Source organism: Mytilus galloprovincialis, chromosome 10 (assembly GCF_965363235.1).
Source record: "Mytilus galloprovincialis chromosome 10, xbMytGall1.hap1.1, whole genome shotgun sequence".
Lineage (NCBI taxonomy): Eukaryota > Metazoa > Mollusca > Bivalvia > Mytilida > Mytilidae > Mytilus > Mytilus galloprovincialis.
The window spans coordinates 84,722,374-85,299,089 of record NC_134847.1 but is presented as its reverse complement, the minus strand read 5'-3'; the positions used below and the strand labels follow the sequence as shown (position 1 = coordinate 85,299,089).

At 32.3% G+C, this 576,716-nt stretch overlaps 18 protein-coding genes and 5 long non-coding RNA genes across 42 annotated transcripts; 17 read left to right on the top strand and 6 right to left on the bottom strand.

Moving 5' to 3' along the window:
- Positions 1 to 502: 502 nt before the first annotated feature.
- Positions 503 to 4,810, top strand: LOC143049601 (uncharacterized). Its single transcript, XM_076223202.1, has 4 exons — positions 503 to 674; positions 953 to 2,629; positions 3,300 to 3,587; positions 4,103 to 4,810. Exons 2-4 carry the CDS (start codon positions 986 to 988, stop codon positions 4,808 to 4,810), a joined length of 2,640 nt encoding a protein of 879 aa, XP_076079317.1. The 5' UTR covers positions 503 to 674; positions 953 to 985.
- A 12,740-nt stretch (positions 4,811 to 17,550) lies between these two features.
- Positions 17,551 to 21,290, top strand: LOC143048671 (uncharacterized). The gene has a single exon (XM_076222478.1). It carries the CDS (start codon positions 17,855 to 17,857, stop codon positions 21,179 to 21,181), a length of 3,327 nt encoding a protein of 1,108 aa, XP_076078593.1. The 5' UTR covers positions 17,551 to 17,854; the 3' UTR covers positions 21,182 to 21,290.
- A 3,031-nt stretch (positions 21,291 to 24,321) lies between these two features.
- LOC143049412 (uncharacterized) lies at positions 24,322 to 27,812 on the top strand. Its single transcript, XR_012970225.1, has 3 exons — positions 24,322 to 24,375; positions 25,082 to 25,117; positions 26,757 to 27,812. It is a non-coding gene; the product is annotated as an uncharacterized LOC143049412 (long non-coding RNA).
- Positions 27,813 to 31,011: 3,199 nt separating this feature from the next.
- On the top strand, positions 31,012 to 40,207 carry LOC143048670 (uncharacterized). Its single transcript, XM_076222477.1, has 8 exons — positions 31,012 to 31,110; positions 31,282 to 31,317; positions 31,821 to 31,897; positions 32,480 to 32,551; positions 37,407 to 37,503; positions 38,484 to 38,581; positions 39,485 to 39,550; positions 40,065 to 40,207. Exons 1-8 carry the CDS (start codon positions 31,089 to 31,091, stop codon positions 40,191 to 40,193), a joined length of 597 nt encoding a protein of 198 aa, XP_076078592.1. The 5' UTR covers positions 31,012 to 31,088; the 3' UTR covers positions 40,194 to 40,207.
- A 4,843-nt stretch (positions 40,208 to 45,050) lies between these two features.
- On the top strand, positions 45,051 to 57,076 carry LOC143048669 (uncharacterized). Its single transcript, XM_076222475.1, has 11 exons — positions 45,051 to 45,153; positions 46,023 to 46,058; positions 46,932 to 47,008; positions 47,761 to 47,832; positions 48,959 to 49,046; positions 49,587 to 49,681; positions 51,032 to 51,100; positions 51,414 to 51,630; positions 52,019 to 52,267; positions 54,294 to 54,413; positions 55,778 to 57,076. The coding sequence occupies exons 1-11, from the start codon at positions 45,135 to 45,137 to the stop codon at positions 57,010 to 57,012; spliced, it is 2,277 nt and encodes a 758-aa protein (XP_076078590.1). The 5' UTR covers positions 45,051 to 45,134; the 3' UTR covers positions 57,013 to 57,076.
- Positions 57,077 to 63,136: 6,060 nt separating this feature from the next.
- On the top strand, positions 63,137 to 69,066 carry LOC143049411 (uncharacterized). Its single transcript, XR_012970224.1, has 3 exons — positions 63,137 to 63,268; positions 66,284 to 66,526; positions 68,949 to 69,066. It is a non-coding gene; the product is annotated as an uncharacterized LOC143049411 (long non-coding RNA).
- Positions 69,067 to 92,428: 23,362 nt separating this feature from the next.
- LOC143048668 (acetyl-CoA carboxylase-like) lies at positions 92,429 to 174,062 on the bottom strand. 9 transcript variants are annotated; one of them, XM_076222465.1, is made up of 55 exons: positions 173,944 to 174,062; positions 160,672 to 160,860; positions 156,413 to 156,542; positions 152,630 to 152,768; positions 152,004 to 152,195; positions 150,723 to 150,821; positions 148,043 to 148,254; positions 147,282 to 147,491; positions 146,860 to 147,033; positions 146,376 to 146,537; positions 145,860 to 146,023; positions 145,069 to 145,323; positions 144,620 to 144,701; positions 144,104 to 144,174; positions 140,276 to 140,416; positions 138,541 to 138,669; positions 135,268 to 135,574; positions 134,620 to 134,739; positions 134,199 to 134,299; positions 133,119 to 133,207; positions 132,704 to 132,828; positions 132,207 to 132,320; positions 131,221 to 131,334; positions 127,567 to 127,656; positions 125,231 to 125,349; positions 124,451 to 124,495; positions 121,974 to 121,994; positions 119,485 to 119,634; positions 119,079 to 119,196; positions 115,445 to 115,558; positions 114,923 to 114,979; positions 114,479 to 114,520; positions 113,712 to 113,849; positions 112,817 to 112,894; positions 112,381 to 112,470; positions 111,985 to 112,056; positions 107,731 to 107,822; positions 107,258 to 107,369; positions 106,948 to 107,103; positions 106,242 to 106,388; positions 105,532 to 105,663; positions 105,069 to 105,206; positions 102,198 to 102,318; positions 101,356 to 101,453; positions 99,983 to 100,093; positions 99,400 to 99,543; positions 98,897 to 99,020; positions 98,421 to 98,517; positions 97,523 to 97,619; positions 97,073 to 97,208; positions 96,445 to 96,622; positions 95,536 to 95,803; positions 94,990 to 95,160; positions 94,144 to 94,274; positions 92,429 to 93,762 (listed from the first exon to the last, which is right to left on the bottom strand). In XM_076222465.1, exons 2-55 carry the CDS (start codon positions 160,848 to 160,850, stop codon positions 93,648 to 93,650), a joined length of 7,011 nt encoding a protein of 2,336 aa, XP_076078580.1. In that variant the 5' UTR covers positions 160,851 to 160,860; positions 173,944 to 174,062; the 3' UTR covers positions 92,429 to 93,647. The 9 variants fall into 9 exon arrangements, with proteins under 9 accessions (XP_076078580.1, XP_076078582.1, XP_076078583.1 ...); XM_076222467.1 differs by lacking the exon at positions 121,974 to 121,994; XM_076222468.1 differs by lacking the exon at positions 124,451 to 124,495.
- Positions 174,063 to 174,755: 693 nt separating this feature from the next.
- Positions 174,756 to 180,867, top strand: LOC143048667 (uncharacterized). Of its 4 annotated transcripts, none has more exons than XR_012969910.1 (4): positions 174,827 to 175,115; positions 178,099 to 178,139; positions 178,740 to 178,847; positions 179,346 to 180,867. It is a non-coding gene; the product is annotated as an uncharacterized LOC143048667 (long non-coding RNA). The 4 variants fall into 4 exon arrangements; XR_012969909.1 differs by having other exon boundaries at positions 174,834 to 174,939; XR_012969912.1 differs by lacking the exons at positions 174,827 to 175,115; positions 178,099 to 178,139 and adding an exon at positions 174,756 to 174,775.
- A 14,185-nt stretch (positions 180,868 to 195,052) lies between these two features.
- Positions 195,053 to 216,000, top strand: LOC143048665 (uncharacterized). 2 transcript variants are annotated; one of them, XM_076222463.1, is made up of 6 exons: positions 195,053 to 195,721; positions 198,346 to 198,546; positions 206,887 to 206,930; positions 208,052 to 208,787; positions 209,207 to 209,311; positions 211,351 to 216,000. In XM_076222463.1, exons 1-6 carry the CDS (start codon positions 195,389 to 195,391, stop codon positions 211,441 to 211,443), a joined length of 1,512 nt encoding a protein of 503 aa, XP_076078578.1. In that variant the 5' UTR covers positions 195,053 to 195,388; the 3' UTR covers positions 211,444 to 216,000. The 2 variants fall into 2 exon arrangements, with proteins under 2 accessions (XP_076078578.1, XP_076078579.1); XM_076222464.1 differs by having other exon boundaries at positions 195,059 to 195,709.
- Positions 216,001 to 218,731: 2,731 nt separating this feature from the next.
- Positions 218,732 to 238,126, bottom strand: LOC143048664 (A-kinase-interacting protein 1-like). 2 transcript variants are annotated; one of them, XM_076222462.1, is made up of 5 exons: positions 238,041 to 238,126; positions 228,530 to 228,664; positions 221,764 to 221,844; positions 219,991 to 220,092; positions 218,732 to 219,348 (listed from the first exon to the last, which is right to left on the bottom strand). In XM_076222462.1, the coding sequence occupies exons 1-5, from the start codon at positions 238,050 to 238,052 to the stop codon at positions 219,205 to 219,207; spliced, it is 474 nt and encodes a 157-aa protein (XP_076078577.1). In that variant the 5' UTR covers positions 238,053 to 238,126; the 3' UTR covers positions 218,732 to 219,204. The 2 variants fall into 2 exon arrangements, with proteins under 2 accessions (XP_076078577.1, XP_076078576.1); XM_076222461.1 differs by having other exon boundaries at positions 237,937 to 238,074.
- A 5,122-nt stretch (positions 238,127 to 243,248) lies between these two features.
- Positions 243,249 to 248,580, top strand: LOC143048663 (uncharacterized). The gene is made up of 2 exons (XM_076222460.1): positions 243,249 to 243,858; positions 245,724 to 248,580. Exons 1-2 carry the CDS (start codon positions 243,307 to 243,309, stop codon positions 248,535 to 248,537), a joined length of 3,366 nt encoding a protein of 1,121 aa, XP_076078575.1. The 5' UTR covers positions 243,249 to 243,306; the 3' UTR covers positions 248,538 to 248,580.
- A 4,164-nt stretch (positions 248,581 to 252,744) lies between these two features.
- On the top strand, positions 252,745 to 274,650 carry LOC143048662 (uncharacterized). 3 transcript variants are annotated; one of them, XM_076222457.1, is made up of 5 exons: positions 252,745 to 252,878; positions 264,553 to 264,648; positions 266,456 to 266,590; positions 269,989 to 270,054; positions 272,093 to 274,650. In XM_076222457.1, the coding sequence occupies exons 1-5, from the start codon at positions 252,851 to 252,853 to the stop codon at positions 272,275 to 272,277; spliced, it is 510 nt and encodes a 169-aa protein (XP_076078572.1). In that variant the 5' UTR covers positions 252,745 to 252,850; the 3' UTR covers positions 272,278 to 274,650. The 3 variants fall into 3 exon arrangements, with proteins under 3 accessions (XP_076078572.1, XP_076078573.1, XP_076078571.1); XM_076222458.1 differs by lacking the exon at positions 252,745 to 252,878 and adding an exon at positions 259,130 to 259,402; XM_076222456.1 differs by lacking the exon at positions 252,745 to 252,878 and adding an exon at positions 262,810 to 262,932.
- An 11,144-nt stretch (positions 274,651 to 285,794) lies between these two features.
- LOC143048658 (uncharacterized) lies at positions 285,795 to 374,219 on the top strand. Of its 4 annotated transcripts, XM_076222449.1 has the most exons (47): positions 331,613 to 331,692; positions 332,209 to 332,366; positions 333,855 to 333,963; positions 334,219 to 334,389; positions 335,816 to 335,986; positions 337,092 to 337,262; positions 337,919 to 338,026; positions 338,330 to 338,443; positions 342,320 to 342,433; positions 343,568 to 343,681; positions 344,131 to 344,244; positions 344,477 to 344,590; positions 345,998 to 346,111; positions 346,544 to 346,657; positions 347,088 to 347,201; positions 347,437 to 347,550; positions 354,277 to 354,390; positions 354,827 to 354,940; positions 355,369 to 355,482; positions 355,717 to 355,830; positions 356,216 to 356,329; positions 356,764 to 356,877; positions 357,307 to 357,420; positions 357,656 to 357,769; positions 358,141 to 358,254; positions 358,692 to 358,805; positions 359,235 to 359,348; positions 359,584 to 359,697; positions 360,083 to 360,196; positions 360,631 to 360,744; positions 361,179 to 361,292; positions 361,689 to 361,802; positions 362,414 to 362,527; positions 362,949 to 363,062; positions 363,961 to 364,074; positions 364,792 to 364,905; positions 365,082 to 365,195; positions 365,676 to 365,849; positions 367,483 to 367,503; positions 368,262 to 368,468; positions 369,030 to 369,206; positions 369,585 to 369,752; positions 370,204 to 370,431; positions 370,957 to 371,070; positions 372,417 to 372,590; positions 373,118 to 373,309; positions 373,561 to 374,219. In XM_076222449.1, exons 1-47 carry the CDS (start codon positions 331,635 to 331,637, stop codon positions 373,653 to 373,655), a joined length of 5,916 nt encoding a protein of 1,971 aa, XP_076078564.1. In that variant the 5' UTR covers positions 331,613 to 331,634; the 3' UTR covers positions 373,656 to 374,219. The 4 variants fall into 4 exon arrangements, with proteins under 4 accessions (XP_076078568.1, XP_076078567.1, XP_076078564.1 ...); XM_076222450.1 differs by lacking the exons at positions 342,320 to 342,433; positions 343,568 to 343,681; positions 344,131 to 344,244; ... (3 more) ...; positions 347,088 to 347,201; positions 347,437 to 347,550; XM_076222452.1 differs by lacking the exons at positions 331,613 to 331,692; positions 332,209 to 332,366; positions 333,855 to 333,963; ... (11 more) ...; positions 347,088 to 347,201; positions 347,437 to 347,550 and adding exons at positions 318,141 to 318,249; positions 319,162 to 319,341; positions 319,719 to 319,895; ... (2 more) ...; positions 323,780 to 323,887; positions 327,166 to 327,279.
- LOC143048808 (uncharacterized) lies at positions 299,627 to 300,672 on the top strand. The gene has a single exon (XM_076222676.1). The coding sequence runs from the start codon at positions 299,656 to 299,658 to the stop codon at positions 300,670 to 300,672; it is 1,017 nt and encodes a 338-aa protein (XP_076078791.1). The 5' UTR covers positions 299,627 to 299,655.
- Positions 347,716 to 352,145, top strand: LOC143048807 (uncharacterized). The gene is made up of 10 exons (XM_076222675.1): positions 347,716 to 347,761; positions 347,986 to 348,099; positions 348,536 to 348,649; positions 349,079 to 349,192; positions 349,428 to 349,541; positions 349,978 to 350,091; positions 350,528 to 350,641; positions 350,877 to 350,990; positions 351,427 to 351,540; positions 351,977 to 352,145. The coding sequence occupies exons 1-10, from the start codon at positions 347,716 to 347,718 to the stop codon at positions 352,138 to 352,140; spliced, it is 1,122 nt and encodes a 373-aa protein (XP_076078790.1). The 3' UTR covers positions 352,141 to 352,145.
- A 1,112-nt stretch (positions 374,220 to 375,331) lies between the features above and the next one.
- On the bottom strand, positions 375,332 to 398,249 carry LOC143049600 (uncharacterized). The gene is made up of 21 exons (XM_076223201.1): positions 398,123 to 398,249; positions 396,525 to 396,646; positions 395,963 to 396,148; positions 394,132 to 394,317; positions 390,378 to 390,575; positions 389,292 to 389,492; positions 388,528 to 388,709; positions 387,785 to 388,064; positions 387,346 to 387,507; positions 386,314 to 386,409; positions 384,396 to 384,566; positions 383,612 to 383,842; positions 383,153 to 383,323; positions 380,647 to 380,856; positions 379,577 to 379,846; positions 378,485 to 378,667; positions 377,758 to 377,913; positions 377,152 to 377,175; positions 376,753 to 376,840; positions 376,165 to 376,238; positions 375,332 to 375,480 (listed from the first exon to the last, which is right to left on the bottom strand). Exons 1-21 carry the CDS (start codon positions 398,188 to 398,190, stop codon positions 375,449 to 375,451), a joined length of 3,291 nt encoding a protein of 1,096 aa, XP_076079316.1. The 5' UTR covers positions 398,191 to 398,249; the 3' UTR covers positions 375,332 to 375,448.
- A 17,593-nt stretch (positions 398,250 to 415,842) lies between these two features.
- On the bottom strand, positions 415,843 to 419,063 carry LOC143048660 (sushi repeat-containing protein SRPX-like). Its single transcript, XM_076222455.1, has 6 exons — positions 418,720 to 419,063; positions 418,194 to 418,370; positions 417,707 to 417,820; positions 416,980 to 417,225; positions 416,520 to 416,717; positions 415,843 to 416,149 (listed from the first exon to the last, which is right to left on the bottom strand). The coding sequence occupies exons 1-6, from the start codon at positions 418,895 to 418,897 to the stop codon at positions 415,965 to 415,967; spliced, it is 1,098 nt and encodes a 365-aa protein (XP_076078570.1). The 5' UTR covers positions 418,898 to 419,063; the 3' UTR covers positions 415,843 to 415,964.
- A 2,161-nt stretch (positions 419,064 to 421,224) lies between these two features.
- On the top strand, positions 421,225 to 422,810 carry LOC143048661 (uncharacterized). The gene is made up of 3 exons (XR_012969908.1): positions 421,225 to 421,392; positions 421,750 to 421,920; positions 422,703 to 422,810. It is a non-coding gene; the product is annotated as an uncharacterized LOC143048661 (long non-coding RNA).
- A 1,897-nt stretch (positions 422,811 to 424,707) lies between these two features.
- On the top strand, positions 424,708 to 441,681 carry LOC143049599 (uncharacterized). Its single transcript, XM_076223200.1, has 22 exons — positions 424,708 to 424,771; positions 425,368 to 425,547; positions 425,851 to 426,036; positions 426,684 to 426,935; positions 427,555 to 427,761; positions 428,479 to 428,685; positions 429,794 to 430,273; positions 430,669 to 430,830; positions 431,566 to 431,727; positions 432,842 to 433,031; positions 433,404 to 433,576; positions 434,083 to 434,253; positions 434,863 to 435,093; positions 435,674 to 435,844; positions 436,102 to 436,287; positions 436,814 to 436,975; positions 438,054 to 438,167; positions 438,553 to 438,738; positions 439,420 to 439,578; positions 440,202 to 440,237; positions 440,533 to 440,638; positions 441,430 to 441,681. Exons 1-22 carry the CDS (start codon positions 424,708 to 424,710, stop codon positions 441,539 to 441,541), a joined length of 3,897 nt encoding a protein of 1,298 aa, XP_076079315.1. The 3' UTR covers positions 441,542 to 441,681.
- Positions 441,682 to 443,400: 1,719 nt separating this feature from the next.
- Positions 443,401 to 480,828, bottom strand: LOC143048659 (protein O-mannosyl-transferase TMTC1-like). Its single transcript, XM_076222454.1, has 18 exons — positions 480,462 to 480,828; positions 476,990 to 477,167; positions 473,435 to 473,508; positions 471,470 to 471,643; positions 470,494 to 470,566; positions 469,640 to 469,743; positions 453,729 to 453,918; positions 452,774 to 452,907; positions 450,334 to 450,498; positions 449,491 to 449,604; positions 448,825 to 448,968; positions 448,184 to 448,395; positions 447,455 to 447,590; positions 447,054 to 447,198; positions 446,382 to 446,519; positions 445,934 to 446,062; positions 444,449 to 444,526; positions 443,401 to 443,779 (listed from the first exon to the last, which is right to left on the bottom strand). Exons 1-18 carry the CDS (start codon positions 480,752 to 480,754, stop codon positions 443,657 to 443,659), a joined length of 2,604 nt encoding a protein of 867 aa, XP_076078569.1. The 5' UTR covers positions 480,755 to 480,828; the 3' UTR covers positions 443,401 to 443,656.
- A 19,480-nt stretch (positions 480,829 to 500,308) lies between these two features.
- LOC143048657 (calcineurin subunit B-like) lies at positions 500,309 to 515,384 on the bottom strand. Of its 2 annotated transcripts, none has more exons than XM_076222447.1 (5): positions 515,337 to 515,384; positions 504,777 to 504,837; positions 502,837 to 503,079; positions 501,543 to 501,727; positions 500,309 to 500,630 (listed from the first exon to the last, which is right to left on the bottom strand). In XM_076222447.1, the coding sequence occupies exons 1-5, from the start codon at positions 515,367 to 515,369 to the stop codon at positions 500,577 to 500,579; spliced, it is 576 nt and encodes a 191-aa protein (XP_076078562.1). In that variant the 5' UTR covers positions 515,370 to 515,384; the 3' UTR covers positions 500,309 to 500,576. The 2 variants fall into 2 exon arrangements, with proteins under 2 accessions (XP_076078562.1, XP_076078563.1); XM_076222448.1 differs by lacking the exon at positions 515,337 to 515,384 and adding an exon at positions 507,370 to 507,447.
- Positions 515,385 to 536,543: 21,159 nt separating this feature from the next.
- On the top strand, positions 536,544 to 545,168 carry LOC143048655 (2'-5'-oligoadenylate synthase 1A-like). Its single transcript, XM_076222446.1, has 7 exons — positions 536,544 to 536,594; positions 539,476 to 539,546; positions 539,972 to 540,163; positions 542,151 to 542,415; positions 543,342 to 543,511; positions 544,041 to 544,219; positions 544,752 to 545,168. The coding sequence occupies exons 1-7, from the start codon at positions 536,588 to 536,590 to the stop codon at positions 544,912 to 544,914; spliced, it is 1,047 nt and encodes a 348-aa protein (XP_076078561.1). The 5' UTR covers positions 536,544 to 536,587; the 3' UTR covers positions 544,915 to 545,168.
- Positions 545,169 to 556,266: 11,098 nt separating this feature from the next.
- Positions 556,267 to 561,418, top strand: LOC143049410 (uncharacterized). The gene is made up of 3 exons (XR_012970223.1): positions 556,267 to 556,594; positions 558,284 to 558,548; positions 561,053 to 561,418. It is a non-coding gene; the product is annotated as an uncharacterized LOC143049410 (long non-coding RNA).
- The last annotated feature ends 15,298 nt before the right edge of the window (positions 561,419 to 576,716 follow it).

The following is a 576,716-nucleotide window of genomic DNA, read 5'->3' as shown; positions in this document are numbered from 1 at the left end:
GACTCTTGTAACTGTTATAATTTTATCATAATTATGCAATAATTGTTATGTTTTCTGGTAGTAAGGAATTCTACTACTATATCATTTTTGTCATGTGTACACTGTGATTTAGGCATATTTTTTGTTGTATTGGCAGGAAACTAGCTAAAAATGTGTATGTACAATGTTATATTACTTACATGTTTGTAATTTGAATGTTTGAAAATAAAACTTTTTTTTTTTTTTTAGGAAGTGTAAAAGTTAATGGTTCATGATGCCGAGAAAAAAAACCAAGGGGTACAGATACAAAAAGCAACAGAACAAAATAATAAAGCACAATGCTAGGTAAATAATATCTTTTTTTACTCATGTTGTTCAATGGGCATATCCCAAACAGTTTTAATAGATGGAAACATGAGATCAAAACTTAGGAAAACAATTATCTCACATTTTTCTGATTATTTTTGAATTCAGTAAAAATTATTAACTTTCATGAATTTTTTTGAATTATACATTTTAGATCACCCAGCACTAAGTCTAAGGTACCAGACCATAGTCATTCTGATGTTCAGTCAACTCAGGTACCAGACCATAGTCATTCTGATGCTCAGTCAACTCAGGTACCAGACCATAGTCATTCTGATGCTCAGTCATGCACTTTAGGAATATCAGAGGACCAAAATTCTAAAACGGAGGTACACAAACAAGTTAATTCTGTTTCTATACAAGGAATTACATGACAGAAATGCATTTTCTTCATCATTTAATTCCTATTAATAAATGTGCATGTTCTTTGTGAAAAATAGAAAAAAATAGTTGAAAAAAACTTTTCATTTTTAGTGTTATTTCGTTCAATACTTTACAATCCATTTGTTCACTACTTAACAATCTATTGGATTTAGTACACCATTGAGTATAATGTCCACCAAAATGAATGTAAACTTCTCTCTCATGAGGATTTTGTTATTTACAGATAAGCTCAGTGGATAATAATTGCAAGAGGAAAATGACAGAGAAATCTAACTGTGATGATAGAGAAGTGAAAAAAATCAAATCCCAGGAATTTTCAACAGAAAATACCATCAAAGATTTACCAAACCCAACATGCACAGTAGCTGCTACTAATACTACATCAAATCAGAGGAACTTCACTTCAAATGAGCAACAACAAAACTTATATTCAAACTTGAGAAAAGAAATTCAACATCAGATTAGTCTGACACAGAAGAAAAAGAGACAGTCAAATGTGAAAAAAACAATGAATCTCAAATTATCTAGCATTAGTGATAATAGAATGAAAAATAGAATTGCAATAGCAAGGTGGAGATCAAAAAGAAATACTAATCAAATTTCTTCTGACAGAGAAAGAAACAAAATGCTGCAGTTTAAGCTTAGAGAACAAAAGACACCAGAACAAAGGAAAATGGGAACAGAAGCAGATACCTTTTCAAAACAAAACAGGCGATCAAAACGGACAGAATTTCAAGTGAAGGCAGACAAAGTAGCTAACACTAAAATACAACAGGAAATCAGGTCTAAACGATCACCAGATAAAAGAAAAGCTGCAACATCATCAGATACCTTTTCAAAACAAAACAAGCGATCAAAACGAGCAGAAGACCAAGTTGTAGCTGATCAATTAACTGATAAACTTTCAAAACAAAACAGGCGATCAAAACGAGCAGAAGACCAAGTTGTAGCTGATCAATTAACTGATAAACTTTCAAAACAAAACAAGCGATCAAAACGAGCAGAAGACCAAGTTTTAGCTGATAGAATACATGACAAAACAAGGAAAACCAAGAAAAGACAACAACACCATCATGTCTTTTCCAATATTTTAAAAGAGTTCCAGAAAGCTATTCAAGAAGGACCTACATACACATGTACTTGTTGCCACAGACTCCTGTATAGACAATCCATTCAACGTGTGATATCTGGTAATTACACCAAGTGCACAAAGGAAATATTACTTCAGTGTTTGACAGGTGAGGACATGATCTGTAAGACATGTCATCGGGCTTTACTACAAGGAAACATTCCAGCCATGGCATCATGTAACAAACTTCAAGTTAGACCTATTCCTTCAGAATTAGAATGTCTCTCAGAGCTGGAAGCTAGATTAATAGCAAAACGAATACCGTTTATGAAACTAATGAATTTACCAAGTGGAAAGCAGAAGGCAGTTGTTGGATCAGTTGTCAATGTACCTGTTGATATTGTTCAAACATGTGCTTCATTGCCAAGGTCATCAACATCAGACATGGGGTTCATTCCATTGAAGTTAAAGAGAAAGATACAATACACTGGACATGTGCAGTATCAAATGATCAGACCATCTGCAGTAGAGAAAGGACTTTGCTACCTTCAACAAAACCACAAGTTGTATAGAGACATTGATATGAATGTTTTATGGCAACAAGAATTTGAAAATGACAATGAGCAATTATGGCAAGCATTAACTGTAGCAGAACACAATACACAAGAAACAGTAGAGAATCTTGAAACTGAATCAGATCATGAATCTACTAAAGATAATGAACAACCCACCACTTATATTACCACAGATAAAGGACAACATGCCAGTCAGGCCATTCTTGAAGATGAACAACAACCAACTGAAATTCTTCAAGATCATGACAACAACAAGGTTAGTAATCATCTTATTGAAAAAGAAAAGATATGGAGAATTTCCTAAGGAAACAGACAAACGTCCACTTACATCCACAAAATCAAGATAGTCCAACAAATTAATTCTAAATTAAAAAATGTCTGTTTGAATATAAAATCTCACCTGGCAGCTAGTGGGAAATCACATTTCTACACACAAAAAGTAACATTTTTCAAACTTTAAAACTTTAAAACGTGTTGCAGTGTTTGATTTTGGTTCTCTAACAAGTAAAACCTTTATTTCAAGGTGTCTTTGTTTCTTATAGCATGTCATTATAAGTACTATATGTATGACGTCATCAGTGATTGAGGGCATAGTCATTCTTTTGTGCAAATTTTGATCACATGACAAGGGATTTCAACCATTCAGTATCTAAGAACAATCAAAATCATGTGAATGATCAAAAAGTTCTCAAACAGAGCATATGCCTTTAGCTTATTCAGCTGCAATGTTTAGTATTTGTATAATGCAATAAACTAGGTAGGATGATTTTGGGTTAAAAAAAAACTTCAATTTCAATTTTTTATTAACCAAATGTTTTATAAAGTCTTAAAATATATGATTGGGCAATGATAAGTATATTTATGCAATTTATATTAACTGTTCTGCTTTAAAAAAGTATCAAAATATAACAAAATATATCTTACAGATACAAAATACTACTACTAGAGATGTTTTACTGCAGACAAGTCCAGCTATAAATGATGATGATGAACAACAGCCATCAACATCATCTTCTGATTACACCACCACTGCAGACAATGATACAGATGAATTAGATGAGGAAAGTAATGAAAATCAGTTAAGAGGACTGATGTATGACTCATGCTTACAACCTGAGAACATTGCTGCTTCAGCTTCTGGTAACACAATCTTCAGTATTGCACCATGTGAAGGCAGACTACCAACCCAGATTCTACAAGATGAAGACAATGAGGTATGTAATAATAATAATATTTACATGGAAGTAATTTTCATTTCAGAATAACTTATTTCTTTGGATTTTTGCAAGAAAAGAATAAGACATAACTGATATTAAAACATGTTTTTTTTAGGGTCATTTACATTTAATGTTTGCCCATTATTTCTGGGGGTTTTGAAATTTTCATAGTGTTTAGGTAGTGTGAAATAAATCAAATATAGAAATTCTGCATAAATAACAAACATGTATATTTTTAATTGCAAAAAGAAACGATATGGAGAATGTTTCAAGGAGACTGCAAAATTTCCACCACTGAATGGAAAAATTAAAAAGCTACAGGTCTACCTAAGGCAGGCTTTCAACAAAGGAGAAAAATCCTTCCCTATAAGAAACATTTTAAAACACCAATTTTACATATAGAATAAGTTATGAAATTACACAATTATTAGAATCTATATTTGAATCATGTGTCTGTTTATTACCCATATTAAAAATTTTGCATCTACAGTACTACAACTCTTATATTACAGGTGCTGACATTCCCACATTTATTCCCAACTGGAGAATTTGGTTTTGATGTAAAGAGGGACACTAAACTCACTCTCAGGAAATATTTCATAGCTAGATTGTGCAACAAGGACAATAGATTTGCCACAAACATTGAGTACCTTTTTTATGCTCAGTTTCTAACAGACTTCAAACAAGTATCCGATAGCATTAACATTGCACTTAGAAAGGCAACAAGTCAAACGTCCACTTCTATAACTGCTGGTCAACTGAAGGATGATGAGTACCGAAAGCAGCTAATTCAGGCAGACAAAGGCTACCAATTCCTACAAACTGTGCGTGGTTCTCCAGCCTACTGTAAAAAAATCCTATATGACTTGCTGGGGATGATTAAGCAGCTAGGACCATTCACATGGTTCCTGACATTATCAGCAGCAGATCTGCGCTGGCCTGAAACTATCTCTATCATAGCTGATCAGTTCAACGTTAAATTAGAAAAAGAAGATGTTGAGAACATGAGTTGGGATGAGCGATGTTCATGGATTAGGAAGAACCCAATTACAGCTGCACGTCAGTTTGACTACCGAGTGCAGCAATTCATCAGACTGGTAATCAAAGGTGGAGTGCTTGGGAACATCTCTGACTACTACTACAGAGTGGAGTTCCAACAGAGGGGCTCCCCTCACATTCATATCACTACTGGACGAAATAACAACTGTCCATACCAGTAACAGTCGTTCTAAGACTGTAATTGTTTGTTAAAGTTGTAACAGTTGTAAAATTTTACTGTTTCAGTTATTTTGTGACTGTCCCAACTTTTAAAGTGTTTGTCTCCAACATAAATCTACTGCAACAACGCTAGAAATAGCTGGCACAAACATTAAAGGACTGCTACAACTAATTTCAAGTTGTAACAGTAGGTTTACAACTGTCCCAACTCGAAAAACGTTGTAACAGTCATAAATAAACTGTTCAAACGCCGAAAATGTTGTCACAGTTAAAATACGACTATTGCAACCTTTTGAAAGTTGTTACAGTTATTTAATAACTGCCCCAACACGCAAAACGTTGAAACAATCGTAAATAAACTGTTTAAACGTCCAAAAGGTTGTTACAGTTAAAATATGATTGCTACAACCATTAATTTATAAGTGTCGCAACTTTTAAATATTGTTAGTCGTTTGATAGACTTAAAAGTCACGGATACCAAATTTCTATCCGACAGTCCGGGATAGGTTAAATTGTTTTAAATACAATCACATCGTATGCAATTTTTTAAAAAGGTTGTTATAAAAAAAAAAGACAACTGCAACACCCATTTAATGCATTAGTATAAATAGAAACTGATTGAAAAACAGAAAACATATTGAAATATCTGCCGCTGGACATTTTGGTATTCCCCGCTTATCTTGTAAATGTTGTAAATTAATAACTTAATTGACACTCCCTTGTCTCGCATCTCTTCGAAAAAAAATCAATTTTACATGGGACTGGTTTATGCGCATTTAATGCTTAAACACATATAGTTACATGCACCTGTCAGATAAATTGAACAAGGTGTCTCAATTTATTTGAAAAAAAAATGTATCTTTAACTATAACATAAGACACTTTTCGAAATTATCATAATGACAACGTTTTAATTTTTATAACCTAGTTGTGAAATCATTCATGCATGCAAGGTTTTACCTCCAATACCCGTAGATTTACAAATCACATTACTTCATAACTTCATATTAACGGTCAATATACTATAAACCCAGCGGGAATATACACACTTGTCAAACTCATCCCCATAGAAAACTGCCGAGGGCTTAGTTCATACGACATGGACACTTTTAGAATTAATTTGTTTGTTTTTAAGCTCTTGTGACTATTTGAAAATTATAAAAGTTACTGTATTCGGTTCTAATCATTTTGATTTATAAATAAAAAAAAATTCAAGTTATGCTGAACTTTCAACGCATCTTTTACATGTAGCTATGGAAAACACTAAAATGTTCGTTAATGTCTTGTATCTAAATTCAATTTATATTATTTTTCCGTTTTTTTTTAATAGTCTAGTCAGATTTACTCAACTTTGTACTGTTATTGTATCGAGTGGTGTCTTATTTGAGGTTCAAATGTCTTAATTAATAGCTCTCAACATGAACGCAAAAATATTAACCATCGAGTTTATATTTCGCCGGGTTTTTCAACCTGTTTATCACATATATAAACCTACATGTACAAGTGAGGTTAATGTACCATGCATGTGCACAGACATGACAGAGATATATTTTTTTTCTGAGACAAGTTCGTGGAATGGACGATGAATAAATTAAATGACAGGGAATTACGTCACCGTAATAACTATAATTTTACATTGTAGTGATACAAATCAGTATATAATCTGGTTTGTTGTTATATAAAATTGAGAATGGAAATGGGGAATGTGTCAAAGAGACAACAACCCGCCCAAATAAAAAACAACAGCAGAGGGTCACCAACAGGTGTTCAATGTAGCGAGAAATTCCCGCACCCGGAGGCGTCCTTCAGCTGGCCCCTAAACAAATATATACTAGTCCAGTGATAATGAACGCCATACTAATTTCCTAATTGTACACAAGAAACTAAAATTAAAATAATACAAGACTAACAAAGGCCAGAGGCTCCTGACTTGGGACAGGCGCAAAAATGCGGCGGGGTTAAACATGTTTGTGAGATCTCAACCCTCCCCATATACCTCTAACCAATGTAGTAAAGTACATATTTGTATATTTGTTTATACAGTTACATGCATGTATACATGTATATGATTTTCATCCATGTGAATACATCATTCTACATTGTTCTATATATATATATATATATATATCATGTTTATATTGATATATTCTGCTATCATACTATTCTAATATAAATGAAGGACTGCTGGACAAACGCCTCTAAAATTTCGTGAAGGTAGAGAATCCTTAAATGGATAAGGATGGTATGCAGGGTTGTCAAAAGAAATTCTAGTATAAGTGCAATGCAAGTGCATGGTCGACACTCTTCTGTAATAACTGATTTTTCTAATAGATTGGATTCGAGTAGGCATTCATAAAATCCTACAAAGCATTCTTGAGATATTCTTCTGCATGTGTTAACATATTTTAACACTGATCTATTAAATATTGATTAAATTATGTTGGTAGTCATATACATTTGTAAATGTATGGTATTTTGGTTCCATAATTTTTTTGGATACACTGTATCATGTGTATATCAGTTTTTTTTAATATTTTTTCTTTTATGCTAGAATTGTACGTGAAGGTTGCACCACCATGACACAGGTTTATTTTTCAATGTATGTATTGTGTTTTGTTGCTTGCTGTTAATCATTGTATCATGATTATATAAATCAAACTGTCATCACTGTACCCATACAGAAAAAATGATCACTAGGCCAACTGCATTGCTCAACTGGCCGCCAGTTGAGCTAACAGTTGAGGGCCAGTTGAGGGCTAGCTGGCCATCAGTTGAGCAAATGGTTGAGGGCCAGTTGAGGACTAGCTGGATTTTTGCCATGCAAATTAGGTAGCCCTCAACTATCAATGCTCAACTTTATGCAAATTAGTTGAGCAACGTTGAGAAAATATCATAGTTGAGGGCTAGGTGTCAAACAGTTGAGCAAATAGAGTTGAGGGCTACCTGGCCAACAGTTGAGCACCAGGTCATTAAAAGTTGAGGGCTAGGTGGCCAATAGATGAGGGTCAGGTCATTAAAAGTTGAGGGCTAGGTGGCCAATAGATGAGGGCCAGGTCATTAAAAGTTGAGGGCTAGGTCTTAAAAAGTTGAGCATTATGTGGTAATTGAAAACTGATGACTACACATCGTAGAAAAAATTAAATTGTGTATTTTTATAGCCAAAATACTGCTGAAAGATCTTAACTCACAACATACTACATGAATGCTTTATCCTTGCTTTTAAGAAGTTATCTAGCAAATAAGAAGAGATCTCTAGTTTTATAAATACCAAATTCATTATATTAGAATATTCTTATTTTATTAGTAATACTTTCTAAAACAAATTGTCTTAATAATAAAATAAACATGTCTCCTGTCTTACACATTTTGACAACATATAAATTAATCATGTTAATGCATAAATATATTGTCTCATTTTTTTCTTCACTCTTTAAAGTTTATAAAGAAAACACTTCAAATATCACTATTTTGAACTAAAAGAGCATAATTATACACTTATTCAAAATGGTGGAAATCAAATCTAATCCAATGTACTTACCAAAAGATGTTTCCAGAAATATGTGTTAAACACCAATCTTCCAAAATCCAAGAGTCATGTCATCAGAAGAATACACTGTACTTTTCAATGTCAATACAGTTATTTGTAACTTTTTTAATCTACATTCATTGTAAAATTCATATTTTATTCATGATAGCTAGAAGACATCTTTACTTGCCATGTGCATGCTCAAACCCAGTTCAAATTTTAAATGTTTGAGGTTCTTTTGGGTATTGTGACAGTGTGATCACTTTGAGATTTGCCCCTAATAATAACTGTTAATTACCTAAATCTTGAATATTTGATATATCTTATGATAAAAGAAATACTGTTTGTTTTTTATCTTTATGTCAAAGATTTAGTTAAGTTAAAATACAGAAAAATGTATAAAATTGAAAACATGTGCTTCCCTTAATTTTGCCTCAAACTTTGTGTACATTTATAATAATACTTCCGGTCCATTTGCACTAAAGACAGATAAAACAGATGGCACATAACATTTATATCACTAGGTCATATTTCTAATTGCTCAACTTTTGCTCAACTATTAAAAAAAATCAAAGTCTGAATGCTCAACTTTTCCTCAACTACAAAAATTTCAAAGTCTGAAAGCTCAACTTTTGCTCAACTATATGAAAATCAAAGATCAATTGCTCAACTTTTCCTCAACTTATTGGCCAGCTTCAGTTGAGGGCCAGTTGAGCGACATCTATCCAACATACAGTGCTTGGCCAGGTTTGAGTTGAGCTAAGATGCTCAACACCTAGCCCTCAACTATTTTGCTTAAAACAGCTAGCCCTCAACTGTCCGCCACATGGCCATCAACTGGCCCTCAACTTTTTTTTCTGTAGGAGTAGGGCTTCTTGTCTGATCTTTTTTTTTTACATTGACAGTGTTGCGTGCAAGGCTGAACCCTTTACATGTATATTGGGTGCTCATTATGAAGTATTAGTTTTGGTCATTGTTGAAGGGTGTGGAGTAACCTATTATATAGCTTACAAGCACATCACTTGGTCTACATGGTCTATGGTTGATGGTTGTCTCATGGAAATTCATACCACATCTCCTTATTCAAATTAATGAAAACCATGAAAATGTGGTCATTGTTAAATAAAACCAGCCAATCAAACATGTACACCTAACATTCATGTCATATGCAAAACAAATAGTTATCCTATACATGTACAATGTAGCTTATCGCATCTGAGAAACATTTAAAAATAGACAAAACCACAAAAACTCAACATTGTCCAATGAACCCATGACATTTAGCTCAATGTCTGATAAACCCTACCAGTCAGACATACATGACATATACTCAATGGTTCCATTCTGTCTATACATGTACATTAAATATACATGAAGTTGATCTACTGGAGTACTGTATTAAGGCCAAAATAATTTTATTGCATGTTTCTGGTTTTCCCGACCATACCTCCGTTTCTAGCCCACCCTAAACAATGTATTCATCATTTGATGTCTTTCCACATCAGATAACTTGTGTGAATGATAATTACAAATTACAAATAACACTCATCAGTAAAACATATCAGAAACCAATCTTTGAAACGACTAAGACTGCAGTGTATTAGCTGTCAAATATGGGAAATGTTATCACAGTACATCATGTACATGTACATTAACAGAAAAAAGTATAGAAATTTAAAAACAAATTTTTTTAATCATGTTAATAGAACAAAATGTTTTTCCTATCTACCCTTCTTAATTTTTTGGAGAGTGAAATAGGAGACACAATTATTTATTTTGGCCTAAACTCACTGAAATTAACCTTAATCACCTATCCATTTATCCATGAAATGAAGTCAAGGTCAGGTCAGCTCAACCTGATAGACAAGTATACCTTGCAAGAATTTAGATACTCATATTTCTCATATGAATTGTTTTACATTGCCATTAATAATATGTTAGAAACTGTAAGCTTTGTAATATTTGTACTGTTTGTTCTTTATGAGGGCCTCAAGGTACAAATGCAGATTAGCGAAAGCTAATTGCGTCACCCTCTTTAAATAAAGTCATAACTTACTATTTTACATATAGCCAACTAGCCTATGCAGTATGGGCTTTGCTCATTGTTGAAGGCTGTACAGTGACCTACATGTATAGTTGTTAATTTCTGTGTCATTTTGGTCTCTTGTGGAGAGTTGTCTCATCATGCTCATTGACAATCATACCAGTGTAACCACATCTTCTTTTTTTATATCATATACATGTACAAATGTATACAAAAAATGTATCCAATTACAAAATGTACTCGTATAAGAGAGCATCTCACTGTTAGAAAAACAGTATTTTTTACATGCAGTCACTAAACCATGAAAATGAGGTCAGGTGCAATGGACATATAATGACAGACTGAAACTTCATATCATATTAGCTATCTGAATACAAAAAATTGATAAGAAGAAAAGAAGCATCCAGCTCTTTCAGCTTTTAAAATGTAAAGCTTTATAAAAAAAAGTTTACCTCATCAGCCCAAGATTGCAATACCTATGTCCTGCATACATGTACGAGCAACTTTAAATGACTTTTGTGGAAGGTAAGACAATAAATGTAGAATGATACTTTGAAGTACATGTATTGTTTAATGTTTTTGACTAGTATAAAATGGCAGTTTCAGAATGAACATTAATTTAGATGATTATATTAATATACTGTATGTACATTCAGACTCTTATATAAGTACAGCAAGCAGTCATTTGACATCAACCAACGTACATGCAAGGGCTGTAAAGGCAGTCAAGGTCATTAAAAACTTCCGTCATAATGACACTTACCAATAGTGACCCACCACGACAGACCCTCATGGGTAATCAAGGTTGTTTAAGTTAACACCCCCTGGGGGTACATATAGCCAACAATAGGAATGCAAGTATTAACTTCAGATGTGATGTACATGTACTATAAATTTCACACAAATCAGATATTCTCTCAATTTCCAAATTTATATAAATTTATTATCCAAGGTACATGTATTCATGAATTCAGATATGATGCACTATTGATATTCACTTAAACTATGATTTTTTTTATTAATCCAATTTGCTATTCTTGAACAACTATCCAAGGTATTTCATAGAATTCAAATATGATGCACTATGATATTAATATTCCCAGAAAACTTTGAATTCTCTTTAATTCCAAATTATTATTTCAATTTCAAATGAATTAATTATCAAAGGTATTCACTGTCATCAAGTAATGTAGTCTTTTTTTTTCAAATTGTAAGTTTGCTATTTGTACAATGCACAATGTTCTTCTTGTCCAATTTGTTATGAAATCCCATCAACATCATGGCATATTGCTGTAAGCCCTATTTGTTATTTCCAAAAACACCAAAGTCAGTAACACCAAATTATGAATTAATCCACTGTTTCACAATTTACAGGTATGCGAGATACTTAGTGTCACCTATACATGCTATATGTATTTCCTTTTTATGCTAGCTTCATAATCTGGCTGGGAATCATGCTCAAACCAATGAGAATTCTACAAACAAAAAAACATAAATTAAGAATAAAGTATTGAAACTTATCTAATATTGTATAATTATCATGCTTATAATTACTTAATACTTCTTTAAATTTATACATGTTATATAGAAGATATATTCATGTATAAATACTAGTAATCATAATTTCTTGGCAACAAAGTTCTATGATGTACACAAATGAATTTATGAGACTTATACAATTGAATTTATATGTATGAGAAGAAGAATAAAAGTTACCCTTTTTTTGGGGTTCTATTTCAAAAAAATATGTTCTCTCTTTCTACATTAATGTTTTCTTAAGTGTGTACTTCATTGAAGGGTTACTGTCTAATTGAGGCTAGCACTATACAAGATTGTTTTGATCAATTATTTAAAGCCAGACAAAGTTATTTCTCTCTAAAGCATAACAGGTGATTTCTTTGGATCATTTTAAAAGGAAATAAATACTACAAAGATGACCAAAAAAATGCATTGTTGAATGCCATTTTGTGTCATGAATGACTACACCTTTTTTTTTAAGTAAATCATGAAATGTAGAATCTTTGTTCAAAGGTAAAACCCTTTCTTTAATTTAAACAGTTTAGCAACCTAAAAAAAAGCTAGTATTTCCTCCTTATTATTAGTAGTAATTAGATGAGTTTAATTTGACATCTTAAATATTACCCGGTATACTTTTTACTTATTACAGCTTGTATTATATAATGCTTTCAAAATTGTTGTTTATTTAACCAGACAACACATTTTGTTTATTTTATATTAGTTATTTACCCATATTTATGTTGATAAATCAATACTTGGCTGCATGACTTAGACATGTTAGATAAACTTTTAATTTAATATCCAAAATAAAAGATTATATATCCTAATGTTTCATATTTTTCATAATTTTAAATAACTTTCAATTATAAATTTATCCACAATTTGAAAAGGACATTTTAAATTTATTAATATCATTATAAAATCATCTTCAATACCCATGACATTTTAATTTTCATCCCTCTCAACATGCTCAAGGCAATAAACTCATGAAACTGTTGTGTCTTAATCTGTTTATTACATATAACATGTATATAAGAAGTCCTGATAATTAACTTTTCAGTGTTAACATCCTGATTATTACCTTTTCTAATATCACATTTACATGGTCATGAACTCAGGTTCAGTAAATATATTTTTAAAATTATTTATTTTGAAGTTGAATTATTCATGTAAAACATGTTTAGTATCTTTTAAACCAAATTGATCTGAGCATGGAAGTAATATTTAAATATTACTTCCATGATCTGAGACATACCATGTAGTTAATCAAGTTGTATTTTTGTAATACAAATTTAAAATATCTATAAAATTCATAAAATGCTTAAGTATAGGCCATGTTTACATAATATAATATGCTTGCCTTACAGATAGATGTTTTGTATCACTCCCTACATACTGAATGCATATAAAAATAAATTTTAATAAAATATTTTAATAATTTGGAAAAGGCAAAATACATGTATCTGAAATCAAATGTGGATAAGCATCATGAGCATGATGAAAGGCGATGTGGAATATATATCAATGATACAGCAACCAAACAATGAAGTAGTCAAAGCACAATTTAACACATGTAGAAAATATGACTGTTGAATGGAAAGTCCTTAAATAGCGGAATTAATCAAGACACTTGAAACATGTTTAAAATGAGATGATGGGTATATATGCAAAAGAGACCAAAACAAGTTAAAAGGCATAATTGAATTTTGACTAACTATGCTAACCGGGCAAATATATAAAAAGTTAAACTGACACGAGTTCACATGAAAATAAATAGTTACATTGATTTGATTAATAGTTCTTGATTGATAATATAAGACATGCTTTAGAATTGTAACATATATCCATGTTTTGTTATTCTTGACTTAGAAATTATTTTAAATATATACTCAAACATGCTCGTTTCACAGTTTACACATAAGTATTTGCTTTGTCATAATATTCAACTTGAATTTTCTCAATTTAAAAAAAATCCAGTAAGAAATATTTCAAGCAAATTTAGGATGAGTCATGCAGTTTTCAATACATTAACATACAAGTCAGAACAGGAGCCTGTAATTCAGTGGTTGTCGTTTGTTTATGTGTTACATATTTGTTTTTCGTTCATTTTTTTTATATATAAATAAGGCCGTTAGTTTTCTCTTGAATTGATTTACATTATCGGGGCTTTTTATAGCTGACTATGCGGTATGGACTTTGCTCATTGTTGAAGGCCGTACGGTGACCTGTAGTTGTTAATGTCTGTGTCATTTTGGTCTCTTGTGGACAGTTGTCTCATTGGCAATCATACCACATCTTTTTTATATACAATATAAATATAGGTTTTGTAGTAGACCATCCCACAAAAACAAACCATTGTGAATGCCCCACATCATCATGTAGGGTGTAACAAAGTAAATAGATGAACACGGGTGGATCCAGCCATTTAAAAAAAGAGGGGGCTATATCGTGTTTCTATCCCGTACGGGATTGGAGAAAAATGCCGATTTTCAACATATGTAAAACTGCTATCATTTATTATATGAATAAAGGAAAGATTTTATTTTATATATTCCTCAAAAAATATCGTTAGATGTGTATTATTCTGATCCTCATTCTCTCCCGTAATATACGAATAATTCAATAAAAAAGTGTCTTATAATATTGAATACGGGATAGAATGAGGATCAGTATATATACGGCGATTTCAATAAAAAAAATGTCTTATAATATTGAATACGGGATAGAATGAGGATCAGTATATATACGGCGATTTCAATAAAAAAGTGTCTTTTAATATTGAATACGGGATAGAATGAGGATCAGTATATATACGGCGATTTCAATAAAAAAAGTGTCTTTTAATATTGAATACGGGATAGAATGAGGATCAGTATATATACGGTGATTTCAAGAAAATAGTGTCTTTTAATATTGAATACGGGATAGAATGGGTATCAGTATATATACCGCGATTTCAATAAAAAAAAAAGTGTCATTTAATATTGAATACGGGATAGAATGAGGATCAGTATATATACGGCGATTTCAATAAAAAAAAGTGTCTTTTAATATTGAATACGGGATAGAATGAGGATCAGTATATATACGGCGATTTCAATAAAAAAAAAAGTGTCTTATAATATTCAATACGGGATAGAATGAGGATCAGTATATATATGGCGATTTCAATAAAAAAAAAAGTGTCTTATAATATTCAATACGGGATAGAATGAGGATCAGTATATATACGGCGATTTCAATAAAAAAAAGTGTCTTATTATATTGAATACGGGATAGAATGAGGATCAGTATATATACGGCGATTTCAATAAAAAAAAAAAGTGTCTTTTAATATTGAATACAAGATAAAAAAGAATAATTAATGAATGTAAATAAAAGTTGATGAAAGGGTTTTCTTTGGGGAGATCTTATAAAAAAAGGGGTAAAGATATTTTTGGGGGAAGAAAAATATTTAAAAATCAACTTGTTTTACCAAATGCGGGATAGTTTAAACTATCCCGTAATTTACCAAATGCGTTTAAATATTACCTATATTGATATCGTTTATTCCGTTAAATATGCAGGTAAGTGTAAATTTTGCGTTTGTTGTTAAGGCAATAGAATAAAGGTAATCACAGGTACATATGTTGTTAGTAAGAAGTAAATACAGTAAGTGTAGTTTTGGTCTATAAAGATATGTACATATATATACTGATTCTCATTCTATCCCGTATAATGCATACAAAAGCAATCAACATATTATAATCTATGTATCGGTTTATTTCGTAATTAAGTTTATCTATAATACTCTTAATTACGGAATAAACGATATGTATTATTTATTTTTTGTCTTTTGTAGATATATGAGTGATCCTCATTCTATCCCGTATTATGCATACAAATTAATTAGTATTGCACAATCTACATATTGGTTTATTTCGTAATAAAAGTTAGTACTATTATGACGAAATAAACGATACAATTGATTTGAACTTAAACAGTAAATAATGAAATTTATTTCGTTATATAATGTAAGAAATACAGGTAAATATGTGCAGTGCAATCTTTCCTTTATTCATAATCTCACGCTACACGATATACAACATACAATATATATGCCATTTCATTCTTTCCCGTAAATGGAAATGACGGGAAAGAATAAGGATATAGCCAAAGAGGGTCCCAACCCAGGATAAAGGGGAGTTCTAACTAAACTAACTAACTAAATGTACCCTTTCAAATGCAATTGATCTTCTAAAAAGGGGGGAGGGGGGTTACAATCCCGGGAACAATTTTTACAAGCCCAAATTCTTTAATACTTTGCCTTGGAACATTCTACTATATATATATGGAAGAGTGAGGTGATATAGAACGTCGATTCATACCTGGTGCATACCTGAAGCATGAGGGTAGGCACGAAATGTGCACATTTTCCCTTCAAAATCGTGGATCCATGATTATTCTGATAGACATGCTTTAAAATATTGTTCATTTCTACTCACCGATTGAAATTTCCAGCTCATGCATCCGTTATATTGTATGTAGTTTCCCTCTACCATGCATGTCTACGATTTTTCGTAAACCTAGTTTGCAGACCCGCTATTTCTGCCGACAAGGGTACAATAACGTCAAATCGTTTACGGGTGAAGAATATGATTTCCGTTTTTAATAAAACTTGACAGATTTGATTTATTATTGTCGGGTAATATCCCTAATGGATAGTAATTAAAATTAATCAGCTTTATTATTCTGTATAATATATGTAACCTAGTCATATTCTTTTAAATTTACTTCAAGTACACCGACGTCTACATGATAATTTATAAAAGCAATTTGAAATATAAATTTCAATGAATTCATAGTCTTCACAATTAAGACAATTAAAGCAATCTTCTGCAATAATATTTTAAACTCTATTTTTAAACGAAGGCTTTTGGTATCAAACAAATTATAAAAGACTCTTGAATAGACTGAATAAAAAATAGAGATGGACAAAAAACAACAACAGAATTATGGGTCATTTTACAACTGTATCATCAATACGTGACACTTAAATAAAATACATTTATCCTGTATCAAACTTTGAGAAGGTGCACGTGAGACGTACGTGTACACATTGTTTTAACATTCGCAACCGTCACACTAAAATATTTGTATTAAACATTTACCGACTGTAACAACCCATGAAATGTTTGTTTTAAACATTTTACGACTGTGGCAATCTTTTAAAAGTTGTAATAAACATTTAATGACTGTAAACACTTTTAAAAAGTTGTAACAAACATTTTACGACTGTTACAACTCTAAAAACATTGTAACAAACATTTTTTGACTGCTTCAACGTCTGAAAAGTTGACACAAACAAATTTCAACTGTCACAACTATAAAAAGGTTGGGACAAACATTATAGAACTGCCACAACTTTTAGAAAGACTGTTATGAATAGTATTTGGCTGTGACAACGCCGTAAACCACTGCAACAGTCCTAAAATGACTGTTGATAGCATTTAATGTTTTTCACAACCCATAAAAGTGTTGGGACAGACATAATTTAACTGTAACAACGAAATAAGGTTGATTTGACAGTCTTCTTCAGTCTTCCACAGACTAAAATAGTCGTACAATGACTGTTACTGGTATGGACAGTTGTTTTTTCGTCCAGTAGTGTATGGTGCTGTGGTCATCAGATGCTCCAGACTTTGAATCAGCAAATGAACAGGTCATTGCTGATTTTGTTGACTCGTACATCTCATGTAATCTGCCAGAGGAAGAAGATGATGAAGAGTTGTATTCCTTGGTCAATAGCCTCCAGAGACATGTCCATTCACACACATGTCGTAAAACAGGGAAGAAATGTCGCTTTGGATACCCCAGACCTCCATCTGATAGAACTGTCATTTGTAGAGTGAACAAAAAAGGTGAAAAAAGAGACACTAGCAAACCCAAGGAATTACTACATGCTGTGTTTAATACCATCATGGATCAAGATGTGGCTGATCTTACGTTGAAAGAAGTGTTGGCATTAGCCAATATTCCATATGATGACTACATATATGCTCTACAACATTTCAAGTCGACAAATGGAGTGGTCCATAAGAGAGAACCAAAGGATGTGTACATCAATAATTACAACCCAAATATCCTCAGAGCTTGGCAAGCTAACATTGACCTGCAGTACGTCTGTGATCCTTATGCTTGTGTGATGTACATCGCATCATACATCACAAAGTCAGAACACGAGTTGGGAGAACTCTTGACTACAGCATCCAAACAGGCAGCTGATATGGGCCTTCGCTCACAACTCAACAAGGTTGGCAGTAAGTTTCTTAGTTCTCGAGAAGTGTCTGCACAAGAAGCAGCATACCGTATTTTGTCACTGCCGCTGAAGAAGTCAACAAGACAAGTACTATATGTCCCAACAGAGCTGCCAGAAGAACGGGTCCGAATGCTAAAGCCAATGAATATTCTACAACTTCTTGATGATGAAGATGAGGATATCTACATGGAAGGTATGGTAGATAGATATCCATACAGACCAAAAGAATTGGAAAATGTCTGCCTGGCAGATTTCATTTCGTCAAATAGGCTACATTACAAAAAGCCTAAAGGAACTGTAGATTCTGATGATGTTGATGTTCTTGGCAATGATGACCAACCCACAACTGTTCTTAAGTTACAAGACAATAAGGGATACATCTCCAAGCGAGTGACAAATGCTGTGATAAGAACACATCGTTATTCAGAGGAACATCAGCCTGAAAAGTACTATCATTCCCAGTTAATGTTGTATGTTCCCTACAGGAAAGAGAAACAACTTATTGACGATGATGGCTCTTTCTACACCATGTTCAACAAGGAAAAAAAAGTGATATTCAGCAACAAAATTAGATTTGAGAAACATGCAGAAATTGTTGAAATGGCATATGAACAGCTTGAAGAAAATGGTCCACCTGAGGATGCATGGGCTCAAATAGCTGGAGAAAATGAACACCAGAGACATGAACAACTAGCAGAAGGATCCGCCGAAGCTGAGGAGTATGCAATATCTGACCCAGCTAACCACCCTGAACCTAAACACTACGAGTCCTTCAAATCACAAGTTCCTTTAACTTCAGAGCGACAGCAGTCAACGATGCCAGACACAGAGTACCTACCATTAATAAGATCTCTCAATGAGGAACAACGGTTGATCTTCAGTAGAGTCTATGATTGGTGTTTCCAGAAGTTGACATGTGTATCAACAGGAGAAGAACCAGAGCAGATATTGACATTCATCACAGGTGGGGCTGGATCAGGTAAAAGCCACTTAATTAAAGCACTGTACCAAATGATCACCAAAATGTTGAGGTCACAAGTGGAGAACCCAGAAGAAATAGTATGTCTCTTGACAGCACCGACTGGCACTGCCGCAAGGAACATCCATGGGCAGACTGTTCACTCAGCCTTCAATATCATGCCAGGATTAGACTCATGTTCCCACAAGACTCTATCATCATTGAGAGTGAAGTTCTCCAACTTGAAATGCATCATCATCGATGAAATATCAATGTTAGGGAGTGAAGGCCTTGTGACTGTACATAACCGCTTAACAGAAATTATAGGAAAGCCAAAGTCAGACAGTCTTTTTGGTGGTGTATTAGTTATTGTGCTTGGGGACCTTTATCAACTGCCACCTGTTGGTCAAAGACAAGTATTTGCATTGCCAAATAGCCCTAAGATGCGATTGTATGGATCTTTATGGCAACGTTTCCATATAACAATGCTTTCAAAAATCATGCGACAGAAAAATGACATAGAATTTGCTAACCTTTTAAATCGCATCAGAATTAAAAGGCACACCAAAGATGACATTGAAGTCCTTAAGACTAGACAGGTTACAACAGATGACTCACAGTATCCTACAGATTCTCTCCATGTTTTCACAACTAACAGTAAAGTGGACCAACACAATGAAAAGCATCTTGCCTCTACTGGTCACCCTGTGTACACCATTGAAGCTCAGGACATGGATGTAGAACAACATACGGGCCAGTTTAAAGTTCAGATGCCAGAAAATCCAAATCGCACTGGAGGTTTGCGTCAGACTATTCAGTTATCTCTTGATGCCCGTGTGATGATAACCAAGAACATTGATACTGCGGATGGTTTGGTGAATGGTGCTCAAGGCACTATTGTTGGTTTCTATCCCCCACCTCCAGACAATGCATCAAACTACATACCAGTGTTTGTGTTAGTTGAGATGGACGATTCAACTGTTGGTTCCAATGCCAGGGCAACCTTTAAGAGAGTAGTTCCTCCACGTTCCAAAGCTGTACCTATACATAAGGAAGAAGTACGAGTTTCTGTTGGACGATACAAAGTTGCTCAAGTTTCTCGTCGACAATTTCCACTTACTCTGTCGTGGGCATGTACCATTCACAAGGTACAGGGTCAAACACTAGATAAGATTGTGATATCATGTGAAGGTCGTTACCAACCTGGTCAATTTTATGTGGCTGTCAGTAGAGTTACCAAGCTTTCAGGATTGTTCTTCCTCAAATTTGATGAAAACTGTATTTCATGTAACAATGATGTGACAAAAGAAATACAAAGAATGATTTCGGAGCAACCTTTGGATCTCCTACCATTATGGACTCCAGATCATTCCATGGTCACAATTGCTCATTTGAACATCAATTCCTTGGTTGCTCACATCAAAGATTTGAAGGCGGATTTCATTCTGTGTACATCTGATATCATATGTATAACTGAAACGTGGCTTTCCTCTAGACACTCTGATTCCTCTTTAAAGATGAATTCATTCAACATTCTAAGAGTTGACAGAGAATCATGTTACAACAGTGATCAGATAGACAGCAGTAAACTTCCTTATGGAGGTGTTTGTTCTTACACTTCAATTCAATGGTCATTACAGCCTTTACATGATCAAAACAAAGGACTTGAATATGAACTTTTCAAGGCAGAAAGGGATTCACTGTCAGTTCTGGTACTTCATGTGTATAGACCTCCATGGATTGCTCTTAAAGTGTTCACCAGAAACCTACTACAAGTTATTGACAACATGGATAGGCTTCCTACTGTGATTGTAGGTGACTTTAATATCAATGTTTTGAAGGAATCAAATAACTTATTAATAAAAGCATTGGCTACAAAAGATTTCTGTCAAGTTGTGCATTCACCTACTCATATTTCTGGTTCCTGTATTGACCATATGTATGTACTAAAAGACAAAGTATATGATGCTAGAGTAATCCCTGTTCCATATTCCCAACATGCTGCCATTCAAATTAGGATAAATATGTGAAGGTAAGCATTTGATTGTGTTCATTTTACTTGCGAAGTGAGATTTTGTTTCTCCAGTGACAATATGAAGACGTGGTGTATGTGAGCGTGCTCACAAAGGTTCTTTAATTTCAAATCCTTAAAACTGGAATATAAACAGATGTTTTGTTTTATTTCTTCAAATATTTCAAACAATTTGACATTATTCCATGCTTCAACTATTATTTTTTGAAGAAAAGGACGCTGGTAACAAATTTAATTTGCTCATTTTAAAAAGATGACAATTATATAACTTTACATGGTCATGGTGAAAGAAAACTTGTAAGATTTCTGCAGGTTTTTTTTTTGCTGAATAGCAATTTGGTAACTGAGTGCAATTTTGGTACTGTGATGTTATATACATGTAACCATAAGTGTGTATTGCTAAATAGGTTGAAATGTGAACCTGAGTGACAGTTATATAGTGATAAAGTACTTGGTAGAGTGAAAATGTTTTGATCAGGTTTAAACTGATGCATAAAATATATACAAGGGACTACTGCAGCTTGAATTTTAAAGGATGTAGCCCACATTCTTCAAAGTAACATGCCATGTATATACCTACATGTATCAAAGTCATGGTATTCTCATGGGTTATCATAATCTTCCCATAAAATATAATTTTGGACAATATGGGAGCATCAATGTATACAGTACTAAATGTACTACTCAGACTCAAGTCTCCTTTTATGATTAACCTTAGAGAGAGAGAAAACAAAACAGTTTCCTTCTCCTGGGACTTATAAGGTAGATATCTCATGTGTAACATAATCAATAAAAAGATGTGTTGAGAGTTTGCCAAAGGAAGTACAGAATTAAAAGATTGTGAATTATTTGAATATTTGTTTTTGTTTTAAATTTTTGTTATTAAAGTTGTGATTTAGTCTGTGGGCTACCATAGGCGGATGGGGGGGGGTCTTTTTCGTGGGAAAAATTTTGTTGATTATATAGTGAATCACTGAAGCATGACTGGAGCGCCCCGTCAGCGTGCCCCCCTTATGAAAAGTTCTTGATTCGCCAATGGCTACATGAATAACCGTGATCACATTCAACAGTATAACCAACGTCATTATCACTGTTCCTTGATGTGTGGAATTATGTGGCAGATGAACATAAGTAGTCCTGCATGGTCAATCAGTGCACCGGAGTTTACCCCGCATGGTCATTATAAAAAAAAAATCCGAAATGTATTGCTTGCAGAGTTTTTTCTGTGTTCCCATGGCTGGACGGAACGTTTACGCTAAATATGTTATCGTTAATTATGATTTTGTGACTTTTAAATGAAGTACCTGTGATTATTCAAGTAATTTGTTTTGACCTCACTGATATTGGAAAGTTGTAGCAGACGAAACATGGCGTCAGATGTTGTTGTCCTAACTTCGGTAATTTCCGTGGTACAATACAATTTAAATAAACTTCACAAGTTAACAAATTTCTAAATTCTTTTTTTCTGTAAAACAAATAAAAATTCATGTCGTATTTCATATTGAAATTATTCCTATCTGTCCCGTTTTTTCAAGTTCGCGTTGAAACGTTAAATTGGGCCGCCATTAAAAAAATAATCGTACGAGATTTAACGAGAGTGACGAAACTTTTCAGATGGGTCGTGTAGAGAGAGTTATCGTTCTTTATTCCAAAACGATGCTTCTACCGTAAGTGCCAGCTAAAGCTGGCATATTAGCGGGTTTGTCTTCTTACATGAGCAACAAACCAGGTTCCAGGCTATGGTGTGGATCTGTTTAACCTTCCAGGGGCTCATGATATCACCCCCAGTTTTCAGTGAGGTTCGCGTTGCTGTTGTACCCCTATTTGTAACAGTTGTTATCCATTCGTTTAATGTGTTGAGCTTTTGATTTTGCCGTTTGATAAGGGACCGTTTTCGATTTTTTTCGAAGCTCGATACTTCTGTGATTTTACTTTTCGATAGCTTCTACCCTCTTTGTGAATTTAAACAGTGGTGATACAAATCTAGAAGTTAATGTCTCCAAACTACCAAAAAAATATTTATTCAACATTAAAAAAATAAATGTACCACCCAGTTTAGACATTTAAGATACACCCATTCAAAACATCTGAAAATGAAATTTTTGGAAAATTAGTGTTAAAATATATTTAAAATTGAGAATGGAAATGGGGAATGTGTCAAAGAGACAACAACCCGACCAACTAAAAAACAACAGCAGAGGGTCACCAACAGGTCTTCAATGTAGCTAGAAATTCCCGCGCCCGGAGGCGTCCTTCAGCTGGCCCCTAAACAAATATATACTAGTCCAGTGATAATGAACGCTAACTTGCTTGGTTTAATCAACAGGAAATTCAGAAAATATTGATCAGACTAGTATACAAACAGATTTGTCGTTTACCAATCATTTAGAGAGTGAAATAGAGTTCCTATCTAATTTCACGGACTTCTTGGCGTTTTAAAGTTCAAATTGAATATGCACATTTTTAAATGGGCCGAAAGCAGAATTATCGGACAAACAGCAAACTACACAAAAACATTGGACATTTTTTTTAATGACATCAAGAAAATATTAAAGATACAATAATGCCACTATATCATTTCATAATAAAAAGGAACAGTGTTATACCAAATATATGATTCCTGTCAACAGGATTTGTGTAAAAGCAATGTTCTTCAAAATCAAAAGTAAATGTCCCCTAAATCAAAATTAGAGTTATTAAAATATATCTTTTAAAAAAAATAACTCTCGCAAGAAGCTTCATAGTTAAATACAAAGAAGATTAAAGACATTGGCATGTATCTCAAGCAGACAACACCTATATTTTAGATCGTATTTTATACTGATAATAGGATAGTTCTGTTAGAAGATTACCCTAATAGATTAAGGCCGGTTAAGATAAATTCATTTAATTTTGGTTTCGATCTTTTACTTTAACTTGAACGATTGTCTCATTTCAAAACTAGTTTGGGTTTTGTTTTGTTTTCTTTCTTTCTTCATTTTTGGTTCATAAAACCTATTTTTATTCAAGATGATATTCACTGTAAAGATCTTCAAGGTGTTTATATGACATATACTTATTATCATATCTATTCTATATGAATTGATGAACTTTACACACATATATACGAATTGTTGATAAGAATAGTTTAAGTTTGTCACACAAATATTGAATGTCCTTAGCCATTGTTGAAAATGATGTTTGTTTTACACTGTAAGTAATCTTTTAAAAATGAAAATAAGAAGTAGGCGGTTAATGCTTTACCATGGTTAAATTTAAGTTGTAAAAGGGATTTCAGATGACTTATTGATAAGTATCCCTATCCTAATCAAGTTGAAGAATATAGTTCCATCATAATTATTAAAAAACGGTAAAATCAATGAATTCATTTATTCGAAGGTCAATTGGGTAGGAAGAATTAACAGATTGTTTTTATAAATCACTTGGTGTACAACAAAACATTCATCACCCGAACTTTTGTTAAAAATTCAAATGCACTTATGTCAGTATTTGCATAGTTTTAACATCTCTTATATTGACGTAACACAAAAATCAGCCGTTTAAAAATTTACAATTTATCAATATATATAATAAACCAATTATATATAAATGTTGTTTTTATTACTTGAATAGTGCTAAACAAAATTAATAAAGATTAAGATTGATTTAGTATTATTGTTATCATGTGTGTACAGTGAACTCTGTAAAAGCACTATTCGAATTCCTCTACAGAATCTCTATAAAGACTACAGGCATATAGACACCCTTTTATGATTGTATGTTATTTTGGTATTTGTTTTTTCTGATCCTTGTTAATTTTCTGTATCCATTTGTGTGTCAGATGTGTAAAACTACACTCTTTCTTCAAAATGTTTTATATTGTATGTTGAGTGATTATGATATGCATTCTTTATTGCAGTGCTTTGTTTCGTATGTTATGTTGATACAGTCCATGGTGAGTTGCTTTATTCTGACAAAAACTGTTGTGCTGTGCATCGGCTGTCGCTATCATCTTGAAACAGCCAATCTTCCCGTGTAGTTGTTTTATGAACAAAATTGATTTTATATATGTTTTTCGTCTTTATTATAGAACATTCATTCAACTAAACATAAACATCTGATACGAACAACCGTTTCTACGACACATGTTTCTATACTGGCCTTTATGATTAGAATTTGATGAATAAAACTACCGAAAGTAGCGAAAGCAAAACCTCAAACGACTGAAAATAGAATGTCTTAATTAAATGACCCACGCAGAATCATCTCCAACTACGCTAAGTTGAACCATTTGGTATGTTGTTATCTAACAGGCATACGTAAAGGTCTGTGAATACATCATTACACGCACATTATCTAACATTTTAAAATATTTCCTCCATGTATATATATTTTTTTTTTGGTGATATTGTCGAACAATTACATCAATGATTTTTAACGGTTTTTTTGCACGAAATAGTTAACAAAATGTTGGTATTTATCCACTAAAGCTGTATGTTGAAGTTGGGGATATGTTGGTGATTCATGTACTTATATCGTACAAACCTAATCAAAACATTAAAAACTAGTTTCATATGTTAGCATTTCCTATCATGATTTTCTTGATAGAGGGTTGCTGCTCACAAGGCAGCTATTAAACAAAGAATTTCCTCTCATGATTTTCTTGGTAGAGGATTGCTGCTCAAAAGGAAGCTATTAAACCAAGAGTTCCAAATGGTGAAGTTGAAATCATCCCTTCGTAAATTTTACGGACGCCATCACGAGTTGGTTGACCGTTATGGAATAACCGTTTCACAAATGATATCGGATATGTTCCTTACGTCGTAACTGCAATCCCCTTCCCTTTCATGAATGTAACCTACCGAATTAGAATATTTACCGGATTTGATATCACATAAGCAACACGACGGGTGCCACATGTGGAGCAGGATTTGCTAACCCTTCCGGAGCACCTGAGATCACCCCTAGTTTTCGGGTGGGGTTCGTGTTGTTTATTCTTAAGTTTTCTATATTGTGTCGTGTGTGCTGTTGTTTGTTTGTCTTTTCATTTTTAGCCATGGCGTTTTCAGTTTGTTTTAGATTTACGAGTTTGACTGTCCCTTTGGTATCTTTCGTCCCTCTTTTAGCAGTTATATTGTTTTTCCTTGACATCTACAGATGACTCAATTGGTTTACATACTTCCAATTTTTGTCCCATGCGAGCTGGCTAAAATAATTGATTTTAGAATTTAATGATATGCTGTAGGGCTTTGCATAATTTGTATAACTTAACGAAGGAAATAAAGAAAAGGGACTCATATATGACTTAGAAGCATGGTTTTATTCACTAGTATTTTCATTTAAGTTTCAGTTTTCTTTAATAAGTGTATAAACATTTATACATGTATGTTGACTATTTAAATCTAAGTATTCAATAAAGTCACGTTTTGTATTGTATGTTTTGTTTCGAAGCAATATTCAAACTGTAATATTATTCTGTCTTAATGATAGCAATTTGAATAGCACGTTGTATACAATATGAATTTTGGAATTCAACTGTCTTTAGTTAAAGTCATTACATTAGCATGTTTTGTGACTGCTTGTATATATTTCAGATAGACGTGTGTATGATAACCCAGCACCATGGTTGGACTTTTATTTAGGATTTTTAGACAACAACGGTCCAAATGGTTATGTCCAATTAAATATAGTCGCAAACGATTCCGGATCGTGTATCATAAATATTCCATTCTTCAATATCAACGAAACAATAGCTATTAATGGCAGTAGTAAAAATATTTACAATATCAGCAAAAATATTGAAATGAATATCACTGGAATAGAAATGAAAGGTGTCAAAGTTAGCTGTGATATCGATGTGTCAATATATACAATGAATTACTACATGGCATATTCTGAAGGGTACCTGGCGATACCATACAAGAGTTTAGGACGAAGATACATCGCAGCCACGTATAGTAATATTAACTTCACAATAATAATGCTTAATAACGTCAGTGTTGGGGTGGTATGTACAGAAAACAACACCACAGTAACGTTGTTTCTGAAAATTAAAAATGGTGTACTGTATTTTGGTGGACATGCATATCAATCGAATGATTCTCTAACTGTCAATCTTAACGCCTATGAAGCATTTTATTTTTCAAATACACATGATCTCAGTGGTACAATTATTACATCAACCGAACCAGTTGCGGTCGTTTCTGGAGGCGATATCAGCATAAACAGATCTTCCCAATATACAGACTACACTACGGAAATGATTCTCCCTAGTGAACAGCTTGGGAAAGACTTTGTTGTACCATTGTTATACGATTCTTTTTGTCTTTACAGAGTACTAGCCGATGACGACGCAACTGTTACCATTCAAAACTCAACAAGTAGAAGTACTAAAACGCTTGTGAAAGGGGAGTTTCTGGAAATTTCAAACTTAACTACATCAACTGTTGAATCTTCTACAGGAGTTCTTGTACAGTTATATTGTGCCAAACTTTACAGCACGTGTAATTATGCCATGACTACAGTCCCAAGTATTGAACATTTTAAAACTAGTTATCAATTTACCGTAGTTTCGAACTATCCACTTGACAGGTTTCCGCCAGATAACTTTTTTATCACAATTATAATCACAGCAGACGACAAACATGATCTGATTTCACTACAAACCATTAAAGTCTGAAATGGCCTATATCTGTACTCGACTGTACTGATATTTACTCGACCAGTCTGAATTGGTCTGACTTTTACTTGACATTACTCGACCCCAGTCTGAACCATACTTGACTGTACTGAATCGTACTTGACCCTTATCTTTGCCGTTAAAAATAGTCTGAACTATTACTCGACCAGTCTGAAACAGTCTTAACCCATTCTTGACATGTACTCGACCTATTTTCCCAGTCTAAACCATACTTAACCAAAGGTCTGAACAATACTCGACCAGTCTGAACCATACTAGACCAAAAACCCTCTACTTTTTTAACTGTTTAAATAAATTTCTTTTTAACTGACATATATATAACAGCCAACAAAATTTATAAAAGATTTTAACCTTATAAAAGAAATATATCTCTGATTATATTTAGGATAAAAAAAAATATATTATATATAATTTATATCAAAAAGGGATAAAATTAAATAAATGAATAAAATTATTTTTCTGATTAGTGGTGAAATATAAAGTATAACCTCTGCTTGGGGCTAACTCATAAAAAAGATCACACCTGGTCAGAGGTATTAAATTCTGAATAACATTGATTCAAAATTGCAACATCCTGTTTAAATTAAATAACAAGGCCTTTCGAATATACAAGCATGTTCTAGATAAGTAATACACGAATTTAAGAAAATCGGGCTTCCTTTTTACCTGTAAAACACACATGTACTGAGTTAATTAGAACATATTAAAGTGCTTTATGTATGCCATGTTAATTTGACAAAAAAATACTTAATTTAATTTTTTTTTTACTGTTACTTTGGAATACATTTCCTTTTTTTAAAAGGTTATCAAGGATTTGTATAGTAAATACAAATCCTTGGCTTAAGTTTATGGTGAAAATAGTCCAATTACCATAAAATACTTCCGAAATATTCATAAAATTTGAATAATATTGAAAATATTAGTCACAATTTATTTTTTTAGATTATTTACCAGCTTGTTTTATTTATATTTTAAAAGTTGATATATATTATTATGTAAGTGTTGATTAATATTGAGTTGAAGTTATATTATGATTGATTATTGTCAAATTTTAATTTCAATACTGTATTGAATACATTTTTAATTTCAAGTTGTTGTTTAAATTTTATTTTTATTAAACAAATTCCTTAATTGATAAAATTCAGTTAATAGATACAAAGAATAGGTCTAGTTTGGTTAAGACTTGGTCGAGTATGGTTCAGACTAGGTCGAGTACGGTTCAGACTAGGTCGAGTACAGTTCAGACTCGTATAAAACGGTTAAGTACTGGTCAAGTACACATTCAGACTGTTAAGTATAGTTCAGACTACAGTCGAGTATTATCAAGTAAATCTCAGACTAATTCAGACTGGTCGAGTAAAAATCAGTACAGTCGAGTACAGATATAGGCCATTTCAGACTTTTAATGGTTTGTAGTGTTTTAGACGGGGTAAAAGGAATTATGTTTAATGAAAAATCAACTATTAAACTGGCTGGAAAAAAATACTCTATCCTTTCTCATGAATTAGATGTTGGAATTCATGAAATGCATCATGCCGATAGCGTTCCATTCGGACTTATCGTGTATGGACGAAATCCATTAGATGGATATGCTTACCCTGCAGGACTTAAACTGAATCCACAATAAAAGTCGTGGGATTTTGTCTGATGCTTGGTCCGTTTCTGTGTTTGTTACATTGTAGTGTTGTGTCGTTGTGTCGTTGTTCTCCTCTTATGTTTGGTGCGTTTCCCTCAGTTTTAGTTTGTTACCCCGATTTTGTTTTTTTTTGTCCATGGATTTATGAGTTTGAACAGCGGTATACTACTGTTGCCTTTATTGGACAGGAAGTTTTCAGTATTGACAAAAAGTTTAATTATCCCCATCACAATTATTCTTTGACTCGTAAGGTAAACTTGAGAAGCCTCACTCACCTTATATTAACAAAATAAAAATATTTGCTTTCCATGTTTTTTTTTCTTTATTGGGTAATGTATGTCGTTGTGGTGTCAAAATGATCAGACTTGTTATAATTCAAACGGAATGCGACGACTGAATACGTATAACTATCCAGGCATTACCCATCATAATAAAGTAACACCTAGCAGTATATGTACAACACAGTAAACCGTCACAATCCTGTTCATCTTTTCATCGATTGTGACATCAACTGTAGATTTTGACATATTTTGCATGAACGCCTGTCGATTGTTGTCTACTAGATTTCTTTTGTTGTTACGGTGCTGTATCATTGATATAAATCCCATATCTACTTGTATTCATGATAAATGACGTGGAGACACTTTGTATTGGTTGAGTTTAAAATTGCCATATGGCTAATGACTTTGCATGACTTAATAACAATACAAAGCTACGTCCCATATATGTCTATTTACCGGATTTGTAATCACATAAGCAACACGACGGGTGCCACATGTGGAGCAGGATCTGCTTACCCTTCCGGAGCACCTGAGATCACTCCTAGTTTTTGGTGGGGTTCGTGTTGTTTATTCTTTAGTTTTCTATGTTGTGTCATGTTTACTGTTGTTTTTCTGTTTGTCTTTTTCATTTTTAACCATGGCGTTGTCAGTTTGTTTTAGATTTATGAGTTTGACTTTCCCTTTGGTATCTTTCTTCCCTCTTTTATATAGCTTAGCAATAATGACGCAAGCCATAGAGTAAAGACTAAGTTGTATATGAAAATTCGTTGCTTTTTTATTTTGTTATCGGTTTTAATTGATGAACGTCAATATATCATACATACTATTTTTCAATGACGTCATATAACGGAAATTAAAATATCATGTATATATTTACAGTGGAAAATAAAGTGCAATATCTAATCACAAATTTTTATTTATTTTTATCGATTTTATTAAATAAATCTAAGATTGATGAAATAGATATTTCTCAAATTCAGATTGCGTATATAAAGTATAAATGCATTGGGAAGTTTATTAAGTCCTACCAGTGATAATAATTATTAGTCAAGCATAAAGTCTGCACTCATGCCACATCTTTTTATTTTCTATAAACTTATTACTTTGTGATTTATAAAAACAATTAATCTGTATAACAAAATATGATTTATTTACAAAGTAAAAATATGATATAACTGCGTTTATTTACTACGCAAAAACTTGTGGTGACCCAAAGGAAACATGGGAAGGTCAGACACAATCTATTCTTGAACATAATCAGACTAAACATTAACATTAGAAATACCTGCATGTCAATCAAGAACAGCCAATGATGTTATTACTAACTGCATGTAAGTTATAGTAATATTTTTTTACCAAATTCAAATACATGTGAATTTTAAATGAGCTACTAATGTTGGTTTGAGCCGATAGGTGTATGAGACAATTTTTAAGATTATCTTTGATTATGGCAGATACTTTTGGTAAATGCATTGATAGTTTTTGGGTTGTTTTTTTTTTAGATCTACTTTTAGTGATGCAAGTCAAAACAATTTTAGGTAAATCACATGTACATTTTTTTGTAAGACTCGTATGATTAAACGATACATTGACTACATCATGTGGTCTAATTTTTATCAACATATATTATTGTAGATTAATTATGACCTTTTCTAAAGTGGCTAAAATCATTGGAATTTCTAACGTAATTTCAGTTTTTTTCATAAATATTTGATTCAGAACAGTAAATGAACAAATTATATCGATTTGATTACATTGTTCATTATTTTACGCATGTATTTATAAGTTAGTGAATATACTAGTACCTATCTGGATTGAACTTTTAACAAGGAAATGTCGTTTGTGAATTCGTGACAATAGTTATAGTAATGTTAAACTTTCATAGTACACAGGTACTGTACAATGGTTTTGTTTAAAATCAGATTTTGATTAAAATTCGATTTTTGTAGGTTGATGTAAAAGCCTTTTCATGATATCTTGGTCGTAAAAAACTTTAGGAATACTTAAACTTTATAAATTTATTACAGTTTAATTTTTATAGGGTTGACATGTTTTGCATGTAGTGGACTTCATGATCCGTGGTATTGTGATAAAGTTGAACAGTGTTCGGAGGGACAGGTTAGAAAGATATTTTTGATGAAGTAGAATATATCATAGTTCTGATTTAGAATATTTATTATAAGCTAAAACTTTAGCTAACTTATGTTAGAGCAAATGGACATATTGGTCGATCTCGGTGTGTCCAACGTTTTTCTAAACTAACGCTTCAGGTAAAAACAAATCTAGAAAGGAAAAGCTATCGAACATTGCTTGTTCAAAAAACGCGGAAATCATAATGTGATCCTAGATACATGTAGTTATCAAAAGATTATAATTTAATACGCAAGACGCTCGTTTCTTCTACATAAAACTCATGAGTGACGTTAACATCAAAATAGTTATTAAGCCAAAGACATGTGTTGAAGGCTGTTCCTTGACCCATAATGGTTTACTTTTATAAATTTTTACTTTGATTAGGAGTTGTCTCATTGGTTCTCATACCACATCTTCTTATATCAAAGTACAAAGTTGAAGAGCATTTAGTATCGATAAATGATCCTAGAAAAATATTTTATAAGTATGGCCACTTGGTTCGAGTATACAAATGAAACTTCGCACTCTATTGCCAAAAAAATATGTTTTAGTTCTATTTTTTTCTAGACGTGTGGTATGACAAAGTTTTTGACCAAGTCGGGAGAATCTAACTTCTATCTTGGATGTGTTAACAGCACGGTTAGCATTAATAAATTTATGAAATTAAAACAAAATACAGATAAGTTAGAAATAGCGATAACAATATCTTTACATCACGACTACGCAAAAAGATAAAAATAAGTTAACAGGAAAACCAAACAGACTAACATCAAGACCGTTTACTCTGCAACGACAACTGACAATACACGGTACAGACTGACTTATTACATGTATATACATTATAGGAGATGAGTGAAAAGTACCCTCAAATTTGTTTATAGTACTATCTAATTATAAATATCATTTATCTATATGGAAATAAAACAAGTGTTTGGTCATTGAACCGAAAAACCCAGTACCTAATATATTTCAACAAAAGATTGAGACACTGAATGATAAACGCAGCTGCCACGATATTTTCAGTATTTTCTGCTGTACTGGTGACATTCGCTGTATTACTTCAATTAAAATACATTTAGAACTTTTATCAACAAGATCAAGAGAGTAAACAAATGTGTAAAGCATATATTGTCTAACATTGAGTTTGGCCACTCACATTTATTTCAAAGGTAGGCAAATATGCTGCCGATCTTTCCTTCTTTTGGGGTATACGAATTCACATAGTTTTTCGTATTATGCGTTTGGTAAGGGACATCGTTACATCCGAACCTTCCTCCAGATGTTCCAATGGAATAAATGAAAACAACACGTTATTGAGTTCGTGCATCCGAAGAGCTTTTATAGACTTAACCTTCATCAGGAACGCTTAAAGCTCAAAACGTTAAGCTTTTAGAAAGGTTTGTTGTAAATCATTTCAGTACCGAATTTATAAATGTGGGAACGAGCTCCCTAATTACAGTATGAAAATCAATAGAATAAAAAAAGTATTTAGGAATGACTATAATATTTTTTCTGTCTGACGAAATAACATAAAAAATGTGGTGCACACTGAATAATTATGTTATTTCGAATAGACTGATAAAATATTACAGTTATTTCTTATCATTTAATTCTAAAGTTCATCTAAAAAGGGTGTAAATCATGAAAAAACGTTGATGACCTCATGATCACATGACAAAATTGTATCTATGATACGATAATCAAAACGACGTCAGCCAATCAGAAGACGCGTTACATCCAAAATAAAATTATATATATAAAGCAAATTTACAGATCTAACATTGTTGGGTTGATGTTTAGACGAGTTATATATATATATAAAGTGCATAGAAAATCAAACTAACGATGTGAGAGTAGATTTGATTCGTAACTTCCTCCCCGGCGCCGGGGCTGGAACCTGTATATATATATATATATATATATATATATATATATCAGAATCTGTTATTTTTTTTTCATTTAATTAGTATATATAGATCCCCTGGCCACACTAAGGCAGATCTCAATCGACTGACCATTACTACCACAACTCTGCTTGGTCTAGGGAGGATAGACTTACTCCGGAAAGATTTTGGATAAGAAAATTAACAACTTTGGCACCAAATGGGATAAATGAAAAGATGTAGTTCGACACCATGCAGTGCTTCACATCTGGGTTATATTACTTATTATTACAGTCTCCGTTTCTATTTCTTTACCTTACTCATCTCTAAAATAAATCTGTTGAATATAACAATTTAAATTGCTTAATTTTTTTAGGGATGTATAAGTACCAAGCCACGTCCAACTATTTTACTTTAGTCAAAATTTGTTATTATATTTTAACGGCCGTTTGTTTTAAACATCGCAGACTCTAATGTAACTACACAACAGTTGTCAAATCTGAAATATTTAGAAATTTAGACCGTTCAGTGCTGTTCATTTGGAATTCTTATTGACGCAATCTTTCTTGTAACATCATAATATCGACACCGTTAAAGCTTTAAAATTGTGCTAGTTCACATCGCACATTATTATTTTTATTTAAAGCATATATTTGAACTCTCTGATGTTATTAGTCATATAACCTATGTCATATTCAACAAATTTTTAGAATGGTGCAAGCGTCTTAACTGATGTTCGGTTTGCCTTTTTTATTGTATAAATTTCAAGATTTAGTAAAAGTTTAATCTAAGAAGACTTAAAGATGATTCATTTACCAATCAGAATCTGCAGTTCCTTTTTATATCATTAGTGTTGTTATGTACACTTTTTAGGCGTTTATATATATATATATATATATATATATATATATATATATATATATATATATATATATATATATATAAGTACGTCTGAGTCAGTGACAACCCTACAACAGATGTATCCATCGGATCGCCATCAATGATGGTGATACATGGCTGTGTACATAATGTATATACAACTCGTCTAAACATCAACCCAACAATGTTAGATCTGTAAATTTGCTTTCGCAAATTTTTGGTTCTTCTCTCGCCGGGATTCGAACCCATGCTACTGTGATATCGTGACACCAAATCGCCTGTACTGCAGCCGTCCCGCTAGACCACACGACCACCTGGGCTCTCAATAAAGAGCTTTCGCTGGCCGTGTGTTACCTTTCCACGTCAGTTTTAATCTAGCGGCGTACTGCAGTACATGATATATAAGGCATGAAGATGTTATTGTTACAGATCAGCTAAATTATCTATAGTAAAGGATCCTATAAATTAATGTAAGATACAGTCACAGAAAATAATTATATTTATAAGTACGTCTGAGTCAGTGACAACCCTACAACAGATGTATCCATCGGATCGCCATCAATGATGGTGATACATGGCTGTGTACATAATGTATATACAACTCGTCTAAACATCAACCCAACAATGTTAGATCTGTAAATTTGCTTTCGCAAATTTTTGGTTCTTCCCTCGCCGGGATTCGAACCCATGCTACTGTGATATCGTGACACCAAATCGCCTGCACTGCAGCCGTCCCGCTAGACCACACGACCACCTGGGCTCTCAATAAAAAGCTTTCGCTGGCCGTGTGTTACCTTTCCACGTCAGTTTTAATCTAGCGGCGTACTGCAGTACATGATATATATATATATATATATATATATATATATATATATATATATATATATATATATATATATATATATATATATATATATATTCATTAAATAAAATAATAAAATAAGTAAAAAGTTAACAGTTCCATTCTATCGATTTCATCCTTCCATTGGGACTCTTCAGGATAACTGATGTAGTGTCGCTATAGGCGACGTCGTTAAGGAGGTTTATGACGTTCCGTCATTGTTCGTTATTAAAAGTTCTCTGGATTTAATTTTGATCGGAACGTTGTTATGAAATAACGTTCCATCTCTTTTCTATATGCTTCATCCCGTCTACATTGAAAAATAGGCATTATTTGAAAATGCTTTTTACCACAAATGTCAAGATGGGCACTAATTGGCGAATTTCTGTATTGTGGGTGTTTTATTTGTTCTTTGTGAACTCGCACCCGTTCACAGAGGCTATTCCCGGTCTGTCCAATATAATTTTCGTGACAACCAGGACATGTGACGCAGTAAATAAGGTTTGTTGTCTTACAAGTCGTATTGGCGTTCACATGAAATTTTTTGCCGTCTTTAAATGATTTCATTTTACCCGTTTCTAAATATTTCGTATCTTGGCCACAAACACCGCATCTTGAATCTCCGCAAGACTTTATTTCAAAGTCATTAACCTTCGGTTCGGTTAGCGACACTACATCAGTTATCCTGAAGAGTCCCAATGGATGAAATCGATAGAATGGAACTGTTAACTTTTTACTTATTTTATTATTTTATTTAATGAATATATATATCTGCACATGTGAAAATTATTTTTTACGCCTATATATATATATATATATATATATATATATATATATATATATAAGAAAATTATTAAAAGATAATAACGGTTTCAATGCATCACTTTTTTACTAGTATTTTCACTGCTTCCGCAGATCTTCAGGTAATGTGACTTGTATATAAATAAAACAATTGATTGTTATATATTTATATATATATATATATATAGCAAAAGTAAATAAACACGGTGTACAGAATGTATATAATAATATTTTTAAATTTGCAAACTACATTTCACATCAAATAATAACAGTTCGTTAAAATATTGTCACTAGCGCTTTCATGCCTTCTGGCAATCTTCAGGCGACGTTTTAACAATGTCCTTGACGACACTGCCGTTGGTAACGTTTATTACGTTACAATAACGATAAGGGGAGATAAATCAAACGTGTTTAAGTAGATCCGTTTAATTTTGGCTGAAAGTCCTTTATAAAGTGTGCTTCCTTTGCCAGTCTTTTATATTTGTTCGATTCGTTCATTTTATAGAACGGATATACGGTAAATTTTCCACTACTGCACGTGCAGTAGTGGAAAATTTACCGTATATCCGTTCTATAAAATGAACGAATCGAACAAATATAAAAGACTGGCAAAGGAAGCACACTTTATAAAGGACTTTCAGCCAAAATTAAACGGATCTACTTAAACACGTTTGATTTATCTCCCCTTATCGTTATTGTAACGTAATAAACGTTACCAACGGCAGTGTCGTCAAGGACATTGTTAAAACGTCGCCTGAAGATTGCCAGAAGGCATGAAAGCGCTAGTGACAATATTTTAACGAACTGTTATTATTTGATGTGAAATGTAGTTTGCAAATTTAAAAATATTATTATATATATATATATATATATACTAATTAAATGAAAAAAAATAACAGATTCTGAAGTATATATACTAATTAAATGAACAAAAATAACAGATTCTGAAGTTAAAATATGCTGAATTCAAAAACAAAATTGTTCGGAACTCGTCCCCTTTTACAGGTAACATCTTCCTCATACTATTTTAAAAGCTAATACAATTTGCGATAAGTAATTGACACGAAGGTAAACATTTTTTTCTATTTAGGATTGTCAAAGCAGACAACGCAGATCTGATATCCACTCGTATTGTCATAGCTGTTGTACTACAGATGTCTGCAATAAAAATGGATGTGGCCATAATGGTATGTACAGCAAATGAGTATATCAATTAGAAATGTTTAAATTGTCTTTTTTTCTTGCGTCACGGTTGATTTTTTTTCAAACAAATCCTTAGTGTAACTATTCTTTACTTTGTCTTTCGTCTCATATTATAGGTAAATTTGGGTCATTGTATGCATTGTAAATCTTAGTTTAAGGACAGTCTTTTTTAATTGTCATAGTGTGTTAAGTGAAATGGTTATATAATTTACTTGTCTTGACCTAACAATAGTAATATCGGTAAAATGTGATAATATTCCTAGTATAATATTAATTAAACGTTTTATACTGTTGGAGCATCAAACGAAATGTTCGGTTTATAGTCATAAGATAGGATGGGAAATAAATGAAATTTGAAAACATCATATGTATATATAGACGTGCTTGAGTACGTATTGAGCTAAAAGGGACATACACAGAATAGCATTATCCACTTTTATCTACTGTGCATGAGAGAGGGTGAACCTAAGATTCTTTATGATGTTTAGACAGATATGTAATTAATCATATCGGCGCTTCCTGTCGATGTTTTGACTACTGTACTGTGTCGACAAGAAATATCAACGATATAGTCATAATTATAAATCAACTGTTTACAAAACTTTAAAACTTTCAAAAAACAAAAGGATTTTCTGACCAATAAATAGATCTCATTAGCTGTATTACCAAATTATAATCCTTGTACCTTTGATAACTATAGCCATATTAATGCTTAAAATAAATATTGCACAGCGCAAAACATCGACAGTTAATGTATTTTAGACTCCTCGTTTGGGACAAGCACATGTTAAATTTATATTTAAGATTTACTAATTTTTCATACCCATGAAAGCGCTGTTATAGTCATGTACGAATTATAATCACCTGTGATTGTTCATACTTTTGTAGAACTTCATCTATGCTTCTTTGGATCGTCATTCTGTAAACGCTTATTAAATGTTAGAATGTTAATTGTAACGTTTAGGGATACCAATAAATCAAGTTGGTCCAATATGCTACCAGTGTACAGCTATACCAAACCATACAGATTGTAAAACGGTGACATTGTGTCGGGCGAATGAGGTAATGATTTAACACAGGTTTTATTGATGGGCAAGCAAGTATTCTCAAGAGATTCAGTTGTAAAAAGTTAAATAATTGAGGCAGATATTTATCATATCTAGCTTAAATATTTCATGACATGGGCTTATACATATCTAAAATAAAAATTGTTATCAACATTTATCTTAAAAAAACACGAAAGAGACAAAACAATGTCAATTACACTTATATATTAAAGTGAGCACACAAAAGAAAATATGCGTCGCTTCCTTCTAGACAGTTTCTGACAATACACGTTATGATTCCCAAAACAATAGATAAAACATTTTCATTCAATTGAATCCGTCGTATTTTGCGTAGTTAGTTGGCAACATTCATGATTTCGTCGACAATTTTGGAACTAAGCAGGTTTGTATATAAGTTGTTGTCTTATGCAGTTGTGTGTTATACGAAAACAGACAGTTATAAATGTTAAGAAAAAGAAGCATACTTTTAAAGTTAATTGTATCTGAAAGTCTAATAATGCAGACAGGTGTGATGTACAGCGATACTATACTATCTTATATAATGCGAACATTTTTGTGTCTAGACTGCTGTACGTATGACAAAAGTAAAATCACAAAAATACTGAACTCCGAGGAAAATTCAAAACAGAAAGTCCCGAATCAAATGGCAAAATCAAATGCCCAAACACATTAATGAATGGATAAAAAATGTTATATTCCTGACTTAGTACAGGCATTTTCTTATGTAGAAAATAGTGGATTGAACCTGGTTTTATAGATCTCTTACTTGTATGACAGTCGCATCAAATTCCATTATATTGTCAACGATGCGTGAACAGGCAATCTTTCCACATCTTCTTTTTTATACTGTACGATGATACAAAATTTTCATTAAAATCATAACATGCTTGTTTTATAGATTTGCTTTATTTATTCGTTTGGTGGATATATAAAGGTGTACATGAGTGGCTGTAGAACACGACTTGTAAGTTATGTTTGAGTGTATGTCAAACTTATAATTCTGTAATTATGTATGTATGTTACTTCATTTTAGAAAAATTGTGATCTTGAATTGTAAAACAATTAAGACATGTAATTTTACAAATATAATATTTGCAGTTCCAAAAAGCTAAGGTTCTTTTGATTTACATATGATATCGTTTGATACCATTTTCTTTAATATAGTGCTGTATTAAAGCCAAACAAATCACACTGAAATTAATTAACATATTAACCAAACACCTTCAATTAAAAGAGAGATATAACAACCAACTATGTTTCAATTACCACAAAATGCATTCACGAAAATATATGTAAAGAGTTAAAGACAAAAATACTGGCAGCCGAGGAAAATTCAAAACGGAAAGTCCCTAATCAAATGGCAAAATCAAAAGCTGAAACACGTCAAACGAATGAATAACAACTGTCATATTCCTGACTTAGTACAGGCATTTTCTGATGTAGAAAATGGTAGATTTGTATCAATTATTATGTTTCAGTCTTGTCAAAAGAACAGCGGATTCAACAACATAATTGGGAGAAGTCGTAAGGATACACGAAGAGAGCAAGGATGTAACCAATGCTGTGATAACAACCTGTGCAATTCGAATTGTACAGATAACAAATAAACAATCTTCCGGCTTTTGTTTTGCTTATTTTAAATTGTTTACTTTAATTGTGTGAGTGTTGGTTTGTTTTGTTTTTTGGAAGTTAAGGGAAAAAGGGGGGGGGGTTCTCGTTTTTTTTCAGCGATAGATGGAGTAGCTACATTGCATTTACATCATATTGTTTGTAACATAAAATGTTCGAAACGTAATGTAGCTGAAGCTAAAGGAGTAGGTCCGGTAAGGGCCGATTTTGGCCTCAAATTTCAGGTTCATCTAACGAAAGTTTTTGGACATTTTTTAACCACTTAAGTGTCTATTTCAATTGATTCGATGAGTTAACGTGAAAGATTTTAATTAATTTAGTCATTAAAAAAGCTCTGAATCAAGCTTAAATATAAAAAATCTATCAAATATGCCATAAATCGTCACTTTTCAGATGGTTTTTGTCAAAAATGAAAGTGGCCGCATCCGTGTTCATTCTCAACCTTTATATATGTTTTGTATTATCATCAAATACAACTTACATTTCGATATGATGAATGAACACGAATGCGGCCACTTTCATTTTAGACGGAAACCGTCTAAAAATTAACCAAATGCTAAAAGTTTGAAGATTTCAGTAATTTAGCATGACTTAATGATGCTGGAATGCGATATCTGTCCATTGTACTGTAAAAAACAGCTCATATTTATGTAGCAGAAGCATTTTACTTTCCAAAATATAGCTTAAAGATTACATTTTCACAATTTTCTAAAACTGCTATATTTTGGGGCCAAAAAGGGGTCTTACTGAACCTACTCCTTTCTGTAAACATATGATAAATCTTCCAAAAATAAAATACGATTTAAAAACTCTTTCACCAATGAATTTTCATTATTACAATTTTACTAGCAATAACGACTTCTTTTCCGATAATAAATATTAAAACCTTTTTGTTGTTGAAAATTTTTGGTGATTTCAAGGTAGATTACTAAGACGTTTGTTGTACCCAAATTTTTGACATGTTTACCTATTATGTCTGCTTATTTTGTTCACATATTGTTATCAATATAATGGAATTTTATGCGACTGTCAGAATTGTAGCTAGCTATAAAACCCAGTTTTAATTCACCATTTTTTACATTAGGAAATTCATATACCGATTCAAGAATATGACAGTTATTTTTGTCTTTATGACTTTTTGTGTTCAGATACAAATGACGTGACATTGTACTTATACATCCCGCCATTGTGTTATTTTTCTATGATAGGTTTTGTGTTCTTGTCTTTTATTTTACTAATGAGTTTTGTGTGTCCCTATGGTGTTTCTATGCTCTGTTTTAGAAGAAATTCACAATAAACATATAGACAAATGGCAAGAAGAACAAGGTAAACTTTTTAATTAAATTCTGCAGAGGATATGCCTAAAAGAACAATAGACTGTATTATGTTAATACTTTAAACGAGAAATTATTTTATATCTACCTGTGTGACGTTTATATGCTGATCAACTGGTGTACGTCAAACGCGTGATAAGAGCTACATCATGTTAATGTTTACATAACCATGTGCCTGTCAGGGTAAGGATTCGATCACAGTGCTTAATTTCGTATAATAAAAAAAGCAATGAATGAGATTGTTAAATTTGATATACGCCTTTTTGTGCTTCCTTGCTAAACATTGGTTCGTTATAATGATTAAGGTAGATGATTGGTATACCGCCATCTTGGATTCTACATTAACAGTACAAAATCGGTCTAGTTATTTGCCTTCAAATTTGGAGACACATTTGCAATTATATATCAATGGCGGGATGTATAAGTACAATAAATTCCATTATATTGAGTTTGACTGTCCCTTTGGTATCTTTCGTTCCTCTTTTATTGGTTAGACCATTTATTTATGTTAAGAAAACTTGGTGATTTATTGTATTATACAAAATATTTAAACAAATATCACATTCCATTTAAGGAAAAATAATTCTTTTAGTGACACCATTTTTCCTTTTTATTTTCTCAAAACATTTTATAAAACCTATCTTCTCAAATTTATTTCAATATTCTATCTTATACATTTCTTTTCATGCATACAAATAAACTCATCATAGATACCAGGACTAAATTTGGTATATACGCCAGACGCGCGTTTCGTCTACAAAAGACTCGTCAATGACGCTCGAATTCAAAAACGTTAAAAAGGCCAAATTAAGTACGAAGTTGAAGAGCATTAAGGACCAAAATTCCTGAAAGTTTTGCCAAATCAAGCTAAAGTAATATATGTCTAAGGTAGAAAAGCATTAGTATTTCAAAAATTCTAAATTTTGTAAACAGTTAATTTATAAATATAACCATATCAATGATAATTTATGTCAGCACAAAAAGTGCTGACTACTGGGCTGGTGATACTCTCGGGGAAATAAATCTCCACCAGCAGTGGCATCGACCTAGTGGTTGTAAATAAACTCATAATAAATACCAGGACTAAATTTGGTATATACGCCAGACGCGCGTTTCGTCTATAAAAGACTCATCAATGACGCTCGAATCCAAAACAGTTAAAAAGGCCAAATTAAGTACGAAGTTGAAGAGCATTGAGGAACAAACTCCTTAAAGTTTTGCCAAATCAAGCTAAAGTAATCTATGCCTGAGGTAGAAAAGCCTTAGTATTTCAAAAATTCTAAATTTTGTAAACAGTTAATTTATAAATATAATCATATCAATGATAATTCATGTCAGTACAAAAAGTGCTGACTACTGGGCTGGTGATACCCTCGGGGAAATAAATCTCCACCAGCAGTTGCATCGACCCAGTGGTTGTAAATAAACTCATCATAGATACCAGGACTAAATTTGGTATTTACGCCAGACGCGCGTTTCGTCTACAAAAGACTCATCAATGACGCTCGAATCCGAAAAAGTTAAATAGGCCAAATAAAGTACGAAGTTGAAGAGCATGGGGGACCAAAATTCCTAACAGTTTTGCCAAATCAAGCAAAAGTAATATATGCCTGAGGTAGAAAAGCCTTAGTATTTCAAAAATTCTAAATTTTGTAAACAGTTAATTTATAAATATAACCATATCAATGATAATTCATGTCAGCACAACAAGTGCTGACTACTGGGCTGGTGATACTCTCGGGGAAATAAATTTCCACCATCAGTGGCATCGACCCAGTGGTTGTAAATGTGTTACTTCATGAACACTATAACCTTTTGTTTTATGTTTTTTTATTTACCTATTATGTATGATTGTTCTGTTTACGCGTCGGTGTCATTTTAATGTAATTTGATGCAACTGTCATACAGGTTAGAGGTTTAGCTAGCTATAAATCCAGGTTCATTCCTCACTTTCGTACATGAGAAAATGCCGCCTTTACGAAGTCCGAAATATGACATTTTTCTTACATATGCTTTGTCTATATGAATTTTTGTGCATCTTTGTTGTATATTGTTTGTTTTGATAGCGTTTAAGTTTATTACACAATGTTGTATGCTGTAGGCTTTTTTTTTACTTTTTACATTTTAACCTGTTATGTATGTTTGTTTTGTTTACACATCGTTGTCAATCTTATGGAATTTGATGCAACTCTCATACAAGTGAGAAGCTTGGTAAGAAATCAAACCAGGTTTAAATCCACAATTTTCTACATAAGAAAATGTATTGTCCAAGTCAGGAATATCAAAGTGTTTAAGCTTTTGATTATACCATTTGAATACCTTTCCTTTTTGAATATTCTTCGGAGTTCATTATTTTGTGATTTTACTCTTTTTCCATTCGTTTGATGTATTGGATCTTTCGATTTTAACAATGGACTGGACTTTTTGTTTTGAATTTTCACTGGAGTTTGGTTGTTTGTTATGTTATTTTTTAGTCTATATGCTTTAACAAATAAGATATTACACAATGAATACATTCAGTGAAGCAGGCACTGATTACCCTACCGGAGCAGCCGAGTTCTCGTGTGTCTGGGTCAAGTATTGTAATTTCATTATCTTTAATCTTCAAAGTTTTAATTGACAATATTTTTATCTCCTTTTTCTTTTTACAATTGTGTCAATTTAGGACATAACTTCAAGAATCATTTAATGAAAAAAAAATTAACATGCTTTTGAAAAATATAAGCGTAATAAGCATAATACTTACATATGGAAGTAGCTCTTCAAATGGTATAAAATAGGTTAGAGTCTCTGATTGACATCAAAGAAGGACGAAAGATACCAGAGAGACAGTCAAACTCATTAAGGTGATTACTTATAAAAATGATGACTTATCATGTGCGAAAACTCTTTGCAGCCAAATCATTTAACAAATGTTTAATACGTAGACATTCTAGATCTGCTCTCGTTGCAAAAAGCTTTACAGAACTTGTATAAACCAATGTGTGCAAAGTCTAAATCCAAAATAAACCACACAATATGATTCAAAACTAAATGTACGCTTTAATCGTTCTTTCCTTCTTTGCCTTCAAATAATGGTCTTTATATTATGTGTCTAACAGGCGTGGTTGATAGGTCGTATTATTCTGCTTTTATGACAAGGAAATTCAGGTTACTAAGTATATCATTACTAAAACAATTTACTGACTGTATGTAAGTAATTTCTAAAATTAAAAAAACAATAACTGTAAAGTTTAGAGCAAGACAACTTTATTAATTAGTATAGCGCCTCAGATGAACGCTGGTATATATAGAGTCAGGAATTCAATAGATAATGTAGCATTGATTTCAAGTTCTGTGTGACAGATCAATTGCAAGTGCAAATAAATATTTTCAATTACAAACGATATATTTACTAATATTAACTTCAGTACTACTTTAACTATTGCATTGTTATGTGACTTATCTACTATTTGAATAACTGTGTATAGTGCTGTGTACATTGTTTCGTAAATTTATAGAAGTGACACAAATTTCATAGGTTTAATTCAAGATAGATAAAGAAAAATACGATAATAAATACTTCTATTAAAATCTCTTAGTGGAATGATATCAATACAGTTATGTAAGTTGACTTTATTTTCCTTTAACTGTCGTTTCTGAAATTAAATGAAAATCATAGCCTATGATAGAATCGAATATTACAGGAAATGAAAAAATATTGTTCCAAATGCAAGAAAAGTCAAATATCGAATGTTTGTAGGACTAATTAAGAGAGATAAATATAAACAAACAAAGAAAAATTAGAATTGCAAGCAATAATATATCATTAACCAAAAACTTCCAATGGTCTTTAAACTCACTAGATCATTGTGATATTGAGCGGTACATTTAATATTTCTTGCGGACTTCAACTTATTCCTCAGACGTACCGCTTTAAGGGTAGATAGTATAAGAAGGAGATCATAACTTCTGTGGATTTTGTAACGTTAAGTTATCATTGTCTTCATCTTCAGGAATTCAACAGATGCTTAACAAAGACAAATGATCGATTTAATGAGCAATATGCATAACATGACAAACAATTTAGTTCACAATATACCGAAGGTACATAGATATCATACCGGAATTATGATCAGCATTTTGTTAGAGTAGTCAGTGTATTGAATAATCAGACTAAAAAAAGAATTAAAAATCAATGATATAGATTCAAACATTGGATTCTGTTCAACAGAAATGCAAAACAATGGTATATTCAAAACGGGAAGTCCCTAATCAAATGACAAAATCAAAAGCTTTAAAACTATTTGTGATGTTGGTTATACTTGACCAAAATATGCATCAAATTACTTTGTTATAGCGTGTGCACCTTACATTATTGTAGTAAAAAAATCACTATATACCACAAATAAATGTCTATGAATACAAAAATATCTTTCATTGCTGGATAGCGCATTTGTTTTTAAATGTAATCTTTACTTCTTTTTTTTGTAGTGTGTTTTTTAACAATTTATTTTAAAGGAATAGTTGGTACGTAAAATTAAGATGAAATTCAAAGTTGTATTTCTTTCCGTTGGGCTTCGTTTATAGATACAGGAAGATGTGGTGTGAGTGCCAATGAGACAACTCTCCATCGAAATAACAATATATAAACGTGAACCATTATAGGTCGTCAATGTACGGCCCTTCAACACGGAGCAATAAGCTATTAAGGGTTCCAAAAATACTAGTGTGAGATTACATAAACAAACGACAACTACTGTGCATCAGATTCCTAACTTAGTCTGTATTGAATTATAAGCCTATTACCTTTGATAACTAATTTATTACTTAAGGATGTACTTAGGTGAGGTTAGGTAAAAATTAAGAAATTAAGAAATTAAAAATTGATACTATAAGCTGGTAGAGCATCAATTAAGGATAAAGATAAGCTAAAAATATTGATAGGTCATGGACCTCTTTTTCGAGATATTTGAGATTTAAAATATGGCGGGAAAAGGCTGACTCGGACTTTTACCTTATATTTGCATTGGTATTATTCGGGTCTTAAAACAAAAGAAAGAAAATCAAGAATCTTCTAAAATTTTGGTAAATGACCTTTCATGAGCTATCAAATCTTAAACGAAAAAATAAATGGGTGTTATGTGGCAAAATATTTAACATTGTATGGTATGGAAAAACACCAATGAGTCCGAACATTTGACACAAATTCCAAAACCTCACCTAAGTACATCCTTAAAGGTATTCATATATATGTATTGCTATTTCCAAAAAAGTTAATCTCTGCTTATCATGTTTATTAATAGTTGTTTCCTTTTTCTGAAATTGACTAATTCTATGTTACAATGATTAAAAACTTACATATCAAATATCATTAATCAAATAAATACCTTTCACTTGCAGGTTTAACATGTTTCAGTTGTAACGATATTACACATCCGAGATTTTGTGACTATGTAGAGACCTGTGAAGATGGGGAGGTAAAATATGTCTCCCATAAAAGAGGACGAAAGATACCACAGGGACAGTCAAACCCATAAATCGAAAATAAACTGTCAACACTATGACTATATACGAAAAAGACAAACAGACAACAATAGTACACAACATAGAAAACTAAAGACTAAGCAACACGAACCCCACTAATAACTGGGGTGATATCATGTGCTCCGGTAGGGTACGCAATTCCTGCTCCACATATGGGACCCGTCTTGTTGCTCTTGTTATTACAAACTCGGTAAATAGTCTAATTCCGAAGGCCACATTCGTGAAAAGGTAAGGTGGTTGTTAAAGCTTAAGATTAGAATAATTGCATCTGCTAGTCTACCGTGTACTTATTTCCAATGCGATTAATTTGTCTTATTAAACAATTATCTCTTTTATTTATAAAGCCTGTTTTCTGCTCAAATTATTGTTAAAATTTTTATATTGCCAAGTAAACGACAGTCTTTTTTGTATCGCTTTGCTAACAGAAACGAAAAAGAAGTTTACACACTGTCTATTTAAATAGTACAAACATTGGGTTTCCAATTTAATATGAATGTCTTCAATCTATCAATGTATGATATTACCAAATGGCCAAGTGTTTCTGATATTGAATTTGTATAACAAATAGAACGTACATCTTTAAAGGAAAACTTTAGTTAAGCTATTTTACAGTGTTAAAAAATAGATGAGACCTTTTCCTTAAGTAGTAATATTGTGTTTTAATGCAATAGCATATTTTCTTTAGTATTGTAGCGTAACAAAGTACTTGAAAACACCAGGCGTGGTCACTTACAATCTTGGTTGCGCTTCTAATACAGTAAGCATTTTTAATAGTTAAGTTTTTTGGATTTTGTAGAGTTAGTCTTAAATATATGAGCAGGCAAATATCATTGACAGGTTCATTAGATCAACCATTGAAGATAATGCTGGTCAATTAGGTTATTCATAGCGCAAGTGATATAAGTATATCTATATTGTGTATTTGCAAGTGCAGTCTAAATCTTCCAAGGAGTTTTCAATATTATACTTGAAGTCAAGAATTTCATATATTGATAATTTGATAATTTGTCAAAGGCTGTATTATATATTGTATTAATGTCCTTTGCTTTTGTGAGTCTTTGTTTACTGCTTGGTTTTGATTGTTATTTTCATATAGATCATCTTACTTTGGCGTTCGTTCATCTTCAGTATACTTGACAAAGTTTTTATCTCTTACTGTTTAAGTTGTGCTTGACATATAGTTATAGTTTTCATTTCCATGTTTCTTAACTGTTTAAAGATTGTTAGCTAATTATATCTTATGTCTTTTTTTATATTTCCATATTTCACTATATCAGAAAAAAACATTTAGTTATTAAGTACTAGTCATATGTAAATTCTTTAGAGAAAAGCGCATATATACAAATTTATGAAGCCTCAGGATTTAGCCGTCCAAAATTTATGAACTGCACTGAAAGGATAAATAGTTGCTGCTGAACTAGAGTTACTTGTTCTCGACAAGTAAAATATAATTATAATTTGTTTATACTAATAAATATAATGTGATCCCGAGTTGGTGATCCGCCGCTGCAGATTTTTACGTAACTGTTAATCAGTACTGAGAGTTGTATTTGTACAAACGTTTAAAGAGATGAATTCAATTGCGAATTAATAGCTCCCTTGTCAGCTCCGACCCTTAATTATGGGATAGAAAAAGAACTTCTTCGAATTCATAAAATATATCAATTGAGGTGTTACTAAAATGTTTGTACATAAAACGGAAGGCTCACAATTGGAATATTAAAAGTATACACCCAACAAATGTCCTGTAAACATTTGAAGAGCATTGTAAGAACACTTTTAAACCTCGACAGGTCACTTACCTTACTAGACTATATTACTTGACAAATATTCATTTTAGAGAAACTGTGTTCTTCTATTCTTCATGTTATTTTCGTCAACAGACTTGTACAAAAAGATCATTGGGACATGAGGAGTGCCATACATGTTGCTCAGTCAATGTATGTAATGATGCTGGTTGTGGAGAACCAGGCAAGTAGAATAAATAAACATATGATAACGTATTATGTTCGCACGAAACCTGTTCCTGGAATTTTATCTATCGGATGCGTCCGAGACCCAAATATTAAAAAGATTACGTTCAAATACATAAATCGTTATCTTAATTTGTGAGTGTCAATAGCAATTGCACTTTCAAAAGAAAACAGCCAAAAACCTCAAGATTCAGAGAAACCTGAAAGAGTTGCAACTAGTTTAATACCCTATTCAGAATTTGTACAAGTCGTTCGAAAAAGGAAAAGTTTAAGTTGAATGCATTTTAAAGGACGGCCTGGTTTTATATCAATTTTCCTTTGAGCAAGTTCAACTTTTAAATCATATATGACTGTCGTGATGTTTCGTAGACACGAGAGATTTAACTTTTATGATCTCACTTTTGAAAAATTTAAAACTGAATTTACGATTCTACAATTCACAATCATAAAAAGTGTAGACCACGAATTGAATGAAACAAAACTGAAAATACGCTGCCTTAATTAGCTGATTTTTCACCATTATTGTATACATATTTAGGAATTACGCGCAACAGTGGCCCTATATGTTATAAGTGTTCAGGATTTTCCAGTATGACTGAGTGTAAAACAATTACCACGTGTCCATTAAATGAGGTAATATATACATATGCACTGTTTGGGAGATATCCGTTTGCGCCAAAAATGCGTACTTTTGCGCAACAACTTTTTTTCTCAAATGCTACGTTTGCGCCACATGTTTTAAAATTAGATGGTTTCATTTGCGCCAAAAATAAAACATACGATTGCGCCAGTTAAAAGAAAATTACTTCCTTACTCCTTTATTCGGACTTGGAACCGGCAGTGTAACACGACACATGTTTCCTTTTCTGAAACATATGTTTTTATTACTGCTGCTGCATGGGTACTTCCCAATATAATGTATGTAGTAGCTTTTAACTTCTTTTTATTGTCCAAAAACGCAAACATTGAAGGATGAAATCCATAAAATAGTTAATAATAGTTCTTAATAATAATAAAGCCCATACGCATGGTGGGAACAAAGCTCTGTGTCATCAACATTTGTGGCTAAAACATAAAGAGCAAAAACTTCTATTTTCTATATTGGCATATCTTTGTTAAGCAAAGCAATAAGTTTTATTTTTGTCTAATGCTGCTTAAGTCATTTAATTCTCTTCAGAAACTCGTCTTTATGGTGAAATATCTTCTAACATGTGATACCTTTTGGGGCAAAAATAAGAATACATATATAATAATTATTAATATTTATGATAGATATATGTACAGGTAAATTGGCGCAAATGAGTTCCGAATATTGGCGCAATTGATACATTTTGAAAATAAAATTTGGCGCAAATGATATCCCTGAAAAACAGTAATGGGCGCAAAAGGACTGCTGCCCACTGTTTGTTAGTTATTTATCAATAAAATAAACCAAATAAAGGTTATCTACAATCTGTCAAACAAACACGAACTTGTAAAGATACAAAACTTAAAACGTACTTTAAACTATCAACAGACGAATACGAAACTGCACAGGGAAAATGTTGACCAATTTCAGCGTTTATCATTTTGATTAGCTTCATAGCAAAGGTGTAGTTTTTTTAATTTCTAAATGCAATGTATTATAACTTATTCCTCTTATAGATTGTACCTGATCGAGCTGAATGGGAAAACACTTGACAAACCCAATGCAAAAGATCAGTAACTCAACAACGTTTCTTTATCAAAGAGTCACAATGGAAGTCTTCAACACAAAAATGGTCACACTTCACTTCAAGTTCAACACTGCCAAAAGATAATTCTTCGGATATGGCCTAAAAGAGCATTCTATATTTTTATAAAAATGTATAATACGTTGACTGTTTAAAATCATAGTTATCTTTCTTTTAACTTATTTTGTAAAACTTTGTTTTGCTTCTATCCATTTTATCTTTTTACATAATGTTGATTTTCCTTTTTTGTAGTTTACAATTTATATTTTAGCTTTGTATCATTGAATCTAATGACAGGAATGGTGAAATATATTTCAATAGTGGATGTCAGACAAAATATGTAAGTTATGGGGAACAATTTACTTAATATTAAATATACTTACGTTGAACCATTGTTTATCAGGAACGAATATATAGTTCAATAGCTAATTACATAAAGTAAATCTCTAATCATCGTTATAATGGCTTGGACAGCTTTAGTGTGCTAATAACATGCATGTTTTAAAACATGCATGTTTTAAAACATGCATGTTTTAATCATCAGGTAAAGATTAAGAATGCAAAGAATTGCATTTGCCAAAAACATCGAATTTTTTCTAATTGCCACTTTTCTATCAAATGTATGTTTACTTTAATTAACTTATAAATATTAGGCCTGTGACATGGTAGCAGGAACGGGTAACATTTTTGGGAAACGAGAGATAAACGGCTTAAGACCAGGCTACGGTAAAAGATGTTGTGCCGGAGATTTATGTAATACAGAATTTAGTATAGATTTGAAGACAACATCATCAGTCACGACAACAAAGACGACAACATCAGTCACAACTAAAAAGACATCCATAGAAGTCACAACACCAGAGACAACAGGTATTATGTATTTCGGGGTGGTGAATATCATGCTAACTTCATTGCCAGAAACCATAGGAGACACTAATCTAAAAGACATCTAATGATATTGGAACAATATAATGTATTTAAAGTTTTATTTGTAATTCTACTTTAAAAAGAGACGAAGACATCAAGAGAACAAGGGAACAATCATTAACGTGTAATTGACGGGACACAAAGTAAGCACATTGATATTGTTTCATGTTATTCAGATTTTTTTCATGTTTAGTTTTATGCATCAATTTAGTAAATTTTTCAAAACAAGCAGCTAACTTTATATTTTGTGCACTAAACTAGTTTTAGATAAAGAAGGAACATGAAACATATGTATTATATGAATGCCAATTTTATTTGTATATTTCTTTAGTCAAACGTCTCAATTGTGAGGATCATTCAACCTGTGGTTACCTGGTGAGTAAGCTTGGTGTTTGTGATGACCAGCATGGTATCGATATTTGTCCTGTATCCTGCGGAAGATGTATCCCCACGACGACAATGACGTCACAGTGTACAGATACATCCACTGAATGTGATTATCTAAACAGGACATTCAGCATTTGCCAGGATCCAGATACAGTGAAAAATTCCGGTTGTAAAAAGACATGTGATTACTGTGGTGAGTTAAAAATGAACAATCAGATTATTGTCGATGTAAAAACAATAATCTGATAGCGCGGGAATGTTAGCCTTATTCTCATGAAAAAAACAATAATCAGCTAGCTTGGGAAAAAGAGCAATATTCCTGAAACGCACTTTCCGCTATAACAATAATGCCTAACCACTTGATAATTGAAAGCTTGGTGACTATACTGTACACATCTATAGTAAAGTACTTCAAAGAAAGGAACAGTTTAGTCTGCCTATTATCTTGACTCATATCTATAAATTGACAATGATGGTCGGTCGGGAACTTTACATTACGACAAAAAGAAAATCACTATTTCCTATTGCAAACTTTCAATTATATGAAGCAACAAACCAGTAGTGCCTGCAGATGGAATATATATATTGTCAAATTATAACAACATTCAAAAGCCTTAGTTTTCTAATATAATTTCCTTATGAAGGGTACTCCTTACAAAGAAGCTATATATAAACCAATGGTTTGCAGTGATAGAGTTGTATATATCCCTTTGAATGTAATCATACGATTGCCATTACAATTTTACCGTTAAGAAATGTCTGCATTACAGGTGACAATGTCCTAATTGTCGGAGCAGTATCGTCTTTAACTCGATTGTGACTACATAAAGTGAAAGTTACCGACGAATTTAATGTTTAAACTTGCCATAAACAACACGGCGGAGGTCACATGTGGGGCAGGATCTGATTACCCTTGGAAATGGTATCACCTTCGGTTTTTTGGTTGGGTTCGTGTTGCTGTAACTTGGCATTGCACAAGGTCATGTTTTTCTCTTGCTGTTTATGACGTCTTTACACTAAATCCATTGGATGTTGGATGTGTACGGATTGATAGTTTAGTCTTAGTTGCACGATTTTTTTATTAGTTGTTAGTGGCTTTGAACTAGCTGTCAGATAACTGAGAGTACTCTCAGATCTAATCATTGTGTCTTTTGGTGTCGGAATGTATAAGTACCGGGCCACATCCACTTGTATTTTTGTCCATTTGATGAGTGAAGCCTTTTTCAACTGATTTTTATAGTTCGTTCTTATGTTGTACTGTTATACCACTGTCCCAGGTTAGGGGGGATCCCGCTAACATGTTTAACCCCGCCACATTATTTATGTATGTGCCTGTCCCAAGTCAGTAATTCAGTGGTTGTCGTTTGTTTATGTGTTACATATTTGTTTTTCGTTCATTTGTTTACATAAATAAGGCCGTTAGTTTTCTCGTTTGAATTGTTTTACATTATCTTATCGGGGCCTTTTATAGCTGACTATGCACTATGGGCTTTGCTCATTGTTGAAGGCCGTACGGTGACCTATAGTTGTTAATGTGTGTGTCATTTTGGTCTTTTGTGGATAGTTGTCTCATTGGCAATCATACCACATCTTCTTTTTTATATAAAGGCTGCTTTTTTCACGAAAGACTATATCTGCATCTGTAATAGCTACCCATAGACCTTATCTTTGTTTTTGAAAACTCCTGTCATAGACGTCTAGTGACTTTATCTTTGTAGACCGTTGTAAGGGATAATTGTAAACGGGACCGCTGTACAGATATCTGATGACTTTTTCTATGATCTGTAGATCACTACATAAGTGTGGAGATTTATTTTGTTCTCTAAACCGGTGTATAGATAACTGAGGACTTTATCGTAGTTCTGTACATCACTGTAAAAGATGTATGAAACTGTTACTGTATATTGTTTAAGACCTTATAATATTTCCGACGTGTATGTTTGACCTATGAGATTGAATGTCACTCTTATTTCTTTTTAAGGAATGTATCTCCCTCATGCAAAGCTCTGATTCCTTTCACGGATTTGGCTACACTTTTTGGACCTTTTGGATTATAGCTCTTCATCTTTGATATAAGCTTTGGATTTCAAATATTTTGGCCACGAGCATCACTGAAGAGACATGTATTGTCGAAATGCGCATCTGGTGCAGGAAAATTGGTACCGTTAATGTTGTTATATCTTTTGCTGCTCTTCTTAAGACTTATCTATATTTTTCAGACCTTTGTGATACAAAGAACCCCTGTAATAATAATGGTGTATGTATAAAAGACGGTGATTGGTTCAAATGTAAATGTTTGTATAGTTATTACGGAAGTTACTGTGAACAGCAGAATTCAGGTATGATTTAGATTTTTTATCATTTACTCTAATCTTTCAAAGAATTTTAGATTTGAAAATTGACATTAACGTCGTTGGTGTCAAAGTAGTAGTTAAAGATAAAATTTCAAATGACAATGAAATAAATGATGAATAATAAAAATTGTGGTATACAACTCATAAACCTGTAGAAAAAATTGAAATGATATTTTGCCATCATAGGAAAATGCAAACATCAAATACTGTTGGACATGCAATACCAAACCACGTAAATTGACAGAATCTCACCAATTTAACGTTAAATTCTTTTTCTTGAAATATCTCTAAAAAATATAGCTGTAACTATAAACAATCATGATTAGATTGTAAACAGCATTAGTCAACACGTATTTTATCGAGATATAGTTTTTGAAATGATCCGGCTGACTTCGAGATAACGAGAGTCGACTGTATATCAATATCAAAACTTAAAGGGAAATTCCGCGATTTTTTACTTATCATCTAATTATGTTCATCTTAACATAAAAAACACATTTGCAAAGTTTTAAATTTATATTCCTTCTAATAACGGAGAAAATCAAGTATTTGTAACTTTTTTGGTTGAATTCTCGAGTGGGTCGTGACGTATTAGCCCGATTTATTGAATTCTGGGAAAAAATAAAATCTGTTTAACTCTTATAGCTTATCGACAATATACCTAATTAAAAGCGCACAGCTGACGAATGGTCGAAGTTATGAACCACAATATAAGAATGAACGAAAATGAATATGCATATACCGTTTTGTATTGATTGAATTAAACTCCTATAAAATTATCTCTAGTAAATGTTTTTGAATAAATTTAATTAATTATTGTTGAGATTTTTTTCATAAAATATTTATTGAACATTTTTACTGATATTGAACTGAAAATATTTCAGTTCTATTTACCGTTATTGTTTTGATAATCATTTCATGAATAAACGTTTAACTTTACCATGTCTATAAAAAAAAAACGTTTTACGTATAACAGTTTAATAAATAAAAGGGTAACCTTAGAAAGGACATGGATTGTAAAGTCTTGCATTCAGTTAGTCAACTGTTGCAACATAGGTATCAGGAAATATTACTGATATCTACACTATATAGGTTTTACAGTCATTTGGACGAATACATTACAATAATTTGAATTTATTAGAGCACTTGACCTTATGTAACAGTTGAAATGCAATTACAGGGCGTTTGTCGTATGTTGAGTTGTTAAAATTCAGACGTAAACAAAAATGATCAGTACATTTACAATAACACAAATACATATATCAATGGAAGCAGTGGCATTTGTTATTTTTTGTTTGTAAATCTTTATAGAAGAGAAAATATTTGAATTAATCTTCTTTACATTATAGATTCATATGGAACAATATTTCACCTGGCTTTTCTGGCGAGCTTTCATACTCCTCCTGCATATGTGCAGCTGTATATCATTACTAATCAAAATGGAACATGCATGATACGTATTCCGTACCTATATATAAACACATCAGTGCCTGTAACATTCGACAGTATAAGTGAATATCGCATAAACAGCAGCATTCTTATGACGACTCAGGGAATACAACATAAAGCCATACTTGTTAGTTGTGACGTTCCAGTATCAATATACGGAATGAATTATGCAAATGTAGTCACAGAGGGCTATCTTGGTATTCCCCAGAATGGACTTGGCAGCAAATATATAGTGTCATCTTTCTCTCACGATATGTCCGAGTTTGGAATTATTGCTCCTAGTAATGATACTGTTATTTCGATTAACTTAAGATTGAAGTCTGGTGACTTAAAGTATAATGGACACACATACCGTCCAGGTAATTTATTAAATATAACAATGTTCAAAGATGAAACATTTTATTTATCATCCACCAATGATCTGAGTGGTACAATAATTTCATCAACCAAACCTGTTGCTGTTGTGTCCGGAGTTAAATTAAGTTTCATGAACGACGAATACTCAAACCATATGACAGAAATGATTTTGCCCCACAAACATCTTGGCAGAAATTTTATAGTTCCTGTGTTGTATAATTCGCAATGCAAATATAGAATATTCGCGGACAGTCCCTCCAGTATAACGATCCAGCAGGGTAATAACACTAAATCTGATATCAAGCATCTAACAGTAGGGCAGTATCTGGAGGTTACTAATTACAAACCAACAACCATCAGATCATCCACTGGTATCCTTGTTCAACTATACTGTGACTCAAATGGTCTATCCTACGACTCTGTGATGGTAACTCTGCCTGCCGTACAGCATTTTAAAGCAGAATACCAGTTCGTAGTCGTTTCCGACTTTCCACCAGGTTACCAACCAAATAATTATTACATGACAGTTATCATACCAACACATGCTGTCGTCGGACTTAAATATGACGGATATTTGTTGGTGTCTTTCATACAAAAGTCATCCATTGTTATGTCAGGACAAACATATAGCATTTTGATTAAGGAGATATCGAGGAGTGGTTTACACACACTCACACAAGTGAATAACGTAACATTCGGATTAATTATAAATGGAAAGACAACACACCAGGGCTATGCGTACCCAGCAGGTTTCCAGTTTAATAATGGTGCTCCATAGTATCAAGTCATAACGTTTTTGTTGACCAGTCAGTGCTGAACTATTATTAAATCTCGTTTTTAAATACTTCCTCACTAACGAATTTGAACTGTTTGCGGTATAACGACATCTTTACATCCTTCAAATCCATGATTAGCATGTCGGAAAAGAACAGAAAAGAATGTAAATATTTAAATATGAAAAAAAAACTCTTTCAAAAGCAGGTTCAAGTTGTCTAGATGCTGCTGGTAATTAGCTTCTTGTACGGCAGTGATAGCTATTCAAATCCCCCTTAAAAAACTGCAAAATATACACAATATTTTTAATACTAAATTATCGTGACAGTTTAAACAAAAAGCGGGAAATTTCAAGCGGACATTTTCAAGTCGAAATAAACTGACACGTTTGACTCTGATCTACAAAGACACCACATTCAGATTTCTTTGGCTTATTATGTTTGGCATATCACAAAACGTATCATCTAGAATACCTTTACTGCCATTTTCTGAAAACAGATATTTGCACAAAAAAAATGTATTCACAAAAGAATGTTGTGATGCATTGTAAGAATCTATATCTCAATGACGACCCATTCTTTCGTCCCTTGCTATCTGGTTAAATGTAAATTGTACCATCAATGTCATTGTCAGAATTTGAAACACTGCGTCTTACAGAATTCTGCCCACCTGACAATATATCTAGCATCCTGAGAAATATTTTGCACACCTTATATATGTTCAAACATATGTATTCGTTATCATAACAAATATATCATCATACAAAAATACACCATAATAATAGGTTCGAAAACAAGTTGTACATATTTTAAATTGATCCGATATCACAATTGCTTTCCAAACCAAAAATAAAAGAACAACATTTTGTAAACATTATGTCAGCACCAAAGTTCTGACTACCGAGTTAAAACCCCATTTTGAACTAACAACCATCCAGCAGTGGTATCGACCCAATGATAGTATAAACATAATGTGATACAGGCATTACCTTTGAAACGGGACGAAGTCCGTATGAATTATTTGTTTTAATTCAAACATATTTTAAATTCAAAATCTGTTAAAAAAAACCACGAAAATATCGTAACGTTTCTGATTTTGGACCTGTTGTTAGGGATTTTAGTTGTGACGTTATTTAAGTTATGACTTCATTTTCAATGTAAACAATGAAACGCTATCATCAGGTAACTTTTTTTCATATCAAAGAATTATGAAAAATTAAATTGTTATTCTGCTCCTTCCTATATTTTGACTATACTGATAAGTCTCAAGACAAACGAGACTGGAAGAAAGATTTTTTTTTAAGAACACGTGGTAGCCAACAATTTCAGTCCAGCAGTAAGGACTACTGTACTGATGATAACCTCGGGGACCAGCATTTTCAAGGCATACGAAACAAGGTTTTTTTAGCAGCTGTGTGAATAAAATATATATAGCACAATAAGAGCAAGACCTTCAATATTGAATACATTTCTACCATTTAATTCAAGTATAGTTTCACAGAATAGTTTTGTTCTGCTTACAAGTAACATGTAAAACCAATGGTTCGAAATGATAAAATGTTACAGACGCCATCATCAATAATGTTTACACTGATGAAATATTTTTGACATAGATAACCATTTATCGTGATCACAATTCTGATTTTTTCAGACCGAAAAATGGCTTCTCAAGTCAGGAATATGACAGCTGTTTTCCGTTCGTTCCGTTGGGAAATATAGTCTAAGTTGGGCTTTTTTTGTCTGGTTTTGTGGACTTCCCCCTTTTATGAAAGTACCTTGGATTTCGGCATTTTTGTTTATGTTTTTTAATCAACCTATATTATTGTATAAACATTTATGATATCAAACAAGCATACTAGAGTTAACGCGCAATATGTGAAAATGTTAACAAAGTCATATTACTCTAGATTGAAAGAAGCAAATATCAAGAAAATAGAAAGGGAGCTTACCTTGATCAAATCTTAACCCTTGATAAATTTTCACGCAAACATACCACAGTATATTTCGCAATATATTAAAACATATGCAATTGTCCATGAATTAAGTCCAATAACTATGGGATGATAAAATTAAAAATCGCCAAAATCAAAAGCTTCAGGTAGATTTCCTCTGTCAAATTCTTATATATTTTATTATTAGAATTTCGTAAGAATATATATTTATATTATCATACGAAGTGCTGATAATTTAGGGAGACTGGAGAGACGGCTAGACTATGGTTTATTATTAAAAAAATATCTCGGCTAAGAAGGTTGTTTAAACATTATATTGGCTGGATGCAAACGGTGATCATAGCGGTCTACAAAATAAATATCACGTTTATTACAGGAAAACTTGGTTCAAAAATGATGTGTAGCAGTAAATTTACAAGAAAAATTGAAGGCACGAAAACTCAGGGATACAAATAGTACTATATTCTTCACTGTTGTTTTTTTTTCTGACAGATTTGACTTATAAAATCCAATGGACGACTGCTTAGCTTAAACCTTTCTTTTTTCCAGTATTAATTGTTATAATGCAGTTGTTACGTCATTGCGATGTGACTTATCTTTGTTCTCTTTCAACTTATCTTTATAGTGCAGTTTACATGATTGTGTCATTGCTGGGAGTACCTTGTTTAAAAAATTTATTTCTCAATTATTATCATGTAGAGAGATTACAAATATGTTTAGTTCACATGTGCTTCTTTTGAAATCTTGAGAAGGATGATATCCCTCAAACTAAAGTTTACTTTACTTGCACTTAACTAACGTTCTTAAAAAATATAAAAAAACGTTTGTAACAAAACAAAATTAATATCGCAAGCTAATAGGACAGATAAAGAATCAGACAACTGTAGTATACTTGTGTTCAAAAGTCACCAATTGATTAAGAGAGCACAAGTCCGGGTTAAAAACTAAAACCGAGGGAAGCACATCAACTATAAAAGGAAAACTAAGGAACAACAAGAACACTGTAGTGCAACAAAACCAAATGCAATATACATAGAAACGAACTATTTGATAACAACTGCCATATTCCTGACTTCATTTTTTGTACATAAATAAGGCCGTTAGTTTTCTCGTTTGAATTGTTTTACATTGTCATTTTGGGGCTTTTTATAGCTGACTATGCGGTATGGGCTTTGCTCATTATTGAAGGCCGTACGGTGACATATAGTTGTTACTTTCTGTGTCGTTTTGGACTATTGTGGAGAGTTGTCTCATTGGTATTCATACCACATCTTCATTTTTTTATATTTGTACAGAACGTAATCAAACACAAAACAATACAAGACGTAAAACAGCTAATAATTACAAACAGCATACACCCTAAAAACGTCCATTTACATACATGCTGGAGTGTATCAGTTTATCAGTGGATATCAAGTCAATTTGACATTCACGGTTAAAGACGATCTACCCACTTACGAATTATCAAATATCCCCTTGCTCCACATTGTTTTAAAGACATTCAAATCAAATTCAAATTCGATTTAAATCAAATTACCAAATGAAGTTGGGTTTTGCTCATTGTTGAAGCTCGTACGTGGACCAATAATTTCTAACATCTAAGTCATTTGACCTCTGGTGTATAGTTGGTAATCATACCACACCTGCTTATTCTTATATCAGTTAAATGATATAATTGGTACATTTGACAATATTGGAATTCAGTACAGGCAAAAACAAATATGTACAAATACAGTATGTGTACCTTTATTAGTTACAATTAGCTTTTTTGTAGTTTGTTTTGTCACAGTGGCAGTTTATTTGAAAGGAGTCGCAGGTACGTTTGAATGTAAATGACGAGAACGCATGTTAAACTAATGAATTAAATACTTAGTTCAATTTCATTTTAGGGCTATAAGCTAAGAAATAAACAAAAAATTATAAAAGTGGAATATTTAAAGATTATAACATGCCCTTTTCCATTCTAAATAGCGTCTGGTCTAAAATACGCATAAATTATTGATGAATTATAACAAGTTTATGCATTGTCAACTTGTCTTTTTGGCTCTCATTAATTTGTTTAATTTTTTAGTATGTTAGATAAGAAATGTGAGAATTCAATTAATGATTTTCGTAAAATGGACGGCCAATTGCCCTTTAAATGACTGCAGTATTATCTTATAGTTTGTGATGATCTAATTCAAATGAAATCAAATCCCTCTATTTCTATTCTCAATTCTAAATACATGTAATGTTTATCCAATTCAAATTTCTTCTTATATAGTGTCGCAGTGATACATTGTTTAAGAACTTGATAATCATAGACAAACACACTGATTTGTATTACTTGCAGGTTTAACATGCTTCAGTTGTGAAGGTATTACACATCCGAGATTTTGTGATTATGTAGAAGCCTGTGGTGATGGAGAGTTAAATTATGTACACCCCAACGGACAAATAAAAGACACTTGAATTTCTTGTGAAACACTAATTACAAATCAATAAAATTAAGAATGAAAATGGGGAATGTGTCAAAACGACAACAACCCGACCATAGAACAGACAACAGCAGAGGTCACCAATAGGTCTTCAATGCGGCAAGAAACTCCCGCACACGGAGGCGACCTTCAGCCGGCTCTAAACAAATATCTATAATAGTACAGTGATAATGGACGCCATACTAAACTCCGAATTATACACAAGAAACTAAAATTGAAAATCATAAAAGACTAACAACGGACAGGCGCAAAAATGCGGCGAGGTTAAATATGTTTTTTTAGATCTCAACCCTCCCCCTATACCTCTAGCCAATGTAGAAAAGTAAACGCATAACAATACGCACTGTAAAAAATTCAGTTCAAGAGAAGTCCGAGTCCGATGTCAGAAGAGGTAACAAAAGAAAATAAACAAAATGACATTAATACATAAATAACAACAGACTACTAGCAGTTACTGATATGCCAACTCCAGACCTCAATTAAACTGATTGAAAGATTATGTCTTTATCATATGAATATCAGGCACAATCCCTCCCGTTAGGGGTTTAGTATGATACCATCATAAAATATAAATGAGAAGAACATAACCAGTGTCATGCCAACAACTGGTTTTTAAATAAATGTGTTTAATTCCGATGCAAAGACCCTATTGGGGAATCAATATTAAAGCCAAAATATGCAATCTTTAATGATCTGACAACAATATCGTAACTATATCCTTTCATTTTAAGTCTGTGTACAGGTTTTGTTAGCTTTCGAGGTGAATACTGACATTTTTGTGCTTTGTAAAGAATATTACCATAAAAGATTGGATGTGAAATACCTGAACGTATAAGAGGTCTGCATGTTGACGTTTATTTACGAAGGATGTCCTTGTACCGATGATAAAATTTAGTAAATGTTTTGACTAGTTTGTGATATCGAAAACCCTGGTGTAATAATTTTTCAGTAATACATAAACTCTGTTTTTCTTTTAGAAAAAAAAATAATTGTTTAACTGACGTGGTTGAATTAAATTAAATAGCAATTCTCATTGATTAACTTATCATTAAAACATTCAATTCATATGGTGTCTGTTTATATACTCTAACAATTTAGTTACATTTTTTTATTTCAGTATTGTAGCTTTATCAAATACTCGAAGACATCGGGTGGGATCATCTACAATCTATGATGTGATTCTAATACTGTGAGCTTCAATTTATCTTTGAAATGTAAATTAATTGTTGGTTGAAATATTTTTTTTTAATTCATTCTATCATCATTATTTTCCATATTAACATTAACGTAAGGCAAAACAAAAACGTACCGTACAAAAAGCCGATGATATAACAATGAACAGTTGATAACATTAGTTCTTATAGAAAATGTTTTGTTGTTCTCGCCAAGTTTATTTCCAGAGAAAAATATCGTTGGTGATGCTCATAAACATGAGATGGATGGCGGGATTCCTGAAGATGACCGCGGTAGTAAGTTGTTTTAACAGTTAACCTAGTCAAGGTGGCTTAATCATTTCTTTCGTAAACACTTTCACTTTGCATTTAGATGGAATGTTGCTACATAAAAGTTCAAGGTATTCAATGGAAATTATTATAGGAGTACGCTCAGCAAAACTGTGATGATACTCCGCATTTGGAAGATGTTTGATAAAGTAAAAACAAAAAGTAAACATACATAGGCAGATAAATAACATTTGCTGTCATATTAAAGAACTGTAATTTATATTATTTTTGGTAAACAGACATGTACGAAGAAGAGATCTTTGGAACATGAAGAATGTCATAAATGTTGTACGCATAATGTATGTAATGATGCTGGTTGTGGGGAACAAGGTTTGTAATCTGAAATATTAATGTAACTATGATTTCGCACAAAATCATAATAAGAATCAAAATCGATTGTATCTGAAAAGAACAGCTGAACATGTCTAGGTTTGACGAAACCTGATAAATATACACCCGTTGTTATCAGATACAGTTTATTGGTATAGTAAAATGTTACAAAACAATAACAGACAATACACGAATTTAGTCAAAATAATGTATGTAGTCATGACAATCTGATTTATACCTGATTGTCCTGACAACAAGATTCTCTGTTATGTTTTCTATAAATCAAGGGTTTATATACAGAAATCGAAAAATGTTTGTGATTAACGAGTTTATTGCATACATTTTGATGTTCAATTCCCCTGTTTGAATGCTAGATTGTAAAATTTAATAATAAAAAAAAATTAATACGTCTGACAAGTGTTTCGACAGTTTTAGAAGTAATTAGTGGCCCTAGAATCAAAACATTAGGAGCTTAAATCAATATTCTAGATAAGGAGCATCGAAAACAATAATGTTCAACAAGTCAGGTATAAAATCTTGCCTAGGCCGACAATGCGTAGGAAATAAATCATTAGTGTTTCGAATAACATGAACAATAAAAGGTTTATGAACCGTCGTTTAATAAAACTATAAGACATTCAAAATAAGCTAACATGAAAGTATGTGGAAAATTCAAAATGTCAATTGAATTTTTTTTTAAATCGTCTCAAAAAATGCATGAAATATTTGACACTGAAACAAACAAACACCAATCAGTCAAATATAAACAAACGTTTTCTCTGCTTCATATTTTTCAATTCACTGTTTTAAATCTAGATGTTCTAAAAAGTCATTGTAAATGTTATTCTATTTATAGAACAATTTGTCCTTCTGTCGTTTTGACAACATAATAATAAATTTACTACTAGTAAATAGTTATCAAAAGTACCAGAATTATAATTTAGTATTCCAGACGCGCGTTTCGTCTACACAAGACTCATCAGTGACGCTCAGTAACTTAATACAGTGAGGACATACTTAACTTAGTTTCACTAAAAGGACATATCATATGACATACAAACCTTCCAATCTGTTTTTTGCAAAATGAATTAATTCTCGAATCATTAGTTATCATGGTTATTTTATTTCCGAGATGTTGTGTTTTTGTCCTCTTTTTTTTATTGCATCTCAATGATATCTTTATTCTGCAAATTGCCTAAAACAAATTTCCGTCATTTTACATAATAACTAGGTAATTTTAGTCATTTTGTATAATGCCTGTCAAGGTTAGACATTTTGTAAACTGCCTGAAAATTCAGTCATTTTACAAAATGCCTAAATTTAGAAAATGCCTGTAACATATATATATATATAATCGATAGCTTCTTTACCGCTGTATTGGTACTGTTGGAATTTAACGTGGTTTATGATATTGTCCTCACCTTGTTGTGGGGTGTCATCTTGACCTTAGTGAAATAAATATTTCTTACTTTGTTGTCGAACGTCGCATTAACCATAATGTATGATATCTTCCTGACTTTGTTTGACGATAGTTACAAACATTTCAGTATATCGTCCACTATTTTTTGCAGTTTCTTAATTAAGCAATTATTTGATGGTTAGTCTGGATCTTTTCCATGCTGACATGTACCGTTTGGCCGTTCACAAAAATTACACCCCAAAAACTATTATACATGTAATTTATTACTTATAATTTGTCGTTTTAAATGCTATTATAGTCATCCGCTTTTTGCCCTGCAAACACATTATGAAAAAACACAAATGAACAGAATAATGTAAACAACTAACAAAAATAACCGTTTTGTAATCAGATAATTCGGATTTTGTTCAGCATTTTTTCAATCCTCGGAAGTTTGGGTCTGAATAAAAATCAAGAACAAAAATTTTGAAAGACAGTTTATGTCATGCATTTTCCTTAGAAATTGAAAGAAAACCTAAAAAAATATAAGATATTTAAATCAGAAAGATTCTTTTTTAAAGTGCATTCGGAAAAGAAAGAAAAATACGTTACCGGGACTAGTTATCGTTACAAAACAAAACCAAAAGAAAACGTTCAGTAGACATTTCCTTATTAAAGTAAGATTAACTAAGTTATATCTCCTTAAATGGCTGAGTTTTTAAAAAAATCAACAAATACATGAAAAAGACTGCTCTATGGTCGGGTTGTTGTCTCTTTGATACATTCCCCATTTCCATTCTCAAGTTTATGATGTTCGATATTTGTAAATTAAGGCAACAGTCTTCACTTTTAGATATATTGAAGTTCCTGTCATTCAATAAACACATCTCCATGAGTGCGTACATCTCATATATCCTATAGGTTTTTATGTTAAACATTTTACAGAAAGTAGAAGCTCTGTTATCTTGCTATCTTCCTTGATATTGAAAAAGACTGGCGATTTGTTATTTGAATCTATGACAAACGAACGTTCAAGTAATGAACTTCCCATTTTTGAGAAGTTACAAACCATCTGATCAATTGTACGGTGTTTACATTTCCTAGTTTATACGCTATGCTCGTGCATGTGCATACTTTTCGATTGTTATTAACAAGGGTGTGCTCCATAATTAAAAACCGAGTTATGAGAAAGAATATCTGAAATCGATACAACATAAATTTTACGCTCATCAACACGAATCGGATAACTAATATGGTGTGTTGGTGTCTCAACTCCTCGCGGTTGTCGATTGTGTCCTATTTACGTTTATGAATTGGTGTGAATTCACTTATGCGAGGCGATGATTAATGTATTGACAGAAGTGCTTACCCTGTCGACGCACTATTCTCCTTTTGGACTTCATGCAAACTAATGTCACCTACATTTACCGGTGTTACTCTCTAGTCTAAATTCGGATATCTCATAGAGGATCTAAACCTATTGTCCAAGATGGATGATGAAATTCGATTTACCTTTAGTCAATCTATTTACTTTTAAATGCAAAAGTAATAAGAGGGTGTTTATATACAGATATATATTGAAAGTATATTTACCGTATATGCATGTGTATTTATAGTGGCAATAACTAAATGCGAAGATCATTCGAACTGTGGCTATCTGGTGAGTAAACTTGGTGATGATCAGCATGATATAGATATTTGTCCTGTATCCTGCGGAAGATGTATCCCCACGACGACAATCACATCACAATGTACATATACATCTTATGATTGTGATTACTTAAACAGAACATTCAGCATTTGCCAGGATTCTGATGCAGTGAAAATTGCTGGTTGCAAGAAGACATGCGATTTCTGTGGTTAGTTTGAAATACTTAATTACAATGCAAATGCAAATTGGTATCAATGTATTGTTTAGGTTGGGTTTGTGGATTCTTTTTATCTTTACATGACAATAACATTGAGAATGAAAATGGGGAATGTGTTAATATTGAGCAGTTCCAGCAGATAATTCATTCAACAATATTGTCTTCTCGTGTAAAAACTATTATTTGCAATGTTTCACAAAAGAGCTTTGAATAAAAAGCACAACTGGTTATCATAAATGGTCTATAACATCATTTAACAAAGGATGAAATTTACAAACTCAGTCACAAATCTGTCCTAGTTTCTTTTGGTATTTACATCGAAGAAAACGAAGACAATCTACTGTCATTATACTGGATACCAAATAAACTCATCATAGAAACCAGGATTCGAATTTTGTATTTACGCCAGACGCGTGTTTCGTCTACACAAGACTGACTAGTGACGCTCGAATCAAAAATAAATTAAAAGCTCGAATAAAGAAATATATATTCATGTAGCTGGATCATTAATAGGTACGACTAAATATGTTTCTAAAGAACTGACTTCTATTCTTTCTACAGTAAAAGATAGCCTTCAAAAATATTGTGATGAACTATTTTCAACCAGTAGGACGATCCGATGTAGATTCTAAAAGATTCTAACGATCTACTGGTTGTAAATTCTTAAATCACAATCTCCTCAATTTTGCAACAGCATTAAGACCTTTGATATTATTACTCTTTTCGCTACTCTTTAGATTACTATACCCCATGCTCAATCGAAAAATCAACTTCACCATCTCATTAAACAGAGCTTGTTTTTTTATATAAAAAATGAGAATCATATTAAAATAAGAAGATTTTTTTTTGTTATAATCATTCGTATTTTGTGAAGAAATACACTGGCTCTATCAGAAAATACACTGAAGATGATACTATCGGAATGCTAGACTTTTCAATAGACAATATTTTTTTTTAGTTTGGAGGATTGATATTTTAACAGACAGTCAGTATTCCTATGGGTACTAATTGTCACCCCTTCTGGTCGATTTTGTTTTGTACTCGTATGAAGCAGAATTCATTCAGAACTTTCTTTAAGACAAAACGAAAGAGATTGGTTTTTTTAATTGTACATACAGTTATATTTATTTAATGATGTACTGTCACTAACTAACGCATATTTAAGTCAAACTTGCATCTCCTAAATCCAAGTGATCTTGAAATTAAAGATACTACTGATACTAGAAAGACTACTTCATGACCTATAGTTGTTAATGTCTGTGACATTTTGGTCTCTTGTGGACAGTTGTCTCATAGGCATCTTCTTTTTTATATTCATACCTTGATCTGTTTCTCAATATTGACAAAGATGGACGACTTCATACTAAAATTTATAACAGTATGATTTCAACTTCCAAATGTACTCCTTACGAAAAAAACTGCTCTTACAGAGTTATCAGGTTGAACGTTTAAAAATGACACTCCGTATATCATCACGAATTGGTTGATCTATACGTTTTATCTGTGTCTAAACTGACTAGCGACACGACCACGTCTTAGATTGTGGTTTAACATCTGTGTCGTCGTTCTGATTAGTACCGACCGTGACCTATTCCTAAATATGATAATTGTGTCGAGTGTGAATTTTCATTGCTATACGACGTTTATCGTCCAATATTCATGTATTTAGTTATGTTTCTTTAGTGAGTTGGATTTAATGTTATTTCTCATCGTTTGTGGTTTGAATTCTGTATTTTCGGTACATTTCACATATGTCTTGTTTGTCAGTATAGTCGAGTTAATTTTCATATTCCATTAAAATGTTCTATTATAATTTTTTTTAGATATTTCTATGTTTTTACTGTATTCATGTCATGTAGTGTTGTCATTTAAGCAACATTTGTTAGCATTGCCATATGAGCGGGAGGTTAGGCTAGCCATAAAATCATGTACAACCCAACTTTTTTTTCTTACAATGCCCTGTACCAGGTCAGTTGTTATCCGTTACTATTTTTGTTGGCGACTCATTTTTTGATTTTATTTTGCACTTCAGTGTTTCTGTTGTTCCGTTGTTTTCCTCTTATAATTGATGTGTATCCTTCGATTTGTAAACCAGATTGTTTCTATCAATTGATTTATGTGACAGAACAGCGCAGTATACAACTATTGCCTTTATCGTATTTATTAAGATGTTTCCCATTAGAAGGCTAAAACACCTTTATCGTTTATTTACATTGATCGATCTGAGTTTAGTATGTTTAAATCCACAATGTTTATGTAAAGTAAAATATATTCACTGTATTCATTCTCGATCCTACTAATTGAAAAAGATTGTAGATAATTTCAATAACTGTAGATTACTTAAGAATCTTTAAAACTAGGGCTGTCACATTGCTATTTTCTTTCAAACTCAATCAATCTTGTTCTATTTCAGATTTTTGCATTCAAAAAAATCCCTGTAGAAATAATGGCAAATGTCAGGTCAATTCCGAATGATTCACATGTAAATGTTTGTTCGGATACTCTAGACCATTATGTGAAAATAAACAGACGGGTAAAATTGTAATATATATTTTTTGAAAGTTATATATATATATATCTCATTTTACATGTCACCATCTTTGTTGTTGCTGATATATTGCAGTCGTCTACTAGTACATATACTGAATATGTATTGTACAAACTGGGAACAAAATATAAAGAAACAAAGAAACTACACGGTATAGAAAAAAACTAGACAAAAAGTCATACAAGTCTACAAACCATAGAAACCTAAAGCTTCAACAAATCGAGAGCACACACACACACACACACAAAAGAAAAAATAACAGAGGTGAATGCATGTGCTTCAATTTAAGACCAAGATAAAACGATTCTAATATAAGGTAAAACGATATAAGGTTTGAGACAACTCTCCATCAAAGTTACAATTTGTAAAAGTAAACCATTATAGGTCAAAGTAAGATCTTCAACACGGCGCCTTGGCTCAAACCGAACAGCAAGTTATAAAGGGCCCCAAAAAATGAATAGCGAAAAACAATTCAAACGGGAAAACTAACGGTCTAATCTATATAAACATTTATGAACCACATCAACAAACGACAACCACTGAACATCAGGTTCCTGGCCTAGGACAGGTGCAAGCAAATGCAGTGGGTTTAAAAGTTTTAATATGTACCAACCTTCACCCTCAACTGGAACAATAGTGTAACATAACAACATAGAAAGACACACTATAAAATATAAATTGAATTGGCTTAACTCAATCAAAAGATGTATTAAAACAAACAAGTGAATATATACTGAACAAACACATTTGATCTATGACACAATATAAATACTAAATCAATAATATAAGGGGTGAGATAATAAACAATTTTAGAAAGTCAACCATATCTTTGAACAAAATACCGCCATGTACATGATATATGATATAACGATGTAAACCTTAAACAAAGTACCCCCAAATAAAACAATTTGCATAGGTAAATGAAATTTTGTAGAGTAATGGAGAGAATTGTTGTTCATAGAACGAGTGCAGGATTGAAAAATTAAAGTCATGCCAAATAACTGATATTTACAAAAAAGCATTACAAATTGTATCAACAGGTCAAATTAACACGAAATTACGATTTTAGAGTACTTGCAGTTGCTGAAAGCTAGTTAAAAGCCAAAATCAATTTTGAAAAAAAAATCATGCATCAGAGACTAAAATCAACTAAAACACATCCCTGGAATTTAGTATTTTAACGTCATGGACAGTCAAAGAAGACATGGCTTGCGCTATGCCAAAAACAGAGTATCGACAGAAAGTAGGATAGTTAGGGGTTACGTTCTATATAAAAAAATAAAAATAAACGGGTTATCCCATGAAGATTTGGTGAAATCAAAGAGAAATACGAAGTCAACGAAATAAGGAAAATGAACGATGTAAACAAAGTCAACAAAATAAACAAAGTCATTAAAGTGAAAAAAGTCAATGAAGCGAACATAGTCAATGAGCACCTCTGTAGGCCAACGGCCCGTTATGTTTTGGTCAATGTATGAACAGTACTGATACACCGTACAAAATGCATCTTATATTCTGATATAATATAAACATTGTCCTAAAAACTACTCTAATGAATATATGGTTATAAGTAAATAAGATTATTTTTCAAGCAGTGACAACAATTTATAACTAAAATAGAAGCTTTTTATGTCCCTCTCTGGAACGCGGTGTAAATTTAAGTTTTACTTAAGGACTTATTCAACCAATATACGTATGTATAGATAGTTGATTCAGCTTAAATACTTCAATTACTCATTTATTATAACATTTCTATCATAAATGAGTGAAAAACCCAAAATGTTTATTTATCGGCCTAAAAGTTGAAATTTGAGGAAATGAGAGCTTTAAAGGGACCAAACGAGACCTTATAAGGAACACAAAGAGGTCTATAAGTGGTATTTCTCACCCTAAGGTCATCTTTTGTATCATAATCAACTATTTTCAGGTAGATAAGATAGATATTTGATCATTTATTGGTCCACACTATATTCTATCATGATGAGGCGTGGTCTGGATTTTTCAAAGAAATTTTACTAGAATCGCTGTAGATCTAACATTATACTAGATTTTTCTCAAACTATTGAACTGAATATGACAAAACTTGACAGGAATGCTTGAAATAACTAGTTTTTCAAAGGAAAAAGACACATTCAGTTTATTCAACAACAAAAAACTTTAGGTGTAATACCATGCACCAAATAGTACGTCACATCCGGTTGCATACGAAAATAGGTCGATAAAAATATTCCCTTGAATTTGACAGTTGTAGGTAATTAATCCTACATTTCAGTGCAGTAAAACATTTCTGTTTCATAAACATATATCTTTTTTTTTTAATTGAGGTTTCTAATGAATATTATGGAAACTTAAGGTTACATGGTTACTTAAGCTTTTACAAATGTTAAAACCAGGGGAAAAGTTGATTGGTTAACTTCCGGTGATGGTTATTTTCTTATATACAATGGAATGTTGTGTGAAATATTTTATATATTACTGAACAGGATATAACTTGACTCATGCCAAGTATTTCTTTATTTGAAACAAAGATAAATTCTGCACAATTTTTTTTTACGTGCAAATTTAACAAAGACTTATAGGGAAATCAATGGTGGTATTACACATATAAGAGGTGGCGTCGCCTTTCTGGTATCAAAATAGCTTCAGCCTTTAGTTGAAGAACTAGACATTCCGAGCAATATAATATTGGGGATCGAAATCTATATTCCAGATACTTGAAACATTTCAACTCATCCATATCTGTTTGTCTTTCAACAGTTACATAAAAGTTACGAACAATGCTCGAAAGAAGTGGAAACTCTGAAAGATGTCTAAAACATCTATTAAACCATGGGAACTGTTGTCCTTATGAGAGAATTCAATTGTAAAATTTAAGGTTCGAGATACACGTTTGATTACGATAAACGAAGTGACAGTTTTCACTCATGTATGCAGGAAAGTAATCTGCGTTCAATAATCTAGAACCTAATGGTAATCGATCACCTTGTACATTGTATTTATCAGGCATATCAAGGGTGACCAAATTCCACGATTGATCATATAATTGTTAACATTGAAAAATGTTCTACCATCCAAGTCCATGGTGAACATATGTTTAACATTTCAGTCTAAAAGTCCATTAGAATTTCGTTTGCCCTGTCGGACAATACAAAGTCTGTATCTAAGGATGACGATCTTACTGATCAGAGGCGTATATCATGGACTAAAGCCGTACAGAATGGTGATCAAGCCGATTATTCCTTTGCAATTTCACAATTTTTATTTGATATCAAGACACCAACTGCTACTCCGGAATATATTGAAAATACTACTGCGAAGTAGTAAATGCTGAGAGCAGATATCGAGACTCTTCCCGGTAAAAAATATGTAAAACATTCAAAACCGTATTTGACAAAAAGTGTGAAGGAATATAATACAATTGTGAGATTAAATGTTCGGACATGGATTGAGAATGGCGCATTGCACGACAAATATAACATTGATTATAAAATCGGTTAAGGTTTTCGAAGACCAGAAATAACATGTTAAATGCTATATAGTGGAGTGACCAAGCCAACAATTTTTCAACTTTAATGGACCACCATACCTGCAGGCCAAATTATGACTTTTTGTAGGGAGAAATGTTTATTCTTTAATTTTTGCCTGGTCGTAGAATTGAAATATGGTGCAATTTTTTTTTGAAATAAGGTCAAAGATTAGTGATTGCAATTTCACAATTTTTATTTGATATCAAGACACCAACTGCTACTCCGGAATATATTGAAAATACTACAGCGAAATAGTAAATGCTGAGAGCAGATATCGAGACTCTTCCCGGTAAAAAGTATGTAAAACATTCAAAACCGTATTTGACAAAAAGTGTGAAGGAATATAATACAATTGTGAGATTAAATGTTCGGACATGGATTGAGGATGGCGCATTGCACGACAAATATAACATTGATTATAAAATCGGTTAAGGTTTTCGAAGACCAGAAATAACATGTTAAATTCCAAACTAAAAGACAAATTGAAAGAGTTGGTATTACTTTGCTACATAAAAAAGAATGGCCAACGCAGATACAAGTATCTTGTCTTAGGGAGGGATAAATCATACTTTGTAAAGAATCACTCTGATTCAAACAAAAAATTCTCTGAAACCGATATTATCAAGATGCTTGATTTCTTGATTGACAACATATTTGTAACGTTCGGAGGACGTGTTTTTCAACAGACTGTCGGCATCCCAATGGGAACAAACTGTGCCCCTCTACTTGCCGACTTGTTTCTTTATTATTATGAGGCTGACTTCATGCAGGAACTTCTTAGGAAGAAAGATAAGAAGTTAGCAATATCCTTTAACTATACTTTCCGCTATATAGATGATGTTCTTTCACTAAACAATTCAAAATTTGGTGACTATGTGGAACGCATCTATCCCATCGAATTGGAGATAAAGGATACTACAGATACAGTTAAGTCGGCTTCATATCTTGACTTACATCTAGAAATTGACAATGACGGTCGGTTGAAAACAAAACTTTACGACAAAAGAGATGATTTCAGCTTTCCAATTGTGAACTTTCCATTTCTAAGTAGCAACATTCCAGCAGCACCTGCATACGGGGTATATATCTCCCAATTGATACGATATTCCCGTGCTTGCATTTCCTATCATGATTTTCTTGATAGAGGGTTACTGCTCACAAGAAAGCTATTACACCAAGAGTTCCAAATGGTGAAGTTGAAATCATCCCTTCGTAAATTTTACGGACGCCATCACGAGTTGGTTGACCGTTATGGAATAACTGTTTCACAAATGATATCGGATATGTTCCTTACGTCGTAACTACAATCCCCTTTCCTTTCATGAATGTGACCTACCGAATTAGACTATTTACCGGATTTGTAATCACATAAGCAACACGACGGCTGCCACATGTGGAGCAGGATCTACTTACCCTTCCGGAGCACCTGAGATCACCCCTAGTTTTTGGTGGGGTTCGTGTTGTTTATTCTTTAGTTTTCTATGTTGTGTCATGTGTACTATTGTTTTTCTGTTTGTCTTTTTCATTTTTAGCCATGGCGTTGTCAGTTTGTTTTAGATTTATGAGTTTGATTTGGTATCTTTCGTCCCTCTTTTAAATGCTATATAGTGGAGTAACCAAGCCAACAATTTTTCAATTTTAATGGACCACCATACCAGCAGGCCAAATTTTGACTTTTTGTAGGGAGAAATGTTTATTCTTTAATTTTTGCCTGGTCGTAGAATTGAAATATGGTGCAATTTTTTTTTTTAATAAGGTCAAAGATTAGTGATTGAGTTTTTCAATATTGCCATTTTTTAGTTATAAAATGTCTTCAAATAATATCTGAATTGTTACTAAACAAGAAATTTATAATGAAATAAACTGTGACACTTCATTTGCAACTTAATTTGAAAATAATGAAACCACCAAATACACATTTTAAAGGGAATTCAGACGAGCAATAATAAGAAAATAGAAGATGGAACAACTTACTCTCAATTCACTTTTTTTTTACATCGCATGTATTTCTAAAGATATATTTCTGAATTTTACGGTTTTTTAAAAAAAGAATCGAAGTCAATTTGGTGTTTGCTTTGATGTATATTTATTGCCAGTCACAAATATTTCACAAGGCAATTAAATCAAATGAGGTTAATGATAGACTTAAGTTTCAGCGTGTTTTCTAGAAGAAGTAAGAAGAAAATCCTAAACATTCATTGAGGCTTTCATTTCTGTAGAAATATTTATCATTGACTAAGAATGATCGGCAACGTTAAATGGATCGGTCATATGTTAATGCATATACCCAATCAAATCAGACACATTCTTCTTGTCTCGTGTCATTGCCGTTGGCTTGTTTTCTTCGTGTTTAATTTTTGCATCTGTGGCTAATCCCGATTTTGATCTCATTTCAGAACTAAAATGGGCAAGGATGTGTCGTGTAAGCATCCATCGAAGTAAAGCGGGTGTTTTCCTTGTCAGTCCTATGATGCCTCTACAACCTTTGGAATCTTTAATAATAGTTTTCTCTGTAGCCATATCTCTCCAGAAACTATTTAAGGCTCCATATTTATGTCTGATTGAAAACTCACCTGACATAAAGACAAATTTTACCGTTTCAGACAGATTCAACATATCCAATATGTAGGCTGGTGTCCACCTAGCATAGTTCGTCCGATTGGTAATGAAAAAGCATCGCAACATTGCAGCTACCATTTGCAAATGTAAAAGCCACAACTCATTCCATTCAGCCCTAATGTTCTGTAACAATATCTCAACTGCACTAAGAAACATATCCCAACATGCGAAGGTTGGTGATAGTTTACAAGAGTGTATTCTGAATTCTTCAAACAATGGCAACATATGTTCTTTAAAATTAGAAAAAAAAATGTTCAATACCTTCAGTGTTTTTGGGTGTTTCAGCAAATGAACGTCAAATAACGTCTTCCATCCATTTGTTTCAATATTCATTAAACGATGTTCGTCTTTACACCACTTGAAGAATACTTCAAATTAAAAAAAGAGCCATGAGAGCCTCATATACCAAAGTTAATCCATGAACTCGTCTGGCAAAAACCATTTTACAATTGGGCAACAGCATACAATTAATTGTCAAATGTTTGCACAGCATATTATTGACCAGTACGTTTTCACATATCTAAATATTGTTTCATAGTTGTAAATACTATTACCATGTAGCTAGGCTTTGTATCTATAACCGGAGCATAGGCTACAGACGAAATTTCAGATTGAGCCTTTTGTAAGAACCGGTCCAAAATGGAACAATTTGTTCAGTGCTTTCTGCAGAAAAAGGAATCGAATCTAAGTTTTGTATCGGAAGAAGTGACAGAAATACCAAAGACAGGACATATATATTTCAGTTTTCCATGAAACAAGACACAATTTTCCCATCAGAATAACGAGGAGGTTCATGCCGTTGACTTGTGGAAACGTAAACATGCCATAAGATTGGTACTCGAATCATTCAAATCAAAGATCTTTCTAGTCCCTGTTTAACCTTCATGGAACTTATGTGGGCGTTTGATGATTCGTTTTGATACTGAAATACAACTCTAGCCGTGGAGTGAAATGTATTTTACCATCGATTGTCTCAGCATTTAAGTCAATATTTTTTGCTCCCTCTTGTATAATACGACCACCTTTTCTAAATACAGCACTACCATAAGGTACATAGGACATGTCTTGGATTCTGTCTATATCCCAATTTGCTAAACTAGTCCGATATCTACGTACTTCAGAATAGGATGCACAAAAACCATGAGATTTTAGATTTTCAATAAAAATTTAAGAGCCAACCTCATGGTGTAATTGTAATGCCAAAGTAAGATGAAATGGCGTTAACAGGTTTATTTTTAAAGCAAGAATGCATTCTGTTATTGCCAGGACTTTTCGCAGTTTGTCGACAAGAAGTTTAGAAACATTATACAATTATTACTACAATCTGTCAATGAGCATCAGAATAACGAGGAGGTCCATATCATAATAATTGAGCTATATACAAAGTTAAAAATCCTCTTTAAAGTTAATTTATAAGAAATACTGACTTGGAATGGCTCCGAAAGTTTACAATAGGAAGTTTAAAACATTTTAATTCGGAAAATCATGAAAATATCAATGTAATCTAAATTTACAAATGTCGTAACCACTTCGTTAAAATAATACAGAGTGTGCTTTCGTTAAACTGAGTGAAAATAGACAAAATTCATTTTTTGAAGGAATTCTAGTTTTACATTATGAATAAACAACGAATCTCTGTATTAAATTCAAAATCATATATCAAAAAACAAAAAACAAAAGTAACAAAAATCAATTTTTTTTCCATGTTGAAATTTGAAAAAATAATTCAAATGTCTTTTTTCTTTCAATTTTATAAAAAAAAAACTGCACCGCAGAAAATGTCTACGACCGGACAAAAAAGTTAGCTCAAGGTATTGCCTTTGCAAAGAAATCGTTTTTAGCCTGCAGGTATACCGGTCCATTAAAGTCGTAAAATAAGCACCTTTTTCTTGATCTGTCACTCCACTAATATAGACTTTATTTCAGCTAATCTAATGATAAATGGTTGTATATACATTAACATTCGTATTACGTATCCCTTGTTTTACGTGGGTTTTTCTCATTATTTAATGTTCATCTACTTTTAGACTTGATTGCAAATCACGATTTATTTTAATGTTGTATTAATTTTGTTTTTACAGACTCAACTGGTAAAGAGTTTTACTTGATATTTCTTGACAACTACACTCACGAAAATCAAGCTGTACGACTGTATATGTTTTCACAGCAAACTGGAATATGTAACATTTATATTCCTTATCTTCCCACAAATAAGACAGTTGCTGTGTCTAATAGAAGCACAAGTTATTACGTAATTAGCCAAACTTTTCTAATGCAAAATTCAGTGTACATATAAAATGTAATGTAGATATAAGTTTATTTGGAAGAAATTATGCCAGCCGAAATTCAGACGGATATGTAGCAGTACCATTTAATCGTATGGGTAAACGATACGTTATTCCAACATTCAAAGTGCAGCATGGGCATGGGCCAGCTCGTGTTGGGATTGTCGCACCATTAGACAATACGGTTATAACAATATTATTGAAAACAGCAGGTGGATCAGTAAATTATGGAGGAAATACTTACTCTTCTGGTGGATCTTTTTCTGTCACATTATTACAGTATCAAACATTTTACATTTCAAATATCCATGATATCAGTGGAACGATTATATCATCTTCCAATCCAGTAGCGGTAGTTTCCGGACTTCGGATGAGTGTCATGAACGGGGAATGCTGTAACCACATGACAGAAATGATTTTACCTGCCAGACAATTTGGGAAGGATTTTATTGTTCCAGTACTTTATAATTCCCAATGCAATGTCAGAATGTTATCTGATAGGTCGTCTGAAATATCAATAAACGGATCAAAAATGCAAAACAAAACACTTCAAGCAGCAGAGTTTCTTGAGTTGACAAATTATGTCACAACAACAATTAATTCAAACCATGGCATTCTCGTACAGATTTATTGTCATACAGTTTCGCAGACAAGTGCTTATGATTCTATAATGGTTACACTTCCAAGCATTCAACATTACAAATCAGAATATCAGTTCGTCGTGGTCTCTGACTTCCCTAATAATCAACTACCTAACCATTTTTATATAACTATAATGATACCGATTAGATGGTAAATCTAAAATACAGTATATTTATACATCTAATTACATTTCGATGCTAGCTAAATCATATCTCGTTCTGATTCATGAAATTCAAACAGGAAGGCATACAATTGAGCAGATAGACGACGTTCCCTTTGGACTTATTGTAAACAGGAAAACACCACTTGAAGTATTATGGATATCCTTCAGGTTTTAGACTTAATCCATAAATTATAGAAACATTAAAAAGAACTTCAACAATGGATTCAGATGTGTTCTCAAAAGCATATAATATAGTTTTGTTTAAGAAATCTAAAATAAATAAAATACATGTTTTATTAATTTTTAGTCCACGCTTCACTTTAATCAATACAATAGATACCCATTTTATCTTGGAAGAAAAGCGAAATATAACAAAGAGATATTCAAACTCATAAAACGGCTCGAAAACGGACTGACACTGCCATAGAAAAGGATTAAAAAGTAATTCTGGTCATTTTCTTTTTTCGACAGGGACTTCATGTGGTACGAGTGCCAACGAGACAACTGTCCATCTAAGTCACAATTTGTAACAGCAAAACCATTAAAGGTCAATGTATGGTTTTCAACACAAAGCCTTGGTCCACACCGAACAGTAAGCTTTAAAGGGTCCCACAAAAGACTAGTGTAAAACAATTCAAACGGGTAAACCAACGGTCTAATCTATATAAAACACGAGAAACGAGAAACACTTATGAACCACATCAACAAACAACAACTACTGAACATCGGTTTCCTGACTTGGTATAGGTTTAAACAAATGCAGTGGATTTAAACCGGTACCAACCTTCATCCTTACCAAAAACAATAGTTTATCATCACAACAACGAAAGACTCACTTTAAAAAAAAGTCACAGAAATACTGAACTCCGAGGAAAATTCAAACGAAAAGTCCATAATCAAATGGCAAATTCAAAAGTTCAAACAAATCAAACGAATGGATAACAACTGTCATATTCCTGACTTGGTACAGCCATTTTCTTATGTAGAAAATGATGTATTGAACATGGTTTTATAAAGAGCTAGACCTTTCAAAAATAGCAATTGAAATGGCTTAAATCAATCAAAAGACATAAACACCAGTGAACATACACTGAACGAATAAATGTGATCTATGACACGATGTAAATATAAAATCAATAAAATAAGGAGTGAATAATTAATAGGAATAGTAGTATACAGCTGTGAAATGTTAAATAATTACAGAAAGTAAACCATAACATTGAACAATTTATAGTCATACTTAACACTTATCACAGCTGGTATATATATTAAAAAATAGAGAAACGTTGAAACACAAACAAACATTACAATTGTAAAACAGTTCAAATCAACAAGTATCATTTGAGAGTACCCGCAGTTAATGAAAAGCTACGTAAAAGCTCGGGTTACAAACTAAAACTGAGAGAACCCATCAAATATAAGAGGAAAACAACGACACAACACAAACACTAAAATGCAACACACACAGCAACGAACTACAATGCTCTTCAACTTTGTACTTGTTTGGCTTTAGAACTATTTTGATCTCAGCGTCACTGGGGACGAGTCTTATGTAGACGAAACGCGCGTCTGGCGTATTAAATTAAACTCCTGGTATCTCTGATAATTATATAATATAACAATGGCCATTTTCATGGCTTGATACAGGACATTTTTAAGAAAATTGGTGGGTTGAATCTGGTTTTGTGGCCAGCCAAGCCTATCGCTTTTATGGCAATGTTAAATATAACATTGAAATGACAACATTACATAACTACAATACAAATAAATGGGAGAACATACAAGACAGAAAAACACACAAATAAACTTTACAATAGAACATAACGACAAGCTTATAGTTATCAAAAATATCAGGCTTATAATGTAATACACTAGACGCGTGTGTCGTCTTGATAAGACTCATCAGTGACGCTCAGGTCAAAATAGCAAAGAAAGCCAAACAAAGATGAAATCATTGATCACTAAAAATTTTAACAAAATGTAGTGCCAAATACGGCTATGGTTATCTGACTGGGATAAAAAAAATCCTTAATATTTAGAGTAATTCATACTTTTGCAACCGTTAATTTATAAAAATGACTATATAATAGATATACATGTTAACACCAAAATGTTGACTATCTACCGACTATCTACCGAATAAATACGTAAAACAACCTAAATAAGCACATAAAAACAGCACAGCCGAACAACGTATATATATTAGCCAGAGAGATCGACGAACAAAAGTAACGTCTAAAAATTTTAACGTCATGAACAGTCAAAGAAGACATGACTTGTGCCATGCCAATAATAAAAGTATCGGCAGGCTGAAGGATAGTCAGGTGTTAACCTTTTTATAGAAAATATGAACGTAGATGTGTATTTATACATCCGCTTGAAAAAAATGCAAATAAAGTAAAATGTATATAAGCAACAAGTCTATGTCCAGCCTTACATAAGTGTCCTTTCCATCAAATATGTGTTCTATTTTAAATGATTGCATCATAGACAGCTAAAAACCTTTGTTCCTTCTTTTCTCAAATCTATACTTTTCTAAAATGATCTATAGAAGGACGTCAGAATTATCGAAACGTCATCTTGGGAGAATTTATTTTGTCAACTTTTATAATCGATCACGTAATCATATGTAGCGGAATTGGATTATACAAATTAATTGTTTTGATAAAATTGCCTGTAAAAATAACTTTTGCCGGTTTTTCGTATATAATTTAAATTTTATAGTTCGTGTTAACATAAGAGGGAGAGACGTTGTCACTTACCATCTAGTTTAACTTTGTCTTACATATTTTTGGGTGTAAATTGTGTTTTTAAGTAGATAGTTCCGATATTTCATTTTGGAAATCTTCAAATGTTATTATGTCATCCATTTTGGCACTGATTCCGAATGATGTCTGATACCGCGATTTTCATTGGCTAATTTTGGGTTAAGGAAAATAAATTTGAATAATTAATTTGATTGGTCAACAGTGGTATAAAAGCGGCCGTTTCGAAGTTAAGTTTGTCTACCGACCGTGCAAGGGCGGTATAGCCAGTCAAGGTCGTTAAAAACTTCCATTTGTTGTAAGTTTGTCTCTTGGCCAGTGACTTGAGTAAGGTCTACTTCTCTCTCCTCTCTCTATATATATAGCCGAGATTTTGTCAGTGACTAAAAGTTTGATTAAATATTGTTCCCCTTCTAAGTAGACTGGTTAAGTTTAAAATAAAAATGTAGAATTTTATTTGGTAGAGCTTTTCAATTGTTCACCGCAGTGTGTTCTTCTGATTCTAGATTTATTTAGTAATTTTGCGATGTTAATTTATAAATAGATCAGCCATATTCATCCACGTGTCGTGGTGCACTTGACTTTACGTAGAAAGGGTGTTCGATATTTCAACACTGATATTTAGATAGCTACACTTCTTTATAAATTCAATTTAAAGAAAAAAATAAGTTTATTTTTGCATAGTTTGTTGTTTGGTGCTCTATTTTCAGGGCCGTAACTACCTATGAGGCAGGGGAGGCAACTGCCTCCCCTGAATTTTCTACACCAATTTTTTTTTTAAGTAATAAAATGAAATATTGACAATATGTACACGAAGAACTTGAATTTGTATTATAAACAATACAAGTTTACAGTTTTAACAGTGTTATCTTGATCCGTGATATACTAGTATGTCATTTTCCGGATTTTTGATCGATAGATAGTGAAACGTTTCAGTATTTTTTTTTCTTGTGGCCGTCCGTCTGTAATTCAGTATTTGTACGAGAACACATATGAAACTTTGCTTTCGACAATTTTGAATAAAACTTAACTGTTCACATTTATTTAGGGGCTCAATTAAGCAGAGGAAGTTCCCTTTGTATTATGAATCTTTTATGATATCAGAAATTCGTTACCGACTGAATCGGTTGTTGGATCATTTATTTTAACGTCTCCAGATCGTACGAGAACATTGTGGTTAATGCCTTAGTAGTTAAACACTCCCATTCGTTGTAGCAGTGACTTTCTAAACTAAGTATATACTAGCATAGATTGAAGTCCCTGGATGTAGTTATATACATGTCTGTTCAGCTGTCAACAATATTGAAATTCAAGGTCCTCGATAAAAAAAAATCTTGCGTTCTATGATCTTGCTTTATATATTTTTTTAACTTACCAGTTTGATTTCTAACTAAAATATCTTTAAATACAGATACTAATTGTTTGCATAAAAATTGATTCCAGGATCCAGCAATAATGATGTTTCTTAAAGTAAGGAAATCGAAGGAAAACGGGTCATTTTTTGCCACTGATTCAATTGAGAAAAAAATCCGTGGTCACAATGTATTTAATGTTAATAATTATAGGTCCAAGTACGGCCTTCAAGATGGAGCCTTGGCTCACCCCGAACAACACTCTCAGCAATCTCAGCTTGTCTTTGCATAAAATTTGCTTCCAAGTTCAAACAATCCTTAAAGTAAGGAAATCAAAGGAAAAAGGGTGATTTTTAGGCATTTTACTGAGAGAGAAAAAATTGGCGGGGGGCTGCGCCCCAAACCCCCTCTCAAGGGAGGCCTCAGTCGGCGGCCCCAAACCCCTGCCTCCCCTGAATTAGAACCCTAGTTACGGCCCTGATTTTTGTTGTAAACAAAGTACCGATTTATTGAAGTTAAATTGAAGAAAACTGTTTATAGTTTTCTTTGCCTTTTTGATATACTTATATTGATTTTGGATCTTGTTTACACTTGTTAATTGTTACATGTTGATTTATGTTATTTCTATATAAAGTATCTGAACTTAATAAATCTTGAGTCTTCTCTACCAAAACACAATCTCCCAGAGGAACGAACGAGAAACCTGAATTGCTAACTCAGAAGTTTGTGGTATATATTTGCCATTGAGACCAATGTTAAAGGCATCCGTCGTTAACCGTATTTTGGGTTATAAATGGAATAAATTACATTTACACTGGTTTAAGGTCAAAAGTTGTTGGTGTTGGATTTGTTGGCGATTCCAGGTTCACATAAGGTAGCAATAAACAGTTAGGAAAAAATACTAAAATTTGCCCTTATGAATTTTACCATCCTCTTTTCATTGCTTTCTTGCAATATCAAGCTTACTGTTTGTGTCATATATGGGCATATGTATGTAATCAGAATCTTCCATAGATTTTATATCCAGTAAATAAAATGGTAAAATATAATTTCTTTTTGGTGTATCCATGGCAACAATCTGCATTTATTTGTTATAAAATATTGCAAAAAGGGGGGGGGAAAGATGTCACATGTTTCCCCAAAATTTGGCTAAAAGTAGAATTTCAATCGCTTGAAGTAATACCTTTTCTGAAACTGTGTACATATATCATTCAGCAAATCCAATGAAAATCATATGTCTTTCATCTCATTTTTTTGTAAAATTGCGTCAAAAACTTCGCGTAGAAAAATAGTGTTTGTAAACAGTACATTAATTTCTGGACCGATGCCCGGTCTAGCTATGAAAATACGGATTGTCATACAGAAAACAGCCCATAAAACATGTAAAAAATAATCTTGATGAACTTATAAACCATCTTTGAAGGCTAAATTAGCACTCATCTGTCTAAAAATGAATTTTATTACACAATAACTTTCCTATTTTAAAAATCCACAGGGGCCAAAATGCGAAACTAAACTCCTAACTGTGTATTGCTACCTAAGTACTCACGAGGGAACGGTGACGCATAGACACCCGACCCTCCTGTTACACATAATTTACATTGTCGGTTAATATAATAATAAGATGTGGTATGATTGCCAGAACCAAATGACGTAGAATTCAACATCTACATCTATAGGTCATCGTATAGCCTGCAATAATGAGGCCCCTCATGGGGGGGTCCTAGTAATCACATAATCACCATTTTTTTGCCAATATAATCACATAATCATTAAATATTTGCTTATCTTTAGTAATCAAATAATCATAAACTAAAAATACAGTCCTAGGTAATCAAATAATCATGAAATATTTGGCTTAATAATCAAATAATCATTAAAAAAACGGCCAAGTAATCACATAATCAAAAACCCCATGAGGGCCCTCAATAATGGGCTAATTCCATACTGTATAGTAAGATATTAAAGGCCCGATATGAAATATGTAAAACAATTCAAACGAGAAAACTAACAGTCTGGTTAATGTAAAGGCACTGGCTACGGTTACATGGAAATGTAACAATAATAAAAATATTATTGTTACATTGAAGACTAAATGCCGGAATGCATGGTTGGGTAAGGACCTGTTTAATTACGAATGTAACAATAATTATTGAGGCTACGGTTACATTGCGTTATTGTTACATGAAAAAAAGCAATGTACGATGGGACTAGTAATATGCACTAAATAAAAAAAGTTGAGGACATTTATTACATTCATTTATAACATACAATTTATTTACTGTAATTTTTTATTTACAATGACAATTTCTACATATCCAGTAAGTTGTTTTTAAAGTCCGACACATTTTTGATGAACGAAATTACGTCCTCCACGGATACGTGTACATACAGAATTTCTTAGTATTTTAGTTACAGTTAGCAAACTTTGCTTTTTATTATCAATTTGTGTCAAGTTATAAAGCTGTATGAAATGTATACATCTTGATATTGTTTCAGTTTCGTTTAAAATGCATCCCAAGTTTTATTTTTTTCAACATAAACAAAATTGGTCCAAAGTATAATGACAGTAATAAGAGTAGGACTGGTGTGCCGTTAAATACTTAAAAAAAAGTGAAACCATTGAACTATATTTTTCGCCTTTGACAGTCACACTCCTAATCTTGAGTAGTATCTTTAAGAACATCAAAACCATTAATACGTAGTAAAACTATTCAAGTTGTACACCATTTGTTGAATAATAATATTTTATTATTTATCAGTATTAAGTTACAAGTATTGTTTATTACATATGAAAGAATGAAGCAATACAACTATAGAAGATTTAAGTTTAATAAATCTAGCGTACATTGCTGTTTTTCATGTAATAATAACGTAATGTAACCGTAGCCTCAGTAATTATTGTTACATTTGTAATTAATCGGTTCCTCACCCTACTTTGCATTCCGGCAATTAGTCTCCAATGTAACAATAATATTTTTATTATTGTTACATTTCCATGTAACCGTAGCCAGTGCCCTAAAAATATTGGAAGGTTCGCAACTGGGAAGCTAAAATCATCTCTTTCGTCGAAAAGTTTTGTTTTCATTGTCAATTTATAAATGTTAGTCAAGATAGGAAGCAAATTTGACTGTACCCGTTGTATCCTTTGTATTTCAAGTTTGGAGAGATCGATTAACAAATTAACAAGAAAGTACGATTTGAGAGTACTCGTCATGGACAGTCAAAGGAAAAATGACATGTGCAATGGTCTTTTCTTTCCTCTTAAGTATGAAGTAGCAGTATACCATTTACCATGTTTACGCAACACATTATTTATTGCATATAATGCAAGGTGACAATGAATGGTAACTTACGATAGTAAACTGGTCCTAGATCAGTGTTGACGGTGAATTATAACTGACGGTAGTAAACTGGTCCTAAATTAGTGTTGACAGTGAATTGTAACTGACGATAGTGCCTAATGTAAAAGCCAATAAACAAAAACTTATAAGATATACCTCAACAATAAAAACGACAACTGAATTACAGGCTCCTGACTCGTGGTTCAGTATGTCTATCTAGTGGTGCCAAACCCACCCCCTAATCAGGGACAGTTGGTGTAACACTGCAAAATAACCTTTACTGTTCAGTCCATTTTGATACTCACCTTTTTGCGTGGCTCGATACTTATACATCCCGCTATTGTTTCATTGTGCTATGGTCATTTTTGTATTATTGTCTTTTATTTTTGCTTAATTATTATGTTCTTTGTCTATAAAGGCAGAAGTATACCGGTGTTCAAAAGTCGTAAATCGATGAGAGAAAAAAATCTGCCGGAAACACATTACCTTTAAGAGGAAAACAAAAGAACAAAGGGAACACCAAAGTGCAACAAAATCAAACGCCAACATATATAGAAACGAACTATTTGATAACGACTGACATATTCCTGTATTGGTACAGGACATTTTAAGACTAGAGGCTCTAAAGAGCCTGTGTCGCTCACCTTGGTCTATGTGAATATTAAACAATGGACACAGATGGATTCATAACAAAATTGTGTTTTGGTGATGGTGATGTGTTTGTAGATCTTACTTTACTAAACATTCTTGCTGCTTACAATTATCTCTATCTATAACAGTACTTTCTGTGGAAAATAATATTGAAAATCTTCAAATTTTAAGAAAATTGTTAAAAATTGACTATGAAGTGCAATAACTCCTTAGGGGTCAATTGACTATTTTGGTCATACTGACTTATTTTTAGTTCTTACTTTGCTGTACATTATTGCTGTTTACAGTTTATCTCTATCTATAATAATATTCAAGATAATAACCAAAAACAGCAAAATTTCCTTAAAATTACCATTTCAGGGGCAGCAACCCAACAACGGAATGTCCGATTCATCTGAAAATTTCAGGGCAGATAGATCTTGACCTGATGAAATATTTTACTCACGTCAGATTTGCTCTAAATGCTTTGGTTTTTGAGTTATAAGCCAAAAACTGCATTTTACCCCTATGTTCTATTTTTAGCCATGGCGGCCATCTTGGTTGGTTGGCCGGGTCACCGGACACATTTTTTAAACTAAATAAACCAATGATGATTATGGCCAAGTTTGGTTAAATTTGGCCCAGTAGTTTCAGAGAAGAAGATTTTTCTAAAAGATTACTAAGATTTACGAAAAATGGTTAAAAATTGACTATAAAGGGCAGGTCATGTTGACTAATTTGTGGATCTTACTTTGCTGAACATTATTGCTGTTTACAGTTTATCTCTATCTATAATAATATTCAAGATAATAACCAAAAACAGCAAAATTTCCTTAAAATTACCATTTCAGGGGCAGCAACCCAACAACGGAATGTCCGATTCATCTGAAAATTTCAGGGCAGATAGATCTTGACCTGATGAAATATTTTACTCACGTCAGATTTGCTCTAAATGCCTCGGTTTTTGAGTTATAAGCCAAAAACTGCATTTTACCCCTATGTTCTATTTTTAGCCATGGCGGCCATCTTGGTTGGTTGGCCGGGTCACCGGACACATTTTTTAAACTAGATACCCCAAAGATGATTATGGCCAAGTTTGGATTAATTTGGCCCAGTAGTTTCAGAGGAGAAGATTTTTGTAAAGGATTACTAAGATTTATGAAAAATGGTTAAAATTAACTATAAAGGGCAATAACTCCTAAACTTATTTGTAAATTTTACTTTGCTGAACATTCTTGCTGTTTACAGTTTATCTCTATCTATAATAATATTCAAGATAATAACTGAAAACAGCAGAATTTCCTTAAAATTACCAATTCAGGGGCAGCAACCCAACAACAGGTTGTCCGATTCATCTGAAAATTTCAGGGCAGATAGATCTTGACCTTATAAACAATTTTACCCCATGTCAGATTTGCTCTAAATGCTTTGGTTTTTGAGTTATATTAAAGCCAAAAACTGCATTTTACCCCTATGTTCTATTTTTAGCCATGGCGGCCATCTTGGTTGGTTGGCCAGGTCACCGGACACATTTTTTAAACTAGATACCCCAATGATGATTGTGGCCAAGTTTGGTTTAATTTGGCCCAGTGGTTTCAGAGGAGAAGATTTTTGTAAAAGTTAACGACGCAGGACCACGACGGACGCAAAGTGATGGGAAAAGCTCACTTGGCCCTGTGGGCCAGGTGAGCTAAAAATGGATAAATCAAAGCACCAAAGGCGCTGTAGGCAGTTAAGTAAAAAAAAAGCAAAGGATAACTTGGCAGAAGTTTATATAATAAGACAAATATTGTTGCTTCAATTTGTTTTTTAAAGATTCTTTAAAAAGAACAAACATTAAACAATCATATATTGTACATTTATGTTCATTTATGAATTAATCATTGAGGCAAATAATTCATATTTTGTCAAAATTTTTAAAAGCAACACATATATCAAGTATATTTGTTTCATGGTCATGAGTCTGCAGTGGTACAAGTTTGCAATGATTGCAGTTCGTTAACGTTAGTATTGGTTGACTGTTAGAAGTTCAAATTGACTTTAGTACGAGCTTGTAAAAGTATGAATAGACTTGCTTCCCTGGAAAGAAATCTGAGTTTGTGTTCAACAGTACACTAAGTTATCAAACAGGAGTGGGTAGGGTGACCCTAAGGACTCTCCCTATATTTCATTTAATTTGTTATAGAGTCCCATACATGAGTATATATGGTTAAGGGGTGAGGATCTCGAATTTTTCCAAGTTCTCAAACAGGAGGGTGTACAGTGACCATAGGGACCCCCTTATAATTTATTTGATTTGTAATATTATCCCATACATAAATATATATGGTTTAAGATTGTGGATTTCGACCATTATAAATTCTCAAACAGGAAGGGGTAGAGTGGCCCCACGAACTCCATCTATATTTCATATGATTTGTTATATTGTCCCATACATGAATATATATGGTTTAGGGGTGGGGATCTTGACCGTTACCAAGTTCTCAAACAGGAGGGGTGGGGTGACCCCCAGGGAACCCCTATATTTCATTTGAATAAGTTATATTGTCCCATACATGAATAAATATGGTTTAGGGTTGAGGATCTCGAATGTTTCCGAGTTCTCAAACAGGAGGATGAACAGTGACCCTAGGAACCCGACATTATTCCTTTGATTTGTAATATTGTCTCATACAAGAATATATATGGTTTAAGATTGGTGATCTCAACTGTTTCCAAATTCTCTAACCGGAAGGGGGAGAGTGGCCCCACGAACTCCACCAATATTTCATATGATTTGTTATATTGTCCCATACATAAATATATATGGTTTAGGGGTGGGGATCTCGACCGTTTCCAAGTTCTCAAATAGGAGGGGTGGGGTGATCCCCAGGGACTCCCTCTACATATTTCATTTGATTTGTTATATTGTCCCATACATAAATATATATGGTTTAGGGGTGGGTATCTCGACCGTTTCCAAGTTCTCAAATAGGAGGGTTGTGGTGATCCCCAGGGACTCCCTCTACATATTTCATTTGATTTGTTATTATTGTCCACTACATGAAGATATATGGTTTAGGGATAGGGATCTCGACCGTTACCAAGTTATCAAACAGGAGGGATGGGGTGATCCCCAGGGACTCCCCCTATATTTCATTTGATTAATTATATGTTGTCCCATACATGAATAAATATGGTTTAGGGGTGGGGATCTCGACTGTTTCCAAGTTCTAAAACATGAGGGGGTGGGGTGACCCTGGGGACTTCCCCTATATTTCATTTGATTATTTATTTAGTCTCATACATGAATCTATATGGTCGAGGGGTGGGAATCTCATCCGTTTCAAAGTTATCAAACAGGAGGAGGTAGAGTGGCCCAATGGACTCCACCTATATATAATAAGATTTGCTTACATTCAGGTATCATATATATAGTTGCACTATTTGTGCCTGTCCCAAGTCAGGAGCCTGTAATTCAGTGGTTGTCGTATGTTTATGTGTTACATATTTGTTTCATAGTTAATTTTTTTATATAAATAAGGCTATTAGTTTTCTCATTTGAATTGTTTCACATTGTCTTATCGGGGCCTTTTATAGCTGACTATGTGGTAATGGTATGGGCTTTGCTCATTGTTGAAGGCAGTACGATGACCTATAGTTGTTAATGTCTGTGTCATTTTGGTCTGTTGTGGACAGTTGTCTCATTGGCAATCATACCACATCTTTTTTTTTTATATAAGAAACTTCCAGCTATTTTAACTGACCCATTAAAATTGAGAAGAAATAAAACAAGTGAAACTGCGAGCTACTGCTCACTGATGATACCCCCGACGCAAGTGGATAATATTAATAGTGTAAAAATATGCAAGTGTTCGGTAAACAGGAAGTTGTCGAGTGATGAATCTGAAAACGCATCACACGGTATAGCTGACTTATAAAAATCCTGAAACCAAATTTCAGAAATCCTTGTATTGTAGTTCCTGAGAAAAATGTGACGAAAATTTTTAACTTGGTTATCATGTGTAAAATCATACAAGTGTTCGGTAAACAGGAAGTAGTCGAGTGATGAATCTGAAAACGCATCACACGGTATAGCTGACTTATATAAATCCTGAAACCAAATTTCAGAAATCCTTGTATTGTAGTTCCTGAGAAAAATGTGACGAAAATTTTCAACTTGGCTATCATGTGTAAAATCAGACAAGTGTTCGGTAAACAGGAAGTTGTCGAGTGATGAATCTGAAAACGCATCACACGGTATAGCTGACTTATATAAATCCTGAAACCAAATTTCAGAAATCCTTGTATTGTAGTTCCTGAGAAAAATGTGACGAAAATTTTCAACTTGGCTATCATGTGTAAAATCAGACAAGTGTTCGGTAAACAGGAAGTTGTCAAGTGATGAATCTGAAAACGCATCACACGGTGTGGCTGACATATATAAATGTTGATACCAAATTACAGAAAGGGTGGATGTGTAGTTCCTGAGAAAAATGTGACGAAAGTTTCATGGGACGGACTGACTGACTGACGGACGGACGGACGGACTGATGGACGGACGGACTGACAGACAGAGGTAAAACAGTATACCCCCCCTTTTTTAAAGCGGGGGTATAAAAAATACCCCTTGAAATTGCAGTAATATGTTTAACTTTAAAAGCATCTAACATGCATTACCAACATTTATCAACGATAAAGAAAATTTATACTGTTACCAGGAACATATATATTGTTAGATAAACTGTTCCCAGCTGTCACATTGTATTGGATTTTGACATTAAAATTTGTGTACAAAATGTTTTCTGCTTTTTCTTTCTTTTACATATATCTTTTGGTTTTCAATTCTAGTGTTTATATTTATTTAACATGCATAGATGTATTTTGTCACCTGTCTGGATTTTTTTTTAAATGATAGCCAAACCCGGGATTACCATTATCCGCTTCCGGAATCGGATCCGATATTGTAATTGTCTTCCCCGGCAGCCATTTTATTTTCAATGTTGTTTTTGACAGATGGAGTGAGATACGATTTTACTCGGATTTACACATTATTTGTCGGCGATTTTCTGTATAAATCTAGCGGTTGAACAAATTGAACATCGCTGTCATGGATAGTTATGATGAAAATAAGTTTGAGATCGTTTATTCTATTATTAGAAAACTTTGGTAAAAATGTTTGGAAAGTTATTTTTTTATTTTCTTTCAAGGTCCGTCGGGCATGTCGGGCGTAGCTAGTAACCAAGTAGAAAGTCCGACTGAAAAAATGGAAGGTCGCAGACCTCGGACCACCGCTAATTTGAACCCCTGCGTCCAAATTGAAAAGATACGAAATTTCGTATTCTAATTCAAAATTGCCGCCAACAGCGTGATCAGTCGAACTTATTTTAATAGACTACTGACGTAGTTGACTACGTATTGATGACAAACAATATTCCTACGACTTTTGCAATTTGGGAAATCTAAACTACTTGTCTTTAGAGATTTTCGGCGATTAAATATTTCATACATTTGTTCTTTGACATCTTAGCCAAAAGTTCAGGGGATAATAAAATACATAAGGATTCCTAATAGGCTCTACTTCCTATGTGCAACTTCAAAACTTTTGGGAAAATCGACGATCATTTAAGGTTTTTTTGGTCATATTTTTTGTAATCCAGAATGAAAAGTATGAAAAAAATGTCCAATAAGTTATAAATAACATAATATCAAGCTAGATAATAACAATGGCACGTATTTCAGCATTTATTGGGTAGCACACAAATCCAGGGTGCTCGCATAAGGCAGCTTAACTGCCTAAAAATTAGTTATCACCTATGTCTACTTCTCAAAACAGTCATATTTAGGAAAAGGAAAATATACATTGTCCAAATTTTGATTTTAACACATAAGTAGGAGGCTGTTCAAAAGTTATATTTTATTATCTAAATTCCATTTAATGATTTTGCATACTTGCTGTTGTTCAAAATTGATTAATAATAGCAACATTTGACAATGCATAGTGTAATAGAGTGTCAAAACTATAAGTGTGACAAAATATAAGATATTCCAATGAAATTTTATTGTTTCATTTCCATAGATACAAAAGATCTTATTAAATGGAGATTGGTGTGAAAGAGACAGTCACTTTAAACAGTAATATAACTATAACATGTTTTGAATAATATAAATAATAATTAGCTGCTTCCTATAAATCAACAACAATAGAGATAAATACTGGTTTATAAATAATAAAGAAGACATGAATAGAAATATAGATTTATAAAACATGTAAATATTGATGACATTATCTGAATGATAAACTTAGTACTAAATATTTATTACGTGAAAAGATAAACAGAGACAATTCTAATAACAATAAGAAAACAAAAGATCAAAAAAGAGCAGAAATCATACAAATGTCATAATATCTGATAAACTGTCATATATTACAACATACCTAAATATAAACTTGGTGACACAAGTGTGTCTTTCTGCATTAAATACATGCGTCTACTTTGACTTTGGTAAGAGATTGATGTTAATAGAATTAAATGCACACACAAATAACTTCATATCTTACTTAACTGTGTACTACCACTGACTTAGATATTTCTCATTTGTAATATTTTATCTAGATTTATTTAAGGATCATAATTCTTAAAGGAGATGGTTGGTTAATAATAAAATAGCCATCCAAAGATTCAAAGAAGCTTCTTGTTTCCTATACAATAAAATTTAATTTTATTCAAAACAAAAGTAGCAGTCCTGAAAATCAACACAAAAACAAAAATTTAAACATAATTAGTTTAGTACAAAAAACAATAACAAAATGTATAAATATAAAAAGTATTCATTGGTCATGGTGGCTTTTAACACAATAATGATACAAAATATAATTTAAGATTACAAAGGAGGTATGATGACAAAGTTATTTACAATGTTCCTATTTATAAAGTGTTACTGAAAGTGATTGAAAATTATTTTTCTGAATCTAAATGCCCATATTTAACACATTGCATGCTTTATACTGTAATACAAATAGCTGATCTGTACAACCTTATTTGATAGCACTGTTAGTTATAAACAGCATTATAGCACTGTAAGATTCAATGTAAAATGCATCAACTGATTAAATAATTTATCACAGACAAGCAGTATCACTGATACAACACAGCTTACTGCTAAGAATGTTCAAGTACTGGCAAATTATTTAATTCTTTTTCATAATCAATAAATATAAATCATCGAATTAAGTATCTAAGTTTTTTGTCCCTGGTCAAGAGTCCATGCTGGCTAGAATTCTGGACACCTCTGTACGTTGGCTTGCTGTCATGTGTTGAGTTATATGTACAATTGAATCCATGGCAACCTCTGGATAATCTTGTAACAAACTGTAATAATCAGAGTAAGATATTCAATTAAATATGTGGTTATAAATTTAGTTTTCAAGTAAACAAAGGTTTCTATATATGTTAAGTTATAAGAAGTAATGGTGTAATTTGGTTACTTGTGTCCTTGTATTGCTGTCTCATTTAGGTATACATCAACATGTCCCTTTATCTTCATAAATAGAATTGTTGTATCTCCTTTACTCTAAAAATATCATTTACTCAAGACACATTCCACAAATTCTACTTAAAGCTTCATTTACATTAAAAAGATTATATTGGAAATATCATACCCAATTGAAATTTCTGTCTGTTAAAAAGTTACCATCTAACTTCTAGTACATAATACATATACATTTTTATGTTTTCTTTTATCTTACTGACCTTCTAACTTTTTGTAACACGTGTTCTCTATTTAAACATCTGATGTTGTCATCTATTGAATTGTCAGCTCCATCTTTCTTTTGTTCTAGTAACCATTCTACAGCAGCTTTGTCGTCCTCCCATTTATAAGCCTAATTCAAAATTATTTTATTGAGTAAATTAATTCTTCAAACATAAACATGACATTTGTGTATACATACATCGTTTTTAGAAATCTTAATAGAAATATGGTTTGCTAAGACCATGAAAGTATATCCCTTTCCTGTCTCCTGCAAAATAATAAGTTTGATGGTCTGAAAGTTTTAAAATTTATTTTAACTTCATCTATTTTTTTCTTATTGACAGTCAAAACTAAAACATAATGTCAATCAGGAGGCAAGAAATAGATATATATATTCATCAATCGTAACGTAAGTGGAAAAAAATATTTAGATATAAAATTATGCACTACTTGGTTTATATTACCTTTCCTTTGTTTATTAATAACATTCAGTTAAATAGACCTTATTTCTATTTATTCTAATCAGGATAAGTTCTGAATTATACAACTCTATAATGGTGTCATTAACCAGTGGAAGTTAAATTGAGTCCCTTTTTTAACTATGTATTGTGCATAAAGCATTTCATAGAGGCATGCTTCAAGCTTCATAAACACTTCAAACAAAGCATTCTTATGACTATAATTTGTCTTCAAAAAACTGGTTCATCAACTTTCAAAATTTTTCAAATATTTGCTTTCTGAACATGTTTTTGTCTAAAAATAAGTAAATTGAAACAGAAAAGTGTTCAATATTATATTTTTATAGCTGTTTTGTTTTATGATGCGACAAACAATGATAAACCTACATTTACAGCTCCTTGATCCTCCACAAACCACCGGCCAATCATAGACTTTAATTGTCCTTCACTCTGACTGTCTGTGATCTGTCGAATTCTATTCTTAACTTCATTCTCTAGTAATCTTCGTCTAACATGCCAGTAGAAAAACTCTCTACTTCTCTGCCATTCTAAAACATCCTATAAATACAAGTGAGCATATAAAGAGTTAGTGCTTAGTGTAATATATTTAAGTTAGGTATACTACCCTTCTTTAAGAGTAGACTAGTTTGACATATAACTAATCCATCTGTCTGTAGGACTAGACTTCTCCAAAAGGAGGGAATTATACCGGACATAATAATTAGCAAGCAAGGGAATGAAAGATATAACCTTTACCTACACACTCAATGTGTTTTGCTGTAAACATATTTTATTCGTTAGATATAAGGTTTAAACAACAACAAAAAAGTTCAGGAATTTCAGCATTACTACTATATTCAAGGGATAAGGGTAAAACATATGGCCCTAACAATTTCCTTGCAGGGACATATCAATAGAAATCATTTTACGTACACTAATAACTCCCTTCTCATCCATACGACCAGGTGTGTCATGGAGGTCAGCAAACAATACTGCCACCTGGTGGTACATAGGTAATAATAAATCCTTTCTCTTTTTCATCTGATCTTCCAAAGTTTTTATTTCTTCCTCTGATAATTCCGGACTGTTTAAGTTCTCTACAATTTTCCTCGTTACAGAATCTATACGTTTCATTGTTGTCAGTAAATCTTTCTCTCGGAATTTAATTTCAACAGTGCCTTCTGGTTCAAGAACACCACCCCTACAAATATATAATCAAACAATAAAATTGTGAATGGAAATCAGCAATGTGTCAAAGAGACAATAACCCCACCAAAACGCAGATAACAAGTATTAAATTTTATCAATTCTTAAAATAGAAATTTTTACATTTTATCTTACTGCCTTATATTTTCAAGATGATGGATAGAACCTAGTGCTTAAAAATGTTTCCGTTTAATTCTATTTTATGTTACCTGTAATATATTTTCCGCAAATATGACATTCATGTGACGTCCTCATTATGTCAGCTCAGATGTTTTGAGTAGAAATTCATTTGACAGCTAATTATCAAACGTTATAATATGTTTAAGATGCAATTATTTACCTTATCAGATATTTATTATACATGCTTTTTGTACAGAGCTGTTGATTTGTCCAGATCTACTACAACCAACAATTAGATACATACCTTGACAATTGATCAGCAAATATTTCCATGTGGGTAGGATTGATTGATGGATCTACTACAACCCTAGCTCCTCCCCTTTATTTGCAATTGACAATTAGATACATACCTTGACAATTGATCAGCAAACATTTCCATGTGGGCAGGATTGATTGATGGATCTACTACAACCCTAGCTCCTCCCCTTTATTTGCAATTGACAATCAGATACATACCTTGACAATTGATCAGCAAACATTTCCATGTGGGTAGGATTGATTGATGAATCTACTACAACCCAAGCTCCGCCCCTCAACTCTCCATTTGGTGGAATATAAATCATGATTGGCTGTTTGTATTCTACTAAAGCATCAACAATATAGGATCCAAACTTTAACACTTGGTCATACATGTCTAAAATGGAAATAATTGAATTAACATTTAAATGGACATTTTATATGTTGTTGACATACTTCTAAATAAAATAATTTGTTTTCTGTCTGTTAATCTACAGATTATACTATAATTTAATTCTGAAAACCTACTCTCTAAGCAATGGGTCTATCTCACAACCAGTGAGTTTTACTCTTTTATGTGGCATACATCAAAATACAATTTTATTGAGTTAAATGGACACAAATATGGAATAAATCATGTATAACCTCCATATACCTCAATCATTTAGACTAATTACTTTTAGGAAAGACAATGAAAGGAATAAAACATACATTTAAATGCATGTTTACTCATTCAAACCAAGGATATTCTAATTCATTACACCATTGACATGTAAAGGTATGCATTACTCCTATTGTGCTTGAAAGCCCCATGGAGATTTAGAAAGTTGGCAGATATGGATATTACCTTTCATTCCTCCAGAAAATCCTCTCCAGTTAGCAAAGATCATTAATGGTAATTCCTCTCTGTTAAAATCTTTAAGTGCCTGAGCTGTTTTATAGGCTGAGTCTGGGAACCATACCTGTCCAGCTTGCTGTAAAATCTATAATCACAAAAACAGTGTTTAAAACTTCAATTACAGGATCTTCATAATGTGAAATGGATGATAAATCAGAAAATAAAAAAAAAAAAAAAAAAAAAAAATATTCTGCCTTGAAACAGCAAAATAAGCAATAAACGAGATGAAGAGAACTCATTAATTCATATTTAATAAATGAAACTAAATAATTTGACTATCATAAACTTAATATCTATCATAGGTTGCACTTTGTAAATAAAGCTTTTCTCAAAACACGCCTCTTTTGGGGAGATCTTGAATATTCATAGAAAATTAATTTTGTTTACATGATATGTTACCTTGAGTTCTGAATCTAAATTTGCAGGATCTGCAGGTGTAGAAGTTTCTACAGTTCTGGTTTCTACGGCAACAACTCCCATAGGTATACCTCCTAACCTGAAAATAAAAATATTTTAATCAATGTATAATGAGTGGATTTTTTTCTTGTACTGAATAATTTTCCTCCTTTTGTTTGCTTTTTGGAATAAGCCTGATGCAAGATTATAATTAATTTGCTGAGTCTGGTATGTCTATTACTGATGAGTCTTATGTAGACGAAACGCGCGTCTGGCGTATAAAATTATAATCCTGGTACTTTTGATAACTATTTACACCACTGGGTCGATGCTTCTGCTGGTGGACGTTTCGTCCCCGAGGGTATCACCAGCCCAGTAGTCAGCACTTCGGTGTTGACATGAATATCAATTATATGGTCATTTTTATAAATTTTCTGTTTACAAAACTTTGAATTTTTCGAAAAACTAAGGAATTTCTTACCCCAGGAGTAGAGTACCTTAGCCTTATTTGGCACAACTTTTAGGAATTTTGGATCCTCAATGCTCTTCAACTTTGTATTTATTTGACTTTTTAACTATTTTGATCTGAGCGTCATTGATGAGTCTTATGTAGACGAAACGCGCGTCTGGCGTATAAAATTATAATCCTGGTACTTTTGATAACTATTTACAGAAAAATAGACAATAAATACAATATGCAGATGACTAAATATCCAGTTGTATGTGATGAATTTGGTTCCCTGACAATAAATCCACAGTAAACATGCTATTATTTGATCACAATTTATCATAAATGTTAAATTAGTGGTTGGTAAGTTATATCTACAGCAAATGTATCCTATGATGGTTGTTCCTGTCTACATTGATTCATATCGTTTATGTACTGTCATATGGATCATACCTTGCCCTGCCAACAACAACGGTTTGTGCCCATCCAGCCATTATCTCACTGAACGATCCTTGGTCAAAGAAACCAGACTGCCAAACGGTCTTTCTATCTACAATGCATAACAATTGAAAAACATTACTCATGATTTCATCAACATAAACAGTCATGTAAACGGAATACAAACTAAAGTGATATCTCTGCTTCCATCTGAAAGCATAAACCACCTTACTTTGAAAGTCCGTAAGAGCTTAGAAACAGCAGAATCACAAAGGGAAACAACAATCATAATGAGAATGTGTACCAAGTTTCAATTTGATGTGACTACAAATTAATGGTAAACTTTCTTGACCACTTTAACCTGATACAGAAAGAATGAAAGGATTTTGAACAGATTTAAAGACCAGGAAACACATTGCTTGACAAAGTGAGCCCCTACTTACATCATCCTAGAGTTACACAATGGAATGGTACAATCTATTTATACATACCAGGATGAGGCCTTCCAGCTAACATCCACCTAGGATCATAGGGTGTCTTTGTAGGTACATACTCTATATTCCTATCTACAGGGTCATGTGATAAACTCATTAATGGTAAAGGACTGCCATGTTTCTGTAAACAGAACAATGTATTAGCATATTATGTCAGGATACTTGCTAGAAAATAGTTTTAACAATTTGTTAAACTTTTAGTTAAAATGTAATTTAAATAAACTGAAATAGGACTTGACCAAAGCTAGCTCCACTATAAATCTATCATTTTCTCTAATCATTATTTTTATAGAAAAAAAATTGATATAAGTAATACAAACTTTTTATAGCTAATAAACACCCCTACACTTATAAGTACTTATCAATATTCAGGAGTATGGTGAGCAAAACAATAAAAATTAAACAACCGTTGTTCACTTTTATATCATTTGGTCTATTGGCAATCATATCTTCTTATTTTTATACATTGTTAAGTCATACAATTAGCTTAGTTATATTACCTCTGGCATGTAAGATAAGTACTGTAATATTTTGACAACTCCATCAAAGTCATTAGCTACCACGTCATGTGACACTCCATTATTATACATGATCTGTACGCCACCTAGTTGGTTATTACTAGTGTATACTTCTTTACCAAGAACCTGTTAAAACATATCAAATTCAAAAGTTACCATTTCAAGAGACATAGGCCTTGCCAGAAAAATTAAATCATCAATTGATACTGTAAGAGCTTAAAAAACAATACAGTTATCTCCTAAATCTAGGTTTTATCAGATTTTTTCTATCTGACCTATGTACACTGGTTTATATATTTTCTGCAGACTGTAAGGCTGGCTCAGGGTTGAAGATTTAATCTGTACACAATTATCATCACTGTCACAACAATAGCAAATGAAAAGTGTATGTCAAAGGTATGTAATACAGCCCATGTTTAAATCTAATCATGGATATACATATGTAATATTTACTGTTAAAATAAGCCTGAGAACTCTTAACAGCTAATGCCAATGGCAACTCTTTTATTGTGTTGTTTAGATGCTGTTTCAATAATGTTTATCGAACAACTGATAAATATCTTACCTTATTGAGGGCACTAGCACCAGTCAGGATAATGTTAGAATTTTCTACTTGGATTGTTCTCTGCCCTAGCCTCACTAAATATGCACCAATACCAATAGCTCTACATGTCACCTATAAATATACCCATACATTTAAACAAAGAATAGGTTAAAGCAGTCAAAATATATAGATGTATTACTACTGATTATAGGTAACTTTTCAAAATAGTTCATTGTACATCATGAGAAATCAATATATATATTTAATATAAATAATGAATAATATAACTCCATACAGGTCTTTCAGCCAAAAATCTATATATGTTAACGAATCATACATTTTATAATTGAATAATACATTAAATAATCAAGGAGCTGAATAGCTCTGAGGGGAAAGACGGCCCTTGTTAAACTACAAAATGCATCATTTTTAATTTAATAATTTTTTTACCATTACAATGATTATGTTGGTACACAAATTTAGTTCAAATGGAAGACTCCTAATCATATACTTTATGTCACATTTTAAGTGTTCAGATACATAAAAATTTATTTTAGTGGATAATTAGTCATCAATTGAGGTGCTCCTGAATTGGAGGAAGATTCACGATACAGAATTTTACAGAAAAAAATCATTTCTCTCCCCAATCTCTTGTATCCTCATGGACTTTGTTTACTTTGAAAGCTCTTGACCTACTAATTAAAGTATTAAATGTTGATGTTTGAATCATCTACAGCAAACAAAATTATGTTTAAATTTAACAAATACCAATTTTTAATTAGTGCACGATCTCTGAGAATGATTTAAATAACCAGTGAAGGATATCCTTGCTTCTGCGTAGTGTGGCATTCCAATAATGATGTCACTATAATATAATGTAGGTTGTATATCCATATCTCGTAATACTTATTTTTCTGGATTGTAAAAGAAACGTAAATAGTGTAAAGGAGAGCTCAAGATACAATAATTTCACGAGAAACAGAAGGGAAATGAGAAAAAAAAGTGTTTAAAGTCAATCTATTCATTTGTGTCTCTCCTTCTCATCAATCTCAGTAAAATTTGTTGGTGGGTTTTCCACACTATAAAATCAAAATGAATGATGTGAGGGGATGTCACTCTGGTCAACCACATAGGGGATTGATGGCTTGAAGCCGTCTTTCCCCCCCCCCCCCCCCCAAAAAAAATATTTGAAAGCTGTGCATAAACGTAACCAAGCTCATACAAACTTTATCTTTAATTAAACTGAAGAATATTAAGTACAAGGCAGGAGTACTATGCTCTTTTCACCAGAAATCATTTCCAAATTTGGAAACAAGTGTGATTTATAATTCTAAAACAATATAGACAACTATGTCAAAATAAGAATAGCCTTTCTCTTATATCAATGATCTTACCAGATTTATGGTAACAATTTCATCATAAGCTTTAGACGTCTCTCCAGCTATCGTACCAGAACCTTTTAAATTCTCTACACCAAGTCCATCATCTCTTCCTGTTCAACATCAATGATAAACTCTTTACTTCTAGGTTATATATTCTAGGAATGCTATCAAGTTACATCCCTTTCGTAAATTTTACGGACACCATCACGAGTTAGTTGACCGTTATGGAATAACCGTTTCACAAATGATATCGGATATGTTCCTTATGTCGTAACTACAATCCCCTTCCCTTTCATGAATGTGACCTACCAAATTAGACTATTTACCAGATTTGTTATCACATAAGCAACACAACGGGTGCCACATGTGGAGCAGGATCTGCTTACCCTCCCGGAGCACCTGAGATCACCCCTAGTTTTTTGGTGGGGTTCATGTTGTTTATTCTTTAGTTTTTTTAGTTGTGTCGTGTGTGCTGTTGTTTGTTTGTCTTTTTCATTTTTAGCCATGGTGTTGTCAGTTTGTTTTAGATTTATGAGTTTGACTGTCCCTTTGGTATCTTTTGTCCCTCTTTTACATGTAACAGTTATTTAATACATTAGCAAATTGTTCAATAAATGACAAACTAGTGAAACCCATAAAACAAAACAAATCCAGTGAGATTGTCATAATAATTTAAGAGTTCCAGACAAAGATATCTTTCTTTTACATCATAAGTGCCTACTAAGACTATTTATAACCACTACAAAAGTGTCAAAGAAATTATAATCAAATAATATATTGAATAAGTTTAATGTATATGAATTACGAAAAAAACATCTTCAGGTTCAGGGCAATAATTATGTGTACTAACTTACCTATAATATCTGTAATTTTGTATCTAGATTCTCCTCCATCTTGTATTAATTCAGCTCTGACAGAGTTCATAGCACTCACTTTCTTAAAATCTTCTGGACTTAAGTACAAATATTTGAAACCCTGCAAAAAATAATGCTCTACTATATAATGAGTTAGAAGTCAAAATTAGACAGAAATATATGCACATAAATTTGTAAATTAGTGTTCCAGTTGAATATTACTACCAATTGAATGTGTCTGTATTAGACTAGTTTAGTATTATTTATTTCCATGCACCTATTTCTATGCAAGGTTTAAGAGATTTTTGACAATGACAGTCTTGGATATGAAAACAAGAGTGCACATGCTGAAATGTCTCGCCTTCTTTACTATCATGTTGATAGTTATAAATATAAAGCTTTATTACAACTGTCACACAAGAGTGCACACGCTGAAATGTCTCGCCTTCTATACTAATCATTGATATTATGTTGATAGTTCTAAGTATATAGCTAAGCTTTATTACAACTGTCACATAAACTTAACATTAACCAAGATAACTTAACAAAGACCAATGAACCTTGAAAATGAGGTCAAGGTCAGATGAACCATGCCAGGCAGACATGAACAGCTAACAATGCATCTATACAACATATATAGTTGACCCATTACTTATAGTTTAAGAAAAATAGACCAAAACACAAAAACTTAACACTGTGCAATGAACCGTGAAAATGAGGTCAAGGTCAAATAAAACCTGCGCAACTGACATAAAGATCATAAAATATTTCCATACACTAAATATAGTTGACCTATAGCATATAGTATTAGATAAAAAGACCAAAACTCAAAAACTTAACTTTGACCACTGAACCATGAAAATGAGATCAAGGTCACATGACATCTGCCCGCTAGACATGTACACCTTACAATCATTCCATACAACAAATATAGTAGACCTATTGCATAAAGTATGAGAAAAACAGACCAAAATACAAAAACTTAACTATAACCACTGAACCATGAAAATGAGGTCAAGGTCAGATGACACCTGCCAGTTAGACATGTACACCTTACAGTCCTTCCATACACCAAATATACTAGACCTATTGCTTATAGTATCTGAGATATGGACTTGACCACCAAAACTTAACCTTGTTCACTGATCCATGAAATGAGGTCGAGGTCAAGTGAAAACTGTCTGACGGGCATGAGGACCTTGCAAGGTACGCACATACTAAATATAGTTATCCTATTACTTACAGTAAGAAAGAATTTAACATTACAAAAAATCTGAACTTTTTTTTCAAGTGGTCACTGAACCATGAAAATGAGGTCAAGGACAATGGACATGTGACTGACGGAATTTTCGTAACATGAGGCATCTATATACAATATATGAAGCATCCATGTCTTCCATCTTCTAAAATATATAGCTTTTAAGAAGTGAGCTAACACCGCCGCCATAGCCGCCATAGCCGCCGCCGGATCACTATCCCTATGTCGAGCTTTCTGCAACAAAAGTTGCAGGCTCGACAAAAACTTAACACTGAGCAATGAACCATGAAAAAGAGGTCAAGATCAAATAAAACTTGCTGGACTGACATATAGATCATAAAATATTTCCATACACCAAATATAGTTGACCTACGGCATATAGTATTATATAAAAAGACCAAAACTCAAAAACATAACTTTGACCACTGAACCATGAAAATGAGGTCAAAGCCAGAAGACATCTGCCCACTAGACATATACACCTTACAATCATTCCTTACAACAAATATAGTAGACCTATTGCATGAAGTATTAGAAAAACAGACCAAAACACAAAAACTTAACTATAACCACTGAACCATGAAAATGAGGTCATGGTCAGATGACACCTGCCAGTTGGACATGTACACCTAACAGTCTTTCCATACACCGAATATACTATACCTATTGCTAATAGTATCTGAGATATGGACTTGACCACCAAAACTTAACCTTGTTCACTGATCCATGAAATGGGGTCGAGGTCAAGTGAAAACTGTCTGACTGGCATGAGGACCTTGCAAGGTATGCACATACCAAATATAGTTATCCTCTTACTTATAATAAGAGAGAATTAAACATTACAAAAAATCTGAACTTTTTTTTCAAGTGGTCACTGAACCATGAAAATGAGGTCAAGGAAATTGAACATGTGACTGACGGAAACTTTGTAACATGAGGCATCTATATACAAAGTATGACGCATCCAGGTCTTCCACCTTCTAAAATATTTAGCTTTTAAGAAGGTAGCTAACGCTGCCGCCCACGGAACACTATCCCTACATCAAGCTTTCTGAAAAGTTGCAGACTCGACAAAAAATGATATAGGTAAACTCATCATAGATACCAGGACTAAATTTAATATATACGCCAGACGCGCGTTTCGTCTACAAAAGACTCAGCAGTGACGATGTTCCAAAAAAGTTAAAAAGGCCAAATAAAGTACGAAGTTGAAGAGCATTGAGGACCAAAATTCCTAAAAGTTTTGCCAAATACGGCTAAGGTAATCTATGCCTGAGGTAGAAAAGCCTTAGTATTTCAAAAAATTCAATATTTCAATACCTCCTGTGATGGATATTTCTTTCTTTAAAATTATATTTCTAAAGTTTTATGGTACATGAAACATGATACATACAATATACTTTATTTTATTTATACATTATTCCATTAATAAAGCAAAAAAGACAAATGCTTAAATATTTATTTGCACTTCCTTATTAATGAAGGCATGAATTACAAAGGCCGTTTTTAAATCAAATTTTGACCTCCTTCTCCACATGTGCTGACCTATCAGGAAGAATATCATATTTCAAGGTCATTTAAAAGATGTGTAATCTTTGGATGACCTGACGTACCTTATCTGGGTCAGTGTTATCCTCCCATGCTACTTTAAATAAATGTTTAACCTCCTCTGCCAGACCTATCCTGGCTCCACTGTTAGCCGATATATAAATCCTGGGATACCCATGTCTTCTTGAATGCTCAGATGCTCTCTGTAAAACAAAAAGAACTATTCATAGACAACTTTCAAAATCAGGTTAGTTGAAGAATAGTATTTTTTTCAGCAACAAGTGGCTTTTTTTAGAACAAATGTTTAAATGTGTCTTGTTTCCATTACATTTTACTAATTTCATGCATTACAATACAAATGGTATAACATTGACAGTGGAATGGGATTACCACAAAGACAAGCTTCATTCAAAATCTGTTTTTCTTTTAGCCTGATGCTACTATATAGTAAAACAAGATTGAAACAAACTTGCAAAAAAATGAATCCAATGCTATCATTTATTGAATCAAGGAAGAAACATAATTTACCTTAAACAATACATCTTCTTGAGGTCCAAAAGATCCAATCTTATATGTGATATCATTACAAATAACAATAATCGTTCTACCATTGGGATATAATGGGGTCTTCAATGTTAACTGCCAGGCTACCATACCAACCTGTAACAAAGTTACAAAAAAATATCATTTATTGAGATTTCAATTTTAAGATTCTTTTGGGGGGTTCTTGCTTTATTCAACTTTATCAAAATCCTAAAAGAAATCAAACTGTTAGTTGTATGTAAATCTGTGAACCACTATATACATTTGAACTGAAGGTCAATAAATATTTATATTTGTACAGCCTTCTTTTTATAGAAATATAAAATGTTGCTCAAGATGACCTCGTTTTAATCGGAGAAAGACAGACTATAAGATGTATCCAAAGTTATTTAATATTTTTTAAATCCTTTGAAAACATGATCTTTCATGTAAGTTTTTGAGTTTATAAAAACAATCAGTACAGAATGACAGTTCTACTTGTTTTTAAACTCATATTGGTTTTCAAAAATATTGCGCATGTCTTAATTCTAAATTTAAAAAAAAGGTTTTAAAAGAAAGTTGAACATATTCTATGGAAAAGCTTATAGACAAATTTTCATTTATCTGATAGCAATTAACTTGTTTATGGGTCACTCATGTTTCTTATCAATTTGTGTACTAGTAATAAGGAAATAATCCTCTGGTATCTCACTTACCTCATTTTGACCTGGTAGCCTGTTTTGCATCAGTAGATTGCCTCTGTTATCTAGCACCAGTTCTGTACAGGAGTAAGGATCTTCTGGTATATCACTCTCCTTTAACTTATGTAGAACGATATATTCTTTCCACTGCTTCAGTAATGCCTGTTAAGAGAGTAGATTATTGTAAATGATAGAACTCTTTACTCAGTTAAGTGCTGAGAGAACATTTCTAAAAGTAAAGCAGAAATATTTATTGAGAATTCAAACTAATAGATAAACAAAGGATATGGGATATCCATCCTCAATACAAAATATGTATATGCACAACAAATTTCTTAATGATAAAGGGTTATTGCATGAATATTGGGGAATATTGTCCCGAGTAGAATTTTATATTGCACGAGCTTGCGAGTGCAATATATGTTCTACGAGGGACAATATTCCCCAATATTCATGCAATAACCCTTTTATTGTATAGTAATATGATATTTAAAAGTAAAATTGGTTTAAACTAAGTTTTTGTCGTTGATGACGTCATAAATTTTGATGATTTATTGCACTAGTGCAATATTAGAATTTATTGCACGCTAACTTTTGGTTACTTTCAGCGGGAAATATTATATTGCTATACAATAATAGGTTTTATCCATTAAAATGTTTGTCTTAAACATCCACTGGTTATTTTGAAATCAATATGAGAAAGTAAATGAATGATTCTTGCCTGTTTGAACATTTCTGGGAAATCATATACATATGTGGTCCCTGACTGCTGGGCCTGAAATCTCTTTAGTTGTAAATGGTCCTTTGTAACATATGGTGCACTGACTAACAGCCCATGTAGTGGGCCCTGCTTAGTCCCGTAGGCCTTGAACATAATCTGTAAACATAGAAGTAATATATACTTTATTTAACTATTTTATCCTTAAAAAAAGAAATCATTAATGTGTAAACTCATTTTGTCCATTTGAAAAGATAAGTTGTAACAAAATAAACTGATTTCTATGACTTGACTGATAATAGCTGGTACCTACCTGACCTGTCCTAGAATCTGTTTCTTCTCTGTATAGACTGATGTCTAAGTAGTATCCACTTTCATTTGTAAGGAACAATCTGATTGGTAGTCTAGGTGCTCCAGGTGAAAGTCTATAACAAATGTAACAGTACTGTATGTTCTCTTAGAGGTAACTTCATCAACATGATCATTATATTCTTGCTATGAAAGCTTGAAACACTTAATTTTAATAATGTGAAAACAGAATGATTTAACATAGAGTTTATATTGGTTAAATAACAGATAATTGACTGTTTGAACATCTTTCTTGTTTATTCTTGAAGCCAATACTTTATTTCATAAGATACCTAATTATATATTTAAGTTTTGTGTGATACAATACCTGATATCAAATGTATGGTAACTGTAATATTAAGTCAATAAGATACCATTTTAACTTTAATATAATAAGTTACTTGATGGTTACTTTAAGTTCAAAGTTAAACAGTATACCTGATGACAAATTTAAGTTCAGCATGTAAAACTCTCATCTTCCACAGCCTGGTACCATACCTCATTACCATACTTCTTACTGTCTCCTCTAACTGTGAAGGAGAAATAAATCATATATCATAAAGTCAGATCTATGTTGACATGTTTTTTTTTCAGTAGTATTATTTATCTTGTTTTATTCATTTTTTTAAGGCTATTATCAAACTCCTTAATGAGTTAACCAAATAACAAGCCACTCGTGGGCAAATAAAAACATCATTTCAAATCCCCCTTTAATTTTCCAAGTCTATAGGCATCTTTTTTAAAGTACTAGTGTCTTTGAATCAAAGCCCTGTAAGCACTGTAGGCAGTTAACCAAAAACCAAGGCAAACATAATTATGAAAACTGGCAATGTTGCTTCAATTTTTTTTTAAAGATTTAAAAGAACAAACATTCATATATAATTGTACATTTATGTTCATTCCATGAATTAATCATTAAGGCAAATAATTCATATTTTATCAAGGTTTTCAAAAGCAACGTATATATCAAGTATATTTGTTTTCGTGGTAATGAGTCTTGAGTCAGCAGTGGTACAAATTCAAAATGATTGCAGTTCTTCAAGTTGATCGTAATTGTTCGTATTAGTTGACTGTTAGTAGTTCAAGTTGACTTTAGTACGAGCTTGTAAAAGTATGAATGGACTTGCTTCCCTGGAAAGAAAACTGAGTTTGTGTTCTACAGTACAAAAGTTATGAGACACAAATCAGACAAATGTTTACTACTACAGGGATCAATGGTCAGGTCTGACTGACCTGTCCATAGTAAATGAAAATGACTCCCACCTTCACCCCAAGTCCATGATGTCTAAGTTTGGAATAAAATGACAGGTGTTAGGTCTAGCAAAGTGATATGCATATGTGACGCCTGTGAAATTGACCTTGTATGTCATTCAATCTTTTTGAAATGACAAACAGGAATGAATATGGTTTAAGAGTTGGTATCTCAATCTTTTACAAGTTCTCAAAACACACACAAGAGGGTGTGGGGTGACCCTAGGGACTACCCCTATTTTTCATTTGATTTTTTATATCGTCCCATACATGAATATATATGGTTTAGGGGTGGGGATCTCGACCTTTATCAAGTTTTCAAACAGGAGGGGATTGGGGACCCAAGTGACTTCCCCTATATTTCATTTGATTTGTTATATTGTCCAATACATGAATATATATGGTTGAGGGGTGGGGATCTCATCTGTTTCCAAGTTATCAAACAGGATTGGGTAGGGTGACCCTTAGGACTCATTCTATATTTCATTTGATTAGTTCTTTTGTCCCATACATGAAAATATATGGTTTAATTTAAAGGTGGGGATCTCATCTCAAACAACAGAAAAGGGTGGGGTGACCGCAGGGACTCCCCCTATAACTTATTTGATTTGTTATTTAGTCCCATACATGAGTATATATGGTTAAGTGCAGTGACCCTAGGGACTCCCCCTACAATTCATTTGTTTTGTTATATTGTCCAATACATGAATATATATGGTTTATGGGTGGGGATCTCAAAGAGTTTTCAAATTCTCAAACAGGAAGGGGTAGAGTGGCCCCACGAACTCCACCTATATTTCATATAATTTGTTATATTGTCCCATACATAAATATATATGGTTTAGGGGTGGAGATCTTGACTGTTTCCATGTTCTCAAACAGGAGAGGTGGGATGACCCACAGGGACTCCCCCTATATTTCATTTGATTTATTATATTGTCCCATACATGAATATGTATGGTTTAAGGATGGGGATCTCAACTGTTTCAAAGTTCCCAAACAGGAGGGGTGGGGTGACCCCAGGGACTCCCACTGTATTTCATTTGATTGGTTATATTGTGCCATACATGAATAAATATGGTTGAGGGGTGGGGATCTCGACTGTTTCCAAGTTCTGAAGCAGGAGGTGGTGGGTGACCCTAGAGACTTCACCTATATTTCATTTGATTAGTTATATAGTCCCATACATGAATGTATATGGTTGAAAGGTGGGGATCTCATCCGTTTCAAAGTTATCAAACAAAAGGGGGTAGAGTGTCCCAAAGGACTCAACATACATATCATCTGATTTGCTTACATTCAGGTATCATATAATCTAGTTGCATTATATGTGTAACATAAGAAACTTCCAGCTATTTTAACTGACCCATCAAAATAAAAATACCCATTGAAATTGCAGTAATATGTTTACACTTTAAAAGCATCTAACTTGCTTAACCAACATTTATTTCTGATAAAGAAAATTTATACTGTCACCAGGATCATATATATTGTTAGATATACTGTTTCCAGCTGTCACAAAGACTCACATTGTATTGGATTTTGACATTAAAATTTGTCAAAAAATAATTTTGAGTTTCAGTCAGGGGTCGAATTTAAGCTTTTTTGTGTACAAGCCAGCCGGACCAGTGGACTGAAAACTCTACTGGTCCGGCTCCAAATCGACTGGTCCTGCAAAAATGACATTAATTTGACCAACACTAATATAAATGACAGATGTTTAATTTTATTTTGATGCTTTTGTTTACATAAGTTAGACAGTAACAAAGGAATTTCCACATTTTGTATTGTTGTGAAGGACGCTCACCCGAGATATTAATTAACTTGATCAATTGCAATACCCCCCAGTACCGTGTAATTGATTTCACAGGTAAATTGTTTTGTAAACAAACGGAGATTGCGATGCAATCAGTGATTTTTATCGACAAATTTCTACTGGTCCGCCGGACCACCTGCTGACAAAATCTACTGGTCCGACGCAAATTTTACTAGTCCCAGACTACCGGACTAGCGCTAATTTCGACCCCTGGTTTCAGTACAAAATATTTTCTGTTTTTTTCATTCTTTTACATATATCTTTTGGTTTTCAATTCTAGTATTTATATTTATTTACCATGCAAAGATGTATTTTGTCATCTGTCTGATTTTTTTTAAAAATTGATTGCCAAAACCCGGAATTACCCATATCCGCTTCCGGAATCTGATCAGATATTGTAATTTTCTTCTCATGTCAGCCATTTTGTTTTCAATGTTGTTGTTGTCAGATACGATTTTACTCGAATTTACACATCATTTGTCGAAGATTTTCTGTATAAAGCTAGCGGTTGAACAAAATGAACATCGCTGTCATGAATAATAATGCTAAAAACAAGTTTTGAGATCGTTTATTAGGAGACTTTGGTAAAAAGGTTTGCAAAGTTATTTTTTTATTTCCTCTCAAGTCAGGATTGTCGAGCGTAGCTAGTAACCAAGAAACGAAAGTCTGACTGCAAAAGTGGAAGGTCACAGACCTAGGACAACCGCTAATTTGAACCCCTGCCTCAAAATTGAAAAGATACAAAAATTTCGTCTTATAATTTAAAATTGCCGCCATCAGCATGAACAGTGGAACTTATTTTAAGACTTCTGATGTAGTAGACTACGTATTGACGACAAACAATATTCCTACGACTTTTGCCATTTGGGAAATCTAAACTACTTGTCTTAAGAGATTTTCGGTGATTAAACATTTCATACATTTGTTCTTTGACAGCTTAGCCAAAATCTCAGGGGATAATAAACTACATAAAAATTCCTCATGTGCCCTACTTCCTATGTGCAACTTCAAAACTTTTGGATAATTCGACAATCATTTAAGGTTTTTCTTGTCAAATTTTTTGTAATCAAGAATTAAAAGTATGAAAAAACTGTCCAATTAGTTATAAATAACTTAACATACAGCTAGATAATAACAATGGCACATATTTCAGCATTTATTGGGTAGAACACAAATCTAGGGTGCTCCCATAAGGCAGCTTAACTGCCTAAAAATGAAGCAATATTTCTAAATTCTGAAACTTCAACACAAACAATATTCTTCTTGATGATGTAAAACATGTAAAACAAGCAAAAAGCTTTTTTTTTCCTGAAGAGTCATATTAAATAAACTCATCATAGATACCAGGATTGAAATTTTATATTTACGCCAGACACAAGTTTCGTTTACAAAAGACTCATCAGTGACACTCGAATAAAAAAATATTTAAAAGGCAAAAAAAAATATGAAGTTGAAGAGCATTGAGGACCAAACATAAATTATCAATCTTCTTTTATTTATTGTTCTAAGTCAAAATATGTGATTTAAGCAAAACATTCTGACATCCAATGGGTTCTCTCCACTTGATTCACAGTGGTATCTAATGACTTCTTATTCCTATCAAAGATATATCTAGACAATATTACCTTTCCTGGCTCTGTAAGTGTCAATGTTGGAGCAAAGTTCAAAAACACATGATTACAATCTGTCTTCCTTGACTGAAAAAAAAAAAATTATTTGATGTCAACGGCTAGACAATTTTATATGTACACTTTATTTTTGTGAAAAAACTGTAAAAAATCCCCAAAACTAATAAAATATGTTACTATATAACAAAAGTTTAAAAAGAATGATTTTCTAACCTACTGGGTTCCAAATAATTTGCCAACCATCCAATTTTGATGTCTACAAAATTTTGAATTCACTAAATATCAACTTATGACAGCCTCCCAGTTTGAAACAGTTTAAGGTTTACAATAAAACTTATGCAAATACAGTATTTTTAATTAAACTACAAAGACATATTTGGGATCTATACTCACAGCAGGATGAGAGAATGCCACTTCCAGTGAATCCATGGCCTCTAACAAAGTTCTCTCAGCTTCATTCTGTAAAAACTCAAAGGAAGCTTCCTGTAATATTATATGATTATCATTAGTTACATTTGTCAAAAACAGGAATATGTGTACATTAGTCACCATGTCATCCCCATACTATCACAATTCCATGGTCAGAGAACTCCACAATCTGGTTCAAAGTCCTAAATAAGCATATATTTTTAGAAAGTTAACTTAATAATGAACAAAAGTATTTTTGTGCAAATTGATGTGACAACTTAAACCAAAATTGTGAGCTACCATGGGAAGAAAAGATGCACATGCTGGTTAATATGATGGCCCTACCTACCATAGGCAGGCATACAAAAATGCATTTTTTTATGACAATAAAATATAAAATTAATTTCAGGAAAGAAATTACCTTAGTAACAAGATCAGAATGACGTATAATAGCTCTAACAAAAAATCTGTAGTCTGTGACCTCCTGACCTTTGGCAACCTAAAAAGATTTGGAAATGTGTATTGTACAAGTTAAACAATAATTCATCTGAAATTAAAAACCCAACAAATATCAATAGAATATTTAATATCCATATTTTTTCCGACTGTGTTCAGATACATTTTCTCTATACTGAAAAATACACATTACTTTTTCCTATATTACTGTTCTATCATTTATATGACTTTTCACTACTAAACTAGTATAATAATCGAAACACGGTTTTATGACCTTTTGTTCTAATTCTACATAGGCTTGATAAACAGAGTGTGGGTCTTTTTTTCTCAGATTATATTCCTTTTTTGAAATACGACCCTTATGTTTATTTTTAACGTTGCTCTATTTTTTGGGCAATTATCATGAAACAAGAAAGATTTACACTATCTCAAAGATTATTTTGTCAGTTCACCAGTTAAGATACTAAATGTTGCAAACAAATTTTCTAAAATGCACTGTAGAAAAATTATTCAACAACTGCACATGCTAAAATACAACAATATTCCACTCGCTCAATAGTTAAGATTAAATTAAATCCTTGGCAATGCTAATTTTCTTTTTAAAGTGAAAATCCAACATGAATTTTACAAAAATATTGTATATTTCAAGATGCAGTGGTCTAAAATTTACAAATATAATAATAATCTCTATACATTAAACCTAGTTCTAGCTACTTCCTCAACGTAAAGACAAACATCACTTGTCATATATCACTCATCATACTTTAAAGGTATGAAAGTTAATAAAAGTAACCTGATTTTTGTCAAAATAAGACAGCTTCTTTTATGTCTTTATAAAAGTCAACCTTCAAATACCATACCTTAGCTTTACCAAGATATAAATGCATCTTGTGATTTGAAACAGGAATAGCCTCTAAATCAAAGTTTCTCATTCTGTTAATCTCTAACTGAAAAGCTAAAGCTGGTTCTAAGTGACGGTAAATTGAGTCTTCTGAGAACTGAAATAAACAAGAATGTGTCCATAGTACACAGATGCCCCACTCGCACTACCATTTTGAATGTTCAGTGGACCGTGAAATTGGGGTCAATACTTTAATTGGGCATTAAAATTAGAAAGATCATATCATGGGAAACATGTGTACTAAGTTTCAAGTTGATTGGACTTCAACTTCATCAAAAACTACCTTGACCAAAAACTTTAACCTGAAGCGGGATGAACGGACGCACGGACGAACGAACAAACGAACGGAGGCACAGACCAGAAAACATAATGTCCCTCTACTATCGTAGATCGGGCATAAAAATATATATAATGAATTACTCTTAAATTCAAATCTTTTGCTGTAAGTCAAGCACATTTGCTTAACATGATTTATCAGTAAGAAATGTGAACTAAAACTTGAAGTAAAATAATGAACACAATGCTTTAAAAATGGCTTAAATAGTTTATAAAACTTATTTCTGAATCAATTGTAAATTAAATTTTTACTAGTTTTCAGGGAACCATGAATATCTTAAACAGAGGCTTGCAACAATTCGTAATGTTCAAATATTCACCTCTAAAAGATAATACAAATACCTATGAAGTTAACATGACATAAAATTTCTGAAGCATTCGTATACTTACATTGAATTTGGCTCTATATGTGAAATATTTTGGAAATTTTTTCTGAAAGTAAAAAAATTTGAAAAATCTCCAAATAATATATTATACAAGAAGTTACAACATAATCCTTTAAAAAAGAAATCGTTTATTGTTTTTTCTTTTTCTTTATTCTGTTGTACTTATGTGATTACAAAAAGTTGTTAAAATATCATGCATAGTGTACCCTAAGCATTTACATTCCTAATGAACATAAAGCACATGAAATGGCAACTAAGAATTACTAACACAGAACAACTCAATACATATAATACCTAGCTCTTTCACAAATTATGATGATTTAGTTTATAAACGGAAAGATAAGATGAATAAAACATGTCATGTTCAAGGGTTAAAAAAAATTTGAGTGCAAACCCACCCATCCTACTTGTGCCAATGCAGTATAACAAAATGTGATATTTCCTTTACCTTAGATGCTATAAAGAATGTAATTCTTCTAATGCCTCTCTCATTCATCATTTCTCTCTGAAAATACAAAAATATATTCCAAAATATTCATATTATTTTAAAATATCTACACCAATAGCATAACTAAATCTACTAAAAGGTTTGTTGATATTAACATTCATAGATATAAGAACATGTGGTATGAGTGCCAATGTGACAACTCTCCATCCAAGTCACAATTTGTAAAAGTAAACAATTATAGGTCAAAGAATGGTCTTCAAGACAGATCCATATATTTGTTTGAATCTATTTTGTGATGGACACATTAACCCTTCTTAGGAATTGGTATGTCAACTTCTAGTAATACCCTGTGCTCTACATTTTTATGCCTTACTTTGTTATTAGTGAATTTCAGTTCACCACAACAGGTATTTGCCTTATAATTTATAACAGTTATCATTTACAAAAATTACATCTTAATATAATATTTTTCCAAAAAATGTGAAATTTGCCATAAAATATCCAATCTGTGATTGATATTACCTTTGATTTACAGAAGTTCTCAAACATGGTAGACAGAACATTATCTTCATACACCTCTGATGATCTGATAGCCACATTTATGATATGTATGGGTTCATCCACATCTGACAGACTCTGTAAATATGTAAAATATAACATTGTCTTATATTTATTACACATTGTATTTCATGAGCAGTGTTATACAATAAATTAATATTAACCATACATTGCCCGACTATAAAATGTATTTGTATTTGACTTAAAACAAGGTACAAATGTGAGTCTAACTGATTATTTCTTTCCTGTTTCATGTTAATAACAAACCAAAGTGATACCAACAGCATGATTTTTAATACATTAAAACTGAAATGCTAAAAAAATTTGTGATGAAAATCTAGAATTTTGACATGAAGTGAAAGAAGTGAAAATTCTGTGAAAATGTTTTCACATGTATGATGAATGTCATTAGCACTGGGGTAAAGCTGATGACCGTAACTGCATTCACGGTCATCCCAAGATGTCGGATGAAAAATTAGGTCAGTTTCTGTATTGTCTGTTAAAGTGTTTCTATATCATTTTCTTTACAAATCATACATTGAAACGATGTAAATTTATAAAAGAATCACTCGGAAATCACTAATTACTTCCGAGAAATGTGCATGAAACGGGAAATTCGATTTGAAAAAATCGCCAAGATGACCGTAAATCACAATCGAGATGACCGTAACAGAATCAGAGATTCATAACAAGGCTGACCGTAACTGCTTTTAAGATGACCGTAATTTGTAAATGATGACCGTAACTTTTAAAGGATGACCCTCAATTCTAAGAAATATCCGTATTTATATAACTATCTTTTTATATCAAATGATTAATCGTGTTGGTATACACATATTAATATGAGAGTTTTATCCTATCTAAGGTAGAAGAAAATAAGACGTGCTTCAAATGCAAAGATTACCATATGTATCTTTTTTACAGTAGAGGGTTTGATTTTTAAAATGAATTTTACAAAAGACATGCAAATGAACAGGAAGGGAAAAAATGCTACAAAAGCGCGATAAAATGACACCTTACAAGCATAATGAAAAAAATGCGGTGCACAGCCTTCAACTGCTCGACAAAAGATTTTTTGTTTGTTTCTGGGATTCCTTTAAAAGACATATAATAAATACACATTTTTAAAAATGCCAAAAATTTGCATGTACACCCATTGATATTATATCGTCTTTCATTTTGTCATGCAAATAAAATAACAAACATTTTGAAAATATCATTCGAATAAACTAGTGAAGGTGAGCTCCAGCAAAGTAGATCCTTAAAATAGTATTGTACGAAAAGCGAATCACAAGGCGGAACGTTGTCAATTTGTATATGTACAGAAATGTTATTCATACAGTCAGGATTCTACTTCTTCAAAATTATCTCCCCATTACGCCAGTTCATGCTCACAATCGTAGAAATGGAAGCCATTGTAGGGATGACGCTCTGCCAATTTTGCTCTTGAAAACTGATAAATTTATCCACATAGCACCATTACGATCGATCGTTATATGTCAGTTATATTTTAAAAGACAAATGTATCTACTAGCTAATGAGCATTAGTTAATGATCTTGTCTGCATTGATTCAACTTAAAAATATTGTCTGTTCGGATGTCAGATGGAATTTTTGAAAATTCTTAAGCATTTAAACAAATTCTAATTAAATATTTCGTGGAAGGGCAGACTAAACATTTTCAGTAGTTGAAGATTATAAACCCTAGTTATCACACACAAGAAAATCATATTTTTTCGAAGATATCCATTTTCATCAGCCAAATTAAAAGACTGTCGTCAAGTACTTTTAGAAAAAATAGCTATTCGAACACACCTACTCTGTTTTTGTGATTCTTTAGATAGGTATCTCACTTGACCCATATATTTCATCTTTTCGTGCTGTCATTTTTTTACGTTGTAAAGTCAACCTGTAGCTTTGATATATAATAATGATAGAATCTGAAGCGAGATGCTATATAAAATACTCTTGCTTTGTACGTTTTAAAGACAAAATATACACCCCAAACATTGCCTAACATAAAAAGGTGCACTCGATTTTTCTCGTTTCGATACAATCGTTACCTGTTTTGGGGAATTTTTTCTTGATTCACATAATGGAAGGACAGACACGAAAATTTCTGAACTAAAAGATTGATATGTTCTCCGTCCGTGATAAAAAAAATCGGAGGTTATGCATTTTCTACATCCAACTTATAGATACTATATATAAAAAAGAAGATGTGGTATTATTGCCAATGAGACAACTATCCAGAAAAGACCAAAATGACACAAACATTAACAACTATAGGTAACCGTAAGGCCTTCAACAATGAGCAAAGCCCATACTGCATAGTCAGCTATAAAAGGCCCCGATAAGAACCATGTCGTCGACTTGATATCTTATTGTTTTGCATTACTATGTAATAGATACATTGAAAACTTATGCAAATGGTGTTTTTAAAATAAGAAAATTGTCGTTTTATTTTTTTCTATTAACTTTTTAAAATTTTGTTACTATATCAAACATTACAGTTAACATTTATCGCTTTCTCGATAAACACAGAGCTTCGATTCTCTTGTTCTATTTTTTCAAAAGTGTTTCCGCCTGCATATATCAAGACAAATTAAGATTTTAATCTGCTTCCTCTGGAACCATACACATGGGCTCGATTACCAAATATTCGTATGTATTATTAATGTTTTTAATGCTCCATTTATTGGCATTATGTTTTTCTGGTCTGTGCGTACGTTCGTCCGTTCGTCCTTTTTGTTTGTCCGTTTGTCCAGCTTCAAGTTAAATAAAATTGAAACTTAGTACACATTTTCCCCTATGGTATGATCTTTTTAATTCTAATGCCAAATTACAGTTTTATCCCATTTTCATAGTCCACTAAACATAGAAAATGATAGTGTAGATGAGGCATCCGTGTACTAGGGACACATTCATGTTTCTTCAAATTTTCGTCGTATCGCTGTCAATTTGTGTTAAAATTTTAACGTCGATATCAATAAATATTTCATTGTTTACGAGAAAAATGCAATTTACGGTCATCCTTTGCAAGTTACGGTCATCTTTTTACCAATCACGGTCATCCTTGTTTTATGTTACGGTCATCTTGAAAATATTTTGATTATGATTTACGGTCATCTTAACGATTTTTTCAAATCGAATTTCCCGTTTCATGCACATTTCTCGGAAGTAATTAGTGATTTTCGAGTGATTCTTTTATAAATTTACATCGCTTCAATGTATGATTTGTAAAGAAAATGATATAGAAACACTTTAACAGACAATACAGAAACTGACCTAATTTTTCATCCGACATCTTGGGATGACCGTGAATGCAGTTACGGTCATCAGCTTTACCCCAGTGATTAGGCCTAAACACTTTATACAAAAACATAGTGTTCACTTTACAAACAAGGCTTATAAGTTCAATTATTGTAGATCAAAAATGTGTATACAGTAAATACAATAATTATCATCTCATTAAACACATTATTAGATACAATTATAAATATAGACCAACATCAGCAATAATTGGATTAAAACAAGATAACATAAAAGAGAAGTATTTCATTGAGAAAAAATTTCTCATATCACTGGAGACTACCTACATGTATTGAAATTGTATCTTCTCCTTTTGTTGGAGGAGATCCTATATCTGTGAACAAGTTAGGACTGTCTGACGGGCTACCATCCATGGAAAATCTCTCCATGATCTTGTCAAATTTACTGGAAAAAAAGTTTAAGATTCATTAAAATATCATTCATGTTTTTTTAATAAGTTATACATTAAGGAATTATTGAATTTTAGCCATATTTGCATAGTTTTTCAAACAAATCAGTGCACAATGATAATCGTATGAAATATCTATAGAAAATAATTTCCTGCCAAACTGTCAATGGATTATATCTCAATATAGGCACATGGACCCTTCATTTTTTTCACCTTTTTTAGTTCCTTTATATATTGTTGGCATGAAATAATGGAATAACGGTTGATGAAACAAGCCATCATACTTATCAAAAGCCTCTAGAGAGTTAAATGATGCCATGATTCCTGTCCTCTGACATACTGGTGTATCATGTAACTGGTCAATGTGGGCGGCTGTAGGGTCATCCTTTATCTCAGTCATCTTATCTGAACTATCAAACCTCATCACCATCATCCTGAAACATTACAACACTAACAATGACAAAGAATTCTACATCTTTTCTTGATTAAAGTAATTAATAAGGATAAAATATAACATCAATAAAATCCAGAAGAAATTCTTATGTCAATATTGTCAACATTTTCGGTAAAAGAAACATTCAAATACAAACAAGGAATTATTTGAAACTGGAATAATTTAGAATTCTGAAAAATGAATAAGAAATGTATATGAAAACTTACCCAATTTAACAGGTTAGTGGTGCATGCATGGTAAATGTTTTATTTACTTTAACTGATATTTTAGTATGAACTCAGAAACACCTCTAAGCCATGAACACATGTCTAACCCTATCTAGTTTGGAAAGTTTTCACCAAATATTTATAAAATTTTTCTGAATATCAAAATATCTCCAGATTCAAATAATTCCTTGTTAACATAAAGATCACTAATTGCTTGATATAAATTTTTTCAATCAAAAATATAGACAGTTCATCGGTAACGAAAAAAGCAGTAGAAGGAAGGGATGGTAAATTCTTTTTATTTTGTTATAATTAAAATAAGCCAACCCTTTTTTGCATTTAAAAAAGGTCTTTAGCAAAGCAAAGATTGGCACTCTTTAAAAATGACCAAGTATGGTCCAAAATGCACCTTTTTTATATTATAAAGGACAATTTTAGGCCAATTCTATTATTCCTCATTGCAGGTAAAACTTCTTACTTAAACCATCACAAGATAAGAAAGAAAACCTAGCTAAACCTGAGCTTACACTTTGATGAGCAACTTAATACAAATATATTACATTCTTTAAAATGCTTTCCTATAATCATGATAATGTCTTTAATTCAGTAGAATGTTTAAATTATCCAAATTAAAAATTAAGGAACAGTTTCATAATACTACATAAATGCTTAAAGGACATAATGTATAAGGACATCATTTGTAAATATAGCTCAACAGGTCATTAAAGATTGCATATTTTGGCGTTATTATTGATTCACTTATAGGGTCTTTGCATCAGAACTAAACACATTTATTTAAAAATCAGTTGTTGGCATGACACGGGTTATATTCTTCTAATATATGGTATGATGGTATGATACTAAACCCCTAACGGGAAGGATTGTGCCTGATATTCATATGATGAAGACATAATCTTTCAATCAGTTTAATCGAAGTCTGGAGCTGGCATGTGACTTAACTGCTAGTAGTCTGTTGTTATTTATGTATTATTGTCATTTTGTTTATTTTCTTTGGTTACATCTTCTGACATCAGAACAGGATTTCTCTTGAACTGAATTTTAATGTGCCTATTGTTATGCGTTTACTTTTCTCCATTGGCTAGAGGTATAGGGGGAGGGTTGAGATCTCATAAACATGTTTAACCCTGTCGCATTTTTGCACCTGTCCCAAGTCAGGAGCCTCTGGCCTTTGATAGTCTTGTATTATTTTTAATTTTAGTTTCTTGTGTACAATTTGGAGTTTAATATGGCATTCATTATCACTGAACTAGTACATATATTTGTTTAGAGGCCAGTTGAAGGACGCCTCTGGGTGCAGGAATTTCTCGCTACATTGAAGACCTGTTGGTGACCTTCTGCTGTTGTCTGTTCCATGCATGGTCAGGTTGTTGTCTCTTTGACACATTCCCCATTTCCATTCTCAATTTTATTAAAAACTTCATGGTGTACACAAAAAAAGACCATTTAAATCTGTGTATTGGTAACTTATGTAAACTTCCATAAGTACATACTCTCTCCTCTAAACAATGTTCGCTCGTGTTTTTGCAATAAGTCAACACCTTCAGTATATCCTTAATGTATTACTATACAACTTACAGTCCATCTTATAAGTTTTAACATAATATAACAATTAAGCAGGGGAAAATAATGAAAAGAAGTTGTTAATATTAAGAGGAAGTTTATTTTTCACAATTAAGTAAAACATGTAAAGTGATTCCAATCACCAACAAAATACTAAAAGAATAGTGTTAGTTTAAATGCATGTTTCAAGAAAAGAATGAATAGCAGACTATTTCTCTCAGTCCTGCCTATGTATAATTTATGATATTTATAAAATGATCAGAACAAGTTACTTATTTTTTCTTTTGACATATGAAATATATAAGATTTCTACATAAGATATACCAGAAACTATAAGTTGGTGTTAAAGATGCTAATCTCAAAATCACTCATATAAAAAAGCTAATAAGAATCAATCTTCTAGATAACAGCTGCAAATAATTAGCTGATGCAGATAATGAACTGTTGATATTCATCTCAATAACAGCAACAAACAACTTAGCAGTGCATATGAGAATAAAGTGTTGATATTCCTCCACAATGTTCTCCTTACCTTGATAATGCAGCCATATCTCTATTAAAAGTAGCATGCCATTAAAATATATACCAATAAGATTTACTTAAAATATTTATGTATATATGGTTACCATCAAAACATCAACTTTGGTTACACTTATAAAATAAGGAGATGTGGTAAGATTGCAATGGGAGAGCTATCCAACGACATGAACTTTTCAAAGAGATTGATTTGGTACTTCTTTATGATTAATTGAGTACCAACTATCTTACATTTCCAACCTGTAAACTTCCTGTACAGATACACATTGTAATATCAATATTTACTAATAAATATCAGTAACTTTTCTTACAGAATTTTTACATACAATTCTGTTGTCTAGCATTTTAAAACTAGTTAACTGGTGGCGAAATCTCATCTTCACATCTGATAGAATTTCTTTCATTGTGAGATATAAATAAATACAAATACTCAGATATACAAAATGTCTGTGCTTAAATGTGACATATGTTCTTCCAACTTTTATTATTAGTTTTACTATAACAGCAATACATATCACACAGATTAAAAAGCTGAACATTCTTAACTAAATTAATGAGTTAACTGAGCATGCAAATAAACAACAGAACATCCACTGTATAAATACAAGGAGTTTCCAAACTAATGAGTAGTCTGTATACTGATAGCCACATCATGCAGGTTACTGTATTACATGCATAGGTCAAATGAGTGATCATGATAACATTATAGACAGACTGTAGATGGCAAGAAATGGCTCTATATCATTACTCTGGTAATCATTATAGACAGACTAGCACACAACGTCAAGATGGACTGGCTGTATATTTAATCAAATTTCATAAAAGACAGACAGAAGATTACAAGGTCATGATCAACTTTCTTTTACTAGATTATTTGTTTTCAATTGTCAAGCTACACAGCTATGATAGACTGGTCGTACATCAGGCCATTACCAACTGCCAGGGTGCAACTTAAAACTATTTCAATAAGTTGGTTGTATGTAACCTCCCACGATAGATTGACTGACAATAAGACAGGCATTAAAGACTGATAGTAGATCTGACTGTTATGGTACACTTTCTCTATATTCCATTGACTGTAGATTTGACAGTCACACTTCACTGATTATAAAGAATCAAATTCATAAATGGAAATCAAGAAAAATACAATTTTGTTAAAATTCTATAGTAGAAATTTTTATATGACATTTTTTTCTATTTTTGTTTTGATTTCTTTTTATAGACTGAAAATATATTTCAGAATTGTTGTACCTGGAACTGATCATCAACTAAATAGTTTTCCTTAGAAGTGCCCTCTTTACAATCATGACATTCTTTTCTTTTTTATAAAGAACACGCCCAATACATGCTGAACACATGTGCCCAAAAGTTTAAATTAAAGGTAAGATAAATATGGATTCAAACGAGGTAGAAATTATTGACTTCAAAGTCAAACAATGTCAGCGATGTTTTTAAGCTTATAATGAGGATATATTGTAAATTGACTGATAGCAAAACAGTCTTTCAATTCTCCCCTTTTTTAAATGTTTGAAACAAAACAAATGGTATTTTGATTGTTTGGTGTAAATCATAGCTGATGCCCCTATCAAGAACTTTTTAATTCAAATGTTGTTTTGAGATGCCATATGATTTGAGCTTAATTTTATTTTACTGAAAGTCATTATTTGTTTCATTTTTTTCTAAATCAGGAATCAAATTGAAATTGATGAAATTAGTTTAGCAATTAACAAAGCAATATAGGATCTACTCATGCAAGACCATTTTCCTTTCAGCTAACAAATAACTAAATATCATGTATATATGCCATTAATGTAAGCTTTATACAGTATTTATAACTTTAAAGACAATATTATGGACCATGTGGACTACAATATACCACTTTACAATACTTGTATATATCCAAGACATATCTTATTTCTGCTTTAAGATAAGCATTGTATGTATTATATTCTTATCAGAAAGTTCCCTAGTTCTTATTTACTTTCAAATTACAGTTTTCTAGTTCCTATTTACTTTCAAATTACAGTTTTCTAGTAAGTTCCTATTTACTTTCAAATTACAGTTTTCTAGTTCCTATTTACTTTCAAATTACAGTTTTCTAGTTCCTATTTACTTTCAAATTACAGTTCCCTAGTTTCTATTTACTTTTCAAACTATCCCTTCTGTCCCACCTTTTTCAACAGTTCAGGATATAAATTAAAACTACAAAGGAAAATAATTACTGTAGTTAATACAGATTCTTTCTAATAAAAGTATCAAACTGGACTTGGTTTGAATCAAAATCCCAAATAAATATGAGGTAACAGAATAATGTTTGTTGAAAAACAAGAAATGCAAAGTTCTTAAAACAAGATTGATCAGATTGAGAACAAACCAAGTGGAATGTTGCTTCAAAGAAATAATAAACATATAAAGCAGCCATGCTAAGGAAAAGTGTTTTGCCTGAACAAACCCTGACAGAGAAGTACAAACCTAGCTGGTGGATAAAAAAATCCCTCAAATAAGCAACTGTCATGTCTGAAATAGTTTAGTAAAGTTAGTTGGAGACATTTTAATGCAACATGCTGTATCTCCATATAAAAAATCTTGTAGATATTGCACTTGTTTCTAATCAGCCATATAATTTGTATAAAAAGACAGATTTTTTGGGGAATTTGAAAGCACCTAAATAAAAAGCAAGTGAAAAAAGTTCTTGTACATATCAGCTACAGTAGACAAATATATATTGTGAATTAACTTCCTGTTTATAGAATAGCTAAAAGGGCATTATAGAAATAACAAGTTTCTTCTGAGCATTAGTATAAAATGTGCATACTGATAAGATTATATAAAATTAAAAAAAAAAACATCTTTGAACTTCAGTTTGCTGGATTTAAAATAAATTCAGCTGTATTTTCAGCAATTTCCTTCTAAAGATAAAACTTGCATCATATTTTGTTTGGACAATAATGTTGTTGGAGTTTTGTATAATTATAAAGAACTTAATATAAATTGTAGAATAAGTAACAAAAAATATCAAAACTAGTTTGTCTGATTTGTTCTTTCAATTCACGTGTCTCAAAATATAAATTTTACTAAACAGAGAAATGAGCTTGGAGAGATGAAACAGTAAATATTGATGAATATCACAATAATAGAAAGTGTGAGCAGTGTACAAACTGAAGTTCTAAAACATTATGTAAATATTTAAAATTGACTATGCTCAAACAAATGGGTGCAATGTGCCAGTACCACTACTTCAGAACTACTAACCTGTTAGGATGAGATCGGGGAAGTAAGAACTTAAACTCCACTATACATAAATCTTCATCTATTTCACAATGCTGTACACAATTCACATCATAGGCTATGTAAGCTCTTCTTATATATACCTAAAATATACACATCACATCATAAGGAATGTAAGCTCTTCTTCTATATACCTAAAATATACATGTCTCATTATAAGGAATGCAAGCTCTTCTTATATATACCTAAAATATACATGTCACATTATAAGGAATGCAAGCTCTTCATATATATACCTAAAATATACATGTCACATTATAAGGAATGTAAGCTCTTCTTATATACACATAATCTATACACATCACACCATAAGGAATGTACATAAATCTAACATATACCGATGTCACACCATTCATATAATCTTATAAACACCTAAAACATACACCTCACATCATAAGGAGTGTAAGCTCTTCTTATATACACCTAAAATATACACATGTCACATCAAAACCATTGTATACCAATTTAAAATATATGTCTGTCACATCCTAGACAATTTATAACAAGAGTGCACACGCTGAAATGTCTCGCCTTCTATACTAATCATTGATATTATGTTGATAGTCCTAAGTATAAAGCTAAGGTTTATTACAACTGTCACATAAACTTAACATTAACCAAGATAACTAAAAAAGACCAATGAACCTTGAAAATGAGGTCAAGGTCAGATGAACCATGCCAGGCAGACATGTACAGCTAACAATGCTTCTATACAACATATATAGTTGACCCATTACTTATAGTTTAAGAAAAATAGACCAAAACCCAAAAACTTAACACTGTGCAATGAACCGTGAAAATGAGGTCACGGTCAAATAAAACCCGCGCGACTGACATAAAGATCATAAAATATTTCCATACACCAAATATAGTTGACCTATGGCATATAGTATTAGATAAAAAGACCAAAACTCAAAAACTTAACTTTGACCACTGAACCATGAAAATGAGGTCAAGGTCACATGACATCTGCCTGCTAGACATGTACACCTTACAATCATTCCATACAACAAATATAGTAGACCTATTGCATAAAGTATGAGAAAAACAGACCAAAACACAAAAATTTAACTATAACTACTGAACCATGAAAATGAGGTCAAGGTCAGATGACACCTGCCAGTTGGACATGTACACCTTACAGTCCTTCCATACACCGAATATACTAGCCCTATTGCTTATAGTATCTGAGATATGGACTTGACCACCAAAACTTAACCTTGTTCACTGATCCATGAAATGAGGTCGAGGTCAAGTGAAAACTGTCTGACAGACATGAGGACCTTGCAAGGTACGCACATATCAAATATAGTTATCCTATTACTTATAATAAGAGAGAATTCAACATTACAAAAAATTTGAATTTTTTTTTTCAAGTGGTCACTGAACCATGAAAATGAGGTCAAGGACATTGGACATGTAACTGACGGAAACTTCGTAACATGAAGCATCTATATACAAAGTATGAAGCATCCAGGTCTTCCACCTTCTAAAATATAAAGCTTTTAAGAAGTGAGTTAACACCGCCGCCGCCGCCGGATCACTATCCCTATGTCGAGCTTTCTGCAACAAAAGTTGCAGGCTCGACAAAAACCTAAAACATATGGAACATTGTAATACTCTGGGTTTTATTAAACTACTCTAGTTTAAAAGTTTGTATTCAGGCAGAATTATGTGACTACTTCAAATGTAACTTTATAAACAAATTACACAACCCCCCCCCCCCCATATGAAGAGTTCAAGAATCATAAACAGAAGATAGTTGAAAACAAGATTTTCTGTGCATTTGCATTGATTTTAGACAAATTAACTAGAAGTCCTACAAAGATGCATATTCCTTACCTCCTGTTAAATATTCACTTAAAGACTTTGTTATGATGGTAAAGGGAGTATATGATTCATACATTTATAGAGTCAATTCATACTTAGCTGGGGAATATGAGGACAGGTTCATGTATGTACAATTTATCTATTTGATCAGCTTCTCAATTTTGTACTACAGTTATATATATGTTTACCCTTATATCAAACTGATCTTACTTTATTGAACAAGTTTTTTAATTATTTTGATCAGAAAATCCTGAATATCCATGTAAGCTTTGATTTTTTTCACTACTGGATATTGGACAACCTACTTTTCTGAATGTTTTTTTCTGGTACTGGTTAGTTTTACCTTATATTTTGATTATATATACTGTAATGTTTGTCTATATTATCAATGAGGAATGACTGAAGCATGAAGCAACACTGTAAGCCCTACCCAGCAGTAAAATTATTTCCATTGTCTACTTTTTACTTACTTCTAAAGCTGCCATTCTGACAAGGGAGTTAGAATGCCAGAAAAAATCCTGTAGAACATCATAGATTGCAGTCTCAGCATAAATTATTTTCTGAAATAAAAACACTGCATAAAATTTTTTATATCATTCACTTATCTCTCGTTGTATCACCATGTATAAGACCTAAATATCAGATCAGCTGAAACATTACAGTATTCCTTTCATTTTGTGTCGTAAAAATACACATAAATATCATCATGGTGGTAATTTTTATAATATAAATATTATAAACATTATAAAACTTAAACTTGTATCATTTTTAAACAAGTTGTTGAACAAAAGAACTTTTAGAGAGCTAGCTTATGTTATCCACATATTAAAGCCCTTTTCCATTATTACAGATTCTATGGTTTCACATCTTCAATCCAAAAATGACTCTAAAATTGTCTTAAACCTGGATATATATCCTTCCTAAATTCTTTGTCTAAGTTTTACTTAAGGCAATTCTATTTATAAATGGGTTATGACTATTTTAGTACAGTAGCCTGAATAATTATAGGGAATAATCAAGTATTACATATATGGCAGGTAAAATAAAAGGTTCCTTCGATCCAATACATTTATTTCTGTAATAGCCCCTAATAATAAAAAAAACTATGCTTTTAAAAAAATTAAAAAAAATAAAAATATAACAAATAATGAAAACACAACTTTATTTAAAGATAAAAAAAATTCTGTAAGAACAAATCAAATATACAGTAAAACTCAATCACATTTTATTTTTAAAAAAATATTCTTATGATAAATTATAGAATCCTAGCTTAGAATTGAAACTGTTGTCATTGTTTTATTAACAAATGATAGATATACAAGATTAGAGCAGCTTACCATATAAACTTGAACATTTTAATAGTTTACTCATAATTTGAACTGTGTACTATGTATTTGATATAAAAGGAGAAAATAGCAGGCAGAAAAAAAACATTCTGATAATTTTGTTTTACTGTATATATAAAAAGTGAACAAATTAACTGATTACATCATATATGTCATTGTTTTGCTGTAGATTCATGAACTGAAAGTGAAAATAAGAAGTAGAGTAACATCTGTAATAGAAACTTATAGTAAGTATAATGTAGAAGTAGAGTCACATCTGTAATAGAAACTTATAGTAAGTATAATGTAGAAGTATAGTAACATCTGTAATAGAAACTTATAGTAAGTATAATGTAGAAGTAGAGTCACATCTGTAATAGAAACTTATAGTAAGTATAATGTAGAAGTATAGTCACATCTGTAATAGAAACTTATAGTAAGTATAATGTAGAAGTATAGTAACATCTGTAATAGAAACTTATAGTAAGTATAATGTAGAAGTAGAGTCACATCTGTAATAGAAACTTATAGTAAGTATAATGTAGAAGTATAGTCACATCTGTAATAGAAACTTATAGTAAGTATAATGTAGAAGTATAGTAACATCTGTAATAGAAACTTATAGTAAGTATAATGTAGAAGTATAGTAACATCTGTAATAGAAACTTATAGTAAGTATAATGTAGAAGTATAGTAACATCTGTAATAGAAACTTATAGTAAGTATAATGTAGAAGTAGAGTCACATCTGTAATAGAAACTTATAGTAAGTATAATGTAGAAGTAGAGTCACATCTGTAATAGAAACTTATAGTAAGTATAATGTAGAAGTAGAGTCACATCTGCAATAGAAACTTATAGTAAGTATAATGTAGAAGTAGAGTAACATCTGTAATAGAAACTTATAGTAAGTATAATGTAGAAGTAGAGTAACATCTGTAATAGAAACTTATAGTAAGTATAATGTAGAAGTAGAGTAACATCTGTAATAGAAACTTATAGTAAGTATAATGTAGAAGTATAGTAACATCTGCAATAGAAACTTATAGTAAGTATAATGTAGAAAAATAGTAACATCTGTAATAGAAACCTATAGTAAGTATAATGTAGAAGTATAGTAACATCTGTAATAGAAACTTATAGTAAGTATAATGTAGAAGTAGAGTAACATCTGCAATAGAAACTTATAGTAAGTATAATGTAGAAGTATAGTAACATCTGTAATAGAAACTTATAGTAAGTATAATGTAGAAGTATAGTAACATCTGTAATAGAAACTTATAGTAAGTATAATGTAGAAGTATAGTAACATCTGTAATAGAAACTTATAGTAAGTATAATGTAGAAGTAGAGTCACGTCTGTAATAGAAACTTATAGTAAGTATAATGTAGAAGTATAGTAACATCTGTAATAGAAACTTATAGTAAGTATAATGTAGAAGTATAGTAACATCTGTAATAGAAACTTATAGTTAGTATAATGTAGAAGTATAGTAACATCTGTAATAGAAACTTATAGTAAGTATAATGTAGAAGTAGAGTCACATCTGTAATAGAAACTTATAGTAAGTATAATGTAGAAGTAGAGTCACATCTGTAATAGAAACTTATAGTAAGTATAATGTAGAAGTAGAGTAACATCTGCAATAGAAACTTATAGTAAGTATAATGTAGAAGTAGAGTAACATCTGTAATAGAAACTTATAGTAAGTATAATGTAGAAGTAGAGTAACATCTGTAATAGAAACTTATAGTAAGTATAATGTAGAAGTAGAGTAACATCTGTAATAGAAACTTATAGTAAGTATAATGTAGAAGTAGAGTCACATCTGTAATAGAAACTTATAGTAAGTATAATGTAGAAGTAGAGTCACATCTGTAATAGAAACTTATAGTAAGTATAATGTAGAAGTAGAGTCACATCTGTAATAGAAACTTATAGTAAGTATGTAGAGTAACATCTGTAATAGAAACTTATAGTAAGTATAATGTAGAAGTAGAGTAACATCTGTAATAGAAACTTATAGTAAGTATAATGTAGAAGTATAGTAACATCTGTAATAGAAACTTATAGTAAGTATAATGTAGAAGTAGAGTAACATCTGTAATAGAAACTTATAGTAAGTATAATGTAGAAGTAGAGTAACATCTGTAATAGAAACCTATAGTAAGTATAATGTAGAAGTAGAGTCACATCTGTAATAGAAACCTATAGTAAGTATAATGTAGAAGTAGAGTCACATCTGTAATAGAAACCTATAGTAAGTATAATGTAGAAGTAGAGTCACATCTGTAATAGAAACCTATAGTAAGTATAATGTAGAAGTAGAGTAACATCTGTAATAGAAACTTATAGTAAGTATAATGTAGAAGTAGAGTAACATCTGTAATAGAAACCTATAGTAAGTATAATGTAGAAGTAGAGTCACATCTGTAATAGAAACTTATAGTAAGTATAATGTACTAACTACAAATGTATATGGTTATATTTCTAAGTTGTCATCTAATTGATTTATGTTGACTTTACATTTATATTTAATATATACATTTAAACAGTATTCACAGCAAATTTCTGTTTTAATTTTTTTACAATGGAGACTTAAAAGCTATTGGAAAATAAATCTAATTTTGAGAAATATGATTCTTTAAAGGATTAATTTCAACTCTTTTCCACACCTTTCAAAATCAACATTATTTGTATGCAAATACCTACTTGCTACCTTTTCAACAGAACCAGTCTACTACAGTCAACCTAAATTACAGAAATCTTTATATTTGAATGTAATTTATAACAGTTTACCTGTAAGTTATCAGGATTGTATTCTGGCCCATACATGTCTATAGCAGACAAGAAAATAGATTCCATTTGGTTGTGTCTAAGTTCATAAGGTGGAAGATGTGCTGCTATCAGAACCTATAAAATACAATATATCTATATGTAGATTTCATCAATTGCAGAATTAGGGGGGCCCTCCTGCCACCTTTTGTGGGAAAAATTGTTTGATTATTTAGGGAATCACTGAAGCATGACTGGAGAGGGCTACCTCTTGTGGTAGTCATTGGGCTCTGCCTTATGACAATTCTGGATCCACCACTGGATTGTTTCTCAGTTCAAGTTCATAAGGGAAGAAGTACTGCTATTTATAACTATAAAATACAGACCTTCAGGGCTTCTTTTTTTTTAAACCAGAAGAAACTATTTTTTTCAACATTTAGTCTCATAAATATTTGGGGTTCACTAAACAACTATCTGTTTTTTTGGCAGAAATAGGGTATAAATTATCAAAATATGAAGTTTGTTTAACAACACAAAAACATGTGACCCATTGTCTAGCTGGCATATACAAATTCTATTAAGTTACCAAGAGTAGTTTTAACAGTAACAAAATAACCACACAACAAAACAGGGTTCCTTTTCATTTAACTGTTAACTGCAATAGACTTTCTACATGAATAAGCATAAACTTTTGATATGCATACATACATTTGGAAAGAAGACATTTGTTCCACTAAAAAGAAAGCTGTAATTTTGTAGGTACCAATTTTTCCATGAATTTAGGGAAAATTGTAACTTAGTGAATATTTGTTTTGTTGTATTGCCAATCTGCATACAAGCCTACAGAAATTTGAACTTTGTAGTGTGTAAAATGCATCTGATGACTTTCATTTTCTTCAAAAAGCTATTAGCATAACAAAAACATTTAACTATTGAATATCTACCTCACAACTATCACCTATTGTATCTGTAAAAGTATTTCACAGACAACAAATCTAAACTACATATACCTGTCTGGCTCTCAGTGCTACACTACTATTATCTTGTCTGTTAAGGGTGGTCAGTTCTGTCAAGATGGAAGCCAAGTCATCGGTCAAGCCTGGTTCTTTGCCAAATAAATGTTCCTAAAAATCAAATTTAAATAATGTTAAAATTCTTCATAGGCATCCAAATACATGTTAAAAGCATGGTTTTTAAAACTCGTGTAGTTATGCGTTAACGAATAGTTTGTCTTTAAAATACTTGAAATAACAACATATTAATCAAGCTGTCCTTTCTTTGAGATAACTTTGCATATCATACTACTCACTGAAGATGGAAAATTATTGCAAGAAACTATCGGTGCATGTGCAAAATCAACAACATCATAAGCAAATTAGTAAGGAGGTTTCTCAGCCACAACTCATCTTTAGGCTCTTGCCCCTCAATGTGAATATAGCTTAGAAACACCCTTTATTTTTTTAAAAAATACCACTATTTATCTGTAATCCATAAAGTGTTGACTTACAATCAATAAGATAATGAGTTTATTTTTAGGTTTGACAGCCAGGTGAGATATAATACTAGCAGCTACGGCAGACATGTCATCAGTTTTCTTCTCCATCAACTTAGTGATACATTTATCATAATGACCTACAAATATAAAATCATGTTTTATAATAATTATTTTAGTCTAGAATTGCATGGAATAACCTGTCTAATAGAAATTTAAGTAACAACGATTTGAAATGTTCTATAAAGGACAGGTGGGATCAAAAAATACTCCCACCAAATTTTGAACAAGTCATTCTGAAAATAGCTAGCAAATGGATGATTTTTTGAAAGAGCAGATTTCCCCATCTCTTGTCCCTTGCTCATTTCTTCTTTAAGGTAATTTCCATTTATACATTTGTTATTTATACATTATAAATGTCAATACAAACCTTGTTGGAACTGTTGTTCTACTCTCAGATACTGTTTCAGTAAATCCTGAACCACTGTCTTCATGTGTCCACGGATACCATTTCTGTACCTGTAATTTTTAGAATGAACTTATAAGAAATCAATATCAATATCAAGAAATGATAGGTTGTGCCATCTTTGCGAATCAAGAGAAGTAGGTGATGAATATCATTATGTTATGTCATGTAATGCTCTAAATCAAGAAAGAAAGAGGTTGTTACCATACTATTGTACTCTTTGTCCAAATATTTATAAATATCAACAATTGATGAGCTCTAATAATTATATTGTTCTTGAAAAACTTTGTAGATTTATAAAAATTATAAATGTGAGGGTCACTCCTCCTGGTTAGTTTGTAATCTAATGTTTATGTTTGTATTGTTCACATGTGCTTCAATATTTAATGTAATTGTTTATATATTCTCTGTAACTATGTAATTTGTATATTCTCTGTAACTATGTAATTTGTAGTTTATGAGAAATAAAATTCATTCATAAGTTATCCTCGAACAGTTTTTCAGAAAAATTATGTCATTATGACAGCCATGTGAAACTGTGTAGACAAATGCTCACATCAAGTTTGTACCGATACATTTTGTTAAATGACCTCATTTACACAATATGATAGCACATGGTTGTGCTTCTAATAAAGGAGGAAGAGACATACATACAAGCTGAAACTACATGTGACATATACTATTGGTATTGGAATTGACCTGGAACTAATTATAGGTTTTATTTTATTAAGTGGAAACAAAAGATCCTTAAATGGAGTATATTTAAATCAACACCATTGTCCTATATTAGTTATTTATAAAGAAGTATTATTTAATTTGTTGTTTTAACATAATGCATACTAACAAATTGGACATCATTTTTTTTACTAGTATAGATTTCTGCTTACCTGACTAGGTTAATTCAAGTTAAATAGATTTCTTTCAACTTTTCTCTCAATAATTAATCATGATCAATCTATAAAGGACTATGTTTATTCATTCCATATACAATATTTTTTCGACCCAATGTAGAAGCCAGTGATCCAATGACTTATTAATAATTACCTTTGTACTAGCTGTACAATGCCCTGGGTTGTCATGAAGAAGTTTTCTCTTTCTGTTTTCTTTGTAAGTGTAGCAGCATGGCCATCAATCACAGTAGCTATCTATGAAACAGTAAAAAAACAAAAGATTGAAATATTGACTGAAGCAGGAAAATCATAACACATGCTAATTTTTGTTGTTTATAGGTGCTAGGGCCATCTTAAACTTGCAGTCAGGGGAGGTTTTTTTTGCTCTGTGTTGATGCCCTTATTGTGATTTTGAGATGAAGATTGAGAGTTCCTTTGCTTTTTGTGGGTTTTTTTGTGCATGATCTGATTTTGTGTCAAGGATAGATACCTTATATTCTTTCTTCTCAATATTATACTATTGACTATATAGGTAACTTATTAAAAACTGATGAAACAGAACATATAATTAATACCTGTTGACTTGGGAATTGATTTAGTACGGATGTAATATTACTGGCATATGTCTGGAGTAACTTCTTTATTGATCTCTCTACATGTGTTGGTACTCGTCCGGAGATAATTGAAATCAATTCCTGTAGAGTACAAAATCATATAAGCAAATTTCAAATATATTGTTTTTGTCTACAAATCACTTTAATTATCATAGCATTAACATATGATTGGTATTGGGGCTATCAAAATAAGTTTAAAAGATATAAGAACTTCTAATGATCATATCTTTTTCAATATTTTAAAATTTTGTATGAGCAGTCAAAGTTACAAATGTTTACAGAGGTTTAGCTAGCTTTAAATTCAGGTTTACCCCAATATTATCTTCAGAAAAAGTCTGTACCCTGTCAGGAATATGACTATTGATTTCCAATTTTATGTTGGTTGATAGCATTTGATTTTGTAAGTTTTTATGGACTTTCCATTTTTTAATTAACGTTGGAGTCAAGTATTTTTGGTTATACTTTTTTTCATTTGTTGTCACTAAAATGTTTTAATTTTTAACATAACTGTATCTAAACTACATGAAACAAAATATAAACATCTGCATTTCAACTAACTGCAACAAAGGATCCTCTTGTTATTTTCTTTAAATTTAGAATTACAAGTACCTGCATTTCAAGTAATGGCAATGAAGGATCTCTCAGACATTTCATTAAAGTTTCTACTGATTTCTTCACCCTGGTACTAAAGAAAGGCTCTGGCAGTACATATCCGGCTAATAAGTTTTCTAACTCTGTTCTAGTTCTCTGGAACACTTGATGCATCCTTTCTCCATGGTTCAGTGGGTTTTGTAATGTAGGTAATGACCCCATGAACAGTTCAGCCTGTTGTACACGACTAGGATCATCCAAGTCTAACCTTGCTACATAACTACCAGTATCTAGTACAGCTCCTGGTCGCTTGACAAAGTGGACACTGTAAAGGCCAAGTTATTATAAAAGTAATGTAAGTATTTAAATTAACCCCTATTTTTTGTCCAATAACAAATAATCATTCTTCACAAATTTAATTCCTAAAAGAGAATGTCAAAATAAACAAGAATGTGTCCACAGTACACGGATACCTCACTCACAGTATCATTTTCTATGTTCAGTGGACCGTGCAATTGGGGTAAAAACTCTAATTTGGCATTAGAATCAATCTGCACCAAAAACTTTTTCAACTACTAGTCCGAAGACCATTATTCTGACATTTTTCTTATTGGACCAAACAAAGTTTTGCAAAAACTTACTAGTCCGAACCAAATTTGACTAGTCTGGGGCATCGGACTAGTGGCTAACCGTGCAGACTGTAGAATTAGAAAGATCATATCATAGGGAACATGTGTACTGAGTTTCAACTTGATTGGACTTCAACTTCATCAAAAACTACCTCGACCAAAAACTTTAACCTGAAACGGGACAAATGGACGGTACAACGGACGGACGAACGGACGAACAGACCAGAAAACATAATGCCATTCTACTATCATAGGTGGGGCATAAAAATGCTAACTGTGGTCTGCCTATAAATCTGTAGGAAAGGCAGGCACAAGAAGATAACATATTTCATAATAATATTACTGGCAAAAGCCTGTGGTATGAAGCTTACTACAATGTAAATATACATTCCTTTAAGAATAAGATGCATGTCTGGTCTCAAATCAACTCCCTTGTTTTCAATCTGATGTCATTATATTTTCTGTTGGATGTCTGAATATAATCATTAAATAACAAGAGTACACACGCTGAAATGTCTCGCCTTCTATACTAATCATTGATATTATGTTGATAGTCCTAAGTATAAAGCTAAGCTTTGTTACAACTGTCACATAAAATTAACATTAACCAAGATAACTAAACAAAGACCAATGAACCTTGAAAATGAGGTCAAGGTCAGATGAATCATGCAAGGCAGACATGTACAGCTAACAATGCTTCTATACAACATATATAGTTGACCCATTACTTATAGTTTAAAAAAAATAGACCAAAACACAAAAACTTAACACTGTGCAATGAACCGTGAAAATGAGGTCACGGTCAAATGAAACCTGCGCGACTGACATAAAGATCATAAAATATTTCCATACACCAAATATAGTTGACCTATGGCATATAGTATTAGATAAAAAGACCAAAACTCAAAACTTAGCTTTGACCACTGAACCATGAAAATGAGGTCAAGGTCACATGACATCTGCCCGCTAGACATGTTCACCTTACAATCATTCCATACAACAAATATAGTAGACCTATTGCATATAGTATGAGAAAAAACAGACCAAAACACAAAAATTTAACTATAACCACTGAAAATGAGGTCAAGGTCAGATGACACCTGCCAGTTGGACATGTACACCTTACAGTCCTTCCATACACCGAATATACTAGCCCTATTGCTTATAGTATCTGAGATATGGACTTGACCACCAAAACTTAACCTTGTTCACTGATCCATGAAATGAGGTCGAGGTCGAGTGAAAACTGTCTGACAGACATGAGAACCTTTCAAGGTACGCACATATCAAATATAGTTATCCTATTACTTATAATAAGAGAGAACTCAACATTACAAAAAATTTGAACTTTTTTTTCAAGTGGTCACTGAACCATGAAATGTCAAGGACATTGAACATGTGACTGACGGAAACTTTGTAACATGAAGCATCTATATACAAAGTATGAAGCATCCAGGTCTTCCATCTTCTAAAATATAAAGCTTTTAAGAAGTGAGGTAACGCCGCCGCTGTAGCCACCGCCGCCGGATCACTATCCCTATGTTGAGCTTTCTGCAACAAAAGTTGCAGGCTCGACAAAAATCATATTTACATGATTTTTGTTTCTATTCTTAGAAAACCTAATTCACATTAAAATATACTGTGTAATCTAAGATAAATACATCAGTCTAAATTATTTTATATATGTGGTTTAAGGATGTACTTAGGTGATCTAAGGTAAAATTAAATAAATTAAAATTCAAAATGATACTTTAAGCTTGAAGAGTACTAGTTAAAGATCAAAATAAGCTTTAAATATTGATAGGTCATGAAGCTTTTTTTCAAGATATTTGATTTATAAACAAGAATGTGTCCAAAGTACACGGATGCCCCACTCCCACTATCATTTTCCATGTTCAATGGACCGTGAAATTGGATAAAAAATATAATTAGGCATTAAAATTAGAAAGATAATATCATAGGGAACATTTGTACTAAGTTTCAAGTTGATTGGACTTCAACTTCATCAAAAACTACCTTGACCAAAAACTTTAACCTGAAACATGCACTTTCATTTTCTATGTTCAGTGGACCGTGAAATTGGGGTCAAAAGTTTAATTTGGCTTTAAAATTAGAAAGATCATATCATAAGGAACATGTGTACTAAGTTTCAAGTTGATTGGACTTCAACTTCATCAAAAACTACCTTGACCAAAAACTTTAACCTGAAACATGCACTTTCATTTTCTATGTTCAGTGGACCGTGAAATTGGGGTCAAAAGTTTAATTTGGCTTTAAAATTAGAAAGATCATATCATAAGGAACATGTGTACTAAGTTTCAAGTTGATTGGACTTCAACTTCATCAAAAACTACCTTGACCAAAAACTTTAACCTGAAGCGGGACAGACGGACGAACGAACAGACGAACGAACGAACGAACGAACAGACGGACGGACGAACGAACGAACGGACGCACAGACCAGAAAACATAATGCCCCTCTACTATCGTAGGTGGGGCATAAAAAGGGTGGGAAAAGGCTGACTTTAACCTAATATTTGCATTGGTATTATTTGAGTCTTCCTTGCACAAATAATCATTGTTGTCCATTTGATAAAAATCACAATAATGAATACATGAACAAGCTTCTGAATTGACAGTATATGTTATGGACTATACTTACCAGCCATTTTCTGACACCCGTAATTCCATGACCATCTTCATCACCTCGATCTCAGCATAGGTTGCACCAGCAAAAACATGTCCACCATCATCTACGGTATAATTCAGTAACTTTCCTGCTGAGGGGGACCTGTACAAAAAGACATGTACACCTTACAATCAAAATTGTGTACAAGTTAAAAAAAAAACAATGTTCCAAAGTCTCCTTTCACATGGTTTAGTTAATGTACGCATAATATGAGTAAAATCTACTTCATTGATGCAGGAACAAGCAGTTTTTTCTGTTTCAAAGTTAAAAACTCAAATGATTTGTGTTGGTTAAACATCCTCATATTGTACTCAGTGGCAGATCCAGAACTTTTCCTAAGGAGGGAAAGGGGGGCTCCAGTCATGCTTCAGTGATCCCCGATATAATCAACCAAATTTTTCCCACAAAAGGGGGGTCCCCTTGAATCTGCCTTTGGTAATTTGTAATATACAAGTGGTATGTTTGACAAATTTTCACAAGATACTATATGACAGACTTAGAACTTAGCAACTATAGGTCAATGCACTGCCTTCAATAATGAGCAAAACCTATACCACATAGAAAGCTTTAAATGACCCTTCATTGCATGACAGCACTTGAAAGGAATTTTTACATATTTACAAATTTCTTCCAATTCTTTAATATGTATCATATATATATATTCTTTATGTAAGTGCTCCAAATAAGAATTCACAGATCGGGTTTTTACCCACCATTTTTTACGTAATAGAGTGAAATAGTTTTTTCAATTGCATTATTAATTCCAATTTACCTCTCAAGCAAATATCAAATTGTTTTTTTCAACAACAAAATACTGAATTTAGGCATGTTATATCAAACTGAGATGTTCATCCATCTTAACTATGTTTCTTTCATTGTATGTGGGATAGCTGTTTTCTTTGGTTTATACACTGACAAGCTATTGTACTTTTAATTTGTGCCACGGTCTGGTTTCAGCTGTTCTGCCAGTTTTCTATTTTCTCACAACTGGTGTCACTAATGGGACAATAACTAATTACATAAAGAACTCATGGTTTTGACATATGATTGGGTTTTCCTTTGAATGCATTGGGTTTTTGGACACTGCAATGGCCAATTGCATTGGGTTTTAAATTATTTATATTGCATTATCACGCAAATACGCAGCTTATCTGGAGCAGTCTGGTTACCAATAGTTACCTGAGAACTGTTGGATCATTTTCTTTATGTAGAACACATGTTCTGTTACAATAGTTACCTGAGAACTGTTGGATCATTTTCTTTATGTAGAACACATGTTCTGTTACCAATAGTTACCTGAGAACTGTTGGATCATTTTCTTTATGTAGAACACATGTTCTGTTACAATAGTTACCTGAGAACTGTTGGATCATTTTCTTTATGTAGAACACATGTTCTGTTACCAATAGTTACCTGAGAACTGTTGGATCATTTTCTTTATGTAGAACACATGTTCTGTTACCAATAGTTACCTGAGAACTGTTGGATCATTTTCTTTATGTAGAACACATGTTCTGTTACCAATAGTTACCTGAGAACTGTTGGATCATTTTCTTTATGTAGAACACATGTTCTGTTACCAATAGTTACCTGAGAACTGTTGGATCATTTTCTTTATGTAGAACACATGTTCTGTTACCAATAGTTACCTGAGAACTGTTGGATCATTTTCTTTATGTAGAACACATGTTCTGTTACCAATAGTTACCTGAGAACTGTTGGATCATTTTCTTTATGTAGAACACATGTTCTGTTACCAATAGTTATCCTGTAACTATCCACCTCCTCCTTCATATAAGTGGTGTGACTCGATCCATCAAATGATATCAACAACCCTCCATCACTCAGTCTGTAAAATATTCAAAAGATGGTCAAGCTTATCATGAATCGATCAATTTCAAATTAAATTGTCAGCATGGAAGTGTCAACTTATTTGATAATTCTAATTCTGTATATTTGTATTGTTTATGAACTGTATGGTAAATCTGTCCGACATGAGGTTTGAAGTATGAATTAGGCTGAAATTATCAACCGAACTTGAATGGGTTAACACATTTTACTGAATATGGTAGTTTCTGTGAAGAACTGTTTAAAACATTATTGATTATTTTTAAAAAAAAAGTATGGTTATTTAAAATCAAAATTTTTCAGGCAACTTGCATGTTGAACTATCAAGAAATAGAAGTTCTCTCCTAATAAAAGTTCCAAGTGGAATAAATATTCTGTATTATTGTACAGCAATATAATATTTCCCACAGAACGTAACCAAAAGTTAGCTTGCAATAAATTATAATATTGCACTAGTGCAATAAATCTTCAAAATTCATGACGTCATCAATGTTTAAATCTTAGTTTAAACCAATTTTTACTTTCAAATATTATATTGCTATACAATAAAAGGGTTATTGCATGAATATTGGGGAATATTGTCCCTCGTAGAACATATATTGCACTCGCAAGCTCATGCAATATAAACTCTACTAGGGACAATATTCCCCAATATTCATGCAATAACCCTATAATATTATTTCATTGGAACAAATATAACAGCATTTGTTCTTAACAGAATATTTTGACAGTGTTGATAACAAAGTTTCCAGGGGAACTTATGTTAGGTAAACTTTGACAGAACTCTGTGTCAGATTGTTATTATCATACCTGTGAGCTTCAATATCAATAAATGATTGACAGAACTCTGTGTCAGATTGTTATTATCATACCTGTGAGCTTCAATATCAATAAATGGGTTCATTCTGGCTATTCCTACATTTTGAATTTTATAGGTAAAATTGTATAATTTCATGTAGGAGTTGCCAGAATTTTTGTGTAAACAATGGGATTATGTAGGATTATGTTGTAACAACACTAAACTAATGAGATCTAATGAATCAAGGTAAATCCAGGTAATTCTTGTAGAAAATAAAGAAAAAGAATAATTTATTTAAAATTTCTTTTATTTCATTTTATAAATTTAATAGCACAGTTTATGTAAATAATATTCAAAAGCACAGAATATGAATTTATAGCTATAATGGCATGCACAAGTAATTGCAATTATTATCAATAATATTTACAAGTAAATAATATCATTTGAAATATCAATGTTAAATAAATCATTCTTTAAATCAAAGCACTAAATTTGAGTTACACTTAACAAAGCACCAAAAGTATACTAAAGTGACATTATTCATAGCACTCACATAGTAATACATTGAACATGATTGAACATATAAGAGAATACAAAGTCTTAATCAATGTGCAGGAGATAAGAAGCAGCATCTCCGTACTCTACTGGAGTAAGTTCATCATTCTGTAACCTTACTTTCAAGGTTTGGAGGCTGTCGTCTATTTCCCTATACTTCCTCTTTCTTGGGATACGTTTCCCGCCAGCTCTGTACTGAATCAATGTGAGAGCGTGGAAGGCTTCTTCTTGTCTCAACAAACTAATCATACTAAAGATGTTAGGGTGAGCTGCCTTAACTAACTTTTTGAGCTTACTATGCCAACCTTCTAAATGGTTTGTTGTTCTAGGACCTTCTGTTGCATAGTGATTCCACAGACTTTGGTTGTTCTCTACCCAGTAGCTTGTTACATAGTCAGTAAAGTTAAGTGTTGGTGTGGTAGTATCTGAATCATCGATGTCTTCAAGTGCATTAAACCAAACATCTTCAATAGTATTGGGTGGTAAAAGTGGCAGTACTGCAGCTCTACGAACAAGTTGGTGAATGTCGCCCTTTTCGTTGTATTCTGTTTGCAGACCATGCTTCTGTGCATTTCTCCAGATACACTGAGTGTAGTGGAAAAAGCACCCTTTGATGTTGATATCTGGAAAGACTGAAGTTGCTGCATTTCTGATGGCTATTTCATAGTCGAGGAACATCTTGGCTGGTTGAAGTAGGATGTTGAAGTTGCTACATATATCTTTTAAAATAGTAAGTAGCCTTGTGTACATTTGCTGATCTTTACCGGGTAGGAAGCAGTAAACCAGCGGAAACATAGTACCATCAACTTTGGCATGGAATGTGTACAGCTGGTAGAAGAGTGTTGGACACACATAGAATGTTCCATCACAGTAGATGGTGTCTGCTGCTGCTAGATGATATAGGTTCTCTTGGGTACTGAATACAAGCATTCGCCCATTGGTGTTATCATCTGCCAGTAGGAAGGGTTGGCCAGTGGTAGTTTGAGCCCATTCACCATCTACTGTGATATCTTCTACTGTTGTTGGTAGTGCTGGTATTAGCTTGTGTCTCTCGTTGTAAAGCTGGTCTTTGCATGAGTAGAAGGTTGGTATGTGTTCTACTAGTTGGTGTGTGTCATCATTCCATTCCCGGTCTCGTAGTTTTACCAATTCTTCTTCATAAATAGTTGGTATTGCAGTGAGTTCATCTTTACAACGAGCTTTCATACGTTGTAATATATCGTCTACTCTGAGTTGCATTCTGTCTGAGGGATGGTTGTGAATAGCATCCACTTTGGTTGGTATGTTGTTGTGTGTGTTGACAGTAGCTGGGCAGTTACGGGTAGAGCATTTCCAATAACATCTGTCTCCACGTCTTGACTTTATCTGGAACTTGTAGTTATTGTGTACCAAGTTCTGGTTGCCTAATCTATTTGTTGTAAACTTGATATCTAACTGGGCATTAGCCATGATGAACTGAGAATGATCATTTCAGGAAAAATCTGGCTACTTATAGTAATGCTTAATTGTTTGGTAGAGCTTGTGATGTTCAGTTAAGACATTGAGCACAAGTTAATAGTGTTCAAAGCTAATCAAAGCTAATCAAAGCTTATCAAAGTCATTTGGCTTTGCTTAATCTATTATGCCAATTTATACACTTATCTATGATAATTAAGTACTTTTGATATTATATTCATTTTTAAAAATCATAATTTGTTAAAATAATGAAATTGATAAATTCTTTGAGGCTGAAGTTGAAAGTGTGGGTAATAATTAATTTTCTTTTTCAATACTTTTTTAAATACTTTCCAGACTTTTAAATGCTTTTACTACTTTTTCATTTTATTTTTCCAATGCTTTTACTTGCTTTTCTTTCAATAAGTTTTATTTTTTAGAAATTCTATGGTATTTTAATAATTATATGCATGTTTTCAAACAAAAAAGTCTATTTCTTTACATATAAACAATCATTTTTCATTTTTTCAAACAAAAAAGTCTATTTCTTTACATATAAATATAAATTTTTATTTAATTTCCACAGGTAAATTTACCTTGACCAAATTAGACACTAATGACTAAAACAACATATTTTGCAATAACAACATGTATTGTTCTTCCACTAATCCCCCATGTAGGAATAGCCAGAATAGTAAAATACAAAATGTAGGAATAGCCAGAAGACACCCAATAAATGATTGACAGAACTCTGTGTCAGATTGTTATTATCATACCTGTGAGCTTCAATATCAATAAATGATTGACAGAACTCTGTGTCAGATTGTTATTATCATACCTGTGAGCTTCAATATCAATAAATGATTGACAGAACTCTGTGTCAGATTGTTATTATCATACCTGTGAGCTTCAATATCAATAAATGATTGATTCATACTGATGAAATAAGTACTAACTCCTGTTTTCACAACCTGAAAAATAATACACAAGGTCAACTTTCCCATCCTCTAACCAAAATTTAAAGATTGATAAGCAAATCTTATCAATTTGAAATTGTTCTATAGTATCAAAACTTTCTGTTATTTTGAACGTAATTCGACTATTTGATAATATTAATCATACTGTGGATTCATTACTAATGGTTGGATACTAATTTTCATGGTTTTCATAGATACAAGGGAACCACAAATTCAAATATTTTGAAACGAAATACACTTTTCTGTAGGCTGTGTATGCAGAGATTGGCAAAGCCACGAAATCTAATACCCACGATCGAACCGTACATTCTGCTCAGTATTATAATTACATAATCAATTCAAATTATTGGATTGGTCTACCTCACAAATTCTAATAAGGCATAATTGGTAGATTAACTATATAGATAAATATTTGCTGTCCCACAACTAATTACCATACCTGTGAACGATATTTGACAAAGTCATAGTTAAACTCTACATCCACCTTGTTGTTCAGGGAATGAGTTGGTAGGATCTGTCCTCTGTAATGGACAATAATCATCTTATACAGGATTTAAAAAATTCTGTCAGCAAAATGGCTCATTGTTATTTTTCATTAATTTTTTTCCTCTTTAACAATTTAACTACAATTTCCATTATTTTATTCAATTTGATTCAAAATACTGGAATAACACTCAAACTAAATAAAACATTAAACAAACAAATTTAGAATAAAATTGCACTTGTATTTCTCTACAATCTTTATGTTTACTATAATTTAATAACATCTTATTTTAATTTTCACATTAGAATCATCTTTCCTTTTTACATTTTAAGTCCTATCAACCTTTATATTAAAAAAAAATAATTTAAAGACAAAATGTAAAATACTATAAAAAGTGCACTAACTTTTCTAGAGAAGCCTGGAAGTTCTGGAAGCTAGTAGTTATGGTTTGATCTCCTATATGTAATGCCCCACAGATGACCCCTAACATGGTAGGTGGTTTCTCGGCCTGGACTTTCTCAGAGATCAGTTTGTCTAACCAGGCTGTAGATATTCTGTTGTTCTGATATTCCTCAGTCTCTAAAAGTTTGATCAGATATTCAACTGTTGTCCTGAAATCACCTCTAATGGACAGTTCCTTCAATGCTACAACCAAGTTTCTGAAAGATAGAAAATAGTTTTCCTAAATAGTAGATGCAAATGAATATCATGTGTGTCTGGTCCTGTGCAAGCTCTGGAAAATTATGTCCTGTGGTTCAGGAACAGCTATGGATGCAAAAATAGGACAGTATGGTTAATAAATGACAGTAAAAAAAGACAAATTAAGGAATAGACTCCCCTCCCCATCACTACATAGTAACCACACCAGAAAGCAAGGCAAATAACGACAAAATATATAGCTTTTCCTGTATTCATTGCAACAATTAACTAAGGCCAAGAGCAAAAAACACATTCCTAAAAGAGTTTACACTGTGCAAATTCTAGAATGTTATGCTTTATATGAAAAAATCAGATTACCATTCTTATATCACTTATTCTAGTTCCAGGGAAAAGAAAAATTACAAGCAACCTTCTTATCCTTTAGAAAAACAAACTTTTCAAGTTAAAAGTTCTACAGTAGCTTCAATGGCAAAATATCCCCTGGGTAACAGAAGCCTTTGTCTCACTTACTGGTCTCCCCCTACTCATTACTCACTCTCTAGCGTCGTGTCTGTCCTCTCCCCAAGAGAAACAATGTCCAAACTGTGAGTCAGCAAACTCATGGAGCCCTCCTGATGCTACAACACTGAAGTACCCCCAGACATTCTTGCTGCTTCTAAAATTCAGTTCTTGCACAGTTCCAGAGCTTGGTTTAAATCCCTGAAATAAAATAAAGGTATATTTAAAATGACAAATTACATTTCACTTGATCCATGTGACTTAAAACTTGCTAAACATTCCAGCCAATAGACCTTATTGGATTTTTGAGTTTGCAACATTTGAACATGAGATATTGAGATTTTGACCTTTTGAAATAAAAACAAATTGGAATGTGTCAATGGGACACATGATGCTCCTGTTTGCATATAACGTGAGAAAGGTAATTAACTCCAGATGAAAGGAAAGACTTAAATAAATTCTAAAATATCCTATAATAATTTCCTTAGTATGTGGGTATAATCATACTTATTTTGATATTTTAAATAAAGCCAATTGTCCTAATTTTGCATACCTCATCTGGATTTTCACTGGTTATCCTGGCTGCTATCACATGACCTCTGGGGCTTGGTTTATAGCTAGGTTGTTCAAAACTTATTATAGTAGGTTCCCAGGGATCCAAGCCATACAAACTTCTGATGTCTTTCAATCTGTATAGTGGTAGACCCATAGCAATCTGTAAAAATATAGGCATTCAATGTTTACAACTATAAACAACAATTTAACTTTTCTGAGGTTGACATCTGCCATGCACTATGCAGGGACATTCTATCTGATGCCTGGACTTAGCAGCAAGGAGTTGGATATCAATCATCATTTCTAAGCAGCAATATTTTTATCTGAAGACTTATTTACCTGTAATTAAACAGCAGGGAGGTTGATATCTGCCACCATTACTATACAGGGACATTCTATCTGAAGCCTGGACTTAGCAGCAAGGAGTTTGATATCAATCATCATTTCTATGCAGCAATATTTTTATCTGAAGACTTATTTACCTGTAATTGAGCAGCAGGGAGGTTGATATCTGCCACCATTTCTGTACATGGATGTTCCACCTGTAATCTTGGATTCAATTCCAGGAAATGGAAAGTGTCATCTTCTGAGTTGTAGAGATATTCTACTGTCCCAGCACTGACATAACCAACCATCTTAGCTAAAGTGACAGCAGCCTGAAATATAAATAAAACATATCATATTTCTACATGTTTAGCTTGGAACTACATCTTTAATAGATACTGAAAAAAAAGGAAACATAAGTGGAATATACACAATGATCCTACCGTGCGAGGGTTATATAGCCAGTCAATGTTGTTAAAATCTTCCATCATCAATATGCACATACTTTCTGCAGGTTCAGCTAGGAAATTTCCATTGTTTTGATTTTTAAAATCTAAATCTTATATTTTTTAATTTATACCTTTTCCATCATTTCAAACACATCAGGACTAGCAATAGCTGTTGGTGCCTCTTCTATAATCTTCTGATGTCTTCTCTGTATAGAACAATCACGACCAAACAGGGATACAGCATTCCCATAATTATCTGCTAAAATCTGTACTTCTAAATGTCTGGCTGATAATGCCATCTTCATGATAAAGATTGGTGAACCTGGAATTTCTGTTTGTACCTGAAATAAGAGAACAAATCTGCTATTGTAAGGTAAAACTTTTGTGTGAGATCACATTTAAATATTGGACATAATAGGTTTTTTTTGGTATTTATGTGGTAAATTGCTTTCTCACTGAAGTATACCACATCTCTATTTTTAATCCTTTATTGATTGAGGTCACAGAAGCTGATAACCATGTAGCACAGCAATTAAATATACTTCATTTTTAGTCTTCATGATAGATCAAATGGCTTTATATCACGCATATGGTTTAACAATTAAAAAATCTGTTTCTTTCCTAGTTTCATGATGTTTCTAATCGGAATATTCACACTTTCAAATATTCATCTGAATTTACTTGAGTGTAAATATACCTATAGTTTATAACATAACTAACCTGTCTAAACAAGTTATGGAAATCTACTTCACTCTCAGCCTTCCTTATACCCTTCCCTCTGATGCTTTGATCATAACTAACCTGTCTAAACAAATTATGGAAATCTACTTCACTCTCAGCCTTCCTTATACCCTTCCCTCCTCCTCCCTCAGAGGCTTTGATCATAACTCACCTGTCTAAACAAATTATGGAAATCTACTTCACTCTCAGCCTTCCTTATACCCTTCCCTCCTCCTCCCTCAGAGGCTTTGATCATAACAGGGAATCCAATCTTCTTAGCAGCCTTTAATCCTTCATCACCATCTTTTACACAAGCTTTCTTAAAGACATCATTAGGCACTGTTACACGGTGACCTTTCTTCTCATCCCATTCTACTGTCAGACCTAAAACATACAGTAAATCATCTGATGATTGATTGTAGTGTGTCTTCATCATCAAGTAACAAATATTTAAAATTGAGAAGGAAATGGGGAATGTGTCAAAGAGACAACAACCCGACCATACAACAGACAACAGCAGAAGGTCACCATTAGGTCTTCAATGCAGTGATAAACTCCCGCACCTGGAGGCGTCCTTCAGCTGGCCCCTAAACAAATATATATACTCGTTCAGTGATAGTAAACGCCATACTAAATTCCAAATTGTACACAAGAAACTAAAATTAAAAATAATACAAGACTAACAAAGGCCAGAGACTCCTGACTTGGGACAGGTGCAAAAATGAGACAGGGTTAAACATGAGATCTCAACCCTCCCCCTTTATAACCTCTAGCCAATGTAGAAAAGTAAACACATAACAATACGCACATTAAAATTCAGTTCAAGAGAAGTGCCAGTCTGATACATTCAGGATGATTTAAATGATAAATCATCTACTGTAAATTCACAAATTATTGGGTGCATTTATTACTGCAATTTTGTCATTTTAGACTTAAATGCGATTTTAATTTTTACAATTTAGAAGAAAAATCCTTTTTAATTTTATGTAAAATATTTCAAAATGCGAGTTTAAATTATTGTGTTTACAACTTTGTCACATTTTTCGCAATAAATGCTGAGAAACTGGGAGAAGTGGCTTCTTAGAGATATCACTCCTATGGCCATTGAGGCGTTTGTGGAAAGGCTGCTTTGACTCACCAACATATTGGAGGCCACAAACCGAACATTCTAGTATGTAAATAACATTCATACTTTTGCAGGTAACATTGCAAAATATCTTATAGTTGTTTTCGGTTGCCTTACTGTGAAATGTTGATGAATGCTGCATCTGTAGGCAGCATTTGCAGCGTTTTTCTTCACACGAACGACATTCTCCAGAAGTACTTCTATTATCAGACACTTCAGCCCGCACCAGCAGGTTCCGCAGACTACTAGGTTGCCTAAAAACTATCATTGGAGGCTCGGGAAAAATCTTGGATAGTTTGGAATTCTTTTCAACTGATTTCCAATGCTCACGAATGACACCAAAGCTGTTTTTGAGAGATGGGTGGTAAGTAAGAACACATGGAGTCTTTTTATTTTTCTTTTTAACTTTGTATTCCAATAGTTCACTCCTCGGAATTGACTCCGCTTTCTGAAAGAGGCTGAACGACAACTACTGTATATACAAACCTGAACCACTCCATGGTAGTGTAGGTACATTAGCTGTCTGGGCCACTATTGTATATACAAACCTGAACCACTCCATGGTAGTGTTTGTACATTAGCTGTCTGGGCCACTATTGTATATACAAACCTGAACCACTCCATGGTAGTGTAGGTACATTAGCTGTCTGGGCCACTATTGTATATACAAACCTGAACCACTCCATGGTAATGTAGGTACATTGGCTGTCTGGGCCACTATTGTATATACAAACCTGAACCACTCCATGGTAATGTAGGTACATTGGCTGTCTGGGCCACTATTGTATATACAAACCTGAACCACTCCAGGGTAGTGCAGGTACATTAGCTGCCTGGGCCACTATTGTATATACAAACCTGAACCACTCCATGGTAATGTAGGTACATTGGCTGTCTGGGCCACTATTGTATATACAAACCTGAACCACTCCAGGGTAGTGCAGGTACATTAGCTGTCTGGGCCACTATTGTATATACAAACCTGAACCACTCCATGGTAATGTAGGTACATTGGCTGTCTGGGCCACTATTGTATATACAAACCTGAACCACTCCATGGTAATGTAGGTACATTGGCTGTCTGGGCCACTATTGTATATACAAACCTGAACCACTCCAGGGTAGTGCAGGTACATTAGCTGCCTGGGCCACTATTGTATATACAAACCTGAACCACTCCATGGTAATGTAGGTACATTGGCTGTCTGGGCCACTATTGTATATACAAACCTGAACCACTCCAGGGTAGTGCAGGTACATTAGCTGTCTGGGCCACTATTGTATATACAAACCTGAACCACTCCATGGTAATGTAGGTACATTGGCTGTCTGAGCCACTATTGTATATACAAACCTGAACCACTCCAGGGTAGTGCAGGTACATTAGCTGCCTGGGCCACTATTGTATATACAAACCTGAACCACTCCATGGTAGTGTAGGTACATTAGCTGTCTGGGTCACTATTGTATATACAAACCTGAACCACTCCATGGTAGTTTAGGTACATTGGCTGTCTGGGACACTAGTGTATATACAAACCTGAACCACTCCATGGTAGTGTAGGTACATTGGTTGTCTGGGCCACTATTGTATATACAAACCTGAACCACTCCATGGTAGTGTAGGTACATTGGCTGTCTGAGCCACTATTGTATATACAAACCTGAACCACTCCATGGTAGTGTAGGTACATTAGCTGTCTGAGCCACTATTGTATATACAAACCTGAACCACTCCATGGTAGTGTAGGTACATTGGCTGTCTGGGCCACTATTGATGAAGCTATCTTATCTCCTAATGCCCACATGGCATACTCTGGTGGTCCTGTATAGTAAATAAAGCAGTATCAGTATACAGTTATACATTTTATTTTTTTTATATCTCTCCAAGTTTAATTTAGTTTTCCAGATTCATGTCTAAGGAATAGCCTTCAGTAACAGTTAAGCATGATTATCTAAAAGGCTGAAAACTTCAAATATTTCACTTGTTTGATTTGTCAGTGTCACACACTAAAATTAAACCTAGAATTCATTGAAATTCTTTAATTTCTAACAACATCATATATTGTTCTAAAGGATATCCTTATACTCCGTCAGAAAAAGTTGGCCTTAGATAAATTCTGCTCTTTTACTAGGTTATTTTTGGATATATAGCTCTTCTCTTGTTTTTGGTTTTTTTAAATCCATGGCTTTCAAATATTTGGCTTTGAATATTCCTGATGAAGATAAATCTAGAAATGTGCTTCAGATAAATGAAATTTATGAAATGTGCCATTTTCATTCTTTAAATATTCCAACCCAAATCAACCAGTAATTCATTTGGCAACAGAGTAGTATAGGTACATATGTAAGTTAAAAATCAGCAGATAACTTAACTGTCAATTCATAATTAAGGTGCAAATTAACTAGTTTTTACATTATTCTGTAAAACCTAAAAATATCAAGGCAGGTACCCTCATTATTCTTTTTTTTTCCTGAAAGGTGTTGAAAATCTCATCCTCAAATAATATAAATAACTGTTGGTAAGCTTATGTCTTATTCCGGTAAGAATGATTTTCTCCTTTGAACTTTAACTTTCACCTTTAAATTTGAATGCTTGAGCATTTAATTAAAAGAATATTGTATGAAATTTAATAAATTTTCTTTTCCTACAAATGTAGCTTAACAGAAAACTTTAACTAATTGTGGGGTTAAAAGAAATACGTTATTTCATATTAGTTCATGGTTTTCTTATTTCTGACTGATTTTTATCAGGACATTTAAACTTGTGGTTCAAATAGGTTTTCTTATATCAATGAAATTCATTAAAAATACTTCAACATTTTAAGCCATAATTACAAATGATATATGAAATTTATTTAATGATCTATTTTAACTGAACATTAATGCATTTCAGTGACACTTTATGATACATATATAAACGCTGATCTTTGAATTATTTATTAACATGCTAGGTGTATAACCACAAAGTTCAATTCCTTGTGAGATATTGTTTAACTATAATTACCAATAAATATAATATTGTTTTTATGTAGAAGTTCTGGTAGTTTTGGATTCTCTGATGAATGTCCCCATCCTGCCCATACAGCCTGTACTTGTGTTCGTTTAGCAATGTCCAGAATCAGGTCCACATTAGCATAGTTATTATTATTAGATCCTCCTGGAACCTGTGCATACTGGTCGGCCATCCTAATATATTCTGGAAAACAAGAAATAAAAACTTTGATCTTGTGTCAAATTTTGAAACTATGGAGTTATAACTGATCTTGACACCAAATTTCAGGAAGCTGTGATTTTAATTCTGGAGAAAAACAAGATAAAAATTTCAAACATAGAAATTATGTGTAAGAATATATAAGTATTCAGTAAACAGGAAGTTATTTGAGTTGTGAATGTGGAAATGCTTCATAGGATAAAGCATACTCACATAAAACTTGTTTCAAATTAATGGACCCACTTATTCATAAATGGATGCTACAAAATTTCATAAAAAACAAATAGAAACATGAACTGTCAGACTGACAGGGGATAACCAGTTTATCCCCTTTGGAGGGGTATTATTATGCAGTATATCATATCAAGTTTCAAGGGTAGAGCTGAAAATCACTGATGTTAATCACACTAAACATTTACCAGCATTTGCTTTTAAATCTTCTGGTGTAACCATGACAACAAATCTGACAGCCTTCTCATTACGGAACATTTCATACGACCATCTTCTGATTGACCTCATACATTTTACTGCAGCTATACCATTGTTGGCTATCAATACCTATACAAATAACATGTTTTAATACATTTAATCAAAGCCTTAAAGGCTGTAAAAGCAATTGCTGCCATGTTAATGTTTGGGGACTTTTATTTTTCATCCACATATATACAAGAATTAAACCTGACATGAGTGTTGTCTAGTTAAAAGTAAGAAGGTTTTAACTTTATATAAATAAAAGACTTTAGCAGAAAGTCATTTTTAATATATTTTATATTTCACAAGGAGACAACACGTTTACCAGACTAAAGTTGGGGTCAAATATACATGTGCTGAAACATATAACTCAAAAAGAAATCATCATGGATTATCCCCTGGTAGTGTTTGTAACTTCCTTGGCAATAATTTCCTTTATTGATTTAATTTTAACAATTTTCATTATTAATTTATATTTCACCATTAACACAAATGATTAAGTTAAAACATTTCAACTTTCCAGACGCAAATGTTAAAAAACGGGAAAGAAATAAAATATCTTACAAGACATAAACATGTAAAGAATAAATGTATATTTCAGCTTAATAAAAATATTTTCATAATGTTACTTTGTCATCATTTTTAAAACTAAGTTCCAAACATTATTGCTCAGTTGATATGTGTCCTTCTGATGCGGTACGAGCACATGCACTTGTTTCTATCCATAGGAAGGTCGATTATCCATATAAATAGTTTTATATGGATAGTCGACCTTCCTATGGATAGAAACAAGTGCATGTGGGTACGAGATAACTACAATTCTCATGCAATCCCGAAAAAGGGGGTCATCACAGACAAACATGACATTAAATCGTTATCACTGAACTAGTATATATATTGTATAGGGGCCAGCTGAAGGACGCCTCCGGGTGCGGGAATTTTTCGCTGCATTGAAGACCTGTTGGTGACCTTAATTCTGCTGTTGTATGTTTTTCTATGGTCGGGTTGTTGTCTCTTTGACAAATTCCCCATTTCCATTCTCAATTTTATTATACGAACAAGAACAAACAGCTCTACGTTGCTTTGATATTTATCAATTTTCAGGAAACATTGCGAAACATGATCTTCAATATTTCGAAAACATGTGAAATAAAATTGCTAACACGGTGGACCGTCGAGTGTCAACAAACGTAGTAGACTTGTTCACTGAAAAGACGAGGATAATGGTTTCATCTGACATTTGTTATGCAAACCCAGTTTTGATCATGATATTTAAAAAGACGTACTTTTTTTCAATCTATGTATTAATAAACTAGAAAATTCCAAATTGTAAATATCTCTTCATCTGGACCGACTTGGCATCTAATACGTTTGGACGGGTCCATTTCATTAGTAAGGTGATCGATAAATATTACGGAGTTTTGACAGAAAAGGAAAACGAACTTATTGTTATGTGTTTTCAACAAGGGTTTCGTTCCGCTAAATTTTTTGCGCAAATAAAGTTTGTCTATTTTTAGATTACAGGTAATAATTTGACACTACGCATTAACCTGTGTAGTGATTTTGATTTTACGATAAATGTATGAATGAACGATAATTTTATGAATGAACAAGAGCACCTGACCTCTTAAAGAAACACAAATTAAACATAAACAAGAGGCTGTCACAACGACAGCAAACCGGATTTATTAACATTTATTTGTGTCCTGGCAATATCACAAGAACCATTACTGATGAATGGTGAAAGTGAAAATCGTCAATATCAAATTTGACCTCCATTTTGTCATCAGTATCAACATATTAAAATTTGAAAAGCTTAGATTGAATGGTTCATGAGTAAATGCAACAACGTAAATGGAAACACCATTTTACGATCTTTCAAGAACCATAACTCCTGAACGGTAAAAGTCAAAATCGTCATTATTATACTTGACCTCTATTTTGTCATCAGTAACAACATATTAAAATTTCAAAAGCTTTGGTTGAATGGTTCATGAGAAAATGCACAGACACGACGGGAAACACCATTTTTCAATCTTTCAAGAACCATAACTCCTGAACGGTAAAAGTCAAAATCGTCATTATTGAACTTGACCTCCATTTTGTCATCAGTAATAGCATATTAAAATTTCGGAAGCTTTGGTAGAACAGTTCATGCATAAATGCACGGACACGACTGGAAACTCCATTTTTCAATCTTTCAAGAACCATAACTCCTGAACAGTAAAAGTCAAATTCGTCATTATTGAACTTGACCTCCATTCTGTCATTAGTAACAACATATTAAAATTTGGGAAGCTTTGGTAGAACAGTTCATGCGTAAATGCACGGACAACTCCATTTTTCAATCTTTCAAGAACCATAACTCATGAACGGTAAAAGTCAAAATCGCCATTATTGAACTTGACCTTCGTATAGTTGTCAGTAATAACATATTAAAATTTTTAAAGCTTTGGTTGAACGGTTCATGAGTTAATGCACGGACAACATTTGATTGCCGCCCGCCCGCCCGCCCGCCCGACCGCCCGCCCGCCCGCCCGCCGTACATCCCCAAATCAATAACCGACATTTTTGTCACAAAAATCCGGTTAAAAACCGTATTTATTAGGAGATAATTCAGTTAAATTTTCAATACTAAATCAACAACTGAAATGAATCCATATTTTGTTGAAACATTGTACGAACGGCGGAAAACGGAATCGCATTTATAAAAATGTACTTTTTTTTCACTCGGACTTCTATGTTATTTGATAGTCAAACGGTTGACCCTTTAAATACAAAAATACATCTACAAGAACATATTCTGAAACTTCTTAAATCCACTAACTTTTTTTTAAAGTTTCAAGCTATGTATTGCATTAGAAAACATACATAGGTGTTAAAGAATGACTGACCAGGAGCCTGTTTAACAAAATACTATGGCTTGATCTGGGCGAAGTCTCTGATCTGGGTCACAAAGATGGCCATATGCGACGGCATAAAAGCAATTGCTTTAAAAACTAAAAGGCATTGTTTCATGTTAAATAATAGACTACTAAATCAAGCGTACAGTCAATATGTTTCAAAAAAGTATCTTCTTTACAGCCAACATATTTCTTACAAGGCACAATTAACATTTTATAAAACCTTCAAGCTTTTTGTCTTGCTCAATTTAATTCCCTTTTTGTGTTATTTATATCTGTGCTATATTTAGAAAATTTCACCTGAATATATTTTGCTCAAAGATAGCATTCTACATGATGATTTACATTGAACTAAAATTACAATGTAATTGTAATATTACAGTGTAAATGTAGTATTACAGTGTAATTGTAGTATTACAGTGTAATTGTAATATTACAGTGTAATTGTAGTTTTACAGTGTACCTGTAGTATTGATGGCCTTTTGCTGTGTTCTGCTATTTAGTTGGGTTGTTGTCTCTTTGACACATTGGCCATTTCCATTCTAAATAGTATCTTTGATATAAGTTTGATAAAAATCTGGCTAGCATTGTCATGATTGTTCATTTGAGAGAACTTATAATGCATTTTCCATATATTTCAAAGAGTCACCACTGATTTTCTAATTTGTCTGCTACATTGTGGATATAAACCTTTAATGCAAATTTGATCTGGTATGAAGTGTACTTGATAGAGAGCTTTACAAGACATGACAGACAGATGCACTATTCATATCATAACATCCTACCAATTCATAGACAAATTCATATGATGTTGCTATGACAACTCACCTTATTTATAACATGATTTCCTCCAAATCTCTTGACAAATTCCTCTGGTGTTGCTACTACACAATCTTTAGGTGACAGACTCAACTTCTTCCCTTTGGTGTCTAGGCTGGTAGCTCCTGACATTGAGTGCCTGTTTATAAATTGAATTTATTCATAAAAATTTGTACAATATTACAATGAATATTCCATTGACATCAGGTGTATTACTATCAAAGGAAAATAATTAATACCATCACAAATTATTATGTGACTAAAATGAAACAAATGTAAAACTAGTCACTGGTCATTCAACAATGGTTCAAAACTCACATGATTTAAGATCCATTTTTACAAATTAATTCTAAAAATTACATTTATTCCTGAATCTGTTGCTAAAATAATTCCAGGCATTCACTACTATATGTTTCTATTTATATTTATACATTTGCAGCAAATTAAAATACAATTTACACCAGACATAAGTGTTAAAATTTTACTTCATGTAAATCCAAAATAATCCATTAAGGGCACCTTGTGAAAAGAATTCTTACAAAAGGGTTAGATGCATGTATTCTGGATAATGTAACATACAATTTACGGTGGGATTTTTTTTATATATTTTTTTTTGAGTTACTATTTCAGATTTGCTGCTTTTTACTGACTAGCCATATGCAGAAATAAAATGCAAAATGTGATACCAGCTACTCAATTAAAGTTCATCACCACAACACATACAAAATCACTGTCAAACAAAAACCTGTAAATAAATAAACAAAAACAATGTCAAAACCAACAAGCAAAGTGCAAAGTATTTAAACTAATTAAGCCAAAGAGGAAATAACAATACTTATCTGACATGAACATTCCCCTTGTGAATTATATTTATTAGGTCTTTCCACCTTTCCGTGGAAAGACCTATTGGATTTCTTCTGATTATTATTATTATTATTATTTTTTTTATTCTTCCGCCTAATTCTTTTCTTGCGTAGTATTGATGTTTCAAAAGATGTCGCTTAGATATTTGGAATATGATATCGTAAAGCGTATGCACTTTTAAAAATGACCACTGCGTAACCAAATACTTTACGTTGTAAGAGTTATCTCCCCAAACACTGTTTTTCTTGTGGCCACTACTCCTTCGCAACCATAAAAGATTACGACAAATTTATTTTACCAAATTGCTTGTTACATCCTCAGGATGTTCTGTTTTATTTTGACCGAAGCCGTATAGAGACTCCATATGAGAGTTAGTTCCCCTTTTGTATTTGAAATTTTGAAATGTATTTTAAACTGGAAAACCATAAGTGATAGAGACCTAGGGTCTTTTGTTTTGAGATCATTGGTCCAAAAAAATGAAAATTAGGTAAAGGTCAAAGGTCAAGGTCATATTCTAAATTTTGATTTTGGCCTATTTTCACTAATTTTCATTAACCTTATAAGATACCGACAAATTATTTTTACTAAATTGTTAGTTGCGACATGTCGTAACTTATATATTTTGGTTAAAAGGGTGTGTAGACATAAAATGGGAGTTTTTGCCCCTCCTATATTAAGAATTAAACGTAAAGTGATATAACTCATTAACTATACATATTACAGACCTAGGGTCTTTTTATTTGGGGTCCCTGGTTTATGACCTTGAAATATAGGTCAAGGTCATCAGTAAATTTGACGTTCTAGATTTTGACCTTTGCCCAAAATTCATATTTATACATCATTAAGCCATAGGAACTGACATTTTCAACTGAATTTTAATATTTTCATATCAAAATAGATCCTTATTGGTGGAAAGACCTTCAATTGTTCTCTGAACAATTGGTTTTTAATTGTTATTGTATTTTATTCCGTTTCAGTTCTCAAACACATTATCATAATGTTAAAGATAGAAAATAGTTCATTAAATCATTGAGGCTTGTTCATGTCAGCAACGTTAGCAAATATTAAAAGAAAGATAACTTTCATGCAAGTTTTATATCAACAAAGCTTTATATTGATGAAGGTTTTCTACACAAATACTGCAAAAACTCTCTACTTCGATTGACTGTACAAATGTGACTATTAACATGTACCTTCGTGCCTTTGAAGATGTATGCAATTCTAGTTATATTTGTAATATAGTATCTTTAACTTAAGCAAGTTATGAAATTAACTAGTTAGGAATATATATTTGTGTTTATCTGTTAAAAGCTATTATAATAATAAATTATTTTAAATACAATGTATCACAATTTTAACCAAAATTATAAAGTTTTGCTTTATAATCATGTATACATGGTATAGGTTTAACAAAACAAATTTGCTTCTTGAAGATCCTTTAACCTGTTTTTTTTCATTAAAGTAAACACAATGTGAAGTAGGAATCAGATAAACAAGATATAACTTTGAGTTCTGAATGGTAAAATGCATCATACAGTATAAAATACAAACATGAAGCTAGAAACTAAATTTTGGGAAGTCGTGATTTATAGTTCCACCAAAAATTAAGACAGACATTTCATGAGACAGGTATACAGGGTTCAAACAGAAAACCCCCTCCATTGGAGCAGAGTTTAAATGCTAATTAAACTTGCATTTCAATAAATTGTCATGGATGATAAAGAAGTATTATTCAGAGTATGTTTATACTTTTTATCGTGCTCAGAACTTGAACTTAAAATCAACTTTACAAATAATTATTGATTTAATAAAGTCAAGGCTTGTTTATTTTATTTACCTTTAGTATTTTCCTTCCTGTTAAAACACTGATAATGAATATAAACATTATAGTGGCTATCAAGATGCAACAAGCAAGATAGGTCTTGATATATATCTATTTAATTATTATCTACAAGCATATCATAGCAAAATGATAAAACTCACTGCTTGTTCATGTAGATCCTAAAATGAATTATAATTCACAAAGTGTATCAAGATCTTACTTTTGATCCAGGAATAATAAGAACTTTAATGTGTTAGGATTAACAAGAATGTGTCCAAAGTACACGAATGCCCCACCCGCACTATCATTTTTCATGTTCAATGGACCGTGAAGTTGGATAAAAAATATAATTAGGCATTAAAATTAGAAAGATAATATCAATAAGAACATGTATACTAAGTTTCAAGTTGATTGGACTTCAACTTCATCAAAAACTACCTTGACCAAAAACTTTAACCTGAAGCGGGACAGACGGACAGACGGACAGACGAACCAACAGACGGACGCACAGACCAGAAAACATAATGCCCCTCTACTATCGTAGGTGGGGCATAAAAATCAAAAGAACATTATCAAGTATTAAAAACAACAACAAAAACATAATCCCCTTAACCAATTTTTGGCTCTCAGTAATATAGTTAAAAATGTCCAAAACGTAAATCTTAAATTGTTTATTTAAAAACATTAAGCAATCATCAATCAATCTCAAGTTGACTTGCAGTTAATTTAGTTCTTATCAATGCATTGTGGGAAATATGTAATTTTCGTTTACAATTGGAATTAAATTAATTGTCAAAATTCTATTATGGCATCAAAATATATATTAACCCAAGTAAGTATAAATCATAAGAATGACAATATAGGTGTATCCAACTGTGTAAAAAGTAAAATCTCAAAAATACTGAACTTGAATAAAAATTAAAAAAGGCCCTAATGGCAAAATCAAAAGCTCATACATATCAAACACAGACACATGATTGACAAATAATAGTAAATTCTAAATACTTAAGCCATTCAGTTAATAATAATAAGAGGGATAAGAAAGATAAAGTTCAATCTATGGTGACTGTAACTTGCATCATTTTTCAAAAGTATATGCTTCATCTAACCATTAATTTAAAGTATTTTATAATAGTATGAATCCAGATTGAATAGAGCATGTCAAATAAGTTAAGATTTAATAGGCATTATTTTAAAAGAATTTATATAATAAAAAAGATTACTGTTAAGAAGCACTTCTATCCATTACTTGTCAATTATTCAATACTTCATGTATACATTTCTTTTACTTCTGAACAATAGGAAAAGTGTAAGACTCTCTATTTAACATAAATTAATCTCTAACATTTATAGGACATTTTTTGAAGTTTGTTTACAAAACCATTCATCAATAATTTATTGCAAAACCATCAAACATCCCAATTAAAACAATGCAACAGGAAAAAAAAATTTGATGACTTGCAATATGCTTTCAGAGAAATCGGTTTGTGAGTTTCTCTTGGTGGACATGCTGTACATCAGACGGGGCTGAAACAACTGTCGCTTTGGAGACAGACAATGATCACTCAGACTTGAGCCATACTTTAATCTGGCTGGTGACTGCTGACGATTGTCTCGTGCCAATGGGGAGTTGATTGGAGTCTTCTCTTCATCACCGTCTAGCCGACTTTCTGACTGCTTGATTTCCATCCTTTCAGACTCAGATTTATCCTCATCATCGCCAACCTCAAACTTCACTTTGTTCTTTTCACTGTTGGCCATACTGCCCAATCTGTGAAAATAAATAAAAATAATATGACAATTGTTAAAAATGAAACATTTTTTTTTAACTAAAAAACTCCTTTCAAAAGTAACATTTTTAACTAAAAAACTCCTTTCAAAAGTTTTAAGATCCTGAAATTTTAAAGAAAAGAAATGAAAATTGATGGATATAAAAGTCAAACAAAGTCAAAGAAATAACAGTTCAACTCCCAAGAGACATACCGGTACCCATAACAGCTTTATCTTAACACACTTCCTTGAATAATCTCAAACATTCAATAGTAAATAATGTATATCTCAAACTAGGACAAATCAAATGTATATATAAATATAATTTATTGTTCACACCTTTAAACATTTCTTTGACAATACCAAAGAAAACAAAACAAAAGGTAACCTTCATTTATCAAAAATTATTTGAACTTGAAGACTCCTTTTTCCAAAAAAAAAATATTGTACAATGGTTATTGAAATATTGTGGTTAAAAAAAATGAATTAAAAGTTAAGAATACATTGATTTAATAATATATATTTGAACATGAACTCTTCAGCAACATTTAGTTCATCCGGTATACTCTTACAATTTACAGATTTTAAAGTTTTGCATTATTGTGAATAGATTAAGTTTATAATTGAGATTTTCAAGATAGGATGTGGAAGTGAAGAAGTCAATCTGACCGATGGTTCAGACAGGAAATAAACCTCAAGTCTATTGCTCTTTTACTTGTCCCTAAACACAGTTACACTATGTATTTTCTATATATAGAAGATACTTTCATCATTTAAAAAGTCCGGTCATTAGAACTTTTAAATTTGTAAAGGAATTCTATTTACTCATATCAGTATAGACTTCTGTCTGAGCAATCTTACATCATTGTTTAACTAGAACTTTAGTATGAGTTAATTTTTGGCAAAGTTTGATAAATATCATATAAAAATAAGATATTATACCTTTTCTGAAATTTCCTTCAATCAACAAAAACAAGTTTTTGAGATGAAAAAACTAATAGGCTTTGATCATGTACAGCTGGTCAATGAAGGATAGATATGTGTACATGTTGTTGATAATAATGTTAATATTGACCTTCTAAATCATACAAAGTCCATTTACCACACATGTATAAATGTAAATCACAAAAAAGTACATACATGTATATATCACATGTATATCAATTCATAGATATTACACTTTTAAATCAATTAACAGTACTAAGATACATGTCATATATCTATATCATGTATATGTTTATATCTATATGTATATATCATATTTTATCTTTTTAAATCAAACAACACTACTTATACATCTATATATGTATTTATCATACTTTAAAAACCCTTTTAACATGTTTAAAAAGCAAACCTCATCCAATACTTAAATAATTATAAACAGGATAAATATTACCTTTTTTTAAAATCCCCCTACCAAACAGTAGGAATATCACATACTTATAAACATGATAAATATTGATTTTTCAGTTGCAAATACCATGAAATAAAGTCCAATTTAGTATCGAATACTTACAAATTTACCCTTCCAAATTCACAACAGTCCATATGACACAAACTGATACTTATATAAGTCCCCATGCATTCTAAATATATAACTAGTTTATGTTTGCTTATGTAAAAAGGTAAATAGTAATAACTGTCAGTCTGAAGGATTTATGCCTTTATAATGTCTTTGGTAAAAAGTATATATTACAGAATGGGATAACTACTAAGATGTATAGTATGCATACTAAATGTGTACTATAAACATGATTATTATAAAATTAACAGAAAAGAAATAAGAAATGACAAAATTGTTGTTAGTGTTTAAACGCTGCATTTCATCGAAGAATAAAAAATAATTACATCGAAATTCTGTCTATCTATCCCTATTTTGAAGCGATGATGGGCACAAACACTTATATTTGAATAATAATCGATAGGAATTGTATTGATGGTCATTGCAGTTGTGTACATTTTCTGTCCATCAGGATGATATTAGATTTCAAGATAATAACCACAAATTCATTAAAACCTTCATAAAATTCTTCCATAGATACAGAGATTGTACAGGTATAAAAAAAGAAGATGTGGTATGATTGCCAATGAGACAACTCTCCACACGAGACCAAATGACATAGAAATTAACAACTATAGGGCAGCGTACAGCCTTCAACATGTTCAACAATGAGCAAAACCAATACTGCATAGTCAGCTATATAAGGCCCTGAAATGACAATGTAAAACATATTCAATCGAGAAAACTAACAGAATTAGTCTAGAAATGTCATTTCATTCACCTTTTTCGACAGAACAGTATCGTTTCAAACCCACCCACACTTTACTGTAGAGGAAAGTCATAGGCGGAACCAGGGGGCCCTGGGGGCCCGGGCCCCCCCCTTTTCGTGGGAAAAATTTGGTTGATTATATAGGGAATCACTGAAGCATGACTGGAGTGGGCCCCCCCTTAGGTCAGTCACCGGGTCCCCCCTTATGAAAAGTTCTGGATCCGCCACTGAAAGTACATAGGTTTTGCAGTAATACATACAAAATGTATATGTATATGATCTGTATTACTGTCAAGATTTTGTTCTCTAACTTACAGAATTCTTTTCTATTGTAGATTGTGTTTATATGTGGTCAAAGACAGTGAATTGGACATTTGTGTTTTATTGTATGCTTTTCATGCCATTGGGCCCAGCTGTTAACCAATAAAGGTTTTGAGTGGTTTTTTTATAAATTATTGATGTTTGTTTGAAGTATTGAATAAGAACACAATACAGGAAAGCATCCATCATTTCAAAGATGTTTTTTTCTTTTCTGGAACAATTCACAATAAAGTAGATTGCTGATGTTTGCTCAGAAAAATATAAGAGATTGGCCATGAAGTGAATGATACATGTGATACATCTGTCGCTTTGTCAAAGAATAAAGTCAAGATCCATAACTCATATCAGGTATTTATCAAATAAAATTTCATGAAAACTTCTCATGAAAACTGCTCATACATTGTAGCACTTTCTGAATCACTCACCTTTTATTTTTTGCTTAAATCTTTCATCAATGATTATTTTTGCTTTTCAATATATATTTTATAGGTGGCTTAAAAATGCCATTTAAATGTTCTTTGAATCTGTCATATTTTCTTCAAAAGAAAAAAATCATTTAACCCCTATGTTCCATTTTATCAATAATGGCTATGTTTCTTGAAGTACAAGAAAAACAAAGTACAGAACTAAATGATACTAGATACTCTGAAACTCATTCTGCCAAAGTTTGGTTGAAATTGATTCAGCAGTTTCAAAGAGAAGATTTTTCAAAGTAAGCAAACTAGATGAACAAATTATAAAGAATTGTCTTTAAAAGGATAATAACACCATAAGCCAAAATCTACATTTCACCCCTATGTTCTATTTTTAGCCATGGCAGCCATCTTGGTTGGTTGACGCATTTTTTAAACTAGATACCCTAATAATAATTGTGGCTAAGTTTGGTTAAGTTTGGCCCAGTAGTTTCAGTAGTAAAAGATTACAAAAATTTACGAAAAATTGGTCAAAATTGACTATAAAGGGCAATAACTCCTTAAGGGGTCATCTGACCATTTTAGTCATATTAACTTATTTGTAGATCTTACTTTGCTGAACATTATTGCTGATTACATTTAATCTCTTTCTATAATAATATTCAAGATAATAACCAAAATCTGCAAAATTTCCTTCAAATCAATTATTTCAGGGCAGCAACCCAACAACCCGTTGTCCGATTCATTTGAAAGTTTCAGGGCAGATAGATTTTCACTTGATGAACAATTTTACTCCATTTCAGATTTGCTCTAAATGCTTTGGTTTCAGAGATATAAGCCAAAATCTACATTTCACCCCTATGTTCTATTTTTAGCCATGGCAGCCATCTTGGTTGGTTGGCCGGATCACGCCACACAATTTTTAAACTAGATACCCCAAAGATGATTGTGGACAAGTTTGGATTAATTTGGCCCAGTAGTTTCAGAGGAGAAGATTTTTGTAATAGATCACTAAGATTTACAAACTAAAGGCTCTAAAGAGCCTGTATCGCTCACCTTGGTCTATGTGAATATTAAAGGAAGCAGATGGATTCATGACAAAATTATGTTTTGGTGATGGTGATGTGTTTGTACATCTTACTTTACTGAACATTCTTGCTGCTTAAAATTATCTCTATCTATAATGAACTTGGCTCATTAGTTTCAGTGGAAAATGTTAGTAAAAATTTACAAATTTTATGAAAATTGTTAAAAATTGACTATAAAGAACAATAACTCCTAAGGGGGTCAATTGACCATTTCGGTCATGTTGACTTACATTTGTATTTGTAAATCTTACTTTGCTGAACATTATTGTTGTTTACAGTTTATCTCTATCAATAATAATATTCAAGATAATGACCAAAAACAGCAAAATTTCCTTAAAACTAACAATTCAGGGTCAGCAACCCAACAACGGGTTGTCCGATTCATCTAAAAATTTCAGAGCAGATAAATGTTGACCTGATAAACAATTTTACCCCATGTCAGATTTGATCTAAATGCTTTGGGTTTTGAGTTATAAGCCAAAAACTGCATTTTACCCCATGTTCTATTTTTAGCCATGGCGGCCATCTTGGTTGGATGGCCGGGTCACCGGACACATTTTTCAAACTACTAACCCAAAAGATGATTGTGGCCAAGTAGTTTCAGAGGAGAAGATTTTTGTAAAAGATTACTAAGATTTACGAAAAATGGTTAAAAATTGACTATAAAGGGCAATAACTCCTAAAGGGGTCAACTGACCATTTCAGTCATGTTGACTTATTTGTAAATCTTACTTTGCTGAACATTATTGCTGTTTATAGTTTATCTCTATCTATAATAATATTCAAGATAATAACCAAAAAGAGCAAAATTTCCTTAAAATTACTAATTCAGGGGCAGTAACCCAACAACGGGTTATCTGAAAATTTCAGGGCATATAGATCTTGAACTGATAAACAATTTTACCCCCGTGTCAGATTTGCTCTAAATGCTTTGGGTTTTGAGTTATAAGCCAAAAACTGCATTTTACCCCTATGTTCTATTTTTAGCCATGGTGGCCATCTTGGATGGTTTGCCGGGTCACCGGACACATTTTTTTAACTAGATACCCCAATGATGATTGTGGCCAAGTTTGGTTTAATTTGGCCCAGTAGTTTCAAAGGAGAAGATTTTTGTAAAAGTTAACGACGACAGACGACGACGGACGACGGACGACGCCGGACGCCAAGTGATGAGACAAGCTCACTTTAGGCCAAGTGAGCTAAAAATGGTTAAAAATTGACTATAAAGGACAATAACTCCTAAAGGGGTCAACTGACCATTTCGGTCACGTTGACTTATTTGTAAATCTTACTTTGCTGAACATTATTGCTGTTTACAGTTTATCTCTATCTATAATAATATTCAAGATAATAACCAAAAACAGTAAAATTTCCTTAAAATTACCATTTTAGGGGCAGCAACCCAACAACGGGTTGTCCGATTCATCTGAAAATTTCATGGCAGATAGATCTTGACCTGATAAACAATTTTACCCTGTCAGATTTGCTCTAAATGCTTTGGTTTTTGAGTTATAAGCCAAAAACTGCATATTACCCCCTATGTTCTATTTTTAGCCATGGTGGCCATCTTGGTTGGTTGGCCGGGTCACCGGACACATTTTTAAAACTAGATATCCCAATGATGATTGTGGCCAAGTTTGGTTTAATTTGGCCCAGTAGTTTCAGAGGAGAAGATTTTTGTAAAAGTTAACGACGACGGACGCCGCCGGACGCAAAGTGATGAGAAAAGGTCACTTGGCCCTTTGGGCCAGGTGAGCTAAAAACATATGCATTATTTTTTTTAATTTGAGGTTTCTTATGACTTTAAATTTTTTTACGATTTTGAGAAAAATCCTGTTTAACTCGTAAAATATTTCAAATTGCCAGTTCAAATTATTGTGTTTACAACCCTGTCGCATTTTTCGCAATAATAAAATCCTCGCAATAATTTCTGAATTTACAGTACTCTAAAGTGTAATGGTCAGGTTAACCTGCAATGGTCTACCTTAAACATGATAAAGGACGATGGTGTCTCACACTAAAGTGCGATGGATGTTTGTTTGAGAAAGTATCCTACAGTCAGTGTGATGGACCAATAAGGTAAGGTTGAAGGGCCTGAAACATTAAAAAGTCATTTTGCAAAAGCAAGTATGCTAAGGTATAACAAACATGTATGTGATAGACTTTATAATTTACTTGTTGGCTTAAGTGATTGTGTCTAAATTTAGAATAAAGTAATGATTGCTAAAAAGATAATTTAGGTGTCACAAAATGCTATATTTTTTTTAAATGATTTTTTAACAATTCAGTCATATTAAATTATTTGGATAACTGGTGTAGATTGCCGCCACTCAGTCTATCACAAATGTGAACACCTCCCCTTTCATTAGTCATTGTAAATTACAAATACAAAGCTTGTTCATTGTCTGAATAAGTAACATTTATTTATATAAGCTTTAATTTAAATGCAAAAGAAAGGCAATGTTCGCCAAGCTTTTCTTTTCAAGATTGTAGCAAGTATACACATATATATTAAATTTTCCTACAAACTATTAATTCCTACAAACTATTAATAAATGTTTCAGCAGTCATTTATAATATACGCTTGAAAACATGAAAACATGCTAAAAGTATTACAGAAACTTAACTTTTTTAAAAAAAAGATCAATGATGTCAAGGTCAGACAGACATGTACTCCTTACAATTTTTTATACAGTAAAAACAGTTGACCTATATATATATATATATATATATATATATAAAGGTAAAAGCACGGTAACGTGTAGATTCTACTCATTTGTTAAAGCCGGAAAGGAAAATATGCGTCAACATTCATGCATTTGTGCATGAAACATACACAGTAACTTCTACTAATTGATTAAAAACATTCAAGTTGTCACTAAAGATAGTCGTAAGTTTATAGAATGTAAAGACTTGTTGCACAATAAACACTGTTATAAAGTTCACCTCACTTTATTACCGTCTGTTACAGACTCAGTAATTATAATTGACAAATCAGCAACTCTCACATGTCTGCACGTTCCTAAACAAACATAATTAAATTGATTAATTGAAGTTCTTATACACATGTTGTCATTCTGTAGTCTGACCATCAAAGGATGTACTTGTTAATAAATTAGTTATAGAAACTGGATTTTATTATTACATAGCAAATATATTACACATTTTGGCGACGAGGAAAAAACTGAATATTAAAATAAATGTGAATTTCTACAAGTGACAATGTCGACTTACGGGAAATTAGACTCTTTTGATAAATCGGAAGATTGGACACAATATGTAGAACGTATGGAACATTTATTATTTTAATGCTAATGAGATAGACGAAGAAGACCAGAAAAGGGATATTTTCTTAAGTGTATGTGGGAAGATTACCTACAAATTAATAAGGGATTTATTAGCACCAGCCAAACCAGGAACGAAATCACTGGCCGATTTAACAAAACTAGTGAAAGATCACCGAGATCCAGTACCATCAGAAATCATTCAGAGATTTAAATTTAACAGTAGAACAAGACACAGCGATGAGTCAGTGAGGACATTTCTTGCAGCACTAAGAAGTCTGACAGAACACTGTAATTATGGTGACACATTAAATGCGATGTTACGTGACAGGTTAGTCGTCAGGATAAAGAGTGACCGCATACAGAGGAGGCTGTTAGCAGAGCCGAATTTAACATTTGAAAAGGCATTGGAAATTGCTACCGCTATGGAGACTGCAGAGAAGAATGCACAGGACATCCAAGCGAGAGGGACAAATGCGACATTTCAAAAACAAATCAACAAAGTTTCAAAATCATATACTAGTACAAGAAATAACTCTGGAAATTCGAAACAAGGAGATTGTTACCGTTGTGGAGGAAATCACTTAGCCGCTGAATGCAGGTTTAAGGATGCAAAATGCCACAGTTGTAAAAAGAAAGAACATGTCGCAAAGAAATGCCGTAACAAATCTGTCAATGGGAATTTAAGTGAAAATCACAGAGAGTTTAAATCGTTTTACACCACGTGTTCATTTCATGGAGCAGGATGAAAGTAGTGAAAGTGAAAATGAAGTTTACTCAGTTTTTCATTATGGAAATAAATCTAATGAAGCATATAAAGTGCAATTCAATCTGAATGAATGTGAAATAGCCATGGAAATTGATACAGGAGCGTCAGTTTCTATCATGAGCGAGGATATTTACAAGGAAACCAAGTCAAAAATTCAGAATCGAACCGACAAGTGCTAAACTCCGAACATACATGGGAGAGCAGATTCCTGTAATAGGACGTGCAATCGTCAATGTCAACTACAAGAAGGAAAGCGCAAAATTACCATTACTGATAGTGAAGTGTAAAGGTCCGAATTTACTTGGCCGAGACTGGTTGAACAAACTCCAACTGGATTGGAAGGATATTTTCTCCGTCGTTGGAAGTGATAATCAATCGAGTGATTTGAATGTGATCTTGGAAGCAAATAAGGAGGTTTTCAAAGATGAACTTGGAACTGTAAAAGGCATGAAATACAAAATTTATGTTGATGAGAGTGCCGTACCGAAATATTTCAAGGCTCGCCCTTTGCCCTATGCGCTGAAGGATAAAGTGGAGATGGAACTTGAACGTCTTGAGAAGGAGGGTCAGATTCAGCAAGTGGAATTTTCCGACTGGGCCACTCCGATAGTACCTGTAGTTAAGGAGAACAGATCTATTAGAATTTGTGGTGACTACAAGGTAACCGTTAATGCCGTTTCAAAGTTGGATAATTATCCGATTCCTAAAACAGAGGATTTATACGCAACGCTTGGAGGAGGACAAGAATATACAAAATTGGATTTGAGTACATGATATACTGATAACGGGTAAAACAAGGGAGGAACATCTAAATACTCTTTCTGAAGTTTTGTCTAGGTTTAAGAGAATCGGAATTCGGTTAAAGAAACAGAAGTGTGTGTTCATGGCCGAAGAAGTTGTTTATTTGGGATTTAAAATAAACAAACACGGAATCTATCCAGTGGAGAATAAAGTTGAGGCGATCGATAAAGCACCAAGTCAGACAAACGTGACAGAACTGAAAGCTTATCTTGGAATGCTGAACTACATGTATTACAATAGATTCTTAGCGAATTTATCTCACTTGTTAAAGCCGCTACATGTACTTCTACAGAAAGACACAAAATGGAGTTGGGAAAAAGAACAGGAAAAAGCGTTCATAGAGTCAAAACAGCTGTTGAAATCTGCATCAGTACTTGTACATTTCGATCCGAAAAAGAAATTAATCTTAGCATGTGATGCATCTCCGTATGGATTAGGCGCTGTACTTTCGCATAAAATGGACGACGGCAGTGACAAACCAATAGCTTATACATCTCGAACACTTACATCAGCAGAGAAGAATTATTCCGTTCTTGAGAAGGAGAGTCTGGCCATAATATTTGGTATCAAGAAATTTCATCAATATTTGTATGGACACCCCGTTACAATCATAACCGATCACAAGCCGCTCATAGGTTTATTTCAGGAAGATAAACCTATACCTACAATGGCCGCATCTCGAATTCAAAGGTGGGCACTGACGTTAGCTGCATATGAGCAGAGATGCAACTAATCGTCGGACCCGTCGGACCTAAGGGGCAGAATTTATGCAGGTCCGGCAAAACTCGTAGCTGTGCAGGACCTGATGGCCGGCAATATTTAAGTCCGCTTGGGTTCCGCCAAAACTGAAATCCCCGTCGGCCCCGGCAGAGTATTTTGTTTATAAAATTGCGATCATCTTTAATAAAAGTAAATGTCCTGTTCCCCCGCATTTTCTAACTCTGGGAACCAGTATTTCCGCCCAGTAATAGTCTTTCGTACCTTGTCCATCTCGCCCCGAACAATTCTCCGTATTTCCGTCATGTTTTTTGTTTTAGAAATTCGCTCTCTAGGAAGGAGGTCTATTAAGCATAGTTGATAAGTTCAGGAAATATGTCAAAATTAACGTTTGTTCAATAGCATAATTTCATTTGATTTTTGAGTGAAAATATGGGTCTGGCAGAAATTTGATGGGTCTGGCAAAACTTGGTACCCTGTAGGCCCCATTGTCTGACAGGAAAAAAAACTGTTTGCATCTCTGTATGAGTACACGATTGTATACAAAGAAGGGAGTTTGAATGGTAATGGGGATGGACTAAGTAGACTTCCGCTGAAAACAAACATTGAAAAGACACCAACGCCAGGTGATACTATATTATTAATGGAACATTTAGCCACTACACCAGTTGATGCTAAACAAATTCAAAAGTGGACACGCAAGGACACAATACTGTCTATGGTGCTTAGATACATTTTGAATGGATGGCCGTCAAAATGTCCCAGTGAAGACATAAGACTGTATTATAGTAGAAAAAATGAACTGTGTAGTCAGGACGGATGCATATTGTGGGGAGGAAGAGTAATTATACCACAACCAGGACGTGAAACCATGTTAAATGAATTACACCAAGAACATCCAGGGATTACTAGAATGAAAAGTCTAGCAAGAAGCTATATATGGTGGCCGGGAATGGACAATGACTTGGAATTAACAGTTGTTAATTGTTACAGTTGTCAGGAAAACCGCAAGTTACCAGCAGAAGCGCCATTACATCCGTGGGAATATCCGAGCCATCCGTGGTCAAGAATACACATAGACTTTGCAGGACCATTCATGAACAAATCATTACTAATTATGGTTGATGTGTATTCAAAATGGATAGACATACACGTCATGAATTCTACAACATCCGAAGCTACGATTGCAAAACTTCAACAAACGTTTGCAACACATGGATTATGTGATCTCATTATTAGTGATAATCATGATAATGGAGCCGCAATTACTAGTAAGGAATTCGCTGATTATGTGAAATCAAATGGAATTGAACATTGCTCTTCCGCGCCGTGGCATCCAGCTAGTAATGGTTGTGCTGAACGAGCAGTTCAGAGTTTCAAAGAAGGTATGAAGAAAATCGAAGAAGGAAAAGTTAAACCGTTTTCTTTTCAACTTAAGTACCATATCACACCACAAACAACGACAGGATTGGCACCATCAGAATTGCTAATGAAAATGAAACTCAAGTCACGTCTAGATTTAGTTTTTCCAAATATCGAGAAACGAGTTCAGGAGAGACAACAAAAACAAAAACATTATCACAATAAGAAATCTGTGAACAGACAAATTAATGTAGGACAGGGAGTATTTGCACGAAATTTCGCAATTGGTTCAAAGATTAAATGGATCCCAGGAGAAGTTATAAAACAATCAGGAACACTTTCATTTCATATTAAATTGCAAAATAGACGTGTCATTCGGAGACATATTGACCACATCAGAGTACGAAACTTCGATTGCACAAACAACGAAAATGAAGAAAAATGTGACAATGACAGTGATTTGTTTGAGCCAGAATTAACTATACCGATAAGTACTCCTGAAACCGAACAACCGCAAATCGAGAAACCGTCAACTATAACTGAATAAACGCTATCCGAAGAGAATTAGACAAGAACCGTTGCATTTAAAGGATTTTGTGTTGAAATAAATGGTTGATTTATAAAGAAGCATAATAATCCTCACAACCGTTTGAAGTGCATTAAGTACTTTGCAGTGCATGTGTGTACATATCAATTAGTGCAAGAAATAACAACAAGACCAGTGTGAACATTTTTATTTTTATTTTCATAGTAGGACTTTATAGTTTCAGTGCAGACAAACTTTAACGAATTAATCTTTGTGATCTGACATTTTTATTTGTTTTCAAACTGATATGGACTTATCAATCAGTAGCCATGAAAAGACATTAATTTTCTGTAATTGAGTTAATTTGCTTTTAATGTGTTTTTATCTAAGGCCGGAAAAGAGTTATAAAGTTCACCTCACTTTATCACCGTCTGTTACAGTAATTATAATTGACAGATGGCAACTCTCACATGTCTGCACGTTCTTAAATAAACATAATTAAATAGATCAATTGAAGTTCTTATACACATGTTGTCATTCTGTAGTCTGACCATCAAACGATGTACTTGTTAATAAATTAGTTATAGAAACTGGATATTACAAACACGTGGCAATTGTTTACAAACACTTTCTATATTTACACGTGATCATGTTATAGGCGCTTTTTGATTGGATGCAGCGAGTTTCGACTGCAACCAATAAAAATCCTTACTTTGTGTCTCCGAAATTTCATCTCAATCCGCCAAGGGTGAAGAGAAAGGGAGTAAATGGTAACCCTTGGCTAGCTAAGATGCAATAAACCATGAAAATGAAGTCAATGTCAGATGAAACCTGCCAGACTGACATGTACATGACCTATAGCTACTGCTTATAGAATTGAGAAACATATTAAATAGTAGCTTTTGGATAATAATACAGCATACATGTAGTTGTCATTCTTCTATCTAAAATGGCAAATGGTTTAAAGTTCTTTCTATTAATTTTCACAAGGATTAAGGCATGTCAGGTAAATTGAGTCAGACACCAGTCACTTATTCCTATCAGAAAATTACTCAAATGATTGTTTCTCATTTTAGATGATAGTTCTCCATTTGGAAGGTTGTACCAACCCTGCCAAAGGGTCCACATGAACAGGTTGAGAACAACCTCCCAAATGAGGGACTGTCCCTGAGACAAGGGGTCATTATACTGTGTTGTAAAAGAGAAAAACTTTTAGAATTTTTAACTTAAAAAGGGGGAAAATTCATTATATTTGGAACAACTTTTCTAAAAGAGGGTTCTTATTTCTAATAATAAAGAAGATAAAATTCTTGGACATGTTTTGACCATAATAAAATTATATGTTTATCGATTGAAATGTACCCCTCATGAAAGGGATAGTCATTACTTTGAGGGATTATCCCTCATCTTAGGGGTTGTTCCCAACCTGATGAACCTTAACAACAGAGTTACGCCAAGATATATAAAAGTAGGAAGACATGCATGTCAACATTTTTGTCAAAAGGGACCCATAATGTCTTATCGTTTACCTACCAATATGAGCTGTTCGTGTCGTGTGAATGGTGGCTATTCTAAAGGAAATTATGTTTTCCAATAAAGTTTCATTGCATCGGCTGATCGGTGGCGTGAGTAGTTATTTTCGGATCTCTTCCAGAATTCAAAGTAAAGTCAAGAGAATTCCAAAAGAGAAAATCTGCTAAATTAAGCTTGTCTCTTCCGTATGCAGTCCCGTTTTGTCAACCGATAATGATAATGCATTTTTGAAAAATCAACCAAAGACTCTCTATTCACTTGTAATGTTCAAACTGCAGTCTTTTGATATGATGTAAATGGAATATTTGTCAGTTTACAAAGAAAAGTGACTTGTATAAACTGGAAAATTCAGTGTGAATTGCAAAAAAAAACACACACTTTGATTCTTTTGATAGTAAGATTATTTTTTTTTCAATCCAAGGAATATAAATAGTATTTTTTTTTTCGTAAGATGTATCTATTCTAAACAGTCAGAATGCGACTTCGGTAACTGATTAAAAAGGGTTTATTTCGACCTCACCCCTCCCCCCTCCCCCCGAGATTTCGACAATTACTATCGTTGAATAAAAGTTCTTCTGAAACCACACATATCGGACTTCCGAAATACCTTTAATAAGTAGAAGCTTATTACTGGTGTTTCCATTAGATTTTAATAGTACTAGTGTTGCATATATCAGTGATAAACATCATATTCCATATACCAAATTTTTACAAAGTAAATCTTGTCGAGGTCTCGAAAGGATGATATGATTTCCCGAGTAATAATATATATATCAAAACGTGATGAAAACCACTATAAGCACCACCGTTTGATTGGATTATCATTTTTCTGGTAACCTGTCTTATGGTTGAGACAAGGTCTCAGTCATTTTTTTTTCGATTTATTTCTAGCTTTTTCTTTGTTATGGATCGAAAACTCGTAGTTATATCTGCGCATGGTCAATTAAATCAAAACATCCGGTTTGTTCAGCCCACATTGAGCTCCACATTTTATAGGCATGTTTGGTTGTCTAATTAACTGTTTAGGTTCAAATAATTATTACAAAGGCCCTGACGGGATATCTTGTCCAATTTAAAAGTCTACCGGAATGTTTTTTCATTGAAAATGTTGTTTAATTTAAAGCACCACCTAAAATGAACTAAGCACCAGAGGAGGAAGCTTCTGTCTTAAGGTCTTACATCCAGGGTTTGGGTCCAAACTTTGTGAAGCTTGTAAATTACAGACACCTCTGGTCCAATCTTTAAGTCATGGGGGAACATTTCACAACAGGAGATAGCTACCTTCCCGCTGGTCCAACAGACAAGTATATGGGTGTATAACACTCTTCGTGAGTCCTAGTCCTCTTGGGTCCAATTTACAAGTCCATGTGGTCCTCTTTAAGGGTATTTTTAAATAAAGAAAAATATAAGCACCACCGAAAAAAAAACTTAGCACCACAGGAGGTAGCTTCCCTCCAATTGGTCCAACTAACATGTATAGGGGTCTAAAGCACTCTATTGGGGTCTAAGATGGTTTGTTAAGCTCATTAGTCCACAGGCACATATGGTCCAATCTACACAAGTCCTGGGGTCTTTTGGTGTATATATCATTTAAGAAAATATAAGCACCACAGAAAAAAAACTTAGCACCACGGGAGGTAGCTTCCCTCCAATTGGTCCAACTGATGTGTATTGGGGTCTAAAGCAATCTATTGGGGTCTATCATGGTTTGTTATGCTCATTAGTCCACAGGCACATATGGTCAAATCTACACAAGTCCTGGGGTCTTTTGGTGTATATATCATTTAAGAAAAATATAAGCACCACCAAAAAGAGACTTAGCACCACTGGAGTTAGCTTCCCTTTATGCTCATTAGTCCACAGGCACATATGGTCAAATCTACACAAGTCCTGGGGTCTTTTGGTGTATATATCATTTAAGAAAAATATAAGCACCACAGTAAAAAAACTTAGCACCATGGGAGGAAGCTTCCCTCCAATTGGTCCATCTAATGTGTATAGGGGTCTAAAGCACTCTATTGGGGTCTATTAAGATGGTTTGTTAAGTTCATTAGTCCACAGGCACATATGGTCCAATCTACACAAGTCCTGGGGTCTTTTGGTGTATATATTATTTTAAAAAAAATATAAGCACCACCGAAAAATTGACTTAGCACCACGGGAGGTGGTTTCCCACCCATTGGTCCAACAAACAGGTAAAAGGATCTATAATGCTCTTTGGTGTTCTAAGTTGATTTGTAAGGCTCATTAGTCCAAAAGCAGCTGTGGTCCAATATGCATTAGTCCAGGGTTTCAGGATATATTTCACTAAAGAAAAATATAAGCACCACCAAAAAGAGACTTAGCACCACAGGAGTTAGATTCCCTTCATTTTGGTCCAACAGATGGGTATAGGGGTCTTAATACTCTTTGGGGTTCTAAGTTGGTTTTTAAGGCTCATTGGTCCACAGGCAACTTTGATCCACTCTACAAGTCAAGGGGTCTATTACATATTATTTTATTTGATGAAAATATAAGCACCACCAAAAACAAATTTTGCAACTTGGGAGGTAGCTTTCCTTCCAATGGTCAAAAGGATTGGAAGTGGGTCTAAAATAGTCTATGGAGTTTTTATTTGATTTGTAAGGCCTGTTGGTCAAAAAGCAACTGTGGTCCAATCTACACTAGTCCAGGGTTCTCAGGGCATATTTCACTAAAGAAAAATATAAGCACCACCAAAAAGAGACTTAGCACCACAGGAGTTAGCTTCCCTCAATTTGGTCCAACAGATGGATATAGGGGTCTAAATACTCTTAGGGGTATTTAGTTGGTTTTTAAGGCTCATTGGTCCACAGGCAACTTTGATCCACTCTACAAGTCAAGGGGTCTATTACATATTATTTTATTTGATGAAAATATAAGCACCACCAAAAACAAATTTTGCAACTTGGGAGGTAGCTTTCCTTCCAATGGTCAAAAGGATTGGAAGTGGGTCTAAAATAGTCTATGGAGTTCTTATTTGATTTGTAAGGCCTGTTGGTCTAAAAGCAACTGTGGTCCAATTTATATTAGTCTAGGGGTCTTTGGGTATATTTTACTGAAGAAAAATATAAGCACCACCAAAAAAAAATGTAGCACCACAGGAGGTTACTTCCCTCAATTAGGTCTAACAGATGGGTATAGGGGTCTAAATACTCTTAGGAGTACTAACTTGGTTTGTAAGGCTCATTGGTCAACAGGCAACTGTGGTCTAATCTTTAAGTTAAGGGTTCTCATAGGGTATATTTCATAAAAGAAAAATATAAGCACCAAGAAGAACAAACTAAGAACCATGGGAGGTAGCTTTCCTCTCGTTGGCCCAACAAACAGATTTAGGGGTCTAACACATTCTTTGGGTCTAAGATGCTTTGAAAAGCTCATGTGGTTCAATCTTCTAGTCCAGAGGCCTGTTGTAGTATATTTCAGAGGTATAGGGGGAGTGTTGAGATCTCACAAACATGTTTAACCCCGCCGCATTTTTGCGCCTGTCCCAAGTCAGGAGCCTCTGGCCTTTGTTAGTCTTGTATTATTTTAATTTTAGTTTCTTGTGTACAATTTGGAAATTAGTATGGCGTTCATTATCACTGGACTAGTATATATTTGTTTAGGGGCCAGCTGAAGGACACCTCCGGGTGCGGGAATTTCTCGCTACATTGAAGACCTGTTGGTGACCCTCTGCTGTTGTTTTTTATTTGGTCGGGTTGTTGTCTCTTTGACACATTCCCCATTTCCATTCTCAATTTTATTCAATATTTCATTTAAGAAATATAAGCACCATCAGGCACGAGCTAAGCACCATGGAGGTAGCTTTCCTCTCAGTGGTCCATCAGATAGGTTAAGGGGTCTAACCCACTCTTTTGGGTCTAAGATGATTTAAAAAGCACATGTGGGGCAATCTTCTAGTCCAGGAGTCTGTTGTGGTATATTTCATTAAAGAAATATAAGCACCACCAAAAATGAACTTAGCACCACAGATGATTGCTTCCACCCCCTTGATCCAATAAACAGGTATAGGGATGTAAAAAACACTTTGAGAGGTCTATGTTGATTTATATGGCCCACTGTCTGTGTCCAATCTACAAGTCCAGGAGTTTTATGATATATTTCATTGAAGAAAAACTTGATTTTGTTTTACAGGGCCATTTGGTCTACATGTATGCACAAAATGTTACTGACAGGTCTGTATCCTTAAAGCTGTGTAAATGCAAACAAATTTTGTGAGGAGATTTTAAAGCCAGAAAAATTGTATTTCTTATGATAATTCTCCATTGCTCTTCCTGTCTTCAAGGCAAAAGCCTATAAATGAGCAATTGAAATAGTATGAAATAAGCACCTTAATACATGAAGTAACTTTGTAAAAAAGAAGAAAAAAACAAATATGATACTGTAAATTCAGAAATTATTGCGTGCATTTATTATTGCGATTTTGTCATTTTTCACTTGAATGCGATTTTAATTTTTATGATTTTGAGAGAAGTCATGTTTAATTCAGTTAACATATTACAAAATGCGAGTTTTAATTATTGCGTTTACAACTCAGTCGCATTATTCGCAATAATAAAAACCTCGCAATAGTTTCTGAATTTACAGTATTCAGCAATGATAACAGGCTGCTGACTTAGAACAGTCACATATAGAAAAAACATAAATAACATGACATGTTCATTATGGTGTGATATTTAAAATCACTATGCTAAATTATTGATTCTTAATTGTACATCATTTTTATGAAATTGTGTGTCTAACTATATATCTAAATCTTGTTTTTCATTCTGCAGATTTTCCAAATTGACGTCAAAAGTGTTCAGATATCAGATGTACTACAGCTAAAGAATGAAATTAATTGTGGTCATTTCACAGCTTTTGCTTACAGTCAGCTTTTTATGGTAGGATAATATGCACGTCTTAAGTATTATTAGTGTATACAAATGTAAAATAAATCAATGTATACACACCTTTTATCAATTAATAATTTGTTCATTCATTTTCCCATATTTTGATAAATTACATTGCACATAATTTAAATAAATTATCACATAATTTAAATAAATTATCACATAATTTAAATAAATTATCACATATTAAAGTAAACAATAAGTATAACCAATTGGACAAATATAAGTTTCAAGTAGACAATTATTCTATAATATTACAAAAAGGGCGGATGACCTGTAGTTGTTAATTTCTGTATCATTTGGTCTCTTGTAAAAAGTTGTCTCATAGGCAAATACATTTACAATCTGTTAGGGAGCTGATTTTACTGATTCAGACAATTTATTTTATTCTATCTTGATTGATTATGTATCACTAAACATTTGTCACAAGCAAACATGTATTTGAATTTCAAGTTATTATTTTAAAAAATTGAGGCTTTATTATTTCAGTGAATTAAAGAATGAAGAGAAATCAACTTATTTATACCCAAGCTGACCAACTGTCAAGAAAAAGAAGACAAGGCAACTCCATCTGAAGGAAATTAAAAGAAAAGATTTTATCATTACAACAATAGATGTGAAAATGTTATTTTTTCAATTTAAAACATACATAAAAAAAAATACACTTAAAAAAATACTGTTCAAGATTGTTTCTTAAAATATCAGTCTCACCTTTTTGATATACTTGAAGATGTATTGTAAAAGTAAATTTGTTAGATTAAAGTTTTTCAAGGCTTGAATTATCTCCCCTTATTAATCTTCAAAAAACTTAATGCAAGACTATTTATTTTCCAACTCCTAGAATTCTAAATGTTTAAAGTTGAAAACACGTGTCAAAATTGTTTCTTCTTTGTTTACGGTTTTATGATTGGAGTTCAACCTTTAATCTCAAGACCAAAATAAAGGAAATCTACTGTGCACAAAAGTCTTCCTCTTTTTTTTATGAATTTTAAAGATAATTTTTGAAGACGGACAATTTAACACTGTATTAGAGAAATTTAGTTTGCAGAAATTCAAGATACATTTTGTAAAACCAAACAATATGACTTTTTTACTTAAATGAGTTCTTATTTCAAAATCAAATGACTAAGGGAGATAACTCTACTTCTAAATTATTTATCTGAAATAGTAAATTAAAGTGGCTCATTTAAGTATTATCACTGATTGATAGATTTGTCCCTTAATAGAGATTTATGTTCCTAACAATTGATGCTAACTTATATTTGCTGATGCAAATTAACCCCTAATCAATTTAGATTATTACTTTTAAATTAAATATATGTTGTTTTCAGGAGTTGTGTCCCTTTAATATTTTTTTATTTATCAGAATATGTTTGGTATATTTGTAATCAAGGCGGTATTTTATGCTGATTACAGTATCTTTATTTATATTCAAGGTTGTCAAACAATCCTGTAGTTGTAGTATTTTTGAATTTAGAGATGATCTGTATAAATATGTATTAAAATTAATTGTTTCTTTTGCACGCCCCCTCAATTACATAGTAATGGCTTATTTTTTTATACCAACCTTTATGGTGAAAGTATTCAGAATTTGATGAATTCTGAAATTCTGCATTTTAGATCTGTGGTAATAAATAAGTTAGTTGAATTTGAAACATCATTTAAGTTGACATGTTACATTTTCAAACATTTACAAATGAACACACATTTTTATTTTATTTGAAAAGATAATAAATTGAAAAACTTATTACATTTTAAATTAATGTATCTCCTACCTACTGATACTTCTAAGAATTCTGTTTGCAAATAAAAGTGTTCATAGGTATTAAATTTATAGAAAGTCAAACTGGGGTTGATGTGCATAATTTATGTTTAATTTGAAATTGTAACAAATTATAAACTTTTATTTGATTGTACATTGTGCTGAATGTTGATTGAAGTTCATCTGTATAGATGAAACTTATGTTTTGAATATTCATTGATTAATAAACTTAATAAGAGTATAATGCAATACCTGTCTTTGTATTTTTTATGAATCAATTCAGAGCTACCACAATTTATATCACAAACAAAACATTTGTCTTTTTTTTTTAAGTTTCTCCATGTCCATTAAATGATTAAACCTGTTAAACTAAGCATGAACATTTTCTTGATTACTGAATGATCAAATCAATAGAATATAAATCATATGTCCCAGAATGCAAGAAATAGGGATGCTGGTCTCAACTTTTTTCATTTCAGAAGGTAGAAGAGTTTGATAAATTATATTTAGATGTCTGGCTTGTGTCTGGTGTCATTGATCTCAGTGTTTTTATCCCCTGATTTTGTCAGTTATCATGAGTAAAAGGACAATTATATTTGGTATTAAGTCTGCACAAGAGGTATACATTTCTGTAAGAAGGAGTTCATCTTCTTTTTAATTATTGATTAGTAAGATACTATAGTAATTATGTGTTGAGTATGAAATGATGATAAGATCTACTAGTATGTGTCGGTTTGGCAGGACTCATCTGACTTTTATTTGAATTTTATGATTTCAAACATAAACATTACTTTTACTGTTCTTGTCGATGTATGTTCGTTTATAGCATTTTATGCAAGCAGTGGCATTATCTGTGTCCTATGGACACATTCCCATTTTTTTTTTTTACATTGTAGCTATTATCTTGAAAACTATATTAGATAGATAGAAACTTTAATTGATAAAAATGTTCAACAATGCAACATCTACAATTAAGACAAAATGGAAGAAATCAACCAAAGACTCCTTGTTGGAGTAATTGCCCTTAAATGACAATTTTTAACTTCTTTCTTGTTTGTATATATGTTTGCCTTCAAATGATAAGAATTGTAATAAATAGAAAATTAAAATCTGAATGGTTTACTTTTATAAACTGTTACTTGGATGGAGAGTTATCTCATTGGCACTCATACCACATCTTCCTTTATCTAAGATCTACTAACAAATCAAATTTTGAGTACATAGTTAGTCGACTGTCGCCCTTTTAAGGAGTGCTTGTCTTTAAATGAGGATTTTTTTACCCTCATTTGTGTCATGAGCAAAACAGAAGAAGATAAAAAAGAAACTAAACACACTAAATGATAATCAATGAAGATTAACAAAACAGAGGTATTTAAATGAGAATTTTATTCCCATTTATAATATTTAAGAGTGTACTTTGTTGAATAAGAACACAGGACAATGTGAGCGACACAAGCTCTTTAGAGCCTCCAGTTCTGTAACATTTGTGTAAGTGTTCCGTCCAGCTTTGTTTCATTAACGTAGTTGTAAATATCTTGTGGGAAGGAATTCATCATTCTTTCTTAATAAATCCCTGATTTTAACATAAAGGTCACAGAAATTGACATCATTAGAATGATAAATTGAAAAAATACTTTTTAAGTTTGAGGACTATGTTTTTCAACAGACAATTAACATTCTTTTAAAAGCGTCTTTTAGTCCATCGTTTCTTCGTTGAAATAAGACCTTCATAATATTGGAGCTTCTCAAGAAGATATCTTAAAAGCTAGACTAATCCTTGCACTTCCCCTTTCCAAATGGAAAGGATGTTCTATTTAATAATTACGTTTGGTGACAATGTTGATACCAGTCATCCCTTCCGATCTTGAAATAAAGGATACCATCAGTACAGCCAAGTCTACATATTGACTTTCATCTAGCAATAACCAATTCGGGTGGTTTTGCACTAAACATAAAGACAAAGAAAATGATTTCAGCTTTCCTATCTTGAACTTTCCATTTCTATGTAATAACGTCTTAGCAGGACCATCAAACGGACTTGTTCTAGTTGATACGATATTTCATAGTTTGCATACACTAACATGATTACTTTGCAAGAGGCTGTTGCTTACAGGGAATATTTGGAATCAGAGATCAGATATTTCAATTGGTAAATTTAAAGTTAGCCCTTAAAAAAGGTTTACGGAAGCTGATATGATTTGGGTGACCGTTTTAGAATATCTGTGTGACAGATGACCACGGGTATATTCCAAATTGTCAAAGCCATATTCCTTTTCTCTTTTCCTTGACTGAAAATTCGACTTATCACCAGATTTGTAATCGCCTTGAGCTTCACGATGGATACCTCTAGTGGACCAAGATATGATTACCGTTCAAGAGCTACTGATATAACCACAGGTATTTGGTGGGTCTTTCGTTGCTATAAGACATATGTTTCTATGTGGTGTTTTGTATTTAGTATTTCTCAATAGGTAGTCTTCTAATTATATTCGTTGGATGCCAAACTTTTTCCCGTTTTCAAAGGATGAATGGTATGTTTCGCAACTAACATTAAGATGAACTATGTATTTATTTTTATTTTTTAAGATTCAGTAACTCTAACCTGCATGGCATTTTGTTCATTGACTTGGACAAATTCTTCTTCAAAATTAACAAAGGTTTCTTAAAACGCATTTGGTATTTACTGCTAAAAGGGCTTTTGATTTTTGCGTCTAAATAAAGTGTAGAGATCAATATCTTAGTTCAAACCTTAATGGAATTTCATAAAACATTTGCAAAAAGCTTTCAATTTCAAGACATATAAGGGAGTAATAAACTCTAAATCTGAGCGCCATAGATGGAAATTCCAACATTGAAGATATTAAAACTAGCGATATAAAAATCAAGTGATGCTGGTACAGACGAGATAAATGAGAAAAAAATCTATGACTGAAAATGTATAGTTTAGCGCTGTAATCATAAAGTTATGCGCTGTAGATATAAAGATCAACACACGGGATTTAACTTATATAGCGCTTAATATGTCAAGTCCAGCGACAGAAGCTACATCTTCAGATCTTCCACGCTAGACCTTGTATTTTTTGCGGTAGACTTGGCATATTCGGCTTTAATTCTGGATTTTGTGTCTCCAGATCCAGAACTTGTCATGAGAAGGGGGCGCTGACTGATTAAAGGGAGGCCCCAGTCATGCTTCAGTGACCCCTATATAATCAACCAAATTTTTCACACGAAAGCCCCCCCCCCTCCAAGCCCCCTGGATCCGCCTATGATACCATTCACATAGCATTTGAGCCTAATGCTAAGGACACCGGTGGTTTGTCTCTGACAAAGCGAACAAAAAGTAAAGTTCTTGTATATAATGTCTTGCGAATTCAGCACTGTAGATGTGAATATTAGCGACAGAATAAAAAAAAAGGCAAAAGAGCAGATATTAAGTTAATATAAAAGGAAAATATGTCTTGCATTGGATATCCAATCACTGTCAGATGTTATGTATTTCTTTGTATCATTAGGTTTTATTTTTTATATCGCAAGCCCAAAGACAGTACTTCTTCAAAAGACAAGTTTGCAGTTGCATTGCAAGATTTAGATGAATTTGGCTAATCGTTTATCTTAATTCCTTCTGGTTTTGCTTAACATCCGAATTGATACATGACTATAGGTAAAGATGTAAGACTTCAAATTTTTAGCGCACAACTTTACATCTCAGTCATCTTAAGACTTCACATATATTGCGCTAGACATTGCGACTACAGGACCTTACACATCCAGTAAAGGATTTATGCAGTGGGACCAGCGCCAATCAGACTACAGCTATCTATATATAATTTTCACGGAGTTATGTCAGCCTCATACTAATGTTGAGTTATGATAAAGCAATAGAGAAGTAAAATTGAACGATGCAGATCTATACTCTACTAATTATGTATTTAAGTAATCAGGGTTAGGGTTAGGGTTACATGTCATAACCCTAACCCTAACCCTAACCCTAACCCTAACCCTAAGCCTAACCCTAACCCTAACCCTAACCCTAACTCTTACCCTAACCCTAACCCTAACCCTTATTATAACCCTAACCCTAACCCTTACTATAACCCTAACCCTAACCCTAACCCTAACCCTAACCCTAACCCTAACCCTAACCCTAACCCTAACCCTAACCCTAACCCTAACCCTAACCCTAACCCTATTCCCTAATCCTAACCCTAACCCTAACCCTGATCCTAACCCATGGCCAACACCCAGTGCAAGAATTTCTCATTAGCACACAGAGTTTACAGTTCAACACTGCATTTTGTATTTTAGCGCTGGTAGTGAGAAAACATGCATTGCAAAACACTTTCAGCGCTAATCCATGCATTTTTAGCATCAGACTTGAAATCTTGAATCTTAACTCTTGAAGTCTTTAATATACAGGGTTACTTCAATTTCTGTGCGAGTAACACTTATATATAGTGTGCAATACTTGTGTGAATATATCGTATTAGATAATACTCCGATGAATTGAAATAGACTGGACCTTGCTTATTAGACATAATGAATGATAGTTCAGCCCCTGGTGCCAAATACAAAAAAAAATAATTTGTGATGATTGCCAATTAGACCACCATCAAAAAGAGACCAAACGACACAGAAATTAATAGCTATAGGTCCCCATACGACTTTTAACAATGAGCAATGTCCATAGGACTGGACATTGTAGACCAGACCACTAAGTCTGATGGACCAATAGACCATAAAAACCACATTAGAAACCTCAGTAATTTAGACCCTGTATATTGCCTTTTGGACCTAATGGATGATCGCTACAGCCATTGATGCTTAGTTCATTTGTTGTGGTGCTAATATATATGCACCATTTAAGAATTTGACATCTTGGTCTAGTACACCAAAACCACTAAGTTTGATGGTCTAATAGGCCATAGAAGCCAGATATGACTTCACCAGATTGATTAAGACCATACACCTAGTTTTTAGACATTAAGGAGCTTAGCTGCTGTCCACGGTGCTAATTTATTTTTGGTGGTACTTATAAATATTTTAGACAGGTAGACATCTTGAACTTGTAGACGATTTTAGCAAGTCTGGTGGACCTATATGGTTTGTTTATCAGATTAGTCCCAAACTGATCGCTTAAGACCATTGACATTGAGGCGTAGACCTATTGGATGCTAGCTCCTAACCATGGTGCTTATTTCCTTTTGGTGGTGCTTATAAATAGATGAAATGGGTGGATTTCTTTAACTTGTAGACTATTCTAGAAAAGCTGGTGGACCCTGCTTGAGTGCTTTAGACCCTGGGCCTATTATCTTATATCAATTAAAGGATAACTTCTTCCTGTGGTGCTAAATTCGTTTTTGGTGGTGCTTTTCTCTTCTTCAATGAAATATACCATAAAAGTCCCAATGGACTTATAGATTGAACCCCATGTGCATATGGACCAAGGGGCCTTACAAACCAAGTTAGACCCCCAAAGAGTATTTTAAAACCTTTTATCTGTTTGTTGGACCAATGGGAGGGAAGCTACCCCCGTGGTGCTTAGTCCATTTTCGGTGGTGCTTATATTTTTCTTTATTGAAATATACCCAAAAAGACCCCATGGACATGAAGAGTGGACCCCAGGTGCATGTGGACCAATGAGCCTTACAAACCAAGTTATACCCCATAAGAATATTTAAGACCTTTTTATCCGTTTGTTGGACCAATGGGAGGCCATCCACCTCCCGTGGTGCTTAGTTCGTTTTTGATGGTGCTTATATCTGTATTTTATGTAATATCCTAAAGCACCATAATGAGTTGGAAGTTGAACCACAAGTGTATGTGGACTAATGAGCCATACAAACAAACTTGGACTCACAAAGAGTTTTATAAACCCATATACTAGTCTATTGGACAAATAGGAGGGAAGCCACCTCCTGTGGTGCTTAGTCCATTTTCGGTGGTGCTTATATTTTTCTTTATAAATGAAATATACCCTTAATGATCCCATGGACATGTAGAGTGGACCCAAGTAGCATGTGGACCAATGAGACTTACAAACCAAGTTAGACCCCATAAGAGTATTTTAGAACCTTTTACTCGTTTATTGGACCAATGTGGTGTTTAGTCCGTTTTCGCTGGTGCTTATATTTTCTTTAATGAAATATACCCTAAAATATCCCATGGATTTATAGATTGAACCCCAGGTGCATATGGACCAATGAGCCTTACAAACCAAGTTAAACCCCCAAAGAGCATTATAAATCCTTTTACCCGTTTGTTGGACCAATGGGTGGTAAACCACCTCCCGTGGTGCTAAGTCCATTTTCTGTGGTGCTTATATTTTTCTTAAATGATATATACACCAAAAGACCCCAGGACTTGTGTAGATTGGACCATATGTGCCTGTAGACTAATGAGCTTAACAAACCATCGTAGACCCCAATAGAGTGCTTAAGACCCCTATACACGTCAGTTGAACCAATTGGAGGGAAGCTACCTCCCGTGGTGCTAAGTTTTTTTTTCTGTGGTGCTTATATTTTTCTTAAATGATATATACACCAACAGACCCCAGGACTCGTGTAGATTGGACCATATGTGCCTGTAGACTAACGAGCTTAACAAACTATCTTTGACCCCAACAGAGTGCTTTAGACCCCTATTCATGTCAGTTGGACCAATTGGAGGGAAGCTACCTCCCGTGGTGCTAAGTTTTTTTTCTGTGGTGCTTATATTTTTCTTAAATGATATATACACCAACAGACCCCAGGACTTGTGTAGATTGGACCATATGTGCCTGTAGACTAATGAGCTTAACCAACCATCGTAGACCCCAATAGAGTGCTTAAGACCCCTATACACGTCAGTTGAACCAATTGGAGGGAAGCTACCTCCCGTGGTGCTAAGTTTTTTTTCTGTGGTGCTTATATTTTTCTTAAATGATATATACACCAACAGACCCCAGGACTTGTGTAGATTGGACCATATGTGCCTGTAGACTAATGAGCTTAACCAACCATCGTAGACCCCAATAGAGTGCTTAAGACCCCTATACACGTCAGTTGAACCAATTGGAGGGAAGCTACCTCCCGTGGTGCTAAGTTTTTTTTTCTGTGGTGCTTATATTTTTCTTAAATGATATATACACCAACAGACCCCAGGACTTGTGTAGATTGGACCATATGTGCCTGTAGACTAACGAGCTTAACAAACTATCTTTGACCCCAACAGAGTGCTTTAGACCCCTATTCATGTCAGTTGGACCAATTGGAGGGAAGCTACCTCCCGTGGTGCTAAGTTTTTGTTCTGTGGTGCTTATATTTTTCTTAAATGATATATACACCAACAGACCCCAGGACTTGTGTAGATTGGACCATATGTGCCTGTGGACTAATGAGCTTAACCAACCATCTTAGATCCCAATAGAGTGCTTTAGACCCATAAACACGTCAGTTGGACCAATTGGAGGGAAGCTACCTCCCGTGGTGCTAAGTTTTTGTTCTGTGGTGCTTATATTTTTCTTAAATGATATTATATACACCAAAAGACTCCAGGACTTGTGTAGATTGGATCATATGTGCCTGTAGACTAATGAGCTTAACAAACCATCTTAGACCCCAATAGAGTGCTTTAGACCCCTATTCATGTCAGTTGGACCAATTGGAGGGAAGCTACCTCCCGTGGTGCTAAGTTTTTGTTCTGTGGTGCTTATATTTTTCTTAAATGATATATACACCAACAGACCCCAGGACTTGTGTAGATTGGACCATATGTGCCTGTGGACTAATGAGCTTAACCAACCATCTTAGATCCCAATAGAGTGCTTTAGACCCATAAACACGTCAGTTGGACCAATTGGAGGGAAGCTACCTCCCGTGGTGCTAAGTTTTTGTTCTGTGGTGCTTATATTTTTCTTAAATGATATTATATACACCAAAAGACTCCAGGACTTGTGTAGATTGGATCATATGTGCCTGTAGACTAATGAGCTTAACAAACCATCTTAGACCCCAATAGAGTGCTTTAGACCCCTATTCATGTCAGTTGGACCAATTGGAGGGAAGCTACCTCCCGTGGTGCTAAGTTTTTGTTCTGTGGTGCTTATATTTTTCTTAAATGATATATACACCAACAGACCCCAGGACTTGTGTAGATTGGACCATATGTGCCTGTGGACTAATGAGCTTAACCAACCATCTTAGATCCCAATAGAGTGCTTTAGACCCATAAACACGTCAGTTGGACCAATTGGAGGGAAGCTACATCCCGTGGTGCTAAGTTTTTGTTCTGTGGTGCTTATATTTTTCTTAAATGATATTATATACACCAAAAGACTCCAGGACTTGTGTAGATTGGATCATATGTGCCTGTAGACTAATGAGCTTAACAAACCATCTTAGACCCCAATAGAGTGCTTTAGACCCCTATTCATGTCAGTTGGACCAATTGGAGGGAAGCTACCTCCCGTGGTGCTAAGTTTTTGTTCTGTGGTGCTTATATTTTTCTTAAATGATATATACACCAACAGACCCCAGGACTTGTGTAGATTGGACCATATGTGCCTGTGGACTAATGAGCTTAACCAACCATCTTAGATCCCAATAGAGTGCTTTAGACCCATAAACACGTCAGTTGGACCAATTGGAGGGAAGCTACCTCCCGTGGTGCTAAGTTTTTTTTTCTGTGGTGCTTATATTTTTCTTAAACGATATATACACCAAAAGACCCCAGGACTTGTGTAGATTGTACCATATGTGCCTGTAGACTAATGAGCTTAATAAACTATCTTAGACCCCAATAGAGTGCTTTAGACCCCTATTCAAGTCAGTTGGACCAATTGGAGGGAAGCTACCTCCCGTGGTGCTAAGTTTTTGTTCTGTGGTGCTTATATTTTTCTTTAATGATATATACACCAACAGACCCCAGGACTTGTGTAGATTTGACCATATTATGTGCCTGTGGACTAATGAGCATAACAAATCATCTTAGACCTAGACCCCAATAGAGTGCTTTAGACCTCTATACACGTCGGTTGGACCAATGGCAGGGAAGCTACCTCCCGTGGTGCTAAGTTTTTTTTTCGGAGGTGCTTATATTTTTATTAAATGATATATACACCAAAAGACCCCAGGACTTGTGTAGATTGGACCATATGTGCCTGTGGACTTATGAGATTAACAAACCATCTTAGACCCTAATAGAGTGCTTTAGACCCCTATACACGTCAGTTGGACCTATTGGAGGGAAGTTACCGTCCGTGGTGCTTAGTTATTTTTCGGTGGTGCTTATATTTTTCTTTAATCAAATATACCATAAAGGACCCCATGGACTTGTAGATTGGAACCAAGGTGCACGTGGACCAATGAGCCCTACAAACCAACTAGGACTCACAAAGAGTGTTATACACCCATATACTTGTCTGTTGGACCAATGGGAGGGAAGCTATCTCCCGTGGTGCTAAGTCTGTTTTCGGTGGTGCTTATATTTTTCTTTAATGAAATATACCCTAAAAGACCCCATAGACTTATAGATTGAACCGCAGGTGCATATGGACCAATGGGCCTTACAAACCAAGTTAGACCCCAAAGAGTATTTTAGACTCGTTTACCCGTCTGTTGGACCATGGGGAGGGAAATAACGCCCCGTAGTGTTCATTTTATTTTTTGGTGGTGCTTAATTACTGCAAGGATTTGCACAGTTAGACTATACAAATCCTTGATTAATGTATTCCATATTAAAAAAAAAATCGATTTAAATTATTTTTATTTTAACTTTTCATTTAATGATTATTTGATGTATCTTAATATCTACGTATACATTAGATAACTCATAGTTGCCCAAATGTATTTATTTTACTGATAAAGTCCGTGGTGCTTATTGTGGTTCTTCGTGGTAGAATCGGGGGATATTCTAACTCGATTTCCCGAACTCTACACCTTCCAACAAACAATTTAAGAAATCGAGCACACCGAATAGTTGCCAATTAGTTTTTTTTTATAATTTTTTAAGGCCCGTTTACGTATTATGGTATACCGTTGTCCGTCCGTCGTTCGTCCGTCGTCATTATGACGGACATTAAATCAAAAACGCTTTAACCAATTTTCTACATTTGAAAATGCCTGTACCTAGTCAGGAATATGACAGTTGTTGTCCATTCATTGTATGTGTTTTATCCTTTGATTTTGCCATGTGATTAGGGACATTCCGATTGAATTTTCCTCGGAGTTCAGTATTTTTGTGATTTTACTTTTTGCAAAATTGAATTGTTATAACGTGGGCTCCCTTTCGTTTTCATGTTTATAAATTTTAGATTTTCCGTTTCCGAATTATAATGTTTAACTCATTAAAAAAGGGGGATTTTCAAGTTTTCGGACAAGATCTGAAAAATGCTTTCACCATTTGCAAAAAACTTTGCATGGTCAGTTGTTTATATCTTTTGACATGAGCTCCCTTTCGATTTTTATTAATATTAGATTTTACCGTTTCCGATTTATGGGGTTTAAACTTTTATTCATTTAAAAAAGTTGATTTTCAAGTTTTCGGACAATAACTCAAAAGAGCAGAAAACAGCCGAAAGCCACCACCAATGGGTCTTCAATACAGCGAGACAACCCCTCACACAGAAGCGTGCTTAAGCTGACTCCTAAACAAAAATATTTACTTTTATGAATTGTTATTTGAATGGAAAGTTGTCCCATTGGCACTCACACCACATCTGCCTCAAGTATATAGTTCATTGACAATGGACGTATACGCGTCATACTAAACTCCGAAATATACATATAAAAAAAAAAACAACCTGAAATTAAAAATCATACAAGAATAACAAAGGCACAGGCTCCAGACTTTGGACAGGCATATGCGACGGGGTTTATAAACATTTTTATTTTATTTATCCCAACCCTCCCCTATACATCTAGCCAATGTAGAAAAAACAAACACACAGCAATACGCAGAGCTAGTAAATCTCAGTTTAAAAGAAGTCCGTTTTAATTTTCTGATGAGTGTTCCCACTGTTAAAGAACGAACACACATTGGTACGCGGCAATCACGTCTACTTATGCAAAATATCAATGTTTTCGTAATCATAACTGGTCATTTAAAGCCAATACGAACTTATAAAAATCATGTATTAGTATCGAAGACTAAAATATCAATCAGTTAGTACACATACAACATCCAATGAATTTAGCAGTAGTGTGAAAATATCATTCACAGTCTGAGAGAAAAATATGACATTGTGCAATGTCAACTTGAGAGAAAAATATGACATTGTGCAGTGTCAACTTAAAGATATCGACAGAATGTAGAATTTTGAATGTGTATAGTATGTGTTTTATGTTTAGTTGTATGGATTTAATTTACTGATAACAAAATCAATATTTATACTAATAAAAACAATATTCAAGGATCTAATTTTCATACTTGGTAAACAACACCACCGTAAACATTATGATGTGCTATATATATTTATCCCGTTTGTAAGAAGTCTTCTACAAGACTCGTACGTACAGCCTAACTAGCATACCAAATATGTGTATCAGTTTAGTGAAAGAGATAAGTAATTGTGACAAAATCTTAACTCAAAAATTTACCAGCAATACATAGATTACGTTCACATTTTGTAACTTATTTTGTTTTTTTATGTCTATGCCATGGTCATCTATCTATCTGATGACTTAATATAAAAAAGTAGATGTGGTATGATTGCCAATGAGACAACTCTCCACAAGAGATTAAAATGACACAAAAACTAACAACTATAGGTCACCGTACGGACTTCAACAATGAGCATACCGCATAGTCAGATATAAAAGGCTCAGAAATGACAATGTAAAACAATGTAAGAACTTTTCATTTGATTTTTATAATTTTGTTCCTACGTTGTACTATTACGCAACTGTTCCAGGTCAGGGGTGGGGTTGGCTGAAATGTTAACCCCATCACATTCTGTATGTGCCTGTCCCAATTCAGGAACCTTTAATTCAGTGGTTATATTTTTTTTTTTATCGTTTCTGCATATGTATCACATTTGTTTTTCGTTTATTGTTCTATAAATCGTGTTAATTCTTGTGTTGTGCTATTGTACCACTATCAAGGTTAGGAGAAGTTATGCGTCCGCCAAACATATTAAACCCAGGCCGCCACATTCTGTATGTACGTGTCACAAGTGAATGCTATAATTCAGCGAATGTCTTGTTTTTCGTTCATTATTTTGTGCATAAATGAGCTCGAGGTTGTTACTTTTCTCCTTTGAATTGTAATGCATGCGTCATTTCGACTATACGGCATGAAACCTCGCACGGTAACCGATAGTTGTAAATTTCTGTTCGATTTGGTCACTTGTATAGAGGTGTCTCATTGGCAATGAAACCACATCTTCTTATCATACGATCGGGGAAAAAATTGCGGTTGTTTACTAGTATCACGTACGTCGTACGTTGTCGTCATCCGCGTCGTCCGAAGACAGTTGGTTTCCGGACAATAACTTCAGTATAAGTAGATAGAAATCTATGAAATCTAACACAAAGTTTATAACCACAAAAGATAGCGTTGGATTGATTTTGGTGGTTTTGATCCCAACAGTTTAGGTATTAGGGGGGAATGGGCCCTAATAAGCATTTTTGTAGTTTTCAGACAATAACTTGTGTTAAAGTGTATAAATCTCTCTAAAATTATAAAAGTTTCCATGCTGTAAAGGGATGGTTAGAATTGACTTTGAGGGGTCATGGCTCAAACCTTTAAAGAAATTAGAGGCAAAAAGATGCGTAAAAAAATGGACGATTAAGACAATTTAAAAGCAGTGTAAGGGAGGCAATCCAATCACATTTAAAGAACAATGTTGTGTATGTTTTGATTTACCTCCCTTATACACTACTTGTAAATTATGTATTAATAAATATTGTTTTGTTTTGAGATAAATAGCTGCCAATTTGATTTTATAAGTTACTATTAATTAATATTTAAATTAAATTATCTAAAACATCAAAAGATTTTTTTACATATCAACAATACTTAATTTTCACTATTTTCATATTATATTACAAAAGTTGTTGATAAGCTCCAGTTTGATAGTAGCTAGTTATAGAATTCGATAAACTGCATAATTATTAAAAAATGTAGAACATAGAACTTTTCTTTTTATCTCTAAACATGCTAAAATAAAGTATGGGGCGGATCCAGCCATTTATAAAAGGGGGTTCCAAACTTTGGAAAATATTCCAACTTTATATCCCTGTTTTAATGCGTTCGGATCGCTAATGTTTATTATTTTTATTATAATGTTAAAGATGTACGGTAAAAAAAGTAAAAAAGGCCTTTGAAAAATATGTTCTTTAGATGAGTATAAAACAAATAGGTTGATTATGTCTTTATTACAAGTTTTCAAGATAATTGGGTATAATTATATTAAAACGTATATAAAAGAATTCAGGCATCAACATTAATCAGCAGTAATTAGCATTTTCTTGTTGAAAAACAGATTACGTAACTTTTATTAATCAGCATTGGACTGAATTAAGTGATTACGAGTGGCATTACCTTAGTTCACAATCATCAGACAATTGTTGAATAAACAAACCAATTATAGACTAATGATTTGATTAAATAAGTCATTATTATGCGTTAAATTTTATAAGTTCCATTGGACTGTAAATATTTATTTAGCTATTCTGTGTGTGAACTTAATAAATTAAAATCGCCATGAAATTCAAAGTAAAAGTTATCAGTGAAAATAACTTCATAATTTAAAAATGTAGAAACTGCGATACAACCAGACACAATAACACTAATTTTCGTATGGATTTAAAATAGTTCGTTAATTGGTACTCCAATACTTCACTGACCTGTTGTCACCATCATCGATCGGACACTTTTTTCAAATTCCATTTATACTGTTAAAGTTTGTGACAAATTCCTCCAAAATCTAGTTAATTCATATTTTATTATGGGGCCGGATCGACTTGGGGACGGATCGACGTGGGCCGGATCGACTTGGGCCGGATCGACTTTGGGCCGGATTGACTTGGGGCCGGATCGGTTTGGGGCCGGAACGACCGGATACCAAAATGATTGATATTCAAATACTTATACATGTTAAACGCAATTTTCCAAAAAAAAAAAATGGAATACTAAATTGACATCCGTGCAAGTCTAAACGGAATAAACAAATTATATTTTATTCATGACAAAGCCAGGTTTTTTTTTTATGTTTTTTTTTTATGTTTTTTTCGTTTTTTTTTTTTTTTTTTGCTGTTCTGTTATATGTTTTATGTTTTTGTTTCATTGCTCAGTATCTGTACATTGGAGTAGAATCCATATTTAGTTTGTTTATTACGGAAACACATTAAAATTCAAAGTGTTTATTGTATAATTAATTAGAAGTTCATACTTGATCGTACTGTGTGTTTATAAAATAAACTCGTGAATGAAAATGGCTAAACATAATTACTATGTCACAGTTTGTGGAACGATGTGTCATCCTCCCCCGCAGTAGCTGGTTTATTGATTATTGATCAATAAAAATGTTAATACGCAAACAGTGTCGGGATTTTAAACGATTGTGGGATTATCAACAAAGAATTTGTGTATTTCACTTTTAATATACATGTATATGTTGTTATGACGTAATTGTGCTGTCACATTACAGGTGTAATTTACCCAAAACGAGGCATGCAATACACAGCATGGGGGAAGGAGTTTAATTAGTAGGTACCCGGTCATTTGGAAAACGTAATACACAGTGAAAATGTTTGTGTATCGGACATAAGAAGTGACAGTTTGTTTACATAAAATGGCTTCGAGTTCGGTCAGTCAGGAAAGTCTGGACACAGTCGATTATGAACAGAGTGCTCGAAAAAGTAAAATCCGGTCTCTGCGGGCAAAAGGTGTCCTTCCACGAAGCAGTGAGAGAGAAGCTGATCCAAACGATAAGGAGAATGGAGATGAAGGTTTTAGTGGGGAACATGAATCTCCCTCTCGTGGTGGGGTGGGTAGGGCAAAAGACAAAAGGACCAGACCCAGTCATTTGAAAGGAAAGATGGGTCTAAAAGATAAAAGGAAATTACGTGAAAAGAGAAGAAGTACAGGTGTTGTTCACCTCCAATCAACAGAGGTAAGGTTACAGGTATGATCCAACATTTGAAATTAGGGTTAATGGGATGCAAACATAAATATTTCGTTGACCAGCATGTTTTTGCACAGATATTTTTTTCTGATCTTGGAGGGGGGAGGGGCACTTTAATCCAGATCAAACCAATATTGTGCTCAATTATCTCTTGCCTTGTCTTCTGTTTGGTTTTGTACAATGTATTAATATGTAGATATGACTAGTCAGACATGAGGGGGCATAACATTTAAAGCCTCTACTCTACATATTCTCTATCTAGAAGAGACTGTGCCACTTTCTCTACACTAGCTATTAGAACCCTTACGACATTTACAGTAACTATTTTAATATATTGTAGACATGGTAGGTGGATTGTTGCACCTGCTAAAGGAGTAGGTCTGGTAAGGGGCGATTTCGGCCTCAACATGCTCAAATTTCAAGTCCATCTGATGAAAGATTTAGGACACTCTTTAAACACTTAAGGGTCTATTTCAGTTGATTCAATTAGTTTATGTGAAAGATTTTAACTGATTTAGTCATTAAAAAAACGCTCCGATTCAAGCTTGAACATGAAAATTCTATCAAAGATGCCAAAAAACATAACTTTTCAGATGTTTTTTGTCAAAAATGAAAGTGGCAGCATCTGTGTTCATCCTCAACCTTTATATATGTTGTGTAATATCATCAAATACAACTTACATTTCAATATTACATTGTATTAAGAATGAACACAAATGCGGCCACTTTAATTTAAGACGAAAATTGTCTAAAAATTTACTAAAATGCTTAAATTGTGAAGTTTTTAGTAATTTTACATGACTTAATGATGCTAGTACCCAATGTATGTCCATTGTATTGTAAAAAACAGCCCAGATTTATGTAGCAGAGGCATTCTACTTTCCAATAAACATGATAAATAACTAAAAGTTTACATTTTAACGATTTTGTAGAACTGCTATATTTTGGGGCCTAAAAGGGGTCTTACTGAATGTACTGGACCTACTCCTTTCTATCTCTATCCAACATGCTCAATATACAATCATATGCTAATGACAGTCCAAATTTCCTAACCTTAATTCTTAACATGCATGAAATATTTGCTACTGGAGTCTAAGCAAACAATAACTAATCGTCCAACTTTTGACCTAATTTCAGCCTTTGGTCCTAATTCTCTGCATTCTGATTTTGTTATTGTTAATTTGTATAGCTGATGTTTGGTTGTCTTGTATAAATGTATAATTTTAAAAGAACATATTGCAAATCATTTCAATTTCATTCTGCTTTTTAATACATACTGGTATTGTCATTAGACCAAAAGTCAGTTTATAGGACCAGTGGCGGATTCAGAAATTTTCATAAGTGGGGGCCCGCTGACTGCCTAAGAGGGGGCCAGCTCCCATTATGCTTCAGTGATTCCCTATATAACCAACCAAAATTTTCCAAGAAAAAGGGGACAGGGCCTGCCCCCCCCCTAAATCCGCCTCTGAGGACATCATTAATGTGATTTTATATAAACATGACAAATGAATATTAAAACAAGCAGTATATGTAGAAAAGCTATGTTATCATGGTTATACATTTATAATGTTTATGTTAATGAAAAATCTGTGTCTGCAAGACTTGACAGAGATATCTGAATTATATAAACATGCAGATGTCATGGATTTAGATATTTTAATATGGATGGCAATTTGTTCCATAGTCATGATAGTAATGGTCAACTGTGTAACCAAAATATATATTTTTTTTTTTTTTTTTTTTAAATTTTCGGCCTGATCAAATTGTTTTCAGATATGTCAGAGAGCTGGGCCCTTAAATTTCTTTTATTATTATGTTTTAAAGCATTTGTAAAGCAGCTCTCTCAATACACAACATTTTCTGATCATCCATTATTGAATATTATACTGATCCATGGCCTACATTGTTACTCTTGGGAAATGAATTCTTATTAGAATTGATGGCCATTTATTGTCTTTATATGATAATTGTCTTTGATCATAGAATGTACAATTAATTGAAGTACATATCTATGCTAATAAGTTGATATTTCTTAAGAATGTTGGGGTTTATCGTACATGTTCATGCTTTATGAATAAGGTTCAACATGTACTGTGATATAGTAACATCAGGTACTTTCAGTTTGGAAATGATGCTGTCAAAAAAATATCAATGAACCCTTTTCTTTTATCATTTTTAAGATCGAATTTAGCCATTTGTTAGTAATGTCTGGAGAAACAACTCATGATATTTGCCCCATGGTCCTGCTTGAATGGAAATTTAACTGTAGAAAACATTATGCACCTAGTCACATTAACCATGTTAATAAGTCCCATTCTCCAAAACTTGCATATGGATAGACATATAGCTAAGCAGTTCATTTATCAGCAAAAATTTACTCAGTTTGACCATGTTGACGCTGTTTATGCTTTACCAGATGTGTTTTATTTATTTATGTGATTGTTTTTATAGGGTTTGAAATTAGCAGGGGCCCACACTCCAATGACCCCTAAACTATGGTGTGGGCTACTAAAATTTCTGCGTTTCTTTTACATGTATAGAACTATATAATATAATATTGGGTACAAAATATAAGATGTTGGCTACATTATGCCTAAATTTTAACTTCAATCCCTGTTTTACAGAGCACAGATGATACATTAGACGATGAGGATATAGTGGAAGAGGGAACTGAACTGAAAACTGTATCAGAAACAAAGAAAAATACTTCATATAATGAGGCTTTCTCAGTTGAGGGAAGACGACATAGGACCAATGATGTGGCTCGTAAGGCAGCATTGTACAATGAAAGAGTAGATGATAATCAGCCTCAATCTCCTTCTGATGTAAGTGTTTTTGGAGATAGTTATCATGGTTATTAGATAGAAGAAGAATGGGGTATGAGTGCCAATGAGACAACTCTCCATCCAAGTCATAATATAATTTATGGATATATTTGAGAGTGTTGTCCCTATTTTATACTTACTTTATAAATGACTTATCTCCCTTTTGCACAGGTTTAATTCCTATCAAATAAGTATACACATGTATTGACCATGATTGACAGCAAACTATATACATTGAAATAAGAAGATGTTGTATGAGTGCCAATGAGACAACTTAATCTATATGTCTCTCCAAGTCACAATGTGTAAAAAGAAAACAATTATAGGCCAAAGCACAGCCTTCAACAGAGAGCATCTGGCTCACAAGGAACAACATTGTCCCCTTGTATCTATATGGTAAAAATAATTGAGGCATGCATGCATGCAGAATTTGGTTTATACTGCATTCTTTCTATTTAAGCAGTCAAAATGCGTTGACTGTATATTTCTATGTCATATACAGTCACTGACCTGATATCACTTTTCCTCATGAATATTTAAATAGAAATTACCGAAATAATATTGAATTATTCATATGACCTCTTCAGCCTGTTCTTGTTTCAAATGCATACAACCATGCGTGGAACGACTCAACATTGTTTCTTTTGCAATTATTAGAAAAACATATTTAATTTGTTAATATTTTTTGTTTGCAACCTATAAATCATTGTTTTATAATTATGGTTGATATATAAGTCCATACTCAAACGATTTCGTTCACCATCGAGTGTTGGTTTCAACAGGTAAATGTAAATTTCATTGTGTTGTATATTTCTCCGCGAGCATGATGTGGGGCCTTTTTAAAGAGTATTTCCCCCAATATTTAAATCAAATAAATAACCTTAACGCATTAAAAAACAATTGAAAATGTTTTTTTTTTAGATTGCAGTATAAAGACAATAATAGTGCATTGACTTGACATATCAACGATATAAGGATTCGGCCCGAAACGGGGAAATAGCTCAGCACAGCCTCACATTTTCCCCGTTTCTAAGCCTCATCCTTATATCCTTGATATGTCAAGTCAATGCACTATTATTGTCTATATAGCATCTAGAACATTTTCAGATAAAATAATTAAGATTATTTTGCTCAAGGTTAACCCTTTCCTCCATAGTGACGCCTTTTGACGCCACCCCCTTTACTCCATAATGACGCCTTTTGATGCCTGTGTAGAACCTCAGTTGAAATATTTTGACTACAAAGTGTCTGCAGTAGACTTAATAAAATTTGTATCCAATATAAAAAGGAATATCGTAGGAATATCCGACTTTTATTTATTTGATGAAATATTTGTTTTTCGCAGTGCATTAATACTTTAATCATATTTTTAGCATTTTATTAAAAAAAATCATTATGCGAATCAAGTATGCAAAAAAAAAAAAATTCAATGGAGGAAAGGGTTAATATTATTTAGTTTTAAAAAGATGAGAAGGGCATACAAAACATTAAGGGGGTAAATTATAACAATCCAAATTAAACTTGTTATTTTACTGTTACTGCCAAAGATCAGTATACAAAATTCATTGCACATTGATGAACCTCTAGCTGGTCATCAAGTCAGTTAACAGTTCATGTCAGAATATGAAAGCATTTGCAAGGAAATTGAGCATTTTGTATGTTGAAGCACATTTAACTGATGGCTACTTATTGGAGAGGCATGCAAGTTGTAGTAAAGAAGACGTTCACAATGAAAATTAACCAAGAAAACCCTACTGATCATACCAGTATAAAATATGACAGCCCATTAAATCCAAAAGTATCATATGAATGCTATATATTATAATTATGACAAATTGTATTAAAGAATGTGCTTCAAAACTGTTGACATGACCTTTTTTCAATAACTATTTGTTGATGCCTTTAAAGGTAAGTTATACTTTAAATAGCCCTAAATTGATGAATTTAAATGTTTAACAAGTGTGACTAATACTATTATCTAAGTGAAACAACAGATGAAGGTGTGTTTACCTGTATCAGTCTACCTGTAACGAACTAATCATTGAAAACTAGCCATATGTAAAACATGTTAAATGGTCATTGATAAAATCAGGTCAGAAGTGTCAAATTATAAACTTGTACATCTGGATCTTAAAGTAATGAATTGTCCTGAAACTGGTTTGGTAGCAAACAATTCTAACCCCCACAACATGAAATGTTCACATAATCTTAAAAAAAATAATATTAGAATGAAACAATTTCAAGGCACCCCTGGATCTGCCAATGCAGTGGCAGATCCAGAGGGAGGTGTAGAGGGCATATGCCCCCCACCCCCTTTTCTCAGACTTTTTTTTGTTTGTAAAATGATTAATAAGACTAGACTTCGTGAACTTTGCCAATTCCCGTGTCTTTAATTTTTATGCGACAATTCTTTACTTATGAAGATATTTTTTGCTGGTATTTACTGTTATCATGTCAAAGTCCTGCGTATGCTATGGTGGAGTTGACGAGTGCGTCGAAAAAACGTCACTCAGTCATTTTGATATCTAAATTACAGTTACACATTGTTTAAGCTGAGACTGACAATCATGACACCTTCAAAGCGACACAGGATTGAGCATGTTTAACACCAAACACCCCAGCCTATTCTAAAATAACATACAGTTAATTCTCGTTGTATCGAACTCAGTTGACTTGAAATTTCGAATGAGTTGTGGTAAAAATTAACATAAATGTAGCTGAATAATGATCCCCACTCAGTATAAGCTCTAGATATATTTTAAGTCTAAGGTCTGAACCATTTGATTTGAGGGACAGTCTCAGATTTTGTTCACTCATAAGTAAACAAAATATGACTCTGATTTTTGCCTTAGACAAAAATTCTGGACGTATCTTGATTGAAAACAATAATCATGTCCACTTTTTGGCTATTAGAAACGAAAATTTCCAACAGAATCATTTAGCATTAAACGAACATGATGAATAAAAAACAGGCATATTTTAAGGGGCACGGAGATTTGCATGTCTGACCTGAATGCCTGAATGAATTCGCTGAACTGATATATTGATTTTTTTTCTCAAGACCAGACTGCAACCTGCCTGCTGGGTTTGGCCTTTATGTCTCCATTTGGTCGTATATTGGTATGACGTTGGCATCGTCGTCCGAAAATTTGGTTTTCGCACTATAACTTTAGTATAAGTAAATAGAAAGCTATGAAATTTAAACACAAGGTTTATGACCATAAAAGGAAGGTTAGGATTGAATGAATTATTGGGGTTTTTTGATATGCAAAATCTAACCGTGTAGATTCTTAATTTTTGGTCCTGTTTTCAAATTGTTTTACATTAAGGTACAAAGGGTCCAAAATTAAATTTTAAGTTTGATTTTAACAAAAATTGAATTCTTTGGGTTCTTTGATATGCTGAATCTAAACATGTACTCAGATTTTTAGTGGAAGAAGACGTCAAGTCTTCTGAAGACTTAAGGGGCCGACCATTTGCATTGAGTCTCCGTATGCCGCATTCATTTCGTGTATTACAATATCAAAACAACTTAGATTCCTGACACCGATTTTTACACATGATTAGGCATCTGAATCATTTAATTTGTAAATTATGATTGTAAAACAATCACTATCGTAAATATGACCCTTTTATTTATGTAAATTATTAGATTTCATCTCATCCACATGAACGTTTAATATTTGTTTACTTGTAACAGGATGATTTAACTGTAGATATTTGTATTACGCATGCGTGAATTTGGTATCGGGACAACTCGCCCTGTTTAGAAGTTCGCCCTTGAAGTTACGAATTTGCAATCCTGCATACAAGAAGATTTTGTTTTTATATAAATAAAAGGATATATAAAGTGTTGTCTTTATTCATGGTTTTCCTTTGTCATGTGAATTAGATGCCCTTCGTAACATACATGTGAACCTTCCGTTAAGGAGAAAAAACTCCCGTGTATGAAATTTTTCAGACGCCATATTTGATCATTTCTTACTACTGTACGGGTGTAATTGACACCTGTGTTAAATTTTACCTGAACATCAAAGAAGATGTATAATTATATGGCTTCACTTGACAGCTTGGGTGTCAAACATACTGGTAATCAACGATGTTTACCTCCGGCTAACTGCCGTTGTGTTATCAAAACGATGTGTATTGGGAATATTGAAATACTTTTTTGTTACTTCCCTTTGTTTTATCCTGTTTTCAGTTATTTTGCTTTTAAAAATGTAAATTGTAAAAAGACTATAAATGATTAATATTTTAATCAAATAATCATAAAAGGATGTTGATTAAATGAATTTAAATGATTTTGGACAAATAAAAAAATTAAAATTTATAAATTATTTTAGCAATCTAGACCTCCTTTCAAGGATTAAATTGAAGTTTATATCATAAATTTGTTGACAACTGATTAGAAGTTAAAATACAATATGTGCAACTAGAATATATACTATTAAACGAGAAGACCTCATTTTGGGTGTCGCTTCTCTTCTTTCCACAATTAATTGATCAACACGCCTCTGTGTCCTATAGGTACAGTGCATAGTGCCATTTGTCATCCATTCATATGATTATTCAGATTGACTTATTTTTGGAGAAAAACGAGAAAAAAGGCATCCGGATATTGTCCCGTCATTGGACGAAATTTTAAGTAAGATTAGACTTCCGGTTTGCGTTTTCTGTATACTTTGAACGTAGATCAAAGAATAAAGTGTATTTTCAGAATTCTATCTGCTATCATTTTCAAGTTTACTATCCACGGCAGTCACAGAGTTTATTAAATAGAGAGGGTCTGTATACTATATCAATGACCACTATGGATCGATTAGTAAAGTAAATACATGTACACTATATTTATATAGTAATGAATGTTCATAATATACAGATAAGCGCTAAAAATATTCATGTGAACTTTTGATACCTTTTCTGAAATTCTCCAGTCATTAAATCTTTTACAAAAATCATTGATTACAAAAAAAGAAGATGTGGTATGATTGCCATGTTGAGACAACTCTCCACAAGAGACCAATATGACACAGATATTAACAATTATAGGTTACCGTACGACCTTCAACAACGAGCAAAGCCCATACTCAGCTTTAAAAGGCCCAAACTGACAATGTAAAACAATTCAAACCAGAAAACTAGCGGCCTTATTTATGTACAAAAAAATGAACGAAAAACAAATATGTAACACATAAACAAACAACAACCACTGAATTACAGGCTCCTTACTTGAATGTTCATAACATACTAAATGTATGTTCATATTGAAATTGATAGAAAACCAAAAAATGGGAATATTGGAAATAAAGGAGGAGGGATAAAAAAAAAAGCATTTTCCTGTCCCCAATAACCTATGACTTATGATACTTTTGCTGAAATTCTCCAGTCATTAAATATTTTACAAAATTCTTCCAACAACACTTTACATACTTTAAACTACGCTTTGAATGCCCGCGATTTCGCGGGTGTGTTCTAGTAAAGATAAAAAAAAAAAAAAAAAACTAATAAGAGGTCTAGTAGTTAGATTAATTCCTAGTAAAATCTTGAAATTTAAATTTGTAAATGTTAGTACATATTAGATTTTATTGTGTAAGCTAAGAAATAGCAAGACATTTTACACTGTTTTTAAGTCTTTTTTAATAAGCTTTCTACAAATATGACTTTCATAATGCTTAAAATCCATGCAGTACTAGTGTTAGTGTATGCTATTTTTTTAATTAATTTACGATGTTGCAAATATACATGTGGAGCTTATTTCTTTCTTATTTGTCTATACATTTACAAATGATAAGGAGATGGAGACATGAACAAAAATATATACAGATAAGATATATAAATATAATGATTCATTTGCAAGCAGTGAACAATCATTTGTCAAAAACAAAACAAAACAAAACAAGAAACAGATTCTTCTTATTATTTTATAGAGAGGCAATAAGGGAACTATAAACATTACAATTTGATGGAAATTTGAAGAAAAAACACAATTTCTTCATCATTTGGTTACATTTACGACAAAATTTATGTCAATAAAAAAACATGATGTTTTGACCATTCAGTACTTAATAGATGCATAGTTCTTGGGGAAAAGTTTCATCAAATAATATGAATATAAATGACTTTTTTTGTGCTAATTTTTTACAGTGGGTTGTGATGATCTTCCAGTTAGGTTACCCTCATTTGGAGTGTTGTTCCCAACCTGTTAAAGGTCCATCTGCATAATTCAAAATTGGAAATTTCAACAAGCATCTAATATTCTTAATTTGGAAAATAAACCCTTGTCTGCTAGCTTCATGTATATTTTTTCTACCGATTTAATATATAACTAGAATCATGCAACCAGACTTAAGGAAAAGGCATGTAAGTTCATCATACAAATATGACACTTTTTCTAGACAATCCAGATCTTGCAAAATACGTCGCTAAAAATTGTAACCTTTAAAATTGTTGTTGTGCAGTAAAAACCCATATGGGAACTTTCAAAAGTTGGCAGGTATGTAACAAGTCTTGCTATTTTAATGCTCCATTTATGGGCATTATGTTTTCTAGTCTGTCCGTCCGTCCTGCTTCTGGTTATAAAGTTTATGGTCGAGGTAGTTTTTGAAGAAGTTGAAATCCAATCAACTTGAAACTTAGTACACATGTGTTCCTCTTGATATGATCTTCTTAATTACTGCCAAATTAAAGATTTTACCTAATTTTCATAGTCAACTGAACATAGAAAATGATTGTACGGATGGGAAATCCATGTACTTATGACCTTTTCTTGTTTGAAGAAAAAAAAAATACATTTTAAAGATAATGGAACAAAGCAGCCTGGGTAAGTGGGGCTGCTTTTATGGTAATTCAAGTTACCTTTTATTCACCTTCTTCCACTTCAGAGCTATCAGCTCTTTGATTGATTATGGGCTCAGTTTTCAAGATGGTCCAAATTGGGGTCCAAAATTAAACTTTGTTTGTTTTCACCAAAAATTGAATATATGGAGTTCTTTGATATATGCTGAATCTAACCATGTATTTAGATTTATGATATTAGGGCCTGGTTATCAAATTGGTTCACATTGAGGTCTAAAGGGTCTAAAATTGAACATTTGTTGATTTCATCAAAATTGAATTCTTGGAGTTCATATGATATGCTGAATCTAACCATGTATTTAGATTTTGGATATTGGACCATAATTAAGGTAAATGTCCAATTTAAAATTTTTAAGTTTTAAAGTTCTTAGACCACATTCATTTTGTGTCAGAAACCTATGTGGTGTCAACTATTTAATCACAATCCAAATTCAGAGCTGTATCAAGCTTAAATGTTGTGTCCATACTTGCCCCAACTGTTCAGGGTTCAACCTCTGCGGTCGTATAAAGCTGCACCATGCAGAGCATCTAGTTTAGTCTCACAACAAATATATCAGTACATATCTTTGAATCCATACTATCATTTTATGATCGACAGTTAATAGGCAGAATAAAGCATCAAAAATGTCCCACCCTTACACTTTACAGCAACTATAAAATATACATGCCCCACGTCAGAAACTGTTTAAAAAGTGCATTTTACACTTATTTTATGTTTTTTTAGTTTAAAAAAGGTTCCAAAATTTTTCGCCTTCCTACGCTTGGCGATTTTTAAAACTTTGCACACCCTTTCCAAAATCCTGGATCCACCCCTGCAATGGCTATAATTTACCTTCTATTTGAACGGACTGATATTGTCATTACCATTGGACCGGCCTTGCTATGAATATGATTGGATCAGTTAACTATCTCACATGATGACTGTCATTCGGGACAAGGATATTCTCATGATAATAATATCTGTAGTAGAAATTATCAACCTTAACTGTTCAGTACAGTAATTTAAGAAAAGAAACAATAGTGGAGAAAGATAAATTTTGTTTATCATGTTTATGTTGACAGTCTTTGAAAGAGGCTTTAACTTGAGCATTGTAGGCTTATAATTGTTGTTGTATATTCATTTCATTGTTTTTTATATTAGTTATTTTTGGTTTGTCTGCACCATACATGCCCTATATGACACAAAAAAATTGTTTGGCTGAGCTATGGAATAGAGTAAATTATCTCCTTAATATATATTATCCAATCAAAATCCTGCATTTTAACGTGAAGTATAATCATGATAATTATACAAAATAGTCAGAAATTGAAAATTTGTTGAAGATAATATAGAATCAGTCACATTAAGTACCAGCATTTGTTTTCAGTTTTGCCACAAAGGCAGATGACACGTACTTACATCAATTTATTTTTAATTTAGCATATTGAGTAAAATACAGGTTTTTGATTGTATGTCATATTTTAACATATGATTTTTTTTTACAGAGATTTGGTGGCAGAAGTGCATATAATGCAGTCAGAAATAAGAGGTACAGTTTCTTTACTATAAATGAATTCTCTAATAAAATTGAGAAAGGGAATGGGGAATGTATCAAAGCAACAAAAACCCAACCATAGAGCAGACAACAGACGAAGGCCACCAATGGGTCTTCAGAGTAGCGAGAAACTCCCGTACCCATAGGCATCCTTCAGCTGGCTGCTTAAAAAATATGTATACTAGTACAGTGAAAATGGACTTCATACTAAACTCCGAATTATACACAAGAAACTAAAATTAAAAATTTCTAAGTTTGACTCGTAAGATGTGACTGCCTCTAGCTATATGATCAATTTGTAGGCAAATGATGACCCGATTACACATATAAGTGACTAATGCAGATTATTTTAAAGAATTATCTAAGACAATATAAACCATGTAAACTGTGAGATAATTTCAACTTATTAATACTTAATGAACATCTACTTGAAAGAAGAACACTGTGATCTATTTATAAAGTTTCAGTTATACATTTGAGAATAAATTTACACTTGATCAGGGGACTGCACATAGATAATTTTACACTTGGTCAGCAGTCTGTAAATAGACTTCAACTTGCATGACTTTGCATTGTCAAGGTGCTGATAAAAAATCTTGTAGTTACATATTCAATATGGTTTAGAAAATAACATTTGTTCAGCTGTCTTATAAAGAGTTTTAGTCATGAAAACATAAAAACAATTAAAACATGTACAATAACAAAACCATGAAAACAACAGCTTATCATATATAAAAAAGGAAATGTAAGTAAGTAAAAAAGCATTCAGTTTTTTATCATAAGACATCAACAATGCTTAAATAATAACTCCCTGTTCAATAAATTAAAGGTTGTAATCTACTGATTATCTACATCATTTAGCCTAATGGTGGACAAGTTTTCAATGGTTCTGTTCAGGCACATCTCCACCTTTATCCAGCATTAAAAAATTATTGCCAAAAAAAAGCTAACAGTTCTCAAAGTGGCATTAAAAACCAATCAATTATCTGCAGCCTTATATTTAGAAGCTTCTTTGATAATTCCTTGTTTCTTACTGTCCTCCAGATCTTGTTGCAGGTTTGACAGTTTTATGATATTTTTATATTAAATAGCTTTAATTACTTTGTATTTTTCAGTCCTTCTGATCTTGAGGCAGATTTAGAGGATAACCAGGACTATGACAGTACAGTCAGTCATTCAGAAACCAACTTATCTGTCATTGGAAAATCTGAATCAACTGATTCAAACACCTATAGTCCAAAAACCTCTCGGCCGCCAAATTCTGTATATTCTAGGATTTCCCCCTCTGATCCCACCTTGTCGACATATAAACCAAGTTCACCAAGAAACAATCTTCTATGGGAGTCACCACGCACAAATAAACAATCATCTCCTTCAAGTGATCATGACACTAAAACAACTCATACTGTGTTAAATCGATTCCCTTTTGCGGCTAATCAAAACCAGAACAAAGATTCTGACCAATCAAATAAACCAAAATCATTTCCCTCGGTGCTTTCACGATTTCCACAGTCAAATCATGACCAAGAGAACAAGTCACAGTCAAATATAGAAAAAGACGGTCAAAAACAGTCATATCATGATTCCAGTCAATTTAGATCCACTTATCGTGACCTTGATAGCAAATCAAGGACACATGATGTGGAGACTAAAACTAAATCTCCACCTTCATATCGTAGTAACCATGGTTACACAGAAAACCAAACAGGATCTCATCACCGTGAAAAGTTCATGGAGAATTTGAACAGTTCTAATCAACGACGATATCCTCGACATAATTTTGAGGATTCTTCTTCCAAATTGGACGAGGAAAGAGCAAAGTTCAAAGAGGAAAAGACTAAGTTAGAAAAGGTTGGTGCGCTTTAAAACACTATATTCCAAATGAGAAAATGGGGAAAATGCCTGTACTAAGTCAGGAGTAGTACAACTGTTATCCATTTATTTGACTTGTTTGAGCTGTTGATTTTGCCATTTACTTAGGGACTTTCCATTTTGAATTTTCCTCAGAGTTTAGTAATGTTGTTATTATACTTTTTGCAAAGAATACTTAAACATTAGATATTTACTTATTTTGCATTATTTGCAGAAGCAATTTTCTAGTCCATTGACAATGTATCTACACTGTTTAATCATGTTAATCTATTTAAAAACATTCATATATGTATATTGTGTGATCTACTCAAAATTAATCTATACAGTTTAATCCATTGAAAATATTTAATTCTTATGAAAGTAAAATAAGAATGTTAAATTATGCCAACACTTTTTAGAAACTTGATGAAGAGAGAGAAGAAAACAGACAGTTGAAATCTATGCTAGAAAACAGAGATCAGAAAATAGTGGAGTTAGAACGAGAAATTTATTGTCTGAACAAGGTAAAATATATTTAAATCACACTTTATTATGTTAAATATTTGCAACCTTTATAAATTTATGATTGTTAAAAAAAATAATAATAGGAAGAGCAGCAAACATACAAAATTCAAAAGTCAACACCATTAGCTTTGACTAATTGGGAATAACATTGGAACTGGACATAAAACATCATAATTAATCTCTAAATACAAATTTGTTTAAATCAAAAAGAGGAAAAACTTTCATAGTTTGTGATAATCAATATTCTCTCCAAACTTAAGTCAAGTTTTGCTTTGAAATTCCAGCAGATGTGAACTGGTAAGAAAACCTGTTGTCAGCTTCAGCATGACTATTATCATTAGAATTATCCCCCCTTTGTTTTATTTGATTGCAAGAGGATCTGTTTAGATTATTTGAAATTTTTGTTTATCAGGCTGCACCCATATATTAAAAATTAATGTATATATCAGGAATTGTCAAAGAATATTTTTAAGAGTTCATATTTTTCTTTAAAAATATAATAACCAAAAGTTTCAAAACCATGAATGAAAAAAAAACCAATGACATTGTTTGGAGTGTTCAGGATTAAAAGGATGATAAACTTGCAGTTGAGAACTTGTGTGTTATTTAGTCTCTTGTCAGCGGCGGATACAGGATTTGAGGTTTAGGGGGGGAGCAAACAAATGTTAGCACAGCAGAGCCAGGCGATTTTTTTTAAGGCAAGATTATCGAAATATCCTTTATTAGGGTGGGAACAACCCATGCTTTGCAAATTAAAAAAGGGGGCACGCCCGCCACACATCCACCTGAATCTGCCTGTCCCTGCTTGTGGAGAGTTGTCTCATTGACAATCATACCACATCTTCTGATTTCTATATTGACACAAATAAGATCATTCCTTAAGTGGCCACCTTTTGTCATGGATTTTAATATTAAAGTAAACATCAGTTGTCATGGATTTGAATACTGGTCCTGGATTTTAGTGACAACTTTTATCATGGATATGAATAACCAACACATTTAAAAAAAAGCTTTGCAACCAAAATTTCTTTAAATGAGCTGTATTTTATCTTATTATTTGAAGAATTTTATTTTATATATAAATTATTGTTTAATCTTCAGTTTGTTCCTTAGTTTATTAATTAAAATGCTTATTTTCATGAATGAGGGTTTATTGTCTAACCATTTACTTTTGTAAACATCAATGTGCATCTTGATTTGCCTGTAACATTTTTTACGCAGTTCCCAGCATGTAATTTGTGTGTTACATATTCTGTAATGAAGTACAAATTATACTGACATTTCTGAAAAAAGGATCAGTTTAATCGGTAAAAGGATAAGATTGAAATAACTATAAATTGATGTAATTTTATTAAACTTCTCTTTCAAAATAATATTTTTATTTTTCTCATGAGAAAACTGGAATGACAAACAACAAAAATACAACCAAATAAACAAATAAACCTGTGACAATTCTACTTCTATTGATACCAATAAACAAATAAACCTGTGACAATTCTACTTCTATTGATACCAATAAACAAATAAACCTGTGACAATTCTACTTCTATTGATACCAATAAACAAATAAACCTGTGACAATTCTACTTCTATTGATACCAATAAACAAATAAACCTGTGACAATTCTACTTCTATTGATACCAATAAACAAATAAACCTGTGACAATTCTACTTCTATTGATACCAATAAACAAATAAACCTGTGACAATTCTACTTCTATTGATACCAAGTTGCTTGAGGTCAATCCAGAAATGACCCCAAAATAATTTGGTGAAAAAATGTAGTTTTATATGCAGTGAAAAATCTCAAGTCAGGAATACTTATGGCCACACTCTGTACTTCATTAATAATGATACATTTCTTCAGGATGTATTACTTATAACTCTTCTTATGAATTAATATATGTGGTCAGTTCCACATATGAAGGTTAAAGGTAGTCACTCGTAAGCTCAGTTGTCGACTGAGGAAAAATGATTGATTATTTATATATTATTTATTTATTGATCAACATATTAAATTAAAAACATTTCATTAAGGATCTTGAGGACTTGGATGAAGACTATCAGAAACTACAAGTAGAGAACCATGCATTGATTAGAACAGTATCACAGCTTAGTACAAGAGTTTGATACCAGTTGAGGGACCAGTAGATATATACCAGTTCACAGAACAAATACTTTTTATTCCCATTTATTATGAATCATTTTTGGTTATCTATTTTAAGATATTTGCTTTTAATGTATCATGTATATGATAATGTAAATCATGTTACCAAACTATTGTCTTTCTGTTTCAAAAACAGCTCCACAGCCTCAGCCAAATGATTAAAATATTTTAAGCATGAGCAAAATAGCTCCATTGTTTCTCAAACGTACTGAAAGTTTTATCTACTTCCATGAAGAGATGGAAGATAGATTATCAAGCTTTTTTCAGATATAATAACCGAATCAATCAATTCAATTTGAATGATATTTCTTGCGACCCTTTTAATCTCTATCATGAATCTCCATTTTGCTTTTGTATGATGTTTTTAAAATATTGGTTGATATTTTATGGCAGTAACTTGTAACTTCATTTTTAAGGTATGACCTTATGAATGTCGGTCAGAGACTATAGGTTCATCTGACTTTTACCTTATTATATGATGGTTGAGAGGTGTTATTGATATCCCTCTAAAAAGTGATCATGATTTATCCTGGTTCTTTGTATAATGGGAGGTTTTTTGTGATAATGTTATCTGTTCAGGTTCTAAAAGTAAAAGACAACTATATTTGGTGTAAACACATCTGACTGAGTTAAATTGACCTTTTTTATGCCCCATTATGTTTTCTGATCTGTGCATTCGTCCGTTCTTCCTGCTTCAGGTAAAAGTTTTTGTTCGAGGTAATTTTTGATGAAGTTGAAGTCCAATCAACTTGAAACTTAGTAAACGATGTTCCCTATGATAAGATCCTTCTAATTTTAATGCCAAATTAGAGATTTTATGCTATTTTCATGGTCCACTGAGCTTAGAAAAATGATAGTGCGAATGGGGCATCAGTGTACTGGGGACACATTCTTGTTTATTGATCATTTTGTTTTTGTATTCTCTGTAAAAAGAAATTGATCTTAAAACTTTTGAAAATAAAATTTATTGCTTTTTGAAAGTTTCTTGCAAGCCAGTTTATTTTGTTAATGTGCTTTTATAAATGATATTAGAATTCATCAATATTTTTTATTACATTATCATTAAAACCTAAAAAAAATATGTTTTTTTTTTATTAATAAATATTTGAGTGAAGGATCAGTATGAATTAATTTTTTCGTGTAGTCTGAAGATAACTTTGTACACACTGACTGAACCCGTATATGGTAATGTTTGACTAGTCATTGTAACTGTCTCTTATACTGTCAGGTTCAAGCCTCTTCTGATTTAGTAAACTTTGTATTATAAAATAGGTTTTCTTTTGTTTGTATTTTAAGGGTCCATTTGATAGATATATTTGTTAAAATGTAGAAGTGGAAAATGCATTTAATTTTTTTTTATTTATTGAAAACAGTTGTATTTTCATTTTATTGTTAACAATCAGGTGTTTCTTTACACATTCCAAAAACATAGATAATAAAAATACTTGTGGATTCATTTATCAATGTTGTGGATTTGAGGGATAATAGGGGAAACTGTAAATTAAAATACTCAACAAAATACAAATATTCACATACTTGATTGGGAAATGAATTTACCCCTTAATTGAAAATCCTTCAAATAATAATGTTCCTTACACAAACATAATCGAAAAATAACTGAATCCACAGTGGTATTGTTTTTTAGGTTTGTTCATAAAATCCATAAACATTCATAATACTGGTCATTTGACAAACATATCTTCCAACAAATGGCACAATACATCTTATTAATGGCATTTATCATATTTGGAAACACCCGTAGTATGGAAAGATTTATAGAGGAAGCTCTGTAACATTCACTTTGTGGATACACAGGCATTAAATAGTTTAGTATATAGAAATGTTTGTTTATATTTGTCTGCACATATTTAACAAATACAAATGTAAAAATTGTCATCTTTCCTTAGGTCCATCTACAAAAAAGGTATAAAAATCAGCCTGTTTATTTATGTTGTTGCCATGTCAAAATACCTAAAACATTTTCCCATAAACTTTCAGAGCATTATTCTTGTTTGTTTTTATTCTGATTTGTAGTTTAAGATTGTTTTCATTATTTGGCTTTAAGCCTTAGATACCATTACATATCAAGGGGACATAACTCCTGTAGGGTTATTAGCTCTAGAACTGCCTGTAGAGTGTCTGCTACCTAGTAGCTTTCAGGGTTTATAATCTGCTCATCAGATGCTTAGCAATTTTCATTTAATAGCAGTAGGAACTAGATATTTTAATCAGTGTTTCATATTTTTGTTTACTTTGATTTTACGTATAAAATTTGTTCCAAATTGAGTGCTATTTTGTTTTGTTTGCTTGTTTAATTAACATTCTTAGTATTAAATAGTATTTTATGTTGTATCTTTTTGTGAAACTGGGAGAATGAATCAATAATGCTTATTTTTGAACTGCTTTTTATCAAAATATAGAAGTATTTAATACCTGTACAGTGTATAATTGCACTTGAGTTTTTTTCTTAAATATGTTTACATGGTAGGACCATTTCAAGAATGATGTATAGAAAGTATAAAATATCTACCATCCTGTTGATGAAACACTGGAGAGTAGTTCCAAATTTTGTTCACAGATTTGAGTTCAAATACAAATTTTAAATTTTTAAAAGAAACAGTTTTTGTGTTGATCTGAGATTTTAAAGATGTTACAATGTAAGAAACCTGAACTTCTGTAATTTTTTATTAATGTAACATTAACATATACCAGCATAGGATTTAAGTTGATATTTTTTAATCTAAAATGTCCATTTAACCAAGAAATCACTAACGCAAGCACTGTAAATTCAGAAATTATTGCATGCATTAATAATTGCGTGCATTTATTATTGCGATTTTGTCATTTTTGACATAAATGCGATTTTAATTTCTACGATGTTGAGAAAAATCCTGTTTAATTCATATAAAATATTTTAAATGCTAGTTTAAATTGTGTTTACAACTCTGTCGCATTTTTTTGCAATAATAAAAACCTTGCATTAATTTCTGAATTTACAGTATTATGTGTTCTTGAATGATGCAATCTACAGTAATTATTATTGTTTAAATGTTAAGTTTGCATGTTTCTGTTGAACGGTAGATATTCAGATATACCTGATGTACAAGCACTGTGATTTTAATAGTTGTGATAATATGTAAGACGTCTAATATCAAATCAAACTCACTTTGTATAGATCTACTTATTATAACATAGAGTTCTGTAAAAACACTTTTATTTAGGATATAATTTTGTTTAACTTGTAATCCTTGTTTTTTCGGCCTACAATAGTTAAGTGTATATTTTGAAAACTTAATATTTTGTCAGAATCAATGAAAGATGGTACATTGTGTACCTCTGGAACACATATGTGTTGCTCAGTTTGTACATTGTGTACCTCTGGAACAACATCTGTTTAGCTAAGTTTGTACATTGTGTAACTCTGGAATGACATATGTGTAGCTAAGTTTGTACATTGTTGACCTCTGGAATGACATATGTGTAGCTAAGTTTGTACATTGTGTACCTCTGGAATGACATATGTGTTGCTCAGTTTGTACATTGTGTACCTCTGGAATAACATATTTGTAACTAAGTTTGTACATGTTGAAATTCTGGAATGAGGTATGTGTAGCTATTGACTTAGAAACAAATGCTCTTTTTATATAATGAATCTTTTGGGATGAAAAAATTTCAGTGTGATATATATAGTCAATAAGTTCCTCTAATATTAATGATTAATATGATATTTATCTTGGCTTTATATTCATCTGTATTTGCATACAAATTTGGCTAACAAATGTTTGAATATATGACCCTTAAAATGGTGTAATCAAACAGATTATAGGAGTTTTGGATTCGCATATAAATAAATAAGAATTGATCTCCGACAGGGATTTATTTGTGCAGAGAAATATTGGTTTAGAAATTTGACCAATCCATTAATAACCAGTGAGAATGTGTAATGTAATCAGAACTAGATTTATAGGGTCATCTATGTTGGTATTATTCATCCATGACTTGTTAAATCTCAGTATTTAAAATTTACCTCAATAAATTAAGCCTGCTGTTTCTCATTTATTTATAATGATTTTAGATAAACTCCTCTTATAACAGAAAATATCAAAATTTCATTATCAGTTAAATGAAATGTTTATTTTATATAATTCTGTTCTGTGAGGTTTAACAAATTTTAAATCCGAACTTCCAAAATTTATATAACTTGACTTGACAACAGTCTTGTTGTACAAACATATAAATCTCAGATATTTCAGGAAACACAAGGTTTTAATCGTGTAGCTTCATATGCTAACAGCTGTGGGCAATTAGTGTATTAATGGCATAAATGTAATATATGATACATGTGAAAAAAGGAGTTTATAATTTTAGTTGTGTTCAAACAATGAATGTGAATCACTATATATAGATATATAGACGATGTTGTGTAGCACTTGATGTTTGTGATAAATGATGGTTGTGATACAGAATGTGTTCAGGTTGTAAAACAGCTGTAATAACACAATAAAACTCATTTTATCTTCTCTTGTTTTTTATTGGTCTATCAACTCCCTAAAACAGCTGTAATAACACAATAAAACTCATTTTATCTTCTCTTGTTTTTATTGGTCTATCAACTCCCTAAAACAGCTGTAATAACACAATAAAACTCATTTTATCTTCACTTTTTGTTTATCCTTGACAGATTAAAATATGAGACAAAATATGAGACGGTGTCTCCAGCTTCAGGGGCATCAGCAATGTATTAGTTTGTGATTATGTCTAGTTTATGGTTAACCACTTGTGGTAGGTCAATAATTTGGTATGCAGTTGAATAAGCATTGGCAGATATCAATTTCCATGGAGAATACTTGGCCCTTTTCCATTCTTCATTGTCTATTGACTGAAACTTTTGCTTAGTTTGTGATTCTGTCAGTTTATGGGGAATCACTAGTGGTATATGTCAGTGATATTTTCATAAGCAGGTGTATGAACATTGGTATATCTCATTTCCTTAGATATTATTTGGCTCCGCTACCTCAGTTATGGTCTATTGACCTTGAAACTTGTGTATTAGTTTGTGATTAGGTCAATTCAAGGCAAACCCTTAGTGGTAGGCCAATGTGGATTGGTATGCAGTTGTTTAGGCATTAGCACATATCATTTCCATGGAGAATATTTGACCTTGCCGCTTTAGTCATTTAGTCTATTGACTTTGAAACTTTTGCTTAGTTTACATGTACTGGTTTGTGATTAGATCGGAGGAACCACTAGTGTTATAAAGTCAATGGTATTTGGTGTGCCAATTTATTTGCATTTGTAAGTCTCCTTTCCATTGAGATTATGTAGTCCAACCCAGGGCTTCCAAAACGGTCATATATTCCGGTCATTTGTATAATGTCCGGTAAGAGTCTGGCTGGGCAAAGTATGAAACAGTCATCTATTTTTTAGTTTTCAAGGCTTTTTCGGTCATTTTAACATAATTCACGATCTTTTTGACTCAACCTTTTGCCTTTAACATCCATACATTTCCGGTCATAAAAGTGACATGATGATTAATTACTATCAAAACAACCCCTACTTCAATACTTTCTAATTTTAATCAAGGCTAATTAGTTGTTGGACAGCTGAAATGTACAACTCCAACCCCCTAATCATGGTTCATTGACTTTGAAAATTAACATAAATTACAAGTAAATGCTGGTGTTTAGCTTTGTTCAAAGAGAGTGATTTATGATAATTCAATGTTATTTGGTATGCATTGGCACTACATTATTAACACAATAAAATTCATTTATCTTCTCTTGATTTTATTGGTAATATCATGATTGCCAGTATATATTGGCGGAGGAAGTTTAAATGTTTAGATAGAACCAATGAACTTTTGTTGGAAAATTGGAAATCCTAATCAAATGCCTGCCAAGTGCAGGGCTTGAAGTCTCAACCTCCAAGTTGACATGCTAGTGACACATTACATGGACTACAAAGACCACTCAGCCACCTACAAAACCGTTCTTTCTATCAAATAAAATTTACCTGTTACTCAAAATGAGTGAAGAAATGTCTCGAGCACAAGTAATGAACATTGATCAATAAACCTTCAAAACTTCATGGTCAGGTTATTCTGAATAGGTGGACAATGACATATTATGACAGTACTAAAGACAATGAAGTTGACATTTTGTGCACAGAGTAAATGAGAAACCAACCTTAGGATTAATAGATAACAATCATTGATAGATTCAAGGTCAAGTGATGCCAGTCATACCGCCAAGGTCTCTTGTGGAGAGTTGTCTGATTGGCAATCTTACCACATCTTCTTTAATATATGGACACCTTGCAACCATTCTACAAACCAAATTTAGTTAACTTTTAACTAACATTTTTAAATAGCCATGAACATGAAGTCAAGGACAGATAAACCCTGTCAGACACATTCACTGTACAATTCAATACACCAAATTTAGTTGCTTATGGTAAATGAAAAAAATATGATTTTTCCATTGGTAAAGGGCATAACTCTAGAACAATAAAAGTGATGGCACCAAAATTTAAACTTGATCTGTATATTGTGGTAATAAGCATTGTGTATAAGTTTCATAACATTTGGTTGAGGCAAACTTAAGTTAAGAACGGACACGAAATATTTAGCAATTTTTCCATTTGTAAAGGAGCATAACTCTAGATCGGGAAAATTGACACCACCAAAGTTCAAACTTGATCTGTATTTTTAATGGTAATAAGCATTGTGTAAAAGTTTCATAAGATGTAGTTGAGGGAGACTAAAGTTAGAGAATGGAAACCAACTTTGGGACGTACGGACATGACGGACGTATGAACAGACAAACAAGGGTAAAACTAATGCCCCCACCGCCATGGCGGGGCATAAAAACAGACTAAAACATAAAAACTTACCATTGAAACTGAAATAAGGTCAGTTTCAACCTAAATCACTGATGCATGAAATGATGCTGAAGTCACTTGAACCCTGTCTGACAGGTATATAGACTTAGCAAGGATCCCATATACAAAATACAGTTGTTTTATTGCTCATAAGTGAGTACCTCACATGACAAAATAAAATCTCTTTTTTTTTTCAAGCAATTGATGAACCATGAAAAGGAGTTTAAGGACAATATGACAAACAGAATTTTCCTATCATGAGGCATCTGCATACAAGGTGTAAAGCATCTTAGTCAATCTTAGTCGCAAGTTTTTTTTGTGAAACCACTCCTCATTCTATAAACAAAGGACTGGAAATGAACATTCAAAAAATAAACAAACATTTTTATTTTAATCTCATTTAAATGCATATAAAAACAATAAATGTGAAAACCACATAAAATATATAAAACTTTTCAAAAAAGATTGTTGTTTTTTACTGAACACATACATATGTACACATATCAAAAGAATATATGGTTAAATGTAGAGAAGATAAACATGTGATAGCTAATAATAAAACAACTTGGCTGTGTTCTATTGTTTTGCAAAACCCATATGACTAGAATATGACCCCACATATATTGCAAGTAAGAATTTTAGATAAAAATGCATTAATTATTTGCTTTCAATAGTACATTGAATGAATATCTATCATTAAACCCTTCCACCATTGCACAATTTTTAAACAGTTCATTACATTAAAAAGATTTAAATTTCATACCATTAAATATTGCTAATGGGAGAAAATAATTTCTTTCTTGTAGACAATGGTTTAAAATTTATCTCAAAATTAGGAAAATATTTCACAAGCAAAAGTCAAGGTCAACTGACTGTCCTTTGTCTACATGCACTACATGTTTTCGTTGTTGACCTTGACCCCAACATCCTGCAGTGACAGAGTATGTCCCAGGCTGAACAACTACATGTACGTCTTCTGTTCTTTGTAACTGAAAAATTAACACAAATTTATTCATTTGGTCTTTAACATATATGTATCTCTCAAAACTGTAAACAGAAAACAAAACAATATTTGATTCTAATGTGTAACAATGGGTGCCATTAGTGGGGGTCTCATAGGGGGGTTCCGATCCCGAATCCCGCTTACTGTTTTGTCAGATTCCCGTATTCCGTTTACACTATGTACATAAGCAATTCTTATTTTTTTGTCATTTCCCGGGTCCCGCAAGACCTCATTTCCCGTTTTCACGACACAATAATTTGACTTTCCCGTGTCACGCTTACAAAAAATCGGTAATCCCGCGTCACGCTTAGACCCCAATGAGACCCACATTAGTATTAATAAGTGAAATACAAACTGCTTACCCTTCAAAAACAAGTTTCCAGATTCATGTAGTGTTTTGGTGTTTCTATTTTTTTTAAATATGGTTGGGTTTATGTTAATCAAGTCCAAATGTCCTCCTAAAAAACTGTTTGGATTCAATTTAAAATATTTAAGTTATAAGTAAACATGATGCATGATCTGGACATAGCAAAAGATCTGATTACACAGAATGGGTACAATTCGTTGAATCTTTTAAAATTTACAAACTTTTCATATTTGACTATTAAACCTATTAATGACTACATACAGGGCTACTGTTCTGTATTTCACTATATCCTGGATTGTGGAATCTTCTACAGTGTTGGGAATCACAATGGTCTCTGTTTGTTTTGTTAGTATCATAGTATTTCTGAAAATAAAATTAAACATAGTTTAGTACATGCAGCATATTTATAGATTATCATGTATCTCTAAAAATGAAATAACAAATAATCTATCATATACATGTAGAGGTTGGCCATTGTTAGTCACAATGATACAACCTGTATGAATGGTAAGTATATTGGTTGGATTGGTGAAATTCTCTTTTCTTTTGTTATTTATAAACAATTTTTGACTAGTTCTACAAATTTTCTAGGCTAGAAAAAGTTGTCAACTCCAATAAATTATTATTTCCCCCCCCCCTATTTCAGAGAAGCATGAGAACCAATTATGGCATACAGTATATAAACAGATAAATCATCTTTCTACTTTCATTGCAGCAAGCTGAAATCCTTTTTAAAGGTTTATACCAGAAAAATTACATTTATTTTGGTTCTACCACTAAATAATATCTGATGTATATAAATCAGTTAATAATAATAATAATACTTTATTCAGAAGCAATACAGATTATAAAATATTATTATTAATGGAGCATTTATAATAGCTGTCAAATTTATGTTTACCAATTTGACTAAATTTCTCATATTTGATTTATTACATACATTGTGTACATGTACTAAAATGTATATCCAAATTATAGGGAAAAAAGAAAAAAAAACTTATTAACATAATGTATTTCCTCAATAATATGTATCAGCATTGGTTTGTATGTTGTCTAGACACAATCTAGTTATTAAACCATTGAGGTGACCTCAGATGACTGTTGTCAAATGGTCTTATAAGCAATATAAACATGAATAGATAAATTGTGCAATTGGATTATGTTAGATCAGTTTGATTTCATATTATCGGTAATTATATATAAACAATATATTTTAATCATCATTTTACCTGTATAAGAATGAGTTTTACCTGTATAAGAATGAGTTTTACCTGTATAAGAATGAGTTTTACCTGTATAAGAATGAGTTTTACCTGTATGTGAATGAGTTTTACCTGTATAAGAATGAGTTTTACCTGTATGTGAATGAGTTTTTTTGTTGTTAGAACCAGTCAATCATTTGTTTATCCTTGGTTTTACTTTCAATGTTGAAACTATTATTCTTTTAAAAACTGAACATGCCATATTCATGCGTAACCCATCTCTAGCTAAGGGGTTATATTGAAAGTCACATAAAAACAGATTCAAAGAGGTTGAATTTCTCTTGCATGTGAATAATTCATCAGCAATGTTTCTTTGCTTATTTAAAATAAATTGAACCAAACTGGCTTCTTAAACCAAAATTATTATTCCCTTTCATCATTGTTCATTAATGATTGAAAACTAGAACGAGAATGTGTCCCTAGTACACAGATGCCCCATAGGCACTAGTTTTATCATTTTCTATGTTCAGTGGACCGTGAAAATGGGGTAAAAACTCTAATTTGGCGTTAATATTAGAAAGATCATATCATAAGGAACATGTGTACTAAGTTTCAAGTTGATTGATCTTAAACTTCATCAAAAACTAACTCGACCAAAAACTTCAAACTGAAGTGGGATGAATGGACACACAGACCAGAAAACATAATTCCCATAAATGGGGCATTAAAAATCATATTCTATTTTTGTTTATATCTTGTAGCTAATACCCCTTTAAAGCATGCTCTCTCTAAAAAAAAAACAAAAAACAAAAAAAAAAACACTAGGACTCACCTTACACTGCCTTGAGGTGTGTGACATGAACTGTACAATAGTACTAAAGGCGTCATCTATACTGGTGTATGAATCTGATTCCTACAAAATCAATTCAATAAAGGATAAACTTAGTTTTGTGACAAATTTCTTTGAAGCATGTCATGCATGTAATCAATTATTTCAGTTGTTAATGAGAATGTGTTTTTCCCCTTAAATTTAGCCTAATCAGCAATACCTTCTTTTGAAACAAGAATTCTAGAAAGAAAATGTCCATAATTTCATTTTGTCATGTGTTTGATTGCACCATTATGAACTTTAACATTTTTTTTGTTAAAATGTCAAATGTTCTTTTTTCAATTTAAAAGATTTTCCAAAAGGTATTGTTCATGATGAAATATTGGACCACTTAATATTTAATACATTCTGAATTTTTAAGGCAAACTTGATTTGATACATCCTGTCCATTTAAACCAATTTTCATTTTTTTTTGGAAAAAAAGACATTCAAACAAGAATGTGTCTCCAGTACACAGATGCCCCATTCGCACTATCATTTTCTATGTTCAGTGGACCATAAAAACGGTGGAAAGTCTCTAATTTGGCATTAAAACTAGAAAGATCATATCATAGGGAACATGTGTACTAAGTTTCAAGTTGATTGGACGTCAACTTCATCAAAAACTACCTCGACCAAAAACTTTAATCTGAAGCGGGACAGACTGACAGACAAATGGACAAACAAACAGACAGGAGAATTAAGATGGCCGCCGAGCTGTTAACACTGTAAAAGTCAGCTCTTGCAATTTTTGCAAAATTCTTTGTTAATCAAGTTTGGATGTACAAATTTTTGTGATTATGTGATTCATATTGGAATGATTTACCTGAAAATGGATTTATTCATGTGAAAATTGTGAAATTAATGACTTTTTCCTTCAAGACTTTATTATATATTATATATAAGGAAAATAGTTTCAACTTTAGATTAATACTCACACCTATTGGTCATTATGCCTGGAGGCAGTAATACTTTAAATAAAACTTCTACTAAACCTTCACATAGTAAAACTGTAAGGAGTGTTCAGACTTTATTGGCAGCTAAAAAGGACACCAAAGATGAAAAAGAACCTAAGGCAAAAAGAACTCACTCAGAAGTTTCTAATGACTCAAACACTAGTCTGGATTTATCAGGACTTATTAACTTTCAAAAAGACCTTGATGAAATAAAATTTAGCTTGAGGGATGTAACCACAAAAGAGCATTTGATTGACGTTACAAAAGACCTTGTCAAGACTTCAGACTTAGAAAATCTTGTTACTGGAATTGTAAAGAAATTGTTCAGTAAGTTTGAGTCATCACTGGAAAAAAAGTTAAATGACAAAATTACTAAAATTGAAAAAGAGATGGAAGAGAAAGCAGAGGCGTTATCTATTGAAAATGAGAACCTGAAAAAACGACTTGATGCAATGTCCTCTCATATAACACCTATTAAGACAGACCTGGCAGAAACAGCTAAAGTTGCCAAGATAGCCAATTTAAGCAGCAACTATAACGAACAATATTCCAGGAAAAATAATATCAAAGTGTTTAACTTCCCAAGGAGAGATAGACAAAACCTTCGCAAGGATTTCATTGAAATGGTAAAAAAGGATCTGAATGTTAGTTTAGAAGAAAGGGATGTTGTGGCAGTACATAGGTTACCAGCTGTACATGAGCCAAGTCCACTTATTGTGCGCTTCTTTAATAGTGATGTGAAGAGAAGTGTCATGCGTGTTAGGAAGCAATTGAATAAGAAAGTGAAATTTGTTGATGATGTCACACAAAGAAATATGGAGCTAATTCATAGGCTGGAGAAGAGCAATCATTTTGAACAGGTTTGGTATTTTAATTGTGGTGTGTATGGTAGAACAGAATGTGGAGAACAGATAAAGTTTGGGATGTATGATGACATTAACTTTAGACTCAGACAATTTAGGTCTGGGCGTTAACATTTGTGGAAAAAATATTTCTAAAGTTGTAAATTTGGGAAAAATTTGAAAAAAAAGTTTCATTATTTAGAATTCTTTTTATACATGTATAAATTTAACAAAAAAAGGAAATAAGAACTCTAGAATTTGCAAAAATTGTACTATACTTCAAGTTTAAAACGATGCAAGTTATCTTAATTTTATATTTATGTTTTTATTCAGTATTTCAACAATTACTTATAGATAATAGTTTTCAAAAACATTTGTTTGTTTGCCTGATGAATATGTGTTCTCAATATTATGTGAATATCGATATATGTATGTACATGTATAGTGTAAATGTATTTACCTCATTATGGGATCTCTGAAACTTTTAACAGTAAATTGCCAGGGTTTGCGAGATAGTGCAAAAAGAAAAGATGTGTTTAATTTACTGAAAACAAAAAATTATAATATTTACTGCTTACAAGATACGCATTTTACTACTGAAATTGAGAATGCTGTCAGATCCATGTGGGGTTTTGACTGTTTTTTCTCTTCTTTTTCCTCGAATTCACGAGGAGTATCAATCATGTTTAATAATAATTTTGAATTTAAAGTGCTTAAAGAAAAAAAAGACTTGAATGGCAATTACTTAGCGTTAGATGTTATAATAGATAAACAGAAACTTACACTTGTGTCATTATATGGACCTAATGTAGACAGTCCTGGTTTTTATGAGCAGATTATGAATGTTATTGAAGATTTCGGAAATGAAAGTTACATACTTTGTGGTGACTTTAATTTAGTATTAGATCCATGTATTGATTACTGTAATTATTTACATGTTAATAATCCTAATGCCAGAGATAAAGTTTTAGAAATTATAGATCACTGGTCCCTTGTGGACCCCTTCAGAGAACTCTTTCCTGATCTACACAGATACACTTGGAGAAAAAAATCACCATTCAAACAAGCACGTCTTGATTTTTTTCTTATTCCAGACTGTATGTTGATCAATTTAAGAAACTGTAAAATTGAACTTAGTTATCGTTCAGATCATTCCATGGTAGTGTTGGAATTTGAATTTAATCCTTTTGTTCGAGGTAAAGGTCTATGGAAATTCAATAATTCATTACTTTATGATATTGAATACATAAATATAGTTAAAGATAAGATTTTAGATGTTAAAAAGCAGTATGGTGCATTGGTTTATAATTTTGATAATATACATGAGATTAGTAACGATGATCTGCATTTTACAGTAAATAGTCAGTTGTTTCTTGAAACATTGTTGTTAGAAATTAGAGGTAAAACCATATCTTATTCAAGCTATAAGAAAAAACAAAGGGATAAAAAGGAAAAAGATTTATTATGTGATATTGAAATATTAGAAGCTAAACTGGAAGAAAATTTATTACATAGCTTAGAAATCAAAAAACAAGAATTAGAAAGTATAAGAAAAGAAAAGATTAGGGGTAAATTTATACGCTCTAGAGTGCAGTGGATTGAAGAAGGTGAAAAACCTACAAAGTATTTTTGTGGTCTTGAATCAAAAAATTTTACAAGCAAAATAATTCCAAAAGTCGAAAAGGATGATGGGAAAATTATTACAAACCAATTTGATATTCTAAAGGAGACAAAATACTTTTATGAAAATTTATACAAAAATAAGGATACTATTGGCAATGGGTGTAAACTGAGTGATTTAGAAAGAGATTTGAAAGATTTAAATTTTAATAAATTATCTGTGGATGAACAGTTGGATTTAGAAGGGGAGATAACTATTAATGAAGCTAGCATTACTTTACAGAAAATGGATAATAATAAATCACCAGGGTCAGATGGTTTTTCAACAGATTTTTTTAAGTTTTTCTGGAAGGATTTGAAAGCTTTTGTTGTGAAATCTTTAAATTATGGGTCAAACTTGGGACATTTATCAGTGACTCAAAGGCAGGGAATCATTACATGCTTACCAAAAGACAATAAACCAAGGCATTTACTCAAAAATTGGAGACCAATCTCCTTACTTAATACTGTATACAAAATTGGTTCAGGGGTTATTGCTAGTAGATTTAAAAAAGTTTTAGACAAACTGATTGATTTAGATCAAACTGGCTTTATAAGTGGGCGTTTTATTGGGGATAACATCAGATTGATTTATGATCTTTTACAATATACAGAAGAACATGATATTCCAGGTTTATTGCTTTTAATTGATTTTGAAAAAGCATTTGATTCTCTATCTTGGGACTTTTTGTTGTCAGTGTTGCAATTATTTAATTTTGGTGAATCTATTATTAACTGGGTTAAAGTATTTTATAATAATATCTCATCTGCAGTCATTCAGGGAGGAAATCTTTCAGACTTTTTTCAAATAGGACGTGGCTGTAGACAAGGGGATCCCTTATCACCCTACCTTTTTATACTTCGTGCAGAAATTTTGGCAATTAGAATACGAGGGAATAAAAATATTACTGGCATAACTGTGGCTAGGATAGAACATAAGTTATCACAGTTTGCAGATGATACTTCACTTATTCTAGATGGAAGTGAACACTCCTTAAATCAAACTTTAAATGAATTAGATTGGTATGCAAACCTCTAAGGGCTAAATATAAACTTTTCTAAAACACAGGTAGTTTGGATTGGGAGTAAAAGATACTGTAGTGACAAACTTTGTCCAAACAGAAATTTATCCTGGGGTGCAACATCTTTTAAGTTATTGGGTATTAATTTTGACGTAGATCTTGATAAAATTATTAACATCAATTATAGTGAGAGAGTTTTGCAGATAAAAAATCTAATCAAAATATGGTCTAAAAGAAATCTTACAGTAATTGGTAAAATTACAGTTGTGAAAACTCTGATTTTACCTGTCCTTAATCACCTTATAATTACATTGCCAAACCCAAATCAAGAACTTGTGAAAAAGATTAACGAGCTTATTTTTACATTTATTTGGAATTCACCTGTGCATAGAGTCAAGAAAGATCTGTTACAAAAGGATTACAGTGAAGGTGGATTGAAAATGATCAATCTTAATTCCTTCATCATAGCACTCAAATCCACATGGGTTAGAAAACTTTTTCAATCTAACAATAAATGGAAAAATATTTTATTTTCCATAATAAATCAAGAAAAATTATTTAAGTTTGGAAATGGTTATCTGTCAAACATTAAAGTAAAGATGAAAAATAAATTTTGGCAGGATGTATTCCATTCATGGGACAGAATTGTTGATAAAGAAGAAAAGAATATGTGGGAATATTTTTTGTCAAGTCCACTGTGGATGAATAATTGTATAAAAATAGAAAATAAACCTGTATTTTATAAAAACTGGTTTAATAAAGGTATATTTTTCATTAATGACATTGTATCAGATGCTGGAAAATTTTTCAGTTTAGAACATTTAGTAGAAACATTTAAAGTTGATAGAAATGTTATGAAATATAACAGCATAATTTCTGCTGTAAAGAATGCAAGAAAAGGATATGTTTTTGATAATTATAAACTAGTCACACCTTTTATTCCTTCATTTGCCAAGATTTTTTTTAAAAGCTCAAGGGGAACTAAAGACATGTATTCACTGTTAATTAAAAATAATATAGTTTCAACAGGCCAGAAAAAATGGGATCAAATTGTGAAGGTAGATGAAGAGGAATGGAAATTAATTTTCAAGTTACCTTTTAAAGTAACAAAAAATACCAAACTGCAGTGGTTACAATACAGAATAAATCAACATATTTTAGGTACAAATAAATTTTTGAATAAAATTAAGGTCACTGACAACCCAAATTGTACTTTTTGCCAAGAAGAAGTAGAAACTATTGTACATTTATTTTGGAATTGTGAGATTGTTCAAACATTCATTGATGAAATTGACTCATGGTTATTGTCAAATGGTATAAGCGTTCCATTTACCTTAAAATATTTTCTATTTGGGGATACTACAAAATCATTTAAGGGGAATGCTGCAAATTTGATTTATATGCAGATAAAACAATATATTTTCAACTGCAAATATTTTAAGAAATCTCTATCAATGCAGGCAGTGCAAAGTAAAATAAAATCTTTATACAACACTGAAAAATTAATTGCTGTTAAAAATAAAAGAGTAGAAATTTTTGACAAAAGTTGGAATGCTTTTGCCATTCTTTTTGATGAATGATCAGATATTTTGTTTTACATTGTATATGTGTACATAAATTAGTAGAAATAGAATTGTCATATGATATATTGTTTCTAACATGAGAAAGAACTACATTATTCATCTCTGCAAATAACTGAAAACAAACAAAAAACTTATAATTTCCTTGAAATTGAATATTTATCTTTCAATTATCTATTTACTTATTTATTTATTTTTTTTTTAATTTTTTTTTTTTTTTTTTTTTTTTTCTTCATAATTTTGAAAATAATATACAGACATACCTAAAAATATATAGCTTATATATATTTATTTTTATTACTTCAACTACTCACATTATATATTTTTTTCATAACCTGTGCATTTGTTATATTAGATAATTATGGTTGATTATCTTAATGGTAAACTTCATTTTTTGATATTACTGATATGGTATATAATATTTTCAAATATGGAAAATTGTATGTATAATACTAACAAAAACTAACAGTTGTATATATATGTTATTTACTAATGTTAACGAGGCCGGGATAAGGTACCGGTACTTGATGTTTGAAAACTAACAAATGTACAGATTTCAATAAAATATGATAAATTAAAAAAAAAAAACAAACAGACGAATGAACGAACACACAGACCAGAAAATATAAAGCCCATAAATGGGGCATAAAAATTTTTTTGACAGTGTTTACCTCAATAGGTCTGTGACCTCTTGGTTTATATTCTGGCCAATTAACTTTCCTTGAAGCAGCTCTGAGATAAACATTCTGACCTACTGTTACAGCTCTATGTAATGCATTCTGAGCCCATACATCTCCAACGGGGTCCTAAATATAAATGTGTAATATAAAATAACAATGGAAAATTGTGTTCAAATTTGTAATTATAGATGAAAAATAACAAATGTAAATGTTTTAGGGCAAAAGTTTGACACAATTGCTTTCCTTAGAAAATGTGGTTGATATTTAGTCAGCCGTAAGCAGTTGAGCTAAGGAAGTACTTCTTTAGCTCAGTCGGTATAACTGCCTCGTAGCACAGAGGGCCCTGGTTCCAGTCCTGGTGGAGACGAAGGTGATTTTGTATGAAGAATCCTGGCCTCCAGTTATATAAGAATTATAATGTAAATTGACAAGTGGTCTCCCATTGTAGCCAGAATTGGTAACTTTGATGTATTTACAATACAAATATGGATACAGACAATTATAAATGTGTTTAGATATATAATGTCAGAATGTAAAATGACAATTGTAAAAGTGTTAAGATTTATAATGTAAAATGACAAGCTTTCAAGAAGTATTAGGCCATGAAACTGTTTGGCAGTATGTTTTTTCAGTTGTACACTACTGTCACCAGTTCAGCCTTGGTCGTTTTTCAATCTGCTTTATAGTTCAGCACTCCATTAACATACTGATAATGTGCTGGGAACTGCTGTCACTATGTCACAATGTGTGGCCGGGGTATTTAGTTTTTATTTACCATCGGCCTAGCCACAATCAGATGTTCATTTTGTGTTTCACATGAAGTCAAAATTGAGTGTCACCTCAGGAAAAAACTCTTTTGATATTTTGGTACAGAAATGGTTTAAATTATGAAAAATTGCCATCATTAGGCTAACACTGGAAGCATTTATATAATTACATGCAGATTTTGAAAGAAATATTTTAAATTTTTATTAAATAAATGGTTTTTAAAAACTGTATGATTTTCTTTAATGGTTGCCTTCAAGACATGGTCACCAGTGTTAGATTTTTGGTCGATGACAAAGACAACAAAATATGTTTAGAATTATTGAATGTCAAATATTTTAATTGAAAAAAAAATGAGAAGAACATGTTTAACTCACAGTTATTTCAAACAACAGTAGCTGTCTTTGATCATTAATCTTATCTGATCAAACTATACTTAAACTAATCTATAAATAACAAAACTTCCAAAAAATCCCTTTCTTTTGGTGTATAGAACATTAAAATAACTTGATGCATATTCTTACAATAAACAATCAAACTTAGCAATACAATTGATATGTTTTGTCTACGGACAAGACATTGCATTCATATTTAATGAAATGCATTATTAAAACCTAATTTTGACATAGTTGAAAGTGTTCTCTTGAAAAAAAAAACATACATTTTATCAGGTTTATCTATCAAATGATGCTTAACTTTGAAGAAAATGGAAACAAATACCTTGTGATAATGTCTACGGACAAGACATTTTATTGAGAATCAATTAAATGCTTTCAAAGATGATTGTTAAAGTTAAGAATAAAAGTTACCAAATAAATTTTAAGCTGTGTTTTTTAAATTTTGGAAAATATAAAAATGTACCCATAATTCTTTACATATCTACATAATTTATTGATTAAGCCAAAATGAAGACACATTCTTTTTACTGAAATCCATATATCTGACTGTTTTAAACAATCAAACTATTATTGAAACTCAATTTTAACATAGTTGGATGTGTTCTCTTCAAAAAATGACATACATTTTATCTATCAAATTAGGCTGAACTCAAGGAAATTGGATACAAATGTATTGTGGTAATGTCTACGGACAAGACAATTCCAGTTAAAAAAAAAATCTGTTAGACTTAATTGTGACTATATTTATCTTGAAAATACTGAGTTTTAATTTGAATAGATAACTTTCATCATCTATAAATAAGATTTAAGTTCCAAAGCAGACAAATAATTGAATTTAATACTTGTTATGTACAAGTGTCTTGTCCGTAGACACTTCCTCATCTACTGGTAATACTGAAATGCGAAAAATAAAGTCAGATAGGGAGAAATACTTTTGCTTCATTTGATTTAGTTAGTCTTTTAAGGTAAGCAGCAACTGGAATAAAGATATTGAAGTAAAGTAAGGTATGCTTTTTATGACTGATAATATGTCACTTTTTAAAATCCACTCCTGTAAATTAATTTTACAAAAAATTAGAACACTTAAATTGCCATTAATTAATTAAAAATAAGATATTTCTAAGTTTAAACAACACATAGGACTAATTAAGACCCATAAAGCCAAGCAATATTGATAAAAAGCCATGTCTACGGACAAGACACGTGTCTACGGACAAGACATTCTGACATATTTTTCAAATTCTTCCTCTATTAATAGATGGTAGAAAAAAATGTAAGTAGTGTTTTCATATCTACAAAAGGACAGGAACTTAGCAATGCAACATTAATGCTGTTATACTTCCAGTTTACTAGGGAATGCATGTCTACGGACAAGACATTTTTTTCACTTTTTTTGTATATCCAACTTTGATGGCATATATCTCCAGCTAGGGTACTGCAATATTGATATATGAGGTAGATTTTGATAATGTATATACTAGAAGAGAAAACAAAACACATAACAGCATAAATTTGATTTATTTTTCTCTTTTATCACTACACTGAGCAAACTAAAAACAAAAGTACAAAATTGCATAACGAACGCATAGTATTCCACTTTTTATCATAACTTTGTAACCACTGAAGATTTTTTGTTGCAACAAGCAGTAAAAGAAAGATGAATAAATTGTCTATAACAGTGAACCAATAATGTAGTTCAAATGAAATGCACTTATTAACTATCAATTGATAAAAACAGCTTAATTTTAAATGAAACAACATAACGTGAAATTTTGCCCATTTTCAGCGGGTATTTTAGTGTTTTTTTTCAAAACGGTAACACCTATACATGATATTTGATATTCATTGTGAAACCCTACATTCTCTTCTTCAGTTCAAAGATGTATTACTTGTGTTAAGTTTATCTTCTTGTCTTTACAAGCCTATAACATAGACCCATTATGAAATGAACATCTGATCTTGGCTAGGCCGCATGTTTACAGTTAAATATATATCTAAATAAAAGTTCAGTCATTTTCTTAGTCTTCCATAGGCGGATCCAGGCCCCCCCCTTTTTGTGGGAAAAATTTTATAGGGAATCACTGAAGCATGACTGGAGCGGCCACACATGTGGACACAAAAAAAATAAACAAAAAGTAGCCAAATGTCATTTCATATTTTCTTTTTATCATTTGGCTAAAAAAAATTTTGGACACAAGTGTGGAGACAAAAAAAATAAATAAATAGCCTAATGATAAAAAGAAAATATGAAATGACAAATGTAGCCACACAAGACTTTAGAGACAGATTAATAATTTCGGTCTAGACAAACCGGTACCTCGAATGACCGAATAACAGAACTTTATTATCCAAATAACACTTGTATTCTTGTAATGACCGAATAACACTTACATTTTTAATATTGGCACACATTGGTGACTTTTAAACTTTGATTATTGAATTAGCATATATCAATGATGTATTTTATAACTTAAAAATGATTAACATGATTAACAAAAAGCAGATAAGTTCATAAAAAACTTTTAAAATTTAGTGTGCACATCGAAAATGGGTGCAAACGGACCCGATACCGGAAATCACAATGGCCCCCATGTTCTATGTACACACTAAATAATAAATTTAAAATAATCTTTATGAAATTATCTGCTATCTGAAATCATTTTCAAGTTATAAAATACATCGATTATATATTATTATTTAATAATCAATGTTTTAAGTGGTATTCGGCCATTCGTGTCATTTGCATGTTTCCAATTGTTTGACCTGTGATTTTTTTCTGTGTCTATTGATTTCTGAAATATGTTTTCGGACAAATTATTTTTTTGGTTCATTATAGTTCTATCAATGTTTTGAATGCAAAAATTATAGGTAATCCTATTTATCAGTCAGGGGTGCTACTTGTACAAGTTATTTTTAAGGGCATCCGATACAGTTTCAAGGGAGTTAACTCTTGGCGCGACGTTAAGCGTGTCATTTTCCGTAATACGAAACGTAATGTGGAATTTCCATGCTCCAATTTCTGTTTCTCCTACATGCTAATTTCTACGCCATTAATATTAGTCAGTGCATTTGATTATACCAGGATAACAGTCTAATAACATAATAAGAAATAAAACACATTACTGTTTCTTTGAGATCTTCAACAAATATCGTGTAGTGAGTAATCTCAAGACGACTGACCCTTTTGGTGTTACTAGTATCATGTATGTCAATTAAAATTTTATTATCATGCATCATCCACGATTTGGTCCGGATCCGATTTTTTTTCAGCACAGAAAACCAATGATATTTAAAAACTAACACCGAAAATGTATGTACACGAAGAAGTCAATTTCCTTTCTGAAATATTTATTTAATTTATTTATGTAAACAAAAATAATGGTATGCCGCTAATACAAACAATATGATACAACTTTTATAAAAGAACAAAGTTTCTATTTCCTCCACGTTGCACGTAGTTTATCTAACAAAAGGCAATAGCAAACAATATGTTTATGCACTCGTAAAAAATTTTACGGGACGTAAAATGGTATAGAAATGCCCGCGTCCGTCTGTCCGTCGTAAATATGGTACAGCATATTATCATTAAACTGAACATGGTTGTTTTTTCAGTCATGATGGTCAAACGGTCTGTATCATTTTTGGCCGGTGAACTTTATAAGTTACAGGACTTTGTAACTAGAACAGGGTTTTTTTTACAGTTCGCGCTGCATCTAGAAAACGTTTTATGACTATTGCTCTAAACTTTACGCACTTCTTAGTTATATAATTCTGAAGAACTTGTATATATACTTTTGAGAATGATTCAGAATTTGATTTTAGAGTTATTGAGTTTATGACAAAAAGGGGCTGGGGTTCACATGTCTCGCCGTATCTCAGAAACTGTCTATAATAATTGCATAGAACTTCACATACTTGTTAGTTAAATTATTCTTAAGATCTGTATACTTTTTCGTGATGATTCTTTAATTCATTTTTGAGTTCTTGAATTTTTATTGAGCTTCAATTTGGGATCATATAAAACATGTTGTGATATATAGAATGAAATTCAAAACAGTGTGGCTGTGGCCATTGATTGACACATTAAATTCATCCATTGACTGGGACAATTTAGGTGAACGTTTGTATGTAACGACCATTGCTCACTGTGTACTTTTTAAAGACACTGAAACTATGGGGTCACCAAAGGTTCTCAACACCTTAATAAAGTAATTCGAAAAAATTAATCAGAAGTAACACGATGTTTTGATTTATATCAATTATATAAATCAAAACATAAAGGTTATTCCTGATTAATTTTTCGAATTATTTTATAATTAAAGGCGTTAAGAAACCTTTGGTGACCCCACAGTTTAAATGTCTATCGTAGGTACGTCGTGAACAGTGGTCGTTACAGACAAACGTTCACGTAAATTGTCCCAGTCAATGGATGAATTTAATGTGTCAATCAATGGCCACAGCCACACTGTTTTGAATTTCATTCTAAACTTATTATTGAGCAAGAATAATGAATGAGTCAGGATATACCTAGCATGACTTCCGTAGAACCCCCGTGTTATTATAAAAACATATATTATGTTGGTGGTTTTTTTTTTTCATGAGACGAAGGGCGTATCATGCGCCTGAAGCGCAGCTGTTTATATTTTCTTTATTTTTTTATAGATATATTAGAGAAATGACGGAATGACAGAAAATACAATGCAATTTTCAATATAATTAATATTTCCAAATGGCATAACTCTTTTAAAGAATAGTTGATATGCACTGATTTTCGAACGTGTCCATACGATATCAGTTTTATAGAAAGTTGGCCAGAATTGTACATTTGAAAAATCTAATTAACCAGAAGTCCGGAAGGACAGACAGGGGAATGGACATGCGGTATTTATGTATGTGCTGTGGTGAAAAAAATATATAGTTCTTTACCAATAAAATTACTCTATGAGAGAATGATTTAAATTGCAACTAATCGTAATATATCCAGTCCTCTCGCTATTAATTCAGTCATTTTTTTGCCAAATCAAAAATTTCAAAATTATAGTTTCTCTGTCTGGACAAAAGCATCCATTAGCAAATTGAAGATTCTCCTTTGTAAGATTTTGCTTCTGTTTTCTGACCACATAAAACAGAAGATGTGGTATAATTGCCAATTAGACAACTCTCATCAAGAGACAAACATGACACAGAAATTAACAACTATAAGTCTTCAACAATGAGCAAAGCCCATACCGCATAGTCAGCTATAAAAGGTCCCGAAATGACAAGGTAAAACAACTCAAACGAGAAAAGTAACGGCAAATTTGATTACTGTCCAAACGACGCTAACTTTTTTAAAATTCGTATCAACAAAAACGGATTTTCTCAGTGATAAAAACGTGAATTAAATGATATTAAGGAGTATGTGTAATGAAACAGCAGCCAACCAAACAAAACAAAACAAAGAACAACATCTAGAGGTCATCATACAGTATGAAATAATATACGAGTGTGTACAGTAAATGTACCTGTATGTCATGTTCTAAATTGCCGAGTCTTAAATTTTTGAAAGCCGTAAAAATTATCAACAGTCCGTAATAACTTTTCTTGAGAAGTTTCTCACTTAGACCACAAACACAGAGAGGTATTTTGTTATTCACATGATTTTAATTCCGAAAACAATGTTACCAATTTATAGATAGTACTTTACAAGTAATATTTATACATCTGAAAAATGTCGCCGGTAATTTGAAGCGAAAACGTCGAAATTGTCTGCCACCGACGTCGTGCACTTTAGCGCTAACGTTGAGGTTACAAATGGGTGACGCAATTTTTTAGGATAAATCGTGATTATCATGGAATCCAGCACGGTGACCTATATTTTTTATTTGAGATTTAGAGAAAGCATGACAAAATGCAGTTTATGCAGAAAAATGATAAAAATGACATTTTCAGAAACAGTTTTTTTCCATTTTTTTAGGTTCAGAAAAATAGCACTTTGAGCATCTGGTCCGCAATGTCAAGCAAGACTTGAATAATTTTATAGTTATTCGTATAGTGATTTATTTTTTTCCTTATTACCACTTATCACAGCTTCAGATTGAACCCGATCTTAATAATTTACGACGAAGAATATCTGCTCCAAAAATTTTATAACATTGCCTAATTTTTTTACAAAATTGCACAAATCCCCAATTTTCAGCCTCAATTTTCTCGAAAACAAGCACGGTGACCTATGTTTTATTTCGTGTTTTATTTTATAACTCGCCAAGGCCTACAACATATTTCAAAATTATAAAAATGACATTATATCGAGAAACTGTATCGGATGCCCTTAATTACTTGAAGAAGTAATATTAAGTAAATTTGTAGGCTACTTATACAAGTGAATTTTAATTACTTGTATAGGTAAAAAAAAATATTGGCTGAGTTATGTCCCTTAGACCTTCAAATTTTTTTACTTGTATAAGTAAAAAAGTCATCCTATCTTCCTTTATTGAATTCTCAAGATTTCTTTTCTCTTATATAATTTTAAGTTATCTGCCCTTTGCAGATGTTTTCACTAATCATTTAAGTTTAATTTCATGGGCAATCAGGGATCTCAATGGATGAAAATTGAACGATGGAGGAACTTTCACCATTACAATCCGTGTCTACATTGTACAGTGTAGCGCGATCGGAAGTATTTTATCCCTCCATACAAGGAATGGTGAACATGCTTATTCATTGCTTATTTAAATTATATTTATTTGAATTTTTATTATAGAATTAGAAGTATCAATATTTTCATTTATTGCCGTTTTTAACCATTCAAATGCTAAGTCTTCATGGTCCCCCCCTTAGTTGAGAATGACCAAAAGCTGTCATGAAGGTCCCCATGTAGATTCTTGTTTTTTTTGGTAATTGTTATGGGGGTTAAAAATCATATGATGTGGAGCTTATTTTTCATTGACACTGTCAAATTCAGAACCCATTACCGGTATGGCTGATTTGCAGCAACAACAAAACGATTCGTACGGGTTATGTAAAAGGTTAAAGAGATTTGTAAAGCAAACGTTGACAAATGAAAAGGTTTTTAATGACTTTATCTGGCAAATTGATGCTGTGCAACATGTATCTTTCGAGTCTGCATAGAAACCGGTAACGCAGATGTATCAATTTGATTGTAATATACGAAATGAATTCGGAATTACGATACGATATTTCTTTACAGAAAATATTTAAAGTTTTTACTTTTAAACTTTTAAAGTAATTCTAAATTATCGTTACAGCAGTGCTCGAGTTATTTGCGATGAAATAATATTTACTGTTTTGCATCTTATTTTGTACTTCTTAAAAAAGGGGGATGCTGATTGCGTAAGTCAAAACAAAGCACGTGTTCGACTTGTTAAACTGTTTTCTTTGTAACTGGATTATTAATTAATTTATTTAATCTAAACTATCATAATCATTTGCTAAAACTTAGTTGATTATTTCGACAAATGAATTGTCTATCCTCAGATAGTATTCTCGTGTCTGGTTTGTTGATCTACCTGTACAAGCTCAGGTACAAGTGATTAGCGATCTTAATCCGTAGATTCCTCAGGCGTTAAAACTGTATTGGATTATAACATAAAAAGCCTAAGGGTTATGCAATTACATGCATTTGATTATACATGTAATTGATAAAAAAAAAAAAATGGCGTTGGGCTACAAAAAACGATGAAGTTTTGAACGACGGCGGAAGACATTTAACAAGGTGTAAGACAATTTAACGATGGCGCGAGTCATTTGACGATGGCACATGACATTTGAACGATGGCGGGGCGCCATAGTTAAACAGGCCATGGAGATCCCTGGGCAATGAAAATCCCATTTATCTGTTATCTTCAAAACACTGCTCATTTACAAGCCCCCCAAGGAGCAATTTGAAGGCCTTGCGCAAATACTTAATATCTTTGCGCAATCAGTTTCTTTATTGAATTAATGAGATGAAACATTGAACTCTAATTAAAAAATATGAGCTAACCTGGGAAAAATCATTAAAGCCCTGATATTACATCTCAAAACTTGAGAATTTTTGTAGGATTGTAAAAAAAATTTACTTGTACAAGTAAATTTTTGAGAAAATTAAAGGGAGATTATTTAAACATTATTAATTAACTTATGTGTGTATTTTTTTTACTTCTTCAAGTAAATAAAAATACTTGTACAAGTAGTACCCCCGACTGTTTATCAGCGCCTCCCCCTTTTTCTCAAAATTCTCTTCTGACACAATACCTTTTTTTCTAGGTAAGGACGAGTCGGTTTCATCATTTAGAGTAACATTGTTTAAAAATTTGATTATTTATGTGTAAGCTTTGAGTTAGATTAGATGTGTTCACCTGCTTCGCCATGTGATGTTTTTAAAAGTTAAAAAAGCATGATGTTTTTGTTTTCAAATTGCAGGAAGTGAAATTAGGCGTTTCTGTCATGCGCATGAAATAGTAATTTTGGCGGTATTTTTTAAAAGTTCACTGACAAAATATTGCCTCCTTTTTTTCTGGCACTATATATCATAGGTGGATCCAAGTAGGCCCTGGGGGGCACGGCCGCACTTTTGTTGGATAAAATTTAGTTGGTAAATAATTCTATTTCCGTTGCAGTTGATCCCAATGCGTATTTTATCGAAGTTGGCATTATGTCGATTGTTAAATCAAATGAGTCGAGCATGCCGATGAGAGCGGTCCGGACGTGAAAATTTTTGCAGAGACAATCCTTCAACATCATTGAAATTTATTGTTTTGTCAAATTGATTTCATGGATAAATACTATTATCCTTAAATCGTATATTTTATGATTTGGATTATATTTTTTTGTTGAGAGAGGTTTCGGCAGATATTTTCAGGTTTGTTTGAGACATGTAGTCAGATGGGATCCATCAGTAGTTTCCATGTGGGAAACTATCAGACCAATCTATTTGATGTTTGAGGGTTTTAGCTGTTCCCCTAATCGATCGGTAGTTTCTTTCCGAGATCCTTTATCATAGGATTTTCGCTTTCCTCTATCAGGAATTCAGCTGGGCATTTAGCGGTATCGGTTTGATTCCAAGTATGTCCTCTCCGGTTTTCCGTTCGTTGTCTAGGCATTTGTGCGGCATCCGGGTGACCTTATCCTTTATTTTGTATATGTTTTTTATATTATGCATTTTTTTTTTTTTTTTGAGGATGAGTGAGTCAGGTGAGTGTGTGTGTTCGTATGCTTTATTACATTACTTATTGTTTTGGTGAAGGTTACCTTTCTGGTAGTAAGACCCGTCACGTCCAGGCTGTGAAACTGGATACTAGGCAAATGCTCACATTAAATCTGTACCGATACAGTGTGCTAAATGTCTTCCCTTTTACACCACAACCCAGGGTGGTGCTCCTATTAAAGGAGGGAGATACAGAACATACATTCATTTCTATGTTTCGGACGAAATTTTCAGCCTTAGAACATACTTACACCAGAAATTTGTTACCCTCATTCAACGGTAGCACAATAAAGCTATTCATTAGAGCAGCGTCTTTTATCCCTAGCTAAACAGACTGATTGCCGAGGTAGTGGGTTTGAAAGTGGGTGATCCTAATGCGTATTTGATCGAATTTGGCTTTATTTCCATATTTCGGACGAAATTTCGGCCTTTAAGAATGCTTATCCCAGAAATTCTTTGCCCTCAAATTGTATTACTGTCCAATAGCTATAAATTAGGGCAGCCGCCATACTCCATTAGGCCTAGCTATAAAGAACTGCCCAGACAATGGGTCGGAAAGAGGGTGTCCCAATGCGTATTTGATCGAATATGGCTTTATTTCCATTTTTCGGACGAAATTTCGGCCTTTAAGAATGCCGCAAGTTACCCCAGAATTTAATTCACCACCCTACCGCTATGGTACTATCTAATAGCTATTCAGTAGACGGTAGAGCAGAGTCTATAATCCCTAGCCATTGGCAATTTGTTTCAAAGTGGGTGACCCCAATGCTTTTTTTCAAATTTGACTGTTTTTCGTGTTACAGACGAATTTTTCTGCCTTTAAAAATGCTTACCCCAGAATTTCTTTATCCTCCCGCTGTAGTTCCATCCAATAGCTATTCAGTAGAACAGAGTCTATAATCCCTAGCCATACAGAACTGCTGAGGCAATGCTTTGGAAAGTGGGTGAGTGACCCAGTTTCAAATAGAAGTTGTATTGTCGGTATACCATGAAAAATTTCAATTCACATCAAAATTCTATATTTCTAGTCAATGGTTAACAGATGCGGATTTAGGGAGCAGATAGCCCCCCCCCCCTTTTTTTTGAGAAAAAAATTTGGTTGATTATATAGGGAATCACTGAAGCGGGACCCCTCTTAGGCAGCCAGTGGGCCCCCACTTATGAAAATTTCTAGATCTGCCACTGGTTAATATGAGTTGTGAAAATCTCCAATAAAGGTTAAATTGCGTTAATCCGAATTACATCCTAGACTTTTCTACATAAATCTTTTTTTCGAATCAAAAACTATAGCTGAGATTTTAAAGAAAAATAAAATTGTCCTTTGAATAGACTTATTAAGAAGGGATATAATTACGATACTGTTGTCAAGTCATTAAAGATTGCATATTTTGGCGTTAATATTGAGTCACTGATAAGGTCTTTGCATCGGAACTAAACACATTTATTCTAAAAACAGTTGTTGGCATGACACGGGTTATGTTCTTCTCATATATGTTATGATGGTATGATACTAAACCCCTAACGGGAAGGATTGTGCCTGATGTTCATATGATGAAATCATAATCTTTCAGTCAGTTTAATTGAAGTCTGGAGCTGGCATGTCAGTTAACTGCTAGTAGTCTGTTGTTATTTATGTACTATTGTCATTTTGTTTATTTTCTTTGGTTACATCTTCTGACATCAGACTCGGACTTCTCTTGAACTGAATTTTAATGTGCGTATTGTTATGCGTTTACTTTTCTACATTGGCTAGAGGTATAGGGGGAGGGTTGAGATCTCACAAACATGTTGAACCCCGCCGCATTTTTGCGCCTGTCCCAAGTCAGGAGCCTCTGGCCTTTGTTAGTCTTGTATTATTTTAATTTTAGTTTCTTGTGTACAATTTGGAAATTAGTATGGCGTTCATTATCACTGGACTAGTATATATTTGTTAGGGGCCAGCTGAAGGACGCCTCCGGGTGCGGGAATTTTCTCGCTACATTGAAGACCTGTTGGTGACCCTCTGCTGTTGTTTTTTTATTTGGTCGGGTTGTTGTCTCTTTGACACATTCCTCATTTCCATTCTCAATTTTATTCCAAACGCAATTGCAGGATAGCTTTTTATAAAGAGATTTGCAGTATGAGAATTGCTGGATAGCTTGCATGACACTAGTCCTATTAGACCGAGGGAATCAACAACACCTTGTTATGCTTTACAAGATGATTGTGGAACTAACAGAACAAGTCAAAATCTTTTAGTTACTACATAAGCTCAAACATTGAAGAACGACAAGAAACAAAATCGAAGGTTTTAATATCAAACTAAGCAGTACCACAATGAAACAAAGAAAGAAGGGGTCGGAGGGGTCCTGATCTCGAATTCCCGGGCTTAAAACTTAACATGAAATCCCGAGGTCCCGAATTTAAAAAAAAATAAATCCCCGACATCCCGACATTTGAAAAAAGAAATCCCGGATCCCGAAAGAATCAATCCCCAATTCCGGAGCTAAAAAACACCCGATCCCGACGTCCCGACGTCCCGAAACACGGGTCCTGCACCCCTCCCCCCAAAAGAAACACTCGTTCTATACAAAAATAATAATAGACGGAATCACCTGGATAGTATTCTTATAAAGAAAGTTACGTGGTTCCTGTGAGTCACCTATCACATGCAGTTGGAGTATAAGTATTGCTGCTCTGCTTTCAAACCTGCTCTGTGTAAATATAAAAAAAGAAGATGTTGTTGCCAATGAGACAACTGTAAGAGACCAAAATGACCCAGAAATTAACAACTATAGGTCACCGTACTGCGTAACCATGCAAATACAGATATACCAAATTACTGATATATATGTAGGACTCTAAAGTGCGATGGGGACGCTAAAGTACGATGGTCACGCTAAAGTGCGATGGTCTACGCTAAAGTACGATTCCTCTATACGCTAAAGTGCGATGGTCCGCGAAAGTATAGGCGAGAGAATTGTACTTGGATTATGACGTTAACAGTCGTTTATACAAACCAAAAATGTGTATGCCGGAACATAAATTAAGAACATTTGATTCAAAACTTTTAAACCAAATGTCCATGATTTAATTTCAGACCTAACCGTGCTTCGTCGGCTGAAGATTTATTTCGGATGCTGGAAGAAGGACTTGTGTCCTGCAGTCGACCATTTTACTTTATAGATGCTAAATAGGTTGAAAATAGTATACGCATAGGTATCGTAGATCCTGCTTCTATTGGCAGCGAACGGATGCACTAAAATTATTGTTTACAATTCAGTTTACATTGCGGTCCCCGTTAAAATATTCTCGATTTTATTGAAAAGTAACGTCAGGAAAATAAAGGTTCATGTTTTTCAGCGGAAATTATAAATTGTCTGCTAAAACATAGTTTGTACAGTGCAGGAAAATATAACATGTTTTTTTTTATGGAAAAGAGAAAGCTCGACGAATATCGCGTTTTCTCGCATTTAAGAATAAAGCTAAACACCTTGTACAAATAAATGTTACTTAATGTATTCAGACAATGTTGTCGGTCTTATAAATTTAGAAACTATCACTATATAAGCTTACCGATAAATCATAAAGCCTATCACATATGTTATACCTTAGCATTCTAGCTTTTGCAAATAGACTAATTTTTTTTTTAAATCCATGTATTTAAATGTTTTAAACCGTCGACCTTATCATATTGGTCCATCGCACGTTAGCGCGATATACCATCGTACTTTAGCAAACAAACAGCCATCGCACTTTAGCGTGAGACACCATCGTACTTTAGCGTAGACCATCGCACTTTAGCGTGATCATCGCACTTTAGAGTACCATCGCACTTTAGAGTCCTACATATATACAAATCCTCAGCCATGACCCGTCCAAACGGTGACACTTAATTCGACACCTCGTGTAGGAAGGCGATTGCTAAACTTTCTTTGCAAGTAAAGTTTATCGGTTACCTTGCATAGTTCCATAGTGTTACTGTACACCAACATGTTGTAATGCAAATTACACACCGCCCTTTCATTTTCTACTTTAATCATTGCTGGCTAAACAAAATTTAGTCTGACACAGCATGTTTAAAACTAAATATAGTAAACATTATTTATTATCGTAATTAGTCTACATGACAAATAACACAAAAATAACACTATGATTCGATTTACAATATGTTAACCGATGACGGGACAACCAGGTGTCTAAGAGAAAACCAGAGAAAACCCCACAAAGGTTGTAGCAAAAAGTGCCATATGTACTTCAAATGTTACTTATATTGCTTCCGGATGCATGTGCGTGTACACATATAAGTAAATGTAAAATGTGATCTTAATTGATAATAAAATTAATATTATCATTAAACATGATATCATTCGAACTTTACACTTTTCGTCAGCACATACTGTACATAGGATGGTTAATGAATTGGATGGACCTCAAAAATGAACCCGAAATGGTTGTTTCTTCTGTTTCTAAAGACTTTAGTTATATCTGAAATCCATGGACGTAAAGATCATTACAGTTTTCAATGCATGAATAAAAATATTACCAGGAACCAAATTATAGATAATTGCTCATGCATAACTTCAAATGAAATTAAAACGACTAAATTGTTTAAATGCAAATGTGAAAGTGCTGGAACTGATCGCAATGTTTGGATGGAATTTGTTTGCACACATTCCTCCAGTAAAGACAGTAATTTAAAAACCATTCTTTTGGAAAAAAATAAAAGCACAAACGAAGTCTATTTAAATCGTTCTTGCATCTCTTTGTCTTTCAATAAGGGAGTACCAAAATATAGAATTGAATTGTTCTGTGGAGGATATGGACTTGGAGTAAAATGTAAGTGTAATGTGCCAGTGGTGAATGAGCTTGGTCACTCAGTGAGTTTTAAGGATTTGACATTGAATGACAATGGAAACCCGGAATCTCCATTGATGTCACGGAATGATAGAGAAAAGAGAGATGTTGATGATGTTGTTAATACTACCCAGGTAAATATTGATTACATATGTGTGCTAATTATCTTATTCATTAACGTGCAAATTGATAGCTAGTGCAGGAATATATATGCTTTTTATAATTAAAGAATACGTAATGGGGGTTTTATACGTCTTGACCCTACCCCCAGCGACCGGTGTTTTTTTCCTCTATCAAACCTGTCCAGTGCCAGTTATTGGGTTTGTTTTCTTTTGCTTTGACAAGGCTTGGTAAAATAAATCCGATATAACATGTTTTCACCATTACAATTTTTGAAACAACACGAAAAACATTTACTATGCATTAACCTGACAAAACAAATTATATTTTGACATTTCAAGTGATGATGCTTTAGTCCAACAATTTTTAGTTATGACATAATTAATAATTGAATCCTTGATATATGAGTATTACAGTAAATAATAATATAGTTTTATTGATCTCAATAAGAAAATGCGCATAGAATCGTTTAATATGAGTAAAAGGAGATATGGGAATAAACGTCGATGAGACGGCAACCCAACTACACACAAAATAAGACACACATGTCTAAATATGGTCTTTGACAATAGACAGATGTGGTCAATGCTGGACTTAGATTTGTTGTTTTATAGTCTATTTATTATTTATGTTGTTTGGTTGCTGTTTTATAGTCTATTTATTATTTATGTTGTTAGGTTGCTGTTTTGGAAACTATGATTTCAAATTAATAAAAATAGGATGATAACATCTATAGTGAATTCAGCGGTTGACAAGAATGGGCAGATTCGAATTTAATAAGATATACTTATAAGGGATCAATCAGTTCATGTTTGATATAAAAGATAGCAGGCAGATATCTATAATTGATACGCCTACCTCTATTTGTTATGTCGTCAGAAAAGAGATTTACAGATAAATCCTCAACCCACAATAGATATGCATCGTATAAATATATATGTGTGTACTGCAGTTCTATGAAATTAAGTACATGTACTTCGATCAGTGACAACATAAAGTTGTAATTTCAACAGAAATAGAAACCACAAAACCTTGTACGAAAAAGCATGAACAAAAGAAGGTCTTTTGGCTATATTTTAGAGATTCAGCAAACAGGGGCGGATCCATGATTTTTGAAAGAGGCAGCGTAATTCTAGAAAAAAAATGTATATTTGAAGCATATTTTTGCAGTCTCTGTTGTAACAAGGATTTGTATACTAGTATACAAATCCTTGGTTAACATTTTTTTTTAGAATGGTGCAAGCGTCTTATAACTGATGTTCGGTTTGACTTTTTTGTTGTATAAATTTCAAGATTGTTATAGTTTAATCAAAGTAGACTGATATGATTCATTTAACATCACAATCATACTGATTAAGGATATCTGTTATCCGAAATATTTATAAATAATTACATTTATAGTTTCCTTTTTTGTAACTGGTGTTGTTTTGTACACTTTTAAGGCGTTTATATAATATATATACCGCTCGAGCGAATTATTTTAAGGACGATTTTTATACTCAAAATCGTATATATATATTCATATGTACTGACAGAAACATCGACAAAACATACAGAAGAGAGACTTAAAAAAAGGATAAAGATTTTTAAATCTTTTCATGCCGTGAGATTGACAAATAACCTTATATCCTGAAAGCAGTATCATGCAATTGTCACATAGCTTGCAAATATATAAATGGAAAGTAAAATTAAAGTTATTTTACTCCACCGGCATTAACAGAAATGTTTCTATCTAGGGGATTAAGGATCAAGTAAACTATAGATCATAACGATCATATGTGTTCTTAAACCCTTCCTGTAATAATGCTTTCTAACAGTAAGAAGCTTTGAAGTTTCAGAACATTACATGTATATTAAATTTTCTATTTTGTTTTTTAAGATTTTAGTTGAAACCACAGCACTAACTGATAAAATGACAACCAAGCTGATGACCTCCATACTCTCAAAGGGTTCAACCGAAACAGAAACAACTGTAAGGAAAACACAAACGACTAAACAGGGACGTACATTACCACATCTTACAACAAAAACTAGTCAATATGTCACAACTACAGACAATCAATTAGCCGTAACCAGTCAGAAAGCTCAAGCAAGTCATCAAAACACAATAGTTACAACAAATAATCACCAAAACACAATAATTACAACAAACAATCCCCAGGTGTTATCGACAGAGTCCGAATTTACAAGCGAAACAGAAAACACTACAAAGCAGATTGGTGCCACTCTGCCGAAAAGCAAGAAAGGTGGTTCTCCAGTCGCCATTGCTGTCGGGGTTGTCGTTCCTATTCTAATTCTAACAATAATTGGAGTTGTAGTTTATAAATGGTACAGGCGAAAATATCCTGTTCGCATGGTCCTTGGTAAAAACTTTTCAAAATTTCAAAATCCTGTTTATAACAAAAAGACATCGACCTTATCATTGGTCAGGAGTGTTCCGTATGACGCTCCGTATTCAGGTACTGATCAAGATGGCGGCCATGACAATCCAGCATTAGATATGGAATATAGAGATTTACAACCTGTAAGTTTCAGTACAAATTATGAAAATGCTGAGTCTATAACGGAAATAGACGAAGTCCCAAAGAAACCTCCACGATCGAAGAAAAGAGCGTCCGTGATGTCAACAGAGTCTACCGACGGTAGAGTCATGTCTGCGTTTTTACAAGAGGCAATAAATGAGGCCGATTCAGAAAGTGATTCTACAAATGAAAGCAATAAAACTAAGAAGAAAATATCAGTTGATGTTGATATGAGAAAGAATGTTTCTCGAGTTTCTGTAGAAAGTGTTGAAAGTGAAAACGATTTGCATACCAGTGACGAAGAAAGCACTGATGAACGAACTTATGAAAATAATACAATTTCAAGTAAGAAAGGAATAGCGAATTCGGTACCAGAAGAATCTTATGTGGAAACGAAATCAAGCGATGACGAAGATAATTATGAGGAAGTGGAAACAGTAAGAACAGAAAAAAACTTGTCAGATGAAAATGAAGAATACGATATTGTTAATGTAGATGAATCGGAAACAAGTAATGCAACTCAAATCATCGATCAAACAACAGAACAAAATTCAGACAATTCCGATGCTGATTACGAAAATTTTGAAATGAGATCAGAAAACAATGAACAGGGCATATCTATCGGGGGAATACAGTTAGACGAAATTGACGGCAATGAAATTCATAGTCCATTTGTTGAAGGAGGAAAGAAGAAAAAGGTCAAGGTAACATTTGAGGAAAACGAAACACTTGAGTCAGATGAGGAAAGCATTGACAGTATTGATTTGTCTGCCGTCAAAGATGAAAATGTTGTTGAAACAAACAATCATGGAAGTGGTCGTTCAGAAACTAATCAAAATGATATTATTGAAACCCCGAAAGTCATAAAAATAAGTGAAATGCCTTTATTGCTTCAACCATTGGCCAAATCTGAATCACGTCCTGTGTCTAAGGCTAGCGCAAATACAGAAAACAGACCAATTGCTCCTACTCAATCGGACGTCCGTGAGAAAATTGCCGTGAATCAAAATAAATCTAGTGTCGTTTCCGATGATAGTGAATCAGAAAATGATACAGATAGTCACAAATCGGACGACACGGGTATTAATCAAACATATTTGAATACTCATGAAGGTTCTTCGGAACCCAGTGTAAAATCAGTTGGTACTTCTGATTCATCGGAAGACGGGTCTATGGGTGAATTTGAAAATCTAAATAATATGAATGAGACTTTTGGACAACATGGCAGCAATGAAAATGACAATAAAGAACTATCATCTATACCGCCATTGCCAAATATTCCACCTCCAGATATACAAAATTTTCAATCGATGATTTCTTCTGATGATGTTATTACAGAGACACCGAAGGACGTAGCAGATGCCAGTTCAGGCGACGAATCAGCGTCATTTTCCAATAAAAGGCAAGAACAAATAAATGCTGATTCACTAATTTTTGAAACCACCTCTATACCTTCATTACCGTTATCAAAACCTCCCCCAACATTTGAACAAAATTCAGCGTCCAGTGACTCATTCGAAATAATAAATGGAACGAACACAAACGCTAGTTATAATGTTTTTGAAGACCATTCGATTTTAAACGTTGACAGCGACAACAAATCTGACCTGAGTGAAAACCCACCTACACCTCCAATACCAGGATCCCCGCCGCCAATGGTCCAGCAGAACCAACCAGAATTCCCGTACGATTCGTTCACAGTAATGACGAAGTCAGGTGACATCCATACTGAGGACCAATCTCAAACTGAACACTATGGCTCGCCTATGGCTGATACGGACGATGAATACGATGTTCTCACTAACGATGACTTGATACCAGTTTCATCAGATCCAGATGAACTCGTGCCCGGGTCGTCCTACGTTACTCCTGCAAATCCTCAGCTGGTTACAAAAATTGAAGAGGAATCCGATGTCGGTTCCAATGTCGTTTCTATCTCAGATACTAATAGCGAACCCGGTGAATATGAAAACCAGACAGATACAGCGTTATCTAGTTCTACCACGAATGCAGAGGTAGAGCAAAGATTTTCCAAAGTTATTAGTAGTCCCAAAATAAACTTTTATGACGCTGAAACAAGCACTAAAGTTATCGCTAGTCCCAAAATTAACTTTGACGACACCGATTCAGACAGCGAAAAGAGTGATACTAACAGCGAATCTTCAGTGTAAATTTACAATTTCAGATGTCAATTATACTTGTTATTTATTTAAACTCGTTTTGTTAATCATGAATCTAAAAACTTGTGGTGAAAGCAACCCTTAAACTCGCATCCATGTAGTGCATTGGTAACACTTATGAAAACATGCCGGACAAGTTCTATGCGACAGCAATTCTATTGAACCAAGCTCACAAATGAATTAAACATGAGATCAGTTTGAGTGTTCAACCCGGATAAAGTAACTAAAACATTCGATATAGCCTGAAGTCCTCGGGTGTTACTCTAGACGAGATAAAGGGACGACTGAATATATGAAATATTTGCACCAAAGTCCTTTTGTTAAATACTGAAGACGTTCACTGACCACTTACACATCAGCATTTTAAACATTTAACTCATTTTCATGAAATACAATCCTTAAGGGGAAAATTTACTCTCTATTATATTTTATTCCTACTAAATTACCTGTGGCGAGCTACAATGTACATATCCGTATACTCCAGTTGATCAAATCAAGGAGCTTAAAAAGTAAGAACGCAGGGACCATCCGAGAAAAAAAACGAGTAGTACACAGTGAATAAAAATGTACTACATAGTGCTTAAAACTGGTACTGAAAAGTGTTCGCTGTCCTCTTGATCCACTGCTGACTTATTTTAAATTATATAGTGAAGTGGAGAGGAGTAAAAAAGTACCATTTCTTACTAGAAGTTACTGTATTTCGATGTTCATACCTATAAAGCTTCAAATTTGAAAAGTACAAGCTGTCGTGTCACCAACGTCATACAAAACACAACGATTCTCTATATAAGTCCTATACTAGTATAAGTAGAACCTAATTTAAAAATCTTTAGATCACATTGACGGGTATATGTAGATTGCATGACTAAATTGGAGCAAGAAATATAAAAATTGAAAATAAAGAGATGTGGTATGATCGCCAAGAAGACTACTGGACTTAAATTTACACTGAACACAGTCCATCTGTAATAAAAGTATTCGTATTCCCTACTGAATTCTTGGTTTATTCATCGCTAGTTCCAGAGTCTCAAGAGTTTGTTTTCACCAGAGTTTCGGTGTCAGAGTTCTCATTGCTATTCACAGCAATCATTCGTTGTGTGATCAGGTGCATCACACATTTTCAGTTACAGTCAGGCTCTTGTTACACAACTCACAAGTCACCCAGTTTCCCCGGTGACACTACTATTCACCAAAGTTAAAATAAAGTGGACGTAAGAAATTATAGGCAGCTAAAAATAGGGGGGGGGGGGGGGGGTTCCGGACCCCCTTCCCCCCTGGATTCGCCAATGCAGCCGCACGGCCCTGTCAGCAATGAGAAAAAGCCCATATCGTATGGTCGGCTATTAAAGGCCCCGACATGAAAAGTGTGAAACAATTATATTGAGAATTTCCTCTTTGAATGGAATATAAGGTTGTTTGGAAGTATTGATATGTTAAAAAATGTACGCGGCATACAATCATGTTAGACTACTCCATGCAGTACCGGTTTTACTAGAAAATAAACTATGTCTGTAGATATAAAAATAAGAAGACGCGGCATCATTGCCAATGAGACAACTCTCAACAACACACATGGCATAGAAAGTAACAACTACATGTATATACGGCCTTCAACAATGACCATATAGTCAGCTATATAAAAGGCCATGAAATGACAAATGTAGAACAATTCAAACGAGAAAACTAACGGACTGACTTGTGTATACATAAATATAAAAAAATGATATATATATAATTATATATAGCAACAAACGACGGCCACTGAATTATAGGCTCCTGGCTTGGGGCATGCAGGTATATATAGTATTCGCCGGCGGGGTTAAACTAGTTTGAAGGCCTAGCTTTACCTGGCACAAGGGTGTTACAATAAAACATAAGAACACACCATAAAAATCAGTTGAAAAGCCTTGCCTCACAAGATCTATAGAAAGCAGAAGTACATATATCAAAAACATAGAGTGGACGTGGCAGGGAATCGAACTTGCACATCAATTTACAAAAAGACATTAAGAACCGATCTGAGAGTACTAGCAGTTACTGACAGCTAGTTCAAAGACACAATAAAAAAAATACACCTTATGAATTTAGCGTAAATTATGACGTGTACATGTAACGGTTTATTACTTCCTCTGTGATATTTTATCCTGGGGATAATTTGTCACAGTATTTTTTTTCCAGACATGGTATTTCAAAGGTATATTTTTTCCTTAGGAGTGAAAATCTATCTGTGTTTTGTACCGGTATATATTTGCCGTACCATATTTCACAAAACCTTGTGTAATAGATTTTTTTACAAAACCTTGTGTAATAAATCCCATTAACTACTATGGAAGTTACTCGCAATCAATATTTACCTGACAAAGTTTGGAGACGGAAAACGGGAAATGAGGTCTAGCGGGACCCGGGAAATGACCAAAAAATGAGAATTGCTTACATACATAGTGTAAGCGGGATACGGGAATCTGACAAAACAGTAAGCGGGATATGAGAATATGCTATTATCTTGTAAAGAGTCTAAATCCCCACCCCTAAACCATGTATATTCTTGAATGGGACAATAAAACAAATTTAATGATGTAAAAGAGAAGTCCCTGGGGGTCGCCCCCACCCCGCTCAATTTGAGAAATTTCTATTATCTTGTAAACGGTCCAGATCCCCACCCCTAAACCATATATATTCTTGTAGGGGACAATAGAATAAATGAAATGAAACAACTGAAATGTAGGGAGAGTCCATGGGGGTTACCCCTACCCCGCTCAATTTGAGAATGTTCTATTATCTTGTAAACGGTCCAGATCCCCACCCTAAACCATATATATTCTTGTATGGAACAATAAAACACAACAACTGAAATATAGGGAGAGTCCATGGGGGTTACCACTAACCCGCTCAACTTTTGAGAATGTTCTATTATCTTGTAAACGGTCCAGATCCCCACCCCTAAACCATATATATTCTTGTAGGGGACAATAAAATAAATGAAATGAAACAACTGAAATATAGGGAGAGTCCATGGGGGTTACCCCTACCCCGCTCAATTTGAGAATGTTCTATTATCTTGTAAACGGTCCAGATCCCCACCCTAAACCATATATATTTTTGTAGGGGACAATAAAATAAATGAAATGAAATAAAAGGGAAGACCCTAGAGGGTCAGTCACCCCACCCCCTATTATCTTGTAAACGGTCCAGATCCCCACCCTAAACCATATCATTGGGGTCTAAGCGTGATGCGGGATTGCCGATTTTTGGTAAGCGTGACACGGGAAAGTCAAATTATTGTGTCGTGAAAACGGGAAATGAGGTCTAGCGGGACCCGGGAAATGACCAAAAAATGAGAATTGCTTACATACATAGTGTAAGCGGGATACGGGAATCTGACAAAACAGTAAGCGGGATCCGGGATCGGAACCCCCCAATGAGACCCCCCATATATATTCTTGTAGGGGACAATAAAATAAATAAAATGAAATAAAAGGGAAGACCCTAGGGGGTCAGTCACCCCACCCCCTCTTGTTTGAAAACTTGTAAACGGTCAAGATCCCCACCCCTAAACCATATCTATTCTTGTATTGGACAATTAAACAAGTCAAATTAATATGGGAGCTTTGTTTGGGAGACTTCGTAACAGCATCCTGTTACAATTACTTCTTGTTTATATATTCTCCGGATAAAAAAAATAACAACAACTACTGTGACATTTTTTCCTCCGGATCAAATTTCACCCGGATATAATTTTGCTTAAAATACGTATGCATTAGGCCGTATCTTGATTGAAACTTCTGTTTCAAGTTAAATAGGATAGATTCAAGTAACAACCCGTACGAAAAGAGGGGCGAACTATACCAAAGGGACAGTCAAATTCATAGATAGAAAATAAACTGACTAAATGGACAAGTCGGCAAACAGGGGATTGAATAATGTTCGGATGACCAGAGACATATATAATACAATTGAATTTCTACCAATTACATTGACATATTACTGAAATTTTACCTCATTGACATATGACATTTCAATAAGTTACCCATACCGGTTGGAAGTTTGTAAACCTTTCTATAGGAAGAGCCCCCTTTGACTTCTATGAGGTATCATTTTGGCTTTCTTTTGATTTTGTACGTTATAGTCTGGTAATATGATTATTACAATGTTGGTAATTAGTTTGCGCAGTTTCCCGCGATTGCTGAAAGGTAGGTAACCCTATTTGCCTCGTTCTCATGACAAGGACAGTTTTTGGCAGACGATTGGAATATATTGTTGATAATGTCAAATTAATAGATTAACGAAATACTTTTATACCATAAATGAGGAACGACGGCAATCCCTCGTATAGTATGATCATATTACGATTTTTTTGTCACATTGAAACACTACACATGATGTCACATCTATAAAATACACCACATCACAGGAATCGGAAGTTCTATCAATAAATTCTGTAAATAATAAGGTCGACTATCAATAGAGCTTCTCGTAGAGAATAAATCGTGCAATATAGTATTATAATTTTCCAACCACTCGCTAACATTGGAATGGAAGTGATGATGCCCCTAAACGCACGAATGATGTTCACTAAAACCAGAGTTTTTGCCGGAAATGCATCAAACTCGAAAGTTGTCTATTGAAAAGAAACATGTTAGTTGTATTATAATCATTCAATTGAAGGATTTCAATTAATAGCAATTTGATGTTATAGCACTTCACTAAGATTTGTCAGTGTTCTCCCCAGGCCGTTTTAGCACAGGGCTTTTCAGCGCTATTGCAATTCCCCGCTGTCCTATTGCACTGACCGCGTGGCTATCCAACGCAACCGCGTCACTATATTTTTTTCCGTATTTTTCAAATTTCCCGCTTATTTTTCACTTCGGATCATGTGATCGACTGGTTTACAATTTTTGAATGAATTATTTCTGTTGTGTTAAAGTAACTCTGCGGTATCAGTCTAATAAATTTTACAAAATGGCGTTTTTGACAGATCAAAATAAACAAAGATTTCAACATTAACATCTATTTTTATAATTTAAAGAAGATATAGAGGCATATATGAATGAAATGAGATGAAATGAATTGACCACATTAGCCGACGTCACTCACAAACTTGTTTTACAAACTTTGAACAAACAATGATTTTAAAAACGATCAAACACAGGGGTTTGTTCCAAATTATTTTCCGGGTTTACTATCCATACAAACCCCGAAAATGAGCAAGTCTGTTAGGTATTAATTATCTCCTATTCGAACTTATAATTTTTTAGTCAGAAATTCTACCATTTGATAACAATTTTGAGAGGATATGATTAGAAAAACAAACCCCAAGCTGATACGACTTGAGAAATTTACTTTCTCGATGTCCAGCTTGGATGAAGCCATTTAAATATTATAAAACGTTTAGGTCATAAAAATGAGAAATCTTTATGCAAAAAAATGTTAATTCCTGTCAAACGTTGTAAGGTTAACAGTACACTGCTACAGTTGGTTACATAACCAAACAGAAACTGATAATGACTTTATTGTTAGTCCTACATGTTCTGCAACATTACCTGATGGTGCTAAGAAATCTTGGCACAAGCAGTCTGGTGTAGATCCATCATGGAAAAAGACTTCTCCTTCAGTTATATACATAGATAGTATGAGGATTTAATATATGAATTTACAATGCCATGGAGAAAAAAAAACTCTTCTTCTATATCCAGACAATAACACGTCGTTAACAAACAAAGCCTCATTAATGGGTACACTGTAACTTCCATGAGCATGACAAGGACATCATAACAAGAGGAAAAATCAACAGCATGATATAATTAATAAAAACACATAACTAATAAATTATAAACAAACCGCGCGCCGCGATAAAGTTACTGGGAATCGTCGAAAATTACGCGTTTACCACAGCGCTATCCAAAAATCCTGGGGAGAACACTGTTTGTATAGGTATTGAAGTGGGGCAGGGACATATACATGTACATGTAGATATACAACATGTACAGGATTCCATCTTTTTTCATATAAATTGGGGCAAGTTGGCACTAATAAATTCATCGTGGTTTATCTATTTGTCATGAGTGGGGCGAATTGGCAAACCTTATTTCAGCGGGATTCTAACTCTTTTCATGAGTGGGGTATGTTATTCAACCTATTTGCAATGGGATTTTACCCTTTTTCATAAGTGGGTGAGTTTGTGAAAAAGTGGGGCAATAAGGTGTGGGGCGATTTGCCAGTGGGGCATGGATTTTCAGAAAAGAAAAAGGAAACTTTTTTTATTTTAACTTTCTAGGTGAAATTTATTACAGTGGAGTCCCCAGTGTCTGAGCGGCAGGTGAGGTCGTGCATTAGCTGATTTTGTCATATCCGCACAGTAACACAAATAAAATCGTCTTTATAATTGTTTTAGCCTTCTGAAGGGATAGAAAAAGTTCAAGAGTTTATTTATAACTGCAATCCTGTGATTTACAATTGTATCATATTTAGCCAATTTCCATTAAAAAAATCACATCATCATATAAAATTTGTTTTATTTAGGTCATATTTATATCAGAATGAAATAAATTTTGTTCTGCATCATTAGCAGTGTCTAGTATGTTTGGTTCAAATTCCACTACATTCAGCCAGGGGTACTACTTGTACAAGTTACTTTTATTTACTTGAAGAAGTAAAAAAAATAAACACATATAACCATAATAACTATAAGTAAATAAATAATGTTTGAATATTAAATCTTAATTTTCTCAAAACTTTACTTGTATAAGTAAACTTTTCTTACAATCCCACAAAAGTTCTCAAGTATTGAGATGTAAATTCATGCCTTTAATGATTTTTCCCAGGTTTGCTCAATTTTTTTTTATTAGAGTTCAATGTTTCATCTCATTAATTCAACAAAGAAAATGATTGTGCAAAGATCTCAAGTATTTGCGCAAGGCCTTCAAAATTTGCTCCTTGGGTGCTTGTAAATGAACAGTGTTCTGAAGATAACAGACAAATGGGATTTTCATCGTCTATGAAATTACACTTAAATGATTAGTTAAGACATCTGCAAATTAATTTAATGAACTCTCAAAACAGGGGTTTCCCAAATTTTGAACACCCATTTCACAAATCTTGAGGGTGCAACCATACAAACAGATGATTTTATGAAATAATTTGTTATGAATGTCTTTCAATTATTGGCTTGATCATTTTATCAGTTGAATGAAGTGAAGTTATAGGTCTTAGGTGCACAGATTCATAGGCTGCACGTGCACCCTATACATGTATATTGAACAAATGTTATAAAAGAGTCCTCTTATTTTCAATAATCATTAAAGAAAATTGAAGACCCTGAGTAATCTAAATTCATGGACATATTTTGTCATAATGATACCACGGTCATGAAAGAGACAAAAAATAATATATGTCTGTTTTCTGCTGCCAAGGCAAATAAATCGGGGTCGGTAGGTCAGGATTTTTATTTTTTTTATATTTTTTTTTTATACACTCCCTGTCAGCATGGTCAGATTTGCAGTCGGTTAAATGTCATTTTTGGTTAGGGTCCTGTACCCCAAAATGATTTACAAAAAAATGTAATCTCTTTAAAGAAGCTTTAATTGAATGATCCTCCCTGTGCCGACATTTTTTAAACCTTAATTGTAGCACATTTGTGCTGGGAGCAGCTATTTTGATTGTTTGGGCATAGGAAGATACGGATCTGGATTGGACTGGAAACGACTTTTTCCGGACCGGAAATGATTTTTTTCCAGAATTGAATAAAAAGATCTAGGGTCAGAGGTTTTGAGTCAGGGTCGGTCGGGAACAGGAAACAGACATATTTCTTTTTGGCCTAGACACTTTGTTCAGTTTTTCTTCCAAATACTGCCCACACAGTGGCAAATCTAGGGGGGGGGGGTCCTGGGGTTGGACCCCCCTTTTTTTGACTGATCAATGCATTTTATGCTAGTTCAAATTGATAGTGTAACTGTTCATTGTTCAAGACACACATAGACTTAGGTGAACAACACAGATTTTGCATCGCTTTTGAAATTTCTTTTTCATGCACATCATCACATGGGAGAGTGCTTTATCTGTGCAATTCTATGATTCATTTTCATCACAATCCTTTTAAAGTAATTTGATGCCGCTCAAGTGTTGTAATAAAAATTAGCTCTTTATATTTTACAGATTGAACAATGATGAATTTTGTTTATGTGTTACATATTTTTTTTTCATTCATTTTTTTATATATACATAAGGGTGTTAGTTTTCTTGTTTGAATTGTTTTACATTGTCATATCAGTTGAAGGCTGTATGGTGAACTATAGTTGTTAATGTCTGTGTCATTTTGGTCTCTTGTGGACAGTTGTTTCATTGGCAATCATACCACATCTTCTTTTTTATATTTAGGAGTTTGAACTGTTAACCGTATCTAAGGCAAAAAAAAGATATACAAATGTATGTCTGTTTAAAGTTACATGCTTTGAAAGGATAGGGTAGGTAAATCGGTATTTCCATTTTATTTTATTTTATGTGACATGATTTTGAGAGTGCAGTTTCGTCTTGTTATGGTCGGAGTTGATCATGTGCCGAGTTTACCTGTAACTTTAATTATTGGATTATTTCCCTTTGTTATTGGTTGAAAAAATAATGGCGGCAAAATGTTTATCACATCACACGAGTTGCGAATTTCCTTAAAACAGCTATCATATATACGATTATGAACATTGGGATGTATCAGGCAACACTTATCTTCACTTTTGACACGAGTTCAGTTTATTTTTCACTTTACCACGGAAATAAGATGGCTTAGGGTCGGCGCTCAAAATAGGGTCGTTCGGGTAACCGTAAACAGACATATATTGTTTTTTGGCCTAATACATGTACAAATGTATATAATGATTTTGACATCTAATGCAATGCATATTTATATGAATTAAAAAGGATAGTGTGGTTTAGTTTATATGACCATCAAGTCTTAAATGAAGATTTGTAAACAGATATGTCTGTTACTCAAACACAATTATTCCTGTCATTTAAAAAGAACCATTTAATGTTACAGATTTAAATTGATATTTTTTTGTATTCAATCTGATTGAATTTCTGACTAGACCTAGTGTTATTCACCTGACAAGTTCTTATCAGAGATATATCTAACAGTAGAATTTAACACTAGTATTTATATTCTGATACCTCACAGTTTATAGTCTAATGTGTTATATAAGTTTTGAATTGTATTCCTGTACTTTGGACTAGACCTTATTAATTCATGTAATTAATAATTTGATTTACTGTGAAAATAAATAAATGAATGTTAAATATGCAATATTCATTTATATGCTAGGAATAAAGGATTATTTCCATATAAGCTTCCCAAGATCTTTCTATAAATGTGATACATAGCAGTATATACTTGAATGGTTTTGCTGATAAACCTAATCACCATTTTGGAATCTGTAACATTTGAACTATTGATGTCATACTACATTCTACAATCACTTTTGCATTGTTAGGTGAAACATATGACGTCGTGAAATAACAGGAATATCTGTGATGGTCAATGATAATTTAAACTAACAGATACAAATGTAGCAATAAGGTGTATTCTATTGTTGAAGGCCTAACAGTCACATATAGTTTCTTCTATGCCGTATGGTGGAAAGTTGTCTCATTACAATTTTAGCACATCCTCTTATATTATTATGAAAATCTTGAAAACTTGTATATTCAAATAATATAATAAAATGTGAAAGTTGAAGTTATTAAAAGACAAAAGGACAGGTCAACAATGTAATTTTTGGCTTGTTGACATTTTTTTGTTTTTTAAATTTTAAAGTCTGAAAAAGATAGTTAAAACATATATCATTGGACAGGCAAAAGGTCAGGGTAATCTTTATCTTACTTTAATATACTCCTGCTATTTAACAAACAAGAGACTCAAAGAGCCTGTGTCGCTTTCATTGTTCTATGATTTCGACATTAGAATTTCTTGTGCTCCTCATTTAACATTTTGTTCGGTTGTTTAGAACTATGTTACATAAACCACTGAAGGAAATGAGGAGTAAAAATTGGGAATTTTATTGGCTTTCAATTAATTACATGTATTTTGAAATTTTGTTGACAAAACGAAAATTTTCATCAGCAATGAGACAGCTCTCCACAAGCAATGACAAGAGACCAAATGACACAGAAATTAACAACTATAAAGGTCACTGTACGGCCTTAAATAATGAGCAAAGCCCATACCGCATAGCCAGCTATAAATGGGGAAGCCATGATCACATAATTAGGAAATCACTAAAAAAAATCAAACACTGAAAATTTAATATATATCTATTCAACATCAAATTAATAATCAATTAATTATAAGAACATTGAAGACTGATTGTAATGATGAACTTTGACATCCTGTTTTCTCCTGTCAACAAACTACTGATATCAAAGTTTATAGATCCTTGTACAATAAGGTTGTAATTTAATTACACAAATTTCAAATCAACTTGTTGAAATAGTCCATTTGATCATTTTACCTGTTGGAAATTTAAATGTTATAAATTCTCTAAAGTTGTTGATATAACTGGTCTATTTACCTATATACTTATATATATCACAAAAGTAAACGTGATCACGTTTATTGATTGGAACAGGAACGTCATAGTGTGTCCATCCATTTGTGCTTCACTGATTAGAAGAAACTCTGAAGCATTTGAACACCTGGATTAATACAGAATTGTGTATTTTGTGTCATATTTATGATATTAATCATATTAAATTTGGTACAGCGTAATGTGTTAAATGAAAATAGATAGTTGTCACAAAGGATATATATATATAATTGGAGAAAAAGGAATAATTGTAACATGTTTAAACTCATCTTATGATGGAGCCTGAAGGTAAAGTTAACAATTTCTTACTTTAATTGATATAATTATAATGTCAGTATTTTTATTGATCAATTTTAATGTGAAAATCAGTTTCTGATTGATTACTTCAACAGGAAGGCAAATGATTTCATTTGTTCTTCTATCAAAGACTTGAGTGTAGTCTTTGGAAAAGAATGTTGGAAAAGAATGAACAGTTTTGAGCTTAATAACAAGTAATTGTTGCTTTTTATGAATTTGGTGTACTAATGTTCCATTAAAAAAAAAACTGGCTTTACAATAAATGTTATGATGTGTTTTTGAAGAGATTATAATAGTTCAAATTTTTTAGGGTCTGGTCTTAATTTAGCCAATATATCTAATAGTAATAGAAAACTAATGATTTTATATTTAAGTGAAAATAGTATTAATATGGAACGTTCATATCAATTTTTTGGAAAAAAACCACTAAAAATTGATAATAATTTTGAGCTATAGCTTTTAGCATTTATAATTATCATGATTATAAAAGTGCAACATCATGAATTACAGACTTATTATTGTATAACTAGAATTCTAAAATAATGTTTGTCCTGAAACGATTTAAGGCTTAAATGTTGAGATTTAATACCATTAAAATATTTAAACTTAAATGGTATTAATGCAAGTATAAGTATGGTAATTTACTAGAAAATAATGTGGGTGAGGGATACAGCCCTCTCCACTAGCCCTAACACTGTTGACAATTTCTTCAGTATAAATAATATAGCATAGATGTATACCTAGTATCTATGGTTATGAGTATAGATTTTGATTGTAAGATAAGAGTTGAGGAAAGTATTTGGAGCAAATTGTAAACTGTTACATCTTTGGTCTATGGTGGATAGTTCTCTCATTTAAGACTTTTGCTATGATCATGATGATACCACATCTGGAAAATGCTTATTTTTATTCAAAACTGTTAGGTCAGATGTCAAAGCTCTTACATGTCTTAGTTGTGAAGAAAATTTTATAATAAGCTTCTTTATGATAAGAACATGTATTTTAACTAATTTATCTTTAATAAATATCAAAATACATGTCGTTTAGAATTTTCAAACTCAACATTTTTTTAAATAGGAACAAAACAATATGCTTGTGATGATGTGGTCATGGTTATAGTAAAAGTTGTATGAAATCAATTGTACATGTTATGTTAATATAATATGTAACTGACAACAATGTTAATTTCAATGAGAACACATGAACCTTTTGAGTATTTGTCTGTACTGTGAATTCTGTCTCCAGTATTGTTGTGAAACCATTACAATAGCCTGAAATTTATTGCATGTAGACATTCTACACAATGTACTAGAATAGTAAACACTGTAATAAATATTTACAACAATGTAATGAATTTAAATGAAATTAAAATGAAAAAAAAAATGACTATCCTGTGTGTCAAATATTACACATGATAATTGTACTTTAAACTCAAAATGACTGCAATTTGAAATTATAAACATGATAAACTTTATCAACTTTCTATATATATGCAAGTATGTAAATTATCATAAATTTGATGCTCATTTCAGATTTTCTCAAATTCAGTAAATGATGTTATTGTAAAATGGTTCCAGTCAGCATTAGGAATTCTCTAACACTCGAATAATCTGACATAGTTTAGAAAAAAAGGAACCAGTTTAGAGTAGGCTAATAGTTATTTAAAGGGTTCTAAAACCACGTTCACACTAGCATTTTTTATTATCGATCTAATTTGAATCGATCTAAATAAAACCAGTTAGCGTTCACATTATCTTTAATCATATTAAACGATCTCTATCGGTCTAATCTGAACCACTGCGTTCACACTACAATTAAAAACGCAATCTATCTAACCTTTTTACCTGTAAAACCGTGTAAACATTGTGTATAAATAGAACTGATTTATCAAATTGGTGTGTTGATACACTGATACACACACTTATATAAAAAAAAAAATTGAAAAAGTTATTGTTTCTCTTGAATCACAAGTTAAAATTTTGATACTGGCATTATTGCAGTTTTGTTTAATTTTCAAAAAAATAACTGGAGCAACGAAGTAACAACATGACGCTGGAAATACAGCGGTAAACCTGCAAAGAAAATAAATCAACATAAGAAAAGAAGACACATATTTCGCAAATCTATGCTACGGCGAAGACAACATGTTTTCAGTTTGTTTTAAAGGTCTTTTAACAGAGGAATATGGGTTAAACAACGAACCTTTGAGATAGTTTTGCCCCTATACATGGGCATAAATTATTTTAGATTTAATCGTACTATTAAGTATTTTAAACCGATCTCTGCGTTCACATTTAAAGTAAGATCTGTATACTTTAGATCGATTCAAATTAAACTACCTCTTTTGGTTTAGACCGATTGAAGATCGATTCAAAGTGTTCACATTAGCCTTTAAACCAATCTAAAGTGAACCGGTCTAGTTTAAATCGATAAAAATGTCCTAGTGTGAACGGGGTCTTAGGTGTCTTAATATATCTAATAACATAAATAGATACTTTTATTGAAAGAGGAAATTAAGCGATTAAAATGGTCTATTTTTTGTCCTTAAAATTCATACAAACATTCATGCATGTATATGTTGAATGTACAGTTCTTCAGTACAGAGCTCTTGGGATTACAGTCTTCACACTGTTAAATCTACAGGCCGGAGCTCAATTTTTGAAAATATTAAGTTAGATTCTGTTGGCCTGCAGACATGATTTTTACAGGCCCAAGAGCAATTTTACCAGCCTAGGCTGCCTGGGCTGCTGTTCAGTGTGAAGACTGGGATTATATTGGAGACTCCTTTGATACCAATGAGATACTGAACAAGCCATATGATATTCTCTCTCTCTCCATATATATGTACACTTTATAGGCGTTTATGTATATATATACAATGTATGTATATCTCCTGAAAAGGTGAAAAAGCTGTATAAATTTAAAATAGTTTACTGTAGGTGTAATTCCTGCACTCTTGCAAAATGAACTTCAAGATCTGGACCTACAAATTTATAATGAAAATTTACCCAGTATAATCTAATAGGAGTATAAGATTTGTGCTCTAAACACAAAATCCAACATTTTGATTGGTTGAATTTTTAGTTAAAACTGATGATAATCGTATTCCAAATTTTTATGACTCCAAGGCCTGGCATGTGTCCTACTCCTAGTTAAAAAAAAAAGAGAAAGTTGTATTAGAGACATGTCATATGTACCATCAGCTTTCAACAAAGGTTTAATATAAATCTTATTGGACAAACTGTAAAGGAAGTCTTGCTGTACTTGATCCTTCAGGTTCATGTTTGAAGACAACAGGCTTTGTTGAATGTTTTTGGCAATATTTGTAATTGTTTAGTCACAGGTTATAGGTATTAAATTGATTTTAATCCATAAACATTTAAATGTTGAGAAGGAATTATAAATAGTGTTTTGTTATAAAGTTTGAAGTAATAATTATAAAACACGGACATGGTTTAGCAAAGTAGTTCCTGTTAAACTCGTTATGTCGATAATGACTGTTAGCTCAGGATATAATAAAGGTAAATTGATTTCTTAAAAACTCATTATCGAAAAAAGTTACCATTGTTATAGTTCTCATTATCAGTTAAAGATTTTTATCATGAAATTACTGTTGCTAATTTTCTTTTTATGAGCTTCAGCACATACAAAGGCCATTTCCTATTTGTACTGAAGATCTTAACTTTACTAAACAATGCTTTCATAGTCAGAAATTGATAACCAATATATGTACTTCATGTTAATATATTTTTTATTAAAAAAATATCGATTTGTTTCCCTTTAAAAGTGCTTGAGCATAACAGAGTATTTTATGAACCTTTAAAAAGTCTTGATTGGCTTTGAAAGTCCAGGACCTACAATCCAACCTCAGTTAAAAAAAAGGATCAGAGAATATGATTTAAAAATTTGTCATTATTTTATAATGAAAGGTTTCAAAAGAAGCAAGCACCATTCCTTTTGTTAAACCCATATTTTGTGTATCTAGTACTAGTTATACCCTAAGCTTTTTTCATATAAAAGGTTGATGTACCGTTGTTTTGATTTATATATAAATCTGCAAATACATGAAATATGTGGACACAAATTTTTGTTCTTCCTTCACTGGGATTCGAACATATCATATGCTTTTGGGATATGGTGTCAAGCACTTTAGATTACTTGGACACCAAGACTGAACTAAAGTTTCAGCTTACGGTAGCCTATAGCTAGTGCTACCTTTCCACATAATTGAAATCTAGAGTTGTAACCGTTTACATGGCTGTACTCTAAATTTAAGAAGTTAAGATAATAATATATATTGGTTTGCATTTGACTATGTACATGTATTAGGGAAAAGAAAAATACTGATTGTTTTTCTAGTTGTTTTTTCTAGTCAAAGAAAGAATGCAGATATTTGAAGTGAGTGTTTTCATAGCCACTCAATAACAACTTTATAAAGTATAGAATATAGATTTTATGTCAAGAGGAAAAATCAATGATGAACCAAAATAATGTTATCAGTTTTATATAAGGAAAACAGAACTGATATTGATTCACTCACAAAGCATACAATTATATTCTGTTCGTGTTGTTAAATTAGCTTTAGCTACATACAATGTAGAACCAAATGAATAGGGCCAATATATTTAAATATGACTGTTTGCTTAGCCTGTTTTGAGAATTTCTGTCAAGTTTCTTTTTCCATTCAATTAATGTGATAATATAAATCTTCATTGACTTACAATAGAACTTTTTTTAAATACATTAAATGTTGCAATTCCATGTTAGCTCTTTAGAAAGAGTTGTCTTCCTTGCAGACAGGCAGCTCTATAATATATTTTCAAATAATGTTTTCTTCAGTTTGAAAGTAGATAAATATACTAACTCAGTTTTCTTTCATGTTTTGTCTTCAAATTGAAATCTTGACAATTAGCTGTCATTTAAGAATGGTTAATATTGCAACATTATTTCTACGTTATCTGCTTTGCAACAAGCATGGGAGACCCTCTTTGTTTTTCAAGGTTGTTACATAAAACCCTTTTTGAATATTATTTTATACCTACATACTGTTTAAAGTGTACATGTTTTATGTCAAATGGTGACAAATGGTTACTTATGTGGTCAGAAGTTCCAGATTCTTCAACTTTTAATTGTTTTTGCAGGTAATACAAAGAAGTTTCTGTACAGTGGTCCAAAGAAAGAAGACCAAGAAGAACAATGGACCTTCTCTCCACGTAAACAACAGGCCTCTCCTAGAGGTACTTGAGTTATGTCATACTGTGATAGTTGACATTTATTTACATGATATAAATAAAATGTGGAGTTATATCAGTGAGACAGATGTTTAGTAATGACCTCTTTTAAGTCTTTAGTAGGCACTCATTTTATAAACCCAGTTCAGCTCTTCATATCCCTTACATTACCCCATAAGTTATAGAAGTGATAAGTTGGTTAAAATATCCATGATTACAGAAGATCAGTATTTGATGAAAAATGAGATGTAGATAAAAATAACCAAGTGTTACCCACCTACACAAGTTTACCCAGAACTGACAATTTACCTTTAAAATAACACTTCTTTCCACACATATATGTTATAAAACATCTGAAAGAGCAGGCATATTTCAAATAACAAAAAACTTGAAAATGGCTTATGTCGCTGAATCATTAAAGGGGCACTAGCTGTCAAATTCATGGTCACCGATTTGACTCAAATTCTCATATTCGATTTATAATAATGTAAAATATTTATCCAAACTATCAAAAGTCTAAAATAAACAGTTTACAGAGCATGGGGTAGATAATATATAGGTTTATTTCGTGTGTATTTGTATTTGTATACCCACCATTTTTTCCTTTAAAAATGTCCTGTACCAAGCCATTGTTATATTATTGTTCTTTTCTGTGTGTGTTACATTTTAACGTTGCGTCGTTTGTTTTCTCTTATTTTTGAGTGTAAATTCACATTGCGATAAGACGTGTCACGGTACTTGTCTATCCCAAATTCATGTATTGGTCTGATGTTATATTTGTTATTCTCGTGGGATTTTGTCTGATGCTTGGTCCGTTTCTGTGTGTGTTACATTTTAGTGTTATGTTGTTGTTCTCCTCTTATATTTAATGCGTTTCCCTTGGTTTTAGTTTGTTACCCCGATTTTGTTTTTTGTCCATGGATTTATGAGTTTTGAACAGCGGTATACTACTGTTGCCTTTATTTAAAAGACAAGTTATAAAGATTATTACATTGGTTGCAATGAATTACATTGATATCCCAGTTGGATAAAAAACGGATAATTTCACATGTGAATTAAACGTGGTTATTTCACTCTGACGTCATACAAAAATAGGCGTTGTCAAGAAGTGGATAACAGCGGATCAAAACAAATTGTGAATGCGTAGAAAAAAGATATAGTTCCTTACATGTTTTACATTAATTTCTTTAAAAAAAAAACATTTGCCAATGTTATAAAAAGAAAAACTAATTAAAGAATTCAAATATCGAAAAATATTCAACTCGTGACTGAACAACACTGATAATTAACTCATGCGCTACGCGCATTCGTGAATTCAATTAATGTGTTGTTCGGTCACTCATTGAATAATTTTCTCTATTTGAATTCTTCGAATAGTTCTATAAATATCACTGACATGCATTAATGCGTTTGTCAATTAATATTAAGCGGATCAACATTTTCTGATTGTCACACAAAAGAGCAAGCCTTGCAAAAGTATGGATATTTAGAACACATCTGCCAGCTTATGATAACTACTTATGCTAGAGATTTTGTCTTCGAGTTCTATATCTGTAAAGGATTTCTTTTAGAAGCAAACTAACTATTTGAAAAAAATGGGAGAAAAAAAAATCAGTTAGATTCTGTTTTAATACTTTAAGTTAGACCAAATACTTTCCAAAACTTGGGTCTTTGGATGATTCAATCCCAGCACAACCAAACCAAAGACTTAGCTTTTATTAAGTTAATTATTCATATTAAGTCTTTGTTCAGTTTTTAATTTCAGTTTAAGGAATAATAACATTTATGTATAAACTATGCACATATATTTCAGAAACACAGTTTGGTGTTGATGATGTATGGAGTATACAGAAAAATGTTTCTTTAGGAAAAAATATAAAGCCTTCTACAGATGGACTTAATTTGAAAGCAAATAATACTTATTACTCTAGATACGGGAATGTAAAAGGTAGGAATATTCACTCTGGTTATTTCTGAAAATAACCATATGAGGAAATTTAGTAACACATGAGTTCTAGATTAAATTTTCGGTGTGATGTTTGTTTGGACTGTTTTCTGTTTTGTGTAAGAAGAGTGCTGTGCCTGTGGTATAGGCATATTGGAGAACCCATTCAACAACTCTGCAAGGTTTTGGGGTGCTTGCCTCTTGCAATGCAAATGTCTACCCTATCCAATGTTTCATCTGACATATATACCTCAATTTTAAGGTTAACAGGTCAAAAGTAATTTTTTTTAGTTTCATCTATAAGTAATTAGTCAGAAAACTGTAAAAAAGACTTGAACTGCCTGTTCCATTTCTCTAGTAGGAAACCACTTTCTAAAGTTCCTGGATTGGTGCATGTTAAAAGGCAAGTTATCACTGTTCAAACATATACCATTTCTTTTGTTGTATATATAAAAGGTATATCAAAGTCTTTATTGGACTCTGTTGGGACAACTATGTAAAAACAAAAAGTCCTTGAAAAGATCAATTTGGCTGATTTTCTTTATGTGAGAACAATATTTGTTTATGATTTCCCTTTCGAATTACTTCAAATGTTTAAAGCAAACATTTGGACATTTATGTGTTGAATTATTTCTTATCTTTAATCTGTAATATACAAGATACAAATCATTTAAAGACAACTTCAAAGTTTGTACAAATATTATTGACTGATATGTTTTTTTAAAATCAAAATTAAAATATATTTTCTCTGCTTATTACATGTTTTAAAGGTTATCTTTTGTCACTTTTTACTTTCATACTACAAGCCATACATTATACTTAGTACACATAAAGATTCACTGTCTTAAATCACAATATATACCAAACTATAGACCCAGATTTAAATTTGAACTTATTGATCATACATGGTGTGAACACCAATCTACAGATCTGCAGAAGAGGTGTATTCTAATTTTATCATGTGAATTATAGTACTGTCATGACACCTAGATAAGTAAAAGCTTGTTGCAATAGAACAGATTATTTTTGTTTGGTATTAAAATAAAACAATGAAATCAGATAGGGGATTCCCAGTAACAGAATTATACACTTCACCATCATGAAGAGGTTAAAGAACCCCACTTTGATAATATATGTAAAGGGAAGAATGGAAATGAAGTATTAATTCATACTGATTAAAATCTTATGCAAAGGAAAAGTGAAAGAATGAAGGGTCCTTTAGTTATAACTCTTGTCTTAAATTTGGGGTATAAACTTCAGTTGTTTTATTTTAATCTAAGATTTTAAGAAACAAGTTTTTGTGGTAAGAATAGAATATCAATGGAAATTGTTAATGAGGTTAGAAATTTGAGATAAAAGTTCACAAATGCTGAGAAACATCTTTATGTGAAATGATTTAAGCATATATATATTCTATTGATATATAAATATTTCTTAGCTGATTTATCCTTCTTTTCCTGACCTGTTGAACATTATTTTTTGTCAAAGTGTTGTTTTTTTGAGCTCAGTTCTTCATTGGTCAAAATTTGCTTGTACCATCAAATTTTTCTGCGTCTACTGAATCTTCTATTGCCACGTTACAGAAAGCTGAATGAAGTCTTTTTGCAGATCATTGGAAAAGAAGGATGAACTTGTCTGAAAAATCTAAGTCTTTAGAATAACATATTCCACCACCAAATTTTGTGCTACATGATATGTCTTTACTCAACAGTTAAAGTTAAAACTCAGTGAGCCTTGTGTTTTTAATTTGAAATTTAGCTGTCTTGAGCATGTTGAGCTGAGAATAATTGTATCACACTAAAGCAATGGTAGAATCATATATAGGAGTAATATGTGATAAATATTTATATATTTTCCAAATTTATTCATTGTGTTACACTGATAAATCATCTGTTGGCTGCCACCTTTGAAATGGACGCCAAATACATAAAACAAGTTCATAGAACAAGAATTTTAAGAAATCTGATAACTGCATAGAATAATATACTGGGAATTACTTGGGACCTGTCATAATTTATTCTTCTGCCAACATTTTCAAAATGGGTGCCAAAAATAGTTATCAGAGTTCAAGCAAACTTGAAATCTAAATAGAATATGAAATCATGAAATGATTTCTGATATAAACAAATATCCATCAGCATTTGGCCAAAATTTCCAAAATCATATTTTGGAGAAACAGCATTACTCGAACATAACGTTTAATTTCTCGATGTTATTTTTAGAACTAGGATGAAGTTTTGATAATTTCTTATTCATGTATTACAACTGATCATAGTTTTAATACCTACAATGACTTGGTTGTGCCAATGTTTTGCTGTTGGACATATTCTATGTAGATATTTGTTATATTGCTTTGTTTGCATGTCTCATACAATAATGTATAAGTGGAACTCTTGGTGACATAATTTAGTTAACAGTTATAATGTTGAATAACATTTCTTTTAAGAATTTTCACTTCATTCAAATGTGAAGAAATATTCTACTTCATTCATGTGTGTGAAAGAAACTCAAGTCATGTCAGGAGAAAGGATTAGTCTCAAATAAAATTTAATCTTCATTATTGGCCTGCATTTTAAGAGCAGAATAATCCTTAACAAACTATGGTATTACAATTTTATAAGAAAGGAATTTTGTTTGATCCCTGCTGGGTAGTATATATCCTTTAATTAAATTTTAATTTGATTACAAAATGATAAGAAGAAAATTGGTTTTATAGTAAGTAGTTAGTGAAAAGACAGGTGTTATAATTTATAAATATAGAAAGTTAAACTAATATTACATGTATGAAAAATGAGCTTTAAGCCATTCTGAAAACAATGATCCCTTTATTTAGTATGTCTTCTACAGACAGACCCCTGAATTGTTGATAGGCAAAGAGAATGGGACCTCTAAGTTTCAAAAAAAAAATCTATTTACCCTGAAATTTCAGAAAATCTGTCAACCTATTTTGAGTTATTGCCCCTGAAATTTTTTCAGTAATTTTTGTTGTTTTTTTGCTATCTATTTTTAAAACTAAAGTAGCTAGCTAGGTGAAAAGTCTGAACTTCAAAAATGATCATTATGACAAAATCTGTCTTCTCTGAAAATTGGACAATCTGTTTTGGAGTTATTTTCCCTGAAATGTTGATTTTTAAACCTTTTAGGCTTGACTAGCAACCGTAAGAGTTAGGTTAAACATGTAAACTATATATTGCAAAGAAAATCATCATCACAAAGAATGACCATGAAGGTCCTCATTATCAGACTGGTTTTGTTTTCACTAGGTGGGTGGTACTAGCATATCTTACAAGTTATATAATATTTATAAGGTATGAAGAAAAAGTATCAACGTATGCTGAAGTTGCAAATATGTTATAAGACTGACCTTTTCAATCCTATTAATAATTCATTATTTTTTTCAGGTAAAGATGACTTGACGTCAAACTTTGGAGGATCAAACTTCAAGGTTGGAAATGAAAACCAATTTGGTGAGTGAAATGATACAACTCTGTGATTTATAACTTCTATTATCTATCATGCTTCATTAGACATGTTAGACATGAAAGGAAATATAAATAATGAAACAGAAAGAAAAGAAAAATAAAGGTTGTATCAAGTGTTTTCTTTACATTTATTTGTTATTCTACTGGAGATATAAAACCTGTGTCATTCACAGTAAAGTTGTGATATTAGATAAGGAATAAAATCAGCTAATTACAGGTAAATGATAGACCTTGAGTGGTATTTGGCATATACCTGGCTAATTTGTGTCTTGAAGAGAAATACATTTGTATGTATAGGTTCTTCATAATCAATATGGAAAAAAAAATACATGTATTAAACTTCAAGGTACAGTGCAACCTGTAAAAACCAAACCCAAACAATAAGTATACTTCAATACAATGTATATATTTCAACTTAATTTTTTTTTAGCCTTACACATGTTGGTTTTCCCGTTTGAATGGTTTTACACTAGTAATTTTGGGGCCCTTTATAGCTTGTTGTTCGGTGTGAGCCAAGGCTCTGTGTTGAAGGCCGTACATTGACCTATAATGGTTTACTTTTTTTAAGTTGTTATTTGGATGGAGAGTTGTCTCATTGGCACTCACACCACATCTTCCTATATCTATGACAACATGTATGAGGAACATTACAATTCAAAGTTTATCTGTTCTTTATCTTAACAAGTACTGTGGAGTCATTATTTTTCATTGAGTACCACATTTTTGTGGGTTTCATGGGTAAAGGTGAACCACGAATTCAAATGCTGAAGAACTACAAATTTTATATGGAGAGATTGGCAAAACCATGAAATCAAATATTCAGGAAAATTCAAGTTTTTCTCAATCCACAAAAATTGATACCCACAGAAATCAATGAATCCACAGTATTATGTCCACTTTTATAGCTAAATATTAAAATTTCCTCCTTTTCCCTGTTAAGCAATAAATAAAGTGAAAGTTCAAAGAAGATTATATGTGCTTCATATGATAAAACCATTGTTTTTGTCATGCACAGCAGTTTCATTATAGTGAACAGGATATTAGATAATCTTCTATGTATTGCATATAAGATCTCCATTGAAATTTTTATGTTAAAGTCTGGATTAAAAAATCCTGATAAAATGTCAAGTATAAACAATACCTGTAGTTATTGATTTTATATCTGTGTTTTGGAGAGAACCTAGGACAGTTATATATGAGATATTGAGGATATTAAAAACAACTTGGTTCACTAAATGGTGCACTGTGTTAATATGACATCATGTTTACCTTTTCATTTCTATGTGTATATTTCATATTTAAATACATGTATTAGTATTTATGACCTACATGTTTAAAGGATATTGTTCCTGTTATGAAATTTTTATAAAACTCATTTGAAATTCAGGAATTTATTTCCCTCATGCAAAGCTCTGATTCCTTGCCAATTGTCTGTATTTAGCTATAGATTATTTAGGTTCTTTTTAGTTTTATGAGCTCTTAGAAATTTTTCATTGGGATTAGGATTTTCAAATATTCAGACTTTTAGCATCATTGAAGAGACATAATTTGTCAAAATGCCGCTCTTGTGTTAAAAAAAATTATGATTCATGGCAAAATATATGGAGCATGATTTCAGTTTTCTTAGATTAATAATCAATGTCATATTTGAACAACATTTCTTCCATAACAGGGTATTACAAATGACTGCATCATAACCTTATTGTCCAAAGACATTTGGGGGACTTGTTGGCCCAGTGTTCTAAGTGGTTACTACTGTAATTACTAGCCAGTCATCACTGAGGTTGCAAGTTAAAACCCCACTCATGTGGGTGCACTGGACTCCAATATTAATTGACTAGGATTGTCTGTTGTTCTATTGAAGGTCAGTGGTTTTCTCCATGCACTCCAGCTTCCTCCACTATTAAAAACTGTCTGCCACTAAATAGACGAAAAGTGGTGCTTAAAAGTGGTGTTAAAACACTAAAAAATCTAATTAAATTCAAAGACATTTTGCAATAATTATATATTTTTATGTTCACAGGATCTACAGCAAACTCTACAAACAAATCCTGGAATTATGAAAAGAGAGGATTCAGTTATTCTTCATTTGGAACAGCAAACAATGGCATGAACTCTTATAATGGTTCACCAAACAGTACGAAAAACTCTCCCCCATTTAGTCCGTTCGGCAATGCAAGAGGCAACCAAGACAGTTCATTATGGTGAACCATGCATGTAGTAGCTTTAATATTGTCAGATATTCATTTCTGTTCACTTAAACATACTTCATTGTACTTCTGATGCAAAGTGAACCAAATTATGTAGGCAGTTTTCTGCCTTGACATTACAATTACTATTTACTATGCTAGCGGAAGAAAAGGAAAGTGTTTTACATGTGCTATACTTAAAGAACTGGCTTAATGACGAGTTGAAACACAGAGTAGGTTAATGGGCATTGGTTTTAATGGCAATATGTTTACATTTTCTTGGTTTGTAATTAAATATGATAGATAACTGTCTTGCATGATAGTAATATTCTTATACTGTCAGATAAAACCTGCAATAAATTGAAAGTTTAGAGAAATGTATTTCCAGTTATTTTACACATTCAGTTTTTATTTTCAAGAAAATGTCAAGCTGCAAATAACGAATGATGAAATGGTCTTACACAGAAAATATATATATTTTTTTTTTAAATTCAATTTTATTTATTGTCATTTGACATTTACAATGTTTGCAACAATACAAGAAAAAAACAATATTATACACACAAACCAACGACAACCACAGAAAATATACTTTAATCTGTTTACATTGTATTGAGAAGTTTCAACCTCCATTCAGATATTGCCAGTTTTAATCAGTTTGACCGAGACAAAAATGCCAATCCTATATTGTAATGTCCCTTTTTGAATTGCTTCATTTTCATCTATTTTGAATACATTCAAGGGTCCTTATTTTTGTGAGTTCCACAATAAAGAGGCAATTCACAAATTGATGTCCTATGAAAAACAATTTATTTGGTTTCATGATTTAAAAGATGGTGATATGCTTTTTTTCGATAAGCAAGACATTATTTCTGAACCATGACTTAATGTTTCTTTTCGTATGAATCATCATCTATTTATTTAGCTGTCCTTAATTGGATTGAAGTCCTTATTTGTTCTATCATTTGATTTTCATTTAGTTAAGCTTCAATTGTTTATTACCTGGGTTATGCTTAAATAATGATTATATTTGTTTTTTTCATGTGTTTTGATAAAATTGATATTTTTAATTGAGGATTTTTATAATCATAGATATTAGGAAAGAGATCTGATTGTTTTATCTGATGTTTGTTACATGTAGTCTTAATATTTTACAAAGGTGAATTTTAATGTCTTTCAACATTAACTACCCACCCCTTGCCAAAACTTCTTTAAAAGTGCTATGCTCAAGACATAGGACTGTTTCTTTAAAAATTAATAATTTGAAACTGAGAATGGCTGGTTCATTTTGTTTCAAAAGGCATGTTTTACAAACATTGTCAGTCCTTGTTCATCAAATGAAAATAATTCAAAGTGTGAGTACTCAGTATTTAATGTTATTTGTTGACATGTATGATTTTAATGTTGAAGTGCTCGATAAAAAGAAATTATTTTTTTTTAGATATGTTTTCTCTTTGTCGTGTATGACAAGATTTTGAAACAATGTTGAAACTTAAGTCATAATTGTTCAAAGTTTTCAAGTAAAGTTTAAGATTGTTTTCAATAGTCACTGGAAATCTTGCTAAATAATGAATAAGAAGTGTTGTATTTGATATGATGATAGTTGTAGGTACAACATGTAGATGACTATTTTTATTGTTATGAATAAATTATAGATAACTAAAGTGCATTTATTTTTCTTCTTGGTAGACATTCACTTGATGTGAAATATACTACTCATGACTTGCAATTATCTGTAATAGTTGCAATTATTTTACATGCATAATGTTGTTATTTCTGCCTTTTTTGCATTTTTCTTGTGTCCCAGGATTAAAGTTGTAATTTATTTATTTAAAAACTTTTTTCAAATTATTTTTTATGATAATTAAATCTATTTTACAGGAATAATTTTCAGAAATATGAAATGAAATTGTTTAAATTTTTGTGTTTTAATCATGATATTTTCATAGTAATAATATGAATATAAAGTAAGATATTGAAATATGTTAAACATATTGGCGTATGATGTTAAATCAATTAGATTTACTGATCAGATATTTAGAAAAAAGATATCCAAGTGCATTTGTACAAAATTTTACACATAATTTCCTTCAAATAATTTTCTGCATATCAGAAATGTCAAACTTATGTTGCTTTACATTAGTTTTTTGTTTGGAAGGTTTATTTCATGATATATATTTACAAATCAATAGTTGCTTTCACACAAAAAACCTGACAAGTCATTCTAAATTTTTTATGATTTGAGAAATATTTTTCTTATCAGATGTTTTGCATAATTTAGTTGCATTTGTTGAAATCATTTGTTCCAGTTTGTTGTATCAAACTTAATTTATGTTCTGTTGAAATTTTTGCATGAGTAGTAGAAAGAAAATAAAACAGAATTTCAAGTTTACTTTTAGTTATTTTATTTTAGTTGCATTTAGTTCTCATAATTATGACACCATTTTCTGTTGTTATTTTTGTTTTTATGATTATTTTTTGTTTCCTTCACTGCAATCAAACATAAGTAATATGTAAAAAAAAATTATGATTCAAATAGCTTTAAAAGGGGAAAAAGGTTGGATAATTTCATTTAAATAACTTTCAAAGACTGCCTCAAGTTTGTCAAACTTTAAATAGTCTTTTCTTATAGTGCAGCGGCTACAAGCATATTTCAGATGCAATGTGCACATCCTGCTACAAGCATGAAATTAGGCATAGAACTTTCTCGACTATTACTCTTTGATTTCAGATAGGGAGGCATTTGAAAAAAATGTCTCACTTCCGGTAAAATCCAAAATGGCGGACATCATACTTAAATCAGCCGAATATGGAAGGCTAGTATGTGAAAAAGGTGTAATAATCATGCTACTATCATAATATATGGTACAAACCATTGTTATGTACTACTTTTGGATATATTATATAGATTAGATGTCTTTAAAAACCCTACTGACGGTAAAATCCAACTTGGCGGACATTGTACTAAAATAAGCGATTTTTTTAGGGAGGGTAATAGTCTATTTGTCAATTCCAGTTTTTGACCCTGTAATTAGAGATCCATTTTTTGTGTTGTCTCCCTTATGAGGGACATAAATTTTTATTGACAATAGAGAGCTAGGGGAAAGAGCAAATTTACCTGTGCGTAATGTGAGTAACCTTTATTTTTTTCAAATCTTTTAATTACATTAATTTGTGATTTAGCTAAATACTTTTGTCACCAGAAATTATTTTTCATGAAAAATTAGTTTAACAGCCGATACAACACTTTGAACTTATCATGCTTTGCATTGGCAAAAGCTATTTTTGTCCAGTATGGAACCAGTCTACGATTGACAAAGGGAAGTAATTCAGTTAAAAAGTGTGTAATAACAGAATCAAATCAGTAATTGGTAAATGGACTATTGAAATGTGTTTTAACGTATTACTACTATCATTACATTGTGCAGGAACCTTTCTTTGGTGCTTCTCATGGATACAATTTATAATACATATATCTTTAAAACCCTTACTTCCGGTAATATCCAAAATGGCGGACATAGAAATATCATTTTTATGCCCCACCTACGATAGTAGAGGGGCATTATGTTTTCTGGTCTGTGCCTCCGTCCGTCTGTGCGTCCGTGCGTCCGTTCGTCCGTTCAGGTTAAAGTTTTTGGTCAAGGTAGTTTTTGATGAAGCTGAAGTCCAATCAACTTGAAACTTAGTACACTTGTTGCTTATGATATGATCTTTCTAATTTGAAAGCCAAATTAGACTTTTGACCCCAATTTAACGGTCCACTGAACATAGAAAATGAAAGTGGGAGTTTCAGGTTAAAGTTTTTGGTCAAGGTAGTTTTTGATGAAGCTGAAGTCCAATCAACTTGAAACTTAGTACACTTGTTGCTTATGATATGATCTTTCTAATTTTAAAGCCAAATTAGACTTTTGACCCCAATTTCACGGTCCACTGAACATAGAAAATGAAAGTGGGAGTTTCAGGTTAAAGTTTTCGGTCGAGGTAGTTTTTGATGAAGCTGAAGTCCAATCAACTTGAAACTTAGTACACTTGTTGCTTTTGATATGATCTTTCTAATTTTAAAGCCAAATTAGACTTTTGACCCCAATTTCACGGTCCACTGAACATAGAAAATGAAAGTGGGACTTTCAGGTTAAAGTTTTTGGTCAAGGTAGTTTTTGATGAAGCTGAAGTCCAATCAACTTGAAACTTAGTACACTTGTTGCTTTTGATATGATCTTTCTAATTTTAAAGCCAAATTAGACTTTTGACCCCCCAATTTCACGGTCCACTGAACATAGAAAATGAAAGTGGGAGTTTCAGGTTAAAGTTTTCGGTCAAGGTAGTTTTTGATGAAACTGAAGTCCAATCAACTTGAAACTTAGTACACTTGTTGCTTATGATATGATCTTTCTAATTTTAAAGCCAAATTAGACTTTTGACTCCAATTTCACGGTCCACTGAACATAAAAAATGAAAGTGGGAGTTTCAGGTTGAAGTTTTTGGTCAAGGTAGTTTTTGATGAAGCTGAAGTCCAATCAACTTGAAACTTAGTACACTTGTTGCTTATGATATGATCTTTCTAATTTTAAAGCCAAATTAGACTTTTGACCCCAATTTCACGGTCCACTGAACATAGAAAATGAAAGTGGGAGTTTCAGGTTAAAGTTTTTGGTCAAGGTAGTTTTTGATGAAGCTGAAGTCCAATCAACTTGAAACTTAGTACACTTTCTGCTTATGATATGATCTTTCTAATTTTAAAGCCAAATTAGACTTTTGACCCCAATTTCACGGTCCACTGAACATAGAAAATGGAAGTGGGAGTTTCAGGTTAAAGTTTTTGGTCAAGGTAGTTTTTGGTGAAGCTGAAGTCCAATCAACTTGAAACTTAGTACACTTTTTGCTTATGATATGATCTTTCTAATTTAAAGCCAAATTAGACTTTTGACACCAATTTCACGGTTCACTAAACATAGAAATAAAAGTGGGAGTTTCAGGTTAAAGTTTTTGGTCAAGGTAGTTTTTGATGAAATTGAAGTCCAATCAACTTGAAACTTAGTACAGATGTTCCCTATAGTATAACGTTTCTAATTTTAATGCCAAATTAGATTATTACCCAATTTTTACAGTCCATGGAACATGGAAAAGGATAGTGCAAGTGGGGCATCCGTGTACTTTGGACACATTCTTGTTTATTTTAATATTCAACTTTTTATGCCCCACCTACGATAGTAGAGGGGCATTATGTTTTCTGGTCTGTGCGTCCGTTCGTCCGTCCGTTCGTTCGTCCGTCTGTCCCGCTTCAGGTTAAAGTTTTTGGTCAAGGTAGTTTTTGATGAAGTTGAAGTCCAATCGACTTCAAACTTAGTATACATGTTCCCTATGATATGATCTTTTTAATTTTAATGCCAAATTAGAGGGTTTACCCCAATTTCACATTCTTGTTTCAAAATGTAAAGAAAATGGTGTTTTTTTGTGCTGGTCGTTAAACTTTTGGCTTTAATTCATCCTCAAATCCACTTATTCTAATATGTTGTAAATGTTTAAATACAAAGATAACACTACTGGTAAAAAAAACCCAAGATGGTGCAAATTTCAAAGATGTGTCCTCAATCCATATCTTCGAGTTTTGGATAGATTGATTAAAACAAAATAAAATTACTAAAGTACTAAAACATTTTTGAAATTACTACTATTTGGCCGAACATACATGTTTATTCACAGGTATAGCACCACATGTACACAAAGCAGTGTAAGGGAGACCCGATCCTCCACATTAACAACGACCCCAGCATCCTTTCTTGCATCCACAATGTACAAGCTTCTGACAAAATGATGAGCCCACAGAAATAGTTTTTTAAAAGTGACCCTCTTTGTCCCTTCGCCATCCATTAGTGCCTGAACCGGGTAGCATAAGAGCCAATTCCAAGCTCGCCCCCCTCAACACCTGCTATAGTAAATTTGCATGGTTTACATCCTGGAAAATATTGGACCAGGTTGAGGGAATAGCCTCAATTAGCCTTCCCTTTTTGGGCAAATAGTTCTTTTCTTGCTTCGTCAACCATGTTAACCACATCTGATAAGTTTGTGTGATCTTATAGTAAAACCCTTTAGATTTAAGCTGATCAATCATTATTTATGTTAAAGTCGCATCTTCAAACGCCATCAATGTTTCCTACGCAGTCTTGTTTCCTTTTCAAACAGAGAACCGTATCACAACCGGTAAAGACACGGATCACAATAAGTGTGTGTGATCACTCATTGCCTAGTGCATTTGAAAGGTCATTGACAGATATTTATCCAAAGCCTTTTGCCCTCCCACACATCATTCATGGTTCCTCTACCTCTATGTCATGGAATAGCGAAACAGTAATGACAGTATCCTCAGTAATGGCTGTTCGAATCATGACTCGTTTAAGTTCGTGTTTCCCTGCATCAGACAAATGCAGCACGATTTTTGTGTCAGCCTTTTAATGTAATCATGGTGCTAAACTTGAAATACATCAGTGGTGGATAAGATAGACTATCCTGATCATATGTTGCTACAACTACCATACGCATCAAAGACTTCGTCTACTCTTGTAACAGTTCCAAGGTATTTTTATGCCCCACCTACGCTAGAAGAGGGGCATTATGTTTTCTGGTCTGTGCGTCCGTTCGTTCGTCCGTCCGTCCGTCCGTCTGTCCCGCTTCAGGTTAAAGTTTTTGGTCGAGGTAGTTTTTGATGAAGTTGAAGTCCAATCGACTTCAAACTTGGTACACATGTTCCCTATGATATGATCTTTCTAATTTTAATGCCAAATTAGAGATTTTATCCCCATTTCACGGTCCACTGAACATAGAAAATGATAGTGCGAGTGGGGCATTCGTGTACTGAGGACACATTCTTGTTTAAGGTAGTTTGAAGGCTGCTACAAGAAGCAAGAGCTACATTTAGGGGAAATGGAATACTCCTCAAAATTGGCAAATTTTTCTGAGAGATGACGACAATAAGAAAGAACTTTTTAGTTTTCATTCACAGCAGCTTGCTCAATAGATTTTGAGGAAAAGGTAGTTGTAGCAACAAATGCTCAGGATGTTCTGTGTTATCCACCACATGATGATGATGTTTCAAGTTTAGCACCATGTTTACATGAAGAGGCTGACACTAGAATCAAGATGCATGTGTCTAATGCAGTGCAACACAGATTTAACTGATTCATGACTCGAACAATTGTTACTGATGTTGCTGTCATTGCTGTTTGGGTATTCCGTGACATAGGGGCAGACGAACTTTGGCTTGCATTTGGAAGTGAGAAAAGCTTTAGATATATATCTATCCATGACCTTTCAAATGCACTAGGCATTGAGAGATTACACGTTTGCTGGAAAAGGAACTGCGTTTGAAGATGGGACTTTTTATTTAGAATGATGATTGATCAGCCAACATCACCAGATATGGATTTGATAATTTTATTGATAAAACTATACGTGGTTTTGTTGTAAGATCGAACAAACTTATCAGACGGGGATAACGAAGCAAGAAAACATGTGTTTTTGGAAGATGAAAGACTTATTGAGGCTATTCCCACGACTCGGTCAAGTCTTTTTCAGCATGTAAAACGTGCAATATACCATGGAAGTGATTGCTTAACAAACTTGGAATTGGTCCCTATGCTACCTAGTCCAGACGCTTATGAATGGCGAAGGGAAAAAATGATCCATGGGAACCCTTTTTGGGCATATCTTTGTGAGGCCTCTTCATCTTATCATGTGCTTGTACATTATGGATGTAAGAAACAATACCACGGTCCACGGTAAATGTGGAAAATCAGCTCCCTGATTGTGAATAAATATGTATTTGCGGCCATACATTAGTAATTCTAAAGATGTTTTAGTACTTTAGTAATTTTTTTTGGATTTAATCAATCTATCCAAAACTCTACATCGAAGATATGGATTAAGGACTAATCTTTGAAATTTACGCCATGTTTTTTTTATTGGAAGTGTTAACTTTGTATTTAAACATTTACAGCTGAAAAGAATTGTATCCATGAAAAGCACCAAAGAAAGGTTCATGCACATTATAATGATAGAAACAATACTTTAAAACACATTTCAAATACCCTCCCTGAAAATTAGCTTATTTTAGTACAATGTCCGCCAGGTTCGATATTACCGGAAATAGGGTTTTTGAAGACATATAATCTATATAATATATCCAAAAGGAGTACAAAACAAAGGTTTGTACCAAATATTATTTTAGTAGCATGATAATAACACCTTTTCACATTCTAGGCTTCGATATTTGGCTGTTTGAATGTATGATGTCCGCCATTTTGGATTTTACCGGAAGTGAGACATTTTTATCAAATGCCTTTCTATCTGTAACTCGAATAATTCAAGCCCTTTCCGTGTCCGATTTTCTCCCACACGAGGGCTTGAACTCCTTATGATCATTGGCCGCGTCGCCTGCTCTCTGTGAGAGAGAGCCAATCGGTGGCGTTCAGGATAATGAGTCTGCGCAACTGTCTTGTAATTGCCTTACCAAACACCGTCACATGTGTTCAATTAACACAAATCCGATAATAATTAATTAACATCAATTAACATCAGTTTACATCATTTAACATCAATTAACATCCGAAACTCCTCCTTCTTTAGCTGCCAACTAAGTAAAAGATTCCCATATTGCATAGCGGTGTGAATTTTCCGGTTGACGGTCTTAATCGAGGAAGATGTTCAGGCGTTAATGTAGCCTTCGTAGATCAGCGGAATATAACGACTGAATTATTCGGGTTATTCTATCTGAAATAAAAGGATAATAGTTTAGGAAGGTCTATGCCAAATTTCATGCTTGTAGCAGGCCTAGAATGTGCACAATTTTTCACAAAGCCGCCGTACTATTAGAACTGAAGTAGATGGTCTGTTTGTCTGTAAAGCTTCTAAAATTTAATGGAGTCATTTCTATAATGTTTCCATGTTTGCTGTTTTATGAAGCCAACATAAAACAATATGAAAGTAATAAGCAGTTGCTAGTAAAAGTTAATTGAAATACAAACACAAACATTGGAGTGACAACACCTTTACTTGTATGAAACAGGAGTATGGATAGTGTATACATTTCATGCAATGCATCCATCAAGTAGTTAGAAAGTCACAGTTATAAATAAGTTTTATGGATAAAATCTTGACAGTTTTGAATGGTTGATTGTTTCAATTATGTATCTGTTACAGGGTATTTTCCATTTAGTTAAGAGTAAGTGTAACTAAGAATTCATTTTTTTTTTACTGCATTTAGTGTTATGATTGTTGACCAATGGACAAAAATGTGTTATGAATTATTATTATTTCAGGTAATGGTATATACAAATTATACCATCTAAACTTGAGAAGTGAATTTCTAATTTAGTGAAACTTCCTGACACAATTTTTTCACAATAATGAATTTCTTAATTCACAGTCCCATTATTCACATTAGTTAAAATGTCTCAATAATTTCTGAATTCTAAAAGTAGTACAGAAAACAAAAAAATATCTTACCACCAACGTTTAAAATGAAAGCTTTTTGCTTTAACAAACTCTTCATTACAATCTATATTCACCCAGATAAGATGGAATGAATCTGAAACTGTAAAGAATCTAACTTTTTATCTTATCTTCCCTTGGATAATAAGAACTTGAAAATTATTGTGTGTTTTGCCTGACAGTTTTGGATCTTAAGCTCTATCCGGTATTTTAAACAAGGACAAAATTTGGCCTCATTTCTAATTAAACTATACAATACATTTTTAGATCACTTGGCACAAAGGGCTAAGAGAGCTTTTTTCATCACTCGGTGTACGACATACATCGTTGTCCTTGTCGTTCCGACCATGGGAGGGCTGTATTGCCAGTCAAGGTCGTTAAAAACTTCAATTTATCCTGCTGCATATTGAACACATATAGTATTGCTCATGTTGGTAAAAACTCGTTGAAAAAGACTAATTCGGTAGGTTACATCAGGGGAACAGGGGGTGGTATTGTAGTTGCAACATTTGGAATATATCCCTCGTCATCTTTGAAAGAGATATACCATAACTGTAAATCAACACGTGGTGGCGTCAGTAAAAATAACGAGGGACGATTTTAACTTCAACACTTGGTGGAGTAAGTAGCTTGAAATAATTCCTTTTTCATGCAAAAAACGACAAAAAAACCCAATTCTTTCAATTATGTTGAATAACAAATGTATTTCCGTTTAATTTGTTCTTAAAGTTATTTTTACCAAACCGAACTCACCACACCACTCTTAGCACCAGTAGAATCTAACATTTATGAATGTTTAAAAAAGATATTACGGAAACCTTTGACAATAAATAATTGAAATAGAGTATTCATATGATTGTATATATAACGTCTTTTTTTTTCTTTTTTCGAAAACTCAAATTTTCAAATGCATTGAAAACAAATATTTATTTATTTTGGTTTATGTAAATTACCTTCAAATGATGCTAAGATTATGTTTAAATCTCCGTTACGTTCATTAATTCGGGCGTTCTAATTGTGGTTTCGCTGGGTCCGTGGGACACGTTTTGCAGTCAAATTTCATAATGATTTGAATCCGTGCCTCTAGAGGCATTTGCTTTTAAGCTCAGTTATTTTATTTTTCTAATTCCCGTTCTTAAAAAGGAGACTTGTAACATCGATGAAAAATTATCCGTATGCCTTTTAGAGGTGCGAAGTCTTTGTTTCATCATGATCTGTTTGATGCAGTACTGATGCCACGACTTAACCCACGACAAAGAGAACAGACAATAGGACGTTGAGGTCGTTAGAAATGCATTTAACTGCAATGTACGCACCATCTAACGTCTACGTGAACGCCACAATGCAACAAACAGTACAAATGACCGTCCGAGTACTCAACGCTTATGGTGACCTGAATTAATTAAATCTGTGATATGGTGGTGAAAAACTGTATCAATGAACAGTGAATGAACTGAAATGATGTGTATTTGTGAAATAACAAGGGTATTTATACGCCTATTCAATAAAAAAATATAGCATTTATTCTTTCATTATGTTTGCCTTAAATTACTATGACGTTTCTTTTGCGGTTCAGTATATTACAAATACGACAAGGGAAATGATGAGGTATTCAAATGGAAGTACTTTTGGTACTGGTGTATTGGCAAAACAACTTATATGTGAGCTATGTTTTATTCAAGATCAACGAATTTTGTTTACAGATTAACGTATTTGGAAGCTAATATTGCTAAACAAAATATTAATTGCACTTTTTCATGGACAAATGCATTTACGTCATTACAAGGACAATTTGTTATGAACAGTTCCATGTGTTTTATTGATTTGGTAAATGGGTAATTTGACGAGTCAATTGTTGCTATGACACGGAATCCGAGTACTAGTATTTTATACATGATACAACTACTAAAATGATATTTGCCATCCTGTTTTCTTGAGAGGAATCATTTTTTTGGTAATTTCTTTTTAAACAAAATACAAACTGCAGTTTAAACAGAAAAGTTATTTGGATTAAATGACTAACACACATGGACAAATTACTACTTCTAAATTGCCAACCCTTCTACAGAGTGGGAGTAACTACACTATAGTGTTACGCAGTTTCTATATTTATTAAAAGTAATTAGATGTGGCATTATCTATGTTAATTTAAAGCTGTTAAGATCTCTAATCAAATGGCACAAATCAAAAGCTTAAACACATCAAACGAATGGTAAATGTCATATTCCTGACTTGTCTTAGGCATTTCCTTATGTAGAAAATGGTGGATTACTCTTTTTTTAAATATTGGTAGGTTGGAAATCCAGATTTATAAAATGAAGATATTATTGACTTTTTATTTTATATTAGTAGAATACCAGGTATTATCTTACTTAAATAAAGGCAACAGTTGTTCACCTCTGTTTAAAAGTCATTCATCGACTGAGGGAAAACAAATCCGGGTTACAAGCTAAAACAGAGGGAAATACATCAACTAGTAGAGGGAAGGAAAGGAACAAAAGGAGTGCAACAAAAACTAACGCCAAAATACATAGAATAGTATTCAAAAGTACCAGGCTTATAATTTGATACGCTAAACGCGCGTTTTGTCTACATAAGACTCATCAGTGACGCTCAGATGACACTCAGATCAACATATAGCAAGAAAGCCAAATAAGTACAAAGTTGAAGAGCATTGAGGAACCAAAAGTCCAATAAGATGTGCAAAATACGGCTAAGGTAATCTATGCCTGGAATAAGAAAAATCATTAGTATTTCGAATATTTCATACTTTAGCAAACAGTAAATTTATAAAAATGACTAGACATAGAGACTATAAAACTCAATTAGTATGAATCTAGATCGTATTTTATTTATTAATTTCTTTCGATTTATAAATCGATGGAAAGAAATAACTGTATTTCTTCTGATTATCAACTTTGTCTTAATTTAATGACAAATGACCAAAATGTGATATTATGTATCAAGTATCACTTAACTGTCAGCTATCTTGCGGTCAACCCGCGGTATCATTTCTCTTATAGAAGCAACATCCTTTACATCAAAACGTTTTCAGCAACTAATCGTTCCTGCCGACATGTCGCAACAGTGTTATTTTGTGTTGTGTTTATCTGTCGACCTCTTGTATTTATTATCTATTTATTGAATGAACGACCAAAATCGCTTATAGTGAAACTTTCAATTTCATATTTTTGTGTTGTTCCGTTTTTATTCTATATACTACTGTTATGAGTATTCCCATCTTATTTCTAATATAAATATAACCGAATTTCTACATGTAGGATTCCAATATTTCCTAGGAGGATTCTAGATCTGTTACCTAATGTTGGCCAATTTATACGTTAATAATGAACAATAGCTGAAAGTAGCCTTAGACTTGAGATATTAAGCGAGTTACTAACGGAGAACACAATTTTGACCGCAAATGATTAAATTAACTGCTATAACTTACGAATTTAGAAATATAAAGTACTTTACGTCGCTTACGGACAATTTTTCATCGATGTTACAAGTCTCCTTTTTAAGAACGGGAATTAGAAAAATAAGTAACTGAGCTTAAAAGCAAATGTGTTGGGACATGTTTTCAAGGTTTCAGAATAAATCATGGTAGCCTGAAGAGAGTGTAAATAAAATTACGCAAACTTGTCCAATTTAATAGAAATCTTTAAAATGTTCAATAAAAGATTAATTATAGTATATCTGAAAGTTAAAGATAAGTTGAAAATTTAAAATAACACAGAATTTACGAAAATTCCCATGTTGAACATTAATTCATTAGTATGAAGTAATTTATGAGATTTTAAAAAGATATAACAGATTTTTAATTTGTGGTTATAAAAGACACGCAAGGTTTTTGTCTAACTAATTAGCCCTAGAAATACAATCGAAACAGGTTTTTTTTAACTATGATGAAGAAATAACACTTATTCAATTTTTAGAATATTGCTTTGAATCTTTATTACCATAATTATGTCCGACAACTTAGTTGATTTTTTTCGGTCAACTGATTATTTCTAATAAATATATTAGTACATACTGGTTTAAGTTTTAACATTTAGTTCTAGCATTGTTTTCGCAATGACGACACTATTTTGTCACTTGTGCTGTGTATTAGTTTTTTTCTTTACATTTAATAGTAAGTATACATAATTCTGATTCGTATTGACATAATGGAATACAAATATCATTATTTTCAAGACTTAATTCTTAAAAGTATTCAATTTTGCCTGAGAGAGTGGGAATCTTAGTTTTACTTGTTCATAAATAGTATATTTAAAAAATCTACCAAAAGAGAAAAGTATGTAACATGTCGCTTTATCGGGTCTCGCTACTTTTGGAGTCAATGCGATTTCTTCTGTTTTATAATGGTACCTCTGACTCTTCGTAAACGATTAACGAAAGTTGAACATAAGTATATTACTGTTGTACGAATAAATTATGTTAGGGAAAATGCACTGAACAATTATACAGTCACGTGATATTCACAGCAGCAGTATTAACTTCGTGATAGGTAAAAATAAAATAAACAAATGCGTCAGAAATGCATGTCTTAATTTACCTTTAATGTGAACGCTGAAAAAAGAACAACAGATAATGAAAAAAATATGTATAAATATTTAGGATTTATATGTAATGGAACCTCCAAAGTGATAAATTGCAGAAAAAAAAAAGAAATTCAAAGTATATATATTTTTTTAAAACAAATACTTCCTTATTCTTCTCCAATGTTCAACAATTCATCGAAATGCGATTCAATCAAATTATGCTTTTAAAAAGATAGAAGGACACCGGCACGTTTTTAAAGACTTTTCTTTGAATAATTTTGAAATTATAATAGTTACATGTTTTATTTTTAAAATCTATCGAAATCAACTCGAAAAAAACATTACATTAAAAGAAACATGATGTGTTATCATGCCCTACGTTTATAATCTCAAGTTACGTTTCGACGAAGTCAGGGCAAAATTCAAATATGTACAATCCCGTATAATTTGCAAGACTCACTGAAACAATATTATTTCTATAAAGTTGGTTCTTCAATCCGATATGAGTATTTCGAGAGGTTACCTGTCCCAGTATAAGAAATGTCAAGTTTGAATTAAAAACATTCTCTGAATTATATTTGAATTAGGCAAAGCAAGGTTTGCATATACAAATAAATGGGACATAATAGTTCAGATTATTCTTAAAGTTCAAGTTGAAGGATGTTCTGAAGTATCAGGATGGACAGGCTGGAGTACCTGCACAAGGACATGTGGTACAGGTACAAAGACAAGGAGTAGGACATGCTGTAATGGCTGGAATATTTTTGGGTGGTGTCTTTTTGGGTCGAGGTATACTGACTACAGTTCGTCATACTGTAATACACAATGTTGTGCAGGTATATATTTTATATATTTATTATCATAATAAGGATGTTCGCTTCTCTGGTTTTTGACGTCTTGTCAGATATCCATAATCGTACAGTTTATCTTTGTAGTGCTATTCAACAAAGAAATTTTTAAAATCTTATACAATCCTTGTTACTTATTCACAGTGTTTGAAAGAAAATTTGTACATGTTCAACGAATTAAAAATCACGAGAGAATTATTGCCCACCATAGTTTCAATGGCTTATATCTAAAAAAATAAGCACACAGACGTTTAATATTTTACTGATTTTTAATTTCTTTATCTACATAATATAATTAAAAAGTCTTTTAAACAGATTGTTATTTTGAAACAGAGTATCGAACATCCTAATGCAATTGTATTCAAGATATAGAGACATTCTTTAAAAGAAATAAAATATATTGTTAAAGATATCCAGTTATTATTACACGTATCTTTGCATGCATGGATATTCGTCCCAATTCTGCTTTTGCAATAGTGGATTCAGTTATTTTCGTGTACCAGTTTTTGTGGATTGAGGAACACTTTCGTGCATTTTCGTGGATATTTCATTTCGTAGTTTTACCAATCTCTGCATACAAGTCCTATAGAAAATTTGAAATTCTTTGAACATTTGAATTCGTGGATCACCTGTAACCACAAAATTAACGTTCTGGTATTTTCCAGAAGCAATAGGCACATATAACATATAAGACCACTTTCGACCTATGGTTTCACCGAAAAAGTTTGTCAAATATACGCACCTTTATGACGTTAATTACTAGATGGAGGGGACTGCATGTATTCTTGCGTGACTTATAAAGTTCATCAACCGTCTTCGTGGTTGTCATTAAGCAGGAGAAACTAGAAATAATGCTTGTTCCTTAGGTACTGAATCGCAATTCCATAATGACAGCAGTGTTGATTATTAACCGTACGAACTTTATTTGCTAAACAATTTGTGCAAGATAGTATCAGATCTTTTTGAACGCTAGTGCAATATGAGAAGGATGTGATCATGTCACTAAACGCACAAATGATGTTCTCTTAAATCAAATTATTGGACAGAACTGCAACGAACTCGAAAGTTGTCTATTTTCTATACTCGATATTTATATATTTTTTTTATAGATATGATAGTTTTTTTTAATAGCTATTTTTTTTTAATTACACTAAAGATTTGACCTCAGGGTTTTAATTTTTATATATATCAAATGAATCATTTATTTCTAAACTATATATAAACAAACGTTTGAAAATGAATTATTCACAATTTTCAGTACATGGTTCGTGGAGCTCATACGGTGCATGGAATGACTGTCCAGTATCATGTGGTGGTACTTCCAATAACCAGTACAGATCCAGATACTGTAACACACCCAAACCAACCTGTGGAGGATCTAGTTGTTCTGGTACCTCAAAACAGTATCAGACATGTAATTCTTCTCCTTGTCCAGGTAATGTATTCTAGAATGAATTTTTAGTAAGTGCCATGAAGTATATTTGATTATATGTAAGTTTAGTTTCCTAAAATGCAATCTGTACAGTTTTGTTTAGAGAATTAACCTCCAGTTTTCCTTTGCAATGAATTTGATTAGAGATATCTAACAAATGCATTCACTTTTAAGAGTATGTTGTCACTGATATTGTATCAGAATAGATTTTTAATTAATTTATTTTATCTATATTTAATATTTGTGTTTGGTTTCAAATCCATTTGAATAATTTTAAAGTCTACATTTGATTAGAGAATTGCATTGTTAAAACAAATAGTTATTCTGGGTATTTTCTATTTAACTAATTCAATATAGAATATGTGATGCTTTTTAATCAGTTGACTTTACATTGAGAGTACAAATGAAGAACTCATCCACATTAAGTTTGGCTTCTTATGCAAATGTCCTTCAAAACAAAATTTGAATATATATTTTTTTTTTAATAAAATAAAGGGTAATATAATATATTTCAATATTGATAGTTAACGGCGGATGGAGTGAATGGTCTAAGTTTAGTGCATGTCCAGTGACTTGCGGAGGAAGTACAAACTCACGGACAAGAGCATGTGACAATCCCACTCCTGATCACGGTGGAAACGATTGCGTGGGCGACAGCAGTGAACGTGCAGTATGCAATACTCTAGACTGTCCAGGTATGTATTTAAATGAATTTTCTAGAGGTTGTAATACATTATTGAAATTGGATAGTCACATAGTTCAACACGTGAAAAACAAATGAATGCAGTTAAAACATAATAAATACAATCACACTTATAATTTGGTACGTCAAACGGCTGATACATTGCATGTGACTCAAGCTAATAAAATTTTAAATCAATGAAGAAGTTTTCAAAAGCGCAGAAGTTAAAATCAGAAATGCACCATCTGCCGAAGACCATGTATGCTTGGCGTATTTAAACCTTGGGTTTTAAACATTTATGAACCAAAGGATAGCAGAAAAAAACATTAATGATCTTTTATGGCAGAACAGGATTGCTGACTACTAGGTTGAAAATACCCTGGGTATGAAAGGACCAACAATGACAACGATGCTGTGTTGATATAGCTCGTCAAAGATATCACACTTTTGATTATACGACAGACGCGCATTTCCCCATCGTACTACTCATTATTGGTAACTCGAATCAAAACAGCCCGAAGTCGAAATCACATTAAACTTGAAGAGCATTTTCATATGGATATAACCTTTCCACTTCATGGACTTTGATATCTCATACACGTCATAAATCCCCAAAAGACATAAAACATAACAGCTTTATTGAGTGTTACAGTTTCTTACGTTCACAAAGAAGTTGACTTTTTTTACATAATGTAATGCCGTTGTTATCCATAAACATTATAAATATTATTTTTTTTTTTAAAGTTTTGTGAGAGATATGAATATGGGACAAAATACATTTGCAATACTTGCGTTCTCCAAAATTCCAAAATTATCTAAAAAAAAGGATAACATAGAGCAACCTCTATAAGTAGAAAAGAAGTCGTATGTATCCTTCTTAAAAATATCTCAATCCCCAACACCATTATTTATACATGTTTTGAATATATATGATCATCCTTTTTTGGTATCATTCTAAAAGGATAAAACTACCGATAAAAGATTTATTTAGCTAAGTGATTTTCAACACCTTTCTTTTCTTCTGTTGTCATATTTTAAATGTACATATCACATATAACCATGTATCAAGTTTAAAACATAAGAAACTGAACTTAAAATTACAGTTTCACAGTTAAAAAGAAGGAGTTTATAATTTTTGGACGTTAACTGAGTTGCATTGTTCAAATTTTACATTACAAAGTTTACGGCATTTCATACTTTTAACTAATAAATTGCACTGTCAGAACGTTTCTCCTTTGGCTTTCATTATACCTTTATATTTCAGATTATTGCGGTTCCAAACCTTGTGAAAATGGGGCGTCATGTGCAAATATTCATTACGGCTACAAATGCACTTGTGTTGAAGGGTTCCAAGGCACCAACTGTGAAATAGGTCAGTTTGATTAATATGTGTATAAAAATGTTTGAAGTATTAAAGTATAAATGAAGGCCTTTGTTTATAGTACTATCCCCTTAAATTCAATTAAGTTGTCATACTGAAATATCATGATGTCTAAGTTTTATCATAAGGAGACGACCATTTGATATTATGTCGCCGTGGGTAAGGGTCGGTGCAAGCAGGCATATATTTTATGGATTTATTAATGTTATGCGTTCGCAATGTAATCAAATGCCATTTTAAGATTGATAATCCTTAGAAATACTTTGAAGTCTTTTATACATGAAAGTTACAATCCACTTTTATTTTAGATATCGATGATTGTGTCTCTGTGGATTGTCGACACGGCGGGAGGTGTATAGATAAGGTTAATGATTATAGTTGTGAATGTGTTCCAGGCTACGCTGGTCGTCATTGTGAACAAGGTATAAATTAGGCTAAATTATCTTTTATTTTGATAGTTAAATGAAAAATATATTTAAGCCAATATCAAATTTTTCTTTAATAAATCAATGAAGGGCTAAGACCCTCGATAAAACAATTATAATCTGTATATTTATATGATAGACAATCAGACAATCAAGTTCGTTTGTGTACTTTCTAATTTTGTAAATTATTTGTTTCCTCGTTCTATCATTGTAACTTATTTATCAATACAAATACTTCATGTGTGAATAACTCGATCGTTCTGAGAGAAGGTGTGTACATTATAATTGTTTTGAGTACAGTATTTGTATACACATATAGTTTTGAATATAAATATTGTACTCAAATCTGACCGTCTGAGGGCACTGTATACACTTATCATCCAGCGTAAAGGCATGGTTTGGGTATAGATATTGTATACACAAGTTATCCAGATTATAGTTATTCTACATACACGAAAATTGTCTTGTATATGTTACAGTGAATTTGTATAATCAGGGATTATGTAGAATCCCTGATTTTTCAGGGAATATGTAGAATCACTAAAATCATTAGTAATTATATATAATCCCTGAATATGACCAGTGATTTTACATTATCACTGAAAATTTTAATAATTATTCTACAAATTCCCTAATATAATTTCAGGGATTATGAATAATAAGATGATCCTTTGTTTGATAAAAAGAAATTAATATAGACAAATTATAATTTTTTTCTTTCATATTCCTTGCCAGATGAATTAATTTTGCTTTTAAACACAGAGGATGACCTAAAAGATATAACTCAGGGTTTCGAGATAAAGTTGAAGACTTCAAAATTACTAATATCAATATTTTCTTTGATAGCGATAGCTTTACATGTATTGTTAGTTTATTAAAAGCCAGCGTCAAATGGATATTCATGCTCTATTTGTAAATCCACAAAGCATGTTATTTGTGATTACATGGTAAGCAAATGGTGAAGAAGATTATGGAACATCTGTGTTGTGTTTTTTTTTAGGTTCAAATGAACAAGAAATTCAAACTGTAAGAACGTAGGCATCTTAATGTATAGAAAAACATGCAGTACTTAGGATTGACAAATAGAAAGAAATTTTAGAGGAAGCTTGCAATTGGTGTTATATTCTCATAGCAATTACACAGGGTAAAAAAGGAAAGGAAAACCCTAATGGCAATTGTTCAAAAAAGGTATGAAAAAGGATATCGCCTCGCCACAAAACATGGAATCTTTCTTGCTGGAACCAGTCCAAGGTTGCAAATTCCCATTTTTTTTTAAAATAATTTTCTTTGGGGGAGGGGGATACCTTCAAATGTTTTTACTGAATTTACTGACTATTTAATTTCTCTTAGTCGTGTCATAAAATCTGATTCGATATGTGCAGACAAAGTTTTTTTAAATGTGGATATTGTGGTAAAAACAGATGTGAAGCATATTATTTTAATATATTGTGTTTCACATTTTAATATAGTGTGCCTAAAATTAAAAGAAAAATAGGGTTATCATTTTGATTGTGCTTAATATTCTACAATTTATGTTACTTTATAATGATGTTTTTATGTGTTTTTATAGAATAAATTGTTTTACTTTTATTCATTTTCTTTATATATAAAACTATTTCTTCATTTCAGTTAATATGTAGAAACTCTAACGTTTTTTCTAGTGATTATACATAATCCCTGATAATATTAGTGATTATATATAATTCCTAAACTAGTTAGTGTTTCTACACAATCCCTGGAAATTTCAGGGATTCTACATAATCACTGATTATACAAATTCACTGAAACATATATCAGGATTTTATACGTTAATCGTCCTGAGTATAAGTGTATGCACATATCTTTACAGATGTACATGGTAGGTATTGTTTACACAAATCATTCTCAGTAATCATGGTGATGTAATGTATATATAAAATAAAATTGGGGACTTGACTGGTTTATACAAATCGATGTGAGAATATGTTTTGTAAATATCAACCATTTCATGTATTAGTTTTGTTAGCATACACAGTTCTGATTAAACGTATTGTTTAAACAATTTCTTTTGATTAAAAGCATTGTTTATTATCATCATATTTATGAAATTTTATATACAACTTTTCCTCCGTATTTATATTGTATAAACACATAGTTTCGAATATAGATATTGTTTACGCAAGTTATGCTCAGTTTATGCATTGTGTATACAAATCGAACTTTGTAAAGGCATTGTTTACACTCAATTTCTTGAGTATAGTCATTGTTTACTTTTTTTAATGGACTACACCAATCATTTTGAGTCTCTACATTTTATTAACTTCAGGTTTATATACATAAATAGTACTGCTTTTAACTATGCGTCGACAAATCGTTCTGTCTATAGATATAGATTCCACAAATTGCACTTTGTATATGCAGGAATGGAAAAAAATGTAAACAAATGATTTTTGAGATAGATATTGTATACTAGTACTCTAACCATTAAGGGACCGTTCAATATTTATCAGATGGATGGGCTGGTGCAAAATGGGGCGGGGCAATCACTTTTTTTGTGGAAATATTTGGATGGGCGAGAACTTTTTTTTAAATATTTAGTGGATGGGCCAGAACATATTTTATAGGAAAATTATTTATCCATTTTATCGGTGTGTAAGAAATTTCTTTTGCGGGCACTCAAAAACTGGTAGCTTGGTTCATTTCTGTCAACTTTAAGGATTTAATTAAGGATTAAAAAAGCTAAAATTTTCTGTTCAGACTATCTTATAAATTATTTTGACCTTATGGAATACCAAGTTGTTTAATAGTTTGGTGTATTGCTGTTAAATTTATGGATTTAATTAATAGGTAAGAAAAAAATCTCAAATTTTTAGTTAGGGATAAATTCAGGGATAAATTCAGATAGTCAACTTTAATTTTTTTGTAAATTTTTCAAATCAACTTGGATTTTCAAAAACCTATAGCTTATTCATTAATATATTGATCTTATAGGAAACCAGGTTGTTTGGTAGTTAGGTGTATTGCTGTTTTTATGGATTTTATTAATAGGTAAGAAAAAAAGCTCAAATTTTCATTTTAGGCTAAATTCAGATAGTCAACTTTAATTTTTTTTATAACTTTTTCAAATCAACTTGGATTTTCATAAAACTCAAGAGCTATCTCAATTATATATTGATCTTACAGAAAGCCAGTTTGTTTGGTACTTTGGTGTATTGCTGTCATTTTTATGGATTTTATAAATAGGTAAAAAAATCTAGAATTTTAAGTTTAGGCTGAATCTAGATAGTCATCTTTAATGTTTTTTATAACTTTTTTAAATCAACCTGGATTTCCATAAAACTATACAGCCTTTTCATTTATATATTGAACTTACAGAATGACACGTAGATTGGTAGTTTGGTGTATGTCATTCTTACGGATTTAATAACAAGGTTTAAGAAAAAACTCAAATTTTCAGTTTATGCTAAATCCAGATAGTCATCTTTAATTTTTTACATATTTTTTATATATTGAACTTACAGAATGCCAAGTTGTTTGGTAGTTTGGTGTGCTGCTGTCATTCTTATGGATTTAATAAAAAGGTTTAAGAAAAAGCTAAAGTTTCTGTTTTAGGTTATTTCAAGACAGTCATCTTTAAATTTGTTCATAACTTTTTCAGATCAACTTGCATTTTCATAAAACTCTACTGCTAAATCATTTTTATATTCATCTTACTGAATGCCAGGCTGTTTAGTACTTTGTTTTTTTGCTGTCATTTTTATGGATTTAATTAATAGCTTAAAAAAAAGCTGCAAATTTAAGTTTGGACCAAATTTGGATGGTGACTGGTCACCTTTAAATGTTTTTTTAACTTTTTCAAATCAACTTAGATTTTCATATAACTGTACAGCTTTCTCATTTATATAACAATCTTACAGAATGCTAGGTTTTTTGATAGTTTGTTTAGTTGTCAAATCTAGGGAATTAATTAATAGGCGAAAAAGGCTGCATCAAATTCAAAAACATACGTGCCTATATTTGCTTAAAAGGACCATAATTTCTTTTTCCAAAAGTAGAACAGATAAAGGAATCTTCATATTTGAACTAAATGTATACATATATATGGAATTAACTAGCACATTTTAAATTTTGTATTAACACCAAAGTTTATTCTTTGATTTCAAGACATAAAATTTTAAAAACTTTAAAATAGAAAAAAAAACCTAAATCATTTTTGATTGTCTTATAGTTTTAGAGGGGCAAGGACTTTTTTGTTATAGATTTTTTAAGATGGGCCATGGACTTTTTTTCAGAATTTAAAAGAATGGGCGTTAGCTTTTTTAACGAAACAATATTAAGAATGCACCGGCCCATCCATCTGGTAAATATTGAACGGTCCCTAAATACATTTATTGCATAATTAAGCAGCCTGGATATATTCAATATCTTTACACATATTTTTGAGTATTGGGTTTGTATGTAATAGTAAAAGTTCAATGATAAGTTAATATTGATATTAAAAGGCCTCCGAACAAAAAGGGGTGTTCAGATCCCCGAGCCCGAAGGGCGAGGGGATTTGAACAGCCCTTTTTGTGAGGAGGTCTTTTAATGTCAATATTAACTTAATCATTGAACTTTTACTGACTTACAAACCGTCAAAAATATATGAAAAGTACATAAAAAGCACTTGCAGAAACCTAATTCCCCTGAACTGGACGAGTCTAAATATGTTTAACTTAAATGATAGTTAAGCAGTACTCAGACTGGTATATACAATTAACAGTTACCAAATTGAAATGAAAACGGACCAATTTAATGGCATTACATCATATAATTATTTATTTATGATAAAAAAAAATTAGCATCTAAATAACACCAAATGATAGTTTTACAAAATTAGGGGGTAAATTTATATTTTTTAGCTAACTTTTCAAAATAACGATTTCTTATTTAATAAATCAGCAATCAAAACCCCCGTACAGACCTCATTTATAACTGACCAATGAATATTATGCCCAACAACTTCATGCTATATATACTTGATGTTTTTGATATGTCAGTAATCATGAAATAGAACCGTAAAGATCAGACCTTAGAAAACAGTAAGTAAACTCTTCCAATAATTAGCTTTTTAAACAGCTTGTTTAAGAACTTTTAATCGAACAGTCCAAGATGCATAAGGTCCTTCACAATATTCATCCGGCAAATGTTCCTTTTGTTTCTGATTTGGTAATTTTCCTACATTAAGATACATGCGAATGCAAAATAATTAGTGTTGTCTATTCAGTCCAATCAATTAATAGATCTTGCTTTATTTGTGTGTGTTTTTTTTTTAAATAAGAACTATGCATGCAAACTTCAATGAATAAAACCGTATTGAACTAGGTTTCACTGTCCCGATCAAAACGTGTTAGGTGAGATATATTAGCAAGTTCAATATATTATATGAAAACAAACACTTTAGTTTAGTCGTCCGTTATTCCCTTTTCGTGTCTAAATGAAGCAAAAACACCTGAAAAAAACTTTTATCTTTCTTAGTTTTATCCTTGCCTGACAAAAAAAATCATATGTTATAAATCGTATTTAAACATTGTATAAGAACAATAGTAAAAAATATCAAAAACTTTTGAATAAGCAGTAAATTATGCGATAAACTGAAGAGACCCCCGCCCCCCTCCCCCCCCAAAAAAAGAAAACAAAACAAAACAAAACAACATAAAAATTTAAATGAAAATTGTAAATTATAGCATTTTACAAGATCTTGTCTTTGTGTGCCAAGTACTAGTACTGTAACAGAGATATTAATCAAATTCATTGATTGTTGTTTGCTTTAAGTCCAGTAGCAAATATTTCATGCCTGTTAATGACTATAACACATAAATTTTAAATACAATAGGTAGGTCGTACAATAGGTGCAAGAGCTTTTAATTTGATTCATAAAATCTACCCTGAAGTCGATCATCCATGTTTACGTGTAGTTTACAATATCATTTCACGCATCCAATTTAGGTTAGATACTTTTAGCTCGCTTTAGTAACTGTGAGAATTCTGTGAAACTGTATTGTGTATTGTACTTTAGTTTTTGGTATGATATTCTGTTCTACCGATCACTACTGCTCTCCTGGTTGGTCTCGTGTGGGGGCGTTCGCCTCGAGAGCGGGAGGTCATTAAATTTGTTTGAATCCCGAACGGGTCAAACAAAGACGTTAATAAAATTGGTATTCTAGTTGGTATGTCAGTTTGTTTTGTTCAAGCATCGGTGACAATATAATGGAATGTGATACGACTGTCATACAAGTGAGAGGTTTAGCTAGCTATAAAACCAGGTTCGATCCACCATTTTCTACATTTGAAAATGCCTGTACCAAGTCAGGAATATGACAGTTCTTGTCCATTCGTTTTTGATGTGTTTTGTTATTTGATTTTGCCATGTGATTATGGACTTTCCGAATTGATTTTCCTCTGAGTTCAGTATTTTTGTGATTTTACTTTTTTCAACGCTTTACACGTGGCATCATAAAGTAAGAGCACAGACTGGCCGGCTCAGCGTTGCAAATGTGTACTGGTCGGGTGACTTTTCTTCCTGCGAACAAATATCTTGTGAACTTACACGATACAAAAAGACTCAGCTTGTCAGTCTAGTAAAACACGGGGTTAATGCTCTTATTATATTTCACGTAATCGTCCTTAATATTAATTTTATTCGCCGCTCATCCATTATCATTATTTATTTTACCGTTTTATTATACAGTGAAGTGTTGTGCTTATTTTTATTAAATAAAGTATAAATACAGAGGGAACTTGAACATAGCATTGCTTACTTAATTAATTACCGTATCCAGGAAGTTCCTTTTATCCAATCATGATTGGAAATCATAATTTCTGCAGCCCTAATCTTTTACTAATTGGTATGGTTGGTATCTAGGATGCTAGCCAATCATTGTTCTTGATTTATTTAAATTATCCAATCAGATTGTTAATTACAGTCTTTGTTTTATCACAAGCGCTCTTGATCACTTTTGAATTTGCACAAAGCGTGTGCAGGCTGCTTTTTATATTCCAGTTACAATTCTATTTTATTTATTACTGGAATTATTATTTAAACTTTTAAAGCTGAACGTTTTTTAAACATGTTTGTTTAAAATATGACGTCTGAACGTGCATATGTTCGTGCGGAACAACAAATCAGAAACATTCTAAATATTCCAGAATGGTATATTTTCTCCAATGCGGAAATTCGGTATGTGGCCAGAGAACTAAAGAATTCTGAAGGAAATTTAACGAGGTTTTATTGGACATTAAGAATGGATTGTGCAGCGCAATGCAACGGATGTCTATTCTGTGGAGAAATTCTTAAATTGTGTAATATTCACAACAGATATTCCAGACAGGCGTAAATATTTTATTTAGACATTGGATTTACATTATTTTTAAACACTTGAATCGTTTATTAAGTTAAACAATGTTTGAATCGGAAAACGAGGAGATCGGAAACCCGATGGTCGAACTATCTGACATTGATCGGGTCAAAAAGTGGGCGGCCAGCAAAAAAGTGAATGAACATTCGGCGGCGGAGTTAATCAGGCTAGGATATGACTCCATTGAAGCACTTTCTTGCCTCCTGCCTGAGGATTTAACAAAGTCAAAGATTCCAATCGGACAACAACGGCTACTGCTGCGTGCAGTAAAATCTACGTTTCCAGCGGAGAGCGGGAGCGAATCCAACATGGCGGCGGATGAACAACTTCCGGCAACTTCACTTCAAGCCCAACTCAACGCATGCGCAACAGAGACGATAGATGGCGGTGCAGTTCAAACCGGAAGTGGTGATATATATGTACAAGCTATAACAAAACAGCTTCAACAGCAACAATCGTTACCGTTGGGCGATAATCTTAACAAACACCAAGGACAATCAACAGTGCATCCTGAAGGTACTCAAGATTTTGACTGTGTTTCTAACATTATCTCGTGGAAAGACCCACAAATATTTTTAAAATCTTCCTTTAATGATGTAACTATTAATTTTTATGACATTACTGATTTTGTAAATGTACATATGTCAGGTACTTCAGAGGAAAAACTTATTTCAGATGCTTCGGGGGGTCAGCTTATTTTCAAATCTGGTCCAGTCAAGCCGAAACTTGAGTCCCTGAGTTTGTGTCAATGGTCTAGTGCGAATTTATCTATTATGTACAAACTGTTGTCCTCTGGATATTTGCCACAGACTCAGTTACTTGATTACCTATCATATACTGCAAGGATTTACAATCTTGTTGCTTCTTGTGACATGGTTTCTGTTTTTTTTATGACCGAGAATATAGGCAGCTGCAGAAACAGCACAAGTTTCGTTGGGGTACAGATGTTCCTCATTTACATTCCATATATTTACGTCCAAAGGGTTTTGTAAAGCCTCAGACAGGAGGCTCCAAATATCAAGACCTGGGGTTAAACATGATATTTCATATGCTTCCCATACATCAGGTGGGCGGGAAATATGCAAAAGGTTTAACAGCATGAAGGGATGTTTTATGTCAAATTGTAGGTTTGAGCATGTTTGCGCTGTACCAGGCTGTGCTAATAAGCATCCTGCGCATTCTCACTGTAACTCATTGCATGGCAATCCAAAAAACGGGGTATAATGGTAAAGCCTACACGTGACCTCATCCTGTCTGCCTGGTCTAACGAATTACAAAATGATTTTGATAAAGAATTTCTTCTTCACGGTATTGAGTTTGGCTTTGACATTATTGATACTTCTGATATCCCTTTAAATATTCAAGCAAAAAATCACCCGTCTGCTAGTCCATCTGGCCCCCTTTACAGTAAAGCACATGCACAAGTTTTGATTGAAATTGAAAATGGTAATTATATTTTTGCAGATGAAAAACCCAAAATTATTAGTCCCATGGGTGTTATACCTAAGACGGGGGGCGGTATACGGCTCATACATGATTGTAGTAGACCTGAAGGTTCTGCTGTCAATGACTTTGCAGGTAACTCATCGAAACAAATTTTTCAAACTTTAGATGATGCAACAAAACTTGTAACAGCCAACTGCTACATGGCAAAAGTGGATTTGAAATCGGCTTATAGGTCCGTTCAAATAAGTAAAACAAGCCAGCAGGTGACAGGTTTTATATGGACTTTCCCTGATGGTAGAGAATTTACCTTATTTGATCGCAAACTCCCTTTTGGTTCAAAATTAGCACCTGGTATTTTTCATCGTTTGTCCCAGGCTGTAAGAAGGATTATGTCACGTAAGGGCTTTACCATTGTAGCTTACTTAGATGATTTTTTCATATGCGAGCAGACTAAATCTAGATGCAAAGAGGCTTTGAATGTGCTTATTACTTTGCTGCGTTATTTAGGTTTTGCGATAAATTGGTCTAAAGTGGTTGATCCATGTCAGCAAATCACTTTTCTTGGCGTAGAAATTGATTCTTCTACTATGGAAGTCAGACTTCCAAGCGATAAATTGGCGGTGTTAAAAGCAGAGCTGCTTGCATTTACAAAGCGTTCCCATGCTTCAAAAAAGCAACTGCAATCCCTAGCGGGGAAATTAAACTGGGCGTCTGCGGTAATTCGTGGCGGAAGAGTTTTGTTCTGTACTTCAGATGCCATGCCTATGCAGAATCAACCAAAAAGACTTACATGACTTATTTAAAGTCCTTTGTGGCTTTTTGTAATTTAATTGGTATTCCAGTGGTTCCCTTAAGTCAAGAGAATTTAGCAAGATATATTGCCCACCTGTCTCGTCGACTGAAGTATAATTCCTTGTGCAATTATTTATCCATAATAAGAGTTTTGCATCTTGAGGCAGGGTATAGCTCCCCGATTGACACTCATTTAGTTTCAAATGTTTTGAAAGGTGCACGTAGAGTGTTGGGGGATGTCAACACAGCCAAGTTGCCTATTACCCCCAAGATTTTGATTAAAATTTTTGCCATTATATCCTTTAACGACACAAAAGATGTAGCTTTTTGGGCAGCTTGCCTTGTGGCTTTCTTTTCTTTTTTCAGAAAGTCTAATTTGTTGACACCATCTGTAAATGATTTTGACCCTGATCGTCATTTAAGTAGACATAATGTATTTTTTCGGGAAGATGGTGTCCTATTGCGCATTTCCAAATCTAAGACTATACAGTTTGCAGAACGTTGTTTAGATATTCCACTTCCTGCTATAAAAAACTCTCCTTTATGCCCCTCACAGGCTTTATTATTAAATTTTAAAATGGTACCAGCTGTCCAAACTCCTTCCCCGGCCTTTTTATATCAAAATGGGGAGGGCACTATCCCCTTAACCTATGCAGTGTTTTTGGCTAGGCTTAAAACTGTCCTATCAATCATTGGTTTTGATGCTTCACTTTATTCTGGGCATAGTTTTCGAAGAGGAGGGACAACATTTGCTTTTCAGTGTGGTGTTCCAGGGGAACTAATTCAGTCTCAAGGAGACTGGAAAAGTGATGCATATAAAGGCTATTTAGACCCCTCTCCTTCATATAGATTGCATGTTATGAAAACTTTTGCTAATGCACTAAAACTTTCTACTTAACCTATCTCTACATTATACCTGGTTTGGGCAAGTGTTTGGAGTACCACAGACTTATCAGTGAATTGATATTTGCGAAACAATTGACTTTTTATGATTCTTTCATTGTTCATTGTCATGTTTATTATATAATGAAAGAAATTAATAAAACTGTGGTTAGTTTGCCCAAACCAGTATTTTGTCTCATTTTAACTTATATGTTTTATAATTATCTGGTCCAGCCTGTGCATAACGGTTAAAGTACAAGATTCTGTTCGGCTTCAGTAAACATGAGCTCTTCAGGGTCTGGTCTTGCAACCAATTGTGTTATGGGCATGGACCAGAATATAGCCTTGTCTGCTGGATGCATATTACATACACACATACTTTACATGTAATTCTCTCAGATACCCATGAGGAGGTGGGTGGGGCCAGAACAAGTGTATCTGGATTAATGTGCTTATTTTTATTAAATAAAGTATTAATACAGAGGGAACTTGAACATAGCATTGCTTACTTAATTAATTACCGTATCCAGGAAGTTCCTTTTATCCAATCATGATTGGAAATCATAATTTCTGCAGCCCTAATCTTTTACTAATTGGTATGGTTGGTATCTAGGATGCTAGCCAATCATTGTTCTTGATTTATTTAAATTATCCAATCAGATTGTTAATTACAGTCTTTGTTTTATCACAAGCGCTCTTGATCACTTTTGAATTTGCACAAAGCGTGTGCAGGCTGCTTTTTATATTCCAGTTACAATTCTATTTTATTCCCACCCACCACAGCCCTCGCAATACTTGTACGTGAGTATGTTGATTTTGTTTTTTGTATATGACTATATGTTGTCATTGTATGTGTCACCTATTTGTAGTTTTTGTTTATTTGATGATATTGTATTTTAGTGAAATCTTTTATTTTTTAATGTGTATCAGTAGATTAGTTTCCATTTTCATGATAACAACAGTTGTCATTAGGCTTTCAGCTTCTTGTATGGAGTACCACAGACTTATCAGTGAATTGATATTTGCGAAACAATTGACTTTTTATGATTCTTTCATTGTTCATTGTCATGTTTATTATATAATGAAAGAAATTAATAAAACTGTGGTTAGTTTGCCCAAACCAGTATTTTGTCTCATTTTAACTTATATGTTTTATAATTATCTGGTCAAGCCTGTGCATAACGGTTAAAGTACAAGATTCTGTTCGGCTTCAGTAAACATGAGCTCTTCAGGGTCTGGTCTTGCAACCAATTGTGTTATGGGCATGGACCAGAATATAGCCTTGTCTGCTGGATGCATATTACATACACACATACTTTACATGTAATTCTCTCAGATACCCATTAGGAGGTGGGTGGGGCCAGAACAAGTGTATCTGGATTAATGGGATTATAATCTATCACGGTAAATAATTATAGTAAATCAAATGTGCCTTTTCGGATATATAATATTTGACGGAAAATATTGAATTAACTCCGTATAACTATTATTTAGTCATGGGTCGGTTTTGAGCTTATTATTCTGTACACGGAATGTTCTATAAAAAAAAGACCGAATGTTGACTCTAAATATTTTTATTTATCTGTGTCTTTGGGTTGCTGTCGCATTAATGTATACCTTTATCTCCTTTTATTCAAAACCAATATTTGCTTGGGTATAAAAATATTTACATCTCTTGACCTCTCCCGTTCCACAGTATACCCTTGCTAAATGGTTGCGTTCGTTTGGCTTATTGGTTATATAAATACGCAGCTTTGTCCGATCAAAATATAATAGGAATGTATATCAGATGCCTGGTGCAGTGAGAATTCCAAGCTATCTTAACCTTAAAAAAACATTAGAGGAAAAGATGTTCTACACACAAGTTGAATGATTGAAATGTGTAAACAACAAGAAAAGTCAGCTTAATCTTTTTAAATAATTATAAGTCGCATTCTGATTTTAACAAAATTTTTGTTACTTTTGCTAGAACAATAGTAGATGAAAAAAAAAATATAACAAAACCGATTAGCAAGACAATATTAAAACAAAATGAAATGCTCAAAATAAGATTAATCTTTTTTATAAATTGTTGTCAACCTTTTTTTTTTTATCATTTTTTCCCCTTTTATGACAACTATTATACCAGTCTGAGATATAAATAAACTTCAAACAGCAAATGTTGTCACCTAGACGAGGGAGCCGTCATTGTATGCTTCTCAATGAAGATTGTTTTTCTAATGTTGTCCCTCCCCTGTTAGTTTTGCTTGAAATTATACAATGTAACCCCTGATGTGTACTACGACAACGTTTTTTTAATATTAAAAAAAAAAAGATTAAATGCAAAGAGAAAAATGATGGAAGAAATGCTAAGATTAACGCATAAAAATTCAAATGTAAATAAAAATGAAATATATAAAAATTGGAAAACTGTTTGAGACTATAATCAACTGAGGACAAATTATTATAAATCACTAAATGAAGCTGATTAATTTATTGCTCCTTTGTGTCCAGTGGCAAATATATCATGCATATTCACGACTAGATTCAAAGTGGATCAATTTGAAGCAAATGTTCACACATTTAGAGTGGCCCTTTTTACAATAAGGCAGAGCGTTCGCTAGAGATAAAACGTATGCCGTAATAGAATAGATTTGAACAATAATGATCGAACTCGTAAGTTATAAAGCCCCCCTTCCTTTTTTTTCTCCACGATAGACGAATGTCATATACAAAACGTCATGAATTTACAAACAATAACGGCCACTATAAGTAAATGAGATATGGACTTTTATATAAATTAATTCCTATTGCAGCCAACATCTCCCGGTTCGGGATAGGTTATTTATTTCCACAAAATACCGCCTGATTATTGATCGAAGATATTTAAGCAACCAAAAGCACTTTGAATCAAACAAATTCTTGAAATGGTAAATTTGCTGGGTGTTTTTCTCAATCCTATTTCGGGCCCCCTGATTTTAAGAGGGCGTATCTAATTAGTCATCCCCGATTAACTTTTATTGAATTGAACTTCAACTTAAAGACCTACATCGGGTAAATAAGTTCGAGGTACAATAAGTAGACAATAGAAATCCTTTGTGAAATAAGATCGTCCCAGGTATCTTAGAAAATAAAATTGCGTTGAATAACAATGAAAAATGCACGAGCAGGTTTGTAAACACACATAGTGTATCCAGGTTGAGGTAAGGGCTGATAGAATGTGACAAATTTGGTAACTGATGTTTATTGTACAACAGTACGAAAGGCGGTAGGTATTTTTGCAGATGGTATTTGAAGGACCTAGGTCTAACAATGTACGTTCGTTCATGTCTTTGTTCTCATTATAACATACTTTTCCGGGTACAATAAAAACAACTTTATCGGTTATACGCTTATTGAATATCGGGATTTGTAAGTGATTAAGTGAACATTTTGTATACACTAATTGGTGTTGATGTACATAGTGTTCACAAATGGGTTTGCATGTACACAAATCGTTCTGATATATGCATTGCATAATAAACCTGACTGAGTATAGGTAATATATACACCATCGTTCTGGATATACGATTTGTATATTAACAATATATCGGTGTTGATGGCATACACTGTTTTGAGTAGTGCATTTGTCATTAATCATAATCAATTTAGTAATTGTATGCACAGATAGTCTTGCGATTATGTATACTTGTGTATAACTATTGTCTGCCAGAGTCGTTCTGTGTAGAATAGTTTACAAGAAATCAATTTATGAAAGTTTATTGTATTTACAAACTGTTTTGAGCAAATATTTTATATACATACCTCGTCCTGAATATATGGATTGTAAATAATATTTGTTTTAAAGTAGGTTCTTTTTTTACACAAATCGTTCTGAGTATAGTTGGTCGAGTTGTTATCTCTATGACAAATTCCCCATTTGTTAATTTTTAGTGAGTGCATGTATTGTTTGCACAAAGTCCAAAAAGGGATGGCATAAAAAGTCGCCCTGAAAATACCTATACAGATAAATGGTACTGAATTTCGGATTGTGTACACACACGTCCTGAGTATATGTATATAATGTAGATATCGTTCTGAGTATAGTGTTAAGTGTTTCTGCACCATTTGTACAAATCGGCCTTTGGACAGGCGTTGATCTGACTATAGCCCTATGCACATTTGTAGTTTAAGTATTGAATTCACATATTGTTTTGTTAGAAGGTAGTGTGTTCACTAACCGTATTGAGTATAGGTATGGTTTACACATTTGTTTTGTAGTATAGTTATTGTTATCAGAAATTGTAATGTCAATATGCATCGTTTACAAAATATAAATGAGCTATCGTCATAGTATAGACATTGTACACATACATCTTTTCAATTATCTAGCATATTTACCTGACGATATCAAGAATTTGGTATTTAGTCATTTCTTAACCTGAAATTTTGATTCTAAAATTTCTTAAATGTAAATAGCATGTCGAAATATTTAGGCTTGAAATAAATATATTTTTGGATAAGTTAATGCAAGCACACGAGGTGTATAGTGTCTTATACGATTACAGGTTTATATTATGTTGTCATTTCTATGTTATATTTAACATTGCCATTAAATTGCGAGGTTTGGCATGCCACAAAACCAGGTTCAAACCACCATTGTTTCCTTTAAAAATGTCCTGTACCAAGTCAGGAATATGGCCATCGTTATATTATAGGTCGTTTCTGTGTGTGTTACTATTTAACGTTGCATCGTTTGTTTTCTCTTATTTTTTAGTGTAAATTGACATTGCGATAAGACGTGTCACGGTACTTGTCTATCCCAAATTCATGTATTTGGTTTTGATGTTATATTTGTTATTCTCGTGGGATTTTGTCTGATGCTTGGTCCATTTCTGTGTGTGTTAGTTACATTGTAGTGTTGTGTCGTTGTTCTCCTCTTATATTTATGCGTTTCCGTCAGTTTTAGTTTGTTACCCCGATTTTGTTTTTTGTCCATGGATTTATGAGTTTGAACAGCGGTATACTACTGTTGCCTTTATTTTGTAATGTTTAACAACCATATTACATCAGTGTGTAAACACGTTAATTTTGAGCTTTGAAAGTCAAGTAGTTCGAGCATTTTTCTGAGTAAGTGTTAAAAAATTTCAAACAAATATTCTTTACTGTGGTTAGAATTGATTAGTCGTCAGTATCTATAGATTAACAACTTGTGGTTATATTGATAACTTAGAATCTTCATTGAAGGTGGCGCACGAATTCGCAGCTAAATTACTCGATTGATGTGTCATTTGGATACAAAAGTTATATTCCTTTGAACTACGAGTCTATGTTTAATTTCATAAAGTCAATATGTTGACTGTCTACCTTGAACAGGGTTATAATTATATTTTATAAATATAGTTTTTTTTTAAATTTAAAATCGTAACAAAATATGTAATGTACTAGATACTCGTATTTTTCATTAGTTTAACAAAGACATTTATGTATATCTATAATTTCTTTTATTTTTTTTGAAATGTTTTAAATTAATATATACTAATATAAAGAATTATTTTGTTATCTTATAAATATTTTTTTGTTATCTTTAAGTATTCATACCGGGTTTATATGTTAAAAAATAAGCAAGGTCAAATCTGCCTTCATTTAGAGCGATGAGACAAACTGCTCTAAATCACAGATCACATGCAATCGTTACAGAATAAAACTTTCCATTGTTATACAATAATATACCATTAAGGTATATAGGGGTAAATATTCTGAAACAAGTGACTATGTCACAGAAAAAGCATCTTCCCAGTATTCATGAAATTGCTCTCTATTAAAGCCATATCCTGGAAATTGTTAAAAAAACCCCACTTTTTTCCTACTTTTAATTTGAGGTACAATATGCCGGTGAAAAACATTTATTGAGTTGTCAAGAATACACTGTTTCAAGTTGTGGTATGCACCAAAAACTGTCCAACAACATTCGTCATTCTACTCGTAAAGGCATTTGCCGGTTTCTAAGATCGGTATGGTGTATACCATTATGCCAGAACTCAAATGAAGCAGAAAGCTGATGTAACTTATCTGCTTTACTCGATCCTTTAAGACAAATACATGAAAGAGGTGTAATAACGCCTAACACAAACACAAAACAGTACACCATAGCCACCATTTTATTCCAGAAAGCTTCTAACTGATGACGAATGCTAGAGTGTAAAAATATAATTGGGACCTACCCAAAACAATTAGAACTTTTCTGAAAAAGACTATAAATGAAAACAGAACTATATCATCTTCCTATAATGATTGAATGTAAGGAAAATTGACCAGAGTTATCTTACTTTAATCACAGAGAGGGGAAAGCAAACAATTTTTGATTTAAGCCTAATTAACATTAAAACAATTTTCCATTAACAAATAAAGTTACCTTATTGAAATATAAGGACTTTGTTAGCTAAATCTATTAATTTTATTAGATATTATGAATTCTTATGACAATAGAGAAACATGCTAAATTATGCATATTGTGTTCACAATTTGAGTAAAGACATCGCCTTCACATATCATCGCCCAAGTATAGGTATTGTATTGTATTGTAACAAACATCGGGTAAAGGTATAACATTCAGGTATGTGTATGGTATTGTAACACAAATTGAACGCGAATATTTTATGTATTGTAAGACAAATTGTCCCGCGTTTACGTATTGTATTGTATTATTTCAGAAATTGACCCGCTTATAGGTATTGTTTACACTTTTCTTTGAGTGTATGATCATATATTGTGTACACAAATCGTCCTGAGTAAATATATTGAATACCAAAGTAAAAACGAGTATTTGTATTGTATCCACTAATCGTTATGAGTAAAGGTATGTTTACATTTATGGTTGTAGTTTGTAGTATGTATTATATACACAAATATATGAGAGTATAGGTATTGTATGCAGTTATCTTTGTACACAGCTACTTTTTGCATAGGTACTATTTCTGTACTAAAAATTTGTAGTACTGGAAATCTACTTTTAATATTCAGTACTATTTTGTTACTCTAAAATTATTGTAACATTTAGGTACCTGTAATTTACAGTACTTTATTCGTACTTGAAATTTAAGTACTACAGATTTTTGGTTACTACCGTAACATTTTCAACATTTTGAAAGTTTTTCTATTTCAAATCTCTTAAAGTTATGATTTTCAAACATGGAATATTGTATTATTTCTGTACCAAACTATTTAGTACAATCAAGTACTGTAAAATACAAGTACCTAAATATTACAATAGTTTTAAAGTAAAGACATATAACTAAATATTAAAAGTAAATTTCCAGTACTGCATTTTTTTAGTACAGAAATAGTACCTATGCAAAAGAAGCTGTGTAGTTTGTGGTATGTATTATATACACAAATATATGTGAGTATAGGTATTGTATGCTGTTATCTTTGTAGCTTGTGGTATGTATTATATACACAAATATATGTGCGTATAGGTATTGTATGCAGTTATCTTTGTAGTTTGTGGTATGTATTATATACACAAATATATGTGAGTATAGGTATTTGTATGCAGTTATCTTTGTAGTTTGTGGTATGTATTATATACACAAATATTTGTGAGTATAGGTATTGTATGCAGTTATCTTTGTAGCTTGTGGTATGTATTATACACACAAATATATGTGAGTATAGGTATTGTATGCAGTTATCTGTGTACTTTGTGGTATGTATTATATACACAAATATATGTGAGAATAAGTATTGTATGCAGTTATCTTTGTAGCTTGTGGTATGTATTATATACACAAATTTATGTGAGTATAGGTATTGCATGCAGTTATCGTTGTACTTTGTGGTATGTATTATATACAGAAATATATTTGAGTATAGGTATTGTATGCAGTTATCTTTGTACTTTGTGGAATGTATTAAATACACAAATATATGTGAGTATAGGTATTGTATGCAGTTTTCTTTGTAGTTTGTGGTATGTATTATATACACAAATATATTTGAGTATAGTTACTGTATGCAGTTTTCTTTGTAGTTTGTAGTATGTATTATATTATACACAAATATATTTGAGTATAGGTATTGTATGCAGTTATCTTTGTACTTTGTGGTATGTATTATATACACAAATATATTTGAGTATAGTTATTGTATACAGCTGTTTGTAACTTGTAGTATGTATTATATACACAAATAGATGTTAGTATAGGTATTATATGCAGTTATCTTTGTACTTTGTGGTATGTATTATATACACAAATATATTTGCGTATGGCTAGTGTATACAGTTGTTTGTAACTTGAAGTATGTATTATATACACAAATATATGTGAGGGTAGGTATTGTATGCAGTTATCTTTGTAGTTTGTGGTATGTATAATATACACAAATATATTTGAGTATAGTTATTGTATGCAGTTTTCTTTGTAGTTTATAGTATGTATTATATCATACACAAATATATGTGAGTGTAGGTATGGAATGCAGTTATCTTTGTAGTTTGTGGTATTTATTATATACACAAATATATTTGAGTATAGTTATTGTATACAGTTGTTTGTAACTTGTAGTATATATTATATACATAAATATATGTGAGTATAGGTATTGTATGCAGTTATCTTTGTACTTTGTGGTATTTATTTATACACAAATAGATGTCTACTCTTTGGTGGGGTTAATGTCCTTGTGACACATTCCCCATTTCCATTCTCAATTTTATGCGAGTATAGTAGTCTACATTTTGTAGCTAATATTATTTACACACACGAATGCCAGTATAGGTATTGTATACAGTTATCGTTTGTAGTGTTGAGTATGTATTACACACGCCTCCGGGTGCGGAAATTTCTCTCTACATTGAAGACCTGTTGGTGACCCTCTGCTGTTGTTTTTTCTATGGTCGGGTTGTTGTCTCTTTGACACATTCCCCATTTCCATTCTTAATTTTATTTACAAATATATTTGAGTATAGTTATTGTATACAGTTGCTTGTAACTTGTAGTATGTATTATATATACAAATAGATGTAAGTATAGTTATTAATTACATAACTTGTTCTGAATATCAGAACTGGATACACATTCATCCTGATGGTAGGTCTTCTGAATATATCTACTATTGTGTATAGGAATTATATAAATAAATCGATCTAGGTATAGAAATTGCTAAGACAAATCATCCTGAGTATTTGCATCGTATAAGCAATTCTTTAGCATAAACTATGTACACGATTTGTTTTCAGGATAGACACCGTTTATCATCATGAATATTGATGTTGTTTACAAAATTCGTCATGAGTAAATATATGTTAGATACATAAATCATACTAAGTATAGGTGTTGTGGTAATAATAATTCTGAGTAAAGGTTTTGTAGAGAAAAAAATTCTGAGTTTAGACGTATTGTATACAAATGTCTTTGTGTAAATGTATTTTATACAGAAATGGTCAAAAGTATATATATATATATATTGTAGACATAACTAGTGGCAAGTAATTGCATTATACCCTTTAATCGCGATAAGAAAACGTATTGTATACTCATGTATTCACAGATCGTCATGAGTATGACATTTTACCAATAACATGATTTAATCGTCCTTACGATAGGTATTGTTTACACAAAGCGTTTTGAATGTAAATATTGTATACAAATTTCGAATGTAATATACACAAATAGATGTAGTAGATGTAAAGCATGCACCAATCGTTATGGATTTATACATATATGTATATATTGTATACACTAATAGTTCTTTGTATTGGTACTGATCTATTGATTGCCCTGAGTAGAAGCATTGTTTACGTAAATCGTCCTGAATAACGAAACTTGATATTCAGTTATCTTTATGGTAGGTCTCCTATACAAATATACTGTTGAGTATAGGCATTGTATAGAAAAATTGATGTAAGTATAGGAATTGTATACACCGACCATTCTGAGTATTTGCATCGTAGAAACGTTACCTTTATAGCATAAATTGTGTACATGATTAGTTTTTACGATCAACACTGTTTACACAAATAGTCATGAGTATTACTATTGTCTACAAATATTGTTGTGGGTATGAGAGACTGCCTACAGCCTTAGTATAGAAACTACAAACAAATAGTACTGCGTATAGGTATTGTTAACGTCATCTTCCTGAGTATAGATATTGTATTCATAATCAGCCAGAGTATGGTTATTGTATACAAACATTGTCCTGATGTAAAGTGTAGTAAAATGAAACCGCCCTAAATATTAGTTAACTTTACACAACTAGCTTTCAAGTTGAGTAAAGTTATTGTTTTGATAAAAATCGTTATGAGAATAAATTTTTATGGATTGCATTACTGATATAGCTATTATAGACTGAAACAATTCTGAGATTAAGTATTGGATATACATATCTTTGGGTATTTGTGTTATATACACAAATTGTCCTGAGTATATATATAGCAGACAAACATAGATCTGAGTATTTGAATTGTATGCTTAAATACAAAATAGTAAATGTATTGTATTCATTAATAGGTATCGTATGCTATTATCGACATTAGTGTAGGTATCTTATGCAATCATCGAACTAAGTATTCGTATCATATGCAATCATCTATCTTAGAATAGGTAAAACATTCAATCATCTATCTTAGTAATGGTATTATACATGTTATATACAACTATCGACCTAACTATATGTATCAGCAATCATCGTTCTAAGAAAAAGTATATTCCACCCTAGTTCATTTGAGTATAGGTATTGTATACAATAATCGTTCAATGTTTATGTATTTTATACACAAAAAGATGTGAGAATATGTATTGCATGTACAAATGATTATGGTTATTTATCTTGATATAAACTAATCGTTAAGCTGTTTATTGGGATTGTATCTATTAATCTACCTGAGTATAGGCATTGTTTCATAAACTGCTCTGAATATCAGAACTGGACAAACATATATCTCTATAGTAGGTCCTCTATACAAACATAGTTTTGAGTATAGACATTGTAACACAAATCGTTCGAAGTATAGTTATTGCAAAGTCACAACATGATGAGTAAGTGCATCGTATAAACAATGCATGAGTTATAATTGTGTACATATTACGTTTTTAGGATAGACACTGTTAACACAATTTATCATGAGTATCAATAATGATTACAAAAGTCATTCTGAGTATAAAGGACTGCATACACAAACTAACATCTGTTTAGGAAATTTAAAAAAAAACCAAATCACCTTGAGTATAGGTTTTGTAATCATAAATCGTTCTAAAATAGAGAATGCATATTTCAGTCCGGATATAGATATTGTATACAAGGATCGTCCTGTGAATGAGTATTGGATACATAAAAGGTTGTTCATCACAGACTAACCATTGAAATTATAAGTTATTGTAATGAGTATATTCATTGTTAAAAACTAAGTTCACCATTAGCATATATTGTGTGCATAGCTCTGGGTATACATATTGCATAGACAAGTCATCTTGAGTATTTGTTGATCAATGAACATAAAACAGTCTTGTAAAATAAATGCATTGTGTTCACTTATCGTACTGAGCGTAAATGTTGTGAATAGAAATTGCTCTGAATATAGACATTGTATAAAAAGTCGTCATAAGAAAACGTTTACAAAGACATGAACATAGGTTTTGTGTACAAATGCGTTCTGTTTAAAGGTAATGTGAACAACTATTTTTTTAAGCAAAGGGTTTGTGTAAAACTATCTTCCTGTTACCGTCATGTGCCTGTCCAAAGTCAGTAGCTTGTTATATAGTGGTCGTCGTTGGTTGTCTGTCATATTTGTTTCTGGTAAAGTGGTTGAAGCATGAACCATTCGGTGAGTTTTCTTTTATTGAATTGTATGCCATGTATATGACCATGCTTATGCATTCTAATAATAGATTACATTTCGCAATGGGATTTGCACGGGTGCATATAGTTGTGAACACCTCAGACATTTGTCTCATATGCAATAATACTACACATTTTAAACTGATATCTCAAGTATATAGTACATCTTAATGTATACACAACTTTATCGCCAAAATGTAAGCTTTGTGTGCGGAATCGCTTCGATCAAACATAAAAGGTTGAATCCGAAGTTGAAATGAAAACAGTTTAATGTCCATTGATGATGAGTTCATCAGACAACCGTGAACCAATAACAGCTTTGTAACCTGCATTTTATTTCATGTATTTGTCATGAAATAAACAATAAAGGCAATAAAAATATAACAGTATCATATATATCGACCCAATTTTCTTAATTCTTCGGTTGAAACATTAAGTACGTAAATTGTAAATGAAGATTTTCCTTTATTGACAAAAACACAACATAACAATATGAAAGCGTCGTTAGGAAAAGAGCAGGTCCGGTAAGGGTCGATTTTGGCCTCAAATTTCAGGTTCATCTAACGAAAGATTTTGGACACTTTTTGAACACTTAAATAAAGGCAAAAGTAGTATACCGCTGTTCAAAACTCATAAATCCATGGACAAAAAACAAAATCGGGGTAACAAACTAAAACTAAGGGAAACGCATAAAATATAAGAGGAGAAGTGTCTATTTCAACTGATTCAATTAGTTTATGTGAAAGATTTTAACTGATTTATTCATTAAGAACTCTCCGATTCAAGCTTAGATATAAAAAATGTATCAAATATGCCAAAAAACGTCGCTTTTCAGATGGTTTTTGTCAAAAATGAAAGTGGCCGCATCCGTGTTCATTCATCCTCACTTTTTATATATGTTATGTATTATCATCAAATACAACTTACATTTCAATATTATGAATGAACACGATTGTTGCCACTTTCATTTAAGACGGAAATCGTCAAAAATTTACCTGAAATGCTAAAATTGTGAAGATTTCCGTAATTTTGCATGACTTAGTGATGCTAGTACCCGATATATGTGCATTGTATTGTCTAAAAGAGCCCATATTTATGTAGCAGAATCATTCTACTTTTCAGTAAACAGCTAAAAGATTACATTTTCAGAATTTTGTAAAACTGCTATATTTTGGGGCCAAAAAGGGTTCTTACTGAACATACTCCTTTATGCTTATCCATTGATTTGCCTTACGCTTGTGAAATTTCAAAATATGGTTCATTGAAATCGCAACTATACAGAAACATGTTTAATAACCAGGATGGTTTCTAATAATATTTTCAAAAGGTTTTGTGATTTATTTATGTATATCACAACATATGCAACTCTGTGTTCATTCAAACTTTCAATACATTACATCCCATTATTCAGTAATATTTATCAATGTGTCATGCACCTTCTTGTCCCATTAACAGGTTGTATATATTCACAATAGATATATGCAGAAAATCCTGGACAATTTTTCCCCATTCATTTATAATGACTTGCAGGCACTTCAGAAAGCTCTGAAGCTGAAAACGTTTTGTCGTCTTTTCATTTGTTGAGTGCTCAAAAGAAACAATCCCAATTACATACTTGTTTCCAGAAAAAATGGTACATAAAATCATAAAAATTGATGATTTATAAATATTCCAATCATTTCGTTTTATTATAAAAAAATATTTCATAACATGTTTAATCTATAAAAGAATAACAGAATTATTGAATGTTAAGACATAGTATGAACCTATGGGTTACTAGCGAGAATTTAGACAGTCTATGCAACTCATAATTTGATATAATATCTTTTTACCGTTGATAATTTCATCTTATTAAACTCATGTCAATCGTCTATTACCCTATCTTTGACGTTGTACTCCTAAGATTTCAAACTGTTCTTACGTTAGATTTGTATCACACAGTAACAGTCAACTTGGAAAATTTTATGGAAAGCAGACAAAGACCAAATTTTAAAACAAAAAATGTGATTAGATCTAAATACTATGGACTTTCTTATCTAAAGAAGCAGCAATTCAACATCGTCGGCATATGATATAAACAATTTTAAGGTAATTTAGATATTATTGAACTTGTGTATTGATAAACATATAAAAATGACTGCCCGTGGTTTTTCGAATACTACCAGTTGATTCCCTTCTATATTGTGTTGTCTCTTTCGACGTACATGTTTACTTGGTTTTGATTAGTTTCCAAAATCTTGCATTTTACCTGCACAAATAAATATCCAAATTATCTTTGTCCAATTGTGCAAATCTGAGTTAAATGTAAACAAGTCTTGTAACTTTTGCGTGTTTAGAATTAATAAAAGAAAGAACACATGATCATAATCTTATCATCATTAAGCTGTTTTGTACCTGCTGTGTTATTTGAATAATAATAATAGGATTTAAATTAACAGAAAGGCTAACACATTAATTAAAAAAAAGGTTTGCGTGGCAAGGTCATAATGAAGTGTTTTCCTGAAGCCACTGATTCAAACTGAAATCTATATTAATATTCATGTTTAAGTTATGAAATATAATTCAGTCTTTGCATACGAGGAATATTTTTTTTTAAAACTATTCTGTTCCTTTTGTTCTTTATGTGTGTTCAAAATTTTATTCAATTCTTATTGCATTGATTGTTTTAATGTTTAACACCTCTTTTAACTGCATTGGTTGTTTTATGTTAAGCGCTTAGAGTAATTTTAATTAGATAATGCGCTATATAAAAATTGTAAATAATAATAATAATAGTTCTACAATAGGTGCAATATCTTTCTACTATACCTATGAAGTGAACCTCTTATTTTATAAATGTTCATTCGTCTTATGGAATGTTTTACATAAACTCTTTTTGTCTTATCTTGTCATTGACAAATTTGCGTTGAACGTGGATTATTGCATTTTGATTGCGTAGCTGCCTACAATATATGGTGTTGCAAAAGGATGTTCAGATGGGTATTTAATGTCGTCAAGATGCTATAAATCGCAAGGAAACGGTAATATTCCGTGTGGACAGATCGCATTAATCAATCTGTAAGTCATCGCGTTATTGTTATGACCTAGGAAACCAGATTTGATGTATCCTGTTTTCTTTCCTGTATCTATTATGACTTGCATATGAATACAGTGTATATGACGTTGTCTACTATAAAACAATGCCTAAGTTTCGTTTGGGTGTTTTATTCTATGGGAGGTTCCATCAAGAGATCCAGCTGCTTCTTCAAATTCCAGCCAATCACCCTTCATATATTCCAATTCTTCAGCTGATGGCCATAGTATCATTGATCCGAAAGCTTGATGAAGAATTGGCTTAATTTCATGGATAGCTCTATAAACTAAAGTTCTGCTTACATCAAACATCAAAGCCATTTGTTCAAATGTAGGGTGAAATCTTAACCAAATCAAAATCCATAAAAGTTAATTTTGTAAGCTTATAAGTACCAATTCTTTATTCCTCTGTCTTATTCTGCTTAGCGGTCTGATGGGTATCCAATATACTTTATTAAAACTATCTACTGTTTCACTGGTAATTCCGAATAAGTTTGATTTCATGTCTTATACATGGCTGTTCAATGTAATTAAAATGGGTATAAACTTTTATCAGGTAGTAATCGGGCGCGAAAGTCTTATTGCATATATTATAAAACTATATACTGTTTTTTTCCTTCGACAAAACCTGCTTTATGATTAATGTACATTATAAATAAATGTGTATCCACATCGTAATTGTTTATCACATGTATTAGTGTATTTAATTTAATAATCGTTGAATTTAACTTTGCATTTTTGATAGATTCATGTAACTTGTTTAATTGAAGTAATACTTCATCTAGTGTAGTCAAATTTCAAACAATATAATGGAGGAAAAAGGTTGAGTAAATTAAACATTATAAACATTGTTCATTTATCTCACTACTTTTTTGGGTTTAGGTATCGGTATCGGTATCGCTTTCGGTATCGGCTTATGGTGAACATGTCTAATAGAAGGGATACTGAACCATTACTTCAAGAAGTAAAACCTACAAGTATGTATCCATACTTTCATGTGCAACCAATGCGTGCAAAGGTAACCAATTAGTGCGCAAATTCATGATGATTATTCGCCAAAATAGATTTTGGTTATCGCGCAAATGTAATACTTCATTAAAACCCAATGTATACTTATTTTAATCTAAAGGCAAAAAATGCGTCAAAATGAATGTTTTTTGCAAGTAAGATATATATAAACGTATATGCTAAAGATGTATTGCACTATACAAAATTTTAGAATACATGTATTACTGAGAGAAAATGAAATTATGTACATAATATAAAGTAGTTTACGCTAATGAAAATCAACCAACAGATCTAGATCAAATGATAAAACATTTCACTTTTTTTTCTAAAATTACAACTGAAAATTTAAGGTTATTTGAAATTTGAGATAGTATGATCACATGACGAACGTTTCAGAATATAACTGTAATTTATTCAGAACTAATGAAAGTTTGAAATTAGGTAAGCATAAAGTAGAATAGTGATTACATAAATATTAGGAGACCAAGGTTTTTCAAAATATTAGTTCTACAGATACGATCTAAACAGCTTTAATTAACTCTCTAATGGTGATTAGAAAAAAAAAATGGCAAACAAGTTACATTTGATTACTCTTGTGAGCTATTCCTGGAACTCTTTATTACCTTAGACTAACAAATAACAGAAAAACTACTTATATTTTTTTTGGTCACCTGATAATTGCCAATAGATATATTTGTGCATGTGATTTCATAAGATATCTTAAACGAGATTTTAACTTTAGCACAAGCACACGTTTTATAATATGACGACACATTTATTTCGAAGCAGCGTTTTTCTTGTCTTCTTAACTGTTGAAGGTGAGTATAAATGATTCTTATAAAAATGGATAAACTCATTTATCGATATGCGCTTAAAGGTATATCTATTACACATTCTGATTTCTTATTTTTCTTTTGATACAAGTATAAGACTTACAAAATCGAAGTACTGTTCTATTCTGATGTACAGAAATCATTTGATATATGCACAAAATTACTAAATATTATTCGAATCATATTCAGCTTTCCAAAAAAAAAGTTGTTATTCCTGTAAAAAAATAAGTTGCAAAGTTCACATTAAGCAAAGTTACCATAATCGAAAGTGAAGAATAGAAGACTACGAAATAGATTTTGGACAATTCTGGGTAAAATTGTAACAGTTTTTATTCTATAAGTCAACAGTTGTTCTTTTTTAATTTCAAATAACGTTTAGAATGAATTCTTTTATGAGAAACAAATCATTACAAAGAGTTTTCTTTGCAGAACATAACCATATTCATAGGAGATGTTTATGACCTACTGTAAACGTCTTCTTTACTAAAAAAACTTTTACATATCAAACTATTTATATGGACATTGTTTTCATTTAACTGAATCTAAATGCATATACATTGAAATTGGTTTTTTTTCTAAGACAAATACACTTGTAATAACTGTAATCATATATCCTACTGAATGTGTCATTCATAATACAGATACAAAAATGGCAAGTTATTAAAACGGTTATGTTGTACAGTAATATTTTATTTAAATATGCATTTGCAACACACAATATTTAAATTGTCTATTTTATATAGCTACAAATTAAAACAAAATATTATTCAACCACATGCACTTGTTTTTATCACATCAAATAAATTATCAAACAGAATCTTTGAATTAAACGACTTATTTGAAAGAATTATTAGATCACTATTTACGTTCGTGCTATGTTTCTTTATATATGATTAGTTCTAGTTGAAGGATGCACTGAGCAATCAGGATGGACAGGTTGGAGTTACTGCACGAGATCGTGTAACACAGGTACAAAAACGAGGAGTAGGAAATGCTGCAACGGTTTTTGGGGTTGTACTTTTAGCATGGTGACCACAGAATACAGTTCATCGTCTTGTAATACGCAGTGTTGTGCAGGTACTTACGGAATTTATATATCCCTAAACATTCCTCTGATTAACTTTCCAACCTCTTGGTTTCGAGAGTCGTTGATGGACGTTTAGAAAACCAATAGCCAGAGTTGTTGTCATATATATTCTGTCTGTTTCTAGCGTTAATGATGGTACCATCATCTTATTTGTGAGTGCTATAGTATTGGCATGTTTTAATGTTAAACTCTTATTTGATTAATTTGTTAGATAGTGCCAGTTAAAATGACATTGGCTGTACTATTTATGGACTTTGATTTTTTATGTTCTGAAACGGTTTCAAAATATTGGTTCGTAGCATACCTTATGAGAGTTATTACAGTAACACATCAAATGTTTATTATCATACTGTTTCGCAATTTTCAGTACATGGTTCATGGAGCTCATATGATCCATGGAATAACTGTCCAGTTACCTGTGGTGGTACTACTAATAACCAGTACAGATCCAGATACTGTAACAAACCACAACCAACCTGTGGAGGGTCTAGTTGTTCTGGTACCTCAAAGCAGTATCAGATATGTAATTCTTCTCCTTGTCCAGGTAATTTGTTTTTAATATTTATTTCATTTATATTGGTTCAGAATAAGTTTTGTTTTCAGCAAACTGCTAGTAAGCATGCTCAAGTAGTTATTTAAAAATTATTCATATTTTTTGCAGCACACACATATGGTAAACAAACGTAATTTTGTATCTAAAATTTTAACAGTTGACGGTGAATGGAGTGAATGGTCCAGTTATGGGTCGTGTTCAGTGACATGTGGGAGTGGAGCTCATTCAAGATATAGATCATGCAATAATCCTTCCCCTGCTAATGGCGGTTCATCGTGTAAAGGATTGGACACGGAGTATACTTTGTGCTCGAGCGGAGAATGTCCTGGTTAGTTTTAAAAGCATAGTTCCCTGTTTTGTTTAATTTGTATTCTAATAATAATCACAAATTATTTTGAAATCCGTTGAGCGTCTTTTCTGTTGTTTCAGCCTATGGCACTTGATCTAAAAGAACAAATGGAATACATTTCATTCCGAAAGTTAAAAAGTCAAATACTCATTAACATTTGAAATGGAAAAATTAAATAGTTGATATGGTTATATGTCATCTTTTAATTTTGATAGTTAACGGCGGATGGAGTGAATGGTCAAAGTTAAGTGCATGTCCAGTGACGTGCGGAGGTGGTACGCACACCCGGACGAGGGCATGTGATAATCCCACACCTGCACACGGAGGACATGATTGCGTGGGTGCGAGTAGTGAACATGGAGATTGCAATACTCAGGCCTGTCCAGGTATTTTCGAAATGAAAGCATATATCATCAAAAACATGAATACATCAATCATATCGTTGTATTATCAAATAAAATGTCATTCAATAAGGTAATAAAATATTATAAGTAAACATTCACCAACAACATATATGACAATGTACGCCAAACGCACGTGTACACACGACGTATCGTTGTCGCTTAAACCAAGGTTTGTCAAAGGAAATTTTTCATTCGGAGAAGCTAATCCCTATTTAATTTACGTCTATGAACAGACGATTTCAGGAAAAGACCACATTAGTGATATTTATTGGTCTACAAAAGACTCATTAGTACCAGTTCAATCAAAACAACTCAAAGTCAAAATTGAAATGTAACTGAAGATCATTGAAAACATTAGGAAAGAGATTATGATATCTAAGACATGTCATAAATCTCACACGCGTATTTGGGACTCGTTATTCCTGAATTTTTATAAAAGAGGGACGAAAGATACCAGAGGGACAGTCAAACTCATACACGAAAACAAACTGACAACGCCTGGCTAAAAATTAAAGAAGACAAACAGACAAACAATAGAACACATGACACAACACAAAAAACTAAAGAATAAGCTTTTAGGAAAGAGATTATGATATCTAAGACATGTCATAAATCTCACACGCGTATTTGGGACTCGTTATTCCTGAATTTTTATAAAAGAGGGACGAAAGATACCAGAGGGACAGTCAAACTCATACACGAAAACAAACTGACAACGCCTGGCTAAAAATTAAAGAAGACAAACAGACAAACAATAGAACACATGACACAACACAGAAAACTAAAGAATAAGCTTTTAAGAAAGAGATTATGATATCTAAGACATGTCATAAATCTCACACGCGTATTTGGGACTCGTTATTCCTGAATTTTTATAAAAGAGGGACGAAAGATACCAGAGGGACAGTCAAACTTATACACGAAAACAAACTGACAACGCCTGGCTAAAAATGAAAGAAGACAAACAAACAAACAATAGAACACATGACACAACACAGAAAACTAAAGAATAAGCTTTTAGGAAAGAGATAATGATATCTAAGACATGTCATAAATCTCACACGCGTATTTGGGACTCGTTATTCCTGAATTTTTATAAAAGAGGGACGAAAGATACCAGAGGGACAGTCAAACTCATACACGAAAACAAACTGACAACGCCTGGCTAAAAATGAAAGAAGACAAACAGACAAACAATAGAACACATGACACAACACAGAAAACTAAAGAATAAGCAACTTAAAAACTAGGAGTGATCTCAGGTGCTCCGGAAGTCTGCACTTCTTCATTGATTGTTACACGTTCTGAATGACCTATCTGTGTAAAAGAAATTAACTCTGTCATAAAAGGTAACGGCCGTTGTTTTCCATTAAAGGTAAATGGATATCTTTCATTGTGTGACCTGCTACTTCATTGATGTGAATATTGAGTAAAAAGGCGATTTATGTGCACATAGAAAATGCTTATGTTACCGAACATCTTAATTTCTTTCAGTATGATCTGACCTATGATAATAGCGATGACCTTTAGTCGTTATTTTGTGTTATTTGGTCTGTTGTTGAGGGTTGTCTCATTGGCAATCATATCTCATTATTTTGTTATATCTTTATTAACCTGGCCTCGTTCTGTGAATGCGTCATCAGTCGGGAGCAATTACCTGGTGTTGATGTCGATTTATGTTTGCTTTTTTCTAAATGTTTTATTAAGATCGTAGTTTTTTTTTCTCTCTCAAATGGTTTATAAATGTCATGTTGGAACTTTCTATAGATAAAAATAAAGTATAGCATTTGACCAATGGTGTCAAAAGCTCACCTTATTTCGACTCTGCTGGATTTCTATATTTGTTTCATTTGCAATAAAACATTTACATCTAAAGTATTATCAAGCTAGACTTGACCAAAGACGGATTCGGGTATGTATGGTTTGATATAATGTTTCGACTTTGGTGTACTAGATTTACAATTGGCTTCAATAAATAAAAAAAATGCTGTTTTTGCATGTATCATTCTGCAGAAATATCTAAGTTCTCTTAACCATTTATGTATATCATCATCTTATCATTTGGTTTTGTGATATTACAACATGCTAAAATTGATAGATAACAACTTGAAGGTAACAAAATATACATCTTTAAATTATGTCTGTAATGTTGTATAATGAGGAAAAAATAAACAAACACAATACATCTTTAAACAATCTTGCGAAACAAAAAACTTAAAATGAAATTGGAAAAATTACCATGGCAGCTGTAATGTATTTTGATATATTTATCCGTAAATCAGTCCATCAGTTGTTGATAAAATCAACGTTTGATTTTGAAAGTTAGTATAGATTTACCCTTTTGCGAATATACGTTTGTGTTCAGTATTTTTGTTAAACGAAATCTGCGTGTCTTTTTCATGATGTCTGATGTTATAGATACAAATATACTTATACCAATTTTTCAATTTGCAAGTATGAAAAATAAAGAACATAAAGAAAAGAATAAAGAATGACAGTAATGAAAGGTTCAAAATTAGATACTGAACAAGAATGTGTCCATAGTACACGGATTCCCCACTCCCACTATCATTTTCTATGTTCAGTGGACCGTGAAATGGGGGTCAACACTTTAATTTGGAATTAAAATTAGAAAGATCATATCATAGGGAACATGTGTACTAAGTTTCAAGTTGATGTAACTTTAACTTCATCAAAAACTACCTTGACCAAAAACTTTAACCTGAACTTTGCACTATCATTTTCTATGTTCAGTGGACCATGAAATTGGGGTCAAAACTATAATTTGGCATTAAAATTAGAAAGATCATATCATAGGGAACATGTGTATTAAGTTTCAAGTTGATTGGACTTCAGCTTCATCAAAAACTACCTCGACCAAAAACTTTAACCTGAAGCGAACGGACGGACGGACGCACAGACGAATGCACAGACGGACGCACAGACGGACGCACAGACGGAGGCACAGACGAACGGAGGCACAGACCAGAAAACATAATGCCCCTCTACTATCGTAGGTGGGGCATAAAAATGAAAATTTTAAAGAGTTACATACTAATCATTTAAAAATCTCAATGTTTGACAATGGGAACTTTGTCTTTCAGTATAATGCTTCATTGCAGATTATTGCGGATCCAATCCTTGTGATAACTGGGCGTCATGTGAAAATATTCATTATGGCTATAAGTGCACTTGTGTTGAAGGGTTCCAAGGAAACAACTGTGAAATAGGTGAGTTTTATTAATCTGATTTTAAAGAGTTCTGTAGAACTATAATATGAATGGAGATCGTCCTTTATGTTTGCTATTCCACAAATTATTTTAACGGGTAACAAGTTTTGATTTTGAAATGAAGTATTGATCATGATTTTTTTCTTTGAGGATCTAAAAATATATTTGTGTTCTACAGAATTTTTACACGTTTATAACTGAAAGATATGTTTTATGATACGTGAGTTTTGTCATGAGTTTTACAATAGAACTAAAATAAGACAACAGTATTACTGTCATCTGTTTACCGAAAAGTAAATGAAATGTCGCCTTAAGATGATTGCTTAAATATTGACATGAAACTTCTATCGTACGCTCTAGCACAACGATTGAAAAAAATCTTACCAAAACTTATTAAAAAAGATCAGACTGGATATGTTAAAAATAGATTTATTGGTTTTAATCTTAGACAGATACAAGATATTATAGATTTTACTGATTTATACAAAATTCAGGGGGCTATAGTCTTTGTTGATTTTTCTAAAGCGTTTGACTCTCTAGAATAGAATTTTATGTTTTCAGTTTTAAAACATTTTGGATTTAATGAATCTTTTATAAGATGGGTTAAGACTTTATATAGCGATATTCAAACATGTGTAATATTTTATGGTTGGATATCTGAGGTCTTTAAAAACACAAGGGGTATACGTCAAGGATGTCCTTTTTCTGCTCTTTTATTTGTTTTATCTGTGGAAATTATGGCTTCAAGATTAAGAAGCAATACTGATTTTAAAGGTATCAGAGTAAAATTAGACTGCAAAAACCATACTATAAAAATTTCGCAACTGGCAGATGATACTAATTTATTTTGTTGTTCTAAATATGATGTTCAAGTAGCTATGAATGAAATTGAAATTTTTGGTTCTTATTCAGGACTGAAATTAAACAGAAACAAAACAGAGGGGTTATGGGTAGGAAAGCTTAAATATTGTAAAGACAAAATTGAGGGAATCAACTGGAGCAATGGACCAGTTAAAACTCTTGGCAAATACTTTGGACATTGGACAGAGGAATTTGAAAAACTAAATTCGGAAAATAAGATTGAAAAGATGCATAAATTATTTTGTTCTTGGCAAAAAAGAAATCTTACAATTTTTTGCAGAGTTCCAGAGAAAAAAAAATAGAAAAAAGTTGTTTTAAATTTGTTTGGGATAATTAACCAGATAAAGTGAAAGAAATTCAATTATTGGTCCATATGAGAAGGGGTGATTGGATATGATAGATACCAGAAGTTATTTCACTGCTTTAAAAGCTATGTGGGTAAAAAGACTAGTAAATGATTGTGAAGGAGGGTGGACAATTATACCTCAATACTACTTTTATAATTTTGGGTCAAACTGGTTAGTGTTTCAAACAAACAGTGGGGACAAGACAGACGAAAGCATTGAAAATATCCCAGATTTTTATAAAGATATTATTAAATGTTGGAAATTAACTGGTGGAGGTCTAACAAAAAAACAAAAACATTTACAGATATAAGAAAACAAATATTATGGAACAATAAATTTATTAAATTTGAAAATAAAGCTATATTTTTACAAAAATGGATTTAAAGCGATCTTATTTATGTAAATGATATCATAGATGAAAAAGGCTGTATTTCTCAAGACATCATTTTAAATAAACTAAAAAATATATCAAACTGGATAGCTGAAATTAATTTAGTAAAGAAATCTTTACCGAAAGACTGGGCAGCAATTTTAAAATCGGAAAATTCTATAAAAAGTATTGTTTATATAACAAGAAACCAATTTATATTGAATGGTTTACCTATAAAATTAGAAGCATTAACAAATAAACTTTTATATAAGTCTCTGATAAATAAAAAAATTGAACCAGCTATTGGACCTAAAACATTGCTGCGTATATTTGATATAGATGATGTGTCATATCAACACTATCTATATAAATTTGTATTCAGATATTTAAAAGAAAATAAACTTTTTTGGATGGAAATTACTACAACATATTCTACCTACAAAGAAACTTTTATGCAGGTGGAAAATTGTAAGCAATAGTTCTTGTAATTGTTGTACACATGAGGAAGATTATGATCACTTCTTTATACTGTGTCCGTATTTAAAAAGCATGTTTGGAATAAAATAAATGAAGTTTTAAAGAACAGTAAAATAACTTTTAAGATAAAACTAAGACACTTATTATTTGGATATAAAACTTCTCAGGAATAATATTTTGACTTAAACTTTTTTTAACAATTGTGGGTTTTTCAATTTACAAAGCCTACTACATATCTAATCAAAAGACAAAAAATGTCAACGTTTTTCAATTTTTCTCAATGAGTTCAATAGAAGAGTATGTTTGAAAATTAAAAGTAATGTTTTAGCAACTATTAGAAAACATATGAATAGTCATATTAAGGTAGATGGGGTGTCTAAATTATAATCCATAGAATCTTTAAATAATTTGCCAAAATGTAGTTCATATCCTGCTTGTTTAAAAACATTAATAAAAAGAATGGGTCACCGGACTTATTTTCACGCTACAGGTTGTTCAAAATTGTCAAGATTTTGTATAGATTATGCATGGAAAACCCATTTTTCCGCCATAAAACGCAAACCACACCATAGAATTTTGAGATAAAATATGAGAAGATAGCTTCAATATTATGCTTTCAGATAAGAAAAAGAAAAAATGGGGTCACCGAACTCGTTTTCTTGCTACATGTAAAAATGGGTAAATTCCTAACACATTCTATTGTAAAAGTAACACTATCTGGATTATCTGCCCTTGCATTTGAGTTGCCTCCCCTTATTTGACAAAGTTGGAAAAAAATGAATCAAACAAAAGAATTCCTATTTTTGTAAAATACAATCATAAATATGATCAAACATGGCATTTTCTATATTACAATGAAAATTCTTACACATGAATTACCTACTACTATAAAAATTTGCACTTTTCATCAAAGATCTAGACCTTGTTTTCTAGTATTTCAAAATCCAAGATAGAGGAAGACACCCTATCTACCTTAAGTGATATTATTTAATATATATATGATGTAAAAAATGTAATATGTATTTTACAACTAATCACTACCCTGAGTGATTAGTGGATTGTAACAGGGAAAATCAGGAGGAGCTTGGACTCCTGAATGATATTGTAACAAGTCTTTATTTGAAATAAATATTTATTCATGTTGTTAAAAAAAAAAAAAGATGACCGCTTAAATTTTTTTTAAATGTGTTATTCAAGCAATGTACGGTCCACTTTTATTACAGATATTGATGACTGTATCTCTGTTGACTGTCTTCATGGTGGAAAGTGTATAGATAAAGTTAATGCTTACAGTTGTGAATGTGTTTCAGGATACGCTGGTCGTCATTGTGAAATAGGTAATAATACTAATTAACTATGATTCTGATATGCTGAAGAAACAATTATTATTAGACTTTTTTTCAAATGTGTGTGTGGTAAATCAATGTGTTATGAGCTTCAATAAGATATGTATAATCTATAGTTTCATTGTATATCTAGTCAGACAATCAAGTCCCTCTTTATATTTCCAAATTTCTCAATTCGTTTTGGTACAGTAATTGTTTTCATATCTCGTTCTGAGAATGAATGTGCTGTACATACAGCTGTTTTAAAGACATTATATATACTTTTTGTCTTTCGTATAGCCATGGTCAATAAAGTCAAATAGTCCCCGAAAGTCCTGAATATGTACAATGCATACTTAGTGTGTCCTTCTATAGATTAAAAGTTAGTTTTCCTGTTTAATTTGTTTTACATTTATAATTTCGGGAAACTGTACGTGCATGTATAGCTTGCTGTTTAGTGTTTGTTAAGGCTCTGTTTTCTCATTTGCACTCATGCCACATCTTCTTATTTATACCCCACAAAATGTATAATTGGCATTGCAGACATATATCGTCCTTTGTAGTGTAAATTAAAATCACTTTGAGAATTTGTATTGAATACATTTACTCTCATGGGTATAGGCGTTGTTTTCATTCAAACATTGCTTGAATTAACCTTTTGTTTACACAAGTTGTCATGTATTGTATGCACAAATCGTTCTTAGTATCGGATTTGTATACACACATGATAATGACAATAATGTTTGTTTTTAAAATCGTTCTATAGATATGTTTAACATGAAGAAATAAAATCGTCTTGTGTTATATGCATTTCATACACGATTCATGTAAGTAAATAATGTACACCAAGATTCCCACATCAGCCAATTTTCATTTTCGCCACTTATATCTCCAAAAATATAAAATCTTTTTCGCCTATTTCAATATTCTGACGCCACTGACATTTTTTTTTACACTGCTACTGTTTCATCTAAAGTTTTGTTTTAACCACATTTTGCGATTATATAGTAAAGAAAGAACGTGTAATTATATCAATTCAATACACAATTCAGTTTATGCTCAGCAAAATCAAGAAAGAGAAAAGGAACAAAGCTTTTATAGGTTTTTATTTCTCTCAAAATTTGCGAGGCCTTTAACACGGATAAAAAGACTCTCAACTCATTGCTTAAGATGGCCCCTTGTTTCGATCTATCTGGCAAAGAAAACACACATGTTTTGTCGTGATTTAGCCTGACGATCAAAATTAAACAAGTAAAAATATACAGACATTTAGAAAATCACGGGGCAAATCGAGATTAATGTTGGATAACTTGGCAGGATATATAGCATATAGGGCAATAATGTAGTTTTTTATATTATCGTTCGTTGGTCTCATTGACAATCGTACAACATATACTTCTGTGTATACATTATGTGTAAATCTTACACAAACGCGTTATGAATTCGCGTTTTGTTCACTGCTAGTGCGTGCCTTGGATGAACATTGAGGTTGTATCGGAATTTTTGAAGAAAACAAATTTTCATTGTTTATCAACCAGCTCTAAAATATATACGCCAGTCCATTACAGCTTTTTGGGCCTTTTCTGTAGGAATAGGTATGTATTTGTATATGGAATTTTCAAAACTGTCACAGTATTACAAATGAATTTTAAAAATTGTATCGGAGAAATTTTCTTACCTTTTCATTTGAAACATCAAGTATGTAAATTATGCTTGAATTTTTTTTGTGTCCTCCCTTGTTCATATACAACACTATTAATGATTTCGAATATCGGAGTTGTGATTTGTTGTCAGTTCATTTTTGACTTGTGAGTTTGAATGTCCTTCTTGTATCATTCGCCTCTCTTTCAAATTTCCAAATATGGATCAATGAATTTGAAACCAAACCGAAACATCTTATAATATAAATACACTTGCCTTGATAATTTACATTCGTTTTGTCTTCTGATAAAGTCATGAAAGAAGCACATTTTCTCTGCGTTCCAATTCGTTTTGTTTGAACATGTCTTTGTTTTCCTACTACAATAAACTTACTGTAAACTCAGTTTTTTATTTTAAGAATATTAACCCAAAATATAAGGGGCATTTGAGGTGAAAATAAACATACTGAAGTGTAACATAGATATAAAACATCTACTGGAGGAATTCCTGGTTCTCCTGTTCTCCTGATAGAGGGGATATTTACAGGAGGTAACAGGAACCCACAATCGCAAAGCACAGTTGACATATGCTATATACTATAGCGGTATTAGATTCGGCAGGAACTTGTTAGATATTGGTTATATTATTTATGTGGTAAATCAAAGAGCCTGGAATATTGTAAATCTAGACATAGAAATATCCTACATTATATAAATTATAAATAAACTTAAGGCTTTACGTCATACAGGCTAACTAATTTGACTTCGTTATTTTAATAGTATAAATGTGTATCTGTACGACTTAGAAGGAAGTTGTTCAATATTAATGAAATGAATGAATAGATGAGTTATAATTCTGAATGTAAACTTTCCGGTTACTTCCGATTTGGTGTAATGTATTCTCACCATGAATAATTCATTTTGGCTGCTGGAACCCAGTTATGATCAAATAGAATAATATGGTTGTTTAAGATGCTTACGTGTTAAACACGATATATATATATATAAACAACTGTCAAAGAAGCTTTAAAACAAAGTTCAGACCAGCATTTGTTTAGGGAAATACATGTTCAAGATCAAGAATATAGCATTTGTGTTCGATTCGTTCTGTGGTAGTTACTGTTTGATTTTGTCAATTTTTATGGACTTTCTCTTTTGGAAATAAGTTTGGAGTTTGGAGTTTTATAGTTTTTCTTTACTTTTGATAATTTCCAGAGTTCTTTGATCGTCTTTTTGACTTTGTATCATTGAATGCTTCAAATATGTATTGCGATAGATTTGGTTCTCAAAGTAAAGTTCAACTTGGAAATCAACAAGGAGACTAGCAGCGATATTAAACCAAAAGTGATGATATCAATTCAAATGGTATGCACTTTCGAATTTTACAAAAACCCAACAAATGTAATATGGTCAATCTTATAACTAACTAATTTATCTAGAATTTGTGTACTGATAGTTATGTAAAGATTAAAAAATACTGTCCTTTGTTTTTTGTAAAATTGCTTGTTACTTTACATTGATTTTACCTTCATATAATAGTGCAAAACGTTTAACGTACACAAGTACTTGTATATTTTGCGTGCTTAAAACTAATAAGTAAGAGAACACATAATTGTAATCTTCCAATCATTAAGCCCTTTTGTACTTCCTGGGATATTTGATTTATAATGGGTCGTCAAATGATAAAAAAGGGTTATGCATTATTTAAAAAAAGAAATTGCCGTTTCTTATGAGAAAAATAACAAAAACAACAACAAGTTTAAAAAATGCGGCTAATATATAACATAATAAATACAATTAACGAAACAAATAAGTTGCATTGACTCTATTTTGAGTTATGATTATTGCATTAGAATAAGGTCAGTCTGACAAAAGGTCTTGGTTTATTTTTTGCTATTCACGAACGATCTCGAACAATACACATTAGAACAAATGAAAACACCACTTTCGTGAACACTTTCGATCATTTCACTTAATTTCGTTGTCGTAAGTAGTTCGTTTTTACAGACTTCTTCAGATTTAATTTTACTTTTTCCATATTCACATTTAATATGTTAAACATTTTAGATGATAAAACTTATTTTAAAGTATGTTTTAGTATAATGATATTTTTGATGAACTATGAACATCATAGTGTTGACAAGTTAATTATTCAGAACGGGTTTAACCGTTTATAGTGTGCGAGTCATATGTTTCATTATAAGACATGCTAAACGTTACAGTTGAGGAAGAAATTCATGTTTCCATTAGCCGGTGTTGTCGTTGAAGCTTATCTTTAATTATGAAAATACCAATACATCAATAAAACATAAAAACGTCTTGATCTGAATATACTGAAAGTGTCGGACAAAATCAACACAATCCGCGTTGATAAATTGCTAACATATACAATTTTAGTGAATATTTTTTTTAGAAATTATGGAATAAGCGAATATTATCACCAGTATCGTTCTGCTTCCTGAATTCAGTAGTAGAGCAATCATGCTGCTATTTTGATGGTTCGAAGTATTTGCATTATTTTAAGAACGAATTGATTGCTTCACGGAGGCAGTTGTTCAATATTAAAGAGTCCAACATATAAAAACATCATCTTATCGGTGTCTGTTTTATGTTTCCTTTGACAAAAAAAATAATTAAACATAAATATATGCTGTTTGACTTATTTTATGGAATAAAAAATATTGTTTTTTTTTTATAATACTCTAGATGATAACAGACTAAATATTGATGGAGTGCCTAACTTATCTTCTGGGATTTTCACTTCTGGTGCAAGTTATTGCAAAAGGTAAGCTTATCGGAGTCATAATAAATTAATATAACGGGTAGGATATGAGCTGCAACGGGTAAACATCGAACTTGTGCAAAAACAATTCAATACATCAGTTAACCTGTCTTGGATTTTAACTTGACTAAGGGAAGTGTGTACCTGTTGGAAAATCGAGTTTTCATAATACCACTACCAAACAAACCAAATTTCCTCTTTTATTTGATAATTTAATTTTCCAAAATAAATCAATATTGTATACATTTACATGTTTACTACCGCTTGCATAATGTCGAAGCTCATATGATAAAACACTATATGATAGTTTTGCTCTCAGATTGATCATTCACTATCAATGAAGATTGCTATCCGTGTATATTTGTTACGATAAAATGATGATTTATAAATTCATGATTTAATTGTATATGATAATTGCTTATTTTAATAATTTCAACAATATTGAAATATAAGATAAACATGTTTTATTTTTCAATACATATTCTTATTTTGATACGCCAAAACACTCATATTTTACAGATATATTTCTGAACGAAGACATTTCCCTTAGTAAAAAGGCAGCCACAAAATTTTTAGTTCGTCGTAAAAGGGGCTGGTGGACGAACGCGGCAGAAGAATGTAGAGAGGGCTGTTCCTGGGAAGAATGTGAGGAGAATTCGTCATCTAGAGAAGGAGGCGTTAGTATATTGAAATGAATATGATGAATAAAATTCTTATTGTCGACTTTAATTTGTACTGAACTTCTTTAAAATGTAAAAGATTAACAATCTTTGCATTAATCTGTCTAGATTTCATAGAAAACACATTATAAGATATATCATACTTTAATTTTAAATGGAATAATTATAGAATGTTAATCAAAAGAGTAATTAGTTAGTCCCTACTGCAGGTGGTTTTAGCGCATTCGTTTCCCAGTAAGATAAAACATTTCATTTAATTTTATAAAATAATAAATTTATACAAATAACGTTAAATATGATGTGTTGTTCCAATTGGTAAAAGATTTCACATTTACAGTCAATGCAATTTTACAAATCTGTGTATTTGCAAGAGTGAAGTTTTGAAATGTTTTTAGTATTTTGGTTCAAGACACAAGTACGTTCATTGAAAATAAAAGATAATCTCACCACTAATGACACTATGGACTTAGAGATTTAAATATGCAGATTGAGGATTGGAATGCTGTTTATTCCATGCACTTCATTATAACCAGAAACTCGTTTTTGCAAAACTGTCAATTTAAGATTGTTCATAGGATTCTACCATGTAATTCATTTTTATTGAAATGTAAATTAAAAGAAACTGAACTTTGTACTTTTTGTTCAGAATTTAAAGAAAATATTTTTCACATTTTTTGGGATTGTAATGTATTACAAAACTTCTGGCTATCCGTTATAGATTGGATTAAAAATTATGGCATTTTCCTGCCTTTCAGTGCAAAAGAAGTCATGTTAGGTGTGTCTGAGGATTTTGTTAACAGTAAAACAGTTAACAATATTTTGTTTTATTCAAATATTATATATACAAATGTAGATGTAAGAACATATCCCCCACAAAATATGGTGGGGTAGAATATTTAAAATATTGGATTAATATAGAAAAATACTCTGTATGTTTCTTAACCCCTGTACAAAAAGTAAAAATGGATCAGAAATGGCATATGTTAGAAGCAGCTTTTTTTTTTAAATTTATTTGATTAATTAACAAAATCTTTTTGTTATATTTATATATATATCTTATTATATCCATATGACTTAATTGATTTATCAAGTATTACTTTATTTTTAAAATGTGTATCGAAAACTGTAGTATGTAATTTCACATGTTTCATCATCAAAAATAAAATAATTACAAAAACAAAAATGACACTATGGACATTACAGACACGATTAATGACAAATGGACTGCACTATTTATTGAATTTACCATTTGTTAAAGGACTTTCGTTTTAATAGTTTCCTTTGTGTTCGGTATATTTGCTTTTTTTCACCTTTTGCACACATATACGCAAATTGTAAATAAATTCAAAGAACCAAGAAACAGAACAGAAAAAGCGATTATAAAAAGGTATTGTTTTAATTGCACTTTCACATTTTAAACTTGGAGGAACAAATATCATAGAAATCTCTGTACAATTAAAGATGAATAAGTTGTATTTATTTTAGAGAGAAATCATGAAACAATACAAATGCAGATCGTATACTTGTTCCTCAGGATGTACAAATACCAATTCTAACTACGGACATATTAATTATCTCACTGTTGGATGTATCGGTAAGACACATGGACATATTGTGTGTAGTTGAATTTGTTGAGTAGGCATTTCAATTTATCTAACTGTTTTATCTGGATAGAAAATGTCGTAAAATCATATTTGATTTTTTTTGACGAAATTGTTAAAAATCCTTTTAAAATGTCATTTTTTTTTTAAAGTTTTTTAATTTATATTTGGTAATGAATAAATGACAAACTAATTAATTAAACTTAACATCTATGTGTAAAAAAATCATGTTTAAAAATTATTTTTAGTTCACGGAGGATGGTCTTCATGGGGAAGTTGGTCTGCTTGTACAAAATCATGTGGAAGTGGAACTAGGTATCATACACGATCATGTAGTAATCCTAGTCCGAAAAATGGTGGAAATTACTGCTCTGGTAGCACATCTGCCTACGTCTTTTGCAATACACATGCCTGTCCAAGTAAGTATTTGAGTTACTAGGCAGATTTAACTGATTATTTATGTTAGTTTGTGGGTAAAATCAAATTTTTACTGTTATAGTTGATCATAATATCATTTGACCATAATAACAGTTGAGCATAATAATATACGTAATCATTCTGACATATATTTATATATAGAGAATGATACATGGCAAAATCCGTATCATATGCCGTATCATCCCGAGATACCAATATCAGCCATAGGGCCTTTAGGCCCGAGGGATGATATTGGTCGAGGGTGATACGGCATGTGATACGAATTTTGCTATGTTTTATACGCTTTATCATATATTTCAACAGGAGAGAACATATGAACTGCTTTCTGATCCCTAGCACCTAGGTTACCTTCAGTTCTACTTTTGTCTTGTTTTAAAAGCGTTAAAAGAACTACTCAATTACTCATCTGAAGCACCTGTGTTACCTTACAATTTGCATGCTGTTGTTTAAAAAATGTTTTGTTAATTGTATTTCTTTGTGTGTTTTGTATGGTATTTCATTGAGTTCTTTTTTTAGTTGCGTTTCGTGTGTCAGAAATATGAAAATTGACGTTTGTGACGTCACATTCCAAACAATGACGGCATTCAATAAATTGCGCCACGCCCGAATGACCGTTCATTAAGAACCCATTTTGAGGGAAAAAAATTCTGAAGAAGCTTGGATAAACTAAAACGGAGTTTATGTAAAACAAAAACAAAAATTAGTAGGAGTGTGTTAAAGGGTGCGATAAAGGGTAGGGGTGTGATAAAGGTTATGATAAAGGGTGCGCATCAAAGATGCGCGAAATGGATTAAACAGCAGGCTATTTATCAAATATTCAAAACTACTTTATATACTACTAAATGTATGATAAAAACAATTAAGATCTTTATGAGAGACAGAGAGTCTTATTAATTATTCTTATTTTTTTCTTGTTTTTTTCTTTATTCTGTTTTCACGTTGAATCATAATGTTTTACATCAAGTATCACTCTTTCAGAAATGATTTTGACATAGTATTATATATCTTATGCATTCTTTAGCAATCAATGACACTGAAAGCGTTATTGGTACTTCAATTTTGCTATTTTATCTTTTTCTTCAAAACCAAGTATTAAAATGATACATAAACATAAATTGATATTGAGGAGACAATCAGAAGGACATAATTTGAAAATTTGGGAAATGTGAAGATATAGATTGTATGCAATTTTCGATAACCTTAGACATGGCGGAATTGGAAAGTTTGAATAATTATGCAAAGTGTTTTGAAAAAGAATAAAAAGACCCTTGGCGACAAAATTAACACGCTAAATATCACTCACTAGTACTCTGTTCTTGTATAAGTTTATTAATTGTAGAGTAAAGACGTTTCAGTAACAATTATATCATTTGAAAAAAAAAGCATTTTAACTTTTCTATTATGTAGTTAATGGAGGTTGGTCATCATATGGAAGTTATGGATCTTGCTCTAAAAGTTGTGGAACTGGCTATAAATATAGCTATAGATACTGCAATAATCCATCACCAGCTCATGGCGGGAAGTCTTGTTCGGGTAGTTCTATCACAAGTAGTACCTGTAACACTCAGGCATGTCCAGGTATAATGCTTTGTTTCACATAATAAGAAACAATATGTGATATTATTTTATTAAGTTTTTATCAAATTGATAATTACATAAGTTCTTTAAGTAAAAAGTATTTCAGTTTGTGTAAATTCTTTCTATGAACTACGATAAATGTATTTATATCTATAATACTAAAATAACGAGGTCCAATTTGTCAGCCGTCATCACGTAAAAACGACGAATCAAAGAATTCAACTTATATAGTACAAAGGTGTAGATTAAAAATTACACCACTCCAGGCCTTTTTGTTTTCCACGTAATTAATATTGCCAATAATTAAGAAGTTCCGGGTCGAGTCCGATACCGATACCAATAGTATATTCACCTGTTACCTATTACCTTATCTGTACGTTCCGCATCTGACAGGCGCACCACAAAACGGTGTATTCAGGATTAATATGCTATATACACGGGTCATAATCACAGGGTTGACACTACCAAATTGTCAAATTGTTACCTATTGTAGTATTTTAATCAGTAAGACTTTCTAAGATAACAATACGAATACTAAAAATCTGTGACTAAAAATAAGGCGTATAGGTACAGTTTTCAATTTGTTAGCGGGCATGACAGCGTAAAACAGCGAATCAAAGAATTCAAAGAATTCAACTTTATTTATAACTCATATAGGACAATGCTGTTGATTAAAAAATACTCCATTCCAGGAGCTTTTGTTTTCTAAATAATTAATATTACCAATAATTGATAAGTTCCAGTTCAACGGGTTCAAACAGAAAGATTTGATAGCAGAGAAAACTGTGTATCTTATAATCGGCATGACTTTATCAGATAACAATACTAATACTAAAATAAGGCTTGTGCATAGTTATATACTTTAATTCAGTCACGGACCCGCGATATCACGGGTGTGTTCTAGTAGTATATAAAAATACGTATACGTTACTACATTAAGCATTATAAATACAAAACACGAAAAAAGCTTTGACAATTTTGTCGGTGAAAAACGTGTGGTAAAACTATATATACATGTTTATTTTATTGTTTGTTGTCATGTTTTTTCGTTGCTTTGGATATCTTCATCAATAAGTATCCTTAATTGGTGACATTTATTTGACAGTCAATGGAGTATGGAGTGAATGGTCTAAGTATAGTGCATGTCCAGTGACTTGTGGAGGTGGTACAAATACCCGGACAAGAGCATGCGACAATCCAGCTCCTGCTCACGGAGGAAAAGATTGTGATGGTACCACAAGTGAAAAAGGAGCATGTAATACTCTAGCCTGTCCAAGTATGTATTTCAAATGCCTCCATAAATGTTTCCGATAGTATATCTAAATAGGAACATTATTTTCTTCATTAAAGAAAGTTCGCTGCTCAGTTTCAAAATAAATAGCATTCCATAACACAATTATATATTGATAGGGGATTAATTGAGGAACCAAAATAGCAAAACAAAAATGTAGGGGTAATTGTGTTTGTTTTTAAGATATTCGCCATTGGTATAATGTTCTCTCTTGAGTTTACATAGCTGTATCATTGACCAGTTAAAATTCTCAAAATCTATTAAAAAATTAATAAGATTTTAAATATACATGTGAAAGATTTATAAAAAGAAAAATGGGGCTCCTTTGGAGGGTCCCTGGGCAAATGTTTTAAGGCATTAAAATGGATAAAACGAGATGATTTCGAAAATATGACTTAATTCCGAAACATGACAAGCTAACATCCTTAAGCAATTTACTGTGAGATAATGTAGGAGTCATTTTGATATTAATTTTTGTTTAAAATAGTTTTATTATTAAAAAAAAAAACCTTTTACAATTAAAAATCATTGATAAAATTCAATCCTGGTATCTATATATAATGATTTTATTTAAACTTTATAAATGATGTTTACAATACATTCTGATCTTGATCGTTTTCAACATAGATATCTGATTGCAGATTACTGCGGGACTGGTCCTTGTCGAAATGGAGCAGCCTGTGCGAATATTCACTATGGTTACCAGTGCACATGTTTGATAGGATTCGAAGGCACTAATTGTGAAACAAGTAAGCTTAAGTTGTCTAGAATAAATTTCGTCATACATAAAATGAGTGGCAGTCAAACGATGTTAAGAATAAAGTAACATACAACTTGTCCAAAATAGTTGAATCATATAATTTTTTCATAAGAAAAGTATTTTGTAAAACTATATCATTTAAGTAATTTTACCATATGAACTAACAGAGAAACTGCTCTTATCCATTCGTTAAATGTGTTTGAGGTTTTGATTATGCAATTCGATTAGTACTTTCCGTTAAGGAATTTACTATTTTTTGTGATTTTACTTTTTTTGTTGATTATCGTTTCAGATATCGATGATTGTGTCTCTGTTGATTGTCAACACGGCGGGAGGTGTATAGATAAAGTGAATGCTTACAATTGTGAATGTGTTCAAGGATACACTGGTCGTCATTGTGAACTAGGTATATATACAAACTATATCTTAAACACTTCCAACTAACTATAATTCCATGTGCAACTTATGATTATATAAAAATCAGACAATCAAGTTCTCCGTTACGATAATATAATATTTCTGAAGAAAATGTAGACATGCGTATATAATACGCTAAATATTTTAGACCGAATTGTTCTGCGTGATCGATTTTGTTATTACGACTATCGGCATTGTTTTGTTGACGTTGTATCTCATGACGACCAAAGTCTCTAGAAATATAAGGAGGTACGTATACTTTAGAAATCATTAGTCAAGCTTTCTCATACATCTCTTTCTACTAAATATATTGGAAGTTTGGATGTGTACTTATTGTTATTTTAGTCTTTGACATATGTTTTGTTATAGTCGTTATTTACTTTGAAATAACTTTCAGTGACTACTTTGACTATAAGATCAGTTCTCGTTGTTGAAGGCCCTATGATGACTAAAGTTGTTAACGACTGGTTTAATAAATTATAATCCTGGTACCTTTCATAACTGTTAACCTCTATACCACATCTTCCTTTTTCATACTCATGGTTGTTTTAACAACTTTTTAATGTAATGATTCTTTCGTTTTTACAGCATTTTAAATGTGAAGTTATACATATTTAATTCTAATGCAATTATTTTGTTTCAATGGTTCTGATTGGATGACAGTTAGCGTAACATTCTCTATCTCCTTGCTGTAACTAAGTAAGCCGACAGTTTGAATTGCTGAATATATTGACATGTAATGATAATGATAAGCAAAAAAACTCACATGTTGCACCTAAAAATCTTCTTTTTATCAAATTTTATTACATTCTGAAGCGGCACAGAAGCCAGAAAACACCCGGTGTTTATGTTTGACGCCGGAAGCATGCCTTTTTTTCTTTAATGAAGATTTTACACTGAAATAATGATTGAAATTTAATTATGAACTTGTTTTGCATTAGAATAGAGATAACTGTATTGTATTTGAAGCTTTGCGGACGTCCATCGGAAGTTTTACTGTCGCAAATACCCGTTTACCTGTCTCCGCTACGCGTCGACAGGTAAAATAAGTTTGCGACAGTAAAACTACCGATGGATGTCCTTAAAGCTTCAAATACAATACATTATATCCTAAATACCACCATCCTTACGTTTCTGCAATAAGCCTGTAATGCTACTTCAAGCGAGACATTTATGCAAAAATTGCTTTTACGCGAGAGTTATGAAACTTTTCTTTCATTAATAAATAGACCAACTAAGAGACAAGTTTCACGTACACAAGGACTTATGTACATTGTGCGTGTTAGAATTTAATAAGTATGTAAGATTGTATCTTTTTTTACAATTTTGCGTTCAATTGTGCCATTTTTACCATTTAAATACATTGTACTTGTCAATAGAATGCCTTGGCGAATATCAACAACTAATTTATGAAAAAGGATTAAGTACAGATATGTCAAGAAGATTATATTTTGTATTTTTTTAATGAAAAACAAAGTCAATACTAAATATTCGTCTGTCATAAGTTATTAGTGTTAAATACCAGTAAGTTGGATATTGTCATTATCATTTTAGATTAGAAACAAGTCAAAATATAATCTTCATGACACATCTGTAAATACCTTGTTTTTAAAACAGGTAATTACTATGTATTGTATCACTATTATATTGATAAGATCCTGTACTTTCGAGTCATAGATTTGAAAGAAGACAAAAAGTAATAAGAAGATTGTACAACGTGTGTAAAAACCTATGTTTCAAAAACATCAACGAAACAAGAGAAAAGTTATAATTTAAAGAATATCAAATATAAATATGTATAGAATGGTTATGGTTTATAAACTATACTACATATGGAAATTATTGAATGTTGTCAGTTTACTTTCGATTTATGAGGTTGAATGCCCCTCTTGTAATGCATGAGCAACATAAGCAACTCGACGGGTACCGCATGCAAGCAGGATATGTTTACCCTTCCAGACCACCCGCGATCAGTCCAAGTTTTTGGTCGGGTTTGTGTTGCTTAGTTTTTAGTTTTTTGTTTTCTATGTTTTGTCTTCTGTACTACTATTTATCTCTTTGTCTTTTTTTTTTAACCATGTCGTTGTCAGTTTATTTTGGATCATTGAGTTTGAATGTCCCTCTGGTATCTTTCCCCTCTCTTTTATTCTTGTTTTTTTCTCTAACGATTTATAGATTTTGAACAGCGGTATATATGAGACTGTCATCAAAGTGAGGGGTTAGAGCTATAAAACCAGGTTTAATCCACCATTTTGAAAATGCCTGTACCAATCAGGAATATGACAGTTCTTGTACATTCGTTTTTGATGTGTTTTGTTATTTGATTTTGCCATGTGATTATGGACTTTCCGAATTGAGTTTCCTTTGAGTGCAGTATTTTATGTGATTTTACTTTCTACTATTTAATGATAAATATATGAACACATGTTTTCAATTTCAAAACTGAATTTCACACAACTCGTCCTGATACTATCATAAAAGATTAAAAATGTTACAGACAAAAAGAAATTCACAAAAAAGGGGAACATATGATAAAAAATAATTACAGAAAAAAACAAATATTTGGTACTTACGAATCATGATTCTAAATAATTTGAATAATAATAGCACCTACATGCAATTTTTTAAAATAAGAAAATTGTGTTAGTTTTGTTAGGAATTTCTTATTTCTATACATTTTTTTTTTGTTTTTATGAGTGGAAACATTATGTGTGTCTAAATTTGATCATGTTGAATTATATCTGCTAACCCATTTTAATACCTCAACGAATTACAATAAATTACCAATGCAATTTTTGTTTTTCAAATTAGCGGCAATTTACATCAAATGTTCAAAAATGATAATTATAAATATTGCTATTGTTGTATCGCAAACATGGTTCAAAAATCGAAAGCAAGTCCACTAGACACGTGTGTTATAATTTAAGTTTTAAAACAGATATATATTGTAAGACTCATTACCGAATTTGAACTAAATAGATAATTGACAAGACAACATAGTAGAGAAACTCTTTAAAATCAGTTTTCAATGTATGATATATTTCACCTAATATATTCAAGAAGTAATCTACAAACATATACAATGTGTAATTATTTTGGTAAATCATTTTCCCTATTAAACGAATATTACCTTTTAACTTACTTTAAATTTCACTAGATTTAAACAAATATCAGGTTAAAAAAAGGTTCATTAGGTATACTAATAAAATAGAATACATAGAAACTCTTCATCTATAAATAGAACAAAGACATGCATCGACGTTATTGCATATATATAAGATATTGAATACATGGATCTTGAATCGAATCGGTTTTTTTTTAATTGATATTACCGAAATACAAAGTAATAACATCAATAGATCTACGAAATTGCTGATATTAATGGATGTGACCTATCTGTACGCCAGCTTCATGGTACCTGTCGTGATGGATTCAACTCATACACCTGCAAATTTGCCGCTAGTTAACAAACAATAAGTTCTGTTTTACAAAAACTCGAACATCTAAGGTTTCCAGTAGGGTTCTGCATCCTATTTAGAAAAAAAATAAGGAATACTTGAAAATGGTTGAGATGGTATTTGAAAATGTTGACATTGGAAATTGATTGATATAGAGTTCCTATAACAAAAGACTGACTTTTCTGTCAATAATTATGAGTACTTTATATTTACGAAGCATGTAATCTCAAGATGAAGCTTTTCGTGTCAAGTTGTCCCTCATAAATATATACTCATGATTTCATTTGAAAAGTAACGCATATTGAACATGATTGTCTGACTAGGTATACATTAATTACATATTTATAAAGGGTACTAATTGTAACAAACAATTTTCAATGTTCTAAATAACATCTTATTGTTTACAGATATTGATGAATGTGCGTCTGAACCCTGTGATAATGGAGGTAGATGTACTGATAAAGTGAATGGATACACCTGTGCATGTGCTCCAGGTTATAATGGAGTTCACTGTGAAATAGGTAAGTCTTTGTCATTCAGCGAGATTTATCAATATCTATTTCAGTGCTTATTTTTATATTTCAATCAGAGTCACGTAAGAAAGTTAACGAATGGTGATAGTACGGTCTTCAACACGGAGCATTGGCTCATACCGATCATGTACAGCATGCTATAAAGGGCATTAAAAATGCTTAGTTTTAATAACAGTCAAGGTCTTAAAAAACTTCCATTTGTTATTATTTTAATAATTCGAACGAAATATTCAACAGTATAAGCTATATTCACTCAAAAAACGAGAAACACTTATTAACCACATCAACAAAGAACAACTACTGAACATCAGGTTCCAGACTTCGGACAGATACAGACAAAAAGCATCAGGTTATAATGTTTTTATAGTTCCCAAACACCGACCTTATCTGAAACTAAAGTGAAAATCACAACATAAAAAGACACACTATAAAGTATGAATTGAAATGGCCAACAAGTGAACATACACTAAACGAACAAATTTGATCTATGATAATGTCAATTCAAAATCAACAAAATAAGTAGTGAATAATAAGGACAACAGTCTGCCGCAGTGATATGTTACATGATTTCAGAAAGTCAATGATGTACATAGGTAAATTAAAATAATTTTGTTGTGAGGTATACAGTATAAACTGAGGCACGAAATATTTTTTTTACAAAATTAATAATTTTGTGAATAAATTAGGACAACAGTCTACCGCTGTGATAGGTTAAATGATTACAGAAAGTTAACATTAAACTTGAACAAATGGCCGATAATTAAAATAATGTACAAAGGTAAATGAAAATATTTTTGTTGTTAGGTATACAGTATAAATTGAGGCAGGAAATATTTGTTTTACAAAATTAATAATTTTGTGAATAAATTAGGACAACAGTCTACCGCTGTGATAGGTTAAATGATTACAGAAAGTTAACAATAAACTTGAACAAATAACCGCTAATTAAAATAATGTACAAAGGTAAATAAAAATATTTTTGTTGTTAGGTATACAGTATAAATTGAGATTGGAAATATTTTTTACAAAATAAATAATTTTGTTGTTCATAGTTTCAGAAATAGATCTTTTTGGGGATTGCATTTTTCCAATAAACATCTTTCGTTTTGTATACTTTAACAGATATAAATGAATGTGCATCTGGACCATGTAAACACGGAGGTAGCTGTACAGATAATGTGAATGGCTACACATGTTATTGTGTTCCCGGATATGACGGAGTTCATTGTGAAACAAGTGAGTCTATGTCATTCAGCGTGATTTATCGGCTCTAGTCAAAAGTTATTGTTGAAAGACTGAAAATCAAAAACTAATTCAGTCCTTATTTTTATTATCATTCAGTAAATTTAACTTTAGGAAGTTACAGAACGGTAACAAACAATTTGAGGTCTAAAAGGATTTGATGAACGGATCTAGTAAGGATTTTCTATTCCGGGAATACATCACATTGTCTGCTATTCATGTTTTTGACAAACATTTTATAAGGTTTTGGGTCCTTAATGTTCTTCTTTAACTTTGAACGTCTTTGCGACTAATAAACCTTTTGTATTCGAGCGTCACTGATGAGTCTGTTGTAGCCCAAACAAGCTTTAGGCTTACAAAATGTCTATACTAGTAAAGATGAAAGTCGTTTTTGTTGATTGTGTCCACCCATTAAATATCTTTTTTTTTGTATAATTCGACAAATATAAATGAATGTGCATCTGGACCATGTGATCACGGAGGTATCTGTACAGATAACTTGTATGGATACACATGTTCGTGTGTTCCCGGATATGACGGAGTTCATTGTGAAATAAGTAAGAAGACAGTTTGTATTAGTGTGATCTAATTCTATCATTTGTTATTAAATTAGATATACTGCTATATGGTCTGCGAACATCACTAATTGGCCTTTAGTCCATAGAATTTTGTTAAGGTTAAAAACTATAAAATATTTTGATTCATTGATTGCAGATGTAAAGGGCAGAACCTTTTGATGCAAAAGGTCGCACATGAAACTACTAACTTTTCTTTTTTAATAACATTCAGATATAGACGAATGTGCTCCAAAGCCATGTCAGAATGGAGGTACCTGTACTGATGAAATAAATGCATATACCTGCACATGTGCAGCTGGATATACAGACAAAAACTGTCAAACAAGTAAGACAAAATGGAAACATTTTAGATTCTGAACAGGGTTCTTCATTCCCATTTAAAACAAAATGAAATACTATTTGAAAGTATGTGTGGTACATAAAACATTACGAAATAGTGAGTTTGTATGAGAAAAAAAATCAATATTTCTTCTATTAAAAATCTCCCCAAGGGTGACTAGGGAAAAGAAATATGGTCACTTGGTCTACTCCCGACCGGCAGTAAAACGCGTGCCCAAGTGGGGCGTCCGTTTGGCTGTGCGGGATGTATCAAGTTCGCAGTCACGTCCGGTCAGAAGGGGGACGTTAAATCCGATGACGCTCTTTGCACGTTAAGAACCCTTGCAACAACTCTTTGAGGGGTCCATAGGTGGCCTGATGCAAGGCAAACATTCTGACCCTATCCAATATACCCTCATTTTCCAGTGGCAGTCCAAATTTCCCTGACCATCATCCCAGATGGCCTCAATTGTATTAACCTACCTATTGTATTTATTGTGAACTTGTTCTCGTCCTGAATATGCATGAAATATTTGCCACTGGACGTTAAGCAACCAACAATCAATCAATCAATCAATCTATTAATAATATGTATTGTATATATCAGAAGAATATAAAAAAAACAACGTGAGGCTTCCTCTGTCGAAACGTCAGTCCGAAAATATTATTTACTTGCTATAAAAATTTGTTGTCATTTTAATATGTGCACATAAGGAACTTGATTGTCTGACTTAGTATAGGTTTTTTAATGCTTTTAATAGAAAGTTTCATTAAAGAAGTTTAAGAATTGAGACAGACAATGTGATGTTCTAAAGGATTGAGGGATCAAATACTAAGGACTTTCTATTCCATCAATATATTACTTCAGCCAAATTCGACGAAACATTAAGGATTTTTGTGTCCTCAATGCCCTCTGTACCTGTTATTGGCCTCTTCAACTCCTTGATTCGATCGCTACTGATATGTCCTTTGTCGACGAAACGCGCATCTGGCATGTGCGTACAAAATTTCTATGTTAGCATCTATGATGAGCGTTTTTGTTGATTGCAACTTCCCATTAAACATCTTTTGCTTTGTATAATTTAACAGATATAAATGAATGTTGAAGGACTGACTTTCATAATCTAATTAAAACCTTGCTTTTATACTGCTTTTAATAGTAAGCTTCATTATTTCTTCTAATAGTAATGTGTATTGTATATGTCGGAAACATAAAACTCAACGTGAGGCTTCCTCTGTTGAAACGTCAGTCCTGAAATATTATTTACTTGCTATAAAAATTTGATGTCATTTTAATATGTGCACACAAAGAACTTGATTGTCTGACTTAGTATAGTTTTTTTAAGGAACCGATTGGATCACCTTTACCATTGTTAATGGTCTTTTAACACACATTATATTGTTTTTTTTACAGATATTGATGAATGTGCGTCTGGCCCCTGTGATAATGGGGGTAGCTGTACTGATGAAGTGAATGGGTACACCTGCACATGTGCTCCAGGTTATAATGGAGTTCACTGTGAAATAGGTAAGATTTTGTTATTCAGCGGGTTTTGTCAGCTCAAGTTAAAAATGAAATTTTGAAAGACTAATTTTCAAAATCTAATTCAGACCTTGTATTTATGCCGCATTTAGTAGGTTTCACTCAAGAAGTAAAAGAATGGAAACAAACAATGTGATGTTTATAAGGACCATTGACCAAATAAGGATTTTCTATTCTAACAACAGATTACTTAAGCTGAAGTTGGCAATTTTTTTAATTTCTAATTTCTGTGTCCTCGATGCTCAACTCTACATTTTTTTACCTTTGTATATTTTTTTAATTCAAGCGTTACTAATGTGTATTTTTTAGACAATACGAATGTCTGGCATACAAAATGTCTATGCTAGCATCTATGATGGGCTTTTTTGTTGATTGCAACTTCCCATTAAACAGCTTTTGTTTTGTATAATTTAACAGATATAAATGAATGTGCATCTGGACCATGTGAACACGGAGGTAGCTGTACTGATGAAGTGAATGGATATACCTGTACATGTGCTCCAGGTTATAATGGAGTTCACTGTGAAAGAGGTAAGTCGTTGTCATTCAGCGGGTTTTGTCAGATCAAGTCAAACTTTAAGTAATGAAAGACTGATTTTCGAAATCTAAATTCAGTCCTGTATTATATTTATCGTTCAGTTTGTTTAACTTTAGAAAGTTATAGAATGGTGAGTTATGAGGTGTGAAAGGATTTGGTGACCAAATTAGCAGGATTTTCTTTCCCAAATTGGATTACATTAGCTGCATTTGACAAATGTTTATGATTTTTGGGTCCGCAATGCTCTTCAACTTTGCACTTATTTGGCCATTTCTTTACTTTTTTATTAGCGTGTCACCGATCAGTTTTTTGTAGCCGAAAAACACGTATTGCGTACACAATTTCTATGCTAGTATAAATGATGAGCTTGTTTGTTGATTGCGTCTTCTCATTAAACATCTTTTGTTTTGTATAATTTAACAGATATCAATGAATGTGCATCTGGACCATGTGAACACGGAGGTAGCTGTACAGATAATGTGAATGGATACACATGTTCGTGTGTTCCCGGATATGACGGAGTTCATTGTGAAATAAGTAAGAAGACAGTTTTCTATTAGTGTCATCTTATTCTATCATTTGTAATTAAATGAGATATTCTGCTATATGTTGTGAGAACAACACAGATTTGCCTTTAATTCATAGAATTTCGGTTAAGGTTACAAAATATGAAATATGTTGATTCATTGATTTCAGATGTAAAAGGGCAGAACCCTTTGATGCAAAGCGTTGCTTATAAAACAACTAACTTTTCTTTTTCAATACAATTCAGATATAGACGAATGTGCCCCAAAGCCATGTCAGAATGGCGGTACCTGTACTGATGGAATAAACGAATACACCTGCACATGTGCCGCTGGATATACAGACAATAACTGTCAAACAAGTAAGACAAAATGGAAACATTTTAGAATTCAACAGTGGTTTATACCCCTTTGTAAAACAATAGTAAGTAATATTTGAAAATAAGTGTGGTACATAACACATTGGAATATAGTGAGTTTGTAGGACAAAAACTCAATATTTCTTCTAATGATAATGTGTATTGTATATGTCAAAAGCACATGAACTCAACGTGAGGCTTCCTCTGTCGAAACGTCAGTCAGAAAATATGATTTACTTGCTATAAAAATTTGATGTCATTTTGAATATGTACACATAAGGAACTTGATTGTCTGACGAAGTATTAGTTTGATGTCATTTTGAATATGTATACATAAGGAACTGATTGTCTGACTAAGTATAAGTTTTTGTAGGGTACCAATTGGACCACCTTTACTAGTTTCTGGTCTGTTTACACAGATCATCTTTTTGTTTACAGATATTGATGAATGTTCGTCTGGACCATGTGATAATGGAGGTAGCTGTACAGATGAAGTGAATGGATACACCTGCACATGTGCTCCAGGTTATAATGGAGTTCACTGTGAAATAGGTAAGATTTTGTCAATCCATGGGATTTGTCAGCTCAAGTCAGAAAAGATATATCAAAAGACTGATTTTCAAAATCAAATTAAGACCTTGTTTTCATACTGCTTTTAATAGTGCGTTTCATTGTAGGAATTTAAAGAATGAAGACAGACAATGTGATGTTCATAAGGATTAATGAACAAATACTACGGATTATTTATTCCAACAATAGAATACCTCAGCTAAATTCGACAAAACGTTTAGAATTTTTGTGTCCTCAATGCCCTTCAATTTTGTATCTTTTATTGGCCTTATCAACTTTTGATTCGAGCGCCACTGATGGGTCCTTTGTAGACGAAACATGCATCTTGCGTACAAATTTCTATGCTAGCATCTATGATGAGCGTGTGTGTTGATTGCAACTTCCCATTAAACATCTTTTGTTTTGTATAATTTAACAGATATAAATGAATGTGCATCTGGACCATGTGAACATGGAGGTAGCTGTACTGATGAAGTGAATGGATACACCTGCACATGTGCTCCAGGTTATAATGGAGTTCACTGTGAAAGAGGTAAGTCTGTCATTCAGCGGGTTTTGTCAGCTCAAGTCAAACATCAAATAATGATAGACTGAATTTCGAAATGTAAATTTGGTCCTTTTTTATATTTATCGTTCAGTTTGTTTCACTTTAGAAAGTTATAGAATGGTGAGTTATGAGGTGTGAAAAGATTTGGTGACCAAATAATCAGGATTTTCTTTCCCAGGAATAGATTACATTATCTGCTTTCGACAAATGTTCATGATTTTTTGGTCCGCAATGCTCTTCAACTTTGCACTTATTTGGCCATTTTTTTACTTTTTTATTAGAGCGTCACCGATTAGTCTTTTGTAGCCGAAACGCACGTCTGGCGTACACAATTTCTATGCTAGTATATATGATGAGCTTTTTTGTTGATTGCGTCGTCCCATTAAACATCTTTTGTTTTATATAATTTAACAGATATCAATGAATGTGCATCTGGACCATGTGAACACGGAGGTAGCTGTACAGATAATGTGAATGGATACACATGTTCGTGTGTTCCCGGATATGACGGAGTTCATTGTGAAATAAGTAAGAAGACAGTTTTCTATTAGTGTCATCTTATTCTATCATTTGTAATTAAATGAGATATTCTGCTATATGTTGTGAGAACAACACAGATTTGCCTTTAATTCATAGAATTTCGGTTAAGGTTACAAAATATGAAATATGTTGATTCATTGATTTCAGATGTAAAAGGGCAGAACCCTTTGATGCAAAGCGTTGCTTATAAAACAACTAACTTTTCTTTTTCAATACAATTCAGATATAGACGAATGTGCTCCAAAGCCATGTCAGAATGGAGGTACCTGTACTGATGGAATAAACGAATACACCTGCACATGTGACGCTGGATATACAGACAATAACTGTCAAACAAGTAAGACAAAATGGAAACATTTTAGAATTCAACAGTGGTTTATACCCCTTTGTAAAACAATAGTAAGTAATATTTGAAAATAAGTGTGGTACATAACACATTGGAATATAGTGAGTTTGTGGGACAAAAACTCAATATTTCTTCTAATGATAATGTGTATTGTATATGTCAAAAGCACATGAACTCAACGTGAGGCTTCCTCTGTCGAAACGTCAGTCAGAAAATATGATTTACTTGCTATAAAAATTTGATGTCATTTTGAATATGTACACATAAGGAACTTGATTGTCTGACGAAGTATTAGTTTGATGTCATTTTGAATATGTATACATAAGGAACTTGATTGTCTGACTAAGTATAAGTTTTTGTAGGGTACCAATTGGACCACCTTTACTAGTTTCTGGTTTGTTTACACAGATCATCTTTTTGTTTACAGATATTGATGAATGTTCGTCTGGACCTTGTGATAATGGAGGTAGCTGTACAGATGAAGTGAATGGATACACCTGCACATGTGCTCCAGGTTATAATGGAGTTCACTGTGAAATAGGTAAGATTTTGTCAATCCATGGGATTTGTCAGCTCAAGTCAGAAAAGATATATCAAAAGACTGATTTTCAAAATCAAATTAAGACCTTCTTTTCATACTGCTTTTAATAGTGCGTTTCATTGTAGGAATTTAAAGAATGAAGACAGACAATGTGATGTTCATAAGGATTAATGAACAAATACCACGGATTATTTATTCCAACAATAGAATACCTCAGCTAAATTCGACAAAACGTTTAGAATTTTTGTGTCCTCAATGCCCTTCAATTTTGTATCTTTTATTGGCCTTATCAACTTTTGATTCGAGCGCCACTGATGGGTCCTTTGTAGACGAAACATGCATCTCGCGTACAAATTTCTATGCTAGCATCTATGATGAGCGTGTGTGTTGATTGCAACTTCCCATAACACATCTTTTGTTTTATATAATTTAACAGATATCAATGAATGTGCATCTGGACCATGTGAACACGGAAGTAGCTGTACAGATAATGTGAATGGATACACATGTTCGTGTGTTCCCGGATATGACGGAGTTCATTGTGAAATAAGTAAGAAGACAGTTTTCTATTAGTGTCATCTTATTCTATCATTTGTAATTAAATGAGATATTCTGCTATATGTTGTGAGAACAACACAGATTTGCCTTTAATTCATAGAATTTCGGTTAAGGTTACAAAATATGAAATATGTTGATTCATTGATTTCAGATGTAAAAGGGCAGAACCCTTTGATGCAAAGCGTTGCTTATAAAACAACTAACTTTTCTTTTTCAATACAATTCAGATATAGACGAATGTGCCCCAAAGCCATGTCAGAATGGAGGTACCTGTACTGATGGAATAAACGAATACACCTGCACATGTGACGCTGGATATACAGACAATAACTGTCAAACAAGTAAGACAAAATGGAAACATTTTAGAATTCAACAGTGGTTTATACCCCTTTATAAAACAATAGTAAGTAATATTTGAAAATAAGTGTGGTACATAACACATTGGAATATAGTGAGTTTGTGGGACAAAAACTCAATATTTCTTCTAATGATAATGTGTATTGTATATGTCAAAAGCACATGAACTCAACGTGAGGCCTCCTCTGTCGAAACGTCAGTCAGAAAATATGATTTACTTGCTATAAAAATTTGATGTCATTTTGAATATGTACACATAAGGAACTTGATTGTCTGACGAAGTATTAGTTTGATGTCATTTTGAATATGTATACATAAGGAACTTGATTGTCTGACTAAGTATAAGTTTTTGTAGGGTACCAATTGGACCACCTTTACTAGTTTCTGGTTTGTTTACACTGATCATCTTTTTGTTTACAGATATTGATGAATGTTCGTCTGGACCTTGTGATAATGGAGGTAGCTGTACAGATGAAGTGAATGGATACACCTGCACATGTGCTCCAGGTTATAATGGAGTTCACTGTGAAATAGGTAAGATTTTGTCAATCCATGGGATTTGTCAGCTCAAGTCAGAAAAGATATATCAAAAGACTGATTTTCAAAATCAAATTAAGACCTTGTTTTCATACTGCTTTTAATAGTGCGTTTCATTGTAGGAATTTAAAGAATGAAGACAGACAATGTGATGTTCATAAGGATTAATGAACAAATACCACGGATTATTTATTCCAACAATAGAATACCTCAGCTAAATTCGACAAAACGTTTAGAATTTTTGTGTCCTCAATGCCCTTCAATTTTGTATCTTGTATTGGCCTTATCAACTTTTGATTCGAGCGCCACTGATGGGTCCTTTGTAGACGAAACATGCATCTTGCGTACAAATTTCTATGCTAGCATCTATGATGAGAGTGTGTGTTGATTGCAACTTCCCATTACACATCTTTTGTTTTATATAATTTAACAGATATCAATGAATGTGCATCTGGACCATGTGAACACGGAGGTAGCTGTACAGATAATGTGAATGGATACACATGTTCATGTGTCCCCGGATATTACGGAGTTCATTGTGAAATAAGTAAGAAGACAGTTTTTTTTATTAGTGTCATCTCATTCTATCATTTGTAATTAAATGAGATATTCTGCTATTTGTTTTGAGAACAACACAGATTTGCCTTTAGTTCATAGAATTTCGGTTAAGGTTACAAAATATGAAATATGTTGATTCATTGATTTCAGATGTAAAAGGGCAGAACCCTTTGATGCAAAGCGTTGCTTATAAAACAACTAACTTTTCTTTTTCAATACAATTCAGATATAGACGAATGTGCCCCAAAGCCATGTCAGAATGGAGGTACCTGTACTGATGGAATAAACGAATACACCTGCACATGTGACGCTGGATATACAGACAATAACTGTCAAACAAGTAAGACAAAATGGAAACATTTTAGAATTCAACAGTGGTTTATACCCCTTTATAAAACAATAGTAAGTAATATTTGAAAATAAGTGTGGTACATAACACATTGGAATATAGTGAGTTTGTGGGACAAAAACTCAATATTTCTTCTAATGATAATGTGTATTGTATATGTCAAAAGCACATGAACTCAACGTGAGGCCTCCTCTGTCGAAACGTCAGTCAGAAAATATGATTTACTTGCTATAAAAATTTGATGTCATTTTGAATATGTACACATAAGGAACTTGATTGTCTGACGAAGTATTAGTTTGATGTCATTTTGAATATGTATACATAAGGAACTTGATTGTCTGACTAAGTATAAGTTTTTGTAGGGTACCAATTGGACCACCTTTACTAGTTTCTGGTTTGTTTACACTGATCATCTTTTTGTTTACAGATATTGATGAATGTTCGTCTGGACCTTGTGATAATGGAGGTAGCTGTACAGATGAAGTGAATGGATACACCTGCACATGTGCTCCAGGTTATAATGGAGTTCACTGTGAAATAGGTAAGATTTTGTCAATCCATGGGATTTGTCAGCTCAAGTCAGAAAAGATATATCAAAAGACTGATTTTCAAAATCAAATTAAGACCTTGTTTTCATACTGCTTTTAATAGTGCGTTTCATTGTAGGAATTTAAAGAATGAAGACAGACAATGTGATGTTCATAAGGATTAATGAACAAATACCACGGATTATTTATTCCAACAATAGAATACCTCAGCTAAATTCGACAAAACGTTTAGAATTTTTGTGTCCTCAATGCCCTTCAATTTTGTATCTTGTATTGGCCTTATCAACTTTTGATTCGAGCGCCACTGATGGGTCCTTTGTAGACGAAACATGCATCTTGCGTACAAATTTCTATGCTAGCATCTATGATGAGAGTGTGTGTTGATTGCAACTTCCCATTACACATCTTTTGTTTTATATAATTTAACAGATATCAATGAATGTGCATCTGGACCATGTGAACACGGAGGTAGCTGTACAGATAATGTGAATGGATACACATGTTCATGTGTCCCCGGATATTACGGAGTTCATTGTGAAATAAGTAAGAAGACAGTTTTTTTTATTAGTGTCATCTCATTCTATCATTTGTAATTAAATGAGATATTCTGCTATTTGTTTTGAGAACAACACAGATTTGCCTTTAGTTCATAGAATTTCGGTTAAGGTTACAAAATATGAAATATGTTGATTCATTGATTGCAGATGTAAAAGGCAAAACCTTTTGATGCAAAGCATTGCTTATAAAACAACTAACTTTTCTTTTTCAATACCATTCAGATATAGACGAATGTGCTCCAAAGCCATGTCAGAATGGAGGTACCTGTACTGATGGAATAAACGAATACACCTGCACATGTGCCGCTGGATATACAGATAATAACTGTCAAACAAGTAAGACAAAATGGAAACATTTTTGAATCCAACAGTGGTTTTCACCCCTTTGTAAAACAATAGTAAGTAATATTTGAAAATATGTGTGATATATAACACATTGGAATATAGTGAGTTTGTAGGACAAAAACTCAATATTTCTTCTATCTTCTAATGATAATGTGTATTGTATATGTCGAAAGCATATGCACTCAACGTGAGGCTTCCTTTGTCGAAACGTCAGTCAGAAAATATGATTTACTTGCTATAAAAATTTGATGTCATTTTGAATATGTACACATAAGGAACTTGATTGTCTGACTAAGTATAAGTTTTTGTAGGGTACCAATTGGACCACCTTTACTAGTTTCTGGTCTGTTTACACAGATCATCTTTTTGTTTACAGATATTGATGAATGTGCGTCTGGACCTTGTGATAATGGAGGTAGCTGTACAGATGAAGTGAATGGATACACCTGCACATGTGCTCCAGGTTATAATGGAGTTCACTGTGAAATAGGTAAGATTTTGTCAATCCATGGGATTTGTCAGCTCAAGTCAGAAAAGATATATCAAAAGACTGATTTTCAAAATCAAATTAAGACCTTGTTTTCATACTGCTTTTAATAGTGCGTTTCATTGTAGGAATTTAAAGAATGAAGACAGACAATGTGATGTTCATAAGGATTAATGAACAAATACTACGGATTGTTTATTCCAACAATAGAATACCTCAGCTAAATTCGACAAAACGTTTAGAATTTTTGTGTCCTCAATGCCCTTCAATTTTGTATCTTTTATTGGCCTTATCAACTTTTGATTCGAGCGCCACTGATGGGTCCTTTGTAGACGAAACATGCATCTTGCGTACAAATTTCTATGCTAGCATCTATGATGAGCGTGTGTGTTGATTGCAACTTCCCATTAAACATCTTTTGTTTTGTATAATTTAACAGATATAAATGAATGTGCATCTGGACCATGTGAACATGGAGGTAGCTGTACTGATGAAGTGAATGGATACACCTGCACATGTGCTCCAGGTTATAATGGAGTTCACTGTGAAAGAGGTAAGTCTGTCATTCAGCGGGTTTTGTCAGCTCAAGTCAAACATCAAATAATGAAAGACTGAATTTCGAAATGTAAATTTGGTCCTTTTTTATATTTATCGTTCAGTTTGTTTCACTTTAGAAAGTTATAGAATGGTGAGTTATGAGGTGTGAAAGGATTTGGTGACCAAATAATCAGGATTTTCTTTCCCAGGAATAGATTACATTATCTGCTTTCGACAAATGTTCATGATTTTTTGGTCCGCAATGCTCTTCAACTTTGCACTTATTTGGCCATTTTTTTACTTTTTTATTAGAGCGTCACCGATTAGTCTTTTGTAGCCGAAACGCACGTCTGGCGTACACAATTTCTATGCTAGTATATATGATGAGCTTTTTTGTTGATTGCGTCGTCCCATTAAACATCTTTTGTTTATATAATTTAACAGATATCAATGAATGTGCATCTGGACCATGTGAACACGGAGGTAGCTGTACAGATAATGTGAATGGATACACATGTTCGTGTGTTCCCGGATATGACGGAGTTCATTGTGAAATAAGTAAGAAGACAGTTTTCTATTAGTGTCATCTCATTTTATCATTTGTAATTAAATGAGATATTCTGCTGTATGTTGTGAGAACAACACAGATTTGCCTTTAGTTCATAGAATTTCGGTTAAGGTTACAAAATATGAAATATGTTGATTCATTGATTTCAGATGTAAAAGGCAGAACCTTTTGATGCAAAGCATTGCTTATAAAACAACTAACTTTTCTTTTTCAATATCATTCAGATATAGACGAATGTGCTCCAAAGCCATGTCAGAATGGAGGTACCTGTACTGATGGAATAAACGAATACACCTGCACATGTGCCGCTGGATATACAGATAATAACTGTCAAACAAGTAAGACAAAATGGAAACATTTTTGAATCCAACAGTGGTTTTCACCCCTTTGTAAAACAATAGTAAGTAATATTTGAAAATATGTGTGGTATATAACACATTGGAATATAGTGAGTTTGTAGGACAAAAACTCAATATTTCTTCTATCTTCTAATGATAATGTGTATTGTATATGTCGAAAGCATATGCACTCAACGTGAGGCTTCCTCTGTCGAAACGTCAGTCAGAAAATATGATTTACTTGCTATAAAAATTTGATGTCATTTTGAATATGTACACATAAGGAACTTGATTGTCTGACTAAGTATAAGTTTTTGTAGGGTACCAATTGGACCACCTTTACTAGTTTCTGGTCTATTTACACAGATCATCTTTTTGTTTACAGATATTGATGAATGTGCGTCTGGACCTTGTGATAATGGAGGTAGCTGTACAGATGAAGTGAATGGATACACCTGCACATGTGCGCCAGGTTATAATGGAGTTCACTGTGAAATAGGTAAGATTTTGTCAATCCATGGGATTTGTCAGCTCAAGTCAGAAAAGTCATATCAAAAGACTGATTTTCAAAATCAAATTAAGACCTTCTTTTCATACTGCTTTTAATAATGCGTTTCATTTTAGGAATTTAAAGAATGAAGACAGACAATGTGATGTTCATAAGAATTAATGAACAAATACTACGGATTTTTATTCCAACAATAGAATACCTCAGCTAAATTCGACAAAACGTTTAGAATTTTTGTGTCCTCAATGACTTCAATTTTGTATCTTTTATTGGCCTTATCAACTTTTGATTCGAGCGCCACTGATGGGTCCTTTGTAGACGAAACATGCATCTTGCGTACAAATTTCTATGCTAGCATCTATGATGAGCGTGTGTGTTGATTGCAACTTCCCATTAAACATCTTTTGTTTTGTATAATTTAACAGATATAAATGAATGTGCATCTGGACCATGTGAACACGGAGGTAGCTGTACTGATGAAGTGAATGGATACACCTGCACATGTGCTCCAGGTTATAATGGAGTTCACTGTGAAAGAGGTAAGTCTGTCATTCAGCGGGTTTTGTCAGCTCAAGTCAAACATCAAATAATGAAAGACTGAATTTCGAAATGTAAATTCGGTCCTTTTTTATATTTATCGTTCAGTTTGTTTCACTTTAGAAAGTTATAGAATGGTGAGTTATGAGGTGTGAAAAGATTTGGTGACCAAATAATCAGGATTGTCTTTTCCAGGAATAGATTACATTATCTGCTTTTGACAAATGTTTATGATTTTTTGGTCCGCAATGCTCTTCAACTTTGTACTTATTTGGCCATTTTTTAACTTTTTTATTAGAGCGTCACCGATCAGTCTTTTGTAGCCGAAACGCACGTCTGGCGTACACAATTTCTATGCTAGTATATATGATGAGCTTTTTTGTTGATTGCGTCGTCCCATTAAACATCTTTTGTTTTATATAATTTAACAGATATCAATGAATGTGCATCTGGACCATGTGAACACGGAGGTAGCTGTGCAGATAATGTGAATGGATACACATGTTCATGTGTCCCCGGATATGACGGAGTTCATTGTGAAATAAGTAAGAAAACAGTTTTTTTAATTGTGTCATCTCATTTTATCATTAGTAATTAAATGAGATATTCTGCTATATGTTGTGAGAACAACACAGATTTGCCTTTAGTTCATAGAATTTCGGTTAAGGTTACAAAATATGAAATATGTTGCTTCATTGATTGCAGATGTAAAAGGCAGAACCTTTTGATGCAAAGCATTGCTTATAAAACAACTAACTTTTCTTTTTCAATATCATTCAGATATAGACGAATGTGCTCCAAAGCCATGTCAGAATGGAGGTACCTGTACTGATGGAATAAACGAATACACCTGCACATGTGCCGCTGGATATACAGACAATAACTGTCAAACAAGTAAGACAAAATGGAAACATTTTTGATTCCAACAGTGGTTTTCACCCCTTTGTAAAACAATAGTAAGTAATATTTGAAAATATGTGTGGTATATAACCCATTGGAATATAGTGAGTTTGTAGGACAAAAACTCAACATTTCTTCTATCTTCTAATGATAATGTGTATTGTATATGTTGAAAGCATATGAACTCAACGTGAGGCTTCCTCTGTCGAAAAATTATTTACTTGCTATAAAAATTTGATGTCATTTTGAATATGTACACATAAGGAACTTGATTGTCTGACTAAGTATAAGTTTTTGTAGGGTACCAATTGGACCACCTTTACTAGTTTCTGGTCTATTTACACAGATCATCTATTTGTTTACAGATATTGATGAATGTGCGTCTGCACCTTGTGATAATGGAGGTAGCTGTACAGATGAAGTGAATGGATACACCTGCACATGTGCGCCAGGTTATAATGGAGTTCACTGTGAAATAGGTAAGATTTTGTCAATCCATGGGATTTGTCAGCTCAAGTCAGAAAAGACATATCAAAAGACTGATTTTCACAATCAGATTAAGACCTTGTTTTCATACTGCTTTTAATAGTAAGTTTCATTTTATGAATTTAAAGAATGAAGACAGACAATTTGATGTTCATAAGGATTAATGAACAAATACTACGGATGTTTTATTCCAACAATAGAATACCTCAGCTAAATTCGACAAAACGTTTAGAATTGTTGTGTCCAAAATGCCCTTCAATTTTGTATCTTTTATTGACCTTATCAACTTTTTGATTCGAGCGCCACTGATGGGTCCTTCGTAGACAAAACATGCATCTTGCGTACAAATTTCGATGCTAGCATCTATGATGAGCGTGTGTGTTGATTGCAACTTCCCATTAAACATCTTTTGTTTTGTATAATTTAACAGATATAAATGAATGTGCATCTGGACCATGTGAACACGGAGGTAGCTGTACTGATGAAGTGAATGGATACACTTGCACATGTGCTCCAGGTTATAATGGAGTTCACTGTGAAAGAGGTAAGTCTGTCATTCAGCGGGTTTTGTCAGCTCAAGTCAAACATTAAATAATGAAAGACTGAATTTCGAAATGTAAATTCGGTCCTTTTTTATATTTATCGTTCAGTTTGTTTCACTTTAGAAAGTTATAGAATGGTGAGTTATGAGGTGTGAAAGGATTTGGTGACCAAATAATCAGGATTTTTTTCCCCAGGAATAGATTACATTATCTGCTTTTGACAAATGTTTATGATTGTTTGGTCCGCAATGCTCTTCAACTTTGTACTTATTTGGCCATTTTTTAACTTTTTTATTAGAGCGTCACCGATTAGTCTTTTGTAACCGAAACGCACGTCTGGCGTACATAATTTCTATGCTAGTATATATGATGAGCTGTTTTGTTGATTGCATCGTCCCATTAAACATCTTTTGTTTGATATAATTTAACAGATATCAATGAATGTGCATCTGGACCATGTGAACACGGAGGTAGCTGTACAGATAATGTGAATGGATACACATGTTCATGTGTCCCCGGATATGACGGAGTTCATTGTGAAATAAGTAAGAAGACAGTTTTTTTATTAGTGTCATCTCATTTTATCATTTGTAATGAAATGAGATATTCTGCTATATATTGTGAAAACAACACAGATTTGCCTTTAGTTCATAGAATTTCGGTTAAGGTAACAAAATATGAAGTATGTTGATTCATTGACTGCAGATGTAAAAGACAGAACCTTTTGATGCAAAGCATTGCTTATAAAACAACTAACTTTTCTTTTTTAATACCATTAAGATATAGACGAATGTGCTCCAAAGCCATGTCAGAATGGAGGTACCTGTACTGATGGAATAAACGAATACACCTGCACATGTGCCGCTGGATATACAGACAATAACTGTCAAACAAGTAAGACAAAACGGAAACATTTTAGAATTCAACAATGGTTTTCACCCCTTTGTAAAACAATAGTAAGTAATATTTGAAAATATGTGTGGTATATAACACATTGGAATATAGTGAGTTTGTAGGACAAAAACTCAATATTTCTTCTATCTTCTAATGATAATGTGTATTGTATATGTCGAAAGCATATGAACTCAACGTGAAGCTTCCTCTGTCGAAACGTCATTCAGAAAATATGATTTATTTGCTATAAAAATTTGATGTCATTTTGAATATGTACACATAAGGAACTTGATTGTCTGACTAAGTATAAGTTTTTGTAGGGTACCAATTGGACCACCTTTACAAGTGTCTGGTCTGTTTACACAGATCATCTTTTTGTTTACAGATATTGATGAATGTGCGTCTGGACCTTGTGATAATGGAGGTAGCTGTACAGATGAAGTGAATAGATACACCTGCACATGTGCGCCAGGTTATAATGGAGTTCACTGTGAAATAGGTAAGATTTTGTCAATCCATGGGATTTGTCAGCTCAAGTCAGAAAAGATATATCAAAAGACTGATTTTCAAAATCAAATAAAGACCTGTATTATACTGCTTTTAATAGTAAGTTTCATTTAAGGAAGTTAAAAATGAAGACAGACAGTGTAATGTTCATAAGGATTAATGAACAAATACTACGGATTTTTTATTCCAACAATAGATTACCTCAGCTAAATTCGACAAAACGTTTAGAATTTTTGTGTCCCCATTGTCCTTCAATTTTGTACCTTTTATTGGCCTTGTCAACTTTTTGATTCGAGCGCCACTGATTGGTCCTTCGTAGACAAAACATGCATCTTGCGTACAAAATTTTATGCTAGCATCTATGATGAGCATTTGTGTTGATTACAACTTCCAATTAAACATCTTTTGTTTTGTATAATTTAACAGATATAAATGAATGTGCATCTGGACCATGTGAACACGGAGGTAGCTGCACTGATGAAGTGAATGGATACACCTGCACATGTGCTCCAGGTTATAATGGAGTTCACTGTGAAATAGGTAAGTCTCCGTCATTCAGCGGGATTTTATCAGCTCAAGTTGAAAATGAAATGTTTAAAGACTAATTTTTAAAATCTAAATCAGACCTTGTTGTAATGCTGGATTAAGTAAGTTTCACTCAAAAAGTGAAAGAATGGAAACGAGCAATGTGATGTTCATAAGAATTTATGACCAAATACTAAGGATTTTCTATTCCAACAAAGAATGACTTTAGCTTAATTCGGCAAAAACTTCGAGAAATTTTGTTTCCACGATGCTCTTCAACTCTGTACTTTTTTGTACCTTTGTATTTTTTTATTCGAGCGTTACTGATGGGTCTTTTGTAGACAATACGGGCGTCTGGCTTACAAAATTTGTATGATAGTAGCTATGATGAGCGTTTCTGTGAATTGCAACTTCCCATTAAACATCTTTTATTTTGTATAATTTAACAGATATAAATGAATGCGCGTCTAGCCCCTGTGATAATGGAGGTAGCTGTACTGATGAAGTGAATGGATACACCTGCACATGTGCTCCAGGTTATAATGGAGTTCACTGTGAAATAGGTAGGTCTTTGTAATATCAGCTCAAGTCAAACGTTAAATATTGAATTCGAAATCTAATTTATTCGTTTTTATATTAAGCGTATAGCTTGTTTAACTTAAGAAAGTTACAGAATGGTGAGGTGTGATGTCTTTAAGGATTTAGTGACCAAATTCTAATGATTCCCTTTCCCAGGACTAGATTACATTAGCTGCTTTTGGCAAATGCTTATGATGTTTTGGTCCTCAATGCTTTTTTTGGCCATTTTAACTTTTTTAATTTTCCAGTGTCACCAATCAGTCTTTTGTAGCTGAAACGCACGTCTGTCGTACACAATTTCTTTGCTAGTATATATTATGAGCTTTTTTAATTTGTTGATTGAATCTTCCCATAAATGATATTTTTTAAAAATTTAACAGATATCAATGAATGTGCATCTGGACCATGTGAACACGGAGGTAGCTGTACAGATAATGTGAATGGATACACATGTTCATGTGTCCCCGGATATGACGGAGTTCATTGTGAAATAAGTAAGAAGACAGTTTTTTTATTAGTGTCATCTTATGCTATCAGGTGTAATGAAATGAGATATAATGCTATATAATCTGACAACATCACAGATTTCCCTTTCGTCCTTAGAATTTCGGTTGAGGTTACAAAATATGAAATATTTTGAGTCATGGATTGCAGATGTTAAGGGCAGAACGTTTTGATGCAAAAGCCTGCATATGAAACAACTAACATTTTTGTTTCAATAACATTCAGATATAGACGAAGTAAGACAAAACGGCAACATTTAAGATTCCAACAGGGTTCCTCCCCTCCCAATGTAAAACGAAATTAAGTAGTATTTGAAAATATTTGTGTAAAATAACTCATTGTGAGTTTTTTTAACAAAAGACTCAATATTGCTGTTAATTATATTTGATATAACGAAAGCATACAAACTAAACGTGAGGCTTCTGCGTCGAACTGTCAGTTAAATATTATGATTTATTGATGTGGAAACTTATTGTCATATTGATTATGTACACATAATGAACTTGGTTGTCTGACTGAGTTCAAGTTTTCAAAGGTACATATCGAAACACCTTTAATAATTTCAATGGTCTGTTAACATACATTATATTGTTGTTTACAGATATTGATGAATGTGCGTCTGGACCCTGTGATAATGGAGGTAGCTGTACTGATGAAGTGAATGGATACACCTGCACATGTGCTCCAGGTTATAATGGAGTTCACTGTGAAATAGGTTAGATTTTGCTATCCATGGGATTTGTCAGCTCAAGTTAAAAATGACAATTTTTAAAGACTGATTTTCCAAATCTAGTTCAGTCCTCATTCAATAAGTTTTACTTCATGATGTTAAATAATGGTAATAAAAAACGTTCAGGAGGATTTAGTGACCAACTACTAATGATTTGCTATTCCATGAATATAGATTTCTTTTGTTCTATATGGCAAATCTTTAGATAAAATAATTGGATCATCAATGCTCTTCAACTGTGAGCTTTTTTCCTTCTTTTCCCCTTTTTGATTTGAGTGTGATTAATAAGTGTTTGCTATGAATAACGGGCGTCTGGTGTTCAACATGTCAATTATTGTATATATGATGAGCTTATTTTTGATTGCTTGTTCCAATTAAACATTTTTCGTTGTGTATAATTTAACAGATATAAACGAATGTGCATCTGGACCATGTGAACACGGAAGTAGCTGTACAGATAATGTGAATGGATACACATGTTCATGTGTCCCCGGATACGACGGAGTTCATTGTGAAATAAGTAAGAAGACAGTTGTCTATTAGTGTCATCTTATCTTATCACTTGTAATAAAAGAAGATATTCTGCTATATGTTCTGAGTTCATCACAGATTTGCCATTAGCTCATAGAAGTTCAGTTAAAGTTAAAAAATCTGACATATACTGATTCATTGATTGCGGTAGAAAAGGGCAAAACGGTCACATTTAAATTTCAACAGGTTTTTTTTACTCAGTTTGAAACAAAATGGTGTAATATTTAGGAATTAGTTCACTGTGAGATATGTAAGACAGTGTCCCTAATTTTGATTTTTAACCTACATTAAATCTGAAAAGCAGAAAATATGTTTGGAAAATTATGTTTTAGTGCTCATATTTGCATTGTGTTTTTTGCCCTATCAACACAGTTTTGCAAACGTCGGTGATTGAATGACTATATTATGTAAACTAATAGATAACAAGTTTTGAAATATTTTGTTTGGTGATTATGAGTTTTAACATGAAAACGTCACATTAGTTTTGAGGATATTAAATGTCACACTTTTGGGTTTCAGAGAAAATACAATAAGTGCTATTTGTTTTTCTTTCAATTATGATAAAATAAACCACATCAAACCTTGGACGATTTAGTGTAGTCGAAATTTTCAATATTCGGATGACCCTATTTTTACCTAGATGTTTTTTACTATACACGTTTGTATGTTTTATATGTCCTCTGTTAATAGGTGGTAATGCTAATATACGTGTTTTATGTATCTTTCAATTTTGTATATTACATTGTTACATTGTTACATTGGAAGACATTCAAATGATAATTAGTCAACATTTAAATTAAAAAAAAAGACGGTACTTTGTTACTCGCCACAACCTTAAACAACGTAACTTGCCACTTGTAAATGAACGTTTTTCAATCAATTTTCAGACATTGACGAGTGTGCACTCATTCCCTGTAAAAATGGAGGGAGTTGTACAGATGGAATAAATGAATATAGTTGCGCATGTGTTCCCGGGTATACTGGGAGTGACTGTGAAACAAGTGAGAATAAATATAAATGATAATAGCGTAATGATGCATTGTCGGAACTAATCGGAAAAACACTTTAAGATAATTCAAGAAAGTCTAAATTTGTGTAGTCCATATATATCAGCAAATAGTTTTTTTTGTGTATTAATGACAAACATGCTGGAGCCCTTTATAGCTTTTTGTTCGGTGTGAGCTAAGGCTCCGTGTTGAAGGTCGTACTTTAACCTATAATGGTTTACTTTTTAAATTGTTATTTGTATGGAGAGTTGTCTCATTGGCACTCACACCACATCTTCCTATATCTATTTAGAATATAGATAGAACGTGCATATTGACAATAAGAAGAAAAAACCCAAAATAATTAAGTAAGAGATAGAGATCAATATATATTTTGGGAAGAAGGTCAGAAAACGGTCTTTTTGAAATGCTTAAGTTCATATGCCAATCAATAGGCTACTTTCTACACATTTTTTACAATGCTAAGAACATTCCACAGAAGTTAACATTGTTTCCAAGAGAGTTTTAATGACGGTTTTAAAATCTTGTTTATCAATTTTCACCTTTAACATCAATCATGTTGCTTAAAATTAATTATCAATGGTAAGCGGTGTCTGGCATAGTGTCTAACTACAACTATCGAAACTAAGTGTTTGACTGGGGAAAAAGACCAACAATCAGGGTATAAGAATTTACATAAAGAATCAATATCTTTTGTTCATATTATTGCAGATATTAACGAGTGTGAATCTGATCCTTGTAATAATGGAGGTACCTGTAATGATGAAGTTAATGGGTACAGTTGTGACTGTGCTCCAGGATATACGGACGACACCTGCCAAACAGGTAACACTACATTTTTAAAAATGTTACACCGTTATCCGATCATTTGTCACATATATTTGATGTTGTCTCATTGTTAAAAAAATAACGTGAACGGTCTATTTTGAATTTCCATTTTGCATTTGAAATATTCCCAAAGATCTACCAAATAAATATTAAAACAAACTTGATATTTATAGATATTGACGAATGTGCACCGTTACCATGTGAGAATGATGGAAGCTGTGAAGACAGAGTAAATGGATACCATTGTTCATGTGTTGGTCAATTTTATGGAGAAAACTGTCAAAACCGTAAATAAACTTTAGAATTAAAGTAACTCTGCAAAATCAGCCAGCTAGCCAATAACAATTCAAGACAAACACAGTTGTGTTCACATTATCAGTTTAACAGTTCTTGAAGATATTCCTGTTAGATATTTATAAGCATTGTTTTAAATTAACCGACACGCTGAATTCCAAATGTTTCATGTTATTAACAGGCTAAAATATTAATTCAGCATCACGATATGGTACCCTTTAGTTACCCTTACACGTCATTGCCACTTGGAGTCGACCTGTCTTTAATCTTAATCATCAATACTGTATGCCTTGGGCAAATCAGCAGCAACTCTTTAAAAATAATTTGTTTGATATACTCAAGTGAAACGTGCTACCCCGAGAACGCAAGTCCAGTAGTCTATATAAAAAAATGCGCGTAAACGTCAACAAAATTGAGTAACCTATCAAAAAGGTGAATCAAGAATACAGAGTTTTGATTTAATGTTACTGTAGATGATGGTGGATGGTCTATATGGAGTGAGTTTTCGGTATGTTCGACAACATGTGGTAGTGGTGTACAGATTGCAACGAGAGATTGTTCCAGTCCAGAACCAATTGGTGGTGGTAAAAACTGTGAAGGAGAACAATACAAGACTCAAACATGTTCTAATGAAGCAGAGTGTGCAGGTTTGGAAATACTCTTTTTTTCAAGTTTAATCGTTCATCAAATGAAGGAAATTGTAAATACACAATTTCATTGGGCTAGTTAATTTATGACAGGTGGGGACAGATGGGGAGATTTTTTTTATACGTATCAGAAAAAGCATCATGAAAAATACCTTTCAGATTAAAGATTTAGACCTATCAGATGCATTGTTTATTTTCATATTGGGTGGTTGGGCTTTCATCGGAAAAATTGACCTATCAGATATTTTTACTGCGAGGGGTGTACACATCAGAATTTCGCTGATACTTAAACACAATAAAAGATAATGTATGATACTGAAGCACCCCAAGTCTGAAATAGGCATTTGTTAACCCCTAAGATGTTATTATTTTGACCTTTGGAAACTATGAGGTGCTGCAAGACCCTGAGAATTTTTTTTGCGTATAATTGTACATGTCAGATGAAAAAAGCAAGAATTACACCCCCTAAGATGTATAAATTTTACACCTCAGAAAGGACCATCCATCATCCTTTAGCAGACATTAACTGGAATGGCCCATTGTAAATCAACTCATCGTAGTAACCAGGATTAACATTTTATATTAACGCCAGACGTGCGTTTCGTCTACAAAAGACTCACAAGTGAAGTTCGAATCGAAATATGTTTTTAAAAAAGACCAAATAAAGTACGAAATTGAAGAGCATTGAGAACTAAAAATTCGGAAAGGTAGAAAAAGCTTTAGAATTTCAAAAATTAAAGTTAATTTATAGTTATCAACATATCAATAATATGTCAATAACAACAAAACTTAATTATGCTCTTTAACTTCGTACTAGTACTTGTTTTGGCTTTCGAACTTTTTTCATCTGAGCGTCACTGGTTAGTCTTGTGTGGACGAAACGCGCGTCTGGCGTATTAAATTCTAAACCTGGTACCTGTTGTTAGCTATTACTCGTGTGTTTCCTTGTTCAATATGTTCTCCCATTTATTTATATCGTAGTCCTGTCATGTAATGTTGTCATTTAAATGTTATATTTAACATTGCCATAAAAGCGGGAAGTTTGGCATGCCACAAAACGATGTTCAACCCACCATTTTTTGTTCTTAAAATGTCCTGTACCAAGTCAGGAAAATGGCCATTGTTATATTATAGTTTGTTTTTCTGTGTGTTACAATTTAATGTTGTGTTTCTGTTGTTCTCCTCTTATGTTTGGTGTTTTTCCCTCAGTCTTAGTTTGTAACCCGATTTTTTTTTCTCAATCGATTTATGAATTTTGAACAGCAGTATACTACTATTGCCTTTATTTTTAAAATCACATTAACGTAATATTAACTACATATTAAATATACCAACAATATTGTACAGAAGAAAAAAACATGTTCAAATAAAAGAAACAATTTCGACTTATGTTGTAAACTTTCTTTTTTAAAATGACCATTCCTTTCCAATCGGAACTCAATTTCAATGAAGGTTATATATAGGACTGGTGCAAACAAATGCAGAGGGTTAGAATGTTTTAACAAACGCTAATATGAACTTATACTTAATAGTCATTATTATTTGACTACACTATCGAATGATATATATTTTTAAAGGACGTTTTGGTATGTCAACATTTTGAATAACTTTAAAAAAAAAAATTATATTTCAGAGTCTCCATTCGTCAACTCAGGTAAAGTATTCTTTCTCAATCATTTCTGTGTTTTTAAAAATGATATTCCTGATAGGAGGTTAAAGTCAGACACAAATGTCTTCATTGAAAGTTGTACCACTTCTGATCTCAAAGAATTGATAAAACATTAACTAGGAAAACTATAATTCATCCTAGAATATAATCATAGCAAACAGTTTACACTGATAGATAAGGACAGTATACCTAGAGAGAATCAACGACCTTCCGCAGAAATTATTACGAAGTATTAAAGAGGAAGATAATGGAATTACATGGCGTTTGCAACAAAAACACTTGAAGTTAGACATCTGATACATGTTGGGTATTTGCTGCTTTTCCTTATTAGTGTTTAATATTTGGTTTTGTTTCGTCAAGTCGAATAGCAATAATTAATACATGCTCGCAATAATTTCTTGATTTATAGTTTTAGTGTGGTATATATGTAAGAAGCGTCGATGAAACAGCAACCTATTATAATAAGTTAGCGGAAATAAAGATTGATTAACGGCGAAATTTTTAACAAAGTTATACTTTTTACATTTTAATCTGTAATTAATTGTAGGACATCTGCATTTATTCGATCATACTATATATATATATAGCTAGTTTATATAACAAAATTCACCATTGTTTAGAGATAGTGAATACTATTGCTAACAGCTTTATCACGTAATTCACAAATGGATTGTTATTGGAAGTGTTCCTGAATAATCTAGTCTGATTTGTAGTAGACAATTTGTTTTGTTCTTTACATGTAGACTTCTGTAGTGGTAAAGCTGACGGCTTCTATTCCAACCAATTGACATGTGATGCGTATTATGTTTGCCACAATGGTATTACATCTCCAATGTTCTGTGATCATGGTTTACACTGGGACCAGACAAACAAAGTATGCAACCACCCAGATAACGCTGGTTGTACTGTAAATGAACAAAGTGATGACACAAGATCTGGATATACATCTGGTCAGTTCACCATGATAGTCTATGTTAAGCAAATTATCCCAGTGTATTTCATAGGTTTTATAAAGAAGTTGTTTTTAAATGTTTTTTTGTAATAATAAAATTAAACTTTCCATAGCATTTGAATGAATTTAGTTTGATTGCACGAAATAAGAACATTTTTGTCGCTGAATCGCAATAACATTAACTGTAACAAAGTGTAATGCACCAGTTGCGCATTTCCACATAAAAGGTCTAATCAGAGAAAATCCAGGCAAAATGTTTTGAAACTTAAAAACCTTATTAAGACGATGAACAGCTGTTCAAAGCAAAAAAAAAAGAAAAGAAAAACAAGATGCCAAACCAGGACAAGGAATCAATGATTTACATAAGTGGACTCTCGTGATTATATTAGTGTCTCGGGTGGATACAGGTGTGATTTTGAAAAAAAGCCATATCATGTTCTCTATAAGCCACTAATTAAATCTGTTACCGAACGTTGCATTATTTGTTTGTTTTAGATGTATACACTGCAATGAACATTATATGTTATGTCAATAAACGTTGCTTTATTTGTTCTTTCAGACATGTGCATTGCCAAGAACGAAGGTGATTTTGTTGCGGATCCATATGACTGTTCAATATATTACCGCTGCGTTCATGGAGCCACCGTGCAATTGAATTGTGCTGAAGGACTTCATTGGTCTGTTACTCTTTCAACATGTGCATACCCAGCAGACGCTAATTGTACTCCGATGTCAGGTATGTTTACAGAGATAACAAAATATAATTAAAGTAAAAAGAGACAAGTTATAAAATCCTTTATATAGGCTTTCATTATAAAAGTCAATTCAAAATATCAGAATATCTTTCTTTTTCATTTTTCTGAGACACCATTGGCAACTAAAACTAGTGTCAGCATGGTCAGAAAGACAACTCCCTATCCGAGTATTGGTATAAAAATACTAAGTCGGAAAGCTAGACTTGTAACGTTATTATTGAATGCAATACAAATGACTTAATGAGTAGCTTGACACACGACAACATGAAATGATACTTTTATTTGGGAAACAACTTGCCATAGTTTGTGAGTCACCTTTGTTTTTTAAGTGTAATTTATAATCTGAGTATATTTGACAGTTGATGGTGGATGGACTGATTGGAGTTGGAGTAAATGTTCAGTGTCATGTGGAAGTGGGACACAAACAGGGAGCAGATCTTGTACGAAACCAGCACCACTGCATGGGGGAAATTCATGTGTTGGAGAAACAACAAAAGTTCAGGAGTGTAATTCTTACCTCTGCCAAGGTAGGTAAAGGCTTTAATTAACAAATTTTGATAATACGAAATTAGAGAAAAATGTCAGATTGCCTCTGTATTCATGCTAATTCATCTCCTCATTAATATGTACGTTTTCTCATTTTAATGGAACCACGCACATACTGTACGTTATGAAATTTACGCAATACACACCAACATGGCAAAGATTTTAAGAACAAATTTCAAATCTTGAATCATGTTTACTTTGGTTCGATCGTGGTAAAATCAAAAACATGAATTGTGACTGTGCTATGCTGTCTGTCTACACTTTTTGCTTAAAAATAAAGAGCAAAACTGAGTAGATCAGTTCAAAGGTAAACTGTTTTTCAAATCTAAAAAGCCCTACAATTTGCCTTTCTGATTTAGGTGAAATATGGGTTTCCTCCTTTAACCCGACATGCAGACAATTCCAATCAAGTTTTGCTTATTTGTTTTACAGATGGCCAATGCTTGACTGTGAGATGTGATAGTTGGCAGTATGCACGACATGAATGTGAAGTAACAGGCCTGACATCTAATAGTTTATTGTACAGTATGACGCTCTTAAAACAGTACTCTCCTATTTCGGACGGTGAATGCACAGATGGTTATTCGTTTGGATATAACACAACAGGAGTGTGGGTAGATGAAGGATGTCGGGCAGATTTCACTGTTTGCTTAATACCAGGTAATTGTGTTTTTCTGCGTCGCCAATAGCACTAGTAGAGTAAGTCACGTTAATATGTGCCGGTCTAGTTGTCAGAACAACCATTCGTCGAACTTTTGTTTGCATAGTTATTTCTGCTTCATTTTGCATGTAAATTGTACATGAACTGCTTGCATGAACGCAGTTCCTGATACGGTATTGATATTGGTTAATAACAAGTTTTCAATAGAATATTTGAGTCGTATATACATTTCAAGAAAGTGATATTTAACAAAACAAAGATTTTAGTTTAAAATCAGTTTCAAAATTATGACAGACATAATAAATGTACAATGTAGTATTCGTAAAATGTATGTAGTCGCATTTGCAATTTTTACATTCCGTGTTGTTACTTATGACATGCAACGTTGTGGTTAATTCAAAAATAAAGAAAAAAGGGCACGATTATCAGCGACATACATATCACATGAGGTCATTCCATCTAGCAGATATTTCCTTATAGCAACTTTAAAAGAAAGATTAACTAGACCCTGTTTTGTATTGTAGAGTATAATGACTGTGGTTCTGATCCCTGCCAGAATGGTGCCTCTTGTGAGGATGGACCTGGAACATATACATGTACATGTGAGGGATACTTTAGTGGAATCAATTGTGAACATCGTAAGTAATAGGTCTGTTCAAATTGTAAAGGTCAGCATCGCTATAGGTTTGACCGCCATTGTAATTTGATTCATTGTCTAAAAAAACAAGAAAGGGAAGTAGTTATATGTGTTCCAGACCATATGAGTATTTGGACCGTACGCGTACGGTCCGGACCGTATACGTATACTCGTACGGTCCGACCATACGCGTACGGTCGGACCGTATGAGTATACGCGTATGGTCCAGTACGAGCTAACCATACATGTTATTGGATCATATGGGTTAAATTTAAACAAACATTAATCACAATCTTTATTTTTATTTTTATAAATTGTTATCATTACAATTAGATGGATAAAATGAACAAATGAACAATTGAAATTAAATTTCAATGATCATAATTCAATTAATGTATTATTGATCGACATGCTAAAACAAGATATTAACAGATTTAATTAGTGTGAATTTTTTAAATAGTTAAAAAATAAAGTTTTTATTTCAATTACAATTGAACTTTTCCATATTAATTTGAGAGTTAGGTTATGTTGATCTGTTACATGCATTTGTAACTTATAAACTTAACCAACTTCTTAATGATATTAATCAGACCGTACGCGTACGGTCCGACCGTATGAGTATTTTGAAAAAGTACGCATACGGTCCAGACCGTACGCGTACGGTCCAAATACTCATACGGTCTGGAACATATACAAATGGCGGCAATATACAGAGGAGGTGTTCAAAACTATTTTACGAACAGAAAAAAAGTACATGACACGAAGATAACAGATCTACAAATATAACAATAAAAGCTACGTATGCGTTTCATGGTTAAAGAAAGGGGCTTCATATGTCAAAATGTTTGATAAGCTTATCTTTGGATTACATGTGTAGTCCTTACATATTATATTTCTATTAAATACTTTTGATTTGAGCGCCACTGATGAGTCTTATGTAGACGAAACACGCATCTGGCGTATAAAATTATAATCCTGGTACCATTGATAACTAATTAAAGACCATTTTGTTTATTCGTACATGACATATAACGTAAATATTAAAGACCGGAGATTCTTTAGGGTCATATAACTCATTATTATGTCGAAGGCAAACTAACAACACGATGGTAAAAAATCCCTTAAATTACAAAAAGACAAAAGAATCAATATACTAGTATACAGATGAATATGAAAAATGATAAGTGATTTAAACCAGGCACAACAAAACGGGGCTTGGATTTGGTGGTAAAATGAGGTTATCCGACAGGAAAAGAAGATTCTGTTCAATGTGTGACACCTTAGTTAGGATGTTTGTATAAAGCTAAGATTTTGTGGTATGATTCTAAGATTTTTGTATAATTTTAGGAATTGAATGTCCTGAACCAGAAGATGTCGGAAATGCTACAATGAACATGACTGGAATTTCTCCAACTGATACCGTTAGTTATACTTGTGATGAGTATTACAAACGTAAAGACGGGGAGATGTACAGAGTTTGTCAAATTAATGGAGAATGGAATGGAACACTTCCAACATGCGGTACGTTGGGGCATTTTTAATTATATCTTTACCATAACAATATCAACAGCTTTAACTAATTTGCTCGTATGACAAGTGCAATACTTTTTTTCTTTTATGGCCTTTTATTACAAAATGCATTTTGACACTATATACCAAGACAATAACAAAAAAAACAAGGAGTACACAAAGACTAAAAAAAACCAAAGGACATTTACATCAACAGTTATAAATAATAAATAATAAACAACACGAACTCCACTAAAAACCCGAGAAGGGTAAGCATTTCCTTCACCGTATACGGCACCCGTCGTGTTATTTCTTTGATCAGTTCGGTAATAATGGAAGGTTATTAATCAGATATGATTTCTGATATACTTGTGTCATAATGACCAAGTATGAATTAAGAAACGAAGCGCAGATACCTGAAGCATTTGTTTATTCAAAGGACACATATACGAGTTTTACTCATCAATAGACAGAATTTTGACCACTCTTCACGTAAAAAAAAAGATATTTGTATTTTGTCTTTTTTGTAATTATAACAGAACTGATTGATTGCGGCAGACCCGAAGAACACTCCACCACACAATTGCAATTGTTTGAAACAGGTCCTGGACAGGTCGCCACCTACGTCTGCAAAGAAGAGTCACCGGTCCTCGCTGCAGGCAATCTGACTAGAACATGTCTAATGATTGGTGAATGGGACGGCCAGACACCGGAATGTATGATGCATCCAGGTATATTTTAAATAATAAAATGCTTATTGATTTAGAAAATAATATTAGAACAGTAAACAGAACCAATACATGCACTAAAATGCACAAAAAACCAAATTTCTGTAAACACTTTGATTATAGTTTTATCGATATCGATATCGATAACATGAAATACACTTTTTGTTCGAATGTGTTTTGGGATATCAGCAAGTTAAGCATTCCGGCTTATAATTGTTACATACTTACAAGCAGCAAATTTTTTTTCTCCACAGGTGCCCTCCAGTCAAAGGCCTCCAGTTTTAATTTCTCCTGGATAATGCTGAACACTATCATATTAATAGGAGTGGCTATGCAAATTGCAAATTAACAGGATTGTGACATGATGAGTGTGCATATACAGTATTATTTATGACAATATGGAGCAACAACACTTGAGTGATTGTACATTGTATTTTATACCTTCATTTTATAACAAAATTAAAAATTTATTATTCATTTACGTCCTACTAACTATTAAAATGTTAACTTATGATTTGTTTTAAATAACATGTTTTACAGGTTTGTTATAATACATTTTTCCATTCATCAAGATTTCTAGGATTGTTAACGACATGCGCATGTATACAATGATTAACTTATATGGTTAATAGTGGTATAGTTTGTAACAGAATCATATATGTGAATAACAATTTCAGACAAGATTCTTCTTCTTACACAAACACATGACCAATAAAACATTTCTTTATTTAAAGAAGGATAATTGCTTTGACAAAACGTTTTTTTTATCATGCTGGAAGTCTTAGAGGAACAAATAATTCTCTCATTCGTGTTTTTTGTTATTATGTTTAGTATCTTTGTCTTCAATAAATTCATTGTAGATTTTGTATTTTGTATAGATTCATGTATAGACAAATAAAATATTGTACTCATATTTTTTCTGTTATGATTTTAAAATTCAATCAATTGACCTAGACTTTTGTCAAAGAATGACATTTTAAAACAATCATTAACCTGTCAAAATCTAAACAATTACATAACTTCAACACCCTCTCGATATAGAAAGGTATTTTAACCATCTTTAACATTATTTCAACTTGAAATTTGCATAATTTCTTGTGCTTGAAAATTTTAATGAATTTATATATTTATTTCTTATTATAATGGTTTGAGTGGCTCATAAAACTTTCCATACAATGTATTTAGTATATAGATAGTGTAGGGCGCAGCACAATACACTATACATGCTATATTGAAAACGTGCTTTCTTCTTTGTAAAAGTAAGTGTATTGCGCCGCACAGAACAATAAACTTCAAAATTCAAGCACAAAAAATTAAGCAAATTCTATGATTAAAAATAATTCCAAGTTGAAATAATAGCCTGTTATATGTAAATAATAATATAAAACACGTTTGTTTCCAGCACAATCACGAAAAACAACTGAAACTAAAGTGAAAATATAAAATATATAAAGGGGAAACATGAAATCGTGAAAGCAATCAAAAGATTGAAAGGAAAGGGGAAAACACTAACAGAATATTGCAGAATGTGCAACACTTGGCCCTTAAAAACATTTAAAGGAATTCTTTTAGGAATACATTGCAATCGTTGTTTTCTTCATCATATTTGAAACAAAATGCATTCCGCGAATAAATAGCTTTAATGAGGATGGCATCACAATACATTTGAAATAAACACAACAATGGTAAAATATGTTTAAATTTCAAACCCGGAACTTGGATGGAACTAGCAACCCTTGTGTTAGTAGTCCAATGCACTAACCACAACACCACGGCTCTCTTCCAAATATTGTTAATAAGATTTCCAATATATATAACTTTTACAAGATCTATGCCTTTGCAGGTGAACTGCTAGTTGCCAAATGAATAACAAGCCTAGCATTTAGTAGTTTTGTACAAAAATATTTGCAAAGGCAATGGAGCTAACGGAAGAGGACAAAACAAAGTGTTATTAGTTATTAAAGATGTGTAATGGGTCAACTTTGATCTATGAAGCTGGTTTTCCATTTTATATTTAAAAGAGGGTTATACAATTTTGTATCAATTTATTAAAAAAACAATTAACTAACAAAAACGTTTTACTTCTAGCATATTTCTCATTTATAGAATGCTATAAATTATCAATGCTATACACTAATTTCTTCAAAAGTTCCTTGTTTTGAAGGATTTCAGTTCTGAAATAAACAAAAATAGATTACTCAATTTTATATTAATTTTGCTCTTTCAATAATGTAGACATTTCAAATTAATAAAAAATAAAGATAATGGAACTTCATTGTAGTGTGAACAATTATTGTTAATGGTTAATAACGAATATAATTTATTTGAGAGAAACTCTGTATGGTAAATAATAAAAGGCAACAGTAGTATACCGCTGTTCAAACTCATAAATCCATGGACAAAATACAAAATCGGGATAACAAACTAAAACTGAGGGAAATGCATTAAATATAAGAGAACAATAGTTATACAGTAAAAAAAAGAGTCAAATTAACTACATGAAAAAAACTAACTTAATTGTTATATTCATTCAAAGCGAAACACATAAACCATCGTGGTATTGATAATATAAACATGTATCACAGTTGCTACGCGAAGACATCCGTGTGCAGGATAATACTGCTGCAATAAAGACTTACTGATGACTTTGAACGGTTTTCAACTCTTTTTAGACTAAACGCGCGTCTGGCGTTTATATAGAAGTTAAATCCTGGTATCTATGATAAGTTTATTTTCAACTTTTTAATGGGACTTTTGTATCTTTGAAACATCCCCCAGTTCCATTCTCAATTATATGTATTACAAAAATTGTTCTAATAAAAATAAAACATTGATATGATAAGATGTGTCGTGCTCACCTGTATTTTGATACGTTGTTTTCACATTAAAGTCTTTTCTGACGTTATAATCAACGATTTTGGGATTTTTTCTCCTAAAAAAGAAATGCACTGCCTTTGAAACATCAATAAAAAAAGACAAATGTGAGGTCAGAGACGCACAAACATGTCTTATTTTGTAACAGCCTTCTCCTGTGTGCAGTTTCATCTGTCAAATACATGCTACCTATTTGCAGAATAATTGTAGACGCGATGAAATATACGGACAACTTTAAATTTCCTGTAATATTTTAAACATATTTCTAATAATTGTATCTTAGAATGCATTAGAAAAAAGTTCTACAATATACTATAAGCTTGCCAATTACATGTTTTGGATGATACAGTGTAAAAGAAGCGCATCACAGAGATCTTTAGATTGAAAATATTTCTGATAAACCTATACAAAAATTTGCAAAATACATGTATAAATCTAGAATTAGTGTTACACTTTATGTACAATCAGAAAAGTCAACTTATAGTTATTGTTTACAAATGACGATAACAATTTAACTGATGGTAAATATGACAATTACCAAATCAAAAATGCATAGAAACATTCATACTTACAGATTTCTTCTCAGTACAAAAACCAAAACAATTATTGACGTTACACTTAGTGCACCGACTACGCCAATAACCGTACCGTTCACAATATCTAAAACAACAAATATGAACATGTTATTAGAGAACAAACAAAATAAAAAGCAAAAGAAATAAAAATGTTTTTACGTTTGAATTGCTTTACATTTGTAATTTCGGGGTCGGTTATAGCTGACTATGTGGTTTTGGTTTTACTCATTGTTGAAGGCCATGCAGTGACCTATTTTTGATAATTTCTTTATCATTTGTTGGAGTCTTGGGAACAATAGAATTCCGTGAAGACTTTAGGAAGATGCATGCAATTAAATTAAACTATGCCAAAAAACAAAGGACAGTCGACGAGATGCAGTGAGAATAAAAAGTTACCTTCCATTTGGTTATTCACTTCAACTGAAATAAAAAAATCAACATTGTAAAGGTATTCAAATTATTGAAAAAATTAAATTAAATTGTAGATGTTTGTCACATGCAAATCAGATATCGGATATCGGTTAGGAGGAAGCTGCAACTAAAAATGAATACAAGGCTACACATAATCTCTCTCATGAATATATTCGACAAGATACGGCAAGAAGTTGTAATTGAAATGAAAATTTTACTAACAAACATATGATTATTACCATATATAAATTATTCTTAAAGTTATGAAACTGAGGTTGCATAGATAGAAGAACCAAAAGACAACCGAACGTTTTATGGTTACATGTATAAATTAATTCAACACCATTTATTATAAAGACTTGGTCTCTATATCGTATTTAGCCATGTGTTGTATTTGTAACTTGTATTTCAACGAGTAAGAACTGTAATTGACACAAGGATTGAAATGTTTATTCGGATGCATTCAATCAAACATTAAATTGAAATTTTTCAATGTGATATAGAATCCATAAAAGCGTAAAAAAAAGTAAATTATATGATAGAACCTCAATATCTTTTGTATTAGATTTTAAGAAATAAAATAACCGATACCTGAGCAATTGTTCACGTTGGTAGAACCTTTTCCTAATGTGGTTTTGCCATCTGGACACGTTTTACAATATGTTCTACCAATTTCGTACTGATAATAGCCAACACCGCAAAGCTCACAGTTGCCTTTACTTTCAAATCTACCCTTACTGCAGGACACTGCGAAAATAAAGAAGTATACAAATACAAAATGTACTAAAATAAAAAATAAATTACTGAGATATTGATGTTGCATCATCATAAGTTTCCTGGATTTGGATTCGGGTTTCAAACTTCTTCAGTGCTAGCTAAAATTGCTCTTTGAAATAAAAAAAGAAAGCCTCTAAATCAGCAATACATGCTATATAGTTTGTTATTATATGTTTTTTTTTTATTGTAACAATATGTGCAATTTTGAAGTGTCGCACATTAGGTTGATAACGCAGTCTTGCAGGCGCTCGGTTGAAAAACGAGTACATTTGTTAGCGAAGCTTTTTAATAGTAGGTAGTTCTTTTTTACTTTATTCAATCTACTTTGTTTCTGATTTGAATATCCTCATATATTCCAATATGAAAACGCTCTGCACGTTACCAATTTTTCAAATTTAATTGATCGAGTACATTTAATTTTGACGAACTGTATATGAGAATAAATTAATAAACGAATAGGGTATTCTATCGATTGTTAGTGTTATCTACATAAAATTTTGGATGTTGTTGTGACAATATAAAAAATGAAATCAGGAATTACCACATCTAAAATCAATAGACACCATTCCACTTTCACAAATAACCTTGCTATCTACGTTCACAGATTGTGGGTCTATAGGATAGATAGTATTGTCTACTTCACTATCAAGCCTTCTTTCTCGTGTTTGATTCACCATGGAATTAAATGCATCCAAAAGCACAGTGTAGCATTCTTCTGAACCATCTGAAAATATTCAAATTAAATGTTGTCTTCATTCTAAATTAAATGATGCGTATATCTAAGTATGTGTGCATGCATTTTGAATTGTATTTCAAATATAAATAATAAATATAATATATAGTATTTGAGAGGGTAACATATTATGAGCTTAAAAGAAATTATGAATAGTTATCAAAGGTACCAGGATTATAATTTATTACGCCAGACGCGCGTTTCATCTACATAAGACTCATCAGTGACGCTCAGATCAAAATAGTTGTAAAGCCAAACAAGTACAAAGTTGAAGAGCATTGAGGACCCAAAATTCCAAAAAGTTGTGCCAAATACGGCTAAGGTAATGAAAACGGTTTAAATGATTTTATGATTACAAAAATGTGATATCTGACTTTCGTAATTTGGTTGGACAGAAAACACGGTTTTATGATCCCTTCACATACACGCATGTTTCTAGCGAGATCTTACGGATTGCTTACTCATAGTCAATCGGAAGCATCGGTTGGTATTCGTAAATAACTCGTACCAACTCGTTAGCACTCAAATAATATGTGAAACATACCGTAATGTACTCGGTAAATTGCCAGTGCTTATCCATTTCGACACGTAACAAATTAATTCATTTAACAAAAACTCATCGTATTTACTCGTAATAATCCGAAAAAAAAATGAAAAATAGATCGTTATAATTTGATACAAATCTTTAATTAGTCGTTACTCTGGCCACTGCGTAGGGATCCGTGCAATTGTGCGATCTGTTAGAAACTCGGTGTATGTGATTCGGTAATAAACTACTCCTGAGTGAAGATTTTTCCAAATACAGATTTTACAACAGATTATATAAAGAATTATAAAAAAATAAATTTTAATATACAATGTGTAAATCTTGTATTGTGTTAATAACATTTAGTATCTTACATGAATGAGAATCGCACCAAAATGAGATATTAAATGCAGCTTTGTCGGACAACGTATCTTTCTTCCCAAGACGATAATCAGTACAGTTAATAACCTCTAGTCGAACAATTTTACAAAGTCCATTGCCTATGCAATCTATTTTATTGGATGCTACATGGAGAACTTCTTTTATTTTATTTTCTGCAGCATCAGCTTTTACAGAAAGACCACATATAAGGTCAGCATATCTAGCTGTATAGTCAATAATGAGTTGTGATGCGTTGTTAATTTCTGAAAAGGACAAATCTTGTGATAAGCTAAATATTGTCTTTTGATATAAATGATATCAATAATACAACATGTACAAAGGGAGAAATTTTTTTCAATAAAATGAGTGCTTGGCGTCAAGTTGTTACATTTTTGTTTATTATGGCGTGTATAAACGCAATCTAGCCGAAGTGCTTCAAATTATATAAATTAACAGTTGCTCAAAATTTCTAAAAAGGAATAGTTACAAAAGAAGTAATTTGTCATTTTGAAATGAAACAGGACAATTATTTGTATTTCGTTGGTTATTTTAACATTATCTTAAAAGTTAGAAAGTGAGTCTCCCACAGAACAAAATCGATAGTTAGAACTTTACTTTTAGATACAACTTTCTTTAGTTTCTATTAGTTAAGCATAGTAACACAGCATGTTTATGATTTGGTGAAAAAAACCCAGAACGAAATCATGAGATATATTAAACTATTTCAAAGATGACGATACACATAACATAATGCTTCACACATAAATCAAATAATTCAACATTTTCTATCGTTCAATACGAAAACGTAATCAAATTTAGAACTGAAAAGATAATGTGATATAATTCAATTATTCGCTAACACGATCCTGTGTTTTTATATAACCAATTTGGCGGTTTTACTGGTAAGAATATCAATTAAAAAAAATAATGATGTTAGAAAATTTAAACAAAATTACAATATAATCAAAAATTATATCCCTTCCTCTAAGTTCAATCACCTAAAACATATAAAGTTAGATGCAAAATGATACGATTATCACATGAAAAACTAATGAACTTATACCCGTGCAGGATGGCAGTCGGGCTAGTGGGTTTTCATCTGTTTGAAAATCCCATTCATGAAGCGTTTCTGGTCCACAAAAGTAATAATCCTTTGGATCATGATCAAACGCGAACCCTGGTTGACAGTTAAGAGTACAATTTATGGTATCTGTTCCTGTGTTATTATGACAGGAAAGAACTGTGTTTTCTTGTTCAACAAGTTGCTCGCAGACTGCAATATAACAGAAACAGAAACTAAACACGTATCTTTATATTGCTGTTTCCCGTTAGGTATTAACAGAAGTTGATATTCCATGTTTGTTTCAATCAAATTTCATGTTCAGGTCTCTGATTTTTTAGAGTTTGGTATAACATACAATACTTGTCTTTGTTGGGATGAAGATATATTTGTATGGTCGAGATATTTCTTAAGCAGGGAAAACACCCAACACATTCTGCCTAGTACATGTATTGTGTAAATTTCATGTCATCCATATGCAAAGGGCAACTGTGAATAAATGCACCATGAATGAATGGTTAAAGCAAAAAGAGCAACTCAAACAGAATTTTATGACTTATCATAAACATTAACAATATTATATAGAGAATAATACATGGCAAAATCCGTATCATATGCCGTATCATCCCGAGATATCAATATCAGCCCGAGGGCCTCTAGGCCCAAGGGATGATATTGGTCGAGGGTGATACGGCATGTGATACGGATTTTGCCATGTATTATTCTGTTTATCATATATTTTAATATAATCATATTCATCGGGATATCCAAATTTTTTTAAATCGTCCGAAATTATAAGCAAGAAAAGAACATTGTGATTGTGCTGTATTTTCCCAGCTGATTTTTTTTTATAGACTTCCTTATTTGCTTAATATCCACATCGTAATATCCCCTATAACCAAATTTTATTCTCACTATACGTTTAAGACAATGTATTAAAATGCATCCACCAACGATACTATCCTAATATTTCAACAAAAATTAATATTAAAAAAATAAATATCGTAAGATGTAGAATGTTTAAAGTTTTATTGTTTATTTGTCGATGATATTATTCATGATCTGGTTCATTTTAACTTCTGGCGAAGTGAACACCAAGAAAAATATTTATTGGAAAGTTTACTATCTTTTCTGATCAAATTAAAATCGTAAAAAATTTCATTTGTGTTTAACCCATCAGGTAATGAAAAGAGACTTCATAAAAAATAAGACTAAACAATAAAACTTCAGATATTTCCATCTTATTGTGTCTTTTTTTTATATAGATGAAAATCGCTCGTGAAGTCACTGGTACTATTTTTTTTGGAAAATATTGATTTTATTTGAAATGCTAGGACATTTTTGTTAGTTTGAACTCATTTTTTTTCCTTTCATGCCAGGAAATACAGCAACTGGACGTCATAGGTCAAAAGTTGACGTTCTTCACATTATGACGTCACGCAGCCATGCGATACGGGTTTTGCCATGCGATACGGGCTATGCGATACGGGTTTAGCTATGCGATACGGGGTATGCGATACAGGGTATGTGATACAGACTGGAAAAAAGACCCTTTATTAGATATACAAAATTGCTGTATTTTATACTAAGTATATGATAAATATTGATATACTTAATATTGAGTATTGCATGTGTTATCATAAGAACAGTTGAATATAAGTGAATAGAATATTCGATTAATATTAAATTATTAGTCTAGACAAATAGTAATATTAAAAATATCAGACGTCGAATTAGTTAAAAAAAAAAAAGGAAACCAAACTAATGTTCATTATACATATAAATAAAACAGTTACATTACCGATTATTAGGCAACATTTCAGCAGCGCTTGCATACGGAGTATGTATCTCCAAATTGATACGATATTCCTAGGCTTGTATTTCCTATTATGATTTCCTTGATAGAGGATTTTGCTGCTCACAAGGAATCTATTAAACCAAGAGTTCCAAATGGTGAAGTTGAAATCATTCCTTCGTAAATTTTCTGGACGCCTTTACCAGTTGGTTGACCGTTGTGGAATATTCGTTTTACAGATATATCGGATATGTTCCTTATGTCGTAACTACAATATCCTTCCCTTTTCACGAATGTGACCTACCGAATTAGACTGTTTACCGAATTTGTAATAGCAACACGACGGATGCCACATGTGGTGCAGGATCTGCTTACCCTTTCGGAACACCTGATATCAACACAAGTGTTTGGTGGGGTTCGTGTTGCTTAGTCTATAGTTTTCTATGCTGTGTCATCTGTACTATTATTTGTCTGTTATTTTTTTTTATTTTTAGCCATGGCAATTTTTAAGTTTATTTTCTATCTATGAGTTTAGCTGTCCCTCTGGTATCTTTCGTCCCTCTTTTAGGCATCGGACTTTCACCCTCACGTGAGTTTGGTTTGTGTTGTTCAAACTTAATTTTTATTTGTAATTGTGCAATTGTGCATAATTCTTTTAATTTACCCTAGTAACAGAAATGAAACAATTATCTTGAGAATCATCGGTTAACGAACCTCGACATTTTTCCTCTTCGCATATATCATACTCGGTACTGCTACCCAAACATGTACTGCCACCATGGTCAGGGGTTGGATTATTGCAGAGTCTAGTCCTCGTCATAGTTCCATTATCACATGATACCGAACAGGTCGACCAATTTCCCCATTCACTCCATTCACCATCAACTTGATATAATAAAAACAACATGGTTGTTTGATTCTGCGGTTTGAATGCAAAGAGACAATAAGAGACATGCATATCACAATCATTATGAAAACAGAAAATATAAAAAAAAAATCAGAGGCTGAGGTAAGATTGCCAACTCTCAACCAGAAACCGAATCATGTATGACTATGTAGATAGTTTACAATCTTAAATTCTCAAATTAATCACGTTCGCATATGGCAAAAATTAATCAAATAAGGTAAACCTTTTTTATTTGGAAACACATATACTGTTTAAACCTTTCCTACCTATCATTATTTCACATAAACTTCCAGTATAATCGACTAGACATTGACAAGTATAAGAGGCTGGACCATCGATACACGTTCCATTGTTGTCACATGCATTATATCCACAATCATCGATGTTATGTTCACAGTTGTTTCCATAAAACCCAAAGAAACATTGACAGGAATATCCATTCAGTTCATCAGTGCAGTCGCCATTTAAACATGGATTACTATCACACTCGTTAGTGTCTGAAATATATATATATATAATTATATAACAGACTATTTTAATGTATATGTAGATAATTTAGACTCAAAATGACGTTGTTTCAGTTTGATCATAAACTTAAGTTTCCATGCATTGTTCAAAGTCATTTATCCGTTAAAACTACAGAAGTTAGAATAGCTTACACTGCGCGAATACGCAATCGTATCCAAGACTTAATTGGCATTTGTTGTGCAAAATAATGTTTTCTAGTATTATTTCGTGGAGGATTTGTCTTTGTGTGTTCAATATACATTATACAACGGAACTATAAACATTATTTCACCGAATTATAGAATACTGTCATTCGAGTGGAGGTTTATCAAGCTATAAAACAAGGTTGCTTTTAACTATTATCTTAAAAACCTTGTACCATGTCTGAAATATAAAAGACATTTCCCACTATTATTTGATGTGATGTAGCCTAATGTTTGATTGTTGTCAATTTTTACAGACTTTCCTATATTCAAAGTTTCATTCGAGTTCGGTATTTTAGTAAATACTTTTTCACAATAATTGTTACGACATAAACCTTACCATCACAGTCACTAGGGATATGAACAAAAATATCGTCTTGTAAAACGCCTTCAAACTCTTTCCAGCTTAAGATATCACCACTCGTACTTCCAAAACATTTGTGTGCCTTCATAGATTTAACGGGCTTGCTATGTATATTCAATTGAGAAATTCTACCTTCAATACCTCCGCCTGAAAAAAGCAATTATAAACATTAAGTTAAATAAAAATGATCTAGTAATGTCAACAATACTAAAATATTAAGAAAGTGTGTTTTGTCAGAATATCAAGTATCTCTTTATACCTATGAAGCAGAAAATTTGACCGCAAAATATGAAAAAGTCCGAAGTGTATATTTATTGCAAAATTTGTCTTCATAATTTACGATCATCATTTTCACGACTGTCTGTGTTTGTTGCCACGACGAATTTACATTGGTTTATATACGCGATCAGTTCATGTCTTTCATTCACATATTTATTTGGTGCATCTCAATGAAACATTTCAATTTTCAACTATGCGTTTATGGGGAATAAAATATCCTTTGAATAGGAAGGACTATTCACTTGTTTGTGTCAAAAAGGATAAACCTTATTTTAAAAGATACTAAAAGGACATTACAACTCATTAGTCGATAATCAAACTGACAACGGCATTGCTAGACAATAAAAAGACAAACAGACAAACAGCCGTACAAAAACACAACAATTTCTATCATACACATCAACAGTTTTGAAATCACCAACATTAAAGTAAACAAGGTCAGCTCTAAATGGTATCGTGTATTACACTTTTATATGTTGAAACTGATTTAAAACTTACCAAGATGAATGCTTCCTGATGGTTGGTTTAACAGAGATGTATGGTTTAGCCCAAGTCTTTCTTCGTCAACTGTGAGTACTGTGTGTTTATCAGACATCGTAACCGTGAGAAAATACCACTTGGATGGAGAGATTTTATGAGAAGCTGCCATATCAAACCTTAAGTAAATAAATTCAAACCATTTTGTCAACATATCTCATGTGGTTTATATTGTATGATACACTATATTATATAAACTTTCTAGCAGGAACATCAGTTAAATTCATTTGAAGATTAAACGCAAACAATACGACCTTTATCGGCGGGCTATATATTTTTTCTGTCTTACTTTAGCTATAAAAAATCTGAATTTGTAACGCTATATAATTAATAATATTTACCCATGATGGCTTATATGAACAGTATCATCCCTCAGAAATATATTTGTGTGATTGTATTCATCGACTTTTATTGCCAGGATGCAGTTTTCATATTGGTATTTCTCAATTCTCACCCAAGTACTAACGTACACAGAAGGACTAGATACTGCTTCAAACATCCTCTCAACAGATACGTTCGGTGAATTGAAATGTAAATCGAACTCTATCAAAAAAATCAAAAATCAAAGTATATCATCATTATCTTCTTTCTGTTATAATCTTAATAGATGTTACTATTGCATAAACAGAAAATAGAATAAAAATAAATCGATGAAACGTTGTCAAAAGGTCGACAAAATAAATACATTTGTCACAAAAGTGTCCTCTACTTACTTGCCTTTTCCTCAGATATGAAATTAAATGAATAAAAGAATACAAAATCTCTTTCACAGGATTTGAAGAGTGATTCAATTCTAGTAGTGGGCAGATTGAATATTTGATACTGTATACGTTGTATTCTGAAATTATTGCGTACATTTATTATTGCAAAAGTATCATTTTGGACTTAAATGCGATTTTAATTTATTTTCGCAATAATAAAAACATCGCAATAATTTCTGAAGTTACAGTATCTGTAATTTATTGGTTGATAAATAATTTTTCGTTTAAACGTTTTGTGTAAACTGTTGTACCTTGACAATGGTTGAAACTTTTCGCGCCATCTAAATCGGTGGTAAAAGATCGTGGACAAATTTTACAGTCGATTCCTCCATAGGAGTCCTGGTATGTTCCTTTTGGACAGTAAGAGCAAGGTGGAATACCATCCATAGACCAGGAACCAGGCAGACAGGCGTCTGAAACATTATAAAACTAAATGATATATCGTTATCTTGGCAGAATGTTTATCTTTAACAGCTTGTAGGTGCATAATAAGGAAATACTTAAGTCTTAGGTCCTGTCACTACATATTGGAATTGTACATTGTCAAGCTTTACTCATATTGTGTCTTTAAGTATCTATACTAAGTCCATTGATTCTTTAGTTAAAGTAATTTGTTTCTTTCGTCTTTTTCACTTTGTTGTTTTGGTTAAGAGATTACAGCCAATTATATAAATTCAATCCTTTTCATTTCGTATTTGTATTTTTTTTATGCCCCACCTACGATAGTAGAGGGGCATTATGTTTTCTGGTCTGTGCCTCCGTTCGTTCGTTCGTCCGTCCGTCTGTGCGTCCGTTCGCTTCAGGTTAAAGTTTTTGGTCGAGGTAGTTTTTGATGAAGCTGAAGTCCAATCAACTTGAAACTTGATACACATTTTCCCCATGATATGATCTTTCTAATTTTAATGCCAAATTATAGTTTTGACCCCAATTTCATGGTTCACTGAACATAGAAAATGATAGTGCAAAGTTCAGGTTAAAGTTTTTGGTCAAGGTAGTTTTTGATGAAGTTAAAGTTACATCAACTTGAAACTTAGTACACATGTTCCCTATGAGATGATCTTTCTAATTTTAATTCCAAATTAAAGTTTTGACCCCAATTTCATGGTCCACTGAACATAGAAAATGATAGTGCGAGTGGGGCATCCGTGTACTATGGACACATTCTTGTTTAAAGTAAAAGTGTAACACATCATCTTTGTACAGACATAGTCTTAAATTTGAATGCAACTATCCTACAACGGAAATTACTTCAATGTAGTAGAAGGTAAATAAACAGTCTTCTTTCGCAAATTCAAGTTATGAGAAATTGAAGAACAATACGTAAATTATGTATATTTCTAAATAATTACCTTTGCATGTAGCTCTAATTGTTGAACCTTCTGACGGTGTAGTTTGTCCAGCAGGACACTTTATACACGATGGCTGGCCTTCCATTGGTTGAAAAGTACCACGTGGGCATGTATTACATGATTTTGTATTCTTCTTGTAATATGTACCAGGAGGACATTTAGCTAAAAATATAATATATCAAAAGCTTATTAGCCTATTGCAAACTCAATTTTATAATAACTGAATTCCACAGCATATCTGAATTTTGGCAAAACAGTTATTTAATGAGAAAGACTTATAAAAGTTAAAAGTAAAAATGTATTTAACCATACACTCGTTAGATAAATTAAACTTTATTTCAAATGGGTTAATGGGAATTATAAATACTACTTAATGTACAGGACACTTCATATCATGTAAGTAACACGTGCATAATGTTATCTAAAATTGACTACTTACCACAATTATTATGGTTATTTGTTGGGACCGTATTGTCAGGACAGTCTACTTCTAGAAGTGTGTAGGTAAAATCAGTGGCGTTCACCGTACTGTTCGTGTCTAATTCAAAATTAAATTCTTCATTATGGATAGCCCTCTTTATCTTCTGTATTACTGAATATTGATGGTAGGATATGTTTGTAAACTGTTCACTGTCCATGGCGGATGAAGATTCCATTTGTACATCAAAACTTATCGTTAGTCGTGTTGATCTCTTTCCAGTCAAACTACCACACAGAACCTGTGTAAATCAAAACATAGAACCTGTGTAAAACAAAATCTTACAAATGATAATTGAATTCAAGTAATGAATTGGAAGTTTATTTTTAAGTTTATTTACTGATTTGGTTGCTAACAATCTTATTAAGTATTTATTTTGTTTGCAAACATTCAAAAGTCTCTTCTGGAGAGTTGACTCATTCCACATCTTCTTTTTTTTATATAAGTATGTGATCTACATGTACATGTATAACATAACTTAGTAATGTGCACCATTGCTATTATGTTCTGTTTGATCGATCAATAACCTTGCCAAATAAATTGACAAGAGCAATAGTTTTATGATATAAATGACGATGTGTACACATTTTTTCTAATTATCATAATGTATTGAAGACCTTTTCGGAAATACCACCGGAAAATCAAAAAAGAGAGAAAACAAACAAACAAAATGAAGCAAATTCCAACAATAATAAACAAATTACCTGAATATTTGAAGGTATGCATTTATCAATTTCATTGAAACATCCCTCCCGATATGTAGTTGTTTTCCAGTGTTCTATGAACGTCTGCTGTATCTTCAACACTACATCTTGATCATGACAGTTTCCAGTATAATGAAAGTCAATGTTTAGTCTGTAGTGGTGATTTCTAAATCCAATAACCCCTAAAATCATTGATATTAAATAACTAAATAGATAATGAAAGTTTTTTCTTGAATATGAATTCGAACATATAGTAATGGTAATATTATAAATAGAATTATTTATTGAGGTTTTTTTTCTGTGTTTTTTTCTAAATATTTTTCTTCTTTTTTCTATTCTTACCTTTTGTTCTTTTGAAAAAAAGCATATTATGAACTATATTTTGGGAAAGTAATAAAGTATTCTATTAATTTCATTTAGACATTTATCAGTAATTAGTCTTTTATTGTTTTTAAGCTGAAATTTTATTCTAAAGAATTATTGAAAAATGTTTAAACACTCTAGACAGAAAACCTAAACCCTACTACAAGTAAACCGTTTAAAAAAAATACTGGAAAGTTCATGACAATAAAATTCTGATTTTGAAACAGAAAAGTTAAATGTTCTGATACGATGAACAAGATCTGACTCTGTAAAGATTTATCAGTATATTTCAAATTATTTAATAGTACATGCATTAATCAGCAGATTAAGCTTTCCGTTATCAATTTTCGCAATTCTTTGAAAGGCAAAATTGCGAAAGTGAGAAGTATCAAAATGCATACTTGCACAGTTTGGCACGGATGAGGATGGCATCCATTTTCCTGATTGTCCACATACAAACATGTCATTTCCATCTATTTGTCCTACCGGCACATCATATCTTGAACGACAAAACATATGACAAAACTTCCCTCCAAGCCAATAATCACATGCTAAGGCACCGTTCTTGGGGGCTTTCAAATCATCTCTACACCGCCTTGCATCTACATTAACAAAACCATAATTTCCCGAGTTTAACAAAACCTTCATGTGTAAATGCAAGTTAACACTATATATGAATTTAATACACGTTAATATTATCAGAATTTGTGGCATACTTAAATGAGACAGCAAAACATACTATAAAATATTTCCATGGAAATAAGAGGTCGTCTATAAAATGAACTATTTGCTGTTTAGTCCTTGTTACAGATGAGGATTTTCAAAATGCCTATATGTACTATATTAACTTTCATTCTTTTCGTTGAATTAAAAAACAACGACATCATATATATGTATATATCATGTATGGGTATACCATCTTTTCCGCAAGTTTATTGTTTTCTGTTTGATATTATATTCATATTCAATATCAATTTTGTTACACCTGGTGATCAATTTATTTTTACAATCGCCAATGGCAGTCAGCAGGATTGAAGAACAGCCGTTGTTTCACCTGTTAGTCAATGCGTTTTATTAGAATAGACTTGTTATATACGTTAATTTTTGACGTTTTTAAACATTTGTTCTGCATACCAGATGGGAACAATCTTCTGCATATGATATAACGTGCCTTTGTTCAGAAATGTTACCTGCTATGGGCACCGAACAACTGGTGTAACTTATATACTTAAACTTCATTAGCATAGGATTTCAATGGTTTGATTTTTGTGGGATTCGAGTTGCACAGTCTTCAATTTCTGTATTATTTTGCAGATTGTTGTTTTGATTTTCTGCCGTTTTTCGATTAGAGTTGATAAATTCTTTTACCTTGAAATTTGTATTGTCCCTCTGGTTCTTCAGCCTTCTTTTGACAATATTTACACATACAATAATAAAAGTGAATAGTCCCAAGCAAAACAGAAACCATTTATTATTTTTTTTCTTACCCACACAGTACGGTTGTTTATCGTCCCATGACCAATGTCCATACGATTTGGCGTTTTGTCGTTGACAAGCAACATGGTTTGTTCCGTTTAAAGTAGCTGAACTTTCACAAGAAAAGAGACAGTTTGAACCAAAACGAGACCCTGAATCACATGTGACTGATGTGTCTGCTGTTGGGTAGATACGTGGACAAGTTATCACTAAAAAAAAAAATTGGGCAGAAACATCTTAACAAGATTATAATGTAATACTTATAGTAATTAAACTATTGCGATATGATAACTTGATTACATAAGTCTTAAAAATAATTAGATTATAAGTTGGAGTTAAAGAAAAGTATGAAACTTGACAATTTTCCTTAAAAGTAATATGTTTACAAGAGTTTTGTAAGTGCGAAATTAGAACTCAGAAATGTCAACTTGGAAATAGAATTTCTATGATATTTTTTTAAAATAAAATGTTCCTTCCAGTCTTGAGTAGAAAAGTGTCAGGTTTATTTACAAGTTTTTTTATATTTTCTTACATCCACTATTACCTGTTTACACCCTAAATACAGTAGAATAATTCTGAACAGAAAAAACAGCATATCTTCTCGTAACACCGCGTATGTTAGCCCTCTCGACTAATGTGTTTTACCGGTTTACCTTTAATCACAACTTTGATCCTACAATTAACTGCCTTGTTTCCCGCCTTATCCTCTGCAGAATATAATATATCATACACGCCTGCTTTCAGTCTTTTAGAAGGGTCGGTTCTTGACAACATTTTCAAAATTGGGTTTTGATCGATGTTATCCTTTACTGTAGGTAGCTGGAAGGTTGTCATCACCCCATCGTCTGATCCACGATCAGCGAAACCAATCTGATAACCTTTGCACAATGTAAATGATGGAGGTACAGCATCTGCAATGATTATACAACAGTACAACATTACAAATAGCTTTGAACAGTACAACATACCAAGAATCGGGCAATATAACAAATTAACAAGGTACATTCAACAGTACAAATTAAAATAATAAGGATCATTTTACTGAACAACATAACAAGGAGATCTCAACAGTGCAGAATACCAAGGAGCGTGCATCAACTGTTAAACGTAACAAAGAGCGTTTGACTGTTCAACATAACAAGACACGTGCAACAACAGTACAACATAACAAGACACGTTTAACAACAGTACAACATAACAAGACACTTTTAACAACAGTACACCATAACAAGGAGCGTACAACAACAGTTCAACATAAAAAAGACCGTTTAACTGTTCAATGTAACACGGCGCGTTCAATAGTACAACATCATTAAAGAAACGTTGATGATAGTATCAAATTAAAATTACAAATTTGATACATCATATTTTTTTATGTAATAGCAAATTAACCAACTATTATTAAAGATGAACTAAGGCTGACAATCAAGTGACGAATATTAAACAACACAAATACGTAGTACATGCATCAACCATCATAATGTTAGGTTGAAGGTTGCATATGTTTTCGATATTTAATTTTTTGTTAGCTTTTTCTTTTAACTTCATTGGCATTTTTTTATGTAAATTAGTCAGGGCATGCCAGCAATACCTGTGTATATCTTGTTTCATGTGGGCTCACATCGTGTGATAGTGATACGTATTTTTTAGAATGTCTTGACAACATGTATTGGTATTATGCGTATTAAAGATTAGTAAACATAGATTAAGCTATGCGAGATAGATATTTTTGTGCACATATTTCTTTGGTGCTGATCGGGTCTGTAAGTTTGTCCTTTAAACTTGGTCGCTATTATGAAATGACTTTGAACAGCAGTATAATATTGTTGCCTTTATTATACGAAACAAATCTTAATTTGATTTTCCTCGGAGTTTAGTACTTTTGTGATTTTAATGTAAGTAAAGGATGTAGGGTGCACATATTTCTTTGGTGCTGATCGGGTATGTAAAATTGTCCTTAACACTTTGTCCCTGTTATGAACTAGCACAATTGTCTTCAAATAATACTTTCTCAGACAATAGATGTCCCAGATGACAATATTTTAAACTACATGTGTAATAAATATAATGGCTTTTTTTATATACTGACTGTTTTAATATACTTTATTCATATGTTAGTTCGATCATAAGATAGATATGACGTACCCGGTTTGCGCTTAACCACTTGAACAACAAGTAAAATTGAGAAAGGAAATGGGGAATGTGTCAATGCGACAACAACCCGACCATAGAGCAGACAACAACTAAAGGCCACCAATGGGTCTTCAATGTAGCGAGAATTCCCGCACCCGTAGGTGTCCTTCAGCTGGCCCCTAAAAATACGTATACTAGTACAGTGAGAATGAACGTCATACTAAACTTCGAATTATACACAAGAAACTAAAATTAAAAATCATACAAGACTAACAAAGGCCAGAGGCTCCTGACTTGGGACAGGCGCAAAATTGCGGCGGGGTTTAACATGTTTATGAGATCTCAACCCTCCCCCTATACCTCTAGCCAATGTAGAAAAGTAAACGCATAACAATACGCACATTAAAATTCAGTTCAAGAGAAGTTCGAGTCCGATGTCAAAAGATGTAACAAAAGAAAACAAATAAAATGACAATAATACATAAATAACAACAGACTACTAGCAGTTAACTGACATGCCAGCTCCAGACCTCAATCAAAACTGATTGAAAGATTATGTCTTCATCATATGAATATCAGGCACAATCCCTCCCGTTAGGGGTTTAGTATCATACTATCATAAAATATATGAGAAGAACATAACCCGTGTCATGCCAATTACTGTTTTTTTTTTAAATAAATGTGTTTAGTTCCGATGCAAAGACCCTATAAGTGAATCAATATTAAAGCCAAAATATGCAATCTTTAATGACCTGACAACAGTATCGTAACTATATTCCTTCTTAATAAGTCTGTTTAAAGGTTTTGTAAGCTTTTGAGGTGAATACTGACATTTTTGTGCTTTGTAAAGAATATTACCATAAAAGATTGGATGTGAAATACCTGAACGTATAAGATGTATTTAAGTTTTTATTATTTGCATTAAGTGTATTCTTAAATCTTTTCTCATCATATCATATCATATTCATAACCATACAAAAAGGAAAAAAACTAGTTATTTAACAGTGTGCACCACATTTTTTTATGTTATTTCGAATAGACAGAAAAAAATATTACAGTCGTTTCTGATAATTTAATTCTAAATTCCATTTTAAACCGTAGAAAACCATGAAAAAACGTTGATGACGTCACGGTCACATGACTAAATTATGTCTATGGGCTCATAACAAAATAACGTCAGCCAATCAGAAGACGCGTTACATCCAAAATTAAATTATTTAAGGAATGACTGTAATATTTATTCTGTCTATGAAAAAATAACATAAAAAATTTGGTGCACACTGAATAACGCGCGTAGCGGGTTATTTAACAGTGTGCACCACATTTTTTATGTTATTTCGAATAGACAGAAAAAATAGTTTAGTCATTTCTTATAATTTAATTCTAAATTCCATTTTAAACCGTAGAAAACCATGAAAATCCGTTGATTACGTCACGGTCACATGACTAAATAATGTCTATGGGCTGATAAAAAAATAACTTCAGCCAATCAGAAGAAGCGTTACATCCAAAATTAAATTATTGTAAAATAACTCGTATTTTAACATATAACTGTTGACTGAAAAGTTATCCTTCGTAATTGAATTGTAATTTAGAAGTTTTTACATATACATGATTTTGATTGAAGTTTACCTTTACATTGAGGTTGAGAGCCTCTCCAAGTCCCATCTTCAGTGCACAACATAACCCTTGTTTGTCCTGGTGTTATATCGTAGCCTGGTTCACAACTGAATGTACAAATACTTCGATAATAATTGTCATCCGTACAATTAAAGTGGAGAGGTCTTGCTACAGCTCCTATACTTTGACATTGTAGCCCTGATGAAAAAAGAGATTATTAAAGTATTTTATAAAAACATTGCACATACACATACACATTTACCCGAATTTAACAGTAATTTCATATGAGTATGCATGTCGTTAAAAGTATTTATTCGTTTTTAAACATGATATTGGATATAAAGAAAGTCTAATATTGGTTTTTATAAGAGGAAGAATATCCAATACGGGGCTGAAATTTGGGGATACGAAAATTTTGATATACTTGAGCGAGTGAATTTGAAATTCTGTAATCAAATTTTTAAACTTAAAAACTCGACTTCATATTATATTATTCATGGAGAACTTGGGAGATACCCCATTTCTTTATATGCTAAACTGCGAATGATCAACTTTTGGTGTCGTTTTCTTGATAAATTGTCCTGTATACTTTATGAATTATTATACATTAATTATAACAATTATGGTATTGGAAATAAATGGATGTTATTTATTAAGAAAATATTTGATGAATGTTGCATGTCAAATGTATGGCATTGCCAAGATTATTTTAACAAAACAAATGGATTGAAACAAGTAATGAGCAAAAGATTAAAGACCAATTTCGACAAGAGCGTTGTGCAGATTTACATCAATCCTCAAAAAATTTATGTTACAGAATTTTCAAGACTGAACTAAAATTTGAAAAGTATTGATCGATTTTGCCTTTCAATTTTTTATATATATAAATTTAGATGCGGAAATCATCGTTTGCCAGTGGAGACAGGAAGGTGGCAAACTATTCCGAGAGCGGAAAGGTCTTGTCATCTCTGCAGCTCTATAGATATTGGCGATGAATTTCACTACATTATGTCATGCAAATTGTTTAAAATAGAAAGAGAAAAATATTTACCACATTATTGTAAAAACAATGCTAACATATTTAGATATCAAAATGTATTCTCATCTGAAAATGTTGTAGAACGTGAAAAATTGTGTAGATTTATAAGACACGTATACATATCATTGAAAGTCGTCCTCCTGGTTAGAGGAACTGAAATACAATTATATTGTTATTTATTTTCACACATGTATAATATATGCGAAACAAAATATGTATTATATATGTACTGCTATTGTCTCTGTAGCTATGTACTAGTTTATGAGAATACAATCATTCATTCATTCATTCGGTAATATGGCATTCCTTAAAAAACAATCTTTTATTGATAATGATTTAATTGGCTCTAAATGTTAGTTGCTATCTTCTTGAAGATATAATGACTTTAGTTTATCTACAATGCACATTTGTACTCAACAGATAGGATAAGCTGTCACACATGCTATTTGTAAATTAAGTGCTTATCGTGATATAAAAAAATCTAAAATTACCAAAAATATTTGTTCTTTCAGATAGTCTATTAAAGCTTAAAAGATGCAATCTGATTTAATTGCTCAAACAATAATGTGTCTTTTCATCAAATTCTGATTTAGGTAATTTTCATTAAAAATCGCTTATAGCAAATCAACAAATGACTTCCACGTTATCAACCCTTCAAATATTGCCAGAATGTTTCTATTATCTCATTGAAACCGTAAATATAGTGCAAATAACAAGTGTCATTTTTGTTCAGGTAACATGCAATCAAATTTTGAAATTTAAAATTTTATGTTAGAGACTTAATACCAGTTTCTCAGTACTTACTGTCACATTTTGGTTGTTGTGGATACCATTTTCCTGTTTTTCCGTCGCATTCTATAGAGCGGTTACCAACTAGATAATGACCTCTGTAACATCCAAACTGACATTGTGTACCCTGTACCATATCATTACTAGGATGACACATGTAATATCCATCACTGACCGGCGACAACAATGGGCATCTAACCACTTAAATAAATTATTGATATCACTGATCGACGACAACATAAGGCATTTGACAAATAAAATAATTTATTGGATATCAATATTAATCGGCGACAACAAAAAGCTTCTACGTGTGTTTTTTTTTAACCCTGCAGCTTCCGTTTCCATTCGATTTCTACACAAAACAAAATATCTAATTGTTTGCATGTTAAAAAAAGTTGTTTTAGGCTTCGCTTTTATTATTTAAAACATTTTGACGAAATATTATTGAAATTTCTTATATATTTGTTCACAGATATTGTTAGTTACAATAACTTTTTATGCTTTTAATCCGGAACCCTAAAATTCATTTCTTTTTACCTACAACTTGTTTTGTAGAACCCGGTAGTAACAGACTTACCAAGAACTTTAACTTTAACGGAGCAACTGCTAGGATTTCCAGCCCTATCTCTGACAAAATAGTTTACCTCGGTTACATTTTCACTAAATGCTGAGCCAGGCCCAGGACCTCCTCTATAAGGTCTATAAAGTAAGGGATAAAATTATTCATTCATTTAACTATTATCATTATCATAATATTACAAACAAATTATTATTATTAGACAATTAGTGTTGTGATACATATAAATATATATATATATCGATGACAACCCATGAAATCTGACTAATAAAATATAATTTTAATCCAATTCTTGAACTAATGAAACTTCAAGCATCTATCATATATAATAGTCTTCTATGCACGATTTCATCATTTTCTATGCACTCACATCGTATGATCGTCAAACAGATATTTCACTCGGTCAGTGTTGTTGTGAAAATATGGCAGCTTATTAAATAAATGGTTGTGTTTTGAAGTCGAAATTTACCGATTCCCACCTTTGAAAACAATCAACAAAGAAGCATGAATATTCATGTAAGCACGTGTATAACATTAACATAAACAAAAAGATACAGTTTATTTCGATGACTGAGTGACGATTACATTTGTAGACTCTTTGTGTAAATTTGGTTTTCCCATCTGCACTTGTGTATTGCGATTACTGTATTCTTACGAGGACTGTCACGCAGGTAACAGTATACGGAAAATATATCGGCGAATTATTGTCTGGAAAGCCAATGTTTGAAACAGTTTTAAAATGTCTTCTAAATTTTGACAAATTAAAGAATTTCTTCAGTAAAAAGTATATTTTCATAAATTTTATGATCAAACTAACCATTTGGTAAAAAACCCATATTAAGCATCTTTTTTTTAATTTGAAGTTTCATATGACTTTAACAAGCCGATGTTATATGCGAACTCTTGTTAAGTATAACCTTTGTATGCAGTGTTTAGTATATGAAAGTCATACAATTCACTCTAATATTAAAAGCGTCCACACTGATGTTGCACGTTGCAGGTGTGTTCGAGTTCAATCTAAATTAAGGATGTTCGGTTGTCATGTTTTGGAATTTTTGACATATACCTCTGGTTTTATCCATTTGAATGCCGTAAAAAAAAATGCCCATTGACCTCATTTTCCTTTTTATAAATTTTACATGTTTAATGATAAGCCATCTATAAAAGTCTATTAAAACAACACTTTTTGAATAATTTTTGAGAACTTAAACTTGTCAATGATAAAGATATGAAAGTCATATGAAAATTCCAATGGGTAATATCACGAAAACAACATTGACCTTTATACTTTTTTTTTTGCTCTTTTGATTCCTTTATCCATCCCCCTATCTGTATAAACTTGTGTTTTGAAAAGCTTATTATTTAAAAACTGAGAAGAAAATTCCCTTAACTGGTTTTATTGTAATTGTTCCTGCCGAAGGTCGGCCGTTCATTTCTTGCACTCCGGCTTCCTCTACCGGTAAAATTACCGTATCGCCAAGAAATAGCCAGCAGTCAGCACCAAAATACGATGTTCTCCTTAATATCCTTAACTGAATCGTTATGTTAGCTTTTCAAAGTGGTGTATTATCTAAATATTAACAATAATGAATACTTACATGATGTCTCCATCTTTGTTGTCGTGAGCTATAGGCTCTGTCCAGGTCATAATCGTGGAAGTCTGCATAGGGTCGGCATGTTTTGGTTCAACATAAGGACAAACGATATTAGGAGGAGAATGATCTCTAGGTCCTGATAAAATATAGTTATAATCAGATATTTGAATATTGTTTTACTGGCACTAGAATTTACTTTGTTATCAATGTATTAAAACAGAATTAGATATACAATGTACGGTTCAGAAGTTTTGGCCCTGAAAGGTTCGAAAATTTGAAATCATAAAATATTCATTTCGGAATTATAATCCATCATTTGCGATTTATGGAAATCTTTCCCACTCGCAATCAGGGTCAAATTAAGGATGCTATCTTTTTGGTGTAAATACTACTTAATAAAAAATAATCTCAGTAGTTAAAAAACGAACAATCGAATTAATTTCAAGTGGGTCAGCCACATAAAATCTATATTTAATGATTAAGCCATGAGCTGTTTCATTGAAACTATACTTCTGTTTTATAGGTTAAACAATACTTGGTCATGTTTTATGAAGATTTAAGCCCAAGGCGAAGCCGAGGGCTTAAATCTTCATAAAACATGACCAAGTATTGTCTGACCAATTTAGAACATATTCACACTTTCGAATGACCTTACAAAATTATCCTTCCCATTGTAATATTCAAACCTAAATAATCATTTTTTATAATGAACTAAATTTAAAACATGGTTAATCATCATTTCAATGGATGGAATGAAAAAGCTCGGACATAGTTTGTGAGAACCAAATGGATAAATTGTTTTTCTTCTGCTTAAGGTAAAATTTTATACTTATATATCTTGAGATTTTTTTATTTCAAAAAGCAACACAATGTCATATAAATCCCCTTTTTGAAATTTGACCTTTTTTATAAATATAAAACTCTCTGTATAAATATTTAAATTCAGACCATTCAACATTAAATGCTTACTTTGTTTGATAAATTTACATGAATTTGTGTTTCTCTGAAATAAAATCTTTGCTTCATATAGCAGCAGGGTGGCATTGTTTTCTTGAAAGAAAAAATAAATTCCCTCAAATGTCAGGTTTATAAATTAAATAAGTATTATTTTACCTACATCCTTACCCAAATTGTTTTTGTTTATTCCATAATAAAATTGAGAAAGCAAATGGGGAATGTGTCAAAAGATATATATGTTTACCGTTAGAAAATGCATGAAAATTTGCAAAATTCAAAATGTTTTGTATCTTTGCTCTCTCATCTTTAATCAGTAGGCTCTTTTCCCATAGAAAATGCCTCAGGGGATTGTAAACTTTGTTAGTGCAGTTATAAAGAGTTCACTTTCATAATTAACTGACAATGGAAAGTCATTCATGTAAAGCATGTCATAGTGCATGGAAAACCATGTACTATGAAAATTAGAGGGGAAAAAACTGTCTTTTCAATGAACGAGAAGGGGTGAGTATGTTCTAATATATAGTAAGTCTTTAGAGTCATTTGAAATCTGGACTACAATAGAAACTGATTGTATACCAACATTTTAAAGAAAATGATATTTGTGTCAAAGAAAATATTGGTGATGAATACCATATTCATTTGTAATTTATCTTAGCGACTATCTTTATTTGTTGAATTTAGACCAGAGTTGTCTTATTTGCTATCATAACACATGTTTTTATTTCTATATTAAAGTGTTCAAGTGTTCAATGTCAATAACCTTCTTCAATTGGTCTACACTAAAAAAAAATACTGCAAACAATAACTATTTATTATCAACAACCTTGATATGTTATTAACAATATTAAACAGAATTTATAGCTCTTCATCTTTTATATAAGCTTTGGATTTCAAATATTTTGGCCATGAGCATCACTGAAGAGACATGTATTGTCGAAATGCGCATCTGGTGCAAGAAAATTGGTACCGTTAATTTTATTTCAATACTTTTAAATAATCAAACAGTGCCAAAGTCGTAAATCCACTAATAACCGTGTATTAAATTAAGCCCCGCCTCCCTACTAACCTAATATTGAATATACGGTCTCCACGAGGACACTTTTAAGCAATCATATTCCTAGAAATGTATAGGAGGTAAGATAAAGTAGAATAAATGTATGATGACGTTACTGTAAGCCAAACAAACTATGATCTCTTTGTGCAAGTAGTATTAAAATAAAAGACTATGGCCAACTACCTGCCATTTACAGAATATTTAAACGAAATCAAAATTGTGTGTCTATGCACACATTCATTATGTGTATAAACATCATACACAAAAAATTAGTATGGATAATGAGGAATATGTAAAAAAAGACAACAACAGAACCAAAGAGAAGATAACAGCCGAAACCAACAATGAGCCTTCAACGCAGCGAGAAAATCCTGCATCTGGAGATGAGCCTAAGTCAGCTGTGCCCTAAATTAAAATATGTACTAGTTTAGTGAAAATGGACGTTATACTAAACTCCAAAACATATGAACTAACATTAAAAAAAAACATACAAGACTCACAAAGACCAGATGAACCAGATATGGAACAGGCGTAGCGGAGGGGTTATTCATGTTTAGTAATATCTTGTGTCTCCAACATTTAGATGAACATAGCCAGACAAAAAATCTATCATAATGCTGACGGACGAATGGACGAAGGGACAGACAGGGGTAAATTGATATACGGGGGAATAAAAATTGCCAGTAAGTAAAAACATGGAAAAATGTAATTATGATCATAAAATAGAAACTTATTCGGATCGTGTATTACGTCTTTAGACTTGGTTTATCGGAACTTTGTTCTATAAATTATGCTACTTTTGTCTATTTCTTGTCAAAAAAGAAAATTTATGCACTGACTCTCCGAAAATATGAAAATTAGAACATCTCTCTTTTCACTTTTCAAATATGAAGTTTTTAACAGACAAGTTTCCTAAAAACAAAAACAAACATTAAAAAAACAAGCCATTTAAGATGTTTTGAATCTATTTTAATAATCTCTTTAATACTTACTGTGATGGCAAAAAAACAAACAACTAGCAACTAGGCCAGCAAACAGTAATCCAAAAAATCTCTTGACTCGCCCTCCATGCGAATACAGGATTGTATCGTTTGATGATTGTACTGCAAAATAAAAGTTTACCTAGGGTTTATTCTCATTGACAAAAATCTACAATATCTTATTTTGCTGACTCGGACATGTACCTTAAATTTGCATTGTCGTTATTTGTGTCGAAAATCGAAAGAAAAGAAATCTAAAATTTGCTTAAATTAAGGAAAAGGACATAGTATGCGGTATTGAACTCGTGTATGAAAAATAATGTTAAGGGGGAAAATGTTGTATCCTATATCATAGAAAAAAACCAATAAGTCTGATCATCGGATGATTTTTTTTAACCTCACTTAGTAAATCCTTGTCATACACGTAAAACAAGAATCTCAGAATTTATTTATTTAAATGTCATTTCGCTAACATAACTGTGTTAATATAGTAAATGGAATTAAAATATTTAAAATCTATTTCCAGTGGACTGGTAGGTGTTTACCATATTTTCAGACCAATATCCGTAAATATCGAGATTTCATACAGTACACCATGATATATCAACTTCCAAGCAAGGACCGAAGCTCATAAACTGTTAAACGCAGGACTTCGGGATGTCCGGAGAGCCGACAACCTTGCTTCGGAAGTTGCATGATATATATATGTAAGACTCAGATCAAGGTCCTGTCACTAATCGACGTCCATTCCTCAAATCGACGTCCAAATACGACGTCACAGTTAAATATCCTTCCAAATCGATGGCCAATTTTACGCCTATCTAATCGACGTCCATTTTTTTGGCTTCTCTAATCGACGTCCAATTTTTAGTTTCTCTAATCAACGTCCATTTTGGACACAGAATACAAAATTAACAATAACCGTTAACAGCTGAAACTTTTAGACCTTTAAACATTTTATGTGTGACAAATAGGATATGTTTAAACAATAATTTTTTTTTAAAGATTTATAACATACTGGACTAAATATGTAAACTGGTTGTGATATCAATTTTAAAATTTTAGAGATTACATAAAAATAAGGAGATGTAGTATGACATGAATATTGTAAAAAATTCAAATTACAAAGTTAACGGTCTAATTCATAAAAAAAAAAACAATTCCGAAAAAAGAAATATGACAGACATTAACCATCGAAAACCACTGCAGTACAGGCCAATAAAGCATATGTCGGGGTTAAACATGTGAGTACTTAACTTAAAACATAATGTTTGGCACACCCTTATATGCATGTCATTTATTAACATGAATAGGAATGACACACTGTAGATCGAATCATTAACTTTTTATCAAGATAAACTTTGATATGCATGATACCTATTTCGGGTTAAAAAAAATCTATATGTAAAGCATGCATGTAAAAATGTTTGAACCCTACAAAACATGTACATGTATATAAGTGTAAATAATTAAGTTCAGTAATTTAATTTATATTGCACGGTTATCGATTTAAGAGCTTGTCTCACAGAAAACCATGCAAAAGTGTCCAGGAGTGAATTTTTCAGAATCTCTTTAAATTTGGTACACACAACACTTAGGCCATGCCAATATCACTTGCAAAATATTTTGCTTAAATTTTATAGGAAAGCCAAGTTTTGTAGCGCCATCTATTTTCACCCTTTTTTTACGGGAAAATTTCCAAATTCAAGGGTTTTTTATTGATTTAAATCCACCAAATAATTAGTTCTAGCCATGAAAAATATCTATTTCGTTTAATGCATATGATAAAGCATTATTGAGAAAATAAAAAAATGTAAGTAATAAATATTTATTGGATTTTTTATAGTAGGATCTCTATGTTTATTAACCAGGTGTTTGAGGAATTGGCTATTTTACCAAATTTAGGACCTGAATAAATGCTTAAATATAGAAAAGGTGAAGCTGTAATTAAAAGATGAATATATCAAAATGAACTACTATGATAGCTTAAAGAAATATAAAAAATCCACCTACGGCTAATATTTAGAAATATATTTTTTATATATCACTGTACGGCTACTTTTTATAGTATTTTTATACAAAATTTTATGTAACTAAATCTTTTTCTTAACACAAAACCACAAATTATGCTGCAATTCTTATCAAAATGAGTGATTTTATACTTCAGCTGCTGTTTCTTATTAATTCAAAGCAAAATCATAGTGAAAACAATAATCAAAGTACTAAAAGCTCTCACGGAAAGCTCCATTTAACAAATGAAAAAAAAAATGGTTTGATTCAAAATCGAAATCCTCCAATTTGAAACTGCTTATTGCATGTTTTGTCTTTAAACATGATTATATCTGGCACTTGCTTTTATATGCACTTTAATATTCAAAATGAAATATAAGCACGGACATGTGCTGGATCTGCATATTTATGCAAATGTAATGTTATTGCAAATCGTACATGCTACTCATGAACATTCATTTGTTTGTAATTATGCCCGTTATTCAGTATTTTGGTCCAATAGTACCTGATATGGAGGCTGTAAAATTAGAAAAAAACACAAATCCTAGTCACAACGAAAAAGTTTAATTACATGTAGGTCAGGTTTGAAAGGTGATGACAGAATAACTTGTTATAAATTTTTAACGAAAAAAAAACCCATCACGATCTTTTTTTCAAGTGTAAATTACACAAAATTTTAGCTTTTTTGGTTTGTTTTAATGCAATAAGACACTGAATCCTTTACATCTCTTTTTAATAGCCAATAATGACATTCAAATCATTATCATGATTATAAAATTTATAGTTCATAAAATCATTGATACCAGTTGACTCGGCAAAAACATATCAACTTTCAGTTTACAGCAAAAGTAGCCATATCATTGTCCTTGTACTATTCTATGAATGGTCACTTCTATTCTGGCTTATAATTCTCATTGTATATTCGCAAAAACAAGATCAACACATCTAATATCTACCCTGAATAGCATAATTCCTATTTTTGGTAGGTTCTTTCTATCGTCACTTATTCACTATCATTTTCAGAAACTGACACTTTGGTGGTTGAGGTTTTTACAGAAAACATGCATTGATTCTTTTAAGTTTGTTAAGTTGTTAATCGGTTTCCCAAAGTATCCAACTTGAGTAACTATTGTAGTTTATGTAATTTGGAGCTTAATTCTGACTTATTACTATGATAACATAAAATTTGGAATTTTTCCAGCCTCACAGATCCATGTATAGGTACAATGTAGCTTAGGACTTGCAGTGTGAATCTTAATACTTTTCTCTTACTGCGATGTACCCTTTCCAACTGCATTTTTTTTATGAATTTCGCTGACATTTTATTCAGTATCTTACATGTATGTAACTACAAGTTCAATATACCGACCAAATTCACACATGAATATTTGCACTATAAAACCTGGAAATTCAGTCTTGTCCTATGTCCTATCCTATCAAATACTTTTAATTTCTATCCATTTGAAACATTTTGTACATGTTTTATCAAGTTTAAAATTTCTCCACAACTTCTATCATGATTTGTTCAGATCAGGACATGAACAGAAAAAAAAATGAACATGTGTGTCATGCTAAACAGTAAGTAGCTTCAACTGCTGAATTTTCATTCATAGGCGGCTTGTTTTCTTGTACATATGGGTTATACTGCTCTAGCAACGAATAGCTTCAGAAGTATGTGCTCACTGAATAGCCTGGACAACCTAAAATATGAAAAAAATTCATTGTTAAATATACAAATATAACCCTTTTGAACAGAAATCAAGTTATGACAGAATGAAAAAAAACATCTTATATATAATCAAAAACAATTTTAAAACAATTTTAATACAATCAACAAAAATGTTAGGTTGCTGTCCCATTGACATATAATCCACACCTCCTTTTACTCATGTGCATGATGTGTGCAAAATAATGATGTAACTATTCCAAATTTCAACATTAAAAATACATGTATTCCTGCCCTGAGAACAATTTCTATTTCGTATACATGGTTAAAATTGGAATGTAAACAAAATTGATTAATTTAATTTCTAATTTACTTTACTCATTTTCAAAATAACGAATTTAAATCATGAGAATAATTATGAGAGTGACGGAGTATAGTATCCTGCATAGAAATACATAGTCCCCTCTTGCTTAAAATTTCTTTACACTGAAACAAAATGCTATATACTTAAAATAATCTATAACTTGGCATGGTGTATTGTAATACATATCAAGTCAATATCTTAGTTTAAACATATTTATTTGTACCCGGCCACGTCCACTTGTATGTTTGTCCATCTGATGAGTTAAGCCTTTTTCAACTGATTTTTATAGTTCGTTCTTATGTTGTACTGTTATACCACTGCCCCAGGTTAGGGGAGGGTTGGGATCCCGCTAACATGTTTAACCCCACCACATTATTAAGGTATGTGCCTGTCCCAAGTCAGGAGCCTGTAATTCAGTGGTTGTTGTTTGTTTATGTGTTGCATATTTGTTTTTCATTCATTTTTTTATATAAATAAGGCCGTTAGTTTTCTCGTTTGAATTGTTTTACATAGTCTTATCGGGGCCTTTTATAGCTGACTATGCGGTATGGGCTTTGCTCATTGTTGAAGGCCGTACAGTGACCTATAGTTGTTAATGTCTGTGTCATTTTGGTCTCTTGTGGACAGTTGTCTCGTTGGCAATCATACCACATCTTCTTTTTTATACTACAATACACCATGCCAAGTCAATATCTTCAAGCATGATAAATAATTCAGGGGTTAAGAAATTTTGTAAAAGCTCACTAGCCCAGGGCTAATTGGTAGCATGATTTTACTAGCCCTGTTGGAATAATTAATAGCCCAACAAAATTGACCTACTAGCCCTAGTATGCCTTCCACATTCAGAGTTTCCTTCTGTAAACAATGAATTCTATCAACTTGACAATTTTTATCCATTGTACAGTGGATTTTTTGCAAATTGGATACCCAAAGCTTACAGCAAAAAATATCCCATTAGCAGATATATTCAATTCGATAATTGAATACTCATTAAATATACTGTAATAATGACTTGCTCAAATCTCGAGCTGGTACAAGTCTTGACCATGCACTTCTATACATGGTTATATAAAAGCCATGCCTGGCATAATAGGATTGGAGTAATTTTTATCAGATACATCATCATTTTTGTGTAAAAGAAATATCAGCTGGTTACATATTATGCTCATACTTGTTTTCAGTTTTAAAATTTCAATTTATTAAAACAAATCAAATGACCACAAAGATATATGTGAATAAATATCACCATCCATACTTTGTGTCTTTTATTATAGTTTTATAAACGAAGTACAGTAATATCCATATTTACATTTATTACAGGCAAGTTAATTGTGCGCTATTAATAGATTCCAAACTGAGCAGTTTCTAAACTGAAATTGTATTTGTTATAAATTTTATTTCTTTAAAAATCAAATTCATTTGAATATCAATGAAGACAACCATAATCATAATGATGAAATATTATTGCATCAAGTTTAAGTTTTCTGAAAACTGTTAATGTATAGGTCATGGTTCTAGAGGCTTCTTCACAGTATGTACACAAAAACAAAATGGCTACCATAACATCTGCACATGTTATAAATTTATATTTGACAAAAGTCGGGTGTCTGCTGTTGAAAGGGGTTCACATTTATAATTCAATAAATTATTCAGAAGGAGGTACAATTTGGTTACATTATATTTCTCTGGTTGCATAAGCAATGTACAATACCCCTGTACTGAAAAATCGATATTAAAAGTACGGGATCCTTCTACAAAATCAGTTCAAATTCTGGGAATCCCAGATGACGTAGTCGAATCTGATTGGCTAAGATATAATAGTGATGAGGGGATTTTCCACTTTATATTTTGGAAACGCCAAAAAAAATTTGTTACTAGTCCGTCGGGCATATTGGGTTACAAGTTTTGGTTGCCCGAGGCCTAAATGTTGTAGTCCCGGGCGTCGGGCTAGTGGATTTTTTAACCCCTGCGCATGTTGCTGTTTCAAAAATGAAAGTTCAATAACTTCTCAATGCCATATCTGACAGAATGATAGACCTACAGACAAAGTAATACCATAATAATTCCCATTAACGGGTATAAAAAGTATTAACTATTGAAATATATGTACAATGTAAATTTACATGTGTTATTATATATCTTGCCAATATTATATTCATGATATAAATATTTATGTACATACATTTCTCGTTTTTATGTAGATCAGACCGTTCCAAGTTTTTTCGTTTGAATGGTTTTACACTTGTAAATTTTGGGGCCCTTTACAGCTTGCTGTTTTGTGTAAGCCAAGGCTCTGTGTTAAAGGCCGTACCTTGACCTACATGTATAATGGTTTACTTTTATAAATTGTTAATTGGATGGATAAGTTGTCTCTGACATTGGCACTCATACCACATCTTTCTATATCTATATGTCAGATGGTATAATATGTATTGTGACTGCAGGTACTTTTTATACAACAAAGTATAGACTGTTCCTGGTGAGTGTTACCGAGAACATCACCCCCTCTTCCTAGGAGTGATTTTCTTATAAATTAGGTTCGTCACAGACAATTGAGTTGTATTTGTAATCCCAAACTGTAAAAGGTTTACAGCTGCAGTTAAATTTCTTTATAATTATAGATATTGTATATGTTATATCACTAGTTTCGGCCCTTAACAGAAATTTCCACTGTGAGGTTACATGGACTCACGATACAGTCATCCAGGGGGGATGTGGTGGGGTTACTTTTATATGAACGGACCCCCCCCCCCTTTTGCAACCACCTGGCTATGTTGGGTGTGTATCAGCTGATCCTTCTTTAGTTCTTAATAAAAGATATGCAGCCAATGATTTATTTGTTGTAGTTTATATATTATTATTATTTACCTGATGTACATGCTGTTTGCTTCTGTTCAGTTTTCTGTACGGAAGTTCAAGACCTGCTTTAAACTTGACGTTCGTTGTGGTCATAATAGCAACAGCAAACTGCCTTAACATTATCTCTTGGTGTCAGCTCTACGTTTCTGTAATATCTCATTATCTGACACTCAGTGACAGGACATTTAAATTGATAATAACATCATGTTTTGTTTGATATATGCCCAAAATTGGTTTAGTAAAAAGTGCGGGAAAATGCTTGAGGTGGTGTTTTAGAACAAAAAATAAGGATATTTTTACTTATTTGCCATGGGTGGATTTTTTATATTTTTTTTATCCAATAAAAATTTATTTCATGTATTTCTGTCTTCACCTTTTCGAAAACCAGCGACTTAAACTTGGCTAGTAAATGACTTATACAAAATAAGGCATTAAAGAGAGCACCCTTTAAGTGTGCAAAAAAAAATAGAAAATGCTTTATAAATGCGTAATTTATGATCTTTTACATATATTTCCACAATATAAATGGCTAGAACCCCAATAGAACTAATTTGGTGACTTTTAAAGTACTTTCAAATAAACATATATTTTGAAGGAATTTTTGGCTAATTTTGTCCAATTATGCAAATTAGCTTGTTACTAAAAATAGACACAATTCAGAGAAGTCTCAAATATATTTTCTGGTTTCCATTGAACCTAAGATATGAAAAAACTTCATTTGCTGGAAAAGTTTTAACCAACCTCCTGGACGATTTTTCAAAATTTGCATGGTTTTCTGTGAGACAAGCTCTTAAGACGATTAAATCAATCGGACGCAGTTTTGGCAATACATGACTTCACATTGGGCGTCGATTAGAGGGTCAAAGTATTGGACGTCGATCTGAGAATATGACGTCATATTTGGACGTCGATTTCAGAAACGGACGTCGATTTGAGGAACGGACGTCGATTAGAGGCCGAACGTCGATCTGAGGCTCTCATACACAAATGTATATGTTCTAGACCATATGAGAATTTTGACTATTCGCGTATAGTAAAAGCAAGAATGGCAACATGACGACTTGGCAAGATATTTTCCAAAATTTCGTAAAGAACTGTTAAATGGAATTACAAAGACATCGATATCACTGCACGAAGCTGATAAAATGGTGAAGTAAATGCGAAGGATCGAGCACAACCAAGACGCGCAAAGGCAGAAAAGCTATGCTACGATGACTAGTGCCGTGTTGAAATAAATTTCACCCCTATGCATAAATACAAGAATACAATTAGCGATGAAAACTAACTTTGGCATCAATATTTAATATGTTTATGTAGCCTTTGAATTATAAAGTTTATTATATTAGTGAAACGGTTTTAATGCATATTTGAAAAAAATACCTATATGGTCAAAATATTCATATGGTCCGGCCAATTAATAACCAAACGAGTATATACTTATATGTTCCGGAACATATATAATGCTTGTCATATTTTATAATATGGACGCTGTCGGTATAAAAATGTAAAAAAGATATCTAATTTACGAAATACGAGAAATTACTTAGCTGTGGATAATCGTATAGATAATATGCACTAACTAAATAAATTTGAAATTGAATAACCATGAATGTATTGTTTGGATATATCCAAATAAGCATCCCTTCCTGTTGTTGATGTAAAATTACAATTTACCAGCATTGTAAGTATCTGTGTCATGCCAACCATGGATGTTACATTGTTTGGTTACTATGATTGTTGAATTCTGGTTCCGAAAAACACATCTTGTGCCGTGGTCTACGATAGACTGCAGCTCTTGTTTAGAATAATCTTGGTCGTGTCCAATAACTTCACAATAATCAACCGTTAAGGCCGGTACATCTCGGACATCACAAACGACCTAAAAATGGAATAGATGTTCTGTTCTTTCATTTATTTCTTCCATTTTTTTTCTTAAATCATAACTATAAGATTGACTGATTATTGTTTGATTAGCATCCAGTGGTATATATTTCAGGCATGTAAATGAAAAGGTGGTCAAATGTTATGAAGAGAACTTTAGAATGCAATTGAAATTGAGGGCATTTTGGATTGGGACAGGTAACATTTTGACACACTAGAGAGTTTTGTAATGGCCATTAAAGCTTGGCATTCATACAACATTATTGTCCAGTGGCAAATATTGCATGAATGTCCAGTACAAGAACAAATTAAAGGGAGGTCTATCGGGATAATCGGCGAGAAATTTGGAATGTCACTGGAAAAAAGAGGCTAGATTGGATAGAATACAAAAAAAGCATTACAATAGACATTGTCATAAAAAGATACATCTTATATTATTTAAATTGGATATAAAATTATATGAATATAACTGTATTTTCAAAACATCAAAATTAATACAATTTGATTATTGATAATTTGTAGATATCATTATTTAAAGAATAATACATGAATAAGTCATATTTTTATTAACTCACCCCTGTCTTTGATTCAGCAGCAACAAAGCAAATCTGTATTAAAAAATAAAAGATCAGCAACGATCCCATTCTGTCGCAAGGCTAAATTTAAACTAATTGATACCTATATGTACATGTGAAATTATAGGCCAATACAAATTTGATAAGAAGGAAATTTAAACTAAAATTCTATTATCTCCCTTTAATGGATATTGCTATGTAGTGTTAACTGAAATATATTTTTATTCGATATTTAATGAATTTTTCTTTCCCCATTTTCATGTTTTCTTAAATGAAATTGTGGGTTAAACTTTATCATAATTTATAACAAACCGACGTTCATACATGCATTTTGTTAGATGTCCATTTTAGCCAAGTGTTGGATCTTCCAACTTAAGGAAATGCATATAACAATCAGAAACATGACAGTCGTTATCCTTCGTTTGATGTGTTTGAGTTTTTAATTCAGCTATTTATTGAGGTACGTTTCATTTTGGATTTTCGTTGGAGTTTGTGAAATTTGTTATTTCGCTTTTTGCTGATTATGAATATGGTAAAAATCCTTTTTCATTTTTTTCTTGGGGGTAAAAGTGTTGAAAACGGCAGAATGTTTATCTTAACATCTGAAATATAACGATTCTATGTCTTAAGTAAGATCCACCTTTAGCTAAAGAAAAGGTATGCATATTTTTGTCTTATCAATTTGACCACTCGTATTGAAACGTAAATATAATCTACCTGGTCGAAAATAAATAAATAAATCTTAAAAAGTTTGTTCAGGTAATCAATATGTCATCGGTTGCTAACAATTTCATACATTTGCTTCCTTCTTTAAAACTGTAAAATTAAATTTGGCAGCTCTTGGAGGTATCGATAAACATTTTTCTTTATACAAATCTCTTTTATCGCATGCTATATATATAATTTGTCATCTTTGTTGCTTTTGCGTTATCACAATTTTAGACTAATTGGCGAAATAGTCCTGATCTCATTTGAATAGTCCAAGTTAACGACAAGTCAAACTTTAGTACCTTTACATTAAAATAAATCACCAAACGTATGTAACCTCTAACCAGGAAGTTAGCCACGGGGTTTTCTTAAAGATTTTCAATATGATTTGATTTGACGCAAAATCTGTAATCAATTTGGATTATACTGATTCATTGTAGACCCACTATCTGAAATGACCTATGCATTGACACTTACAATCTGTTTATAAGCAATAAAACATATTTCGTGAAAGAAAACATTGTAGGAAAACCAAAATGTATACAACCACTTAATCACTGAATTAACAAATTAATTTTGAAATACGATAATTATGTAGGTCTAGAAAGATAATATTAGTTTGCTTTACATCGTTTATTTTCCATGTTTAGATATAGGATTATAGTGGTTGTTTTTTCATTATGTTGCTACAAAACTGGAACTATGAACTCTAACATGTCTGTCATATTTTTCCACTGGACGTTGAAAAGTAAATTTTCAACTCACCAGCTTTTTTTAATATTAAACTGCAACAAACCATATCAATTATAGTTTTATTGGTTTAAGCGACAGTTGAAACTGCATCTATTATAAAAGTTTTCGCTTGAATATGAGCAATTTTGTCCGTTAACAGAAATTTGATTCTTTGCATCGTAACATAAAAAAATCTACATATCATTTTTATATTCTAAACAGTATGCTGTAATATTATTTTTGGATTATCCTCGTCAAATATTTTATGACACAGTGCATATTTATTCAAAACGTGTCAGTTTGTTTTTTATTTTATATATTTTTTAATTGTGTTTTATACATATTAATGAAAAGTGTTTATTTCTAAATGCTGATTTTCCTTGAAAAATCTGTACAGCAAAATATTCAATATTTCTAAATAAAACTGCAGGTGTTTTCTTCGAAAAAAGAAATTTGTATACAATAAAATTGAGAATGGAAATGGGGAATGTGCCAAACAACAACCCGACCATAGAAAAAAAAAACAACAGCAGAAGGTCACCAACAGGTCTTCAATGTATCGAGAAATTCCCGCACCCGGAGGAGTCCTTCAACTGGCCCCTAAACAAATATATACTAGTTCAGTGATAATGAACGCCATACTAATATCCAAATTGTACACAAGAAACTAAAATTAAAATAATACAAGACTAACAAAGGCCAGAGGCTCCTGACTTGGGACAGGCGCAAAAATGCGGCGGGGTTAAACATGTTTGTGAGATCTCAACCCTCCCCTATACCTCTAACCAATGTAGAAAAGTAAACGCATAACAATACGCACATTAAAATTCAGTTCAAGAGAAGTCCGAGTCTGATGTCAGAAGATGTAACCAAAGAAAATAAACAAAATGACAATAATACATAAATAACAATAGACTACTAGCAGTTAACTGACATGCTAGCTCCAGACTTCAATTAAACTGACTGAAAGATTATGATTTCATCATATGAACATCAGGCACAATCCTTCCCGTTAGAATCTTTACATGTAAATGAAAAACAATGATCATGAACAGATATATGTCTTAAATATGCAACCAAAAAGATCAATTTTAATTAAATTTCATTCTACTGTGTGATTGTAAATGTGATGTTTATTTTTTTCAATTTTAAATAAAGTGTAAAAAAAATAAACTTTAGAATTGAACAACAGAAACACTGAACTGCTACAAAACAAACTCAAATATACACAGAAACGAACTGCTACAAAAACAATCGCCAACATACAAAGAAACGAACTAGTTGATAACAACTGCCATATTCTTGGTTTGGTACAGGATATCTTAAGAAAAAATGATATGTTGAACATGGTTGTATGGCTAACCAAACATCACGCTGATATAATAATTCTAAAATGCTAAAAAATATATCGCCTAAAGGACAGAACTACGTGATAGGAACACTCAGGTCATGGAAACGCAAAAATAATAAACATAATAGTACATTTAAACATGTAAACTGAAGAATAACAACAGACAAATTTATTTAACAACAGTACAACACACCACAAACACTGACGTATTTTTATGTGACGAATGTATAATCTTAGAATTCATACAATTATATGAAACGAGATCCAAATATTTACAATTATTTCCACAATACTAGTCATATAATTATTATGATTATGACGGTATTGAAAGGCTTTTTTTAAATCAATGCTGGAAGACGTCATAATAATGTGGACGAATACAATAATTTATCCACGAAAAATGAAAATTGCCTAGAGGGTTGGGATCCCGCTAACATGTTTAACCCCACCACAGTATGTATGTAGTGCCTGTAATTCGGTGGTTGTCGTTTGTATATGTGTTACATATTTGTTTCTTGTTCATTTTTTGTACATACATGTACATTAGGCCGTTAGTTTTCTCGTTTGAATTGTTTTACATTTGTAATTTCGGGCCCTTTTATAGCTGACTATGCGGTATGAGCTTTGCTCATTGTTGAAGGCCGTACGATGACATATAGTTGTTAATTTCTGTGTCATTTTGGTGTCTCCTGTAGAGTTTTCTCATTGGCAATCATACCACATCTTCTTTTTTTTTTTTTTTTATATATAAACTGACCAATAAGACAAATGTGAAATGAACCGAAAATACAGAATTTAAACGACACAACACAATATCAAACCGAACCCAATAAAGAAACATAACTAAATACAAGAATGTTGGATGTATAAATACCTTGACAAGATCAAGGAGATTTACTGAAAATGTTTGAAAACTTGAAGTTAAATATTAAAAAGAGTTACTCCACACATGGATAAAGATTTGTAATGTTTTTATATATTTATGTAGGACTCTAAAGTGCGATGGTCACGCCAAAGTGTCTCACGCTAAAGTGCGATGGTTGTTTGTTCGCTAAAGTACGATGGTGTATCACTCTATCTAAGTATTTAAACATCGAGGTTTAAAAGGTCTTTTTGCAAAAGCTATTATGCTAAGGTATAACATATGTGATAACCTTTACAGTTGACTGGTAGGCTAAAGTGATTGTTTCTAAATTAACAATTGGATAATTGGTGTAGATTGCGTTCACACTAGTGTTACAACCTCCCTTACATTCGTCATTGAAAAATTAAAAATACAAAATTCGTTCATTGTCGGAAAATGCAACATTTATTTGTATATACTTTAAACTAAATGCGAGAGAAATTCAATGTTCGCCGAGCTTTCCCCTTTTCGTAGCGAGTACAAATGCTTGTTTTATTTTCGTACAATGTACAGTGCGAACTAATGTTTTAGCTGTATAAACTACTGTTAACGTCATTATCGAACTACGTTTCTAACGTCTATATTTTCGCGGACCATCGGAATTTTAGCGTATGGAGGCATCGCACCTTAGCGTAGACCATCCCACTTTAGCGTAACCATCATACTTTAGCGTAACCATCGCACTTTAGAGTCCTACATATATAAGTCTCATGAGAAACATGCTTGTTAAAAGCATGAGAACTGGAACCACTACACTGTTTTACCATTTATTTGTCGTTGCTTCTGACGTGAAACTGTTGATAGATATACAAGGTGTCAAAAAATGAAATAAGATATGTGAGTCTAAAAGAACTATAAGATATTACATGTCTTTCTCAAGATTAGAGGTTAGATACAAAGTATAATGAAGGAATTTAAAATGAAATGTACAATAACATTTATTACCGGATTTCCTTTTCAAAGATCAATTCGACCGGTACCACATATTTCAAACACTATAACTGCTAGCATTGTCATGTAGCTGCTTTAATCTATATGTAGGCTAGTTTTGAGCAATCTTTGGTTCACTATGTAATGTGTTATTATTGTTGTTTGTCTTTTCGCTTTGTCATTGTCCATGGTGTTGTTTGTTTGATCGGACCTATGATTTTTGTTAATCTGTTGATATCTTCTTTTTCGGAATAGTGCGATATGATACAATATCATTTAATTCATTGTTGTATATGAGTCGTGTATTGTGACTTAAATCCATAACAGTTGATCCTGAATAAATAAGAGAAGACTATATATTCATCCTTCATGTTCAACCCAATGCATTAGGTCCGAATTTTTGAGTTATTCATTACTTGGTTGAGGACACTATTTGTAATTTTATACTCTGTTCAGATTGGAGTTAACCATGCTTTTTGGCTCCCCTAGTTTATGAACTGATAGAAGAAAACTGACCTTTGATAGATTATAAAACCTTCATTACGAAAACGCATTTTTAGAACTAAGACAAAAGAAAAACGAATATCAAATATACACATTTTAATAAGCTAGTCATAAAATGTAGTGAACTAATAAACAGGTTAACATAGTATATGTTTGATAGCACAATATGTAAGTGAGTGTTGTAATTGAATCACTTTTTTCCAATTTTGTGAAGCAACATGGTATGAAAGAATAAAAGGAGCTGTACAGTAAACGACATTTTGACAGCATTCCCCTCCAAAAAATATTTAAACAGGTTTTCACTAAATAATGACTTAAACCACTCTAACATATGACACACTCTAATAAAGAAAATAATAACTGTCCTGTTCTAACAGATAACGGAAACATTGTCCTTTGAACACTCCTTTCCATACTTTCTACAAAAATAGGAGAATTCTGACGAATTAAATCGTTTCATGAATATGTCCTTCATCTGGTTGTTGCTGGATAAGTCGTTGCATTGACTAAAATGATACTGCTTTCGTGTATTGACAACAGATTGGCTAATTTGTTCTGAAAATAAAACCCAGAATTAGTAAGTACTCTACAAATAATTCACACACACAATGATACACATGCATCAGCGATAAATATATAAAATGTACAGTTGAACTACATAATGAAAGTCTTCGGGAGCATTTAAAAACGAAAAAAAAAACAGAATATAAGATAAGATAAAGACGTTTATTGCAGAAAATAAGAAAAAAAATAAAATTATCATATCGTTTTATTTCATCTTCTTCGTATATTTTCTGTATCTTATTTAAGAAACGTTGCACAAAATCTTATATTACTTTTGTTATTTTCCTGTTGCTGCGACAGCGTGTTCTTAGACGATCTTGTTGTTGATATATATTTTAGTACTTTCTACTCATGTACTTACGTTGACAGTCCGGAAGTTGTGGAGATGGGATCCATTTACCACTTGCACCACAGACATACCACTGATTGTAGTCGTTCTCGTTTGCCAGAGTGAAGGAAGAATCACAAAATACCATACAGTATTGTCCGTAGTCAGTTTTCCAGTTTGTACAAACCTTGGCTGAATGGTTTCCTATTGACAGTTCAGGACAGGTCATGGCTGTAGATGTTAAAAAAATGATGTTATATAATATAGCAAGAATCCTTCATTAGATATTCAATCGAGTTAAAGTTAATAAAGTTTGTCATGTCATAGACAAATAATACATGATTGCACATTTCCGGTTTAAATCATAAGACAAACATCTTTTCTAGACTTAATTATTTCAAACGATATTTTCTTTACTTAAGACGCTAATATAATATGTTATTATTCTTTCTTTTCTTAACAATGAATCATGTTTGTTTGGAGTTTAGCTTACGTCTAATCTTTACTGTAAAAGCACATTCCGAGCGTAATCCGTTCTTTGGTTTTGTAGCCACATACTGTACTTGAAAGTCTCCCCAGTGAAACTCCCAATAGTCCTGTGGATAATTCTGAGTTATCTCCAGGGATGTGTTCATTGGATCGTAGAAAGAAGGCGCTGTCCAGTTCACCACAACAGTTGGACTAGAAATGTGTCTCACCGTATCATTTGGGCATCCTATTTGGATTGGCGGTTGTACATCTTGAAAATATATATGTAAAATGATTAAGGGCTGTTACATACCTATTGCTAAATATGCAATAACACTTGAAGTTGATTAAACCATGATTTATAGTGTGTCTTTCCTTATTATAATGGTAAACTACTGTTTCAGGTTAGGGTGAAGGTGAGTATCGATGTTTAAACGTTGAAAGCCGCTGAATTTGTTTGCACCAGTCGTTCAGTGGTTGTCGTTTGTTGATGGGGTTTATAAGTTATTCTCGTTTCTTATTTTCTAATATAGATAAGACCGTTAGTTTTCCTGTTTGAATTGTTTTACACTAGCAATTTTGGGGCCCTTTATAGGTTACTGTTCGGTGTGAGCCAAGGTTCCGTGTTGAAGACCATGCTTTGACTTATAATGCTTTACTTTTTACACATTGTGAATTGGATGTAGAGTTGTCTCATTGGCACTCATACGACACATCTTCGTATATTTTATTCATAAGTCATAAATGCTCACCCTGTTCACAATTTACTCCACTCCATCCTGGTAGACATTGACAATCGTAACGCTCAAGACCATCAACACATGTACCACCCTTTTGACACGGGTTACTAAGACAAGTATTGGCATCTGAAAATTACAGAAACATGCATGTGGTTATACGGTTTGGATAATTAGGTTTTGCTGGTGGACTATAAATTTCCGAGGATAACATTAACTTTGTAGTCAGTACTTAGATTTGTGTAGGTAATGTTATGGTTTATAACAAACTTGTGGTAATAAAATGTCTTAAAACTATTGAGAAACTAAGGTTCCAACTCTCTCAGAAAATGTTGACATAAGTTAAGTTAAGTTTAGAATACGTTAAAAAGGGTTACAGGCATATCAGATAGGACCTATTTCATTTTATGTTTTTAATCGCCATTTAGCTTATATTGAACAAACAATATCTCAACTGTTTCATTACTTGATTTTAATTTTTGACAAACTAATTATTACTCACAGAGACACAGCGGTTTCCTGTCACTCCATGTTGCATCAGATCTACACGTTTGATGGGAACTTCCCCTTGTTAAATTGAAGTCATTGTTACACTCAAAAGTAACTGTTGATCCATAGAAGTATTGACTTCCTAAAACATTCCCATTTGTCACAGGTCCCGGATTACCGCAGTTTATTTCTAAATATGAATAACAAAACATATCATTTTCAAATACAATTGTCAGTGTATTGTTTATCATGTAATTAATGCCATTTGATATTCTGAAATCAAGTTTCCGTGAATTAATTAAACTTAAAGTAAAACGAGTATGTCAAGGTTTGATGGACTTGTTCAATTGAATGCATATATCTTATATTATATAGTACATGTTTTTGTAAAGATAAATAAATAATTTGTTAACTAAAGTATCAATATATAAACCACACACTTACTGTCACATTTCTACCTTCCCAAACAAACGAAAAATAATAAAATAGAAATAAAGAATTCGGAAGAAATGATAGAAAGAAAGTAAACTTATTTTTACCTTCATCACAACATGACCCCCGCCATCTTTTTGGACATTGACAATAGGAGAAAAGAGCATGCCCTAGGTCCTTGTAAGTTCCTCCATTATAACATATCGTATTACAATCTCGATGTTGAAATGCTGTGTCACCTGTCGCGCAGTCAGTATACTCAGTACAGGCTGGAATCTCATGCATCTTAACTTGTCTTTCTCGTCTCTGTCTACCACCGGCACAGTCTAAACTACATTTCGACCACGACTGCCAATCTTGAAATACACATCCACACTGATCCCATTTACTTGTTCGACCTGACAAAACTAATGTCACAGCACAGCACTGAACCAACAGTGCTAACTTCAAAATATCCTTAAAAACAAAATAAATAAAACAATCAGAAAATATACATTGGAGAAGTCTTCTTTTCCAATTCAGGTTACAAAGTCATCAGATGTATTTTTTATTTATGTGGTGTCTGATTGACGACGTCTACCCCACATCTTTTTTTTATTCAAATTACCGTTGGTACATTTGTAATATAGAAGTTAGGCAGCTGCAGTTAAAGGCGATTTCTACCCGAAACCTTATATAAACATTTATGGTTCTTCTTTTAGAAAGGAATGTAATAATATAATGTATTTATAAAAGGGTTGTGAAATACTATATAAAAACGTCGTTGCCGATTCTTTATTGTACAGAAAGTCAAACTCTATCAATTCATGTTTGGGATGCATTTATTTTTGCGTGAACATAATTACGTCAAGACAAACACAAACTCAAATCAAAGAATCGAAGAATCTATTCATAAATATTGATATAGCTTATTCATTTAAATGTTCATGAAAACATATAAATGTCAGTTATTGAAATAAGAAAATGGAAAATTATGATAAAATCATACATTCAATTGAATTCAGAAAAAAAAGTCTTGGAATCTAAATAAACTGTTCAATATATAAAGTACAAAGTACAGAGACTCCTTACCATATTGACTTCCTGTTATAGAAACAACGACCAAGAAAAAAGTTTAAACTTTCATATCTACCGAGACCTAAACCCATTGGTAGTTGCTATATTTTGGAAAACTGTGAGGTATTTAAACAAACGTTATCTGACCGTTTCAACTTAGCTTTAAAAACTGGCAAGGTAAGCTGATACTTTTAACTTTAACTATTTCTAGTATCTATACTCTTTAATTATTTTGAAGCTGATACTTCAACTATTTCTACTCTTTAAATATTTTGAATAGTATGGAGCTGTAAAAAAAAAAAATACCATTAGACTATATCATTATATCAAACTTTTTTATTACCATTACCAATCATACGTACTGGCAAAGGCATATGTAGATATTTGATCAACAATTATAATGATACGAATAATGGCAAAATCCGTCAAATATATATATAAAAAAAAGAAGATTTGGTATGATTGCCAATGAGACAACTGTCCACAAGACACCAAAATGGCACAGAAATTAACAACTATAGGTCACCGAACGGCCTTCAACAATGAGCAAAATACATTTTTTCTTATGGTAGTTAGAATCTTTAAGTTAGTTTCGTAACAATTTGTTAGTTTAAAAATTAAAATGATACGTCTATTCAAGGCGCGTTTATTCTTTTTCCTTTATCAGGAACGTTCAGAACCAAACATTTAAAAACCATAATTTTTTATGAGCATGAACCGATATAAAAATAATGAAATAATCTATTCTAAGTCATTGTAGTATAGAACAATCAAAGAGACCAGCATATGTTTAAAATACAAATATATTTGAACGTATATTGGTTTGGTACTTTAGGTAACCATGCTCACTTATTGAGCTAGAAAAAAAAAAAAACAAATGGCGACGTGGAGTTATGTATTAACTTTTGTACTGCTGGGTCTCTTAGGAAGTGGCAGATCAATCAAGTTATCATTCAAAAAGGTAAATTTAATTTAATTTTATTACGATTATTCAATAGTAGCAATAAGTCATGTTTTAACGATAGTATTTTTCTTTACCAGTCATTATTGTTTTGCTTATAATGAATTATGTGGCTATATGGGTGTATCTATTGTTATTTCAAGAACCCTTGTGACAATTTTTCCATATTTTTTCCATAGATTGACTGTTATAAGGCACTATTTCAGTCCTTAACCTACATAGTACACTAAGTCCAGTTTGCACTCCACACTTTGCATTTCAGTGGACTCACTTTTGTATTAACAGTATTGAATACTAATTTGTTCTCTAACTGGATTCAAAAGAGATAGATGGCACTTTGTATTCTACTTTAATAAAATTAAATCGTTCAAATGAATTGATTCCAGTCTCCAAGTTTGCATATGCCATCAACGTTCTGGACCAAATTCTCTGATAATTAACAATCATAGACGGTCGGATTACATATTAAAGCTGCAATTTTAAATAAATTCATCTAAACCATCAATTGTCTTCATAACGTACCATCAGGTTACAAGTTATTGTATTGCGAAAAGATATAAAGATGCAAACATGTTAACCTTTGCACTCTAGGCAACGTACGTACCCAATGAAAGATGCCTAGTTACAAGTTACATTAAGTCTAAATGTGGATTTAACTCTACGAACGTCCCGAATGGTATATCTTGTCGACTATCCGAAACAAACCCTGCCTTCATGACTGAGCACAAGTGTCATAATGGGAAATGGATACAAGAAATATATGGTATGAAATTATGAAATGTAAACTTCACACTAAGTAAAATTTAACTTAAGTTGAACCATTGTTTTCGCTGAGTGTCAAATATACATTTGTGAAGCCATGTACTGTTATGTAATGTTGAAAACAAAAATTGATAAGTTTGTACGTACAGTTAAAGCATCAAAATTTTGACAATTTTTTGAAATATTAAATACTTTTTGTGAACTATAGCTGTTTTGTCTGCATATATTTATCACGCCGTGAAAACAAAATATCTTTTTAACAGGTATTTATATACTTACGCAAATGGACTCTAAAGAATATAATTATTTTCAAAATCTTAACCGCTAAATAATTAAATGCATTTAATAACGTTTGCAGGCAACTTTTCTATACGAGAAAAACGACAAGCAATGGATATGATAAATAAAGGAACTGAACTTGGAGCACAAGTTGGAGCGCTGGTCGATGGTCCTTTAGGGGCAGCTGTAGGTGGAGCTATTGGCTTCGTCGTCAGCGGTATCCTTTGCATATTTATTTGCAAAGATGAAGGTATAATATTTATTTGAAATGATCAAACTTTTGGTGTTCAAATAACTAAAATATCTAGCGTACATTATATTTTCTTAATACTTTTAATTTAATTCGTTTATTACAAATGTGTGTAAAAAAAACAACGTTTTCTACCAAAGGTCTTTTGGACAGAGGAACACAATGTTTTCTGAACTTCTTGAGACGAGACAGCGGAGGACTGACATAAACCAGCGACAACTTTATTGGCTGTTTTTTAAGCACGAACCTGTTTTCTGATAGTATACAACTATTGACTGTGTTTGAGGGTAAAAGCAAGTTTATTGTCCCTGATATACCAACTATTGCTCGAGGCGAAGCCGATGGCAATAGTTGGTATGCGAAGGGACAACAAACTTGCTATAACCCGCACAGCCAGTCATTAGGTATTTTATTATATTGAACAACACAATCATTTGTAGTGTTTATTAAACCAAGCTAATTAACTTTCTAAACGTGTACATATATCATCTGAAGGAAAAGAAAAATGTCACATAACTTGACATGCGCAAGATAACTATACGGTTGTTTTTTTATAGTCCGTGTTGTAGTTGTATATATTTCATTAATTTGCAATCAAGACTAGGAATTCTTGTCTTAGACTTTCCGTGCATATAATTAATTCTAGCTTAAGTTCACCAAACAGGTCTAGAAGACGACGACAGACCAAGACGAGTTAACACAATTACAAAATCATTGTAGTTTTTGTTTTGATTAGTTTATTTTTAAGAAAAAATACCTGAATTCAAAATTTTTTTCTTTAGGTCCACCTCCAAATCAGCCCCCATCTATAGACTGTAGCAATTTTAAAATTGATGCAAATATCATTGCATCACCAGGGAAAACAACAAAAGTCATCACTTTTGGACAGTTTCAAGGGGAAGATGCCGAAGATGGAAAAACAAAGCAAGTATCATTATTGGATGTAAACATATATATTTAACAAACAACATTCAAATGTTCCAGCACAGATGCGAGATGTTGAATATAAATCATCAGATATGCTATTGATCCAAATATAAAGACTCAGGCTCACATTATATATGGAAAGCCACATAGAAAACTGTTCGTTTTTACATCGGACGACAGTGAGGGCATTCCGGTGTACTGCTGTCGCCTAGATTTGCATTACGTAACTTTCGTGTTGGGATTGTAACCGATCTATAAACATCATCAATACTCGGACATTATCGAGTGCAAACTAACATTCATTGTCGCTTGTTATAAATTTATTTTTTCAATTGACACTCCTAAATTTATTTTTTTCAGAGCACAAATTAATAACATGAAAATGTTTTGTCGTTAGAAATATATATACAAGTAAAAATCTTTAATATCTATGCACACGTACAGGAAAGGTGTGTTAACGCATGCGGAGGAATATCTGAAGAACGTTTTCAATATCTGATGCAGCGTTATTGATCCTTGATCTCTTTCAAGGACATATAACTCTGCATGTGAGATAGAACATTTTGCGGGAAAATATAAATGACTACTCAAATTCTATCTTTTAGAAAAATCGAATTATAACAGAAGAGTGTCCACCATTCACTTGCACTGCACTATTATTAATATAGTAGAATAGAATGATATACAAAGGATGAAATTACATAAACATGTAACTGTAATATACAAATATTAATATAATATATAACAACAAACCAGAGTATACTGATTTCTATGACTACACTAAAATAGCTATTACGATGTAGTTGAATTCTCTGTCAGCTTATTTATCATTCACGCACGAACCTGTCTCAGAAAAATAATTATACCTGTACATTAACCTCACTATCAGGTATACAGATTTTTTTCTGAAACAAGTGCTTGTAACATTACGTATATGTTTTGTCATTTCTTTTGATCCAGAGTTAAAGCCCAGTTACATTACGTATGAGTTTTGTCATTTCCTTTGATACGAGTTAAGACTATTCCTGAAAGCCCAGTTACATTAATTGCATATGTGTTTTTTTTTTAAAAATTTCTATTGATACAGAGAAAAATATATTCCCGAAAGCCCAATTAAATTACGTATGTGTTTTTGTAATTTCTTTTGACACTGAGTGAAAACTACTCCGGTAAGCCCAGTTAAATTACATATTTGGTTTGTCATTTTTCTTTTGATACAGAGTAAAATCTACGGACAGCCTAGTTACATAACATAAGTGATTTTGTCATTTCTTATGATACAGAGTAAAACTTATTCCCGAAATCCCAGTTAAATCACATATCGTCGCTGGGCTTCTAAAATGTCGTATATGACTTTTTTGGCTAAAAATACTTTTTGACACCAAGGGTCAGGGCGTGAGGAAATCTTTGGGTTTACAAAATAGCATACAGTTAGACCAATCAAAATGAGTGAAATAAGACATATCACAAAATTGCCAATGTCAGTTGTTTGTAAAGTTTGCTTCCAAAATGTTGTATGAAAACTTGAAAATCGTTGTAGAATGGCTTTGGGAAAAAAATAATTGTACATTTCTTTATTTCTGTGAAAATAACTTAAGTTCTTGGAAATCCAGAAATGTCAACGCTTTTATTTCACTGCTATTTACAAAAATGTTCAAGTTCACATACGACATTTTGGAAGCATGCATTTTGCAAAAATTTTCAAAGCCTGTTTGTGAGAATTTTTTTTTCTTGAAAAATCTGTAATTTACAACATTTTAGAAGCTCAGCGACGATATGTGTTTTTGTCATTTCTTTTGATACAGAGTTATATCTACTCCTGAAAGCCCAGTTAAATTACATAGAGGAACAAACCTTATAATGTTCACAACCAAAGATAAAGAAGGCTTCCAAGCATCATGTGCAAAAACGGTGGAAGTACAAGGTAAAGATAACGTTTACAATATTCATACTTTTCTTTTATTGTATCATAATGTAGCAAGAATTTTTTTATAGAATATACAGACATATTGGATTGGCATACTTAGCAGGACAAGGGTTCCGTCTCACTCCGTCGTATGGTCATGCAACATCATGCTACTGCTTCAGTGTAAACAAGAGATATGGTATTATCGACAAATATATCCTTCAGAAAGCATGTAGATGACGACTCTAGCGTAGGGACAGACATATACAACACTCTTCCCCAATAAACAGAAAACAAAACAAAACACAAAACCCAACCCAAAACAGCATGCAAAATAGAGGTATAAAAGCACAATGTGAGACAAAATTGTAAAAATCAGTTGAAATAACATAACTAATCAGATCGGTAAGAAACACAAGAAGACAAAAGACGCACAGTACCGATTGAGTGCAATGAAACTAACTTTAACATTTTTTTCCCTAAAAAAAACCTTTGACATTCTTTTATTTGAAGCTTCGTAGTCTTATATACGGTTTATAAACAAATATCGTTTAGGAATTATAGGAAATGTCTTAATGTTTTTATTAATTTTGTGATTATACATTTCGTATCAGTAACAACATGTCAGCAGCCATTATGGCCTACACATGGCTACGTTAGATGTGAAAGTCATGAAGTATTGATGGGAACAACATGTACATTCACATGTCAAGAGGGGTACCAACTTAACGGACAACCCAAAATAAAATGTATTGCAGAGAAAAAGTTCGACCACCCAGCACCAACATGTTCAGGTAGGTTCTTGTTTAGATGTTTCGAGGAATACATTCTATGATATTTTTTTGGGGGGTAATCGTGGTTACAAACGCACAAGTAATTTCGACACCATTTACATTAATGACATCTAACAATACATTTACATATATCTTATAAAAGTAGTTCAGAGACAACCATGAGTTTTAAAAATAAACAAGTCCAACTATAATAAACTTTCTTTAAACAATTACTTTGATAACAAGTACAAAAACATAGATATTAAATACTGAAATGTTATTTACAATTAAAAAATACCACAATTAATAAATATTTCCTTTCAGTAATACACTGCACAAATGATACTAGCATTCGACCTTTCCATGGACACGCCCTTTGTGATAACAAGGCCTTCCCTTTTGGAACTGTATGTGTTTCTGAGTGTGACAATGGATATGGTTCACAATCAGCAATGTTTAGTAAATGTACAAAAGATAGAAAATGGTCCACATCATTACCATTGTGTAAAGGTACTTAATTAAACATGAACATTTATAACATAGTTTAATGTGTCAGAAATGAAAACTGTTATCTTGCAGCTGTCGTTTTTTCCCTCAGTGTGTCGATCTAGACCTATCCCAAGTCAGGAGCCTGTAATTCAGTGGTTGTCGTTTGTTTATGTGTTACATATTTGTTTTTCGTTCATTTTTTTTTACATAAATAAGGCCGTTAGTTTTCTCGTTTGAATTGTTTTACATTGTCTTATCGGGGCCTATTATAGCTGACTATGCGGTATTGGCTTTGCTCATTGTTGAGGGCCGTACGGTGACTTATAGTTGTTAATATCTGTGTCATTTTGGTCTTTTGTGGATAGTTGTCTCATTGGCAATCATACCACATCTTCTTTTTTTATATACATGCTATAGTTATAGTAGTAAGAATGAATCGTATCTATATCACATTTATTTGTTACTTTCTTGTAACAATTCTGGTCAAGAGATGATATATATACATCTAAATAATTTTTCTTTAATTATGGTTCCTCTATACATCTTACATGTTTAACTTGTTTCTTTACCTCAGCGTGCCATGTATGCAGTGTTATTAAATCTTTAAATCATTTTTAACAGAACACTTTCTCTTATTATCTATAAACATGTAATAAAAAAATCTTCAGATAAAACACCTCCAGAATTCATTACTTGCCCATCTACAATACATGCATTTGCTGATAGCGGAAGTAGCAAGGCGATAGTATCATGGATAACACCATCAGCTAAAGATAATTCAAGACTGTTACCTACCGTGAGACAAACAAAAGGGCCAAGGTCTGGACAGATGTTTGAAAGTATAACGGAAGTAGCCTATGTCGCAGAGGATGCTAGCAGTAATACATCTCCTCCATGTACATTTTTCGTTGTCGTAGAAAGTAAGTTAAGTTATTGTGTAATGGTATTTAGATAGAGTGTTTCTTCTCTGCTACTACATGTTTCATTTTTAGCCATGGCGTTGCCAGTTTATTTTCGATTAATGTGTTTGACTGTCCCTCTGGTATCGTTCGTCCCTCTGTTACACAGTTTACGTTATTTCGTGTGGATTAGGACTTTAGTCCAAAATAGTAAATAAATATGTTTAAACTAAAATAGTAGTATACATTGTATTTCGATGCACAAAGGAAAGATACAAAATATCAACCAGACATGAGTTCTTGTAATTTTTTAATCATGGTTTGAAATGACTTATAGAAAAACTAATTGAAGAATTAGAATAGAGAAAAAATAGTCAACGAGTGATCGAACTACATAGTAATTTCCCTTTCATATTTGTCAACGATCCTAAAAAAAATGTGTTTTTAAAATCTAATACAATCACAGTAAAAAATTGAAAGATTTTCTTTTCGTTGGTTTTTCACATTTCGAAATCTAGAGTAGACAATATTAAAACTTTAACAGTTTTGATAAAATAAGTCATGGGTTTCTATATTTTCAGTGACTTAAGATTGTCGGGATTTTTACAAACATCAAATGTTTTGTGTATTTTCTTTTTAGGACAGTTTTGTGGTCCTCCAGTTTTTAATGGAGATCTCTATCTTCAGTACACGTGCAAAAATGGATATCAGTATGGATCTGAGTGTGATATAAAATGCAAAGGGAGTTATCCTTTAGTTGGAAATGCAAAGATGACTTGTAGAAAGAACGTGACATCTGGTGAACTTTATTGGGATTGGGGAAACCTAGGAAAACCGTATTGTAAACGTAAGTACATTAATATACACACTCTGTTGCGAATGAGCGGCATTTACTGGTTACCTACCGTCTATATATCTTGGACTATTATACTAGTCTCAGTATATATATCCACTTTTCTGTCCGTCCGTCCATTCATGTGTTATTGGTCACATTATCAAGCTGCATATCAGATCTGAGGCTTCCTAAACTTTGACATTTTTTTCAGATAGATCGCTATTTAACTTTTTGCTTATCTTATTCTAATTAGGGGGGGGGGTTATCATAATTTGGCAATATCTCCAAATGAAAATAGTTAATCAAATCATAACATCGACGCGTAATATTTATTTAGTCTTTTGCGCCTTTACGCTGATGCAGCAAGAACCAACCACCAATTAATTCATCAATCAGCTAAAATCAATCAAAAGTTGGTTTCCCAGTTTAAATTGGTGAGCACTAGCTAATTTGGGGGTCCTGTATAGCTTGATGTTTTGTCCGTGTTGAAGACTGTACTTCGACCTATATATAATGGTTTATTTTTACTGTGATTTGGATGGTGAGCTGTCTCAATGGCACTTATACCACATCTTATATCTATATGTAAGCTTAAAACTGTTTTTTTTTATTTAATGGCAAAATGCAGTAGATGTATGAAACGTTATGTCATTTGCTAAATATAACATGACCATTCAAATTGTATTTGGATTTGCCTGTTATAAATCAGTTTAAAATTTCTGTTTGTAGAAAATAAATGTCCAGTACTTCAGCCACCAAAGAATGGCGCTTTAACGTGTGATAAATGGATGTATGGTACACAGTGTGCTATGCAGTGTAATGATAGATATGATATACCACTTGGTGTAGGGGGAATAGCTACGTTTACAGGATTATTTACATGTTCTACCGTGGCTGGGAAATGGAGTCCATTACTGACAGTTCCCGGATGTACTTGTAAGTAGTACAATATTCCGAAGGAAACAATTCAAACGGTTAAACTATCAATTAGATGTTGGATGTGTGCAGGTTGACATTTTGAGACTTAGATACATGTTTTATTATTATTAGTTATTGGATTTAAACTATCAGTCAGTAATTGCGATTACCCTATGATATGTACTTAGTGTTTATCTTGTTGTGAGGGATGAATTAATTCCCTGCCACGTCCGGTCTGTGTTTATGTTACTTGTTTTTTTCTACTTTGTATCGATCTAATAAGTTATTTTTATAATTTGTGCATTTGTTGTACTGTTACACTACTTTTCAAGGTTAGGTTGACGGTTTATTCCTACCACATTGTGTATGTGGTTGTCCGATGTTCGAAGCCTGAAATTCAGTGGTTGTTGCTGCATATCATATTTGTATTTCGTTAATTGTTCATTTAAACATAAATCGGCCAGCCTGTGTTATTGTTTGATTTCTTTTACGTTTGTCTTTTGGGGCCTGATGTATATAGCTAACGATGATATCGGCTTGACTCATTGTTGCAGGTTTGCAATAACCTTAATAATTTCTATGGTATTGTGGTCTCTGGTGGTCTCATTGTCTCGTTGTCTTATTAGCAATTATACGACTCTTTTCATATTTGTATTTGTGATTGTTGGTTAAAAGAACAGAATATTGCATACGTACATGATTCTGAACTTGCTCTATCATTATTGTATAATATATTAAAACAACAGTTTGCTACTTCATTTGAATTAAGAAAATGCCATTAGTATGTAGTTTTAGACTTTTCATTCACTACTGTAACTAAAACAAATGCATACACGTTGTCCCTGATTTTCTACCATATAAATATATACCGATTACAAAACATGTTCTTTGACTTTGTACAAAATATCCATTCACAAGAAGGAGAATATTACATCTTTAAACTGATTTTTGTATATCTGGGCGTTGAGTAACAAGAATAATTATTATGAAACATGACACATTTCTGTAATTCATCTAAATTATTTTGTATGTTCCAATTAATTAAGTTAAAAAGAAGAAAAAGCTTTTTTTGTTCATTAATCATTGCAAAAAGTGTTCAATCTTTTGTCCTTTTTTTCTCTTTTAGCACGAAGAATTGGTAGACACCATCGGATACCTGGTGAACTGGTTTATAAAGGAGATTGTAACGATAAAGCAACACAAGATCAGATTAAACAAAACTTTGTCAATCTCATGCAAAAACTAGAATCTGATCCTGGTTTTAAAAGTGTTTGTCCGGACAAGGTAACATGCAATGTCGAAAACGTAGAAGTGACATGTGGGACAACTAGAAAACGTAGACGAGCCAGAAGATCAGCAAATGATGAAATTTTTCTGACTTTTGCGTTCATTAGAAAATATGAACCATTTGGTAATGGTACAGTGAGCGCAATGAAACATGCAAACGAAAAATTTCAACTTGTCATTAATATAACAAAGAATATGATGAATCAAGGCGTGATGGATGTACCAAATGCTCAAATAGATAGGACATCTTATCAGTTTGGAGATGTGGATATAGATTGTGGCCCAGGAAGATTTCCTAAATATTCCACTCTTACATGTGGTAAATATGTTATCACTTTTACTTTTTGAATTTGTTGTACGTTTCTAAACTCAAATTCCGCACATTATAGCTACATTTAGCTAATTTCTTTAGATATTGAATTTGCCCATACTAGAATTTGTATATCTGTGAGTCATGCAGTGGATAGTGTGTATCAACCAAATTTTAAAATGAGTAACATCGTTTTTTAATACTTATGTGTTTATGTTAAAAACATGTATCATTAGATGATTCGTAAAGAATTAATTAGATGCTTTTAATATGTATACTGCTACTTGTTTACAGTATGTTCATGCTTCTGATATGTATACTGTATTGAATGCTAGTAATCACTGTGTTAAACCAAACAGTACAAATTAAAGTTTTATTTAGATTTATTTTTATTTCATTTTAAGCCGCATGTGCTGGAGGATCCTATCTCGATCCAGACGTTGGGGCATGCCATAAGTGTCCAAGAGGGTTCTACAAAAGTGACATTGAAGCCGTTAATTGTACAGAATGTCCTCGCGGTATGTCTACAGAAGATGAAGGCACAGAAATGGAGACAGAATGCAAAGGTTGGTACAACTAATTTTGATTATTAGATGAAACTAATGAAGAAAATGTTTGTAATCTTGAATGTGTTTTAAATGATAGAAAGCCATATTAGAAATCACGTTGGTAAAGAGAAAGACGAAAACAATATGATAACGCCGTGGCAAAAATCGAAGAAAGACAATTCACAACATATCAATTGGTGAAGTCCCTAAAAGTATTTGCACTTGTATTTTGAATGTCATCCATAATGCTTGTTTTTGTCCCAATGCAGACGGATACCCAAAAGTATAACTATATATCCAAAAGCTTGGTAATTAAGATTATTGTTTAAAACAGCAAGAGGGGCATTGCAAACAAAAATGTGCTAAAAATAGGAAATGATTATGTTCTGTATTGTAATTGGTTAAATGAAGCATCAACATTTATTTATAAATTAACTGACGTCAGCCTTTTAAAAATAGCTTTATATAACGGACAATACATAATTATGACTGCAACAAGTTCTGGCAGATCTTATATTTCTGGGGTTGAATGGCTTTTTTTAAGAGTGTAGACAATTGATAAATGTATAAACACCAGCCTAATTGAAGAGGTTATTATGCATTCAGATGTTTTACTGTTAGGTTTGTCGAAATAATAATGTCACATCTCTTTTAATTCCTCTCTATCTAGTGTCGCAGTGAATACACACATACACATTCATTTATATTACTTTCCTGTTGTGACACAGGTATTTGAACATTTGTATATTACAGATATATGTCCGCCTGGTTTCAGTTCTGCTAATGGACTCGAACCATGCACACCATGTCCAGTAGGTTCCTATTCATCTACAAAAATGTCAACAAGTTGTGACAGCTGCGATGAACACCAACTGACGAAAAGTTCAGGCAGCTCGCATGCCTCAGATTGCATAGGTCAGTAAATAAAGACAACAGTTGTATACTGCTGTTCGAAATTCATAAATCGATTGAGAAAAAAACCAAATCCGGGTTACAAACTTAAACTGAGGGAAAGCATCAAATATAAGAGGAAACTACGACACAACAGAAACACAACATTAAAATGTAACACACACAGAAACGAACTATAATATACCAATGGACCTTTCCTGACTTAAAAAAAATGATGGGTTGAACCTGGTTTTGCGGCATGCCAAACCTCCCGCTTCAGTGGCATTGTTAAAAATAACATTAAAATGACAACATTACATGACAGGAATACAATAAAAAAAAATGGAGAAAATATAGAACAGAGAAACACACGAATAATTATAGATAACATATGTATCAAGTTTAAAATCTAATACGCCAGACGTGCGTTTCGTTCACACAATACTAACCAGTGACGATCAGACGAAAAAAGGTTCGAAAGCCTCAACAAGTACAAAATTGAAGAGCACTGAAGACCAACAGTTCAAAAAAGTTGTGACCAATACGGCTAAGGTTAATCAGATTTGATATTGGAATACTTTTAATACTCATATACATACAGATCAAAACATGATCTTTTTTTATATCAGCCCGGGTATCATCCCGAGACGTTTTACGAATGAACCCAGGCTGGAAACATTATATCAGCCCAACCACGTGACGACACGTAGAGCTAGCCTAATATGGGTAATCAGTTTGGACGTGATTTTTTTTTCGTGTCTCCTACAATAATAAAACAATTACTTTAATGCTAAAAATTTGATCAAAAGAAATACACACTACAGTTTCTATAAAACAAATAAACGTTCTTTCAGAAATTTTATGTTTAAGAGAAAGCTTAGAAACTCCATAATACAAGTTGATCTTTCTTTTACTATCTTTTCGACACCGTTTTTGTCGTGTATCCTATTCCAGTTCCTATTTCTGTTTTGTAAAGGTTTGGACACCGGTGTTATTCTTAAAACACGAGTGGTGTGTACGGTAGATATACTTTATATATTTGCATGATTTTAAAGAACGAAAAGCATATGTAAATAGTCTCAATAATGCAATTTTGGAACAATATCAAATGTCTGTAAAACTTTGATTTTGTTTTTAGATTTCAATTTGCTACTCGAAGATGTTGATGTGTCTCTTAGTCTTAAAGGAAGTATTATGACCATACAGACGTTATCCGTGTCGCTGTGGTGTAAACTTATACATGATCATAGCAGATTGGAAATTGACATTGGCGGAAATGTTGGATTGCATTTGACCATAGAGTCCAAAGTTGGCCTAACATATGCAGGGTGAATTGATTACTCACGCACTAACACACCCTTAATGTTTATGTCTGTTATTTATCAATGGAATTTTTTTCGCATTGAATATTAACATGAGGCCTTATTCACTTTATAGTGTGATTGAAACATTGATATAGCTTTAAACAAATAGCAGCTATAAAGGAGAACAATAAAATTATTTGATATAGTAATGCAGCAACACAAGTTTTCCATATCTAGATTAAACTCTGACCTGATACTTATGTTGTAATCACATTTTTTCCTTTAAAAAGTTGAACATTCTTTATTTGATAATTTTAATTGACTGCTTCCATAGGAATAACTTGTCTTTTTCTCTGAAATCTTCGATTAATCATTATAGATATTTGATATATTTAGACAAACCGTGTCAACTGGTGTTAGCATAGAAAAAGAGAAATGGGTACACGTGGCTATAGTAATTGACTCTGCTGGGAACATAATTTTGTATAAAGGTGGAAGTAACAAGCTAACCAGACATGTATCACCAATTCAAATATCTAAACCAGCAGTTCATATTAAAAGCAGGGCAGGTATGTATACTTGCTTATAATGTGTATAAGTATAGTATATTATATTAAAAAGTAAATTTATTTTAAACGTTTTAATAAATACAGTACTTATGACATTGACAGAAAATAGTGACCCAGAGGTAAGGTATTTCTCACAGTCATCGTTTAAGAGAAGAAAACAAAACCATCGTCATGCGAAAGTTTGTTTCAAAACTTCATAGTTTATAAGGAAAAAAGTCCTATTGCACTTGTTTTAGAATTTTTGAATTAAACATATTAATAAGCATCTGTTCTACTTTTTTTGACACAGATTGATAATCTAGACAAGCTTTGAACATCTATAACAACTTTTAACGTTTAAATACTTGCTATACTAGGGAATTGAATACTTCCCCTACAAATCTTCTTTATAATGTCTTTTATTACCAATTACGTAATACAACGTTTAATCCCCCCCCCCCAACCTTGGTAAGAATGACAGAGAGGGAGTATAAATTCCATCAATACACTATTTGTGTTGTTTGTAGATATACTGGTATCAAGTTTTACTGTCATTGAAAAGGCGTTAGCGTTAAATGATGTAAAGCAGCTATCACAATCTTGTTCCACCACTGCGTCAAATAGTCTTCTAACAAGTAATGATTTATGGAAAAAAGATCCAAAGGCATTTCAGATGATTATTCCAAGTGTCTGCGACGGTAGGTTTTAAAAATACTCCTCAGATAATATATTACTAAACTGCAATATTACAATAATTATACCCAGTATATCTGTGTAGAAGAAGTTATAAATCCTGCTGTTTCCATTAACTTTTAGTTTACATAGTTTAGTGACACAATTTATCACAACGTAGATTTCCACATGTAGTCGTCCTGAATATGTATGTTAAATATTTCGCTGGATATTAGGGATGATAATTAATCAATGTTAAAATAGACTGGAGACACCAAAATGAAAAAAGTAAAGTGTTATTAAAATAAAGACAAATGTTTAAGGTGCAATATATGACGTAGATATTTTAACATGAATTTCAAAGTGGAATATATCTTTATTTAGAAATTGAAAAATGGTTAACAACGAAGAGCAAAATGCATTTTCAATCTCCTTTTTGAACTAGAATGATATCACAACTGAAACCTTTCCTACCGCATGTGGCGATGTGGTATCCGTTATTTTGAAAAGTAAAGAAAAAATATCGCACTTGTATTGCACAATAATTTTTAGCTAACAATATTCAATACTCATAGTAATAACCATCACAATAATACACTATAATTATATATATATATAAAAATATTTATTTCTAGCTGTCGATGAATGTGCAGCCAATCCTTGTCATGGTCATATATGCCAAAACAAGATAAACGGATTTAAGTGTATATGTTCTGGTGGTTATACAGGACTGACATGTCAAACTCAACCAGATTTCTGTAAAAGACACGAATGTGAAAATGGGGCAACATGTAAGAATGGTGCTTCAAACTACACTTGTGTTTGTCCGGCGCGATTCAACGGAACGTTTTGTGAGATAGCACCAGGTTTGTATACATTATAACAAATATGTTGATTAGTTAGGAAGCCATTTACTGATCGTAAAAGCTGTATTGATAAATTATACAGTTTTAAACATTTGTATGCTGCCGACGTCACTATAGGGGGCAGTAAGTGTCGACCTCATCCGCCCATGCCTACGTCCAATCGTACGCCCTAAATTGGTTTCCGTTCTCTAACACATCCAAATGTTATGAAACCTTTACATACTGCTTAATACCGCAAAATTTAGATCAAGTTCAAATTTAGGTGACATCAGTCACATTTAAAGTTCGTGAGTTATGCCTCATTATGACGTTATATAAGTGGGGACATTATTTGTGTCCCAATGACACATTTGCTTCTCCTCTTACTGATGTATTCTTTTTATCGATTATGCTGAAAATACAACCATATAATACAAATCATACACCGCATACTTTTTTTGAACACATCACATTTAAATACGCTAAAATGTCCATAAAATTTGCAACAAGTTTTTGTTCCATGGAAAATAATTCACCAGTATATTAAAAATTGTGTTCAAATGAACGAAATCATGCATGTACAAGATTTTTGTAATTACAGTAAATGGAGGTTGGACTGATTGGAGTGAATGGTTACCCTGTTCCACGTCTTGTGGAGGCGGATACCAGAACAAATACCGGTACTGTTCGAATCCAGTTCCAGGGCTAGGTGGTCATATATGTGTTGGAAAATCTATAGAAAAGAAAGTTTGTAATACAATGACTTGTCCAAGTAAGATATCTGTACTGATACTTTGTTTAATTAATTTTGCATTTGACGTTATTACTTTGCCTTGCATTATATCCTAAATATTGTATGTCTTTCAAAACTAAGCGTGTTTTTTGTTATCATTATTAGACTCCTAATGTCGCAGTTTCAATTTGCGTTTGTTGTGTTGTGAATTTAGTCTCAAAGAGTTGTTATTTTAAAGTTCAGCAATGTTCGAACTGCATTATCTAAATCAATAGAATATACGTACTTTTTTACAGAATGTCCAAATAAACCATCCGCCTATGGTGTTCATATGTCTTGTAATACCACTGGTGATACGACTACATGTTCAGCGGCTTGTAGACCAGGACTTGCATTTGTACCTGGCAGAACTACACTGAAACAATACAAATGTGGACAATCAACTAATTATATATGGAATGGGCAGCCTCCATCTTGCTCAAGTAATAGCTTTACAACGATTTATATAATATTCTACTCATACAAAAAGTACAGGTGACCATCTTAATTTTTAAACAAAAAGTCATGTAAATACTTGAAAAGACTATCACTAACCTTACTACTACCGTCTCAATGCAATGAATCACAAACCTTTTTTTCCATCATAAATTGAAATATTTGTCATAATTAATGTCTCATAATTATATGTTCCAATTTACCAGAAAACACAAGATAGTTTAACATCAAAACAATCGAGTAATGTAGTATTTGAAACAAATCATAATCTTTTATTTTGTTGCGTTTTATTTCCCAAATCGACATTCTTCTGTGGTTCTCTGGTTTTGCCACTATGACAAGAAGAAATGTTCGAAGCGACCATACATGAAAACTTTAAACAAGAGCAGATTTGAAGAAAAGACTGTAGTTCAATGGAATGGGACATATCTGGACTAAGTCGTAGTACATTAGATAATAAAAACTAATCATACCTTTTATAATAGGAACTATGTGTGTCTTTCTGTCCTATAGAATTACATGGACCAAGTACAATAATAACTCATTCAGCAATGACATACACAAACTTTCCATGCCACAAGGTTGAAGATGCTAAGACAGAAATATTGAAGAATGCAAAATCTGAACTTCAGTGTGTCATTAATAAAACATGTGAAATAAACGTTGAAATCAATGGTAAGTTTGTCTTTCAGAAAAATCTGCTCTATCCTCAACATACCAACAGTTAGTATAAATATAGCAGAAAACAAGAGATTAACATGATTTACAAGAGTCGATTTGTATCCGCAAACATGGTATTGCAATACATGAAACAACTTTGGAAAAATAGCCTTAAACAATTGGAAATAGCATATGGAGAAACACATGGTATTTAGATGTTCTAGATGAGGAACAAATTAAAAAAAATGTCATTTGGATGTTCTAAATGAGGAACTGATTAGAAACAAATAAACAAGGATTTATCAACACACAAAAACATACAAGTTTATACAGACAGCACATATATGTTGGAACATATTTATCTGTTATCAGGATGCAAAAGTACCAGTTTTTCTTAAGAGGCGAAGAATTTACCAAATGTTTACCAAATGTTTTATTTGAATCTAATAAAAATACACATGATTGAACGAAACAATTAGTTTATATATAAAAGTGTAGGGAGTTTACTATAATAATGTTTAGCTCAAGGTAAATCGATCACTGTTCCCTTATTTTGGAAAATAATAATATGCTTATTTTTCATACATTTGCATAAAGTGGGAGAATGGATGTGGCGATATACAAGGGAACAAATTACTCGAATATCAAATGTCTTAAAACCGTTATTAGAAATCCACTTAATAGTCCCTTGACAAAAAGCAAAAACTGGTTTTGTTCCTTTCTGCAATGATTAGACGATTAACGTAAAAGGAAAAAGAAAACGAGCATAATGTCAAACATACAATCAATGCTGACTGCTGTACCCAGTTTTGACATTTGTATCTTTTATGTCTGTTCGTTTTTTCAGTTATCAGTATAATGGAATTTTATGATACTGTCAAACCAGTGAGAGTTTCAGCTAGCTATAAAACCAAGTTAATTCCACCATTTTCTACTTAGGAAAATGCCTGTACCAAGTCAGGAAAATGACAGTTGTTGTCCATTCGTTTGATGTGCTTGAGCTTTTATTTTTTTGCCACTTGATAAGGGACTTTTGTTTTAATTTGTCTCGGATTTCAGTATTTTTGTGATATCACTTTTCAATATTTTGAAGGGTGCAACTCAAAACGTAAACGTAGTACAGGAGTGGATGCAGTAATTACTCTTACAATACCATTAGACAATGGAGACAATTTAGATTTGGAGAGCTATACCTCTACAAAGAAACGTCAGTATTTTATAATGTGTTCATAAATATGCAAGTAGGTCATCAAGATGACTTCAAAAATATAGACAATACATCCCTCTTTCATTTACGAGTGTGAAACAACAATGTAATGGGTTTACAGGGGCAATATATTAATCCGAAAATAAAACATAAGAAAAGATAAAGTAAATATTTTACTGTATTCCTCTTTAGACTGTACTCTAACAGCGTGTTTATGTAATTATAAACAAAAAAGTGGGTTATGCTATTGAAACCAAACCATTATTTGTAAAAAAAAAACCAACATTCGATCATATAATCTAACTTAATACGCTTACGTCCAAGTATAAAACTTAACATTTCCTTAAAGCTTGATATATAACATTGAAAATTGTAATTTTCACAGTCAGTCCAGCCCTCCTAAATCTTGTAAAGGCCATAGCGGAATTGGAAAAATCTGCACAGGAAATCAACAAGACTGGCAAAGTTTTTGAACTCTCTGGTGTAAAAGTACAGTTTGATAAAGTGAAAGTTCAAACTTCAAGCGAGGTCGTTTGTTTACCAGGCAGAATACGAATTGAAGCATTTTGCAGTAAGTGTTATCAGTGATCTTGGTAAGGAAATACAAATATCATAATACTAAATAAATAGATCTTTGGCATATAACAACATTACGCGTTCTTAGTTTACCGTCCAAATCTCATAGATTAATTCAAAAGACACAAATCAAGGTGACAAACAAGCACTGAGAGAATAAAATGACCCCCTGCTATGCATTCACAATGCGAATTCCAACTCAGTCAAATGAAAATCGGGAACTAGGACACTCTCGGTTATATTACGACCAGACAACTTCATTAGTGTCCAAAGATCTAAGACCGCGAAATTATGGTAACACAATAAGTAAAGAAGTATACAATTACGTAACACATAAAGGAGCAGATGTAAGAACAGTAACAAACCAAGAATTGTCAATATATGTTTTACCATAAGGTAGACAAAACAAGTTTATTATTTCCCTTTGAATTCATTGGAATTCAGAAACATGAGTCATTATACGATTTGACACTTAAGACATTTTAAAAAATATATACAGGGCATGTCGGAAAATAGAATAGAATTGATAGTTTCAAAAGCAAGTCTTGAGAATAAATTGACTAGACAAGAATGTGTAGAATGCTTTTTCGTATAACTACAAGAAATATAAAATTTCCGCCGAAAAAAAATTATTATTTTGTAAACTGTCTTAAATTTATTGTCGTTATCATTGCAGTTGAGTGTCCGACAGGAACATTCTACAACAAACAATCGAAATGTGAGCCCTGCCACTTAGGAATGTACCAAGATCTTACAGGCCAAACAGTTTGTAAGCCGTGCCCAGATGGATATACAACAAATATAATAGGGGCTCAGCAGGATGACCTTTGTATAGGTATGGGTATATTCATATTTGTTAATTATAATAATCGGATGTTATAATTGTTTTAGAATTTGAAACCGAAATGTCTGAAAATACTTTATATTTACAATATTTGCTTTGTTTTTCACCGTTTTGACAGAATGTTACCATAAATGATATTGACTTGCGGTTTTTGTAACAGTCTTTGTTAATCTTGTATCGGATACAGCAACGAAATAAAGGTTGATATAAACGAATCTTTAATTTTTGTGTGTACACCAACAAATATTGACTTGCAATAACAGAATAATTATATCCTCTTGGGCCTATTTGACACAGTTGATTTAAATCTTTTGTAAATAACTACACGATGAAAATTGTTGAAAACTCGTAGTTTTGTCTACAATCGATGATCACATTATATGAATCAAACACTGATTGCAATATTTCACCAAGGATTGCCATCTTTTGCTAAATGTTTTTTTTTGTTAAATGGTAGGACAAATTAAGCCTTGTATACATATTTCATTTTGTAAAGTATACTGTTTACTGATGTTTTCCACTTTCTAAAAGAACCATGCACATTTTTCACTTGATTTAAAGAATGCACTGACATTTTTCTGTATTGCATACAATATATATTTTTATATTCGAAGTTGCTAAACCAGTTGACAGCAAGGAAGATTCAACAGGTAAGGGTTAGTTCTTATGCAAGAAGAATTATTTTACGAAACATATAAGCACAGAAAGAAAAATTATATATTATAATAACAAGGCAGAAAGACCAGAAAAGAGAAAAAAGTTTTTCTTAAAACATTCTATTGGTGTCAAGTTCTCAAAGTTAGCGCTATAATACAATTTTTATTATTGATTTACCTGGTTCACGATCAACATCAAAATCAATAATCTGTTGTAGTAAATTAAAGGACATAAAATATTTCTATATATATTTTCACAAGAAACAGTAGTTTATTATTCCACTTACAGAAGCGTCTGAATCCTCAAAGCTGATAATTATAACAAGTTCTGTTGTTGCATCAGTTGTGATTATAATAGGAATAATTGGAGCATTACTTTTACGACAGAAATTAAGGTGAATAAATATTTAAGAAGTTTTTGATAATTATATTTTTATGATAATTAGATAGATAATATAACAAACCTAAATTGAATACCGAGATTTGTAAATACGTTATTGAACGATAACCAGAAATCTGCATCGCAATGGCTCCGTATCGACTTGTTTATTTCTCATGGCACCGTAAATAAAGTACAGCGGCGTGTATATCTCTCTCAGTTGATACAAGGTTGAAGAGTGGTAGGAAGTGGCAAAACCGACAGCATCATAAGTTAGTTGACCGATATGGAATATTGATTCACATATACTATGGAAATGTTTAGTTTGTCCTAACAACATGAACAACTATCGAGTCGTTATTCGGTTTCTGCAACCGAAATCATTTCATGTGAACCTGCCAAAGCCGCCAATGCAAAGTTCAAAGGATGAATCCTTGCATTAAAACATCCAGAAAGTATGATAATGGATCTTAGACTATCTTATTGTTTTCCCCAGCACATGTCATAAATTCATCGATTTTATTTACACAATTTAATGAGTAACATAGAATTGCGTTACGGTTTGAAAACAAATAATATCCTTAGTACTAGTATATCATTTTGAGATCGAAATAAATGATATGTGCGATTTATTTCTGCTTACAATGTTTTTTAAGACTACAGGAAATATTTGAATCCAAATGGTAGAAGGGTATTAGAAGCACACATTAGGATATGTTAGATAGTTAAACTACCAATTTGAGAAAAAAAAAAGTGCATTGATTAAATATTTGTTTGTATACTTTCATTTATGGTTTAATATTACAGGTCGAAGTACAGGAAAAAAGACATGGGCAGTAATATGAGCTTTAATATGGTGAAACCGTCAAAGAATGTGCCAGGAAAATCAACACAACTATTTATTAGAACTAGACATTGAGTTTATCATGAAATAGTATGAAATACATTGAATGAAAAGGAATTAGCTGTTTGGTTGTTATTGAAAAGTGACAAACGTAGATAGTTTGTTATGTTTGATTTAGTTTGATTGTAGAAAACTATATAAAATTTAAAATAGAAGATGTACTATCTTTAATTTTAAAAGTTGTGTTTGTACAGGTTAAAATAAATAAAGATCTATATTTTTTTCAAGGTATGACATCCGTTAAATGATTAAATTACTTTTTTCACAATTTCAATAATAATTCGACTGGACTTTTGTACATGAATGTGCGCTCTTAACCGTGTAATTGTTTTCAATGTTTACAAAGAAGTATGTGAATATGCTTACTATATTACTTACAAAAGAATAATTCTTTTCTGAATATCTAGCTGCATACAGATTATTGGAATGCCAATGAATGATAAAAAGCCAGCAAAAACACATACTTTTTATCTACTTCATGATACATTCGGACAGTTCATTATATACGTATCCAGTATTTCAAGAAAGATATAGACGTATAAGACTGTTCAAAATGTCGACTCACGCTGGTAAAATATGTAGAAAATGATCTGCAAACCCTTTAGAAGAACCTGCAATTAACCCAGATATTGTTTTTGCTTTGGTGGCTTAGTCCTGAATGTTTGGAAACAGTAGATTGTCATTTGTCGTTGTTTGTTTAGGATAAGGTAATGTGTGATTTTCGCGTCCTTGTGTGTTGTAACAAGACTTGAATGAATGTCTATCATCATTCTAATATTCAACAAGCGCAATTAATTTGAATAGTTTGACATACATCATCCCTGTCAAATGTTTTTGAAACTATCCCCATTATGTGAAGGATTATGGAAACATCTTAATTTTCCATAATCTTCACTGAAAGTTTTAAAACATTTGCCCTCGAGATAAAATAAATAGACATATTTTCAATCAGAATCAAATTGCCTCCAATTGTCGTCCAATTGTAATCAATGGCAAGTGAAAGCAGATTTGTGAAAACGTTTCATAAAACAATATAGCTGCGGAACCCGAACCCTTAAATTCTTATGATCTTTTCGACTATGGCGGACCAGATAATAACAATCCTGACAAGTGTGGTTAAAAGGGTCGATTGACCAATAAAATTGATAATGGAATAGAACGCTCATGAAGACGGACATTTAGTTATGACAATTGCTAACGGGCATGTGTCCTGTCGGGTGCGAATACATTGCAATGAAGCTTACAAAACCCGACTATAGATTTAGGAACTGACTTTAGACAAGCATGTACAAATGCACATTTTCATATCTCGCTCTTCATCAATTTGAAATCTAAATTATGTTGGAGTCAGTTTCAAGAAATTTACCTTGATAACAGCAGGCTTTTCCCCAATCGCTTCATAAGATTTTCCCTGTAACTTAGATAAACTGTGAATGAAAATTCTATTAAATGTTTAATATTTGAAGTTAACATATATCAACGCAACTAAATAAAGTACATTACATTTCTTTGTCAAATAAGGTCGTAATACCAGCAATTTTTGTTTAGAGGTAATAGACATGTTACGATCGTCCGAAAGGTACATATTGAAGATGTAAGCATTATCAAATTGAAGGTTCTTCCATAGGCGGTTTGTTTACAAATATGTCGCGGTCAAGTTTGGAAATAATTCTCTAAAATTCAAGGTACAAGATAGAACCTTATCCTTATGACCTGTTGAAAACTCTTACAAATTCTTCCAAAGCAGAAATCCATTTATTTCAAGTTCCAAATTTAATTTAAAAAAAGCAGCACCAGACACCCAAAAAGTTCTTTAGAGCCTCATACTCATACCTGAATATATTGTTCGACAAAGAAAAAACTGACAATTAATGCTGTATTTAACAAAATTTAATCAGTAAAGCACCATTTATATAAAATTTATAAAACAACAATAACAATAAAATAGAAATCTGTCAATAAAATGATAATAATAATAAATAAACAATAAAGCCCTAGTAAGTAAAATAACCTCTTCAAAATGCTGTAGTTGATAAATAGTAGATTGGATGGAAGGAACCATTTGTTTTCTCTAGCCTCATTAATAATAAAATTGCGAGATACTGATGATATAATGCACTTTTTCTTCTATCATGTAACTTGGCTATTTTTCCCAATATTCTGCAATTTTTCCATATTTTTTAATGCAATTTTATTGTTTGGTTCAATTCGTATTACTTCTTCATAATATCTGACTGCCAGTTGAAAATCACCCTACAAGTAGAAAGAAAGTATTCATAGTTATCCTACCTCCTACACACTTCTAGGAATATCACTGTTTAAAATCGAACATATGCGAACCGTGCATATTCCTATCATGATTTGCTTGATAGGTTGTTGCTGCTCACATTGAAGCTATTAAACCAAGAGTTTGAAGTGGTGAAGTTGAAATAATTTCTTAGTAGATTAAACTGATGGTATCACGTGCTGGACGGCAACTAATATACAGATGACGACGGAATTGTTTCATATTTTCGTTACCTAAATCCCGTCTTTTTTCTACGAATGTGACATACTGAATTAGACTTATCAGCGGGTTTGTAATTGTATGGACGGGTACAACAGGTGGGGCAGGATATTGATGATCTTGATGATCTGTTAACCCTTCCCGAGTCCCTGCAATCTCTCCTATTTGTTTGGTTATTATGTCAATATAACGGAACTATAAGTATCTGCCTGTATCAAGTACGGAAGCTGTTTTTCACTTGTAAGCGTTTGATTTTGTCAGGTTTACGGAATTTGCCTGGAAATTCAGATTTTTTCCCTACAATTTGATGGTATAGTATGAACTCAAAAGAAAACGATGCATTTTTTAAAAGTAGGCCCGATTCCATCTGCATTTGTCTCTCTTTACACTTTGAAACTGCATACTTAATTTCTTACCTTTAAGTGAAATATAGCACCTAAATTTAAAAGAGCCTTTGTTTTTTTCGGATTGAGCTTGATTGTTTTCTGGTAACTCTGAAAAACAAATATACTTTTGCGTTAAATGAAATATATTTATTATATTGCGTTAAACTCTCAGAAGTGACTGCAAAATTTGAAATTAAGTCAACTAAATATGATATTCAATTGAATTGGACACTCTAAGATATGATTTCTATCAAGCAAATGAAACACTCACATTCACTCCGTCCATAGGTACGGCTTCGATTCAGCGGTGGTAATACGAAAAAAACGCAAGGTACCGATTGGAACAAGAATTTCAACACAAACATTACATTTAAACTCCAATTGTGAGGTTTACGTACTAAAGAACATTTCCCGCTACACAATATCGATTATCTTCCCATATGACAGTAAACAAATTTCATTATGCACATCCTCGGGTATATCAATCGACAGACAGAGAGACAAACAGATAGATAATGTGGATTATATATTCTTCCAAAGTAACCTAATTTTCGGTTGAAAACGTGTTTGCGTAAGTGGTATTTAAAACAAACATATATATGTTACAGCATTAATCTTCAATACCAACAAATGAAAAAAAATCAACAAGACTAGCTAACGAAACCTGTGTTTTGGAAGACATGTTTATAATTCTGTTGTAAAGTGGAGTTTCATCATTTATTAATAGCAAATTATCATTACTTCTAAGGTTCACTGTTCTTGCATAATTATGTCATAAATGTCCACGTGCACACAGATGATTTGATTGTCGTACCTCGTCTACTTATCCTTGATTATGAAACCAACAACTGAATTTTATCACAAGATTTATATCTTAATATGCACCAAAACGGACACCCCGTGTTAAACATGAAACGTCGTAAGATTGGAAATACCTGAGTTTACAATCAGGTCTTTTGGTGTGATTTGTATCGCTAAATCTTTAGTTTTCTGTGTATGGTTTTAAAAACTTTGTATTCTCGTCGTTTTTATTGGTATGACGTTGTCAGTGTTTTCTTTTGAGTGTTAAACTACCCTTTGGATTCGTCCACCTTGAAATTGTTTTCTTTGGAATCCCTGCCCAATAAAGATCTTTGTACAATCAATAGTTATTGTTACACAAAAACTATCTTTTTAACGCAAATTGATTTTTCTAAATGTCCCCATCAAAGTAATTGACAACTCCATGATAAAACAGAAATAACAAAGTGACAAAAAATAAAACAGCACAAAATTACAAAAAAAGATAATCAGATACAGAGCAACACGAACCCCTCAGATAAACCGTGTGGGATCTCAGCTTATCCGGAAAAGTAAGCAGATCATACTCGCAATGTGTTACACGTCTTGGTGATTTTTTTTTTATACGATATTTAAATGTTGCAATCAGTTAAGTCAATTTTGACTTATATTACAACACAGAATAGCCGACGGAATACAAGATGGACAGATAATTTAAATATCTATTTTACTCACAATAAGTGCTTCGTCATATTGCTTTAAATCTTTCAGGTGATTACCATGCTGGAAATACATGTTTTCCAGTTCGCCGTTGTCCCCTGAATGTTCTTGTAAGGTAATGGCTTGCTCCAAATACACAAGTGCCTTAAAGATACATTCAGCTTGAATAAAAATAACTTGTAATTTCATTTGTAATTTCAAAACCGATCAGAGTATCTGCCTTCCTACTTTATTGTCATTAATTACTAATACAGATCTATGTAAGAAAAAGATCTGATGCAAATAGTATAAATATGTTCATAAATCATGTAATCTGCACTGATAAGTACTTACCAATTCAATTACGCTTTTAGGTCATATTTTTCTGTTCTTTAGTTTCAGTAAATATTTTTCTGTTTTTAAATTTCAGTATATATCTTTCTAGTTTTTAATATATCTTTCTGATAATACGGAATATAATTACCTCTTGGTGTCGCTGCAGTTGCCCAAGAACGTTTGCCAGAAAGTGTAAAGCTTCTGTATGATTAGGACTGCGATGTAAAACGTCGAGTAGTATATGCTCAGCCTTTATGACGTCACCATTGTTTGCTACAACTTGTGCCTGTGTAACATATAGATCTATACTTTGAAAAATATGTCGGACATATATCAAAGTTCGACAGAAACAGATTCGTTTATTTGATGTTCAAATTTAATTTAAAAATAAACGTGTAATATGTTAACTACTTATTTGGGGATCTGCAGATGAGATATGAGAATGATGTGAAATAAACGGAAAACTGGTTATACAAACCGATTATATAATGCTTATTTTTATTGTCACCAACTGTATTTAACAAAAGGGAAGATTTCACTACACCTTACTTCATAAAAGTTAGGCAATTGCCTTACATCTAATGATGCAATCAATGTAGTTTTTGTAGGAACTTTTGTTTTCCAAGATCAGACCGTACATAATGAATGTTCATTCAGGAACACATGTTGTGCACATAAAAATCATGATATCTATTCTATAAATAGATGAAAATAGTTGGTTACCAAATGTAAATGTTCCAATCTTAAAACGAACATAGCACCAAACTCCTAAATCCTACACGAATATACAATTACTATAGACAGAATGGACATAGCTTACATAATGAGTCATTACATCTGTATTGTTTGGATTGTCTCCAAGGATTTCCTCAAATAAACGGACAGATTCCGAATATCTTCCCATCTGATAGTAAACGAGTCCTAACATATCAAGTGCTTCGGAACTTCTACCCAACAACAATGCCCTGTAAAATAACAAAAGCGTCGATGAGTTACTACTGTCAATAATTATAGTGTTGTTATTATCATTAACAGATACATTTCATACAACAAAAGTAATATACTTCAAATGATGCAGTTCTGCTAGATAATAATATTGTAAACAGTGAGATCAGTTCCTGTTTTAATATAATGATATAAGGGTGAACGTTCTAGTCGTCTATCATCGATGTGGTTCACTTATGTAATCTTTTTTCTGTATGTTTGACAGCATACACTTACCGATCAAGAATTGACACTGCCTCATTTAACCTTCCTATCTGACGTAAACCTCTTGCTGCATTCACCATAGAAACAGAAAATTGAGAGTCCAGTGAATAAGCTAGTTGGTAGTAATGGACTGCCTCTTCAATGTCACCTACAAATGTATCAATTCAAATACTTTATAATTATTCAGCGAAATATGATGTCATGGTATATTTATTATGTTCTAAAAAAATAGTTTGCACTTATGTCTTATGGATATTTTAGTCGTTAATCATATCTTCCTCGTTCTTATAATGCAGTGAGACCTCATACAAATGTTCCACAAGAAAAAATTAAAAAAACTGACATTCACCTTTAACTTCACGTTCCGCTATATAGACGATGTTTTTCACTGAATAATTCAAAGTTAAGTGACACTGTTGGCTTGATGAAAAAAGTGTATCCCAGATTACTCTAGATCATATCTTGACTTGCATCTATAAATTGACGACGAGGTTTGAGAACGTTATTTCTAAAAAGAAGACTTAAACTATCTAATTGTCCATCTCTATGCAGCAACATTCCAGTATCGATTGTTTGTGGTGTAGGAATCTTCTATTGTTGTTAACTCCTTCCTTATAGTGTGTTTCGTTTCAAATTATTATACATAAAAAGCTTTATGACATTAAGGTCCTTCGTTTCATCAAAAGCTTTCGGTTTTTTTTTACCTCTTTCCTCGTGGATTTTAATTTCAAATTTGTGTACCTTTCAAATGTAAATACGTTCCATAATTATGATAAACTTCAGCAAAATCTGGCTTTTCTGTAATGGCTCTACTATAGAGATGTTCTGCTTCTTTCCATCTGTTCAGTTCAGCCATCATACTACCTAATGTCATTAAAGCCTCTACATTATGTGGGTCTATTTCAACAGCCTTTTGTAACATCCTTACACTGTCTTCTTGATTCCCAAGTTTACTATAAAATCATGAGATATTCAAATATAGTAAAACAAAAAAAAATACTATAAGAGTGTATACATTAAGAATACAAATATCAATAAAATACCGAAATATATATATATTATGTGCCTATAATAACAATAAAAGTATCCAACAGTATGACACAAAGAAGGAGACAACGTCATAATCATCATCATTATAAGCAAAACATATAATATCTGTTAAAGCTTTTTCCTTTTTTTATTCAAAAACATTATATGAAACGCATTCTGTGTATAAAATCAAGTAAATGGTATACGTCATACAATCACTACAGAGATATCAAATTCTGAAATCTTCATTTTCTGTCTTAATTTGAATGAGTTATGTCTTATTGACTCATTGATGTATACCCCACATTTCCTGAAATACATATCTAAACGAAGTACATAATTGGCTTACTTACAATTTTCGTGCTCCGAGGTTAATAAGTGCTCCCTGATGATGAGGGAGAATCTCCAAAGCTTTCTCAAAATGATATATGGCTTCAGTTGTATTGTTAAGTATTGTACCGAGGTTGTTATGGGAACTGGCATGATCTGGATACAATCTGTAAATATTTAAACACTTATTGGGGTATAATTACGACATTTAAATGATTAGACTAAAGAATCAGTTTCCATTTTCCCCCCTATTTTATGAAATTAAGTAATACGAAAATAGTAACAAATGATTTTGTTTCGAACCACTACTACTTTATAAATGCATGAACAAAAAGAAGCTTTCTATAAAAATAAAAGCACCTCAAAAATACTAGGATTATAACGTTGTACTTATGACGGGTGTTTCGTCTGCAAGATATCACCAGTCTAATGAAAAAGAAAATAGTCACATTAGTACAAAGCTGAACATACATGACTTCTATAAGTTATGCCAAAGTACAGGTGGGGTAATCTAATCATGGAGTATAAAAAAATCTTATTTCGGACAATTTTAAGTTTTTTTAAACATTTGCAAATTCATAAATGTGACATAATCAATAATAACTCGTGTCATCCAAGAAGTGCTGACTACTGGGTTTGTAATACCTTCTCCGTACCAAACCGACTAAATTGAAATCATATATAAATACCTAATAGCCAACCGATATTCATGGATGGCGTCTTTTATGTGTCCTTTATCTTTCAACAAATTTGCGTAATTGTAATGCACTTTGGCATTATTTGGCAGTTTCCTCACGCCTGATCTACAAATAAAATATTGATATTGTATATTGTTTATATTTATGTGGTACACTTTGTTTATAAGACAGAATGATACACTTGAAATTCTCACAGAAATCAATTAATACCCTATATGCAATTTCTGATATATATGCATTTGCTTTACTTTTGTTTCATTATTAGTTGAAAGTTAATGTTTTATTGAAATCATGGAGCGTTCTTTCTTTAATATCCTTACTCGGATATACTACAAAAGACAATGCCTGTACCAAGTCAAGAGTATGACAATTGTTATCCATTCGTTTGATATATTTGAGCTTTTGCTTTTGCCATTTGATTAGAGACTTTCCGTTTTTAATTTTCTTCGGAGTTCAGTATTTTTGTGATTAAACTCTTTAGCGAAATAAACAAAACGTGGTTTTTTAAGTCAAACTTCTCCATATAAGTTACTGTTTGTGGACTAGTCAAACCTTGACAAATAGATAAAAAGTGTATGTTTTTTAAAGACCACTATACAGTTTTTAAAGAATTATTTCCTTTCTTCCATTTCTTTCCGATTTAAAAAAAAATTAGAACGGTGAGTTTTCTGGTTTTGTTCTCGATTTTTTGGCTTAAAACGTACATAATTATGTCCACCGGATTGCAATGAAGTATAACAGTGGTCAATCGCCGATAAATTTTCTGTCGTTTATGTTTAACATACAGGTAAGCAATTATAAAGTAGTCACAAAATATGTATAACAAAAACTTACTTAAAAAGAGTTTCTCTGGAATTCCAGACTTTGTTCTGTGTCCATGTTTTGCATAATAACAATATCAGAAGAAATAATGTTACTGCTACGATGAAATGTCGATATTTAATAAATCTTTCAACTAACAAACATATCCCATGAGCTACCAGAATACAATAACCAGTACTGAAATTATAAACAACAGACATGAAACAATATTAACCTTATAATGTGATTAAATGGAATGAGTTTTCTTAGAAGAGAATTAAAAAGTGGGGTAAGATTAGTTATTAAAGGTACCAGAATTACAATTTTATACGCCAGACGAGCGTTTCGTCTACATAAGACTCACCAGTGACGCTCATATCAAAATAGTTATTATTAGCCAAACAAGTACATAGTTTTGGAGCATTGAGGACCCAAAATTCTCAAAAAGTTGTGTCAAATACGGATAAGTTAAGAAAACGAATTAGACCCCCAAAAAGCTAATAATAAAAATACAAATTTCGTGACTATGAATGAATTGAATAAAACATTTCACGACGAATTCAAAAACTGTGAATGTTCAAGTATTTTTGTAATAAGTATAAAGTTCGGATAGGACAAAGCAAGTGCTAGGCGTGTAATTTTCAACCACGAAAAGGTCACAACCTTTTCATTATACATTTTCCATTAATCAAATGATACCTGATTCTGTGTAATTTTCTCCTGACAGCGTAGATAATATCATATTCAATAAGGTTACAATGTATCATTCAGATATCTAATAACGACAATACAGGAGGAAAATTACCATTTCAAATGGATACTACCTGATGGTATTAATCAATTTATGTGTTTACAAAACCTCAGTTATGGTTATACACTATGAAATTAACAACGCTATTGGTATCTATTATCATTGACGTTTAGAAAATAATTCATTTTTATCAACGCAAGCTAAATATTTCATCATAAGAAAAAAGACGATTTTTTATGAACAAGTGTCTTAATATACTGAATCAATCAAATTTTTATCAAATATCAGTATGGTTGCCAAGACAACGGCAGATACCCAGACATCTCCTGGTCATTTTACATGTTTTATTGGTATTGAAAAGTTTGGTTTATATCTTATTTAATGCTTAACACAGAACTATATCAAATATCGAACTTTATTCATGATGCTCAAATTTCAACTTATCTCTTGCTTGATATCTTTCACATAGTGGCTTTAACCACGGGGTTAATACTAGATCAATCTAAAGAAATAGTTGCTTAAAAACGTTTTTCATAACTTAAACAAATATTGTTTAGATCATAAATGTTGACTTGCGAACGACCACGAGCATTCTATTTATAAAGCCTACAAAAAAATAAGACGACGTGGTTTATTCTAAATAATATAACTGGTCACCAGAGACCAAATAAGTAAACGTAGAAGATAGCAAATATAGGGCATATACGACATTCCATATTCAGAAAGAAAAAAATGCCACATACTAATACTAAAATTACCGCAAAATGACAAAGACAGAAGAATTCAAACAAGAACTAACGGTCCGATTTATTTACAAAACAATAAATAAGCTCATTTACATTGTATATAGTATTTCCAGACCGCTCATATTACTTAAAACTTAAACTGTGTCTGCATATTTGTCTTCGCCGTTTACACCTTGTTTTCAAATCGATTCAAACTTGCTGAATGTAATTGAGTTATCTCATTCGTGTATCAAGGAAGAAAATAAGTTGTCTGATACCGCGGAAATAAATCTTTCTATCTATTATTACGGAAGTAAATACTCAAACTTAAAGTTCAAGATTACTTTTCGTTTACAAATCTGTGTTCTTGCAATCTTACATACAAATTTTCACAATGAAAATATCTTAACTTTAATTTGTAAGACTTTAAATTTAACTTAAATAAGTTGTTGGGCTTTTTTCTATCTAAAGATTCAATTGGTTTGTATTATCATAAAAGTAATGATAAAAATGCTTAAAATATCTTGTATTCTTAAAACAGTATTGAAAATTGTATCCTATATAAAGAAAAATATTTTTTCTAATCATTTATTAAACAAAATATAAAAGGTAATACGAATATCATCACAAAACAATTTATTTTGATTATGTATTAACCATTTAGGATACATTAAGGGCACAATCGTAGATAAAGACAATAATGGTTTACCACTGTTCGATAGTCATAAATCGATTTAGCGAAGACAAATCCGGGTCACAAACCAAAACCGGGGGAAACACATCAATTATAATCGTAAATTATAATTCAGATAATTACAGTTTACACTATGGACAAAAATGAAAATGACAAAAGGTACAAATAAGAACTGTAATTGCATAGAAAACTAAAGACAGAGTAATACGAACCTACAAAAAATCCGTGGGTTACTTCTTCAATAATATTTCATGATCAACAAATTGGATTACCAACTGCAATAATTCAATATATATCACTTACCTCGGTATATATAAAGTTCTCTCTGCTATCACAAATCCTACTCTAAATATCAAGTTAGAGGCTGGTACAAATGGCAAGATGGAGAAAAGAAAAACAATGAAGATAACATCTCGATGATGGAAAGAGTTAGATCTCTGAAAAAAATGGTTGCACTCAAAGATTAACTACACTGTATAATATAGTTCTTGATCTTTTATTCTACATTTTGTGTGTATACAAAAACAATGCATTCATTGAATTCACATAAATCGTTTCTAAAATACACCGAATGATAATCATCTTAAAATATTTGAGTAAACGTAAAACATCAGTATTAGAGAATTTTCTGAACAGAAAAATCTATCAAGTTAGGCTGCCATGACAGGGGCAATTACATATTTTAAGGAATATAAAAAATACAACAACTGCAACACAATATTCAAAAAGACAAGTTTAAGTTATTTGCATCCCTTTGAAGACCAAAACATTAGTGCTGAAGTTCCGTCGTGTATATGTAAAATGCAATGATAAATTATGAACGAGGAAAAGGATTGACTCGCCTCTAGATATACAAACGAAAGCTATCGGTAGTCACATGAAACGATGATATTGATGAATAGTCAAACGATTCTCGACAAAGGCCAACATCCTACTACTATTTTCTTGTGTGATTGTTACCAACACCAAGCGTTAACAACATCAGTAGTTACCAACACGTTAAAATATGTTACTGTACATTTCGATATGGCTTTACCGAGCTTTGACAATTGTTATCGATTCGTTTGATGTGTTTGAGCTTTTGATTTTGCCATTGGATTAGGGACCTTCCGTTTTGAATTTTCTTCGGAGTTCATTTTTTTTGTGATTCTACTTTTTTCATACGTAATACTTGTATAGTTTTGTCATTAGAATAAGACCAAAAGACTTATAAAAGTAAATATGGTTTCCAATGAAAATCAAAAATGTAGATCTTTACCTTAAAACTAAAGATCCATTTCAACGCAAAAAGAGTCGTAACCATTAACAGAAACATTGTTGCTAAGTTACGAGGGTCGAAAATAGTTTCGACCAATGGAATGCTTCCTACTTGCCAATCGTAGCATAGTGTAGATGGTAACAGCAAAATAAAAGTGTTGTAAAACCATATATATGGATAACTGAGACATCTGAAAATAGATTTGTAAATAAAATAGCAATTCACAACAAAATACATCAGATTTTATATGAAGATTTTGTAATGCCAAGAAAGCTAGATACAAAACAGAAAATGATAACACTCGATTATTCTAATTTCATGAGTTTCTTACATATAAAACCGCTGTACATAATAAATTGCATGCAACGTCATGGTGACATTTCCACTATTGAAGCATTATTAAAAACGAAATTCAAAAGACGGGTGCCACATGTGAGTCAGGATCTTGAATAACCCTGTATGTGGTGGACTTCCATTGCTCGGTAATTACTTCTCTATGATGTGTTTTGTAAAGAGGGAGGGGGTTTATCTTTATGTGTCACTAAGTAATCTTTGTTTTGCCAAAGCGTTGTCCGTTTGTTTTCGACTTGTGACTTTGTTAATCACTCTGTAACCAATCGTAAAGTTCAAACCGGATATAATATGCAGCAACAACACGTTTAAAACATGGTGTATATCCATGATAAGATCTAATATAAGAAGAGAGAAAACGGGTTTTGAAAGAGTATGACACTGTTACATTCATAACATCTCTGTGAAAGTACCCTAATATAAAATATTTATCTCTTGTGAAAATTGTCACTGTGTTGTTATATTATTCCAAGGCTGTATTCAAATGAAATGTAGTAATTGTTGTATAAAAACATAATTAAAAGAAAACTAAATACAATATAATTGCTAACGATCAATAAAAACTCAATTTACTTTACAAAGGAAACTATTTGCAGAAACATAACTTGTCTTAATTCAAAAGTAGAATAAAAGATTTAAATAATTAACACCAATCCTTGAAAATAGTGAATTTTAAACACAGGATAGTTTGCGGTTTTATTGTTTTGTATTATTGTAACGTTTGTGGGTCATCGTAAATTCCCCTTTTTCTATTTTTAGATACTATATATAACTATAGTTGTCCGGTCACTTTTTCGCGGGGATCGTTTATCTCGTGCTTGAACTCAATGTCCAGACTTGGATATTTAAACCTCGTCAGGGCAGTATTTCTTTAGATTGGGGAAAACTTTCGTATTGGTAAGTTGTATTTTAAATTTCAATTTATTTTGTATTTCGATGTTTGACTTAAATATTTATTTCTTTACATTTGTTATATTCTTTTCGGTCTCGTAGTCAAACAGTTCTAAAATGTTAAATTTACGTTTCCGTTCCAGAATAAATAGAGGGAATTGTACACTAGCTTGATATTTTATGATTTCGGGTTTATAAAGAGATGGGTTTCAGTTTGATAGCGATATTTAGACAGAGGGTTAATCCGAGGGATATTTTGGAGTAACGGTCGTCAATCTACGGGATTGTTCGTGCCTATTTACTCTGAAATAGAATTTTGCAATATCGCATGTTTTGGTTTTGGATCTTGAACTGGTCAATTTTATTGAAAAACGTTTTTCAAACATTGCTCTGGTTGGATTGAAAGCTAAACGGGAAATGCGATGGTTTTTTTTTACTGGATCGATTTTTGTTCCCTAGTCATAGAATAATGAGATTCATGTTCTAGTCTAACAAAGTCGGTGGGAACCAGTGGGTATAATTATTTTGTCTCGGAAGGTTGACGTCACAACTTGATTGATTGAATTTAGTTAAAAACGAATAGTGTACAGCTCTCAATATTTAAAGTAAACGGACACCTCAAAATTCTAGTATCATTTATTTTATTCAATTAGATAGCACTAAGGCCAAACGCTTCTTTGAAATGGTTAACTTGTATGGGTATTTTTCACCGCTTTGTTTGTCCAAAAAGGGGAAGTTCGAAAGTGTATTGAAATTCTAAATTGATATTTTTGCCCTGGAGATACCGCGATATGATTTATGTATTTATGTTGTCTTTGTCTATTAAATATGAAACTGTTTTATGAATTTTGGTCATTTGTTATATGAGCGAATACATTGCTTGGCAAATCGTCATCACTGGTCATTTTTAGGTTTCTTATTCCTGTCATTATTGAATTTACTGTTTCGTTGTATGGTCAGTATGCTGTCAGAAGTCCTGGAGCGAAAGCACAGGCCGAACCCTCTCTACCAGTAACGTAAATGGCTGAGCTAGCAGGGTATAATGTCATGAGACAGATTATGAATGAGAATACGTTTACACACGGAAACCCATTTACGTTGCATTGGCGCCCAACGTGGGGCCCAGCTTTACTAGAGTCCCCCCGATTTGCTAGCTTTAGGACCTTTCATTTCATTTTCGAACTTCCGCACCTCATTACTTTGATTTTATTTTAATCTCGAGAAAATTGGTAGCGACAGTGGAAGGCTGAGCTTGTAATATAAATTGTATAGCTTGTCAGATTTTTCACCGGCTGTGTAACATAATGTTGTTATCATTCATTTCATGTTCATAAAAAGAAAATAAAAAAAAAAAAGTTTATTTCGTAATGTTTTTTTTTTTACCTTGCCGACAGTGTATGTATTTGTCGTGCCTCCTTATCTGCGAAGTATAACTATAGTCGAACGTTTATATTGATGGATTTATTTCTATGGACAATCTGTATGTTGAAAGGTTGGTTCTGACACCTGACCAAGGTCAGAACCAACGTATGTGAATAATATTCTTGACTGCAGCAAGAATGCGTTATGCTGAAGAACTATTTTATATATGTGCGGAATAACGGAATTTGGACTATTTACAGTCATTGTGTGTCATGAACTGATACTTCGTTAAGATAAGGGGTACGAAACCTTTGTTTTGGTATGTTGGCAAATTTGATTATTTGTAGATTGTTTTTATAAAAAATCATATTCATTGATAGGTTGTTTTATGTTGTAAATTTACGTATTAGTTATTTTTTATTACAAGTCCGTGCATAGACTTGTTGTGAATAAGGGATTGTTTTCTACACAGTCGGTGCTTTCATACTCGAATATATCTATTATATATTATTTGCTATTAAGGGGTTCAGTATACGTTTTTTCAGGGTTATTCTATTTATTCAGATGTTCATTTTTTATGAATTGACTTCAGATTTGCGTCTTGCGTGAATGGTCAATTTTGCCTGCGCATGGACGTTAATCTTGGACAAACGTATTCATTGGGAGGAATTTAATCTTAACTCAAGTAATTTGGGAAGGTAATAACCTGATATGTTTTTTTTTTATGTAAAAATTATTGAGTTTAGTGATGAAAGTTGGCCTTCCACCGGTGCTCTCTATAATATGGATAATATATTTACGGTATCTTGTGATGACATATGTTTATTTATATATATGGTAAAAGATTATTGCAGTGTAGATTGCATGTGATGATGATATATAGAAAAAGTCAGTGTGCTGAACCCAATTTTAGAGGTGCATAAAAAAAAGTACACGAATACAATTTTTTTAATCTTATTCATGTAAATCGTATACATGACAGTAAATACATGATTTTATGATTCACCCATGCACATGACCAGTTGAACACTAGTATACAGTTGAAACTGCCTGGATATAATAGACACATAGAAAGTATTAGCTTTACTCTGGCCATACATCGCTACCATAAGCTTTGGTGGTGCATTGTTTTAGCTTGATATAGCAAAAATATGAATAACATTGATACGTGAACTAAGATTCACAGTATGGCAGTATACATATAGATATATATAGAGTCATGGGTGGGAAAAAAATGCACTCTGAAATAAAAGAATAGCATTTGCACGTGATTGTTATCTTTCTTATGCTTTAATAGTTTGCTTACTGTACTTCTGAAGTTGGGTTTAGTACACACACCATAAACACTTATTTAACTTCATTGCATTAGATATATTGATTTGTAGTAATAATTATTCTATATTGGAAATACTGTTTAATTACATAATTAGTTTGTTCTTGTAGCACACTCATGTAATCGGTACTGATTTTCTCGAAAATAATTGCTTGGCCTTAGTTCATTTTAGATTACATGTATCCAAAATTACTTTAATTTCGAATGTCTACCTTCCCCAATCTCCGTGCTCTGCACGTAAAATGTTAATAATTATGTGGTTGTCGGTATCTCCAAAAATATAAAGTTTTTTTTTTTTTATTTTGATTTGATTCTATTTTTTGTCAGTTATTATTTTTCAGTGTTTGTGTATTGTTGGAGGAAAAGAATATATATATGGATCCAATTCTTAATTCGCTTGGACATTGCCTTCGACAATGGAAATGTTTGGACCTTTGTCACCATTTGAACCTGCATCACTATTTGGACCTTCGTCACCATTTGTACCTTCATCACTATTTGGACCTTCGTCACCATTTAGACCTTCATCACTGTTTGGACCTTCTTGGACATTTATCAACATTTAGACTTTGAAATTTTAAATTATATACAATAAATTGCACATTTTCAACTGTTTAAAGACAACCGTGTCTTGTCCTTTAAATTGTCTTACTATGTTGTCAAATCGCGGACGATTTGTTTTTCTGGGTAGGGGGTATTGTAACGTTTGTGGGTCATCGTAAATTCCCCTTTTTCTATTTTTAGATACTATATATAACTATAGTTGTCCGGTCACTTTTTCGCGGGGATCGTTTATCTCGTGCTTGAACTCAATGTCCAGACTTGGATATTTAAACCTCGTCAGGGCAGTATTTCTTTAGATTGGGGAAAACTTTCGTATTGGTAAGTTGTATTTTAAATTTCAATTTATTTTGTATTTCGATGTTTGACTTAAATATTTATTTCTTTACATTTGTTATATTCTTTTCGGTCTCGTAGTCAAACAGTTCTAAAATGTTAAATTTACGTTTCCGTTCCAGAATAAATAGAGGGAATTGTACACTAGCTTGATATTTTATGATTTCGGGTTTATAAAGAGATGGGTTTCAGTTTGATAGCGATATTTAGACAGAGGGTTAATCCGAGGGATATTTTGGAGTAACGGTCGTCAATCTACGGGATTGTTCGTGCCTATTTACTCTGAAATAGAATTTTGCATTATCGCATGTTTTGGTTTTGGATCTTGAACTGGTCAATTTTATTGAAAAACGTTTTTCAAACATTGCTCTGGTTGGATTGAAAGCTAAACGGGAAATGCGATGGTTTTTTTTTACTGGATCGATTTTTGTTCCCTAGTCATAGAATAATGAGATTCATGTTCTAGTCTAACAAAGTCGGTGGGAACCAGTGGGTATAATTATTTTGTCTCGGAAGGTTGACGTCAGTGAAGGACGTGCTGTTAATGTGCTCTTGTTATTATTCTAGAATAGGACAGTTTTCATACACCTTCAAAGATCAAGAATTTGGTGAGATCATTCCATACATTCAACAACACCATATTGATAAAAAAGAATTTAAATACATTTACAGATATTACTTCATAAACATGACTTTATTGATTTTCAAAATCAGATCACTGTGAACTGTTTTCAGCGATTCACAACATATATAATATATCATGAACAATCTAACGGAACTTAGACCTAGCGATTTACTTGTTCACTCGAGTTTTATAGATAGCCAATTTGATCCTTTTGATGATCTTCTTTCGTCACAAAGACAAACTAACATTACAATAGATGTTCCTTCCAACACAAGCAACATAAGCAACGATACAAGCATAACAGAATCGATAATAAAATTTATCCAAGAAGAACTTTTATCTTTACCTAAAGACAGCTTCGTGTCTAAATTAATTGATAAATGCCAAAACGCTCACTGTGAAATTGACGACATTCGCTACGCACTTCTGGAAATTGCAAAATGTCAACATAACTTTCCATATCTGAATGCAACTCTTAAAAAGCGTCTTTGTCCTAGAAAACCAAACGGTGAATCAGTTGAAAACAAACTTGGTAGCGATTGCTATGCGCTTTATTTAGCATCACTCGGAGAATATACGGAAGATTTAAGATTAACACTTAATACTCGTTCGCGTACGCAAAGTGCCCGAAAAATGTCTACAGCAGATGAAAATAACCAAACACATTCCAGCGAATTTTCTCAGAACTTGTGTCTGAAAGAGTCTCTCGTGCGCATAGAAAGAGAAATTAATACATTGAAAGGCGACTACACTCAGGAAATCGAATATCTTAATAAAACAGTATCTGTATTAGTACGAGAAAACAAGCAACTGGTCAACGCTAACCAGAAAAACAATGACCGGTTACGGAACTTTCAGAATCAAATTTCATCCTTACGAGAAAACAACGAAAACTTAGCTAAAACAGTAAACAACATGAGTGTCGTTACACATGAAGCGGAAATGACATGCAAATCAAATAAATTAGCAATTGAAAAAAGTTCAGGAACTTTCCGAAACAAACTGGATGAATACGAAAACAGCATTCAACAGTTAACAACAGATGTAAACAAAATAAAAAACGACTTTAAAACAGTAAAACTAGACGTTAATGAACTACGTTCAAGCGTGAAATCTGAGTCATGTAGAATTAACCAGCTAAGTGATACAAGAGCGCAAGGCGTTGTAAGTCTGAAAACAAAGACAAACATCATGAGTGATAAACTGAAAGAATTTGACGATGAACTCAAAAAAGTAAATATTGATTGTTGTTCTCATGCGAAGTCAATTAGTGATTTGCGAAAGCGTATCATAAACACCGAGAAAGATGTCAAAGTCCTTGACAAGTCTACAAAATCGTACGCAGACATTCTAAAATCTAAATCTGAACAAGTTAAAGCTTCGGCTGAAGCATTAGATAATTGCAATGTGATCGAATCCGATTTGAGTCAGTCCAAAGAGCCAATTCAAAGGAATTCCATTAATGAACATTCCAATTCTCTAGTTGACTCACACACAAAACACGTCAGATCCTCTGATGTTACGAATCTGTCCGTTTTAGTCAAAGACATACATGTACAAAGTAATATTATTAATCCTGCTCCGTCTACTTCAATAGAAAATAAAATCAAGAACACCAACAACAATATAACTGGAAATGAACAAAATACAAATATACAAGTGCATTTTCCAACTTCCATGTGTAATCCCACAACCGTTGACAATTTTTGTGGATTTGTTAAAAAAACAAGACACCGTGTATCCAGATTCTACGTAGGTGGTATCGACAAACACAATTCATGTGAAGAATCTATGCGTGAATATCTCGCTGCAAGAGGTGTTAATGTAACACATTTAAGATATTTTGATAAACAAAATCGACGAACAGCTTCTGCACAACTTAATATCGATGCTCAATGTGAAACCTTAATACGGGATCCGTCTTTTTGGCCTGAAGGCATTTTTCTAAAAGAATGGCTTCCATGGTCAGTTTTTCTATCTACAAAGACCGAACATCCATAAATGTCTTTAAACATAGCATGTTGGAACTGTCGCGGAATAATGTCCGCAGTACCATATCTACTAGAATTCTTAAATGATAATAAGATTGATATTATTTGTTTATCTGAACACTGGCTTAGAAAATCACAATTCCACTTCCTTAATTCAATCGATAAACAAAACTATTTAGTATTTGGAAAATGCGCCGATGAACACTGCCCTGAAAAATACAGTTATAGCGCCCGTGGAGGTGTTGCGATTATGGTCTCTAAAACTTTATCTCCGTATGTCACAGAATTAGTAATTGATAGCAATAGGATATGTGGTATCGAACTTAAACTTCCTAATTTACCTAGTATATTTTTTCTGTCTATATACTTACCAGCAATTACACAACCCAACGAAGCATTCGTTAATGAACTTGAATACTTAATGGACACATACAAATCGTATTCGAACCACGGGACGGTGTATATTCTTGGTGATTTCAATTGCAAGATTGGTGGACCCCGATATTCGTTTACTCAAGATCGTCGTAGTCAACTTCTTGAAAGTCTCCTTATTGACAATAACAGTATATCATTACATGTTCAGGACTTTGCCAAAGGTCCGGTATGTACATTTCAATCTTATGAGGATGGTCCTAAAACAGGGATAGATCACATAGTCACAAATAACGAAAATACACGAGATATTTACAATGTGTTTGTCCCAGACGAAAGCATATTTAACGTTTCTGATCACAAGCCTATCGCGTGTACTTTACTAATCGAACAATGTCGTGCTGATAGTGACAACTTATACGAAAGTGTTATGGCTGACAAAGTATCGTGGACCAAAGCGTTAGAAATGAATTCAGTTAATGACTATTCATTTGCAGTCTCACAATTTTTATGGTCTGTTCAAATGCCGTCACTACCAGCGACCAAAGAAGATATCGAGCTCTACTATAAGACTATTATAGTTGCTGTTCAAAAAGCTGACAAAGAAACACTCCCACATAAGCAATTTGTGAAACATATAAAGCCTTATTGGACGAAAGTCGTAGATCTATCACACAAAACAATGCTAAATAAGCGCAGTTTATGGATACTGAACGGAAAAGTTCACGCTAGAAGCGATCAGTTCTTTGCTGATTACAAACATGCAAAACGGACTTTCAGAAACGAAATGGATAAAGCTTACAACGAACATATTATGAACATTGCCAACAGAATGGAAGAGTCTATCGACAATGATCAAAGATATGTATGGTCGGTCTTAAAAAGCAGACGTAAACAGAAAACTTTTTGTCGTGAACTAAATTTAAATGGAATAACTCATACAAACGAAAGTGAAATATGCGAAGCATGGGCGGACCATTTTGAATCCATTTTTCAGTTTGATAGCAAGCTAACAAATTCAGCAAACATAAATTTGGTAAAACATGAAGTGAATAAAATACGACAAACGCAGAAGGAAATCAAAGCTCCAATCAACCCATTTGAGTTTGAAGAAATTTCCAACATTTGTAAAAGTTTATGTAACAACAAATCTACAGGTTTAGACAACGTTTCATATGAGCATATAAAATATGGTGGTAAAACATTGCAAAAACACTTATGCAATCTATTCAACCTAATAATACAAACACGTTATACTCCTCTAGATTGGAAAACAAGTGTAATTATACCGTTATTCAAAGGTGGAAATAAAAACAAAACTGATCCCAATTCGTACCGCGGTATATCGTTAACAAGTTGTATCGCCAAGATATTCGAAAAGTCTCTTTATCCTCGATTCGACTCCTTGCACATAAAGTTTCCACATCAATCTCAGATGGCATACCAAAAGGAATTATCAAGTATTCATGCTTCATTTAACTTACAAGAACCGATTCGTCATTATATTGAACGTAACAGTGATGTTATTGTTGTGCTGTTAGATAGCACGAAAGCTTTCGACACCGTATGGCATGATGCATTGTTATATAAACTACATAAATATGGAGTTACCGGTGATTTATGGCTGCTCATAGATGAAATATACAGTGACATGCGTAGTTCTGTACTGTTCAATGGTAGGCTATCTCGTTGGTTTGAACTGAAACGAGGCGTTCGCCAAGGTGGCGTCTTATCCGCCCTGTTATATTTAGTATACATAAACGATCTTTTGTGCGACATTGAAGACTCTAAATTGGGATGCGTTCTTCTAGATATCAGTGTAAGCAGCTCTGTTCAAGCCGACGACATTGCGTTACTCTCAACAACAGAAAAAGGAATGCAACAACTTATTAACATTTGTCAGACATATAGCGAGAAGTGGGCATTCAAGTTTTCTCCGACTAAAAGCAACGTCTTACGTTATTCAAAGAAGAACAAGAATGTTACAAGCAATCTAACTTTGTATAATGACATCATACCACTCGTGACGTCTGCCAAACATGTCGGTATTCTTCTGAACTGTAAATTTAGATCAATGGACCAGACGTTGAATGCTTGTAGAGTGTTGCGATCAACTGCTCTTTCAGTTCTAAATTCTGGAATTCATCCATCAATTTTAAACTCTTTGACGTGTTCCAAGATAATACTTCAAATATGTTACAGCAAAGCTCTATATGGTTGTGAGTTATGGAACAATTTGACTCAAACAGAACTTACGATGTTAGAAAGATCTCACAGATTTGTGTGTAAAATTATTCAAGGGCTTCCAAAACGAACCCGTTCTGACAAGTGTACAAGTCTTCTAGGTTGGTTTTCAGTTGAAAGCATTATCAACAGATGTAAACTTTTATTTTTTGGTAGACTATGTAGGTTAAAGTCTTCTGCGTTACCAAAACGAATAATGATAAGCAGACTTATGGAATTCAAACATAAATGTGTTCCAGAACAACTTGGTTTTATACCTGACATCTATAAAGCAGCCGAAAAATATAACATTACAGATTATATTGTTAATTTTGCAAATACTGGTTCTTTCCCATCAAAAAAACTTTGGTCAATTATTGTAAATCAGAATATTAATGCAAGTGAAGAAACATGGTGGTCTTACCGAATTTCATGCGATAATGACTTTTATATGTTTAGACATATTCATTCTGCAATCAAACCGCATAAAGCATGGACAATTGCGAAACAGTTTCCCGAACTTCGTGTCTCCGCCAAGTATGTGATTGACTTATGTTCTATAGTACGCTACGAAGATGAACATTTACTTTGCGACAAATGTGGAAAGTTCTTCTTGAATATCGTTGAACACTTACTGGTATCCTGTGATTTTATTCAAGACAAAAGAAATGATCTATGGGAAGATATTATTAACATTAATCCAATTCAGTTCAGTGTTTATATGGACAGTCTTTCGGCACATGAATTCACAACAACAATTCTCTCTTGCAATACGTCATATGAATTAGAAAATGATGAATTAACTTTTTTCTCTAAGACTTGTGTTCGTCACGTTGAAACAATCTGCAGAGATTTCTACAATCGATAGAAGATGTGTCCGTTACCGATATTATAGACAGTGCTAAATTTTTTTTTTTCTCATATTAACTTTAAACGGTGACTTTAATTCTTTGTTTTTTGTAATTTTCTGATTTATATATTTCATGTACACCAAATCTCTATAATAGAGGAAATAAAGTTATATATATATGTAATCGGTACTGATTTTCTCGAAAATAATTGCTTGGCCTTAGTTCATTTTAGATTACATGTATCCAAAATTACTTTAATTTCGAATGTCTACCTTCCCCAATCTCCGTGCTCTGCACGTAAAATGTTAATAATTATGTGGTTGTCGGTATCTCCAAAAATATAAAGTTTTTTTTTTTTTATTTTGATTTGATTCTATTTTTTGTCAGTTATTATTTTTCAGTGTTTGTGTATTGTTGGAGGAAAAGAATATATATATGGATCCAATTCTTAATTCGCTTGGACATTGCCTTCGACAATGGAAATGTTTGGACCTTTGTCACCATTTGAACCTGCATCACTATTTGGACCTTCGTCACCATTTGTACCTTCATCACTATTTGGACCTTCGTCACCATTTAGACCTTCATCACTGTTTGGACCTTCTTGGACATTTATCAACATTTAGACTTTGAAATTTTAAATTATATACAATAAATTGCACATTTTCAACTGTTTAAAGACAACCGTGTCTTGTCCTTTAAATTGTCTTACTATGTTGTCAAATCGCGGACGATTTGTTTTTCTGGGTAGGGGGTATTGTAACGTTTGTGGGTCATCGTAAATTCCCCTTTTTCTATTTTTAGATACTATATATAACTATAGTTGTCCGGTCACTTTTTCGCGGGGATCGTTTATCTCGTGCTTGAACTCAATGTCCAGACTTGGATATTTAAACCTCGTCAGGGCAGTATTTCTTTAGATTGGGGAAAACTTTCGTATTGGTAAGTTGTATTTTAAATTTCAATTTATTTTGTATTTCGATGTTTGACTTAAATATTTATTTCTTTACATTTGTTATATTCTTTTCGGTCTCGTAGTCAAACAGTTCTAAAATGTTAAATTTACGTTTCCGTTCCAGAATAAATAGAGGGAATTGTACACTAGCTTGATATTTTATGATTTCGGGTTTATAAAGAGATGGGTTTCAGTTTGATAGCGATATTTAGACAGAGGGTTAATCCGAGGGATATTTTGGAGTAACGGTCGTCAATCTACGGGATTGTTCGTGCCTATTTACTCTGAAATAGAATTTTGCATTATCGCATGTTTTGGTTTTGGATCTTGAACTGGTCAATTTTATTGAAAAACGTTTTTCAAACATTGCTCTGGTTGGATTGAAAGCTAAACGGGAAATGCGATGGTTTTTTTTTACTGGATCGATTTTTGTTCCCTAGTCATAGAATAATGAGATTCATGTTCTAGTCTAACAAAGTCGGTGGGAACCAGTGGGTATAATTATTTTGTCTCGGAAGGTTGACGTCACAACTTGATTGATTGAATTTAGTTAAAAACGAATAGTGTACAGCTCTCAATATTTAAAGTAAACGGACACCTCAAAATTCTAGTATCATTTATTTTATTCAATTAGATAGCACTAAGGCCAAACGCTTCTTTGAAATGGTTAACTTGTATGGGTATTTTTCACCGCTTTGTTTGTCCAAAAAGGGGAAGTTCGAAAGTGTATTGAAATTCTAAATTGATATTTTTGCCCTGGAGATACCGCGATATGATTTATGTATTTATGTTGTCTTTGTCTATTAAATATGAAACTGTTTTATGAATTTTGGTCATTTGTTATATGAGCGAATACATTGCTTGGCAAATCGTCATCACTGGTCATTTTTAGGTTTCTTATTCCTGTCATTATTGAATTTACTGTTTCGTTGTATGGTCAGTATGCTGTCAGAAGTCCTGGAGCGAAAGCACAGGCCGAACCCTCTCTACCAGTAACGTAAATGGCTGAGCTAGCAGGGTATAATGTCATGAGACAGATTATGAATGAGAATACGTTTACACACGGAAACCCATTTACGTTGCATTATTGTTCAATGTTCTCTCCCTATAAACAAGTATTACTCATCACCAGTCTTTAAATACCCAAGATGTTAGATACTATCGTTAGGAGACGTTATTTGTGGGATGTTAAAGGTATTATGGCAGTCCATTAACAGTTAGTTTACTTAAGTGGGGAAACTATAATAGCCTCGAGATATTGTTTATAGTTCGACAGATAAGGTCACTTTTATTATTGGATTTGTAGCCAATATTTAAATACAGCCAGTTAAAATTTGTAACAGTTTTCAATGACTGAATAGCCCTCGGACATAGATGAAACATTGTGCTCTGAATTGTCATAAACTCGGGAGCCTGTTATTCGGTGGTTGTCGTTTGTTGATGTGTTACATATTTGTTTTTCGTTCATTTTTTGTACATAAATTAGGCCGTTAGTTTTCTCGTTTGAATATTGTTTTACATTTGTCATCTCGGGGCGTTTTATAGCTGACTATGCGGTATGGGCTTTGCTTATTGTTGAAGGCCGTATGGTGACCTACAGTTGTTAATTTCTGTATCATTTGGTATCTTTTGAAGAGTTATCTCATTGGCAATCATATCACAATTTTGTTTTTAATGTGTAATGAATGTTCAAATATCTATCAGAATATCAAATTAGTAAAACTTTGGCCCATTAATGTTCATGTTTTACTGCAACTCTTTTACCCCTAGGAGTAAATCACAAGATACACATATATGATGTCTTGTAATTCTAGATAGTCTTTAGAACCACCATCTTGATTAAATATTGACATCCAAATATAATTGTAAATAAATGCAATGCAGGCGGTACCATAAATTTTATAACCCTACTTAAAAAAAGTAATAAAATATGAATTTTATCTATATTAAAATTTTAATATAGGGATAATATATATAAAAATGGCATTAATTATGGAAATATGACCTGTTAGATGCAAAGGAAATTTGAAGTGTTACACACTTTCTGAATTTGAATAATAACATTTGTAGTATGATGATACATGTTGTGTTGGTGATAAAAACCTCAAAATTCGTAAAAAAAGTAAAATTCTCTACATAAATCAATTCAAGGAAAATACTTCAATATTTCATTGTGAATAAAAATCTGAATACATTTTTTGCCGGTGATATTACGGCGATGCATATCACCTATCTAGCTTCTGACTAGCTTTACTCTGGGTTTGAGCATAATGCATTAGAGCATTACTTGCATAAAATGTAGAAACGTATTTCTTTTAATCGAATGAAGAAAACGCCAAAAACAAAACCAAAAAACGTTTACATATATAAAGTTTTTTAGACAAGGGTACTGTAAATGCTAGTTTTTTTTATAATTTTAAATCGAAAATATCCTACTAATTGTTTGAAACTAACATATGAAATAAGGATATGAAGTTAGATTTCAAATGAGACTATTATTCAACTGTCCTAATATAATGTAAGTAGTTGTAGTCCATTTATACACAAAATACATGTTGCATCTATTATAAATTGCTCAAGCAAAATAACAAATTTGTTAAAAAGTAATAGGCCTATGTAATATTAATATTTAATATTGTTTCTTTTCATATTTTCTTTTTAATGTAGAGTGCAGTTATTATTTTCGTTTTAAATACACGCAAAGATAATTTGCTATTCACACAGTTTATAGACTCAAAATGTAATTTTATAATCCCGAACAAAAGAAAAGGTGTATAGTTGTGAAGAAAGCATTAACTGTACAGCCTATGTCATAAACGCAACCTTACTTAATAAAAATATCATATATCATAAAAGTGAATAAATGTCATCTAAATAATAAAAAGTATGGTAAAATACAGTAAAGTATTATATTGCTATATGCACTATGTCACACCATCTTATACATTTACTATTTAAGAAAATTCTCATCAAGTTCTTATAGATACTGAGTGTGTCATCAACTCAAACCAAATTGAAAATTAAATCTTTTAAATAAAGAAAAATGTGATTTACATTTTTAAATTTCATCATTAAGAATATTGAATAGAATGCAGGGAACAAATATAATAAAAGGTCTCAGACATTTAAAGATGTAAAAACAAAAAATGGACGAATAGAAAAGTTAAAGTAAATGGAAAAACAATAATTATCATCATTTTATATATATGTATGTAGGCCACTTGATACAATATGTTTCTGATTAGTCTACATATCGTAAGATTACCTTTGTGATACATGAACTATTTTCCATAGCTGATATAAAAATAAAAATCGTTAAATTACCAATAAAACAAATTCATCAAAAGTATATAAAACACTAAATTAAATTTGATATACTTGATGCTCGTCCAATTAACCTTGAAGTTCTTTAAATGGTACAACAACTTTATTTGTCAATGTTTCTTTTGGGTTTATAAATATATGCAAAGCATAAACTATCATGGGTATTCGCCTTGTACTTAAGAAATACAGAATAGACAACTTTCGAGTTTGAGCGTCACTTAAAAAAACTCGTCAATTATGCGCACCTTAGTGACGTCATTTTCAAAGTAGAGGGAATCGCCTGTATCCCTGCACTATTAACGTTCATCAAGCACCTTAGTGATCGTCATTGTGCAAGATAACCTAGAAATAGTATTTGTTCAGTAGGTACATTTGTACTTAATCACTATTCCCTAATGACAGCTGTGCTGATTGTCAATTGTGAGAATTAAAGCCGAATAATTCGTGCATTATAGCATCGTAGTTTTCCAACCACTCGCTCAACATTTGAACGGAAGTGACGTTGCCCCTAAACGCACGAATGATGTTAACTAAAACCAATGTTTTTGACGGAAATACATGAACTCGAAAATTGTCTATTGCGATGTGATTCCAAGTAAAGGACATTTTTTTAACAACTTCAAGTAAACATATCAGTGTGGCTTTAAACTTGAAAAATGAATTAAAATGTGATATGATTTGTATAATTGCCAACTTGGTAGTATCTTTAACAAACGATAAAGACGATGATGATTACCTTGTGACTAGATAAGGTGAAAATGAGGCTGGATTATCTTGATGTTGAAATAATGGTAGCTGCCCATTCATAATCCACCATCTAAACAATAACAAGAAAAATATCTACAACAGAAAACAGTTGACGATATATTGTGAATATGTTTGTGAATGGGTTTTGGTTGTTAAAAATAGTGGTTTTAAAAGTTCTGAACCTTTTAATCCAGAAGGCAGATAAAGATAATAGTAAAAACCAAACCTGCGCATCACAGGACAAAAGAACTGAAACAAAAACCCTTGGGATACATCACATGTTTTAGAAGGCCACTGGTCAGGTTATTAAATATTTTACAGTAAAAACATAATTCAAAATAAGTTCAAATTCGGGATATAAAGTCAATAAACTATTTAGATGGTCGTCATCATTTTTTTATAACAATGCTCGAAGTCTACCTGCCGGGCATACAAAATGAGGCGAAAGGGGCGAATTTTAGTATCCTAATGAATAAGTCATGTCTGTTGAGAAAATACTAAAATGTTATCAAATTGAATGTAAGACTCAAACTTGTAAGTTTCTTGTTCTGCCTATTTTCTCTGTTTTGTATTTCTATTGCTCTTTTTTCTTCATTTTTTGCCTATTATTCTGTATTCTGTAAACCTCATACAGATTCTAGCGTTCGCTTTTGATGTAGAAGTTTGAGAGTAAAATATAATACCATCTTTGAGCATTACAATATAACAATCACAGGGCAACATCCGTTAATATCAAATAATTTGTTTAGCATAACGTGCCATACACTACCGGAGGACCATTTTAAACGTCAGTCTCTTCCGCATTTACCATAAAAAGTAAAATCATAATTTTTATATACTTACAACTAATGTAGTTACTAACAAACGCTTTACTAATGGAAGACAACCTTTAGAGAGATTCTTATCTCTGAGACATCTGTAAAAGTAAACATATTCTTCAAAGTAAGAAGCATTTTATATAATGATACTTCTGGCATTTTGTTTGGTTAACACAAGAGAAATAATCTACTCTTTTCAATTGCAAGTACTGTATTGCCTTTCACCGTGACGCTTTATCCAAGTGTACATATTTGAGAGGGTGGCAGGGCAGATTGTTGCCCCTCGAAACTTGGCTTCGCCTCGTTTGACAATGTTTTCTCGGAGTAATAATCTGCTCTATAACTCTTTCAGCTACAATGTATGTGTTATTAGTACAAAGAATAGTTTTTTGCTCTGTTGCGCAATGGTGCTGTTGATTCTGTTGTGTAATAAAACATCTCGCTGTGAGTTAATTAAAACTGTACCGTCTGATTTTAACAGTTCAATATGTTCCGAAATCATACAAAAGAAATTAACTTGTCTAAGATCCCTAAATATTGATGATCGTATACATGTATCAGTAATAAGCATAATATTGAACACACAAAAGAAAAACTATAAAGTATGTCTGAAATATTAATAAGCTTTTCGACGGGATGCCTCTTTATATATATATATATATATATATATATATATATATTAAACTGAAAATCTATTCAACCAGATAGATTGGTAATACGCTAAATATGTATTGCTTAATACCTTGAAAGCCGACATTTTCCCATCTAGTTTAGGTGAAAACTAAAATCTTCGACGAGCATTATAATATACGTATTTAATCTGGCACCAAATGCAACACGTTAAAATAAATCTAAACATGTCTACGCACGACAGCAAAATTACAACTGTAAAAAAAGTTCGTATCAAAGCACTGGCCTAACATTACATTAGTATAAATATGTGATCAACATCAAAATAAAATATTATAAGTATCCATCATATGTATAGACTTTATACTTACTGTATAACTCCTGGTTTACAACATATAAATACATCATACAACATACAAACAGGTAGAACCATTATACCCTGTTCTTTGCACAACATGGCCAGGATACCACATACTATGCTGACCAGAAAAATAGGAACACTCTCTACACGGGCAAAGTGTTCAAACTTACGAATGCGTAGATTTCTGAAATGATATGTGTATGTAGACGTTATAGAAATTCAGAAAACATATATATTCCAGATTGTTTTCACGTTTGAATTGTAATAAACACGAATGTTATTACATTTCCCATAGCACGGCATGCTTTAGAAAAGTGCTGACTTTAAAGAGTTAGAATAGAGTGTATCAGCATACAGGGGTCAATAGCTAAGTGGCAACATTTAGCATCTTCTCTAGGTGGGAAACATCTTCTGTAACGGAATTTGGTGTTCGGGGAGTTGATTGATGAATATGGAAACAAGATGTAGAAAGGAAGTGTAACCAAATATCAGGGTGCTCTGTGAAAATTCGATAGATATTTCATTAATTTCTATAAGGTGATAGTATATTTATTTGAGTGGAAATGGACGTTGGCGAAGGATAAATGTCAAAACTAATCAAAAGCGATACATGTAACTAGAAATTGCGCACATGAAGCTTGTTGTCCAATCCAATGAAGCTCTTGGTTCGTAGTTCTCATAAACCGTGAATATAACGACATATCTGTGGATGGACGGACGGCACTCAGAAAAGACGGGCGGTCGAACAAAGTTAAGCAGAATCCCTCATTTTGAGCGAGTATATAATTAGTATACTTCAATTATATATAAGATGTCTATCAAAATCAAAGATAACAATGATCTAAATGTATTCGTAAAATCTGATTTGATTTTTTAATAAGATAACATTCATAATAAGGATGTTTTTGTAATCATATAACCGCTGATAAATAGATTATATAATTACATCTCGCACTGACATCACCTTTAAGGCTATTGTTAAACTAGTCCATTTGATTTTTAGTCTGATAATTAACTTTTACGTTTGTCATTATATTGAACAGCTACTTTTATTATAACTTTAATACAGATCTAGTGGCATTTCTGTATTTACAAGTGACATAAAATATCTCGCATTTTTTATAATTCGGTGATTCAATTGATCGAATACAAATATAGTCTGAATTTTAAAGAAAAAAACAAATATATATAGCTTACGATGACATTTTCACAATAGATATGACATTTTTTACCAAGTGTCATTTTTTATATTTATTATGTCAACAGATTAAAAAATGGCACAGAACAATGCATTCTTTTTTTAGATAAATAATGATGCCTGTTATTTGATGCATAAAATATGTACAAATACTATTTCAATATAGTATGAACCAAAATGATTGACTGGAGTGTAAAACTAGAGGCTCTTAAGAGTCTGTGTCGCTCACCTTGAGTCTATGTGCATATTCAACAAAGGACACAGATAAATTCATGACAAAATTGTGTTTTAGTGATGGTGAGGTGTTTGTAGATCTTACTTTACTAAACATCCTTGCTGCTTACAATTATCTCTATATATAATGATTGGCCCAGTAGTTTCAGTGGAAAATGTTACCCTACTAATAATTTTGATCATGTCTGGTTAAATTTGGCCCAGTAGTTTTAGAGGAGAAGATTTTTGTAAAAGTTAACGACGACGGACGACGCAGGACGCCGGATGCCAAGTGATTAGAAAAGCTGACTTGGCCCTTCGGGCCAGGTGAGCTAAAAAGGGTCATCCTTGGATTTCTCCGATCCAGCAATAAGAACTTGGGATAAAGAAGGGCTTCGTCTGGGTACAGGTGATGTGTAAACATGCAGCAACGTCTGAAAGAATTGTGGACTATTCATACAATGTCTCGTGAAGTGCCAAAAATACAAAACACATCTGCATTGACCAAAAACCGTAACATACTTATTATAGATGTAAATGTTTTTTACAATGATATGAACTTACTTGGCATACAATATAAAACTAAACATAAACAATAAAGCTGATAGTACTTCTGCTCTGCCAACTAATCCCGTCACCTAAATAAATAGAAATATTCATAATGTATACATTTAAGGTGATGTATATGTTTTAAACGTATTTGTTTTTAAAATATAATTGTATAACTTGATATACAGAATAAAAAAGATATTATAGAATATCTGGACGAGATTACTGATTAAAAAAGACAGAGCAGCAACTACTGATGAAGTTTTGACTTGGGATAGAGTGACTGAACTACCATTGACAAGTTTCCAGATTCCAGACAAAGTGACAGGAAATTTCATAAAAGACTGCTATGACTAACATGGCCTCAAATTAAACTGCAACAAAGACCAAAGCACCTTACGCAAGACACAGAAATAAAAACAACACACAAAGGACCTGACTCCACGACAGAGAGATATCAATATTGACTTACGAAACAGAATCTGAAAAATACTTTGTAAGAATGATCAAAGTACCTGACTCCAGACACAGAGAAAACAACAAAGACTAATGAACCAGACTCCGGAAAAAACACTGCATCATAGACTATATCACCTGACTTCAGACAAAGAGACAACAACAAGTGAACTACCAACCAATACCTGACACCGAACAAAATGACAACAATAACAACCAAAACACCTAGTCCTGACAAAAAACAATAACATCAAATAAAGCACTCGACTCCGGACGAAGAGACAACAACGACCTAAATAGCACATGTATTTTGACAAAGTGACAAAGCAATGACCAAAGGACCTGACTCCGGGAAAAGAAACAACAACCAAATCACCTGAATCCGGACAAAGAAACAACAACAAAAACAACCAAAGCACATAACACCTGACTTCGAAAAACCATGGATCATGAGCATATTGGACATTTTTTAGACGTGTGGTATAAACATACAGAATTACAAGTTAGTTGTGCAATATTAATTGAAAGTCACCCAATAGATTTAGTTGTACTTTCTGCATACATTTACTAGTATATGCTATATGAAAAGTGCATTCTCAAAAATGAGCAAGAATTTGTAAGATGCACATTATCCCTCGTCAGCTTTGTAAACCTACTTTCCATACATCTATTTTTCGTCCCCATGAGTTTATAAATTCAGTAAGATTCTGAATTTATACAATACAACCTGGTGATGTGTACATATCAAAATTAAAATGTTGTTTCTAGCTCGACAAGTATCTATATTCTTATCTGTATGACATGTTCTGTAAGCCAATGCTTGTCACGTATAGAATTATTAATATCACATAAAGTTTTATAACCTTTTAACCTATAAATGAAATATATGAATATTAAATTTAAAGCCCAGCTGAGTTTGTCAATGAAACTGCAAGCAAGGTTTAAATTTATTTCTTGACAAGCATTAAAGTATACATTTAGTATTCTATACATAATATAGCGATTTGAATTTTAAATTTAAGTACGTAAATGAACTATGAAGTTATACCTCGTAATCTATATAATAGGAAAAAATCTATTAGTTAATTTCCCTGATCAACTTCAAAGCTAGTCTAATAAAGCTGAAACTTTTAATCTTCAATAGTTAATTGTCACATAAAAGAAGCAAAAAAGGGAATTACAAAGAAAACCAATTAAGCAAGCTCTTGTTCTTTTCATGACTTCCTGTTTGCTCGTGTATCCACATGTAATATCATTTTTTGTTACTGGTTAAACTCAGGACACTGAGAAAAAGACTTCCTATAAATGCACGTGACTTTAGAATAGTTAGAATACGGAAAGGTGTTAATTTTATAATATTTGTCGATGAACAACACTATCCGCAGATTCAAGAACTTGTTTAATTGTTTGTGTGTTTATCATTTGTAGTCATAATCATCTTTTAATAAGGAAGTAAGTTTGTACACTTTTGTCAGATTTAAAATGAAGTGCCTAAGATTTTTTTCAGAAAGTGCCGAAACCTATCTTCCTGTATTTTAGATTGTGAAATAAAGGTAAGTTAAAAGGAAGGGTACATGTTTACGTCTTAGTTTCATTTGGTATAAAATAATTTAACAAGAGAAAGACGACTCCAGATTATCCGCGAAAGTACCTTGGAATTCTACTATAAACTATATATGTTCGGTATATCTGGATATCCTTGACAAGTTCTATGATAAAATTCAGCATTTTTTCTTACTGACTAGATAACACAGAAACACGAACACATTTTAAGTAAACATGAACTACTATTAGATAACTTTTTACGCTTAAAACCAGCATTCAATAGTTTATACTTTCACAAAATCAAATATGGTTATTTACAAAGTGCAAATATTGTGCACATAAACCTCTATTTGCTTTTAATTTTCTGTAATTGATATCTTAGTGTTATACTCTATCTGAAATCGTTAACGTACTTCACAAGTAACATCTTAAAATGTAATGATGTTTATGAAATGAGTTTTTAACACGGATAAAGCTTTCAAGTAGAGCTATTGAAGGATAAGAGTTCAATATTACACTCTATTATATTTACAAGTGTATTCATGAGCATTTAATTTAATCTAGGTCTATTTGATGATTTATTCTGAATGGGTAATCAGCATAAAACAGCATTCAAACTGATAACTTTCAAATGAATTTATATTTGCTCATTTAACTGCAAATGTGAAAAGTGAATAGCAATGGCGAGTGTCGTCAAAAACCAGTTCCCATTTTTAGATAAGAAAAAAGTAAAAGGAAAAATTAACATAAAGTATCAAAATCACCAGCGTTAAATATTCAAATGTATTCATCCTATACATGGATCAGTGGATTAAATTTTAGGTCAAATATGTACAATGACTTTTTGGACAAATAACTTATCATTTTCAAGTCAAAATTCACTTTAAAGAATATAAAACCAATTTGTCTACTATTCATTATAAAGAGAGGATTACAAAAAAAAGAATTCATCAGTTGAATGACATTACGTATAGAAAGTCTCATTCAATGTATCAAATTAAAAACTTCACAAGTAGTCCGTATCATACAGGATAATAGTTTCAAGTGTTTTTAAACGTATACAAACATGTTAACAGATGTTCAACTAACATTTAAAGAGGGGTCTCTGAATACTATGTGATGTTGTATGGACTACTAACAGTTAGGTTATAATATTTGAGAGAAAACAAAATAAAAAAAATTAAAAACTATCCCCCACCCCCTCCCTCCAAAAACAGGGTTGTTAACGATATGTTTCCAAAGAATTATTGATGTGGATATAATATTGTAGTTTTTTGTGTCTGTTTTTGTCTTTTTAGATAACTTGAACCATTGGACATCATATCATATTATATTAAATTATATGTTAACTCCTTTTAACGTTTCGTGTTACCGGAGTTAATCGCCATCCAACAGATATCATTATTTTGACAACACTATATAGAATTCTGAAATAACTTCACCTTTAGCTTTTTCATCTATTTTAACATTAATTTTGATACCAACTTGAATATGATTATACAAAAAATCTGTATTTGATAACGGTCATTCCGAAGAAGATTTATTCATAAAATTGATTATGTCACTCACTGCTTCGACATGTACAGGATGAACAGCAAACAACAGTCCTGCCAGCAGTGAACACTGAGGAGACAGGTACAACACATACTGACATGTCCATGTTAATACACTGGTAACTAACGCATGGAGAACTACGTTTACTAGATGGAAATATAATGGTTCATGGCCACTCACAAAGTAGTTCAATCTGAAATAAAAACAGCAATAATTGGTGAGCCACCCAAAATAAATTAATATTAAAACGCCTACCATTTTCATGATATTGTTTTGTTACAGAAATATAATGATTGCATTAATATGTTGTATTTTTTTTAAACTGCCTTTTTAAAATTGAGAACACTTCTGTTCACTCCTAGTTCTGCAAGGTTCTTTTTAAACAAAACAATTTTAAATGATACTATGACAATTGTTCTCATTTTTTTAGGGGCCAGCTGAGACCCATCTCCGGGTGTGGGATGTTTTCGCTTCGTGGAAAACCCTTTGGCGGCCTTCAGCTGTTATCTGCTCTTTGTCATATTTCCCATTTATAGTCTCAATTTTATTTAAAATTTACAATTGGTAAAGACTAACTGAACATTTTCATGTTATCCCATTGTATGTAATATTTAAGATGAAATGAGGTCTACCAAGATAGGTACTTATTACATGATAAATGAGTTATATAATTATTACTTTGACATTCCTGAGAAGTACTTTTCCTTATATTATGTGTTATTGAAAACCAATTTCCTATCATTTAAACAACTTTTAATTTACAAATAAAAACTTGAAACTAATTTATACTTACTTGTAACCAAACACAAATTAACAAATGAAATTTGACACAAAATTTTGTTCATGCATTTAAATTAAATATTTAAAACGAACATCAAAAATGGATTCAGGAAAGCTGACACTGTAATTTAAGGTGGTACCTAACACTACAGGGAGATAACTCTGTAAAGTTAGATAAACGTTTTAATTACGTTGTGTTGGAAAAGGAATATTAAGCTGCTCAATGATCAAAATTGTAGTTTGTCAAACTGCTATATAACCAGTGTAATTTTTCTGACCAAACGGTTGGTTCAAAATTTTTGAAATTTTTATATTTTTGTTAAAGGGTCAAAGTAAATAATTTGACAAACTTTAATGAAAATTAAACGAGCCAAATTAATTTTAGTGAAAGTTTTGGGTACCACCTTAAATGATAAATTTGAGAATTCCGTTGACAGTCCGTCAGAAATGAAGAAAGGTTCACCAAACGAGTTACGTTTTTGTTTTAAAACCGTTTGTTGTATAAAAATACCTCATACGTAATAGAGTAATAAACCATTATAAGCAACACATTTAAGAGACTTAAATTATTGAAAAATAACATACACAATTTTACTTCAGTGCATTATGAAAAGTTCATTGGTCTTATTTGGTAACTCTCTTTAAATTGACAGAGAACTAGTGAATAACGGACTGATGATTTTAAAAGAACCTCCAGCATTGCTCTGGGTAGTATGCAAAAAATAATTTATAATTCGTTAATTCTATTTACATATAAATTATGTTTGTTGTTTCTATGATTTACGTTTTACTTGCAGGTTATCGATGTTTCTGTATGAGAAAAGACTCCTAGCAGTCCTTACAGACATTACTATCATGCATTGGGTATACATTGTTCGTGATACGGGCACCTGTAGACATGTTGACAAAATATGAATTTAATTTGAATTATTAATCTAAAACATACAAGGAAAGTAATCGGATTACGTTTAAATTTAAATTTCAAATGTAAATATTTACGATCAAAATGGACAGAAAGCATGTAGATTTTTATACAGACATTTAATCTGTCAGATATTATGCGAATACATATCATAAGTACACAATTGAAGAAAAACATCATAGTACTGCAGGGGTTTACAAGTACACCACAATCCGTATAGGCTCTAGACATAAACAAAATGTACTTAACTGATTGGTCATACACTACTAGACACAAAATTATAACGAGCTTTAAAACTGCTATATTTTGAAGTAATGTATAAAAATGACAATCTTACTATAGCAATAAATTAAAATAATGTATGCTGCGGTTTTAAATTTTTAAGTGCGTCACTGAAGAAAACAAACCATCAATGTTCACTCGCCTTTAAATGGTCCTAGTGTAAAAGATGAGTCTATCTATAATAATTCCTTGACATTGACTTGATAGATGTAGTTAAATTAGCAAGTAAGTGTATGTTAAAACATCAAAAAATAAATATATAAAACTATTAATGTCTCTATTTCTTGTCTTTGTTGTTGTACAATGCTAATTATGTGTATTGAATAATACCAAAACAGTTATCTGCATAATAAAATGGTAATGATTTCGAATCATCACATAGTACAGTCTTATATATGTTAAATATAAATATATTAGAGCGTCAGCTTGTGTGGGTGCATTGAGACTTCAACAATGTAATGGACAAGACAAGACAAGACAATTTATTACAACTTAGGCACACGTATGGTGCTACAAGAGGATAACAATTATACATTAAAAATTACATACATACTTATACATTTACAAGAAAGTCACACAATAGATTAATAATTGATATCATACAATAAAACTGAAATATATTTGGTTGATTTGTTTGCAAAATTCTTAATTGCAACGTGATTAGAAATTATTGTAACATGCTATGAATTATGAAAATATTTTTTCAATATGTCTTAGAAACATGCACACTTTTGTTAGCACTGGCACGTTACAGTGTGATAATAGACCAATAAATTTCAATTGGGAAGGATTTTTTATGTAATATGTAGGTATATACCTTTCTCTTAAAGACATAATTTGTTTATTGGAACATACAAAAAAATAATGATATTCGTCACCAATGGTATTTGAATCGCAGTGACAGCATATACGATTTTCTCTTGGTGTATTTTTCCACCGACCAACTTCTATAGGGATTTTGATGTTTGAACATCTAAATTTACTGTAGATGTATCGATCTGCCACTTTAAGATTGAGTAAATATGGCTCTAAACAAAACATTGTTTTGTATGAAGCATAAAACACACCTCTAGATGAGTTTGTCATATCAGCAGATAGGCTCTGTCCGAATTGGTCAACCAATCTCTGTTTTATTTCTTTTTTAATATCCGAACTTTTGATATCACCCTGTGCATTCCAGACAAAAGAAAATCCTGTATCATCTAAAATTTGGAAGAACAGAGGTGAATCTCACATATTATCCTAATGTAATTGTAGACAGTAAATAAGATTTTATCGACTTTGATTTATTTGATGCACCAGAAATTGCATTTTGCAACAATGTTTCAACTTTCAACAAAACACTGATGTGAAAATGTTATAAAGACAAAGTCAAAATCAAAGATTTTATTAATTTAAAATCCAAAATCTGGATTGTTATATTAATAATACCCATGTCATATCAAAACAATGACTGTGTTATCTTAAATATAACAATTTAATATTAAAACAAAAGTTACTTACCTGAATGATAAGATAGTTAAGGGTCTGTATGATTTATGGCTGGTATTATCCGACATTGATTTACCCCAGAAATCATTGCAGAATGTTTTAAAAATTGGATTGTGTCCTGTCACATCAGCATTATGTTTTATTGCAAATATATCATCATGTAAAAAATCTCCATGAAGACCATTTATAAAAGATACACACGCCACAATTAACGTTAAAACTTCATTCATATATTTCTTACTTTGATCCAATCCGATAAATCTATAATTTACATGATTTTTAATGTAATTATTGTTAACTTCCATTATACTTGAACAAGGAAATATTAAAAAGACAAGATGTCGTTATCCTTCAAATCTGTCATAATATCCTTTTACCTGTGAAATGAACAAATTAAAATTCTACCGCTACTTATGTTGATGATCTTTAAACGTCACATGATCGCAATGTGACTTCTCTCGTGCGTGTCAAGAAAGTAGAAGAAGAATAGGTAGGAAAGTCATAATGGAAATACAAAATACAAAATGAACATTTCTTAATTTTCTAGAAACTTTTTCAAATCAAAAAAGGAAATTGGTGTTGCCGTTCATGTCTCAACTACTATTATATTATATATTTGCAAGTGGCATGCGCACATTCAGGATCTTGAAAAAGAGGGGCCCTTGACAAGTAAACGTTTAGAGATTTGTAGTGATACTTACAAAATGCTCATACAGTTATCATATATGAAGCTCTATAGGAGGGAGCGGCTAGCACCTATACCCTTTTATCCGCCCCTTAGTACAAAAAAATAGTTTTAACATGACAAAACCACTAATGATACTGATAAATATATTAATATTAAAACAAGGAGAAGTGGTATGATTGCCAATGGGACAGCTATTCATCAAAGTTCAAACGAAGTGGATGCAACCAATTATAATAGGCAACAATATGACCTTCAACAATTGGAAAATCCCATACCGTATAGTCGGCTATAAAATGCTCCGCCACGGAAAAAAATGTGAACTAATTCAATTTGGAAAATACATACTGAATAGAACATTTTAGATTTACAGTAGTTTATTTTAGGTTGGATGGATGCAACTTAAATTAAATGTTGTTTTTCAACTGAATAACTCTCAAAAAATAATTAATTGTCACTAGATATCATCTTTTAGATTGATCTGTGTGGTTGACTCCAATTAGATTGTTTCCCCTCTCCTTGTTTGTTTTTCACACAAGTTCCTGCTTAATATGCCCAAAGTACTTTTTTATTTGATAAGAAAGCGTAAAGTATTTACAAACAAATTAGTTGAAGAGAACTTAAAGATTTTTTGAGATATATGCAAACAAACACATTTTGTCCTTTTACGTTATATGATGCTTTAGTTCGACATATAGATTTTATAGTACTAGTATATGACTAAACCGCAAAAAAACATAAGTTCGTTTACCAATTAAGAGATAACATGAAACATTATGTTTGAACGTCATTGCGCATGTTAATCTATTTAACTTCGTGTTCATAAATTTTGAAAGAGGATTATCTTTTTAAACTGCGTCCTATGATATAAATTAAAAATCCCCGTGTGATAATCTGGAATAATAAAACACATTAACATTCGTTCATAAGTTGTTCTACCCCAACTGTTGTATGGCAAGTAATTAGTATGAAATGTTTATTCAAGACTCTACAGGTTCTTACTACATGACTAACATCCCATGCATAACATTCTGTGTAATGGGGTTTATATTCATCGTTCATTTGTCTGGTTTTTGTCCACATCAAACTGACTAAGTCGTGTATTCCAATATATCTAATTCATATTAATATTGTAAAGAAATGTTTTCTTTCTTTTCAGCACATGTTATAGTGAAAATCTTTAAGAACGAAAAAAAAATCTCCTCACCCAACTAAGTCCTGACATGACTAAATCTATCCATACAGCCAAAAGAATCCATCTTGGCAACACCTTCTGTTATGGTTCTACATGGCACAAAGATACTCTTTAATGAAACATAAATAATACGCTTTCTAAAAACTATTTACTACATCCTATGCTGCTAATAAAAAAAAATGATATTTTTATTAATTTAGATAAAATTCAGACACAGATAATGCGTTCGTTATATATAATGCTTTTAAACCTACTTCAGGAGTAACCTTGGATTGTAGACTTTTTAACAATTGTTAATAACACGTTTGAATGCGGAAATATTATGTTTAGATTTCCCATTGATAATTTGTTACTTTAGCAGACCGCTCTTTTAAGGATGATTCATTTAAACAGTTGTCACCCATCTAACATTTAAGGTATAATTAAGATACATTTCCTTGATAACAGATACCAATCTAATATTACAGACCTCTTTGAGTTTCTAAGGTGGAGAAAATAAAAATATAAAACATTTTTTGCTTTAAGATATTAGAAATTATAAAGATACACACAGGAATTAATGATATTGAAAATAAACTTGGATCACCAAGTCTACGCTCAAAGCACATATTAGTAGAATACTTATTGCCCCTAACTTCAGATAAACACATCCAATATAATCTTTCATAGTAATCGAAGTCTAAGAGACAAAATAAGAAAGCTGTAATACTTGAAGATCGAATTCCGTAATATAAAATAATGGCTATTATATTGCAATTGACTTGTTGCGAAGAGAAGTTTTCCGACCACATGCTAGCACAGAGAGCTTGCGGTTCCCCAAACGTATGCCTAAAGTTTACATCCACGAGTGAACTTGACCTGACACAAAAATGCGGCGGGCACATGTTTTGTTAGATCTAAACCCGCCTCCTATACCTCTAGCCAATGTAGAATAAGCAAACACACAGTAAAACGAACAGAAAAGCGCACAGTAAAACTCAGTTTGAATGAAGTCCGAGTCCGATGTCAGAATAGATAACAAAAGAAACTAAGCAAAATGACAATGCTACATGAATTAACAAAGGACTACTAGCAGTTACTGACATGCCAGCTCCAGACACATATTTAGACATATAATGTGTATAAAATTCCCTCATTCACGGCATTGGCACTCACCCTTTTTTGTTATATATGTTTTGTATTAGATTATGCCTTTTCAAATATTGTGTATTATATCCTATGAAATATGGTTGAATTTTCCCCCATTTTGTCACATTGTTTCTTTTACTGACACGAAGGAAAACAATTTTACGGCTAACATTTATTTTTGATATCGTATTTTTTTACGTGATACATAATAAATTAGCAAAAGTTCTTTTTTTATTTTTAATTCCCGAAATATTAATGGCATACATATATAAATGCATTTAGAAGGGGTCATGATATACCATCTACAATGGCCAGAGTACAATGCTTTCTGTTGATGAGCTCTTTAAGTCTCTACTCAGAATAATGTTATAAATATTGTCGACGTTGTGACGTAAAAAAAACACCGAGATATTTATCTTTCGATGATAAAAATGATATAAATCTTCTTTTTCATGCAAATTACAAGTTAACTATCATTTTCTTTTTTTTTAGTTATTGCTTAATGTTTTATTCATGAAATTTTTCCTGACTTACTGAACAAATGATGGTATAGCAGAATCAAAATAATATCCATTTAACATAAAATGCAAAATAAAATCGGCAATTTACCATAAGTTTTAGCGTAATTATTATATCATACAAGTACAGATTATGCTTTATTCCGTATCGTCATATATTTGACTGATTTGCATATGTCGGTGATTCATGTTTAACAGGAGGCGAGATCATTCAAAGTTTATATGATTCCATCAGGATTTATGCTTGGTTCGTAACTTCTAGATGGATTTACAGATTTAGAACGCTTGTGAATAACTTCCTCTTTTATTTTGTCTGCACCTTCGTGTGTTTAGAAATATGAAACAGTATGATAAATAAAGGCAACAGTAGTATACCGCTGTTTTAAATTCATAAATCGATTGAGAAAAACAACAAATCCGGGTTACAAACTAAAACCGAGGGAAACACATCAAATACAAGAGGAGAACTACAACACAACAGAAACACAACACTAAAAAGTAACATACACATATAACATAACAATGGCCATTTTCCTAACTTTGTACAAGAAAAAAATGGTGGGTTAAACCACTAAAAGGTAAAACATGCTACACACAAGAACAAGTGGTTAGTATGCTGGAGTTTCTTATCGACAACATATTTGTTGAGTTTGGAGGTAGACTTTTCCAACAAATTGTCGGCATTCCTATGGGAACAAACTGTGCGCCTCTTCTTGCCGATCTCTTCTCATTTTCATATGAATCGGAGTTCCTTCAGACACTTGTCAAAAACAAGAGGATCAAAGAAGCCAGCTTATTTAATTTCACTTTCAGATATATTGATGATGTTCTTTCCATAAACAATCCGAACTTTTCTGATTGGGTTCCATTAATATATCCCCCAGAGCTAGAAATTAAAGAAACAACAGACACAGCTTCCTCTTCCTCATTTTAAGACTTATATCTCGAATTCGACTTACACAGTCATCTCAGTACCAGAAATGTATGACAAACAAGACGATTTTAATTTTGAAATTGTAAATTCCCCCCACCTTAGTAGCAATATAGCAACTTCACCTGCATATGGGATATATATTTCCCAACTTATTCGATATTCAAGAGCTTGCAGCTCCTACTCAGACTTTGTAAAACGTCATCAGTGTCTGAGTAGAAAGTTGATGAACCAGAGTTATGTCAATTAACGTCTGGTCCTTTTTCTAAAAAAGTTCATCGGAAGGTACCAAGACCTTGTTGATAAATATTCCGTATCAACTTCACAAATAATACATGATGGTTTGATGTATAGATTCTGCGTACTGATGTTGTTTGTCATCTTAACAACGTGTTTTATTGTTCTTTCATTTGTCTTTGTTCTATTATTAATATTACTTTTACTGTTGGATTGTTTTATGTTATATCCATTTAACGTGGCTCGGTACTTAAACATCCCGTCAAAGTGTTTGTATTGTCTTTCATTTTTTGCTGGTGTGTTTTGTATATGCGACCTTTTGTATTTCTTTGGTTCTTATAACGTGACTCTGTACTTTAAAAGATCCCGTCAGTATGATATTATTCTATTTTATGTCATTATGATATATTTCTAGTATGAATTACAAAATACGTTGAACCAAAAACGTCAAAATTATTCAATCGCGTAGTGGAATGAACTATTTGTGGGTTCTTATAAATTCTATATAACTTTTGGACTATTTTAAATCTCGGTCTATTTCTGAAATTAATTCTTACATACTTTTGATTTTTTAACCCTGTATTATTGCCTATGTGAAATATTAAAATTGTTTGTTTATACATTGAAAGACAAATATATGTGACGTATAAAATTTTCTGACGTCAGACACGCGAATCAATGAATGTGTTTGTAGATAAATGTTTTTCTATAAAAAATTTACACGATGATGACTGCTGTACCCATATTTTGACTATTTAATTTATTATGTCTGTTTTGTTCACGCATCATTGTAAATATAACGGAATTTGATGAGACTGTCATCAAAGTGAGAGGGTTGGCGCTATAAAACCAGGTTTAATCCACCATTTTCTACATTTGAAAATGCCTGTACTAAGTCAGGAATATGACAGTTCTTGTCCATTCGTTTTTGATGTGTTTTGTTATTTGATTTTGCCATGTGATTATGGAATTTCCGATTAGATTTTCCTCTAAGTTCAGTATTTTTGTGATTTTACTTTTTAAATCTGGTTTTGTCAAACCTCTCGATTTTATCATGGCAATGTTAAATATAATTAAATTGACAACATTATATGACAGGACTACAATACGAAGAAATGGGAGAACACATAGGACAGAGAAACACACATAATAAAGTCCTTTGACATTTCATGAACTCATTGTGTTATTGTGCTATGACAAATTTTAGTTTCTTGCCTTTCATTTCTGCTATCTTAAATGTGCTATGTCATTATACCTCTTTGTGTTTATTTGTTTTCATAGTGATTTAGTTTATAACACGATGATGACTGCTGTACCCATATTTTTATGATTTTTACCTATTATGCCTGTTTGGTTTTTTTCACACATCGTTGTAAATATAATGCGGCTGTCATACAAGTGAGAGGTTTAGTTAACTATACTACCAGGTTAAATCCACCATTTTCTACATATGCAAATGCCTAGACTAAGTCATGAATATGACAGTTGGTATCCATTCGTGTTAGTTTTTTTGGTTTTGCCTTTTGATTAAGGATTTTCCGTTTCGAAATTTCCACGGAGTTCAGTATTTTTTTTATTTTTCAGTTTACAATGCAAATGACGAAGCGTAACCAAAATAAACCGTTTCGCGTTTTCACATAATTCCTAAGGCGAACACACAAAATTGCTTGCATCTGGCAACTATTTAATTGGGTATTTATGGGAATGTCAATACGGTACTAAACGAATGAAAAGTGTCAGTTCTGCGTGGTTTTTTATATTATGAATAGAGTGATGCTTTCATAAATGTATCCATATAACTTGCTAAATATGACAAAAGAGAGACGAAAGATACCAACAAGACATTCAAATTATTAATTCTTAAACAAACAAAAAACAATGCCATGGCAATAGACGAAAAAAGACGAAAAAGCGAACAACAGTACACAAAATACAACATTGACAACTAAACATTAAGCAACTCCACGAACAACCCAAAATAAATGACCTTGTATCCTCTCAGGTCCTGAGGAAGGGTATTAGGTAAGGATCGATCACATTCAAAGAAAAGAAACCGTGATTATAGTTACATCAATGGAAAAATATTCGTCGTCATCTATGAACCAGATAGTAAAAAACGGTGAACCAATATGGGGATGACGTCAATAAAATTAAAGAAAGGATGATATACTAGTAATCATGACCACTTGAAATTCGTTGTTAATTCGCTTCATTATACGCTGCAACCCCTCCCCCCAAAAAAAGCAAGGAAATCATGATAAGAAATGGAAGCTATGGAATAAATTATAATAATTCTATGCTTTATAATACCAATGTTCTTGAGCAGATGTGCATTTCGTAGGTACGTGTCTCCATGGATGCTCGAGGTCATTATATATGAGAAATGGAAGCTTAAAAATATACGCTACTTTGGAGATATTCTTATCTATACTATTAAACGAGAAGACCTCATTTTGGGTGTCGCTTCTCTTCTTTCCACAATAAATTAATTATCATGCCTCTGTGTCCTATAGGCATAGTACATAGTCGCATTCGTCATCCATTCATATGATTATTCAGATTGAGTTATTTTGAGAGAAAAACGAGAAAAAAGGCGTCCGGATATGTTTCCGTCATTGGACGAAATTTTAAGTCAGATTAGACTTCCGGTTTGCGTTTTTAACACACTACTACGAATACAGGACCTTTTTTCGGGACGTCGGGATCGGGTGTTTTTAAGCTCGGAATTTCGGGATGTTGGGATATTTAATTATTATTAAATTAGGGACCTCGGGATTTCATGTTTTTAAGCACGGGATATCGGGATCGGGACCCCTCCGACCTCCCCCCCCCCCGGCCCCTTTATGAATGTTTATAATATACAGATAAGCGCTAAAATTATTCATGTGTTATTAAAATTAATAGAGAACAAACCAAAAAATAGGAATTTTTGGGGAAAAAGGAGGAGCCGGGCTAGAAAAACAATTATCCTGTCCCAAAGTACCTATGACTTTTTATACCTTTTCTGAAATTCTCCAGTCATTAAATCTTTTACAAAAATTCATTGATTACAAAAAAAAAGAAGATGTGGTATGATTGCCAATGAGACAACTCTCCCCAACAGACCAAAAGGGGAAAAAGGAGGAGCCGGGCTAGAAAAACAATTATCCTGTCCCAAAGTACCTATGACTTTTTATACCTTTTCTGAAATTCTCCAGTCATTAAATCTTTTACAAAAATTAATTGATTACAAAAAAAAAGAAGATGTGGTATGATTGCCAATGAGACAACTCTCCACAACAGACCAACCCCCACCCCCCCCACCCCCACCCCCGGCCCCTTTATGAATGTTTATAATATACAGATAAGCGTTAAAATTATTCATCTGTTATTAAAATTTATAGAGAACAAACCAAAAAATAGGAATTTTTGGGGAAAAAGGAGGAGCCGGGCTAGAAAAACAATTATCCTGTCCCAAAGTACCTATGACTTTTTATACCTTTTCTGAAATTCTCCAGTCATTAAATCTTTTACAAAAATTCATTGATTACAAAAAAAAAAAGAAGATGTGGTATGATTGCCAATGAGACAACTCTCCCCAACAGACCAAAAGGGGAAAAAGGAGGAGCCGGGCTAGAAAAACAATTATCCTGTCCCAAAGTACCTATGACTTTTTATACCTTTTCTGAAATTCTCCAGTCATTAAATCTTTTACAAAAATTCATTGATTACAAAAAAAAAGAAGATGTGGTATGATTGCCAATGAGACAACTCTCCACAACAGACCAACCCCACCCCCCGGCCCCTTTATGAATGTTTATAATATACAGATAAGCGCTAAAATTATTCATCTGTTATTAAAATTTATAGAGAACAAACCAAAAAATAGGAATTTTGGGGGAAAAAGGAGGAGCCGGGCTAGAAAAACAATTATCCTGTCCCAAAGTACCTATGACTTTTTATACCTTTTCTGAAATTCTCCAGTCATTAAATCTTTTACAAAAATTCATTGATTACAAAAAAAAAGAAGATGTGGTATGATTGCCAATGAGACAACTCTCCACAACAGACCAAAATGACACCGAAATTAACAACTATAGGTCACCTTACGGCCTTCAACAATGAGCAAAGCCCATACCGCATAGTCAGCTATAAAAGGTCCCGAAATGACAAAAACAATTCAAACGAGAAAACTAACGGCCTAAATAATGTACAAAAAATGAACGAAAAACAAATATTTAACACATAAACAAACAACAACCACTGACTTACAGGCTCCTGACTTGAATGTTCATAATATACTAAATGTATGTTCATAATGAAATTAATAGAAAAAAAAAATGGGAATTATGGAAATAAAAGAGGAGGGATAAAAATTCTCAAGTCATTAAAACAAAATTCTTCCTACATCACTTTACATACTTTCAACCACGCTCTGAAAGCCCGCAATTTCGCGGGTGTGTTCTAGTTTGCATAATGACTGAATAGCACGGAACCTGCAATAGACTCTGAATTATTATATATGTATATAAAGACATTGAAATTTTACGATTACATGTAAATTGTATACATTTTAACAAACAATTAAAGTAGTATATTTATATTTATTTGAATTGCATGCATTCACATTTAATTTAAGATCCTTTTAAATCCTAAATACGCTAACGGAAATATCTAAGTCAAAGATTCAACAAAATGAGTCAAGTTCTTTGTTAGGAACATATTCATACACCTAGAAAGTAATCTTGTATAATTTAGTAAGTTTAAAAGATCAACTGAAATTGTAAACCATAATTATTTACTTGATTCGTAATTGTGGCTTTTATTTCATTTTAAATCAATTCAAAAATTACTAATAGTCAAATAATTTCATATTTCATCTGTCTTTAATTATACGATTTTGAAATTAAGACCTAGGGTTCATGCAAGAAATAGACCTTTGTCAAATTGTCACTATCAAAAATAGAACAAAATCAGAAAAAATACAGAATAGAAGACTATTCTGTTATCTTAGAATCAAAAACACGTGGAAAGTGATCATGAGTTTATGGAGAGTCGATTTTAGTTTTTCTTCTTCATAACTCTGTTTGGTCAGTTCTTTATGTAAGGTTTGCATTATTAATTAATTTTTCATAATGTGAACACAAACGAGTATAACGAAGTTAACCAAGAGACAACCTTAACAATAGATTAATTAAGGTTTTCTATATCGTTTGACTCAAATTCATTAAAAATACAACCGAAACTATCATGTGACAATATGGCAGGTAGACGTCTTTTAAGAGCAGAGAAGAAAAGTGAAGTTATCTGCAGTATTTATACGATATAATGCCCGGTAAAAGTGCTAAAAGGAAAAATGTTAGTTTATTGAGTGACTCTGAAAGTAAGAAACCTACAAAAAAGAAAACTAAAAAGAAGAATAAAAATTCAAATGTAAACACAGGTGAGCATGATTCAACAACAAACTCACCAAGCGGTTCCGATCGAGTACCTACAGATGTAAACTTAAACAAAAGTAATATGAACAATCAGAATCATCAAGCACAGTTTAATCAGGCTGACCAAAACTTTATGTACCAACATGGTCCTTCATTCCCGTTGTCACAGCAATATTTCTGCTCTAGCCCTACAACAGGAATGTACCCACCACCTAGTATGCAACATGTTTCGCCTATTACACAGTCACAAATATCACAACAGAGACCACCATGGGTGGATGAAATATTTCAACGCATGGACAAATTCCAAGAGAAACTTGATAAACTTGAACAAATTGATAGCATTGTTACTTCAATTAATGCCAAAGTTATCCGCCTTGAACAGGGTACTAAATCTCTCGATGACCGTATGGAACAGGTAGAAAGGTGTTCGCAGCACATCAGCGATAACTATGACAAACACAAGTGTGATCTAACGGAACTTAAAACAGAGGTCAATAACATTTCTAAATCTTTAAAAACTAACAGTAAGGAAGTTAAAAATGTTGGCCATGAATTTCGATCTTCTTTGTCCGATATGAAAAAGGAAAATGACAAACTAAAAGAAAGTTTTTTGGACGTCCAAATGAAATCAATGTCGAACAATTTGATATTTTACAATATTCCAGAAACTGAAGTTGAAAATTGTCCTGATATTATACTTGACATTTGCAAAAATACAATGAAGCTCGAAAACTCAGATCAAATTCAGCTGTCAGATGCTCATCGTATTGGTAGAAAAGGCGGGAAGACCAGACCAATATTAGCCAAATTCTCTTCTTATGTACGCCGTGAACTAGTGCGTAAAAACGCTAAAACTTTGAAAAATTCTTCGTTTGGAATATCGGAACAGTTACCAACAGATGCTCAAAATCGCAGGAAAGAACTATTACCACTCATGAAAGAAACTCAGAGACCAAAATGTAAAGGCCTACGTTGTCAGGGACAAAATTCATGTTGGCGGCCAGGAATATAAACCTTAGCGGTTACCCAGAGAACATGCTTTAAAATATTTATCATGGAACATTAATGGCTTAGAGTCTTGTTATGATGACAATGATTTCTTGAACTTAATAAATAGTTATGATGTGTTATTTTTATGTGAAACATGGTTAAAAAAAGACATTTTGATAAATATTGAAGGTTTCACTATGGTAACTTCTGTTAATAGAAAAATATAGGCCAAAGAGAAGAAGGAGGTATTGCTGTTTTTTGTAAAAATAATATTTTTGAAGGTATTTCTATTGAAAAAGAATATGATCATGGTATTGTGCTTATAAAGTTTTCTAAGTTATATTTTAATTTGAATGATGATTTATATATATGTTTTGTTTATATACCTCACGAAAAGTCTAATTTTAATTGAATTTGTGATAATGATTTTCATGATGATATAGAAAATATTTTTTTAGAATATAAATAAAAAGGTTTAGTTATTGTTTGTGGTGATATGAATAGCCGCACTGGCGAGCTAAATGATATTCTTGAGACTGATAATTTAGAAAAGTATATCGACTGCGTTGAGCCCGATGTATCTCCTACAATTTCAAAACGATGCTCGATGGACAAAGTAATAAACGCATACGGACGCAAATTAATACAACTATGTTACAATACAGGACTAACTATTGCGAATGGTCGTCTCGGTAATGATTCTCTTGGATCTTATACTTTTTGTACATCTAGGGGTCAAAGTGTAAATGATTACTTGCTGGTTTGTTCCGAAAATTATGGTATTATCAAGAACTTTGGTGTAATAGACTTAAATTAATGAATTTTCTGATCATGCTCCTTTATCATACGAGATAGGTCTAAATAACAATATCAAGTGCAACAGTTTCCCAAGTGATCACAAATACCTTAAATGGGACTCTAGTAAAAACCAAGACTATGTTCAACTGCTATCACAACATAATGAGTTACTTAGTTCGTTGGTCAGAAACATGAATAGTGCCGATGATGTTAATAATGCAGTAAGGGAGATAAACCGTATTTTATATGACAGTGCTTTTGCTGTTTTTGGTAAAACTGTACGAAAACGTAGCGCAACATATGTGAAACGCCATGATAACGATTGGTTTAACCAAAACTGTTCTTCTGCGAGACGAGACTTTAACTCTGCTAGACATTTTTACCAACGTCATCCAACTGATGCTAATCGCCAGCATTTTATTTTAGCCCGAAACAAGTACAACCGAACAAAACGGTTGGCGGTGACTAACTATAAGCGAGCTAAAGGTCAGGAACTATGCGAATTTGCCAAATCTGACCCTCGAAAATTTTGGTCGGCATTTAAACCAATGAACAAAAATAAATGTCTTGCTGACAGTGACTTACTTATTAAACATTTCGAACAGTTACTTGGTAATAACCCTCCTGATATCTGCGAAGAAGTTATAAATCTGATTGAATCTAACTCGTTTTTAAATGACATTGTTATAGATTCGCTGGATAATGAAATCTCCGAAAATGAAATTCTACAGTCTATCTCAAAACTTAAAACTGGAAAAAGTGCGGGAAGTGACAATATTATTAATGAAATGTTTATTGCCGGGTCGAACTTTTTTGCTCCGATTTTGAAAATGATTTTTAATTTCATATTCAATAGGGGAATTTTTCCTGATTTTTTGTCAGAAGGAATCCTTATAACAGTTCCAAAAAGTGGAGACTTATCCGACCCAAATAATTACCGTCCTATAATTCTAGTAAGTGTGATGTCTAAAATTTTTACATCTATTTTGACTAACAGATTGATCAATTGGGCCGATGACGAAGAAAAGCTTATTGACAATCAGTTCGGATTTCGACCAGGCCGGTCAACTGTTGATGCCATATTCATTTTACATGGAATCATATCACACATATTACACCAGAAGTCTAAAGTTTATTGTGCTTTTGTCGATTTCCGCAAAGCCTTTGATAAGGTTATTCGGAGAATTCTCTGGTACAAGTTATTACAAAGTGGAGTCAGTGGCAAATTTATAACAATTATTAAAGCAGTATATGAAACCGTGCGTCTACGAATTAGAACGAAAGACGGCTTATCTGATGCGTTTATAAATGTTCTTGGAGTGAAACAAGGGGAACCACTCTCTCCTCTCTTATTCCTATTTTTCATTAACGATATAATCAGTGATATACAAGTTGATAACAATGGTGACATATTCGAACTTAATGGTTATCTCATATATTTGATATTATTTGCTGATGATACAGTTCTGCTAGCAAAGTCTCCCGATGCATTGCAAATTTTATTAGATAAACTTTCATTCTACTGTAGGAGATGGAATATAACTGTAAATACGGACAAAACAAAAATTGTCGTATTTCGAAATGGTTGGAAGCCCGTAACTGACCATTTTAATTTCGAAGGCCAAGAACTTGAAATCGTCAAATCATATATATATCTTGGTATGCTGCTACATTTCAATGGTAAATTTGTTCAAACTCAAAAAAGAATGGCACAACAAGGAGCTAGAGCGCTATCATCTTCAATCAACTCGATGAAAAGAGTATTCATTGGTCCAAGTCAGCAGTGTTTTTTATTCAATAGTATGGTTGGATCCGTTCTGAACTATGCGTCCGAAGTGTGGGGATTTCATCGGGCCAACGAAGTAGAATATGTTCATAATCGTTTTTGTCGATATATACTCAACTTGGGTAAAACTGTACCAATTTTGTTTTTATGTGGTGAACTCGGACACTTTCCGATGTGTATTTCAAGAAAATATAGAATTGTTAAATATTGGTTGCATTTAATTAAGGACCAACCAAATATTGTGTATGATGTATATAAAGTTTTATGTATTGATGCTACTAATGGCAAAACAAATTGGGCATCCAATGTAAGAGACCTTTTGTTTAGTTTAGGTTTGAATTATATATGGATTAACCAGGATCACATAAATGTGTCATTTGACCTTATTAAATCACGTATCAACGATCAATATTATCAAAGCTGGTATGCTAATATTAATGCTTGTGAAAAACTGTCTATCTATAAATGTTTCAAACTAGATTTTTGTTTGGAGAAATATTTACAATATGATTTTAATACCAGTATGCTTACAAAACTACGTAGTGGAAGCTTGAAACTATATTTAGAAACAGGTCGCTATGACAATATTTCTAGAGACAATCGTATTTGTAGATGTTGTAAAATGAATAATATTCAAGATGAATATCATTTTGTGTTGATTTGTCCTACATATAGAACACTTAGATGTAATTTTTTGCCAAAGTATTATTGTTCATGGCCAAATACACGAAAGCTAATTTTTCTGTTACAAGCTGGGTCAAAAAGCTTAACTAAAAATCTATGTAATTATCTTAAAGCTGCATGGAAACTAAGATTGCAAATTATCAGTTAATATATTATTCATATTATTATAAGTTATCTCTGCATTATTTAATTTGTTTAATTGTTCTCTGTATTCTGTCATATTTGTCATATATGTATATATGTATTATGCTAAAGCAATGTTGTTGCTAATGCAATAAAGATTCATTCAATATGCGATCGCATGCAAATGGCGAAATGTAAACAAGATAATGCGAACCGGAAACTCTTACGACTGTACACATTTCCCTAAAAGCAGAATCGCAAATTACATTCATCCACCATTTGAATGCGTATTTATGTAAATATCGGTACGCCATTAAACAAAATAAAAAAGTTTCAGTCCTGTTTTGGATACTGTAATGCTCTTATTAATGTATCCACTTAACTTGCAAAATATAATGAAAGAGAGGTAAACTATCCTTAAGAGACTTTCAAACTCTTTATTAGAAAACAAACTGACAATGTCTTGGTAATAAAAACGAATAACGACGAAAAGACAAACCACAAAGACACAATCTAGGTAACTAACGACTGGGTAACACGAATCCCCCAGTTCTACTTTTGACACACATCATGTCGCCTATGTAAGTACTCATTTCTTGATTCAGTAGATCACATTCGAGGAAAAATAAAAAGGATAGTGGTTACAACAATTGGAACTATCCGTCGTCGCTGTGACAAAGATAATTAGTAAGTCAACCAACTTATGATAGCCTTCTAAAAAAATTGGAAACATTATTTGATGAAATGTTAGTGGTATATATTCTATCAAACTATAGCTATAATATATTTAAAATCCTAAACACGCGAAATGAAATATTTTAAGTCAAAGAGTCAACAAATTTATATAAGCTCTTTGTTACCAAAATAATTACACATTATCAAAATAATGTTGAATAATTAAGGAAGATTAAAAGATCAACTGAAATTGTAAACCATAATTATTTGCTTGATCTTATATTTTGGTTTTAATGTCCTTTTAAATCAGTTACAAGAATTCCAATAATCACTAATTTAATCTGTTTTCATTCATAAGGTTTAAAATTAACACCTAGGGTTCATGCAATTAACAGACATTTGTTTTTAAAAGAATTTGTTAAATGTCTGAATTGAAAAGAGAATGGTACAATTTTTTCCCACAACGACACCAAAACAATTATCTTCCTTCGAAGTGGTATAAATTTACTGCACTTTTAAACTTGGTTAATTGCTCAAGATAACTTGATTTTAATTTCTATCTAAACTTTTTATATGTGGTAGATCATTAAACATATTTACACTCATGAAAGGAGAAAATAGGAAATTGACAACCAGAAAAATACAGATTTTGTCAATAAAACAGTTTAGGTGGACTTAATTGCTTTATTGTTAAATTCTTTAGATATATATATATATATATATATATTTAACTTGAATTCGTTTGTCGGTAAACGATTTGATTCCATACAACAGGTTAAAAATGCAGTCTTGAAGGTTTACTGACTGTATTCACATAACAGAATCATCCTGTATGTAATAATGATTGGACACCAAAGAATACCTGATATGAAAATATGTGATTGGTAAATAGTACAGTTGTTCTTTACTTCTACGTTTATTAGGAAATAATTTTCAAAACACCACAACATTTATTTCGATAACTGACTTGCTTATCTGGATTTTAAAACCGTCGTTAGAATTGCAGTTTTGTCTACATTAACCAACATCTACGTTAGAATATATTTATATGACACAGTTGAAGATATGACAATCGTCAATCCCTACGTATTTTCTTTCTTTTTTTGTAACTTGGCTTTGGTTGAAATATAAAATCATGAAATTCAAAAGAAACTTAATTTAAAAAACTACACACATAGATAATATATTCATATAAGTCGTGCCCTATTAATACCACCAGTTTTGTTCCTTGAAGAGTTCATGCGATGACATTGGTTTTTGTTCACTTCTGTATCTACTAATGAATTTATGAGATTTGAACACTGTTAAACCAATGTTGCCTCTAATATATAACTCCAGTTATTGTGTACGTAGTTACAAAGATACTCAACAACTACAGTCTTTCGGGATACAAATCATTGCACTGTTAAAAAGTAGTGATAAGGATGACACAGTTATCTCCTATCTATACAGAAGGTTTAATGCAATGATCCCCGACAAATGATTGAAATGGATCATATCAACGGAGAGATTTGTAATTTTATCAGAATCATTATGAAGATGATGATGATGTTTGCTATGCCTGTCATGGTCAAGAAGAAGTGATCGTTCTCTGCATTCTAAATTATTTATATCTGTGAACCAGGTTGCTTCCGACGCCATACTCAGGCTTCAGTACAGGATTTTCACATTATTTAAGGAATTTATTCATCCTACCAAACATCAATATTGAAAAAAAATACTAGTGCATTAATTATTTGTATAATATTTAAGATTATTATTTCAGTTCAACAACCACATGACAAGATGAGAGTCATTTGATATCCAACTGAGGAAGGATATTACTTATCCGAAATATTTAATATTTGTTAATGATTTTACTATTTTTCGATGATGCTGTACCCTTTTAGATTTGCTTATTATATATCATGTTTTATAGTGTACTGTATCATATTAATATGATCCATAGCCTCGTTAGATTTATCGTTGGCTATTATTCAGACATTTAATTTATATGCATAGTTATTGTGTTATTACAAAACTTGTTTGTTGCTTGTCTTTCATTTTTGCTATGTGTTTTGTCTACATGTCTTTTTATGTTTCTTTGTTACATATATGACGTGGCTCTGTATTTATAAATCCTTGTATTGTGTTATTGTAGTATGGTAAATTTGTGTATTCTTGTCTTTAATTTTTGCTAATGAGCTCGGTCTATACGCCATTTTGTGCTTCATTGATACATAGTTGTTTGTGTTTTTTTAGGGACTAAGAGTATAACACAATGTTGACTGCTGTAGTTATAACAATTTTGCTTGTTTTGTCTGTTTGCTTTGTTCACACATCGTTGTCAATAAAACGGAATGTGATGCGTCTGTCATACAGGTGAGAGGTTTGGGTAGCTATAAAACCAGGCGAAATTCACCATTTTCTACATAGAAAAATGTCTGTACCAGGTCAGGAATATGACAGTTGGTAGCCATTCCTTTAATGTGTTTGAGATTTTAATTTTACCATTTAATTAGGGACTTTCCGTTTTGAATTTTCCTCGGAGTTTAGTATTTTCGTGATTTTACTTTTTACTCAAAATATCAGTACAACAATGTTAAACATACAAAGTTGAGAGTGTTTTTTTTTACCTCACCGAATTTCGAACTGATCGAACTTATGAGACAACACGATTGAACAAAACATTGAGATATCGAGACAACATCGCCTGTTCTGTGTCCAACGCTCAAGACCCCTCGACCACCTAGACTGACATGCTATTTGAATATCGGGACACCACTTGCTGCATTGTGTCAAGCGCTGTAGACCACTCGACCACAATGTTCAGTCTAGTTCGGTCGAGTAGTCCAGATAACTAAACACAATGCAGGCGGTGTTGTTTCAATTCTCAAGGTTCTTTTCCAACACAAGGATTTTCATGCGGTTAATAAAATCAAGTTTGTGACCCGACTATCTGAAATGTTGACTTACTGTGAGAAGTGGCTTCTTAGAGATATCACTCCTATGGCTAATGAGGCGTTTGTTGAAGGGCTGCTTAGATTGATTCACCAATATATTGGAGGGCACGAACAGAATATTTTAGAATGTAAAACCATTCATACTTTTGCGGGTCACATTGCAAAAAGTAAAATAACAAAAATACCGAACTTCAGAAAAATTCTAAACGGAAAGTTCCTAATCAAATGTCCGAAATATTGTACAGTTGTTTTCGGTTGCCTTCCTGTTAAAAGTTGATGAGTGATGCCTCTGAAGGCAGCATTTGCGGGTTTTTTTTTTTTAAATTTTTCTTCATCCTTCGCTTATTGTTATACTCCCTCCCTCTTTTTTTAACAAAGTTTATCAGATATATTTTGTATTTGTAAATCAAAAGCTCAAACACATTAAACGAAAGGATAACAACTGTAATATTCCTGACTTGGCATTTTTTTAATGTAGGAAATGGTGGATTGAACCTGGTTTTATAGCTAGCTAAACTTCTCACTTGTATGACATGAAATGAATACAAGATAAGGGTATCATACAAGTTTATATCATTGCCATTGATATCAAACTTTTTTTACTGATAAAATTAATAAATGGTACTTTTCTTTACTTGTATCTAATGGAAAGGATCCCATATGGTATTCACTAATCCATAGACATTCAATATTAAAAAACACCTCATTTGTGTGTTATATTGACCAGCTGTTGACAAATAGTCTACATTTCCTGATATTTTTTTTTTACTTTTCGTTTACTTTATTGGCAATCCATATGCAATCAGCATAACATAAACTAGAGAAAACTATGTATATATTATATATCTACATAAAAATAAACATACGAAAATATAATCAGCTGCGTATTGATATACAACTGTGTTAAAGTTCTCGCATGTTTCTGATTCGACCACTAAAACTAACATAACGCACCATGTAACTTCAGTCCTGGTTTTATAATAGTTTTTAATTTTAAGTTTTTATGTAAACTATTTATTGTCTATTCTATTTATTCTTCCTCTTGCAAATGAATTTTCAATTCAAGAATATAAGTTGAACTTCTTGATTACTGATTCTTTTCATCAATTTCTGTATGGGGGGATACAGTCAAGGATATACTATGGTAGGCAAATTCATAAACAACAAATAATTGATGTAGGCCAAGTCGAAATGTAGTTAAACTTTGGATAGATTACAAAGAATAATAGTCCTAACTGATGGATCCACAAGAGGCAACCTGAAAAGAACCATAAAATAATTTAACAAAACACAAAAAAACAATACAGAGGGGATCTCGGTAGAGTTATCAGATGAATTGCAATGTTTGTTGCATTAAGTCTAGAGGCAAAAATATCAGACACACCAAAGGAGAGATCAAATACAAATAAAAGGCAGGCTCTGCAAAGTAAGGGGACCAGGATGAAGGGCAGGGAATATACTGTCTTTTTTTATTAGATTGCTACAAAAAAGAGGACATTTTGAATAAAAGGGATTTACCTTGGAGCACACCAACTAAAATAAAGCAAACATTGCATAGTTACAGTGTTTCTTTTACGAGCACAGTGAGTGATACTCTACTAACTTCAGATTTAAGTTTAACATATGATTTTACTGGACGAGAGTGCATATTTAAACATCCTACACAGCACCCCTCCCCATTTTGAACATAGATTTAACTGATAGATGAGTGATGTCCTGAAGACCAATTGGGTATATTGATAAACTATTAGTATTACACACATTTATATATAATTTTCAATACATTACATGTCATTTGTTTTATGTTTACAACAATCTTTCTAAATGACAATTTGACATTTCCTCATAGTTTTTATCAGGTCACACAAAATATTCTTTCTATGATGTAATTCATTCAGTGAATTGATGGGTATCTATACTTCCATCACATGCACAGCTTTTGATACTGTTGAATGTCTGTAAAAACCCATTCATTTATGATTCAATCATTCTCTGGTAATCCAGTCACATTTTCCTTATAACCTGAAGTTAATTGTCATTCTGTTCATTATTTCATGGTCAGGAATCATCTAAAACAAACATAATAGACATTTTATTATCTAATGATATATTTAAATGTGCTTTTCTATCCAAACCCTTTTCAGGTGATATTCCTGCAGCTCAGTAAAATGTTTAACCCTTTCACATTATGTATGTGCCTAGCTTAAGTATTAAGATCTCTGGTAGATAGTTGTCTAATTGGCAATCATACAACATTTATAATTGTTTATATTGTTGAGGTCAGCAGCTACTAACTTTAATAGATTCATTCCTTAGAAAATTATAACAATTGGTTATCCAGAAAAGGTGTTTTATAAATTTGATATCTTTCCTTGGAAAAATGAAGTTTTTAATGTTATCACTGTTATCCACAATTTTTATTGGTACTTCATATCCAATTGGTGTATCATATCTCTAATTTGTCACATGTATTGGGTAATTGGTTCCAACCTGCCGAGGAATTAAAAAAATTATAAAATGCAGTACGTGTGAAAACAATAGCCTGGCATCCTGACCCAATCTTATACTTTGTCTACAATCGAGCAGTGAGCTATGATCCCAGGCTAGAAAATAAAAGCAATATACTTAATACTTTTTATACTTGGTATTATTTAAATAAAACCAAAATCATTCTTTTTTCATAAAGATATATCATATACATACTATGTATGTAATCCGATGAAAGAGGGATAACTCAATATTTCAACATAAAAGAAACCAAACAAGTTCAATTTAAACCTGAACAAGCACTGTATTAAAAGATCCAGGGATGTGTATTTAAGAGAAAAATATATTTTTCAAATCAAAAGCTAAATATAAGGACAAATGACAAACATCTTGCTATGGCTTTTGTGCTCCTTTTAAACTCTGTGATTCATTTTTTCATCAGCAGCATTGAATGCTTTAAAAAGGTTTTGTTTATTTCTCAGAAACATAGTTACCTTGAAAAATTCTTGCTTAGTAAGTTGTCCCTTGTTTTGTAATGCTGGATGGTTGAGAGCTTTAAACGTCATTGCTAGGATATGATCATCAGATATCGTGTGAGAGAATAGTAGTTTATACATTCTATATATCTCATCATGTGTCAACAGTCCTGTTCCATAGATGTTCAATAGTTCAAACAAATCTGGAAATATAATGTGTAAAATTGATTCAGAATTGTCAGTCAAACAAACAATTGTATCATTCTTGGAATAAATGAATAGGGGATGGCAGATAACAAATTGGGGTGGATCCAGCCATTTTTAAAAAGGGGGTTCCCTACCAAGGAGAAAGGGGGTTCCAACTTTATGTCCCCATTCAAATGCATTGATCATCCCCAAAAAAGGGGGGTTCCAACTCCCAGAACCCTCCTCTGGATCTGCCTCTGGACAGACATCTGTTACTTTATCCTAAATGTCCCACCATGACAAATATTTCAAGCAATCCTGCCCTATTTTTTCAAGTAGATTCTCGAAATAAACCTCAACCCATATAGTTGATTAAGAAATGCCCATTTTTTTCCTAAAAATAAAGCTGATTTACTAATTTTACTATTATAAAGTGTAATGAATGGATAAAAAATATGCATATAAATTGAAAAGGCTTCAATAGAACAGATACATATTCTGTATTCTTAATTGGTTGATTGTTGTGTTTTAAATGTTCAGTGGCAAATATTTTCAGGACTTTCAATTTTGAAATGAAATCTTTATGTCAGACAAAACTTACATTAATTTTAAGATTTTAAACAACAATTTCTATCATACCATTTATCTCAGAGTCTATATATATACTTCAAGATTTTGAAATAAATGTATGTTCAGTTTAAAAATGATAATATTATTCAAACAATGCTAATTTTCTTTTTATCTAAAATGTTGTTTGGATGAAGAACATGACAAAAAGCATTTCTTTCCACATGTGCGTTTGGATTGAATTTTTGCCTTAAATTGACTCACCACATCCTAGAATTATGCTTTTCAAACCAAAATGAATATTCCTATATCAGGGCCGGATCCAGCCATTTTCTAAAGGGGGTCCGAACCCAGAATAAAGAGGAGGGTCCAACTCATACAAGTATAGTAACATATTGTAGTAGTTGGAATTTATATAGTATTTGTCCACCTAGAAAACTTAGTAATGTGAAAGCTTGATTTTTAAATATATACATTTTGTCGTTTGATTTCAAGGTTATATATTATATCAGATTTAATTTGTGGCTCCACAACATCAGGATGAAAACAAACTACTTACATTTCTTTTTCTCTTCAGCTTTGATCTGTGTACTTAATGTGGAACATATTTTTATAAACTGTCTGGCATAAATACGTTTTGTTTTGGTATCCACATTAGCTGCTATAACAAGTGGGGCAAACACACTTCCTATAAATTCTGGCATATATAGAACGTCATCGTAGCTGAGTCCTTTTGAGTTGTTTTCTGAGATGTCCACCTCGTCATATCTGTTAAGCAATGATTTCACTTCAGCATCAGTAACTATAAAACAAGATAAGATATAAACACCACTTCAATTCTAAATGTATTTGACAAAATATGAGCTGCATCCAATAGAAATTGACCTTATGCAGTGGCGGATCTAGAAATTTTCATAAGTGGGGGCCCACTGACTGCCTAAGAGGGGGCCCACTTTAGTCACGCTTCAGTGATTCCCTATATAAGCAACCAATTTTTTTCCCAGTGATTCCCTATATAAGCAACCAATTTTTTTCCCAAAAAGGGGGGCCCGGGCCCCCTGTGCCCCCACTAAATCCGCCTCTGTTATGCAAGTGCATATACATGTATAAGTGTTTGATTGATTCTGGAATATTCAAATACTAAATAAAAGATGACTTTTGGTCTTTTTTGTAGGGTTGTTATATCAACTCAATTTACATATACATTTATGTAGTTACAGACTTTGCAAGGATATTTTTTTAACCCAAAATATGAGTGAACAGATGTATTGATATTAATTTGCATATAGTCATTTTCTATCTGAGGCAGCATATATGTATACTACATGTATAATAGGATAATGGACAATGATGGAGGGTCTTAGTGAGAGTTCCTTCATTTCTGTATTCTTTATTAGAGTTCCTTCATTTCTGTATTCTTTATTAGAGTTCCTTCATTTCTGTATTCTTTGATATTTTAAGAATTTTCTTTATTTTGTTTTATTTTAGTAGGGTAATTACTATCTACTTTATGTTTAGCACCTTATTACTTTCAACTCTTAATAATGCTTATGCCCCTAAGTAGATGGAGGGGTCATTAATTGCTACCAATGTCTCTTTGTAGTTTGTACATTTCAAAATTAGTTTCCATTCTGTAACTTTAGTTTGCCTACATCATCATCATCGTCATCATCACAGAACACCAATTGTTATGAAGCTTATAACCATAAAACACAGATCAAGTTTGAATTTGGGTGGCGGAACTTTTATTTCTCTAATTATGTCCCTTTTTAACGTTATATGCAAGCAGGGACATCCTCCATTCATTTTCCTAATATTCTTTATATTTTTGCCCACTATTTAATTTCTATTTTGTGAACCCATTCCAGTCCTAATAATGAAATTTCAGAAATACTATTAAATGATGCCATAGATTAGTGGTTACACATGACAACAAATCTTTAATTACCATTGTTATTGCTATTTTGTCCATTTTCCTTTGATCTTTTTTTGTGATTATTTTTCAAATCATGCTTCTTGCTTGAGATGGAAAATTATTGCTTGAAATTAAGGAGGCATGTGACCTTGCTAATGAAATTGTCAAATATCAGATATGAATTTGATAACGTCGTCATAGGTAAAATAGTGATAAACAGATTATCATTGGTCATCTCAACTTGATTGCTTTTCTCAGTTTCGCCTAACGGCCTCAAGCGAGAAAATCAATCTCGTTGAGATAATCAGCAATAATCTATAATTATATATAAAAAAAAACCAATATAATGACTTTAATAAGGGCATCACAACAGTAATGTATTTAATGAATAATTGTAAAATTGGTAAAATTTCAGTGGTTGTTTATCTTGTTATTTTTTTATTTTTAATTTTTTTTTTAATAATTAATTGGATTAATGAATGAACAGACAGATGAACAGACTTTCAGGCTGAAAAACATAATGATCATTGGGGCATAAAAATTGATAATCCTCTTACAAGACTATCAAATATAAAAATACTAACATGGTGTTTCATCTCTTATTTCTTGAATTTCTTTTTCTGTTAGGATGGCCTGACCATTTCCCTAAAAAGATAAGAAACTTATAACATGTTTTTTTTGTATCATACAAGAAGACTTCTTTATAATCTGATATGTGTTGCCTTCAAGACTATCAGTTTAGGAAAGATAAAAAACATAGGAGCCACTAATACTATTCATTACTATATAACGTGTGGCTACATGTAAGTTCAAAATACATGAAGCTGTCAAGTAATTAAGATACATGTAAAATATATGACAAGGTTGCTGATTAAATCATTAGTACATGTACATCTATCTATATCATAGCTTAATAATTCAATTTTGGATGAGCTGAAAGTTTTTTACCATCAGCTCATAGAAATAATTTTTTTTAATGTTTTTTTCATGAACTCCTCCTTAAAAATGGAATTTTAAATTAGATTCTAAGGAATGACTACTAGGTATTAATTTTTCTGTCTATTTTAAATAACCTCAAAAATGTGGTGCACACTTTTCAATAACCACAGTTATATATTCAGTGAGCACCACATTTATGATGTTATTTTTTCATTGACAGAAAACATGTTAGTCATTCCTTTATCGAATGTTATTTTTTATTAACAGATACTAAAAACCACTGTTGTAAATATATCAGATATTTTCAAATCTATTTATTTCTCCACAAAATAAAATTATCATGATACATTTCCATTCTCAATTTTATGTAGCTTTAAATACATCTGTACTTGTACAATCACAATGTATATTTAAAAAAAAAAAAATCTGATTATTACATTGCATTTTTCATATTAGATGTTTCATCAGACCAAGAGCCAATGTCTGGAGGGCTGATATTGATTGAGGGCTGATATTCTTCTGATGACATGTTATAATTTTTTTTATTCATACATGTATACATTGTATTTTGCATTTAATAAAATGAACAATGGAGAAAAATTAAAGTTTTATATCAAAGTAATCTTGTTCAAATTTGTTTATCATATAATACTCCATGCGGAAACATTACAAATGTGATAATTACCAGATGCAGTTTATAAAATTTTCTTATATCAGCCTCCTAAGCATCCTTTCCCATTTGTGAATTTATGTAAATTTAATATTATGCTGTCATCATACTGTAAATATTATGTTATTTGCTTTAAGTATATGATAATATAGGGTTATTGCATGAATATTATTAGTTACATAGTGTGCTAGTGACCTAATACGGTATATATGGGGTCAGTAAATTCCATATGGGATGAGAGCAACTATCTTAACGTGTGAAATTTAGACCTATCAAAATGAGCAAGTCTTCAATACTGTTAGCATTAAGAAACTACTTCCATTGATCTTACAAAAACAGATACCAACAATAATAACTTGTTAGGTTTAGATGTGTTTTATGAATTTATTTCAATCTGAATCATCAATTTCTTTGTCTGTTGAAACCTTTATGTTTTTTTCTCAGTACTGTTTTGTTTTTATAAAGGGACGTAACATAACTACTAACCGTGTATGAAATAAGCCCTGCCTCCCTACTACCTTATATGGAATATAAAGGGACGTAACTCCACTACTAACCGTGTATGAGATAAGCCCTGCCTCCCTATTAACCTAATATCAAATATACACGGTGTCCACGAGGGCGCTTTTAACCAATCACATTCCTAGAAATGTATAGGAGGTAAGATAATGGGGAATATTATCCCATGTAGAATTTTATATTACATGCGCTTGTGACTCACAATGTGAGTGCAATATATGTTCTACAAGGGACAATATTCCCCAATATTTATGCAATAACCCTTGTACAGCAATATAATATTTGAAAGTAAAAATTGGTTTAAACTAAGATTTTGTCGTTGATCACGTCATGAATTTTCAAGATTTATTGCACTAGTGCAATATTGGAATTTATTGCATGCTAACTCTTGGTTACTTTCTGTCGGAATGTAATAAAATTGGTTATGACACATCAGGTAATTATAATTGATGATGCACATGTAGTGATTGGTTAAACTCCATCACTTGGTGACCCCCTAGTCCTATGGATCATTAGGGGGGTCAGTAGATTTCATAGGGGTATCAAGACATCATGTCTTCTATAAACATCTATTTCCTCTATTACTGCTATTGAATTTCATTGATTATTTTTATAAAAAACTTGGTATAACAAAATTTCTCAAAAAAAATAAACTATGACCCTGAGACTCAGTATGACCCAAGTGCCTTGAAGTGGGGTGGAATGGTTATCCTGGCCTTGTGAGAGAGGACTATACTTTAAAAAAAAAAAATATTCTGCAACACAAAGCAAGATGTAGGAAACAGTTGTGAAGGCAAGTGAATATAATTTTCCGAGGGAAATAAACTTGTAAAGTTTATCATGCATATTGTCATTGACACATGATTGACCTGTTGACCATGTCATTGTTGACATATATGAAAATGAATGAATATTTACTTCTAAATCTTTCGCACCAAATCATCAAATGGTCGTGTCCTAAAAGTAAATGTTCTTTATAACCCTTTTTTAATGGTTAAATCAAGGATTTGTATGGTAAAATCTTAATTTACACATCATACGAATCTTACCATGTTGTTCGTACTTTTGTTTACATATTTGTCAAGGAAGTTTAAACTTCCAACACAAAAGATTAAACCAAGGGGAAACAATCCTTCGTGAATTCGCTGTGGTGATAATTTTGCAGCCTAAATAATTGAAAATTAAATTGATTAATTTAAATAAAAGATCTAATTAAATAAAACTTAAATAAATGAAAAAAATAACAGCCATGGAACACCACTGAGCAGCCAAGTAAAGATTAGGTAAATTTGAGATACCAAATCGGTTAGTTATTATATTTAAGTCAGTGATTTAAGAGGGTGCCAGGTAAAGGGTTATTTTCGTGCAACGTTTTCGGCCTTTTTATTTCACGTATTTTCGTGTTTTAACGTTTTATTTCTCGTTTTCTCGTGTTTGGCTCGATTTGCGTGCTTCGTGTTTCCCCTTATTTATTTTCCGTGTTTCGTGTCAGTGCTCTTAATTTCTCGTGCAGGTCCCGAATTTGATTAAAAAGTCAGTGTGTTATAATACCTTCTGAATTCAAACTTGTGTAAACTTATAGAAATTGATGTTTATATTGTTACCATTCTACTTTTGCTTTTGCAATATGTATGGTATTAATGAAGTCCATCAAATTGCTAGCCTATAAATTCAATTTTTTATCAAGTAAGATGCAAGTAGCGGACGCTAAAAGGTGACCGCAAGGTCTTCATGTTCATTACTAATGGCTGCATGATCAAGAAGAACGAGTGATATAACTTCTAGTACTTGTTTCCTTAATATTTACGATCTTATTTATCGTGCTTCGTTTTTCCCGATTTTTATTTTTCGTACTACGTTTTTGCGATTTTTATTTCACATGTTTCCGTGTTCAGTACCCACCTTTACCACCCTCATTTAAGTACTGCATGTTTATGTGAATTTAGCTGCCAATAGATTTTCTATAAACCCAAATAGGCCTAATGTGTATGAAAAATAATAAGTATAAGGTATTCTATCGGACTGTACAAAAAAAAAGGAAAGTAAAGGAAATAAAAGAAAAGAAAACTAAAGTGTGTATTGTATGGAACGCCATGACTGCCTTATGTTAATGATCAGCATTATATGCAGTGCTCACACCATTATATTAAGCCGCTCACAACATTATATTAAGGGCTCACAACATTATATGCAGTGCTCACACCATTATATTAACATGATTAAGTGCTCACAACATTATATTAAGGGCTCACAACATTATATTAAGTGCTCACACCATTATATGCAGTGCTCACATCAATATATTAAGTGCTCACAACATTATATTAAGTGCTCACAACATTATATGCAGTGCTCACACCATTATATTAAGTGCTCACAACATTATATTAAGGGCTCACAACATTATATTAAGTGCTCACACCATTATATGCAGTGCTCACATCATTATATTAAGTGATCACAACATTATATTATGTGCTCACAACATTATATTAAGTGCTCCCAACATTATATGCAGTGGTCAAAGCATTATATGAAGTGTTCAAAACATTATATGCAGTGGTCACAACATTATATGAAGTGATCACAACATTATATGAAGTGCTTACAATATTATATGAAGTGCTCACAACATTGTACGTTTTTTGTTGTATGATGAGATTGTTGTATGATGAGATTGATGTATAATGAGATCATTCGGTAAACATCGTTTTTTAGCGGAAATTACCGAATCCATAATTTGTAAATTACGGTAATGCCCAGCAAACAAATTTAAACAGTTATTAAAGTCATATGATCATAAGGCAGTATACAATATTTAAAACTGATTGAAACAAGTAAGGAAAAGATGAAACTAAGAAGTGAATGATTAAAGTAGTTCTGTTCGTCGTAAGAAATACGAATGGCAAAATGTAAGTGAAATAATAAAAAGTTTATTTAATGAAATATCGAAGGGAAATTTGTATGACATATTCCTCGAGTTCATTTCCTACTGAAGAACTTTAGCAAGGTGCCACTTTATAGTCCGTACTCAGTTTTAAAAAAGCGTAATTACCTTTTAAATAAAACAGTCAGCTTTCTATAACACATAAGCGTCATATTACGTTAGCTTATATATGTCATGATTGAGTGTCATGATTGAGTCATTTTTGGCATCCATTTTCAGAATTTGTCATTTCACATGAATAAGTATCTAACAGATATGGAAAATGCAGTTTAAAGCATTTCATTGTAGGTGTTTAACATAAATTTAGGCAGCAACCATTTAATTTTTTTTGGGGGGAAAGGGGGGGGGGGGGGGGTATTGATTTTTATTTTTTTCGCGACAAGTCGAAAATATTTTTTTTAATTCAATTTTAGCATTACATATATTGGCAGCTAGGGGTGAATCAACCAATTTTTTTTTTCTCAGAATCAAAAACAAATTATTTTTTTCTCCAAAAACTGGAAACACACTTTTTTTCAAAACAATCCATAAATTTTACCCTTTCAAAACCCAGTTTAACATTATTTTCATTTAAAGTTATCATCTCTTATGAAAACTGAGTTTGTGGGGATGAAAAACGTTTACTACGTTTGTTCGTCATTTTGCACGGTTAATATATATAAAAAAAGTGGTATGCTTGATAATGAAACAACTTTCCACAAGAGACAAAATGACATCACAGAAATTAACAACTAAACGGCCACAGTACGGCCTTCAACAATGAGCAAAGCCCATACTGCATAGTCATGCAGCTATAGAAGGCCCCGAAATGATAAACGTAAAACATTCCTAATTTATGTACAAACAAACGATCGAAAAACTAACATGTATATAACACATTAACAAACGACAACCACTGAAATAAAGGCACCTCCTGACTTGGGCCAGCCACATATACAGAATGTGCGGCGGGTTTTAACATGTTAGCGGGATACCAACCCTCCCTCTAACCTGGGACAGTGGCGTAACAGAACAACATAAGAACGAACTATGAAAATCAGTTGTAAAAGGCTTAACTCATCAGATGGGTACAAATATAAATCCATCTACCAGAAAATAGAGTAGACGTGGGCGGCTACTTCTATATCCCAACAACAAAAAGACACTATAAGTACTGATCTGAGAGTACTCGCAATTACTGACAGCTAGTTCAAAGCCACTAACAACTAATAAAAAAAACATGCATCTAAGTTTTGCATTTAGGTAAAGATTGAAACAAACTGTGAGTAAAATAGAATGATTTACTATTATTGGATAGTAACGATTGTCCATGAAAAAGGAGTCATTTTCAATGCTCTTCAACTTTGTACTTGTTTGGATGTATAAATATTTTGATATGAGCGTCGCTGATGAGTCTTATGTAGACGAAACAAGCATTTGGCGTACTAAATTATAATCCTGGTACCTTTGATAACTACTTGACCTAAATTAATTCTGGTTAAGGTTCATTAAGATACAAAATATAACCAACTACAAGTCATAGAAGAATAATATCTTTTAGATCGCACTTCTTTGATAACAATGGACCTCGAAAAAAGATTCAAATTTGTGTTTAGGTCCAGATGATAGCAACAACACAAACAAGAGGAATGCTATTTGTTGCTGAGCACTTCTTTGATTTTATTTAAAGTCCACACAATTTATTTTGTAACGGAAGCACAAAAAAAAAAGATACTCATTATTATGTCAATATATAATTGTAATATAATTATATTAATGGAGAACTTCTAGTATTATTTTACTGTGAATTCTTCTCGTTGTTGTGATTGGCGTTCTAATTCTTCTCACATACAAGCTTGTCTATAGTCTGAGGATTTCTGTTATTTTTGCTACCAATTTTTTTCCATATCCCATGTTAGGATCAATCTAAAACGTTGAAAATTTCATATCTGAATATTTTTTTCGTTATCTGGAAAGTTACTTTTGACGGCGGATCTTGATTGTTTCTGTGGGGCTTCTTTCTCATGGATAGGGATAACTCACGGGGAAAAAAATGGAAAATTGTCGAAACTAATTTGACTTTTATGTATACTAGCATAAAATCGAGAATGGAAATGGGGAATGTATCAAAGAGACAACAACCCGACTCCATAGAAAAAACAACGGCAGAAAGTCACCAACAGTTCTTCAATGTTACGAGAAATTCCCGAACCCGGAGGCGTCCTTCAGCTGGCCCATAAACGAATATATATTAGTTCAGTGATAATGAACGCCATACTAATTTCCAAATTGTACACAAGAAACTAAAATTAAAATAATATAAGAAAAACAAAGACCAGAGGCTCCTGACTTGGGACAGGCGCAAAAATGCGGCGTAGTCCGAATTATATTCTTAAAAGAATTTAAATTCACAAACTAGTTTTTTTTTGCACCAAACATTAATAACTGTTTAAATTTGTTTGCTGGGCATTACCGTAATTTTATTTTACAAATTATGGATTCGGTAATTTCCGCTAAAAACGATGTTTACCGAATGATCTCATCATACATCAATCTCATCATACAACAAAAAACGTATAATGTTGTGAGCACTTCATATAATGGTGTGAGCACTTAATATAATGTTGTGAGCCCTTAATATAATGTTGTGAGCACTTAATATAATGGTGTGAGCACTACATATAATGTTGTGAGCACTTAATATAATGTTGTGAGCACTTAATATAATGGTGTGAGCACTGCATATAATGCTGATCATTAACATAAGGCAGTCATGGCGTTCCATAGTATGGTGTATGTATAGTTTTGACTAGTTACCGTTTTAGCTAGCCTAATGTCATGTATTGTGATAACTAGAACACCGGAACGCTGTCCTAACTGATACCCCTCCCCCTTCCCAGCTTTAAAGAATAATATATTGGACATTTTTTTCGCAAATTCTAAAAAAAACCTGTATTATTTATCTCCCAAACAATAATTCCCTATTCCATATTATCATTTGACCGCCCATTTATTGTTTATTTGTAATCTTTTTGGTATGAGGGTTTGGATGGGGTTAAATGATTAAAGAATAATGCCCTTAAAAAATGAAGATAAGAGAATGACGGGCAAAAAAATGAAGATAAGAGAATGACGGGCAAAAAAAAATGAAGATTAGAGAAAAAAGGGGTTAATTTTTTGAAGATTAGAGAAAAAAGGGGTTAATTTTTTAATGATTAGAGAAAAAAGGGGTGAAAATTAAATGTTTACAGAATAACAGAACCCCCCCCCCCCCCCCATCCAGACCCTCTGGTATGTTTGTCTACATTCTTTTTATTGTCTATTCTGTAATCCCACTCAGAACCTCATTTAAGAGACAAAGTTTTATGCATCACGACGGGTGCCACATGTGGAGCAGGATCTGCTTGCCGTCCGGAACACCACCAGTTTTAGGTGGGGTTTTCGTGTTGCTTAGTCTTTAGTTTTCTATATTTTGTCTTGTGTACTAATTAATTTACTGTTTGTCTTATTCTTTTTTAGCCGTGGCGTTGTCAGTCTATTTTCGATCTATGACGGTTTGACTGTTCCTCTGTGATATAAAAATTATCAGATGGATACAAATATAAATACTACACAGAGTGGACGTGGACGGGTAAGTGCTGCTAGCTGGTATGTTTTAATGGCGCGAATATGGGGATTTCTTTGTTTCAGTCTGCTTGCTAATATGCTCCTGACTTGGGACAGGCACATACAGTATGTTGTTTTCTGCTTTGTATCGATCTGATGAGCTGAGCCCTTCCTGGCGAAAAAGATTTACGTAACAGTTTTGATTCGTGTTAAACAAGCGTTCAGTGTCTGCGAGTACTCTTATATCGATACTTTGTTTGTATAATTGTTTAAATGTGTGTGTATAATTGTTTAAATATCGATACTTTGTTTGTATAATTGTTTAAATGTGTGTGTATAATTGTTTAAATATCGATACTTTGTTTGTATAATTGTTTAAATGTTGCGGTATTATTTTTTGTGTGCAAGCTCCGTTACGATCTTTTTTTATTTTAAGTTAAGCCATCTGCAACTGACTATTAAGTATGTTTTTATATTGTGCTGTTGAATGACTGCATAAGATTGTAGACATGGTTGACACCTCACCAACATCTAGAATGTTACATTTTGAAGTGCACGTCCTAAGTTAAGCGCCTGTAATTCAGTAGTTGGTGTTGGTTCATGTCTCTCTAATCTGTTTTTTCGTATGAATCAAGTTGTACGTTTGAACGGTTTCACAATTTTCATGTCTGGGCCTTTAACAACTTGATATATAGTATTGTTTCAGTTCTCATTGTTGAAGGTCGTACGCAGGCCTATAATTTCGTATATCAACGTAGTTAAAACAATATTAGTCTAAAAGGCAGTCATACCAGATCTCCTTATATCTATTTAATTGAAAGGGAACTGAAAACTGATATTTTTAAGTATATTTCCAATGCCATATACTTTCAAACACATGCACAAAAAAACACCGCTCCACTAGAACGATATTTAAAGTGATAGTGCCTTGTTTTAATGCTTTCTCACAAGCAGGGTCATCTGATAATGTTGATATATACGTAGTGCATAACCAACAATGTTTCCAAAAACTTGAAGAAGAACAATAAACTTAAAACAAAAGCATTTTTATTTTTAACAATAGTAAAATGTAAAATGAATGCATACATGTATGTATATATATATTTCATATTTCAAATAAACAATGAATCTTGCAAAAATAATCACAACAATTAAATGCCCTTATTTTTCACAATGTATTACTGGCTGTAATATAAAAATATGTAAATAAAATTCCAAACATAATAAATGAACTGTTTATCTGAATCTGACTAGCTTATATAAAACTACAATGGTTAATATCATAATTTTATGGTAGAAACACTGTGTCTTGAAAAACTCAAAAGTTCATTTAGCACCATCAAAGTGATGCAACTAAATGACATAATCATTCCACGACCATGTAAATATTTCCTCCTGTTATTTTTGGTTTCAAATCCAAGAAGTTCTAGCACAGCAGTGTTGTCAGGACGTAGAAATACTCCGCCGACTACAGATGAAACGACAGCAATTATCCCCATTGCATACAAAGTCACTGTTCCATAGTATGTGTACTCAATTACAAATTTAGCACAATAAATAATGTAAATCGGTCCTAATTTACTCCGCAGTCCTTGTAGTTTGACTTTCAGCTGTGTAGGCCTCCTTAAAAACTGGGGAAGGACAACTATCATGATTCTTACAAAGTTCATGTAACACGTACCGTTTTGTGCGCCTACGCCGTAAGGTATCCCAAATAAACGTTCAATTGTTATAGAAATATCAAATTTGTAGTCATATGCTGTCAGTAGCATCGCCAGAAAGAAGTCTAATCGTACAGTGTTCATCCATTTCAGATGTTTAACAGTGTTGTATACAACAGAACAACACAAGATAAATGTAATAACACACGATAATCGAGAACTACTCTCTACAGAGCGATTTAACGATGTACTTAACAGGATGAGGAAGAACACTAACGGAAGTTTATCGCTCCAGAAATTTCTTTTATAATACACTGTCACAGCTCCAGCAAAACATGTGCAGGATAGTAAACACGGTATCTGTTCCAAGACAAAATCTGTTCCTCCCATTGTTAACGTGTTATGTTACTGAATATATATTTTGTAATACTAAGAACTATACATTTCATTTATATATACTGCTTTAAAGCTGTAAATTGCGTGCACTTTGTGCATTGATTGGCTATGACAGAAAATTTTCAATCAGTCGGACTTTTCGAAAGTAACCTTCTGGAAACATTGGAAAATGAAAGTACAAAAACCCATAAACTATAAATAGATCAACATAATTATGTATTGGCATGCTCGCACAGTCAAAATATATGATAAACATTATATAGCGTACATACAAAATCATTGATACATCTAGAATTAACAGTATACATAATTGTCTTTTTTTTTTTTTAACTTTTTTAAAAATTTATTTATTTTGATAGATCGATATATAGATAGTTATGGAGGTTGTTGAATTTATCCTATTTATAAATCATTTAATTATACATACACGAAGAACATCCTTTGTTCGACCTGTTAGCATTGTGTTAGGCAAATGCGTTTTTTAGAATATACTATTTCACTTCGACTGGTCTTTTGGAAAATGTTGTTTGTACTGCATTTAGAACTCTCTACCAAGACATTTATTTTGCATGTACACATGTACACGTATAAAAATTATTGCTGTTTTTATCCAACGCAATCAATATAGGTTTGAACGTTGTTTTCTATTTAGACTTGTTTATATATTTTGTTTGGGCTTGTATTATATTTTTCTTCGGGTTAATATGATCCGATTATCCTATTTCGACTCTCTAAAATTCAAGCGTCTATCCTAAATAAAGGTAACCAAATACCTTTCGATCCCTAACGTCAATGAAGAGACATTATTTGACGAAATCCGGATATGGTGTACTAATTGCACCTTTTGTTAGCGGTATATCATCTTTTCCGTAAGTTTATTGTTTTCATTTGTTACATTTGGTGATCTGTTTATTTTGCAACCGCCAATGGCAATGATCGAGGTTTAAGAACATTGCTCGATCTGCTGTTCAAATGCGTTTTGTTAAAATATATACTTTTTCACTGTTTTTTGGTCTTTTGAAAAATGTTATGCTGTATTTACACCCCTCTACCAAGAAATTTGTTTTGCACCCGTATAGAAATTGCGGCTTCTATACAACGCATTCATAGGTTTAAACGTTGTTTTCAATTCAGACTTGTATACCCTTCTTTATTTATTTCTTCATGTTTTATGCCTCAAATAACAAGTTGGGGATGAAATTAAACTGTTAAAAAATTTTGGTCATCAGTTTTTAAGTAAAGTAGTGATTTGGTCCAGCTGAAAAAGGTTTAAAATTAGCATTTCGGAAGCTGTCAAAAGATTTCAAGACTCCCTAAACATAAAACTGTCCATACTCAAACAAACAAAAAATATAAAAAAAAACGAATTGTCACACCTGGTCATTTTTATGGAAAACATTATGATATAAGGATATGTACAGTTTACATCGATAACAAATCGACAACATATACATGTAACAAAACAAAACGCAGAGGTAAACAAACAATCTACACAATAATCATAGTCCACACTGCTGGATTGAGGCTGGATTAATAATTAACAAATATGTTTCTTGTTTATTTTTGTCATCGCGCCGAACTAAGCATGATACAGCGATGCATTTTTTTACTCATCTGATTAACCGTGTTAACGTTTTGTTCTGATGATGAGCTGTTATACATGTATTAAAAATGTTCTATGTTACAAAAAAGGGTTGAGCGCTCACAAAAGTATTGAATGCCGCCAAACTATCCTTCTTGTAATTCGAAGGTTGTCGTTGTATGCTGTCTGCCATCTTTTTTCGATTATTGTTTTGAGCATACATTAGACGTTAGTTTTCTCTTTTGAACTGCTTGATTTACGTTTTGTCATATCGGCGTGTCTTATTGTCTACTATACAGTACATAGTTTGCCCATTGTTGAAGGCCGTATGGTGACACATAACTCTTTACATTCTCGTACTTTTGTGTGCGGTTATTAATTTCTCAATGCCATTGACACATCTTATTTTGTCATTTGATATTCAATATAGTCATCTACCATGTCTACAAAATATGTGAAGCTGCAAATCGTCCCCAATCTAAAACTTTAGTGATGTGAATAAAGTAAATAGAAATAACCATAGATCTGCAATCAACACGTAATAATCTTCAAATAATAATAAAATTATTTAAAAATGTGACAAAAAACCAGCATTGGCGCAAATTGTTCTTATATTGAAACACGCACATGCATATAGGATAGACTTGGATGAAATTGTGGTAAACTTGGGGTTCGGTTTTTTATATCTTACTCCTGGCTCTCCTTCTGAATCTCAATCAACAGAATAACAAAAGGTATACATAAAAGATTAGAACATAAATCATAATGCAGTAAAACAGGGGATGGACGGAACTCTAAAACTTACGATACAATAAGATAACAAAAAATAAAAGTACAAACAACACAATAATAAACAAAGATAATAATAATACAGTATCCAAGACCGTTCGAAGTTCACAGAACATTTATACATTTATTGACTTTTTATGAAATTGATACAATGATTTATCATCCAACAGAGATATATTATATTATACGAGGCCTATTCAAAAGTCACAATTGTTTTGTTATATGACTTTTTATCCAACTCCAATTTTCTAGTATTTGCTCAACATGCTCAAGATACTTTTAAAACTGCTCCGTTTTTATACTGACTATATCGTGTGAATTTGCAGTTTTCATTTTGAGATATTCAGTAAAAACAAATACACTAAAAACAACAAGAAGAAAAAAGATTAAAAAAAAAAAAAAAAAAAAAAAACCGGAATTTTCTAGCACTTCATGCATATGTAATAAACCCAGAACGTCGTTGACACTCACAATTTGCCTTGAAATATCTTTATTTAGGTGCACCGACGCTGTTCCAAATCTTATATTGACATCTCGTAACTTTTGCCTCGGTGAATATTATACATTTATTTTACGTGCCTTAGGCAGATATGAAGAATTGTTCACCCAAGAAAAAAACATATTTCACGAGGGCATTGCCCGAGTTAATTTTCTTCCTGTCGTCTGGTATTTTAGCGAAATCACCTCCTGATCATGAAATCGTGACATGTACAATCTGTGCTTGTTACTTTCATTAGACAAGTATCAAAAGCCAATGCATAGACTGAGATATAAAAGACATTGTCAATTGTCGTAACCACAATTCCGTCCTACTTTCCCCCGAAATGTGACCTACTGAATTATACTTTATCAACGGGTTTGTACTCACATGAGCAACACAAAGGGCGCCACATGTTGAGCAGGATTTGCACACCCTGTCGGAACACTTTACATCATCCCCCGTTTTAGTTGGGTTCGTATTGCTCAGTCTCTATTTTTCTATGTTGAGTTTTGTATAGCTTTTTTGTCAGTTTATTTGAAACTTATGAGTGTGAATGCTACTTTGGTATAGTTCGCCTCTCTTTTATTTATGACACAATCTGGTTTGATACTTGGCAAGCAGAAGCATCATTACCTGGCATCAAAATGTGTCCCGAACTGCAACCGTACTGGTATCTCACATAATGTTTAAGTGGAAAATATCGACCTCCGTTCGAACATGTAACTCTGACTATACTATTTGGCAAAATCAGTTGGTAAGTCATTGTAGAAAAAAATCAGTGATCGTAAGTACATTTTGCTAAACATCATATCGAAATGTATTTATTTTTGTGTTATAACTTTTTAAAAGTTAAATGAAATGCAGAAACCTTTTAGATGAATTATATCAATGCATAAAAGTAAAAGTAAGCAATGATTACGAAAGTGAAAGTGCATATTGTATTACTTTTGATATATCACAACAACACATACATCACATGGCATGCATAGTTCGAGACATAGATACATGATATATTTATCATATCTACTGTGGGAAAACCAGTAAACAGACATAATGCACTTTATATGCGTTGTACATTAAAAGATAGTCCTCTGTTTTAATGTACTCACTTTTAACATGTGTAAAGGCCAAACAAATTGCATACAGCAAATTTAAAAAAAAAAAAAGAATACTCTAAGATTAAAAGTCCATAAAGTGTGTAGAAAGTTCATGTATATTGCATCATGCTTAAGCATGCAATGCTCCGTGTATCTGGTCTTCACCTAGCTACTACCAATATTGACATGATTGATAATGTAACCTAAATAAAAGCCTCTTATTTTGAACTACAACCTGTAAGACAAAATTCTACGTGTGAATGAAGTTTCACCTATTCTCATACAGCGTGCGTTTGATTAAGGAGAATGTGATTCAACTATTTAGTTTTAAAATATTTTATTTGTTATATTTAAACAAAATTGATGAGACACAAGTAAATATATATTACGAACGTATACTACTGCTTTCAGACAATGATAGGGAATTGATGATAGTAATCCGACTTTTTTATGTTTTGTGTCTTGGCGTTGACTGATCTCAAAAGGGAGCAATAATCGGCACGGTGTGAACGCCGTATTATGAGTAGAATTGAGAACGAAAACGGGGAATGTGTCAAAGAGACAACATTTCGACTAATAAAAAAAAAAAAAAACTAGCCGAAAGCCATTACAGGGTCTTCAACTTCTAGCATCCGTAGGCGAGCTTCTGATCAGCTGGTCACTAAACAATAATGTATACTAGTTCGGCGAAAATGGAGGTCGCACTTACAAACAGACGATACGGTCCTAATGTCTGAATCAAAAGAAGACTTACAAAAAATATTAAACAAATTTGGAGAGTACTGTAATTTATGGAGACTGAAGGTAAATGTTAACAAAACCAAAGTCATGGTATTTTCCAGGGGAATCCCTTGTGCAGATTTAAATATTTCCTTAAATGGGGCAGATATAGATATAGTTCATGAATTTAACTATCTTGGTATACTATTTAGCAGGACCGGCAATTTTAGTAAGGCAATAAAAAAGCAAGCAGAGAAGGCAACAAAAGCAATGTACGAGGTTTTAAAAAGAGGTCGTATTCATAATTTAGCAATTGAATGTCAACTAGAACTGTTTAATAAAATGGTAAAGCCCATTCTTTTGTATGGCTCAGAAGTATGGGGATTTTGTAAAAATATTCAATGTATTGAAAGGGTACAATTACGATTTTGTAAATTGTTACTTAAGTTAAAATCATCCACCCCAAACTATATGATTTATGGTGAACTTGGCATTTTTCCTGTTCAACTAGATATCAAACTAAAAATGATTTCATTTTGGACACGACTTTTATCTGGAAGGATTCAAAACTGTCTTATTTAGCTTATCAATTATTATACAAATTGTCGGTCGACAATCATTTTGAATCGCCATGGTTAAAGTTTTTGAGAAACATTTTTGATGATACTGGCTTTTCCTATATTTGGACAACTCAGCTTTTTCCTAGCTCAGATTGTCTTATCCCTTCGATAAAGATGCGCCTACATGATCAATTTAGACAGGAATGGCATTCACTTATGTTAAATTCACCAAAATCTATAAATTATAGATTATTTTAGGAGACATTTCAGTTTGAATGTTTTTTAAATATATTGGAAGATAAAGATATCTATACGCTGTGTAAGTTTAGAACCACAAATCATAGACTTCCTATAGAAACAGGACGGTGGAATGGTATAGAAAGGGAAAATAGAAAATGTTTGAAATGTAATAATAACTGTATTGGTGACGAATATCATTATATTCTGGAATGTAAATTATTTGAAAATGACAGAAAAAAACTAATTGATAAAAATTTGTGGCAAAGGCCAAATATTTTGAAATTCAAAGAAATAATGAGTTGTACTAACAAGTTTAAATTAGCAAAACTATGTAGATTTATACGCCAAATAAATAAATCATTTGTTCTCTAGGCAATAACATAACCCCCATTTTGTATATTCTGTACACACTGACATATGTGTATGTGTGTATCTAACGATAGTTAGTGTATGCCTGTGTGTATGTATGTTTGTGTATAAGATGTTATTATAAATATGTTTGTTTTCATTGCTATATGTACATGTATGTATATCTCTGTACCGTTGTACCTTATTGTTTATGAGAATAAAGATTATTATTATAACAAACAGACAAAACCAACAAAGACCAGAGGTTCCAGACATATTTGGCGTGGTAAAACATGTTTTGTTAAATCTAAACCTTTTTCCTCTATGCAATGTGGAATAACACACATACAGTAATACGCAAAGTATAACGTAGTTTATAAGAATTCCAAGTCCGGTTAGAAAAGGTAACAGAAGAGACTATAAAAATACGCAAAACGACAACATGAACATGATAAAGTCTTCATAATACTAGTACAATAAAAGTTTATATACAATCATTAACAATAAAACGATATTATAAGAACAAAAAGAAGCAATTCATATTTTTCTCTGACGATTACTTAAGTTTTGATGACGATGACTAAGGTTTTGATGACGATGACTTAAGTTTTGATGACGATGACTAAAGTTTTGATGACGATGACTTAGGTTTTGATGACGATGACTTAGGTTTTGATGATGCTGAATGATTATGCCAGTATCAATTACTTTTTATGAGGGTAATATAACTCTATTTAGCCATTTCAACGGTCTGTCCACATTAAATAAAAAATAATATCCAGGAGTTGTCTTTTCTTTAAATCATGCCCAGGAGAGGACAGCTTAAGCAAGCTTTCATTTAAACCATTACAACTGAAATTTCCATTAGAAATTAAAAAAATATAGCATGGGTGTACTGAAAATTCTACATTTTTTGAAAATGACATATATATGTCACGATATCACAGTAGCATGGGTTCGAATTCCGGCGAGGGAAGAACCAAAAATTTGCGAAAGCAAAACATCAACCCAACAATATATATATTTTTGGTTCTTCCCTCGCCGGGATTCGAACCCATGCTACTGTGATATCGTGACACCAAATCGCCTGCACTGCAGCCGTCCCGCTAGACCACATAATATATATATATATATTTAAGAACCAAAAATTTGCGAAAGCAAATTTACAGATCTAACATTGTTGGGTTGATGTTTAGACGAGTTGTATATACATTATGTACACAGCCATATATCACCATCATTGATGGCGATCCGATGGATACATCTGTTGTAGAGTTGTCACTGACTCAGACGTACTTATAAATATAATTATTTTCTGTGACTGTATATTACATTAATTTGTAGGATCCTTTACTATAGATAATTTAGCTGATCTGTAACAATAACATCTTCATGCCTTATATATCATGTACTGTAGTACACCGCTAGATTAAAACTGACGACATGAACATGATAAAGTCTTCATAATACTAGTACAATAAAAGACTAATATAGGATTAATTATATACAAAATCTATACAATTTTAAAACTACACATATCTAAGATTTAAAATATATCATCAGCTATATACAAATAAAAAATTTGTTCTTCTACATAAAATGTTATAGCAGGTTTTAGCAACTACCTGACATAGTTCTTCGTTTCTGAATAAAAATATAAACTTTTCGTCAATAGACAAGTTATAAAATTGATCGTTATGTTATACAGCTTTACTATACAATATATTTCGAAGGTCTGCATATAAAGGACATAAAGTAAATACATGTATTTCGTCTTCAATTTCATTTTTACACATAAAACAACATCTTTCATTTATTGGTTTATTATCATAACGTCCTGTTTCTATTTTAAGTGGCGCAACACCACATCTAAATTTTGCATAAGCACTTCTAAATTTAATGGACATATTTTGTTTTAAATATAACTCTGTACAATATTGAGATTTATATAGCTTATAAGTACGAAGCTTGTTACCATTACTCTGTGACAAAATTTTGGTTTGCCATTTTACAATATATTTATTAAATAAAACATTTTCAATTTCTCGAACAATATTCTTATGTATGTAATTAAACACAATAAGATTTTCTTTCCGAATTTCAGCCAATTTCATCACTGGTACCAATGTGTTACAACTAGACACAATTGGATCGTAACTACCACGTGCACATTGTTAGTCAACAACATCTACGACAAATTGATGTACTTAGGTAATCTAAGGCAAAATTAAATAGAAATCCAAATGTAAGAGTATTAGTTAAGGATAAAAATAAGCTAAAAATATTGATAGGTGAAGGAGTTTATTTTCGAGATATTTGATTTATAAAATACGGCGGTAAAAGGCTGACTTGGACTATTAACTTATTTTGAATTGGTACTATTTGGGTCTCAAATCAAAAGAAAGAAAATCAAGAATCCGTTAAATTTTGACAAATGACCTTTTATGAGCTATTAAGTCTTATGCTAAAAGATGAATAGGTGCTATGGGGTAAACTATTTTATCTTGTGTCGTATCGAAAAACACCAAGGATTCCGAACATTTGGCACCCACGTATGCCAAAACCGCACATAAACTACATCCTGATGCAGAATATGTAAAAATATAACCTCTGATATATTTTTCTACATTATATAAACATCACAAAGGGACCTGTTAATTTTGGAATAAAGCCAATCATGCGAACATTCATATAATTATATACATCACATACAAGTCACTATAATAAATAATCTACTTACTAACTTACTTACTTACTTACATCTTTTGAAAGAACAAAATCAATTAGGCTTACTTAGTTTACTTCAGAGTACCTTAGTTTTAGTAGCATTACTACATAAGTCACCTATTAAAATCATACAATTATATCATACCTGGTCCATCACTATCCATGAACTGATTACTGGACAGTGTTTTTAGTTGTTGACATGTTAGGACATATTATATACATGTATACTAAAGTAGATAAAACGTTGTAAATTTTATTTCACCTGACTTTCTGAAAATTGAGTTTCATAAATGTTTTATTTCGGCTACCTATTAAACTGAAACAATATTTCTAGTAAATGAGTTCACACAAGTATGTCAAATAACGAGTAATCTTGTAAGACTTTTTTTTTTGCATTACTAATTATGCAATTACTGTCTTTTGATTAGGTAAATATGTGGTGTTATTAACTTTTGAAAAACTAATATTCACTGAGACCAACAGCCGAGGTGAATGTCACAATAGGTTTTTTTATATAAGCATATTAGAAGTACTTTTTCTGGGTTTTCTAGAACTTACATGGTGCACATAGTATATAAATACACTGACATATTGCGAAGTAATTTGTAGAAGTGCTTTAAGAACTGAAATTGCGTTTCTTTATACAAAGTCATAGGAGATAGGCATCAACAGTAGCTCTCAAAAAAGTATGTCTGCCGATGTTATATATTATAATACTCATTTAAAATAACTTCTGCTCAGTGCCCTTTTTGGAGCTTTAAAATTTTATCAACATTAGCAACTTTGTTAACACCTAACTCAATAGTACAATAATAATTGAAATGTGGAAAACATTTTATTGTCGAAATTAAGTAACAGTCTTGTAGATCTTGAACAATTAACTGAAGTTTACGGGTATGTTTCGTGCAGATGTGGGAATGACAAATTGAATGTTTATTTTTTGTTCCTGCTTCACAAAATCTTAAATTTGTAAACACTAGACACAACTATTCTACGCCTTTCTACTGAAAGAGGGGCGAACGATACAAGTGGGACAGGCAAACTCATAGATCGAAAATTAACTGAGTGAAAGCTGTAGGGTGACCTATAGTTGTTAATTTCTGTGACATTTTGATCTTTTGTGGAGAGCTTTCTCATTGGCAATGATACCACATCTTCCTTTTCTTATTGACAATGCCATGGCTACAACCAACTTCTCTTGATATTCTGCTTTCCTTGGGTGAAAGAGTTGTGAATCATCAGTGATGTTAAAGGAGTACACCAGAAGGCACAATTGTTGCGTCTTTAAATTAGAAACAAGAGAAAGATTTGATCAAACTGATCCACATGTATCTTCACAAAATTAAAAACAATACGTTTAATAATTTAATGAATCCGAAGCGCTTTTCTGGATTTTCCGGTCTTCATCAGGAACGCTAAAAGCCAAATATTTGAATTCCGAGGATGTAGAATGAAATTCAAAACAGTGTGGCTGTGGCCATTGATTGACACATTAAATTCATCCATTGACTGGATATAAATCAAAACATCGTGTTATTTCTGATTAATTTTTCGAATTACTTTATTAAGGTGTTGAAAACCTTTGGTGACCCCATAGTTTAAGCGTCTTTAAAAAGTACATAGTGACCAGTGGTCGTTACATACAAACGTTCACCTAAATTGTCCCAGTCAATGGATGAATTTAATGTGTCAACCAATGGCCACAACCACACTGTTTTGAATTTCATTCCATAAGTACCGAAATCTGCCTCTTTTATACGATCTCGTGCTCACTTTCCTCATTGTAGTTTGGATATGAAAACAGGTTTTTTTTGTGTAAAAGCAAAACCTTTTAAAAGGACAGACAACTACACAAAACTGACTCATCTGAACGTGTTGACAGTCTTTTTGCGGTGTGTTAGTGTGAGTATCATTTATCCATGTATGACATGGTAAAGATAATCGCGAGTACAGATTTATTTTCAAATGCAGTCTACCTTTCAGCATGCATTTCCAAATATTGAAATCAACACCTGTGCAATCAGGTAAAACAGTTACTGAAAAATTAGAATTTGAACTTGCTGTCAATTCATTGATAGTGATGATCTGTTCTTCCATAAAAATGCCTTTCCGAGTCATGTAGCACATCCTCGACATAAACCGACCACTTTTACGCAAGATTTTCTCTGATGCTTACCAAACTGCCGAAGCTCCAGAACAAACTAACTAGATATTACCGGTATGACACCTTACATATCAGACGCAGCGGGATATCAAATATAGAGTTTAGCTCTGAACTCAATATAGGGGATGCCATATCTGCTGCAGGAAAATTGAAGTCTATGTTAAGACTTTCAGAATTACATCTAAGTGTGTCTGAAAATATCAAGGATACATTAAAAGAAGAACAATTACTTCACTCTACCGCCAGGGCTCTATCTTATCAGCTATGTCCTCGTTGGTTGATTCTATGGAAAAGATGCTCGCATCGCTTATTAAGTTCATTTGTTAGTTAATTGATGAAAAATCACACAAACGCGATTCTGAACCGTGTATTGTCCCTAAAGATAACAAAAATTCGTAAATATATGGCTATTACAAAAGCAATCGTTTCTGTAGCAACATTTGCCCCATTAAATTAGGGATTGGCCGTGCAGTTATATCATGCATATCAGTGGCGGATCCAGAGGGGGGGGTTCCGGGGGTCCGCACCCCCCTTTATTTTGGCCGATCAATGCATTTGAATCGGGACATATGTTTGCACCCCCCCTGCACCCCCCCTTTGCCCTGGGCTAGCACCCCCCCTTTCGATATAGGTCACGAAGATTTATAGAAACTTTGTACTCATATGGCTTATGTGTTTCCTATGCAGAGGTAAGACTATTTCTGACAGGCATTGCCACGCACGAGTTTGACCAAATTAAGACAGCATTTACGCTCCAGATGGCATTATTTCAACACATTAAGGGAGATGTTTGATAAAAAAGGTGCCAACGATATAGCCATCAACACAGAGACAATTGATAGTAAAGAACGTTTCATTCTATGGCACGAGCAGACTTTAAGGTTTTTCAATCCACAATTGATTCCAGTATGCGTCAGATGAAAGTGAAGAGAAGTCAATATAACACTTTTCAATTGACTGAAAGTGCATCATCGTTGGCGGCTGTTTCATTATACCAAAGGTAAGATATGTCCTGTTTGTGTTTCGAATTCTACCCGGAAGACAAAAATGGATAAACCCCAACATTTTTCATTGGACAAATGTCATCAGATTACTTACAAGAATACCTTTGTACCTGCAAAGGTAAATCTTTGTGCTTAAAAGCTGTGTTTGCTTTGAACAAACTCTGTCCTGCGCCAAATTTGCTCGTGTCTAAAAGGGAAGTGAGTTGCAATGCAAATACGCGTGCTGAATTCGTATATAATTCATTTTAACCAAGTTTTTCGTCTTAACTTTTTATAGTTGATTTGATGTTGTATGCTTTTAAACATATTTTGGTCTATTTTTAACTTTGTAATTTCGTGTATGTACGAACTTGTGTACTTTTGTTTTAACATGTAAAGCGCTTAGAGTAATTGTAGTTTCATATAATGCGCTATAAAAAAGCCTTAAATAATAATAATAATTATAACTAGAATTGCCATTGCAAGCAATAGCGAATGTCACCCTTCCCCCACTGCCACTAAGCGGCAGCCATTTTAAAATAATCAAACAGTGAATGCAGATCTATTAATTGGCATATATCTTTCTGTAAATTTTCAGTACATTTAGAGCATTGTCAGAAGTTTCACATTTCTGCTGTTTCCATGGCAACGGCAGCCATTTTGAAAATTCCAAAGTCAAAAGTCTCATCTATACATGCCAGTTAACAATAATATTAAATTTCATTAAGTTTGGAGCATTTTGAAAATATTTGACATTTCTGAAGTTTCCATGGCAACGGTGGCCAGTTTTGAAATTCCCACTTCAGAAGTCTCATGCAGACTTGACAGTCAACAAATATATTAAGTTTCATCAATTTTGGAGCATTTTGAAATTTTTGAAACTTTTGACATTTTGGCTGGTTTCTATGGTAACAGATACCATTCCAAATTTCTAATGGCAGTTCTCATTTTAATTACGTGTTATAGTGTTGTTCTTTCATTGTCTATGAAAATTATTGCATTTACTGTTTAATCTATTTTTGGTCAGATTCATTTGAGGTGGCTCGGTACTTATACATCCTGTCGTTGTCAATTGGGTTATTGTTGTATGGTAAATTTTTGTATTATTGTCTTTTGTGTGCTTGTGTGCTTTGTCTATGTAACAGGCTATTATTCAAAGTTGGAATTATTTTTAATTATGGAATTTGTTAAATTTTCTGTGCTGGAATTTTTTAATAAATTCCATGTTTATTTGGTATAATAATGTTTTGAGCGGTTCATAACACTTTTTTTAATAAATTCCATGTTTATTTGGTATAATAATGTTTTGAGCGGTTCATAACACTTTCCATATAATGTATTTTGTATTCTATTGAAAATGTACTATCTTCTTTGTAAAAGAAAGTGTTGTGCGCAGCACAGACCATTGAAGTACAGAATAAGCATGGAATTTACTAGAAATTTCAAGCACAAGAAATTATAAAAAAGTTTAAATAATAGCCTGTTATGTGCTTTTTTTTGTTTTTTCTTGGTTGAGATATTTATATGTTATTCTAGTGATTATGAAGATTATAACAGAATGTTGACTGTTGTACCCCTATTGACATTTTTACCTATTATGTCGGTTTGTTATGTTCACACATTGTTGTCAATGTAATGATATTTTGTGTGACTGTAATATGAGTGAAATGTTAAGTTAGCTGTAAAACCAGGTTTAATCTTTAATTTTCTACACAAGGAAATGCATGCACCAAGTTAGGAATATAATAGTTGTTATTCATTCGTTTAATGTGTTTGAGCTTTTAATTTCGCCATTTGATAAGGGATTTTCCGTTTTGAATTTTCCTCGGAGTTTGGGATTTTCGTTATTTTACTTTTGTTTTTGATTTGGTTCGATAGTTCAGTCTTTTGTTTTTCTATGTTGTTTCTGCTATACGATTGTTTGTCCTTTTGTTGTTTTTTTTAGTTTTTTGCAATGGTGCTGTCAAGTTGACTGTCATCGATTCTCGAGTTTCAATATCCCTTTTGTATTGACCTACTCTCTTTAAGGGCCTATGTTACAGTTACGGGGGAGGTAATGACGTTCCTAACAAAAAATGTTTTTTTCGCGACGTCAAACTGTGACAAAAAAATGCATTTTTCGACTGATTGTTATCATGCAAACTGATTTAACTTTTAAACAACTTCATGAACCCCTCTTTTTTAAATGACATTCGGTTTGATTACGTATAAATATTAGTTTTTACCAAATTTGTTCTACATTCATGAACATTAAAATTTTGATAAATTTTAGTTATTTCCTATAAACAAAATATTTCATAAATTTATAGGATACTTATATAAAAGATAACTTATAAATAATTTAACAAAAATCAGCTTGTGTTTATCTTGAAAAAAAAAGTTATGCATTTCTGTCGGGAGGAAAAATACGTGCACACATCCGAATTTTGAGCAAATACCTGAAATTTCTACCTCATTTTAAACAAAAAGTAGCACATGAAGATAGATTTTTTTATTACATATTTGATTTAAGCAGGTAAAATTCTGACCGTCAGAAATAAACTGTTGGATATGCCCTTAAGAGTTAAAAAAAAAACCTTTAATTTCATTGTCCTTGATAACGATTCGTTTACAAATCTACTTTGACTTGTTTGGAGGTATTGAGACCACGTGATTGATATATTAGTGTAGAGACGTCAGCTACCACTAGTGGAAAATAACAGTATATAATTAACCTTAGGCTAGTAAGTTAACATTGACAAAGCTGAGGAAGGTAGTGTATGCATGAGGAACACATCGTTGATGAATCAGCTATATATTAGGATATCGATGGCCGAAGATGCAGGAGAAAGTATATGGGCGTTTTTCAATAAAAACGTACTTTCTTGTCCCAGCCACTTTAAAAAAAATGTGTTTGATCTTTGCAAGTAATTTTTTGTGCAGTCAGTACATTGAATTAGATATTACATTTTTAAGCAAAGAAACAGTTATTTTTTAGAGGGATTGATAAGATATTGATTCTTAAATGGTCCAAAACAACCAAAATGGCATGTCCCTAGACCGCCTGTTCAACATTCATACTCTCAAATATCGTAAAAAAATGTAGAAATAAATATTAATTTTACTTAATATAAGTTCTTTAATAATTCAAAAGTATGTTTAGAGCTAACATATTTTAATAAACAGCTTTTAAAATAGGATTTTTTATTTTAGAAGGTGTGTCCCTAACACAATGTCCACTACGAAACGAAGTCATTAAAACTTGCTTATAAACAGTTTTATAAAATCAATGTAATTTTTTGTTTGCAAGAGATATAAACATTAGGGTCTTACAAAAGAAGTGATGCTTTTATAACGGCAATTAAACTGTTGGTAAGAAAAATTGAGCACATCAAATGGACCAGAGTGATGCCGTATTTTTGTAAATGTCCACTACGAAACGGGTCAAATCTCCTTCAGTAACTGGTTTTAAAATTATGAAAAAATATCAGTGTACAGCTTAATAACGTATGATGAATACAGTCAGTCTTGTTACTATTGCAATATTGGGGTTGTGAGAATAAAATAAAACATGTGAATACGTCCCCTACGAAACAAGTTTGGGAGAAAAACGTTTTGTAGTGGACACTACCACTACCATACAGTCTTTTTTTACTCTTTTTTCAATTATATTCGTGCAAAGCAAATAACAAAGGTTAGTTTCATGTAAGTTTTATTATGTTTTTATTAACATAGAATAGGGTTGATGTCAACTACGAAACTTTTTGTCCACTACGAAACGGTTTTGTCAACTACGAAACGCATCAAAATGTCCACTACGTAACATGAGTTGTACCTTCATATGTGAAGTACTGTCTAATCTTTATCGATAAAAAATGGTTCTCCAATTCAAACAAATGAGATTTTTCTAGAATATAAAGTAAACAAACTGGAATGTCTATAGGAAACATTTAAAATTGCAAAAATATGTGTGTTTAGAAGCAGTTTCGTAGGGGACAAAAGTTTATATCTTCCTCTTCCGCGACTCATGTATTTTTCTCACCCTCTACCTCTACAAACTAGAGGCTCTTAAGAGCCTGCAGGCCTCTACATTAACATTTTTTCTAACTTGTCCCTTCGGACAAGTGGCAAGAAAATCAGCTTGTCCGAACTCTTAACTCACTTGTCCGAATTCATAATTGAAAATCTAACATATTGATGATTTATGGCACACACTCAATAATAACACTTGGGCTTTGATTGTACCTAATAAAAGGAGCATTTTGTAATGTTATATGAATACCACATCAAAATACATTTCATTATTTCAGAATGAAAGTTTTTTTGCAAGACTGTGTTCTCTGACTCAATGTCACTATCATTTGTCAATCATTAAATCATCATTTCTTCCAAAAGCACTACGTTCCCCTATGGACCTATTCATTCTTTAGTAGTGGTATGGGTTAAACCAAGAATGTAAATACACCTGGCCACCTTGAACATGTATATGAGTCAACCTTTTTAATCTATTTTGATTTGTATATATACATTGATATATAATCATGAAGTACATACACATTTCACTAAAAAATCTGCCTTTTTAGATTTTTTTTTTTTTTTTTATCTTAAATTTTTATAGATCTAATAGATAGTTGTATAGATCAAATAAAACCTCTTTTAATGTATTGTTATGCATAAAAGCAAAATCAAATGAAACATACTTTAATTTAATATTTTAAAGTTTAGGTAAAACTCCATATAGAGGTGCTGCTAATGCAAGGAAGCTTATACTAAGAAGATACATTAACATTGATTTCTTTCCCCTTACTTATATCCCCCTGGTCAACGGCTGCCAGCATGTTCAAATACTCCAAATCAGATACATATTATACAAGTTTAATATGTCTCTGGTTCAATCAATGAATAATTATTTCATTTAGTATGATCAATAAAACAATCATTCATATTTTTGGGAATGTATAAGTCTTTTTATCTGACCTTGATTTTTCACTTGTCCCATCGGACAAGTAGTATGGTGAATCTACTTGCCCGACACCTGTGTCGACTTGTCCCGGACAATCGGACAAACGTTAATGTCGAGCCCTGGCCTGTGTCGCTCACCTTGGTATATGTGAATATTAAACAAAGGACGCAGATAGATTCATTACAAAATTGTGTTTTAGTGATGGTGATGTGTTTGTACATCTTACTTTACTGAACATTCTTGCTGCTTACAATTATCTCTATCTATAATGAACTTGGCCAAGTAGTTTCAGTGGAAAATGTTAGTAAAAATTTACAAATTTTATGAAAATTTTTAAAAATTGACTATAAAGGACAATAACTCCTTAGGGGGTCAATTGACCATTTCAGTCATGTTGAGTTATTTGTAAATCTTACTTTTCTGAACATTATTACTGTTTACAGGTTATCTTTATCTATAATAGTATTCAAGATAATAACCAAAAACAGCAAAATTTCCTTAAAATTACCAATTCAGGGGCAGCAACCTAACAACCAGTTGTCCAATTCATCTGAAAATTTTAGAGCAGATAGATCTGGACTTGATTAACAATTTCTCCCACTGTCAGATTTGCTCTAAATGCTTTGGTTTTTAAGTTATAAGCCCAAAAACTGCATTTTACCCCTATGTTCTATTTTTAGCCATGGCGGCCATCTTGGTTGGTTGGCCGAGTTACTGGACACAATTTTTAAACTAGATACCCCAATGATGATTGTGGCCAAGTTTGATTTTATTTGGCCCAGTAGTTTCAGAGGAGAAAATTTTTGTAAAAGATAACTAAGAATTACGAAAAATGGTTTAAAAATTGACTATAAAGAGCAATAACTCCTAAAGGGGTCAACTGACCATTTTGGACCTGCTGACTTATTTGTAAATCTTACTGTGCTGAACATTTTTTCTATTTACAGTTTATCTCTATCTATAATAATATTCAAGATAATAACCAAAAATAGCAAAAATTTCCTAAAAATTACCAATTCAGGGGCAGCAACCTAACAACGGGTTGTCCGATTCATCTGAAAATTTCAGGGCAGTTAGATCTTGACCTGATAAACAATTTTACCCCCGTGTCAGATTTGCTCAAAATGCTTTGTTTTTTGAGTTATAAGCCAAAAACTGCATATTACCCCTATGTTCTATTTTTAGCCATGGCGGCCATGTTTTTTGATGAAATGGGAATTAAAACACAAACTTTATTCTAGATACCCTAGGAATCAATCAGATGAAGGTTGGTTTGAATTGGTTCTGTAGTTTCAGAGGAGAAGATCTTTGAAATAGTTTACGACGACGGACGACGACGGACGCCAAGTGATGGCAAAAGCTCACATTTCCTTTTAGGAAAGGTGAGCTAAACATGTATGCCCATTTGATCATTCAGAGATCTAACACGGTTTTCACAGGGTTCGTTTTGTGTGTGTTATTCTTTTTCGTTTGCAACAAGAATCTTGCAGAGTTTTCATTTTGCTTAAGGTTATTTTTTACCAATGCAACAGTTGCGAAGTTTTTGTCTGAGTTTTCGATTTTGAGTGAGCATGCATTTTTGTATCGATTTTTCGCATCTAATATATTTTACGACTTGCTTTTGTCTTTAATATAGTCTTTTACATCATATGATTTTTCAAAGATTTTGAGCACTCTTGTAGCTTTTTTTTTTAACTCACAGAAGATATTTTCCATATTATTTAAAGTAATTTCTAGTTTAAAAAGGTTTTAAATATATTGGAAGATAATATACGCTTTGTAAGTTCAGAACCACAAATCATATACTACCTAAAGAAACAGGGAAGGGGGGGGGGGGGGGGTCATGAAAAGGGAAATGAATTAAGTTTGAAATGTAACCATATCTGTTTTGGTAATGAATATCATTATATTCTGGAATTTGAAAATAAAAACGAAATTGATACGAAAAACCTTGGATAAAAATATGTGGCAAACACCATAATATGTAATTATAAGTCATACAAATACGTGTAGATTGGAAAAGATTAGATTTAAACGCAAAATAGATAATTATTTTGTTCTGTAGACAATAACATAATTCCTGTTTTGTATATATTGTACATAATTGTATATGTATGTGGGTATTTACTGATAATTGTATGTTGTTGCGTATGGTGTTATTATAGATTACTCTCCTAGCTAAGTTTGTTTACATTGCTTTATAAATAAAGGAGATTGGATATGATTGAGACAACTATTCAACAAAGTCCAAATAAAGATGACGTAAGCAATTATAGGCGACCTTTAACAATGAGAAAAACACAAACCATATAGTTGGCTATATTATAAATATATGAATGTATACATATATGTGCCGTTTTAATTATGGTGTATGAGAACAAAGATTATTAATAAGTTCAATTAATAAATATGTTTAGATTATCTTTCTATTTGGTTGCCAACTCTAGTGCAGCTATGAGACGCATGCAAGAAAGAATCATCGTTCGTTGTAAAGCCGCTATATATTATTTCAAATGAAAAGACTACCGACGTCGGCGATAACACATAGGCTAGATTTAGGAGATAACTGTATTGTATTTTAAGCTCCGACGGCATCAATTGGGGATTTGATGGTCGCAAATTAAGTTTACTGGCGACGCGTTAGCGGAGACAGTAAACGGGTATTTGCGACCATCAAATCCCCAATTGATGCCGTCGGAGCTTAAAATACATTATTGTTATCTCCATTCTAATGAAACTGACAGAAAACAACGTTAAAACATATAATTAAAATCTGCAATATGTCGTCTGCGCTTGCGCGTACGTCCCATAACATCAATTGTCAATTGATGCCATGTAAAAAAGTGACGTTATCCAATCAAAATGAACGTCACAAACGTTGTTGCATTAGAATTATTCATATAACAGGTGTAATAAACGATGATCATTGCGATGTAATGACGTTACGCACGTTATTGCGAACATACTGTGTATTCAAACAGCCCACACTAATAAACAGCTTTTCTATAAAACCATAACAGTTAAGTTATACAAAATTTATATCCATAGACAAGACAGGTAAATAACATTCCAAAAAAAACTAGAAATTGTTTTACAGATTTTACAATAGTCTAAAATAAGGACAACATACAAAACGTCAAAAATATGCGTGTCAGACGTAACAGACTATACGCATAATAACTTTAGCAGGGGTGTTTGTGTTCTTCAAAACAGTGTTATATCCACGAAAATTCGAATGAATAATATGCTATATATATATAAAGTATTACAATATTACTGAATATGCGTTCCTGTAACGAACAACGCTATTTTTTGGCTAAAATGAATAGTGTTAATTATGGTCAGATTTAGGAAATGTTAAGTTATCAAAATTTATAGCCAGTTTCTGTTGTCCGTACTTTTGTTTTTGTTGTCCGTGCATCAGTTTTTTGTTGTTCGTACATCAGTTTTGTTTGTCCATACATCAGTTTTTTTGTTGTCCGTACATCAGTTTTTTGTTGTCCGTACATCAGTTTGCGTTGTCGATATATCAGTTTTAGTTTGCAACCGCTTTAGATTGATCGTTTATTCACTTCTGAATTTGTATTTTTATTTTATAAACAGTCGATTGTTTTTTTACCCTTGTAAAACAATCTGATTCAAACTACTTTGAGCAATGGCAAATCATTTCTCTACATTTATAGTATGTAAGTTGTAACATTATAGATACGAGTGAAATCTCATGCAATACTTTTCAATGTTGATCTATATGATGGTACTAATTCCTTTTTGGAGTTTGGTAGATCTTTAAATTGATTCCATTTGACAGATGATTCATTATTTCACTGAATTTCTTTATAGACATCTCCTTGTACTGTATAATCAGAATGCAGCCTAGTCGTACTGTTATGATATTGCGTAGGAATATAATGATGATAACCACAATAAAACAGTTACTTTAAAACAATAAGATTGATAGTATGGTCCTGTAAAAGTCAAATATTATACAGACGGATTGTCTAACAGTAGAATGGTTAGATGTAAGTTTAAGGTCTCTCAATACGTGCTGAATATTTATACTTTAAATGTACATGTTTATGAGACATTCGAAATGCAGCATTCATAGATTAATGATGTCAAATTGATATACTTATTCTCAAAACTTCTAAATGACTCCTTTGCATCACGCATTTGTCTTGTAGAAAAGAAACGATGTTTATGTTATAATGTAGAAAAGAAACGATGTTTATGTTATAATGTAAATTTGAAGATGGACAGAAAACATCATGCAGGTCAAGTTAAAAAATAAAATAAAAACCTTAAAATTATATCAACATAAAGATACATAATCTCTACAGAAACTTTAACTGAGCCCGGAGAGTCCATAAGGGCATCCTGTAACACTATAGGCACACAATGATACTACATATGTTTATTGGCACACATTTCGGGATCAATGTTTCTTATTTATTTGTCTTTTGTTCATTCAGATTACCCTTCTGTATTCTGTTAGTGTTGCATTCCTTCTGTAATTTAGTAATTTTGTTATTAACTTCTTTTGGGTATAACTGTGCCGACAGTACGTGCCAAGTCATACCCTGTTCTAACCAGAAAACATTGAAAAACATACCCTGTTCTAAACAGAAATATTTTGAAAAAAAACGTTCTAGACACGCTCCGAAAAAAGGCACCGGGAATGATCCTGTTCTAGACCATATAAAATAGATGCTGTTGTAGACCTTGGTTCTAAGACTGTTTCTTAAACAGTTAAATAAGCGATCCTTATAATAAACAAATGAAAAGCTGAATTCATGCATTTTTAAAAATTATAACCTTAAAAAACAACTAATCTATTATAGAACAGACAAAAAAAAAAAAGATACTGAAAAAGAAACTGCTAAATAAATGAATAAAAGTTTGTTACGAATCAGCAATTTCAAACAGTTAAAATCAGTAGGTTTTTTTTGCATCAATATAAATAACGAAAGTGAAACTTAAAAATAGTATAGATTTCAGAAAATATGAATCTATTTTTAGCTGTAGGTACATTGTACCGGTAACACGTCATGTCAGGTAAGAAAATACTTACATTTGTTTATGTTTATATCGTGTTGATTGTTTTTGAGGTCATCGCAATAGATAAATTTTACTAGACTCGTTTACCATTTACTCAACATCTCCGTTTATTCATATTATATTTGTACAATTTGCATTGGAAAATATATGTAGCTCCTCATTCACGCATGCATTACTGTATATGGCATGATCAACTCTCCCATAATATAGTGGAAACCAACGGTTTTAGAGATAAATAAAGTGTAATTATGATATCAGTCCTGTCGTAGCGCACGAAAGAACAATTAATGTTAAAACATTTTGCAATTTTTTACAAAAAAAAGTTTTTAATGTCTGCTAGCTGTTCTATTTTAGTCTGAACTACATTGTGCTGTATATCAATAAACCAGACAAAAGTATATTTTTGTGTATGTGTTCGAAAATCGATTATGTAATTACGTTCCTTTAAACTTTGATTTGAATAAGTATTGTTTGTGGTTTTTACTGGTATAACTAACTACATGTATTGTACGCGTTGAAAAAACACTCGTTATAATTACTTTATGCATAATTGAAGTTTAGAATTATCGAAGATTGAAAGTGCAAACTTAATTTAGAAGAGGACTTCCAAAATCATTATTTTACAAATTCTAGTGTATTTGCATATTTAGAGAAACATTGGAAAAAATAGGACGTAAGCCATACACAGCTACATTGAGTATTTTATTAAAAGCTGCTGCATTACTAATTATACCAGTTAGTTACACCCTGGATAAAAAGCTTTTGGTAACTAGCTATCATAAAATGAATAAGTACATGAAAGATATAGATTAAGTCACTGTAGACATGGTAAATGCTACAGTATAAAGGTACAGGTAAATAAGATATAAATTAAAAGTCAATGTGCAACAGCTGACAACTTTACAAGAGATAGCTACTGATCATTTGTCGAACAATAAACGTGCAGTATCTTAGTGCAGTATTGATCTGATTTTACACATAATATTTCAAAATGTAGCATACAAATGTCTTTTGAGAAAAAAAAGCAGAATGTATCAAAGAGACAACAAACCGACCAAAGAGCAGGAAATAGCCCATATATATTGTATGCACACATCTAGGGTTGGTTTATAAGGGTTTTTAATGTTAAATGTATCTGCATTCGCGTATATTTTAGTCTAGACGCCATCTCATTAACCGTCGAGGTGACCTTCGAATACTGCCGACGTTCTTTAAACCGATATGAACATATAAAAGATATTAACAATATAAAAGATAATATAAATTATGAATAATAGTATTAGAAAAAAAAGAAGAAAAAAACCCAACAAAAATGCTTCAAAAGTGTAAATATGATAAAATTCATGAATCGACCCATTATTTGAGTTCTTGCCCAAAAGTTATGATATTTTTACTAATTTTATTGTTTTGCTTATTATTTGGAAATCTTTTATAAATGTACAGTAAACACAATATAAAAAAATAGTAAAAAATGTATAGAAATACTGACTTGAATGGTTGTCTCTTTGGCACATTCCCCATTTCCATTCTCAATTTCATCCTAGTCTATTTTAAGAAGTAATTGTCCTGAAAGTGTTGAATACGACACCATTTTAGCGATTGATTCTAGTTTTAAACATTTTTAATAACATCGAATGCGTTAAGGTGAGTATTGGTTTTTGGCGTGAAATCACCATGTGTTTCTTTTAAAAATATCAACAAAACGTTGTTCATTTAGAACAGACACTGTTAGAATAACTTAGAATATATATACTCTATTAAGTACGTCTGAACCAGTGACGACTCTACAACATATATTTTATCCATCGGATCACCAGCAATGCAAATACATTCTGTATAATATAATTTGTCTAAACATCAGCCCAACAACGCTGGATCTTTAAATTTGCTTTCGCAAATTTGTTGTTCTTCCCTCGCCGTGAATCGAATTCATGCTTGTGAGATATCGTGGCACGAAATTGCCTTGCACATTGTCCGACGCACTAGACCACTCGTCCACCTAGGCTTTACTAAATAAAAGAGATTTGTGATATACTTCAATGCAGCAATAGCACAAACACAGGGAAAAACCTATTTGGAGGTTTATATTGTCTTCAACAAAAGATAATTTTACACAATAATTTTATTTTAACTGAGTGTAGATCTTTTGTGACTAAATTTACCAGAAGCTGATAATATACGCAATAAAAAAGCTCACAATTGCGTAAGGACATGGACATTAATAAAGTTTTAACCGTGTTTCCCCTGTTTTTCACGAAATTGAAAGTTGCACGTTTTTGTTTTTGAGGATTTACTTTCACTAGCAACGCCCAACAATTCATTACAGTTTTAAGACTTGAAGATTTCAGTAATGGAAAATTTGACTATAATATGACCAAACATGACCTCTATTTAAGGTACACATTATCGAAAACAGTTGAAATCTTAGTTTCTTAATATTTATTAATTTGTAAACGGGGAATTTCAGAAAGGTATATTACATATCATGGCAGAACCAAAGCACTTCAGATATAATCATAATGGGCTGACGACCAACTCGGGAACTAACAGCCCACCAGTAACTATTGATGACCCCTTTGCACAGGCACTCGTCTCAGAAAAAAATTATTCCTATATACCTATATAGGAATGTTTTTTTTCTGAGACAAGTGTCTGTGCCCCTTTGGGAACTTACAGTCCGCCAGTTACTATAGCAGTATCTATCAAGTGCTAGAAAATAAATACAATTGTTGTTTCCGGACCGCATACAAAATTGGTAGAGTATGTTGTAGTAAGAAATGAATTTCAATGTATTATCTACGATGTTAACTGAAGAAGTAAGTAAATGTAACACGTGGTTATACTAGACATGCGAATACAGTTTTTCTCTTGATTTCAGGATATTTGTTCCTTGTGTTTGTGTTTTCTTGTTTGTCGATTACCGCGGCAGATCTTTACCATGGGCCTGAGGTAAATATTTCGTCAAAGTATATAAATGACTTCACATTTTATTGTTTCTCATTGGATAATAGCATAGGAAATCTTCTTCTGTAATACTTTATCGCACGAAAAAGTAGGAAATTAAATATTAGATTATTTGATATGAAACAGCTTACATCTACTGAAATAGAGACTGGCAAAGAGAAAATCCATTACAATAATAAAGATAATTCAAATAACACGAAAATATGATATCCATTTTACCGGTATGAACAATCTATTAAGTAAAAAATAGCAAACTGTCAAAGTAAATGCATGTAGAACTTGTAACAGTTAAATGTCTTTACCAAATACTAGAAAATAGAGGTGGCTCAACAAGTCGTCTATAAAAATTAAATGTTTTCTATTGATACCAACTGGTTATACTAATTCATAACGGTATAATTCATTTAAAGACGGCTGATTCTCATAAGGTTGATAAAGATGACTTTGTTGGGAGACATCATGGTGAATCTCTGTCAAAGTTTATAACCAGAGTTGTCGATCCGAAAAAAGATTACCTGCTAATATGTGGGAAGACCATAGACAAAGTAGCTGAGTTGATGAGAAGCAAACTGGTACCCCACAAAGTAGCCGCAACAATCAAGGTAGGCAAGTCGTGTGGTTTTCTATGTTGAGATGTTATGCTATTGTTTCAGAAAAGGGAGTAGGTTTGGTACCATTAACACGTTTAATCCCGCTGCAAATGTTTGCACATGTCCTAAGTAAGGAATCTGATGTACAGTAGTTGTCGTTTGTTTATGTAATTCATACGTGTTTCTCGTTTTTCGTTTTTTATATGGATTCGACCATTGGTTTTCCCGTTTGAAGGGTTTTACAATAGTAATTTTGGGGCCCTTTATAGATTTTTGTTCGGTGTGAGCAGCGGCTCCGTGTTGAATGACGTACATTGACCTATAATGGTTTACTTTTTCTAAATTGTTATTTGGATGGAGAGTTGTCTCATTTGCACTCGCACCACATCTTCCTATATCTAAGGACTATTTATAGCGCTACATATTTTATTCATTTTATTCTGTGTAATATAATTATCAAAAAGATGTCTTTTGATTATGTTTTCCACCCATGTGGTCATTGTAGGGTTATAATGGTATACCCTACATTCTCCGTATGTAGTAAAAGACAGCTGGTTGAAATAAACTGGCAAAAAGCAAGTGACAGAAAATATTTAGGCGATATGATTGGATTTACACAAAGTATGAATGATTTCACGACATCAACTGTTTCGAATAAGATAAATATTTTATGAGTACTAAGAGAAAATGCATGACTATTATGCGTGAGATATGTTTGAAAAGATAAGAGAGATGGAGTGCATGCTAAAGGAGATGGCATGAATGCTCAGAGAGATGGAGTGAATGTTTAGAGAGATGGAATGAATGATCAGAGAGATGGGATGAATGATCAGAAAGATAGAATGAATGATCAGAGAGATGAAATGAATGATCAGAGAGATAGAATGAATGATCAGAGAGATAGAATGAATGATCAGAAAGATAAAATGAATGATCAGAGAGATGGAATGAATGATCAGAGAGATGGAATGAATGATCAGAGAGATAAAATGAATGATCAGAGAGATGGAGTGAAAAATCAGAGAGATGGAATGAATGATCAGAGAGAGAGGGGAGGAATGCTCAGAGAGGTGGAGTGAATGATCAGAGAGGTAGAATGAATGATCAGAGAGATGACATGAATGTTCAGAGATGGAATGAATGATCAGAGAGAGAGGGGAGGAATGCTCAGAGAGGTGGAATGAATGATCAGAGAGGTAGAATGAATGATCAGAGAGGTAGAATGAATGATCAGAGAGATGACATGATTGCTCAGAGAGGTGAATGAATTATCATAGAGGTAGAATGAATGATCAGAGAGAGAGGGGAAATGCTCACAGAGAGGGGAGGAATTAATGCTCAAAGAGGTGGAGTGAATGATCAGAGAGGTAGAATGAATGATCAGAGAGATGACATGAATGCTAACAGAGGTGGAATGAATTATCAGAGAGGTTGAATGAATGATCAGAGAGATGGAGTGAATGCTCAGAGAGATGGAGTGAATGATCAGAGAAATGGAATGAATTATCAGAGAGATGGAATGAATTCTTAGAGAGATGGAGTGAATGATCAGAGAGATGGAATGACTTATCAGAGAGATGGGATGAATTCTTAAAGAGATGGAGTGAATGATCAGAGAGATGGGATGAATTCTTAGAGAGATTGAATAAATGCTTAGCCCTTAGAGAGATGATTTCGATGCTTGAAGAGATGACAGTGCTGCTAGGAAAGATGGTATAATTGCAAAGAGAGATGGTTTGAATGCTTATAGAGCATGCATGCTTAAAGGAGGTTGTACGAATGTTAAGAGAAATGGCATAAATGCAGAATGAGACAATATGAATATTCAGAGAAAAGTATGAATGCTAAGAGAGGTGGTATGAATGCTAAGAGAGGTGGTATGAATGTTAAGAGAGGTGGTATTATATGAGATACTGGTGTGATAAGTTATCACCTATTCACGATAAAACTATCCAATACTGTTAATGTACAATATTAACTTTACCGTATATTCCAACAGGGCGGATCCCTTGGAAAGGGTACTGCAGTAAAACAGATGGCCGACGCAGACCTACTTTTTCCATTAGGAGGTGTTAGTTCTGTAAAAGAACTTAGTGTCAAATTACCAGAAATCCTCAAAACATTACAATCATCTTTAGACCGTTCAGGACACAAAGTCACTTCGATTAAGAAAACTCCATTTACAATACAGTTCCTGATTTCAATAGATGGAGTTTTACAAAATGTTGATCTCTTGCCAATAGTAGATCTGGGAATACAGCATCGTAAGTTCTCCAAAATAGTAGATTTAGTGCTAGGATTGAAAGATATTCCAATCCAAAAAACTAAGAATACAGCATGCTATAAGTTCTTCCAATAGCAGAACTAGGAATAAGATGTCGTTAGTTCTTCCGAAATTAGAATTAGAAATACAGCATCGTTATTTTTTCAAAAATGTAGATCTAATAATTTCTGCATTGGAAGTCTCTTCCCATTGTAAATCCAGAATTAAAGCGTCGTAAGTTTTATGAAAGGGCTTTAGTTTTCTTCATGGTCACTCAGACCATTTCACATGGCGTTTATAATTACAACAATCTTAAGGAACTCAGCACTTATCATAAATACCAAGATGAACTAGTATAAATGTTATCTACTTCAATTTAATAAATTTATTTTCTATTGCTACATTTGATCTAAGAAAAATAAAGGATTGTAGAACATAAAATTACTTGGAGACACTTTATCCCTGTACGAAACTCTTTGAATTGAATGAACGTGGGCTTTAAATTAATCATGATCCGTATGACCCTTTGAAATAATCTTATTAGTCATAATAGACCTAATAGTTGAAATCAGAATTGGCTTTTAAATTATATACACGGTTTTATATTTTCACGAGATATTTACATCGTGCTTTGGTTAAGCACTTTTAATATAGTTAATATACCCGTCGCAAACAACTGGGGGATAATGTTTCTGTTTTTTTTTCTTTTGTTCAAATTTTATTCCGGACATTTATTAAGTTGTAACATTTTTTCATAATAGATATAGTACAAAAATGTAGTTGATCCCATGTTTCATCAAGGCCAGATTGGTAGGTATATGTGTTTTATCAAAAAATTATGAATACTAATCATGTTCATCTTAAAAATAAAAGTTATTTAGATGCAAAATTACTTTATTCTGAAATTGTCATTTGTTTTCTCAAAAGCAACAAAGGAGAATCTTAAAACAATATACACAGAAATGAAAAAGAACGAAAATCTGCGAGATTACTACATGAAATGTTTGTCCTTTCTGCAAGTAAACTTTGTCAAACAGCAGCCACCAAAAGTCAAATCTGTCATACGATTGCTTAAATATTGGATCAAAACAAAACAGGTAAATTCTGAAATATAAAAATATTATGATTATTGTTGTATTCTGTGAAATCAAACTCTATAGTGTTCAACATACATTTTTAAATGATATATATTGTCTGAATCATATGATTAACACTAATTCACCATGAATCAAGGTAATTTGGAGATTTGCAAATAACACTTAACACATAAGCATGCACACACAACTGAAAGCATATTATGGAAAAAAACTATACATTTAATTAAAGTAGAACTTATAAATATTCTCGCCCGTGTTTCTAAATCATATATGTTGTTTTGAAAAAGTGGAAAGTCTTTTTCCATTTTAAAAAATAAATTAGATATTTCAAGATTATTTTACCAACTAAATTATTCAGGCTCAGAAGACAGTCTGCCTGCAATACGATTCGTCGGTGTTTATTCTAGAGAATGACTGTTCTTTATTCCTTTTATTCCTGTAACATGGACGCAACCAATATGTTTATGAAATGATATTTCAGAAAGCAAATTTCTGTTTACATTGCTTTGCTTATAACATCTAATTTTAGCACAAACTTAAATCGTACGGAGCGGAACTGTTAGTAATAAAGGCTTATGAGGACCTAGGATCTCCATCATCTATCAGAGAGGAAGATCTAGCCATCAAGGTGTTTGGGAAACTAACAGATCTGAGGTCACTCAAAGTATCATGGAATAAATATTTTGATCCAAAGAATTTTAATGTTCCGTAAGTTTTCATTAGTTATCGTGTTAGTGAAAAATGTATATGTTTTGTGTTTGATTATCTATATAAAAATGTTACACATTTGTATTGCAAAGTTTATACTTGGATTCCACTAACAGAGTTCATCCCTTTTTTCGGTTTGGTTCGTGTTTAATTTACTGGTAACTATTTTCGCTGTTCGTGTGATTGTGTGTTTTTTCTACTTTTGTCTTGTTTTTTATCTTACCCTTTTTTCAGTTTTCAACAACTAATGTTTGTTCCCCATAATATTTCTGTTGGCTCCTCTCCAATATATATCTAGAACATAACTATCGATCATAATTGTCATATACATATTTTTTGTGGTTTGCTTCGTACAAAAATTCACGACAAATCTGACTGGGTATACATGTTGTATAAGTTCACAATTTTTGCTTTTATTTAAAAATTAATAAATTTCTTCGAATTTATTCTCAAGTGTCTTTTGAAATACATTATTCAACTACCGGTTTACGTAGGAAGTAAAACATAATTTGTCTTTTGGCATGTATTTCAGGTCTGCACCCTATATATTGGACCCTGCCTGTCCTTATCACAATCTGATACGCCAAAAGTCAGGCGGGATTGATGACAAATACGTCTATCTTGAAAGAGATGCAAAGAAAATACTCAATGTTTTAAAGGACCAAGATTACAGATCTAAACGTGGTGAACTTTGATCTTTTGATAATGTCATAAATGAAGTTCAAAATATTATTTTATGTTGTTTCTCCTACAATTTATGTTCATATTTCGAAGTTGTAAATGCATGGCGTTGTTCTATTATGTATAAGTATATTCTATTTTAATACTAATTATAAAACACCTATTGTCTATATATAGCTTTATAGTGTAGTTATCTGAATGTGTTCTGTTTGTTAAAATGTTCATTCAAGTATTAAATCCGGTTCTATCTGTTCTGTTAGACAGTTTATACGTTGTCATTTCTTTTCCAGCCAATAGCGTTAATCTCAGTTATATATTATATACCATAATACGTTTTTGATTCAAACAATTTACAAACAGAAGTGATTCTATATAATTTGATCAATTTGTAATGGTTTGTGATGTTGTCTTTTTCTAGACATACACCCCAAATGAAATCAACTGAGCCAACAATTCTCATAGGTTTTCAAAACACATATTAAATAGAATAAGAATTAAGATCAATGTAACCAACACAATCTGAGGGAATTACATCAGCTCAAAAGGTGTGAAACTGTGTTTGTCGACAGTGTTCTCGTTTCCTGATATGCATGCATCAACCGCCATGAATGAATGAATCTTTATTTCCTCCATGTATATGAAGATTTTGCATACAAAAAGAAATTAATAATTATTTACACAATAAACAAAATATCATAAATTTTGAGATAAATACCCAATGAAAAAAAAAGCAACACATTTAGATAAACACACAATACACATATTCTAGTATACACAACAAAAACACAAAAAAAATGTTTTTCAATCAAAGTCTATTCAAAATTCAAAATTAAATCTGTTTTCAAATAATACATGTCTGAATTTTTTAAACATGGGGTAAACATGTTTTGCTATGTAAAAAGTGAAATCACAAAAATACTGAACGTAGAGGAAAATCAATTCGAAAAGTCCATAGTCACATGGGAAAATCAAAAAACAAAACGCATCAAAAACGAATGGACAAGAACTGTCATATTCAGTACAGGCATTTTCAAATGTAGAGCATGGTGGATTAAACCTGGTTTTATAGCGCTAACCCTCTCACTTTGATGACCGTCTCATTAATTTCCGTTATATTTACATTGATGCGTTAACTAAACAGACACAATAAATAAAGTAGTCAAAATATGAGTACATCAGTCATCATCGTATAACAATTTTAAAAGGAACAATTTAACAGAACAATAAAACATCTATCTACAAACACATTCATTGATTTGTGTGTCTGACGTCAGAAAATTTTATACGTCACATAGATTTGTCGTTCAATGTGAATACAAGCAATTAAAAAATTTACCTAGGCAATGTTAGCATACAGGGTTAAAAAATCAAAAGTATGTAAGAATAAATTTCAGAAATAGACCGAGATTTAAACTAGTCCAAAAGTTATACATAGAATTTATAAGAATCCACAAATAGTTAATTCCACTACGCGATTGAATGATTTTGACGTTTGTGGTTCAACGTATATTGTAATTCATAATAGAAATATATCATAATGACATAAAATAGAACAATATCATACTGACGGGATCTTTAAAAGTACAGAGTCACGTTATAAGAACCAAAGAAATACAAAAAGTCGCATATAAAAACACACCACCAAAAAATGAAAGACAATACAAACACTTTGACGAGATGTATAAGTACCGAGCCGAGTCAAACGAATATCACATAAAACCATTCAACAGTAAAAGTAATTTAATAATAGAACAAAGACAAATGAAAGAATACATCATTCTAGACCAATCAATAGGATCGAGATCGTATACTATATTATTAACAGCTCCTAATAGTACTTCAAGAAGGTCATCGTCGTCTAAATTGAAAATGTCCACAGATTTTTGAATAGGAAGTTGATTTACAATTTTATAAATCATAACATTTCTCTCTGTTAATAAAACATGATACTCCATAATTAAATGTTTAACGATATCAAAAGACTGTTTGTTACATAGAGTACATGTAGCTTTCTTAATGGCTGCCGATCCTAAAGCCACAAGTACTAGCAGTTCGAGTTTGCATCGGAATATAAAACTGTCAACCGAATTAATCTATGTTCACAGAGGGTATGATGAATTTTGGAATACCTTTTGAGTTCATTTCTATTTTCTAAATTACTTTTCCATCTGTTCTCTTCATAAATTTCAATAGACTGACGGACAATTTTCGACCACAGCACTTTTTCTGGTATGTAATCCTCATTTACATAGGTTTCAAGGAAAGAAAATAGATCGTATTTAACAAGAGTTGTTATAAGATTATAGGTTATAGAGTGTTCGGCATTTTCATCAGAATAAATTGACTGATGCACATGTTGAACAATTTTTTATGAGTTGTGCCCGATGTACTCCTACATAATCGCCAAAAGAATAAATGTTTGAATTTGTCGATTAAAGCTTCCAATGACCAAAAACCAAGGTTGCTTGTAGTTGAGTCCGTTGATGAACATTTGTCCATACACTGTATATATCGCGCAACATATCTTTGTGTTCTTTCTAAAAGTTCTATATCAGAATTTTAGAGTTGTCCCCATACTTCGCAAGAGTACAATGATGTAGGAAGAACAAAACGCTTCCATATTAACGTGTTTGTAATCGGCGTAAGGCCTTTCGAATTTACTCCAGCACTATACAATGAGTGTAGATTTTTCTTTAACTTCTTAGCCGCATTTTTTGTCCTTTCAAACGTTTTATTATTGTTAGTTATCAATGTACCAGCATAAATTGTATCCGTTTTACACGCTATTTTTGTATTTCCAAGCTTAATGTCAACATCTGTATTATTATTAAAAGCCAAGACACAACTATTTATTCCGTTATATTTAAGTCTCCATTTACAAGCTTAAGTTTGTACACAGTCGAGAAGACCTTGTAGACCTTTTGGCGAATTCTAAGAAGGGTTGTGTCGTCTGCAAGAAGCAATCAATTAAGCCAACAATACTTCAATGGTTTTCAAATCACATATTAAATAGAATAAGAATTAAGTTGGTTACCAACACAATCTGAGGGAATTACATCAGCTCAAAAAGGTGTGAAACTGTGTTTGTCGACAGTGTTCTCGTTTCCTGATATGCATGCATCAATCGCCATGTGAATCCATACCTTTAAAATGTATCTTTATATTAACTAACGATTCAAATTTTTTGTGTATACTGATGTTCCTCTCATATATTTTATGATGGTATAATACTAAACCCCTAACGGAAGGGATTGCGCCTGATATTCATATGATGAAGACATTATCTTTCAATCAGTGTAATTGAGGTCTAATTCTGGCATTTTAGTTACTGCCAGAATTTTGTTGTTATTTATTTATAATTGTCATTTTGTTTATTTTCTTTTGTTACCTCTTGTGACATCGGACTCGGACTTCTCTTTAACTAAATTTTACTGTGCGTAGTGTTATGCGTTTACTTTTCTTCATTGGCTAGAGGTATAGGGAGAGGGTTAAGATCTAAAAAAAATCATGTTTAACTGCGCCGCATTTTTGCGCCTGTCCCAAGTCAGGAGTCTCTGGCCTTTGTTCTTGACCGGCTGAAGGACGCCTCCAGGTGCGGAAGTTTCTCGCTGCATTGAAGACCTATTGGTGACCTTCTGCTGTTGTCTGTTCTATGATCGGGTTGTTGTCTCGTTGACACATTCCCCATTTCCATTCTCAATTTTATTATAGATACATTTTCTATATTGTTCAAATATTTCAACAAACTGACATAAATTTAGATTTGGACACAACACATTTTGTTGTTGTTGTTTCAAACATCTATAAAACCAACGTAAAGAGATACTATTTCAGTACAAGTTATCAATTTGCAATTGGCCAAGTTACTTCCAAAGAAACCCAAATATTGTGTTCACTTGCAAACCAATGATTCAATTCATTTTGAATTCGAATTCATGCAGCCGTTTATTTAACCTTTACTCGATATAGTTTGGAATATGCCAAGCTTGTGATCAGCACGCCATGTATTCAAAAGAAAACCAAATGGTGTTATGATTACTAGTACCAATGAGAAAACTATCCACCAGCGTTAAAATCATGTGGCAGTTATCAATTATAGGTCACTGTTCTATAAAGAGCCATTCGGGTCGTATTCATTATGTTACACGTACGCACTACAGGTCGTTCAATTACCTAGAATTACAAGTAACCGTTTGTTCGCATATTCGACATAGATAATTTTTTTGTCTGTTGCAAGTAGTGTGAAGTTATGGGGGTAATGAATTGACACAGATTATCCATGTGTCAGAGAAAGGAATGACAGGATTGACAGATAGCTGAAAAAACAAACAGTTACGCGTACCTCCTGGAACGTAATCAAACGGTTATATGAATATAAATATATTTTAGTACGACGCTAGATTAAAACTGACGATGGAAGGTAACACACGGCCATCGAAAGCTTTATTTTTGTGAAGCCCAGGTGGTCGTGTGGTCTAGCGGGACGGCTACAGTGCAGGCGATTTGGTGTCACGATATCTCAGTAGCATGGGTTCGAATCCCGGCGAGGGAAGAACCAAAAATTTGCGAAGGCAAATTTACAGATCTAACATTGTTGGGTTGATGTTTAGACGAGTTGTATATTCATAATGTACACAGCCATGTATCGCCATCATTCCTGGTGATGCGATGGATAAATCTGTTGTAGAGTTGTCAATGACTCAGACGTACTTATAAATATAATTATTTTCTGTGACTGTATCTTGAATTAATTTGTAGGATCCTTTACTATAGATAATTGAGCTGATCTGTAACAATAACATCTCCATGCCTTATATATCATGTACTGTAGTACGACGCTAGATTTAAACTGACGAGGAAAGGTAACACACGGCCACCGAAAGCTTTATTGGTGTGAAGCCCAGGTGGTCTAGTGGGACGGCTACAGTGCAGGCGATTTGGTGTCACGATATCTCAGGAGCATGGGTTCGAATCCCGGCGAGGGAAGAACAAAAAATTTTGCGAAAGCAAATTTACAGATAAAAACCGCAATTTTTATACGTGTGCATGTAAAACAAATTTCGTTGTAGAAGGGTCTAAATATATATATGCACACGTATAAAAATTGCGGTTTTTATCCAATGCAATCATAGGTTTGAACGAAGTTTTGAATTTAGACTTGTTTATATGTTTTTGTTTTGGCTTGTATCACCTTGGCTCTCAGGTGGTCGTGTGGTCTAGCGGGACGGCTGCAGTGCAGGCGATTTGGTGTCACGATATCACAGTAGCATGGGTTCGAATCCCGGCGAGGGAAGAACCAAAAATTTGCGAAAGCAAATTTACAGATCTAACATTGTTGGGTTGATGTTTAGACGAGTTGTATATACATTATGTACACAGCCATGTATCACCATCATTGATGGCGATCCGATGGATACATCTGTTGTAGAGTTGTCACTGACTCAGACGTATATATTATATATATATATATATGTAAACGAGAAAACTAATTGATTCATATAAAACAAAACTATTTACGAAAAACAGATATGACAGATCCGAAACAACGACAATCACTTTATTACAGATCTTTGTTTTTTTACTATCCACATCTGATTCACGCCATGTCTATGATATGTAGTATCACAAATGAATTTTAGTCCAGTTTCGACTGCTGATAAAATTCATGATTATCATTTAGTTAGAGATTTCGTGGAGCACTTGAAAGACCAAGAAATATAACGCTGTGTGTAAGGTCACTTATATTAATTTGGATTAAAATGTTTAAGGAAGATCAAGTTCTTCGTCTTTGGTTAAAATTCCAAAGGAACATAGACCAGACGTGTGTTTAACCAGGGTATCTTTTTTTGTAAATTTCCATGGAGATAAATGTTGAGTGTCTAACTGAATTCATTTATCGAGTAGTTTATGTAATGTGATTTACACTCACAAAACGATGTTGTACTATGCTTTTATCTGCGGGGATAACAACATACTTTTCTTGAAGGTAGGACAGGTAGTTTGCAACACATGGGTCTTTAAAAAATATTTTTTGACATTTGTCATAAATGTTAGTGTGAAGTGTCCATCTGTGTCAATATTCAGGAAGATAGCAAGGTCTGAAGTACTCCTTCTAGTATCAGTAGTGTCTTTAATTGGACGTTCACTGAGATATATGAGATATAAGGATGGCTAAAAATAAGCACGATAAGCATTACATTGATTGTAGATCTTTATTCCCGTAAGAAAAATATAACGATTTAAAGTGGAATTGAAAGAGTTTTAAGAAAACAGAAAACTATTCTTTACATACAGGTACAGGTGACACGTCATGCCAGGTAAGAACACATGTACATTTGTTTTTGTTTCCTATGGATACTGCGTATTTGAGACCCTGGCAAATGCTTTGCATCTCCATTTATTCACATTAATAGAATGTTTGTAAAATGTGTAACTCCTCATTCACATGTGTAATGTGTATTATTTGATGAAAGATCAGTTATTTCATAATAGTATACGTAGAAACAATTGAACAAATAGTTTCGAATAATATAATAAATTATTATATTGTCATATGATAGCAGTGCTATGTAGGCGCATGAAAGAACAGTTTTAATTTTGTTTTTTTTTAATTTTCGACGTTTTTATTTCAAATACGTTTACCAAAACGGCCAGTGAATTGTTATCAAAATTTCAAAAAGAAAAGGGGAACATATTTGTTTGGAAGTGTATGTTTTATCTTAGAGTCAGAATATAAGGCCTATTTATACATGTGTTATAAATCCAATAATAAAATTAAGATCGTGTTTGTGCACTGTATCAATGGGCAAGTTTTAGATAAACTCATTATAAGTACCAGTATTCATTATTTACGCCAAGACACGCGTTTCGTCTACAAATGACGAATAAAAAAGTTAAAAAGGCATAAAAAGTGCGATGTTGAAGAGCATTGAGGAACAAAATTTCATTTGTAAAAACCGGTCAACGTGACTACAACAGCTGACAAATTTGTAACATATTGCATACAAACAATAAACACAAAGTGTTGATCTGACTTTATCTTTAATATTTCAAAATATCATTCACACTAATAAAACTTGTGTTGGTTCATAGTGTAAGGTTGATTTTTGTTATAATAATATGTTAAAAGTTAAAAGAAAAAAATCATTTAATATATATATATATGGTGTGGATCCGTGATTTAGAAAAAAAGGGGGTCCTAAATAGCAAAGGTTTATACTGATGCTAGAAAAAAAAGGTATATGCATTTATCATTATTATAACTCAATATTGGGAGCTAGGCCCCTTGCACCCCTAAAGCCGCCTCTGTAAAGCATATCAAAAGAAAACTGGGCACCCAAAATAAATATTTCAAATTCATAAATCTTAGATGCTAGGTTATAAAGCGTCACCATTTTGTTCAAATTGTAAAAGCCAATTCCGCCCGACAAAATGTCATGATTCGTTAGCAAAGCTTTTTTTTTCGAATTTCACTCACATGAAGCTGTTTTTGACAGATTTTTGTGTAATAAAGTGTAAAACAATTTTAGAATCACAAGTTTTTAAAATAAGGACCAGTCTTATTTCAATGAAGACCCTTTTAGAACAGAAACGAAGAAATAAAAGTCAGCGTCTCTATTCTGATCGATCGAGATCGGAGGTTTAGTATAGAAAACATCTTTCCTACCAGAAACTTGAGACATAACCAAGTAATATTCTGTCCTGTTGGTAAAGTGACAATAAGGAGATGTGGTTTGATTGCCTATGAAACAATTATCCACCAAAGTTCAAATGAACTGTATGTGATCAATTATCGGAAACGCCTTCAAGAACGAAAATACCCCATGCCGTATTGTCGGATATAAAAGGCCCGACATAAAAGACATGATTTGAATAATTGATAAAACATTTACGGCCTACTTTATATCGCCTTTTTTTTTAACGAAAAACAAATACGACAAACATGAAATTATGATAGACTCCTGCACAGGCACATAAAGAATATGTTTCGGGGTTAACATGTTTATGAGCGCTCAAACATCCCCTTACTTGTAACAGTGGTGTCACAACACAAAATGTCTTATTTTAAAATTTCAAACTTTTTTATATCGGATATCGATTCAAATTTATATCTAGTGACCTGGCTCTATGTTGCATAATCCCGACATCAACTTATGCAAGATAGCACGAGCCAGTTGAATGCATATAATTAGATACGAGAACAAAATAGCATACGGAATCACTGGTAACTCTAAAAATACAAAGAAAGAACACCAATCGTATTCACACAAAGAAGATCGAAAGAAGACGACGGTTTCATTTTTCGTAATTTCTTATATTTTAGCTATACCAACATAACAGAAATACTAAACTTTACATGATTAGTCCTTACGGTGTCTAGATTAAAGCTTTGAATTATCTTTCGGTCAATATAAAGGAAAAAAAAGTATCGCCGCCATTGGAATTAAACAGAAAAAAATGGTAATAGACAAGAACAAGTCTATTTCTAGTAGAATCAAAACCACAAACAGCAAAAAAAAAAAAAAAATAAAAAAAAAATAAAGAAATAATGAGATATGGTATGGTTGCCAATGAGACAATTATCCAAAGTTAAAGGTAGATGTGAACCTATGTATGGAAACGTACGTACATCGACTCATTATCAGAGTTCTTGTCCTTTAATTGCGCCTCTGTTGTATATTCATAATTTACTCTCATATCTTGAAATATATAATACATGTAGATGTAAAACTGACAAAAGTACTACCATGACGGAAATTATCATTAGACTCCTTATAAGAGTTATTGCCCTAGATATATATTTTTGATGATTTTTTGTATCTGCCTATTATCTTCGACACTGTTATAGATATTCATAAAACGCAACAGAATTAAAAGCATGAACAACATACAAAAATACAGAAATGAACGAATGCATCAAGTTACACGTTGTTCATGTATATAATCATTTGTCCTAAACGCTTTGTCAAAGTTTATACTATGGTGTTTAAACTAAAACTTCTTTGTACTACTGACGAATTTAATAACACGTGTTTATATGAGGGATGATCAGATATAGTTCCTTTTCAGGATATTTGTTTCTTGTGTTTGTGTTTGCATGTTTTTTGATTACATGGACAGACCTTTATTATGGACCTGAGGTAAATATTAATTTTATTTGATCAGGATTTTTTTTCTATTGATAGATGCGTACAGACGCTTTATATTAAGTATTGGACATGTAAAGCACTGAAAGTGTTCATCTTTTTGCTGAAATACGAAATGATATTGTAATAATGTTAATCTACTAACAATTACATTCATACACCAAACGTTCAATACTTTAATAGAAATGATAGTTCATGATAGACTTTTGAAGTAAAATATGTAAACTTAAAAGATAGCTCTCACAAAATGCTTTCAGAATATAAAAAAAATGGACAGGCCATTTTACCATATACATTGTACCATAAATACAATTTTCTGTAGATTCCTTTTTAAATTATACAACTTTTGAGTGACTTCTTAATATTCTGAGTAAAAATAAAAATATCTACCTTCATGTATCGAAATATGCTGATTAAGATAATGTTTTGATTAGACCTATTGTGTTCTGGTATATAAGAATCATGAATGGTGGAAGACTTCCAGGGTACCAAAAAAGAACGAGGTATGGTAGAATTGACAGGGTGACAACTACGTGTATCCACCAGATATAAAAGTACGACTATGTTGATATATGTTAGTCATCGACCGTCTGGCCTAAAAGGAGTATTATATATTTTGTTTAACAAATACTTTATTGACCGTACTATTCATACGACTTAAAAACTGTCTACTGATTGGCTGTTCAATATAGTAAATTTGATAAAGTTTTGAAATTGCATTTAACCTTTTTAGCTCACCTGGCCCGAAGGGCCAAGTGAGCTTTTCCAATCACTTTGCGACCGGCGTCCGGCGTCGTCCGTCGTCGTTAACTTTTACAAAAATCTTCTCCTCTGAAACTACTGGGCCAAATTAAACCAAACTTGACCACAATCATCATTGGAGTATCTAGTTTATAAAAATGTGTCCGGTGACCCGGCCAACCGACCAAGATGGCCCCATGGCCAAAAATAGAACATAGGGGTAAAATGCAGTTTTTGGCTTATAACTCAAAAACCAAAGCATTTAGAGCAAATCTGAAATGGAAGTAAAATTGTTTATCAGGTCAAGATGTATCTGCCTTGAAATATTCAGATGAATCGGACAACCCGTTGTTGGGTTGCTGTCCCTAAATTGGTAATTTTAAGGAAATTTTAATGTTTTTGGTTATTATCTTGAATATTATTATAGATAAACTGTAAACAGCAATAATGTTCAGCAAAGTAAGATTTACAAATAAGTCAACATGACTGAAATGGTCAGTTGACCTCTTTAGGAGTTATTGCCCTTTATAGTCAATTTTTAACCATTTTTCGTAAATCTTAGTGATCTTTTACAAAAATCTTCTCTGAAACTACTGGGCCAAATTAATCCAAACTTGGCCACAATCATCTTTGGGGTATCTAGTTAAAAAATGTGTGGCGTGACTCTGCCAACAACCAAGATGGCCGCCATGGCTAAAAAAAGAACATAGAGGTAAAATGTAGATTTTGGCTTATAACTCTAAAACCGAAGCATTTAGAGCAAATCTAACATGGGGGTAAAATAATCTATTAGGTCGGGACCTATCTGTCCTGAAATTTTCAGACAAATCGGACAACCCGTTGTTGGGTTGCTGCTCCTGAATTAGTAATTTTAAGGAAATTTTGCAGTTTTTGCTTATTATCTTGAATATTATTATAGATAGAGATAAACTGTAAACAGCCATAATGTTCAGCAAAATAAGATCTTCAAATAAGTCAACATGACCAAAATTGTCAGTTGACCCTTTAAGGAGTTATTGCCCTTTATAGTCATTTTTTTAACAATTTTCATAAATTTTTAGAATACATTTTCCACTGCAATTACTGGGCCAATTTCATTATAGATAGATATAATTGTAGCAAGAAGAATATCCAGTAAAGTAAGATCTACAAACACATCATGCAAAACACAATTTTGTCATGAATTTATCTGTGTCCATTGTTTAATATGCACATAGACCAAGGTGAGCGACACAGGCTCTTGAGAGCCTCTAGTTTAATATATTTTGGCTATTAATTTTTGGTATTTTTGTCATAAAGCTCTTCAACGGTTTCGATACTTATACATCTTCGGATTTCAAATGTTTGGCTTTGAGCGTTCCTGATGAAAGAAAATCCAGAAAAGCGCTTCGGACGCATAGAATTATTAAACGTGTTGTTTTCATTTTTTTTTTAATAATTATTTAAAAATGACTACGATAAACGATTCTTCATATATTATACAATTTTTTGTCAAGTAGGCTGACAAAAAAATTTCTTTTACTGTACATACTTAATTACTATGTTATGGTGGTGGACAACTATGAAAGAGACGTCTCTTGATATTTATACTATATCGTATCTAATTTATTTGAAGACAGAAGAATCTCATAAAGAAGATGACGGTGACTTTGTTGGAAGATGTCATGGTGAATCTCTGTCAAAATTTATAGCCAGAGTTATCGCTCCAAATACACAATACTTTCAAACATGTAGGAGAACCACAGACAACGTGGCTGATTTGATGAAAAGTAAGATGGTACCCTACAAAGTAGGCAAAACTACCAAGGTAGGCATTGAGTGTTACTTATTGTTTCTATAATATATAGTCACCTTTTTATTGTTTTAAAGACTACATTTTGGCCTTAAGACGCCTTTAGATGTTTTTTATTCATACAGTTAAAATGACAGCTGGTTTAAATAAGCGTTACAAAACAAGTGACGGACAAAATCAGACACTTATCAAAATAAACGCAAAGTCGCAATGCTACCTCGACGTGCTCAACTATTTTGACTGACAAGCGTGATGTGAATGCTAAGAGAGATATAATGACTGGTACGTGAGATGGCATAATGCTTCATGAGATTATTTAAATGCTGAGAGAGATATAATGACTGGTACGTGAGATGGCATACATGCTTCATGAGATTATTTAAATGCTGAAAGAGAAGTATTATATGAATGCGAAGAACGATAATATGAATGCTTATAGAGGTTGTAGGAACAATTAAAAAGGGCATGTTTACCAAGAGAGATGTCATAAATATCAAGAAAGATGGAATAAATGTAAAAAGTGGTGATGTGAATAACAGGATAAAAAAAATTGGAAAAAGAAAGGAAATGGTAAATTCGTCAAAGAAACAAGATCCCGACCAAAAATCCATAAAACAGCCCTTGGCCACCAATGAATCTTAAACGTAACTCAAATTAACTCCGAAACATAGAAATGAACTAAAATTTAAAAAGACACCAACAAGACTAACAAAGACTAGAGGTGTTTAACCTGTGACAGGTCAAAAATCAATGTGGAATACTTAGAGAGCTGATATCAGACAAGAAATATTAAAGAGGTGACATTAATGACAGAAATATAGTATGAATGATAGTAATGAGTTAAGAGATACGAATGCAAAGAGATATGATATCAATTACGACAGATATGATACGACTGCCAAATGAGATGGTAAAATGATAAGAAAGGTGATATAAATGCTAAAGAGATATATCATACCAAAGCTTGGATGCATACTATGAATACGTTAATATGAATGTTAAGAGAGTTTTTTGAAGCAAAAAGAAGGCTATGAATACTGATAGACTTGGTTTGAATGCTTATAGAGGTGGTTTGAAAATTTAGAGAAATGCATATAAGCTAATAGAGGTATTACGAATGCTAAAAAGTAAAAACACAAAAATACTGAACTCCGAAAGTATATACAAAGGTTGAGATAGGTGAACGTAGGTTTAGAGAGCTAGAAGTAGTATCAATTCGAATATATATTAAATCAACGCTAAAAGAGGTGAAATGAATGCTACAAGAGATGAAATGAATGCGACAAGAGATGAAATGAATGCGACAAGAGATAAAATGAATAATAAGTGAGGTGAAATGACCACTATTAGAGGTAATATGGTTGATAAGATAGTGAATTGAATGACAGGTGAATCGATTGTTTAAATAGGGGGTATGTATGCTAAGAGATGGAGTCTAGGTGAAGAAAGGGGCATACATGCTGAAAGAGGTACATCATGCTACGAGTGTGGTTGTAAATGCTAAAATAGATTGTATGACTGTTAAGAGGGGTGTTTTAAATGTCAACTAGATAACGCAGATATACCAAATCAAACTACAAATATCTCAACAGAGGAGTAACAGCAGCCATTGTATTAGATTAAAGACTATTCATGACATAGTAATTCAATGTTGTAAAATTTTTCTAAATATGAACATAACAAGTTTATCATAATTCCAAACAGGGTGGATCTCTTGGGAAAGGTACAGCAGTTAAACAGATGGCCGACGCAGACCTACTATTTAACTAAGGAGGTATTGGTTCAGTAAAAGAACTTAGTGTCAAATTACCAGAAATTCTCGAAACATTACAATCAGCTTTAGACCGCTTCGGATTCAACATAACGTCTATTAAGAGAACTACATATACCATACAGTTCAAAATTTCAATTGATGGAGTTTTTCAAGAGGTTGATCCTTTACCAATAATAGATCTAGGAATAAAGCATCGTAAGTTTTAAACAATCATTCATAGATAAACTAATATCATATATACTTCTATACATTATATACAATATAGATATATGAAGATGTGGTGTGAGTGCCAATGAGATAACTCTCCGTCCAAATAACAATTTATTAAAGTAAACTATTATAGGTCAATGTACGGCCTTCAACACGGAGCCTTTACTCCCACCGAACAACAAGCTATAAAGGGCCCCAAAATTACTAATGTAAAACCATTCAAACGGGAAAACCAACGGTCTAATCTATATAAAAACGAGAAACGAAAAACACATATAAATTACATAAACACACGACAACGATTTTTACTTTTATTTTTTTTTTTCTATTTTCACGTGAATTTTTCAAAAGTGAAATCTGTTATTGGATAATTTAAATACTGCATCAAGACAAGAGAGGTAAATGATTCTGAAATATAAAACCATGCTTTTAGTGTAACGTGCTATTTGGATTATTGGTGTATTTTATCAATCGTTGAATAACACCAGACTCAATATCAATCAACGTACAATTTTCAATAATATGTAATCGTCTTAGGTATATATTCATAACACTAAATCTTAATATATCTGCAGAAGATGAAGATTTGCCAATATCACCAACACACAAACATGCACAGACAAATAATGCAATTCTGCACTTCCTGTTTATATTATTGAAAAAAAATATATATTATATATTAACAGAAGAACTTATTTTAGAATGTTCTTAAATCGTACGGAGCGGAACTATTAGTAATTAAAGCTTATGAGGACCTGGGATCTCCCTCTTCAATCCGGGAAGAGGATCTAACTATCAACGTGTTTGAGAAACTCACAGATCTTAAATCTCTGAAGGTGTCATGGAGTAAATATTTTGATCCTAAAAATTTTAATGTTGAATAAGTTTTCATTTTTTACCGGTTCAGTATCATATGATTTGTTTTTGTGTGTGATTATTTATATTCAACTGTAAAAATACTTACAGAGTTCATCCCTATTTTGTTGGTCAATCTTTTTCATGGCGTGATTTTCGTAGTTCAAGTGATTGCGTGTTTTCTTCTTTTGATTAAAACTTCTGGAGAACTTCTGGATAATTTTAAATCTCGGTCGTTCTCTGAAATTTATTATAACATAAATGATTTTTTAACCCTGCATACCTCCATTCCCCATGTTGAATTATAATTGTTTTGAATATACATTAAACAACAAAATTTCTTCCTATGTGATGTTTACATTTTCTTAAGCCAAACACGCGGGACAATGAATGTGTTTTTTAATTCGATAGATGCGTTTTGTGCTTTTTTGTAACGGTTTGTTTGTTTTGAGATGGTAACACAGTGATGACTGCTGTGACCATATTTTTGACTATTTTACCGATTATGTCTGGGTTTTTTCATGCATTGTTGTAAATATAACGTAATGCGACTGTCATACAAGTGAGAGTTTAAGCGCTATAAAACCAGGTTCAGTCCACCCTTTTCTACATTTCAAAATGCCTGTACCAAGTCAGGAATATGACAGTTCATTCTTTTGATGTGTTTTATCAATTAATGTTGCCATTTGATAAGGGACTTTCCGTTTTCAATTTTCCTCTGAGTTCAGTATTTTTGTGATTTTACTTTTTTTTTGTATTTCTCTTTTGATATATATTTTTTTTAAGATTAATTTTCTGCGTGATCCTCTCTAAATATAGAAGATGTGGTATGAGTGCCATTGAGACAACTCTCCATCCAAGGGCCAATTTGTAAAAAGTAACCATTTTTTCAAAGTACAGCCTTCAACACGGAGTCTTGGCTCAAACAGAACATCATACCACTCAATAACAAGTGTAAGACAATTCAAATTGAGAAATCGACGATCTAACCTTTATACAAAACGACAAGACACACTTATATCAACAAACGTCAACCATTGAACGACATGTTCCTGACTAATGACATTTTTGTTATTTCTTTTAAACGATTGGTCACACTTTTCGTATATAAATTTTATTGCGTATAGGTTTAGTTTATTGCTCGTTACAGAATAACAAAAGAAAAAAAAACATTCACGGCATCTCTATCCAGATATATTCGTTACTGACGTTCACAGGCGTTTGAGGTGTGGATCAAAGTCTTTGTAATGTGATTTAACAATATTATGTATTTTAACTTATATTGTTAAATCGCATTGAAAAGACTTTGAACTCCTTAAATAAGAAAAACTAAGTTAATATTAGTTCAAATATGAAAACAAATATTTGTTGACGTTCACAATTATTGCGTTAACTTAGATAGATATTTTTTTGTGTATTTCTTACGTTCTCAAGACATCACTATGCGGTATGAGCTTTGCTCATTGTTGAAGGCCGTACGGTGACCTATAGTTGTTAATGTCTGTGTTATTTTGGTCTTTTGTGGATAGTTGTCTCTTTGGCAATCATACCACATCTTCTTTTTTATATTATTCAACTGCAATTATACATGTACAGGGAGTTTTTCAGACTTTATTTTCTGTCATGTATTCCAGGCCTGCACCATATATATTGGATTCCGCCTTTCCCTTCCACAATCTTATTCGCCAAAAGTCAGGAGGGATTGATGACAAATACGTCCATCTTGAGAGAGATGCAAAGAAGATGCTAAAAGAATTAAAGGACCAAGATTATAGATCTAAACGTGGTGAACTTTAACCTTTCGGTAATATCATTGACGTGGTAATTGTCATTATTATGCTTTAAGTTCAAATGTTGATGTTATACATAGTTATCGTATAGCAGAAAATGTTTATGATTTATTGGTTTATTGAAAAATTGTTATATATCAACCACAAATTGTCATAAATGATGGTCAAAATATTGTTTCGTGTTGTTTGTTGTGTTGCAATTTATGTACATTTACCGGTGTGTTAAGGTTTTGTCAATAAATGAGTGTTTTCTCTGTTATGTTTATGTATTTTATTTAAGATATTTGGAAACATATGGTAGATATAATAATAGCTTCATATCTCAATGTGCAATGTTTTCTTTTTGACACAAAAAATACAAAACCATCAAATTGCAAAGATAATTCAAAACGAAAAATTCTTTTAAAAGGACATCACAAGAAAGGAAAAGAAACAACTAAAATTTGGTACAGTCATTTCCCATTGTAGACACTATTGTTTTTCTATTTCTCTATTTCGTGCAAGTTTGTTGTCTATATACATAGCATGTACGTAACATAATTGTGTTGTTTGTCCGCCTTAACCACATGCGTTCATGTGTGGTTATCAAAACAAGAGAATGTGACAAACATAAAAGTCATTGCTATCTAAACGTATGTTTATATCCTATATGAAACGTTCTTCCTTGGCTCTGTGCTTTAAAACATCGATTTAGTCTTTTATGTGCATAAACTGCTCACTATATGCAGGAATCTTTGATAATTATATATTATTATGAATACAAATATAAGGAGATGTTGTGTAATTGCTTATGTTATAGCCACTTTAAACTACAAACAATCAAACAACAACTTAGGGTCGAGAACTCATCAGCAATACATGTGTATTTGTACGCTTTTGCAGCCAACACTTTTTTTTCGTTAACAAATGTAACCATATCTCAATAATATCGGACAATCAGGATACACAAGGCTTGCTTTATTTTACCCCTTTCATAGTGAAACAGTCATCACGCCATTTATTTAAATGAACGAACAACATCAGACATCTTATTTAGTGGTTTATTTAAATGACGCTGTTCTATCTCCTATGAGTAAAACAGCAAATACAAAAGTGTAGAAACAGATTTAGCTGAATAAAATTATACCTTTCAAATCTTTAATTTTACACATAAGTATGACATGTTTATAAACAAAAGCGGACTAGTGTAATGTTAACATTTGCGTTGAATTAAATTCAGTTACAACTATATGAGTAAATATACTCAGTTAAGATAAAACACAAGTATACACCCAGAAATGATACCGCAAGCATACGACCTGGCATTATATTTTATAGGAAATATGTTCATATCAAAAAAATAAACTTTGACTCATATGAATCTTATTTTGCCATTAAATGGCAGTAATGGTTGATTTATACAGTAAGATGGAGCTTCCAACAGTTTACATTAGGAGTTTAAACTTTCTTGTATATTAATATAATGTATGTTAACATATGTTTTATTTCTCGTTTCAAGTATCTGTTTTATTTTGTTTTTTTTTAGAATTCAAGCCAATATAGGGGGATGAAATTCACTCTCATTACAACCTATACATACTCTGTGCTTTCTTGTGGTGTCCATTTGTATAATTTTATAGTTACTGTCTAACGATTTAGCGAAAAAGTATCGATGTAAAAATAAACCTGTGAAAATAAGGTTTTGTCGTACTTTTTTTTTATATCAACAAGGCCGTTAGTTTTCTCGTTTGAATTGTTTTACATTGTCTGATCGGGGACTTTTATTGCTGACTATGAGGTATGGGCTTTGCCCATTGTTGAAGGCCGTACGGTGACCTATAGTTGTTAATGTCTGTGTCATTTTGGTCTCTTGTGGACAGTTGTCTCATTGGCAATCATACCACATCTTCTTTTTTATATTTACATAGCAATACAAAACAATTTAGAACAATTATTTGATGATTTGATATCATGTCTTTTTTAAACATCAATTCCACTTCTTTTTTTTTATCTATCATCAAGTGTGTGTTTGTGCAAGTTTATATCATATTTAAATCCAATATTACTTTCTAAATATTCTACAATTCTATTAAAGTTAGTAAAGGATAATAAAGTCTGCATTACATTAATAAAAAAAAAACCAATACAGTTTTTAGTTTTAATGACAAAATCGTTTGGAGATATTGAATTGCAAAGCTGCGAAACTTATAGTTTAGAACAGATGTGAGAGGTTCAAACCTAGAATAGATTCGCTCTAAAACAAGTTCTACCTAAAAACTGATTCAGACACATCTGTCCAGAACAGATCTTTAGAGTTCTATCTGCAGAACCGTTTTGGACAGCTCCAAATTAATATAGTTATTAAGTAATGTATATTCTATTTTATTGTCGTACTGATTTCCATTATCTCTCTCAAGTTACATTTTATTTTATTTTATTTCAGTTCCTTCTTTTTCAATTATTAATCTACTTTTCCCTAATTTATCTTTATTTTTTCAAAGACATTCCAAGATATTGTTATTACTTTTCATGGTTACTTATTAACTTTTTGTTTACTACTTTCATAGTTATTATTAGAATAACAAACTGTTTTTGATATTAGAAAAGAAATATCAATGACGATCAAATCATCAAAAATAAAGGGCAAATAAAAAAATACCGAAAGATTTCGCACAATACATTTTTCCCTAGGATGGAAAATCATAAGTATTTTGAACAATGCAAAGTTTGTAAACGGTTCATTAATTGATAATACAATATTAATTCTAATGAATGTGCAGACCAAAGCGTTGACTGATTGACATCATAGGTAGTGAAAGCTCCAATAGCAGTAGCATCGAATCAGTGGTTGTAAAAATTAACTCATCAGAGATACCAGGCTTATAATGGTGTACATCAGACGCGTGTTTCGTCTACCAAAAATTTAATAAAAAAATTAAAAAAGGTTCAAAATAAAAATGTAAACAACAAACTCATTATTAGAATTTTTTTATAATAAATACGGATTTATTGAAGTTTATTTTCTTATTGCTATTATTTAGAAGTATTGATTGTCCCTCTGGTATCTTTCGCTACTCTTTTATCAAAAAATGAATCACATTTTTGATACAAAATGAATTATAAACATGTAGAAATAACAGAACTAATATAAACGACCAAGACTAATTTTGCTTCTGAATCGTGTATTTCTACAATTTGACGTACATGTACGATCCAGCTGATTGCAACTGTTCTTAATCACGACTGATGACTCTCATTAGATTATGTAATGAAAGGTTATTATTTTATTATTTTATTTGATTTTATTGAACGCTTCTCATATTTTGTCATTAATAACTTTTCTAGATACCACGGTTCTGCATCATATCATATTTGACGATCCATCTACAAAGAATGATGTTGAATCTCAACTATTGCAACAAGAACAAAATAGACGCATGTTTCTAGAGGGACATGCAATTTCATAAGTCAAAAATAGACTAACAAGCTATTGCGAATAATATGAAAATACCAACATACATACAATTATACACAACACAAGAAAGAAAACACGCGAACCACACCAAAAACTGATGTTGATTTCAGATCTCAAAGACCTGTTAGAACAGATCCATCAATAAACAGAGTCTGACAGTTATACCCTAGAACATATATATAACATTTGTGTCTGATAGGTCTAAAGAGAACTTTGAAAAAACCATTGCATCAGTAGCAGCTGACTTGAAGTTGACATCGTTTTAATGTGTTATCGTTTTAATGTGTTAACTTTTTACCGAGTACTATAGTTTCAATTTTATTTGTCTATCCGTCAGAAAGCAAAATAAAATTGTCATCAAGGTATTTAATAATCGTGTAATGATATTACATCCTCAATAATAACCTAAAAGCTTCCGCCGTGCAGTATCATAAATATAGGATTGGCAAATCTACGTCATTTTTATATGTCCAATTGATGAATGCCACTTATTAAAAACTTAGATAATAGCGTGTCAGTATAACAAATTACAATTCCATGAGGGAGAGTATAAGATAATTCACATGACTTGACAGCACCGATATATCCTTGTCATATTAATTTATCCTTATTGTTAATAACTCAAATGCTATTGTTATAATTATCAACTCAATTATTTACGACTCCTTACTTTTCTGAATTAATTTCCCACTCAACAGAAAATATGATTTTTGTCTCTCGCACGATGGATGGTGTGAATATGAGAAATAAGGGTCATAATAATGCACCGACGTGTATAATTATGTATATGCAGTGTTATGTCTGGTGTTGGAGTTTTAGCTAGCCGTAAAATTAGGTTCTTCGGAAAATGTCTGTACCTAGTCAGGAATATATATTTTTTAAATGTTCCGTTGATAAATAGCGTTTGTATTTTTAAGTTTGTATGGACTTCCCTTATTTAGTTAGCATTGGAGTTTGGTATTATACTTTTTATTTCCCAAGAGTTTAAGGAGGTAGACCTAGGTTAAGGGAAATAACTCTTAAAATCATCAGTACGTTTGTGTCAACCATTTTCAAAAATATATTCTAAGCTTCTAGGTTACATAGATTATTTTCAATCTGTTTCAGGTAAATGCTTAAAATACATTGATCAACTTGACTTTTACAAACGCTGAACTGATTTAAAGAGTTATCTCTATGAACCAAGGTCTACACCCTTGTACCTTGATAATTCATACACAGCTACTGTTGCATAGGTACTATTTCTGTACTAAAAAATTGTAGTACTGGAAATCTACTTTTAAAATTTAGTACTATTTTGTTACTCAAAAATTATTGTAATATTTAGGAACCTGTATTTTACAGTACTGTATTTGTACTTGAAATTTAGGTACTACAGATTTTTGGTTACTACCGTTTCATTTTCAGTATTTTGAAAGTTTTTCTTTTTCAAATCTCTTAGAGTTATGATTTTCAAACATGGAATATTGTATTATTTCTGTACTAAAATATTTAGTACAAATCAAGTACTGTAAATTACATTAAATTTACAATAGTTTTAAGGTAAAGAAATAGCACTAAATATTAAAAGTAAATTTCCAGTATTGCTTTTTTTAACAGAAATAGTACCTTTGCAAAAGTAGCTGTGTAGCTTTCATTTTTCTAATAATGATTAATAGTTTGCAAATGAAAACCCAAGAGTTCATGTGAAGAAGGTTACAACTGCAATGCCTTGGGCTATTTTCCATTTGATCTCTCAAATACGCAATGACCGTAGATGGTCACAGCTTTCTTTCTGTACCAGAACAGAAAACAAGCTTAACAACAAAAAGATTGATATGATGTATCTGAACTATTTATACTGTGACAATATACCTCAAGAATCTTTGTTTTTAAATTTACCTTTGAACAAATGAAGCGAGCTTCATTTAGTGTAGTACATAAACTGAACAGGGTTCAGGGAATGGGGTAATCATACATTAAACGTCCGTATGGTCTAATGGCAGGCTTATTACACCATGTACATCTTCAATTATAGACTTGCACATGTTGAAAAATAGCCGAATGTTTTCCCTTTAGCATGAAGCGGCATCGAATTTGATAAAAATTCAGACCAACTTAATTTAGTTTCCTTTTTTTTTAGTATTTAACTGTTCTTGAATCCCTTTTAAAATTGCAGATTTAATTACAGTCTGAGGTTACTAAATATTACTATTTTCATCCATGAACAAAGCCGATAATTCGCATATATAAACAGGCAACTCGAGTTTTAAATCTAATTTTGTTTAAGTACTCGGTGCTTATTAATAAGTTTTCAAGGAGTTCTTGATTTGAATTTTCATTTTACAAAAAATGTAATTAAGGAATGACTGTAATATATTTTCTATCTATTCGAAATAACATAAAAACACTGAACACTGAATAACTCTCGTAGCGGATTATTTTTAAGCGTGCACCACATTTTTTATGTACTTTCGAATAGACAGATAAAATATTATAGTTATTTCTTATTATTTAATTCTTAATTCCATTTTAAACCGGAGTAAACCATAACAAAAACGTCGATGACGTCACGGTCACATGACTTAAATATGTCTATGAGCTGAAAAAAACACGACATCAGCCAATCAGCAGACGCGTTACATCCAAAATTAAATTATTCAACTTTAGTTAAAAAAAACGGATGAGAAAAGACGATTTAAAGAATATGTTGGAGAGTTGTTCGTATATAACGTTTGCAAGAAATCATATTTTTGTTATTTGTAAGGCCTCTACTAATATCAAACGTCGAATTGATTATTGATAATATAAAACTTGAGCCTAATACCGTTATAAGTAGAAGGGTACATGTTTAGATATATCCTTTGTTATGTTACCTGATACTTTTCTGAATCAAAGAGGATTACTCATTTAAAGAGCGGAGTAGGACATACTAATTCATTAAACTAACTATGGCGGGAAATAAATCTCCTGGTAATCTACGAGCAATTACTTATTTCAAATTATTACAAAAAAAGTGTAATCAAATATTAATTGATTATATCTCTCCACTCCTTACGTGCAAATTGTATAAAGATTACACGAATCACTCTAAACCATATAGGGTGGTTAATTAAGAAATGGCGTGGGCACTGATTTAACTTTATGAGAATAACTTTAATTTACCTATGATTGATCTAATATAAATATTATAAAAGTACAACAAAATGTAAAATTAAATGACTTTTTCGATTTTTTAATTTATTCCTATAATCTAAATTAACATCATAATTGAACCAAAAATATGATCACTGATAAAAAATATATAGTGCTAAAATTTAAAGACGAATGTAATTCCACAATTCCAATCAATTGTAGGCTTCATTCTGAACATGTTACTGTTGCTTAAAATGATCTTACTAATTCAATAAATTTATGTGTGTTTAAGAATTTGATAATCAATATGTACTTGTATCACCAAATAAATACCAGAACTAATATTGTGTATGCCAGACGCACGTTTCGTTTACAAAAGTGGCATTAGTGACGATCGAATATAAAAATAAAAAAGGCAAAATAAACTACGAAGTTGAAGAGTATTCAAGATCCAAAATTCCAACAGATACAAATCCTAAATAAATGTTCGATTGACGTTGTCTTTAGATACAATCTGTCGTATTGTTGAGAGCAATCATTGAATTCTTGAATAGGTACATATATGATCCTGTAATTTAAACATATTTATTTGTAGTGGATTGGGAAACAAGTTTTGCAACTTATATTAATCCATTTCCACTTTGCGGGGTGCTAGTGCTGGCTGCCTTGTAGTGGCATTGGCATGCTCTTTTTCGAAATCTACAAAGGTGTCTTTTACGTGCAAGAGATATGGCTCTCTCTTAACATGTGTCAGCCATTTATCGTCCACTTCCGACGGACTATCATCGTTTCCTTGAGACTATACTCGCAAATGGTGTCAAGGGAGAGCCGAAAATTCAGTACCTGAAATTTTCATTCTGGAAAAGGAATCGAACCAGAAACCTTTGTGTTAGAAGTCCGATGCACTAACCACTACACCACGGCTCTCTTGTCTATGATCCTTGCTGGCATGACATGGTTTTGGAAAGATTTTGTGGGCTTATTTTCTTATTTGTATACCTTTGAAATGTTTTGTTAAAGACTAAATTGTACTGTTTTACTGTTTTTGTAACTAGGGGAAAATAAAACATACGTCTCTTGCTCATCATAATACGATTACATTTTTAATTCAGTTGATATTTTACAAGTCTTTATCGACGATTGTATAGCTAAATTTGGAGAGATTAGAATTGATATATTGTAAATCTCATAAATATCGGGTCACTCATTTTCATCATATAATATACCTTCTTATCACTTTTCAGAATTTAAATGGTCCAATTGGATTTTTAATTTTGTTTTTTTTTACGAACGTTTTAAAATTTAAAGTTCCTCAGTCGACGGTCATTCTTCATGAGTTAATTCTATCTAAGAACATTATACCGTTCAACCATTGTTTGCTTTACTATGATGGTACTGATACAAAAAATAAAAGAACTTCAATATTAATCTTGATGATTTAGTTGGGTTTGCTGAAATTTGAAGGTTGTTTTTTTTAAAGAATCAACAAAAAATATACATGAGATGAATGATTATTGGAATATTTTTGCTATTTGTTAAAATAAAGAACAAAAGATCTCTAATTAATTTTATCTAGATTTAAACATTTGGTCTTGTAGGTGACCAATGTTTAAGACATAGATAAAATTGAAGGAGTTCGTGTGATATTTGTTCAGTGTTCTTTGTTGTCTTTTTAATCAGATCCACTTTTTGTTATCCTTCTTCTTTTTAGGGTAGGGTGAAGTGATTGGAAATTAAAACTTCCTATCACGTAGTTCGCCTAAAATGAAATTATGTTGAGGTATGTCGTCACTTTGTGCAATTATTATCTAACTCCTCCCCTGTATCCAACGATTCACACGCACAATATAAAATGTAACTCATTGTTCAGACGAATCGATTACGTGAATGCATACATCACTTACTTTTATCAAATATTTAAGCACAGTAAATTATGCCTCACTGTGTGCTTGCTATAAACCACTGTAATAGACATAGAAAATACTGTAAATTAGCCTAACATCGACGTTTTAAACCGCTTCCAATTATCAGAAATGAAAACAAAATAAAAAAACACTCCATAATCCATAGGGATCTTCCTAGTTTTGGTCAAACAATTAGTAATAACTAAACCAACCTAGTGAAAGAAAAATAAAACAGCAATTAAAAAACGAGATTAATTAAAATATATATATGCCCAGCAAATTTATAGATATCATTGTTAAAACACCTGTTTATAGTTTGGCTCCTAAAATACACAATCAATACATTAAGTATTTAGGAATTCTGGCATTATTGATTGAAGTCGCATAGAAAATACACCAAATAAGCACTTAATCAACCAAAAAATCAGCTCTATTCATTTCGAGGTCTCCTTTTACATAAAGCTCTTCAGTTGTTTCGGTACTCACATAATTTAGCCGTGAAATACTTGGATTTGAGCGTTTTTGAAGTAGAACAAATCTACATTAATAAAGTGTTATTTCAAATTTTTAAATGTATATGCATAAGTACTCTATGTAAAGTCGAAGATTTTTTGTCCCTGAGGAAGTAACACAAACTTCAGATAATTTTGTGAATGAAAGCAAAACAATGATATAAAGGCCGTTTTGCACTTCTCATTGAATCGACTACATCAAATGTGTTTTTATTGTTTATGGAAGTTGTCTGACATTTTGTTATTCAATTGTTCCAAGTGGAATGCGTTGCAATAAAATGTTTCATTTACAGATTTTTGGAGTCAATATATACGATCAATCATCATTGGCCATATTGAAGTTTGTCATGGAATTCGTGTTGCTAAAACACGTTTCCAAATTAATAAATCTAAAAGAAATTTTGACTCGTTAAAACTTTCATTGTTATTTAGCAGTACGACTATAAAGAGATTTTGTATTGCACATTTGAATTTAAGGGCTTCATTTAGTTAGTCCCAAGAGCGAGCTCAATGCGTACAATCATATAATTCATTTATTGTACTATTAAGCATAAGCATAAGCATAAAAGATTAAAGTCTGTTATACATATAACAATACTACATAAGCTCTGTAGATCTTTTATCAGACATACATATAAGACAAGCACAATACATAAGAGACATAAAACATAAAGCACATCATGCAAAATAAATAATGTTATCAAGAACAGCAATTAATAAGCACAATTAAAGCATATAAGCAAACATAAAATGCAGATAAACTAACATTCATGCAATAGCTATTATAAAGCACTATAAGTAATTCAAGCATTAAGAACACAAATAAAAAATTATGCCTAATTAAATCTGGTTATGGTGTCTAATGAGTCCCTATTTGCATTATTCCCAAAACTTGTAATGTCTGTTCACTGTTATAGAAAACATACAAAAGTATCACAGAGTAATATTCGAACTTCTATTCATTTCTTGAAGAACTAAACGAAACTGGTTAATATGTAGCTGAAAGTACTTGATCTGCTGATAATCTAGTCGTATTTTCATTCAATTATAAAGCAATTTTGATGTTTTGCCCTTGTGTCAGCTGGAAACCACATGAAGAGCATGTAAAGCTTTCCTTTGGGTTTTCATTTGTATTTAGAAGGCATCCCGCTCTCCACTTGCTGCAAGAAGATATACATTATACATTTTGAGGGGAAGAATGCTATCTTTATAAGGTTTATTTGACGTCTTTTCCTAATGTACCCTCCTGTTTGGTTACTTTCAATTTGTTTGGCTTTCTAACCACGTTCGTTGTAATGTTTGATTTGTTCTTGTTGGACTTTTTCATTTACTGTCATAACCCTAGTATCTATTTCGCCAGTGAAATCCGTTTTTCTTTATTTTGCATTTGTAATAAAAATTACATCACATGTATGTACTATATAATACATATATAGATTTAATCATAAATAATATCAAATGATCATAAAACGTACAAATTTGTATTTGAGATCAATAAGGTTAAAATTATATTATGTAAATAGCTATGTGTTCAATATGTTATAACATCCTTATTATTATGCACATTTAGAATGGTACGTGTGTAGTAAAAGAAAATATCTACTAATTAATTTCCGCACACTAGTAATTTGGACTCAAGATCAATAGAAATTATGACTAATTGTAATTGTCTTTTTAACATATCGTCAAAGAGCAGTCCTCACATGTTCCTAGAGTTGGTCCCTTTTATTTTTACTCTGCATACACCTTACCCTGTACAATTACATTCTAAACTGCTGCTGAGAAAATTTAAGTCGAGATAGGATAAAAAACGAAACACAAGTCAAAAGTACACTCTTCTCTCGAAAATGTTGGACATCTAACATACTAAACATCTAAAATTGAGAATGGAAATGGGGAATGTGTTAAAGAGACAACAACCCGACCATAGAGCAGACAACAACCGAAGGCCACCAATGGGTATGCAATGCAGCGAGAAACTCCCGCACCCGGAGGCGTCCTTCAGCTGGCCCCTAAACAAATATGTATACTAGTTCAGTAATAATGGACGTCATACTAAACTCCGAATTATACACAAAAAACTAAAATTAAAAATCATACCAGACTAACAAAGGCCAGAGGCTCCTGACTTGTGACAGGCGCAACATTGCGACGGGGTTAAACATGTTTTTTGATATCTCAACCCTCCCCTATACCTCTAGCCAATGTAGAAAAACGCAAAACAATACGCAAAGTAAAACTCAGTTTAAGAGAAGTCCGAGTCCGATGTCAGTATATGAAACAAAAGAAAATAAACAAAATGACAATAATCTATAAATAACAATAACCTCTCTACCACCCATCGCAAATCTACCTTTTAATCGTGAAACTGCATCTGATTAAAACCAGTGAGTGTCAAAAACATGTTACGTAGTATTAAACGGAACGAATATGATATCTGTGCCACAGATTGGGCAGTCAAGTAATGTAGAAATCATGAATATTTTACACAAATTCAATGCTTCACTGGGAACGACCATAGAACTAGGGGGAAAAGCTCGTGAGGTTCCCAAAAACGAACTCTTATGAAACGGTTATTATTTAAAATAAAAAAAGGATATAAATCCCTTACCAAACAACACAATTTTGGTATCGATGGATGTGTCTTCTTTATACACAAATATTCCAAAAAATGAAATAATAGTCGCTTGTGAATAAGTGTGGAACAATCGTAAGGATATACATCCCCCAACAGACTGTCTGGTGCAGTTGCTGAGACTAGTGTTTGTATTTAGTATTCAACGACCAGCACTACTTTCAGGTTGACGATACCAGTATGGGAACCAAAATGGCACCTTCTTTTGCCAACATTTTCATGGGGAGTCTCGAAGAATGCATCCTTTAGAATGTACCATACAAACTCTTGTCTTGGCTCCGTTATTTTGATGACATCGACATCAAATGGAACGAAACTGCAGAACGTCTGCAAGAATTGCTTGATTTCTGCAACAACTTTCATCAATCGATAAAGTTCACATCTGACGTTTCAAATGAGAAAATTTGCGTTTCTCGACACCACCATAACTTTAATAAACGGAGTCATGACAACCGACCTTCACACCAAAAAACTGATAAACACCAATTTCTCTCTCCGAACAGCTGTCACCCGAAACACTGCCCCCGGAACATTCCGTACATCAGGTTAAAACGGATTTGTTCATCGAAATCAAAATTAAACCATCGTTTAGGGCAACTCAGACAGCAACTTAAATCAAGAAGTTATAAGAACAAAAAATATTTCAGAAGCTTTCAATAAAGCAAAAGAAAAAGACATTACAAACCTACTTGAATACAAAGAAAAGACGGCCCAGAGAAATAAAATCCCGTTTGTTGTTAGCTTACATCCTGACCTGACAAATCTTTCATCCATTGTCCACAAACACTGGCGTCTAATTGAAAATGATCCTTCCTTAAAAGAGATTTTTCTATCACCTCCCGTTATGGCTTACCGCAGACCAAAAAACCTCAAAGATATTCTAGTAACATCCAAAGTATCTAAACAGGAGATATCAACAATCAGAGGTTATAAACCATGCGGAAGGGGCAATTGTAAGTGCTGCAAAGACGCCAACATCGAAACCCAATTCGTCAGCACAGTTACAAAAAAAAATACAACATATTTGGAAACATCACATTTCAAATCATTGAGAAAAATCAAAATTGGGACACACAAGGAAGACAAAAGAGAGAGATATATTGGATGCATCAGTTACGAACTCTTGAACCTGATGGACTCAATGAGAGAGACGAAAAAAGATTTTTAAAGCAAATCAAAACCATAATGATCTTGAAATCATACAAATTAATTTATAGAAATTCATACAATTAATCGAACATCTATAAATGTGTTAAACTTTTATTCCAATTTTATATAGTTGTAGCTACAAACATATTTATGCAACATCAATAAATGTTACACTTTTTCTCAAATCTTGTATAGATTAAAGTCATAAGAAACCTCAAATAAAAACAAATAATGCATATGATTTTTTATAACTCTGAATAGTTTTTATTATAAAACTTATGCACATATACTTTTTTCTGAAGAAAATTCTTTAATTTGTTCGTATTTAAAAGAATTTTACTTTATTTTAATTGTTTCCTTTCAGGAAGCAATTCCCCGACATATTTTTCGTATGCAAAGTGACCTCAGTGTGACCCATCTCGCAAAAATCCGGTGATCGCAATACGCATGAATGTCCTTAAAATAAACTATTATCGGATTGTACATGGTAAACACGTGCTCAATATCCATAATTTTTGTTGATTTGTTGACATACAGGTGACAATCATTAAACTTCGGCTTCAAAACACGAACTTTAATTACCTGCCATATTTTCACAACAACACTGACCGATTGAAAAAAAAGACGATTATAAGAAATTTATGCGAAAAAAATGATAAATCGTGCACAGAAGACCAAGTTTATGATGTTTGCATGATTTGGTTCAAGAATTGGAATAACATTATTTTTCACCGGTCACTCGTTTCATATGACTTTAAGCTACAAAATTAATTTTTTGTCATGCATCCGATTTCACCTTGAGAGATGCACACGCCTCATGAAGCTAATTTGTTTAGCGAAATATTGCGTATTTCTATATAAAATCTAAAAGAACTTTTTAATGTATTAATTAGCCTGTTAAGTTATATTCTTAGACATTTATATATATTATTAGTATACATATTAGACTTGGAAACATATCGAATTGAAATCTTGCTTTATATGTGACTATATGTATATCTAATATCTTTTAAACTCAATATGACCAATGAAGCATGCAAAGAAGCGTATTTCAAATGGGCAATTATTTCCAAAAAGGCTTATTTCTATGGGACCTTTGATGTTTTAAAACAGATATAAATCTATTTGATTAAACAAAAAAATCAAATAAACAGCAATTATTATATGAAGATTCATGATACAATATCCTAAAATGCACATGCGAAAACGAAAAATATAGACACGGCGCTCTTATTAATGTTCTTCATGTTAATGTCTGTGTCTGAGACAATCTGAGACAAATTTTCAGAATTTTACTCTATTTAGCCTGTTTATTTAAAGACCATTATCATGTCAGATTTTTATAACTTTTCCATTTGTCTTCTGGTTAGAATGTATCCTACCGAATTAGATTATTTACCTGTAATAACATGAGTTACATGACAAGTGCCAAATATGGACCAGGATCTGCTAACCTTACCGGAAAACCTGAGATCACGCCCAGTTTTACTGTTGCTTATTCTTTAGTATTCTTTGATGTCTTTGTTGTCTTTTGTGTACTACTATTTGTCTGTTTGTCTTTTTCTTATAAAGCAATGGCGTTGCCGGTTATTTTGAGTTATGAGTTTGACTGTCCCTCTTATATCTTTCGTCCCTCTTTTATAAACATTCCTTTAAATATTCGGTATTAGCAAATCGGTATGTTATAAGAATATACTGCAACGTTTAAGCAAATAATTCATTTCATTGGGTACCACCGAGAGGCATTATGTTTTTTCGGTCTGTGCGTCCGTTCGTTTGTTCGTCCGTCCATCTGTCCCGCTTCTAGTTTTGATAGTTTTTTTTTATCTAGGCCGTTTTTGATGGAGGTTAAGTCCAATCAACTTAAAACTTATATAATTAATACACATGTTCCCTTTGATTGATCTATCTAACATCAATGCCAAATTAGAGTTTTTACCCTAATTTCAAGGTCTGCTGAACATATAAAACGATAGTTCAAGTGGGACATCAATGTACTATTGACACATTCTTGTTTCTTCCAAAGTCAGTTTTGTTTCTAGGTAGCAATATTTCTCTTTTCTTTTTAAAGGTTACACGTCGTACGCTTTCAATTCAACTCGTAGATTTGTGGTTTCAAAAACACATCTATATACAAACTCATATAAAACCCTTGTTTTTTGTCTTTATCAAATATTGATTTACAAACAATCAATATCACGGAGTTAAGCCGTTTGACGTTACATATTTTGTAACTAAAAACCGTAAAATCAATGTTCAGTACAATCACGTGAAATCGAAATCTGTATCAAATTTTTCTCCTGAATAATAACTTTTTTGGATATTCGAGAGTAAACAATTCATAATATATTTGTTTTCAGAAGTAATTAATCAAATAAACGATTGTTTTGTTCGTATTAATAAGAGATAAAAGTAGTACAGCATACAATCATACATTGTACACGTTATTTTTTTGGAAAGTTAGATAAATTATATATGTCAAGGAAACGATGGACGTAAAAAAGACTCAATTTGCGATATATATAAATAGTTAAGTGAGGCTATGAAATAAAATGCTTTGGTTTTATCTTTTATACAATGAGGTAAAATCATAAAATTACCGAACTCCGAGGAAAATTCATAACGAATAGTTTACGTCATTGATGTTGGGTGAAAGGGCATATATAACAGATTTTGTGTGGTACAGATGAACTCGTATTATCAATATATTTGAGGAAGGGTAATACATAAACAGGTTTTA

What these genes read in the sequence shown, in the direction of transcription:
- LOC143049601 (XM_076223202.1), top strand. Translation starts at nt 986, where the DNA reads ATGACAGAGAAATCTAACTGTGATGATAGAGAAGTGAAAAAAATCAAA. An exon ending in AAGATCATGACAACAACAAG is followed by an intron (nt 2,630 to 3,299) that starts GTTAGTAATCAT and finishes TATATCTTACAG; the next exon opens with ATACAAAATACTACTACTAG. An exon ending in TACAAGATGAAGACAATGAG is followed by an intron (nt 3,588 to 4,102) that starts GTATGTAATAAT and finishes CTTATATTACAG; the next exon opens with GTGCTGACATTCCCACATTT.
- LOC143048671 (XM_076222478.1), top strand. Translation starts at nt 17,855, where the DNA reads ATGGATCAAGATGTGGCTGATCTTACGTTGAAAGAAGTGTTGGCATTA.
- LOC143048670 (XM_076222477.1), top strand. Translation starts at nt 31,089, where the DNA reads ATGATGTTATTACTAACTGCAT. An exon ending in GATGTTATTACTAACTGCAT is followed by an intron (nt 31,111 to 31,281) that starts GTAAGTTATAGT and finishes TTTTTTTTTTAG; the next exon opens with ATCTACTTTTAGTGATGCAA. An exon ending in AAATGGATGTGGCCATAATG is followed by an intron (nt 37,504 to 38,483) that starts GTATGTACAGCA and finishes TGTAACGTTTAG; the next exon opens with GGATACCAATAAATCAAGTT.
- LOC143048669 (XM_076222475.1), top strand. An exon ending in TTATTTTAAAGGAATAGTTG is followed by an intron (nt 46,059 to 46,931) that starts GTACGTAAAATT and finishes TTTCACTTGCAG; the next exon opens with GTTTAACATGTTTCAGTTGT. An exon ending in GTGGATGTCAGACAAAATAT is followed by an intron (nt 51,101 to 51,413) that starts GTAAGTTATGGG and finishes TATAAATATTAG; the next exon opens with GCCTGTGACATGGTAGCAGG.
- LOC143048668 (XM_076222465.1), bottom strand. Translation starts at nt 160,850, where the DNA reads ATGGCCAACAGTGAAAAGAACAAAGTGAAGTTTGAGGTTGGCGATGAT. An exon ending in TGTTTGAAATGATGGAAAAG is followed by an intron (nt 147,034 to 147,281) that starts GTATAAATTAAA and finishes TTTATATTTCAG; the next exon opens with GCTGCTGTCACTTTAGCTAA. An exon ending in CCAGTGAAAATCCAGATGAG is followed by an intron (nt 146,024 to 146,375) that starts GTATGCAAAATT and finishes ATTTTATTTCAG; the next exon opens with GGATTTAAACCAAGCTCTGG.
- LOC143048665 (XM_076222463.1), top strand. Translation starts at nt 195,389, where the DNA reads ATGGCTTCGAGTTCGGTCAGTCAGGAAAGTCTGGACACAGTCGATTAT. An exon ending in CAACAGAGGTAAGGTTACAG is followed by an intron (nt 195,722 to 198,345) that starts GTATGATCCAAC and finishes CCTGTTTTACAG; the next exon opens with AGCACAGATGATACATTAGA. An exon ending in AAATTTATTGTCTGAACAAG is followed by an intron (nt 209,312 to 211,350) that starts GTAAAATATATT and finishes CATTTCATTAAG; the next exon opens with GATCTTGAGGACTTGGATGA.
- LOC143048664 (XM_076222461.1), bottom strand. Translation starts at nt 237,972, where the DNA reads ATGATGAAACCGACTCGTCCTTACCTAGAAAAAAAG. An exon ending in GAGGTCACAGACCTATTGAG is followed by an intron (nt 221,845 to 228,529) that starts GTAAACACTGTC and finishes TTGATTTTGTAG; the next exon opens with GAATCAGATTCATACACCAG. An exon ending in AAATACAGAACAGTAGCCCT is followed by an intron (nt 219,349 to 219,990) that starts GTATGTAGTCAT and finishes TTAATTTTTCAG; the next exon opens with TTACAAAGAACAGAAGACGT.
- LOC143048663 (XM_076222460.1), top strand. Translation starts at nt 243,307, where the DNA reads ATGAACCCGAAATGGTTGTTTCTTCTGTTTCTAAAGACTTTAGTTATA. An exon ending in ATGTTGTTAATACTACCCAG is followed by an intron (nt 243,859 to 245,723) that starts GTAAATATTGAT and finishes TTGTTTTTTAAG; the next exon opens with ATTTTAGTTGAAACCACAGC.
- LOC143048662 (XM_076222456.1), top strand. Translation starts at nt 262,896, where the DNA reads ATGTCGATAATGACTGTTAGCTCAGGATATAATAAAG. An exon ending in ACAACAGGCCTCTCCTAGAG is followed by an intron (nt 264,649 to 266,455) that starts GTACTTGAGTTA and finishes CATATATTTCAG; the next exon opens with AAACACAGTTTGGTGTTGAT. An exon ending in TAGATACGGGAATGTAAAAG is followed by an intron (nt 266,591 to 269,988) that starts GTAGGAATATTC and finishes TATTTTTTTCAG; the next exon opens with GTAAAGATGACTTGACGTCA.
- LOC143048808 (XM_076222676.1), top strand. Translation starts at nt 299,656, where the DNA reads ATGGTAAAGCCTACACGTGACCTCATCCTGTCTGCCTGGTCTAACGAA.
- LOC143048658 (XM_076222449.1), top strand. Translation starts at nt 331,635, where the DNA reads ATGGAGTGCCTAACTTATCTTCTGGGATTTTCACTTCTGGTGCAAGTT. An exon ending in TGGTCGTCATTGTGAACTAG is followed by an intron (nt 338,444 to 342,319) that starts GTATATATACAA and finishes TATTGTTTACAG; the next exon opens with ATATTGATGAATGTGCGTCT. An exon ending in TGGAGTTCACTGTGAAATAG is followed by an intron (nt 360,745 to 361,178) that starts GTAAGTCTCCGT and finishes ATAATTTAACAG; the next exon opens with ATATAAATGAATGCGCGTCT.
- LOC143048807 (XM_076222675.1), top strand. Translation starts at nt 347,716, where the DNA reads ATGTCAAAAGCACATGAACTCAACGTGAGGCTTCCTCTGTCGAAAC. An exon ending in TGGAGTTCACTGTGAAAGAG is followed by an intron (nt 348,650 to 349,078) that starts GTAAGTCTGTCA and finishes ATAATTTAACAG; the next exon opens with ATATCAATGAATGTGCATCT. An exon ending in TGGAGTTCACTGTGAAATAG is followed by an intron (nt 350,092 to 350,527) that starts GTAAGATTTTGT and finishes ATAATTTAACAG; the next exon opens with ATATCAATGAATGTGCATCT.
- LOC143049600 (XM_076223201.1), bottom strand. Translation starts at nt 398,190, where the DNA reads ATGCAGACTTCCACGATTATGACCTGGACAGAGCCTATAGCTCACGAC. An exon ending in TAAACAACCGTACTGTGTGG is followed by an intron (nt 389,493 to 390,377) that starts GTAAGAAAAAAA and finishes TTGTTAATGTAG; the next exon opens with ATGCAAGGCGGTGTAGAGAT. An exon ending in GCATACCTTCAAATATTCAG is followed by an intron (nt 388,065 to 388,527) that starts GTAATTTGTTTA and finishes TGATTTACACAG; the next exon opens with GTTCTGTGTGGTAGTTTGAC.
- LOC143048660 (XM_076222455.1), bottom strand. Translation starts at nt 418,897, where the DNA reads ATGCATGAGATTCCAGCCTGTACTGAGTATACTGACTGCGCGACAGGT. An exon ending in GGGGTCATGTTGTGATGAAG is followed by an intron (nt 418,371 to 418,719) that starts GTAAAAATAAGT and finishes ATTCATATTTAG; the next exon opens with AAATAAACTGCGGTAATCCG. An exon ending in CAGGAAACCGCTGTGTCTCT is followed by an intron (nt 417,821 to 418,193) that starts GTGAGTAATAAT and finishes TGTAATTTTCAG; the next exon opens with ATGCCAATACTTGTCTTAGT.
- LOC143049599 (XM_076223200.1), top strand. Translation starts at nt 424,708, where the DNA reads ATGTTCACAACCAAAGATAAAGAAGGCTTCCAAGCATCATGTGCAAAA. An exon ending in TCATATTAAAAGCAGGGCAG is followed by an intron (nt 433,577 to 434,082) that starts GTATGTATACTT and finishes TGTTGTTTGTAG; the next exon opens with ATATACTGGTATCAAGTTTT. An exon ending in CTTTTACGACAGAAATTAAG is followed by an intron (nt 440,639 to 441,429) that starts GTGAATAAATAT and finishes TTAATATTACAG; the next exon opens with GTCGAAGTACAGGAAAAAAG.
- LOC143048659 (XM_076222454.1), bottom strand. Translation starts at nt 480,754, where the DNA reads ATGGAAGTTAACAATAATTACATTAAAAATCATGTAAATTATAGATTT. An exon ending in TGTAAACCAGGAGTTATACA is followed by an intron (nt 470,567 to 471,469) that starts GTAAGTATAAAG and finishes TTACTTTTACAG; the next exon opens with ATGTCTCAGAGATAAGAATC. An exon ending in AATATGACGAAGCACTTATT is followed by an intron (nt 444,527 to 445,933) that starts GTGAGTAAAATA and finishes TTTGTTTTTCAG; the next exon opens with AGTTACCAGAAAACAATCAA.
- LOC143048657 (XM_076222447.1), bottom strand. Translation starts at nt 515,369, where the DNA reads ATGCTAACAGGTCGAACAAAGGATGTTCTTCGT. An exon ending in AGCTGAAGAGAAAAAGAAAT is followed by an intron (nt 501,728 to 502,836) that starts GTAAGTAGTTTG and finishes TTATATTTCCAG; the next exon opens with ATTTGTTTGAACTATTGAAC. An exon ending in CTAAGCAAGAATTTTTCAAG is followed by an intron (nt 500,631 to 501,542) that starts GTAACTATGTTT and finishes TGTTTGTTTTAG; the next exon opens with ATGATTCCTGACCATGAAAT.
- LOC143048655 (XM_076222446.1), top strand. An exon ending in AAGTAGCCGCAACAATCAAG is followed by an intron (nt 540,164 to 542,150) that starts GTAGGCAAGTCG and finishes ATATTCCAACAG; the next exon opens with GGCGGATCCCTTGGAAAGGG. An exon ending in ATTGGATCAAAACAAAACAG is followed by an intron (nt 543,512 to 544,040) that starts GTAAATTCTGAA and finishes ATCTAATTTTAG; the next exon opens with CACAAACTTAAATCGTACGG.